Source organism: Podarcis tiliguerta (assembly GCF_965153285.1).
Source record: "Podarcis tiliguerta genome assembly, chromosome: 16".
Lineage (NCBI taxonomy): Eukaryota > Metazoa > Chordata > Lepidosauria > Squamata > Lacertidae > Podarcis > Podarcis tiliguerta.
In genome coordinates, this window is record NC_139549.1 from 10539896 (window position 1) to 11106463 (window position 566568).

The 566568-nt window shown below is 47.4% G+C and overlaps 19 protein-coding genes and 3 long non-coding RNA genes across 59 annotated transcripts in view; 9 read left to right on the top strand and 13 right to left on the bottom strand.

Moving 5' to 3' along the window:
• Window positions 1-7299, bottom strand: part of SCAMP3 (secretory carrier membrane protein 3) — a 25572-nt gene extending 18273 nt beyond the window's left edge. For all 5 annotated transcript variants that reach the window (XR_014506136.1, XR_014506137.1, XM_083418617.1 and 2 more), the window contains exons 1-2: window positions 7154-7299; window positions 878-955 (exon numbers count right to left, since the gene is read on the bottom strand). Coding sequence is in view for 3 of the 5 variants with exons in the window: in XM_083418617.1 (XP_083274743.1) it covers window positions 878-955; window positions 7154-7210 (135 nt within the window). In the remaining 2 variants the exon portion in view is untranslated. The remainder of the gene's footprint in view (window positions 1-877; window positions 956-7153) is intronic.
• A 1561-nt stretch (window positions 7300-8860) lies between these two features.
• LOC310667037 (complexin-3-like) lies at window positions 8861-18980 on the bottom strand. Of its 6 annotated transcripts, none has more exons than XM_083418685.1 (4): window positions 18793-18980; window positions 11821-11998; window positions 10597-10684; window positions 8861-9811 (listed from the first exon to the last, which is right to left on the bottom strand). In XM_083418685.1, exons 1-4 carry the CDS (start codon window positions 18800-18802, stop codon window positions 9605-9607), a joined length of 483 nt encoding a protein of 160 aa, XP_083274811.1. In that variant the 5' UTR covers window positions 18803-18980; the 3' UTR covers window positions 8861-9604. The 6 variants fall into 6 exon arrangements, with proteins under 6 accessions (XP_083274811.1, XP_083274813.1, XP_083274812.1 ...); XM_083418687.1 differs by lacking the exon at window positions 18793-18980 and adding an exon at window positions 15053-15364 and having other exon boundaries at window positions 11821-11995; XM_083418686.1 differs by lacking the exon at window positions 18793-18980 and adding an exon at window positions 15053-15364.
• A 2531-nt stretch (window positions 18981-21511) lies between these two features.
• CLK2 (CDC like kinase 2) lies at window positions 21512-43887 on the bottom strand. 5 transcript variants are annotated; one of them, XM_083418569.1, is made up of 13 exons: window positions 43681-43887; window positions 38233-38396; window positions 36274-36502; window positions 33151-33244; window positions 32683-32749; window positions 30309-30425; window positions 28760-28926; window positions 27159-27253; window positions 25929-26058; window positions 25318-25400; window positions 24209-24288; window positions 23969-24059; window positions 21512-22260 (listed from the first exon to the last, which is right to left on the bottom strand). In XM_083418569.1, exons 2-13 carry the CDS (start codon window positions 38394-38396, stop codon window positions 22078-22080), a joined length of 1500 nt encoding a protein of 499 aa, XP_083274695.1. In that variant the 5' UTR covers window positions 43681-43887; the 3' UTR covers window positions 21512-22077. The 5 variants fall into 5 exon arrangements, with proteins under 5 accessions (XP_083274695.1, XP_083274697.1, XP_083274696.1 ...); XM_083418571.1 differs by lacking the exon at window positions 43681-43887 and adding an exon at window positions 43334-43498; XM_083418570.1 differs by lacking the exon at window positions 43681-43887 and adding an exon at window positions 43334-43488 and having other exon boundaries at window positions 25929-26055.
• Window positions 43888-50618: 6731 nt separating this feature from the next.
• Window positions 50619-77571, top strand: HCN3 (hyperpolarization activated cyclic nucleotide gated potassium channel 3). The gene is made up of 8 exons (XM_083418476.1): window positions 50619-51202; window positions 62035-62464; window positions 63973-64134; window positions 65641-65859; window positions 68397-68543; window positions 70036-70276; window positions 71930-72094; window positions 73224-77571. The coding sequence occupies exons 1-8, from the start codon at window positions 50739-50741 to the stop codon at window positions 74321-74323; spliced, it is 2928 nt and encodes a 975-aa protein (XP_083274602.1). The 5' UTR covers window positions 50619-50738; the 3' UTR covers window positions 74324-77571.
• Window positions 77572-88925: 11354 nt separating this feature from the next.
• PKLR (pyruvate kinase L/R) lies at window positions 88926-107738 on the bottom strand. Of its 3 annotated transcripts, XM_083418546.1 has the most exons (12): window positions 107383-107586; window positions 106973-107073; window positions 104071-104250; window positions 101831-101922; window positions 100584-100715; window positions 98492-98678; window positions 96962-97232; window positions 95500-95650; window positions 93854-94006; window positions 91887-92053; window positions 90285-90466; window positions 88926-89053 (listed from the first exon to the last, which is right to left on the bottom strand). In XM_083418546.1, exons 3-12 carry the CDS (start codon window positions 104222-104224, stop codon window positions 88947-88949), a joined length of 1596 nt encoding a protein of 531 aa, XP_083274672.1. In that variant the 5' UTR covers window positions 104225-104250; window positions 106973-107073; window positions 107383-107586; the 3' UTR covers window positions 88926-88946. The 3 variants fall into 3 exon arrangements, with proteins under 3 accessions (XP_083274672.1, XP_083274671.1, XP_083274670.1); XM_083418545.1 differs by lacking the exon at window positions 106973-107073 and having other exon boundaries at window positions 107383-107738; XM_083418544.1 differs by lacking the exons at window positions 106973-107073; window positions 107383-107586 and adding an exon at window positions 104471-104577.
• A 6749-nt stretch (window positions 107739-114487) lies between these two features.
• Window positions 114488-131641, bottom strand: LOC310667015 (uncharacterized protein). 5 transcript variants are annotated; one of them, XM_083418635.1, is made up of 7 exons: window positions 131598-131641; window positions 128207-128466; window positions 124640-124975; window positions 121079-121387; window positions 119112-119237; window positions 116933-116979; window positions 114488-115675 (listed from the first exon to the last, which is right to left on the bottom strand). In XM_083418635.1, the coding sequence occupies exons 2-7, from the start codon at window positions 128241-128243 to the stop codon at window positions 115631-115633; spliced, it is 900 nt and encodes a 299-aa protein (XP_083274761.1). In that variant the 5' UTR covers window positions 128244-128466; window positions 131598-131641; the 3' UTR covers window positions 114488-115630. The 5 variants fall into 5 exon arrangements, with proteins under 5 accessions (XP_083274761.1, XP_083274763.1, XP_083274764.1 ...); XM_083418637.1 differs by lacking the exon at window positions 131598-131641 and having other exon boundaries at window positions 116942-116979; window positions 128207-128963; XM_083418638.1 differs by lacking the exon at window positions 131598-131641 and having other exon boundaries at window positions 124640-124918; window positions 128207-128962.
• Window positions 129664-164706, top strand: FDPS (farnesyl diphosphate synthase). 4 transcript variants are annotated; one of them, XM_083418605.1, is made up of 10 exons: window positions 129664-129751; window positions 138286-138437; window positions 143916-144056; window positions 146560-146640; window positions 149509-149631; window positions 151010-151098; window positions 151608-151680; window positions 153826-153903; window positions 160167-160301; window positions 163330-164706. In XM_083418605.1, the coding sequence occupies exons 1-10, from the start codon at window positions 129679-129681 to the stop codon at window positions 163528-163530; spliced, it is 1146 nt and encodes a 381-aa protein (XP_083274731.1). In that variant the 5' UTR covers window positions 129664-129678; the 3' UTR covers window positions 163531-164706. The 4 variants fall into 4 exon arrangements, with proteins under 4 accessions (XP_083274731.1, XP_083274730.1, XP_083274733.1 ...); XM_083418604.1 differs by lacking the exon at window positions 129664-129751 and adding an exon at window positions 131557-131695; XM_083418607.1 differs by lacking the exon at window positions 129664-129751 and adding an exon at window positions 133012-133152.
• Window positions 164707-166691: 1985 nt separating this feature from the next.
• Window positions 166692-199312, top strand: RUSC1 (RUN and SH3 domain containing 1). 5 transcript variants are annotated; one of them, XM_083418467.1, is made up of 11 exons: window positions 166692-166806; window positions 174312-176022; window positions 180781-181305; window positions 184384-184482; window positions 187330-187406; window positions 189243-189417; window positions 191334-191439; window positions 193396-193442; window positions 195187-196054; window positions 196972-197103; window positions 198309-199312. In XM_083418467.1, exons 2-11 carry the CDS (start codon window positions 174402-174404, stop codon window positions 198475-198477), a joined length of 3819 nt encoding a protein of 1272 aa, XP_083274593.1. In that variant the 5' UTR covers window positions 166692-166806; window positions 174312-174401; the 3' UTR covers window positions 198478-199312. The 5 variants fall into 5 exon arrangements, with proteins under 5 accessions (XP_083274593.1, XP_083274595.1, XP_083274596.1 ...); XM_083418469.1 differs by having other exon boundaries at window positions 196975-197103; XM_083418468.1 differs by having other exon boundaries at window positions 166700-166806; window positions 174290-176022.
• Window positions 199313-201953: 2641 nt separating this feature from the next.
• ASH1L (ASH1 like histone lysine methyltransferase) lies at window positions 201954-279445 on the bottom strand. 2 transcript variants are annotated; one of them, XM_083418460.1, is made up of 28 exons: window positions 278811-279445; window positions 268201-268728; window positions 252690-257517; window positions 244134-244235; window positions 240410-241112; window positions 239347-239526; window positions 233215-233309; window positions 228473-228546; window positions 225055-225100; window positions 224689-224797; window positions 223415-223621; window positions 223151-223297; window positions 222216-222324; window positions 220869-221030; window positions 219397-219491; window positions 217597-217754; window positions 216876-217028; window positions 215644-215698; window positions 215373-215505; window positions 214583-214831; window positions 213677-213763; window positions 213300-213390; window positions 211928-212066; window positions 210495-210667; window positions 208236-208402; window positions 207543-207583; window positions 205588-205892; window positions 201954-204760 (listed from the first exon to the last, which is right to left on the bottom strand). In XM_083418460.1, exons 2-28 carry the CDS (start codon window positions 268624-268626, stop codon window positions 204669-204671), a joined length of 9126 nt encoding a protein of 3041 aa, XP_083274586.1. In that variant the 5' UTR covers window positions 268627-268728; window positions 278811-279445; the 3' UTR covers window positions 201954-204668. The 2 variants fall into 2 exon arrangements, with proteins under 2 accessions (XP_083274586.1, XP_083274585.1); XM_083418459.1 differs by having other exon boundaries at window positions 208236-208398; window positions 210491-210667.
• A 250-nt stretch (window positions 279446-279695) lies between these two features.
• Window positions 279696-299609, top strand: DAP3 (death associated protein 3). 4 transcript variants are annotated; one of them, XM_083418610.1, is made up of 15 exons: window positions 279703-279830; window positions 282548-282576; window positions 282610-282652; window positions 283724-283773; window positions 284731-284853; window positions 290121-290222; window positions 290497-290605; window positions 291456-291548; window positions 293060-293190; window positions 294708-294788; window positions 296465-296623; window positions 296786-296845; window positions 298346-298435; window positions 298922-299039; window positions 299430-299609. In XM_083418610.1, the coding sequence occupies exons 4-15, from the start codon at window positions 283732-283734 to the stop codon at window positions 299513-299515; spliced, it is 1194 nt and encodes a 397-aa protein (XP_083274736.1). In that variant the 5' UTR covers window positions 279703-279830; window positions 282548-282576; window positions 282610-282652; window positions 283724-283731; the 3' UTR covers window positions 299516-299609. The 4 variants fall into 4 exon arrangements, with proteins under 4 accessions (XP_083274734.1, XP_083274736.1, XP_083274735.1 ...); XM_083418611.1 differs by having other exon boundaries at window positions 279717-279835; XM_083418608.1 differs by having other exon boundaries at window positions 279696-279830; window positions 282548-282652.
• An 8562-nt stretch (window positions 299610-308171) lies between these two features.
• On the top strand, window positions 308172-320655 carry MSTO1 (misato mitochondrial distribution and morphology regulator 1). 2 transcript variants are annotated; one of them, XM_083418537.1, is made up of 14 exons: window positions 308172-308623; window positions 309908-310043; window positions 310869-310938; window positions 312778-312853; window positions 313811-313859; window positions 314384-314525; window positions 314651-314768; window positions 315694-315825; window positions 317250-317402; window positions 317718-317849; window positions 318649-318833; window positions 319001-319105; window positions 319192-319307; window positions 320327-320655. In XM_083418537.1, exons 1-14 carry the CDS (start codon window positions 308543-308545, stop codon window positions 320560-320562), a joined length of 1731 nt encoding a protein of 576 aa, XP_083274663.1. In that variant the 5' UTR covers window positions 308172-308542; the 3' UTR covers window positions 320563-320655. The 2 variants fall into 2 exon arrangements, with proteins under 2 accessions (XP_083274663.1, XP_083274664.1); XM_083418538.1 differs by lacking the exon at window positions 308172-308623 and adding an exon at window positions 308687-309033.
• A 137-nt stretch (window positions 320656-320792) lies between these two features.
• On the bottom strand, window positions 320793-364472 carry GON4L (gon-4 like). Its single transcript, XM_083418461.1, has 32 exons — window positions 363937-364472; window positions 360523-361033; window positions 359234-359374; window positions 357392-357579; window positions 356261-356335; window positions 356057-356107; window positions 355054-355104; window positions 354264-354359; window positions 352949-353068; window positions 351094-351267; window positions 348618-348810; window positions 347761-347862; window positions 347124-347164; window positions 346413-346516; window positions 343746-343941; window positions 342837-342923; window positions 341241-341412; window positions 339755-339899; window positions 339332-339482; window positions 338418-338534; window positions 334518-336176; window positions 332419-332686; window positions 330810-330991; window positions 330089-330286; window positions 328219-328362; window positions 326868-327011; window positions 326310-326429; window positions 326075-326200; window positions 324496-324685; window positions 322562-323324; window positions 321847-321949; window positions 320793-321268 (listed from the first exon to the last, which is right to left on the bottom strand). The coding sequence occupies exons 1-32, from the start codon at window positions 364063-364065 to the stop codon at window positions 321110-321112; spliced, it is 6900 nt and encodes a 2299-aa protein (XP_083274587.1). The 5' UTR covers window positions 364066-364472; the 3' UTR covers window positions 320793-321109.
• A 3903-nt stretch (window positions 364473-368375) lies between these two features.
• SYT11 (synaptotagmin 11) lies at window positions 368376-395782 on the top strand. The gene is made up of 4 exons (XM_083418587.1): window positions 368376-368579; window positions 379045-379859; window positions 388849-388972; window positions 391872-395782. Exons 1-4 carry the CDS (start codon window positions 368546-368548, stop codon window positions 392180-392182), a joined length of 1284 nt encoding a protein of 427 aa, XP_083274713.1. The 5' UTR covers window positions 368376-368545; the 3' UTR covers window positions 392183-395782.
• Window positions 395783-397972: 2190 nt separating this feature from the next.
• Window positions 397973-400432, top strand: LOC310667060. The gene is made up of 3 exons (XR_014506159.1): window positions 397973-398114; window positions 398343-399713; window positions 400087-400432. It is a non-coding gene; the product is annotated as an uncharacterized lncRNA (long non-coding RNA).
• Window positions 400433-400557: 125 nt separating this feature from the next.
• On the bottom strand, window positions 400558-412248 carry RIT1 (Ras like without CAAX 1). Of its 2 annotated transcripts, none has more exons than XM_083418666.1 (5): window positions 412179-412248; window positions 406646-406702; window positions 405627-405700; window positions 404910-405101; window positions 400558-403751 (listed from the first exon to the last, which is right to left on the bottom strand). In XM_083418666.1, exons 2-5 carry the CDS (start codon window positions 406698-406700, stop codon window positions 403518-403520), a joined length of 555 nt encoding a protein of 184 aa, XP_083274792.1. In that variant the 5' UTR covers window positions 406701-406702; window positions 412179-412248; the 3' UTR covers window positions 400558-403517. The 2 variants fall into 2 exon arrangements, with proteins under 2 accessions (XP_083274792.1, XP_083274791.1); XM_083418665.1 differs by lacking the exon at window positions 412179-412248 and adding an exon at window positions 408995-409318.
• A 794-nt stretch (window positions 412249-413042) lies between these two features.
• KHDC4 (KH domain containing 4, pre-mRNA splicing factor) lies at window positions 413043-433285 on the bottom strand. 4 transcript variants are annotated; one of them, XR_014506134.1, is made up of 14 exons: window positions 433133-433285; window positions 432189-432429; window positions 429829-429957; window positions 428813-428892; window positions 428247-428299; window positions 427164-427330; window positions 425930-426141; window positions 425401-425461; window positions 424454-424511; window positions 422497-422747; window positions 420779-420937; window positions 418357-418441; window positions 416541-416626; window positions 413043-414623 (listed from the first exon to the last, which is right to left on the bottom strand). XR_014506134.1 is itself a non-coding variant. In XM_083418530.1 (14 exons), the coding sequence occupies exons 1-14, from the start codon at window positions 433177-433179 to the stop codon at window positions 414424-414426; spliced, it is 1857 nt and encodes a 618-aa protein (XP_083274656.1). In that variant the 5' UTR covers window positions 433180-433279; the 3' UTR covers window positions 413043-414423. The 4 variants fall into 4 exon arrangements, 2 of the variants coding, with proteins under 2 accessions (XP_083274656.1, XP_083274657.1); XM_083418530.1 differs by having other exon boundaries at window positions 418357-418469; window positions 433133-433279; XM_083418531.1 differs by having other exon boundaries at window positions 413043-414614; window positions 418357-418469; window positions 433133-433265.
• A 4332-nt stretch (window positions 433286-437617) lies between these two features.
• Window positions 437618-451393, bottom strand: FCER1G (Fc epsilon receptor Ig). The gene is made up of 5 exons (XM_083418700.1): window positions 451042-451393; window positions 442552-442643; window positions 441850-441897; window positions 441070-441090; window positions 437618-439162 (listed from the first exon to the last, which is right to left on the bottom strand). The coding sequence occupies exons 1-5, from the start codon at window positions 451094-451096 to the stop codon at window positions 439061-439063; spliced, it is 318 nt and encodes a 105-aa protein (XP_083274826.1). The 5' UTR covers window positions 451097-451393; the 3' UTR covers window positions 437618-439060.
• A 5408-nt stretch (window positions 451394-456801) lies between these two features.
• NDUFS2 (NADH:ubiquinone oxidoreductase core subunit S2) lies at window positions 456802-474310 on the bottom strand. The gene is made up of 14 exons (XM_083418583.1): window positions 474129-474310; window positions 471116-471219; window positions 469926-470116; window positions 469137-469257; window positions 468017-468129; window positions 466746-466820; window positions 466426-466503; window positions 465102-465187; window positions 464839-464958; window positions 462935-463064; window positions 462398-462493; window positions 461453-461536; window positions 458873-458930; window positions 456802-457037 (listed from the first exon to the last, which is right to left on the bottom strand). The coding sequence occupies exons 1-14, from the start codon at window positions 474212-474214 to the stop codon at window positions 457000-457002; spliced, it is 1380 nt and encodes a 459-aa protein (XP_083274709.1). The 5' UTR covers window positions 474215-474310; the 3' UTR covers window positions 456802-456999.
• Window positions 474311-474490: 180 nt separating this feature from the next.
• On the top strand, window positions 474491-480182 carry UQCRQ (ubiquinol-cytochrome c reductase complex III subunit VII). The gene is made up of 3 exons (XM_083418704.1): window positions 474491-474646; window positions 475651-475818; window positions 479972-480182. Exons 2-3 carry the CDS (start codon window positions 475665-475667, stop codon window positions 480064-480066), a joined length of 249 nt encoding a protein of 82 aa, XP_083274830.1. The 5' UTR covers window positions 474491-474646; window positions 475651-475664; the 3' UTR covers window positions 480067-480182.
• Window positions 475825-479965, bottom strand: LOC310667059. Its single transcript, XR_014506158.1, has 3 exons — window positions 477841-479965; window positions 476733-477810; window positions 475825-476372 (listed from the first exon to the last, which is right to left on the bottom strand). It is a non-coding gene; the product is annotated as an uncharacterized lncRNA (long non-coding RNA).
• Window positions 480183-483301: 3119 nt separating the features above from the next.
• Window positions 483302-563570, top strand: PACS1 (phosphofurin acidic cluster sorting protein 1). 3 transcript variants are annotated; one of them, XM_083418481.1, is made up of 24 exons: window positions 483302-483898; window positions 515104-515191; window positions 515741-515830; window positions 518454-518579; window positions 519388-519532; window positions 523719-523810; window positions 525124-525204; window positions 526281-526337; window positions 527128-527288; window positions 530290-530383; window positions 531327-531407; window positions 531519-531634; window positions 534806-534944; window positions 535906-536013; window positions 537321-537427; window positions 541059-541213; window positions 542217-542327; window positions 543018-543120; window positions 544112-544154; window positions 556021-556063; window positions 557066-557201; window positions 557673-557899; window positions 558115-558234; window positions 558648-563570. In XM_083418481.1, the coding sequence occupies exons 1-24, from the start codon at window positions 483522-483524 to the stop codon at window positions 558758-558760; spliced, it is 2913 nt and encodes a 970-aa protein (XP_083274607.1). In that variant the 5' UTR covers window positions 483302-483521; the 3' UTR covers window positions 558761-563570. The 3 variants fall into 3 exon arrangements, with proteins under 3 accessions (XP_083274607.1, XP_083274605.1, XP_083274606.1); XM_083418479.1 differs by having other exon boundaries at window positions 483303-483898; window positions 526278-526337; XM_083418480.1 differs by having other exon boundaries at window positions 483304-483898; window positions 526278-526337; window positions 535909-536013.
• Window positions 545160-555415, bottom strand: LOC310667056. Its single transcript, XR_014506155.1, has 2 exons — window positions 552392-555415; window positions 545160-545407 (listed from the first exon to the last, which is right to left on the bottom strand). It is a non-coding gene; the product is annotated as an uncharacterized lncRNA (long non-coding RNA).
• Window positions 563571-566568: the final 2998 nt, after the last annotated feature.

Sequence of the window (566568 nt, forward strand, 5' to 3'; positions counted from 1 at the left end):
ATGGACACACATTTACCCTTACTTTTTAGGAGGGAAAAAATGAGTCTTATAGAGCAAAAAATACGGTATTATTTTTTATTGGAAATTTTATTTACAACATAAATAACATAAACACCCCACCCACCCCAATACAGAAATCCACCCTTATTAAACATGAACATAACATACAGTGAGCATAACGTGCAAAAATACAAACAACCAAATAAAAGACTTCCTTTATCCTGTATCTGGCCTCCTTATTTACTTCTTATAAGCTGTTTCCTTTATGAATAATTATCAAAAATTTTCTAGTTACAACTTAAATATCCACAAAGTCTCCTGCGGACATTAATCAAAACAAGTTCAGGTATGTATTTTAGGACACTGTTTTGTCAAGGATTCTCTGCATTTCCCCCATGCTTTTTGAAACTCTTGTCTAGTGTGGTATCTAATTGCCTCTGTTAATCTAGCCAGTTCAATATCCTCTAACAGTTTGTCTTGCCATTCCATTTTTTGGGGGGGACAGTTGCTTTTCTCCAGTTTTTAGCAATTAGCTTTTTAGCAATTAGCTAAAAACTGCCTCATCCTCTTTCAAAGCCTTCCAAGACGGCGGCCATCGCAGTTTCCTGTGGCAGGGAGTTCCATAGTTTAACATGCTTCTGGGCTCCCTACATGCTGCCCTGACGGCCTCGAAAGAACCCCGGCCACCATGCACCCGTGTAAAGAGAGACACTGCAATTTCTCTCACAGGCACACCAGTTCTGGAGAGTTTCCCCTCAGCACCCCGTACGCCGAGTGCAATCTCAGCCCAGCTGCAAACTGGGCCTCGGAGACTTTCCCTCACCCTGTAAAAAGAAGCAACAGCGAAACTGGTGTAATAAAAGAATAGCCCTCCTACCGCTGTGTTGTCAAAAGGGTTGTAGACATCCAAGGTGGCGTAATCCGACGTCGGCCTGTGCTGTACAATGGCGGGGTCCTGAGAAGACAAAAGAAGTTGCGCTTAGATTCAAGAACTGGTGTAGGTGTTGCAGTCAGAGGCAGTGACTGATACGGTAGACTAGCCTTCCCTGACTTTGGATCCCCAGATATTGGTAGACTACAATTCCCATAAATCATGGTCACTGCACCATGATGGGAATTGTAGTCCAACAACACCCGAAGACCCGAAGTTGGGAAATGGCTCTCAGTGTCTCCTAGTCTTAATAATAATAATAATAATACAGTGGTACCTCAGGTTATGGTACCTTCGGAGTTACGAACAAGGCAAAGACTTCTGGGTTTCGCCACGCGCACATGCGCAGAAGTGCTCTATTGCGCGGCGTGCATGCGCAGAAGCAGTACCTCTGGATATGGATTTTTGGGGGTAAGTATGGATCCCCAGGATGAATTAAGTTTGTATCCATAGGGTCCACTGTAATAACTTATTTATACCCGGCCCATCTGGCTGGATTTCTCCAGCCACTCTGGGCAGCTTCCAACAAAATAATAAAATACAATAATTCATCAAATATTAAAAGCTTCTCTAAACAGGGCTGCCTTCAGATGTCTTCTAAAAGTCAGATAGTTGTTTATTTCCTTGACATCTGATGGGAGAGTATTCCACAGGGTGGGCGCCAAGAAGGCCCTCTGCCTGGTCCCCTGTAACTTCGCTTCTTGCAGGGAGGGAACTGCCAGAAGGCCCTCAGCGCTGGACCTCAGTGTCCAGGCAGAACGATGGGGGTCGAGACGCTCCTTCAGCTTTACTGGGCCGAGGCCGTTTAGGGCTTTAAAGGTCAGCACCAACACTTTGAATTGTGCTCGGAAACACACTGGGAGCCAATGTAGGTCTTTCAGGACCGGTGTAATATGGTCTCGGCGGCCGCTCCCAGCCAGCAGTCTGGCTGCCGCATCTAAGACAACAGGCCTCTGAACGGCAGTTACTGGGGGACCCAAACTGGGAATGTTATGCACCTCCAGATGGTGGAGACGTCAGGCGCCATCCTGACACCCAGGCATCTTCACTTGGTTGCAGGTGGCCGATAGCCAGGTGCAAAATGCAGGGCTCGCAATTTAATGCCCCCCCTCCCAGCTGAGCAGCACAAACAAGCTGTGTTGTCCCTGCTCGCGAGACAGTGGGGTGAAAGTGTCTCAGGCCCCACGGGGCCAATGCAGCTTCTTGTTTCAACATCATGGTGTACAGTGGTACCTCGTGTTACAGACGCTTCAGGTTACAGACTCTGCTAACCCAGAAATATTACCTCGGGTTAAGAACTTTGCTTCAGGATGAGAACAGAAATCACGCAGCGGCGGCGTAAGGCCCTATTAGCTAAAGTGGTACCTCAGGTTAAGAACAGTTTCAGGTTAAGAACGGACCTCCGGAACGAATTAAGTACTTAACCCGAGGTACCACTGTATCTCCAGATAGAGATGTTTGGCTAGTGATACATTGTGGTGGTGGTGTTTTTTTTCTTTATTATTATTATTATTATTCCGCCAGATTGCTAGTCAGCACCGTTTATGGTTAGAACTAGTGACTAGTAGCCACTGGAAAAGTTATCCTCTGCAAATTTGTCGAATCTTCTCATGCTTCGTGGCACAACTCCGCTGGATGCAAAGGTGGTCAAAGGGAGGCATATTGTGCCCTGCCAATTCCACATAAAGGAAGGGGGTGGGGGAATGCTTTGAATGTGTGGCATGGCTATCACCCCCTGATCGCCTGAGATCATCCCACGAAACCACCTGACCTCTGCGCAGTTAAGTCGTATTCATCTAGTACAGCCTACATGAATCAAAGCTTTTGGTGTCAGTTCTCTGGAAGGCTTTTTCCTGTTGAAAGCAGAGAGGCACCTGCAATTCTGCAGAAAACATTTCTGCTTCACCCAGCGAGAATTAATATGATTCATTCATTCTGAATTTCATAATCTTAAATGTTTGTGATGCTTTAAGGATTCCCTTGTACGCTGCCTTCCTATGTTTCTTTTGTGGTTTGCAAAAACTTTTAGGAACAAAATACGCTAGCACTTTCAGTCCGAATATCTTTTTGCTGTTCGCTGTGATTGCAGCTGAATGGAGCCCCCATCTGCTGGGGAAGTCTACCTCCGAATACTCTGTGTGCTGGGAGGGGAGGGAGGGTGTGCTCTCCCCCCCCCACTCTGCTTGTCGGCTTTCTGGAAGCTTCCGGCCAGCTGTTGTTGGAAACAGGATGTTGAAGCAGATGGGCTTTAGGGTCTGATTTCGCAAAGCAGGCCCTGTGTTTTAATCACTTATATGCTGGCCAGTTGCTCTTATTGTAACTCTGCAGGGGGGAAAAAACCTTGTGGGAAAGGAGCATCGAAATGAGGCGCTCTAAAGCTACATGTTTTGATTTGAAGCTTGCCTTCGGAGCCTGTATGAAGAGGGCGGCTCAGCTCTCGCATGGCTTCCTGCGATGGGCAGGATGTGGAGGAGAATGCTCGAAATCTCTGCCTCTGTCAACAGCGTCGCCAGATTGAGCCTAATGGTTCGTCTAAGTCCAACATCCTATTCTCACAGAGGCCAACCAGTGGAACAGACACCCCTTCATTGAGGTTTGCAAACAGAGCTCGGCCGGCCATCTTGCAGGGATCCTTTAGCTGTGGTTCCTTGCATTGCAGGACTAGAGTGTGATGGCCTGGGACTTGGGCTCGGACTCGGAACCAGAGGAGACTAAAGTCTGCACCGGATCCTTTGCCTCAGGCATCATCTGAACCAAGTCTGGGGCCTGATCCTGAAGAGTTTCAGTCTGGACTGGTTCTTTTGCAACAAACACCAGCTGGGCAGAGTCAGGGGCCTGCAGGGATTACCGTACCTCACGGCCTTCAGCTGGGCCATCATTTACAGCTGCTCCACTACCGGTTGGGTCAGGGGAGGCTGAGGCGGCCCCTGGGTCTAGTCACCCACCGACGTCTCCTGAGCTGCAGAAACTGAGGTCTGAGAGAAGGAGAGACCTGAGTACTCGCAGGAGGAGTGCTCGCCTTCGGGCGAGACAGGGAGGTGAGTCGCCGGGGGATCAGGACCGGCCAATACCCCAACAAAGATAAAAGGCTGTCGGACCCCGCCCCAAGTTGCAGGAGCAACATTGCTGTGTGCTAGATCCTGTAGCTATCCTTGCCTGGTTTCCTGCCTCATGTCCCACCTTGGCCCTATTGGACTGACTCCCAGCGGAGCCTTCGGATTCTGGACTGGTCCTGGACCGTGTTTCACGGGTTACCCTCAGGCCCAGCACACAGAGGTCCCTTGAGGCCTCTTCCCAATTCTATGATTCTACAACCAGTTGCCTTTTGGAACATATACTAGCAGGACCTTAGTGCGGTAGACCTCTGCTAGTGCACAGTGTTCAAAACGAGCTAGGTGCATTTTGCACCAAGCTACTGGCCACTTGTGACCAAGTGAGGCTGTCTGGGGGCCAGGAGGGGGCCTGGCATCTCTACCATCTGGGAATCATTGGACCTGGACTGTTTCCACACACTAATAACCCATCCTGTAAAATTCTGTCAGTTATATTTTTTTCCTGCACAACCAGAAAGCATTTCTAAAACCACAATGCCTTTTCTCTGTGCCAGCCTGGGCAGGAACAGCGAATGACATTCTAGTGAATTGTTGTCGCTTGTCTTCACTTACTTAGCCCACCCGGCTGCCCTGATCACGGTTGTGAGGAATATCCCAGCGTTATGAATGGCCTGTGTCACCATTAAGAAAAAGAGGTCGAAATAAGCCAATATACATGTGGGCTGTCCCTGGGCCAAAAGACTTTTCTTCTTTCAGTTCTCTAAGCTCTTAACCGATCTCAAGGTTGCCATCTGAACTAGTCAGATGCTTAGCTGAGAATCAATCACAGTCAGTCCATTATTTGAAAAATAAGGCTTGAGAGCAGTCTTGCCCCAAATTGGCAACTATACCTTCTGTTTTGGTGGTTTAAGGAGCTATTTGGCGCTTAGCTTACAGTGGTACCTAGGGTTAAGTACTTAATTTGTTCTGGAGGTCCGTTCTTAACCTGAAACTGTTCTTAACCTGAGGTACCACTTTAGCTAATGGGGCCTCCTGCTGCCGCCAGAGCACGATTTCTGTTCTCATCCTGAAGCAAAGTACTTAACCCGAGGTACTATCTCTGGGTTATTGGAGTCTGTAACCTGAAGCGTATGTAACCTGAAGCATATGTAACCCAAGGTACCACTGTATATATCTGAATTTCTAACACTGGACAAGAGTACCTCTGAGCACCCACAGATAGCACCCCACAGAGGCTTAATGATGATAATGATGATTAATAATAATAATAATTAATAACTGATACCCCGCCCATCTGGCTGGGTTTCCCCAGCCACTTTGGGCGGCTTCCAACAAAATAAAAAAAAATACAATAAAACTTCAGACATTAAAAACTTCCCTAAAGAAAAAGGCTTGTGGAAAGCAAGACCTCCAAGCACTGTTCACACCCCTCTCTTTTGACCAAAGGATAAATATTGACCCAGGCAGTTACTCATTGCCTATGGAGGTTAGGCAACCCATTTTGCTTAGAAAAGTTGGGTTGGGCCCAAAGAACAGTAGAAGGGACAGGAAGACAACGTGCAAGATGACCAACGTAACAAAAATATTTCTCAGTCTGGAGAAGACACTATTTGACAATAAAAAACGACCACACTTGAAAAGATAGTCAACAACAGGCCTACAACTCTGAAGGAACCACGTGCTTTGGGTCTCATACGATAAAACCCCAAGGTTAATAACCTTATCGAGTTGACAATAGTTTACCCCACCTCAGATCCTAGGTATCTCTAGCAGATATAAGTGACGCAGTGGACCAGGCCAAACCTTAAGAGTTTCACAGCCTTGGAGTTGAAAGGCGGAAGAGGCAATTAGAATGAAGCCAAGCGGCCAATTATCCAAAGAGATCTGGGCTGGGCGAGCAACTAGGTTTATTTAGGAGATAGGACAGAATGCAGCAATTCTCAGGAGGTGGAGATAAACGAAGGCACCATGGGAACTGTATGTGTAAAGACCCTCAGTTATTCTGGGGCTCGGTTAGCTCCGTAACAGGCAGCCTCCAGTTATTCCTGAGGATTTTTAATTTATTTTTAAGGCAGGGCAGACACAAACACTGCAGCGTTCTAGAATAGTATGGTTGACTAAACAGAGATGGAGACAGCAAATCCAGCCAGATGAAGTCTTTCTTACCCCAACTGATGAGACGGGAGAGGAGAGAGAGGCCTTCATTCCACCAATAAAGGGTAATTTAAAAAAATTAAGCCTGTCCTACAGGCTCGGCTACAAAGGATCCATTGACCACCAGATTCAAAGCAGCAGCAAACGACAACAACAATTGACTGACATCTCGCTCTCGCTCTGCCAACAGTCGCCAGAAGGAAGAGTCGCTTCTGAAGGGTCGGGATGGGGGAAGCAGCAGACAGTGGTTCCTAGGAGCCAACTCATAGGGGCCTGAGGTCCCTTAGGCCTCTCCCCAATAAAATATTTGAGGGGCACTGCCATTCAAATAGTATGCGTGTGCCGCGTCTTGGGATCGATTATGTGGGGAGGGGCTTACCTACCTCTCCAATATTATATTCAAGTTGGTTTATTATAAGGGGGGGGGGGTCAGTGGTTTGGGATGGGAGACAGACCAGCACCCCGCAATCGCAGTACAGTGCTACCTCTGTTTACGTACTTAATTCGTTCTGGTGGTCCGTTCTTAAGCTGAAACTGTTCTTAACCTGAAGCACCACTTTAGCTAATGGGGCCTCCTGCTGCCACAGCGCAATTTCTGTTCTCATCCTGAAGCAAAGTTCTTAACCCGAGGTACTATTTCTGTGTTAGCAGAGTCTGTAACCTGAAGCGTCTGTAACCCGAGGTACCACTGTACCAGGGGCAAAAGCAAACCCAAAACGGAAAGCCAAGAAGGCGCCGACTTACTCCCAACTTCGGACTTACCACGGGAGGGGAGTGGAAGGTTACAACCCCTCTGCTCACCCCCCAGAGGGACTGGGGGCAGGTAAGCTACGAGGACCCCCCCCCCACCTCAAGACAACGGGCAGGCGGTCAACGAGTTCAACGCCCCAGGGGAAATCCTGCTCCCCGAGTCCCCGGTCCGTATCCGGGTAAAGAGCCCCTTTTACCCCGGAATGGGCATCACCACCCCGGGGGAGGGGAGGAGAAGCCGCGCCCCCCCCCCCGCCAGACGCACCTGGAAGGGATTCCCCGTCTCCCCCTCGAAGGGGTTTCCCCCGCCGTTCAGGGCCATGCCTGCCCGTCCTGCCCTCCCTCCGCCGAGCGTTCGACTGCGTCGCCTCGCCTGCGATGCTCAACACCCATTGGCTGCCGAGGTTCTGCGCGTCACCCGCAGAGAGGGAGGGGATTCCTACGCACGTGACTGAGAGGAAACGGGGGAAGTGGAGCCGTGACGCCCAAAGGAAGATGCCCCGCGCCGGGGATGATGGGAGATGTAGTTCTCTACAGAGCTTTAGTTTAGAGCGACTGGGCGCAAGGCATGCTGGGGGCTGTAGTCCCATATATGCTGAAGTGCAACGAAAAGGGTATCAGTCATGCTCCGCACCAGGGGTTAGGCAACATGGAGCTGATGGACTCCAACTCCCATCAGAACCCAGCCAGAATGGCCGGCGGCTAGGCTTGATGGGAGTTGTAGTTGCTGGATTACAACTCCCATCGTCCGTAGCCATTGGCCGTGCTGGTTGGGGCTGGTGGGAGTTGGAGTCCAGCAACAGATTCCGTGCCCTACACACGTTGCTAAGCACATGGCACCTCCACAACATCCTGGGAATTGTAATTTGTTAAGGATGCTGGCAATTGCAGCTCTGTGAACTACAGTTCCCAGGTTTTTCCAGGAGAAGCTGTGTGCTTTAAATGTATGACATTGGCGCAGCCTAAGTTTCCAGAAATGGCTACTTAGATCAGTGATGGCCTCCAGGTGACCAATTTGTTGAGCGTTCGTTCTGTATTCTTGCACAGTTTTTTGTAGGGCAACCGAACAATGCCAGCTGCTTAAAAGGTAAAGGGACCACTGACCATTAGCCCAAAGGGCCCTTTATCCTCCTTAAAGTAAAGGTAAAGGGACCCCTGAAAGTTAGGTCCAGTCGTGACCGACTCTGGGGTTGCGGCGCTCATCTCACTTTACTGGCCGAGGGAGCCGGCGTACAGCTTCTGGGTCATGTGGCCAGCATGACTTAAGCCGCTGCTAGCGAACCAGAGCAGCGCACGGAAATGCCGTTTACCTTCCCGTCGGAGTGGTACCTATTTATCTACTTGCACTGGAGTGCTTTCAAACTGCTAGGTTGGCAGGAGCAGGGACCAAGCAATGGGAGCTCACACGTCGCAGGGATTCAAACCGCCAACCTTCTGATCGGCAAGCCCTAGGCTCTGTGGTTTAACCCACAGCGCCACCCGTGTCCAGATGCTTATTAAGTATTAATTTTATTGCACAAAGTCTGGTGCACGTATATATGTGTGTGTTGTGGGGAGTGTTGTCCTGTAAGAGCACCAGATCTACTTTAAGTGAGCAACCTGAATTTGCAGGCATTCAACAGAATCAATCCCTACCCAGCAAAATAGCAGGAGTTTGGAAGCATTCCTGGTCTTGCTTTTGAGCTGCAAGCTGGTGCTGTCAGATTACTGGGTAGGGCTCTGGGACTGTGCTGCCTTTTCAAACAATTCACCTCTGACACTCTCTTTCTCTCTCCTTCCTGCCCTGTTTCCTCCCAGCTGGCTCTCTCCTACAGCTCCACCCTCCATGTTTCTGATTATCCCCACAAGCTTTATGAAACTCTAAGAATGAACAACAGCCTGGGTCAAATCTCCTTGTAATGGAGGAATAGCAAGAGCCCCTCTTCAGATCATAATTCTTATTGTTACCAATAGCAAGAATGACGGCAAGAGCAAAAGATCAACTGTTTTATTGAGACAAGGGACTCTGAACCCACAACATCACCCCAAAGACAGCAGGAATGTGGACTGTCAGGAGATGGACCATCTTGCCCGGGATCACCCAACCTGGTTGGTGGCCGCTCCCCAAAGCCCCAAGCCCCAAAGCTCCCCAAAGGAGGATCCTTCTCCTCCCACACTGCCCAAAATATCCCAGCACCCAAAGACACGGGGACTGAACCATGGTTCCTTGTGCACAGCGTTGATGTCCTCTGCCACTGGCCAGCTGAGTCCTACTTGTGGCCGCTTTAGAGCAGCCGCGTTCATGGTGGTACCACAGATTTTCTTCTTCAACAGACTTTTGATGCAAAGATCTTGAAGAACCTTGCACTGGCAAGGGCAACCAGGCTGTGTGGAAGGAGCCATCTCATGGAACCTCCTAGAAAAACGTAAACAGTGGCCATGCAGCCAGTTCCAGGTGGCATCATCCTTGATGGCGCCCAACCACTTGTCCCATCAGAAAGCCAGAAATTCTCCTACTGCAGTGGCAGGAAAGCTCTGTCTTACGGGCTTCACGAGACCCACCAGGACACCCCCATCCAACCCACAAGTCCTGGGCTACAGCCTTAAGTTTGGTGGACGCTGGGCCCACGTCAAGACCGTGGAGGGGCTTTGAGGTCCAGCGATCCGCAGTCGCGCATCCCGGTGAATAACAACTCCTGTGTCCGCTGGAGTGAGGGTCCTTGGAAGAGGGGCTCACTCACATGACGGGGCACTGCACTGGGCGCTGCAGCGATTGCACGGCGCTCGCTGCCGTCACCCGCAAGGCGCTGAAATCCAGACCACCGAAGCTGGAGAAGATGGAGCTGGGATCTGTGGTAGCTTTGGGCTTCACAATAGCCAGGAGGTCCTGGGGGAGTTTCGTCTTGTTCCCAACCGCTTCCAGCTGCTTCTTATCTGTCCGGTTCTGGGAGAGGAAGAAAGGGATGCAGGGTGAAATTAATGCTGGACTATGGCTGTCACCCTTTGGGACTGGTAGGACGGAAGGCAAGGAGCCCAACAGCAGATGGCGCCAGTGGCAGGCAGAGCTGGCTAATGATGGCTTTCTCGCCATCCTCCTCTCTCTGTTGACTTCTACAAGGGCAACACTGACTAAGGAGGAGGGAGCCTTTCCACTTAAGATGCTTTGTGTAACGCTAAACCATAACTAATGCTAACCACAGTTAAAGCAGAAGCATCTGACAATCGCTTAAACCTTGGTTTCTTGTGTCACAGGCTAGTTAAATGTACCAGCGGGAGCAGCTGAGCCTTCAGAGTGGTTCTGATATTTTTGCAGATCTGTAGCTTCTGGGCAGCGGTGACTCCTTAACGGTTGTTAATGAGGGCATCCAGGTTTGTGCATAATACTGTGGTTAACATTAACTAAGGTGTAGGAAGGAACCAACTGCAAACCTTGGTCTACAAGAGACTGTTAGCCATAGTCAGTAAACAGTAGTTAGCTGGGGAGCTGGGCTCATATATAACACTAAACTGTGGTTTAGCATACCCTGGTTTAGCAAGCCATGGTTTAGCAAACCATGGTTTAGGTCACTAACTATGGGGAAATGGAGTTTGGAATGCCACAGTTGGGACACCACCACCAAGAAGCCCCTTCCCCTGCAGTCAGTTGTTTAATCTCCGGATATGGGGACAAAGGAAGGCCCCGTTGGAGACAGACAGGGCAAGATGTGTCAGGGAGAAGGCAAGCCTTACCTTGGGCAGCTGGTATTTCTGCCGGAGGTGGGCCCTCATGGTGGCTCGCTCAGCCTTCTGTTGAGCAAAGGCTGCGTCCCGTTTGCTCCTGGAGGAAAAAGAGAATCAAGATGAGCCACTCAAGCACGGGAATGAGATGCTTCTGGAAGAGGTGGGCTCACCTCCTTTGTGGAATTTGTTAAAAGTTTGGACGAGCAACTGCAGGTGCTTTTGTGTGGGTGCTAGACTTCAGCCGTGTGTTTTCCACCACTGCGGTCAAGCGCAGAATTAGCACATGCAGAATTGGGTAGCTGGGAAACCTTGAGAATTCCGTGGAAATCTTAGCATCATCTTCATTTTTTAAAAACGGGTTACTAGCCCTTATGGACGAAAGGGTAGGCAAACTCCTAGGGGCTGAGGTCCCTTGCCCCCCCCAATAAAATATTTGAGGGAGCCAGCCCCCCCGACCACGTTGATGGGCATTGCCATTCCAATGGTGGGTGAGTACCATGTATTGTGATAAATTATGCAGGGCGGGGCTTACCTGCCCCCAAATATTTTATTCAGATTAGCACCTCCGGGCCACACCCATCAGCAATCTTACTTTTCACCCTCCTAGGGTGCTGGAATATGTCCCTGACCTCTGACCATGTCTGGTTGGAGGACAGACAGGGCCATTTCTGAGCATGTGTGGAAACTAGCAAAAAGGGGTGGGGTGGGGTGGGGGGGAGGTTTTCTATGTATTTTCTATGTATTTTTTCTATTCTATGTATGTATTTTCTATGGTTTTTTTTAATTCTTGTTTCCCCCCCTCTTTTTTTCTTCTATTCCATTGTATTTTGTCTTTTTGAATTTTTTGTATTTGTGAAAAATGAAATAAATATTATTTTTTTAAAAAAAGGAAACTAGCAAAAAGTGAAATTTACATCTGTGGCCCCGCCTACTTTGGCCTCTGGCCTCGCCCACCACCTGCATGCGGCCCCCGAGAGGTTGCCCAGAAGGGAATGTGGCCCTCGAGTTGAACCTCCTGACATTCAGAAGACATCTGAAGGCAGCCCTGTTCAGGGAAGTTTTTAATATGTGACATTTTAGTGTATTTTTCATCTTTGTTGGAAGCCGCCCAGAGTGGCTGGGGAAACCCAGCCAGATGGGCGGGGTACAAATAACAAATTATTATTATTATTATTATTATTATTATTAGGGTTTTGAGATCTTCGGTCAGGAAAGGAGTAGAGGGACTCTTACTTGTGCTTTTCGTTGATTGGCGTCTTCCGAGCCGGAGGCTGCACTCGGTTCTTGCTGTTGTGGCACCTTTGGGAGTTGATGCCCTTCTCCCTGGGGAAGTCGGCCGAGACACAGCACAGCAGCTGTCTGGCCGGCACTCCAAACGCCGATTTCACTGCGGACTCCATAGGGAGGACTGCTGAATGCAGGGCAGAGAAAAGGAAGGGAGCAAGGATGAACATGGAGGCTCACAATGCGAAACCCACAATCTTTTTTTTTTTTAAATGAGCATTTTGTGGGGAACCTGTCAGAATTCCTTTGCCAGATGACTAAAACAATACAGTGGTACCTCGGGTTACAGACACTTCAGGTTACATACGCTTCAGGTTGCAGACTCCGCTAACCCAGAAATAGTACCTCGGGTTAAGAACTCTGCTTCAGGATGAGAACAGAAATCGTGCCACCGCCGCGGGAGGCCCCATTAGCTAAAGTGGTACCTCAGGTTAAGAACAGTTTCAGGTTAAGAACGGACCTCCAGAACGAATTAAGTTCTTAACCCGAGTACCACTGTCTTTAAAAGGATTAAATGTGTTTTCATGACGATTCCGGTTTATTTCAGATTAAGCACCCTGGATAAAGGGCCATTCAGTCCTTGATTCCATTCCGCTCTCTGTCACGAATGCAGATTAGGATCAAGGTTTCCTGGGTGCTAAGGCTGGGCGATTGTTTGAAGTCCATATCGTGATATGGTTTGAAGTCCATATCGTGATAATGGTTTCATAATTTCTGACATGGCAATATATTGTGAATCGTGGGGTCAGTGTGTGTGTATTTGTGTGCTATGCAAAAATTATGATGCAGGAAAACCCATGAAGTCGGCCAATGCCTCTACTTACACGTAACTCCATCCTTATTTCAGACATCATGATATATCGGTATATGGCAATGTTTAGCTGGTCATATATCACGATGTTGAAAACCAGATATCGCCCAGTCCTAGGGGGCACAATTTGTTGTCTGCAGGACAAAAGCAGCTATTTTATCTGTAGGACATCCATCGTAGTACAAGGAGAGAGAACCAGTGCCCCACTCACACAGAGTTTCAGAAATATTATTTGAAGCTATATAAGGAGGGGACGCGGGTGGCGCTGTGGTCTAAACCCCTGAGCCTAGGACTTGCCGATCAGAAGGTCAGCGGTTCGAATCCCCAAGATGGGGTGAGCTCCGGTTGCTCGGTCCCTGCTCCTGCCAACCTAGCAGTTCGAAAACACATCAAAGTTCAAGTAGATAAATAGATACCACTCCGGCGGGAAGGTAAATGGTGTTTCCGTGCGCTGCTCTGGTTTCACCAGAAGCGGCTTAGTCCTGCTGGCCACATGACCCAGAAAAACTGCCTGCGGACAAACGTCGGCTCCCTCAGCCAGTAAAGCGAGATGAGCGCCGCAACCCCAGAGTCATTCGTGACTGGACTTAACTTTCAGGGGTCCTTAAGGAGGATAAAGGGCCCTTTGGGCTGAGAATCTGCGGGGGGGGGTGTGAGAGAGAATCTATCCCAGTTAGTTTCCTCTCAACGATATTTGCAGCAAAAAGGAAACTCTTGCAAAACCGTCACAGGTGGAAGAAATTAAGAATGTTATTTGTAATACGAAGTGTGGGGGCCAGGCAGTTTCCCCATGGAATCATATCACTCAAATCATATCACTCAGCAAAGACTGCTCTCTTTGAAGAACCGTCTGGTCCAAATCTTGTTTGAAGATCAAGACCCCCCCCCCAGAAGGCAGAGCAGGAGGAACCATGAAGCTGCCAGTTGAGCAGGCATTTGCAGGTCCCTATAAGAACATAAGAAGCGCCTGGTTGCTGGATCAGGCCAGTTGCCCATCAAGCCCAGAATCCTGTTCTCACAGTGGCCAACCAGATGCCTGAGGCAAACCCTCAATCAGGATTCGAACCCAAGAGCAACTCTCCTCACCTTACTGTATCCAACTGTGAGATCCATACTTAAAGGAGACCCATTGAAATCAGTTGAAATCCACTGATTTCTAGGAGCCTGCTTGGCGTATGACTTCGCCAGATCTCACCCAGTAGACACTGGGCTTCGCAATCCACCAAGGAGCTTCTGACATGCTCTCAACCAAGCCCTAGGTGGGCTACTTTTTCCCCATCGAGGGCCGCGTTCCCTCAGGAATAATCTTTTAAGGGCCTCATGCTGGGAGCGAGTCAGATCCAATGATGGTTGGAGCCAGAGATGCAAAAATATTCCAGGACAACTAATCTGGGATAAAGATCACCCTGCTTCAAATTTAAGAATTCTCAGTCTTTCATATCCTCCAACATTTCTCCGATGAAAATAGGGACGTCCTATTCCCTAATAATAATTTTATTATTTATACCTCACGCATCTGACTGAGTTGTTCCAGCTACTTTGAGCGGCTCCCAATGTATATAACAACATAATAAAACATGAAACATTTAAAACAGGGGTCAGCAAACATTTTCAGCAGGGGGCCGGTCCACTGTCCCTCAGATCTTGTGGGGGGCTGGACTATATTTTGAAAAATAATAATGAGTGAATTCCTATGCCCCACAAATAACCCAGAGATGCATTTTAAATAAAAGCACACATTCTACTCATGTATAAACACGCTGATTCCCAGTCCGCCTGCGGGCTGGATTTAGAAGGTGATGGGGCCAGATCCGGCCCCCGGGCCTTAGTTTGCCTACCCATGAATTTAAAAATACAGGGCTACCTTCAGCTGTCTTGTAAATGTTGTATAGTTACTTACAGTGCTTTTTTCTGGGGGTACGCATACCCCTAAACATTTTTTGAATCTGTGTACTTTTGTCCCTTTACTGTATTTATTTCCCCTGATTTGAACTATAAAATGTTTATTTCCCTAGGGCAAAATGACTCAAGAACATTAAAAAAAAAAAGCACTGATTACTTATCTCCTTAGCACATTATTCCAGACCCTCCAACATTTCTCCAATGAAAACAGGGGTGTCCTGACCTAAGGTAAAGCGGAACATTACGGGATCAAATCAGAAACCGGGACGGCTTCTGTAAATTGGCAACCGTCGCTGGAAAATAGGGACACTTGGAGGGTCTGGTTTTTATGCAGGCTTGACTCTCAGAAAAGTACGGACAAAACCCAAGGAATCAGCCTCCTGCCTCTGGAAGCCAGAAATGTACAGGCACACCCCAGCTCCCGCTAGCATCTTCTCACCTGAATATTGCCCTGTTCCGTAAACTCACCTGGGAACCTGGGAGTCTTTTGTGCTTCTGTCAGGCATAGGTAGCTTGCTAGTCTTCTCTCTCCAAGTGCCCCAGAAAGAAGATTAGAACTCTTGGGCAGCTCAAGCTATTTAAACAGGGATCAGAAGCGACGCAAAGACTCCGGCTGACGCCAAGCTGTCTCTGATCCACCTGGGTGACAGTCAGGCCATCCAGATGGCACCTTGAGCAAAACATCCGCTGGCTTGCCGTGTGGGACACCCGGCACGTGCTGGCAGCCTGTGACACACTGCTCCATTTCCAAGGTATCTCAAACAGCTTGGTGGGGGAGAGCGGAATTAGCTTCGTTTCTGTTTTGTTTTTCCAAATTGCAAGTTCCTAGTTCTCATGCCTTGCTCCAAAATAGGAAAACAAAGCAATTGCCAAGAACTGCTATCAGTACAAACACGGCACATTTGTATTTCTAGTTCAGCGTTTCCCAAACTTGGGTCTCCAGCTGTTTTTGGACTACAACTCCCATCATCCATAGCTAGCAAGGTCAGGGATGATGAGAATTGTAATCCGAAAACAGCTGAAGACCCAAGTTTGGGAGAAACTGTTCTAGTTTATATATGATCAAAACACCTCTGGCCACATCACTCTTCCGAATTTTAACTTACCTTTTTTTAATTCGTTTGCTTGAATGTCACTTCAGTAATTGAATTGTATTATTCAAGAATTCACAGAACCACAGACTTGTAGATTTGGGAGAGGCCACGAAGGTAATCTATTCCAACCCCCTGCAATGCAGGGGTCTTTTGCCCAATGTGGGGCTGAAACCCACGACCCTCAGTTTGTCTCATGCTCTACCAAATGAGCTATCTCTCAACTCCCATATTAAGAAGACATCTTACTGTCTTTCACCTGTTGAGGACTGGTGGGTCGAGGAATACATGCAGGAAGTATCTTCACCTGATTAAAAAAGAAGTACCACCTTTTTAAACCCTTTTTAATATAAAAAATGTATATTTCAAAGTGTTAAATGAAGGAATGGTGCTAGTATTAAGACTTCATTGGGTGAAATGTATTTTTAAAAGCAGGGCTTTTAGAAACACAACTTTTAACTGGCTTTCAAGGTGCTCCCTGGTTCATAAAGTACCAGGTTTTTAAATTTCACCCACAAAAATTCGAAGATCGAGGATTGTGGACTGAAAACTGTCTTGTACAATGTCACAAAACGAATTATCTATGGCTTTTCATAGAATCATAGAGTTGGAAGAGACCACAAGGGCCATCGAGTCCAACCCCCTGCCAAGCAGGAAACACCATCAGAGCACTCCTGACATATGGTTGTCAAGCCTCTGCTTAAAGACCTCCAAAGAAGGAGACTCCACCACACTCCTTGGCAGCCAATTCCACTGTCAAACAGCTCTTACTGTCAGGAAGTTCTTCGTAATGTTTAGGTGGAATCTTCTTTCTTGTAGTTTGGATCCATTGCTCTGTGTCCGCTTCTCTGGAGCAGCAGAAAACAACCTTTCTCCCTCCTCTATGTGACATCCTTTTATATATTTGAACATGGCTATCATATCACCCCTTAACCTCCTCTTCTCCAGGCTAAACATGCCCAGCTCCCTTAGCCGTTCTCCCTTAGCTTTTAAACTATGCTGTTTAAACTGGAGAATATCAGTTATTGGGCAATATACAAAAATTGTCAACAAGCCAAGAATAAAATCAGTTTCCAAGGAAAACGTTCTTCTATCCATGATCAAACCTATCCATGCGGATTGCATTATTCATTCCTAATATATTAGCCTCGGATGTCTCGTGGACAAAAAACAAGGGACACGGCTTGCAAATGCCTTGACGCCAATGCACAGGATCATTGTCTCTGAGTCGCATCTCAACCTTACGCTCTTTGCCAACCCGGTGCCCTCCAGTGACTTGGGACTGCAAATCCCATGCGACCACAAGAAGACATCACAAGCTTTTCTTTTGCAAGAGACCAAGGAACTTTTTAATTTTAAGAGATGTGTAGAGCTCTCAATTCTGCACCAATGGAGAGTTTGGGCTCCCATCACCCACTTCCAGGCAGAAATACCTCCGTGTTTCTGTATTAGGCCAAGTGAATCGCATGACACCCCCCTCCCGCCCAGGTTACTCAGACATCTCCCCTTCCCTCCTTTTGCTCTAAGCCGCTTAAGTATAACCCAGGTCTGGGTCCTACCACCTGCCACGGCTTGTCCTTGGCCGGAGAGTCCCCCAGCTCATTGCGCTGCAATCTGTTTAGCGCGGCCTAAAACCCAACTGGTGCGTCAATCTGCTCTGAAGCTCCGCTCTTGATGGATTGCTTTAGACAGGAAAGCCTACAGCAAATGCGCCAACTTGGGAGCCAGGCTGCGGGCAGAGAATACACGGGGCACACGACCCACATCAGCAGAAGGAGGCCATTTTCTATGTCCCGGAGATGTACCCTCCAACTTTTCAACTTCCTTTTCCAGTGCATCAGTTCTGCTAAAGATTCCCTCTGCTGTTCGTTTAGAGGGGAAACATTGATCGTGCAAAATTTCCCACGCCAAGGAAGCTGCAGTCTCTTGTTGTGGCAGAGTCTATTATGCCAAGACTCTCATGCCTAGTCGAGGTTTTGTTATATGGAGGAAGATAAGGGAGCCTGGGAGCCTATGTACAGTATATGCCGGCTTCTAACAAGCCCGGATCAATAGACCTATACTTCCATCAGAGGAATATGTGGCAATACCTATTACTTGGCATAAAGTATCTCCGGCCGCAGTACTTGAACACGCGACATGTAAAGGGCAAAAGCTGCAAGACATATTAATTACATACTGCTTTGCAGTTAGCTTTCCCTTGGCTGAGTCACAATAGTCCAGCGTAGATTTCTGGGCTAAATTTAGCAATGGAGTTCTGGGCACTTTAACTGAAGCCACGTTAAAACGGCAGAGAATCCATCGGTCAAGATGGTCTTCTAAGCCTTTCGTATCAGTTAAGAATGCCAAGCCAAAACAGGTGCTCTCCCAGCTCCTGTCCTCCAATTAAAATACATGGCTTTTGAGCCAACACAGAAGTAAAACGGGTATGCCCCTTGCCTGTATGTAGCAGTTAGCATGAACTGCTGAACCAACTGACTGTAAAACTATTCAGGATAAAAGCTAATCCCACTAAACCCCGTTCTATAGATAAACATGTGAAGAGGCTTTGTCAAGAACTGAATTGACTCACCCCATCCATATAAATATAAATATAAATATAAATATAAATATAAATATAAATATAAATATAAATATAAATATAAATATAAATATAAATATACAGTGGTGCCCCGCAAGACGAAATTAATTCGTTCTGTGAGTTTTTTCGTTCTACGAGTTTTTTCGTCTTGCGAAGCACCAATGTGTATTGACGGTTTCCCATACGAATGCATTGGCGGTTTTAAAAAAAAAAAGGCGCAAGACGTTTTCGTCTGCGAAGCAAGCCCATAGGGAAATTCATCTTGCGAAGCAACTCAAAAAACGAAAAACCCTTTCGTCTAGCGAGTTTTTCGTCTTGCGAGGCATTCGTCTTGTGGGGTACCACTATAAATATAAATATAAGAGAGATCCTCAGTTGCTTTCAGGCTTTCATTGTATTTTCATTTCATCTTTGTATGCATTTGATCGGTCACACTTATTGCTTTTACCGTATTTTTTGTATGTGTTTATATCAATAAATAATCTATAAATACAAGACTAGAACAGACCACAGAGCTCAAGCACAAGCAGCCTTACTCGTCGCCATCTTCACCTGGAAGTCCTATTTATAAATATATATAACCCGAGCATGGATTGAAGAGGCTCAACGGCCATGAGGAAAGGCCTATCTATTTGTTTCTATGGCAACCACTTTGGACTAGCCCAGGGGTCAGCAACCTTTTTCAGCCGTGGGCCGGTCCACCGTCCCTCAGACCATGTGGGGGGCCGGACTACATTTTTTTGGGGGGGGTGAACAAATTCCTATGCCCCACAAATAACCCAGAGATGCATTGTAAATAAAAGCACACCTTCTACACATGTGAAAACACCAGGCAGGCCCCACAAATAACCCAGAGATGCATTTTAAATAAAAGGACAAATTCTACTCATGTAAAAACTGGGCATGTTTAGCCTGGAGAAGAGGAGGTTAAGGGGTGATATGATAGCCATGTTCAAATATATAAAAGAATGTCATATAGAGGAGGGAGAAAGGTTGTTTTCTGCTGCTCCAGAGAAGCGGACACGGAGCAATGGATCCAAACTACAAGAAAGAAGATTCCACCTAAACATTAGGAAGAACTTCCTGACAGTAAGAGCTGTTTGACAGTGGAATTTGCTGCCAAGGAGTGTGGTGGAGTCTCCTCCTTTGGAGGTCTTTAAGCAGAGGCTTGACAACCATATGTCAGGAGTGCTCTGATGGTGTCTCCTGCTTGGCAGGGGGTTGGACTCGATGGCCCTTGTGGTCTCTTCCAACTCTATGATTCTATGAAAAACACGCTGATTCCCAGACTGTCTGCAGGCTGGATTGAGAAGTTCATTGGGCCGCATCCGGACCCCGGGCCTTAGGCTGCCTACCCCTGGACTAGGCAAACAAAGGCATTATGGTAACATAGAAACTGGTTTGGCAAGATTCCCCTTATACATTCTAACCTCACAGATGCAAGATGACAGGTTCTGGAAGGGGACCTAGGCTGACCCCACAAACTCATCCGGACCTCCATCCAGCCTGAACACCTCTCAAAAAAACTCGTAACTACACACGCATTTTACACAAGTCAATGAGAAGTACTTGGACCCCATCCCATGAAAAACCTTATCCAGGGAAGCAGAACTAAACCCCCCTCTTCCGACACACACATGGCTTGCTGTGGGGCATTTTAACACCCACCCCCAGAAAGTCATTTGTATATTTTTGCAGATTACATCAAAGGAGTTTCAAGGGTTGTTTGTAGTTTAAGACTTTGCACTTGTTTTAACAAATTAACACACTAGCCCTCTAGAACAGATCCGCGAGAGGGATCAAGAGCAAGAACAGCCAACGGGGATCTGCCATGGGTCAGCCCTCGTGACTTGGTCATTTAAGCCTGAGGGGATGGCCCAGCCCAGCTGACTTGCAAAGCTGGAAGGATTCCAGCTCCCTGGACACATGCTTTAAAAAGAAGAACTCAAAACACACCGTGACGCCAACACCACGATCCGCCTCTGACCTAATTTGTGTCACCTGATAATCGCGCACAGATCAGAAGATTGGGTTTTTTTCCAGCATTAGTAGACCCACTGCAAGTAATAAACAAAACCATTTCAATGAGTCTACTTTGAGTAGGACTAACACTGGATAAACCCCGTAATTACCCATCGGTGCTTGCTTGTCTCCAGTTTACACAATGTATTTCTCAGCACAACATGACCAGGTGAGTAAAAAGACGCCCATTTTAGGGTAAAAAGTGCTGCTTTTGTTTCTCTGCAGCAGCCCCCCCCCAAATTGCGACACTCGCTTCCGTATCATGAAGATGCGACACTTCAGCCTGGCATTTGACAACTAAAGACATTTTGTTTTAATGAATTTATACTGCTCTGTTCCACTTCTGTTTACTCATTTTATAGTTGCTAAAACATTTTCCTCGCCATTTTTTGTAACGGTATATTATTGTAATTTTGAGGACCTTATAGGAAAAGTTGATGGTGGTAGGAAATCTTACGGAAACCTATTTAAAGACAAATCTCTGTATCATCATTAAATTTATTGCCCAATCCGCAGGTCCCAAGGCAGGGTCCAACAACTATTTAAAATTTTAAAAAGTTAAAACAGATTAGTCACAGGAACAAGGGTGCGAGCCCTGAAAACAGACATCTCAGGTGTCAAAGCCCAGGGCAAAGAGGTGCATCTTCAGTATTCACCAAAAATTTTCTACTGAAGGTATTAGGTGGACCTCTGTGGGAGGGAAGTCCACAACTGAGGGGCTGCCACCGAGAAGGCCCTGTCCTGGGCTGCCACCACCCAAGCTCGAGGGGTAGTGGAACTACTCAAATTAGACCCAGTGACCTGAATGGACATGCCTAGCGCTGGCCGGTTAATTTCCAATGGGTCTACTTTATGACTGACTTGGACGCAACCCTGCTCTCCACAAACTGGTGGTGTTGTGTGTCTTTTGAGGCAGTGCCTGGCCCGAGGATACGCAGCGAGAGCTTCATAGAATTGTAGAGTTGGAAGGGACCTCGAGAGTCATCTAGTCGAACCCCCTGGAATGCAGGAATCTCAACACAGATGAGTGAGGATTTGAAACCTGGTCTCCCAGGTGCTAGCCCACTGTTCCAACCACTATACCATCCGTTTTAACTTCACCAAACTTTAAATGATAGTTGGGGACCGTTAAGACATTCCACTTCCCATTGGACTCCTATTAACCATTGTCAGGATTGAAGTGGGCAAAAGAAATAGAGAGACAGGTACAACCAGCATTGCAAACAGCAGCCCTTATAGCATTAATTCATGTCATATTTTATTTCATTTTCCCACAAAGACTGTACAAAATCCATATAAAATCCTGGCATTGGAATGGGCTATGGTTTAGTATCCAAAAATAATTCCCCAAAGGGGATCCCACCAGCCTTATAACTTACACGGGGACGCTGAGAACACGCTGCGGAGGGGAGAGAGGGGGCTGGAATTATGTACAGCAGGAGCAGGGAAGGAGAAGAGGGCACCGATTCAGAGGGAGGGTCACATTATTTACAGGAATGGGGGCAGGTGGGAAATGCCACAAGATTTCCTGCATGTTTATATATATATATATATATATATTTATAGATATTTATATATATACACACACTATCTCACATATTAACAAGCTTTACATGATAACAAAAAAGGGAGCCTGCGGTGAATCAGGACGCGGTCTGTATTATCGTCGTCCCTGTTATTATTATTTTTAAAGCACCAAAATGCATGAGCGTAACCTGCACGAGCCTCCACAGGGGCCGAATGTGCGGGAAGGTATCGGGGGGCGGAGATGAGTCAGGGAGGAGGAGGAGCTACGCTGGTCACCGGCTGATGTCGCGGCTGGAGTCCCAGGCTTTGGGGCCAGGCTGCAGCTTCAGGGAGTCGAAGAAGGGGTGCTTCAGGGCCTCGGCCAGCGTCAGCCGCTTGGCCGGCTCGTATTCCAGCATGCCCTCGATGAGGTCGAAGAGCTGGTGGTGTTCTTCGGCCTCCGAGGCCAGGTACCTCTGTGGGGAGAAGGCGGCCGTCAGAACGCAAGGAAAGACCGGGAGGCAAACCTAGGGGGATGCTGTGTGCCGTTCTGGTAGCCTCACCACAAAAGGGATACAGTGGTACCTCGGGCTACATATGCTTCAGGTTACATACGCTTCAGGTTACAGACTCCACTAACCCAGAAATAGTGCTTCAGGTTAAGAACTTTGCTTCAGGATGAGAACAGAAATTGTGTCCGGCGGCGCAGCAGCAGCAAGAGGCCCCATTAGCTAAAGTGGTGCTTCAGGTTAAGAACAGTTTCAGGTTAAGTACGGACCTCCGGAATGTATTAAGCACTTAACCCGAGGTACCACTGTATTGTAGAGCTGGGACGCAGGTGGCGCTGTGGGTTAAACCACAGAGCCTAAGACTTGCTGATCAGAAGGTTGGCGATTCGAATCCCCGTGACGGGGTGAGCTCCCGTTGCTCGGTCCCTGCTCCTGCCAACCTAGCAGTTCGAAAGCACGTCAAAGTGCAAGTAGATAAATAGGTACTGCTCCAGCGGGAAGGTAAACGGTGTTTCCGTGCGCTGCTCTGGTTCGCCAGAAGCGGCTTAGTCATGCTGGCCACATGATCCGGAAGCTGTACGCCGGCTCCCTCGGCCAATAAAGCGAGATGAGCGCCGCAACACCAGAGTCAGCCACGACTGGACCTAATGGTCAGGGGTCCCTTTACCTTTACGTAGAGCTGGGAAAAGTTCCCCAAAGGGCAAGCGAAATGATCAAGGGGATGCAGCAACCCCCTCATGAGGAAAGGCGATTCTTAGGTTTAGAGCAGCGTTCGAAATTTGCCATGCGTATTTTGAACCTGGCTATCGACCACATGCGACCAAGTGAAGATGCCTGACGTCTCCACCATCTGGAGATGAATGCCGGGAGATCCTTGGATCGTTTTCACACACTAATACCCCACCCTGTAGAATTCTATCCATTATATTTTATCTGCACAATCAGAACAAATTTCAGGAACCAAGAAGTTGTACTGAAAAACGTGACCTTTGAGCCGCCTGGTCCCCAAATGGCAACTGAGGCATTCCGTTTTGGAGACTTGTATCCCTGGGTTTAAGAAGCCGTTTGGCACCTAGCTTATGTATCTTTTAACACTGGTTTATAGAGAAAAAGTGAGTAACAGGTGGCATGAGAGAGATGTATGGCCTGGAGAAAGTGGAGAGGGGAAAGACTCCCCCCGTCACTCAGAAACACTGTAACTTGGGGGCATCTAAGGAATACGAACATTGGAAGATTCAGGACAGATATAGCACGGGACTTCTTCACGCAGCGCGCAGCTGAATTATGCAACTTGCTCCCACAGGGGGCAGTGATGACCAACAGCTTGGATGGCTTTAAAAGCAGATTGGGCAAATTTGGGGAGGGTGAGGCTACCAACTGGCTATTCCGTGGCCAGAAGGGAGCTTGCTCTTGTGTTCAGGACCTGCTTGTGGGGTCCGCATTGGGGCATCTGGTCAGCCACTGTGAGGACAGGATGATGGACTAGATGGGCCATTGACCTGATACAGCAGGCTCTCCCTTATGACTCGGTATATGACCACTTCGTAGGTGAAAGCTGCTCTTTGCTCCTAGCCAGAGTTTCCGCTGGTGCCAGCCAACCCGCCTTGCCCAACCCTTCTCCCAGACCCTGTGACATCCCTCCAGATCTCCCTCTCCCATCACAAAGCAGCCTTACCCTCAGCGGCTTGCAGTTCTCTCGAACATAGCGCCCAGCAGAGGTGTTCTCGTCCCAGTCCAGGCGGCCGTGATAGAAGTATTTCTGCTTCCTGCAGTGAACGAGGAACGGCCAGGTGAGTACAAAAAGCCAGGTGAGTGGAGGGGTTAGGGAGCAGCCACCCACCCAACAACCCCAAAGGAAGGAAGCGTTTCAGATTTTCCCATCCCATCTCACACATGAGCACCAAAAAGGCCCCACCTGGTCTTCCTGGTCATCCTCGATGGAAGGGGACCCAGGATTCGCTCCATCATTGCCAGATGCTCTCTGTTATCATGGGTCTGAAAGAAAAAGAGCTTGGGATTGAAAATGGGGGTTTTTTTGGGGGGGGGGAAGGAGAATGAAACACCATGCTGGGAGCTTTAGCCCAGAGGCAGGTGGTGGGCAACGTGACTGGCTGTCTCCCTGCTGGAGACACATGCCAAAATAACATTTCGTTTTGAAGCTGGTGTCAAAGCTCTATCAAGGCTTCAGGGAATTACGATCCCTCCCTTGGTGGCAGTCAAAAGGCAGATAACCGAAAGAGTTCTTATCACGTAATTTATTCAGTACACTGGTACCTCTGGATGTGAACGGGATCCGTTCCGGAGCCCCGTTCGCATCCTGAAGAGAACGCACCCCGCTTCTGCACGTCGCGATTCGCCGCTTCTGCGCATGGCGTCATTTTGAGCGTCTGCGCATGTGCGAGGGGCGAAAACCAGAAGTAACGCGCTCCGTTACCTCCGGGTCGCCGTGTAGCGCAACCAGAAAACGCTCAACCTGAAGCAACTTTAACCCGAAGTATGACTGTATTCACAGAGAGAGACAAAGGAACGCTGTCTTTACAATAATGGTGTTGCTCCAAGTAAAGTCCCACCCCTTCAATCCCTCCTAATATACATCACCCCTGCGCCGGCTAGTCATTGCTTTCTGCCTCTGAGATTTCAGCTCTGCTGCTCACACAGCCTGTCTGGTTTTGGGAGAGGGAGGATCAGGAATGCTTTCAAGAGACACTGAGTCTGTTAAATGTCACTCCCCCAATGCTGCTCCTTCCTGCTGCTCCCCAATATATCCCAGCTTTCCCCCTCGTCAGCCTCTGAACCATACCTTTCGGCAAACCACTGTTCTAAATCTACACTGTCCCCCTCTTCCCAGGAAGCTGCAGAGAGAGGTGAGCGGCGGCAGCAGCGGCTCCCACCATTCCTCCTCAGTCCAGCCCCTGACAGTTGGTTGCCAGTGTTGTAGTGAGGTCTTTGCAGATGTACTGGGGACGGAGTTTTGAGAACCGATGCTACAGGCAATTTGTGCTGCAGACCTTGTGGGATGCTCACCTGGAACAAAGTGAAGCCCATGTAGTACTCGAAGATGATGCAGCCGATGCTCCAGACGTCACAGGGCTGGGTCCAACCGAGCTCTGTCGTACAGAGAAAGAATTTCAGCAGGTTGCCAAGCCCCACCGCTGCCCCACCTCTCCTCACCAGCCCAGTCTTGTGCAGATCTTCCTGCCCTGCCCACCTGCACAAACTCACTAAAAGGTAAAGGTACCCTTGCCCGTACGGGCCAGTCTTGACAGACTCTAGGGTTGTGCGCCCATCTCACTTAAGAGGCCGGGGGCCAGCGCTGTCCAGAGACACTTCCGGGTCACGTGGCCAGCGTGACATCGCTGCTCTGGCGAGCCAGAGCCGCACACGGAAACGCCGTTTACCTTCCCGCTAGTAAGCGGTCCCTATTTATCTACTTGCACCCGGGAGTGCTTTCGAACTGCTAGGTTGGCAGGCGCTGGGACCGAACAACGGGAGCGCACCCTGCCGCGGGGATTCGAACCACCGACCTTTCGATCGGCAAGCCCTAGGCGTTGAGGCTTTTACCCACAGCGCCACCCGCGTCCCGTGACACAAACTCACTAGCAACCCCCAAATCAAGTGAGCGCCAAGACACTGACCCAGGATGACTTCCGGGGCCCGGTAGTGCCGCGTGGAAACGATGGTGCTGTGGTGCTCGTGGTCGAAGGTGGCGCTGCCGAAATCGACCACCCGGACGGCCGTGTTCTTGACGCTCCGCTCGTCTCGCTTCTTGTGGGGAGGGGGAGACAAGGGAAGAAAAGAAGGGGAAGGGGCAGTTAATGCAGGGTGGAGGGGGGCGTCAAGCTCGGGGGCCATGTGCAGCCCCCCCCCAAGGCGTCTATATCTGGCTACACCCCACTTCCCCAGGCCACATCCCTCAGCAGCTCTGCTTCACCTCCCACCCTGGCTTCGGAGCATTTTTTGCTTGGCTGGAATATGCCCTGGGACTCCCATAATGCCTCTTGCTTGGATGAAAGATCAAGAAGGGGGGTTTGAATGTGGGTAGCACTGTTTCCCAAACTTGGGTCTCCAGCTGTTTTTGGACTACAACTCCCATCATCCCCAGCTAGCAGGACCAATGGTCAGGGATGATGGGAATTGTAGTCCTCTTTTAGGGAAGCTTTTAATGTTTTAATGTTTTAATGTTTTAATGTTTAGGGAAGCTTTTAATGTTTAACAGACTAAATTAAAATTAAAAATTAAAATACAGTAATTTTAATACTTTGTTGGAAGCCGCCCAGAGTGGCTGGGGAGACCCAGCCAGATGAGCGGGGTATAAAATAATGAGTTGTTGTTGTTGTTACTATTATTATTATTATTATTATCCAGAAACAGTTGGAGACTCAAGCTTGGGAAACACTGAAACTAGCCTACTGTACACTGGGGAAACTTGACGTTTCTTGCTCTGCCCACTTTTGCCTCTGGCCCCTGGAAGATTGCCCAAGAGGGAATGTGGCCCTCAGGCTGAAACAGGTTCACCGCGCCTTGATTGACGTCCCAGGCAAGGATGGGGAAAGGACGCAGCTTTACACGCAGACGATTCCTGGTTCATTCTCCGGCACCTCCAAGTAGGGTGGATAGAGACTCCCTGTCTGAAACCCTGCAGAGGTGCTGCCAGTCAGTGTAGACAATACTGAGCTAGACGGCCCAATGGTCTTGATTTGGTGCCTAGCAGCTTCCTATTTCCTGCCAAGCAGCCCTGCTCATCACTCTTTCTTCCCTGAAGCCAACGCTGCGCAGACTGCGAAATGCAAAGGGAGCTTCGTCCACCCCCGCTGCTAGCCTGTTTGTCGCAGTATGATACGGATTTATCCAACGCACAGACTCACCTTTTCCAGGTTGTAGGTCATCTCATAATCAGAGTTGACAAAGAGGATGTTTTCGGGCTTGAGGTCTGTATGCGTGAGCTTGTTTTCATGCAAAACTGGAGGGGGAGGGAGGAAATGAAAGCAGGTCAGATTTTGACACGAGAGGTGGATACAAGGCAGGATGTTAAAACTCGCAAACCTGCACTCGTTCATCCTGCACAGCTCTAAAAGTTCTCCACGTGAACCAGGCCACAGCTCAGCATCCCTCCCATCCTAGCCCTCTCCTCGGAAACCTTTTAAAGACAACATTTTCATCTTTCCAGGATCAACGCATCCACTTTTAGGGGACACTTCCCTCCTGGCTACAGCTAAACATAACCAAGCTGCTTTGAGAGACTGCTGGAGAGAAATGTCTCATCGAAGGGCTTTTCTGCCTGGGATTATTCTAACTGGAGATTTCAAAGTTTGAGCGTGGACATTTTTTGTGCAAAGCAAGCCCGGCCTTCCAGGGAGCTATGGCAGAGGTAAGTGAGGAACTGAAGACCAAATGTGGCCTCCGGTACCTCTCCACTGAGTCTCTCTGCGAGGCTCCTCGGACTACACCTCTCAGCAGCCCTGCTCTGTCTCCTCCTGAAGTGGACTTGTGTGGCTGGAACGTGTCCTGGAATTGCAACCATCCCTCTGGCTTGCCAGGATGGAGGACAGAGTGGGGCAGGGGTGTCTGCGAAGATGCAAAAACCTCTCGACTTTGTGCAGGTGGCTACCTTCCGGGTACGCAAAATGTAAGAACCTGTTTCAGGTTCCAGAGTCCAGGAAGGGAGAAGACGCCATTCTCCGGGTCTGTCCCTGCAGCTCCCCTATGAGGCAAGTTTGTACAGTGGTGCCCCGCAAGACGAATGCCTCGCAAGACGGAAAACCCGCTAGACGAAAGGGTTTTCTGTTTTGGAGGTGCTTCGCAGGACAAATTTCTCTATGGGCTTGCTTTGCAAGACGAAAATGTCTTGCGAGTTCCTGCGATTTTTTTTCGCTCCCCACCCACTTTTTCTAAGGCACTAAGCTGCTAATAGCCTTTTAGCAGCTAATCCGCTAATCCCTTAAGCCTTTAATAGCCGCTAATAGCCGCTAAACCGCTAATAGCGCTAATCTGCTAATGGGGTTGATTCGCAAGACAAAAAAACCGCTAGACAAAGAGACTCACGGAACGGATTCTTTTCATCTTGCGAGGCACCACTGTAGTTATACTACTGAATACCAGCTGCTGAAAAACGCAAGAGGGAACTGCATTTTTCTGCTTGGATCCTGCTTTCTAGGCATCTGGTGGCCACTGTGAGAACAGGATGCTGGACTAGACGGGCCACTGGACTGATCCTGCTGGGCTCTTGTGTACTTTTCTCCAGGCCATGCACTGTTTTACAAACTTCATGTCGCCTCTTGTTCAGCTTTTCTCTAAACTACAAGAAGCTGCAACTCGAGAGCTGCAGCCTTTTTTTTTTTCTTTTACGGAAACGGTCTAAACAAACAAATGCATTAAACCGTCCCGATCCAGCAGGCCTGCGTCTTCCTGCGGCCTCTTGTCCCCACTTGCCCTCCCAGCCCAGCCCGTGTCTGCTCTTGGCACTCACATTTGACAGCCAGGCACACTTGATAGGCCATGTGCCTTATCTGGTGGAGGGGGTAAGGCAGGTAATTGTTGTCCTTCAGGAAGTCAAAGGTGCTGAGTCCCAGAAGCTCGAAGGAAATGCACATGTGACCGTGATAGTCGAACCAATCGTACATCTGCACGCACAGGCTGGAGGACAGAGGAAGGCACAGGCAGTTGAAGACTCCTCCCTGCAGTTGTTTTATCAGGCTACAGGAGGAGGGGAGTGATGGGACTTGCAAATATTTATTGCCTAATCTTTTACTGGCCACTCGGCTAGCTATGGCTGAAACCTTGAGGGCCTCACACAAGGACTATACCACGACTCCGGGTACAAAAATGTCTGGTAATTGGCCACTCCTGAGAAAATAACTCATAAGTTATAAAACTGGGGAGGGGGGTTTGCAATATGGTGGCCATTTACTCCATATACGAATGAAACTGGTCTTGGAGATAAAACTCTCCACAAAGGCATATTTGCATGTATTGCTATCCTGAAGAGGACGGCTTGAACTATATTTCTTCCTTGGGAATTACTGGGACAGATAGCACAATTTTTGTGCTTTCTCCAGAACGTTACATGCCAGACGTTTAGATAACTTGTAGATATTTATAAGAATCGTTCATGTTAATGTGCAACCTGATACCTGTTACGGGGGGTGGGGGGGATGCCATGTGATATAATTGCTATTATATATAACAATCCAACAAAAGGTTATTCTTTTCAAAAACCCTCCCTCCTCAACTAGCTGCAGTCGTTTTATCAGGTTAAAGCAGGAGACGAAAGGGACGGCAAGGCCTCTCCATTGCCTCCACTGAGAAAATAATATTAATATTAATATTAATATTAATAATTATACCCCGCCCATCTCTGGGTGGCTTCCAACAGAATATTAAAATACAGTAGTCTGTTAAACGTTAAAAGCTTCCCCAAAGAGGACTGCCTTCAGATGTCTTCTAAAAGTCTGGTAGTTGTTTTTCTCTTTGACATCTGGTGGGAGGGCGTTCCACAGGGCGGGTGTCACTACCGAGAAGGCCCTCTGCCTGGTTCTCTGTAACTTGGCTGCGAGGGAACCTCCAGAAGGCCCTCGGCACTGGACCTCAGTGTCCGGGCAGAACGATGGGGGTGGAGACGCTCCTTCAGGTATACTGGACCAAGGCCGTTTAGGACTTTAAAGGTCAGCACCAACACTTTGAATTATGCTTGGAGAACAGTGATGCTCAGCTCCCCCCTTGGCTGTTGCAACAACTCTGCTTACTAGGTGGGCCATAGGTTGGCTGCTACTTCTCTCAGTCTAGCCTGCCTAACCCAATGGCCACCAGCTACCGCTGGTAAATACATTTCTACACTGCCCTTGAGTTCTTTTACAGATATATAAGTAATCTCCACTAGGTGGCACTGTAGGAGAAAGCCAGGAGTTCCTGGACCTGGTCTAGGAAGGCAAACCAGGGGGGGCCAGAGTTCCTCTCCTTGACCAGAGATTTTGCAGAGGGTGCACATACCTATTTCTAGATGTGTTAGAGCTACTCACTTCTTGTTCTCTGGATCCTTCTCGTTAATTTTCTCCAGCACGTTGATCTCCAGCCGAGCTGCCTCTTTGTACTTTTCCACATTCTTGATTATTTTTAGAGCCACCCGTGTATTGCCCCTTGGGAGGAATGCAAGAGAGGTATCTCAGAATGAAGGTATTTGGGTGGAAGAAGGCGGGGAGAGATGCTTGAAATGCTATTCATCATCTCAACTTCTGACTACAGGGAACCTGTGGATCCCTCCAGAAGGGATTAAGTCTCCAGTTCCCATCATGAGTGACAACGGTCATGGATGCTGGCTGCTGGTGATGATGGGAGTCCAAAAACACCAGGAGGGCTCCACAAATTCCCCCATCCCAGCTTTACACTTCTGTAAGTTCGCTTAAAATATGATCCCTGATTGGTTGGGACACACTTGGTCCAAGACTGGGGTCGGCAAGGTTTACCTTGCCTGGGCCGAATCAGTCCCGTGGAGCACCCTCCGTGGGCCGGATAGCAAGTGCGTGTGAACATGTGCGCCCGAGATTTCCAGCGCCTGCGTGAGTCTGCACATGCGCCCACGATTTCCGGCATCTGTGTGAGTCTGCACATGCGCAGACACGATTTCCTACATCTACAAGTGCGCAGATGCAATTTCTGATGCCGCGGAAGTGAGTCCCATTAACCAGCTCATGGGCCGGTTAAATGGCCTCCGCGGGCCGCTTCTGGGCCATGGGCCACAGGTTGTCAACGCCTGGTCTAAGACAGAGACAGGAGCCTGTGACCCTCTAGAGCAGCAGTTCTCAAGCTGTGGGTCCCCAGATGTTGTTGGACTACAACTCCCATCATCCCTGAGCTCTGGCCTTGCTAGCTAGGGCTGATGGGCGTTGTAGTTCAACATCTGAGGACCCACAGGTTGAGAAAGGCTGCTCTAGAGGTTGCTGGCCTACAACTCCCATCATCCCTGACCATTGGCCATGCTGGCTGTTGCAAGTTGTAGCCCAATAACATCTGGAAGGCTCCAGAGGTTCCACATCATTGCTCTAGGTGCAGGAGTACATCTTGGACTGGAGGGTTGCCTATGTCTACAGCAGGGGATGGGTACTTGTGGCCATGAAGATATTGCTGGACTCCAACTCGCATCATCCCTGATTGGCTATGCCGGCTGAGTTGGAGTCCACCAACATCTGGAGGGTTCCTCAGATTCTTGTCTACTTCCTTTACCCCCTCCTCTGCTGCATTTCTTGCATATATTTGGACTTACACATGCATTTGCTGGCAGAAATACTTTTTACCAATATGGGGAGAAGAGTATCTGCGCACCATTAGGTTATATATAAAAATCTCGGCACCAGCTGAGGTTAGCAGTCCATGCCATCTGATGAAGTGGGCTCTAGTCCACAAACAAGAGCAGCCCTGCTGAATCACAGCAAAGTCTATGTAGTCTCCAGCACCTGGCTTCACAAAAAAGCCAGGTCTGAGTTAAGACCATAGGAAGCTGTCTCACGCTAGTCCAGGGGTCAGCAACCTAAGGCCCATGAGCCAGAAGCGGCCCGCAGAGGTTGTTTGACCGGCCCCCAAGCAGCCCCTGAAGTGAGATGCCCACTCGCATGCTGTGCTAAACCGGCACAGTGAAGCGCGGGGGCTCATTTCCGCGGCGCCAAAAATTGTGTCTGTGCCTGCACAGACTCAGAAAAACACAGGCACATGGACCTACGCACAATCCGGCCCACGGAGTGATCTCCGCGGGACCAATCTGACGCAGGCAAGATAAACCTTCTGACCCCTGTACTAGTCAGACTATCAGAACATCTAGCTCATTACTATCTTCACTGACCGGCACGGGCTCTCTGGGGTTTCACGGAGGGGACATTTCCAGCCCTACCTAGAGATGCTTCAGATTGAACCTGGGTCTTCCTGTATGCAAATCGGATGCTCTACAACCGACCTATGGCCAACTGAGATACCGCTGTATCAAGCAAATATTACAGAGACACTCTAGGAGCCTGCCTTCTACTGAGTCAGACCATTGGGTCCCTCTAGTTCAGTACAGGGTACAGGCTATGCTGACTTTCCTGGATTTCAGAGCCTTTTCCCCAGCCCTACCTGGAGATGCTGGGGATTGAGCCTGGGACCTCCAGCATGTAAAGCAGCTGCTCTAGCAGTGAGCTAGGGCTCTTCTCCACAACCCTTGAGTCACCCCTGTTTCTAAGCTGGAGGATGCCCAGGTGCTTTTGCTGTTCCTCACAGAAAAGCAGTTCCAGCCCACCATGCAAGATTCAGCCCCCTAAGCCTTTAAGCAGAACACATTTGCTATGTTTGCTGCAAGTGGCCAGCACAGCTGCCGCTCAGACAAGAATCCCAAATGCTGCTTCCTTCTGCCACCGGCTCACTCACCTGCGGTGATCCACACACTGTACCACCCGGCCAAAAGTGCCCTCTCCGAGGGTGCTAATAATCTCGTCTGAGAAAGGAGAGAGAGACAGAGAAAGAGAGAAAGAGAATGTAAGAGAACAAGCAGTGTCTGGTCACAGGGCATAACACACCATCACAAAGGCTGCCTTTGCCAGCTCAAAGAGCCAAGACAGGGAGGCCCCTGCAAACTAATTCAATCCCTGACACTTTGGGTAACAATATGAAAAGATAACAGAGAAAGGAGTTGGGAAGGGAGACTCTTTAAAGAAAAGGAAACAGAAGAAGGGCTGGGCTTTTTTTTTTCCCTTAAAAAAAAAAACAACAACAACAATTAATACTGCGAAGAAAAATAAAAAAGGAACAGGGCGGGAAGGGGAAGCTAAGAGAGCAATTGCGCGACTGCAACGGGAGCTTAACTAGAGACTAGATTATGTTACGATTTGGCTGTACATCTTTCTTGAAGCCAGTCGCCGATGCGATAGACGAGGTGGCCTTCGTCGTCGTCTTCCACGCTCTTGGCTCTCCGGCCGCTTTGCTGACTCCGCTGCGGGGGGGTCCCCAAAAACGCAGGCACAGGCGGAGGAGGGGAGGGTTTTCGTGTTTTCATTCATTCATTCACCCGGCCAATTCGGGGCGTTTTCAAACCAGCGCAGGGGCAAGCCAGCCAGCCAAGCGTCACCCATGGAAATGGTAGGTAGGCCCGTTGGCAGATTTGAGGAAGGAAGGAGGGACGATTCCCAGGCCAATTCATACGGCGCAGAGGCGCATATATATATAAACGATAAGGGATATTGCAAGGGAAAAAAAAGTCAAGATAACACACACACTAGCTTAGGAAATCTCTCTTTTTAAAAAATAAAAAATAAAATGTATAATCAAAGAAGTAGTAGTAAAATATATAAATATATATATATACGGAGAAAGTCTTCCACAAAACAGACCCACCCTAGTCAGTACAAAAGGACAGGGCAGAGAGAAAAGTTGGGTCCTCGCATGATAGGGTATACATGCTGGAAGAGCACACAGAGCGTGGCTCACCAACCAGAAGCTCAGCAACCACAGGAAAGGGGTGGGGTTTGCTGGAAGCAGACCCCACCAGACGATCAGTGGCAAGGGGTGGAAATCCTCCATGGTCAACCTCATCCTTTCCCGCCTCCTAGACTTGCTTACCCCCACACCATGCCGAGAAGGGAAGGAACTGGACTTTGATGGCTGAGCACATGCTCTGTAGACTGAAGGCCCAGGGTTAAGTCCCTGGCAACCCCAGGCAGCTGGTGATGGGCAAGACCTTTCTCTGCCCGAGATCAAGGAGAAGCACTGACAGTCAGAATCTACTGGGCTAGATGGGCAAAAGGCCTGAACTGGTCTAAGAAAGATCCCCCATTTTCCCAGAAGCTATAACTTCAGGGCGCATTTTCCCCAGTTACCGAGAGGAGAGAAATTAGGTTGGAGCACACAGCTCCCCGTAAGGTGGAACTTTGGCTGAGTTGTATCCACTAAAAAGCTGGGTCAGTTAAGTACCTACACCATGTCCCAGAACATTTCCTGGTTCCAGGCTCCCAAAAGTCCAGAGGACTCATGAGTGGAAGAGCCTGACTGTTGTTTCTCTGCACCATTTGGCGCTCTGGCTATGCCTCCTTCTGAACAGCCTCTGCTTTGGGGGGGGAGCAGATAATTTTGCAGCATGCTTGCACAGTGTGTGATGGGGTGATTTCAATTCCTTCCGATACAGAGAGGCAAGACTCTTGTACGAGGCTGCCTGCTGCATCTCTGGACTAAGTCACTGCTCTGGCCTTCCAATCGAGAGGTATGACCAGGACAAGCAGACACACGACAGGAAACAAAGGAGTTGTTGGTTCATACTCTTACAGAACCTCAAAGTCAACCTTTTTTTAGGTGCAAGAAGGAATGGTGTCCTCAATTGTTGACATCCTCATTTGTTACTTCGGGGAAAGGTATGTGTGTCAGCTACCAGACGTTGGGGACACACCAATTCTGCAATAAAGCCCATGCCTGTCCTGGGAAGTGACGGAGAACCTATCAACCTCCAGAAGTTGCTGGGCAACAGCTCCCATAATCAATGGTCATGCTGTAGTCCAACAGTATCAGGAAAGCCACAGATTCCCCATGAGAACTGTTAAAAAGCTGGCAGGCACCCACTGTTCTGGGAGTATCCAAGAGGTCTACCTGTTTTCTTCCTATAACACAGAGCTTGCTCACTTTAAAAACCTCTTCAAACTCTATCAAGCGAGCTGGTCAGGGCAAAATGAACCAGCTGTTTCACTCAGTATTCAGTAGCTTCATATGGAGAGAATTCAACAGACTACATCCTTTGCAAGTGAAAAAGGTCCCCTGTTCAGTTGCTGGCATCTCCTTGTAAGGCTGGGAAAGGTCCTCTGCCCCAAATAAACTTTAGAGAGATACTGCCGGTCAGGCTATGTAAAGACTGGGCTAGATAGATGGAATACAAAGTTGGTTTTCTATTTCATACTCTCACAGGTTGCCAGTCTGGCATCCCTGTTGGGCTTACAACAGGGTGGGGAGAAAGACATATAGCTCAGGGGCACAGCATCTGTAGGTAGGACAGGGAGAGACCCCCTGTCTGAAATCCAGGAGAGCCTCTGCCAGTCAGTGTGGGGAATACTGAGCTAGATGGACCATGGTCCTGAAATTTATAGACTATGGAGCCAGCAGGGTGCCAGAGGCCTCTACTCCCTACATGCATGTGGAGGTGAAGACAGCCACCTGGGAGCAAACAAGCTGAGGAGGCCCACTGCAAGGGATAGCCTGAAATCATTTACACACACCCGTGGCGAGGCTGTCGTCACAAGAAGTCAAACTGTGAATCTTCTTTTTAGCACAAAATCACAGGCCTTGCCTGTGCGTCGAGAGAAGTCTGAAAACTCTCAGATCGGGACGCATTAGTCCACCCTCGACACTGGCTGGCCTGAGCCCTCTGAGAGCACCTCAGGTGACCTTAAAAGGGGATGCAGGCAAATTCATGAGGTGGGGAAAGGACATCAATGGCTGGTTGTCATGATGGCTATGAGCTACCTCTGAGATCGGGGCAGCCTGCCCCCTAGAGAACAGTAGCCAGGGAGAGGACTATACCATCATGCTCCGATTGATGGCATCACAGGAGGACCAACTTGGCCACTGGGGGGAAGGGACTCTTCTTACGTCCCTAATGCAGCGGCATTTGCAGTCCATCGTAAGAGCACAATCAGAGCCCTGCCAGATCAGGCTAATGGTCCATCCAGTCCAGCCCCCTGAGCCTGAGCAAAACAGCGCTCTCCCTCTTGTGAATGGTATTTGGAAGCAATACTGCCTTCAACTGTGGAGGCAGAGCATAGCCATTATAGCTAGGAACCATCCTTACCAAGAGACAAGGGCGGGAGCAATCTAGGACTCTCAACAGAGCAGGACAGGCCTCCAAGCAGTATGGACGTTTCTGGAAGGGAAGGGGGCTGGGGACTAACACCAGGGCCTCGAAAGCATCCACTGCGCAGTTGTGCTTCTCCCAGAAGAACTCTGGCTGCCTTTGGAGGCTCGGAGGCCGCAACAACTACTCACCGATGAGGAGCGGCTGAAGGAGCGGCTGCGGCGGCGTCTCCGCCGTCGCTTCCGGCGGCTGCTTTTGCAACTGCGGTAGCTGCCGTCCCGGGAACGCTGATACTCGTAGGAGTGGTGGTAGTCAGGCTCGTAGTAGGCGTCGCCCCGCTCGCGGCTGTACCCGTCTCGCCGATAGCCATCGCAGTAGCGCCGGTCGTAGGCGCGCCGGTCGGAGGAGTGGTCATCGTAGCTGGGAGAAGGGCAGAGGGGGGGAAACATGGCAAAGTTCAGCCGGCGTCCAGGAGCAGAGGCAAAGGGCATTGGGTAAGGCTGGTTCACAGTGCCGCCTGGGCCAGGCTTGCCCCCCCCCCCCGGCCTGCAGCTTCTGCCTGTTGCCTGCCCAGCCCCCCGGACCCAAGTGCTGTGACATGTAAGAGCTGTGGCATGCAAAGTTGTTGCATCTCAGTGACAAGCGACACCCCTCGCATTTAATCAACAGTTGTCCCCAGCCCCTGTTTGCAACTGTCCTTTGTGCTGTGCACGTATCTGTTCTCAGCCACTGTTCTCACTCGTCTCAGCCACTCATTGTGCACCAAACAGTGTCAGAGGAAGCAAGAACACAAGAAGAGCCCTGCTGGATCAGGCCAGTGGCCTCTCTAGTCCAGCTTCCTGTTCTCACTGGGGTCAATTAGATGCCCCATTGAGAAGCCTGCTAGCAGGACCTCAGGGCAGCAGCAACTCAATCCATGTGTGGTTCCCAGTTCCTGGTATCAAGGGGCCTGCTGCCTCTGACAGTAGAGGTAGCGCATAGCCATTGTGCCATTAGCCATTGATAGCCTCATCGTCTAGGAATTGTTCTAATCCTCTTTTAAAACCATCCAAGCTGGTGGCCAGCCTGGCCCTTGTGGAAGCGAGTTACATAGTTTAACAGTGCACTGTGTGAAGAAGTACTTTCCTTTATGTATGCTGCATCATACACAACTACCCCTCTGGAATTCCATATATATATATATATATATATATATATATATATATATATATACACACACACACCCACACCCACACACCATAGCTGTCAACGTTTCCCTTTTCTAAAGGGAATTTCCTTATTCCGAATAGGATTCCTCGCAAGAAAAGGGAAAAGTTGACAGCTGTGCATATACACAAACAGACAAAAAAGTCCTCATCAGGGAGCTTACCATGTTTCTTTCCCCCCAGGTGTACATCTCAAAAACGTGGAAGAATGGGCATTGCGAACACACACACGCACCATATAGACCGAAGCTTCAGGGACCTTCAGCCTTCCCTGAACTGATGCCTTCCAGACTCCAACTCCCTTCAGCCCCAGCAGGCACAGCCAATGGTCAGGGATGATGGGAGCTGGAGTCTAACGTCACCTAGAACAGCGGATCCCAATCTTTTTGGCATGGCGACCTGCAAGTCCAAAGCATCTTGGAATGGTGACCAACCAATTTATTGCCACAATTGACAACACAGCATCGTAAGTTGCCAACGAAATAAAAAAGGCCACTTAAAGGATTACAAGCAATAAAGATTTGGGATTTGCTTATAAAACTTGCAACAACATAATGGGAGGCTTGTTTCTAGGACCAAGGTGAAACTTTCAAGCTCCCTTGCTATTTTTACTATAGGGTGCTATAGTTAAAATTACAGTAATGAAATGTTGCTTTTTATACGTTGTTATATTTGCTATTGTTTTGATTTTGAAATGCGTATGTTCCCGTTTTCTTTGTTTTAAGCCACTTGAAGCATGATTATTTTGGTGCATAAAAGCAGCATATAAATACAATTACGAATGACTTTGCATAGGCTTCGCAACCCACTTTGTTTGAATCTAGAGGGCTGATCTAGAGGCTGGGGAAGGTTAGGCCGTTCAACCTACAGCCACTCTTTTCTAGGGTCCTGTTTCAGGTGCCACAGCCAGCACTGGCTCTTGGTACCTTCTGCTCACGTGCTCACCTGCGGGAACGGACATGATAGCTGTCTTCCCTGCGGTGGCGCCGCTCGCTGCTGCTCGACCGCGAGCGACTCCGCCTCCTCTTGTGCTTGCGGCTTCTGTAACGCTCGTGGAAGCTGCCCCGGCTGCTGCGTTCTGAAGAGCGGAACCTTCTGGAATGAGGCATCTGCAAGGAAAAGAGGGAAGGGTTAAATGGGGCTACCTAAACTGGCCACCCAGGTGAGCAGCAATTAAAACGTTAATGGGGGGGGGGAAGGAGCCTGTTTTGAGTTGCAAAAAAATGAAACAAAGGGTTTTCCCCAGCAGTCAACAGAATAGTGTTTTGACACGAACTAATCTATACAAAGTTTTCATTACTTTAAAAAGCCCTGCCATTATGCTGTTACATCCAATCAAGAGCCATTTACAAGAGCTATTTAAAAGACCATACAGAGTTTCCAAATTGCTCTTAAAATAGCTCTTCCTATCCCCCAGGGATGGAGGAGCCTGTATCTTTCCAGATCTTGGAGGGCTACAGTTCCCTCCATTCCTGACCAGTGCCTCAGAGCATGCACCTGCCCACGCCTTTGCTTTGAATTCACAGCAATTGTAATCTGGGGAGGAAATTCCAACTGCCACACTGGGACTTACACCTAAATAAAAGATGTCATGGAATGCACCATTGTAGGAGGGGAGCTTTCGTTACTGCTCTTGTTAAAACAGCTGAGAATCAGAAATCCTTGCCAATCTATCACAAATTACACCCCACGCCCCAGTCTTTCTGCCCACCTCTACGCCATGAGATCCTTGTGTTCATTGATACACAGGAAGCTGTGCAAGTTTCTCTTCCATGACCTTGCCTAATTCTCTTTTAAACTTGAAGCCATCCAAGGAGGCGGCCCTCAGTACCTGCTCAGGTGGGAGCACATTCCAGAGTTTAAGCATGCCAAGAAGAGCTTGAGATTCATAAGTCTATGCAACCCACCACCTTTCCACACACTCAAAGCAGCATGCGAAAGAGATAAAAACTACAATGAAAATCGTTTTAGAAACCCTGCAGGAAAAGAAAAGAAAAACGGCACCAACAACAAACAAACTCAAAGCTGAGCTGGAGACAAAACACAAGGACACACAAAAAAAATGCAGCTCCATTTTCAGTTCAGACTAATAATTTACAAAGCAAACTTTAAAAACAACAACAAGGAACTGTAAAAGGAGTAGAATAAGACAGCTAGGACACACATAGGCAGCAGGATTCCTTACAGACTTAAAAAAACACCCAGTAGGATAAAAATAATTCAATATACAAATAGTGTCCAGAATTATTTATCTACATCCATTTTTTACTCTGTATCTAAATCAGTTTCTTAGGCCACATCCACACCACACCTTTTATTTTTACAGCACCTAGAACACATTTATTAGGCGCCTTGCCAACAAATGATGACATATAAAAATATTATTTACATTCGTTAGTCACTTTCCTCACAAAAGTGATCTAAAGCGACCTTCATTAAAACAAATTGGGTAAAAGCCTTAAAACCACATCTTGAAAAGATGGGTCTCACAGACAGTGGCGGAGCCTCGCCCCCATGCTCCTCTTCCTCCGCCAGTGCTCACAGATCCTGCCCCACTCAAAGAGGCCAGAAATGCCTGAAACCCTTCAAATTAAGGGCCAAAAGCGCAGGTGAAGAGGAGAGTCTTTGCCAGCAACTAGAAATAAAGATTGTGCCAGGGGAGCCTTCCAGGGAAGAGCATTCCACAAGCAGGGGCCACCTCTGAAAAGGCAATGCTCTCTTGTCAGCCTCTGGACCACCCATGGGGGGGGGGGAGGGACACACTGTTAACAAAGCTGCTGTTAATTTATCATTAATATTAATGAAACTAATTTTTAAAAAAGAACCCGTCCCTTGAAAATCTGTCCTTCCTATCCACCATCAGTGACGCTGCTGCATATATTATGAATTACAGGATTGAATAATATAAGCATCATTATTAAACAACAACAACACTTGCACTGAAAAACTGCTCTCGTCACCCACCTCAGATACAATAATGGTGTTGAAAATACTGCAAATACACTATTAACAATGCTACAGTTGTTAAGTCATTACTACTATTACTACTACTGATATACTACTAATAAATAATGCTAGCAGGAGCCAGCCTCTTACCCTGCTGTCAGTGTAACACATTTCACACACAATTGTGCTGCATCTATTACAGACACATTACTCAACAATGTCATTACTCTTCATATTCAATGACAAAATCATGGTAATGAAAAGAAAGTCAGCCTCCTCCCCTGAAAAGCTACAGTAGTCACCCTACAATGCTGGTGTTGGGTATATAAAGGGCATGATGTTAATAATAACTTTAGTAATTTTATTATTTATAAAAAAGGTAAAGGTACCCCTGCCCGTACGGGGCAGTCTTGCCAGACCCTATCTAGGGTTGTGCGCTCATCTCACTCTAGAGGCGGGGAGCCAGCGCTGTCTGAAGACACTTCCGGGTCACGTGGCCAGCGTGACAAGCTGCATCTGGCGAGCCAGCGCAGCACATGGAACGCCGTTTACCTTCCCGCTGGTAAGCGGTCCCTATTTATCTACTTGCACCCGGGGGTGCTTTCGAACTGCTAGGTTGGCAGGCGCTGGGACCGAACAACGGGAGCTCACCCCGCCGCGGGGATTCAAACCTCCGACCATGCGATCAGCAAGTCCTAGGCGCTGAGGTTTTACCCACAGCGCCACCCGCGTCCCACTTTTATTATTTATACCCCCGCCCAAATCTGGCTGGGTTTCCCCAGCCACTCTGGGCAGCTTCCAGCAAAATATAAAAATATAATAAAACATCAAGCATTAAAAACTTCCTGATACAGGGCTGCTTTCAAATGCCTTTATCTCATTGACATCTGATGGGAGGGTGTTCCACAGGAATAATAAGAATTTTATTATGCTTTTGTCTGGGGTACTCAAGGGTACGCTGTACTGGCACCTTTCCCCCCAAAATGTTAAAAGCGTGGCACTTACGCATGGCGAGTACCAGAACCCTTCCCCCCTAAAAAATAAAAGCACTGCTGTTAGCCATGTTAGTGTGCCAGTGTGGCACATAATAGTTCAAGTGGTGAGCTAGAACTCTGGGAGACCTGGCTCCAATTCCCCGCTCAGCTGTGAGTGATCCTGGGCTAGCTGCTGTCTCTTAGTCTAACCTACCTCACAGGGTTCTTGTGAAGATAAAAATGGGGGGGGGGATGCATGCCACCTTCAGCTCCTAGGAGGTATGGTGGGATATACATGTAATAAAGAAATAACAGTGGCATTGCCATTATTATTGCAATGAAAAACCATCCCAAAGGAGCTGCTCTTGTCACCCATCTCCCCTAGAGTGATGGAATTTTATCAAACCAAGTCCTACTCAGAGTAAACCCACAGAGGTCAACAGATTTTAAGTTGACCTCTCTCTCTCTCTCTCTGAATGTATATGAAAACCACCCTCGGTAACAAGCAACTAATAAATAAAACATCTGATTTTATGATAAATTTGCTTGTTGTCCTGTTTTCGGTGGATTGTCATTTATAAGCACCACATAGAAATGCAAATAATTAAGTGGTATACAAAGTTTCAAATATTATTTTTATTATTGGTATTACCTGTCTTTCACCTGCATGTCCCAGGACAGAGTTACAACAATTTAAAATAATTTGCATGTTTCTCACAGGAACCTGAAAATCTGATTGCTCACTGTTAAGAACAGGATGCTGGACTAGACAGGCCCTTTCTTAGGCTCTTCTGTTTAAAATTCAGTATTTAAAATAGTCCAAAGTGGGTGGGTCCTAACAGACACAGCTCCCGATTCCAGCAGGTCTACACAACTTCACTGTACTTTTTTCAGCACCTGCTAAAAACATTTTCTTGCTTAGACAAGCATATCCAGATACGCAGAATGCTGACATGCATTTTAATCTGGTTCTGGTTTTTTGTTTTAAATAGCTGAGGTTTCTTTACTGATAATTTCACCGCTTTACTCTTTTTGTAAACCCTTTTGAGGTTTATTTGGTTTTTACAATCAAGCTGCAGATAATAAATTATATGAAACAAATAACACCCCGAAGTTGGGCTCTTAGCCCAACACAATCCACACATCCTGGTGTTGCCTGCATTAGGACTGTGCTGCAAACAATGCCTAAGTGTGGTTGTGGTTGCTGTTAATCACCACCCCTACAACAATGGGTGATGGTGTACTGCTAGGGAAGGTGATTAATGGTGGCGGAGAGAGAGAGAGCACAAGCCAGCAATAACACCTTCAGCTCCTCGAAGAAAAGCTGGAATACAAATGCGATAAACGACAAGAGCAAAGAGAGAGCCAAGTGAAGAGCTGCCCCTCCTCACCCACTACAACTACAACAGCAGGACAATTTCACGGAATAACAGACTTGCAGAGTTGGAAGGGACCACGAGGGTCATCTAGACCCCCTCCCCCACAACCTGCTGCCCATCCGACCCTGGCATTAAGAGCCTAATGCTCTACCAACTGAGCTATTCCCTGGTTTCCCCCAGCCACTCCGAGGGGTGCCTGTGTTTACAATCGAGCGGCCTATACAGGAAAATAAATAAGGCTGCCAGTAGGGCTCTCAGAGGCCCACATTGCTGGGGTCGCCTGGTTGTTCCCAAGGCCTAAGCGTGGTTGTGGGGGCGACTGTTCACGACCCCCCCATTATTGTGATGTAATTAACTGAAGGGTAATTAATGAGAGGTGACTAATAAGAATAATACTAATAGTAATACTAATGTAATAACTGTTCACGAAATAACTGTACATAATAATATAATAACTGTTCACGACCCCCATTACTGTGATGTAATTAACTGAAAGGTAATTAATGAGAGGTGATTAATAATAATAATACTAATAGTAATAATAATAATAAAAGGCAACCGAGGGAAGAGCTGCCCCAGGTCACCCCACCTCCCACAGCACCCCCTGGGCCTGGTCTGCCCCTCATGAGCCCCACCCCGTCCTGCCCCATAGATGCCCCCCACCCCCACAGCGGGGGGAGGGGCGGAGGGCGAACTCCCCTCGCCCCCCCCCGTCCAGAACAGCCCCCCCCCCGCTCCTTCCCGCACCCTCTTGGCCGCCAGCCCGGTGCGCTTGTCCCACAAGAAGTCCGTCTTGGCGGCGGCGGCGGCGGCGGCTCCTCGTCTCCCCACTTCCCCGAACTGAGGGACGAAGCCAGCTGCTCCGAGAGAACGGGCGAGTGGCGGCGCGCATGCGTCGCCGTCGCCGTTGCGCTCGCGATCGACGCGCGCCCAGCATACGCACATACGCACGCCACGTACGGCACGTATGGGGGAGGGAGGGAGGGAAGGCGGCGTAAGAACGCGCCGCGTGCTGGCGTCGCCGGACGTGCGGTGGGTTGGGCGAGGCGTAATGGAGCCGCAGAGATAGGAATGAGGTAGAGGCGCGCGCCCACCTGGAAAGGAGGGTAATGTTGTTTGCCTTGCGAGTTGCGGGACTACAACTCCCGTCATGCCCTCCTCGACCTTTTGGGCGTTGCTGGCTGCTGGGGTTGCTGGGAGTTGCAGTTCAGCAACGGCTGGAAGGCCAGGCAGGTTCCTCCAGCCCTGCTTTTTTAAAAAAAAAAATTATTGGTTTTCACATTATAAACAAACAAACACATCCTATGTCTGCATTTTTTATTATTATTATTATTATTATTATTATTATTATTATTATTATTTATTATTATTATTACAGTGGTACCTCAGGTTACATACGCTTCAGGTTACAGACTCTGCTAACCCAGAAATAGTGCTTCAGGTTAAGAACTTTGCTTCAGGATGAGAATAGAAATTCAGGTTAAGAACAGTTTCAGGTTAAGAACGGACCTCCGGAACGAATTAAGTACTTAACCCCAGGTACCACTGTATTATTAAATTCATAGCTGGCCCTTCAGCAGGTTCCCTGTACAAAAAAAAAATGCAATAAAATTAATTGTTGAAATACTACAGTAGAAAAGAGCAGCAAAGAAATTGTCAGACTCAACAAGATTGAAAACAAACACCAAGCACCATAATAGCGACATGTAGTGGATTAAAGTGGAAAGGTCTTTACTAAAAATGACATCAAGGTAGGGATCAGGAGGGCTTCTTCAGGGAGAGTATTCCATAGTCAAGGGGTCATCACCAAGAAGGCCCTTTCATGTAGAGCTCTTTACCGCACTTGAGATGGGGACACCAGAAGGAGGGCCTTTGCTGAAGATCTCAGCATGCAGGTGGGCAATTGTGGAGGCAACCAGCGCCTCCGGTCTCCCTCCCTCAAGCCTCGCATGAAAACCAACATCTTGAACCTGAAAATTAATCGGCAGCTGGTGCAATTGGCGGAGCAAAAGCATAATATGATCATAGCACCCAGTTGGGGTTGACAGCTCTGCAGCTATATTTTGGAGTAAGGTCACACCCACACATACATTTAAAGCAGCTGGCTTACACCACACAAAATCCTAGGAACCGGAGTTTGTTAAAGGTGCTGGGAATTGTAGCATTGTGAGGGGAAAATAAAAGTTCCCGGGATTCTTTGTGGTCAGGGGTGGAGTGGGGGAGGGAAGCATGTACTTTAAGTGTGCAGTGTGGATGTGACCTAAATTCAGTTTCCATACGGTCTTTAAAGGCAGCCCCACATATAAACAGATTATAGTACAGTGGTACCTTGGTTCTTGAACAGCTTGGTTGTCGAACAAATCGGAACCCAAATGCCGCAAACCCAGAAGTAAGTGTTCCGGTTTGCGAATGTTTTTCAGAAGCCAAACATCCAACATTTCTACCACTTGAGCACAGGAAGCTCCTGCAGCCAATTGGAAGCTGCGCCTTGGTTTTCGAATGTTTTCGAGAATCAAACGGACTCCTGGAATACATTAAGTTCTAGAACTAAGGTACCACTGTAATCTAACCTGGAGGTTCATCAGCTGGCAGGGCAGCAGCGCTGCTCTGCCCCAAGCCAGTTCTACTAGTAGGAATAGGGACGCGGGTGGCACTGTGGTCGCCAGTTCAAATCCCTGCGATGGAGTGAGCTCCTGTTGCTCTGTCCCAGCTCCTGCCTACCTAGCAGTTCGAAAGCACACCAGTGCAAGTAGATAAATAGGTACCACTGCGGCGGGAAGGCAAACGGTGTTTCTATGCGCTCTGGCTTCTGTCACGGTGTCCAGTTGCACCAGAAGTGGTTAAGTCATGCTGGCCACATGACCCGGAAAGCTGTCTGTGGACAAACGCTGGCTCCCTGCCTGAAAGTGAGATGAGCGACGCAACCCCATAGTCACCTTTGATGACTGGACTTAACTGTCCAGGGGTCCTTTACCTTCTAGTAGGATTACTGAGGTCACACCAGTCTAAGGTAGTAACAGATGCTCCATGCCAAGGAGAGGCAGTGCGGTGTAGTGGTTAGTGTGTCAGACTAAGACCTGGGAGATCAGGGTTCAAATTTCCTCTCAGGCACGACCTTGGGCTAGTCACTGCCTTGCAGCCTTAACCTACCTCACAGGGTTGTCGTAAGGATAAACAGGGAGAGGGAGAAAAATGTACGGCACCATGAGTTCCCTGGATAAAATGTGAGATGCAAATGCAGTAATAAATAAATGGAGGCAACCATTTGTGCCTCAAATGATAACGATGGTTCAGTGAGCGCTGCCAGACAGCTCAGGGATGGAATGCCACTAAACCATGCAGGCATATATGATGTCAGCCAGCTAAGGATAATTGGTTTCTGAAAGTCACATTGATTATGCTACTTCATGCATTTGATTGTGGCACCAGTCCACAAAACCTATAGCTGAAAGACCACCTCTTGGGCAAGAGATGTGGACCACAACATAATGTTTGAAGATTGGGAAAGACTGTGGAAGAAAGGGGTCATGTTCACTGCATGTACAGTGTTAAAGGAAAATATGATGAAAACGATGTATAGATGGTATTTGACTCCTGTAAAACCAGTAAAAATTTACCGTAACAGTGATAATCTATGTTGGAAATGTAAAGAAAAAGAGGGTACTTTCTATCATATGTGGTGGACTTGCCCCAGGGTGAAAGACTTCTGGGAGAAGATTTATAATTAATTGAAAAAAATGTTGAAATATACATTTATTAAGAAACCAGAGGCCTTTCTTCTTGGAATAATAGGTTTGGAATTGCCCAAGAAAGATGTTAAATTATTTTTGTATGCCACAACTGCTGCTCGAATTTTATTAGCTAAGACCTGAAAAACACAAGAAATACCAACGGTGGAAGACTGGCAGATGAAGATGATGGATTTTTTGGAGCTAGCCAACCTGACTGGAAGAGTCCGCGATCAGAAGGAGTACCAGGAAGAATGGATGAAATTTAAAGACTCTTTAGTTAAATATGTTAAGTTAAATTAAGTGGAAAAGCTTGCAAATACCAGATAGGCTTAGGATTTAAATTTGTAACGTGATGAATTAATATGTTTAATGTCGAACTGGAAAGAAAGAAAGATGTTAAGTGATTAAGTTAATTTTTTAAAAGAATTTAGGATTGGGAAAACCGTTAAAATGATTGAAATTCAAGCAGGGGGACACGAGGAAGTCGCTTAACAATGTAATTAAGTTTGAATTAATACGGTGAAGATTTATGTTTGTTTGTTTAAAAAACTTTTTGGAAAAGTAATATGAAAAATTGGGAAAAAAGAAAGACCGCCTGTTTCCCTACAGAGCTGTCTGGGTGTTAAGAACGGCAGAGGGGGAGAGGTCCTCTTGATTGGTTTGCGACCAGTGGCGTAGCGTGGGGGGTGCAGGGGGGGCCGGCCACACCGGGTGAAACATCTGAGGGTTAGGGTTAGGGGGCGCAAATTGACGGGTTAGGGGGCGCAAATCCACGGGTTAGGGGGTGCAAATTACTTGCCTTGCCCCGGGTGCTGACAATCCATGCTACGCCACTGTTTGCTACCCTCTGAGGTTTGCTGGAAGGGCTCAGGAGAGGACTTATCTGTGGCAGCCCCTAAGCTGGGAACTCCTTCCCCAAAGAGGTGCGTCTGGCCCCTTCACCGTGCAGCTTCCCCTAGTACTGAAGACAAAGCTGGCCTTTGACACCTGAGATGTGTGTTTTCAGGGCCCACCCTATTCCTGTGGCTGCAGTCCGTTTAATCTGGCTTTAATACTGGATTTTAGATCCCCTTTAATTAGCCCCACAAGTGAACTGGCAGCCGACGCAACTGTTTGAGACTAGGGCTATATGACTTACAAAGCCAGCCCCAGTCCGGCCACTGCGTTTTGGACCAGTTGATGGTTCCCAGTCGTCTTTGAGGGCACTGAAACAATCCAATATGAACTTTATACAAAAGTATGGAGGATGGGGGCCAAGTCCTTTCTGTCCCAAAGGAGGCTGAAGCTGCCAAACCAGGATGAGATGGAAATCATCTCTCCTACCCACAACATCCACCTAGGCCTCAGGTGATAATGATGGACCCAGGAGCCAAGTGTGCTTTCTCCATGTAAAGGTAAAGGGACCCCTGACCATTAGGTCCAGTCGTGACCGACTCTGGGGTTGCGGCGCCCATCTCGCTTTATTGGCCAAGGGAGCCGGCATACAGCTTCCGGGTCATGTGGTCAGCATGACTAAGCCGCTTCTGGCGAACCAGAGCAGCACACAGAAACGCCGTTTACCTTTCCGCCGGAGCAGTACCTATTTATCTACTTGCACTTTGACGTGCTTTCGAACTGCTATGTCGGCAGGAGCAGGGACCGAGCAACGGGAGCTCACCCCGTTGCGGGGATTCGAACCGCCAACCTTCTGATCAGCAAATTCTAGGCTCTGTGGTTTAACCCACAGCGCCACCCGTGTCCCTCCATGTATCCAATGCTAATTATTGGATTCTTTTGCCCCATCTTTTTGTGCCTGCCAAACAGCTGCGTCATGCTTAAAATATTTTATTTTCTTGTTAATTATGCTGTTTTAAATGTGCATGTTATATTTGACTTCACTTAGCAATGCTTTCTTTTGAAATGTTTAAGATTTTGTTTTTGTTTGTGTTAAATATGTTTCCATTATTTGACCTCCTTTGTAATGAGAAATCTTTGAGATGGTATTTTGGTTTCCTGTTAATTGTGTTGCTTTGACTGTGTACTTTATATTCGACTTTCTTCAGAAATGTTTGATTCTGCATTGTTTTGTTGATGTTTAATATGCCGTAAACTACTTTGAGATTTTTCTTTAAAATATAAAGCAGTATAGAAATGAAATCATCATCATCAGAGCGGCTCCATCCAAGTGACTGGGACCTGGGTTCAAATCCCTACCTGGCAGTGAAGCTCAATGGGTGACATTCAGCCAGCCACTGCCTAACCTACCTCCTAGGGTTGTTGTTGTGGGGATTAATTGGGGAGGGGTAGAAACATTTGGGGACGCGGGTGGCGTTGTGGGTTAAAGCCTCAGCGCCTAGGGCTTGCCGATCGAAAGGTCGGCGGTTCGAATCCCCGCGGCGGGGTGCGCTCCCGCTGCTCGGTCCCAGCGCCTGCCAACCTAGCAGTTTGAAAGCACTCCCAGGTGCAAGTAGATAAATAGGGACCGTTTACTAGCGGGAAGGTAAACGGCGTTTCCGTGTGCGGCTCTGGCTCGCCAGAGCAGCGATGTCACGCTGGCCACGTGACCCGGAAGTGTCTTCGGACAGCGCTGGCCCCCGGCCTCTTGAGTGAGATGGGCGCACAACCCTAGAGTCTGTCAAGACTGGCCCGTACGGGCAGGGGTACCTTTACCTTTACCTTTAGAAACATGTTGGACACCTTGTGCTCCTTTGAAAGAAAAAGTTGGGCTACAAATATGATTAATTAATTGACTGATTAATTAATAAAAATGGGTGAATTAATTTATATTCTCCCATTGATGTGAATAGCCAAAACTAACTGAGGGCGATTCGTTCCAACGGGTGTACTCTGAGCAGAATTCCATTACTATTGCTATTCATTTTAATATTTTTATTAAATGTGTACAGTCGTACCTCGGGTTAAGTACTTAATTCGTTCCGGAGGTCCAAACTTAACCTGAAACTGTTCTTAACCTGAAGCACCACTTTAGCTAATGGGGCCTCCTGCTGCTGCCATGCCGCCAGAGCATGATTTCTGTTCTCATCCTGAAGCAAAGTTCTTAACCTGAAGCAATATTTCTGGGTTAGCAGAGTCTGTAACCTGAAGTGTATGTAACCCGAGGTACCACTGTATATGGCCCTATACTCGTAGATCTCAGGGCGGTTCACAACGTAAGATTACAATATGAAATTTATTTGCAGTATTAAATGTATCAGTCGCTTTCTTGGGGGGCCAGAGGAATCCAGTGCAACTTACATTATTTAAGCAAGCAAGCAAACACAGGGTGCCAACTTCAATAAAATATTGGGGGGGGGGCAGGTAAGCGTTGCCCCACCTAATCAATCACAACACACACACCATTTTGAATGCCAGTGGTCATCAATTTGGGGGATGAGTGTCTCGGCCCTCTCAAATATTTTATTAAGGGGCTGAAAAGACCTCGGACCCTAGGACTTGGCTCATATCAAATACATACATTAAAACCAGCATTTAAAAAAGCAAGTCTCTTAAAAAAACAACAACTAGATTTCTTCCTCTTTTGCGTCTCATCTTACTCGGCGCACTTGCCATTTTTATTTTTTAATTTTTCAATGAAGAGGAAAAAAGAAGAAAAACTAGATTAAGACAACCCGCCCACGCAAAAAAAAAAAAAAAAAGAGGTCGTAGGTAATCAAGAGTCCAAGCCCCGGAAAGAATGACAGCGGTCGCCACCACCATCACCATCGCCATGGCAGCAATGCAATTTACCTCCCCAGGTAAACAGGCGTCATTAACCCACAGAGGAGATTCCCTTCCCCCGCCCATCTCTAAGGGGTGGGCACCTCCGAGGCTCGTGCCTTTCCGCCCCCCACCCTCGGCACCGCCCCAGCCGGTGGCGATCTGTCGGCCGGACGCTAGATGGCACCTTTCCCTCGCCGAGTTAGCACCCCTCCGGCTGCCCGTTCCTTAGAGCCGCCCCTGCGCGCGGCGGCGCCCACTGGGTTTGTTGCGCGCCCTGGTGCCACCGCCGCGGCCACTTCCCTGCCCGCTCCTACGAGGATGGCTCCTCCGGCTCGCCCTCTCCGACAGCCCGGCTGACGACCCTCCACATTCTCCTTCTTCTCCTTGGGCGCGCGCGCGCGGGCGCGCAACAGGCTTTCCGGCACCGGCGACCCCCTCGCCCGTCCGGGGGAGGCCATGCGAGGCACCCCCTCGGTCCCTGGACCCAGCTGAGGCTGCTCGACGCCAGCCTCGCCCTTGATGCGCGCCCCAGGCCCCCCTGGCCTGCCTGCCGCCTCTCCGCGCGCCCCACCCAGCCGCCCGTCCGTCCAGGCTGTGCGCGCCCTCCTCCCCGCTGGAGCCGGACCCGAGCGGGGCGGGCGAGGGGATGCGCCCTCGGAGAGAGGGCAGCGGGGCCGCCCGGGCAAGGGCATCTGAAGGAAAGGCGCCCGCCTAAAGGGACGATGACGACGACGAGCGCCATGGACGCCGCCGAGCCCCAGGAGGGGGCGCGCCGGCCGCTCCAGGGGCCCCCCGACCCTCGCCATAAAGCGCCGCCGCCGGCCGTGATGGACGGCGAGGCCGCGGGGAGGCCCCCGGGCGGATCCCGGTCGGGCTGCCAGCCCCCCGACGGCAGGTCGGAGCCCCCCACCCGCAAAGGCTCGGCGGCCCCCAGCAAAGCGGAGATGGCGCCGGCCACCGTGGCCGAGCAGATCGTGGCCGCCGACATCGCGTCCGCGGCTGCCGCCACCGCCAGCCCCGACGGCCCCGAGGGCACCTTCGTGCAGCGGCAGCTGGGCGCCATGCTCCAACCGGCCGTCAACAAGTTCTCGCTCCGCATGTTCGGCAGCCACAAGGCGGTGGAGATCGAGCAGCAGAGGGTCAAGTCCGTCGGGTACTGGATCATCCATCCCTACAGCGATTTCAGGTAAGCGCGCCGGAGGGGGTGGGCTTCGGGCACCCCCACCCCAGGGACCCACTTCTCAGCGGGGGTGCGCCCTGGAAGAAGGACCCACCAACCGGGTCGTGGGAAATCAGAGCGCGGGGCGCGCGGCGCTGTCCGAGGTGCTGAATCTCGCTCGCTTGCAAGCTGCACTCGCCCAGGCCGTCCGAAGGGCCAGACGGTGGTGGTTTGCTTTGGGCTGTCCTCGGGGCCGGGGCTTTTTGCGAGCTGCTCTTAAAATAAAGCGCTGGGCGCATTCATGGCGTCATCGGCCTCTTCCACAACATTACCTTCACCAACTTCTCTTTAGCACCCCCCCTCTCCTTGCAAGGCGAAAAGGGGGCGGAGGAAGGAGAGAGAGACGTATATTCTTGAAGCAACAGGGCCAGCCACCCTTCTTAGGGCTATTTGGGCCACGTCTTCCCGTTGTTTACTTATTCATTTATTCGTTCTATTTATATCTCCTGCCATTCAGTTTACAGTAAAACTCCCAGGACAGATTCCGAATTATCCCCACTATTAAAAAGGCGGGAGGAGCGGAGAGGGGGACGGGGGGGGGGCAGTGAGTCATCCCTGATCCACCAGACCAGGTGCTCTCATTTCACATCCTTCCTGCAGGAAAGCAAAGGTCTTAAATTCCTCCTTGACCGGTCTGTGTGTGCCACCTGGGCCTTGCCCATGCCATGCGTGCCGATTAACCAATCTGTGCTGGCCCTTGGTAACGCAAATAAGGACCCCAGCTCTTGCTGTGGATATAAATTGAAGGTTAAGGGGGCGGTGAGGGGAGCCTGCAAACAGAGACTGTAGTTCTGTGGTCAGAGCATCTGCCTTGTCTGCAAAAGGTCTCTGGCAGCATCTCCAGGTAGTCTTGTCTGAAATCTTGGAGAGGCACTGCCAGTCAGTGTAGACAGCACTGAGGTACATGGACCAATGGTCTGACTCAGTGTAAGGCACATTCCTATGTCCTCCTGCCTGTCTGTCATGGGTCCCTAGGCAGAGGAATCCTTCAGGCGGAAGGATCATAGCTCAGTGGTAAAACACATCCTTTAAGGATCATAATTTCATTATCTGTACCCTGCCCATCTGACTGGGTCACCCCAGCCACTCTGGGCAGCTTCCAGTACATACACAAACATAATAAAGCATTAAACGTTGAAAACTTCCCTATACAGGGCTGCCTATAGATGTCTTCTAAAGGTTGAATAGTTACTTGACATCTGACAGGATAGTCCTTGACATCTGACAGGAGGGCGTTCCACAGGGTGGGTGCCACTACGGAGAAGGCCCTCTGCCTGGTTAACTGTAACTTTACTTCTCGCAGTACGGAAACTGTCAAAAGATGCTCAGAGCTAGATCTCGGTGTTCAAGGTGAACAATGTGGGTGAAAACCCTTCTTCAGGTATACAGGGCCAAGGCTGTTTGGCATACCGTATTTTTCGCTCTATAGGACGCACTTTTTCCCGTTCAAAAATGAAGGGGAAATGTGTGTGCGTCCTATGGAGCGAAGACGCCATAGCCCTGCGACCCTCTCCCGGCTGGAGCCTCTATAGCTGCGCATCACCTCTCCAGCCGGGAGAGTGCGCGCGGGGCTAAAGAAGCCATAGCCCCGCGACCCTCTCCCGGCTGGAGAGGTGACGCGCGGCTATGGCAGCAGCAGCCTCTCCGCTGCGGTGGTGGGCTTCCCCCCGCCAGCCCCAAAGAGCAGGTCGAAAGGAACCTGAAGCCTGGAGAGCGAGAGGGGTCAGTGCACACCGACCCCTCTCGCTCTCCAGGCTTCCAAGGTAGCTGCCTAAACGCACCTTAAACGGCACCTTTAGAGTGCTCTGGAGCAGGAAAACAAGAGGGGGAAAGTTCTCCCCCTCTCTGCGCAGCGCCTCCTGCCGCTTCGCTGAAGGGGCACTGGGCAGAGAGGGGGAGATTTTTTTTTCTTGTTCTCCCCCCTCTAAAACAAAGTGCGTCCTATTGTCCAGTGCATCCTATGGTGCGAAAAATACGGTACTTTGCATGTCAAAGGTCCCAAGTTAAGACAACAACAACAATGACTTGTACCCCGCCCATCTGACTTGGTTTCCCAGCCACTCTGGGCGGCTTCCAACAGATTATAAAAGAACACATAATACACCAGACATTGAAAGTTTCCAATACAGTACAGGGCTATCTTCGGATGTCTGCAGGTCATATACTGTACCGTATTGGCCCACATATAAGCCACACCCGCAAATAAGCCACACCTTTAATATTCAAGGGGGGGAAATAAAAAAAAGACAAAACCCAGATATAAACCGCTCCCTTAAATTTCCGTTCCATTTTACCATATGTCTGTTTCAGCGGCGGTATCGTAGAAGCCAATTTTTGTAAGGTTGTGAATTTAAGCTGCACTTTAACTTTTCACGGTTGGATTTGGGGGGGAAAGTGAGGCTTATATTCAAGCCAATACGGTAGTTGTTTATCTCCTTGACACCTGATGGGAGGCTGCTCCACAGAAGGCCCTCTCCCTGCTTCCCTGCAACTTCACTTCCCGCAGGGAGGTTATCTCCAGAAGGCCCTCAGAGCAGGACTTCAGTGTCCAGGCTGGACGATGGGGATGAAGATGATCCTTCAGGTATCTTAGAGAATGCCTACTAGTTAGTACTGATAGCACTGAGCTAGATAGATCAACAATCTGACTTGTTATAAAGCATCTTCCTCTTTTTAAAGGGTTGCAGGACTGTCCTAGAAGAGCCTAGGCCAGTTGTGGAAAATTTCAGGCTGAGGAGCCAAATGCAGCCCTCCAGGCCTCCCTGTGTAGCCCCTGGACCCTGTCCCTAAGCCATGCCTCTCAGCTATCCTGTCAAACACTCTCCTCAAATATTTTGGACTGGCTGGATCGAACCTTGAAGTAGGCCAGTGTTTCTTGAATGCATGGGTGGATGTTGGAGGAGAGAAAGAAAAAAGTGTGTGTGTGTGTGTGTGTAAGCTTCTGACCTCTGAGTGGCTGAACATTTGGATTGGATGGAGCAGGAACATGTGCTTACAGAAGCACAAGCTGGTTTCAGGGCATATTGGTCAATCATAGATCAAGGCCTAGTACTCCAACACCTTGTGGGAAAATGTACCTCAAAAAAGGAGGATCCCTTTATGCAGCCTTTATAAATTTTAAATCTGCTTTTGATTTGATATCACGAGACAGATTTTGGGGGAAACTAAGTTCCTCAAACATAGATAGACGATTACTGCTTCTCATCCGCAGTTTATATGAAAACACCTGTGTCCAGGTTAGGTGTGATCAACAGGGCCATTTATCTAAGGAAATTCAAACTATGTTGTGTTGTTGTTGTTTAGTCATTTAGTTGTGTCCGACTCTTCATGACCCCCTGGACCAGGCACGCCTGTCTTCCCCTGCCTCCCGCAGTTTATTCAAACTCATGCTGGTAGCTTCGATAACACTGTCCAACCATCTTGTCCTGTGTCATCCCCTTCTCCCTGTGCCCTCAATCTTTCCCAACATCAGGGTCTTTTCCAGGGAGTCTTCTCGTCTCATGAGGTGGCCAAAGTATTGGAGCCTCAGCTTCAGGATCTGTCCTTCCAGTGAGCACTCAGGGCTGATTTCCTTATGAATGGATAAGTTTGATCTTCTTGCAAGAGTCTCCTCCAGCACCATAATTCAAAAGCATCAATTCTTCGGCGAAACCATATTGGCAAATTGACACCTCCATTGCCCCGCCCACTTTTGTCCCAGGCCACACCCACCTCCCACCTCCAGCCCCAATGCAGCTTCTCTGTCTGGCCCCTTGGGCTCTCTCTGTACCCCCAAGCCACACCCCTCTTCCTAGGCCACGCCTCTCAGCAGCCCTGCTTCATATACGAGTGCTTTTGTCTGCCTTTCAGTACCACCAGAAGCTTTACTGTGAGCCAATACGGACCTTGCCAAGGAAAATGTTCACCGATCCCAGGTTTGGCTGATGAGAAAAACAAGCCACTGGCTAGGAGCACAGTGTTTATGTGGGGATGGAGAGGTGACTATTGTGAAGTGACTAACATCTTTGTAATTCACTTACATTTTGTGGCTGAGTGACAGGCTCTTTCCTACTTGCCAGAACATGCAATCTCCTTTTAACTTCTCAGAAGGTTCGAGCCAGTGGCGGCTGAGGCCCCTTTCAGCTGGTGGAGTGGAAGGCAGGGAGCTGAACAGTAGGTGGTGCCAGAGCAGGTTGCAGGCAGAGGAGCCAGCTGATTCTAGATTTGTCCCACCCTCCTCCTCTTCCCCCCTACAAGGCGCAACACTGAGACTAAGAAAGTGGAGGAAGCTGACAGGCAGAAAAACAGTGACAATTTGTTGTTGACAAAGGACAGCTGGACATATAAAGGGTCCATTACCTTCAGTAGCTCATCAAACCTGCCAGCAACATATGGAGGGCCACAAATTCTGCACCTTGGAGGTACGGGGTAGCATGGAGAGTGCCCAGCAAACGAACACTCAAGGATGATGCTGTGGAGGGATAGCTCTATAGCAGAGCACTCTCTCTGCGTGTAGATAGCCTCAGATTCAATCCCTAGCATCTCCTGTAGGGCTGGGGATATTCTCTGTCTAAAACCCCAGAGAACTGCTGCCAGTCAGTTCTGGGAGACTGGGGAGGGAGGGAGGCTGCCCTTCACAGGAAGAGGAGACTCCCTGGCTTCTTCAGCAGCCTGTCTGATCTCTGCCTCTTAGCCTCCCTCCTCTCCAGCCTCCACTTCTGCCTCTGGTTCTGAACTGCTCTCTGACACAGACTCTTCCTGCTCACTAAACCCTGTTGCCTCTTCAGCTTCTGACACCTCCTACTCCCAGTCCTCTCCTTCTGACTATTCATCACCATCCTGCCACCAACCCCCCTGGCTCTGAGTCTTCTTCCCTTGGGGGTTCCCCAGCTGGTGCCTCTAGCTAGTCCATGATACCCAGAAAGGAATATGACCCTGCCCCTTTAAAAAGCCCCCCACCCCTGCTAACAGCACAGGAATGATTCTCTAATGCTGCATGGGTACCTCTAGTTATCACCAGTTATCTTTGGACTACAGCTTCCATTATCCCTGATTCTAGGCTGCACTGGCTGGGGCTGATGGGAATTGGAGTCCAACAATTTCTGGAGGGCCACAGACCACAACAGAAAAGAGGCTTGGTCTGCAGTGGAGTGGAAGGTGAAATCTCTTTCAAAGTTTGACTCCAAAAGCCTGAGGGCTAGAATGTTGGTGGTTTAAAAACAGGAAGGCGATGCAATTGTCGGGCTGCCAGGTTTCGCACCAGAATGATTGCCCATCTTGTGTTTGCATAACAAATCTGTGGCCATGTGGAAATACACGCGGCCTGCTTCCCTTGGTCTCGTCGCTGCTCTCTGTATTTAACAGCTTGAAGATTTCCGTATTTGGCACACCCTGAGCAACAGATGTGTTCACATGTCAATAGAGATCAGGAACCGATTCACACACAGAGCGATTTCTCACAAACCAGAGTCAATGTGAGTTGCCTTTGGGGGCAAAATAGTTGGGGATGAAAAAACAAGCAAGTTTTTTATATATAATAGCAAAGGTGGATATTAATACATAGCCAGTGGTCAGAGATGAAGGGAGCCACAGGTTCCCCACCCCCATGTCCCACCCTATTGTTGTTGTTGTTTAGTCGTGTCTGACTCTTCGTGACCCCCTGGACCAGAGCACACCAGGCACTCCTGTCTTCCACTGCCTCCCGCAGTTTGGTCAAACTCATGCTGGTAGCTTCGAGAACACTGTCCCACCATCTCGTCCTCTGTCCTCCCCTTCTCCTTGTGCCCTCCATCTTTCCCAACATCAGGGTCTTTTCCAGGGAGTCTTCTCTTCTCATGAGGTGGCCAAAGTCTTGGAGCCTCAGCTTCACGATCTGTCCTTCCAGTGAGCATTCAGGGCTGATTTCCTTCAGAATGGAGAGGTTTGATCTTCTTGCAGTCCATGGGACTCTCAAGAGTCTCCTCCAGCACCATAATTCAAAAGCATCCATTCTTCGGCGACCAGCCTTCTTTATGGTCCAGCTCTCACTTCCATACATTACTACTGGGAAAACCATGGCTTGAACTATACGGACCTTTGTTGGCAAGGTGATGTTACCACCAAGGAATTCCAGATCAGGAATCCTGGGGGTAAATGAGCGAATCAAAAGCAGTCCAAGGTATGCAAACCTATTACTTTTTGGGTGTGTGCGTAATATACTAAGCTTGCCAGAACTGCTTATTACAGTAGCAGGATTTGGGTGCATTTTCAGAAGGCATTCAAGCCTTGCTGGAGCAAGTCTTTCTGGATTTCTTCCCCCTGAAGTGCTAGGTTTCTATGGACAGGCATACCTGCAGGTTTTATTTTTGTTTTGCTTTTAATGTGGGGATTGGGGAAGCTGCCAATTCTATGATCACCCCTCTACCTGCAATCTGAAAGGAAACAATTCCTCGCTCTCATTTCTCTAGATTAGAGGTTGCCTCTATTCAGAACAGACCCATTGAAATAAATGAATTTAAGCTAGTCAATAGGTCTCCTCTGAGTAGGGCTTAGTTGGACACAATCCTGGCTACTGGCTTATTGAGCTTTCATAAGCAGCTTCCAATATGTCTCCATCTCCCTGCATATTCCGGCCCCCATGAGGACTGGGAACCTGCTTTTAAGTTGCAGGACACAGAGTCTTGGTTTCCTTTCTTAAACAACTAATATGCAGGATGCTTACAGACCTGCCAGTGGCTGGCTATATACCCAGGCACCGTCTTGGACCAGCCCCTAATTTTATATGAATTGCTAGCCTGTCCTCTGTGGATTTGTGTGGATTAACCTTGGACCAGCCCCTAATTTTATGTGAATTGCTAGCCTGTCCTCTGGATTTGTGTGGATTAACCTGCCCAGGTTCAGACATAACAAGTAACTGTGTCTCAGAACATAGGAATCTGCCTTCAACTGAGTCAGACCAGTGGTCCATCTAGATCAGCATTGTGTACACTGACTGGCAGCAGCTCTGTTCATGATTGCAGGCTGGGTTCTCTCCCAGGCCTACCTGGAGACGCTGCCGGGATTGGAACCTGGGACCTTCTGCATACAAAGCAGGTGCTTGACCGCTGAGCCACGGCCCTTCCTCATGAATTTGCACCAAAGAGTCAGTCTTCTATCTGAGCAACGTAGGTACCAGTAAGAGACACTTGCCTCCCTGGTATCTGGCGCAGCAGGAACCTGGGAATTGCCAAAAGGGAACTGGGGATTTAGTTGGCACAGAGAAGGGAACCCCACAGCAGCAGTCTCAGTCTGCCAGCTCAAGGCAACCCTGTAAAAGGGAACCTGCGAAAAAGTCATCTGAGCGGAAAATTCTAGGGCCTGCGAAAATGAGCTCATCTGTGCTGGTCCTGAGGGTTAACCGTGCAGCGAGGTCCAAGTCCAGTCCGAGGTCAGGAGTCCGGTATGGAGGCTGTCCGTCAAAGCTGAAGCAGGGTCCAAGGCAGGGAGTCAGGTGAGGTCAGGAACTCTGGCAGAAGAGCAGGACAGGGTGCAGGCAGGAACAGGCTACCAACAACGTTGCTCCCGCAACCTGGGACTGGGGCTGGCTGGCTTTTATCTGCCCCGAGGCATAGGGCGGCCCCGGTCCACAGGTGACTCGCCTCTCCTGGCCTGGAGGCAAGCACTCCTCCTGCAGGAACTTAGTTCCCTCTGCCTCTCTGCCCTGAGCCTCTGCAGCTCAGGAGAGGCTGGAGGGTTATCGGACCCAGAGGCAACCTCAGCCTCCCCTGATGGTGCTGAGAGTGGAGCACTTGCAGGCAATGGGTCCTCCATCACCTCAGGAGCCAGAGCAGACTCAGCTGGTGCCTGCACCTGAGGATCCGGCACAGGTGAGGACCCTTCAGGCTCAGGCCCCAGCCCTGGCTCAGCTGGTTCTGGAGCCAGGGACTCCTGTGCAGGCTGGGATTCCTCAGGTTCAGCCTCCGAGTCCGAATCGCAGGCTATCACATCATCCTTCACCAGAAGGCTGGGGATGGCTTCCAATCTGCAAGAACTATTCCCAGCATTTTCTTAGCTTTGTTCCTTGGTTCACTCACCTCAGCTCAACTACAGACTGCTCCGATTGGGTGGATACCTCCATCTCTCTAATTCCAATGTTTTAAGTGCTGAGTGCAGTTCCTTATATTTGCCAGAAGGTCGCGGCAGAAAGTTGGTGGGAGAGAACGGAACGAGGTGATTGGGGCCTTGAAGAGCTTCGCTCTAGACAGCACCATTCTGTTGCAGTGTGTAATATTTAAAAGGAAATCTAAATTACTTTCCCCGTTAATAACCAAACCATTTCCATTGTGACCAGGGCACTTTTATTTATTTCAGCCAGAGCTCACTGGAGCTCAGCACTGGCGGCACTCAAGTGGGCGCCATTGCCATTCTAAGAAAACAAGGGAAAAGTTCATGGTGAGCTGCATCCCTTCTTTTTCTAGAAAAATAGCACTGATTGTGACCAAAAAATAACTTTCTCAGTCGTTCGGGAGCTTCAAAAGCTTTCTCCAGCCCGAACATCACAGCGACTGATACCACAAGGCATTAGCACGCTTTAGGATCCTGCAGAGTTTATAGCAGTTTGCGTAACAGACTCAGTAGCACAGCATTTTGGCTAAACTACGTTTATTTACATAAAATGCAGTTGGAGCATTCCGACTTAGCTCCTTCCTCTTTCTCATCAGACAGCAAAGAGAAAGAACAAAGGACAATTGTCCTACTTCACGGAACACAGTAATACCAAAACATTCTGTCTCCGTCACTTCCCACACGGTGGAATAAAAACATACGCTGTCATGTGATAGACAACAATCTCATGACTGCAAGCATGGAGCAAGAATCCTAACACACACACACAAACACTTCTGCTCATTATTTTTATAAGGCAACTTTCTGGCTGCACAATCTTGGGGTTGTTTTTCAGTGTGGATTTCTACCCCCCAGAATACGTCAGGGGTGTCCCGAGATGGTGAAAAGGCTCTCTGCTTTTAACAAGAGATATTCAACAGGAGAAACTTATTCCAACAGTGCACCCTCCTTGCTGGGAAACGCTTCCCCCGAGGGTTTCTGGGAATCGGACAATATTAAGGGGAAATTCCTCTTTTATCAGTATCTAAGTTAGATCAGGTCTTGTCAACCGCTAGGAGAGGTAAAGCTAAAGGGACCCCTGACCATTAGGTCCAGTCGTGACCGACTCTGGGGTTGCGGCGCTCTTCTCGCTTTACCGGCCGAGGGAGCTGGTGTACAGCTTCCAGGTCATGTGGCCAGCATGACTAAGCCACTTCTGGCGAACCAGAGCAGCGCACGGAAACGCCGTTTACCTTCCCGCTGGAGCGGTACCTATTTATCTACTTGCACTTTTCTGTGCTTTCGAACTGCTAGGTTGGCAGGAGCAGGGACAGAGCAACGGGAGCTCACCCCGTCGTGGGGATTCGAACCGCCAACCTTCTGATCGGCAAGCCTAGGCTCAGTGGTTTAACCCACAGTGCACGGAAAATTCCTCTTTTATCAGTTTCTAAGTTAGATCAGGTCTTGTCACCCACTAGGAGAACTTTGACGTTATAAGAGCAATGGACAGAAATGCTTGGCTTGACTCCCATAATCCTTTGCTCACTCCGCTCAGCATACAGAGGAATTCTCATTGTCTCCAGGCCTTGTTCATCGATCTTTGACAGATGGTATGTTACAGGGCAAAGGCTTTTGACCTTCTCTTTAGGATGAGACATGAAATAGGATTAAGCGTTGTTGATCGCGTAATGATCTTTGGTCAATAAACACATGGCTTCTCTATGTATTAATTCTCTGAGCCCTTAACAAAAAACGAAAAGCCAACTGGCAGATGGAGATTGTAATTCACAAAGAAAGCTCCCTTGGATAAATGGCTGTCATTCTCTTAGAATGGCAATAGCACCATGGGTGTAGTAAAGAGGGGGCAGCTGCCCCCCAAGCAATAAAAATTGATAAAAATTCAAAGCTAACTGAGGTTCTGCCCCCCCCACAAAAGCCTGCCCCCCCCAACAAAAATCCTGGCTACGCCCATGAATAGCACCCCCCTGAGAGGCGCCAGAACTGAGTTCTGGCTGAAAAAAGTCCTATTCCATACCCTCCGCCATTTCTCCAATGAAAATAGGGACATCCTACCGTCCTCTCCACCATTCCTCCAATGAAAATAGGGACGTCCAAAGGAAAAGCGGGGCATTCCCGGATTTAATAATAATAATAATAATAATAATAATAATAATAATAATAATTTATTATTTGTACCCCGCCCATCTGGCTGGGTTTCCCCAGCCACTCTGGGCGGCTTCCAACAAAGATGAAAAATACACAAGAATGTCACATATTAAAAACTTCCCTGAACAGGGCTGCCTTCAGATGTCTTCAGAATGTCAGGTAGTTGTTTATCACTTTGACATCTGATGGGAGGGCATTCCACAGGGCAGGCGCCACTACCGAGAAGGCCCTCTGCCTGGTTCCCTGTAACTTGGCCTCTCGCAGTGAGGGAACTGCCAGAAGGCCCTCGGAGCTGGACCTCAGTGTCCGGGCAGAATGATGGGGGTGGAGATGCTCCTTCAGATATACTGGACCGAGGCTGTTTAGGGCTTTAAAGGTCAGCACCAACACTTTGAATTGTGCTCGGAAACGTACTGGGAGCCAACGTAGGTCTTTCCAGAACAGCTTCAGTAAATCTGGGACTGTCCCTGGAAAACACGGACCCTTGGAGTTTCTGTGTATGTAATTTACCCCAAACCCTCCAAGAAATTTCTGGCAGGCCCTCTTTCCTTTCTTGCTGTGACAAAGGGCGTTTGTTTCTACTCCCTTTGCAGGTTCTACTGGGACTTGATCATGTTGCTCCTCATGGTTGGCAACCTCATCATCTTGCCGGTGGGGATCACGTTTTTCAAGGACGAGAACACCCCTCCCTGGATCGTCTTCAACGTCCTCTCGGACACCTTCTTTCTAGCCGACCTGGTTCTCAACTTCCGCACGGGCATCGTGGTGGAAGACAACACCGAGATCATCCTGGACCCTCACACCATCAAGATGAAGTACCTGAAGACCTGGTTCCTGGTGGACTTTGTCTCCTCCATCCCCGTCGACTACATCTTCCTCATCGTGGACCTGGAGACCCAGGTGGACTCCGACGTCTACAAGACGGCCAGGGCGCTGCGCATCGTCCGCTTCACCAAGATCCTCAGCCTCCTGCGCCTCCTGCGCCTCTCCCGCCTCATCCGTTACATCCACCAGTGGGAGGAGGTGAGTCAACATCAGGACCACTGCACCATGTGACTCCGGCCAAGGTAGATGCAAAAGTACGGTGGCCCACCAGGTTGGGCTTGATAGGCCTCCCACTTTACCAGCAACCCATGGCCTTGTGTATGTAGCCTGATCGGGCTGCCTTCGGTTTCATGTACTGGCTTCCAATTAGTTTCCAGGCCCAATTCAAAGTGCTGGTTTTGACCTATAAAGCCCTAAACGGCGCAAGACCTCAAGGACCGCCTCTTTCCGTATGAACCTACCCGGGCCCTGAGATCATCTTCTGAGGCCCTCCTTTGTGTGCCTCCTCCTTGAGAGGTCTGGAGGGTGGCAACACGAGAACGGGGTCTTCTCTGCAGTGGCCCCCCGCCTGTGGAATGCTCTCCCCAGGGAAGTTCGCCTGGCGCCTTCATTACACACCTTTAGGCACCAGGCAAAAATGTTCCTTTTTAACCAGGTTTTTGGTTGATCTGTTTGACATCCTATACCATTTTAAAATGTGGCTCTTCTCGGGGAGGGGGGGGCTGTTATTGAGTTGTTTTTATTCTGATTATATATGTTGTGATCTTTTCTGTGAACCGCCCTGAGACCTCCAGGTATAAACTCAATCAATAATAATAATAATAGCGTGCTCTGTTTGTTCCTGGACTATTATTCGCACAATCCTCTGGCATCCTGAATTAATTAAATAATCAAGATTCCCCTACCGCCCATCACAATTAATCACGATTAAATAGTCATTAATAAAAACAAACAGCTAGAAACAACTAAACTTTCCAAAAAATAAAATAAAATAAAATAAAAAATCCAGATTAGACCAGGCATGAAGCATCTTTCCCATTTCCTAGGGGAAATATTGCAGTTTTATGAGTTCACCCAAGCCCAAACTCCCCTAGAGGTGTCTGCTCCATGAACCTCCACGGATGTGTATTATTATTGCTTTTGGTGGTTACAATTAATTTGTTAATTGCCTTCTAAACCACCGTCTCAAGGTTATTCACACATAAGATAATTAAAAACATCGAGCGTATTTAAAGTGAGACCAAAACCCGAACGAGTGGTCCACTCGTGGTCATAATAATAATAATAATAATAATAATAAATTATTTGTACCCTGCCAATCTGGCTGGGTTTCCCCAGCCACTCTGGGCGGCTTCCAAAAAAGATTAAAAATACATCAAAATGTCACACATTTAAAACTTCCCTGAACAGGGCTGCCTTCAGATGTTTTCTAAATGTCAGGTAGTTGTTGATCTCTTTGACATCTGGTGGGAGGTTGTCCAGAAGGCCCTCTGCCTGGTTCTCTGTAGCTTTGCTTCTCGCAGTGAGGGAATTGCCAGAAGGCCCTCGGAGCTGGACCTCAGTGTCTGGGCAGAATGAAGGGGGTGGAGACGCTCCTTCAGGTATACTGGGCCAAGGCCGTTTAGGGTCATGCAGCCGAAAGACACCCCAGGCAGCCTCTGTCTCTCCTCTCACAGTCTGTCCCGGCTTTCTCTCCTCTTGTCCAGATCTTCCACATGACCTATGACCTGGCGAGCGCGGTCGTGCGGATCTTCAACCTCATTGGGATGATGCTCCTCCTCTGCCATTGGGACGGCTGTCTCCAGTTCTTGGTCCCCATGCTACAGGACTTCCCTGAGGACTGCTGGGTCTCCATCAACCACATGGTGGTAAGGGCCCCTCCACATCATTCCTATAAACAGGCAGAGCCAGCTTAAGACAGGTACAGGCCCTACCTTGCTTCCAGGCAATGGCGTAGCGTGGGTTGTCAGCACCCGGGGCAAGGCAAGTAATTTGCGCCCCCGGGGCAAGGCAAGTAATTTGCGCCCCGCCCCCCGCTGCACTGTCCCTCCCCCAGATAGTCCCTCGCTCTCTCTCCGCACCGCACGCCTGGCACCCTCCCCTCCACAGTGGGCGGCGACCCGGCGGCTCGGATCGGATTCGCACACCCAGCACTGCAGTGAGAGAGAGTGAGTGAGCCAGGTAGGGGCAGAGAACTGGGAGTGCGAGCGCGCCCCCCCCCCCCAGATGTTGCGCCCGGTGCGGCCGGCCCCCCCTGCACCCCCCACGCTACGCCACTGCTTCCAGGTGCCATAAGGAAGCTGCAGAAATAGTGCAGGATAGTGCATACATCAGAAATGATCTGCTTCTGCCTTCTGGAAGAAGGTACAGGGTTATAAAGACTAGGACTAGCTGCCTGAGAAACAGTTTCTATTCAAATGCCATTTTGGTTTTAAACGCAGTGTAAGGTAGTCTCTCTATAGGGACGCGGGTGGCGCTGTAGGTTAAACCACAGAGCCTAGGGCTTGCCGATCAGAAGGTCGGCGGTTCGAATCCCCGCAACGGGGTGAGCTCCTGTTGCTCGGTCCCTGCTCCTGCCAACCTAGCAGTTCGAAAGCACGCCAGTGCAAGTAGCTAAATAGGTACCACTCCGGCGGGAAGGTAAACGGCGTTTCTGTGCACTGCTCTGGTTCGCCAGAAGCGGCTTAGTCATGCTGGCCACATGACCTGGAAACTGTACGCCGGCTCCCTTGGCCAGTAAAGTGAGATGAGCACCGCAACCCCAGAGTCGGTCATGACTGGACCTAATGGTCAGGGGTCCCTTTACCTTTAAGGTAGTCTCTATTGGAGTATATTGTATTTAATTATAGGGTATTTAGGGGGCTAACCAGGCTGGGATATCTGGGATGACAGGCTTGTTGGTTTATGAAAGTCTGATGTAGATTTTCAATTTCGTTGTTCTCTATGGGACAATGACAATAAACATTATTGTATCAGTGTAAGGTTGCTTCCTATTTAAACCAGCCCTTAAACCAGCCCATAACTCTAGAACAGGGTTTCCCAGACTTGGGCTTCCAGCTGACTACAATTCCCATCATCCATAGCTAGCAAGGCTAGTGATCAGGGATGATGGGAATTGCAGTCCCAAAACAGCTGGGGACTCAAGTTTGGGAGACACTGTTCTAGAACGATGAAAAGAAGTGGGTTTAAAAAATAAAATAAAAATGAAAGTGTGTGGTCACTTGGAGGTGATCTCTGTGGTCACCCTAGGTAACCATACTGACCAGAAACGGCTGTTTCAATGCACCTGTGCAGGTAAGACTGCTCCCACCTCCACAAATGTGCACACCGACAACCGGCCTGCTCTAAAGCCCGCTTCTTTCTCTGCCCCACAGAATGACTCGTGGGGCAAGCAGTACTCTCACGCCCTCTTCAAGGCCATGAGCCACATGTTGTGCATCGGGTACGGGCAGCAGGCTCCTGAGGGCATGACGGACGTTTGGCTCACGATGCTGAGCATGATCGTGGGAGCCACCTGCTACGCCATGTTCATCGGTCATGCCACCGCCCTCATCCAGTCGCTGGACTCCTCTCGCCGCCAGTACCAGGAGAAGGTGAGCTGCAGGGCCGCCCGGTTTTGCTTGTGGAGCAGCTGATGTCTTGCAAAGTGCCTTGTGGGCGAGCTGAGCTCTTGCAAAGCTCACCTCGCCGGTCGGTTTCAAAGCAGGCCGGAAGCTGAGAGTTGCCATGCAATGCAGGAATAGTCTGAGCTAGGTGGAGCAAGGGGTCTGACTCAGTCCATGCTCCTATTTAATCAGGTCTTTTATTCAGAACAATGAGGACTAGGACCTTAGAATCTTTAAGGGAAAGGGGCGTAGCTCAGCGGTGGAGTGCATGCTATGCATGGAAAGGTCCCAAGGTTTGGTCCCCAGCATCTCCAGGTAGGAATGGCAGAGAGAACGCCCCCCGGAACCCTGGAAAGCCTCTACCAGTCAGTGCAGACAGTACTAAGCTAGATGGATCCCAGAGTCAGTTGAGGGCAACTTCCCATGAATGGTGGAAGATTCAGGACTGACTAAAGGAAGTAGGTATTCATGTGGGGCGCAGTTCACCTGTGGAACTCATTGCCACAAGGTGTAGCGGTGGCCAGCGGCTTGTTGCAAGAGGATTGGACACATTCAGCTATCAATGGCTGCCAGCCACAATGACTCTTTTCTGTGTCCTCTGTCGGAGGCAGTATGCCTCTGAAGTTGCCGGGAATCCCAAGCGGGGAGAGTTGCGGTAGCTTGTGGGCTGCTCCTGCGGGCATCTGGTTGTCCACTGTGAGAGCAGGATCCTGGAACAGACCACCTGGCTATTAGCCACAAGGGCCACAATTTGCCTCCCCTGTTCAATTCCCCAGAAGTGGGGAGAGTTGCTGTTGCACTCAGGTCCTGCAACAATGAGGCATCTTGTTGGCCACCATGAGAGCTATGGGATGTGATACATAAGTAGCAGTCAAGTACAACATTCCTTGTTTTCCTAGAGTGGACATGCAAGGGGATGTTTGGTCCAGCCGGTCAGAACTTCCTGTTTTCTCCTGGACTGGGACATACTTCCTTTGCATGTGACTAGGGGTGAGCGTGACTGTCAGGGAACTGCCATCGGAGCCAGAAGGAGAGGGAGGGCTCCAGAGGGATTCCAGAGAGCGTCCCGGGAGGGAGAGAAGCAGCACATCTTCTGGGGAAGGAAATCAGCGTAGCACCAGTGGAGGAGGGGGGCAGATGGGGCAATCGGCGAGGTGGCTCCAAGACTCCTCGCCGGGGACCAGCGGGGAGAGCACGGGTCCTCCGATGCCCACACCCTCCCTGCGCAGAAGGCTTCTGCGCAGGGAGAGTAGGCAGAGACTAGGCGTCAAAGAACTTCTTTGCTGGAAGAAGTTCAAGAAACGCCCACTGACGGATTCTGCCAGCGATTGAGACAGCCACGGGTGAGTGGCTGTCCAGACAGAAAGGGTTCACTCAGGCAACCCACCCAGGTGTGGCGCCGATTTACGCACGAGCAACCCCTAGAACCATTACAATGACCTTACCTGTTCAGGTAACAAAAGGACAAGGCACGCTGCCACACTCTCTCTCTTTGACTTCCTCCATTGTTGGAACAGCTTTTGAGCTAGAGATGCTCTGTTGGCTCCCAGCCAACAGAAGACACCGGGATTATCCCCATATGGGATAGATCGACATGTATATACTTTGTAACTAAGTCTGCCTTCAGGGATCCAACTGTGAACTGAATGTGAGTAAACTACTTTTTATATACTTTAAACAAGATTGTGGCGTGTTTATTCTTTTAAGAGGGATAAAAAGGAATTTACCAGAAATATACAATTCAATACAGTCATACCTCGGATTACAGATGCTTCAGGTTGCGTTTTTTTGGGTTACGGATGCGCCGAAACCCGGAAGTACTGGAACAGGTTACTTCCAGGTTTCGGCGGTTGCACATTCGCAGAAGCGCTAAATTGCGCTTTGCGCAGAAGCGCCGAATCACAACCGGCGCATGCACAGATGCGGCGCTGCAGGTTGCGAACGCTGCAGATTGCGAATGTGCCTCCCACACAGATCACGTTTGCAACCCAATCGTCCACTGTACCGAATTTTATAATAGTGAAAGGTTTACACAAGCCTCCAACCTGATTTGCATTTAAAAGGGGAATGTAAAACTCTGCTAAGTAAAGGAACTTGCTAGCATAAGTTAGGAAGGATGTTAATAAACAATATATCCTCTCCTGCCTCCCTGAACATTCCCACAAGAGTAGAACGTTGGACTAAGCCAGTGTCCAATGTCGAGAGCCAGTGTGGTGTAGTGGTTGAGAGCGGTAGTCTTGTAATCTGGGGAACTGGGTTCGCTTCCCCGCTCCTCCACATGCAGCTGCTGGGTGACCTTGGGCCAGTCACACTTCGTTGAAGTCTCTCAGCCCCACTCACCTCACAGAGTGTTTGTTGTGGGGGAGGAAGGGAAAGGAGAATGTTAGCCGCTTTGAGACTCCTTAAAGGGAGTGAAAGGTGGGATATCAAATCCAAACTCTTCTTCTTCTTCTTCTTAAGTTGGGCCTCTGGCCTGATCCATCTGCGTTCTTCTGATTTTCTTCTCCCCTCGTTTCTCCTCCTAGTACAAGCAAGTGGAGCAATACATGTCCTTCCACAAGCTTCCGGGAGACACACGGCAACGGATCCACGAGTACTACGAACACCGTTACCAAGGCAAGATGTTTGACGAGGAGAACATCCTGGGGGAGCTGAGCGAGCCTCTCAAAGAGGTACGTACCTGGGCAGGACCCATCTCTGGAGAGGGAGAGGGAGTCAAGGTTGGGGAATAGGGATATGGGAAAGGGGATCCACAGCTCTTCACTGGAAAACAGCACCCATATAAGCTAAGGGGGGAAAGTCTTAGTTGAACAAACTCATGTTGTTGTATGTGCCTCTGACAGTGGGATACGGGTCACGCTGTGGTCTAAATCACTGAGCCTCTTGGGCTTGCCAATCAGAAGGTCGGTGGTTCGAATTCCTGTGACAAGGTGAGCTCCCGTTGCTCTGTCCCAGCTCCTGCCAACCTAGCAGTTTGAAAGCACGCCAGTGCAAGTAGATAAATAGGTACAGCTATGGCGGGAAGGTAAGCGGTGTTTCCGTGCACTCTGGTTTCCATCATGGTGTCCCGTTGCGCCAGAAGCAGTGTAGTCAGGCTGGCCATATGACCTGGAAAGCTGTCTGTGGACAAACACTGGCTCCCTTGGCCTGAAAGTGAGATGAGTGCCGCAACCCCATAGTCGCCTTTGACGGGACTTAACTGATCCAGGGGTCCTTTACCTTTAGGTAAAGGTAAAGGGACCCCTGACCATTACGTCCAGTTGCGGACGACTCTGGGGTTGCTGTGCTCATTTCGCTTACTGGCCGAGGGAGCTGGCATACAGCTTCCGGGTCATGTGGCCAGCATGACTAAGCCGCTTCTGGCAAACCAGAACAGCGCACGGAAACGCCGTTTACCTTCCCGCCGGAGCGATACCTATTTATCTACTTGCACTTTGACGTGCTTTCGAACTGCTAGGTTGGCAGGAGCAGGGACCGAGCAACGGGAGCTCACCCCGTCGCAGGGATTCGAACCACCATGTTATGTTGTGGGTGAACATATCAGACGACACAGTGATTCTTTAAACAGCTCTTGTTTATTCAGAGGCCAGAACTGACTGAAGGGCTCAGTCAGCCTGCTTATATAGAGCTCCAGTACAATGTTACTGCAGCAACTTTCTAAAACTATCCAATCACTGAACGTCACTTTCGATCCTTCATTTGCATAACTATCTACAGTATCCCCTGCTGGCCCAGGGTGAGAACTTCAGAACATAACACACCAACCTTCTGATCTGCAAGCCCTAGGCTCAGTGGTTTAGACCACAGCGCCACCTGCTTCCACTTACCTTTACCTTTTACCTAATCGTTGACAAGTGAGATACACAACACTTGCCTAGGGTTCTGTTTCCTTGGAATACAGTCAACAGAGACTGTGGGGTCTTTAGGATATTCCTTTTTTTCTGAGCATGGGTTGGAGGGGCTCACAGCACTGATGCTGTCATAGCGCTTGCTTCCACATTGGGTTTCCAGGGGGGCAGGGTGCCCCCAAAGCCCAGCACAGAGCAAGGCATGTCCCTATGCCTTCTTCTTCCAGCAGCGCTCCAAAAACTCACTCACACGATTCTCACATGCGCAGGTTTTCTTCCTTTCTGATTTACGACCTGCCCTGCCGCCCCCTTTTAGGAAATAATCAACTTCAACTGCCGCAACCTGGTGGCCAACATGCCGCTGTTTGCCAACGCTGACCCCAACTTCGTGACGGCCATGTTGACCAAGCTGCGCTTCGAGGTCTTCCAGCCGGGGGACTTCATCATCCGGGAAGGCACCGTGGGCAAAAAGATGTTCTTCATCCAACACGGCGTGGTCAGCATCCTGACTCGAGGCTCCAAAGAGATGAAGCTCTCAGATGGTTCCTACTTTGGGGGTAGGTTTTAGAGAGGAGGGGTGTTTTGGGGGGGGGATGGGGAGGTGAAATATACTCAGAGTCGAGAGTGGATTTCATGCTCTTTATTCAGCTCATAGTGGTGAGGAGGGATGAACGTCCCCTCCAAGTATCTTCTTTATATACATTATTTACACAATGGGTTGCATGTGATTGGCTAATTCCGGAATTCTCCTGTAGGCCAATCAGGTTGTGGATTCACTTCCATCTGGAGCTGGATTGGGTGGCTCCTGCAGACCAATCATACTGCTGCACTGTTCTAGGACCAATCAGTCTGCTGCATTCTGAATCCTATTGTTCTAGGACCAATCAGACTGCTGCATTTTGGATCCTATTGTTCTAGGACCAATCAGACTGCTGCATTCTGAATCCTATTGTTCTAGGACCAATCAGACTGCTGCATTTTGGATCCTATTGTTCTAGGACCAATCAGACTGCTGCATTTTGGATCCTATTCACTCAGTACATAACAGGAAGAATCAGCAAGCTCCAAAACATGGCTTTGTTTTTTTCCAAATATATTTACACTTCCAAAATTCAAGCTTAAAGATGGCTGGCGAACCGGGGTTGCTGAACTGTGGAGGCAATAACCAGCATTCCTGCAATATATGATGTTCAAGGTGTGAGCGCCAATAATTTTGTAGCCCAACCAAGAACACCCACACCGTTTTAATCCAGTTTGCTCCAGTTTCCTACCATTCTTGGCAGCTGCTGTGTGGCAAATTTGATGTTGTTGCTGTTGATAGGTTCTACGTGCTCTAACATCCAGCTAATCAGGGATCACGTAGCCAACGTAATGACATCACGGCACCAAATAACCAATCAGGTTTGGCTATGAGAGAACATCACATAGCCAAATCAGAGAGAGGCAAATGCTTTCTGACCTCGCTCTGAATGGTTAGGACTCTTTTTTGGGGTCCTGTTTTGCAACCTACCTGAATGAGTGCCAAAAAGGAAATAGGGAAAAAGTTTGGGTGAACAGGTTGGCTTGAAAGGGGCCAGGTCCCCCCCCCCTCCAAAAAAACCACACACACATGCTATTTGTGTCAGCTCCAGTAACTCCTTTTTGTAGAGGAGTATGAGAACAGTTCGGGACGTGGGTGGCGCTGTGGGTAAAAGCCTCAGCACCTAGGGCTTGCCGACTGAAAGGTCAGCGGTTCGAATCCCCGCGGCGGGGTGCGCTCCCGTCGTTCGGTCCCAGCGCCTGCCAACCTAGCAGTTCGAAAGCACCCCCGGGTGCAAGTAGATAAATAGGGACCGCTTACTAGCGGGAAGGTAAACGGTGTTTCCGTGTGCGGCTCTGGCTCGCCAGATGCAGCGATGTCATGCTGGCCACGTGACCCAGAAGTGTCTGCGGACAGCGCTGGCTCCCGGCCTTTAGAGTGAGATGAGCGCACAACCCTAGAGTCTGGCAAGACTGGCCCGTACGGGCAGGGGTACCTTTACCTTTACCTTATGAGAACAGTTCGGGCCTAAGATAGACGCACAAGCTTTCCTCCCTAAACTGCCTCTCCCAGAGTTATCCTGGAGGCAACCGTTGCTTGCTGTAGGTGATCAAGCGACAGGGTGCAAAACCTCTCCTGGCAAACACCTGAAACTGTTCCTGATCCCCATCCCCTCGATTGGTCCCTGCAGAGATCTGCCTCCTGACCCGCGGCCGGCGTACGGCCAGTGTGCGTGCTGACACCTACTGCCGCCTCTACTCGCTCTCGGTGGACAACTTCAATGAAGTCTTGGAGGAATATCCCATGATGCGCCGGGCCTTCGAAACCGTCGCCATGGACCGACTGGACCGCATAGGTGAGACGTGTGGCTGGAGGCTATTGGTCACTTGGACCAACCCACTGGCTAGGACAGGGGTGGGGCTTCATTCCCTTCTGGGCAGCCTTCTGGAGGACACATGCCGGTGGAGGCTGGGACCAGGGGAAGCAGCAGGCAGAGTAACAGAAGTAAATTCTGCCATTTGTACAGTAGGTTGGTTTCTACAGACACTCACAAAACGCCTCTAACCATTTGGGGCACTGTGATTTTGAACAATTTTGTGCCACAATTTCACTCCCCGATAAAAGCGCTTTTTTCAGGCACAGTGCAAGATTACAACTCCAAAAAAGTTTTTTTTTGGGGGGGGGGGAATTGCAGCACGAGATCACAGTGCCCCAATGCTCTTGCAAGAAAAAAACAGATGTCCCAGTTTTTCCCCGGGGGAGTTGAAGGATATGCCTCTTCCTGCCACACCTCTCTCTCAATTCCTCTCTTTTCGCCATCTCCTTCTCTCTCTCTGCCGCTTGCCTCACTCTCTTACTCTCTGGGTTGCAGTTGCCGTAGTCGAAACAAAATAAAAAATTTCCTTCCAGTAGCACCTTAGAGACCAAGTAAGTTTGTTATACCCTCTCTGGGTTGCATTCAGCTAAGCCCAACTCTGAGCAGACCCATCAAAACTAATGAACCTAACTTTGGTCCACTAACGGGCCTACTCTAAACAAGAGGCAGCCTTCGGTTTCTGCCATCCTTTCCTTCCCTCGTCCCCTTGCCCACCCGCACAGAATTCACCCCAAGGTAGCTTGACCAAGCCTCTGGCACCGTGAAAAGCGGCTGTGTTTGTTTAAGGCCTAGTGTGGAAGCCAGTGTGGTGTAGTGGTTAAGAGCGGTAGTCTCGTAATCTGGGGAACCGGGTTTGATTCCCCGCTCCTCCACATGCAGCTGACCTTGGGCCAGTCACACTTCTTTGAAGTCTCTCATCCCCACTCACCTCACGGAGTGTTTGTTGTGGGGGAGGAAGGGAAAGGAGAATGTGAGCCACTTTGAGACTCCTTAAAGGGAGTGAAAGGTGGCATATCAAATCCAAACTCTTCTTCTTCTCTTCTGTGCGTGGACATGATGATGATGATGATAAATAATTCCCTTTGCTCATCCTCCGGTGTCTCTCCAGGTAAGAAGAACTCCATCCTGTTGCGCAAGCGGGCCGAACACAGCTCCAGCTCCGTCAACCAAGAGATCATCCAGCAGATCGTCAAGCACGACCAGGACATGGCGCACAACATCCAGGAGCTCCAGCCGGTGGTGGCCGGGCGTGAGCTGAGCGGCAAAGCCGTGATCTGGGAGCCCCTGGTGCACGCTCCGCTGCAGACCGCCGCCGCCACCACCAACGTCGCCATTGCCTTGACGCACCAGCAGAGCCTCGCGGCTCACATCTTCCTGCCCCCTTCTTCCGTCACCAGCCCTCTGTCCCCCGACGCCACCCTATACCCTCGCCAGCCCCGGCGCTCCCAGCCCAGCTTGGGCGGCTCGCGTCCTTCCTCGGTCAGCTCTCCCGCCTCGGGGGCGCAGTCCCACTTACAGACGCCGGCGGTCGGGTCCCCGTCCTCCCCTATGGTCCAGTGCCCGTCGCCCTTGGAAAGCACCGGCCCCCGCGGCGTTCCTCTCGGACCCCCCATCCCGCAGCCCATACAGAAAGCGGAAGCTGCCCCAGGAGCAAGCCAGCCGCAGCTCTCCAAGTCCCGCGGCGCTTCTGTCTCCACCTCGCTCCTGCAGCAGCCGGCGAGCGTTGCGGCCATCCCGCCCGGACGGACTCTCCACTACAGCCTCTCGCGGGCCACCGGCTCCCACATCTCCTTGTTTCTGCAGCCGCAGCAGCTGGTCAAACACCGCAGCACACAGGGCCTCTCGGCAGGCCGCCTCACCCAGGATGTTCGGCCGCTTTCGGCCTCCCAGCCTTCCTTGCCGAACCGGCTCACCCAGCCGGCGGACATGGGCCCCCCTCAGCAAGCCCGGAAGTCAGCTGGGAACCTGACATACCGGTCGTCTCCGTCGGTCCCCGGGCTTCTAGCCAAGCCGGCCCCCAGCGCTACCAGGCGTCCTGTTTCGCCCCAGCAGGCCGCTTCGGGGTCCAGCCGGTCCGGGAGCGGGCCCAGCACCCCGCAGTCGCCTGCCACCACGCCCCGCCACACGGCCGCCCCGTCCCGCAAAGGTTCTGTGGCGTTCAGCCCCGACGTGGACACTGGGAAAGCGAAGCTGACGTCCAATATGTGAGGCCGCAAGAGTCCAGGGCTGCACTTTCTGGTGTCGGAAGGTCAGCTTGTAGGAAAGGCAGGCCTGGGCGGGTGCGGGGGCCAGGAGGCCCGTCCAGTGATAAGGAAACGGGTACTTGGGCAATTCGCCACCATCTCGGGGCAGGCTGTCTGCCTTGAACGTCGGCCTGATGGGTCTCTGAGCCATGACTGACTGGAGAGGGAGGGAGGGAGCTGTTCCCTCGAGGAAAGCCCAATGTCCCCACTGCCGCCATCTTAGCTCCTTGCCAAAAGGCACCCGCCGAGCCCCGTGCCGCACCCGCAGGGGCCAGGAAGCCAGGCCGCAAACCCCCTCAGCCACCCTTTGGTTGGGGACACGTCCCTGGGCCTCATTTCTGCCCTGCCCACTTTGGACCTATTAGTGCCTCCACACACGCCATTTCTAAGCCTGCCCTTGACGGTGGGTTGTGAGGGCTTTGCCCCATATCGAAACCCCCACAGGGCCAGTGGGACGAGAAGAGGCAGCAGAAGGGGTTTGCTTTCAATAAAGCTTGGGCGCCCCGTTCCCTCAGCACAGCCTTTTTGAACGTGAAGGAAGAGGTGCGAAGGAGGCCGAACGACAGTCCCAGAAGTCTCCGGCCACACAAAATCTGCCTCCGACGTCCAGCGCTGGGCGGTGACAACGTTGTGGACACTCCTGGATGAGTGCCGCGCCCCCTTGTACCCTGTCTCTCCCCCTCCCTTGAGGGATATTTTTAACAAGGAGATATTTTATCTGGTCTTCTCCTCTTCCCCAACCCGGTTCTCAATTTGTGCAATATGAGATCTCAAGGTGTCTTGTGAGAGTGTGTGTAGCTGTAGAAACCCCGGTTCCACGGGAGAGGGGAGGAAGGACACCCGTCCAAGTCCTTTGCCCCCCACATCTGTCCGTCTCTTCTGTCCCGGAGACAATGGGTTGGAAATCCAATTCTGATCTTGCTACTACTGCCATAAACTTAGCAGCTGGGCCAGGCGATAGGGAGCAGCCCCTTATATGAACCCCCTGTGTCTTCTTCCCAACCGAACTGGTTCAGGGACCACTCCACTCACTTGAAGGTGCATCGAGGCCTACCTGGTAAGGGTGCACTGCCGACTTCCTCAGAGGAGTCTGCTTGGCATTTTGATCCCAGTTCCATCTGGGGAGGGTGGCCTTAGAAAGCACGTCCCCCCTCTGCTTCCGGTTAACTACAAGTTCATCCATACTAATGTTAGAATCATAGAAACGTAGAATTGGAAGGGACCCCGAGGGTCATCTAGTCCAACCCCCTGCAATGCAGGAATCTCAACTAAAGCATCCACGGCAGACGGCCATGTTGTAACATATATAGGCAGTTTCTTGTGCCTCCGTTCATTGTCTGTCGTCTGTATGATGCTCTCCTTCAAATCACACTTTCCCTTCCTTCAAAATCCCGATTCAGGGAGGGGGAAGTGTGATTTGGAGAAGAATCGACGACAGAGCATGAATGAGGGTCCAGGAAGCTGATGATCCACATTCAACGGATGTACGGAGGACCCCAAATTCTTATTTACTTCTCCCTGGTTGCCCTGACTGTAGCTCTGTCACTTGATTGAAGGCACTTTTGCCTATCTGATTTAGATGATTCACCGGTAAATTAATCAACAAAATCTGCACACATTGCCTGCATATCAACAAGGAAAAAATCATTCATATATACATACATATGAGCACAGTATACAGTTGTATCCAAAGTTCTGTCAGCATAATGATTTCTTTTTCTGCAACAGAACATTCTCCCCCATGCCTCCCACCAAAAATCTGTTCTATGGGGTTAACGTTAACCCAGCCCTCTGTAGTAGATGTGGGGATAGCATGGGTCACACACAGTGGGGAAGAACCATGGGGAGTTCTGTGCTAATAGAATGAGCATGAATTAGAATTTGTCTCAAACTCCAATCTGTTAATCCGGGGCTGGGGAACCTGCCCTGTCCTCCTGGTGCTGCCGGACTCCAACTCCCACGATCCCTGAGCGTTGGCCATGCTGTCTGGAGCTGATGGGAGCTGGAGTCCTAGAATATCTGGAGGACCAGTGGCGGAGGAAGGGGGTGCGGGGGTGCGGTCCGCCCCGGGTGTCATCACTGGGGTGTGTGTGACAAAGCAAGTTTAAAAAATAATAATAAATTGGGCTCACTTAACTTTTTAGGAGTGACGTGGTGGCTTAGGTGCATGCAGGTTCCGTGCTGCCTGAAACGGGAGCATGGGACTTGAGTCTGCCTACCGCCTCTGCCTCAGCCGCCCTACAGCTGAAGGGGAGGCGTCGGAGAGGCGCCAAGCGTCAGAGAAGCTCACCCCGCCCCCTGGGTGGATTGCCCCGCCCCCATGGGCAGGACACGCCCCCGCACCAGGCACCCGAGTGACTACCTATGCTGCTGTGGAGGACCACCTACATTCCTGATCCCTGGATTAATCAGATGCAATGATTTAAACGTTTCGGACTAAGTCAAGATTCTAATTCCATTTCAATACAGGCATTCCCGTTCTACAGTCATACCCAAGAGGTGGGATGCTCCCACTAATATTATCTTAAAAGAGGCACTCCCCTTTTACTCTAAAACGCCAACTTCTGTGACCAGCACTGTATCCAACTTTACACCTACTCACAGTAAATCCATACAGTGCGACTCACTTTGGTCCATCGGTTTTCAGTTGGGTCTTCTCTAAGAAGAACCATCCTCTAGCAAGCAAAGTTAGCTTTTACTATTCAAAACTATTGTGTTAAAGAGGCAGATTTGTGCAGATTTAATTGATTTGATGGATTTGTGCTGATATTTCTTCAATCAAGTGACAGCCCTGCTTTGTTTTCCTTTTGGTTCTTTTTAAAAGTATTTTTTAATTGAATTTTACTCATATAACCCAAATAACAAAATAGAATTTCATGAAACAAACACACAACCCTGCTTTGTTTTTTTTGATGGCACATGCCTTTGTTGCAGTCGCTTTCCTAGAAGAAGATTGTGCTTTCCAGCTGCAAAATTTGCATCGAAATATCATTTACAGCGCAATTCTATTTTGGGTCCACTCAGAAGCAAGCTTTATTGAGCTCATTGGGACTTACTCCCAGGTATGCGTGTATAGGATTGCAACCTATTTTTTTAAATGCAGCGGATCAGTTAATTCAGTTGATCGAAATATTTTAATTGATTAATACCATGGTGTGTGAGAGTGTGTTTTCAAGTGGATGTATACCGATAACGAATTGTGAGTACAGAGGTGCAATGAAAGTGTGTTAAGGGGCATTTTATCTTCAGTTCGTGATCTCGTGCCTGCATCCTTTGGGGGCACGTAATCAAGACGACCTAAATGTACACGACTGGCCTCTTAACACACTTGAATCCTTGTTTTGTACACCTTGTCAGGAAGAGCAGCTATGGAGGCGGAATATGCTCCCCCTTAATGCATGTTTACGGGCATTGTGCAATTATCGAAAAGCAACTAACAATTGAGGATACGGAGGGAAGGAGTTAGTCCTGGATTACCTGAGCAAAAGACTAAGGCGGTATTGTCCTCCTGGTCAGTGGCGTAGCCTGGGGGGTGCAGGGGGGGCCGGCCGCACCGGGCGCAACATCTGGGGGTTAGGGTTAGGGGGCGCAAATCCACGGGTTAGGGGGCGCAAATTACTTGCCTTGCCCCGGGTGCTGACAACCCACGCTACGCCACTGCTCCTGGTTTCTTTTGTATGAGATAACAGTCCCCACTTTGGACTCTTGCAGGAAGTGATGATTACAGCTTTCCTTCAAGTCACATAACCAGAGTCACAAGAAAATGTTTGATTTGGGGTTTTAAAAAAATGCAGATTAACCAACAGGAAATTGGCTAGGATTATTATTAATTTGGGGAGGGGCAATTCCCTCCTTCCACTACTGACTGCCATGCCTCCCGCTATTTTCTTGGCAGCAGTTTGTAGTGGGAATGTCTAACAGGAGTTGGATTTGGTGCTGACCTTTAAAGCCCTAAACGGCCTCGGTCCAGTATACCTGAAGGAACGTCTCCACCCCCATCGTTCAGCCCAGACACTGAGGTCCAAGCACTGAGGGCCTTCTGGTGGCTCCTTCACTGCAAGAAGTGAGGTTGCAGGGAACCAGGCAGAGGGCCTTCTCGGTGGTGGCGCCCGCCCTGTGGAACGCCCTCCCGTCAGATGTCAAGGAAACAAACAACCACCTGACTTTTAGGAGACATCTGAAGGCAGCCCTGTTTAGGGAAGTTTTTAATGTTTGATTCTATTTTTTATATTCTGTTGGGAGCTGCCCAGAGTGGCTGAGGAGACCCAGCCAGATGGGAGGGGTATAAATAATAGATGATGATGATGATGATGATGATGATCATTCCTCCTTCCCCTGCCTTTGTGCATGGCAGGCCATTGAAGACGAGGGATAAATATTTACACCTCTGTGCCCTAACCCACGCCCCGCAGGTTCCCTATTTGAAATGCCCATCACCAGCGACGAAGGGTCATAACAGGGTAGCAGAGCGCCCTTTCTTTGTCTCACCCCCTCCTTGTGCCTAAACACTGCCAGGGGTGGAAAGGAGCTCTGCTTGGGTCCAGGGCAGCCTTCCATCCTTCCAGAACAGCCTGGGTGCCACCCACATTTATTCCTTCTTATGTGAGGGCCAGTGAGCCCGCAGCCTCTCTCCAGGAACCAGTAATCTGTGACGTGCAATCAGTGCTTGGAAAGGTGTTGCTTTCAGATCCAGCCATGTTATCAATTCAGGGTAGAGTAGCCCCTCAGGAGCCTTGTAGATTTCTCCTTCCTGACACACACACCCTCCATCCTCAACCAGTTCTGCCGCTGTGCTGTCAAATGCTTTTCTAGAGCGGGAACGGGGTAGGGGATCAGTGTCGCCCAATTATCTTTCCCAGGAGGGGAAAATTAGAGGGAGGGGGATCTCTGATGCAATCTTCAACAGGACCAAACCCCTCGCCACCCGCTTGCTGCTAGACTAGAAGCTCACACCATAAAGGTACTAGGCCCGGAGCAAGAAACCCTTGGTTGTTCCATTGTTCCTCCTACTGATTTGTGGAGGGGGCCCTACCATCAGGCAACGTGAGATGGCAGCCTCAGGCGGCAGGTACTAGGGAGCAGCAGCAAAGCATCGGACAAAATTGTGTGCGCTGCACACGGCTTGATCAGTACCATCTCAGCTACTCTGATGCCTGCAGATTGCTGGTTCTCGATTCAGGATTCTACATGTGGAATTCACTGTGGGTGGGGCCGCCATGTCCTTTGCTACATGCATCAAAACGTATTGGGCAGACCACACTGGGTTTAGATGTTGGGGGAGTAGGTAGGCTATCTTAAAGGATGGCAGAGGGTTCCAATGGAAATGGAAAGGGAAAGTGCCACTTATCGCTTTATTCATCCTATGCCCGGAACAGAAATCAAACCAGCGCATAGGATTCACATTTGCTGATGTTACTTTCCGTTGTGTTTCCTTTGCATTACAATGAATAGGGTAGAATAATGTAATGACAACATAATTTACATAGCAAATTACGTAAGTTACATAACTTCACCATAGCAAGGCAGAGAATGTTGTTTTGGAGGAAGGCATAGCTGTCAACCGTCCCTTATTCGGTGGGAAAATCCCTTATCCCAGCGCCGTGTCCCTTATTGATGATGTCCCTTAAATTTCCCGGGTTTCAAAGGAAGCAGCTCCTCTCCCTCCCTCCCTGCCGGCCAGGGAGGAGGGGGGCTCCAACTGTGTTGCTTGGCTGCATTGCTCACCCAATAAGGAGTCTAAGAATGACTGGGGGTGGAGCTTGCATGCCTTGTGCCGATCGAAGGGGACTCGCCTTTGCTCAGCGCTTCCCAGCGGAGAGGTGACGGTGGTTTTCCTTGCTGCATCCCCTTTGCCGGGTTGCTGCGCTGTGGGAACCACCGGTTGAGGCTTCGTTTGGCTGCTGGCTGGGCTTTCTGCCTTTGGCTCGGAGGGGCTCAGAAGTCGAACATACCTGTGCTCTGAAAATCCCTTATTTTAGCTGCTGATCCCTTATTTACGATGTTGCTGGTCCCTTATTTTCAAATCTGTAAATTGACAGCTATGGAGGAAGGTGAACTGCAGTGGAATGGAAAGAGTGCTGCCTGCAGCAAATACAGGCAATGATGCCTCCTTACACCGCTGACCAACTTAGCCCCTTACAGGGCATCCCCACAAGAAGCTTGTCAGACAGAACAACCAGTACTGCCTTCTTGATCCTGCTCTCCTTTCCTGCCTCCCATCCCACAACGGCCCCCTCCGGCAGGAGCCACCCAGTCTGATCACGTAGGTTCAAAAACATTCCAGAATTTCTTCTTGTTTACACTCAAATTGGGTTAGAGCCATCCGTAGAGCTGCTGTTCCCATAGCCATGAAGCTGGGGGGGGGGGTAGAAAGGGAGGGAGGTATTCTCCACCCCCCTTTCCTCCCAGTGGCCCCTGTGTGGCCGAGCCATGGCTGTGTCCTCACTGGGGCCTGTTTCTCCTATTGTTTCTAGCCCCACTGCCCAGCGCAATGACTATCTTTGGGGCAGGAGGTTTTAGGCAGTGTTATGATTGGTGGACGCGGGTGGCGCTGTGGGTTAAAGCCTCAGTGCCTAGGGCTTGCCGATCAAAAGGTCGGCGGTTCGAATCCCCGCGGCGGGGTGCGCTCCCGTTGTTCGGTCCCATCGCCTGCCAACCTAGCAGTTCGAAAGCACCCCTGGGTGCAAGTAGATAAATAGGGACCGCTTACTAGCGGGAAGGTAAACGGCGTTTCCGTGTGCGGCTCTGGCTCGCCAGAGCAGCGATGTCACGCTGGCCACGTGACCCGGAAGTGTCTGCGGACAGCGCTGGCCCTTGGCCTCCTTGAGTGAGATGGGCGCACAACCCTAGAGTCTGTCAAGACTGGCCCGTACGGGCAGGGGTACCTTTACCTTTACCTTTATGATTGGTGGAGAAGGCAGGCATGCTAATTGAAGCTGCAGCTTTGTTGCATCGAAAGATCCATGGGAGTTCACGCATACACACATGCACAGATTCTTCTCAGCAGGGTCTCTATACTCCCTCTGTGCTGGTGTGTGTGTGTGTACACACGAACACATATCAAAAGGAGATCTTCCTACCTTAGGAACATGCTAGCGTCTCTGGAGAGATCCAGAATATAGGGATCCCAGTGTCAAGACACAGCCAGTAGGACACCCCTACAAGCGTGGTTGTGTGTGCGCATGTGTGAAAGAGTCTCTGTAGTGCGTGCGTGTGTGTGTGTGTGTGCATACAAGCAGGTGTGAACATGTGTGCAATCTAGTCACCAAAGACCATGAACCATCACCTTTGCACTTGGCGTTGCTCAGTGTACGGCGCTTGTAGATTTCATATCACGGGGGGCGATTTTAAAAAGCTGTGCTCTCTTCTTCTTTTTGTAAAATAAAAATAAAAAATTAATTCTTGTTTCGTTTCGGACGTTGTACCTAACGGATTTCGGTAATAAAGAGAGACTTGGAGCTGGTTTTGTCATTTGGTAACAGCAACGGCTGGGGCCAATCGCCCAGCCATATGGACCTAGTGGAACGGTGGGCTGAGCCGTGGGTTTGTTGCGAACTTGGAGGGTTATTCGCATATTAATTTTATTTATTTGTTAATTGTTCCCATGAAAATATCCCAAAGCAAACAGTTGTTTTTTTTTAAAGTCAGCCATTTAAGTGATCTCAAATCCAGTACAGATACAGCTAGGGATCAAAGGGATGTCGAAAGAGGAAGCTGTTTAACAGGCAACAAAAAGACAATCGTTGGTGCCCATCCGACAAGAGGGCGTTCCAAAGGGAAGAGGCTACGTGATAGGGAATGGGCCTTTGGAGGAGGAGGGGTAATTAAATTCAGTTACATAACAGGGACGCGGGTGGCGCTGTGGGTAAAACCTCAGTGCCTAGGACTTGCCGATCGCATGGTCGGCGGTTCGAATCCCTGCGGCGGGGTGCGCTCCCGTCGCTCGGTCCCAGCGCCTGCCAACCTAGCAGTTCGAAAGCACCCCCGGGTGCAAGTAGATAAATAGGGACCGCTTACCAGCGGGAAGGTAAACGGCGTTCCGTGTGCTGCGCTGGCTTGCCAGATGCAGCTTGTCACGCTGGCCACGTGACCCGGAAGTGTCTGCGGACAGCGCTGGCTCCCGGTCTCTAGAGTGAGATGAGCGCACAACCCTAGAGTCTGGCAAGACTGGCCCGTACGGGCAGGGGTACCTTTACCTTTACCTAACAGCATAGGAAGTTGCCTTATACAAAATCTGACAATTCACCTGTATTATCTACTCTACACCAATTCTCTTCAACCTTTTCAGACCCAGGACCCACTTGTAATCCAAATGTGATTTGGGGACCCACTTCTTAATCTTTTATCACATATTTGCTGGGTGGCGGTGCTCCTGTTACGACCCACCTCGGACCGGGCCGTGACCCACTAGTGGGCCCGTCTCGCCAGCTGAAGATCAGTGGCAGCAGCTCTCCAGGAGTCTCTCAAGGCTATCAATCATTGCTGGCCACAATGGTTCTGCTCTGCCTCCATGCCCAGACGTGGGAATGCTTATAAATACCAGTTTCTAGGGACCACAGGAAGTTGAGAGGGCTCCTTGTGCTCAGGTCCTGCTGGCCCGTTTCTCACAGTGTGGAGCCAGTGAGAGCCAGTGTGGTGTAGTGGTTAAGAGCGGTGGACTCGTAATCTGGTGAACCGGGTTCGCTTCCCCGCTCCTCCACATGCAGCTGCTGGGTGACCTTGGGCCAGTCACACTTCTCTGAAGTCTCTCAGCCCCACTCACCTCACAGAGTGTTTGTTGTGGGGGAGGAAGGGAAAGGAGAATGTTAGCCGCTTTGAGACTCCTTCAGGTAGTGATAAAGCGGGATATCAAATCCAAACTCTTCTTCCTCTTCTTCACAGGCATCTGGTTGACCCCTGTGAAAGCAGGATCCTAGATCAGGCGGGCCTTTGGCCTGATCCAGCAGATCTCTAAGAATTATGGAGGAACAGAAGGGTGGGAAATCCTCTCAAAGTCCAAACTAAGAGAAGGCCGCAACAAAGAGACTCCGGTTTGCAAATGAGAATGCAAAACATCGTTCTCTGTGCCTTTCCCCCTTCTGTTGGTCACACAAGCAAATTGGGTCTCTCTGCTTTCTCCTAGCTGGATTATCATTTTAAATCCATATTGTATTCCTCTCTCTCTCTCTCTCAATCCAGGGCTAAATAGTGATGTGGTTGCGGACGTGGCAATCTTTCCTGATTAAGGTTTGGACTTCCAGCTTTAAGTAGATTATAAATCAAGGTCGGGGAAATGAAGACGGAGGACAGAGCAAGCATGAGGTCAGCTAACAGCCCCCCAGGCCCACACCCTCATTTTCAAGGGTCAGGGCTCAGCATCTTCAGGTATCTCCTGGGTCCTGCACCTGAGCAAGGGGCCCACTGCTGACCCCCAGCCTGCTGCCCCATAAGTTGCCCCTAACTGCCCTCGCTTTTACTTGCAACCAGTTCAGGAACAGCACCAGTTGTCAGCCTCCTCTGCTGCCGCCTTAGTTGCAACGTTTCCCCTTGGAAAACTCAGCAAAAGAGGCAGATGACGGAAAAACTGGTATTCGATGACTCCGTCTATCGTGGGCTCTGGCTCCCCCTACTGTTGGACTCCTCGCCTTCTGCCCTACCAGCCACCAGCGGTAAATACACCACCTCTCTGCTGTTCAATTCATTTATAGAAATATAAGTAATCTCCACTAGGTGGCACTGTACTGGAAAGCCAGAAGGCTGGCCTGTCATTGGCTCTGGATCTGCCTGTCATTGGCTCTGGATCCGCCCATCTCTAGACCTCCCTGCTTTCTGCCCTACCAGTCTCAATGAACACCAGCCATCACTTGGCTTTGCTTCTTCTCCCTGAGCAGCAACAAGTAGACTTGACTTGGTCTTTCTGGGCAGTGAACTGATTGGGCCCAGAGAGAGAGAGAGAGAGAGAGCTTAAGGAGAAGACATTGCTGTCAACCGTCCCTTATTTGGCGGGAAAGTCCCTTATCCCAGTGCCATGTCCTGCTGCTGTCCCTTATTGATGATGTCCCTTAAATTTCCCAGGTTTCAAAGGAAGCAGCTCCTCTCCCTCCCTCCCTGCCGGTCAGGGAGGAGGGAGGCTCCAGCTGTGTTGCTTGGCTGCGTTGCTCACCCAATAAGGAGTCTAAGGACGACTGGGGGGTGGAGCTTGCATGCCTTGTGCCGATCAAATCGGCCGCGTTGCCAGGGGACTCGCCTTTGCTCAGCGCTTCCCAGCGGAGAGGTGACGGTGGTTTTCCTTGCTGCATCCCCTTTGCCGGGTTGCTGCACTGTGGGAACCACCGCTTGAGGCTTCGTTTGGCTGCTGGCTGGGCTTTCTGCCTTTGGCTCGGAGGGGCTCAGAAGTCGAACACACCTGTGCTCTGAAAATCCCTTATTTTGGCTGCTGATCCCTTATTTCCGAGGCTGCTGGTCCCTTATTTTCAAATCTGTAAGTTGGCAGCTATGGGAGAAGACCAACCAATGGCATCTCTGCCCAAAGGCCCTCCAAAATCCAGAGCAGACGACGCAATCGGTAGCTTGCATGAGAGAGAGGGAAACCAGTGGTGGCTAGTCCATCAGGGTGAATGGGGAAACTGCCCCACCAACCTCAATCTGCCTCCACCCACCTGCCTTCTTATTCGCTGCTGACCACTGCCCCATATGGCAAGCTGTGACACTGCAGCTTCTCAGGAAATAACATTCTGGACTGACTCTGCTCCTCTGCACCAACCATGGGCTATTAGGAAGGAGCGTTAAGAATAGGGTTACCAGATGTCCCCGGTTCCCAGGGACAGTCCCCGGATTTGCAAATCTGCCCCCGGGAAACATGGCAGCCTCAGCAGCCTGGAGCCAGCCTGGTAGCACAGTTGGCTGCGGCTGGCTTCAAGAGCTGCTCGCTGCCCGTGGCACCCGCCATTTTTCCTTGCCGGAACTTCCAGCGAGGCAAAATGGTGGGTGCCACGGGCAGCAAGCAGTTCCTGAAGCCAGCCAGAGCCAACTGTGCTACCAGGCTGGCTCCGGGCTGCTGACTGCCACTGCCACTGCCGAAGGGGAACTGTGGATGTCCGGCGGTACAGATCTCCTGCCCCCTTTGCCCTTTGTTTTGACTGAGCAGGGGAGGCTCTGGAGTTGCAGGCAGCCGTTGCCCAATTGGGCAGCCGTTGCCCAATTTAAAAAAAACTCTGCACATTTATGTTTCACAGGGTGCGAAAGAAGGGCTTTGCAGCTTGCCTGGCAGAGAAACCGTGCGCCTTGTGCCCCTCCTGGGCAACAGCCGCCCGCCTGCGACTCCCAAGCCTCCCCCGATCTGTCAAAACAAAGGGGGAAGCGGGCAGGAGATCGAGGGAGGCTCGGGAGTCATTGGCGGGCGGTGTGCCGTTGCCCAGTTTTTTAAAAACTCTGCACATTTATGTTTCACAGGGTGCGAAAGAGGGGCTTTGCACCTTTATACGATATGCATGTGTGCTTGGGCCCAGGGTCTTTTGCCTCACCATCCCCACTACTGACTCCCTGTTGCTACTTAGCTTCAAAAAAAAAAGTGTCCCGGATTCATTGAAAAAAACCTGGTAATTTAAGAAGGCTTCTTGTCTCAGGGACAGTTTGTTCTGGTGTCTGGTCTTGCTCACCAGCCCTAACTTCCTGGTTCGTTCTAGACTCCTGCCAGTGGTTAGATGGTCCATTAGGGCAAACAGGGCACTCGGCCAGCTCCCACCCGCCTGTCTCCTAACTTGTATCCAGTCGAGGAAGGGCTCCTGCCTGCCAGCTTTCGCCTTCTTCTCCTAAGTCTGAGTGTTGCTTTGTGTAGAACTCAGCAGGGAGGAAAGTGGGAGGGGGGGAATCAGCATCATTTGGCTCTGGCGCCACCTGCTGTTGGGCTCCCTGCCTTCTGCCCTACCAGATGCAATAGGCCCGGATTGCTATGCCCACGAACCAGACTTCTTAATGTCACACCAGGAAGCGGGGCTTGAAGGGCAAGCTGGAAGGCAGGACAAACCAGGAAGGTGGAGTTAGCCAGCGCTCAAGAAGACCACGTTGCTCAGGCCAGACTTTCACACACCTTCCTGCCCAGAAGTAGCCCATAGCCAGCCTCAGTGGGTGGAGTCATTCCAGGGCCCAAAGGTATTGCGCCAAGAAGAGCATGGCCTACAGTTCAGTGGCTGGACGCCTGAGGGAGCTATTTACAAACCGAGCAGCTCCTGCCAGGTCCCATTTATTAAAAGGAATTAGACCCTCCAGGTACGTGAAGTCGTATGCGATACAAGCTGGCCCTGGGGTGCATGGAGAGAGTGGGGTATTTGCTAGCCATGGCTGCAGAATTCCCAAGGCTCTCTTGGCACCAGGCCTGCCTGGTGTGGCTCTGTTTACTTGTGCAGGGATCAGCAGCGATTAAAGGGCTTCTTTTTAATTTGATTAGGTCAGATTAACAGAGAATCTGAGCTGATGATGAGGGGCGGCGGGGGGGGGGCAGGCTAGGCTGACCAACCTTCCCCAAGTCACCCATGAGCTTGCAGCTCTCAAAAAAAGAAAAAAGAAGAAGAAAAAGATCAAAGGAAGCCCAGCTAATCAGGGAACACACTCCACTCAAAGCAACTCCTGAGGTTGCAGTTCTAAAAAATGACTGGGGTCTGCCTTTCCCTTGTCCCTTGTCTAGCTCAAAGCCCTTGTCTAGCTCAAACGGCCTTGGTCCAGTATATCTGAAGGAGCGTCTCCACCCCCATCGTTCTGCCCAGACTCTGAGGTCCAGTGCCAAGGGCCTTCTGGTGGTTCCCTCACTGTGAGAAGCCAAGTTACAGGGAACCAGGCAGAGAGCCTTCTCGGTAGTGGCACCCGCCCTGTGGAATGCCTTCCCACCAGATGTCAAAGAGAACAACTACCACCAGACTTTTAGAAGACATCTGAAGGCAGCCCTGTTTAGGGAAGCTTTTAATGTTTGATGTATTACGGTATTTTAATATTTTTTTGGAAGCCGCCCAGAGTGGCTGGGGAAGCCCACCCAGATGGGCGGGGTATAAATAATAAATTGTTGTTGTTGTTGTTGTCATTGGCTCTGGCACCACCCACTGTTGGGCTCCCTGCCTTTTGCCCTACCAGTTCAGATGGGCAATAGCTGTCACTGTTCTTCTGCTCTTGCATGCATTTGCGTGGAATCAGATCACAGAACTGTAGTTAGAAAGGACCACGAGGATCATCTTCCAGGACAACCCCGCATCTTCTAGTACAATGCCGCAATCTTTCGCCCAGCATGGGGCTCAAACCCACAACCCTGAGATTAAGAGTCTCATGGCTCTACCAACTGAGCTATCCCAGGGACTTGTAACGGAGCACAACGCCCCTCCTTTTCTGAGTGGGAGCCAACAATGCTTTTTCCATCTGCACAAGCACACACAGAGAAATAGTTGGTGGTAGTCCCAACCAAAGACTGGGAGGCCACCACTGGTTGGAGGGAAGGATTAATGGGTGCGCTTCTGGGATTGATTAAAGAAGGTTTAGATGGGATTACGGGATCATGGCAGATCAGGAACAGATTGGCAATCAGGGAAGGAAGGGCGGGGGGAGAGAGACTTTGTCTCCTGCTGCCCTGTGCAGAAAGATCAGAGGCAGCATCTCTTGAAAGAGGAGGAAATTATTGCCCATGAGGGGTAGGAAGAGGGTGGGTGTTTGTTTGTTTGTTTATGGGTTTATGTTTGCCAGGTTGGCCTCGAAGAGGATTTCAGTATGACTTTATCCTAACAGACCATTTTGCATAATACAAAGCGCATTTTCCTCCAACATTTATATATTTTTTCTTAACAGGAGTGCAAAAGGCAGAGTGCAAAATTCAGAGGGGTGCAAATTTGAGCACAAAACTCTGAGCGCAAAGTTCAGATGGGTGCAAATTTCGAAAGATGGCTGCTGTTTGTTCCGGTTTGTGTATTGTTTCAGAGAGTGTGCATTTAGTAGATTTGCCTTCAAATGTGAACTGAATCGGGCTTCTCCCCCACCCCAGCACTTGCCTCTCCCCAGCTTCCATGCAGAGAAGCAAAAGGCACGATCCGAGTTCCCATTTCAGGCAGGCAAAAGCACTCAGGGTGTAGTGTAAGGCCAGCGAGAAGTGTGACCTGTGGACACTTACAAGGGCCAGGTAGAGAGGGCTGGAGGGCCGCATGCCCTCTGCCACCCAAGCCTGAGGTTCTGCCACCACTAAGTGGCTTAAACACTAAGACACCTGCAGCGCTTGCAGCCAAGTATTTCTTAGAGGTGCCTCATCCGCCGAGGTCTCTACATCTTAGGAACAGTCGACAACAGACTGAAGGACAATAGCGTTTCCCCAAATAGATCTTTAACTGAAGATGAAGCACCCACTTGGCTTTTAAATCAGAGGAGGAGAGAGTTGCTGCACAGTCAGCCAAAACAGCAGGCAGAGAACAGACATCGCTCATATATAGGAAAGCAAGAGGCAGCTTGTATGACCTGTAAGTAACCCTTTATGAGGGTGCACAGGGACTTTATAAGGATGTCCCCATTTTTCAGCTGTGAAATGTAGGGCACGGGCTTCTCTCTCGACAGGGATTTGCGGGGGGGGGTGCCTCTCGCTGTGCTTACGGAACTTGCTGCACCCTCATAATGTTGGTATAACCTGCTCCAGGCCGCCAGCCCGTAACCACGATGACCAAGTCCTCGGACCGCAGGAAACCTCGCACCCGGCCTGGGAAGGGAGAGGGGAAGACGGGATCAGGAAAAGGAAGAAGGGGGTAAGGAGAGCCAGAAGTCCTGTTGTGAAACTGTGGGGAAGGCAGTCATCCCCTTCCAGATCACGTGAGTGCTGGATGTTCCTGTGAGACAGAGCTGGGGGTTGTTTTTCAACACAAGGGGTTCCACACTCTAGGGGAGAGGGTGATCTAACAGGGTTGCTGTCTTGGGCTGGCTGGATGCAGAGGAGCTGGGGAACCCCCCCCCCAAGGGAACCCCCAGGGGGAGAAGGCTCAGAGCCTGGGGAGTGTTGCTGGGATGGCGATGACTGGCCAGAGGGAGCAGGCTGGGAGGAGGAAGTGTCCGAAGATGAAGAGGGAACGGGGTTTAGTGAGCAGGAAGATGCAGTGGCAGAGAGCGGTTCAGACTCAGAGGCAGAAGCGGAGGCTGGAGAGGAGGAGGTGGCCAGGCTGCTGAAGAAGCCAGAGAGTCTCCCCCTCCTGCTGTGTGACCAGCTCCTCTTCCCTCCTGGTCTCCCAGAACCAGAAGAGGCATGAAGAGGGTGGAGGAAAGAGAGACAAGACAGTGGAGTCTTAGGCTGCTGGGGAAGGAACCGGGAGAGGGGAAGTCTTAGGGAGCAGTGGGCAAGCAGGGACCTTTGGTCCTCGCAACTGCCTCATTGGGGTAAGATCTATTGGGATGGGTTGCTGTGACCACTAGGCCTGCACTTTTTCTTTGAATAAAGAGTTAACTTCATTGACAACAGGTGTTTCGCTACTGAGCTACTCCTGACTCTGGCTCCTGACAGACTGGAGAAGAATGGAATGGAAAGTGAGTAGGTGGGTTTGCCCATTGCAGGATTCCACAGCACTGTGTGCTTGTGTGTGCATGCCACCCTCTCTCTCTGCCACTGTCATTAGACTGGGGGCTGTATTGAGGCCACAGATTTCCCACTGCTTCCTGAAGGAGCTGTCCTCTCAAACACACCCTTCTTGCATAAGCAAGGAGTGAGTTAGGGCCGCTGCCTTTCGCTGAGGCCCTCGAAGGGGCATGCTTGAGAAGCTACCATTAAACAGGCGCCACATTTCCTGTTGCAGCGTCAAGTTGCAGCGTCAAGTTGCAGCGTCAAGAGGGGCTTGCACCATTTGGATATCTGCCTGCAACAGAGCAGGTAAAAGGCTCCCAGGAGCCCCATCAGGGAGAAGAAAAGATGGCAGATCCTTGGGCAGGATGGACAACAGACTCACCGATCTCAATGCCAAACTGCACTCGGCGATCAACATCGTCCGCCCACACCTCCTGGGTGGCCCCACGCCACAGGACTGGGAAGATACCGCGGCTGAGGTGGGCCTGGCGGGCAACCTGCTCATCGCGGGTCACGGCGATGATGAGGGCTCGGGGACGGTAGCGGGACAGCAGCTGAGCAGACCTGAGTTGAGGAAGGGAGCGGGCGGAAGGGTGAGGAGCAAATCTGGGAGTATACACGGTGCAGACTCCTTATATCTGTCATTACCAACATTCAGGGTTCCTGAGTGGTCTTCACAGTTATGCTTCTACAACCAGCTACCTTTTTCAGCCTGAGGGCCACATTGCCTTCTGGATGACTTTTCAAGGGCCACCTATCATTCGTCGCTTCCTGAAGGTCTAGCGCCGAGGGCCTTCTGGCGGTTCCCTTATGGCGAGAAGTGAGGTTACAGGGAACCAGGCAGAGGGCCTTCTCGGTACAGTCATACCTCGGGTTGAAGTAGCTTTGGGATGAATATTTTTGGGTTTCGCTCCACGGCGACCCGGAAGTAACGGAGCGTGTTACTTCCGGGGTTTTCCGCTCGTGCATGCGCAGACGCTCAAAATGACATCATACACATGTGCAGAAGCAGCAAAACATGACACGCGCAGATGCACAGTCGCGTCTTACGCTTACTTCAGGATGCGAACAGGGCTCCCGTTCGTATCCAGAGGTACCACTGTAGTGGAACATCCTCCCGTCAGATGTCAAAGAGATAAACAACTATACAACTTTGAGAAGACATCTGAAGGCAGCCCTTCTTCAGGAAGCTTTTAATATCTGATGTTTTATTTTTATATTTTTCCGGAAGCCACCCATAGTGTCTGGGACAACCCAGTCAAGATGGGCGGCATATAAATAATAAAATTATTATTATTATTGGGCCAGGGCAGAGGCGAAAGTGGGTGGAACAACAGGTGTAAGCTTTAATCAGAGTGGTTTAACTATCAGTCCCTCTTCACTGCGAACTCTGGAAATTGCAGCTCTGTGAAGGGACTAGGGGACTCAGCCCTCTTCAAGTACCGTTCCCAGAATCCTCTGGGGGAAGCAATGACTATTTAAATTTATGGTGTGAATGTGCCATAAGTCCTAGACAGAGTAGACCCATTTAAATTAATGGATCTATGTTAGCCATGTCTATTAACTTCAATAGGTCTACTCAAAGAAGGAACACCAGGGCTGGATCTACACAGACCTGTTTAACATTATTAGAACGATATTAGATATATCGTTCTGAAACATCACTAGGCAGACTTGTAAAATAAAGCATTTTTTACCTCCATCAAAACACACTTTGCCTAGTGCTAGTTGCTGGTTGCTCTGCAGCGGCCTTGGGTGTCGCATTTTAATAACATAATTATGAATGTTAAAAGCAGAACGTCTTGTGGCCACATGGTTATCAAAGCCATTCCTTAACCCTTCCTTAACGTTAAACACCATGAGTGTAGATCTGCCCCGGGTCTCCATCTCTGCATTAAGGCGATGGGATCCGGGTTGTACAATTGGCTGCTTGACAGACAGGTTGGGGTCCCAGCCACTTCGAGCATCCCACCCTTGACCTCACCTGCCGGATGTCGTGAGGACGATAATGGCAGCTGCGCAGCACTTGAAGGAAGCCTCCACAGCGCCGATGGCTGTCACCTCCGTGGGGTCCTGGCTCAGCGGTGTCAGGCGGCGCAGCTCTTGGAAGAGCTGGTGGTGATACATGGCGGCCTCAGCCTCTCGAGCAATCTGTGCAGGAGGGACATTGGCATTAATGCTGGCCCAATACTGTCTGCTCTGGCAGGCAGCATCTCAAGAGGAAGATATTCCCCATCACTCGCTGCTGGGGATGGAAGGATTTGTCCATTTCAACACTCTTCACTTCGGTTCCCCCCCCCCAATCATACATTTTGCAGAAATTGGCAATTTGTTTATTTTTCACAACCGACATGAAAATTCATCAGCAGACACATTTTGTTGTGCAGTTTTGACTATTGCACTCCTTTTGGCAAGCCATTTCTCCAACCCTAATGCATTCTTGTATGTTATTTTCCTGAGTCTCTCCCCTCTGGTGCACACCTCCCACTAAATCATGCATTTTTGTAAACACTGCCTGGGGGGGGGGGGGGGAGAACAGCATCAAGAAATTCGGAGAAATGTGAATTTTCAAGGATGGCTGTGTATCTGGTTTGCATGTTGTTTCAAAAAGTACAGGTTTAGATGCACACTGTACCAAACTGCTCCCTCGTCCCTATTCACTACCTTTGAAAACTGGAGATGCCAGAAGTTGATCCTGGTACCTTTGGCAGACCAAACACAGAGCAGGTGATCTACCCTTTGAGCTATTGCCCCATAGTGAACGTCGGGTGTCACATAACTTCCTTGCAAGGTTTATGAAAACAAAGAAGGATGAACAGGTTGCTTTTAGCTGCCTTAGGCACATTATTATTGTATTATTATTATTATTATTATTATTATTATTATTACTATTATTTTGCAGATATAACAAAGAAAAAATGAGTTTATCTTAACATTCTGAATCATCCACCAATCCACACATGCACATAACTACATACAGGCAACGGCCGATCGATGTGCATCCGATTGATGTCCAAACATGCACACATACTTCGCGGAAATCTGGAAGTGGCCGGAAAAGGGTGTGGAACGGGATGGAATGGATTTATGCATGCTCCACCATCATGCGTGATGACCCAGAACACAACCCCCGTACATATGCAGTCCATCAGTCCGCACAGATATCCAAACAAGATTGACGATTATAAGACATAAGTTCAAACGTGGAAAGGGAAGCAGTTGATTCAGACCACAGAGAAATGGATGGGGGATGTTTATCCTTCCAAGCTCAAGTGTAAGGGTATCACAGAGCAGGGCCTGGCTGGCTGGCTGGAACCCTGAACTCCACACAATAATAATAATAATAATAATAATAATAATAATAATAATAATAATAATATATTATTTATACCCCGCCCATCTGGCTGGGTCTCTCCAGCCACTCTGGGCGGCTTCCAACAAAACACTAAAATACAATAACCTATTAAACATTAGAAGAAGAAGAAGAAGAGGAGTTTGGATTTGATATCCCGCTTTATCACTACCCGAAGGAGTCTCAAAGCGGCTCACATTCTCCTTTCCCTTCCTCCCCCACAACAAACACTCTGGGAGGTGAGTGGGGCTGAGAGACATCAGAGAAGTGTGACTGGCCCAAGGTCACCCAGCAGCTGCATGTGGAGGAGCGGAGACGCGAACCCGGTTCCCCAGATTACGAGACTACCGCTCTCAACCACTACACCACACTGGCTAAAAGCTTCCCTAAACAGGGCTGCCTTCAGATGGCTTCTAAAAGTTTGTCTTCTAAAAGATGTCTTCTAAAAGTTCTAAATATTTTGTTGCAGATCTTGCTTGCCACAGCCACTAATTCTTAGCAGATTCTGGTATTGTTTATTGTTCTGTCGTGTTCCCACCCAGCCAGCCAACCATATATATATGGGGAGAGGTAATTGAAAGGAAGAACTGAATACATACCGCATGCTGCATCCGCACAGCTTCCACAGGATACGCCCCCTTGGCGGTTTCTCCAGACAGCATGATGCAGTCAGCTCCATCCAAAACCGCATTGGCCACATCGCTGGTCTCTGCCCTCGTGGGGCGGGGCTTCTTGATCATGCTCTCCAACATCTGCCCGGGAGAGAGGAAGGAGACTGTAAGCGTGTCCCTTTTCACAGGTCCCTTCATTATATGTGTTTGTTCTAACATGACCCATTTTATTTCTGTTTTGATTTTTGAAAACGTTGTGCCAACTTTGCATTTATCAGTATTTTTTTAATGAATAAGAACATAAGAAGAGCCAGGCTCCTGGATTAGGCCAATATTTCGTTGTTCAGCATCCTCTCTGTTTTTTACAGTGGTTGGATGAGGCCAGACCCATTGTGAGATAACCAAGCCTCATATAACCAGCATGCTTAAGTCTAATTGATGCATGTAAGGGTTAAGACCATAGAGTAGGCTGTCCCGGCATGCTTAGCAAACTTTGGGAGGAACTAAATAACCAAGCTTTTGTTCCCCTCCAGTCTACCCGAGAAGCTCAGTGTGTAAAGAGGTCTGAGCTGGTTGCTCCAAGCTCAGACCACATGGCTCTCACAAGCCATTCTCAATTTCCTATACCAATAATTTAGGAACTTTAACCACTTTGTAACAGCTAACTTTTAGTGCCTGTGCAACCTATTCTGAAGCACATGAATCTGACCTCTGGAAAGTTTGTAAGTAAACCATTTTTAAAACTTTCCAAGTGTGGGGAATTTAGAAATCACAAGCGCATATTTTAGAGATCCAACAGCCTATATTTCCACACTTTACTTTGCTGCGTATTTTGCAGTTTTAAATCTCTGCTGGGGTTCCCTCACTGAAGAGGACTTGCCCCAAACTTGGATCTTGGCACCCAGGAATTCTCCTTTCTCCCTATTTTTCCCTTGCAATGAATACTAGTCCAGCATCCTGTTCTCACAAAAGCCAACAAGATGTCTTTGGGATTCTCAGAAACTTGAATTCAGAGGCATGCTGCCTCCAACAGTGGAGGTGAGGTAGAAGGACCAAAGATGGCACTGGATCAGGCCAATGGCCCATTGTGGGAAAATGGTTGCTTATGCATAAGCGCATGGGCGGAAGTTTGATACAGGGTTAAGCAAGACGCTGCTTGGAGCATGGACAACGCGTGAACAGTCCATGCTAGTTTAGTGATTGGTCCACGTAACATGGTCTGAGAGTGGCGTGATGATATTGTACTTTCTTTGTTTGCTTCTGATACATCGTTGTATACTTTTGCTGAACACAACAATAAAGGCGGGCAGCAGCTTTTGAGGCTGAGAGATCCCTTCAAAATCCATCTTGGTGTGTGAGATCCTTTCAAGCTAACCTGGTGAGAGACTGTCTCATTCCAAAAGACGAGCAGGCCTCGTCATCCCATCTAGTCCTCATCCCTTTTTTAAAGAATATTGAGAGCCAAAGTGAGAAGTGGTCCACTTTAAACCGCTTTTTTCTAATGGATAGAAAGGATGGTACTGTGTCTGACGGAACTCCCTGTGTGTATGGCTTTGTGAGGCAGCTGATTTGGACATAGAGACCCCATATTCAGAGGCAGTCTACCCCCAGTTCCCCTGCTCTCAGCAGCTCACCTGAGTGGCGCATATCACAGGCTTCCCTGCACGGTTACATCGCCCAATCATCATCTTTTGAGCCAGGAAAACCTTCTCGCTGGGGATCTCAATGCCCAGGTCTCCCCGCGCCACCATGATGCCATCGCTGGCTTCCAGGATCTCATCAAACCTGCCAGGAAGGAGGAGAGGTTGCAATGAGGCCAAATACAAGCAATAGCAGGGGTTAAACAAGGAGGGCTCTCCTGCATGCAGAAATCTAGCTTCTCTCATAGTTGCACCATCAAGTGATATATGTAGCTCCTGAATATTCAGATTCAGACCACTGGGGGGTGTTTTATGCCAGGGTGTTTTATTCCAGGCCCCCCAGATCACCCCCTCCCCATTTAAAAAATATGCTTGCAAGTGCTCAAGGTTTTCTACAAAGTCATGAGGACTAGGAACATGCTCCCTTTTTTGTAAAACGAAAGCTGCTAATTCACAGGATGACAGGTGCGATACCAGATAGCAACCTTTGTGTTGGTTTGATTGATTTGATTTATGGATCTGTAAAGGTAAAGGTAAAGGGACCCCTGACCATTAGGTCCAGTCGTGGCCAACTCTGGGGTTGCGGCACTCATCTCGCTTTAATGGCTGAGGGAACCGGCGTACAGCTTCCGGGTCATGTGGCCAGCATGACTAAGCCGCTTCTGGAGAACCAGAGCAGCGCCTGGAAACACCGTTTACCTTCCTGCCGGAGCAGTACCTATTTATCTACTTGCACTTTGACGTGCTTTTAAACTGCTAGGTTGGCAGGAGCAGGGGCCAAGCAACAGGAGCTCACCCCGTCGTGGGGATTCGAACCGCCAACCTTCTGATCAGCAAGTCCTAGGCTCTGTGGTTTAACCCACAGCGCCACCCACGTCCCATGGATATGTAGAGAGGAATATAAATCTACATCATTATGTTTAAACCCTGAGAATAAGGAATACTTCACCTCTTAACAAAAATGTCCCATGTGATATGTATTTTTAAAGTGAAGATTGATCCAAGAAAGCAGGTTAATCTCCTATTCACCCGACACACCACAGACGGCTTTATTCTGCTAGCCTAAAATACGCTGGAAATTGGCTCAGGGGCAGAAATCTAACCCATGAGACTGTCTATGGCAGGGGTGTGGAGCCCCTTTTGGCCCAAGGGCCACATTCCCTTCCAGGTGTTCTTCTGGGGGCCACATTCCAGTGGTGGGCGGGGCCAGAAGCAAAAGTGGGCGGAGCAACAAATGTTTATTCCCACATCCTTTTCTATTTTCTATCCAGGCAAGCAAGAAAGAGTATCAGAGTTCAAGGGCAATTTTCAGCCAGGCAAAATCACCCAAGGAGGGAACAGAGAAGGGCAAGTGAGGGGTTGTGGCCTGAGGAGAGTCTTAAGGCCCAGATACAGAGGCCTGGAGGGCTGCACCTCCAGTCTACGGGGCCAGGAAAACATAGAAGCTGGAAATTACTTTTTGACTCCCTCGTGGTTTTCGATCTTGCTGATGATCTTGATGTTGCGGCCTTGCTCTCCCAGAACTTTCCGGATGGCAGCCACATCGCTGGCCTTGCGGATGAAGGAGGCGAAAACGATGTCGACGCCCTGCTGCAAGCCGAACTGCAGGTCCTGGATGTCCCGCTGGGAGACCGCCGGCAGGTCCACCTCGGCCCCCGGCAGATTCACCCCCTTGTGGCTGCACAGCATCCCACCATTCTCCACCTCGGCGATGCAGCCGTTGGGGCCTGTGAGACGGGGTCAGACAAAGAAGGCTCATACCAGGACTGAATAAATCACTCAATCTCTGTATCATGATCAATAACCAGTAGTCCAAAAGAAACTCTGTACGAAGACCTACACTGGCTCCCAGTACGTTTCCGAGCACAATAAGTGTTGGTGCTGACCTTTAAAGCCCTAAACGGCCTCGGCCCAGTATACCTAAAGGAGCGTCTCCACCCCATCATCCAGCTTGGACACTGAGGGCCTTCTGGCGGTTCCCTCGCTGCAAGAAGCCAAGTTGCAGGGAACCAGGCAGAGGGCCTTCTCGGTAGTGGCGCCCACCCTGTGGAATACCCTCCCATCAGAAGGCAGCCCTGTTTAGGGAAGATTTTAATGTTTGATGTTTTATTGTGTTTTTAATATCTTGTTGGAAGTCTCCCAGAGCAGCTGCGGAGGCCTGGCAAGATGGATGGGGTATAAGTAATAAATAACAACAACAACAATTACAACAACAACAACTATTATTATTATTATTATTATTACTCGGGCTTGCTGTAAACAGAGGGAGGGGCCTGACACAGAGGGATAAGGAGTTGAGGGGGGAGTTATATGCCAGTCCACTCAACTGCTTCATTTACACAGGAGCAATGCTTAGGAGTCTCTGCGTGTTCTCTGTTCTGCTTGCCTCATAAAGAAACTAACGGTAAGTTAGCTGGTGTTTACTATCTTTCTCTGATCTGTGAATGCCCTGTTCTCCTTGGCGGCATCCTGACACCACTGGCCGCTCCTGGACAGGAGGTGCTAGGCTGAGGCATAAGAAAGATGGAGACCAAAGATATGTAACCACTTGAAAGAAACAATTAGGCCTAGGATTAAAATGGAATTACATTTATAAATAAGAAAATGTACAATAAGGAAAGCTATGTAATAGGATTAGGACTGTGATATGGTCTTTTGAAACACTGATATTGGAAACTGCTACATATAATTACTAAGAAATTTGGATGGAAGAGATTCAAGGAAGTCAAATACTATGTCTATGAAGATGGATGGCACATAATTTTAATTAATTAAGTGGTAATACGTTGTATGTATTTTTTTTTCTCTTTTTCTCCTATTTTTTGTTTGTCTTTATTATTGTTAATCTTTTCTTTTTTATTATGTTTATTTACTGAAAATAATAAATATTATTTGGAAAAGAAAGAAAGATGGAGACCACCCACCTCAGCAGCGAGAGGCGAAAGGGTGGGCTTCCAACCCACGGAAAGGGAAGAAGGGTACGTACGGATTTCCTTGACCAGCAAGGAGATGAGGCCGTCGTCAATGAAGATCCGTCCTCCGACTTGGATGACTTTGGGCAAGTTGACGTAATCCAGCCAGACGGTGTTCTGGTCGCAACACTCCCGGAAAGCTGGGTCTGTCGTAACCGTCACCCGCGATCCTTTCACCAGTTCCACTTCTTGATCCACACCCTGCAAAAGGAGGCCACACAGTGGCCACACCCAGGTGAGCAGTTATTTATTAAGAACAAAAGGAATACCTTTGACCTTTAAAGCCCTATGCGGCCTAGGACCCAAGTACCTACGGGACTGCCTCTCCTGGTATGCCCTGCGGAGGACCTTAAGGTCCACAAATGACAACACTTTGGAGGTCCCAAGTCGCAAGGTGGTTAGATTGGTCTCAACTAGGGCCAGGGCCTTTTCAGCACTGGCCCCAACTTGGTGGAATGCTCTGTCACAAGAGACGAGGGCCCTGCAGGACTTGACATCTTTCCGCAGGGCCTGCAAGAGAGAGCTGTTCCACCTGGCCTTTAGTTTGGACTCAGTCTGACCCTTATGTTTCCCTCCCCTTATGGTTTTGATCTATGGGCTACTATTAAAATGAGGCTGCATTTTAAATTATATTTTAACCTGTATTTTAATTTGGTTTTTTTATTATGTTATTGTAATTTTACTGGTGTTAGCTGCACTGAGCCTGGCTCCAGCCAGGGAGGGCGGGATATAAATAAAAATTTATTATTATTATTATTACTACTACTATTAAACTATTGATTAGGGCTGCAATTTTAAATTTTAGAACCAGCTGCTTTTGCTCTGCTGTTAGGATGCTCCAGGGATTCGGGCAGGGAATACTTCCAGCCCTGTCTGGAGTCATTGGGGATTGAACTTGGAGACTTCTGCATGCAGAGCAGATTGGCAGGGACTGGCTGGATGAGTAGTGGTGCTGCCTGCCCAAGAAGCCCCCCAGGGAGGACACAGAAGAAGAAGATTTAGACCCCCGGCTGTCATGAATGAGCCAGCTCCCAGGGAAAGTTTGCAGCCAGCAAATAGCCAGGAAGAGAGAGGGTTAACTGCAAGACAGGAATGTCAACTGATAGCAGAATGGTGGAAAGTCAGCCGGCAGCTTGCCAGCGCACCAGCGAAGGACAAAATGCAGGAGCTAGAAATGAAAGCTGCTCAGAGAGCAGGAAGGACCATGGAAGTACTGTTTCAGAGAATGAGGAAGGGGTGGGAGCTGACCCCCTTAGTCCAAGGTCTAGGCGTATGGGGGGGGGGTCTTCAAGACAGAATATGTCACAAGAGAAAGTTCGGCTGTTTCTGGTCTCGCTGGAGACACTCTCCTTAGAAGGGACATCTTTGATTTATAGGCGGATGGCTGTGATCGCCGCTCCAGTGAACTCTGTTTTTGCAATAAATCTTAATTAACTATGCCCGTTTGTTATCAAGACTCCCTGACACTGGGTCATGGTGGTGGGACACTGGGGAACAGTCTGGGGAAGGAACAAGCTGGGAGGTGCTAGAAGGAGCAGGTGTTTTGAGAGATTAATGGGGGTCAGGAGGAGGAGGAGGCACTTCCGGGACAGAGCTGGAGGCTGAGAGTCTCATTGTGAGCGCAGACTCAGAGAGAGAGGAGTCAGAGGCTGCCCCTTGTGCCCAGTGGCAGGCAGTCCCAGTCCTGCCGGCTCACCTCCCTCTCTGACACCCCACCTGAGGAGAGTCCTGCACGTTGCTGAGCAACAGGCCAGACAGGAATAACAACAACAACAACAACATATTATTTATACCCTGCCGATCTGGCTAGGCTTCCCCAGCCACTCTGGGCGGCTTCCAACAAAATATTAAAATACAGTAATGCATCAAACATTAAAAGCTTCCCTAAACAGGGCTGCCTTCAGATGTCTTCTAAAAGTCTGGTAGTTGTTGTTCTCTTTGACATCTGGTGGGAGGGCGTTCCACAGGGCGGGTGCCACCACCGAGAAGGCCCTCCGCCTGGTTCCCTGTAACAGCCTAGTCTGCTATAACTAAGACAACCAACTGGCAAACATGTATTTCATGGGGCAACTACCCAAATATTGAACCCCCCATTCCCAATCTTACCCCTTTGACCACACCGGTGCGGATCTCTGGGCCTTTGGTATCCAGGGCAATGGCCACCGGTCGGTAGAAGAGCGGGTTGGAGGCAAAACTCTCCGTTGCTTTCCGGATATTCACAATGGATCCTGCATGGTACTGAAAGAGAACACAGTGGTGGTGGGGAGTCAGTGGATCCTTTCTTCATTCACTGAAGAAGGGGGAATCTGACTTCAGAGTCGTGGCACCCAACCCCTGAGCACAGAGCCCAAGGTGTAGAGACGGATCTGAGTCAGGGCTCAGAGCTGGAGAGGAGGGGGGCCAAGACACACAGATGGGTCAGGCTGGTGAAGAATCGCAGGGGTCTCCCCCTCCTTCTGCCACAAACGTCCCTCTCCCCCAGTATTGCAGAACCAGAAGAGGCATGAAAAGGGTGGAGGACAGTTTGGCTTTGCACAGACACAGTCTTCGATTGTTTGGGGAAAACTCTGTAGAGGAGGGGGCTTAGGCAGCTGTGGGGAGATGATGACTCTCAGTCTCAGCAACTGCTGTGGGAATGTTCAGGGATGCAGGAGAGGATATCTTGTCTGATTATATCCTTATCCAACTTGTTCCACAACAAGTTCCACAATTTCAGCAGAGTAACATTCCCTTCTTTTAAACTTGCAACTGATGTGTTTTGCTCAGGCTCGCTAAAGCCTCTATAATAACTGTTCTGGTATTTCCCCCTTATTCCCTCATAAAAGATAAGACACAACAGAGTCTTCTATAAAGGTATTAAAAAAAAGAGTTTACTCACATTCAGTTCACAATCAGATCCCAGAAGGCAGACTTAGCTTAATGTAGTAACATACTCTTGGAATCTATCTCATAAGAAGACAGTCCCTTTGTCCTCTCTTGGTTGGAAGCCAAGAGGGCATCTTCACATCCTACAACTGCTTCATGGGGGCAAGACCTGTCAGGGATGAGTTGCTGTGCTCATTAGGCTTGACACTCCTGTGCAGATCCCGTTTTTGCTAATAAAGAGTTAACTCCAACTAGCTTGGTGTGATTTACTGCTGGCTCGCTCCTGTCAAGGAGGGAGTCTGGAGGCCGAGGCCTAAAACGCCTCAGTCCATATGCTAGATTTGTTGGTGCAAGTGGCTCAACTCGGAGCTGTCCATTGGTCCAGGAACCTTCAGCTTTCCCTGTGGGATCCAGCATCGGACCAGGACATGACACCCCACCCTCTTGGGGAAGGAAATGGCTTACTCTTCTCCCCACCCACTCGATACCTCGTGTGAGCCGTGCGAAAAGTTCAGCCGTGCAATGTTCATTCCAGCCTTGATCATCTCACGGAGCATTTCCACCGAGCGGGAAGCAGGGCCTGAAAGAGGAGACAGGGAGCATTGGGTCACTGGGACAGTATTGACACATCCTCCCTCAGCTCTTGCACCCAAGCTAAAGTAAAGATAAAGGGACCCCTGACCATTAGGTCCAGTCGTGACCGACTGGGGTTGCAGTGCTTATCTCGTTTTATTGGCCGGTGGAGCCGGCGTGCAGCTTCCAGGTCATGTGGCCAGCATGACTAAGCCGCTTCTGGCAAACCAGAGCAGCGCACAGAAACGCCGTTTACCTTCCCACCAGTGCAGTACCTATTTATCTACTTGCACTTTGACGTGCTTTCAAACTGCTAGGTGGGCAGGAGCTGGGACCGAACAACGGGAGCTCACCCCACCGTGGGGATTCGAACCGCCAACCTTCTGATCGGCAAGTCCTAGGCTCTGTGGTTTAACCCACAGCGCCACCCACCTCCCTAGCCAGTGGCTACGTTCTGTCAAATGACCCAACTCAGTCTTTAACAGGAATCGTTCATTTTCTCCAAATGCCCCAGGGGAAGTGAGGGTGCTAAGTGTGCACATAAGTACATAGGGACCACCTTTCTGGCTGAATATCCTGTTTCCAACAGAGGGCAGCCAGATACTGCCAGGAAGCTCACAAGCAAGCCATGAACCCTGTTTCCCTTTCTCCAATAATTGGCATTCTCTGATTCGCTGCCTCTAGCTCTGGACTTTCCATTTTGCTGTTCTGGTTAGCATTCCTCTTCTGCCTCCTCTTCTATCATCAATTGATCCGATTTTTCGCTTAGAGCACCGCCCCATTTTGTGGCAGTAACTTCCAGGAGTTAGGGGTGTGTTGAGTGCGGAGGTATTTATTTTTGATCGCAAGGAATCTTGCCCCCCTCCCCTTAAATGAAAAACGTAAGAGCATAACATAAGAAAATAAGAGCCTGTTGGAAGAGGCCAGAGAGACATCTCGCCCAGCATCCTGATCTCACAGTGGCCAACCAGATGCTTGTGGGAAACCTGCAAGCAGGATTCGAACACAAGGCCACTCCCCCCTCCTGCAGTGTCCAGCAAGTAGTATTTAGAAGCATTAGAAGGCAGAGCATAGGCATCATGGCTAGCAGCCATTGCTATCTATCTATCATCTATCTATCTATCTATCTATCTATCTATCTATGTATCTATCTATCTATCTATCTATCTATCATGTATCATCTATCTATCTGCCTATCATCTATCTACAGTACAGTGGTACCTTGGGTTACATGCACTTCAGGTTACATACGCTTCGGGTTACAGACTCCACTAACCCAGAAATAGTACCTCGGGTTAAGAACTTTGCTTCAGGATGAGAACAGAAATCGTGTTCCGGCGGTGCGGCAGCAGCAGAAGGCCCCATTAGCTAAAGTGGTGCTTCAGGTTAAGAACAGTTTTAGGTTAAGAACAGACCTCCGGAACTAATTAAGTACTTAACCCAAGGTACCACTGTATCTACCTATCATCTATATATCTGTCTGTCTGTCTATCATCTATCTATCTATCATCTATCTATCATTATCTATCTATATCTATCTATATCTATCATCTATCTATCTATCTATATCTATCATCTATCTATCTATCTATCTATCTATTCTGCATCAAAATAACACACATTTCGCAACAATAAACAATCAGCTTTAAACTCTGATAAATTCAACACACACACACCTATTTCTCATCCCTCCAGCATAATTTATCCTACCGTTTCCTATTTTGCAAAAGTGTTTTTAAATTTGTTAATCCCTGGGAGGGATGATTCCTTAAGCAGCAGACCAAACCTGACGCTAAATACAGTAGAGCTTCTGTTTTCGATCGTCTCAGAATTGAACATTTTAGCTCTTGAATGCTGAAAACCCAGAAATAACTGCTTCAGTATTCAAATGATTTTTTGAAGCCGAACATGCCACGTGGCTTCTGTTTGGCGTTTCCCTATTGTATTGAGGCTTCCGTGCTGAGTTTACGGATTGCGTTCGAAAACCAAGATTCCACTGTACTATAGAAATTTTATTGAGCTTGTAAGATTTCAATGGGCCTGGGCCATGTGCACCCAATCCTATATTCCCAATTCGCTAGAATTCACTAGATTCCCTGCAGCGCTTCTGCAGGGCGGGCGAGAAAAGCACGTCAGCTAAGGAGCGGTGCCATACCAATGGTGCAGACGATTCCTGTGCTGCGGGCGGCGATGGGCTCCGAGTCGATGTCCAGCAGGCAGAGGTGTTCCAGGAAGGTGTCCGCCATGGACGCCGGCAGCTGGTGCTTCTGGAAGAAAGCAGTGCCCAGCTCCTGGGTGAGGCTGGCCATGTCGTCCGGGAGAATCGAGATGCTACCTGCGTACAGGGGGTGGGGGAAGGAAGAAACACTCCTGAATGCAAGCTCTGAGCAGGAAGACAGACGGACGTGTCACGGCAGCGCTTGCAGATCACGGCGCAGCCTCATGGTCAGAGCATGATGCGCTCTCCACACCCACCTCCGTTCCATCTGCTGGAGAGGCCCGGCCAGCAGCCCCTTCTACCCGTCCCTTCCTCCCCAGGCCTAGCCCAGACGCACCCTCCATCTTCGCACGCCTCCCTCTCAAAGCTTCCCTGCTTCACTCCAGGCCCAGATAGACTCTACCCCGACCGCCAGGCCTCCCCTCACCCAGCCACCCCACCCCTCTCCCTGGTTAAAGAGTTACCAGCTCGGTTCTAAGTCCATAATATCCGCTCGGTGGTTGGTGTACAAAGCCAGCAATTGCTCCCCATTATTAATAGCTATCAGGGACGCTGGTGGCGCTGTGGGTTAAACCACAGAGCCTAGGGCTTGCCGATCAGAAGGTCGGCAGTTCGAATCCCCACGACAGGGTGAGCTCCCGTTGCTCGGTCCCTGCTCCTGCCCACCTAGCAGTTCAAAAGCACATCAAAGTGCAAGTAGATAAATAGGTACCGCAAACCATTTCAAATCTAATACAGTAGTACCTCAGGGTAAGTACTTAATTCGTTCCGGAGGTCCGTTCTTAACCTGAAACTGTTCTTAACCTGAAGCACCACTTTAGCTAATGGGGATTCCTGCTGCTGCTGCGCCGCCGGAGCACGATTTCTGTTCTCATCCTGAAGCAAAGTTACCCAAAGAATAGTACCCAAGGTACTATTCTGGGTTAGCGGAGCCTGTAAACTGAAGCGTATGTAACCTGAAGCGTATGTAACCTGAGGTACCGCTGTACTGGCTTAATGAAAGGGAAGGCCCATAGCTTGGTGGTAGAGCCTTTGCCTGGTGTTCAGAAAGTTCCAGGTTCAATCTCCAGCCTCTCCAGGTAGGGTTGGAGGAGATTCTCTGCCTGAAACCCTGGAGAGCTGCTGCCAGTCAGTGCAGGCAGCTCTGAGCTAGATGGACCTATCCTTTGACTCAGCTTCCTATGTTCCGTCATGCTTTCAACGCTGCTTAGTGCTCTTGCGCAGTAAACTCACCCTTCTCAGACTTTTTGCGAGTGGTGAAAAATAACAGCATACACAAATACCGTCGTACCTCGGAAGTCAAACGGAATATGTTCCGGAAGTCTGTTCGACTTCCGAAACGTTCAGAAACCAAAGCGCGGCTTCTGATTAGCCGCGGAAGCCCCGTCAGACGTTCAGAAACCAGAAGGCTCACTTCCAATTTTGGATTGTTTGGGAGCAGGAATGTTCAACTCCCAAGGCGTTCGGGAGCCAAAGTACGACTGTACTGACATTGCCCCACACGGCGCCGGGAAATAAATAAATAAATAAATATCGGATTCTTTCAGAAAGTGCAAAATATGCAGATTTGCCTTACGGTGCAAATCAAATTCCCCGCCCGCAGCTAGTCATGAAGGGGTGTGCTATTTCTCTTCACATCGCTGCCTTTTTTCACCACCAGGGAGGGAGAGAAATATTTGTGGGATTTTGCAGCTACCTTCGCCGGCCTTGGGTTCTAGGGGGTTGCATTTTAGACCCGTGTACGTTGTGTGAAAGGGGAGCCACTACAGTGGTACCTCGGGTTACAGACGCTTCAGGTTACAGACTCCGCTAGCCCAGAAATAGTACCTCGGGTTAAGAACTTTGCTTCAGGATAAGAACAAAAATTGTGCTCCAGCGGTGCGGCAGCAGCAAGAGGCCCCATTAGCTAAAGTGGTGCTTCAGGTTAAGAACAGTTTCAGGTTAAGAACGGACCTCCAGAGCGAATTAAGCTCTTAACCTGAGGTACCACTGCATTTGCTCCCCGATGACTCAAGCACAAAATATCCCAGGCCCAGCCCTGAGCTGCTGTTGCCTAAAGGCCTAAGCTGCCTTCTACAGATACAGATTGGACCTGGCATCTTCAAATATCTTTGGCTGTCGCAGGGAAGAGGGAGCAAGCTTGTTCTCCCCTGCTCCTCTGGAGGTCAGGACTCGAACCAACGGCTTCAAGTTACAAGAAAGGAGATTCTGACTACGCAATAAGGGGAAAACCTTTATGACAGTCAGAGCTGTTTGATCATGGAAAAGGCCTCCCTCGGGAGGTTGTGGAATCTCCTTCCTCGGAGGTTGCTAAAGCAGCGGTTAGACGGCCATCTGTCCTGGATCTGTCCTGGATTCCTGCATTGCAAGCAGTTGGACTCCATGATTCCTGAGGTCCCTTCCAAATTTTACGATTCTATACATGCTAAGCATGTGCTCCCCCGCACTGAGTTATGGTCCTTCCTGCCCTTGTGATTCTGGATTAAACAGGAACCCGGGAAGCCACGTTAGACAGAGTCAGTTGGTCTATCTAGCTCAGAACAAGCTACATTGATGGGCAGCAGCTGTCCAGAGTTTCAGGCAGGGAAGAAGAAGAGTTTGGATTTGATATCCCGCTTTATCACTACCCTAAGGAGTCTCAAAGCGGCTAACATTCTCCTTTCCCTTCCTCCCCCACAACAAACACTCTGTGAGGTGAGTGGGGCTGAGAGACTTCAGAGAAGTGTGACTAGCCCAAGGTCACCCAGCAGCTGCAGGTGGAGGAGCGGGGAAGCGAACCCAGTTCACCAGATTACGAGACTACCGTTCTTAACCACTACACCACACTGCCAAGCCATACCTGGCGACGATGGAGATCTTTATGCAAAGCAGATGCTTTACCCCAAAACTTTTTCAGCAGGGGGCTGTTCCACTGTCCCTCAGACCTTGTGGAGGGCCGGACTATATTTTGGAAAAAAATAATGAACAAATTCCTATGCCCCACAAATAACCCAGAGATGCATTTTAAACAAAAGCACACATTCTACTAATGTAAGAACATGTTGATTCCCGGACCGTCCGTGGGCCGGATTTAGAAGGCAATTGGGCCAGATCCTGCCCCTGGGCCTTAGTTTGCCTACCCATGCTCTCCCCCCATTGAGCTCCCCAAAAGTAGACTAGGCCTGGGGCAACCTCCTCTGGAGATAAGAGCATCTCCTGCACATTCTCTGCCTCTGGACAGGGTGGGCAAGAGCGAAGTTGTATACCCACCCTCCTTGCCGTTTCCTCCTTCAGCTTTTTTTCTGGCCTCTGCTCGCAGCTGCAGGGAGAACGAGGAAGAGAGGCTGTTTGGCTTGCGACGGCTTTAGGCCAGCCCCTTCAAAGTGGGGAGGCCTTCAGCCCGGCAGCAAAACCGGCAGCCACACCCTGCTGGAGAGTGTGCCAAACAACCAGGCCTCACATCCTTCCTGAAAGGCTGCTTTTTTCCCCCCTAGCCCCAGGGCTAGATCTCAAGATTCCCGGCTGCCCCACAACAGCAGCAGCAGTTGCAACAGTTTCTCCTGTGTTTGCAACCGGCACGCCTCTGAATTTTGCAGCGGCTTTCTCTTGCAGAGTAGTGTGTACAATAACACACGGGGGTAAGGAAATCTGGGCATATGTAAGTGAAAATAGAAGGGTATTACATTAGTATAGTATTACATTAGAGGAAACGGCTTTGCAAAAAAAAGCATGTTAGGGAAATTTGCGTTAAAGCTACAAAGATGAATTTTGCACTAAATTGTCGATTGACTTTCGCGAAGATTCTTTGTCTTAAAGAAGAATATTGCAGAATGACCTGGAAATGTGGAGACCCGAACCTGAGGCTGGAAAAGTGATAAAATGAGAGGAACTGGAACTACAGCTCCCAGAATCCTTTGGGGGAAAGTCATGACAGTTTGAAGTGGCATCGTAATGCTTAAAAGGCATAGTATGAATGCAGTCTAAATGGCTCGAGTAGATTCATCTTCACCACAGCTTATTATGGGAAAGCTGCAGAGAACCAGCAAGTACAGTAGGAAGGGAAAAGGCACACACACACAGCACTCTATATGACTGAGTTGGTATCTTCTTGGCTCATAAATTCCCCTCCTGTCCCTAATTTCCTCTATCACATGGGTAGGCAAACTAAGGCCCGGGGGCAGGATCCGGCCCAGTCGCCTTCTAAATCCAGCCCACGGATGGTCCAGGAACCAGCGTGTTTTTACATGAGTAGAATGTGTCCTTTTATTTAAAATGCATCTCTGGGTTATTTGTGGGGCATAGGAATTCATTCATTTCCCCCACCCCCTTCAAAATATAGTCTGGCCCCCCACAATGTCTGAGGGACAGTGGACCGGCCCCCTGCTAAAAAGCTTGCTGACCCCTGTTCTATCAGGTACAAAACACTGGCACCAGCTTGGGATTATGGGTGCCCAGTGGCGCATGTAACGTGATGTCACATGACATCGCACACCCTGTGAGGCCTCACACATGACCTTCGCGCTCCCAGAAGTTGTGTCTGAGGCTCTGCAGGGTGGGTGCTGGGCACCCACACCAAGAAAAAATTGTGGGTGCCCGGGACCCAGGAGTTGGTGCCAGGGGGTGCAAATATGTTAAATAACCACAGCTTCCCCCAAAGAATCCTGGGAGTTGTGGTTTGTTAAGGGTGCTGAGATCCCGTTCCCCTCGCTGAGCCCATAGTTCCCTGGGAAGAGGTTTTAATTGTTAAAGCACTTTGGGAACTGTAGTTCAGAGAGGGGACTAAGGGCATCCCAGCAATTCTCAGCATCCTTAACAAACTACAGTTCTCGTAATACTTTTTTGGGAGGAGCCATGACTACTTAAAATGGTATCATTATTTTTTTTATATAAAATATTTATTAAGCTTTTCAGAACATTACAAAAACAAAAAAGAAAAGATAGAAAAAAACAAAAATAAAAGACAATTAAAAACAATTCAATCTTTCATAACTTAACTTGCATTTACTTGTTTCCCGGACCTCCTCTCACCTCCCTTTTTTGTATTCCAGTTCAATTTATTTATTCAGCAAATCCTTTCCCTCTTTACATTTATCCTTATCTTTGATCTTAATATATTGTAACTTTGAATTTTCACCTATTAACAATCCGTTTTTACATATTCCTTCATAACATTATTACTAAAAACCACTTAACCTCAATCCAACATCATTCTAACATTCATTAGTTTTGCAATATTTCTGTAAGTAGTCTTTAAACTTCTTCCAATCTTCTTCCACCCTTAAAGTGGTATCATAGGGCTTTAAATGTATGGTGCGAATTAGGCCTCAGGAAGCCTTAAATTAATTCCATCAGCGAACTGCTGCTCCCTCTTGTGGCTGAAGCCTAAAGAGATTTATTTCTTCCTCTCACCCCACCAAAACCATTTCTAGTCTACAGCTGGAGACCCCTCCCATGCCTCCACCTTATTAGCTGAGCGCAAGGAGGTGTGGAAGAGAAATTTGGTTTGCTTTGCAATTTCCGACAAGCACCTCTAGGAACCGCAAACAAACTGAAGCACAACCGTCCTTCTCTAAGGTTCGCAGTGCAATTCTCCCGCCAAAGAATGCATACGAAAGGCGTAGATTAGGTTGAAGCCTGCACATAAATTCCATATGTTAGTGAAAATGACATACAAAATGCATTACACTAGGGGGAATTGCTTTTTTCAAATATGTGTGGGAGAGGAGACGCTCGCTCTAAAATGCTGGCAAATTTTTGTGAGGATCTTTGAAAAGAAAACAAAAGCAATCTGAAAATGTTGCGAACTCTGAATTTAAGGCCATGTACACATTTCTAAATTCAGTTTTGCCTAATATACACATTTCTGCAAAGCATTTTTTTCTAATACAATACATTTTTGTATATTACTTTCATTACCGTAATGCATTTTTATGCACATTTAGGCCTTAAGTATGCATTATTGAATACAATTGAATTTGCAAAATCTTGAAGGATAGCTCATGTTTTCAGTCCACTTATTGCAGGGGTGCCCAAACTTTTTTTTAAAGAGAGCCAGATTTGATGAAGTGAACATGCATGAGTTGAGTTGTTGAGCTTTTTTTAGGATTGAGGTTGTTGAGTTTTTGGGGATATTTGACCCCTATTAATTTGTTGTTGTTGTTTAGTCATTTAGTCATGTCCGACTCTTTGTGACCCCATGGACCAGAGCACGCCAGGCACTCCTGTCTTCCACTGCCTCCTGCCGTTTGGTCAAACTCATATTAGTAGCTTCGAGAACACTGTCCAACCATCTCGTCCTCTGTTGTCCCCTTCTCCTTGTGCCCTCCGTCTTTCCCAACATCAGGGTCTTTTCCAGGGAGTCTTCTCTTCTCATGAGGTGGCCAAAGTCTTGGAGCCTCAGCTTCACGATCTGTCCTTCCAGTGAGCACTCAGGGCTGATTTCCTTAAGAATGGAGAGGTTTGATCTTATTGCAGTCCATGGGACTCTCAAGAGTCTCCTCCAGCACCAGAATTCAAAAGCATCCATTCTTCGGCGATCATAAAACCAGACATTGGACATGCCTGACTTACATTTAAATGCAAACTGAACAACTTTCCTCCCCCATTACCAGCAGTGTCTGACTGAAAGTTGCCTTTGTTATAGGCAGTGGTTCAGGAATCCAAATTAGTTCAGTACCAGGACAAATTCAGGGAGCTCTGTACCAGAACAGAACTCAGCACTAAGCAGGATTGCTCCCACCCATCGCCAGCTGAGAGAAAGAGTAACCCTTCAGAGTTTGGGTGTGCAAATTCCCCCTGCAGGGAGTTCTCTCGCACATTCGAACTCGCCACTAAGCAATAATTTGACATGTGGGCGGGATGTGTCATGGCACCACGTGACTGACAGGTGGTTGCCCCACCCACCGACCCACCTGCCAGTCTTGGTCTGCAAGGCTGGTCCTGATAAGGATCTGTCCTTCTGTAGCCAAAAAAGATTTCCAAACTATACCATGTTGGGGATGAACTTGAGCGCTCTTGCTTTTGTAAGGCAAGGAGTGAGGACCATCGCTGGAAAATGTACAGGCCACTTAGAAAATGCTTGATGGCTAATTAGGGAGAGATGAAGCAGTGCCGGATTTACATATAAGCTAAACAAGCTATAGCTTAGGGGCCCACTCTCTTGGGGGCCCCCAAAAAATTTAAAGGAAAAAATACAACTGGATGTACATTTCCAAAATATAAGATAAAAAAGAAATAAAACCTACACACAGCAATAGTGTTTTGTGTTGTGTAGGCTCCTATGATGTAAGTCATGGGCCCCGCCCATTAGTGAACTACTAAGGTGATATTGATATTATATTAAAAAATGCATTGTGTTAACTACAATTGCATTGTATAGGTTATAATTATAATAAAGCTGTTTATAATTATTAGTACTGTAGTTTGCATCATATATTTACACCTGTTATTATTTCATGTTATAGCAAGTTTCTAGAGACTAGATTACAATTCTAAAGGAACTTTTGTTATTGCCAAATGCCAATGTGTTTGCATTATTAAGTTTGCTATGAATAAAAATAATTTTAAGTTAGAGCTTAATAATTATTTCACTATTAATATACTTCTTAACTGAATTTCAGTTCAACAATTACTTTGATAAAATCCCTATTTTGTTATGTGCAAATGGCCTTAGATACTTATTAGGGTCACAAATTATCATATAGCATATATTCAACACACACACACACAAACAAAACCAGCGACAATTTGTTGTTGACAAAGGACAGCTGGACATATAAAGGGCCTCATTACCTTCAGAAGCTTAGGGCCTCATCAAACCTGAATCCAGCCCTGGATGTAATGGAGCCATTTGGCAGAGGGTATGGCTGGCAGGCATCCCAAACAGGAGCACTTCACGCTGCAACAATTTGTTACAGGTTCCATTTATGGTGGGGAGTACGGGGGTGTCCAAGTCATGTCCCTGCTTTTCATCACTAAAGTAATGGGGGTATGTATAAGAAAAATCAAAGTCAGGGAAACATTTGAAAAGTTTCCCGTTTACTCCCATTTCAAACAAAACAAACACACAGCAAATACAGACATAGGAACGGAAACATTTGACTCAGAGAGCAGCCTGTTAGTTCAGAAGCAGGTATCTGTGAGGTATTTGGGCTTGTTGAACCCTAAGAGATGGGTTGTCACCGTCTAACTCTAGTCTTCAAAGAACGACTAGGATATCTGACTTCCTGCACCCTTTCTTAAATTGTAAAAAGGGCCTTTCTTTCTGCTTTGTATATATTCCTCTAATCATTTTCTTTACAAATATCACTTAATTTCTGCTAATATGAAATTATTAGGAAGGAAGGAAGGATATTATACAATACAAATCTGTGCTAAAAAAGAATGTTCATATTACAGTGTAATGAGAAGGATGGGATGGATTGTGTTGATGAACACTTTTATTGTGTAAATAATGTTGTCTTGTCTTTTCCTCTTTTGATTTTTTTATTTCGTATCTTTGCTATTTCCCCCCCCTTTCTTTTCCTCTTTTTTATTCCTTTATCAATTTTCTATTTTCTACCTAATTTTCTTTTTCTTCACATGTAAAGAGATAGCGTATAATGTTTGTATAGATATATACATTTTTAATTGATAAAGAATAATATTAGTAAAAAGGGCAGGTTGCGAATAAATGTCAACCTGTGTTTCTCTAGTTGAGCCCCTTTAAATGATGTGGTTACAGCTTTTCAAGCTCCAGCTCACCCCCCAAAAAATGCTCTCTGTGTCTTGAGGACAAAGATGGAAAACAATTTAAACAGAGCATCTAAAATATTCTCGGCCCTGAACTAAGACCCGGGGGCTGGATACGGCCCAATCGCCTTCTAAATCCGGCCCGCGGACAATCTGGGAATCAGTGTGTTTTTACATGAGTAGAATGTGTGCTTTTCTTTAAAATGCATCTCTGGGTTATTTGTGGGGCGTAGGAAATCGTTCATCCCCCATCCCGGCAAATATAGTCTGGCCCCACAAGGTCTGAGGGACAGTGGACCGGCCCCCTGCTGAAAAAGGTTTGCTGACACCTGATGTATACACACGCACACACAATTTCATATATAAAAACCATTTCAAATCTAATACAGTAGTACCTCTGGTTACATACTTAATTCGTTCCAGAGGTCCGTTCTTAACCTGAAACTGTTCTTAACCTGAAGCACCACTTTAGCTAATGGGGCCTCCTGCTGCTGCTGCGCCACCGGAGGACGATTTCTGTTCTCATCCTGAAGCAAAGTTCTTAACCTGAGGTACTATTTCTGGGCTAGCGGAGTCTGTAATCTGAAGCTTATGTAACCCGAGGTACCACTGTACATAGATACCGACTGGGATGGGGGGGGGCGGAATCTAGTGGCTCACAGTTAGTGAGTCAAATTTTCCAGTTACAGAATGACCAGGTAGACTTGGCCACTGAGGAAACGATACTTTATTTCTCCTCCATCTCACTCTGCTACTCAGAAAGGCATAAATATCACAACCAAACATCTTTGTTGATGTGGTTTTCCTCTGTTGTGCAAGGGAGCCACAAGTGCTGCAAAGCTGGATGCCACAAACGCCTCCCGTCAGACCTGCCTAAACACTTCTGAGCAGAAGGCAAGGCCCGGATGTTGCCCGAGAGCAAACTTGGTTACGTCGCTTTCCTGTCTGTGACAATAATATTTTCCATGGTTAACTGCTCCTGCCACCCTATGCTCATCAGAAGTCGCTACAAGAGAGGTGAGGAGTTAATGGTGTTACGGCCATTTGCATTTCTGCCTCCTCTCACAATGGCTGCCTCTGAACTGGTACAGATTCCCCTCAAATAATCCTGATAACTGTAATTTGCTAAGGGTGCTGAGAGTTGTTAGGAGACCCCTGTTCCTCCTCATAGAGCTACAATTCCCAACGTTCCTTGGGAAGGCAGGTGATGATGATGATGATGATAAATTATTTATACCCCGCCCATCTGGCTGGGTTTCCCCAACCACTCTGGGCGGCTTCCAGCAAAATATTGAAATACAATAATTAATCAAATATTAAAATCTTCCTTAAACAGGGCTGCCTTCAGATGTCTCTTCTAAAAGTCAGAGAGTTGAACCCAGAAATCACTGACCGAAAGTCCAGAGGTAGCATTGTTATCAATTTATGATGGGGTGGAAGGATCACGGGCTATGAAGAACTTCCTCACAAATTTATTGACAGCTGCACGAGTTATTATCGCTAGGAAGTAGGAAGGGCAAGGTGAATATAAAATGGAAGAATGGTATAAAGAGGTGTGGGATGTACCTATTAATGTTAAATGAACATGTGGTGTTAAGGTAAGATGGGGAATATGCAGGAGAAATTATTTTGAGGAGATATGGAAGGTATTTGTAGAATTAGTACTGTTAAAACAGAAAGGGGTCAAACTATCATGAGAGGTGTTGAAATTTTGGGAGGTTGGATAGTTACAATGGAATGGTTTCGGTGGTGGGGTGCACATTTTTATTTTTATTTATTTATTATTATTACTTTGTTAAAATAAGAAGAAGAAAAGAAAAGAAATCAACTGCCAGAGTTAGAACAAAGACGAGGGTTGGAAGGAGACGGGTTTTGAGCATTGCAGTTGGCTGCGGCGTGTTCTGGGGGTGAAAGCTTTCAGTCTGTAAAAAGCAGCAAGCTGGGCAGAGGGCTGATTTCTGTTGGCATCCAAAACTGTGTCCATGGGAGAAGCAAGGCCTTCTTGGGGTGCTACTGCTGTAAACTCCTCCATCGTGGGCTCAGGTTGTACGTATATATGTGTCAATAAACCATATAGCATAAAGACAACACAGTCTCCGCTGTGCCTCGTTTCCAAAGGAAACACGACCTCTGGGCAAGCGGAATCTCGCAGCCCTCGGAGATTGGGGTGCCGTGTAACAATTCATTTCCACAACAGCTGTGAGAAGGAGGTTACCGTTTCTTCCAACTTGAAGTATGGGGAACAGGGACCTTTTGCTGACATCGCTTGCTAGCTCTAGAAACTGAGCTGGTGTTTCTTGTTAGTTTCTGTTTGCCAATGAGCAGCTGCTTAGAGTCACAGGACTCTGTTTACATTCCAGAGACCTTCCAGGCTATTGGAAGTCTCACGGGAGATGAGATGTGACGTTAGTGGTTTCCTGTTCCTTTGTTCTTTTGTTGTTTCGGTTGCTCTCTGCTTTCACAGAGAGAGGATGTCTTTTCTGTCTGTGTAGCGAGAAAGAATACCCTTTGCAATGTAGCCATAAATCTCATCACTTCTGCATGCTGCTGGAAACTCTGCTATATGGGGGAACATGCCTTGGAGCCTCATCAAAGGCTCAGGTTGTTAATTATTCGTCGGGAGGGTGATTCCGGAAGATGAGCTTTATCAGCTTGGTCGAGCGGAGATCCCGACATTTCTATCCTCCCAGCCTCGCAGATCAGAATCCAAAAAGCTGCCGCAGCATGTTAGAGTCTTTTGATCCCAGACCCCTGCCAATTCTGATGCTCGCTGCCTCTTGTTCTTTCCTTAGGTCCTTGAAGCAAGATTTAGCTGGGCATAGCAAGCGCCTTCCTGTTTCGTAAAGAGTGGAGAAACTGTTATTTGGAGCACAGGTGGCCAACTTCAGGCCCTTCAAGTCTCTCTGTACGGCCCTCAGAAATCTCCTCAGGCCACGCCCCCTCCCCTCTGGTCACACCCCCTTTCCCAAGGCCAATCCACTCACTGACACTGTCTCACATCCAGTGGCGTAGCGTGGGTTGTCAGCACCCGGGGCAAGGCAAGTAATTTGCACCCCCCCCCCGCTGGACTGTCCCTCCCCCAGATAGGCCCTCGCTCTCTCTCCGCACCGCACCGCAAGCCTGGCACCCCCCCCTCCACAGTGGACGGCGACCCGGCGGCTCGGATCGGATTCGCACAGCCAGCACTGCAGTGAGAGAGAGTGAGTGAGCCAGGTAGGGGCAGAGAGCTGCGAGCGCCCCCCCAGATGTTGCGCCCCCCTGCACCCCCCACGCTACGCCACTGCTCACATCTGTTTGGGCCATTTCCCCAAATATACCAGCCTCTGCTGCTTTTGGGCAACATTTTGAGGGTCACATGCTTGTAGTGGGCGGGCCAGGGCCAAAGTGGGTGGAGCAACAAATGCAAATTTTATTTTTGTTTATTTTCTACACACACATGCCCCTCTCTATTCTTTATTCAGACATTGGACTCAGCTAGATTGGTAAAGAAAAATAGTTTTATATGGGGCGCATATGCATTATAACAGCGTGACACCAGATGGCGCTGTGGAGTTCCTTTTTTTGCCAACGTGATTTCTCATATGAAGTTTAAAACACGTTCTCAATGCTACCTTGGTGTGTCTATATCCAGCCATTGTCTGGGTTCAATGACACATTTCAGCCAGGCAAAAATGCTCAAGGAGGATTCAAAGCAGGACTAGGGAGGGGTAAGACTCTGAGAAGAGTCCTGGGGGCCAGGTGCAGAGGTCTGGGGGGCCGCATCTGGACCTCAGGTATGAGGCTCCTGATCTCTGGAACTTCATCACCTCTCTTCACAAGCAAGTTAAGCTAGGCTGAAATGTCAAAAATTTGCAAATTCTCCTTTGCTTTCCCTGTACTGCCTCCTCCTCAGCCCAGTTGCACTCGCTTCAGTTCATGTCCAGGTGCAATTCAAAGCACCGCCTATTGGGGGCGCTATAGCAGTGGGCTTCCTGCATTGACGGGCTGGCCTGGATGCCTTGTGAGGTCCCTACAATGTATATCACATATGAAAGCACCCTCAAAATCTGGAGACGTCCCCCCTTCGCCATCACCAAAGAAAGAGTCATACCTTTATTACCTCTGAAGATGGAGGTTCAGAGTCCTGGTATCGGGATCCTTGGGGAATAAAAGGAAAGGAGACTATTAGGAATAAATAAAAGAGCTAGAGGGGCCATTCTTCTTCAGCTGCTGCTGTGCGGACCAATATTTTGTGTCAACTGCAAAAGGGATAGGGAAGACACTCCGTTTGGTTCAAACCTACCTAAGTTGGATTTCCCAAAACAGTGGGCATGCCCCCACCATGTGACTGGACCTCCTAGGAGAAACTCAAGGAAAGTCCAGAATAACAGCTGAGAATGCATCATGGGAGACCTGTCTAGGGCAGCTTCCTGTTCTTACAGTGACCTAACAGGTCCCACGGAGAATCCCACCAACAGAAAATGTGCTCAGTCCATTTGTGGTTCCTTGCTGCTTTTCCCTGGAACATAATTCCTGCCTGAAAATCCCCTGCTAAAACACTCAAGTCCAGGGAACCTCGGGTACAGGGGCAAAATGGCCTCTCTGCCTGGCTTTTGGGCTCTCCTCCTAGCCACGCCCTCTCTCCCTAGGCCACACCCTTTACCAGCTTGCTTCACAACCTCATTGAGTGTTCTTGCCTAACTGGAATATGTAATTTGAACTCTGATCATGCCTGGATGGAGGGTGGTGGGGTGTGAGTTTGTGTAGAAACTCATCTACTATGCAAAGGGTGGGGGGAAATACCGTACTTTTCAGTGCATAAGACTATGGTTTTTTTAATCTAAAATAATGTTCAAAATCGGGGCTCACCCTATACACGGATAGTGCAGAGGGGATTTTTTCTCAAATTGGAGTCCCCAAAAATAGGGGCGTCTTATACACGGACAAATATAGTACAGTGGTACCTCAGGTTACATACGTTTCAGGTTACATACACTTCAGGTTACAGACTCCACTAACCCAGAAATAGTGCTTCAGGTTAAGAACTTTGCATCAGGATGAGAACAGAAATTGTGCTCCGGCAGCAGCAGGAGGCCCCATTAGCTAAAGTGGTGCTTCAGGTTAAAAACAGTTTCAGGTTAGGAACGGACCTCCGGAACGAATTAAGTACCGTATTTTTTGCTCTGTAAGACTCACTTTTTCCCTCCTAAAAAGTAAGGGGAAATGTGTGTGCGTCTTATGGAGCGAATGCAGGCTGTGCAGCTATCCCAGAAGCCAGAACAGCAAGAGGGATTGCTGCTTTCACTGCACAGTGATCCCTCTTGCTGTTCTGGCTTCTGAGATTCAGAATATTTTTTTTCTTGTTTTCCTCCACCAAAAACTAGGTGCGTCTTCTGGTCTAGTGCGTCTTATAGAGCGAAAAATACGGTACTTAACCCGAGGTACCACTGTACATTCATTGCTCAGCCACTTTTGCCACTGGCCCTCCCACTGCTTGCAAGTGGCCCCCGGAATATTGCCCTGCAAGAAAAATGTAGCACTCAGGCTGAAAAAGCCCCACTGATTAGAGTGTTGGTCTATGACCTGGGAGAGCAGGGTTCGAATTCCCATTCAGCCGTGAAGCTCACTGATTGTGACCTTGGGCCAGTCACCGTCTCTTAGCCTAACCTACTTCACAGGGTTGTTGTGAGGATGCAGGAAGAGGAAGAGAGTCATGAGCACTGCCTTCAGCTCATTGGAAGAGGTGGTCTATCAATGTAATACCGTATTTTTAGCCCTATAGGACACACTTTTCCCCCTCCAAAAATGAAGGGGAAATGTGTGTGCGTCCTATGGGGCGAATGCAGGCTTTCGCTGAAGCCTGGAGAGCGAGAGGGGTCAGTGTGCACCGACCCCTCTCGCTCTCCAGGCTTCAGGCAGATATCCGCAAGCCTGGGGAGACCGGCGCGACTTCCCACCGGTCTCCCACGGCTTGCTGATAGCAGCCTGTTCTGGGGCCTGGGGTCGGGGGAAGCTCGGGCTTCCCCCGCCCCAGCCCCGCACCTGGGGGGGGGGGAATAATTTTTTTCTTTATTTCCCCCCCCAAAAAAAAACACTAGGTGCGCCATATGAGCCGGTGCGCCCTTTGGGGCGAAAAATACGGTAAATTAAATAAACAACAAAATAAAAATAAACGTGGCCCTTGAACGTAAAAACAAAAAGGTTCCTAAGTAATGCCTGACTTTAAGAGAGCCTGAAATAAAATTTAAACACTTGTTGTTGATTTTTTAGGACATGGCTGCTGATATTACCTAGCCTGAAGCGGCTGCGTCGAATCCAAAGGAAGCTTAAGAGAAGCATCAGCACTGTCAGAACAGCCAGGACAGACAAGGACACTGAGAAGCTGAGACATTGGTTGTCTAGGACTGCAGAGGGAGCTGTAAAAAGGAAAGGGAGAGGGAGGGAGGGAACAGGCAGACATTACTTAGCAACTGCTGTCACTGACACAGACCAGAAGAACCCCATCACTTATATTTTGCTTCACTGTGTTACTGGAGGAGGGGTGGGGTTTGCATTCCCTGAACTGAAGAAGCAAAGCTCCATCTGGTACGCAGGCTGAGACCCTACCTGCCCGCGGACCGTCTCGCCAGAGTGGTGCATGCTCTGGTTATCTCCCACTTGGACTACTGCAATGCGCTCTACGTGGGGCTACCTTTGAAGGTGACCCAGAAACTACAACTAATCCGGAATGCGGCAGCTAGACTGGTGACTGGGAGCAGCCGCCAAGACCATATAAGACCAGTGTTGAAAGACCTACATTGGCTCCCAGTACGTTTCCAAGCACAATTCAAAGTGTTGGTGCTGACCTTTAAAGCCCCAAACGGCCTCGGTCCAGTATATCTGAAGGAGCGTCTCCACCCCCATCGTTTTGCCCGGACGCTGAGGTCCAGCTCCGAGGACCTTCTGGCGGTTCCCTCACTGCGAGAGGCCAAGTTACAGGGAACCAGGCAGAGGGCCTTCTCGGTAGTGGCGCCCTCCCTGTGGAACGCCCTCCCATCAGATGTCAAAGCGATAAATAACTACCTGACATTCAGAAGACATCTGAAGGCAGCCCTGTTCAGGGAAGTTTTTAATATGTGACATTTTAGTGTATTTTTCATCTTTGTTGGAAGCCGCCCAGAGTGGCTGGGGAAACCTAGCCAGATGGGCGGGGTACAAATAATAAATTATTATTATTATTATTATTATTATTATTATTATTATTATTATTATTATTATTATTCTGCAAAATCCATACTTTCCTGAATTTTGCAATGTGATTCCCCAGCCGAAAAAATAGGCACGTTGGGAGAAAAGAGTGCATTCAAAGCATATATTTGTGGAAACAATGTCTAAGAAGGAAATATATGTGGGGAAATGGCTTGCCCAAAATGTGCATACAGTGGTACCTCAGGTTACATACGCTTCAGGTTACATACGCTTCAGGTTACAGACTCCGTTAACCCAGAAATAGTGCTTCAGGTTAAGAACTTTGCTTCAGCATGAGAACAGAAATCGTGCTCCGGCGGCGGCGGAGGCAGCGGGAGGCCCCATTAGCTAAAGTGGTGCTTCAGGTTAAGAACAGTTTCAGGTGAAGAACAGACCTCCAGAACGATTTAAGTGCTTAACCCGAGGTACCACTGTAGTTGGTTAGGACCAATGCCTAAGCCAATACTGCTCATCACCTGTAACCAATAAAGTTGTGGCCTTAAAGTAAAGGTAAAGGGACCCCTGACCATTAGGTCCAGTCATGACCGACTCTGGGGTTGCGGCGCTCATCTCGCTTTATTGGCCGAGGCAGCCGGCGTATAGCTGGTCATGTGGCCAGCATGACAGCCACTTCAGGTGAACCAGAGCAGCGCACGGAAACACCATTTACCTTCCCGCCAGAGCGGTACCTATTTATCTACTTGCACTTTGACGTGCTTTTGAACTGCTAGGTTGGCAGGAGCAGGGACCGAACAACAGGAGCTCACCCTCTTGTGGGGATTCGAACCGCTGACCTTCTGATTGGCATGTCCTAGGCTCTGTGGTTTAACCCACAGCACTATCCTTAATAATTGTGTCATGTGACTTTATTTCCACTGGGGGGGCGGAAACTCACCACGCAATTCTATGATTCTTTGATTCTATGGCTTCGCATAATGCAGCTTCCTCTATTCCTAAGAACCAACACATGAAGATGACCAGCCAATTTTGTCGGCGAGGGCAGAGGGTTATGTGCCACACCACCACTCACCCGCAGGGAATTCGGCATTCATCCTGACAGCGGCGCCTGAGGAGTTGAACCTGACCTCACACGTGAAATTCGCAGCGCTCGTGTTCAAATCCAGGGGGATGTGAAGGACACTGACGAACGTCCAAGAACTGCGGTTGCTTCTCATCAGCAGTGTTTCTGGCCAGAGATGTTCAGGAACGTCCCAGGACACTTGGACGAAGCTGGAAGCGCCGTGGACCACGCAAGCCATTTTGTTGCTCTGCAAGATTCGAGATGCTTCACGTGGAGCAGACTGCAAAAGCGTCACCCAGGTGCTCTGGGTGTAGCTATCTGTGTGTGTTGTAGGGAACGAAGCCGAGAGTTCAGGAAACGGCAACAACAACAATAATAACAATAAATTTTATTTATACCCCGCCCTCCCCAGCCAAGACTGGGCTCAGGGCAGCTAACACCAAATATAAAAACAATTGATTGGAATACAGCTTAAAAAACAAGATTGAAATACAGCTTAAAATACAAGATTAAAATACAGCTTTAAAAACAAGGTTAAAATACAACACAAAAACATTAAATTGCAGCCTCATTTCAGTGGAAACTCAAATCAAAAACTTTTTGGGGGATGAAAACGTTAAGTCTTCACCAAGGCCAACTATCCAGACTGGTCCTACATGGGCCAGAAAAAAGCTAGGGAAGTCCCCAAATAGGAGTTTCAACACAGAAAGAGAAAGGAAAAAAGAAAGAGGGGGAGGGAATCAAACTGGTTTCAAGCCAAAGGCCAGGTGGAACAACTCTGTCTTACAGGCCCTGCGGAAAGAAATCAGATCCTGCAGGGCCCTGGTCTCATGAGGCAGAGCGTTCCTCCAGGCCGGAGCCAGTGCTGAAAAGGCCCTGGCTCTGGTTGAGGCTAATCTGACTTTCTTAGGGTCCGGGACCACTAGGGTGTTGCTGTTTATGGACCTTGAAGCTCTCTGTGGGGCATACCGGGAGAGGCGGTCCCGTAAGTACGAGGGCCGTAGGCCGTGAAGGGCTTTAAAGGTCAAAAGCAGCACCTTAAATCTGACCCTGTACTCCACCGGGAGCCAGTGCAGCTGGAAAAGCACTGGGTGAATATGCTCCCATGGCAGAGACCCCGTGAGGATCTACATTTTGTAGAGGATTTCTACAACCAAAAAAGTGTGGACTGTACAAAAAGAGGGCTGCTCCTCTTGCTTGCTGTGCTCTTCAACCTGGTGCCATGCGCCAGGAGGCAGCTTCGCCTGCTGAACAGCAGCCTGAAGGGGGAGAAGGCGGAGTGACTCCACCCTGCAGCTGATCAACCTTCAAGGACACAGAGAAGGCACCGATGAACACCAGCTGGCTTCAGCCTTCTTAAGCAGAGCTTCCAGCAGCAGTCAGATGCTGGAAACAATGCCTGCAGTTCCTGGCTGCTTCCTGTTCACCTTGATCCTTGACCCCATGGTAATCGGATTCCCTGACCCCTGGACTATCTGGGCATGCTGTTTGCCTGACCCTAAGGCTGGACCTGACCTGACTTCGGATACTGAGCCTGAGGCAAACACACCTCAGAGACTCTTCTGGTTGTCTGGCCTTCCTCTCCACTGAGCTCTGCACGTGGTTGCGCAGCAATGAGACTAAGACACCTGCTCATTATCCAACTGCCCTTCTCCCACACCTGACAACTCCCTCTTTCTTTACACCTTACCTACCCCTCACAGCTTGCCCTAAGCCCCTCGTGACACAGATTTCTCAACCCCTCTTAAAGGAAGTAGGAAGCGATTGACAGAGCAGCTTGCTAAGGCGCTGTGTGAACCACCTTTCCCCTCCATTAAACAGTTCGCCCGGGTTGCCTGCCACCCTGCACTGCTTCTTCACTCACTTGCTGTACATCTCACTGCTGTTGGTGTGGCCACCTATTGGTAGCCATGCCAACTGCAGCGTGATGCTAACCTTATATTTTTTATGTATACGGTGATATCTCTGGATGCGAACGGGATCCGTTCCAGGGCCCCATTCATACAATCATAGAATCATAGAGTTGGAAGATACCACAAGGGCCATCGAGTCCAACCCCCTGCCAAGCAGGAAACACCATCAGAGCACTCCTGACATATGGTTGTCAAGCCTCTGCTTAAAGACCTCCAAAGAAGGAGACTCCACCACACTCCTTGGCAGCAAATTCCACTGTCAAACAGCTCTTACTGTCAGGAAGTTCTTCCTAATGTTTAGGTGGAATCTTCTTTCTTGTAGTTTGGATCCATTGCTCCGTGTCCGCTTCTCTGGAGCAGCAGAAAACAACCTTTCTCCCTCCTCTATGTGACATCCTTTTATATATTTGAACATGGCTATCATATCACCCCTTAACCTCCTCTTCTCCAGGCTAAACATGCCCAGCTCCCTTAGCCGTTCCTCATAAGGCATCGTTTCCAGGCCTTTGACCATTTTGGTTGCCCTCCTCTGGACACGTTCCAGTTTGTCAGTGTCCTTCTTGAACTGTGGTGCCCAGAACTGGACACACATCCTGAAGTGAACGCAACCCGCGTCTGTGCGTCTGCCTGTGCGTGGGTTGCGATTCGCCATTTCCATGCATGCGCGTGACGTCATTTTGAGCATCTGCGCATGCCCGAGCGGCGAAACCCAGAGGTAACGCACTCTGTGCACAAAAATGTATAAATATGAGGCAATAATGTACAAAAACTAACTTCCTTAGGGGAAGTTAGATGCAAAAATATGTGTGTTAGGAGAAAAAGACACTAAAATGCTGATGAATCCTCATTGGGACTGGCAGTCGAACCTTGGAAGTTGAATGGAATCCCTTCCGGAAGTCTGTCCAACTTCCAAAACGTTTGGAAACCAAAGAGCAGCGGCTTCTGATTGGCTGAAGGAAGCTCCCGCAGCCAATCGGAAGCTCCATTGGTCGTTTGGCTTCCAAAAATAGTTCGCAAACCGGAACTGTCACTTCCGGGTTTGCGGTGTTCAGGAGCCAAAATGTTCAACTTGCAAGGCGTTCGGGATCCAAGGTACGACCGTATTTCCAATAAAAATAAATTACAGTGGTACCCCGCAAGACGAATGCCTCACAAGACGGAAAACCCGCTAGACGAAAGGGTTTTCTGTTTTTCGATGCGCTTCGCAGGACGAATTTCCCTATGGGCTTGCTTCGCAAGACGAAAATGTCTTGCAAGTCTTGAGATTTTTTTTCCGCTCCCCACTCCCTTTTTCTAAGGCACTAAACTGCTAATAGCCTTTTAGCAGCTAATCCGCTAATCCCTTAAGCCTTTAATAGCCGCTAATAGCCGCTAATAGCCACTAAACCGCTAATAGCGCTAATCCGCTAAGCCGCTAATAGGGTTGCTTCGCAAAACCAAAAACCACTAGACGAAGAGACTCGCGGAACGAATTAATTTCGTCTTGCAAGGCACCACTGTACAACAAACAATGCAGCTGAACTTAAAACAGATTGATAGGTTTCGCCCACTGTTAGTAAGGAGACAGTATAGGCTTTGAACTGAGAAGGAGGACTGTGGTGGTAGAAGAGACTCAATACCCCTCACACTCCAAAGCTCAGTCTTTTTGCTCTCTTACCTCCAACAACCAGCGAGGAGCCATTGCTGAAAGTCAAAGTGGGATTTCTCTTGGCACACATATACAGGCCAGAATCTTCCTTTTGGGCCTTGGTGATAGCCAAGACCAGATTTTTTCCTTTTGTCTTGCAAGCAAACCTGCCTCCATCTTCCTTCTGGGAGCATTTCTTAATGAAAAGGGGTGTGCCATCCTCTCTCCTTTTATACCAGCTGAAGGACAAGCCTTTGTCTTCCACGCTTTCTGTAGAAAAGCACTCAAGTTGGGCTGGGCTCCCGGTATCTACAAAATGGAACGGCTCCGTCTGATACAATAAGAGTAACTGGACTGGTAATACTGCTGAGAGAGGGGAGAAATGATGAAAGAAGGAACGTTGGAGTTGGGTCTTGTTTCCTTTCACACAAAGGGAGATTCCCTAACGAACAAAAGCAATCCTAAGTATAGAAAGCTGGTAGGCTTTTTGGGGAGTGGGGAGAGAGAGGTCATTGTCTTCTTGTGCTGTATAAGTGATAAAGGGGAGTCACACCAGTAGTTTAAGTTTATCGGTTATCTTTTCTAGTAGGGTGGTTTCTCATAAATAATAATAATAATAATAATAATAATAATAATAATGTATTATTTATAGCCCGCCCATCTGGCTGGGTTTCCCCAGCCACTCTGGGCGGCTTCCAACAGAATATTAAAATACAATAGTCTATTAAACATGTTATGTACTGAGTTGAATAGGATCCAAAATGCAGCAGTCTGATTGGTCCTTGAACAATAGGATCCAAAATGCAGCAGTCTGATTGGTCCTAGAACAATAGGATCCAAAATGCAGCAGTCTGATTGGTCCTAGAACAATAGGATTCAGAATGCAGCAGTCTGATTGGTCCTAGAACAATGCAGCAGTATGATTGGTCCGCAGGAGCCACCCAATCCAGCTTCAGGTGGAAGTGAATCCACAACCTGATTGGCCTACAGGAGAATCCCGGAATTAGCCAATCACATGTAGCCCATTGTGTAAATAATATAAAGCAGATATTGTGGGGGAACTTCCATTCCTCCTCACCACTTTGAGCTGAATAAAGAGCATGAAATCCACTCTCGACTCCGAGTATTTTTCAAAGCATTAAAAGCTTCCCTAAGCAGGGCTGCCTTTAGATGTCTTCTAAAAGTCTGGTAGTTGTTTTTCTCTTTGACATCTGGTGGGAGGGCGTTCCACAGGGCAGGTGCCACTACCGAGAAGGCCCTCTGCCTGGTTCCCTGTAACTTAGCTTCTCGTAGCGAGGGAACCACCAGAAGGCCCTCGGCGCTGGACCTCAGTATCCGGGCAGAACGATGGGGGTGGAGACGCTCCTTCAGGTATACTGGACCGAGGCCGTTTAGGGCTTTAAAGGTCAGCACCAACAGTTTGAATTGTGCTCGGAAACGTACCGGGAGCCAGTGTAGGTCTTTCGGTACCAGTGGTCTATGTCTATTCTATCGGTCTTCCCAGTGTCTAGTTACGATATTTAGCTGCACGCTCTTTCCCCCACAAAGTCTATGACAATAGTGTCTCATTCAATCTGTGAAAAAGGCTCTATGAATCGAAAGTGGACACGTTATATGTAATTTCCCATTTATTTGTTTTGTAACCCAAATAATTTTTTTTTAAATAAAAACTATTTTTAAAAGGTATAGAAAGCCGGTTACCCCTATTCCAAACTCCATTCAGGAGGAATTTGACTTATACTACCTTTTTTGCTGGTGAAGTTCTGCCAGATTGTGGGGTCCTGAACAGCCAGATCACTGGAAAACACCTTTTTGGGAGTCTTAAGCCAGAGTAAATTTAAGAATGCCGGCTGAACTGGGGTGAGGGACAATAGTATGTTTCTGATTTAGCCAGTGCTTTTTTCTTTTAAAAATGTTTAGGGGTACTCTCATTTTGACTCAAGAAAATCGCCCTTTTATAGTTCAAATCGGGAAACATAAATACACATGGACAAAAGTACAAAGATTCACAAAATGTTTAGGACTATGTGTACCCCTGTGTACCCCCAGAAAAAAACAACCACACTGGAATCTGCTGAGGTGAAAAACTTACACCAGCTCAGTCAGGAAAGCGCAAGCTCCACCAAACCGAAATTCTCTAATCCCAGTCGATCTTGGGTTTGGATTGTACTGTTAGGCAGAATCTGTCAACCTTGGCTCACCAGAGAACACTGAACTACAGATCTCATCATCCCCAGCCAGTTCAGCCAATGGTCAAGGATGATGGGAGTTATAGTCCAATGATACCTGGGGGTGCAACAATGGCGTAGCATGGGTTGTCAGCACCCGGGGCAAGGCAAGTAATTTGCGCCCCCTAACCCGGGGCAAGGCAAGTAATTTGCGCCCCCCCCCCCGCTGCACTGTCCCTCCCCCAGATAGTCCCTCGCTCTCTCTCCGCATCGCACCGCACCGCACGCCTGGCACCCTCCCCTCCACAGTGGGCGGCGACACGGCGGCTCGGATCGGATTCGCACAGCCAGCACTGCAGTGAGAGAGAGTGAGTGAGCCAGGTAGGGGCAGAGAGCTGCGAGTGCGAGCCCGCCCCCCCCCAGATGTTGCGCCCGGTGCGGCCGGCCCCCCCTGCACCCCCCACGCTACGCCACTGGGGTGCAAGGTTGAATAGGGCGGATCTAAATCCATTAGTTGTATTTATTTCGGAAATTTGTACTCCACCTGCTGTTGTTAATGTTTTCAGAATGCCCTTAAAAACAACCTAAAACCATTGAAAACCAGTCTTGTACGTGTGTGTGTGTGTGTGTTTAAAAAAAAACACTTGCTGGTTTTATCAATATTTTGATAATTTTATTATGCCGACTGTTTCAAAAGTCTATTTTCATTGCTTAGTTTCATTGCTTAATTTATAATTTTATGTAAACTATATTGCTTTTAATTAAGCAGTACACAATCTGATAAATACATATTTTTTCAAGTACCTTAAGGTCCAAAGTTTTAAAGAAGTTTTGTTTCGTTTTTAAGCAGTTCTTCTGCATAGGCTATGACTGTAAAGAAATGTATATGTCTTGTGGTTTCTCAAGACTAACAGGGTTTTTTTTGGCAAAAGGGTTTGTGGACTACAGTTCATCAAGTGTTATACTCGGAGAGGGGGAGATGAGAACAGAGAAATCTGAAGAGTGGGGTGAAAAGGTAATGAAATGGAAGAGTTAGTCTATTGCTTTTTGATGCAAAGCTCAAATAAATACAAGATAAACCGAATGACCTTTCACAACAGCAGCAATAGGAGATAACATTATTCTGCTAGCTGTGTTCCAATAATTCTTTGTAAACCACTTTGAGGGCTTTTAAAAAACCATCAAGTGGTTATAAATCTTATGAAATCAAATAAATAAATAAATGCTTTAACAGCTACAAGGGGAGAGAGAACCCTTGTCTCAACCGAGTCCTAAACTAATAAGATCAAATTTGCCGATTGGATGGAGAACACTAACTTTCAGGCTTGCAGCAGGGTATCCTGGGAGAACATTCAACACACACACCCTGATCCCACCCCCCCAGATTAATAACAATTAAATGATTCAGATGAAACGCATAAGTCATTACCTGTGCAGATCAAAACGAGGCACTGCGGGAACTGCATCCCCCAAAGTCGTCAGCTGCGCCCAGGAGCCCCGAGCCAGCGTTTGAAACGGCAACCTTGAGAAAAAGGGTCTGAGATCATCCTCACCCGATTTCCTTTGTGAATAAACCCAGCCTCTGCGTGGGTGGTACAGTTTGAGACCAGACGGCTCAACGGAACAACAGTGTGGCTTCACAAGTACAGTGGTACCTCGGCTTACATACGCTTCAGGTTACACACACCGCTAATAAAGAAATAGTGCTTCAGGTTAAGAACTTTGCTTCAGGATGAGAACAGAAATAGGGCTCTGGCGGTGCGGCAGCAGCGGGAGGCCCCATTAGCTAAAGTGGTGCTTCAGGTTAAGAACAGTTTCAGGTTAAAAACGGACCTCCGGAACGAATTAAGTAGTTAACCCGAGGTACCACTGTAGTCATTTGCTGAATGTGGATCGGTTCCAGGGCTTGGACGCAGTCAGTACCGGATTTACGTATAAGCTAAACAAGCTATAGCTTAGGACCCCATTCTCTTGGGGGCCCCCCAAAAAATTAAAGGGGGGGGGGGACTGGATGTACATTTCCAAAATATAAGATAAAAAACAAATAAAATAAAACCTACATACAACAACAGTGTTTTGTGTTGTGTAGGCTCCTGTGAGGTAAGTCATGGCCCCCGCCTGCTGGCCTGCTCCCTAAAATATCACTGGTTTACTCCTTTCTATATAGGGTGCCTACATTCTGCCTGGACTTGTTGCAGGAGAACATGTGCAAATGGCTTTAAATACCTATTCATAGAATCATAGAATCATAGAGTTGGAAGAGACCACAAGGGCCATCGAGTCCAACCCCCTGCCAAGCAGGAAACACCATCAGAGCACTCCTGACATATGGTTGTCAAGCCTCTGCTTAAAGACCTCCAGAGAAGGAGACTCCACCACACTCCTTGGCAGCAAATTCCACTGTCAAACAGCTCTTACTGTCAGGAAGTTCTTCCGAATGTTTAGGTAGAATCTTCTTTCTTGTAGTTTGCATCCATTGCTCCGTGTCCGCTTCTCTGGAGCAGCAGAAAACAACCTTTCTCCCTCCTCTATGTGACATCCTTTTATATATTTGAACATGGCTATCATATCACCCCTTAACCTCCTCTTCTCCAGGCTAAACATGCCCAGCTTCCTTAGCCATTCCTCATAAGGCATCGTTTCCAGGCCTTTGACCATTTGTTTCATAAATTACCATATAGCATATATTCAACACAAAAAAAACAGTGACAATTTGATGTTGACAAAGGACAGCTGGACATATAAAGGGCCCCATTACCTTCAGTAGCTCAGGGCCTTATCAAACCTATATCTGGCCCTGGACGCAGTGAAGGCTTTGGGTCTTGCAATTCGCTGGGCCGCAGCGCGGAACAGATGCCAACACTAGTTGGGGTGGGGTGGGATTCTGTCTCCTCAGAAGGGATGCAGGTGGGGGGAGTTCAATTCAATTCACATCTGAAGGCAAATCTATCAAATTCACAATATCTGGAACCAGGTGAAACCTAAAACACAGTCGTCTTTCAAGATTTGCCATTGTCGTGCATTTTGCAATGTAGTTGCACAATGTAGTTTTAAAAAGACAAACAGCAAATTAATGGAAATTATGGATTCTTTTTTATTATTGGGTGGAATTCAAGGCTGCACTCTTACAATAGTTCTGCTTGCCAGATGGAACAATTCTTCCCTCTCTTATCTATCCTGGGGTGGGGGGTTCCCTAACCCCCTTGAGGTAATTTGGGGGGGGGCACAGAGGGAGGGCTTCAACTTATGGGCCTCATTAGGTGAATCCCACCCATTATTATAAAATGGTGATGATGATGATTTGCACTTATTAGTCAATTTTTTGTGAGAATCAACATACCAAAAGCCAGCACCTACAGAATAAACGCTAAAACACATTCATATTGATATGAAAAAGGTAAAGGTAAAGGTACCCCTGCCCGTACGGGCCAGTCTTGACAGACTCTAGGGTTGTGCGCCCATCTCACTCAAAGAGGCCGAGGGCCAGCGCTGTCCGAAGACACTTCCGGGTCACGTGGCCAGCGTGACATTGCTGCTCTGGCGAGCCAGAGCCGCACACGGAAACGCCGTTTACCTTCCCGCTAGTAAGCGGTCCCTATTTATCTACTTGCACCCGAGAGTGCTTTCGAACTGCTAGGTTGGCATGCGCTGGGACCGAACGACGGGAGCGCACCCCGCCGCGGGGATTCAAACCGCCGACCTCTTGATCGGCAAGCCCTAGGTGCTGAGGCTTTAACCCACAGCGCCACCCGCGTCCCGGATATTGATATGAAAAGGGAGGCCTAAAACATCCTCCTCACTGAAGGAGGCCACAGATAATTTAACAGCGTGGTGGAAAAGGAGTGTAGTTTTTTTTGTGTTTGGTTTTGTTTTGCCTGGCATCTAAAATAGATAGTTGGAATTTATCTTCATGTAAACTGCTTTTGATAGGGTGTTTTGTTTGCAATCAAGCAGTGTATAAATTTTATTAGATATGAAGTAGCTTTGAGGCTTTTGTTGTTTATAGCGGCTAACAAATACCGTATTTTTCGCTCTATAAGACGCACCAGACCACAAGACGCACCTAGTTTTTGGAGGAGGAAAACAAGAAAAAAAATATTCTGCATCTCAGAAGCCAGAACAGCAAGAGGGATCGCTGTGCAGTGAAAGCAGCAATCCCTCTTGTTGTTCTGGCTTCTGTGATAGCTGCACAGCCTGCATTTGCTCCATAAGACGCGCACACATTTCCCCTTACTTTTTAGGAGGGAAAAAGTGAGTCTTATAGAGCAAAAAATACGGTAATTTACAGCAGAGCCACACCATACAGTTAAAGCACTTGATGTCTCCTTGCAGAGCTATAATTCCCAGCACCTAAAAAAAAATCTACAGTTCCCAGGATTCTTTGGAGGGAATCATGCATTTGAAATGTGCATTTGGCGTGCCTGGCGTTACAACCCATCCTTCTTTTCTCTCTCCGCTTTCCTTTCCTTTTGTAGGGAAGTATAGTCCTGGGTTAAACCACAGAGCCTAGGACTTGCCGATCAGAAGGTTGGCAGTTCGAATCCCCACGACGGGGTGAGCTCCCGTTACTCAGTCCCTGCTCCTGCCAACCTAGCAGTTCGAAAGCACAAAGTGCAAGTAGATAAATAGGTACAGCTCCGGTGGGAAGGTAAACGGCGTTTCCGTGCGCTGCTGTGGTTCGCCAGAAGTGGCTTAGTCATGCTGGCCACATGACCCGGAAGCTGTACGCCGGCTCCCTCGGCCAATAAAGCGAGATGAGCGCCGCAACCCCAGAGTCGGTCACGACTGGACCTAATGGTCAGGGGTCCCTTTACCTTTACCTATAGTCCTGGGCTACATTTTGGAGTCCCTTGTTTTGCCATCCTCCTCTTGACTATTCCAGCCTTGATCTCGCTGTCCAGAAAGCACTGTGCCAAGGGTGATGACATTTGTAATACCTTTCCTTTACAGCCAGCTATTACGCAAGGCAACATAGATGAACTTTTCCCTTTGTTTCACTTTCTTCCTTGCAGGGGATGCAAAGCAAAAAGCAAGGCATATACTTAGGAGGAAGATCCCTCAGGGAACTGACATCCTCGCCTTCTTTTTAAAGATATATTGCTTCTTTGGGTGGATGGCTTAAAATGAGCAGCCCAAAGCCTTTGGGCAGTCTGCGTTTGGAAAACATGAAATGATATTTGCACAGTATTATTACTATTAATAAGGTTGCAGTGTTTAATTTATTAAGGGTTATATTAAATTAATTTTAAAAGAATTTAGAGATAAATGAGGCGTACCTGATTAATTAGGCTAGACATTAGGCCCGGGTTGGGCAACTAGTGGCCGTAGGGGTGACAGAAAGAGAGGGAGGGGAAAAAGGCTGGGAGAGAAGTGGCTGAAGGAGAGAAAAAGAGAAAGGAATGGCAGAAAGAGTGCTTTTCATTTAAGAAACAGACACAGTAAAATTAAAAACCAGCTCAGTCTCCTTTGTGAGGCTGTCCTTGACCTTTCTCTTTTCATTCCATTTCAGTTACACAGAAGTACGTTTCAACAACCCAAATGTGATCGGACTGTGTCCTGGTAAAAGTTTGCCTTTTTTTGCAGAAGAAGGGAAGAGGCAAAGAAAGAAAAGACACCTCAGAATTTAGTATTTTTTACGTGCTAAGTTTTAGACGGTTTGTATTAAACAACCTTTTTCATTACAGCAATAATAAGAATAAGAATAATTTATTATTTATACCCCGCCCATCTGGCTGAGTTTCCCCAGCCACTCTGGGCGGCTCCCAATCAAGTATTAAAAACGATACCGCGTTAAATATTTAAAACAGGGCTGCCTTCAGATGTCTTTTAAAAATAGGATAGCTACTTATTTCCTTCACATCTGAAGGGAGGGTGTTCCACAGGGCAGGCACCACTACCGAGAAGGCCCTCTGTCTGGTTCCCTGTAGCCTCACTTCTCGCAATGAGGGAACCGCCAGAAGGCCCTCAGCGTCTGGGCAGAACGATGGGGGTGGAGACGCTCCTGCAGGTATACAGTATTCTGTAGGGCTTCTTGCAACTCTGTGCCTCTCAGGGGGTGAGAAACATTTTTGTGGGGGTTGAGGGTTGCATTCCCTTCAGTCTTTTTTTTGGGGGGGGTCATCTGTTGGGTGGGTGTGCACATTCTGCTGGAATGAAATGAAAGTGTGTCTCCATGAATCCATGGAGGGTGAATACCGTGTCCTATAGGTGTTAGTCTTCCCTCCCCCAGATTGATATTCCTTTTGTGAACCAAATCTACACTGCTATCTCCAACAGGCAACAAATCTAAACCAGACCAGCTTCTCTTCAGAAGCAGCAAGACAAAAAACCGAAGTCTTAACGGCACAATATTTCCCTGACGAGGAACCCTGTGAGGTCAGAAGGCTTGCGAAACTTTTAAAGGCAAATACTCCTTTGCAGCAGCGCTCCCTCCCATTACTCCCTCCCACCATGGGCTGGTTTGTTTCCCGCCTTCTCTTCCCACCCCTTTTGTTCCCCCGCCAGCCAATCCACAGCTCCCGTGGGGTTCAAGCGGCTCTGCTCACTCCTCCTGATTGGCTCTCCGCCCCATGGCCCGTCCTCATACGATGGAGAAAGCCAATCCAGGTAGTGGCGCTGCTATGATCCATTTTTACAAGGGAACCGCCGCCCTCTTTCGCGGTGCACTCTGGGGGTTGTAGTCCGTCAGCCGGCAAACCCGCGCTGTGTTCCTTGGAGCTCTGACAGCGCAAGGACTACAAAGCCCTGAATGCACCGCGGCGCAATAGGAATCTCTATAAGTAATGCTGCCTGCAACTCTGGGTCAGTGGCGCAGAGAAGCCCGGAGAAACAGGATCAGGTGAGAGAGCTGGTGGGGAGGGGTAGTAATCTTCCTTTCCTTCGTATTCCCTTATAATGCTATATTATAAAATCAACAGGGAGCCTAAAAAAATTAGTTCTTTAAGGTGCCGCAAGACTCCTTTGTTGATTTACCTGCAATAGACTTAGCACGGCTACCCCACTGGAAACTGCATTTATTACCCACCCGAGGTCTGCGTGTGTATTACCCAGCCTAGACGCGGGGGAAAACCCCATCAAAGAGCGGGGAAAGAAGGCAAAAGGGTTCCTTAAACAGGAATAGACGGGGTGGACTCTGCAAACGTGTGTGTGGTTAGGACATTGTTGACAATGCAAGTCACTAGTCCTCAAGGGGTTTTGCTATCTTACCTTCCAACACATACCTGAAATAGCGTGGTGGCAAATTCGCAAGTCTTTTCGTGATAGTTAAAACCATGGCCCCTTCTAAGACAATGCAATAATAATAATAATAATGGATGCATTTCAATGATCAATGCAAATCTCCAGGTTTTGCCTTTCATAGGAATTTACAGTTTTTCTGTGCACATACTTGGGAAATGATTTGGAGTGCTCCAGTATCTTCTTTCAGGGTGATTTAAGTTGTGCTTTTCATGAAGTTCCATTGTACGTAACAGAACGTGTATGCCCTTCTCTTGAAACAGAAGGATCTCATGTTCTCCATGTTCCTAAACAATTTACTTTCACCCCCGGGCACACTCTCCTGCTTGGTTTCCTGGTATGGTCTAGAACTTAGGGCGAGGAAACAAGCTGAAAGGTGACTCAAGCATAATGTGGAGGAAAACTCCTGTGGAATGCAATCAAACACTCATCGCTGAGCCTACCTAGTGGCAGTGAAGGTGGCAAAAAAGTCATACATTGCTGCCTCCGTTGCATCCTCATTGTGCCATCCAACAGAGCTTTTTCCAGGTGTGGGGGCTTTTACAACCTGGCCTGAAGGAAGTGGCAAAACTGATCATAGCTCGCTGTGGCTTCTTTGCAAAGAATTTTGAGGATAAGACTGTTTGCATCTACCGGGATTTTGACTCTGCTGTTACAGCAGATGAATCTTGAGGGGTGTCCAGAGCACTGTCTCGTCCTGTTGTGTTGGATGAGTTTCAGTTAGGTAAAACTCAAGGATGTCAACGATGTGCTTGGATCGGTCAGCTGAGGTGATTAATGCCTCCTTGTGAGATGGGTGGTCCCTGCCTGCTTAGGTACATGGTGGTGAAGTCACTCCTTTCAATAAACCCTCTCTGGATACAGAAAATCTAAGTAACTACAAGCAAGTTGCCAATCTCCCCTTATTGAGCAAGGTTTTGAGTGGATTGCCATGGACCAGATCCAGGGGCTCTTCAAGGAAACAAATTTTCTAGATCCATTTCAGTCGGGGTTGTTGTTGTTTAGTCGTTTAGTCGTGTCCGACTCTTCGTGACCCCATGGACCAGAGCACGCCAGGCACTTCTGTCTTCCACTGTCTCCCGCAGTTTGGTCAGACTCATGTTTGTAGCTTCGAGAACACTGTCCAACCATCTCATCCTCTGTCGTCCCCTTCTTCTTGTGCCCTCCATCTTTCCCAACATCAGGGTCTTTTCCAGGGAGTCTTCTCTTCTCATGAGGTGGCCAAAGTATTGGAGCCTCAGCTTCAGGATCCGTCCTTCCAGTGAGCACTCAGGGCTGATTTCCTTAAGAATGGATAGGTTTGATCTTCTTGCAGTCCATGGGACTCTCAAGAGTCTCCTCCAGCACCAGAATTCAAAAGCATCCATTCTTCGGCGATCAGCCTTCTTTATGGTCCAGCTCTCACTTCCATACATCACTACTGGGAAAACCATGGCTTTAACTATACGGACCTTTGTTGACCTCAGTCGGGGTTAAGGCCGGCTTTTGGCACAGAAACTGCTTTGGTCACTCTGCCTTCTATCAGGAGATAGACAAGGGAAATGTGTCCCTGTTAATTCTCCAGGACCTCTCAGTGGCTTCCAAACCATCAACCATGGTATCCTTCTGGGGTGGCTGTCTGAGTTGGGCTTTAGAGGTGTCATAGTCTGGTTCACGGGCAATCAAAGTCCCGGTAAGGGACGTCAGGACTGGGGGCAAGATGGCGGGGTGGGAGCAGGAACGGGGGTCCAGAAGCCAGGAAGCCAAGGGTCTGAAAGTAAGGAGTCACTAAGTCAAGGGTCCAAGAAGCAAGGAGTCCAGAAGTCAAGGGTCCGAGGATCAAGAAACAGGGAGTCAAGAAGCCGAGGTTCAAGGATCAGGAAGCAAGAAGCCAAACGCAGCAAGACAGGAAACATGTTGCTGTGGTAAAGAGCTGAAGAGAAATGATGACCTTATATCCCTTCCCAGCTCTTGCCACCAGGTACTGTGAGTTACCAATTGGCATCACCTGTGGGGCCGTGCCTTGCCTCTTCAGAACAAACTTAGGAAGGCCCCAGTCCTGCAAAGTCCTATTGGTCACAGGGCCCGGCTCCCGCACGCACACCTGACAAGAGGAGGGTGGCACCACTTTGCGGTGGTTCCCATCCTACTTGGATGGTCGTTTCCAGAGGGTGATTTTGGGGGGTGCTCTTCAGTCCTGTGGAGCCATCAATGTGGGGTTCCTCAGGGTTCAGTTTTATCCCCTTATGCTGTTTAACATCTACATGAAACCGCTGAGCGGTGTTATCCAGAGTTTTGGACTATGTTGTCGGCGATGTGCTAATGGCTCTGCTTCTCGTATGCATCTGCGGTTGTAGCAGTGGGTGTGCTAGACCGTTGTCATACCTCGGTAATGGGATGGATGAGATTCTATCTGAAGGAGCGAGCGCATAGCTTGGGTGTACTTCTGGATCCTTTGCTTTCACTTGAGGCTCAGGCTGGTCTCAGTGGCACACAGTGGCTATCCTCAGCTTTGGCTGGTGGCCCATCTGTGCCCCTATCTGGACAGGGGTAGCCTCACTTCTGCCATCTATGCTCTGGATAATCCTCTAGGTTAGATTACTGTGATGCGTTACAATGCAATGCTGGGCTGCATCAATAGGACTATAGCATCTAGATCAAGGGAAGTAATAGTGCCACTGTATTCTGCTCTGGTCAGACCTCACCTGGAGCACTGTGTCCAGTTCTGGGCACCACAGTTCAAGAAGGACACTGACAAACTGGAACGTGTCCAGAGGAGGGCAACCAAAATGGTCAAAGGCCTGGAAACGATGCCTTATGAGGAACGGCTAAGGGAGCTGGGCATGTTTAGCCTGGAGAAGAGGAGGTTAAGGGGTGATATGATAGCCATGTTCAAATATATAAAAGGATGTCACATAGAGGAGGGAGAAAGGTTGTTTTCTGCTGCTCCAGAGAAGCGGACACGGAGCAATGGATCCAAACTACAAGAAAGAAGATTCCACCTAAACATTAGGAAGAACTTCCTGACAGTAAGAGCTGTTTGACAGTGGAATTTGCTGCCAAGGAGTGTGGTGGAGTCTCCTTCTTTGGAGGTCTTTAAGCAGAGGCTTGACAACCATATGTCAGGAGTGCTCTGATGGTGGTTCCTGCTTGGCAGGGGGTTGGACTCGATGGCCCTTGTGGTCTCTTCCAACTCTCTGATTCTGTGATATAGGGCTGCCTCTGAAGAGAGTTCAGCTGGTGCAGAATTCGGCAGCCAGGTTGCTAATTGAAGCAAGACATTCTGGCCCAACTGCCTTGGCTGCTAATTATTTTCTGGACCAAATTCAAAGTGCTTGTTTTGATCAATAAAGCCTTAAGCTGTTCAGAATCACTATACCTCAAGGACTGCCTTTTCCCCATACAAACCAACCTGGACTCTGCGGTAATAATGAGAGACCCTTCATTGAGTGCCTCCTCCATGAGAGGTACGGAGGGTGGCAACATGAGAACAGGGCCTTTTCTGCAGTGGCTCCCCTTTTGCGGACTGCTCTCCCCAGGGAGTCTTGCCTGGCTCCTTCATTACATATCTTTAAGTGCCAGACGAAAACATTCCTCTGTAACTAGGCCTTTGGCTGATTAATATTCTATGCCCTTTTAAATATGTTTTTTGGGGGGTTATTGGTTTGTTTTGGTTTTATTACATGTATTTTGTGTTCTCATTTTGTATTTTTATGTTGTGAACCGACCTGTGCTCTTCAGATGAAGGGTAGTATACAAATTTAATAAATAATAGCAACAACAACTTAGGAGCATGCAGGGGCTAAAAAGTTCCCTGATCAAGCTGGTTGGATGGATGCTGGAAATTGAGATTCTGATGCAGAAATAGTGTCAGGTCTTTGACGCACCCCTGTGACCTGAACCACCACAGTGCTGTGTATCTGTAAAATTAAAATTCATTGTTCCGTCCATGTTTTGGCTCAACCCAGTACTTTGCAGCCTTCCCAGAAGGTTTCCCATCAGGGAGGGTAGCCTGAGACCAAAAGTGACTCCCTACCCCTGTATTAGAGCAAATGAATGGAATGGGGGAAGAAGACTCTCTTAGGAGGGAGCAGAATGGAGCCAGGACCTCCTGGGTTGGGTTCTTGCTTCGAACTCCCCAAAAAAGTTCACCCTACGTTGTGCAATTGCCTTGGGTGTAGGCTGCCTTCTGTTGCTCTAGAGATTTATGCCTTCCTTGTGTGTAGACATATCACAATGTGTGTGGGTGCCTTGCCTTGTGTAATTCCATGGCCGTGTGTTTCTCTTTTCCAGATAGAAGAATGAGCCAGAATGGAGTGGAGGCGGCGGCGGAGGCCACAGACAGGGACCAGTTTGTGGGGTTCTTCCCCCAAGTTGTGAAGGATCTGACGGAAGACGACCTCCACAACGCAGAGGTGTCTGATGCTGTCGCCAGGCTGAAGCAGGTGACGGCGTGAGCTTGATTGAAAAGGCTTTTGATGGGAACTTGAAGCTGGTGGTTGCCAACATGGTGCTCGTGGGCACAGCGGCCTTCTTCAGGTCTTCCTCTGCTTGTCCACAAAGCCCCCAACTCTCTGCCCCCTTGGTCATGAGATCCAGAGGGTCATCACCTTTCTTCCTTGAGAAAAACAGATGAAGAAGGAAGTTGGGAGAGTGATGTTCTTTCTCACTTGCTCTTTGGGCTCTATGGGCTTTTTGTTCAACTTCATCCAACTTCGTCATCCATTAGAAAAAGTAAAGTGTGTGTGTGTGTGTGTGTTGTATATGTTCTTTCTGGGAGAGGGACCAGAAGGGGGCTATCTAGGGCAGACACCCAAAAACCCAAATATATCTTTATGTGATCCCTGACTGGTTGGGACATGATGATCTAAGACAGGCATTCAGGCCTATAAAGGTTAGTGACCCTTGCCTTAAGCTGTGGTGCTGTATATTTGGGGCAGTTTCATCTCCCTAAGGCATGCGCCTTATCTAAAGGGCAAATCGTGCTGTTCTTCTGTCTCATTTATTACATTCATTTTCTTCCCTGTTCCATTTGTTTACATTTGCCTCCCAGGAACATCCAGGCTTCAGCAAGGTGGTGACTTCATGGCGCTTGGGGCCTATTCTGTCTTTCTGCCTCAGAGTGGTTTCACTTTTCCCAGGGAACTCTGGGAGTTGTAACTCTGTTAGGGGATTACGGGTCTGCTCTCGGCACCCTTAACAGACTACATCTCCCAGAGTTCTTTGGGGGAAGCCGTGGGTGTTTAAAGTGGTATCATTGTGCTTTAAATGTGTGGGGGAAAGCAAGTAAAGGAGGATGTGCCGGCTGCGGATAAAATGGTGGAAAAAGTGGACATAGAAAATATTTTCTTGTTTCTTATTCTTATTTTTTATTTTTTTTTCTCTTGTAACGTATTACTGCCTTCTCCCTGAACTCTCTGTCTTGATTTGGACTACAATACTATAACTCTTTAATAAAAAGACAGAACAAAAGAAACCTCTTGGACTATAAATACATATCTTTGGACTACTAAAAACTTTTTAAATAGACCGGTTCAATCTGGATACGAAAAAGAGAGGGATATAAACAGCTGGTGAGTGTCCTGAAAAGAAATGGTATACAGTACAGGTGGGAGTTCCCGGAAGGGATCTCCTTCTATTATAAAAACAAAAGATTTAGGCTGACAGATATACAAGAAGTGAGGAAATTCTCAAGGAGATATGAGAAGGACCTTGGAAGGATGGAGGATAAAATCGGGGAAAGGGAGTCAGAAATGGAGGAGAGAAAGAGGAGGAGGGACAGAGAGGAGGAGATAGAAGGAAGAGGAAAAGAAGAGGACGAGGACGAAATAGAAGAAGAAGTAGAGGGAGAAGAAGAGGAGGAGGAGGAGGACTTAGAAGACAAGACCACTTGAATTTAATTTTTTTAATTTTTTTTTCAACTAACTTATTTTGATAGTTAACTCTAATTAGATAATAATGACATTAAAATTAATATCATGGAATGTGAATGGCTTGAATGAAAAATCTAAGAGAAATAAAATTGAAAATGTATTGAAGGAAAAAAAATCTGGACGTAATCTGCTTACAAGAGACCCACATTGCTAAAAAACATAAGCATGTTCTGAAAAACAAAAGACTAGGGGAGGAGTTTATTAGTTCTGATGTGTGCAAAAAAAGAGGGGTTGTCCTTTGTGTGAAAGAAAAATGGGAACGCAAATTAATCTGTAAAGACGAGGAGGGGAGGATATTGGGAGTACAAATTAATGTTCAAGGGGGAAAATTGAATGTGATTTCTATCTATGCTCCTAATACTAATAAGGCAGAATTCTATAGAAAACTGGAAGAGAGACTGATCGAATTAGATGGTCAAAAAACAATTGTACTAGGTGATTTTAATGGAGTGGTTAAAACGGAACTGGATAGGTCATCAAAGAAAAAGAAAGGTAACCAAGGGAAATTGCCAAAAACTTGGTTTAATTTGATGGAAAACATGGATTTAATAGATGTTTGGAGGGGGGGAACTCCAAGGGTTGCTTTGAGTTTGCAACTCGGTTAGCTGGCAAGTTTTGAAACCAAGAGATCAGTGAGATCCTTAGGCTTAACCCTTTCATATTTCTGAATGCTAGCAAGATAGGCCGTTTCCCTTCCTCTTCTCCAGAGCATCTGTGTGTAGCGGTCTTTGTCGGCGTAGATTAGTCCTTGCTTCTCACCAGTGGTGTAGCGTGGGTTGTCAGCACCCGGGGCAAGGCAAGTAATTTGCGCCCCCTAACCCGTGGATTTGCACCCCCTAACCCTAACCCCCAGATGTTGCGCCCGGTGCGGCCGGCCCCCCCTGCACCCCCCACGCTACGCCACTGCTTCTCACTCCTGTGCCTTTGAGGCAGGGAGGAACCCACAGGAGTGGGTGCAAAACCCAGACCCTGGGATAAGCTCTGCAAGCAAATGCCAACCTGTAGCCCAGTTCATCCTCGCTGCTTCTGGGACTTCAGGCACACATGCCCCTCTTGTGCTCATGCTGCAGTAAATGCTTGTGGTTTTGTGGTGATAGCTTGACCATAGTGCCTTTATTTGGAGGGCTGGGGCTTGAAGGAGTCTTGCAGGCGCAGCATTGGGCCAAGGAAGGAGTTTCCCCCTCACTTGTATTCCATTGTTGCCCCCAAAATGTCGTCTCTTCCCTCTTATTCTCTGGGGCAGCTTCGTTCGGTTGCCCACGGAATACAGCTAAATCTCTTCGGAAAGACCTTAAATGTTTTTGCATTGTCCTTGTGAATCTGCAACAAACTTTTATGGGCAGGGTGGGAGATCTGCAAGGTGGTATCTGAATGAGAGCAGCGTTCCTTCTTTGAAAGAGCAGGCACACACGCAAGTTTCTCTTGAGGAGACTTTTTGCCCGATGAGCTGCTCCCATTTCTGGATGCTGTCCCGTTTACGGTTGTTTGTGTGAACGCACCGATCCTTGGAGTCCCATACTGTAGCCTGGTGTTTCGTCTCCCAACTTCACTCCTATAGGGATGGGTGGCAAGAATCCTTCATCCTTGGATGAATTTGGCATGGGGATTGCCAGCTTATTCCTGAGGAATGTGAAATATCACTGAAGGTCCACGTCACAGCTGTTTTGGAGGGGTTTGACTGACATCACTTTCATGCTTCGTGTGCACGACTTTACATTAAAACTGTTTACATCCATGTCAGTGGCGTAGCGTGGGGGGTGCAGGGGGGGCCGGCCGCACCGGGCGCAACATCTGGGGGGGGCACGCTCGCACTCGCAGCTCTCTGCCCCTACCTGGCTCACTCACTCTCTCTCACTGCAGTGCTGGCTGTGCGAATCCGATCCGAGCCGCCAGGTCGCCGCCCACTGTGGAGGGGAGGGTGCCAGGCGTGCAGTGCGGTGCGGAGAGAGAGCGAGGGACCATCTGGGGGAGGGACAGTGCAGCGGGGAGGGCGCAAATTACTTGCCTTGCCCCGGGTGCTGACAACCAACGCTATGCCACTGATCCATGTCGTTCGAAGCTGGCAGTGTGGGCTCAGACCTGCCAGACATTGTCTTGTATGGGTGCGGCAAGCGGCAGCAGAGGACCTGAGGGGTGAATTTCACACCTGGCTTCCAAAGTCCCTGACCACTACAACCACCACCTCCCTTTCCTTCGACTCTTCCTTGTGTGTTGCAGGCATAGCAGACCCAGCCACAAAATTAGCAGCATTGCTTGTTTTAGTCATCTCTTTTGCAAGCACACAGTGGGTGCCGTCACCTTCTGTACCAAAGAAAAGACCAAAACTTATTTCAGTATGCGACAACGGCAGCTAGGATATTAATAGCTCAAAAATGGAAATCGGTGGAAATTCCCACGATTACGGATTGGCAAACAAAATTATTCAAATATGCAGAATTGGCAAGAATGACAAACACCAAAAAGAAACAAAGTTTAATGAAGAGTGGAGTAAATTTGTGACCTATATTGAGAGTAATTGTGGTAAATTACAAACTACCGCAGGCTTAACATAATCCTTGTTATGCGTAAATTTTTGACATAGAAACTGCAGGAGAAGAAAAAATGTAAGAAAAACCGCAGCAGGAGGGGAGGGAGGTCACGACGCGTGTTAACGCAGTGTAAATAAGTGAATGACACTAAACACTGATAGATAAGAGTGTTCATTGTCTATTCTTATATGCCTTTTTTTTCTTCTGTTATATGTTTTCTGTTTTTTGTGAAAATCTCAATTAAAAAAAGAAAAAGAAAGAAAATATTTTCTTGTCATAGAAGTCAGGAGCCATTCAGTGAAGCCAAATGTTGGAAGATTCAGGACAGACAAAAAGGAGGACTTCTTCCCAAGGCTTTTGATTAAGCTATGGAATTCGCTTCTATGATACGTTAGCGATGGCTGTTAAATGGGATTAGGCAAATAAGCCTGTCAATGATTGTGAGCCATTACATCTATATGTTATTTCCAGCATTGGAAGTGGTATGCCTCTAAATGTCTGTTGAAATCGTAAGTAGGGAGTTGTTGCTGTTAGCAATTATGTGTGCAATGTATGTGTGCAATTGATATTATTTCATAACCTAATAGCAATACCTATTAGCAGTATTTCCCAAACTTGGGTCTCCAGCTGCTTTCGGACTACAATTCCCATCATCCCTGACCACTGGTCTTGCTACCTAGGGATGATGGGCAGTCCAAAAACAGCTGGAGAAACACTGCTTTACAGGATGGGAGGACTACAACTTCTGGTCATTGGCCATTCAGGCCAGGACTGATGGGAGCTCGAGTCAACATCTGGAGGGCCACAGGTATTCCCCATCCCCACTTTAAGTAAAGGTAAAGGGACCCCTGACCATTAGGTCCAGTCGTGACCGACTATGGGGTTGCGGCGCTCATCTCGCTTTATTGGCCGAGGGAGCCGGCGTACAGCTTCCGGGTCATGTGGCCAGCATGACTAAGCCGCTTCTGGCGAACCAGAGAAGCGCACGGAAATGCCGTTTACCTTCCCGCCAGAGCGGTACCTATTTATCTACTTGCACTTTGACATGCTTTCGAACTGCTAGGTTGGCAGGAGCAGGGACCGAGCAACAGGAGCTCACCCCGTTGCGGGGATTCGAACTGCCGACCTTTTGATCGGCAAGTCCTAGGCTCTGAGATTTAACCCACAGCGCCACCCGCTTTACACCTCACTTAATATGTGATCCCTGACTGGTTGGGACATGACTGGTCTAAGACGGAGGCAGGAACCAGTGTCCCTCCAGATGTTACTGAACTACCAGGTCTGCCATCTCTGACCATTGGCCATGCCTGCTAATAGGGCTGATGGGAGCTGCGGGGCCACAGGTTCCTCCATCTCTGTTCCGGAGCCTGCTTTCAGTAGCAAAAAGCTTCCTCTATCCTGGAGTCTGTAACTATGGGGATGAGTGTCGCCGCAACTGTCATCCCTCCCTGTTCCCTTGCAGGTCGTGGAATACAATGCCGTCGGGGGGAAATATAACCGGGGCCTGACGGTGGTGGCTGCTTTCCGGGAGCTGGCTGCACCAGAACAACAGGATCCGAAAAGTTTCCAACGTGCTCTAGCTGTCGGATGGTGCATTGAACTGGTGGGTGTAACATTATCCCTGTTATTTGGTGATGTGGAAATAAAAGGGTGTTTCCCCAGGCTTACCCTATCTGGCCGGGTTTATGTCTAATCTCATTTTGTGTGGATGTGACACCCATGCTTGAGAAATACAATTTGTGCTTGTTCTCCAGCGGGTGCAGAATGCTGCAGCGAGACTCCTTACGGGGTCTTCGCTGCGAGATCACATTCATCTGGTGCTATACCAGCTGCACTGGCTCCCGGTGGAGTACAGGATCAGGTTTAAGGTGCTGGTTTTAACCTTTAAAGCCCTATACAGCCTAGGACCCTCGTACCTTCGGGACCGCCTCTCCTGGTATGCCCCAAAGAGGAACTTACGGTCTTCAAATAAAAACATCTTGAAGGTCCCAGGCCACAGAGAGGTTAGGCTGGCTTCAACTAGAGCCAGGGCTTTTTCGGCTGCGGCTCCAACCTGGTGGAATGCTCTGTCACAAGAGACAAGGGCCCTGCAGGACTTGACATCTTTCCGCAGGGCCTGCAAGACAGAGCTGTTCCACCAGGCCTTTGGTCAGGGTGCAGCCTGACTCCCTCCTTTGGCAATCTTTACAAAACTTTAGTTTATGGTTGCCATCAATTTTGAATTTGATTTTAATTTAATTTTTTATAATGTTTTTATAATGTTGCACTATTTTAGTGTTGTTAGCCGCCCTGAGCCTGGCTTCGGCTGGGGAGGGCGGGATATAAATAATTTATTATTATTATTATTATTATTATTATTATTATTATTATTATTATTATTCTGAGATGAGCAGACCTACTAGTCACAGTGGCAGTACTCTGCTTCCTGATCTTGGAGGAAGCATGCTTTTGAAATGGCTGGGAATTGCAGGTTGGGATAATTCCCCTTGCACTCTGGCTCTGCCTTTGGGCTTCCCATAGGCATGTGATTGGACGCAGTGAGATCAGGCTGCTGGACTACATCGCCGGCTGTAGCAGGGCTCTTGTTACCTTCTTTTGTGTCAAATTTTCATTAGACTTTAAAATCTTTACATAGAAATTCCAGATTTCAAATTTGTTACACATTGTTACACAGATTTGAGGGTAAACCATACACAACACGGGTCTGTCCTTGTGGCTCGTTGGAAGTTGAAACTGCTTCACATGTACTATTACGTTGTCGTCTTTATGAGGATATACGTTTGACTTTTATTACACCTGTTTTGCAAATGTTTAGGAAAGAATCTGAATACCATAGTCTAAAACTACTGCTAGAGGACAAGAAGCCCAAGATTACATTAAATTTAGCTAAATTCTGTGCGTCTGCAATCAATCGCAGGAAGCAAGCGGTATCCCATAATGCCCAATCCCCTAAATGTTAATTACAGGGGGCACGTTAACAATTAATTTTAATTTTTATATTTAAATCCTTGTCATTGTCATATTGTCCCTTGTATTTCTGATATTTATGATTTGTGATCTTGTGTGTGTTGAAGCTGGTCTGTGACCGTATTAATAAATTCATTCATTCATTCACATTTCTCTCTAAACTTTGAGTTCCTGCCTTTCCCTCCATGCTATTCTTAGTCCTGTCCCATTTCCATATTGCATTCTAATAAACATTTTGCCTAAGGCATAGCCTGCTATATCATAGACTGTCATTTTTCTACCGCTGCTCATATTTCAAATCCTGCTCGCGATTCCATCTGATTATGGTATATTTTCAGATATTCCAAAAAGGGCTTCCATTCTGTCATGAATATTCTGTCATGTTGGCTTCTTATTTTTGCTGTTAGCGCCGCCAGTTCTGCATAGTCCATTAGCTTTAAAATCCATTCTTTCCTTGGTGTTTTCTCTTCTTTCCAGTTCTGTGCATACAAGATTCAAGCTGCTGTTGTTGCATACATAAATAAGTTAATCCTCTTTTGGGGGGTCTCTGACCCTATTATCCCTAAAAGAAAGGCCTCAGGTTTTGGGGAATTACCAGTTTAGACTTTTTTTAAAAATATATATTCATTTCATTGTGTATCATTTCCCCCAAACCTTTGGCTTTTTACACATCCACTACATTTGAAAAAAACATTCCCTCATTGTTATCTGGCCTTTATCTTCCCATATATAGGAAGGCCTGCCATTTCCCAAGCTGCAAGACCGTGGCAACAACCTTACCACGATCTTGCAGCTTGAGAAATGGCGGACTGACCAGCCCAAGTGAGCTGTTTAAAAAGCATGAGGGGAGGCTCTGAGGTGCCTCCCTCCTCTTTTAAACCTGCCTTTCACACAGCAATTTAGCATAGTCCGTGTGAAGCGTCTTCCTTTGTTGAACATGCCTTTAAAGGGGGTGGGGCTCCAGGTGAGCTATGGGGGAGGAATGGGGCGATAGGTGAGGAATAAAGGGAGGGGGTTGGACAGGTATGGAAGATGGGCAAAGTGGTATCTAGTACTGGCTAGGGGAGCAAGCCGGTGTGACAAACCCTAGTATTACAGTATGCAATAATAATATGGGGGGGTATCCGGTTTGATTTCAGCTGCAGGCCTTTCTCCTGGTGGCAGACGACATCATGGACTATTCGGAGACCCGCCGGGGCCATCCCTGTTGGTACAAAAAGGTAGGGACCGATGGTTTCTAGGGATTGCCTGACCTCTGTGGCACATGGGGCGGCCATTACAATGAAGGGAACGGCAGCCTGTGGCCCTCTGGATGCTGTCAAGACTCCAACTCCCATCAGCCCCAGCGAGCGTGGTCATCAAGGATGATGGGATTTGCTGTTCATCAACATCTGGAGAGCTGTAGGCTGCCTATCCTCAGGAGGATGTCCAGTTTCCAGGATCCAGCCTGAAATCTCTCACTGGCCAGGCAGCTTGTGAGTTGGGTGGTTTATCTGGATCCTGGTCTTCTGGTTCTGTTGAGTCTGTGTACAAGATGGTAGGTTCCTTGCCAACCTGGTCCACCAGATGTTATTGGATCTCAGCTCCTATTAGCTCCAGCCAGTGTGGCAGGGGATGATAGTTGTAATCCAACAACGTCTGGAGGGCACTAGGTTGTGCGAGAGCAGCTCTGGGTGACAATGATTGAATGTCCTGAGCGTTGGGGAATGGGGTCCACATTGCCTGCTTTCATTTATAAGGTGCAGGGGCTTAAGCCCCTGGACGCGACACCTTCTCATCTAGGAGTCTTCTGGTTGCAGCCAATGTTGGTCCTACTCTCAGAGTAAGGTAAAGGTAAAGGGACCCCTGACCAGTGGTGTAGCGTGGGGGGTGCAGGGGGGGCCGGCCGCACTGGGCGCAACATCTGGGGGTTAGGGTTAGGGGGCGCAAATCCACGGGTTAGGAGGCGCAAATTACTTGCCTTGCCCCAGGTTCTGACAACCCACGCTACGCCACTGCCCCTGACCATTAGGTCCAGTCATAACCGACTCTGGGGTTGCGGCGCTCATCTCGCTTTATTGGCCGAGGGAGCCGGCATACAGCTTCCGGGTCATGTGGCCAGCATGACTAAGCCACTTCTGGCGAACCAGAGCAGCGCACGGAAACAGCGTTTACCTTCCCGCCGGAGCGGTACCTATTTATCTACTTGCACTTTGACGTGCTTTCGAACTGCTGGGTTGGCAGGAGCAGGGACCGAGCAATGGGAGCTCAGCCCGTCATGGGGATTCGAACTGCCGACCTTCTGATCGGCAAGTCCTAGGCTCTGTGGTTTAACCCACAGCGCCACCTGCGTCCCTCTCAGAGCACACTCATTTAAATTAATAAGCATGACTCTTCACTCCTTCAGTGTGTCTGCTCCACGTAGAACTTAGTTGGATCCCAACCCTTTCCCTTCATCTCATATTTGCCAGGATTTTGAAGATAGAAAACGAGTAACACTTTGTTTATGGCATCAAGCCCCACATCTTCGCTGTTGCCTATTGTTGTCTGTCTGCTGTGCTCATTCACTCTGTGCTGTTGATTATTATCAGCATTTTAAATGGAAATATCAATGATGCAAGGAAATAACAGAGACACAACACAAAAGGGAAACGGAACTATGAGGGAAGGTGAGAAAAGCAAGCTTAATTACTTGGCTACAGAGGAATGTAGGACTCAGTGCTAGTCCTACTCTGAATAGACCCATTGAAATGAATGGTCATGGCCAGCTTAGGTCCATTCATTTCAGTGGGACTATACTGAATAAAACTTAGCTGGGTGCAGCCCAGAGATCTTGTAGTGAATGGGGAGGAGGAATCTAGAGGAGCTAAAAGTTGCTAGCCTTTCGGCAAAACTGATGGAGAGGCCTTACGGCTCCCTCTCTTATAACCTGTTGGAATATCCTCCACTGATTATTTTTTTAGATGCCATTTTGGTGGAGAGATAACTAGCTACCACCAGCCGTTCAAAAACATATATTATTAGATCCAGTGCAGTATGTGTGAATCGCCAGGCTGACCATCCCGTGCCACTTTAGTGCACATAAATGCGCAATCAGGTGGGTGTGTACTGGCGTGTTGTTAAACTGTGGAACTCCCTGCCACAGGAAGGCCACCAACTTGGACGGCTGTAAAAGAGGATTGGGCAAATTCACAGCGGATAATGGCTGCCAGCGGTGATGGCTGCGCTCTGCCTCAGAGGCAGTAATGCTTCTGAATATCAGCAGCCAGAAACCGCGGGAGGAAAGAGCGCTGTTGTGGCTGGATCCTGCATGAGAACATGATGCTAGGCTAGATGGCCATTGGCCTGATCCTGCAGGCTCTTCTTACATTTTGAAAGGTAAAGGGACCCCTGACCATTAGGTCCAGTCGTGACCGACTCTGGGGTTGCGGCACTCATCTCGCTTTACTGGCTGAGGGAGCTGGCGTACAGCTTCCGGGTTATGTGGCCAGCATGACTAAGCCGCTTCTGGCGAACCAGAGTAGCGCACGGAAACACCGTTTACCTTCCTGCCGGAGCAGTACCTATTTATCTACTTGCACTTCGTGCTTTCGAACTGCTAGGTTGGCAGGAGCAGGGACCGAGGAACGGGAGCTCACCCCGCCGCGGGGATTCGAACCGCCGACCTTCTGATCGCCAAGTCCTAGGCTCTGTGGTTTAACCCACAGCACCACCCGTGTCCCACGCTTACATTTTTAGATGGGTTATAATCCATTCCCCTCTCAGGGTCAAAACTTCTACAGACTCCTAAGTAATTAACGCCACAATCCTATGCAGTGGCGTAGCATGGGTTGTCAGCACCCGGGGCAAGGCAAGTAATTTGCACCCCCTAACCTGTGGATTTGCGCCCCCTAACCCCCAGATGTTGCACCCGGTGCGGCTGGCCCCCCCCTGCACCCCCCACGCTACGCCACTGATCCTATGCCAGTCCCCTCAGAAGTAAATTCCACTGAGTCCAATGGAGCTTACTCCCAGGTAAGCATCCTAGGATTGCAGCCTCGACAGTGAGCTGGAGAGTGTGCCTAGTCACTAATGTATTGAACTGTTTTTCCTTTCTTTCTGCCTCCCAGGAAGGAATCGGCCTGGATGCCGTGAACGACGCTTTCTTGCTGGAGTCCACCATCTACCGCCTGCTGAAGCGATACTGCCGGGGTCAGCCGTACTACCTGAACTTGCTGGAACTGTTTCTCCAGGTGGGTTTAGGCCCTGCCGTGACAGGCTATTGTCGTTTCAACACTGTCGGTTTCCAACACTGTCTATATGCTGGGGACTGGGCCGAAGCCTTTGCCCCTGATGGAAGGTCCTTCTGTTGCCATGGAAACTGATTCCGCTTCATGGAGGGGAGGAGGGAATTTGCGGGCTTGAGTGTGGCGGAGGCCATTTTGACCTGCAGAGAATATGCTCCCCGACCAAAAGGAAGACTGCACACACCCCCATTGCTTTTTCACAGCACTCCCTGTTCCCACATCCACAGAAAGGTCTGAGGGAACGCTTGTTGCAGATTTAATCAGCAGGAAAATATTTTCTCGCTCTTTTATTTTATACCCATCTTTGGGGATAGCATAAGCTTTTCTTTTCTTTTTTAATTCTACCCCACCACCCTTCCATTTTATCCCCACAACATAACCTTGTTATGTTGCTTAGGCTTGACAGGCCGAAGGTCACCCTATGAACTGCATGGCTGGTTGGGGATTTGAGACCTGGTCCTAACCTCACCCTTTGACCATTATAGCAGCCATAATAATAATAATAATAATTTATTATTTGTACCCCGCCCATCTGGCTGGGTTTCCCCAGCCACTCTGGGCGGCTTCCACAGAGACCAAAAATACACTAAAATGTCACACATTAAAAACTTCCCTGAACGGGGCTGCCTTAAGATGTCTTCTGAATGTCAGGTAGTTGTTTATCTCTTTGACATCTGGAGGGAGGGTGTTCCACAGGGTGGGCGCCACTACTGAGAAGGCCCTCTGTCTGGTTCCCTGTAACCTCACTTCTCACAACGAGGGAACCGCCAGAAGGTCCTCGGTGCTGGATCTCAGTGTCCGGGCTGAACGATGGGGGTGGAGACGCTCCTTCAGGTATACGGCTAATGGAGAAAGCACCCTTGTGAGAGAAGTACAAGCCCTCAGCCCCCTCTTCTGCTATTTACTTTTGCAAACCTTGCGCTGCTTTCAAAAAAGCAGTCCTCCCCCCCCCCCCCCAGACATGGCGGCACATTCTCTCTCACTCTGCTTTCAAAGGTTAATCTTGAGGACTATAATCTTCCCCCTTCACCAAGTTGATTGGGAAATCTCGATCACATCCTCTACTACTGTCATTAGTTGAGAAGCCGTGTCCTTTGGGTAGGAAAATAACATCAGTGCCTTCTCTTTATTCCTTTAATTAACATATATCTAAGTTGCGCTTTGGTGAGGGAGGTCTGTGAAGAAGTAGCAGGCGACCCTGATCGGGCCTGTTTTTAAAAATGAGACACTTTGCAACATTTCTTCATAGGAATAGCAGGGAGCGGGTGGTTTATCAATCTTAATATTCTGCTCTTATCCTGTTCCTGTTCTCCCCACCCCCCAGACATCATACCAGACTGAACTGGGGCAAGCCCTGGATCTTATCACTGCTCCCCCATCTAAGGTGGATCTCAACCGCTTCACAGAACAGAGGTGAGAAGCTATTGAGAAGACAAGGAAATCGTATTGGACTCGGCCCAGAAAAAAAGTGGCGCAATGATGGTTATTGATAATTAAATCTACAAAGCGCTGCATCCATTGTTGGTCCTATTCAGAGTTGGCTCATTGCTATTAATGGACATGACCTAGCTTGGATATATTAATTTCTGTGGCTCTGTTCTGAGTGTATAACACAACCTGACCCTTTTTTATAATAAAGGGAAGCTGTGAGGTTTTGTTGTTGCTGACGGTTGGCAAAGGGGGTGCTGGGTAGACAGAATTGGTGTGCATGCCTGTCAACTTTCCCCTTTTCTTGTGAGGAATCCTATTTGGAATAAGGGAATTTCCCTTTAAAAAAAAGGGGAACGTTGACAGCTATGCTGGTAAGTGATGCAAGCAGGAGTTGCAGCCCCTAGTGTGTGGCATATTTATGATTCAAAGCTGGAAACCTTTCAAGTCATGACCGGCTCTAACCTTGAACTGCGGGTGCCCTTCTCTGGCAGGTACAAAACGATTGTCAAATACAAGACGGCCTTCTACTCATTCTACCTCCCAGTGGCGGCTGCAATGTACATGGTGAGTGAATGGACTTTTGCAGTATCAATGTTGCTTGGCAGGGAGGGAGGGTGTGGCAAAAACAAGTTTTCCTGGGGCTGGAGAGCTGAAGGGCAAGCATGTTCAGGCTTCTGCCCTTAGCTAGGAGTCCTAGGGTCTCTGGCTCCCCGGAATAGCAAGGCCAGCAGGGAGCCGCCAACCTAGCCCCATCCATCAGCCAGAGAAAGACTTTCCTCCTCCCTGCTAGCAAGAATGCTCAGCTCATAGCTGTCAACTTACAGATTTGAAAATAAGGGCTCAGCAGCCAAAATAAGGGATTTTCAGAGCACAGGTATGTTCGACTTCTGAGCCCCTCCGAGCCAAAGGCAGAAAGCCCAGCCAGCAGCCAAACGAAGCCTCAAGCGGTGGTTCCCACAGCGCAGCAACCCGGCGAAGGGGATGCAGCAAGGAAAACCACCGTCACCTCTCCGCTGGGAAGTGCTGAGCAAAGGCGAGTCCCCAGGCAACGCGGCCGATTTGATCGGCACAAGGAATGCAAGCTCCACCCCCCAGTCGTTCTTAGACTCCTTATTGGGTGAGCAACGCAGCCAAGCAACACAGTTGGAGCCTCTCTCCTCCCTGACCGGCAGGGAGGGAGGGAGAGGAGCTGCTTCCTTTGAAACCCGGGAAATTTAAGGGACATCATCAATAAGGGACAGCAGCGGGACATGGCGCTGGGATAAGGGACTTTCCCGCCAAATAAGGGACGGTTGACAGCTGGCTCAGCTCCAACTGCTAGTTTCCCCGGAAGCAACAGAAGCGGACACTCGGATCCCAGCCCATGAGCCAGAGGGCAAAGGGCCCTTTGAGGATGCATCCCCTCCCTCCCAGGAAGAGCAGCAAGGGGGAAGAACAGCCTGGCCCTAGAGCTATCAATCACTACTCAAACAAAAACACCTGCAAGGAAAGGTCAGCCTGCCCTGAACTGGATATAACTGCCCTCATATAGCAATAATAATAATAATAATAATAATAATAATAATTTATTATTTATACACCGCCCAATTGACTGGGTCTCCCCAGCCACTCTGGGCGGCTTCCAACCAAATATCAAAAACAATACAGCGTCAGGACATTAAAAACTTTCCTAAACAGAGCCGCCTTCAGGTGTCTCTTAAAAGTAAAATAGCTGTTTATTGCCTTGACATCTGGTGGGAGGGCGTTCCACAGGGCAGGCGCCACTACCGAGAAGGCCCTCTGTCTGGTTCCATGAAACCTCACTTATCGCAGCGAGGGAACTACCAGAAGGCCCTCGGTGCTGGATCTCGGTATCCGGGCTGGATGATGGGAGTGGAGACGCTCCTTTGTTCTGTTCTTGGATTAACTCCTTCCTCTACCTTTCCCCTCGACTTCCCTTTTTCCCTTGTGCGCTGTGTGCTTCAGTTTGTAACACTGAGAGCTGGGCCCCACTCCCTCAGTCTCTCTCCCTTGTTTTCATTTTTAATTGGTGTGAGCCGCTCAGGCAATTGTCTGCAAAAATGCAGTGAGAATAAATAAAAACAAGAAGGGTTTGCGGGGACCCAAGTTGTCATTTGGTTCCCACTCCTAAAGGGGAGAATGTATGCATTTCGAATCTTTTATTTGAATCTTTGAGCAAGTCATTCTCTTGGGTAACTCTGTTTAACAATAGTGTGTATTCATTGAGCCACACAGCTGCACACAAAACATTATATATATATTTTTTAAAAAACAAATATGGTAATCAAATAACAAAGCAATTTTTTTAAAAAATCTAAGAAGCCTCCGGCCATCAAATAGGTTATTTATTCATAGGTTGTTGGATCCCAAATGCTTGCGGAAGCAAAACTGTCTTTGCCAAAGTACTAAAAAGGATGGAGAAAGGGCAGCCTTAATAGAAGAACAAATCTTGTAAACTCACTGCAGACAATGGGAAGGCCCCTGTCCTGCACTGACCCCTCCAACAGAAGAAATGAGGTGCAAAGCCTTCAAAAGTAGCCTTGATGTGCCTGGATGTTTTTTACAGAAGGAAATACTAATGACTCTTGCCTCCCTGCCCCCAGAGAATTCTGGTAAATATAGTTTTTGTGAGAGCTCAGGTAATGGCTTCCCAGGAGAAATGGCTCCCAAAGTAACTTTTAAATGTTTTGTCTGTCTTCTCTTCTCCAGGCTGGCATAGACAGTGAAGAGGAACATGCTCATGCGAGGACCATCCTATTACAGATGGGGGAGTTCTTCCAGATCCAGGTGTGTTTTTCTTCTCTTACTTATGGAGATCTCTGTCCACATCTACTCCGTCCTGTATACCTGAAGGAGTGTCTCCACCCCCATCGTTCAGCCCGGACACTGAGGTCCAGCGCCAAGGGCCTTCTGGCGGTTCCCTCACCACGAGAAGTGAAGTTACAGGGAACCAGGCAGAGAGGGAATTCTCGGTACTGGTACCTGCCCTGTGGAATGCCCTCCCATCAGATGTCAAGGAAATAAGCAATTATCTTACTTTTAAAGGCAGACCTGTTTAGGGACGTTTTTAATGTTTAATGCTGTATTGTGTTTTTAATACAGTGGTACCTCTGGATGTGAATGGGATCCATTCCGGAGCCCCGTTCGCATCCTGAAGCAAATGTAAGACGCGACTGCGGGTTGCGTTTCACTGCTTCCGCGCATGCGTGTTATGTCATTTTGAGCGTCTGCACATGCGCGAGCGGCAAAACCCGGCAGTAACGCACTCCGTTACTTCCGGGTCGCCGGGTATGACTGTATTCGGTTGGGAGCCGCCCAGAGCAGCCAGATGGGCGGGGTATAAATAATAAATATTATTATTAATAATAAATAATAAATATTAAATTATTATTATTATTATTATTACTACTAAATTAATTTAAAGCAGTGTTGCACCACGAACAGTCATTGGCTTCCCCCAAAGAACTCTGGAAACTGTAGTTTAAGAATACTGCAAGTTGTTAAGAGACCCCTCAATTCCCTGTACAGAGCTACAATTCTCAGAGTGGTTTAATAGTCAATGCTTCTTTCACAGAACTCTGGGAACTGTAGTTCTCTGATCAGTTCCCAGGAGTCACTGGATATGGCTCAGAGCATGTAATATTTTGTTTCAACAAGGAGATCAGGGTTCAGAGGCGAAGCTGTGGTGGACCCTTTTTCTGTGCATACTTTTGTTCTTCCTCTCTTTCTCTCCCTCTCCATTCTTTCGATGGGTCGCTCCATGAGGACCATCACCTATCCTGTTATTTTAAATCGGGCAGGGAGCCTGTTGTTGCTGGTTATCTGTCATGATTCAAGGCTGCATTTCTAACTAAACCCCAGGACATACTTTTGTGTAGACAAGGCTAGCAGTAGACAAGGTTACATCTCGCAACAGGACTTGACTTCTGAGTTGACAAGGTTTGTCAAGTTACTACCCTGAAGGAACATGGAACAGGTTTGAACCAGGAAACCCAAAATTGCACTACTTGTTAGATCAAGCTAGATGATATTTTGCCTAAAACCCCTTTTTTCTCCCTTCCTTCCTCTTATTAAAAGTTGCGTGAGTGGGGAAAGAATAGGAAGAAGGAAATTACTATGGGTTTTTTTCCAGAAGAATGCAGTTTTAAAACTTCAGTCCTTAGGGTAACTGAAATGCTGTATGCTGCTTTTGCAAGCCAGGGTCAGAGATACCGTATTTTTCCATGTATAAGACTAGGGTGTTTTTTTAACCAAAAAAGTAGGTTTAAAATTGGGGCTCGTCTTATACACGGGTAGTGCTGAGGGGTGTTTTCTTAATTTGGAGTCCCCCAAAATAGAGCGTGTCTTATACACAGAAAAATACGGTGATAGCTTATCAAAGTAACTCAGTCATATCTTATCCTTGCATTTGGTTCCAACTGATTGGACACCATTCATTCATTTACAGTAATATATGCTGCTTTTCGGGCAGACATCATAAAGCACTTTACATAAGATTATTATAACAGTAAGCATCACCTAAAAAAAATAATTCACAAGACAACTTGCTTATTTAGAAAAAGCTGTTAATGGTTCTTCTTCCCTCATTGCAAGATGGTCCTTTAGTTACAGATTAGAAACCAATCATTAACGTGTGTGGGATGATCCAGACAGGTATTAAGGCACCCAACATAGTTTCAAGCAGGCTTGGACCTGTCAGGGTACATAGGAACTGCACGTAAGCCTGCTCTGTATACGTTTTTTTAGAGAAAGAGTCGAGCTTGTAGACATGTCCAGACATTAGGAGACCCCCTGTTCCCCTTAAAGGTAAAGGTACCCCTGCCCATACGGGCCAGTCTTGCCAGACTCTAGGGTTGTGCGCTCATCTCACTCTATAGGCCGGGAGCCAGCGCTGTCTGCAGACACTTCCGGGTCACGTGGCCAGCGTGACAAGCTGCATCTGGCGAGCCAGCGCAGCACATGGAACGCTGTTTACCTTCCCGCTGGTAAGCGGTCCCTATTTATCTACTTGCACCCGAAGGTGCTTTCGAACTGCTAGGTTGGCAGGCGCTGGGACCGAACGACGGGAGCGCACCCCGCCGCGGGGATTCGAACCGCCGACCATGCGATCGTCAAGTCCTAGGCGCTGAGGTTTTACCCACAGCGCCACCCGCGTCCCACCTGTTCCCCTTACAAAGCTGTAATTCCCAGGGTTCCCTGGGGACAGGGATCAGTGGTTAAGCCACTCTGAGAAACTGCAGCTCTGCGAAGGGAATAGAGACCTCCTCCTAACAACTCACAGCAACTTGAACAAAAGACAGTTTCCCAGGATCCTTTGGGGGAAGCCATGAGTGTTTAAGGGACGCGGGTGGCGCTGTGAGTTAATCCACAGAGCCTAGGACTTGCCGATCAGAAGGTCAGCGGTTCGAATCCCCACGACGGGGTGAGCTCCCGTTGCTCAGTCCCTGCTCCTGCCAACCTAGCAGTTCGAAAGCACGTCAAAGTGCAAGTAGACAAGTAGAGGAGGGAGAAAGGTTGTTTTCTGCTGCTCCAGAGAAGCGGACACGGAGCAATGGATCCAAACTACAAGAAAGAAGATTCCACCTAAACATTAGGAAGAACTTCCTGACAGTAAGAGCTGTTCGACAGTGGAATATGCTGCCAAGGAGTGTGGTGGAGTCTCCTTCTTTGGAGGTCTTTAAGCAGAGGCTTGACAACCATATGTCAGGAGTGCTCTGATGGTGTTTCCTGCTTGGCAGGGGGTTGGACTCGATGGCCCTTGTGGTCTCTTCCAACTCTATGATTCTATGAAATAGGTACCGCTCCGGCGGGAAGGTAAACGGTGTTTCCATGCGCTGCCCTGGTTCGCTAGAAGTGACTTAGACATGCTGGCCACATGACCCGGAAGCTGTACGCCGGCTCCCTCGGCCAATAAAGCGAGATGAGTGCCACAACCTCAGAGTCGGCCACGACTGGACCTAATGGTCAGGGGTCCCTTTACCTTACAATGAGTGTTTAAAGTGGCATGATACTGCTTTAAATGTATCAAGTGGATGGGGCTTTCATTTCATGACCCTGTTTCCATATAAGTTATGGTCTCTGCTCAAATGTGGGGAACATCAGGCTTGAGGGGGACATATTTTAATCCTCCAGGCTTCCCTCTTTGGCCCTCAGGTCTCTTCCTCAGGCCGCACACCAGCTCAGCCTTCCACCTTCCTCAAATATTTTTGCCTGGCAGAACCTCATTCCTCTTGCTTGCCTGGTGTGTGTGTGTAGAAAGTAGCCTACCGCACAAAGCCAAAGCTTACATGCCCACTTTTGCCCCTGGCCCCAGCTACCACTGACATGTGGCCCTCAGTCTGCGCAAGGTTTCCCATCCTTGCTCCACGCGATCAATCTAGGAGCCTCTGCCTCTCCTCAGTCTCTCTGCTGCCAATTTTCTTTTCAAGGGTGGCTGGCTTTGGTTGTCATGGCAACCAGGAACTCATGTCATGGCAGCTTCCTGCTGGAACCTTGTTGAATGCCCATAATTGAGAGTGTCTGATATCTTTGCATTATTATTTTTTTGTCCTTCCACTGAGTAACCTGTTGCTGGAGATCAATGGCAGGAGAAGAGTATAAACATTCTATATCCAAGGCAGTATATATGTGTGTGTGTGTGTGTGTAAATATATGTATATATTTATAATTTTTTTGGTTTGTTTTTTTAAATAATATTTATTAGAAATTTTATAGTTACAGGAAAAAAGTATAAGAACAAAATAAAAAGCAATAAAAAATTTACAAGCAATACATCAAGAATAGAAAGAAAAAAACAATACATCAAGACAACAAAAGAAGAAGAAAAAAAACCATTTACAAACACATCCAATTTCCATATCTTTATCTTTCATTTACTTGTTTCCTCGACTTCCTCACACCTCCCTTTTTTGTATTCTAGTTCAAATTAGCTAATTCAGCAAATCCTTTCCCTCTTTCTCCATTTTTTGTTCTATAGTTTATCTTAACACAGTCTTAACTTTAAATTTTCCACTTTAGCCCATTAACAATCAGTTTTTGCTTAATTCTTTATAACATTTCTGCTAAAACCATATAATTTCCTTCCAGTATTCCTCTAACATTCCTTAATTTTGCAGTATTTCTGTAAATATACTTTAAATTTTTTCCAATCTTCTTCCATCGACTCTTCACCCTGGTCTCGGATTCTGCCAGTCATTTCTGCCATTTCCATGTAGTCCATCAGCTTCATCTGCCATTCTATTTATAATTTTTTTTGTTGATATGGGAAGTAACAGAGTAGATTACAGCAAGGAAGCTAAATCACTCTTGTAGGTAACTGATAACTTCTTTGTAAAGACTATACAGTGTCCAGAACCTTACTTTCATAAACATATAACTGTGAAGAATATATTTACAATTTCATGCACAGGTTTCCTCCTATTAATGTTTAGGGATCTTCCTCTGTCTGTTTGACTTCAGACAGATCACACTGACACAACACTGTCCCCAGCAGAGCAGCCGTTCTCCTCACAGACAGAGAAGCAGAAAGCAGTTAAAAACGACAGTTGCTGGAATAACAGTCACAACGGAACGGAATGCCTCTCTTATGTGAATCAGCCAATCACACGAGGGCTACTGCCAAAGCGGGGGGACGGACCCCATGTTAAAAATACACAGTAACCCAACCTAAGTAAACATTCCCATTTCAGGAAATTAAACCATTATCCTTAACAGAGTGCCCCTAAATATTAGAAGGAGAAGAGCCGTAGCTCAGTGGTAGAGCAGTTGCTTTGCATGTAGAAGGTCCCAGGTTCAATCCCAGGCACCTTCAGAGAGCTGCTACCAGCCAGTATGGGCAAAATGGAGCCAGGTGGGCCAATGGCAGTTTCCTGTGTTCCCAGACTGCAGACAGCGAGGAGCTGGCTCTGCCACATGCTACCCCTCTCGCCAGCTAGGCTGGATCCCGCCTCCCTGCTCACAGGGGCCCTCAGGTCTAAGGGCCCCATGCAAGAGAGCAGCAGGGGCGATGGAGCCAGCTCTGTTATGCGCAACAGAATACCGTGGGAAATCGTTTCAAAAGAAGGTACTGGAGCACTTTGAATCATTTGTCCATGTGCATGCAGAGAGATTAGCAGATCTTAGCTGAAAGACAGCATCTGAGCGTTGCAAAGCCTCCTTAATTATTGCTATATGTTTTTAGGAGTACAGTGGTACCTCGGGTAACAGACGCTTCAGGTTGCAGACTCCGCTAACCCAGAAATAGTACCTCGGGTTAAGAACTTTGCTTCAGGATGAGAACAGAAATCGTGTGGCGGCAGCGGGAGGCCCCATTAGCTAAAGTGGAACCTCAGGTTAAGAACAGTTTCAGGTTAAGAACAGACCTCCAGAACAAATTAAGTTCTTAACCTGAGGTACCACTGTATTACATAATCTTATAAAGGGTGGCGTGGTGGTGAGGGGGCATGGCGGTGAGGGCCATGAAGGGACCCTGCACTTCAGAATCTGCCATAATAATAATAATAATAATAATAATAATAATTTATTTGTACCCTGCCCATCTGGCTGGGTTTCCCCAGCCACTCTGGGCGGCTTCCACAGAGACCAAAAATACACTAAAATGTCACACATTAAAAACTTCCCTGAACAGGGCTGCCTTAAGATGTCTTCTGAATGTCAGGTAGTTGTTTATCGCTTTGACATCTGATGGGAGGGCGTTCCACAGGGTGGGCGCCACTACCGAGAAGGCCCTCTGTCTGGTTCCCTGTAATCTCACTTCTCACAGTGAGGGAACCGCCAGAAGGCCCTCGGCGCTGGACCTCAGTGTCTGGGCAAAATGATGGGGGTGGAGATGCTCCTTCAGGTATACTGGACCGAGGCCGTTTAGGGCTTTAAAGGTCAGCACCAACACTTTGAATTGTGCTCGGAAACGTACTGGGAGCCAGTGTAGGTCTTTCAAGACCGGTGTTATGTGCCACTATGCTATTGGCACCTTGGTCTTCTCTAGCAATTTCTCTGGGCCCAGCAGTGCAGGTAATGTCAAGCCACAGCATTAACCCTCTCTCTGCCTGCAGGATGATTTCCTTGACTGCTTTGGTGATCCTGAAATGACCGGGAAGATCGGAACGGACATCCAGGATAACAAATGCAGCTGGTTGGTGGTGCAGTGCTTGAAACGAGCCTCTGCAGAGCAGAGACAACTTCTAGAGGTAAAGAGGCTTCACAATTCCATGCCCTGCTAGCGTGGGAGGGAGGGGAGCCATAATCCCTCTTTGTCCCACTGGGACCCGAAGCCGGTTGGTACCTGTGGATTTCTCCATCTCTTTGAAATCCAAGCAGCGATTCGAAAAAGAGCTTAGCTGCTTTTCATCAGGTGCCAAAATGGGTTTTTAAAAAATCCAGTTTACACCCTGATGCAAGTTACGGCAAAACACCAGCAAGTGTGCAGGAATCAATTGAAATTGGTAAAGACAAATAACCTCTTTTTAGACCATTTCTTTTTTCATTCTTCTAAGCTACCTTTTGGGGAAAACACCCAAAGGCCCGAGAACACTAAAAGAGCGTTGAAAGAAGTATTTTAACATGATAAAACAATGAGAAGAGTTAATTTTGTGTTTGCTTGATGAAAGATGAATCATAATAAATTAAATTAGATGTATTTATTTGTATCTAGTCATCCAGCCATTGCAAAAGCCTGACAGTATCAAAGTAACTTGAACTGAAGTTTGTGTTAACTCGGACTCAAATAAACTGCAACATAAAGCAGACTTAAAATGCCAGATTTCCCTGGCAGGTGACAATAAAAAGTAAAGGTAAAGGTACCCCTGCCCGTACGGGCCAGTCTTGCCAGACTCTAGGGTTGTGCACCCATCTCACTCAAGAGGCCGGGGGCCAGCGCTGTCCGCAGACACTTCCGGGTCACGTGGCCAGCGTGACAAGCTGCATCTGGCGAGCCAGAGCCGCACACGGAAACGCCGTTTACCTTCCCGCTAGTAAACGGTCCCTATTTATCTACTTGCACCCGGGAGTGCTTTCGAACTGCTAGGTTGGCAGGCGCTGGGACCGAGCAACGGAAGCTCACCCCGCTGCGGGGATTCGAACCGCCGACCATGCGATCGGCAAGTCCTAGGTGCTGAGGTTTTACCTCACCACCACCCGTGTCCCTATATGACAATATAGGGGTGACAATATGCCCCTTTAAAAAGGAAAAAAAGAAAGACCTGTTCCTCTTTTAACAAATATTAAAATGAAATAAGTGAATAACAAAGGAACCTTATACAGTGTCTCAAAATGTACCTGGTGAATCAGATTCCTCGCCAAGTTACAAAACCTGAACCTCCACGCCATTAATTGAAGACCAAACAAAAGGATGGCACAATCTGTTCGTTAAGGTGCTTTTAAAACTCTGTACCTGATTAGCGAGGCTGCACCTCCTGACATTTCTAAAGTGTGTTTCTCCCGAGCATTTTAAAGGGCAAGGTGGAATAATTCTTAATAATCATATGGTATTGAACTAGCGAATGCAGAAACTGCTCTGTCAAAGCTTTCCTGATCCAGGAACTGCGCTAGCTATTGTACCGGCTGCAGCTGGTAGAAGGCATTTCTAGCCAACTAGCCTACCTGGTCCTCCAGTGACAAAGCTGGATTGCAGAACCTGCTCCTTCAAAGGGAACAGAACCCCATCCAAGTAGACAACTGGCCAATTTCTCAGGCACAGGAACCACTCGCCCACATTGATTTCGCCTTGCCAGGATTCAAGCTCAGCTTGTTTCTCCATCCATCTCACCAACTGCGCCCAAGGCAGTGCTCTAAGAACTGCACAGCCTGACCTGATAATAATAATTTATTATTTATACCCCGCCCATCTGGCTGAGCGTCCCCAGCCACTCTGGACAGCTTTCAACAAAATATTAAAACACAGTAATGCATCAAACATTAAAAGCTTCCCTAAACAGGACTGCCTTCAGATGCCTTCTAAAAGTCTGGTAGTTGTTGTTCTCTTTGACATCTGGTGGGAGGGTGTTCCACAGGGCAGGTGCCACCACCGAGAAGGCCCTCTGCCTGGTTCCCTGTAACTTGATTCAGATGCGATGGAGAAATAGAGCTGAGTTTCATCGGCATACTGAAGGCACCTTGCCCCAGAAGTCCTAATGGCCACTCCCAACAGTTTCATACAGATATTAGATAGCGCCGGCGATAACGTAAACTCCAGGGGGCCAAAAAGCACTCTCCTGATGCTACTTTCTGAATTTGGTCCAGGAGGTAGGACTGGAACCCAGTTCCCATTCCCCAGAGCTGGTCCAGGAAGATGCCATGGTCGATGGTATCAAAAGCCAAAGAGGAGGTCAAGAAGCAGGAGCAAGGCCACACTCCCCCTTGCCCCACTCTCTGCAAAGGTCATCCATCTGGACCGCCAAGGATGACTCAGTCCCATGGCCAGGCCTGAACCTGGATTAGAAGGGATCTAAATGATTGGTGTCACCCAGGAATGCTGGTAGCTGCCCCACCAGAATCCTCTCCACCCAAAACATTAGTCCACCCAAAACATTTGCCCCCAAAACATTAGTCATTATTGCTAAATGTGCATCTATGCATCTTAAAGGTAAAGGGACCCCTGACCATTAGGTCCAGTCGTAGCCGACTCTGGGCTTGCGGCACTCATCTCGCTTTATTGGCCAAGGGAGCCGGCGTACAGCTTCCAGGTCACGTGGCCAGCATGACTAAGCCGCTTCTGGCGAACCAGAGCAGCGCACAGAAATGCCGTTTAACTTCCCGCCAAAGCGGGAAGTATTTATCTACTTGAACTTTTTTGTGGCGTGCTTTCGAACTGCTAGGTTGGCAGGAGCTGGGACCGAGCAACAGGAGCTCACCCCATCGCGGGGATTCGAACCGCCGACCTTCTGATCTGCAAGCCCTAGGCTCTGTGGTTTAACCCACAGCGCCACCTGTGTCCCTATCATCTATGCATCTACACGTATGCAATTATGTGTCCTCCCTCCCACCTTTTTTGGTGATGCATTTTCTTCTAGTTTTCTCACTGGTGTAGAATGTGGGCCTCTTGTTTAAAGATCCCTGGGAACCACAGTTTGTGAAGGGTGCTGGGAACTGTAGCTCTGTGAGAGGAGTGAACTACACTTCCCAGCATCCTTTCAGGGGGAAGCCATGGTGTGTTTTCGCAGCTTCGATCTGCCCTCGCAGCACTCCCTTTTCAAAATCAATAAATCTCTGCCCCTCTAGGAGAACTATGGACAAAAGGATCTGGACAAAGTTGCACATGTGAAACAGCTCTATGAAGAGCTGGGCCTGAAGAAAATCTACCAGGACTATGAGGAGAGCAGCTACCAGTGCTTATCGGGCCTTATTTCCCAGCATGCTGTACGTCTGCCCAGCCAGATCTTCCTTGGCCTGGCCCAGAAGATCTACAAGAGGCAGAAATGACAGACTCGGCTATCAAGAAGGAAACTAGCGTATAAATACTTGTCACATGTGTGTTTGTGTGGAAGGGTGGGTTTCCCCCATCTTTCCTGGCATTTAGTGGAACTGCTTTTTGAAACCTAGTTCAGCCGTCTCTTTAACTCCCTGACACTGGGAGTGGTGGTTTGAAGGGGCCGGAAGGCCGAGGCACACTATCCAAGGTGTTCTCACCACTCTTTAAACTTCTGACTATTCCCAGGATTCCCTGGGCTAAAACCAAGTAGTGTCCAGCTTAACCCAAGAAACATGCCCATCTAGTTCCCATGTTGTGTTTCCCTTATTGGTTTTGCCAGCATCAGTAGTGTCCTGCAGTGCTCTGACCACTTCACCCAACTCTGTTGGTGAGGCTTTATCTTGCCTCACACCTCCGCTGCAACTCTCAGAAACAGCTGATGGCTGCCTATTTAAAATAAAATTTTAAAATCCTTCCATGCATGAAGCGCGTGGGGGTTTAATTTGGGGGTTGGGGTTTTGTTGCATCTTAAATGCAAACTGCTTTACCTCAGGGTGAGCTGTCCTGTGGTGATGAGGAGAGCATTTTTGGCTAAGGATTTTTCTTCCTTCAGTCTCTTTCTCCCATTCCCAGCCTCTAAGCAAGGGGATGAGGCTGCTACAATTTTGTTTGTTTGTGGAAGAAGACGAGATCCATAGCTGAATGTAATCATTTCTGCCAATACGCACCATGCATTTAAAACACCCCTCTGAAAAAAACAACCTGAGAATTGTGGTTTAAGGGCCCTGCTGTGAAAGGGTAAACTACAGTTATCAATATGGGGGGGGGGGGAGCGGAGTGATGTGCTTTTAATCTCTCTCTCTCTCTCTCTCTCTCTCTCACACACACACACACACACACACACACACAAACAGCGAGCGTATCTATAGTAAATGTTGCTGACTGTATGTCCTGACATAGCTTCTCAGGAGGGAGAACGATTCACCTGGATCAAAACAAACCTGTTCCCATTTTGGGGAGGGGGGGCATGAAGAAGACCCCCTCCTGCCACCCCCCACAGTGCTCTGAAGCAGCACCCGGGGTGAAAATGATGTTGGGGGGGGGGGGTAGTATCAAGCATCCTATCATAATGGAATGCACAGGCTGGAGAAAAATGAGTTTGTAGCAATAAATTATTTTGAAACCAGGCTCTTGTTTATATTCATTTTTGTATATTCCTTTGTTGTATGTTTACGCTTTTACTTGCATGCAGTTTTTTGGCCCAAAGCCCCCAACCCACCCTGTGAAATTGTGTTCTAAGCCGTCTACATGAAATACTCATTCAGTCTATCAATAAAATTCAGAGTTGGAAAGAAACTAACATAAAAGAAGTCCAACTTGCAAATTAAAATCCCTTTTCTGCAAGGAGCTTAAGATGGCATATACAATGGTACCTCGGGTTAAGTACTTAATTAGTTCCGGAGGTCCGTTCTTAACCTGAAACTGTTCTTAACCTGAAGCACCACTTTAGCTAATGGAGCCTCCTGCTGCCGCCGGAGCACGATTTCTGTTCTTATCCTGAAGCACTATTTCTGGATTAGCGGAGTCTGTAACCTGAAGCGTATGTAACTTGAAGCGTATGTAACCCGAGGTACCACTGTATGGTTTTCCTCCTCACTTAATCCTCCTATGAGGTACGTTAGGCTGAGAAACAGTAAATGGCCCCAAATCACCCACTAAACTTCACGGCCAAGTGAACCCTAGGCTCTCAGGTCTTAATTATTAAATTTATATACCACCCTTCATCTCTAAATCTCAGGGCAGTTCACAACATAAAAACACAAAATGAGAACGCAAAATGCATAACAACATAAAAACGAAACCAGTGACCCCAATCCCACAAACACATTTAAAAGGCTATAGTATAGAACATTAGAGAAAAGTGCCCACCTGGTGCCTAAAGATACGTAATGAAGGTGCCAGGTGAGCCTCCCTGGGTAGGGCAATTCCACAAAAGGGGGGCCACTGCAGAAAAGGCCCATTTTCGTGTGGCCACCCTCTCATGGAGGAGGCACACAGAAGGGCCTCAAATGATGATCACGGGGTCCGGGAAAAGGCGGTCCTTGAGGTATTGTGGTCCTGATCCATTTAAGACTTTATAGGTCAAAACAAGCACTTTGAATTGGGCCCGGAAACTAATTGGCAGCCAGTGCAGTCGGGCCAGGATCCGTGTAAGATGCTCACATCGCCTTGCCCGGATGAGCAACCTGGCTGCTGAATTCTGCGTTGGCTGAAGTTTCCGAACCGTCTTCAGAGGCAGCCCTAGGTATAACAAGTTGCAGTTGTTGAACCTAGAGGTTACCACGGCATAGACATCAGTCGTTGGGCTATCCCTGTCCAGATAAGGGCACAGCTGGGATACCTGAGCCTCAAGGGACGGCACAGGACCCAGAAGTACCCCCAAGCAGACCCAGACAGAGGGGGCGGGGCATATGGGCCACTTGGCCCGGGCCTCCGAATCCAAAGGAGGCCTCGGTCAGCATGCATTCCCTATGTATTTTTAAAAAGCACTACAGTGGTACCTCAGGTTACGTATGCTTCAGGTTACATACGCTTCAGGTTACAGACTCCGCTAACCCAGAAATAGTGCTTCAGGTTAAGAACTTTGCTTCAGGATGAGAACAGAAATCATGCTCCTGCGGCACGACAGAAGCAGGAGGCCCCATTAACTAAAGTGGTCCTTCAGGTTAAGAACAGTTTCAGGTTAAGTACGGACCTCCGGAACGAATTAAGTACTTAACCCGAGGTACCACTGTATTATATATCTATATTTTCCATTTTGTCATTATATGCAGATACGGTTCACGCCTTAAAATTATTTGTCAGCATAATTTTTGTGAAAACTATTTATATACTTACTTATTTATAAGACTTCAGTTATCCCCAGGGTAAAAATAAAAGGGTGGGGGCACATTATCTACCTGGCCCGGCCCTCTGCCTGGCTCTGTAAGGCCCTGCCCCCAAGATCCATACTTTGCCAGACGCCTGCACTGAGCATGGTGGGTTGGGCCAGATGACCTCTGGAGACTCCGCCCAAGGATTGCAACTCCGCCACCCTCCAGCCCAAGCCCATTGGCACGACAAGAGTTAAGGCGGAGAGGCGAGGCGAGGCATTGATGGACGCTGGCTCCTCCTACCCGGACTGGGGTGAGCTCAGCCAGGGAGGCTGCCCGAAGCCGCAGCGTTATAGCACTGGCGGCTGGACGAAGTCTTGCAGCAGAGTCTAAGGAGAGACAGAGAGGCGGCAGGTGAGTGCATTTAGCGCTGCAGATGCAGCTGTGATGGGCACCGCTTGGGGTGGGGGCGGTCAGCATAAATGTGTTGATGGATGTCTCTGGGAGGGAGGGAGGAGGTTTTGGGGCGAATCCCATGACCAGGGAGAGCTGTGTTTTATATCCTTCCAGCCCCCTCCCTCTCCAGAAACCTGCAATGCCCAAGAATAGGATGCGATCGCACTTGGGGGTGCAAACCTCTGCCCCACCCGTCCACCTTATCCGGAGACCTGTGCCCACCTGAACTGCAGGGGACCCACCCTTCTGAATTCCCATTAAATCCAGGAAATGTCTTGAATCCAGGCAACAGGGAGGGTGTCCCTTTTTTGAAGAAAAAAAAATCCCTGCCCAAAAGCTTTCCTCGCAATTATCACTAAATGCTTTCCTGCAAGACACTCTCTGATCGATGTGCAGAACAATGGAAACAAACCCGAAACAATTGCATATATTGAAATAGGTGGTGTACTGTTGCTCAAAAGGTACTCTTGATTTTAGCCCTTGTTCCTGGGAGGTGGCGGGGTGGGGGGACGGTCGGCGGAAATCCCACCCCCACCCCAACAAGGGGTGACCACTGAGCCCGGCGTCTGTGCTGTATCCCTCCATCATTCCCCCCCCTCCCATTTTCTTCCTGACTTGTTTACCACCACAGTAGGCATGGAGGTGACCCCCCCCCCATAAAATGCACACATAAATGCTCCCTCCCTTTGCATTGCTAACAGGATGGTTGGCATCGAGGGTGCACCTTTCGTTTGCCCACCCACCCAATGAGCCCCACGCAGCCTCTGCAGTGATTTGGCTTTCTTCCTGCAAGAAGGGTTGGGCCGGTGGCGGCTGTGATGGCTGGAGGATGGGATGGGCAGCGTCTAGGTTGGTACAGAGACGCACAGATCCTCACGTCCTCTAGCCACGGGATACTCCATCTCGCTCCGTCTGTGGGGTGCTCTTTGCTTCCCTAAAGAATCATGTCGCTGGAGAGCCTCTGCCAATCCGTGCAGACAATACTGGGTGGATGGTGCAAAGCTCTGACTGGGTACAGGGCTTCTGCATGCATTCCTAGGGCTGCCTGCCGTTCGCCAGAGGAAAGGCACTCTGCACTGTCTCAGAGACCACACGCTCTGTCTTGTCCTGGTCTAAACCTGGATTGAAAACAGATGCCAGGAGCCAATTGTTGGGTGCAAATTCCATCTTAGCACTGCCGTTCTGTATCCGTTTATCCCTCCCAGTTATGGCCCAGTCCTCTGGGGAGAGGCGTATGTGAGACCTCGCCTCATTTTTACTCTTACAACATTCCTGCATGGTAGGTTAGGGCTAAGGGGCCATGAATATGTTGCCCAAAGCCCCCCCCCCCCCAAGTGGTAAATCTGGGGTTGGGTAGGGAGTGTGGAAAGCTGCCGCCTTATGAGTATCTAACTCAATACTGCCTACACTGGCTGCCATCAGCTCTGCCCATGCCTCCCCCACAAATGTACGTCAAGTCTCTGGGTTGATTCAGGACAGGCTGGTGGCCATTTTTAACGTTTATGTTTTCTTTATTTTTAAAAAAAAAACTCACCTGCTTTTGCTGTTTTTATTTACTTACTTGTGTTGTGACCCATCTTGAGCCCCTCAAGAAAGAGTGAGCTATGGGCAGATCCATAACATATATTAAAATCACCATGATTCCCCCCCCCCAAAAAAATTCTAGAAATTATCATTGCCACCCAAAGAGCTACAATTTCCAATATCCTTACATACCCTGCAACATTTATCCAATGAAAACAGGAAAATTCTATTGCCTAATCATAATCATAATAATTTTATTATTTATACCTCGCCCATCTGACTGGGTTGCCCCAGCCACTCTGGGCAGCTTCCAACATATACAAAAACAGAATTAAACATTAAAAAGTGAGAAACTTCCCTTCACAGGGATGCCTTCAGGTGTCTTCTAAAGGTTGTATAGTTAGTTATTTCCTTGGCTTAGGGGTCACATAACTTCATACCCCACAACATTTCTCCGATGAAAATAGGGACGTCCTAAGAGAAAGTGGAGGGACACGGGTGGCGCTGTGGGTTAAACCACAGAGCCCAGGACTTGCCGATCAGAAGTTCGGCGGTTTGAATCCCCGTGACGGGGTGAGCTCCCATTGCTCGGTCCCTGCTCCTGCCAACCTAGCAGTTCAAAAGCATGCAGTGCAAGTAGATAAATAGGTACCGCTCAGGTGGGAAAGTAAACAGCGTTTCCGTGCGCTGCTCTGGTTCGCCAGCAGCGGCTTAGTCATGCTGGCCACATGACCTGGAAGCTGTATGCCGGCTCCCTCGGCCAATAAAGCGAGATGAGCACCGCAACCCCAGAGTCGGCCACGACTGGCCCTAATGGTCAGGAGTCCCTTTATCTTTAAGAGAAAGTGGGACTTTCTGGGATCAAATCAGAAACCGGGACTATCCCTGAAAAAAGGGTCATTTGGCGGATCTGTCCTTAACAAACTACAGTTCCCAGAGTTACTTATGGGGAGCCATGTGCTTTAAAGGTGTGTTGGAAATAAAACGTTTCCTCGGCATCCCCTCCCCAATCCCTGCCTATCTTAGATAAGAAAGGAGGATCCTGTGGTCCTCTAGTTGTTGCTGGTAGCTTACAGATCCCATCATTCATCACCATTAGCCATGTTGGCTGGGGACTGATGGGAGCGGGGTGGCAAACAGCATCTAAAGGATCATCCATATCCATGGCCTTCAAGATGCTACCTGTGAAATAACTAGGCAAGATATTCCCATCATGCCCTGCTTCAGAATTGCAAGGCATTTGCTGACCCCTGTTTAGATAGAAGTATGGACCCAGAATTTGCCAAGCTTGTGATAAAGGTTGCCTTGAAAATGGTATAAAAACTGTCTGGAGGTTTCTGTCCTTACCCAAATCTCAAATTATGTGTAATTTTCTCCATTATTGCTATATTCTAGAGTGAGTGATAGGGACGCGGGTGGCGCTGTGGGTTAAAGCCTCAGTGCCTAGGGCTTGCCAATCAAAAGGTCGGCGGTTCGAATCCCCGCGGCGGGGTGCGCTCCCGTTGTTCGGTCCCAGCGCCTGCCAACCTAGCAGTTCGAAAGCACTCTCGGGTGCAAGTAGATAAATAGGGACCGCTTACTAGCGGGAAGGTAAACGGCGTTTCTGTGTGCGGCTCTGGCTCGCCAGAGCAGCTTCGTCACGCTGGCCACGTGACCCGGAAGTGTCTCCGGACAGCGCTGGCCCTTGGCCTCTTTGAGTGAGATGGGCGCACAACCCTAGAGTCTGTCAAGACTGGCCTGTACGGGCAGGGGTACCTTTACCTTTACCTTAGAGTGAGTGATACTAAGCATCTAGTGTAAGATTTGGGGCTATTTTCCATTGAGTCACAATTACTATTCAAGCTGCCAAGATTACATATAAAGACCACTTGCATACACATGTTTCCCCCCCAAGTTGAGACTGGACAACCACCCATCAGGGATAGGGTTAAAGGAAATTGTCTTTTGGCTTCCTTGAAAATCTATGATTTAGCCACCCCAATGTGATTCACTGCAATATCATCCTCCGTTCTTTCTCCCTCGTCCTCTCTCACAGAAACACACACACGTTCCTCTGCTATGGTTCAGTTACACCCAGAATAAGCTTAGGCAAACTCTATGAGAAAACCACATTAGTATAGTTTATTGCATTCAGATCCCACCCTTTTCTCCAAGGACATACAGGGTTTTAATCCCCAAAGAACCCTATAGGGTAGAGTAGGGTGAGAGGCAGTGACTGGCCCAAGGTCGCATCCAGTTAGGTTCATGGTCGAGCTCTAACCACTAGGCCATACAGTCCAGATAAGTGAGATTTACTTAAGTCGGTTGCTCTCCTGGTGTCAGTGATGTCACCTAACCCTGAATCTTGTTATGAACCCAATGGGTCCGTCCAATGAAACTGAACGTTGAAAGACTCAGAGGAGACAAAAGGATGCAATTCTTCATGCTGTACATGAACTGTGGAACTCCCTGCCACCAGATGTTTTGATGGCCGCAGACATGGATGGCTTTAAAGGGGGATTAGACAAATTCGTGGAGGATAATGAGGATACCAGTGGCTACTGGACATGGCGGCTGTGTGTTATTTCCAGTCTCAGAAGCACCATGCTTATAAAAACCAATTACTTGGAATCACAAATGAGGAAAGTTGCTATTGGACTCAGGTCTTCCTTTCAGGGTTCCCACTGTGGGAACAGCAAGCTGGACCAGATGAGCCCTTTGATCTGATCCAACAGGGCTCTCCTCTTGTTGGGGAGAGAGTCAAAATCCTTATTTTGGGGGCAGCTGGTCCCTTGAGCTGAGTCTGGACTAATTTGCAGTGATTCCCCCGGGTTTCAGGCTTCCTGGAGACGCCAAAGATTGAACCCGGCACCTTCTGCATGTAAAGCAGATGCTCTGTCACTGAGGTACATCTCTTGCCTTGGCCCCGGGTTCAAACCCCAGCAGCTCCAGGCTGGGTAGCTGAAAAGACCCCCTTCTGAAACCCTGGAGGGCCTCTGCCAATCAGAGTAGACAATGCTGAGCTCCATGGACCAATGGTCTGGCTCGGTATAAGGCAGCTTCCTATATCCCAATAAGAAGGGGTTGTACTGGATAGTAGCCACTTAGGGGGAAAGATAAATGGACTTCTATTCAATATGTCCCTTTCGTAGCTCAATGAGGCTGGACTTAAGCGAGGTTGGATGCTGTAGTCCAGGGGTCAGCAAACTTTTTCAGCAGGGGGCTGGTCCACTGTCCCTCAGACCTTGTGAGGGGCCGGACTATATTTTGAAGGGGGGGAAATGAATGAATTCCTATGCCCCACAAATAACCCAGAGATGCATTTTAAATAAAAGGACACGTAAAAACACACTGATTCCTTGACTGTCCACGGGCCGGATTAAGAAGGCGATTGGGCCGGATCCGGCCCCCGGGCCTTAGTTTGCCTACCCATGCTCTAGTCTCCTCACCCAACACTCCGCCCTTGGCTGAGTGCCAATATTTTCCTAAAATTGGGGAACTGACTGCTGTCTCCCCCATTCCCAAAAATAGGTCAGATCCAGAATTGACTGGCATTTGACCCCAGCACCTGTTTTTGTTTTAACCTCCTGGGTAAAGAGTGCCTCTGAACTTACACAGAGTGCCATCGGGCCCCTGCAGACCTCATGCAGCACTGGAATGAGAGAGAAAGAGGTTTTGGACAAGCAGAAACAATTACACCTCTCTTTTTGAAACTGGCAATGACTTGGAGGTGAGAAATCTCCCTGCGCCAGCCTTGAGCTACCTTCCTTCTTTGTCCCCTCGCCTCTTGAGCAAGAGCACTGATGCCATTGGCAAGCTAAACCTCTCCAGGACTGCATCCAGTTTGGATGTGAAAATACTGTATACATGTTTTGCTCTTCTTCTTACCGCTTCTGCAGAGACAGTCCTGCATTGTCCTTGAGCGTCTGGTGTTTTGTTTTTGAAAAAAATATTCTCCCTTTTCCTTTCTTCAGGAGGGTGTTATGGTATAAAAGGCAGGGATGGTGGCAGGTGGGGAAGGGGAATAGAGAGGAGGGGGCAGACATGTGACAGCCCCCGTTGTCATGAGAACTTAATTTCTCTTTCTGAATTATTGATGGTTAACGTACGATGAGAAGGAGAGAGCGGATGCAAATCCTCCATCCTTTCTACAGTCTGCCTTGCAGCAAGGGACCTGGACTCAGTCTGTGATCGTTTGCCCCCCATCGCAATGCAGTTTCCTGGAGTGCTGGCTTTGAAAGCACATGGACTTTATTTTCTTTTTTTAAAAAATCGTATTGACATCTCTTAGCCACAACAGGGAAACAGAATATTCATATTTAGAGGGCAGAGTGGGCTGTTTCCATCACGCTCTGCCAGGCAGCCTTTTAGAGGCATCTGATTGGCCACGATTGGAGACATGGTGCTGGGGCAGACAGCCCATTGGTCCAACACCGCAGAGCATTAACAGGGCTTGGTCCATCAAGCATTTTGTTAAGTGTCAGTCAGGTCTCCAAGGGGGAAAAGGACATAGCTCTCCTTTGCATGCATAAAGTCTCAGGCTCAGTCCCCAGGTAGGGCTGCTGGGAGAGAGACCCCTCGAGAGCTGCTGCCAGTCAGTGTAGACAGTATTGAGCATAATGAGGCCGCTTCCTACGCTTCGCTCTGAATACCAGTTGCAAGGGAAGGCTGTTGTCTTCACGCCCAGTTTGTGGGCTTCTCAGGGGCAGTTTTTGGAAACTGAAAGATAGCCTTGATCAGATCCAGGAGAGCAGTCCAGCTTCATCCCAGTGCCTTCATGCTCATTGGCCAGAAATGTGGAAGTTGGGAGAAAGTTTTAATCCTTGTGGACCAAAAATCACAGAATTGTAGAGTTGTAAGGGACCCCAACGCAGGTGGCACTGTGGGTTAAACCACAGAGCCTAGGACTTGCCGATCAGAAGGTCGGTGGTTCAAATCCCCACGACGGGGTGAGCTCCCATTGCTCGATCCCTGCTCCTGCCAACCTAGCAGTTCGAAAGCACGTCAAAGTGCAAGTAGATAAATAGGTATCGCTCTGGCGGGAAGGTAAATGGCGTTTCCATGCGCTGCGCTGGTTTGCCAGAGGCAGCTTAGTCATGCTGGCCAATAAAGCGAGATGAGCGCTGCAACCCCAGAGTCGGTCATGACTGGACCTAATGGTCAGGGGTCCCTTTACCTTTACCTTTAAGGCACCCCAAGGGTCATCTAGTCCAACCCCCTGCAATGCGGGAATATGCAGCTGCCCCATATAGGGACAATTCTATATGGCCCCATCTGCACTGTACATTTAAAAACATATTGTACCACTTTAAACAATCATGGCTTCCCTCAAAGAATTCTGGGAAGTGTAGTTTGTTAAGGGTGCAGAAAGTTGTTAGGAGACTCCCCCCCCCCCCGTTCCCCTCACAGAGCTACAACTTACAGAGTAGTTCAACGGTCAACCTTTCTTCCCAGGGGACTTGGAACTATAGCTCTGTGAAGGGAATAAGGGTCTTTCAACATTGCTCTGCACCCTTAAGAAACTACAGTCCCCAGGATCCCCTGGGAGAAGCCATGACTGCTTAAAGTACAGTGGTACCTTGGTTTACGAACTTAATCCATTCCGGAAGTCCGTTCTTAAACCAAAGCATTCTGAAACCAAGGCGTGCTTTCCCATCGCAGCGGGGGGGCTCAATTTACAAATGGAACACACTCAACAGGAAGCAAAACATGTTCTTTTTCCAAGGCAAAGTTCACAAACCAAAACACCTACTTCCGGGTTTGCAGCGTTCTTAATCCAAGTTGTTCATAAACTAAGCTGTTCTTAAACCAAGGGACCACTGTAGTATAATACTCCTTTCAAATGCACCATGCAGGTGTGGCTTAAGATAAACCTAAACCCTGTTATGATTATGTGCTCTCCTTATTTTACTGTTTCCTGAATTTTGCCTCCACTCAGAAGCTGGCTTTGCCTTTCACAGGGAACTTCCCAGGGCACCCTGGCGGGTGACATCCAGGCAGAGCCGACGGACTTGAGCGCCACCCGTTTCCCCCCCTCGCGTTCCGGGACCATGCAGTCTCCGAAAAAGGGCCTGATCTGTAACCTGAACCACGTCCACCTGCAGCATGTCTCCTTGGGTCTCCACCTGTCACGCCATCCAGAGCTCCAGGAGGATGCCAACACGCTGGCGCCCCCGAGAGACCGGGTGGGTTGCCAGGATTGCCGCGGTCACGGCGGCAACACCCACGAGCTGGTAGACGCCAACTCCAATAACCCGTCCCTGCCCTGCCGCTGCTGCGACGGCCACACGCTGCATTCGGATCTCAAGCGAGGTCTCCAGGGTCAGCCGCTCTCGCCCAACTGCCTGGCTCTGAAACGTGGGGAAGAAGAGGAGGATGAAGAAGAAGAGGAAGAGGAGGAGGAGGAGGCAGGTTCCCCGTCGGAGCTGGGCTCCTCATCAGTTAGCAGCTCCTCAGATATCAGCCTGGACGAGAGCCCGGTTTCTGTGTATTGCAGAGCATTTCCTTCTGAGGAGCCAAGGAGTCCTGAGAACCAGCCCAACATTGTCCCCTTAGAAGATGTTCGCAGCATCCTTCCCCTGGCTGACCGCAAAGACGAAAGCTTGAACCTCAACACCCAGATCGGCGAGCCTCGCCTGTCCCGTGTCTGGGACAGCCCCGACAGCTTGTGCAGCGGTAGCTCGCTGGGGTCCACGCCTGACATGTCTTCTCCGTGTGCAGAAAGCCCGGTCAAGTCGCCCCTCACTGATTCCTGCAGGGCTCCCTTGCCTGTACCGCCCCCGACCCGTCCCTTCAGGGCTCCCCCAGCCGTGCCAGCCCCCAAAATTAGCCCGGAGCTGGATTCAAACTGCAATGCTCTCCCGAGCCGGGAAGCAGAGCCCGGAAAGCTCTTAGTGGACGTCAACTCGAACCAGGCTGCTCCGCCGAGGCCTCGTGTTTTGAGCGGCCCTCCACCGGTGCCCCCCAGAACGAAGAGGGGGCTTCAGGGGTTGAGGCGAGGCGAAGCAGGGAAGCCTGCAGTGGCCCCGGCAGACCTGCCGCCCTGCCACGGCGACCCGCAAGCTGCGGGCAGCCGGAAGAACATCACTTCCTTCCACGAGTTGGCGCAGAAAAGGAAGAAGGCCGCAGCGTTGGTGGGCCCCCCACCTCAGACGAAGAAGGACCAGAGCGACTGGCTGATTGTCTTCTCCCCTGACACCGAGCTGCCACCATCGAATGAGCTGACGTGTGGCGTGGCCCCTTGCCGGGAGACGCCCGGGCCCCCGACTCCACCCTCAGAGCCGCCAGCCAACCCTGCCGGCCAAAGAGGGGTGACCACGTTCAAGGAATTGCGCTGCCGGAAGCAGAAGGCCCAGGCGCCCGTGAAGATGGGCACCCAAACCCCATGGCAAGTGGATCCCGGGAAGGGGGTCCCCGACGGGAGCGCTCCGCCGGAGGTTGTTGTGGAGCCACCAGCAAGCGGGCCCTTCAGGCCCCCGAAGGAAATCCCGCCCCGGAGGAGGAAATCCCGCCCCGGGCTGCAGCCCATTGTGGAGGGAGGCTTTGAAGAAGGAGAAGATGGAAGGATGGAGGTGAAGGCGTCTGATCGAAGCTCCGAGGGCCCATCCAATGGGAGGAGGGACCCCTGGATGCCGGGGAAGGAGGAGAGAGGAGAGAGGAGTTTTCTGGAGGGTAAGGCTTGGATGATCTCCCCAGATGTGGAGGCTCAGATTTTGGAGAGCGGGTGGACCTGGTGCCTGAAAACAGAGCCACATCCGTACCTTACATTTAAAGCACTTTTGCACCGCTTTACACAATCGCTGCGTCCCCCAAAGCAATATTGGAGAATGTAGCTTGTTAGGGGTGATGAGAGTGGTTTGGAGCCCCCCCCCAACACCATTTCCCTCCCAGAGCTGCTTTTCTCAGAATTTCCCGCTTGATAAATCACCCTGGGAACTGTAGCTCTGTGAGCGGATCAAGGGCCTCCGAAAGACTCTCAGCACCTCAGACAAACTACAGTTCCCAGGGTATTCTTTGCGGGAAGCCATGACTGCTTAAGTGAATCTTAGGACTGCAGAGTTGTAAAGGACCCTGAGGATTGTATAGCCCAGCTCCCTGCAATGCAAGAATCTCAACATGCAGCCCCCCATCTAGTTTGAAATCACACCAGACCCTCCTTCGCTTTGGAAATATCCTAGCAGTTTTATTATTATTTTACTTATTAAATTTGTATACCACCCTATACCCTTAGCTGTCAGGGCTGTTCACACAGCGGTTATTGCAAGTATTGTGTAGATGTGGCCCAGGGAGGCAGCTAATGGGGGCCAGGAAGGCACTGGTTAAAGCACATTAGTGGTTCCACAAAAGTTTGAAAGAGAGCTCAGTCAGGAAATGGAAGTTGACGTGCTTTTTAACCGCTTCCCTCCCCAAAACACCAACCAACAAGCCTTAGCCTACCAAATGCCATATAACCCTATGACTCCCTGTGTGTGTGGTATGGGGATTGTAAAAGATGTGGTTGACTAAGAGGGGGAATATATCTTCGGGGTGGGGGTGGGGTGCTTGTTCTCCTCAAACTTCATATCTGCATGTGTTTTACTTTGGGAATTGTAGCTCTGGCAGGGGACTCCAGGTCTCCTAACAACTCTCAGCACCTTTAACAGACTACAATTCCCAGGATTCTTTGGGTGAAGCCATGACTGTTAAAGTGGTATAGTAGTACTTTAAATGTATGGTGTGCGTTCAAATCCTCCACTCTTCCTGTGAGGCGCGGCGGGTGACCTTGGGCAATCACTTTTCTCTGTGTGTGTGTGTGTGTCTTTCACTCTCTCTCTGCCTAAATTACCTCACAGGATTGTTGTGAGGGTAAAATGGTGTGTTTCCTCTCAACCACTATGTATATTCTCCTAAATGGAAAGCTAGGATTAAGAATGGAAGCAGTGTGTGGAGTCTCCATCAAAACACAGTTCTCACAGCATTAACGCTCCATTAGATCTTCCCACTCCATTAAATTCCCAGGGAGATCTCCAAGCCACAACTATGGGCCCAACAAAGAGCATGATAAGCACCTTCCAGTATCAGCCAACCCCACTCCCAGCCTACTTTGGCCTATTGTTCCCCATCTGGGGAATTGGGGAAAAGGCCATCCATTTGTCTCCATGGCAACAGGGCAACCTCTTTGGACATGTAAATAGCAGCACTTAACAGGCCATTAGAAAGTATTCTTAAGATAATGATCTTACAAAGAAACTTGTCTGACCAGATCGGCAGGTGTCTTCTTATAAATTATAATCTCACAGTACAGACCCATGGGTATTATCTAGACTGAACCCCACTCCCCCCCAAACCTATAACAATGTGTTATTTATTTTTCCTGGAGTGCTTAAGGTAGTTTCAAAGCAGGAATGTGGCCTGTGACTGGGGTGCTCACGCATTGCGTTCAAAAGAGTGCGCTACCTATGCGCTCAAGTAGCGGAGGTATACAAATGAACACGTGTATACCATATTTTTCGCTCTATAAGACGCACCAGACCACAAGACGCACCTAGTTTTTGGAGGAAGAAAACAAGAAGAAAAAAATTCTGAATCTCAGAAGCCAGAACAGCAAGAAGGATCGCTGCGCAGTGAAAGCAGCAATCCCTCTTGCTGTTCTGGCTTCTGGGATAGCTGTGCAGCCTGCATTTGCTCCATAAGACGCACACACATTTGCCCTTCCTTTTTAGGAGGGAAAAAGTGAGTCTTATAGAGCAAAAAGTACAGTACTCTGTGTGCATTCAATTCACCCAAAGCACAGTTAAAGCAGAGGACTTCGCCCCCAAAGAATTTTGCAGTTTCCTAGCACCCTTAACAAACGACAGCTCCCAGGTTTCCTACAAACTGCACGGCGCAGATGCAGTCCTTTTTTTGCAAAAACATTAGCACATTTCCAGGGACATCTTGTGCTTTTGTTCGGAGTGGCGTCTGACAGACACTCGCTCTACACTTCCATCTCTGCTCTGCTATTGTGAGTTTTTAGTTGGTTTCTTGTTTTGCTTTAATAGAATGAAGAAATCACTCCCCCCCCCCCCGCACCTTTCTCTCTGTCTCACCAGCCTTCTAAGGCACACCTTGAATCTGGTTACCTGGCCTAAAATTAATAAATAACCAAAAGGAGTTGCTCTGATTGGCTAACGTGGCTGTCAGTCGGAGCTAGGGGAACTTCTCCCGCCCCCTGCTGCCTGCCTCCCTCAACAACACACACTCATGCACTCCTGTTAGCAGGAGGAAGCAGGAAGCAGAGAACCACTTTGCATTTGTCTCCCTGGGCTGACAACCTTTGCAGTACTTTCCCTTTCTTTCTCTTTCCCCGGAAGCAAACTGGATCCTTGCCCCTTCCACTCCACCCACCCCTAAAACGGGGCAAGATTTGGGCGCAACTGTGGAGCTATAATCGGCAGCCTTTTCCTGGTTTGGAGAGAATCATTTGTTTGTTTTTTTAAGGTAATGTAACTTCAACGGCCCACGTCAGCGGTGCACTTAGGAAATTTTAGACTCTGGACTTCAGAGTTTTCTGTGGATTGAGGTCTGTGTGCTCTCTTCAGGTAGTACAGTGGTATTTCGGGTTAAGTACTTAATTCGTTCTGGAGGTCCGTTCTTAACCTGAAACTGTTCTTAACCTGAAGCACCACTTTAGCTAATGGGGCCTCCTGCTGCTGCCGCGCCGCCGGAGCACGATTTCTGTTCTCATCCTGAAGCAAAGTTCTTAACCCGAGGTACTAATTCTGGGTTAGCGGAGTCTGTAACCTGAAGCGTATGTAACCCGAGGTACCACTGTAATTTGGATTACTTTGTGAGACTTCAAGCCAAACTTGCTAAATTTCAGGGTGGGGAGGTTTGTGTTCCAGATTGGGCGCTTTGGAACATAGAAAGCTGCCTTCTGCTGAGTTAGACCACTGGTCCATCTGGCTCAGTGCTGTCTACACTGACTGGCAGCAGCAGCCGCTCTTCAGACTTTCCAACCCTACCTGAGATGCTGGAAATTGAGCCAGAGACCTTCGATTTGCAAAGCTCTGCCATTGAGCTATGGCCCTCCCCAGAGTTTGATATAGTGTCTACTGCCAGTCCTACCTGGAGAACATGGAGAGCTACCTTATAGATCAGACCACTGCTCCATCTACCTCAATAATGTCTACACTGACTGGCAGCAGCACACACCAGGTCTTCAGGCAGGGAGTATTTTCCCAATCCTACCTGAAGATGCTGGGAGTTGAGAACATGGGATCTTCTCGTAAACCGCTGAGAGACTTTACTACAAGCAAGTAGTCTATAAATTTTGTTAAATAAATTAAGATTAGAAAGCATTAGCAGTCTTATCCCTGGAATCGCCCGGGGATTGTAACAAACAAACAAATCAGCACAGTTTTGACATCCATGGTTAAAATCAGTGCAGTTTTGAAAGATTCAGTTCTGCCATCTCAATTCAAGATAGTGTGCGATTGTATCCAAACATAGCAGGGGCAGATTGTCTCTTTTGGATGCCTGAGGGCTTTTCCTACACCAGACAGGGCAAGCTTGTGACCCTCAAGATATTTTCGGTCTCTCGACCCTCCTCAGCCCAAGCCAACAAGGCCAGTGGTCAGTCAGGGAAAATGGGAGCTGGAAGTCAAAGCAACAAACAGAAGACTTCTCAGGCCATATTCACACCATGCATTTAAAGCACTATAAAGAGTCATGGCTTCCCCCAAATAGTTCTGGGAGCTGTCAATTTGTTAAGGGTGATGAGAGTTATTAGGGTGACCCCTCGTTCCCCTCCCAGAGCTACAATTCCCAGAGTCCCCCACGAAAAGGGCTTGGCTGTTAAAACCGCTTTGGGAATCGTAGCTCTGGGCAGGGAACAGGGAACTCCTGACAACTCCCAGTGCCCTTAATGAACTTTTATCTCCCAGAATCCTTTGGGGGGACGCCATGATTGCTTAAAATGGTATCTCGTGTATGGAGCGAGTGGGGCAGAGTCCCCCAACTCTGGATTAGGGTCCTGCGTTTCCCAGCTGAAGACACACAGCTTCTCCAAACGAGGTTGGGTGTTTTTTTGCGTTGGGATTGTTTTGTGTTGCGTGTCTCATGACCATTATGTTTGTTCGTTGTCTGCTGTGTGACTTCTGGAAATAACTTCTTTTGTTTTGTTTTGTTTCATATTCTCTCCTCTTCCTCTCCTTCCTTGCTCTTGACCTCCACCCAAAACCTCTTTCTGGCTTCCCCTCCCACACCCCCGTCCCGCTTCCCATGTCAATCAATCAATCAATCAATCAATCACGCTGGTCTGGCTCGTTGTCTGGCTTCCATGCATTTCTCACTGGTTTGTTGACTTCACATACTTTCCCCCATCCATCCTTCCCTCGCTCTGCACTGGCTTCTCTCCTTGGTCCTGCTGCCGCGACCTTCTGGCCCCCTTGCCCTCGCTCTGGCCTGCAGCTGACGCCCTCCTTGCCCGCTCCTCCAGGCCTCAGAACCTGCCCTACCCACCTCTCCTGGTCCATTTCTCTGTGGTGGACGGCCCGGCACCCCTGCACCCCTCACTCTGCACTGGCTTAGAGAGTGTGGAGCTGAGCTCCCCTGCCCCTCCTGCCCCGGCCTTCTGCCCCAGACTCAAGACCTTGTCCTGCGAGGAGGTCTGCCTCCTGGCCGGGCGGCAGGGGCAGGTCTTGGGCACCCTCTCGCCTGAGGAGCTGCTCCCCATCCGCCTCTCCCCCATCGGGGCCTACTCCCCCCCTGCCAGGAGCGTCCTGCCTTTCCTGGAGAGCCCTGACCTGGCTGTGCTGTTCTCACCCCTCTTCCCCCGCAGCCGCACCTTCCCCGCCTTAGCTTTCCCACCCCGCCAGGTGCTCGAGCGGCCATTCGGAGCCCGCCGCGCCCCCCTTGACAGCCAGGCTGGAGCAGGGCTCGGGAGAGTGCCCTGGGGCAGTATGGAAGGCAGAGAGCCGGGAGCTCCCAAACAACGTAAGCCGCCTCTCCCCTCATTCTCCCTCCTTCTCCTTCCCACCTTCCCTGCCTCCGTCACCTGTCCCCCAAACTGTGCGCCTCCTTGAGGGGTTTGGTTGAAGGCTGTGAGGCCAGAGCAGCTGTCCGCACAGAGACAGAGGCTGCCCGTTGCAACTCTGTGCGAGTTGCCGTTCTGGCTTCATCCAATCAGGTTCTTGTGGGTACGGCTATTCCTGCCCTTGGGCATCAGGTGTGTGCAACTGGACGGGGGACTTGAGGTCCTCTAGACCAGTGGTTCTCAAACTTTTTTGTGCCACCGTCCCCCTCGGTTCTATAAACTCAGCTCCAGTGGTTCCCCCCCCCCCATCTCTAAAAAGCATTACGCAGAAATGCGGTTTGCATGGCCCGCTAAGGGGGTAATAACACAGTGAAATTCAAAACAGTAACAATCAATTGCACATTCATTCAGAATGTCGTTTAGTGGTGTCCGACTCTTTGTGACCCCATGGACCAGAGCACGCCAGGCACTCCTGTCTTCCACTGCCTCCTGCAGCTTGGTCAGACTCATGTTTGTAGCTTCGAGAACACTATCCAACCATCTCGTCTATTCAGAATAGAATGAAAACTATTTGCAGCCAGCGACTGTTTTAAGGGATATGTGTGCCATTGCGCACATGCGCATTGCGCTGAACCCAGAAGTGCCCTGAAAACATCGTAAAAAGGGATGGAACAGGACGGGGGGGGGGGGCAGAACAGGGCAGGGTGGCCCCGGTGACCTGCATGGGGGGTCCAGAACATAGCAAATTGGTCTCTGTCTTTAGATTAATTAAAGCAACTAAATAGATGAACTTCATCCAGTGATACCAGCTTTTCGAAATCTGATCATCATTTACATCTCCCTCTTGCCTCTTAGCATTCACCCCACAAGTAATGCCACTGCCCCCCAAGAGGTGGTACCAGCCACATTGGGAACCAATGCTCTCTAGACTCTCTTATTATTGATCACTGCAACCCGCTCTGGGAGGTGTTTTGGGGCTGAAGAGCTGGGTAAAAAATGCTTTCGACAAATAACTTGGTTGGACTCCAGCTCCCATCAGCCCCAGCCAGTGTAAACAATGGCCAGGGATGATGGGAGTTGTAGTCCAGCAACATCTGGAGGTTTCCCCCACCTGTGCTAGAAAAAGAATTAACCACCCTGAGAGGAGGCTAATAGTCGCGTGTTTCTGATCATCTCCAGTCCAGACTGGTTGCCTAAGTCAGGATATATACCTTGCCAGGAAAATACAGGGGGAGAGCTCCTTCAAGGAGGGTGCAATTCAAAGAGCTATAGAGGGACCACTAAAGTTCATCCTCCTGCTGATGGGAAACCGTATCTGCATGCCTCCTGCCCACAGCTTCATTGGCGCATATACAGTGTGTCTGTGTACATATACATATACATATACATATACATACATATATACATACACTATATACCGTGTTTTTTGCTCTATAAGACTCACTTTTTCCTTCCAAAAAAGTAAGGGGAAATGTGTGTGCGTCTTATAGAGCGAATGCAGGCTGCGCAGCTATCCCAGAAGCCAGAACAGCAAGAGGGATTGCTGCTTTCACTGCACAGCAATCCCTTTTGCTGTTCTGGCTTCTGAGATTCAGAATATTTTTTTTGTTTTGTTTTCCTCCTCCAAAAACTAGGTGCGTCTTGTGGTCTGGTGCGTCTTATAGAGCGAAAAATATGGTGTGTGTGTGTGTGTGTGTATATATATGTATATATTGTTGGGGAAACTAAATGTATATATTGTGTGTGTGTGTGTGTGTGTGTGTGTGTGTATATATATATATATATATATATATATATATATTGTTGGGGAAACTAAATGAAACCATTCACATTCTGCTTTGTGTGTTGATGTTTTCTTCATCTTTGAAAGTACAGTGTGTTCTATATCGTAGCACCGCAGCTTGCCACATTCTGAATGTTGATTTTTCCCTCTCTCTTTTTGATGTGGATAACTTGAATGGACTCAAACTGAGAACTGAACTAGTTTGTTTTGTAAAAGGATGAACCTGAACAGGGATGCAGTTCCTTTTTGTGTGTGTGTGTGGGACATCTTCAACTAGAACAAGTTCATTTAATAATAATCATAAAACCTTTCTGAGCTCTGGCTTTAAGTGGCATTCCACAAGGGCCTGGTGGCGAAATGATTTAGGTATCTTGCTTTTGGGGGGAGCAGGGAGATGTGTTGGAAAGGAAGAGGGACGAGAGGGGAACACACATCTGGCTGAGTAAGGTGGATCCCTCCTTGTTGTCATGCCAAAGCACGATCTCTCAAATCATCTGTAGAAGCAACCCTCTTGCTCCCCAACATCTGAGAGCCAGGTCTGGTCTGCAAGCACCAAGCTGGGTTCGATGGGTGCGCTGAGGCTGTTCCATCACTGAAAGGTTCCCTTGGTCCACATATTCATAGAATTATAGAGTTGGAAGGGACCACAAGGGATGTGGACTCCCATCCCCTGCAATGCAGGAATCTTTTGCCCAGCGTGGGGCTTCAGCTCATGTCCTTGAGACTCATGCTGCACCAGTTGAACTGTCCCAGGTGTATATCATCTCTGACCCTCCTGGCTGGGGCTGATGGGAGCTGGATCCCAGCAATACCTGGAGGGGCACAGGATCTTCATCTCAGCTGAGATCCAGGACCTGCACATCTCCCTTTCCCAAAGGGAAGTTTTTAATGTTTGATGTCTTGTCATGTGTTTAATATTCTATTGGGAGCCGCCCAGAATGGCTGGGGAAACCTTGCCAGATGGGCAGGGTACAAATAAATTATTATTATTATAATTATAATTATTATTAGGGTTTAGGTGTTCTAATTCAGGCCATGACTGTCTGAATCTGCTCAACACTTCATTCCCTCTCTCTCTCTCTCTCTCTCTCTGTGTGTGTTTTAAAAAAAAGATTTCTTTTTCTTCATTTCACTTTGTGAGGGCTTGGCTAATAACTGGAATAAAAAAAAAAAATCCTGGCATCCACAGAGAAGCTAGATAGCTTCTTCTCCTCCATATGTTGACTTCCCTTCTTTCTGTCCCATCTTCTTCCAGTCAGACATTCCCAGTCCTTTGGTGGGGTCCCAAATAACAGCCATCTGTGGGGGGCCGATGCTGATCGAGTCTGTGCCCAACTTCGAGAAGAAAAGAAAGGTACAATCTTAAAACACATTATCTATCTATTTATCCATCTATCTATCACTATTGATCATCAATAATTGTTGATCACGATTGGTTATTAATTCTTATTTTTCATTGTTGACAATACTGAGCTTACTGCTTGCGACGTGCTAGGAAACGTCTAGCCTCATGGTGTTAACAAATTAGACAAAAGTGTTCAACTTTAGAGGTTGGGGTGGGGGACATGTTAGGAGAGGAAGGAGGAAAACACGGGCGAGGGGGGAGAGATGCAAAGAGCCACCCAAACACCTTCAATATCTGGGAACTCTTCTCAACTCCTATTCAGGCCTTGTTCGTTCCCATGGCAACCCATGCCTCTCCTGGCACCTTTAATTCTTGAAAACCTGAAGGGAGGCCAAAGAGATGAGGATTTCCATGGAAACGTGTTGTATTCACAGGAAACCCCAGGAAGATTTGAAAAGAAAGAGTATCAGGGAGGGTCTGCCACCTCCTTTTCCGTCTGCACCCCCATGGGCATCCAATGGAGAGGGGGGCAAACATATGATACTTAATTTCCAGATCCCCAGCTTTCATTTAAAAGAGAAAGAAAGTGAGGCCCCAGTCGCACTATACATTCAAATCTCAGCAATACCACTTTAAATAGTCATGGCTTCCCCCAAAGAATTCTGGGAGATACTGTTTGTTAAAGGCCCTGAGAGCGGTTAGGAGACCCCTTCCTCCCCTTCCTTCTTCTCACAGAGCTACAAGTTGTTTAACAACCAATTCCTTTCCCTAGGAAACTTTGGGAATTGTCGCTCTAGGAGGGGAAAGGGGGCCTCCTCACAACTTTCAGCCCCCATAACAAACTACAGTTCCCAGGATTCCTTGGGGGAAGCCGCAGCTGCTTAGAGTGGTATAATAGCGCTTTGGGTGTTTTTGTTGCTGGCATCTGTCTGTCTCGAGAGACAAAGGAGTGTGCCTCTGGGGGTGGCGTCAAACCGCTGTAGAATCGCAGCTCCTGCTGTGGCCGCAGAGTCTGGGAAATCGTAACTGCTGCCTCCCATGTTGTTTTTGCCCCGTTAGTGGCAACCAAAGTGACCTTTCTGGGGTGCAAGGCTGGGGCCCCTTTTCAGCCTCGCTGATATGATCCAAAGGAAAGCAGAGCAATACGTTTTGTCACCAGCTTGGCTGCAGCAGTTGCTGGAGGTGTACAAGGCACCATCCAACCTCCTTAAAGACTCCCACTCCTGATTTGTGTAGTGCTTTGAATGTATAGCTCAGATGATGATGATGATAATGATGAATTAAATGCAGTGCTTTTTTCCTGGGGGGACGCAGGAGTACACATACCCCTAAACATTTTGTGAATCTAGGTTTGGCCTCATTGAGGGCAAGTATTTCAATATGAGAAGGAAAATGAGAGTACCCCTAAACATTTGTTTTAGGGGGAAAAGCACTGATTAAATGTGTATATCACATCCAAAGACCACAGGGCAGTTCACAACATAAAAATACAAAACGAGAACACAAAATACATAATAAAAGCAAACTGACAATTTTATCAGCCAGAGGCCTGGCTATAGAGGAACATTTTTGCCTGGCACCTAAATATATAATATATAAGGATGGTGCTAGTATTTCAGCAGGAAGCTATGACATGTGTACTGTATACTGTAGTGGTATCTTGGTTTTTTAATGTAATCTGTTCCGGAAGACCGTTCAAGTTCCGAAAGGCTCAAAAACTGAAAACTCAGTACGGAAGCCTCAATACGGAAAACTCAATATGGAAGCTGTGTTTTTGGTTCGACTTCTGAGGTGCGTTTGAAAACAGAAGCATTTTCTTCCGGGTTTACGGCATTCGAAAACTGAAATGTTCGTCAACGGAGACATTTGAAAACCTAGGTACCACTGTAATTGGAAAAGAAGCGGGCAGTCTGCCCCGATATTGTTTGCAGGTGCAAGCAGCATGATTGCTCGCAACTGCCCCGATACCACCATAAGCCTAAATCATAGCCAGAAAGGACTTAATAATAATAATAACAATAATAAAATTTTATTTATATCCCGCCCTCCCCAGCCGAAGCCGGGCTCAGAGCGGCTAACAACAATAAAAGTAAAACAGTTTACATAAAATCACAATCCATTAATTGACATGCATTCTAAAATCCATTCATTCTAAAATCAATTCAAAATCAAAACTTCTGGATGGCAACCCCCGAAGCGCAAGTACATATTTTTTATGTACGCCACAACAGCAGCAAGAATACTTATTGCAAAGTATTGGAAGACACAAGAATTACCCACGCTGGAGGAATGGCAGATGAAAGTCATGGACTATATGGAATCCGCAGAAATGACTGGCAGAATCAGAGACCAGGGAGAAGAGACGGTGGAGGAAGATTGGAAGAAATTTAAAGACTATTTACAGAAACACTACAAGATTAAGGAATGTTAAAATAACATCAGATTGAATGTATAAGGTTATTGGAGTAAAATTTTAAGGATCAGAAGACCCAACATCTTAAGTTCTAAGCATTGAATAAGCTATATTAAGACATTCAAATCAGAAAGGAGGTTAATTATGACAGAGGGAAGGGATTTGTTGTTTAATTGTATGAATTGGAATACAGGGAAGGGAGACTCGGGGAAGTCAGAGAAACAAGTTAATGCAAGATCAATATGAAGATAAGATTGTTTTTATTTCTGTTGTTTGTAGTATGTTATGTTTGTGTAATTCTGTATGTTTTTGGTGTATTGTTCGTTGCTTTTGTTTTGCTTTGTCGTCTTTTATGCAAAATCGAATAAAATATTTATAATAAACAAAAAACAAAAAAAAAACAATGCCCGGTAATCCTCTCTCTTCTCTTCGCTTTCCTCCAGCTTTGCTCGTGGCAGTCAGTGCCTCCGTGGACAAGATCGTCGCTCATTTCAGCACAGCCCGGAACCTCGTTCAGAAGGTTTGTTTTGACGTTACATTTTATGAAGCCGGCAGCTGGTGCCCCATTGTGGGTGGTGGGGCGGAAGGCAGGGAGCCCAGGCAGCATCAGAGCCAATGATGGGCAGTCCCCGCTCCTTGTTGGTCCCCCCCCCATCTTTCTCCACACCCCCAGCTGATTTCTGTAAGGGCAACACTGAGACTGAAGAGGAGGAAGCTGAGAGCTGGGGCGACCCCTTGGTCTGGCTGTAAGAAAAGAGGGCAGGAAGGTGGGGGCTGGCTGAACGCAGACCGAGCGTTGGCCGGCCGCTGCCCCATTTGCCCTAACAAACTAGCTTCCACTAATTTTATATCCCCCCCCCTTTCCTCCAATAAGCTAAAGGCAGCATAGATAGGGCTCTTGCTCCTCTGCCACTACCCTTGCAGCTGGTTGCGGGTTCAGATTCTGCAGTGGAAGAGAGACACACCCTGCATTTATTACCCCCCCTTTCCTCCGAAGAGTTCAAAGGGGCCTAGTGGTTCTTTTCCCCCCCCACAACAACCCTGTGAGGTAGGCTAAGAGGCAGCGACTGCCCCAAGGTGATCTGGCAGCAGACTGGGGATTTGAACCCCGGTGTCAGGAGCGAGCCAGCAGTAAATCGCACTGAGCTAGTTGGAGTTAAATGTGTCTTAGCAAAAACACAATCTACATAGGGGTGTCAGGCCTAATGTGGACAGCAACATCTCCAGCAGGCCTTGCCCCCATGGAGCAGTTGAAGAGACTGAAGGTCTTGTCTTCCTGCTGCTGTCTAAGTACCTTCCTCTCCAAGGTTTCCCCCAAGCAATCTGAGACTGTACCTGCATGATGCTAATTTCTCCTTGCCCCTCTTCCTGGTGTCTTGCCTAGTTTTGGGAGACTGGGGGTGGAGGGGAGCTTCTCGCAGCAGGAGGGAGAGACACCCGTGACTCTTCGCCAGCCAGATCCTCTCTGCTCCTTGGTCTCCCTCCACCCTTCTTCAGCTTCTGCATCTGATTCTGGGCTGCTTTCTGCCACAGACTCTCCCCACTCACTAAGCCCTGTTGCCTTCAGTTTCCAACACCTCCTGTTCTCCTTCTGACCACTCATCGTTGTCCCACCACCACTCCCCGGGCTCTGAGCCTTCTTCCCCTGGGGGTTCCCCAGCTGCTTCCTCCCACCATTCCTCTGCGCCCCAACCAGTCCACGACACCTGGTTCCTCCTGGTCCCTGGCACTCTCACCGCTATGCCACACTGACACAGAGATACAAAAGTGGTTTTGACAATGCAGAATTAGATAAGGTGGCAGAAAGGATCTGAACCCTGCGGGACCAGAGATTCTTAGAGGACTGGAGTAAATATCTGAACAATTTGAAAAGCAATTGTAATAAACAGATTACGCTAGTAGGACTGCAAGAAGATTTGTAAGAAGGGCTGTGCGAAATATTGCAATGAAGACTATGAAGAGAGTTATAAGGATGATTAAAAGTAATAGAGAAATTAAGAAATGTAGACAAAGTGATAAAGATTGAAAAATCTTCAGATGTGGCCAATGGAAGTCCAAAATATTGTATAAGATAATATGTTAAATGATTGTTGGGAATGGTATGTTAAAAAGCTAATAAAAATATATATTAAAAAAGAGAGAGATAAAAAGTGGGTGTTTGGGGAGCGTATGAAAGGCTTCCTGGCAAGGAGCTGCAATAGGAGCAGCCCTCTGCGCTTACGAGTGTCGGGTGGGTGCAGGGAGGCTAATTAGAAAGTGCTAATTACCAATTTGCAAGGGGAGGGGGGGCGGCTTTGGTTGTTTTCTGTCCCCAGCCTGCCAGCAGCTGACACCCAGCCGTTTCCCTCCTGCGCAGACCCAGCTGGGAGACAGCCGCCTCAGCCCAGACATCGGCTACGTGGTCCTGACCACTCTGTGCCCTGCCCTGCGAGCCCTGGTGGGCGACGGCCTGAAGCCCTTTCAGAAAGATGTCATCACGGGCCAGAGACCGAGTTCCCCGTGGAGCGTTGTGGAAGCCTCAGCCAAGCCAGGTAGGAAGGAGGCCTCAGATAGGCAGGAGGTGGGTTTGTTTGGTGGTCGTTTTCCTTGCCAAAAATCTTGATTCTGCAGCCCTAAAGGCCACATGTTGCAGAGCTTCCTGGTTAAAGCCGGTAGGATAAATCTGCTTATTTTGCGTAATTGGTTGGTTGTTAGTTTTCTCATGTCGCTAATATTGTTTTGTGGCTTGTGAGTGCTATGGTAGTGATTTGTGAATCTTTTGCTGTGGTTGTGCCGTTTAGCTAATAATAATAATAATAATAATAATAATAATAATATATGTATCCCCCGCCCTCCCCAGCCGAAGCCAGGCTCAGAGCGGCTAACAACAATATAAGGAACACAACATTCTAAAATCAATTCATTTTAAAATCAATTCCAAATCAAATTCATGGCAACCATTGGGCTAGAGTTCTGTGAGGATTACCAAAGGACTGCGCCTTGGCCAAAGGCCTGGTGGAACAGCTCTGTCTTGCAGGCCCTGTGGAAAGATGTCAAGTCCTGCAGGACCCTAGTCTCTTGTGACAGAGCGTTCCACCAGATTGGAGCCACAGCCAAAAAAGCCCCGGCCCTGGTCCAGGCCAGCCTAACCTCCCTGTGGCCTGGGACCTCCAGGATGTTTTTGTATGAAGACCGTAAGGTCCTCTGTGGGACATACCAGGAGAGGTGGTCCCGTAGGTACGAGGGTCCTAGGCCGTATAGGGCTTTAAAGGTTAAAACCAGCACCTTAAACCTGATCCTGTACTCCACCGGGATCCAGTGCAGCTGGTATAGCACTGGGTGAATGTGATCCTGCAGCGAGGACCCTGTAAGGAGTCTCGCTGCGGCATTCTGCACCCGCTGGAGTTTCCGGGTCAGTCTCAAGGGCAGCCCCATGTAGAGCGAGTTACAAGAATCAAGTCTGGAGGTGACCGTCGCGTGGCTCTTTTCAGTTCTTTCATTTAGCGATTTATAGAAGGTGGTTGTTTTATTGCTGATATGTTGAGTTGGAAGGGACCCTGTGGATCATCTAGTCCACCTCCCTGCAATGCAGGAATATGCAGCTGCCCGTTATGGGGATTGAACCTGCCACCTTGCCATTACCAGCACCACGCTCTAACCAACTGAGCTATCGTTTTACAGATGATTCATTCATTGTTCTAGACGATTTGTGTTATAATTGTGATGTTCTGTTATGCTATTGTTATATCTTGTTTGTGATCCGGTTTGTGACTCGTGGGAGTGAAAAGCAGCATAGAAATGGATGAATGAATGAATGAATGTGTTATAAAAATTTTAAGGAATGAATGAATGAATGAATGAATGGGTTCTTCTGGCCCAGGGGACAGGATGAAAAGTGATGTTGCACACTTAAGTTCAACCACCCCACCTAAGCAGCCTTAAGGACCATATAGCTTACTCTTCGTACACATTTGAATCTTCTGAAATTTATGTTTTATTTCCTTATTCATTTATTTTTATGTGTTTTTATACAGCTGCTTTCCTGGTTTCTTCGGGTGGCATTCTTGTTTCCCCGCTGTGCCGTGTGTTTGTTTCAAGCTGCACACCGCTCAGATGTTTTTCGAGACGTCAAGCGGTGGAGAAATGCTTTTAAGTAAATAGAAGAAAGCACGCTGCAATTAAAACAGTGAAAGCAGGAGGTTCATGTCAGGAGATCGGAGTGTGTGTGCGTGCGCGCTTGTCTAAACAGGTGGTGTCTTCGAGAACCAGCAAAATAATAGAAATGGGAGATTGAGGGAGGCTCTTTCTGGCTAGGTGCACTCCTGGTCCATAAGGATTTTGTGAGCTCTCGTATTTGGGGCAGTCGTGGCTTGCTCATTCATTCCTGTGGGTCTTTTGGGGCGGGGAGCTGGGATGTGGCACTAAGTGAAGGCATCTGCTGGTGTTTCTCCATGTGCTTCTCGCCCAGGCCCCCACGCTCGGTCACTGAACGCCTTGTACTGGCGGGTATCGCGCTTGGCTCCCCTTCGCAGCAACCAGCAGCGCTTCCACGCTTTCATCCTGGGCCTCCTGAAGTGAGTAGAAGACATTGGGTGGAGGGGGGGGGGGTTGTTGTAACTCATTTGCCTTACATGCAGGAGGTTCCCGCATGTTCAGTCCCCAATGGCATCTCCAGGTCGGGCTGGGAATGTCCCCTGCCTGAAACCCTGGAGAGCTGCTGCCAGTCAGTGTGGACAATATTGACCAAGCATATCACACGGTGCAAGGCAACTTAAATCTTCTTCTTTCTTTTTTTTAAAGAATAATATTTATTATGTTTTCCATTTTAACAAGCCAATAAAAGCCACTTTGGAAACATTCCAAATTATAATGCAATCAAACAGTCCAAATTTTATGCCAAATTATAACGTGGGTGGCGCTGTGGGTTAAACCACAGAGCCTAGGACTTGCCGATCAGAAGGTCTGCAGTTCGAATCCCCGCGACGGGGTGAGCTCCCGTTGCTCGGTCCCTGCTCCTGCCAACCTAGCAGTTCGAAAGCACGTCAAAGTGCAAGTAGATAAATAGGTACCGCTCTGGCGGGAAGGTAAACGGCGTTTCCGTGTGCTGGTCTGGTTCACCACATGACCCGGAAGCTGTATGCCGGCTCCCTCGGCCAATAAAGCGAGATGAGCGCCACAACCCCAGAGTTGTCCGCGATTGGACCTAATGGTCAGGGGTCCCTTTATCTTTACTTTTTTATAAATCTTTGGTTGACTCCCCATGCTCTGAAGTTCGGGGAATGATGATCTCACATTGTGCTGCATTCCTTAATTCATCCAGGTAATTCCAACGAAACATTCCAGTGTCGATCCTTCATTTATATTTAACAGCCTCTGAATTTGTCCAGCAGGCGGATTCGTCCTGCAAGGCAACTTAAATCAGCCCTTTACTCAAATCCATGAGGACTAGGGTCTTGCTTTCTTTTTAGGGCCAAGGCCCATAGCGCAGTGATGGAGCATTTCCTTTGCATGCCCAAAGGTCTCAGCTGCAACCTTTGCAACCTCCCTGAGGGGGGAAGGATCCCTACCCGAAACCCTGGAGAGCTGTTGCCGGTCAGTATTGAGCCAGGTAGACCCAAAGGTCTGATTCTACAAGGCAGCTTTCAGGCATTGCTACGTTTGATGCTAAAACCCTTTGTCTTGGCTTGTTCGTCCGTAGCATGATGTCCCAAACACATCACTGAGACTGGAGGCAAGTCTCCCTTCAGTAGAAGTACGGACTTGGCAAAGAACTCTTAACTTCTGGCTCCGCCTAAACTCAAATCCCCCCCGGTTTACTATCCCTAGTACTTCAAGACTCCCATAAAAGTGCCTGGCTTAAAACTGTCTATCAAAAACTTCACTCTTGTGGCCTATCCCCCCAACACCTACTCACTATGGGCCCTACTAAAGCAAACAGTCTAATTGGTCAACGTCTAAAAGACATTGAGCATCAGAACAACCTGGCCACTATAAGGAAATTCTGCCCTTGGTATGTTCATTTTCCACCTCTCCATTTTGATTCTCTGGCTCCATATCTGCACAAACTTATTATCCCAAAATACAGACGTGCTTTTACACTTGCAAGACTGGATGTTTTGCCATCTGCGGTACTTGAGGGTCGATTCCAAAAGATCCCGCCTGAGGAACTCCTTTGCCCCTGTGGAGATGGTAGCACTGAAACAGCGGCACACGTCCTCCTGTCCTGTACTCTCTACAAAGACCTGAGGAACCAGATCATCACCCCACTCGTACTAACCATCCCAGGGCGCTCGACCACTGCCACAATGTCCTTTCTTCTATCAGATCAAAATGAGCAGATAACAGCAAAGGTTGCTAGGTTCATAGCAGGGGCAATCAGAATAAGGGCCACTAACTGACTGCTAGTTCAGGACTTTAAATTGTGCTCTTATATCACATTTCCTTTTCTGCGTATACTGTAATGTTTTACTGTTGCTATGGCCATTGGCTAATGCGAATAAAGTTTTATCTCATCTATCTTATCTCCGTAGCATGAAGCAGTTGGAGCAGTGGTTTGCCAACCTGCAGCGGAACTCAGGTAAATTTGGGGCACCCCACGTTTTTTTATTAGCACCTCCACGACGTACTGATATTAGGCAAGTGCCTGTGCATTACTCTTTTTGGTACCTGCTAAAACCCTTTTTTGTTTAAGCACGCCTACCATAGAATCATAGAGTTGGAAGGGACCCCGAGGTCATCTAGTCCAACCCCCCCTGGAATGCAGGAATCTTAACCCAGGCACGTATTTTAATATAAGCTTTTATATTTGGAACTGCAGGGGGCAGGGAGAGGGAATTCTGGTTTTTTTATATCTTTAAATTTTTTAGGTTCACTTGTGGGGGGGTTTAAATACACAAGAATTAGAAACTTGGTGGTGGTGGTTCTTTTAAAAAGTGAAAATGGAAGATTAATTCTGCTCCCTGGTGTCACACCCTCTACCTTCTCCCCCACCCAGTGCTCCTGGAAAATCACAGAATTGTACATTTGGAAGGGACCCCAAGAATCACCTAGTCCAACTCCCTGCATGGCCAGCCCTTCTCAAACTGGGGTCCCCAACTGCGGTTGGACTACAACTCCCATCATCCCTGACCACTGGTCCTGGTAGCCGGGGATGCTGGGAGTTGTGTGGCGAGTTCCCACCTCCCACCAGTAGGAAATATCGACACGTGACACAAGTATTTAGGTTAATGGGCTAAAATAGGCCACAGCTTTATTGGTTATAGGTAAAGAGCGGTATTGGCTTAGGCATTGGTCCTAACCAGCTCTCCGGCTTCAGCCTGTTTGCTTGAAGACCGGGAAGGGTTAACACCAGCAGGGGGAGCCCTGCTGATGCACATCAACTAGGGACTCCCCTGGGGTCACCCTCGGGGGGTGCGCTTTAGGCCCTGACCTCCATAGGCTTCGGACGAGGCCACGCCCCCCGGAATCCTTTACCAGACTACCCTTCAATATTTGGGGGAGGTGATGGCACTCCTCCCCCCCAACACATCTACATAACAATACCCCTACCAATGCCTAGCCGCCAAAACCAAGGAAGTTGTGACGATTTGCTACGAGGTAGGCGAAAAACCTACCTACCTACCTGGGACGCGGGTGGCGCTGTGGGTAAAAGCCTCAGCACCTAGGGCTTGCCGATCAAAAGGTCAGCGGTTCGAATCTCCGTGGCGGGGTGCGCTCCCGTTGTTTGGTCCCAGCGCTTGCCAACCTAGCAGTTCGAAAGCACTCCCGGGTGCAAGTAGATAAATAGATAAGTAGATAAATAGCGACCGCTTACTAGCGGGAAGGTAAACGGCGTTTCCGTGTGCGGCTCTGGATCGCCAGAGCAGCGATGTCACGCTGGCCACGTGACCCGGAAGTGTCTCTGGACAGCGCTGGCCCCCGGCCTCTTGAGTGAGATGGGCGCACAACCCTAGAGTCTGTCAAGACTGGCCCGTACGGGCAGGGGTACCTTTACCTTTACCTTTACCTTTAGGCGAAAAACCAAATGGCCAGTGCCAGTTTGCCAAGTGGAAAAAATTCCTACCAGGCCCCTTAACGGCAACCAACTGAGCTCCAGAGCAAGGTCAGAAAGGAAACCTTGAAGGGCAGGCGGGCGGGAAACCTAAAAAGCTGAGCGGCCAAAGAGGGAGATCCCGGGCTGCGCTGCGCGGGTGTTGGGGCCATGAGCCCGCAACACCACCTCCTCCTGAGGTCAGAAGTGGCTTTGTAATCCAACAGCAAAGTTGAGACAGACTTAGAAGGATGCGTTTCTGACCTGTTCATGCCGTCTCCCAACCCCACAGAGCTGATTTCGGCGCTGTACTTGCCCACCGCCTTCCTGGTACTCAGCCAAGGCTTCTGCCGCCGCTGGGCCGACGAGCTGCTCCTGCTTCTCCAACCGCTCTCCATGCTGACCTTCCAGCTGGACCTCCTCTTCGAGCACCAGCACCTACCGCTCGACGTCCGGCCGCCACCCCGGCGTCCCACCCCACCGACTGAGCTGCTGGCCGGTTCCCAGAAGGCTCGGGGAGGGAGCCGAGTCACTTTGCCCAAACACCCGCCTCCTCTCGCCGGCCTGGCGGAAGGGCCCGTGGCCCAATCCAGCCCGCTCCATGAGGCCCAGGCCGGGCCGCCTTTGCACCAGAGACTCCTGCGGTGGGGCGACCGGCTGAGCCACACCTTCCGAGCCGGCGAGGGAGCCCCCGAGGCAGGCGCTGAAGGGAGCTGCCAGGAGAGCGAGGAGAATAAGCAGAGTTGGTGGGAGCAGCTGAGCCGGGCCTCGGGGGTCTACTGCGAGCCCCCGAAGCAGGAGGGCTTCCCTCACACCCACTGGACCAAGCTGAGGGCAGCTCTGGGAGAAGCTGTGGAGGCGGCCCGCAGCGGGGCTGGAGAAGCCAGCGTGAGCCCCCACGTGCTGCCCCAAGCGCCCAGCCCCAGAGGAAGCAGCTCAGCAGAGAACCCAAGGCAGGCACCCGCTGTCTGCGAAGAAGGCAACTCACCCGTAGGGGAGGCTGCAGGGAAGCCAGAGGCCACCTGCTTGCCTGATGCCCAGGAGGCAGCCGAAAAGCTTGAGGGCACTGGAACTGCAAAGGGAAACTGGCTAGGGTGGCTCTTCGGAGCAGCTGCTCCAGGAGGCGCCAACGAGGCCGATTCTCACCTGTCGAAATCCAGGTAAGTGGATTGCCAGCGGGGGAACCTGAAGCCCATAGCTCTCAACCTTCCCTTTTTTTGCGGGAAATTCCCTTATTCCAGAGCCGCTTCCCGCTGCTATCCCGGATTGTTAGATATCCCGTAGACTGTCCCCGGGACAGGTGAGGCTGCTGATCCCTTATTTTCGAGGCTGCTGATCCCTTATTTTCAAATCTGAAAGTTGACAGCTATGCCTGAAGCCAGCAGGCCAAATGCGGCCCTATGAGCCTTTCTATGTGGCCCTTGGAACTATCCCTCAGCCCACACCCCTTCTTCCAGGGCACACCCCTCACCAGCCCTGCTTCCCACCCTCCTAGAGCATTTTCGCCTGTCTGAAATTGGGATCCCTTGAGAACTAACCTCCCATACAAAGGAAATATTTACATCAGTTTCTCCACCCACTTTGGCCTCTGGCCCCACCCACTACTTTCATGCGGCCCCTGGAAGGTTGCCCTCAGAAGGGAATGTGGCCCTCAAGCTGGAAAAAGCTTCTCTGCCCCTGAGTTTAAAGCGATCTGGTCAGAAGTAGCAGCTCCCTAGGAAATATATTAGGCAAGTTATTCCCGCCATCTCCCGCTTGCGAACTTGGTCCTTGCCAGCAGTCAGAATTAGCCAAGTAAGGACAGACTTGTGCCCTGAAAGGCAGCATGGTTCTCCCTAATTTTTCCCAGCGAACTCCTGGTTTGCAGGAAGGGACAAAGACACCGCTCTGCCTGAAAAACTGGGATTCGAACCCAAGCCTTCTAGACTCAAAGGTTAGGACTGTGCCCTGCCTAATACTCCAACCAAGTGCCCAACTTTCAGGCAGTATTTCCTAAATGTCTCTAATTAAAATTGTACCCCCAACAGCAAAAAAGTGGGTTTTTCTCATGTCAGGTATATTCTCTTTCCTATCCAAGCAGACGCCCGTCAAGCTGGTTGCCGCCCACCATGAATATCCTGGCTCTGGTGATGAAGGGGGCACCGGCCGAGAAGAGCTGGCCAGAGGAATCGTGGGAAGACGTCCCACCAAGCCCACAACAGCCATACAGGTGAGCCATCCTCTCTCCGTGCCCAGGGCTGCAACAAAGTGTTGCAGCGTGAAGTGCTTCTGCTGGGGGTTTCAGGCACGCCACTCTATTACCCCTCCCACTCTGGGTTTTCCACCAGTCCGCCCCTCAGTCTATAGTCTGTGCCCACTGAGCATGCTCGGTACTCCTTGGGCTAGGAAGAGGGAGAAGTGTCCTCCTTCGGATTTTCCTTTCCCTTCCTAAACATTTCTTGGTGCTTCTGCAAAGACTTTGGTGTGGTAGAGCATGAGACTCTTGATCTCGGGGTCGTGGGTTCGAGCCCCACGTTGGGCAAAAGTTTCCTGCATTGCAGGGGGTTGGACTGGATGACCCTCGGGGTCCCTTCCAACTCTAGATTCCCTGAATCTGCCAATTCTTCTGAGAGGCCATATTGGGTACTTAAAGCAACAGTACTCACAGGGAGCTTGATGCATATCTAGTCAGACCATGGCCTCATCCAGTATACCTGAAGGAACATCTCCACCTCCATCGTTCTGCCTGGACACTGAGGTCCAGCGCTGAGGGCCTTCTGGCGATTCCCTCATTGCGAGAAGCCAAGTTACAGGGAACCAGGCAGAGGGCCTTCTCGGTAGTGGCACCCGCCCTGTGGAATGCCCTCCCACCAGATGTCAAAGAGAACAACAACTATCTGACTTTTAGAAGACATCTGAAGGCAGCCCTGTTTAGGGAAGCTTTTAATGTTTAATAGGTTATTGTATTTTAGTATTTTGTTGGAAGCCACTCAGAGTGGCTGGGGAAACCCAGCCAGATGGGCAGGGTATAAATTATTATTATTATTATTATTATTATTATTATTATTATTATTATTATTATTTATTGGCTACACGGGCTGGCAGTGACATTTCAGGGTTTCAGGCAGGCCTATCCGGAGGTGCCATTGGGGACTGAACCTTTTGCATGCAATGGTGGTGTTTCCTGTTCCTTCCCCTAGCAGCCTTTCTCAACCTCTGGGTCCCCAGATGTTGTTGAACATCTGCAACTCCCATCACCCCTAGTTAGCAAGGCCAGAGCTCAGGGATGATGGGAGTTGTAGTCCAACAACATCTGGGGGCCCACAGGTTGAGAACCGCTGCCTAGGGGATGTGAACTTTGAAAGGAGACCCGTCTGTGTTTTCGTCGTTTGTCGCCCCCCGCTCAGTCTGTGTCGTCCCTCTGACTCCATCCAGGGCCGTTCGCGCTCTCTGCGACCACGCCGGCAGCCGGGACGACCACCTCAGCTTCCGCAAAGGCGACGTCTTGCGGGTCCTGGACACGGTGGACGAAGACTGGATCCAGTGTTGCCACGGAGACCGCCGAGGCCTAGTCCCCGTCGGCTACACCTCTCTCATCCTGTGAACTGCGCAGGGAGATGGCAAGGTTGCGGCTGTTGTGGGGGGAAGTGGGGCACACTGGAGGATCACCCCACTCCTGCCCACACACAAACACACTTTATAAATGCACCCCTGAAGGAATTTCAACAAAATGACATGGACGCTAAGAAGCTGAGGGTGCCTAACCCCCCCACCGGATTGCACCCCCGTTATCCTCATGAGCCCCAAACCGATGTCTCTGTTCTTCCCCACTCCCCTCCGGCTGTGGGTGCAAATTCTGCCGCAGGGGGTTGGCAGGGCTCCCACCGCCTCACAATTTCCTTCTTTCGAATTCTTCTCCTGCCTCTTGACTGACTTGGCCAACTGCCCTTCTGCTCTTCCCACCCCCCGAATCACACATTTAACCGCTTGTGCTTGCTGCTTTCCACGATCGTGTAACACATACACACTGTCTGCCAAACTATGGTTCTCATTTGTATATTGCATATATCTGTGTAGATATACATATATATATATATATAATATTATATATTTCACCTTTCCTGCTGCTTTCGTCTTGCCGGCGATCCTCACGTCTCTCTCCCCTCCCCACCCTGAAGCGATGTCGATTGTAGAACTGGAGACTTGGAAGGGACCCCTGAGGGGCATCTAGACCAACCCCCTGCGGTATAGGTCACCAGCCAAGTGGATCGGGACCCGTCTGGAATGGCTGTCCCTACAGGGCCCCCTCTTGAACATCCACCCAGCCCCAAAACCACGGCAGAAAACCGGCTCCTGTCTGAAGACTGGCACCATCCAGGCTCTCTTAAGAGATTGTGCAGAAGGGAGGGAAATAAAGGTTGTGAGAAAAGACAAGCAAAGAGGCGTCACCGTGTGAGATTGAATTGCTGCAGGCTGCACGTCTCCAAAGGGTGCGGCGTGAGGAAGATTGGTTAGCAAGCGGGGGCCCCCAATGAAATGTTGCAGCCCTCTCGCAGGATACTCCATTCTACCCCCCACCCCCTTGCCATTGCTCCCAAGCCTGCACCAAGACATCTGGCATTCAACGAGGCTAAAGGATGCATGGGCGGTTAGTGTGGGTGAGGGTTGCAATTTTAATTTGCTGGGTGGGAGGAAAGGAATAGTGCGTCTAGCTGTCATCAGGAGGTCGGGCAACACTGATCGGCTTTGCCTGACCCCTTCCTCAAAGTGCCGTGTGGCAAGTGGCTTTTGAAACGAGTTTCAAGCAGGTTGCAATATGGTGTGGGCAGAAATCCACACTGGCTTTGCCCAACCTTTCTGAACTGTAGTTCTGAGTTCCCCAGCTGCTACTCAAAGGATGCTGGTCCTTTAAGAGTTAATGGGTCACTGTCCCAGCAGCCTCGATCTGCCCTCAATCAGCTCCCATTTGCCTGCCTGCAAAATGATCCCTGCTGGATCCAACCAAAGGCCAGACTCTAGTCCCTTATAGAAATGGAAAACCAGAGTTTGAGAGCATCATTTCTCTGAACACCGGTTGCTGGGGAGCAAGAGCAGGAGAGAAACAATGCGCTCATGCTCTGGTTTTCCATTTCTATATGGGGCGAGAGTCTGGCCTTTGGTTGGATCCAGCTGGGATCATTTTGCGCCTAGACAGGATAGAAATAGACTCCGGATCTAGGAAGAAGCTGCCTTATACTGTGCAGACTTCAGACTCTTAGTCCAGTGTTCCCCAGTGGGTTTCCAGCTGCTTTGGGATTACAATTCCCATCATCCTTGCTAGCTAGAGATGATGGGAGTTGTAGACCAAAAACAACTGATACCCGTTTGGGAAACACTGCTTAGTCCAGGTAGCTCTGTATTGCCTATGCTGACTGGCAGAAGCTCTCCGGGGATCCAGAGTGGTGTGTGTGTGTCTTTCCTAGCCTTACTTGGATGTCGAGACCTTCTACAGTGGTGCCTCGCAAGACGAAAAGAATCCGTTCCGCGAGTCTTTTCGTCTTGCGAAGCAAGCCCATTAGCGGATTAGCGCTATTAGCAGTTTAAGGGCTATTAACGGCTATTAAAGGCTTAAGGGATTAGCGGTTTAGCTGCTAAAAGGCTATTAGCAGCTTAGCGCTTTAGAAAAAGGGGTTGGGGAGCGGGGAAAAAACCTCAAAAATTTTCGTCATTTTCGTCTTGCGAAGCAAGCCCATAGGGAAATTCGTCTTGCGAAGCGCCTCTGAAAACGGAAAACCCTTTCGTCTTGCGGGTTTTCCGTCTTGCGAGGCATTCGTCTTGCGGGGCACCACTGTATTTGCAAAACAAATGCTCTCCCATTGATCATCCCCAAAGTTTCAGACAGGGGACACTACCTAGAGATGGAGGAAGCTGAATCTAGGATCTTCTACATTCAGATCAGATGCTCTACTACTGAGCTACAGCCCATCCCACTTTCCCTCTCCCCTCCCAATAAGCCAATGGTGAATCAAGGCCTGCTAGGCTCCCAGCCACATCTGGCTATTCTTTCTACGCTACGAGATTTCCTTTCTGTGACCTGCGTCTTGCCAGGTATATAATTGGAGCTGCTGGGCACCCCTTTTAATAAAGATCAACCCAATTCCCCCCTGCTCTAGCAGACCTAAACGCAAACATCTTGTAGTCACAGCCACTTCCAAAGCTGAGCTAGGAAGACTAAGGGGAATGGTCACTAGTTAGGGGCAGGATTCAATTACACACTGGCCAATCCAAGTTGTGCAATTCTAGTATGCAGGGAGGGTCTTGCACAACAAAGCAGCTTCCCCAAAAGTTTGGAATTGTTGCAGGAAAGGAAGTTCAGGCAGGAACGCACTGGAGAGCATGGAACGACACGCTTGTTTGGATGTTGCAGCATCCACCCTTTGGGGCAAACCAGAATGAATGTGCATTGAATAGTCAACGTCGTCTTGCAAACAAATCCAGATGGAAAGCTCAATGAACATACTGGATGCACTTTTAAGTACAGTATTGACATGTGTGACTGTCAAAAGACCAGAACCTCCCCCTTGTGGTCATATGTTGAAACAAAACCTTCAAAAAATGTGGAGTTCTATTGTACATACTTTTATGATTCTCCTTTTGGGAAAATAAAATCCATAAAAGGTGCCACCTGTTTCCCTAATGAGAAAATATTAAAGAGGCTTGTTTGATTTCTTAATACATCAAGAAAGATAAAATAAAATCCAGGGAGTGAAGACATGACAAAGGCTTAGATGAATTCTGAGCTTCGGAGATGTGACTCTCTGTGCCAATTAGATATGTGTACTTAATGAAACCAATTAAGCAAATAAAAAAGGAAGCATTTCTCCACACAAGGCCAGGGATGTAACATGATGAGTCATGTGCCACCTACTGGCAGCCGTGTGAACTGCAACGTGACAACAACCTTACATTTTTATGTGTATAGGAAGATATGTTTGTGTAGAGTATCGCTTTGCTGTATTACTAGAATATGGCCTTCCTGTATTCCTTCCCACAGGAAAAAGTGCAGAACAAGTGAAAAAGAAAAACACCAAAGCCATTGAATAGGAAACATTTTTTTCCATTTAATACTAGAATCTCTCAGTATTTGAGATGCAGGCCTTTTATGCAATTACATCCAATGTTAAAATTGGTAATACATAATTTACAAAGATTAACATCAAAACAATGGTCTATTTAGATATGCTCTTGTAAAAAGGAAATATCTTAGCAGCATTTCTCCTCAGCAACCACACGGCCTATCCCCATGCAGACTAAAAAGAGTTCGTATCTATATTTGCAACAAACGTAGTGCTTTCCCCTCCCCTCCCCTATTTTCCTGGGCTTCCATCAGCGATCAGGTGAAACGCTGCCAGTCTCCTCAGTTAATACAAAATAAGCCACCCACCCACCCAGAATTTTTTTTAAAAAGTCAGTAATTTTCTACACCAGTAAGAAAACAAAACCAAAAACTTAAAAAAAACCCAAAACCAACAAATTCTTCGCACTTACCTAGAATTTGATTGTCTAAAAAACATTGTTTTTAGTCTTTCAACGAAAGAAAGATAAAATGGCAGAGCTAGTGTCTCGCATCAGGGCAAGCTTTTCATTATTCTTCTTTAAAAGGACTTCTCATGTTTTTTTCTTTCTTTTTTTAGTGTTTAACACCATTTTGAGATGACGATTTCCCCCCCGTTTTGAACTAAATGGAGCGACTCAAAAGATTTTTCAGACATGCGATTTTTTTAAAACTTTTTTTCCCCCTACGACACACATGAGTATTTAATACTCAGGGTTCTCCTGTACAATGCTTCTCTACAGTAAGAAAATATTCCAAACTATTTTCTTATTTGTCTTCTCTTTTTTTTAATAAAATATGCTTTCCCCCCCTCCTCCTCTTTCCCACCCCTCTCTTGACCCCCGCCCCCACCCCAAACTTTTTTTTTTTTTTAAATCGCCAGGTTAAAATTTGAATGGAATGGACCCTTTTGTTGTTGTTATTGTTCCAAACGAAGAGTAAAATAAGGATTATATAGTCAACGAGAATGTACAATCAGGACAAAGGTTGGTCCGTCGGGAAGGAACACAGAGAGAGATTGTGAGAGAGAGCTACCATATTGCTTTACAACCACACAGCAAAGGAAGGGGGAGGAAGAGAGAGGAAGATTTAAGATATATACAACTTGGCACATTTAAAAACGGGATTCTTTCGTAAGGACATCTAAAACAGGACCATAATATGCATATGAACGCCAAAGAGAGACTGAGAGCAAAGCCACGTTTAAAGGGCCAGTGTATGCCTGCCAGCTCCCTTTGCCCGTGCGTTGCTGGTGTCCGGAGGGAGGGGGACATGTGGTACGTCATCACGGAGTGATGCCCCTCCCTTGGGCCTGGCACCGGACGACAGCAACTAGGGCCGCTGAACACCCTACCGCGTCAAAAGCGAGGAAACGGTTCCTTCGCTGCAGCCGACGAGAGTTAACACTTGTGTCTTTTTAATCCACCCCCCTCCTTGGATTAAGGGCAGAGAGAGAGGCGGGAAGAGTAAAATACACTGTCTCTTTAAGAGACGGGACGCTTTTAAGCTGTACAGGTTTTATATATTTTTTTCTTCTTTTTCTTAAAAAAAAAAAGAAACACAAAGAGTAGTGTTAATCAGTGGATAATAGTCTACAGTTTCACAACAAATATGCGCTCAGAAAATACTGCTTGACGGTTCGTGTAGTGAAAGGTTGGTTTTTGTTTGTTTGCCTTTTGACAGTTTTCCTTTCTTTGTTTTGTTTTTTGTCTTTGAAAGTTTTCACAATGCACTGGACACACAAGAACCACAGCTTATTTAATTTTTTTCTTTTTTCTTATATATATATATATATTTATATATAAAACCCAACCGAAAACACTAAAACGAAAAAATAAGTAAAACAGGGTGAACTTGGCTTTATAAAAAATCTTCTGCAGCAAAATAAAAGGGGGGGGGAGGGATAGAGAGAGAAATTAAAACCACCGTTGTTCTCCTTGACCGCCCACCCCCACCCCCACCCCGAGGTGCAGAACGCAGAACCAAGTGCTTTCATTTCAAGTCCGTGGCCTCCGGGGCGATGGGGCGCTTTCCACGCAGAATGTCCGACAGCCCCCTCACGCTCGGAGCGCCACACTTCCTCTGTTGCATCTTGCGCAAAATCGAAGATCTCGCCCCCCCCCCCCGTATCTTCAGCCCCTCAGGGCCCGGACACTTCCTCACGCCCTCCCAAACAACTTCCGAAATCAGACTCTTGCGCCAGCTGAAGGAGAAATGATGTGGGTTCCTTCGGAAAGAGCGTGGTTCCGAACCGGTTCACCAACCCGCCCACCTTGTACACCCCACTTTTCCCTCCCCCTGGCGCAGGGACGCTGGGGTAGGGAGGGTGGAGGGGAATAGGTTAAACTAAAATTTGACCATCTTGGACAAAGAACCACAAGGTGTGTTTTTTTCCTTAGTACCTCAACATTGACAACAAGGCACGCCCAACACCACACACATCGTAAGACCACTGCCAGGCGGGCCGCGGGTGAAAGGGCAGGGTGGCGCGCCTGCCCAACCGTTTCTTCTAAGTGCTACAGAACCGTGGGGGGTGTTTTTTTTTGTGTGTGTGTGTCAGTTTCCTCTTGCCCACCTGACGCCCTCAACGCACACTGCAGAGGCACAGGAAGGCGGCAAAGCCTCGCCCGTCCAAGTCCGTCTCACGCACAATCCGACGGCGGAAAACTCCAGGCCGCAGCCTCTGTCCCCGGGGCACAGCGTCACTTCCGAAAGCTGCTCTCGGGAAGAACTAGAGTGCGCCGCCGCAGCTTCCTCCCCGAACCTTCCTCTAGCAGGTACGTGACGTCAATGGCTGGAAGAGACACATGCAGCAAAGAAAAATAAGAGTGTGGACTTAGAGAGCTAACGCTCTTGGAACCAAAGAAAGATGCTTTGCTACTTGGTAAAGAACCTCAGACCCAGAGGGCAGACGCCTCTCTCCCTCAGGCCATGCCCCCCACCAGCCTTGCTCTGTACCTCAAAGGACCTTAAGGTTCGTAAATAGCAACACCCTAGAGGTCCCGGGCCCTAAGGAAGTCAGATTAGCCTCAACCAGAGCCAGGGCCTTTTCAACACTGGCTCTGGCCTGGTGGAACGCTCTGTCTCATGAAACCAGGACCTTGTGGGATCCGATTTCTTTCTGCAGGGCCTATAAGACAGAGTTGTTCTGCCTGGCCTTTGGGCTTAGAATCAATTTGATTCCCTCCCCCTCTTTCTTTTTTCCTTTCTCCTCCTGTGAAGAGGCTGCATCTTAATGTTTTAATGTTGTATTTTAATCTTGTTTTTAAAGTTGTATTTTAATCAAATTATTTTTCTTATTGGTTGTTAGCCGCCCTGAGCCCGGTCTTGGCTGGGGAGGGCGGGGTATGTATGTATGTATGTATGTATGTATGTATGTATGTATAAATAAATAAATAAATAAATTATTATTATTATTATTATTATTATTATTATTATTATTATTACCAGCTGGGCTAGCTTTTGGTGTGATGATTATCTGGACTGCTTTGCTCAAGCTCCCCCGCTCCCAAAAAAGTTGGGAGCTAGACATTACTAACAATCCTCTAACTTTAAAAGAGGTTTCTGGAGAGGGGAATGGGGGGGGGGGAGGAGAAGGGGGGCTGCTCTCTCGCCTCTTACCATTTTTCCCTGGGATTTTCTCTAGGAGGGTGAGGAGGATGAGGTTGAGCCTCTCTCGCTGCATGTGCCTGCGTTCCTCCGGGGTGCAGGGCCGCCTGGGGACGGGGCTGCTCTCCTCCACCTTTTTCTCTAGCTCGCCACTCTCCTGGGGAGGCGCCTCTTTCTCTGGCTCTTCCAGGCTGGGCGCCGGCTCGCTGGGAGCCTGGTCCTGACTCACGATCACGTCTTCCATGAGCGGCAGGGGGTCCTCCTCTTGGCTCAGGTCTTTGTTCTGGGGCTTGGAACGGTCAGACTTCCAAGATGACCTGAGAAAGGAGATGTCAAGCCATCCATGTCAGGGGGAGAACTTTCCAACATGGTCCTCCCTCTCTCTCACACACACACACGGGAGGGATGCACACTGCTGCTGCAGCTTCCACTCCTTCTGTGCTGAGGGCTCCCTGTCCTTCCTCTCTAGAACTCTGAAAGGGTCATGTTTGGGAGGCAATCCCCCCGCCACATACCCCCAGTCTTCCTACATAAGAGGTCGCAGAATCCAATCAAGAATGTACCTTTTCAAGGCACTGCACAGAAATGAAGCGGCAAAATTCTGGGCTGCACTACTTCAGGCTGTGAGCAGTGTGTGTGTCTCAGTAGTGTTTTAAATTTGTTGTTAGCCGCCCTAAGCCCGGTTTTCTGAACCAGGAAGGTAAAGGTAAAGGGACCCCTGACCATTAGGTCCAGTCGTGACCGACTCTGGGGTTGCGGCGACTCTCATCTCGCTTTACTGGCCGAGGGAGCCGGCGTACAGCTTCTGGGTCATGTGGCCAGCATGACTAAGCCGCTTCTGGCGGACCACAGCAGCGCACGGAAACGCCGTTTACTTTCCCGCCGGAGCGGTACCTATTTATCTACTTGCACTTTGACATGCTTTCAAACTGCTAGGTTGGCAGGAGCAGGGACCGAGCAACGGGAGCTCACTCAATGGCGGGGATTCGAACCACCGACCTTCTGATCAGCAAGTCCTAGGCTCTGTGGTTTAACCCACAGTGCCACCCACGTCCCTGACCAGAAAGGGTGGGGTATAAATAAAAACCTATTATTATTATTTATTATTAGTACAGCACTCTGGGCTTTTGCATTGAAAACACTCCAAACCCCAATGGCATCTCCAGGTGGGGCTGGGAGAGACCCCTGCATGAAACCTGGCAGAGCCACTGCCAGTCCTTGTGGACAATGCCAGGCTACAGGAGTCAATGGTCTCACTCTGTATAAGGCGGCAGCTGATCCTCAGAGAGACACCACACTGAGGAGTGGGGCTTGGAGGGACGGACGAACGAACACACACACACACACACACATGTCACTTCTGCTCCATTTGGAGCAGTGATTTTTTTCCAGACCTCTGAGAGTGGCTGCCTCACTACTGCTCTCGGAGTTTTTTTTAAAATTTGCTCAAGAGCAGAGCAAACATCCTTTTAAACAAGTATGGTGAAAACACCTTCTTTTGCTTGCTGTCAATTTGCTGCCAAGTTCCACTGGTGACCCTGAGTTCTGGGAGTTGTGGGAATCCTAGGTTATGGCATGCCCCACTTTATTACCACCATCCTATCAGCTTTGCAGGGAGTGGGGATTGAGGGACAAAGCCCCTCTTTCTATGATCCTGTCCCTGAACTGCCCAGAGACATCTCTACTGAGGGAGCACCACACTCCATTTGCATGCTGTCTCAGCCTTCTGCTAGCGGCCTTGCAGGATGCCTTCTCTGTACTGCTTAAGTGTCGCAGGCAAGCTCAGCTGCTCTTGCTCCCATCCTGTCTAACTCAAAGGAAGGCAAGGGAAGTGCCGTTTGTGCTGCAGTTAAGCAACTGAGAGCAGGAGCTCCAAAAAGGTCTCTGCAGAAGCACCCACCACACTGAAGGCCCTAAAAAAGAGAATAAGAAAAAAAAAGGAGCCAAAAGAAGCTAAAGCGACTCACCTGCCTCCATTCCTCTTGTAGTTGTCTGGTACATAATGAGGCTGCAATGGAGGAGTAAAAGAGAACCAAGTGAAAGTTCAGAGGAGGCTTAATGCTGTAAGCGCAGAGAAATAGCACCTGCTTTCCTTGCAGAAGGTCCCAGGTTCAAATCCCCGCGTAGGGCTAGGAAAGGCTTCCTGGAGACCTGCTGTCAATCAGTGTCAACACAGCTGAACCAATCATCTGACATGGTAGAGGGCAGATTCCCATGCTCCTCTTTAATTCCACCCTATATATTCAGCAGCATGAGAGCTGGCATCTTAGGTTATTTTACTTGCAGCTCAGTGGGAAAGTACGCGGAATTGAGGGAGGAGGAATGTGATTGTGCTATAATGCAGGTGCTTATCAATGTACAGCTTGGAAGAGCCTCCCACTCTGCCACTGCTGCAAAGGAAATCAGATCTGAAGTCAAAGGAAATCAGGTCTGAATTCATCCAGGAGATGGCAGCTTCCTGCAAAGGGTGGCAACTTAAGAGAGATGCTCTGATTGGAGTTGCCTGTGGCTTAACCTTATTATTCCACCCTTGTGTCCGTAGGAACAACCAGTTTGTGGTTACTGATGTTCGCTTGTAACAGACTAAATGAAAGCAGAGTTTTAGCATGTGGGTTAGGATTCCCCTCATTGCCAGAGAGAGAAGCCGTGGAGCCGCTCACCGAGAAGTCTCTTTTCGGCGTCGTCCTTTTGGGGAAGTGGTCGAAGGCGTAGGACTTGGTGCAGACTGGGTAGCGGTTCCGGTGGATCTTGTAGAAAAGGTGGGCTGACTTGTCGAGGCGGTAGTCGCAGATGTAGACATCCTGCTCCTTCACCCCCTTTGGCCTTCCTGTAGGGAGTTTTGGCACAGCAAGAATATAAGGTGAGGCAGCGTGCCAAGAATCAAAATAAGCACGACTACGGAGCTTAGCTGTTCCAAATTCCTCCTGGCAGGGCTGGAGAGGGTTTTTAAAAACTAAATAAACTTGCCACCCTCGCAAAACTGCAGGATATTGTCCTTTTAATCCTTGTTACTGTAACTTTCCCTGGACGGAAGCAAATGTTTGTCCCCGCATTTAAAAAGAAAAACAACTCCTTCTTTATTCTTACCTCCCAATGAGGTAAGAAGGTTTAGCATGTGGAAGTGGTGAAGAATTTGGGGGCAACTTTCTGGTTTTCAGCACAATTCGCTTTCAGGTTAGCCACATCTGAGGGCAGGTAATTCTGCTCTGTGTGTCTGCCTGGTGAGTAGCTAAAACTGGCTCACTTAACCCTCAGCACACAGACGCAGCAAGGACTGCCTTCCTCCTGCAGGTGCTGGCGCCTAGGCTAAAGCAGTGAACCTGGCACAGATACACGTATGGAAAGGCCACAGCTCAGTTGCAGAGCATCTGCTTTGCATGCAGAAGGTCCCAGGTGCAATCCCTGGCATCTCTAGGTAGGGCTGAGAGAGACTTTTGCCTGAATCCCTGGAGAGCTGCTGATGCTGCCAGTCAACGGGTTGACAACGGTGAGTAAGATGCAGAAAGGAATGACTCGGCATGAGGCATGAGGCTTTCTGTGGTCTGTGTTCTACAGGGAACGGGAGTTAAGCGTGTGCTGTTGGAGGAGACCAAAAGGGTCCGCGTGGCCCAGCAGCCAGTTTTCTACAGAGGCCCAAGTTGACGCTCCTGGGAAGACCAGAGGCAGAGCTTGAAGGCAAAAGGCTGTGTCAGGGGTTGGCAAGGCTTACTGGGCATGGGCCAGACCCCTCCCGCAGAGATCCTTTGTGAGCCGGACTGGCACAGTGCAACGCTGGAAATCGCGTCTGCGCATGTCTGCGGCGCCGGAAGTTGCTTCTGTGCATGCCCAGATACTGGAAATCGCATCTGCACATGCCCACGGTGCTAGAAATTGCTTCTGCACATGCCCAGACACCAGAAATCGCGCCTGTGCAGAAGCGATTTCCAGCGTCTGGGCATGCGCAGAAGCAATTTCTGGAGCTGTGGAAGGAAGTCCCCATGCCACGCTGTGCCGGTTTAGCACAGCGCGCGGGGACTCACCAAGCAGTTTGGGGGTGGCTCATGGACCAGTTAAGCGACCCTCATGGGCTGCTTCTGGCCCATGGGCCTTAGGTTGCCAACCTCTGGGCTGTGTCCTCCACCCCCTCTTCTCAGCAACTGGCATTCAGCGATTCCATTCAATCATCACAGCTATAAGCAGCTGTTGACAGAAGCTTCACAGAGGTCTACCAACCATCTTATTTTAATGTCACCTGAGAGCCACCATCCATCACCAGATATGGTGGCAGAACCACTGAAATTAATGGGCATGAACAGCTTTTGCTCCACTAATTTCAACGATCCTCCTGTGAATTTTAGGCGGATACCGCCTGTCTGGTCCAGAATCCTCCTTCGTTGGCCTTTACCGGCAAGATTGATTTAAATGTGTGACCCTCTGCAGCTCGAAGCAGCAGGGCAAGAAAAACACTTCTCTATATTCATTTTCACCACACTGCATAATTTTATAAACCTCTGATGGCGCCTCCTCTCTGACCGTTAAAAAAACAACGCTTTGGATTTCCTTGTGAGGAAGATGATCATCCTCATCTCTGCCCCCCAATCATTTCTTTGTTATTCCCTAATCTCAGCGTTGTGGGTTCAAGACCCATACTGGGCAAAAATATTCCTGCGCTGCAGCGGGTTGGACTAGATGACTCTTAATGGTTCTATTATTCTATGGTTTGCACTTTTCCCAGCTCTAGCATCTCCTTTTTAGACAGGACACAACCAGAACTGTGAAGAGTGTGTACAGGCTGTCGAAGGGGTATTTCAGGGCTCAAACAGGAGCTTTTACCTATTTACACCTGGCACTGTGTGCTGGGGAGCACAACAGCCTGGGATCATAGGTCCCCCTGGAGAGAAAAACCAAGTGGCTCCAGGCCGCCGGGAGTGTTGACTTGCCTTTGCAATAGGTGTAGAGATCCAGGACGCAGCAGGTGCCCACCACGGCCTCCAAGGGGATGATCTCGTACAGCGGTACCCGGAACAGCTCGTTGTGGTAGAACTTCCGGGAGGGGGAGTGGTGCGTTTCATGCGGACGGAAATAGTGGTGGCCGAAGGCAAACCGTTCCTCCCTGATATAAGGAGGAAAAAAGGAAAGAGGTGTTTCCATTGGAGCTGAGATGACGGACCCAACGCACCCACACGCTTCTTCTTCTTCCTCCTCCCCCTCCTCCTCCTCTACAGAATTTGCTCCCTTTTGCTAGGCTGACAGCCACAAGCCCTGGGATTCGGACACAATAGGTGAGCTGAGAGGAGAGGTGGTTTGGATGCTGACGATGGAGCACTGACTCATGAGAGCCCCAGCCAGACCCAAGGTGACCTCAATGAGGGAGCTTGGCTTTTATTCCTCTCCCTCCTGGTTGCCTGCAAATGATTCTGTGTTTACGGAGGAGGTTAATACGATCGCTGTTAAATATAATTAAGTTTTAAGTGTGTACTCATTGCCAGGCCTCAACCAGAAGCTGGGAATTGATCATTGCCATGCAGAAAAACGCAATTTTACAGCAGAGATTTGGCAGGCACCCTCCTTTTCAGCTTTTAGGCATCTCTCAAAGATGTTTTTATGCTGACTGATTTAGACAGCTGTCGAAACTTTCTTGATTAGCCATTCATTTTAATTATTTGGCTTTTATGGCATATTATGCTTTTCCGAACTTGTATAGATTGTTGTACACGCACCATAATATTTCGTGTAACTTGGTGGCACACACACATATGTGTGTGTGTGTATGGTGGCATAAGTATATAAATATATATTATAAATATCAAATATATTTATGGGTGATGAGTGCTGAGGTTCAGACCAGCCAGCCTAAGATTGAAGATAAAGATCTGAACTGCAGCCATTTCTCAGTGCAGTAAGAGCACACTAGTGGAGGAGCATGACCACATCCTGTGAAGCTCTCACTGGTCTCTGGAGACAGGGCTTAGCTGAACCTCCTGTCTGCATTGGACACATCCGCCAAAGGAGGAGAACGATGTCACCCAATGAATGATGTCCTCCAACCCTCCAGGTCTTGCTGGCTTACAACTGCAGCTGGCTATTCTTGCTGGGGATCGTGGGAGTCCAGCAACATTTGATGTGTGTGTGTGTGTATGTGTTAGTTATAGGTTACCCACCTCTTTAGTTTGCTCACCACAGGAAAAGAGGTGGGAAAATCTTACGGCTTCATGAACTGCCACCACCTGCTACTTTCATGCAAGGGAGGGACGGGGGTGGGAAAATTCTCCGATGACACGTTTTTGATGGGAGTCCAATGTGGCTGGTCTCCCACCAAACCTCAGTGAGATCGAGCTCCGCTTTTTTAAAGCAAGGTGGGGCTGGGACTTACTTCTCGTTCTTCCAGAGCTTTTCGATACGGAAGATGTCGAGTCTCTCTCTGTTGATGTGGGAGAGCAGGCGGTACGACTGCCGGACAGGGTGGCCGTCTGGGGTCCTTCGGCTGTCTCTCATCAGGTACACACAGTCACCTGTTGATGGGGAGGGGAAGGGCGTATCAGAGCGGCTTTCTCATACCCCAGCAGCGTGGATTTACAGAAGCCTAACAAACTGAGTGGTGGTAGCAGAAGTGGCTCAGCAGTTGAAAGCACTGGCTGCGTGCAAAACGAACTGCCAGGTTCAATGAAATGGCATCTCCAGCTAGGAAGCCGGCTGGATCAGACCAAGCCTCTGTCCAGTCTAGCATCCCGTTTTCTTTAGTGGCTAACCAGGAGCCCACAAAGCAGGGGCTTAAGGGCAATGGGTCTCCCCTGTTTGGTTTGAACAATTAAGCATTCAGAGACCTCCTGACAATGAACACGGATGGCCCATTTAGTCTTAGTGGCTAAGAGCTGTTGAGTGGAGCGGTCTCCCTCAGGAGGTTGAGGACTCTCCTTCCTTGGAGGTTTTTAAGCAGAGGTCGGATGGCCATCTGTCATGGATGCTTTAGTTGAGATTCCTGCAATGCATGGGGCCGGACAAGATGGGGTCCCTTCTGACGCTACAATTCTGAGATTCTAATACCATGACTTTTCCATAAAAGCTGCCTAATTCCCTTCCTCCTACCCAACTACCACCACAGAGCCCCGATTTCTGAGGCTGAGGAAACAACCTGGAGAGATGCTGGCAGTCGGACCAGGTGGCCCCAGTCCTTAGGTGGCCCAAGATTTCTAACTCGCTTAATGTCTCACCTTTAATTTTGGTACCCTCAATCAGTGAGCGAGGCAGGCTCAAGCACCTTGACAAACAGCAGTCGCGAGAGAGAGGATGGATGTCCCAAGGACCCTCTCAGCTGCCTCTTAATTAATCCAAATCCCCAGAATCAGTGCTTTTGTGTCTGAGGTAGTTCCTGGAGGGGAGAGGGCACCAGGCACTCTATGCTATACTGTGAACTGTATGAAACACCTAGAAATCTTCAGCCGCGACGCCAATCCTCAGTAATATGGATAGTATCTGTTGTCTGGTTCGGACTAGTCTGTAATGTTCAACACAGCTAAATTTGCAGAGAAAGCTGCTAAACTTAGAACAAGCTACGTGACTGCCCTTGAGATTTAAGGTTCCCGTTTTATGTAAGCATTATTTATTGTATAGGTCAAGTTTTTATCTTTATGTATAGTTTATGTTCCTATGCTTCTGCTTGGCTACAACCTGTGTTTTGGCTGCCTTCTTAAAAACTTTGAATATTATGATTTCCCTCCCGCCCACAAGGAAGTCAACACACCCACCTTGACGTAGCAACAGATCATCCCGTAACAAACAGATGAAGTAAACGCAGCCAGGCTGGGCGTAATGAGGTCGGGGAATCATAGGAACCTCCTGCGAGAAAGAAAAAGGCAAAAGGCGTTGACAAGTCTTGTCATCCTGACGACGTTTAGAAACAAAGATGAACGCAGACGTAGCACTAATAAAGCCTGCACCCTCCATGTAACCCTGGGGACTGTGGTTTTGTGAAGAACATTTGAACGCTGAAGGGCTACAATTCCCAGGCTTCCTTGAGGAGAAAGCCACTGAAACAGCCCGGCTGTGTGAAAAATAAAGAGGCCAATGGCGCGAGGGTTTCAAAGTCACCCTGCCCAGTTCTGGGCAAGCGAAGGCGGCTTACCCTATCCACTGTGCGAGGTTCACACTGCTCACACAAGTAGTGTTCAACGTCAGAGTTCACCCCCATACAGTCACAGTGCTGCCAGACCTACAGGAGAAAACAGACAGGTCGGAAAGTGCGGAAAAGGAGATCCACCCCAAAGCATCAGAAGATGAGTTTTATTTATTTTAAAGCATTTCTGAACTGTTTTAAGATTTTTTTTAACTCAAACAATTCAGCCTAAAAACAATGTAACAGCATCTTAAAAACAGAGATTATCAGGGATGGATAAGGCTGCCTGAGACGCCAGAGAGTCAATGTCAAGCAGAGTAGAAAATACTGACTCATATGTGCCAGTGGTCTATTATTCTATTATTCATTCTATTATTATTATTATTATTATTATTATTATTATTATTATGTGCCACCCTTCACCCGTAGATCTCAGGGTGGTTCACAACATAAAATTACAATATAAAAACCACAAAATTCATAGTAAAGGTAAGACCATCAACAAACCAATAATGCTCCCTCGCACAACATATTTAAAAGGGCATCGGATGTTAATTAGCCAAAGGCCTGGTTGAAGAGGAAATTTCTACCTAGCGCTTAAAGGTGTATGAAAGTGCCAGTCAAACCTCCCTGGGGAGAGCGTTCCACGAATAGGGAGCCACCTTCTGGCCTTCTTGTGGAGGAGGCGCATGAAGAAGGGCCTCAGGGGGCGCACCTCTGTTCTAATAGGTTCAGATTCCTCTGGCCCACCAATACCAGGCTGCTATAGAGGAGGGAATCCAGCCATTGGTTTGGGCCTTGCTTTTTGACAGAACAGGGCCAGATATAGGGGCTACGTGTGAGCAGACGTTTCTCATCTGCAGCAAGAATGCAGCCCCGTCTCGTGCGGGAGAGGAGCGCACAACCCGCCCTCACCATGCACTTGTCGCACTGGATCATGAGCCCTTCGTCCTTGTACAAGCCGCAGATGCAGCGGATCACGTCCTCGTTCTTCTCGTGCCCACTCTCCTTCTCGCACATGGAGGTCTCGCTGCTGTCTGCCTCGCTCGCCGTCTCTCCGACAATCTCATCGATCTGGGCAGCTGCCTCGTGGCGGGCGTTGTAGTAGGCCTTCCGCAGCCGGCAGACGTCCCGCCCAATCGGGGATTTCCTGCCGTAGTACTTCTGAGCAGGAGACAAAAGTCCAGAAACTCAGAGCCTTTCCCACCCCCACTGAAATGCCCTTTCTGCTTCAATCTTTGCCGCCATAAAACTCTGACGTAGGCGTCCCCTGCCCCAGTCCCATCAATTTCTCCTTCCTACCCACCAGTCCCTCCCAGCTTGGTTCATTTTCTTCCACTGCAAGTAACAAGTGGGCACTGCAACGGAACATTGCAGCATATCCGCAAGACGCAAGGGCAGTGGCTTCTGATTCAAGACTCCGCCCGGCCTCGGATGGAAGTTGTATGAGTTCACTGGGGTTAGGTGGGGTTCTCAGGAGTGGGGTGGTGGAAAGGAAAAAGGACATCTCTCCTCCTCTGCCACTCTCCCGAGGCCCTTCCTCTACTGTGTTATTTGGTGTCGCAAGGCCTCCAGCCCAGAACTTGAGCATTTCAGAGAATTGTATGCAAGGCAATTAATAAATACATCTCGACTCTCAAAGGACCAGCTGGGACCCTCGGCTAGAACCAAGTGCCTTCCTCTCCCAACACAACAGCAAACTCACTTCAGTGTTGCGGAAGACCTTCAGCATATCGCCGTCAAAAGCTTCCACAGTTTTGTAGTAGCCTGTCAAGATCTGCTTCTCGATGGTGGTGAGATCAAGGGGGTCGGAGATCTTCTCATAGTAATCTGCGTTTCTAAACCAGGCGGGGGGGGGGAGGGGGGAATGTGCAAGGTTACTGATAAGCCCGTATTTGAGGAATGACATGAAACCTCTTTTGTAAAATCACAGATTCTCCACCACTCCCCCCCTTTTGAGAATGCTAAAAACCTACTTTTTCTTCGGGGGAAGATTCAGCAAAGGAGTTGCAAGCAGCTGTCTGGAGGAATCTGTAACGGAAGCAGAAGGATGCGGAGCAGTTGCCACAGGGGTTTTACAGTGTGGTTGGTCTTGGGCAGTTTTTGGGGTGGGTGGGCGTTATTTGGCAGGAGAAATTATGAGGAACTATATGTGGAAGAGAAACACATGCCCCTTAGACCCTGACGTGCCTAAGTCACAGCTACATCACAAGCCGAAATTAAGAGGCAATGCAATTTACAGTTTCTTAGAAGGGGCCCTTTGTGGCAAGTGCTATTCAAGTTCATGCCCTTCTTGGGGGCTCAGGTGGGGCCACGGCGAGATAGATGGGCCTTTTGGTCTGATCTAGCAGCCAGGCTCTTCTGGTGTTCCGATGAATCTTATCCACCTGCTGTGTACTCCCTTTCCCCCTTCCTCAAATTCTGTCCACTACTTCTAGACCTCGAGCCCCTTCTGCTACAGCTCTTTACAATTCAAGACTAAGGAGGTGGGAGCAGCATGCAGTGGCGTAGCGTGGGTTGTCAGCACCCGGGGCAAGGCAAGTAATTTGCGCCCCCCCCCCGCTGCACTGTCGCTCCCCCAGATAGTCCCTCGCTCTCTCTCCGCACCGCACCGCACGCCTGGCACCCTCCCCTCCACAGTGGGCGGCGGCTCGGATCGGATTTGCACAGCCAGCACTGCAGTGAGAGAGAGTGAGTGAGCCAGGTAGGGGCAGAGAGCTGCGAGTGCGAGCGCCCCCCCCCCAGATGTTGCGCCCGGTGCGGCCGGCCCCCCCTGCACCCCCTACGCTACACCACTGGCAGCATGTGTATCGAACACTTGACAGTCCTCATGGGTGACGGACGCGAGACAGAGGTTGGCCACCCCACAGTTTAACGGAGCAAATACTGCAAAAGCCAAGGAAGTGTATGGGAAGCTGCCTAATACAGGATCAGACCACTGGGTCCACCGCACTCAGTGTCACTGTTGACACTGGCTGGGCAGCAGTTCTGCAGCTTTTCAGACCGGGGTCCTTCCCAGCCCCATCTGAAGATGCCAGGGATGCAAAGCCTTCCCCCAAAGTAGCTCCTGCTCTCACCCATGAGCCACTCATCACTGAACCCCTGAAATCCTACACTCAAGCTCTCCTCCCTCTGGAAACCCAGCAACACAGGATTGTGGAGCCTGTCAAACGATCAGCTCCTGCTTCTGGCCCTCGGCTGCCATCACCTTTGTACGAGATGATCCCGTCGCAGATCTCCTTGAAGATCTGCGCGAGGCGTGCGGCCCGCGCCACTTCAATGTTCTCCTCGGCCGCAGCCAGCCGCCGTGTCCGCACTGAGCGGGAAGTCTGCAGGGCAGAGAACTGTGTCATGAAGACATCTGAAAAAGAGAGGGGAGGAAGAGACGCCTCTTTAGTCGAAGCCCGCAGGAACACAGGAAGCAACCAGCCCAATTAGTTTGGTTTTGTCCGCGCTGACAGGCAGCGGCTCTCCAGGGTTTCCGTCTCTCTCAACCCTCCCGGGAGGCAGCTAACAAGAGAACCTGGGACTTCCTGATCTGCTACTGAGCTACCTTCCCATTTCCTCTCCCCTGAACAACATGTATGTCTGAGGGACTTAAAAACCGGCCACTCTCATTGTACAGAGCGGGGGCTTTACATATATCATGCCACTGCTGCTGCATATCTAATTTTAGATGAATGCAGCGCAAAGGGTAAAGTGCGGTCAGGGCACTGCTTGTCCAATTGCTTGTGGCAAGGCGGAATCGCTTTTAGGCGACTAGGAAAAGGAGGTTCAAGTTTGGTTCATTAGGTCACAAATATCTGAGACAGACAGGATGGCGACTTTTTGCAAGACTGATTTGAGAAAGGTTAAGGTTCATGGAATGCTTATCCAGGAGACACCAAGAAAGGCTGGGAGATTCACACCAGTTGAAACAGGGCACTGACCAGATTTTATATTGCCATCATCCCGGCACATCCCATTCCAGCGGGTGTATAGCGAGGCGGACTGAAGGTTGTCGCTGGCGTGCTTGACCTCCTCTTGCTTCTGCCGGATCTTCTCCCAATTGCGCACCAAGAAAACGTGATGCTTGAGCACAAAATTCCTTGGGGAAGCACAAATAAAGATGAGGGATGGGGAAGAGAAGAGGTGGGTGCTGAAACAAAAGGCTTTCTTCACCTTCCAAGGTTGGCTGCTGCGGGATATTTGCAGCACATCGCCACAGCACAGTAGTGAGAGATCCCTGCCCTAAGGGGTGAGATCAGAATGGGAAGAGGAGGAGGAGGAGGAGGAGGAAGGGTCAGGAATAGAGACCAAGCAGGGGAAGCATCAGACAGATGCCAGGGAGGCACAGGTTAAAAGCAAGGGTTGGGCCATTTCTGTAGAAAGGCTCGACTCAGACCTACCAATCCCTGATTCGTTCTGATCGTGATTCGGAACACATAATCACAGCCTGAGCATCTTAATAAAGCCATGATTTAGACCTGCTTGTCTGCTTCCATTTCCCCACCCATTCAGCTTTTATATAATGCAGTTGTCTCTGGGGAGGCAGCAACAAATCTGTGGTTTGTCAATTCTAACATCTCACCAAACCACTTTTTAAAAAAATCCTTATTGGCCGGCTGTTTGCAAACCATGGTTTAGAACATTGTGCAAAGTCACAGCTAAAGCTTTCTCAATTGTGGGATGGCATGAGGTGTGAATAATTTCACACAGCTGCTTGTTAAGTATTGCCCATCATGTATTACGTACTACTGTGCATTACCGGATATCATGTATTACTGATTATTATCAGCAATAATTATGAAATTATATATACAGGTTTTTATGTAGAGATAGGGAGAGAGAACACTGCATGCATATTTTTGTACTGTATTTGCAAACAGTCTGCATCTGCACTGGGACTATCTTAACTGTTCTTATATATGGAATTGTTTTTAAATGTTTGCACTGCTTTCAATACATGGAACTGTTTCAGTTTGTTTTTACAATTTTCTTGTTTTACTGTGGTAACAATTTCATTTGTTTTACAAGTGTGCACTTTATTGCTGTAACCTGCCCTGGAACCTTATGAGACCTGCTGAAACCATTTTTGTTTGGGCAAGTCTAAATGTGGATGATGGTGTGTTTCAATCTCTTTTTAGTTTACTGTTGATGCTAACAGTTTTCTAAATGTTTTTATTGATAATTTATTGTTTTTACTCATAATTTCAATATTTCCTGTAAACCGCTTACAAGGTATCATTACAATCAAGTGGTATATATATTTTGTATATATATATATATATATATATATATACACACGATAAAGTGTGGGTAAAAAAATATCTAACAAATAAAGTTGCTTATGTTATTATGTTGCAAACCATCCTGTGGTAGTTTCACAGAATCATAGAATTTCAGAGTTGGAAAAGACTCTAATGATAGGCTCTTCTTACTTTCTGATCTCAAAAGGGAGGGCAGAACTTTCTTAAATCAAAATGAAATAAACTGAGCCAAAATGAAGCTTTGGGGGAGATCTAGCTCAGGCTTCCTCAACCTCGGCCCTCCAGATGTTTTGAGACTACAATTCCCATCATCCCTGACCACTGGTCCTGCTAGCTAGGGATCATGGGAGTTGTAGGCTAAAAAAAACATCTGGAGGGCCGAGATTGAGGAAGCCTGACCTAGCTCATGCCCCCTGCGCCCAAAGTAGGAGGGAGACTTGCTGGGAAGAGACAAGGGAATGGAGCTGCCCTCTTCCTCACCTTTCCCTGTTGGACATGGGCTTCATTTGGAGCTGCGGTGTCAGCCGAGTCGGGGTACTTGAGCTTTCACTGGGCTCCTCAGGAACGTGACCCTTCTGTAAAACAAAACAAACCCTTCTTGAGAAGAGAATCCAAGAACAAAGAAAGCCAACTGCGAAAAGACAGTGGTTAGAATCCTGAACTTGGGTCGGGCAGGTTCAAATTCCTACTCAGTGTATAGCTGAGCTGCCCAACACAGGGAAGATTATTTCCCTTTCAGGGCTTCAATGTTTATAATAAAGAAGGGAGGGGAGGGTGGAAGTTAAGGTAAGTACATGAAGCAAGATGGGGCCCCCACTTTGTTCCTCTCATTCAAAACCATTATTGGAACAGGCATGTCCATGCTGTTCCCTCATTACCAACAGGAGGTTGATTTGGGTCTGGGTGGAGAAGCACGCAGAACAGGAAGCACGTGTTATATGCGCATCCCATCCCACTCCCATTTTGTAAAATCTGAAAGAGTTGCTGAAATGGGGATCACATTCATGGTGGACAGAAGCATCCCAGCTGGTGAGGAAGAGAGACCCCCTACTGTGGTCAACATTAGCATGAGTGAAGAGATGTCGTGGATGGGAAGAAGAAGAAGAGGAGTTTGGATTTGACATCCCGCCTTTCACTCCCTTTAAGGAGTCTCAAAGCGGCTAACATTCTCCTTTCCCTTCCTCCCCCACAACAAACACTCTGTGAGGTGAGTGGGGCTGAGAGACTTCAGAGAAGTGTGACTGGCCCAAGGTCACCCAGCAGCTGCATGTGGAGGAGCGGGGAATCAAACCCAGTTCACCAGATTATGAGTCTACCGCTCTTAACCACTACACCACGCTGGTCCCCCCCCCCCCCGAGAGAGTATCAAGTTCCCTGTTCCTGCATGATTATATCAGGGTGGTCCAATGCCCTCAAGCCTCTTTTGGAGGTCATCGGCAATGTTTGATGCTCCCCAAGTCCTCACACTACCTTCCCAAAGCCAGGTAACTGAGGCCCTGGGCTTCAGGAAGGAGGTGTGAGGGCTCAGACAGGGTCCTAGAGACCTCCCCAAAGCCAAGTGCAGTGTTTACCCAGCTTTGGGAAGGCAGCATGAGGGCTGGGGAGGGGGCACTGAATTCTGGGATTGCTCTCTCCCGCCCTCCATACACGACAAGGCAGAGTGCGGCCCATGGGTTCCATGTCACAAGTACTCTTGAGGCACACTTGGTATGGAAAGTTGGGCCGCCCTGCGTTAGATCATTGCCACAAGTAGCAAGCAGATTTATTGAAAGAAAAGTCAAACAAACTGAGCACATGAAGTGGTCCCGCGCTAGATGAAACCACTGCTACCCACTATGCACGCCAAATACGAGCTCTCAACCACGCTCACCCCCTCTGACCCAAGCGGCAACTGTAGGCATGGAGTGTGGCAAACGCCCCCCACACCTGCCTCCTGCTCTGTGCACACTCACCCTCTTCTTCAACTTGTGCTTGGATTTCCTCTTCTCTTTGGACCGGCTCGGCCTCCTCTGGGCAGTGACGGGCTGGTTGGTTTTGCTCAGGAGGCCGTTCACGCGCTGGCTCTTGCCCCCGATGATCCCTCTGCACTTCTCAAAGCCGCATTTGCAGAGTTGCTTGGAAGAGAAAGGAGACAACACCCACCTTGAAAATGCCCCCTCGGCAAAGCTTGCAACCCAGGCCAATAGGACCCATCAACAACAACTGCCTGCTCATACAGTCCCATCCATTCGATGGGACACCGCAGGGGCCAATGTATGAATGGGCTTGTTGGCACCTCTGTGTTTCTGCCTCCTTTTTTGTGATGACTACTCTCTTTACTGTGCTGGAGCTGCTGTCTCAATTTGGCAACCTGAGTGGATCTATCCTTCACGCATGGAGGATAGTGTATGCGGGGATCTCATGGCCACTGTCCTGTGAGCTAAGACCCCGTTACTGTGTTCAAATAAGAGGCATGTATTATGGTGCTAAAAGGTAAAGGTACCCCTGCCCTTACGGGCCAGTCTTGACAGACTCTAGGGTTGTGCGCCCATCTCACTCTATAGGCCGGGGGCCAGCGCTGTCCGAAGACACTTCCGGGTCACGTGGCCAGCGTGACATCGCTGCTCTGGCGAGCCAGCGCAGCACATGGAACGCCGTTTACCTTCCCGCTAGTAAGCGGTCCCTATTTATCTACTTGCACCCGAGAGTGCTTTCGAACTGCTAGGTTGGCAGGCGCTGGGACCGAACAACGGGAGCGCACCCCGCCGCGGGGATTCGAACCGCCGACCTTTCGATCGGCAAGCCCTAGGCGCTGAGGCTTTAACCCATAGCGCCACCCGCGTCCCTATTATGGTGCTAGGTGTGCTTAATTTCCTGGGCTTTTGGCCTGCCCATTCTGCATATGGGCAAACTGGGGCTCCTCTCAGGTGAGAAGCTTTCTGCCGTTGCTGCTGCTGCTGGGCGAGCACCTCTGCCTCACCTTTGCCCTTCCCCAACTCCACCATACTGCTTGCTCCTGGCAGGGCGACAGTAGCAGATGTCAAGCTGAGCATCTAGGGTGTCTACATCTGCTTAAATGAGGTGTCTTGGTATACTGGCTGCTATAATTTGAGGGGCCCTTTTTTGGCAAGCGTCTCATGAAAGTCTGCAGGGTGCTGCGCTATTATTAACAGAATTTCCCAGGTGATCAAAGTGATCTCACGGGGCATCTCATACATTTGCGCCTCCAACTTGTACCAATAAGGAGGGACGAGGGAATTAAAAATGCGGCTGTGCTCTTCTCCCCCAGGCCTTCCTGGGAGGGATGATGCAACCCTCACCTGCTTTTCCACATTGAAGGAGTGGAAGTTGTAATCGTAAGTCAGCTCGGTGCCGGCAGGCATATCCTTCAATGCATAGAGCCCAATCCTGTAGACACCGTTGACGGACCTGCAGGCAGAAAGGGAAGAGGATGTGCTTGCAACTCTGGACAGGGCAGGAAGGCACGACAGCTGTCTCAGCACCGCCAAGGTCCTGGAAGCGTATTATACCTCAGCTGGAAACCAATGTCTCCCCCACCCGCAAAACGGTGCTCCAGGAAAGGGGCTGGAATTGTGGCTCAGTTCTCTTGTAACCATGGCTTCCCTGGGTCTGACAGAGCAGCAGGCATCAGATCTTAAAAAGTTACACAGCTGTTCTTAAGATGACCAGCTGGAATGAGAGACGGTGTCCGTCTACACCAGGGGTTGGCAAGGTTTACCTCGCCTGGGCTGGTTAACTCCACGGAGATCCCTCTGTGGGCCGGATTGTGAGCACATGCCCCCACGATTTCTGGTGTCTGCGCAGACATGATTTCCGGCACCACAGAAGCGAGTCGCTGCGCTGTGTCAGTTTTAGCACAGCTCGCAGGGACTCGCCGAGAGGGCAGCTCAGTTCGGGGGTGGCATGTGGGCCAGTTAAACGACTCCCATGGGCCTTAGGTTGCCTACCCCTGGTCTACACCCTCTAAACTGGTTGACAGCTCTACTCAGAACTGGGGCAGAGAGTGAGGCAGGGGAGAAAGAAGAGGGACCCCAACCTTCAGGCAGACACTGTTCTTTTAGGGTTCTGTGTGCAGCACTTTAAAATAAACCAAGTACTGTACACACGGATGCACACACCTAGGGACTGGACACAAGCGTAGGCCATCAGTTTTATAAAGGTACTAAAAGGCTCCGTTGTTGCCATAGCAAAAGCAATGAAAACTAGCAAGGCGACCCCCTCTGGAAGCTCTTACCATTTCTGCATCTCACAGTTTGGGTTGCAGCTGTGGTTGATGAAGCGCGCCTCGTTGCCCATGCGATAGCTGTCAATCACCATCCCGCTGTCGAGGTTGAGGCAATAGTGATCGCTGTGGTTGTGGTACTGCTCAATCATCCGGTTCCTAAAGAACAACGTGGGACAGCGCAGCTGGTGAAATACTCCCCGTCCTCTTGCTCTTCTGAACAAGGGCTGTGCCACCAACGCTTCTCCTCCACCCGCCGCGTTGCCCACGGCTTACCTGAACTCCTGCTCGCTGACCACTTCTCCCAGGTACTCGATGATGAACTGCCCAGCTTTCAGGGGCTCTTTTGTGCGGATGCCCCAGCCCTTCTCCTCGGCCCGGAAGCGCTCCAAGCACTGCACCCACTCATGCCTCTGGATCCGCTGGTTGCAGCACTGCTCCCCGCAGGGGCAGGTGTTGGGGGAGCACTCGGCGAAGATCATCCTGAAAGCAGAGGGAGGGAGGGCAGGCTGGCATGTCAGCGCGGGCGCAGGGAAACATCAGGAACATCGGGGCCGCCTTTCCGACAAACCTTGAGGCTCGTTTTCAGGGTTTATTTAAAAAACCGTTTTTATCCACGCTCCCTTCCAACTAGCTCAGCGCCGTACATATGGTTCTCTGCTACCCATATTTCCCTAACAACAACTCTGCAAGGTAGGTTAGGCAGCCCTGTGTAGGGAAGTTTTTGCTGTGTGATGTTTTGCGGTGGTTTTATGATTTTTTGGAAATTATAAAACCCAATCAGATGGGTGGCATAAAAATAATAAATAAGGAGGAGGAGGAGGAGGAGGAGGAGGAGGAGGAGGACGAGGACTGCATTCAAACAAAACCCTGCCAGGTACAGTGGTGCCTTGCAAGACGAAAAGAATCCGTTCCGTGAGTCTCTTCGTCTAGCGGTTTTTTCGTCTTGCGAAGCAAGCCCATTAGCGGATTAGCGGATTAGCGCTATTAGCGGTTTAGCGGCTATTAAAGGCTTAAGGGATTAGCGGATTAGCTGCTAAAAGGCTATTAGCAGCTTAGTGCCTTAGAAAAAGGGGGTGGGGAGCGAAAAAAAAACCCCAGGAATCGCAAGACATTTTCGTCTTGCGAAGCAAGCCCATAGACAAATTCGTCCTGCGAAGCACCTCCAAAACGGAAAACCCTTTCGTCTAGCGGGTTTTCCGTCTTGCGAGGCATTCGTCTTGCGGGGCACCACTGTATGCAGTTTTGTATCCAACTGAAAAATGTTCCCAGCTTAAATTAATGGACCTAAATTAAACCTGCCCATTAATCTCAATGATTCTACTGTGAGTAGGGCTTAGCAGTGTGTAAGTTAAGGCTGAAGTGAGGGTTTGGACACCCAGGGCTTTTTATGTAGGGCCCTGAAGTCTGAAAATAGTGCACCCAGTGCATGATGCTGCCTCACCTTGCTACTTGTGAGAAGAAGGTCTCTTAATTTCCAGTGATTCTGTGTGTGCACACGGACATGTCTTCGGTTGCAGCATTAATTATGTTGCGGCCCTGCAACTCACCTGTTCAAGCAGTCATCCAAACAGCCGTTTCTGTTGCCATCCTCTGCCTTCTTGCAGTTGCAGGTCGTGGCCTCGTAACCAGAAAGAGGCTTCACATCCACATAGACGTCTGCAGAGGGAAAGGAGGAGTGAAAAGGATCTATCAACTTCTGAAACAGAGCTCCTCCCAGTCTACAAACCTCTCTCCCGGCTCGCCCACCCCGTTGACCTCAGTCCGTAGAGAAAAGAGTAAAAGGCGGCAGCCTAGGAGCGGGGCTACTGCCAGGAGGTCAAAGAGGGTGCGGTCAAGTGGAGATAAAAGGCTGGCAAGGCTCCACAATTGAGGAAACCATAAAACCAGGGCTATATAAACACAAAGCTACTTACTAGAACGGATTTTTTTATAAAGCGGGACGTCTGGCTTTTTATACAACTGGAAAGAAAAGAAATAAGTGTTCTTTATCGCTTTGCAAGACAACAGCAGAATAAAAATTTGCATTTTCCCCCAGAAAGGAAGGTTTGATTTATGCCTGACAGAGCCTAATGAAGAAAAGCCTTTGTTATAAGAGCACCAGAGAAAGGTTTTGATCTTATTTTTTTGTTTTTTAAAAACGAAAACATTTATTGGCCTGGATCCAAAGAGCCATGAGGGGAAGGAGAACGTTTCTTAGTGCTGTTCTAAAACCTCATGCAGTTCAGTGCCACAGTTCAGTGTGTTACACTTGTGATGGAAAACAGAAGATACAAAGGTGTGGCCCATAGAATCCAGGGGGCCATTAAGATGATGTTGAAAAGGGCATGTGAGAACATCTTGGCTGTGAGTCCTGGAAGACATGCTCCCTGCCTGGCAGGCCTTTTCCACCAGGCCTGGGAGGGGAGAGCCCTGGCTGACTCCAGCTACAAAAAGCTGAGACTGCTGAGCAGACTCTTGAGCTGGGGTGTTGCTGTTGCAGAGAGAGATGTTGCTGTTGTTCTTTTGTTTCTTTATTTTAGATCTTGTTGTGATTCACGTGGAAACCATAAAGTTTGGTTGTGCATTTTTTTAACGTTTTATTTATTGCTTATGACCACTTTTGTTATGTTGTAGTCATGCATTTTTTGCATGTTGTAAGCCGCCTTGAACATGGTTTGAACTGCGGAAAGGTGGTCTACAAATAAAATTATGTTTGCACAGGTGGAAGAGCTTCTTTGGGTTGCCATCGGTTTTGGGGCAATGCTCAGAGGCAGCCCTTCTAGGAACATAGGAAACTGCCTTATACAGTGGTACCTTGGTTCTCAAACTTAATCCACTCTGGGAGTCCGTTTGACTCCCGAAACTATTAAAAAACCAAGGTGTGGCTTCCGATTGGCTGCGGGAGCTTCCTGCACTCAAGCGGAAGCCGTGTTGGACATTCAGCTTCCAAAAAACGTTTGCAAACAGCAACACTTACTTCTGGGTTTGCGGTGTTTGGGAGCCGATCAGTAGCCAAGCCATTCGAGTACCAAGGTACCACTGTACTGAGTCAGACCACAGGGTCCATCTAGACACTGACTGACAGCAGCTCCCCAAGCAGCCCTCCCTGGAGATGCCAGGATTCTGAATGCTCCCCCATGAGCTACGGGAGTGGAACAGACTTTAATGCCAACTGAAGAGGATCTTTGGACCCAAGCCACAATGTTCATTTCCCCCTTTTAACAGTAGGGCTCCCCAATCCAAGAGAGCAACCAGCTCTATCCTAACTTCAGTTTCAGAAATGTTGCAGGACCAGGTGGTCCCAGAGTGTCCACTTGCAGCTTTGTCTATATGGGGAAGGCTTTCTCTAGTATAAAGCACCCCTGGAGCAGTTCAGCAAAAAAATAGACAGAGGCTTATACTCATTTCGAGCGCCATATCAAAGAATCCAACAAATATGCAGCTTCTTGACTAAAATCAGCATGGCCTATTTTGGGGCAAAGACATAATTCCCTCTCAAAAAGAAGAAGCAGAATCCAAAACCAGTTTTGTCAGAGACAGACGTGCTTGGAACCAGGTACTATCTGCACCCTTTTGACAATACTTAAAGACGCCTGTAGATCTCATTATGGAGTTTCCCCGTGACGTGTTAGGAATGTGAAATGAGGAAATGTAAACAGTAAACCATGCAAGCTTTGCAATTAGTAAATATATATATATTTTTAGAGAGGGGGCTGAATCACTGAACAGAATAGGGTGGGTGGGAACAATTCCTTGTTTCTATAGCATATTGCTAAATAAAGTGGGCAAGAGGAAAAAGCAGATGCTTAATTATAACACACATTGTCCCTTCTGGACTGCATACATACAGCCCAGTACATGGAATCCTGGGAACTGCAGTTTACTCCAAGCTAAAATTCCCAGCACCCTCAACAAACTACAGTTCTTGGTATTCTTTGTGGGAGAGAGCCATGTGCTTTCAAGTGCACGGGGTGTGTACGCAGCCCTGGATTTCAAAGTGCTGCACATCCACTAATCCGCAGTAATCCTAAAAATAGTCCTCAAAGGGAAGCTGGTGTTATTAATCCCACCATGCAGGTGTGGAGCCCAGTGGGAGAGGGCAGGGCTGGCTGGAACCCTGAGCTGGAGCGCTGCTTTTCATTTAGTAGTAATGCTGAGGTATGCTTCTCAGTGCATCGCCATTTTAGGATTAATAATGTGCATAAGCATTATTATATATAAATCAAAAGTGGAAATGTGAAAGTGGGTCCCATGCTGCAGGTTGTGAGTCAAAGGTGGGTCTTGGGTTTAGGCCAGGCTTCCTCAACCTCGGCCCTCCAGATGTTTTTGGCCTACAACTCCCATGATCCCTAGCTAAGCTGAAAGGGTTGGGGTGCGGGTATGAGTGCTCGGCCCCAACCTTACTTGGGCTATCAAGGAGTAGGCATAGCTGGAGCCAGGGGGGCAGGGAAGGAAGGCTAGCCCAGGGTTTTCCCAAACTTGGGTCTCTACAGCAGTTTTTGGACTACAACTCCCATGATCCCTAGCTAGCAGGACCAGTGGTCAGGGATGCTGGGAATTGTAGTCTCAAAACATCTGGAGGGCCGAGGTTGAGGAAGCCTGGTTTAGGCCCACTGAAGTCCACCGATCTGGAGTAAGAGCAGAGGCTAGACAAAATCCCACTGCAAAACCTCTGGTGGAAACCTTTTGTCAGAAGGAACACCAACCTATTTTTAGCCTAGCCCATGGGCAGATGAGGGAGCTCTTTGGAAAGAACGCAAGGCGGGCTATTCAGTGCGTTCCTTCTGACCCCCAAACATCAGCTTCTAATTGGAATAATAATAATAATAATAATAATAACAACAACAATAACAAAAATAAACCAAACCTCTACTCTCTTTGCTCGGGACTGGGTCCAAGAAAAATAAGGCCTGAAATTTTTCAGCGCTGCTGGCAGAACATCTGAATTCTCCAGAGGCGTGTCAAAAAAACAACACAAGATCCCAGAAGCAGAAGCAGGCAAGCGCTATCAGAATAAGAGTCCCCGGTAGGATTAAGGGTGGACGCTTTCTGAGAAGCAAAAATGCTGCTAGTTTGAAAGCAGCGCTCTGTGTGTGTGTGTGTATGTGTGTGTGCAGGCGAAGAAGGATGGAGGGAGGCAATGGAAATTGTCTGCATTAAATATATATTCAAGGATTCCCACCCACCCAGCCTCCTCCCTCAGCTGCAACATCAGCAAAAGACTCCTGAATGCACAGCTAGTCTCAGTGTAGCAGCAGCAGCAGCAGCAGCAGAAGCCATTTGATTCTCCTCAAGCATCTTGGAATGCAGCCTTGGAAGGATGTGACTTTTAAAAAAAAGATAGTCCCCTACCTGATTATGTTTCCACTGCCAAAGAATGTCATAAGGCAACTGGAAGTCTATTCGCTTTTGGCGTAGGTATTTCCCTGCAGTGGGGGGAGGGGGAGGGAAGAAGAAATACAAAAGTCATGCATTTATTCTTTCCTAAACACACGCACCATGAACAGAGGTTGACTGGCAGAAGCAGACCAAAGACGTCTTGACGACTGAGGCAGAAAATACGAAGGTCCCTGCCACACATACTAATTAACCAGGTGTAAAATGCACCAGTGAAGTTCGTCCCGTTGCAGCTCTTAGTTGAAATGAAGAGGAAAAGTGGAAGAACGGAACGGCCCTGGCTGGATCAGACCACGGGACTACCTGCTTCGGCATCCTCCCTCACACAGTGACCTACCAGATGCCTCTGGGAAAGCGCAGGGCATCAAGGCAACAGTCCTCTCCTGTCCCTTAAAGGTAAAGGGACCCCTGACCATTAGGTCCAGTCGTGGCCGACTCTGGGGTTGCGGCGCTCATCTCGCTTTATTGGCCGAGGGAGCCGGCGTACAGTTTCCGGGTCATGTGGTCAGCATGACTAAGCCGCTTCTGGCGAACCAGAGCAGTGCACGGAAATGCCGTTTACCTTCCCGCCGGAGCGGTACCTATTTATCTACTTGCACTCTGACGTGCTTTCAAACTGCTAGGTGGGCAGAAGCAGGGACCAAGCAACGGGAGCTCACCCCGTCGTGGGGATTCGAACCGCCCACCTTCTGATCGGCAAGTCCTAGGCTCTGTGGTTTAACCCACAGCGCCACCCGCGTCCCTCCTGTCCCTTAGCCAATGGCTATTCAGATATGGTGGGGCTGTCTCTGAATGTGGATGCTTTTTTAGCCCTGGTGACAAATGGCCACCGATAAGCCTATCCCTGTGGATTTTTATAATCCTTTGCAAGGACCCATGTACTCAGAAAAACAGCCCAGCTAGCAGTTCGGGGGGGGGGGGTGCATTCTCCATCTCTGCAGTTTTCCCTATTCCACCTTTTCAATTTAAGTGGGGAGCCATCGCTATCTCTGGCAGCAGCCAAGTCTATACATCAATGTCAATAAGCACTTTTCCCCTGTGGGGTTTGCTGGGGAACCCTAAAGAACAGGTACTATATGTGAGAGAAGGGAAGACAAAGTTCTCCCTTTGCCTTGTGCAGTTTTGTAAAGCTCTAATTGTAGGGCTGGGGAACCTGCAGCCCTCCAAGATGCTGAGGGGCCAACAACTCCCATCGTCCCTGGGCCACTGGACCCGCTAGCTGGCACGGATGGGAACTGGAGTCCATAAATGTCTAGAGGACCACAAGTTCCTCAGCCCTACTCTATCATGCCCTTTCTGCAGCCATCTTCCCCCTAAAGTATATGTGGGGACCTTTGGCTGTCCTGATGTTGCTGAACTACAACTCCCAACATTCTTGCCCATGCATACGAAGGCTGATGGGAGTTGTAGCTTAGCAACATCTGGAGGGCAAGAGGATATCCACGCCTGCTTCTAAACTAGACAGAACAACATCACAACAGCACAGAGAGTTAGTTTTCCACAGAGCTGATCTTCTTCTATGGCCCATGCTGGCTTCTTACAGACCAAGGTGCCGTTTTGTGAGCAGCTGAGCCCTGGACTGAGAACCAGCGTCCACATTCCTGCAGGCTGAGCAAATGCACTTTGTTCAGCAATGACAGGGCTATGAGCAGCCATCTCGCAATCTAAGACCTGGAGAGGGTGCTCCACTGCTCCAGCCCACGTTTCCAGAGGCTGCTTGCCAGAAAGTGGCACTTGAACTGAATGCACGCAAAGCCAGGGAAAATAATATGATGCACTGTATTGATCAGACAAGACCGGAGGCCCGACCCCTAGTTATTTATAACAAGCCTGGCAGATACAGAGACTTCATGCCGCCCGCTGTCCCTGAAGAGAGTCCTGAAAGTTGCAGAGACACTATCCTGAACTGGGAAAGCTTAGGCTATGGGTAGGCAAACTAAGGCCCGGGGGCCGGATCCAGCCCAATCCTTCTAAATCCAGCCCGCGGACAGTCCGGAAAGCAGCATGTTTTTACATGAGTAGAATGTGTGCTTTTATTTAAAATGCATCTCTGGGTTATTTGTGGGGCATAAGAATTCATTCATTTATTTTGTCAAAATACAGTCCCCCCACAAGGTCTGAGGGACAGTGGACCAGCCCCCTGCTGAAAAAGTTTGCTGACCCCTGGTAGGCTGTGCTCAACACTGCTGTGTCTGGTTCCAGGCACCACAGCTCAAGGATATTGACAAGCTGGAAGGTGTGCAGAGGAGGGCGACCAAGATGATAAGAGATATGGAAAACAAGCTTTCTAAGGAATGGTTGAGGGAGTTGGGCACGTTTAGGCTAGAGAAGAGAAGGCTGAGAGGTGACATGATAGTCATTTTCAAATATCTGAAAGGCTGTCACACAGAAGATGGAGCAAGCTTGTTTTCTGCTGCTCCAGAAGGTAAGACACAAACCAATGGATTCAAATGTCCTGAAAGGAGATTCTGAGGGTAAGAGCTGCTCAACAGTGGAACTGACTACCTCTGAAGGTGGTGGAGTCTCCTCCACTGGAGGTTTTTAAACAAAGCTTGGATGATCATCTGTCAAGGATTATTGAGCTGTGATGACTGCATTGCAGGTGGTTGTGACGAGAGAACACTTGGGGTCTCTTCCAGCTCAACAATTCTGTGATTTAAAGCACATTCTCCCTCCCTCCCAGCAAAATAATCCTGGGAACCGTAGTTTACAATCCACAGCACCCTTAACAAACTAAGTTCCCAGGATTCTTTGAGGTGGAGGGGAATGTGCTTTAAATGTATGCTGTGCACACAGCCTTAGTTCCCAACCAGGACATTCTCAGCTCAGACCTCAAAGTCCCAGACAACCCACCTTCAAAGATAACAGAGATTACAGCTCCTAACTTAGAATCATAGAGTTGGAAGGGACCCTGAGGATCATCTGGCCCAGCCCCCTGCACTGCAGGAATATGCAGCTGTTCCTTACGGGGACCAAACCTGCAACCTTGGCATTCATCAGTTCCACGCTCCAACCAACTGAGCTACCCAGCTTCCTCCTCTGAAGGTTCACCAGAGCTGTAACCTGAATGTTTTCGAGACAACAGACACATGTAAGCTTGTCTGAGCAGGCATTAGGTGGCAAGGAGTTTCACGGTGTTTGAACCATGCCAAGATAAGCAGGGCAAATGAGCTCAAACAAAAACAAACTGCTAAGCCTTAAAAGAAGAGAGAGCCACCTTTCACCCTCTGTTAGGATGCAACAGCAAAGGGGAGCAAAGGGAGGCAAGCAAAGCCCAGAGGGGTCAGCAGGGTGCCCCTGGCCTTGGTTTTCCTGTGATGCTGCAGGCATCTCTTCTCACTTCTGAAAAACTATTTTTTTTGTGTGGGAGCTGGGGTGGGCTGGTGGGGAGAGAAGAGCAGCTGTCATGTTGTCTTTACAACTTGCTCTTAAAATTTGTTCTTATTTTTCAAAGCCTCAAGTTGTGCTTGGCGAGTTCCAGGAAGCAGCAAAGTCCACTGGGAATCTGTTTTCACTTCTATGACCTCACTGGCTAAAACAAAAGGCTCTTTCAAGGGCCTGGCAGCCAGCCCAGAGAGTAGGGAGTGCGCTCTCTCTCTCTCTCTCTTCCCCCCCCCCCCACCTCAATAAAAGGAGGCACCCAGACAAGGAGTTAGCCCAGCAGAGAAATAATCCTCCTAACATGATTGGGGAGGCGAGACTGCTCTGCCTTTACGCCAGGCAGAGTCATTAAAGCTGCCTTATCTTAATAGGACATGTTTGTTTGTGTCTCCTGGCGCAAATAAACTGGAGGGCCGTGACCTGGCGAGGGATTGGGGGGGCGGGGCGGGGAAGGAGCGCAAGCCCAAGGCACAAACAAGTCTCAACCCTTAAATAAGGAAAAAAATGGTCCCTGGGGTTGGAATACGCTCAAGCTGGATCACTAACAAGGCTGCTCAAGTTAAAGGGACTAAATAAACCTTTCTCCTCCAGTCTCTGCACAAACAAGCGAGATGCTTGAACTTTCTGCCTTTTCACTTTTACAGACTAGCACAGCTACCCTGCTATAGAAGTGGTTCTCAAACTTTTTTCTCTGGGCCACACTTTAAGAATAAAAATTTGTTCGCACCACAGTGAATTTTTTTATTGATAAGACATGCATTGGAAAACAAAAAGATCACCACTACAGTGCAAAATGTCCCCAAGTTTCAGCTGTCATGCCTGCAAAGCAAGCTTTGAAAAGTGCAAGGCAACTTCAGCCACCGTCTTGCGGCAGACCAGGAGTGGGGTGGGAAAGCTGAACTCCACAGCGCATGGTACAACTGTCAATCCTATTTCCAGCACAAATCTAAGCACACAAATATTGGACTAGTATGGGCTTGCACTGTTCCCAAGAAAGCAAAGTGGTGCACCCCTAGGACTTTAAAGTGACAAGCCAGGAAAGTAAATGCAGCCTCTAAAATCCCTCTCAACTGCACATGACATACAGCATTTTAGAGGAGGGTTTCACGACCTCCCTCCCCAAATGAGTGGCTCTCTGTTGGCCCAGAAACAAGGATCTTGAACCCATACTAGGAATTTCCTCCTTTGGGGGTCGATTCAGGCACCCACCCCCTGCCCCGCAAGTACCCAAATGATAACCTGGGGGCCATTCACTTCCTCTGGCTGAGAGGACGCATGCAGGGCCCATTCAAAGCATGCACACAGAACCCACTCACCCACGTGGATAGGTGCCGGGAACAATCCGTACTCGTGCTCCCCAGGAGTGTACTCCAATTTTTCCTTCTTTAACTGGATCAGTCGGCTTTTGGGGCTGGGGATGAAAGAGAGAAGAACCAAGTGAGTGATCGTAAAAGACCGTGCTGTGTCACCGGGGTCTGCACCCTTCACCACATTCCAGAGGCAACATAGCACAACAGGGGAGAGCGTGACCTGTGAGCCGCAAATCTCCGCTTGGAATCTTCCCTCTGTTTTGAATTCCGTTTGCGGCTTTAGGCAGCAGAGGCTGGTCCATTAAGGTGAATGGGGGCACTGTCACACCAACTGCGGTCTGACCTCAGCTATCCCCCCCACCTGGCCTTGCCTTCTTCCTTACAATCAGTGGGTGGCAATGCCTGTCAGCTTCCTCCTCCTTAGACTCAGTGTTGCCCCACAGAACTAAGCAGGGAGGCGGATGGGGACAAGGCTACACAGTTAGCTGGTTCTGCCTGTCATTGGCACTGGTTCCACCACCTGCTGGGCACTTGCCTTCCTCCCCACCAGTCCCAATGGGCACCAGCCACAACTGGCTATAGGTAAGCTATTCTCTCAGGCAGGGGTAAGAGGGTACTACTGCTGAGCAATCTCAAGACTCCCTCCAAAGACAGCTCAATTTTGGTGAAGGGGTTTAAATGCTTGTGGAACAGTGCCGTTCTGCTACAACCCAAAGCAATAGCTCAAAACGCGACCATCGTCATAAATGAGTTGACATGGCTAAAGGGAGCTTAGTAGCTGGACTGGAACTTAGAGCAGCGATACCTCTCTGCAGCTGATGAGAATTTCTCTCTTTTTTAAAATAACAACAACAAAACCCTCAAAGTATCACAAGCTTCCAGTGCTAATGATTACAGAGAAATGTGCAAAGGTCATTTTCGTAGAGGAAAGAGGAGCAAACTGACATTAAAATAATCCAAGCCTAACCTCGACATTCCATTGTCAGGTTCATAATCTATTAAAGAAACACTCTCTGAATGGTAATACTGTACAGCCACAGGGCACTACATCCACTAACTTCAACCTGGCACGTTCACAATAAAAAGCCTGCAGATTTAGCCAGCCGCATGTAACTAAAACCTGCAAATTAGGAGTGGTCCTAAAGCTCTTAATTTATTTTCAGTGTGTGCAGCACATACTGGCTGATAGAACTGCCCTCTGCTGACCTACTTTCAACAAGCCTCTATACCGCCAGCGCAGCAGCAAACTGTACTGCCACAAGAGGGTACTGTACCATTGTTATAATTAGGTGTGCAGGCCCAAAACGTCTCCAGCACAACCCCAAACAAGCAGCAAACACCGGTAGGGCCAAGGGGGTTACATCGCTCTGGACGTCCTGAGAGGGGTCAGGGCCCCATTTTGCACCATCACAACCTCTGTCCGACTGGGATGGAGGTCACCCCCACCCACGGCAGCTTTTTCAGCCCTCTTGCACAGCAAGCAAAACCGTTTATGAAGTTCCAACAGTCTGAAAAAAACCCAGCTTTTAAGGAGGGACTCAAGGTTTAATAGACGACAACGCTTTTCAGAGGACACAAAAACGCAGTTTTTAACAGAAGTACAGTTGTAGCTTGGATCCTGAACGCCTTGGTACTTGGACATTTTGGCTCCCGAGCACCGCAGACCCAGAAGTAAGTGTTCCAGTTTGCAAACATTGGAATCCGAATGTCCCGACAGGGCTTCCAATTGGCTGCAGGACCTTCCTGCAGCCAATCAGAAGCCGAGCTTTGGTTTCCGAACGTTTTGGAAGTCGAATGGACTTCCAGAACGGATTCCATTCAACTTCCAAGGTGCGACTGTACTTGCAAAACTCTCCAGTGGCAAGACACCACCCTCTCTTAGGACTTCTCCTGAGACCAGTGGCTGGTGTGGCACATGTGCACATTTCCCCCCTTCAGAAAAATCATTTAATTATTAGCTCTCCACAAATTTGCTGATTGGTAGATTAAAACTCGCAGCCCCACTCTGGACGGGGTTGCACTCTCTTGGAAGGAGCGGGTGCAGAGAACTGGGGTACTTCTGGAACCCAACTTTGACATTCAAGGGCTGGGTGGTCTTGGTGGCTGCAAGTGAGTCCAGCTAGCTTACCAGCTGCAGCCTGCTTTGGACAGGTTGACTTGGGCCAATGTACTCCAGCCTCTGGATTATTGTAATGTGCTCTACGAGGGGCTGTCCCGTGGTCCAGAATGCAGCAGCCAAGTTACAGGCTGGGGTGCCATCTAGAACTCCTGTTTTAAAGCAGCAGTTGCTGGTTGCCTGTTCATTTCAAAGCCCAATTCAAGGTGTTCACAGACAAGACTGACTTAAGGTCTCAAATATATGAGAGACCACCTCCTTTCCTGCAGATCTTCCCAGCCATTAACATCAGCAGAAGGGAGCCCTCACAGTTGCCCTGCCATCTTCCCAGAGTCAGAGGCTGGCAGCCAGCAAGAGAGCATTCTCTGTGGCAGCGCCAAAACCACAGAATTCCCTCCTTGTAGAGCTACATCTAGTGTCATCGTTATTCTGCTTTATTGCATGCTGAAGACATCTCTCTTTATCCTGGCCTTTGACAGCTGAAAAGTATTTCTGTTATCTACCTACAAATTGTTAATTTATCAGGTTTTTATTTGGTTTTGAATTGCATTATTTGTGCCATTGAAAGCCCGCCCTGTGATCTTAATGTGAATGGCAGGTAATAAATCTGATAACCAAATAAAATCAATGAAGCAATATTTCTTTATCTACACAACAGCCTTACTTTCGAGCAAAGAGGCCTGTTTCCACCCCCCACCCCGCAATTATCCCCACTGAACAGCATTTCTGGTCTGCGTTTGTGATGCTATTTGTGGCTGAGGTCTATCTCATGGGAAGCTGCCTTATCCAGATAATACAGACCCACTGGTCCAAATAGCTCAGCACTGTCTCTTATACTGATCGGTAGAGGCTGTCCAGGGTGTCAGGCAGGGGTCTCTCCCAGCCCTACCTATAAATGCTGGGGATACCTCCAACATATCAGTGTTAAGTGAACACATGGAAAGCGCCTGCCTTAGGTTTGCTCATTTTACCGAAGAAAAGAGAGCTTCCCCAGCACTCAGTCTTCATCAGGAGCCATAAATATCATGTTGATGAGACTTATCCTCATCAATAACTTAAAAATACAGTGCTTTGCATTTCAAATATCAGAATTCTGCTCAAGTGTTTGTGAAATGCTGACATAGTTGCCTTTGGAAACAGAAGGCTGACTGATAAACATTTGGCATTTTTATTTCTGTGAATGTCTGTGTCTATAATGTGTCATTTCAATGTTAGGATCTTTTTTAAAGAGATGTGATTTCAAAGTGTGTGGTTTTTGGTTTGTTTTTCCTTTTAATGCAACCCTGAGGAATTTCCAATTTGCATATCTTTCACAAAGGGAGAATATGTTTTCGGGTTAATGCACTGCTAAAACCTCCCTGTGTTTTTACTTTTGCAGAAACAATTCATCCCAGACTCAGTTCACTTCCCACGGAACACCTTTCTCCCTGAAAACTCTGCCATCGCCAAAGAACAATCAGAGGCCAAGTGGCAAAATTCTTCCTCACTTGGGGAAAAGCAATTTATGAGAGCAAACAGAGCTGCCAAAAGGGTTCTCAGGAGAGTAAGCCGCTCCCTGGTCTTAAGAGGAGATGCTTCCAATCCGTCCTTTAAACAAAAAAGGAAAGGAAAGGAAATGCTGATGAGTCACACATCTTGTGAGCAAAGTATTCTTTAACTTGGCTACCATTCAGGAATTTTGCGTGTGGGCTCCAGAGAGGAGACGAAAAGTTGCATCAGATTGCATCCCAGAGCGACGGCATGCCTGCACTGGCTGTCTCCCTTGGGCTAATGCAGGCTCAAAAAAACCAAGGTTTGTGCCAATTGGTGTATGAAAACTACAGCAACTCATGTTGCGGGGATGGTGGGGTCCAAACGTGCCAACCTGATGTGAATCATATTCTAATGGTTTCCCTATGTTATCAAAGTATGTTACAAGCACACACCCGGCGGCAACAGGATCTGCCACTGGGCCTCAGCCCACTTCCTCCTGAAAATGGGACCTTGGGCAAATCAGTCACTCAACGGGGCTGCACTGCTATGCGCTGTTCGGGAAACCGGTTAAATAGGACTGAGAGGAAGGTACTCCACTTTCTGAGTGCCCCTTTATGTCATTGTTTTGTTGTTGTTGTTTAGTCGTTCAGTCGTGTCCGACTCTTCGTGGCCCCATGGACCAGAGCACGCCAGGCACTTCTGTCTTCCACTGCCACCCGCAGTTTGGTCAGATTCATGTTTGTAGCTTCGAGAACACTGTCTAACCACCTCGTCCTCTGTCGTCCCCTTCTCCTTGTGCCCTCCATCTTTCCCAACATCAGGGTCTTTTCCAGCTCTCTTCTCATGAGGTGGCCAAAGTATTGGAGCCTCAGCTTCAGGATCTGTCCTTCCAGTGAGCACTCAGGGCTGATTTCCTTAAGAATGGATGCGTTTGATCTTCTTGCAATCCATGGGACTCTCAAGAGTCTCCTCCAGCACCAGTGGTCATTGCAACAATGTCATTGTTTAGAAGCAGATAATTCCCAAAACCTGCCTCAAGAGAACAATAAAGAGGGGCTTCCCCTTTAGTCTCTCTCTGGACTAACCAGCTCAACATCAGTTTGCCATCTGGCCAGGATGAGCACATGAAGCTACACGGTCAGAAGATCAGGACTGTCCCTGTGGCCTTGTGAAATTCTTCTTCCGCATGCTACAACCACACCCCACTCTCATTTTCTCAATGGATCAGAATGCAGCATTATGTTTGCTAAAGTGGGACACTCAGGGGCAGTATCTGAAATTAGCCAGGCACTGGGCGAATTTTGCACCTGGTTTTGACCACTTGTGATCAAGTGAAGATGCCTAGGCACCAGGATAATACTTGAGATCTCCACCATCTGGAGGTGCATGCCTGGGGATCATTGGATGTGAACTGTTTTCACACACTACCCTGTAGAAATTCATCCCACCCTGTAGAATTCTATCGGTTATATATTATCTGCACAATCAAAACGAATTTCTGGAACCAGACCGAGCAGGAACAGTCACCATTAAGAAAAAGAGGTCATATAATAGGCCAATAAATATGTGGACTGTCCCTGGATCAAGTGACTTTTCTTCTTTAAGTTCTCAAAGCTCTTAACCTACCTCAAGGTTGTCCACTGAACTAGCCAGATATTTAGCTGAGATTCAATCCCAGCCAGTCCATAGTTTGAAAAATAAGACTTTAGCAGGGTCTTGACCCAAAATTGCAACTAGACATTCTGTTTTGGCAACTGTAAACTTGGTTTAAGGAGCCATTTGCCACCTAGTTTATATAACTGAGCTTCTGAATGCAATGAGTCTTCTAGGGCAGTGAAAGCAGGTCCTGCCCAACCATAAGGCAAATTGAGACAACTGTCTCAGTGGAAGTCACAGCAAACTGGCACTCAAACATGCCTCCCCCACCACTACCAGATATCCACAGAAGCCTTGCCTTGCCAATGCCTCTGCATGGCTTTCCTCCTCCTGTGACACTTTGAGAAAGGGCCACAGGGGTCTTTGCTCAGAGTGAGGCACCCTGGGCAAAATGGCCCCAAAAGTGCCAGTGATTTCCATTAATAACATGGTAGAAAAATATGGATCCAAGGCACTCTCAGCATTCCAGATGTGCTCACAAAAGTTTCCAATCCCGGAGCTAAATGCTCCCCAACCCCTGCACCAATTTGCTTTTATCTCCACAACTATCTTCCCTTTCTTTCCATCTAATCTTTGACCTGAAAGGGCAGAGAAGGGTAGCTGGGGAGATTGTTATTGCTAAAAAAGAAAAGAAAAGAAAGTTTTAAAATGTAGATGTAATTTAAAAAATAAATAAATTCATGCGCTTTATAACTTTGAGCTCCTTCAAGGATGGCAACTGAGCAACACGGCCAAGACTTCTAGAGGTCTCTCTCAGACCAGGGTTACCTGGGAAGGTCTGCAGTGTCATTGCAGGCCTGCATTTTCAATTTTTATGGTTCCAAGCGTCCTAATTCAGGGGGAGGTAATGGACTGACCTAGCAGGCTATGACATTTCAGCAGGTCCGACTTACTCGGTGGTTTTGTACACATCAGAGTAGAGCCCTGCCTTCTGATATTTCTTCTTTGGGGGGCGCGGAGCTTTCTTCTCACGCTGCACAAGGGAAGTCAGAGGCTGCTCAACATTCTCCAGCTCTCGCGGCTTCACTATCGCCTCATCAGGAGGAGGGGACTCTGTTGTTGTCTCAGAAAAGCTGGAAAGGTGGGGGGAGGGGGGAAGAAACCAGGAAAGGTCAGCAGACCAGCAGCAAGTATGGCAGGAGAAAAATTATGCAGTGAGTATGCATCATTCAGGGGCAGAGTATGCATTCTGCATGCAGAAGGTCTCAGGTTCAGTCTTTGGCATCTCCGGTTCAAATAACCTTGGTTGCCTACCAGAGACCTTGGAGAGGTGGCTGCCAGTCAGAACAGATGATACTGTGCTAGATGGGCCAGTCATCATCATCTGTATGCTGCTTCTGCACAAAACTGTGCCCAGAGGAGCTCCAACAGCTCAGGCTTCCCCAACCTGGTGCCTTCCAGATGTTTTGGACTACAACTCTCATCAGTCCCAGCCAGCAAGGGAAATATAGTCCAGAAACATCTGGAGGACACCTGGTCAGGTACGGCAGTCATAGCCAAGGCCTTACTTGCCAATGATACCAGGTTCAGTATCTGGCAGCAGTTGAGGGAATGACCTTTACCTGACATCTTGGGAGAGCTGCTGCCAGCCTGAGTAGGCAAGACTGGGCCCAAGAACCAATGGTCTGATGCAGCTTTGTGTGTTCAAAGGTCAGCTGGTGCATAATTCCCTTCTTCAGTGATCATGATGCTGTCTTTGTTTTTATTTTATACTGTATGGATCATGAGGACTAGAAACTTTTATGCACACCTACAACAATTCTGTGCAACTCAGATCCTCCATGCAGCTCAGATACAGGAAGCCTTGGGCCTCGTCAGTTGTTGCTGAACTGCAACTCCTATCACCCGTGGCCATCAGGCAATACTTGCTAGGGCTGATGAGAGTTGTAGTTCTGCAAACTCTGGGGGGGCCAAAGCTGAAGCCCAACCAGTAGTGTTCACATGTAGAGAGATTACCTTTTATTGCTCTCCTGCTCATCATCTGGTAGAGGCTTCTGCCTTTTCCTGGCCTGCTCCTCCTCCAGCCACCGCTTCCTCTTCCAGCCTTTCACATTAACCCCCTGAACCACTGATTCTATGGCGTCAGTAACCGTGTCAGGACCGCAGTGGAGCAGGCAGCCTTGGCCCCCGCCGTCCAGTTCTTGGCTGACAAAGCGGCTCACCTGGAGGGCGTGGACTGAAACCACTGAGGGCAAGGGGTACTTCCTGGGCCGGCCGGGCCGGCGCTTCACAAAGTTATTGCCAGTCCGTGCCTGCCTCTGCAGCTTCTTGGCTTTGAGGATTTTGTTGACGTGGTCCAGGTTTTTCTTAGTGGCCAAAAGCTTGTCGTAATTGCACATTTTCCTCGCCTGGCACTGCATGGCTTCCACCATGCTCCTCTTGAGGTGATGGGGGGAGTAGCCGCTCAACAACCGGTCTGAAAGGAGCGAGATGCCGTCACCACCCGCATTGCCCGGAATCAAGAGCCCGCTGTTCTTCTCCCTGCTGGGGCTTCGGCTGGGGCTACCTGAGGGCAGAACAGGTGTGTGCGTCATGGCGGCCTCAAGGGTCTTGTCCAGGGCACCCTGGCTTTCATGTTGAGCCATGCGCTGCAGTAGATTATCCACAGGATCTTCCACTGCAGTCCCAAGCCTTGTACTTCGTGAAGGAAGCGGGGCCACTGGAGAAGGAGAAGAAACATCAGGAAGCATTAGTAGGTTCGATTTTCATTTATCCACTTATTTTAAATACATATATGCCACATAGGTTTGAGCAGATGAAATAAGATAACTTGTAGTACAAACACACCCTCCAACTTTAGCAGCAGCAGCAGGAGCAGAATCAATAATTAAAAGCTTTCTGAAAAAGACAGGCCTTTAACCACATGACTATAAGTGATGGGGCCAGGTGGGCTTCTCTGGGCAGGACTTTCCACAACAATGGAGCCATGACCGATAACACCCTGACTGCTTAAACACAGGTAGCAAAAGGATCTAGGGCTTTAGAAATAACAACCAGTACCTTGAACTGGGCCCAGAAGCAAGTAACTAACTAGCCAATGACGATGGAACAACGTTGTGCTCCAGCCAACCAGCTGCACTCCAAATTCCAGCAGTATCAGAGTTGGACCAGTTGAAGTTTCCCGACTCTTTTCCAGTAGTCTAATCAGAAATTGCAAATGCTTGAATGATAGCAGTGAGGTCTATCTTCTTCAAGAAAGGGTGCAGCTGGTAAGCCAGCCTAAGCTGGTTAAAAGCTTTCTGATTTTTTAGGGTTGTGTATGGCCATCCTCACACTGTGCTCCTTTGAGGAGGGTGAAATTATCTGGGATTCCTCGCAAGCACACCATCTGTTGAGGAAATAGAGGGGCCTAAGCAGCTGCACTAACCGATGCTAATCCAGCTACACAACGTGGCTTTGGGGGGGGGGGGAGATGCTGAGTCTCGATAGTCTGCCCTTGAACTGGTGCTCCCGTTTTTGGAAACGATCCAAGAGGATCCAGGCAAGCCCAACCGCATGAGCCTGGTAACAGCTGCAGCGCTAGGCAGGGAGGACCAGAGAGCATTTGATTAACAAAGGAAGTTTTTCGTAAGGGCTACGGTGCCTAGGGAGGATTTCACGGTGAGGATGGGCAACATCAGCAGCTTTCATTATCGCATTCTGACCCCTCCCAATCTACATCGCTTCCTCCCCGACCGCAATCCAATTCTAACACTGTCTCAACCTAACCTCACTCTCCTCATCTGTCTCGCATGGTGTCAACTGCTTAAAATGCCACCTGCTGCTATCTTTCCAGCTGCGGCTCAGCCTCTCTGTACCAGCCGACAGCTGTAGCCCAGCCACACTGGCAGCACAACGGTATTTTGGCCACAACATAAGCTTTCCCCAACCCCCTTTGGTTATTTCAGTTCAATTAGAGTAAGGATGGGGTGGGGATGAAGTCGAGAATCAGGAATAAATAAAAATGAATAAAAAGTAGGAATCACATTAATCACTTGAGGGAACCGAAAGATGACCACAGATGTGGACTGAAATTCATGGAGGATCCCACCTGGGACTTCCTCTTATTTGTAAGACGGGACACTCTTAGGCCTGTTTTTACTTGTTGCTGTTCCTACAATTTTTTATTGCTTTTTGTGCTGCTGTTGCATACTGCTTAAGAGATTTTTAAAATAAGCAATTGAGACAGGTTTATAAATACGTACATTTGTAATTTGTTTTTAGTGTTGCATTTTAAATAGCTGTGACTCGCCCTGAGCCATTAGGGGTGAAGGGAAGGGGAGAATCACAGACTTGTAGAGCTGGAAGGGTCCGTGAGGGTCATCTATTCCAACCCCCCGTAATGTAGGAAACTTTTGCCCAACATGCGACTTGAACCCACAACCCTGAGCTTAGGAGTCTCATGCTAGACCAACTGAGGGAAGGGTAATAAATGAAATTATTTATTATTATTATTATTAATAATAATAATAATAATAACAACAACAACAATAATAATAACAATAACAATAGATAATACTTCTTCCAAGCTTCTTCCTGTGAAGAATGACACAAGCAGAAGGACCTTTTGATGTCTCCATAATGCTATGACCCTAAAAGTGCACTCTTTAAGGTGATTGGCTAGGCAACTTGATTGGGTGGTTGACCCGGGAGCAATATATGGCACATCCATGGCTGCCCAGCAACCACAAAAGTGACCGTACCCACTTCTTCTTCTCTTCCTATGCAACATTAAGCTTTACTCAGCCCACCTGGCATAAAGACTGCTAAAAAGCGGCACAATGAAAATCCCTTAAAGCGAAGGTGGTAGCTGGAAGACAAGTAACAACAACCCAACTGGTGCAGGAGTCAGATTAATTGATGAGCTCTGTATTACTCTCTGATGCACTCTGAATAGAAGTTTCACCATGGAGAGGTATCTATTGTCATCTTACTGTTAACCAGAAAGCTGGTGGTTCGAGCCCACCCAGGGATGGCTGTGGGCAGGATTCCTGAACTGCAGGGAATCGGACCAGCTGGCCCTTGGGATCCCTTCCAACTCTACGATTCTGTGATTCTTCAGCACCCAGTTCCAAAAGGAGTCACAAGCCTACTGACTCCCCATTTATTTTATAATTTCTACCTCACTTCTTACTCATTTGAAGACAACACCCAAGGCAGCCGCACTGCTGACATATTGAAGTTAATACAGCAGCTACTGAGAAATCCGACTCCTGTGTATCTGCTGGGCTTCCTACGCGGTGGGTTTTTAATTGATGGAAAGCTGATTGCCTCCCATGAGGCAGATTGTGCCCAAAGGATCCACGACCAGCTCTTCTAGATTATCTAGCAGAATATCAAGCACGGCATAGAATTTTAGAGTGGGGATGGGGAACCTATAGCCCTCCAGATGAGGCTGGATGCCAACTCCCATCATCTATGACCAGTGGCTATGTTGGATGGGGCTGATGGGAGTCCAGCAACCTCTGGAAGACCACCAGGTTCTCCACACCTACTTTACACTTCTCTAAGTGCGTTTAATATGAGATCCCAGATTGGCTGGGACATAGGCGTAGGTCAGAGATGGAGAATCTGTGGCCTTCCAGATGATGCCTGACCACTGGGCCATGCTGCTGAGGCTGATGGGAGCTGAAGTCCAACAGCATCTGGAAGCCCATGGGATCGCTATCCTCATTTGAGAAGCAGCAGCAGGTTTATTTGCCTGTAGAAGATGTGCTCTCGGATGAAGACCTCTTCCTGGAGGGGCTGCAGCTCGTGCCTTCTGACGGCCTCTGCAAGGGTTTGTCTTGTGCTGGAAGATTTCCTGGCAAAGGAGAAAAGCGTGTCAAAAAGAAACGGAAGGTTTTTAAGCTGTGCTTACCAGTGTCAGAAAAGGATCAAAAGGAACCACAAGATCAGCGTTTCCCAAACTTGGGTCTCCAGCTGTTTTTGGACTACAACTCCCATCATCCCCAGTGGTCAGGGATGATGGTAATTGTAGTTCAAAAACAGCTGGAGACCCAAGTTTGGGAAATGCTACACTAGATGAACCCCTGTGGTTTTGTGTTCAGCTGAAATGAAGCCTAGGTATGCATTCAGCCCTTGCTTTCCTCCTTCCTCTTCCTCCCCCACCTTTCAACTGTAAGTGCCTTGGGGCAAAGACCTGGCTCCCCTCCATTTGCATCTTGTGCTATTTCTCTAAAGTCCAAGCACATCAATAATAACAAAGTGGCCTTTGACACTTGAGATATATTCAAGACCCATCCAAGTGACTTTAATTTATTTTTAACGGTTTTCAATGCTGTATTTTGTTTTGCTGTAACCCACACTGGATCCTTCTGGGGAACAGCAGTTTAAAAAAATCTGTCTAATAACGGCAACAACAATAGGCAAAACAAAACAAAACACAAAATGGAATATAGAGCAGACATGTTCAATTTGGACTCTGGTGCTGCAGTTGAGAAAGAGGAAATGTTTCGATCTAAAAGACCACCAGGTGAGAGGCAGCATTTACAAAAATACGTCAGAAGGCTCCAACCACCATTTAAGAGGAGCTCTCCACGGCTGCTTTCTCTCTCCATCACTCCCTTCTGTCCCATCCATCCTTCCACTGAAAGGAACACCTGGCACATCTGGTTTAATGAAATTCGATTTCTCAGTTTTCCTTTTCCCACTGCTCTACTGACATCCAGAGAAATTGGTTCAACACCCCTCCCCAGTCCACACACAGCATTTTTTATCCCCCACCTCTAAGTGCCTCTTGTACTCTTCCACCTGGAACTTTGGGGGAATGGGGAGGGAAACACACCAGAGAGTATTTAAGTGTCACAACAGCATGTCAGAACTTGGGTACACACACACACATGTTGTTCATCCTTTCCCCAGCTTATCACAAACAGCAGCCTGAGATTCTTCCTCGAAAAATATGAACTTCTATCCATTTCTGCATAATAATCCTGATGTCTACATACTCCCCCCCCCCCTTAAGCCCAGATAATACTATTGCCATGCTGATGGCTTCTATTTTCAGCTTTTGTTTCTTCTCCCTCCATCTAAGTAGCAAAAAGCTAAGTAATGCCTAGGGACAGTATCTCCAATACTGCGCGTTATTTGAAAGTATTGTTTTACTAAAATAAAAGGCCTTTATCAAACCTTTGCAAATATACCAAGCAGAACAATCTGATCATTGGGCTGTGTTGGCTGAGGCTGATGGGAGTTGTAGTCCAACAACTTCTAGGGGGAGTCAGGATCCCCAGCCCTGTTATAAATAGGGTGGCCATGCAGCTGGAGAGAGAGGTTGGACAAATAAACTTCTGAATGCTCCCAATAAGGATAATTTGTCTTCGGGCTGCACAGTAACTCTCCTTCAGCACTGTTGCACATCAAGAGTACTGCTGAAGATAAATGGGACAGAAACTCGCTATCTCACACACTCCCTGCTTTCATAAGTATCGTTTCTGATGTCTAGACAGGCAAAATAGATGTTGTGAGGGCAGTCATCCCCCCCATGTATAAAGCAGGGGGTGGGAAGGTCTAAAGGAGTGGGTGCCTGAGAAGAGCTGAACTTTCCCCTCTCACCTTCCTATTTAAAGTTATCACAAACATTCTTCATCTAGCCAGGCTGAGGGAGAACACTCCCTGGAGAAAGCTGGGGAGGTTTCTGCTTCTCCTACAAAAATGAAGAGTCTAGGCCCTGCTTTTCAACAGCCAGCCAGTGTGGTGTAGTAGTTAGACATGGGTAGGCAAACTAAGGCCCGGGGGCTGGATCCGACCCAATCGCCTTCTCAATCCGGCCGGCTTATGGTCCGGGAATCAGTGTGTTTTTACATGAGTAGAATGTGTGCTTTTATTTAAAATGCATCTCTGGGTTATTTGTGAGGCATAGGAATTTGTTCCCAATTACGGCAAATGAAGTACTGCCCCACCAGCTTCAATCTGCTCTCAATCAGCTGCCGAACCGGCTCCCTCCTCCTAAATCTCAGTGTTGCCCATTGTACAACTGAGCAAGGAGGGGATTGGAGACAAAACCAAAGTTAATTGGCTCTGCCTGTCATTGGCTCTGGCTCCCCCTACTGCAGGATCACTGCCTTCTGCTCTACCAGTCCCAATCGGCAGCAGGCACACCAACGTTCAAGCCCCACATTGAGCAAAAGATTCCTGCACTGCTGGGGGGTTGGGCCACATGACCCCGTGGTCCCTTCTAACTCTACAATTCTATGAAAGTAAAATTAGTTACCCCCTCCTGCTGCACTGTTCAGTGCTGCTCCTTTGTTAATTCTGTTTCTAGTTCAGTTCTGTCATTTTATCTTATGGCTTTAATATAATTTGTACCTGTTTTATCATTTTAATTGGGACATTTCTGCAACCTGCCCTTGGACCATTCGTGAAAAGTAGGCTATTTAGTATAACTGAACAAACAAAATAAATAAATTAAACAGAACCTCATTACAGAGGAGACTGTATATCGATGCTTTAAGTAGGGGCACGTTTGCAAACTTGAAGACGATTTTCTCTCTCTCTTTGCATTAATTCTGGCTAAGTGAATGATGGTGATGGTGATGCAAAGAGCACCACGTGAAATTATGGGTCTCGTCATATGTTATATAGGCACGCTTGTCAGGAAACCAAGCACAGCCTTGGCGATCAAGCTTGCAACGGCCTCCACAGTGTTTGTGTGCCGCAGGCCAAACGAGGAAAGTTCCAGAGGTGTTTATCTCGGCGCTACTTAAATGCACAGCCCTCCAGGGCCTTTGCTGCACAACATGCCTGAGATGTGGCAAGGAAAGGTGAACGAGCCAAGCGCAGAGCTGAAAGCTGCTCTCAGATGAAAACAGCTGGTTTCAATTGTGGGAAGCGCACTTACTGAAAGCGATACATTTTCATCTGACTCACCAATTAAATGCACTAGCAGAGACGCAATGATTCAGAGATGGCACTCGGCAGGCTTCGGCCTAAAATGTCTGTTTTCCTTCTAATTAAGGCTGTTTCTCATCAAATCCAAGTCAGCTCACTCACGGTAATGGAATTCCTCGGGAAATTCCCAGAACTGCACTAACCAACACAACCTGTTTTCTCCTCCTGCTTTTCAGACTTAACCCGTTGAGGGAGGATGCCGCACTCAGCCTCTAAGAGGGAAGCTAAACTGGGGGCTTTGGGGGGAACCAGGTGCCTAACCTGTGGGAAAAGAGGAGGGGTAACAAGCCAAATCTGGGGGTATTTGTAGGTGCAAGAAGGGCAGCAAGAGTGCCACTAGATATTGGTGTGGAGGCTTCTCAGCAAGGTCTAAAAGCCTGATTTTGGATCCAGAGTAAAAATATGCTTGCAGAACAAACCTTTTTTTTAAAAAGCACTGTTAAGCACTCTTAAGTCCACTGACGTCCATGGGTGTTACTAAAAGGATGACTAAAATGGAATATTTACCTGCTTGTTAAAAAACAAAAACTTCATAGTGACTGTAGCAAACCTGGCAAATTCTAGAGGAGTAATGTTGTTAGTAGTATATTACAGCAAGAACAAAAACGGAGCCTAGTGGCAGTTAAAAGACTAAAAGATTTATTACAGCATAAACATTTGTGGAGCAGAACCAGGAAAGCGTAAGCCTCAATAAATCTGGTAGTCTTTAAGATGCCACAAGACTCTGTTTTGTATAGAAATGTTATCAACACAGTTTTTTGTTGTTGTTTTTAAACCACCCAAGAAACTGATTTGTGCCTTTGGTGTTTCAACCCAGTAACCAAGCCCACAGAACTGTTTATAACAGGGTTTCCCAAACTTGGGTCTCCAGCTGTTTTTGGACCACAACTTCCATCATTCCTAGGTAGCAGGACCAGTGGTCGGGGATGTTGGGAACTGTAGTCACTCAGTTTGCTTAACCAGTGTGGTTACCAGACATAGAGAAGAAACCATGAAGAGTTTCGTGGAACCTTCATGACTAAAAAAATTATTACAGCACAAGCTTTTGCAGTCTACAGTCATCAGGTGAATGAAGTGTCATCCTGAGTTACAGTTACACATGGTGTGTGGGTGGGTTGTTGGGATTTTTTGAGAGGGGGAGAATTGTAAACAGTGAGGTCAGAGGGAAAACGAATGCAGAAAAGTAGAAATGGTGATGGTTACATAAGAAACAGTGGTAATTCACAACACAGTTGTTGATGACAGGCACATTTCGGCAATGGTAAGCCAATTAACATATATAATGTGCTAATAATCCATTATCTTTATTCATTCCACCTGTGAAACCATTAAACCTCTTGATATATTGTAATTCAGCAGTTTCAAGTTGCAATCTGCCTTTGAAATTCCTTTGCTCCATAAAGTCCACTTTAAGGTCACTTGCAAAATGTCCTGGAAGACTCCGGTATGGCTCCCCTTTAACACATACACAGCCCAACAATACAACAACACAAACCCACTGACAGCATACAACTGAATATAGCTAACTTAACCCAACAACCCCCCCTGTTCTGTGGAAAACGCAATCTGAAGAAAGAAACAATGCATGTGATTTTGTGAATGAGGAAAATCTTTAATAAAAAACATTTTTTTTAAAAAAATGTCCTGCAAGGTTGAAAGGTTCCTCCACTGACTTCTGAATATTGCCATCTCCGATGTCAGATTTGTGCCCATTTACACACAGAGTTACCGGCTGAAAACACTCAAGTGTAGCATTAATACTCTACAGCCCATGCTGGACACTGGACACTTCACTCACAGGCCTTGTGTGGTGGATCTGTATATAATGCCCTATATGCCTGAAGGAGTATCTCCAGCCCCATCATTCAGCCTGGATGCTCGTTGCGAGAAGTGAGTTACAGGAAACCAGACAGAGGGCCTTCTCAGCAGTCCTGCCTGCCCTGTGGAACGCCCTCCCATCAGATGTCAAGGAAATAAACAACTGACGTTTAGAAGACACCTGTATTTTGATGTTTTTAATGTTTGATGTTTTACTGTGGTTTTATAGTTGTTGGAAGCTCCCAGAGTAGCTGGGGCAACCCAGTCAGATGGGCAGCATATAAATAGTATAGTAGTAGTAGTAGTTTATAGACAACTCTCTGACTTAAAACAGCTGCTCACCATCAACAACAGACCATGTAACAGAGACAGAGGCAAAGAGACGAGCCCCTGTAGGAGACTCGTATGACAACTTTGTCCCTATGTCTGCTAAGGCAACATGATTACAGGGCCTAATAATGCCATCCACAACACTGGGGGTTCAGTCACCTGCTCATCTTCCAATGTGCCATCATCTGCCAGCAATGCCCTTCTGCATTCTACCAAGAACAAAGAGAACCAGTCTCTCTGCAAAAGAATGGACAAAACTCTGACATCAGAAATGGCATTATTCAAGAGCTGATGAGGGAACATTGCAACATCCCAGGACATTTTTTAAAATTAAAATATGTTTAAGTATCCAATTTAATAAAGAAGACAAAAACAGAAAGATACGTGTTAAAAAGGGGGTGGGAAGAAAAATACAATACACAGCTCACATTGAGAATCCTATAGTCATCAATACTTTCCAGTAAACTTAAACATGTAAATTGATATAAGCCCTCCAGGTGTCAAAAAACAAATTTAGTGTTTAGAAAAATATATGTTTAAATATATGTATATGTGTAAGAGGCAGTGGCTCTTTATACTTCCAAGCTTGACTTACAAGACTCATAACAAGCACAAGGGTTTGTAACATCCACTTTTGTTGTCCTGCTGTTTATCCCAATACTACAGAAATATATAGTTTTAAAGTACTTGAACATTTGGGAATATAAAAGATTTCGTAAGTACAAAATGTATACACAGCTTCAGAGCAAAAATAACACAGCACTGGACATGCCTGAATCATGTGCCTTTTCAGCATTACACTTCCAGAATCTATCATTATTAAGCAGTACCTTCATGTGGAAATATAGTGGAGTCCAATGTATCTGAAACAACTTTTGCTGGATCAGTCTCAATTTCAAATCCAGAAAAACATTCTGTATCAATTTTAATGCAATTTCCCATTGTTTAGGTTGTCCAGCACATCCTAATTCCCTATTCCACAACACTCTATGCTCTGAACACCTCCTTTACAAAGGTCTAATAGGCATTTATATACAGGAATTGTGAATTTAGTTTTCTGAGAAACTCCAGTAATTTCCTCCAACAAAGCAAACCACCCATAAATAGACACCAACAGATGCTGTAACCGAAGAGACTGCCATTCAGCACTCACTGGCAAATAATATTTATACCACAAAAAAATGACAAAAATTCTCCATCTGAATATAACAGCTTATCTAATGTATAAATCCCACATTCAACCCATTTCTTACACACACACTTGACATTCCCAGGACATGATGTAAAGGACCTTAGAGTAGCCACCCTGAAAGAAAGGGACTTTCAAAGGGAGGCTGCAGTATGAAACTGCCGAATTACACCATATAAAAGGGTTCAATGCTATCACATGTGGAATGAATCAAAATAGCACACTGCCTGTGTCGATTGGTTTACCAATGCCAGGATGTCTGTGTCATCAGCGACTGTTTTGCTAATTACCACTGTTTATTGCACATTCTCATTGTCCTTGTACTTTCCACACTTAATCCCCTTCTGATGTCACTGTTTACAATTCCCTTGTCCCATTATGTATGTATATATACTTGCAACTCAGGATAACACGTCCTCCATCTAGCAGAGCGGGCTGTAGACCACAAAAGTTTAATGATTTGTTTAGCCTTTAAGGTGCCACAAGTAACTAACACAGCTACCCCTCTAAAAACAGAGCATGATCTTGAGAAATAGCAACTGGCCATTCAACATAATTATTTCCAATTACCGTATTTTTCGCCCTATAGGTCACACTTTTTCCCCTCCAAAAATGAAGGGGAAATGTGTGTGCGTCCTATGGGGCGAATGCAGGCTTCAGGAAGCTATACGCAAGCCTTGGGAGCCCACAGGAGTTCCCGCTGGCTCCCACGGCTTGCGGAGAGCTGCCTGCATCCCTGTGGATAGCAGCCTGTTCTGGGGGCTGGGGTCGGGGGAAGCTCGGGCTTCCCCCGCCCCAGCCCCGCGCCTGTGGGGGGGAAATAATTTTTTTTTCTTTATTCCCCCACCCCCCAAAAAACTAGGTGTGCCCTATGGGGCGAAAAATACAGTACTAGGAGATGGAATCACATTTTTATGGTGTCAGGATTATAAAAGACCTGGGATTCTCTCCAGTTGCCACTGGCTCCCGTACAGAATCAGGCCTTTTCCTCCTTTGCTAAGAACATATCCCGCTGCCAGCACACTAGGAAAGAGGGACATGTAGCATTGGTCCTTATACACAAATGACCTGATTTGGGGCGGGGGGGCACTGCAGCTCAGAGGCAGAGCTTCTACTTTGCCTTGGTTCCATCTCCGACTCAGGTAGTAGGTAAAGGAGAAATACCTCCCCCAATATTTTATTCTTATTTATCTATACGAAAACAGTTTTGAATTGCTTAATATAGTTTTAAAACATCTAAGCAATCTAAAACAATATCGTTAAAGCATAAATGCAGCAAAAGCCTTGGAGAGCCACTGCCAATCAGTGCAGCTGCTTTGCATGCAGAAAGACCAGGCTTCAATCTCTGGCATCTCCAGGTAGGGCTGGGGAAGATTTCCTGTCTGAAGCCCTGGAAAGTCATTGCCTATTGGTGTGGACAATAGTGGACCAATAAGTGTGGCTCACTGTAAGTCAAGAGTAATGGGCTAGATGAACCAACAATGACCAAACACAAAACTGGGGTAGCATCATAGGCAGGCAAAAAAGAAAAAAAGAAGATGAAACGATGACCAGGGACAGGAGTTACTGCAATATTTTGTTGCTAAAAATGTGCTCGAGTAAAGATCTCTTTCCCTTCCCCCTCAAAAAAACCCCACTGTGTTAAACTCACAACAAACATGGTGAGTTTCCTCCCCTCTTTTTAGATGGACCAGTGGTCTGATCTGGTATACAGCAGTTTCTTATGTTCATTTGGCAGAGGGCATGAAACCTCTGGATCGACTAGGCTGCTCTGAACCTGGACACACCTGGTCAGCAGGTCAGCCCCCTGTGCTTGATGGTACTTCAAGCTCCAGATCTCTGGGAACACGGGCTGGAAAACATCCCTACCCGCAGGCAGGTCCAGATTTGCATACAACTGCTCATAATCCCAGAACCTTCTTTTTCCGCCTGCCTGACATGATGAAGTGGTGGCAGGCTCAGCCTTGCTAACTCCAGGTGCTATTAAAAGATTGCGCTGACACACATACAAGAGAAGAGGTCTCTTACCTGACAAGGTTGGCCCTGCCTTCTCCATAGGGGGCAATGTCTCCTTCCGGAGAGGCCGGCTGAGCGAGGCTTCCTGGGGGCCAAAGAGTCCGGAGCCATCAGGCAGTTTTTTGCGCCCGCCGGTGGCAGCAGAGCTGGAGACCCGGCAGCTGCCTATTGCACTGGTAAAAAGGTTTGTGTGCTCGTCGCTGCTGACCGGCTCGGAGCTGGGAGTGAACCTCCCCAGAGGCAGGTTGGGCGGAGTGTCTGAGCAGTCTATCTGCAGCGGCGTCTGTAGCCCCAGAGCCAGGGAGGAGTTGGGCTCTGCCGGCTCCCTCCGGACCCACTGCTCTTCCCTGCCAAGCAGGCCTTTCGAAGGGGACAGGTGTGGGCAGGCCATGTGGCAACGGTGCTTCTCCTTATGCTTGTACCTCTCGCCAACGGCCTCCTTCCCAAACCGGTAGCGCTTCAGGGACTCCAGGACGGTTCGGGAAGGGCCGCTGGGCGCCAAGGTGTCAAGGGAGACCTGCGGCTGCTCTGAGGAGGAGCGGTGTTCGCGGTGCTTGTGGCGGTGGCGGTGCTTGTGCTCCAGCATCCAGCCGTAGGCCATCTCCGGTGGGACGCTGGGGTGGTAGGTGCTCATGGAGAGGAGGGGCGCCCGGCTGGCGGTGAGGAAGGCCTCCTGGCGAAGCAGCTTATGCTTCTTCTTGTGGTACTTGGCGGGGTTGAGGAGCAAGTGGCCGGTGTGCATGTATGACGGAGGCGGCAGCGGGGTGGTGAACGAAGGGGAAGGCGGAGGCGGGTAGAGGGTCGGCGGGTACCGCCCGTAATAGCCCAGGCCGATGGGAGCGGCCGCAAGGGGAGAAGGAGAGTAAGGCATGCCGTAAGAGGGGTAGAACCCAGTGCCAGAGAGGGGGAAGCTGAGGCTGTGCATAAAGGGCATTTCCGCCATGGCCTCGCGCATTTTGGGAGGCCGGCCTCTCTTCTTCTTCAGGTCGGGCTTTCGGATGTAGTGCAAAGGATCCAGAGGGAAGGTGGGGTGGGAGTAGAAGCTGTTGAAGTTGATGCGGAAAATCGTGGGCAGCAAGTCCCGGGGGATGAAATGGTGGCTCCGGTGGGTGATCCGGATTTCGCTCAAGCGGCTGATCAGCTCCTCTAGCTCCGCCAGGAAATCGGGGTCCTGCCTGCCCCGCAGCTGCGGGTACTTCTTCTTCCTCTTCCGCTTCTGCCTCTTCATCTTGTCGTAGGCCAGGTAGTCGTGGCTGCGGCGCTTGCACTTGTGCTTGTGTTTCTCTTTGAGGCTGCTCAGGACCGTCGAGGTCTCGGGGGGGACGAGGGAGATGTGGTCGAAGGAGTGCCGCCGCTTCTTCGGGCCGCAGAACTTCTCCGCCCTGTCGGAGGTGCTGTTGTTGTCGGTCCCGATCCCGCTGTCGCTGGGAATCGTCTCGTCGCTGTGGGACTCGCTGATGGGCGACGGAGTGGCTTCCTTCAGCGAGCCGAGTTCGCTCATGTGGGATGGGGAATTGGGGAGAAGAGTCGGCGGGGAGAGCCTCCTCCGGGCCCTCGAGGCCTTCCGCATTGCCAGGGTCTGAACCACGCTTCCCTGCCTGGAGTGCAGGTGCAGATAGGGCACCGAGTTGGGCTCCACAAAGCCCATGTCGCTGCTGACGGGGCTCTGCCCTCCGCTCACCCCCGATGACTGAGAACAAACGGGTGAAGGGAGAATCTCAGGGTTATTTGTGGCTGAAGGGAGCAAAGGAGCCACTGCTTGTCCGAGCGCCGTCCCCGTCGCCTGCTGGGCAGACTTTTCAAGAAGAGTCAAGCTGTCAGCATTAGCGGCCAAGATGCCATTCAGGACAGCTTTCGGCTTCCTGCCTCGCCTCTTTCCTATGTAGATTGTTCCTTTCTTGCTGACGTTGATCTGCTGGCCTAGTTTCGAGCCAAACGTGGCGGCGAGGGTCGACACTGTCGTGTGGAGCTTGGATTGCACGTTCCCTTTATTTGGTTCTGTCGCAGAAGACGAGAGGATTTGATTCAAGAGCTTCTTCCGCTTCAGCGTCTTCATCTTGTTGATTTTCCTGATGATGGTTTTCATCAGCTGCCCGTTGCTGCGCTTGCTCTCCTTGCGGTCCGGCTCTACCTCAAGGTCAGTCATGTTGCAGGCGCTCGTCTTCCCAGGCTCCTCGGGGCCTCCTAATGGGCTTGCCACTTCAAAGAAATCCTCGCTCTGCCGCTGGTCGCTTTCACAATCCAGCTTGCTGGAACTGTCCGCAGTGACAAAGGGCGCCACGGAGAGGACAGGGGGTTTCATCTTGACCCCTGATCTGATCTGCCTCTTCGGACGGCCCCTCTTCTTCGGGAAAGCCTGCTCTGTGAGGCTCTGCTGAAAAGACGGGATCTCCACCTCCGGGTGCAGCACTGGAGGTTCTTGCTCTTCCTTCGACTGCACTGAAAACACTTTAGAGGCAGGGATCTTCAGGGTCCGCTTCGGGGGCCCCTCCAGGTGGGGCATCTCTTTGGATTTCGACCTGCCCCTTTTGGACTTGTACATTTCAGGCAGCAGGTCGTCCGAGATGCACCCAACGGAAGCCTGCATGTGGGGACTGTAAAATTTGCTCGGCTCCTTCTCGACGCTGCTGAGCAGAGAGAGGGACTGTATGCTACTGGACTTGCTGAGCTTTGGCAACTGGCGCTTGACAAACTCGTGCTGGGCAAAGGAAGGCGGGCCTGCGCTTTTGAAGAGCTTGGCCTGATCTAGGCTACTGTTTGACAGCACGCTGCAAGAAATGTTCTTGAAAAGCTCAGGCCTCCCCAATTCTAGGCCTTTGGGAGGCCGGCAAGTGCTCCTGGAGACTACCTTAGTCCAGCGCGGCTTCCTTCCTTTCCTTTTCTTCAGAGGTGTTGCTTGCGGGCCTCCACCACTACTGCTCAGAGTTTCCACCCCCTGGCAGGGTTTACCTGATGCAGTCATGGCACCAATCTTGAGAAAGGGCTTATTGTTGAACAAACTGGAGAAGCTAACCACCGAAGGGGCAACAGTGGCACGGGTGTTAGAGTCAGTTGCCAGGCTGGGCTTCCTGCCTAAGGTGGGGCTCGGTTTGGGGTCATCGGCATGCACAGCTTTGGAACCGTTTAATTCCCTGCCGACCCCTTTGCCAGCAGCGTGTGAGCCAGGATTCGGCACCCGGTTCATACTTGAACGCGTGCTGTCAGAGGCAAACGGGGTCTTGCTAATCTGCTCGGAAATTCCTTCTAAGAGCTCAGGCGTGCTATTTAAATGCAGAGGGTTGGAAGCTAACTGAGCCAAGGTTGCTGTGGGGCTACGTGTTAAAGCAGTGACAGAGGCGGCTGGGGAGGGGGAGGGGAGGCCCCCCTCCCCAACAGCACTGAATGGAGATTTGGCTGTAGATACATCAGAAGCGCCTCCTGAAGTCCTGAATTCGGGGGAAGTGCAATACACGGGCAGTTGTTTATCATGCTTGGGTGCTTCAAACGTGCCCCTTTCACTGGACGAGGAGCTGTCCTGCTGACTGCAGGCCCCTTCCTTGCCTCCGCCTGACGCATCTTTTTGAACCGTTACCTTTTCCGGGATGCTTTCTTTACTCTGCCTTGCAACATGCTTCTCAAAAGGCTTACTGCCCATACTGTCTTTCAAGAGGCCTGGCGGCAAAGGACTTTCGTGGCTTATGACATTCGCAGAACACCGTTTGAAGGGTTCCACGGAAGGGTGAGCAGCATCTGCCTTCAAAGCCCCCGAGTCCTTATTGGCCAGCCCACACAGACTGCTGCTGGCCCCTGCCATTTTCTTCCCAGAGTCCTTAGCAGCCAAGGCCGCTGGAATGCCAACCCCCGGTGGCTTCTTTCCAGACTCTTTAGTAATCAATCCAATTGGGCTGCTAGCCCCCAGAGGCTTCTTTCCAGCGTCTTTATTCACCAATCCGCTTGAAGCACCAAGCCCTGGCAGCTTCTTTCCAGAGTCCCTGCTGACCAATCCGATCGGCCCATCTGACCCTGGATGTTTCCTCCCAGCATCCTTATTAAAAAATACAATTGGACCGCCTGGTCCTGGTAGCTTCTTCCCAGGGTCTTTGTTAACCAATCCAGGTGGACTAACAGTCCCCAGCATCTTTTTCCCAGAATCCTTGGGAAGTAATCCAACCGGACTGTTAGTCCCCAGAAGCCTTTTCCCAGAATCCTTGCTGACTAGCCCAACTGGCATGCCAGACAACAGTGGTTTCCTTCCGATTTCCTTGCTGACCAATCCCATTGGGGAGCCAAGGATCGGTAGCTTCTTCCCACAGTCCTTGCTAACTAGCCCAGGCATGCTGGGGCAAGTCCCTGGCTGCTTTTTGCTCCCAGAGTCCTTGCTGACTAGTCCAGCACCACTACTAACCCCCGGTGGCTTCCTTGCAAAGTCCTTGTTACTCAAAGCAACGCCCATAGTGCCGCTTCCAAGCTGTTTCTTTACAAAGTCCTTGCTCGCCGGCACAGTCACAGCCCCAACCACTGGCAGCTTCTTTCCGGAGTCTTTAGCAAATCCAGAAGCAATTCCCATGAAGGGCTTCTTTTGCTTCGTTTTGGAAGACTTTGACGGAGGGCAAGTTGCAATAAGCTGAGCCAGTTTTTCTGTCACCGTTGGTGCTCCATTAATCTGAGCTCTGTCCTTTGAGTCTGGGTCGCGACTACTGGCCGGAGTGGAAAGTGCTGACTTCCCATAATCGGTCACTTCGGAGCGCAGCGGCGAAAGTTTCTTTGAAAGAGGGCTGCTCTCCCTCGGCCTGCCCTCGGCTGCAGAGCTGTCAGTCGGCGCTGTGGCTTCTCCACTCTTCTTGTACAGCTTTGACGGGTCCTATGCATTTAAAGAAAAAGAATGAGAAAAGCTTTAAGCACCCAGGCATCAGCAACGAAGGATGCATTCCTTGTATCATATTGGTTTGCACTGGCAGGCCTAGGGGAAATATTTCTGAGGTACCAATGCTGTGTGAGCCAGGAGAAAGATCAGGTGTTGTTATTTTCCCAACTGGCAACGCAGACACAGGCCTTTGCTATTTGGTTAGTGGGTCATTTCTGTTTGTGAAGTACTGCAGGGCTGGACACCAGGGGGCCAAGAGGCATTGATGGGGCAAATATGGGGGGAATGGGGGGGGGGGGAACAGATCGTACCAACAACGAAAAGTGGAATTTGGTTTCTACATGCACAAGTCAAACATCTAGTATCTTAAAAAACAAACAAAAACCTGAGGGATCTAAGTGGTTTCTCACAGGCACAGCTGGGAGAGAGGATTTAAATTCTTAGAAAGAGGGACAGAAATTTGAAGTACCATGGCCCGTACAGAGCTGAGACAATACTGCAGTTACTATGTGTTACAGATATTTTAGAACAGGAATCATCAACTAGAGGCCCCTCCAACCGAGCTGCCAATCTTAGGGAGGGAAAGGGGGCTAGAGAGGGAGAAGTTATCTTCAGCAGGAGTGGGGAAGGCATGGCCCTCCAAAATTTGTTGGACTTCCCTCTGCTCCACCCAGCATGGCTGGCAGCCAGTGATGATGAGAGAAGCAGTCTATCAACCTTCATAAGGCCATGGCTTCCCCATTCTTGCTCAACAGACTTCTTGGCTGGGGACTTTGGGGTAGGAGACAGGGGTTAGAGCCTTTGCCCACACTCACACTAACTGCCAACCAGAGCTTTGAGAAGTTTGGAAAACCAAGTACTTGGGACCTTTCCAATGCTGGTTTAATATTGCATTACTCACCCCACCCACTTTTCACATTTCTCTCACTATTTGAGAACATGCCCATCCCTTATTACTAGGACCATACAATTTATTGACTCAAAGGAATTCTTTCATTCATACATTTCAGTAATTAATATTTCATTCACAGCACCTCAAGCACACTGGGGGATTTCCAGAACACACAGAGAAACAGCCCCTGCTCTGCCAAGGAGCTCGTCGGCTGACTGGAGACATGATTTAGTATATGAAAGCAAGTGTAAGAGACCACAGGGTGCATGGTTCTGTAGTTAGGCTGGATGTGCTGGTAGAGCAGCAGCAGGTTAATAGCCGCATATGTTTATAGGCAACTAAGAGGTTAAGCAGACAGGCCAGCAAGCGCTGGCTAATGAAACAGTGGCCATTAAAAGGGACACAAGTTCCTTGCCAGGTCAAAGTGAAAAATGGGAGGCCCAGGAAAGCAAGACTACTTGCTTGTTATTTATTGTATACACCACCATTCTTTTATGGTTAGGTCTTCTAAGATGGCTTACAACAAATAATAAAACTGGCTAAAAAAACCTAAAGAAAAGCAGATCCAGGAACCAAAGTCAATGGAGATGAATCAAATATGAAAATGGTTGTCAGGTTCAGCAAAAAGCTCGGACAAACAGAAATATTATTGTGTGTGAAATAGGGTTGAATCTATGGGTCCCGGCACTCTGCCACACCCCTGATTCTGTTGCATGAATGATCTAAATGGCCCGCAGCTTAATAGGTGCTTGCAGTAAGTGGAGCACCGCAAGGTGTTACTTTGGCCCAAGGTGTGAAGACCTGGGCTCAAATCCCACACTGGGCCATAAGAAGCTCTTTGCCAAATCACGCTCCCTGTTAGCTCTGCCTACCTTCTGCACAGAGCGGGGTCAAGGACAAAATGGGAAAGCAAAATGTAGGCTGATCTGACACCTTGGGAATGGTGCTAATGTAATAAATAAAGGGCAAGTAATTATGTTGATGAAACATACAGTGGAAGCATCCATTGTGGGGTAATTTTAAGCACCTGGCAGGGAGGCTTAGTGTTAACAGGGTGGGGCAAGAACATGAAAGGAGTAAAGTTCCTTCCCGTAAAATAATGTCCAAGAAAGTTGACAAAACTCCCAATGATGTGGGTTTTCCAGCAAATTCTGAATTGGAAAGACTTCCAGAAAATTCAGCATGCTTATTTTACATGCATTTAATAAAGCTAAAAGCTTTGAAATTGCCAAGCCTGCCTTATATTTATTTGCAATCAGCTTCAAGTCATTGTTACGAAATGGAAGATTTTCCACAGAAAAAAACAAAAGCACTTGAAAAACCTCCATGTCGCTAATTAAGCCAATAAAACAAACCAGCACAGCTAGGCAGAAGCAGGAATTGGCAGAGCATTCCCTCATGCTCAGGAATTCCATAAAGACTCCCTTGAAAAGCAGCCTTTGCTTGCTACCTAAACACCAACAGAGAGGGGACCAAACAAACTACCCCAGGGAGCTCCACTGCTGAAAAGTCCTGTCCCAGATAACAAGAGACACTCAGCACAGGGCCTCTGGGAGATCAAGGTATTGCATGGGAGTGGGTGGTCCTTAACGTACCCTGAACTCGGACCACTTAGGGGTTTCAAGCATCTGTTTTCAACTGGCCTGAAGCGGGTTGCACCAGCAGCATCAGAACCACCTGCTTTGCTTATTCAAGACTTCTAAGAAAAGGCAAGAGAAACATTGGCACTTACAGAAAGAAATTTAAATGCAGGCCCTATGTTTCGGTTATTAGCACTGTTTATAGTTACATTACAAGCAAACCTGAACAAATAATCAGAGCATGAAGACCAGAAAGCATTTAAACCATTTTTTTTAACCCACAAGCAGGTAGGAATTAAAATAAACCAAAGGCCTGGAGGAACAGGTGAGCTCTTACCTGCCCATATAAAAACTTTAACAATCTGCCCTTCAGTTTCTTGAAGGAAAGGTGAGATATAAACACAATAATTAAATAATTTAAACCTCTTAGGCTTACTGCAGATTGGAGCTAACAGCAGGTCCCTGACCAAAAGTATGAAAAGGCTAGTGGCCAAAGTTATGGCCTGAATAAATATGGTGCTAAAACCTTGCTGAAGCTAAGCAGGTCTGCATCTGTTCAGCACCTGGATAGGAGTTTGCCAAGGAGAACCAGGTACTCTGCCCTCATGGAAGAAACGTAAGATATAAAACACAAAAAATAATAAATGCTGCCATTCAGAGTGTTCCACAGAACAGAATCTCAATCTTTATATTACTACAGCCCAGGACAAGGCAGGTTCCCTCAACCTGGTGCACCACAAGTTTTTTTTTAAGAAGTTCAACTCCTCTCAGCTATTGGGCCATGCTGGCTAAAGCTGATGGGGGTTTGGGAGTCTAACAACATCGGGGGGGGGGCAGCAAGTTGAAGAAAGGCTGCTGTAAAGGTAAGCCAGCATTATGATCCTGTTTTGCAGGTGAGGAGGCAGAGAGCACAGCAGCTTGCCTAAAGCCACCAGTGAGTCTTGGGGCTGAGGTGGGATGCTGCCCAGGAAAGGGGGGGGGGCTCACAGCTGCTGCTCTTAAGCCACCTCAATTAACGTACAACCTTTAGAACATGGCAGGCTTTGATCTCCTCCCAGGCTTGGGCTTCCCTTCTCATCCTGCCAACTGCTTGCCTTGAACCCTAACCAAGCTCAGTTGCTACTAGAGGCCCTGCTGCGACAGACAGACAGACAGACAGACAGAGGGTGGATGCCTCTCGATCCTGCTCTGTTGTTTACTTTGAAAGCTGCTGGCGCTGGAGGGATTTTGTAGCAGAGAGGAGAGGAGAGGAGTCTGGCACCAAGCCCAGCTTTGCCACGGCAGCTGCAATAGTATGTACATTCTTGGTTGAGCCTTACATTTGCAGAGAGAGAAGGATTTCTGCTTCCTTTGCGTGCACATATGGAACAGGCAGCTGAGGAGGCAGCCACAATCTGCCCTACGGCACTGGAGTCAAAAGCAAGGGCCCATTCTCATTCCCAAAATAGCCACCAAGGGTGCTTGGGGCTCCCTTACATGGCAAAAGGAACAAGCCTTCAAGCTCCTGCCTCTGCACAGTGTAAATGCGCTCAGCGGAGTGCAGCACACTCCCAAGGGAAAAACACTATCCTGACCGGGGCTCCAGAGCTTGTTTGGACAGGTTTTTCCCCCTTTATGCAGTGCTACCCGCTGTGTTCTCTCAGCCCCCAGCTTCGTTTTTCTTCCAGACTTAAGCTGGGCCACCTATTGAATATTTTACTTCCTCTTGTTGTGGTCAGGGAGGGAGGAGAAAGCTCTCCAAGACAACCTGGGCAATGCATAGGCCTTGGAAACTATGCCCCACCTGTTCCTAATGCCATTAGGCACTCAGCCAAGGACCACCTTTAAGGCAGCAAACAGAATCCACTCTGGAACTGGGGCTTTTAGTGGCCTGGCTCCAGTGTCTTGCCTCCTGTGCTATCAGCATTCTGCTTCCACGGAAAGCATAGCTAGCGCTTCAATACTTTGAGGGCAATGTCAAGGCTGCCGTTACCAGCCTGCCTGGGTGCTCAAGTCACGCTGATCCCTAGGGACAATCCCAGTCCACTAAGCCCTATAAACACCATCCTCAGAACATGCTCCCCAGTACAAGCAACCCATCACTGGTGTTAGGGCAATGCCTGCCTAGGCTCCTGCCTCCCATCAGGGATTGCTACTCTGGAACTCAGCACTTCCTGATCTGCTGCCAGAATATGGCCCTTGGAGTGGACCACATACCTGCTTCAGGCTCACTTGGACTGGCTGGCAGCTACTCTGCCCTACAAAGTCCTGGAACATAACTCTTGCCAAGACCAGAGAAAACAATCCCACATCACACCTTCACAGTGATCATTTATGTCACACGTGGGGGACCCTTTGCCTCCCTCACTATGTGTTGGTAACTGCAACTCCCATCAGCCCCAACAAGCATGGCCAATGGCCAGGAATGATGGGAGCTGCGGTTCAGCAACATGTGGGACAAAGGCTCCTCACTTCTGCTCCATACAAACCCTCTGTGCTTCATCTGTCTGGCCCCTACTTCATATCCCTCTGTCCCACCTGAAATGCCTTCAGTTACAGTAACTAACTGCAGGTGTGGGGGGAGTGTTTCCCAAAGAGAAGCTAATGAAAGACAAGTCTATCAGTTCTTAACCACAGTAACTCACTGGAATTCTGCTGAATGCCAGATGCTACAGGCAAAGAAGAGGGGTAGGTGTCAACAACTACCCTCACCATGGTGAGAGTGGTATTGCCCCCTGGTGGATGGCTAGCCCTTCCCACCCTCTGTGTTGCTGCAGTGGTGAACCAGGATCATTCCAGTGGTTGTATGGTGGTCCGCATGCAAAGCTTGGCAGCTGGGTGGGCCAAGGAGTCCAAATCCCCTTGGAAGTGGAAGGCAAACTGAAAACCTTTCCTGCTCCACAGTAGAAAAGGTAGGCAGGAGGAGATTTGGATACTGCTGCCAAAAGGCAGTTGGGGCACCTTCAAACAGTGGTGCCCCAAACTGGAAAACTCCCTTCATCACCAGGGCTTGACAGGTGGCGGAGTGGCAAAGAATGGCTTGTGACATAGCCAGCAAAGCTGTGAAATCCCTAAATAGGGGTTATCACCACCATGCTCTGGTTGTTGCTGCCCGGAGGCACCTGGCTGGTCACACACTGGTAAAAAACCCACTGCCAGATTAGATGGTGTTTAGGTCTAATCCAGCAAGGCAATTCCCATATTTCTACTAGTTAGAAACCTTCTAACTTCCAACTTGATCTCACTGGGTGGCCCAAAACACAGTGTATTGCACGGACTATTGGACTGCTATTGGGGAGAGACAGATTCAGATCCCTTCTTGGCCAAGCAGCTCACTGAGTGCCCTTAGCGCCTTGGAGAAAGGGCAGGATGAAAACACATTAATACATACACATATTCTCATTCTCAGTCCCAAACTATAGGGATTAACAAAACTGACCTGCCTTATAGGGTTGCTGTAAAGATTAAGGGAGCATTTGCAATTTACATTTAACACTCTAAAGTGTGAAATATTATGATCCAATATTCAGCTGCATTAGCTGAGAAAGGAGGCAATCCCTTCCCTTATATGTAAGGAAAAGCTCTACGGAGCCCTATGGAAATAGCATGCAAATGAGCTGTGGCCCCCTCTGAGCTTCTAACATACTGGAGTCTATGATTCCATTTAATCAGTGCTGTTTCCCTGTCCTGATGTAATTTAACTGATGAATACTGCTACTACTACTAATTTTTTTTTTATTACTATTATTATTATTATTAAACTGTCAATAGCAGGATTGGAATGAAATTTGCACAGGGCTGTTAGCCAAAGGCTTTCTGGTACTGGTGGCAGAAAATGTGAATTGGGGCCCAGACTCATGCCATCATAAGACACCAACCACAGGGAAATTCTGTCGCACAAGCCATATTAAAATGAAGAGGGATTGCTTAGGAGAGTTACCCAGCAGAACGTGCCCCTTGGGCTCAGGCCTGTGTATCTCACTCTCAGCTGCTCTTAATGGCACCTAGCATCTGCTGCCCAAGATGGTTGCCTCACCCTGCCTACCTTTAAATCTACAGCATCCTACAGAACACACTTTTAGGATTAGCTCTGTGCACAAGTCCAAGTTTATTACGGCCTGGCATCTTCCCGCCCCCCCCCCCCATAGTTTGGGACTCTTTGAATGCATGTATGCAAGCAAACACACACACACACACACACACACACACACACACAACTCTCAAACCATCTTTGTTTAGGTGTCATGGCAGAGCTTTAGCTGTGAATAAAACACCATTCCCACTCACGCCTTCCTCCCCCTCTTCTTCCCTCAGCAGCTACAAAAGCTAAAGGACAGAAGTCCCTTTTTCATGTTTGGGCACCACCATTTGCCTTGTGATTTTCTAGAAGCAGCAGCAGCAGCAGCAGCAGCAGCAGCAGCGGAGAGCCTTCTGCAGCATTCACCTGCATAGCCAAGGACACTGCAAGGATCGGAAGGATACCTGTGCTCAGCAGTTTCTCGGGAAAACGGAGAGCTTTGAGAGAACAGAAGCAAAGGTTCCATCTTGTTCCATTGTCTTAACTGCATCAACACTACAGCTGTCAATGTGGAGCTTGTTGCTGTCACCTTCGTGACTCCACATCATCTCCAAGACCGGAATAGTATCAACGCTGCTTGGCTATAAATAGGTAGAATATTCCAGTGGCTGTGTTTGCCCATCTGCGCCTCGAGCAACAAACGGCTCTGCTGCAGCAGCTTCTGGATTCTGATTTCCCAGGAAAGCGCAAAAAAAAAAAAAAAAATCCAACCCAAACCAATACCTACCAAGTGGCTGAGCATGTTACAAACAAAGACAAAGGAAGGATTTTTTATTTTTTATTTGCAAGGCCTTGGGCAGATGCATTGGTACACAGATTTAAAAAGCAGCCTGCATGGACTGTAATAACAGCACAAACAGGGCTGGGCACATGAGCTATTCCCACTGTGCAAACATCAAATATGGGCGACATTCTGAGAGTAATGTTTTCAATTTTATTATTAAAAAAGGCAAGCTTCTAGTCCTCATAGTTGAAAGAACCACACTGCCAGTGCTCTGGAGATTATTGCCCTTGCCTTACAGCTTCTGTCCTAGTTTTTTGAAGCTGGGCCCAGCCTGTAACATGTGGCTCACTAAGAGGGCACTTCTAAGCATATACAGAGTATATTTCTGTCCCCACTGAGGGGCATGGTTTCTAGATCAGAGGGTGTGGCTGAGAGCCAAGCTTGAACCATAATAATGACCAGTTTAGAAATTAACTACTGGATTAACCCAGGCAGGCTAGTGAAGAAGAGAGTCCCAAATAATGATGGATTCCTGACAACTTAGGATAAATGGTATCTCCACTGCACAGAAGGGAGATATAAAATGCCTGCCAACAAGATGCTCTGTGCACATAAGTGGTTAACAAGAGCGGATGATGACTGACAACACCAATTCAGGAGATACCAAACCTCTGAAACAGCCTTGGCTTCCTGCATGATGTAAAAGAGCCCTCACAAAGTCTGAATCAACTCTGATCAACTCTTACTTTTAAAAAAAATAAGAAGAATTATGGCTTGTTGTCGCCATTTTCTGCCAGCTCCAATATTAAACACACAGCCAGGAAAAAAACCCCAAAGCAATGTATTGAAATGCTGCAGTTTGGCACTTTTATCTTTCAATCATTGTTCACGCACAAACACACCTGGACAAAGTTATCCATTAAAAAAACAATTCCAGGAGCAAAACTTCATGCAGTATTTGAGTAACTATTACAAAAGCAATTAAGGACAACAACAATGAAACAGCAGGTCACATACTTCCTTCCATCAGCTTTTCTGGCCCCTCCAGTGATCAGACATAATCATACCTCTTGCTTCACCAGAACTGGAACGTGTATCTCAAACAAACTGAAAGGGGCCCATGTCATTCCCTTTAAATTACTCTTTTGTACCACACAAACCCTGGGTTCAACTTCCAGTCTCATTAGGAAATTCCACCTCAGGGCCTGAGGCAAAAAACCAGACAGCTATGCCCCCAGGGATAAATAACACTAACAACTTGATAGTTGCTGTCTTTTCATGACACCCAAAATGCACAGCCTTGGGGCACCTGCTTCACCCATCTTCATGGCAGGGCAGGTCTGACCTCACACTTCCCAATTTATGCTGGGAATAGTTATCTACCTGGTAGAGTTAAAATGCCGCCTTCCTCAACTGAGAGCACTCCAGATGTCACTGAACTAAGACCCCTATTATCCCTGACCATTGGGCCAAGCTGGCTAGGGACTGATGGAAAATATAGTCTTACAACATCTAGATCAGCCTTCCCCAATCCAGGGCTGAAGGAGTCCAACAACCTCTGGAGCGCCAGAGGTTTCCCCAACTTTGATTTAAAGGATCAGTATAAAAGTGTGTGCAGGGATTATAAATCTGGAAGAGAATTCCAACCTAGCTGAAGCAAAAGGAGTTCCACCGATCTTTGCAGCTGTGTGTAATTAACAATTTAGGTTCCAGGTTCCTAAATGATCACTTATATTCACAGCAACCTGCCTGCAAGTTGCAATCACAAACCAATCCATTAGAAATCAGTATAAAAACTTTTCCTTTCTCAGGCCTTTTAGATCTCAGTCTTCTCTTTCAATTTGCATTTTGTTTGTTCTTATATTGATTGTCTTTTATTATTATGCTAAATCCCCCATATGGTAATTATAATCATTATTCTTAGAACAGTTGCCCAATTAAAGATCTCATTTGATCAATCCTATGAATTTTGATTGATCAGCTATGTTTCCATAGCCATGCGCAATAGATGTAAAGAAAAATATCCATTTTATTTTCAGGTGATGGACACATGTTTCATCATAAAAGAGGTATTCCCTCCTATGCACAAGAAACAGGGGACTAACACTTCTTAAGATGACCCTTAACATCTGTACCCTTTTTAAAAGAATTCCTCCTTGATTAATTAGGGACACCTTCTGAGTCAATCAAAACTTTAAGTCAGCCTTTCTCAATGCAGTGCCTTCCAGATGTTTTCAGTTCCCACTGGCTCTAATCAGCATGTCAGGAATGATGAGGACTACATAAATTGGGGGAGGCTGGATTAAATGGGCTGAACTCTGCAGCCCCAATCATTAGCACTCATGATGCCTCACAGAGTACAAGAATAGAAATTTTACTACATAAATCTCAACAAATGAGAGGGAAAGAACAGACAAAGCCAGCAAGGGACAAGTGCAAGAGTTGTGCTTTCCCCACAATTCCTAATCTTGCACTACCCTTATAAGGCCAACACTCAAATCAACCCCTGGGGAAATAAAAGAATTACTCCACAACGTAAGAACTGAGAAACCAAGAATTTTGCCCTCTTATAAAAATGTAAAATCAATCCAAAGGCTCACAATAGCCAAACAGATGCCAGAATGACTTTCTACAATGACTAGGTTGCGGCTTTACTCTGCTACGTCCAGTAGAAGAATCTGAAGAAGGAGCTGCTGGCAACAAATGGCCCACATGGAAAAACATCAGCTAGGACGACGACTGACAGAAAGCAATTTAACCAAAATTACTTCTAAAGTGCCAAAAAGCTGGGGAAGACATGGCAGATTTCGCCAGGCTGCCCTAGTTTCCCCAAACTTTTGCACTCATTTTGAAAAATGGAATGCTGGCTTCAGCTACTACTCCTGTCACTACCAAACTAACATAGCCACAGCAAATACAAGGAGTTAGCAAAAGCTATGATCTAAACTCATTAGGGCAAGGGCCTCCACTGTGGTGCCTACAGGCACACCAGGATCCCTAGAGGCATTCCCTGGAATCCACAGGGTCTTTTCCCCAGCCCCTGCAAACTAGGCTTCAAATAAGCATTCTACCGTAGCAGGTAGAATAGGCTACATTGTGTGCTTGGTTGCAAGGTGTGTGGCGTTGCACTAATCATCATCATCCCAAAAAAGAAAATGGGTCCCACGCAACAGGCTGAGATTTAAAGGTGACCCAAGATTGAAGGCTCCATTAGAGCTCTCTTTCTTCTTCCGCATCTCTTAAAAAAGAAAGATAAGGGGGGAAATTGGAAGGTTTTTCCAGATGTTAAATTCTGCCCTTGATTTCAAATTCTGTTTGCATAATTGGTGCCTGCGGAGCTACCGGCATCCAGCACCTGTAACCATTTTTGTTCTGTTTTCCCCCACCCACTCCTTTCCCAGATCTGAGAATTGCAAACATGACTCACTTGCTTCGCAGGGCCAGGGTCGCTCTTCTCCTCCATCATCTTCCCAACCTTTTGCACCCTCCTGGGCTGCTTAATAGTGGTCTTTATTGCAGGCCGGCAGACATAGTTTTCCAGGTTCTTAGGGGGTTTCTTAGTTCTCTTGGCTTGCAGGCCAATTTTCAGTTTCAAATTCCCCTCTGAAAAGTTTGTTTCCTTCACAGAAAACTGTTGCTGGGCATCCGACAGACTCTCATCCTTGCCAACTTCATCACCGCTGCTCCCCTCCGAGCTCCTCTTCTTCTTCTCTTCCTCCTCCTTAGCACTACCATCGAGCTCCGCCTCCCTCCTGCCTCCTGCCGCGCCTGTGGCAACTGCAGAGGGGCTTTTCCCAGAAAACCCTTCAGAACCAGAGCCCAGCCCTAACATAGCAGTATTCTGAGGGTCCATTACAGTACGTGCAGTTGCAAATAATTACTATTACTTTAAAGCAGATCGGTTGTGTGGTCCATGGACAGATCCTTCCAGAAACCTGCAGCCATCATCTTCTCACTGTGGGAGAAAGGGAAGGGATGACAGTCAGAATATAGACTATTCAAGAGCCACAGGAATACAGATTCTGTGCTGTTTGCTTTCAAACAGAAATGGAAGAAGGGAACACACAGAGCCTTGCAAGGAAGCGCACAAAGTTAACAGCCCATCTATACATATTTATTGTAGCCATTTACAATACACACCCCCCCCCAATTCACTAGTGTAAAGCTTCCCAGGATGGTCGCCTGGAGGTAGTTCTTATTCATTACAGGTGACCAGGTAAGTGCCTATTTACAAACAACCCATGAGCTCAATCTGGAGCCACACACATGCCATGATGTTATCATGGGGTCCAACAAATGCAGGTTGTTCTGTTAATATGGGAAGAGGGGTGAGATCTGTACAGCAATAAGTATTATAAACTGAATTTATATGGCATCTTTCTTCCATACATTTCCAAGAGGCATGCTGTCAGGGGTTCAGGAGCAGAGGCACAGGAAAGGGAGGAAATAGAGAGCGAGGGGGAGGAGTCCGAAGGAAATGTTAGCGATGACAGCGGTCCGAGGTCTCTGAGTCTTTCCAGCGAATCGGAAGATTCACAGAAAGGGGCTCCCATGGTCAGGGCAAGGGGGGTGCCTAGGGGGACACCCCAGGAAGAAGGGGCCATAGGGGACTCAGAGAGCAGCAGTTGGAAATCAGGACCAGCGTCCACACCAGAGTGCAGTAGGGGGGAGGAGTCCCAGGCATCGGGATCAGGCGGCGCACTGACAGAGGGAGGACATGAGGCAGGATTGGCCACGCCTCCATCGGGGAGCGAGGAAACGGTCGAGAGGAAGGTTGAAGGCTGGGCGCGCGCGCCAAGTTCAAATGTACAGGAGGGCGGCGCAGTTGGCAGCCCGGATAGGGAGCCAGGTCCCAAAGCCCGCCGAAAAGAGCGGGAGGAGTCAGGGGGGTCAACATCAGCGTCAGAAGAATCCAGGAAGGAAGGGACCCCGGGGGGTAGCAGGACCCAGAGGAGAAAGGAGAGACGGAAGAGGTGGAGTAAGGCTAGAATCTTAAACTGGTGTACAGGGGGCGGAGATTCAGATGGAGCTTCGCCGATCTAACCCTAGACGTAGAGCTGGGGCGCTGCGGATTGAAAATGGAAACTGTACTTCAATAAAGACTTTTGTACATTACTACCGGTGAGCGTTGGTCCTCTGTGAGCTGGGACCTGGAGCCAGCTCTGACACATGCATAGTTTGTTTCGTAAGTTCTTGTTGTTACGTTTGAAACATTCATTCTTTTGAAAATCACCTTGGGAGGTCCCATTATGGGGCAGAAAAGCAGGAAATAAATATTTTAATATGTACATACAGAGCAGCCACTTCCACATAAAAGGGAAAATACTTTTTCAGAAGAGCTCACTGAACTGGTGAACGGACAGCAGGCTCCGATCCATTGCATAGGAGGACAAGTATATAATGTTAAATGGTGCTTAGAAAAGAAGAACAAGTTTCTTGTCCTTGTGGCTGCAGAGATATGTTTGAAGTGGGAAAGATACAGGCAGAAATGTGATAAAGACATCCAATGTTAAGAGCTTCCACATGGCCTATAAATGCCTCATTTCCCAGTTAACTATTTGTATCTCATGTATTTTTACATCTGACGAAAATTCTCACTAATTATGACTTTCCTCTCTTCCACCTAAAGCTTCCACCTAAATAGGCAGCTGTCAATCTAGTTTGCCAAACTTACAAAGAGCGCTGCATAATACCTGTTACAGCTGTAATTGCAATACTGTTATCTAAGTGTTTCTATAGTGGTATTTAAGTGTTTGTTGTTAAATGCCTAGGGCACTCCTCCTCCTTCATTCATCCAGACTGAGTTCTGATGCACAAGTCCCTGAGATGCCCTCTAGTGGTCTCCTCCTATAGTATCACTTTTCACCAGGTGAGCTGAGGCAGAAACCCTGTGATTTCCAACGCAACAGGGATGGCCACAGTACCTCAAGTCTTAGAGCAGGCACAGGCAGACTCGGCCCTCCAGATGTTTTGAGACTACAGTTCCCATCATCCCTGACCACTGGTCCTGCTAGCTAGGGATGATGGGAGTTGTAGTCCCAAAACATCTGGAGGGCCGAGTTTGCCTATGCCTGCCTTAGAGCTACACATCAAAAACCAAGTCACAAGACACAGTCACTGCTTCTTCTCCAATAATCCCCTCTCCAGCTCCAAACTCCTGCCCACTGCTTCCTTCTGAACACATTTCTTAATATTTATGATTAGCATGTGAGGTGGAGTGGGGTGCATTACTTGGAACACCTGGAATGTATTCTTATTTGACACATACAAGGCACATTTGGTAATAGATAATAATAATAATAATTTTTTATTTATACCCCGCCCTTCCAGGATCAAAAACTGGGCTCAGGGCGACTAACAACAAAATTCAAAGTTCAGAAATCAATTTAGGGGAAGTCCATCTAATAAGCATTAGATAATCACCAGGGCTAGCTGGCTGAATTAGTCGTACTTGGGCCAGCAAGGAGGCCAGGGGAGAATTAGCTGTGGGGTCTCAGAGTGGGTAATCTTCATAAAAGGGGAGGGGGAGGGAAGAGAAGGGAAGGGAAATAAAAGATCAGGCTGAATTCAAATTAAAGGCCAGGCAGAACAGCTCTGTCTTACAGGCTCGACGGAAGGAGGTTAAATCCTGAAGGGCCCTAGTCTCATGGGACTGAGCATTCCATCAGGTCGGAGCCATCACTGAAAAGGCCCTAGCCCTGGTGGAGGATAGTCTGACTTCCTTAGGGCCTGGGACCTCTAAACTATGGTTATTCATGGACCTTAAGGTCCTTTGCAGGGCATACCAGAAGAGGCAGTTCCGTAAATAGATGAATTTAGGGTTGTTCCCTCAGAAGTTTTGTGTGCTTTGTGGAACAAATAGCATTTAATATTGGTACTCCTGCTCTGGAGGCTAGGACCTGAACGAATGGATTCAAGTTACAAGAAAGGAGATTCCAGGTAAACACCAGGAAGTTCTTTCTGACAAGTAAGAGCTGTTCGACAGTGAAACAAACTCACTTGGGAGGTAGTGGATTCTCCTTCCTTAGAGGTTTGTAAGCGGAGGTTGGATGGCCATCTGTCTGGACTAGATGGCCCTCAGGGTTCCTCCCAACTCTACAATGCTATGATTCTGAGTGTTCAAAGAGCTTCACATGTGTTACCTTACAGAGCTGCAAGGATACAGCAAGTTAAGTCAATATTATTACTTTCATAGTGTCAAACTGGGAGTACTGTAAGAGGTTGAGAGACAGTGGCTTGCCTAATGACACTTAGTGAGCTCATGTCAGAGGTGAGAGGTGAGGACATGCCAATTTATATTTCAGTTTCTTGGTCATTGTACTATGCCAGCTCTATACCACAACAATGTGCTTCTATGCCTTTATTTCGGCAGCTATCAGTCTGGCTTGCCAAACTTTTTTTCCCCCTTAGTTACAAACTTGGCTGCATAATACTGTTAACAGCTATTATTGCAAGACCAAGTTTTGAATCCCTAACCAGCCGTGAAGCTCGCAGGGTGACCTTGGACCAGTCACTCACTCTCAGCATAACCTACCTCACAGGGTTGCTGTGAGGAGAAAATAGAGCAGAGAACTATGCATGCCATCTTGAGCTCCTCGGAGGAAAGTTGGTATATACCGTATTTTTTGCTCTATAAGACTCACTTTTCCCCTCCTAAAAATTAAGGGGAAATGTGTGTGCGTCTTATGGAGCGAATGCAGGCTGCGCAGCTATCCCAGAAGCCAGAACAGCAAGAGGGATTGCTGCTTTCATTGCGCAGCGATCCCTCATGCTGTTCTGGCTTCTGAGATTCAGAATATATTTTTTCTTGTTTTCCTCCTCCAAAAACTAGCTGCGTCTTGTGGTCTGGTGCATCTTATAGAGCGAAAAATACGGTACACATATGCCCCGATCAAGCCACTCTTTCCTCCATTCTCTATCTGGCCAGTGCTGTGTCCTCAGCTCTCAGGATCAATTGCTGAAACTGGAAATATAGTTATTTGAACTAATAGCACATGAAAACTGCAGGTAGACATGTAGTTCTAATGTTGGGAGGGGGGGAGAGGTAGAGAGAAAGAAAACAGATCCAAAAATAGCAACAGGGCAGTGCATTTCTCAGGGCCAACTAAAAGTATTATGAAGCAGCAAGTAAGCTTTTGAGTTCCCCACCACAACTGGATTAAGAGCTGTGGGGAATTCAAGAGCTTGTTCATCATTCTGTGGTTTTCTAGTTGGCCTTAATAATGCTATTATGCTACTGCTACTTTTGAGATATGCTTTCAAGGTGCCAGCCCCATATAGAGCAGGATGAACACTTCAAACCTCTAGCAACAAATGTTAAATCCTTAGTGACCAGGCATCTGGGTTTCTTCCTGTGATTCTCAGTCCCCATTACACGTGCTCACTGGAGGCACCTCTGTCTATAATTATTTTCACAAAGACATGGGGAAGACCTTGTGAGCATTACCAATTTCAACCCTTTACCCAAAAATGCATACCACTAATTCAGGCTTTTACAAACAGAAATTTATCTGGGCAACTACGGCAAATAAGGATTCCCTCTAAGTGAGCAGATAGTTCTACTTTAATAGGCTGAAAGAGTTAAGGATCCCCCTAGCACCTGTATCAACAAAAAACAAAAACAAAAAAAGGTGGGGGGGGCAGTTATATTTTTCAAAATGGACCAGTATCTTTTGCAGAGATGTTTTTAAGGTTAATAGTTATTTTAGCAGGGCTATGGCTGCATTCCTATGCACACTTACTTAACAGAAGCCCCAATCATCTCAAAGGGACTTTTAAATAAATATGCCTAGGATTGCATTAAAAGGTTATCAGCATACAGGCAGCCCCTCGTTTACACGGGGGTTATGTTCCAAGGCACCGTGCACATCAGTGAAATCACGTATAAATGAAAGCCATTGAAAAAGCCTGCAAGCACATCGCTCCATCCCCATTCCACCCTTTTAGTGACGTTTCAGTGAGGTCTTTATGAAGTTTCCGAGTCACTTCTGGGTTCAGCATGATGCTGTGTCCATCACATGTGTAAATGGGGGGCAGGGGAGCTGCCGGTACTCAAAATTGCAGCCTTGGTCAAGCATAGGATCTCACACATCTGGCATTCCCTCTCAGTTCAAGCACAGAACCATTAGACTTGTTAGTTGCTTATTAACTGAAGGCCTCCTAGTGACTTACAATGCACTTAAAACATGAATATAAATACACTATACCATAAAACAACCACAAGAACTGTTGGCAGCACACTAATAACAAAACAGTATCATCTTAGTCTATCAAGAGTCAAGAAGCCAACAATAGCATCAGGTGGACTTCATTGGGGAGAATATTGCACAAACAGGGAGTCACAACTGAAAAGGTCCTCTCCCTTGTCACCACTCTCCGATCCTCCCTCACACAAAGGACCTGGGCAAAATATGTAAGGGTCTGGTTATGTTCATACCAGGAGAGATGTTCCCAAAAAATTTAGGGTCCTGAGCTGTAAATAGCTTTATAGATCAAACCAGCACTCTGAATTGGGCCCAGAAGATTACAGGCAGCCAGTGTAGTTATAACAGAATTGGTGATATATGATCTGTTTGCCTCAAACCTGTCAACAATCAGGCAGCCACATTCTGTACTAACTGAAGCTTCCAAATCATTTTCGAAGGCAGCCCTACATAAAGTTCATTGCAACAGCCCAGTCTTAAGGTTCCCAGAACATAAGATTACTGCAGCCAAGTTATCCCTATCCTGATAGAATCGTAGTTAAGCCACTATTTAAGCTGATGGCATTCACTCCATATCACTAAGACCACCTGTGCCTCAGGTGACAGCAGTTGATCCAGGAGAACCCCCAGCTACAAACCTGCTCCTTCAAAGGGAGTATAATACCCATCTAGAGCAGGCAATAAAATGAATGCCATGGGAACCCCTCTGCCATTCAAAACTATTTCCCCATCTCAGACTTTCTCCTATGCCCTCAGCTCCACATCTGGCCCACACCTAAGACTTTTTTTTTTTAACAATCCTGCTCCAAATGCATTTACTGAAATATAGCACAAAGATAGAAATGATTTCTTTAACTTTTCAAACAGTTCACTCTAAATTAGTAATGAGGAACTTTCTGTCTGTGGCAAGGCCTCCCCCCCACAAGAAACTCTATGGATAGAATATCCCCGTCAAGACTGCAAAAATCACTAACAGCAATTCTCCTTGACAATTCCACCTGGTCCTTTAGGATTCCTTGGGCCAGCATGAGCCAGAAGTGACTGATGCTGCCTTGCAGGTACCAAGTGGAACAGAGGCAGTATCTTTCCGGCCACCAAACATTGATGTAGGAATATGAAATCTTTTTAGTGCCCACCAGCAGGCATCTACAGGCATCTACCTACGAACTCACAAGAGGCAAGTGCACCCAGCCTTCTTGCAAGCAGGAGACCCAGCACCACACAGATATCTCATTTCTATTGATGTTTTTGAGTAAGACTGCAGGAATCTCTTCCAAGCAGCAGGAAAGACTTCCACTGTTTTGCACCTTCTTCATATCACAAATGATGACTGGTTAGTAAGCCATGCTAATGTTAGTGGGCCCCTATCCATCATAGAAAATGGGAAAGGAGCCAGTTCTGAGCTGTATAGATCAATCTTGCTAATAAGGGTTGAGAGCAGTGATGTGGGGTGGGGAAAGTTTGCACACACAGAACGTTCCAAGTGCTTTCTTTTTCCATGGAAGTTTTCCCATGTCATATGTTCATTAGATACAATGAATAGGTGCCAACTGCAAATACAATATTAGGCAAGCTTGGCAGTTTCAACGTGTTTAGCTTTGTTGACTAAATACAAGTAAAATAAACATGCCAAATTAGATTACTCTCTAGGGCATGATAAATTTTTCCCCAATGCAATTTATCCTATGAAGATTACCCTGGTTTGCATATGAAAATTTCCCAATTCAGAATTTTCCAGAAAACCAACACCAGCGGTTGGTAAGTGTAGCCATCTACCCAGTGCATCCCTCTATAATTACAGGTGAGATATAGAAGTAAGGGGTAAGAAAGTCCAATTGGAAGACAAGAGTGCTGGAACTAGGTTCAAACCTCAGTCTACCCTACCCTGCCAGTCAATTGAAGAATAATATGGGATAAACACACCCGTCCCTAAGCTCCTTAGAGGAAGGTGCTGTAATTAAACAACACTGTTTCAGTTCCACATGCACATGAAGTATGAATGACACTCAACTCTCAGAAACAGATGCATGGACTTACTTTTTCAAAATTATACATTCATACATCAAGCCATAACTTCTGAAAGCAACACAAAAAAGCAGTCCTAAGAGGGTCAGAAGTTATAGTTTTGCTGAAAGGCACATAACTAACAAGGGGTCCAGAAACTGGGCTGGAAGCACCTAATCCTACAACAATTATGACTCTAAGGAAATGTGGCCTGGACAGAAGACCATTGGTAGTGCCATTTAAGCTTTCTAGTGGAAGGATGAGCTATAGCAGCTGCTCTTACATAGCAGGTACTGAATAGTTACAATACATCAGGCACTGTAGAAAGTGCAGCAGGGGCATGTTCTCTGCCTGGAGGAGTTACAAACAGAAAAGTTGTAACAAAGTCTGAAAGATCAAGTTGAAAATGACATAAAACCTGACTGTTAAGCAATTATAGTCCTAAGCACAACTTGTAAGTAAATGGATAAAAGGATAAATGTATTAGACATCAAAGAAAGGGGGGCTCATATGCAAAATGCTAAGAGAGGTACCGCAGCAGTTGCCGAACAAACGAGGAATAATTTAAGAGGTACCTCTTAAGGCAGGCCTTCTCTACAGAGATAATACTTTTTTATACAGCACTAAAACAAAAAGTGGTGGTGCAGGGGAGAGAACAGGCCTCTGTACAGAGAAACTGACAGTGTAAATTCTGGCAGAATAATATATATTTGAGGTGGGGGAGGTAAGGAAGATAGAAAGAATATGCACAAGTACTTAAGGCTTGGTTTTTGTCATTTGAAGTGAGGAGCGAAGGGTTAGGGTTAAATAAAGAGCTATCCAAGCATTAACCCTTGAGAAAAGTTTGCAGTTTCTCAAGGCAAGTGACAACGACCCTCTTAGATACTGAAAGCTGTCCGCAATGACATTGGGTTTCTACAAAACTACATGTCCAGTATCCTCAACCTCTCACCTGCCATTCTAAGGAGGTGACCTAACTGTCAAGAACCTCTTTCCGCCTCATAGAAGCCAGAGGCCAATTCAGAAAAGACAAATTAGATGGCGAGCCTCATGTAGTTTGTCATGTGTGATGATCTATTGCCATGTGTAGTCATGCTGAGAAGCAGCGATTGGCTGCGAGTTTAACAACACTGGTACATGAAGCAAAACACATGTGTTTGTGTATGAGAAAAATCATCACACACTGTGATGATTTCCTACAAAGGGAATACATTCTGTGCAAGAAATTTGGCATCTCTGAGGGGGTCCTCGGTACCAAGGAATCAATCACTTTCTCACTCACACACACAAATGGATCTGTCTCAATGCACACCAAACTAACATTCCTGGAGACTAGCCTTATCCATCAACCCTCCCGTCAATGATTCCAGCTATGGGAGCAGGGGCCAAGCTGTCAGGAAGCCCACCCACATACTACCAGGGTGCAGCCTCCAGGATTCCCATCTTGCTCATCCAGCAGGATTCCCCTTCAGCTGCCAACCCACTCAGGTTCTTGCCAGAAATCTACACACACAGGAAACAATCGAAGCACCTCCCTTAAAAAAAGAGAGGAATTAATTCCCCATCCCAATATAGAGGCCAAGGGGTGTATCAGCACACCAAACATTCACTTTAAACAGGAGTCAATCTGCCTCATTCCCAGCCACAGAGGAGGGAAATGAAGCTGAATAACGCCATCCATGAGTTCCCACCAAGAAGCAAGTCTGTAACAATTCTGCAAGTGAAGCTTCAATATTTCCCCCTAAGTATTATTCCTGCCCCCCAAAATGAAGCTACAAAACTCCATACATAACGTCCCTCTCAAAAAGGTGAAGTTACTCGAATACATTGGGGGGGGGCGGGGGAGAGAGGAAAGGATGTTTGAAGAAAAATATATGTGAAATATTTTCCCTTCAAACACCTGGAGCCCCTTCCGCTTCCCCACCCTGCTCAGCATTGTGGTTCCCAGTTTTTGTGGTCGTTTTTCTACAAGAATACATAACCACCACCACAAAACGGAGGCTGCAAAAACTCCACAAATGAAGCCACAAGGATTGAACGGCAAACCTCACAAAACGAGGGTGCAACGTTTACAAATACACACCCACCCAATAACGAAGCTGCAAAAAAATAAAATAAAAATGCAAGACACACACACACACACACCTCCTTCACACACATACCCCCGAAGTCATGCTCCAAGAGCATGCCAGCCACCTACACCACCCACCCGCTCGCATAACAAGATCAAGGACCTCTCTTCAAAAGGGGAAACGTTGCACGTCTGTGTGTGTGTACATATCGAGTCTTGCACCTTGAGCCACCCACCGCCTCACAGCAGTAACCCAACTCACAGCAATCTGCCTTTTACTCTCTCCAACATGCTCCCCCAAATATAGCTGCAAGGATCCCCCTCTCCCCGCCCACCGAAAGCAACAACCAGCCTCTCAAGGATTTTGTGCGCTGCGTGCGTCTACATACACACCCAGCCTTGCACCTGAAACCCAAGTCCCCCGAAAGCAGTGAGCAGCCATGCAAAAGATATTCCCTTTACTGTCTCGCTAACACGCCCCCCCTCAAAAAAATAATAATTAAAAAGCAGCTGCGAGGATCTCCCCTTCCCTCCCTCCAAGGCCTGGCTGTCAGGATCTCCCCCTGAGGGAGAGCAAACAGCCGGCGAAGCTTCCAGGATCCCCGCCAACGGAAAGGGCCTGTCAAGAGGAGCCCCTTCCGTAGCTCAGCCCCCTCCGCGCCCAGGCGAAGGGGCCCGACTGTCAGGGACCGAGAGCCCCCCAAGCGCCGCCGCCGCCGCCCCTTTTCCCTCCCCGCATCTCCTCCTCCCCTCGCTCACCGCGTCACAGCGAGGCCCGGCTCCGGCTCCTCCGCGCCCGCCTCATCCTCCCAGGCCGGGGCCAACCCGCCTTCGCGGGCGGGCAAGGCCAGGGCGAGACCCGCCACTGCTGCTGCTGCTGCTGCTGCTTCGGTTGCTGCTGAGGGAAAACCAACGTCCCTCCCCCTCCCACCCCAGGAGACTCGCCCCTCTCGGTTGCTTCAGCGGGCGCAGGCCTCCGCCTCTGCCTCCTCCGCCGCCTCCTCGTCGTCGTCTTATTCCAGCCTGATCCTCCTCGCGCTGCGCTGAGGGCGGCCGCGGATCCAAAATGGCGGCAGCGGCGGTAGCAGCGGCTGTGGTGCTGGTGCTGCTGGTGGCGGCGGCGGCGCGGCGGCGGCGGCAGCCTTAGCAGCAGCAGCAGCAGCGCTCCTGCCTCGGCGCGTGCGCGAGGCGTCAAGCTCGCGCGCCGCGGCCACCTCGCGCTCTCTCGCGCGCGCTCTCTCTCTCTCACAGGCAGGCGCGAGCGAGGGAGCCTTAACCACGCCCACTCCCCTCTCTCCCTCTCTTTCTCTCTACCTGTGTGTGTGTGGTTTGCCCCGCCCCTTTCTCTCTCCCCCCCCCCCTTCTGCTCTGCGTTCGACCTTCGCCTGTTTCCTATCTCGGAGGGAGCGCGAGAGCCTTGCCCTCCTTTCCCTCCCTCCCTCCCAGCCCCGCCTCCTCCTCCTCTCTCAAGCTTAGCCAATCAGTGGAAGCAAACCGGCCCATGCCGCGCGTTTGGCCGATCAATCAACCCAGCCGGCCTATGCGACGCGCGACTCCCTCACTCTTTCCCCGCCCCGGGCTTGCCAATCACAACGGCACGCCGGACTGCCAATACGCGCGCGGGTTTAGTCGGCCTGCTTTCTGGAGGAAGTGTGTCCCTTCAGGGCACTCGTACGTTAGGGAGCTGAGTCTCGAGCCTTCGCGCAGGCGTATATGTGCGGTGAGAGATATATAAACATGGCGGCGCCCGTGGAGGGAAAAAGTCTATAACGTGTTGAGGTGAGGTGGGTTCATTTCTGAGGTTCTCTCGTCTGTGGTGATAAAGTTGCCAGCTGCGTACTCTTCTGGGGAGATCGGCTTATCTCCCCACCCCCGGTTTCCTTAATTTTTTTCCAATTTCTCTAATCCGGAGTCGCTTCTCTTCACGTTTATTTACAAGGCTGTTATCCCGCTTCATAGCCCAGGGAGGGTTCCAAAACGGAGTGTTATTTTGCTGTTATTTAATTATTGCATTTATATCCCACCTTTTCCTCAAAAGAGCTCAAGGTAGTGTTTATAGTTCCTCTTCACACTTCATCCCCATAACAAACCTGTGAGGTAGGTAAGGCTGGGAGGCAATGACTGGCCCAAGGTCACTCAGGGAGCTTTAAGACTGAGCTGAGGAGGAGGGGATTTTAACTGGTCGTCTAGGTCCTAGTCCAGCACTTTAACTACTCCATCACACTGAGTCTCATTCATTTCACAACATACAATAATATAACAACCAAAACTGGTTTAGGTAGGTAGCCATGTTGGTCTGATGCAGTGGGAAAAAATTAAAAAATGTCCAGTAGCACCTTAGAAACCAACTAAGTTTGTTCTGGGTATAAGCTTTTGTGCGCATGCACGTTTGTGGTATATCTGAAGAAGTGTGCATGCACATGAAAGCTTATATCCAGAACAAACTTAGTTGATCTCTAAGGTGCTACTGGACATTTTTAAATGTTTTTAATTTATTTTAACGAAATTGGGTTAGTATATTGTATCTGAGTAAACCTGCTGAAATTAATGGACATGGCTATCATAGGTCCATTAATTTTTGATGGGCCTTTTCCGAGTATAACTTAGTTTTATTCAACCCAATGTCTAATATTGGGAATAGATATGGATTGGTGGTCTTACGTTGCCACCATCATTCAGGTAGCATTTACCCCTCCGCTTCCTTTTTGGTGCTGCTCTCTGGCTTCTGCCTACTAGGAAGCAGAGCCCATTAGGGGTTCTCTGAAGAAGGGAGTTGGGCTGGAACTAGTGGAGTCCCTAAGGTGGTTGGATGGTGTTTGTGGTTGGATGGTAATGGTGTTTTGCATGCCGCATTCCTGAAACTCCTGCAGCCAAGCTGGTGCCAAAAGACCACATCAGCGAAGCCGAGTGAGGGGTCTTGTTGTCTGAGCAATCCAGGATCTCCATACACACTACTCAGGCTTGCACCCTGGAGAACTCACTTACAATTTATAAGCTCAGCCTGATCGGTGTAAAATACAAACACTACAGGTTGCCTTTGACAGTGCAAGAGATCATTGTGACCCACTAGTCAGCAACTGCCTGCCTTAAGCTGGGCAACCACCAGTCAATAAGGTGCTGACCTGCCACTGCCTGCCTGCCCCAATGGGTGCTTGGAGCTCAGAGTATCATTCAACAAGCAGACTGAACTTCTGCACCCGGCAAAAAAGAAAATAAATAAATCCTCTTGCACCTAGCAAGGTGGGACATCAGGACCATATGTCCTGGCTTATCCACCAACCTGTTGCAGGTCAATGACTCACAGAAGATGGCCACCATTGACTGTGAGCTGAAAACACTCAACAATGGCGTTGCCACTCTATAGAAGACCAGACTAGCTTCAAATGGCTGCCTCCAAGAGAAGAACTACACCTTTTTTCTGGAAAGGAGGGCATTCAGAAGAACCATGTATTCATGCGTAGGCTTTACAATGAGGAACACCCTTCTGCCTGTGATAGAACTGCCAACCAAGGGCTCAGGACACTTGTTTTACCTCTGACTCTCATCCACAGTTAACACAGACCTTTCCAAACTGTGTTGTGACACGTTAGTGTGTTGGCTGCAGTGTGTAGGTGTGTCGTGCAAATGCTCCCCCCGCCCTCCACCGGGGGCTGCAAATGTGTTAGTTTAACCTACGGTTTGCTAGTAAAACTTAATTACCGTGTCACGAAATGATGCATGTCCAAAAAGTGTGTCACCACCATGAAAAATATGGAAAGCTCTGTAACATCTTGAGCGTCTATGTTCCCACTATGTCCTCTATAGGCCTGTGATGGGGGCAAGTCTTCCCTTGCTGACAGTTAACAGTTGCCAGACAACAGTTCCCACTGAAGTCCTCTGAGGCAAGGGAGCAGGACTGAGAAGCTTTTTCCTTCTTCTCCTGCTTAGCACATAATTTCCTTTCTTTCTTCATGCACATCCAAACAAAGAAGCCCTTGAGACTCCCTGTGGGTGACCTTAGGCTAGTTGCTCTCTCGTGGACCAACCTACCTCCGTGGGGTTGTTGTGATGGGGAGAGTGGGTGGGTTCCCTAGACCAGATGGATGGGAGGTTACCTGTTTCTAGATTGTAAACCACCCTGTCATCCTTTGATGAAATTTAATAAACAAACAAACATGGAGACCTACAGATTCTCCATCACTTGGCTAACCTCTTGAGTTTCATCAGGAAGCATTACGTGCCGCTGCCCTACTAAATGCTGGGATTATTAAAGTCGAGACCTGTAGCTTCTCAAAAACCAATTGATTTGTAGGATAAAATGTCCATAAGCATGAACCCACTTTACAAAGTCAAACTGCGAGGAATTAAGCTTCATACCATTCCTGTTCAAAGTGACAAACCTGTATTGTTTTCCTGTATTGGTTGGGGAGTATGTGTGCTGCATATGGTCAGATATACTTTTGGGAAATCTGACCTTGTGTCCAACTAATTATTTTTGTTGTTGTTTTCCAACACAGGAAGAGTCCTGAAGAGAAAGCTATACCAAAGCAATCATAACCCATATCCTCCATTTACAGATAGAGTCAATGAAAGCTTTTTCAGACTCTGCTGCTCATTGGAAGGTTGGTATTGAAGCTATCCATTACAATTTGGCTTATCTGAGAAGCAAATTCTGATATCCTGTGTTAGTTGCACATAGAGTAGACCCATTTAAACCAATGGACTTGCCTGTTGATTAATTTCATTGGGTCTGCTTGCAAGTATGACTTGGGTATCTCCAAAAATGCTTTGGTTTACTTCTTGCTCACTTTGTGGGCTACTAACTAACAAACTAAAAACTCCATCTACACCAAGAAGCTTGTGGGACATATAATTAACTAATGGAACACATTGCATGAGATGTGGTGATGGCTGCTAGCTTTAAAAAAAAAAAATGAAATAACATCTCAAGCAATTCAGTCCTACACAAGTTCAATTAAGTTCAATGGGAATTATCCCCTAAGAAGATTTAAGGTTTTCTTTTTTTACAATCAAACGGTATATAAATTTTATGAAATAAATTACTGCATACGAAGAAGATTTCCATTTCCATATTTTTACTGAGAATGCCTTATTTATTCAGTTTTATGTTTCTGCAATGACCTCAAGAATTCTTGGTTAGGATGCATTCACCTTGCTATTTGTTTTTTCTTGTCTGGAAGACAAAAATTTGTATTCTCTAAAACAGGAATGTGGAACCTGTGGCCCTCCAGTTGTTGTTGGACTTCCATTCCCATCATCTCTAACTCTTGGCCCTGCTGGCTAGCACTGATGGCAGCTGGAGTCCAACATGATCCGAAGGACCACAGACTCCTCATCCCTGCCCTAAAAGGATGTGGAATAGTTACTAAACTAACACCAGGTAGAACAACAAAGAATATTGCAGGCTGACATTCAGACTTTTAAAAAACTACAACTCCCATCAGCCCCAGCCAGCATGGACAGTGGTCAGGGCACCACATTGGTTTGCCATTGCCTGCCTTCTATTGGAAAGAAAAATAGACCTTTGGTCCACTTCAGCAAGGCAATTATGTGCTCTTAATGGATGTTCTTAGAGAGCTACCTTGAATTTTCAGAAAGTTAAGATGCAAGTGCTTTAATAAATGCATAACAGCTTTCTGTTCCGAATAAGCTCTGCTGTTTTTCACTGCCAGGGGCAATAATGCTGAGGAATCTGAGGAGACTCGTTTGCCGGGGATACAAGGTGAGCCCACCCACACATCCCCTTCTGTCAGGGCAGCACAAATGTAGCTCCTGGGATATATATCTAGCTGGAACTGAACCAAATTTCTGCAGTTCTTTTAGCCTTTCTTTCCTCCCATCTGGAAAAACAGGAAATCTCACTTTCCTGACCTAATGCGTTTCTGCATAATTCAAATAGCTAATAGAAGACTGGAGATTCTGTGGAAACAGCTCCACCTTATGGGCTTTGGCAGCCTCAGTTTCACCCTATGGCTGCTTAGGTGGGGGGGGTTGCCTTTGGAAGGCTCTCAGCCTTTGCTGGCGGCGGATCTTGGGCAAGGGCTGCTTCTCCTCCCATGTGTGGCATGACTTCCCAGCTCATATTTGGTGAGTCTTAGCTGAGGTTGCTGTTCATTATGCCTTAGCTACATTGTTCACCTGCAGGGTTTCCTGGTCTCCATGGAAAAGGTCCCATCTTCAGTTCCTGACATCTCTCAGTTTAATAAGAGTCCTTCACCAAAGGTTTCTGACTAAGTCAGGGACTATGAGGAGAAAGCCCTCCTTAATCTTATTTATATACTACCTGTATATAATGTTGAGATGCCCCACCCCCAGGCCATTTTGGCCAGTGGGCAGACATGCCTGGTTGTTAATCCCCTCAAATCAGGTGACCCAACTTCAAAGGAAAGAATCAGGAGTGCATTCTAAAGTTCCAATCAGGAACTCCTGAGCGCACCCAATCTCTGCACCGCTTGCTGTCACCACCAATCGGCTGATAGATGCTTAAACAAGGAATAAATCAGAACCTAAAAACCCCACACACATCTACAAATAAAAGACAGGTCCAGCAGATCCCGCCACAACAAAAGTGGCCTCAAATACGCTTCAGATTAAGAAGCCACTCTCTTGGAGGCTGTCATCCTCTGCCGGAGGAGACGACAATGTTTTGCCATATATACGGTGCTCTTTCTTTCCCTAGCTGGAACATGACTGCTTTTTACAAGCCGGTGCCAGGAACTGGCAAAGCACTGCTGCTATCCAGGACCCCCACTTTGCACCAGAAAAGCCCAGAGCAATCTTCCGCACCAGCGAGAATGACCCGGTAAGTTGTTGTTGGGAAGGTGGTAGAAATATGAGAGTTCTAAGCAGCTGTCTTAAGTTGGCTGCAGACAGAATGAGAGTAGTGGTGTCTTGGTGATGCATGTGAACTTGGTGAGAGAGGCAGGACCATACTGCTTGAAGGATCAAGTACAACCTGGGGAAGGGTTGTAGCTCAGTGGTAGAGCATCTGCTTTGCATGCAGAAGGTGCCAGGTTCAATTCCCAGCATCTCCAGGCAGGCCTGGGAATTATCCCCTGTCTGAAACCTTGGAAAGCTACTGCCAATCAGTGTAGACATTGCTGAGCTACATAGACCAATGGTCTGACTCAGTATGTTGCTTTGTGCTTCTAGCCCAGCCTTGTGTTTAACAACTTGCCTGGTGGCTGCAGGTGACAAGGAACTCTATGCTGGTGGGTGAGTGGGATGGCAGAGAAGCAACAGAACTTTGCATCTTTCTTCCCACCCGCTTCATAGAATGCTTTTATTTTTTAGCTTACTGAAGACCCTCCTCTGCAGTGAGCATAGAAATGCAGGCTACTTGTCTTTTAGCAGACTAGTAAAATGCTTTTGTAAGGGACGCGGGTGGCGCTGTGGGTTAAACCACAGAGCCTAGGACTTGCCGATCAGAAGGTTGGCGGTTCGAATCCCCGTGATGGGGTAAGCTCCCGTTGCTCGGTCCCTGCTCCTGCCAACTTAGCAGTTCGAAAGCACCTCAAAGTGCAAGTAGATAAATAGGTACCGCTCCAGCGGGAAGGTAAACGGCGTTTCCGTGCGCTGCTCTGGTTTGCCAGAAGCAGCTTAGTCATGCTGGCCACGTGACCCGGAAGCTGTACGCCGGCTCCCACAGTCAATAAAGCGAGATGAACCCCGCAACCCCAGAGTCGGTCACGACTGGACCAGGGGTCAGGGGTCCCTTTAACTTTACCTTTAAAATGCTTTTGTACTCTAGTAAATTCAGAGCAAAGGAAGCTGTCTTATAGTAAATCAGACCATTTGGCTCTCTAGCTCAGTGTTGTTTACACTGACTGGCAACAGAGCATCTTCTTTGGATTGGAGAAAGTCCCAGGTTCAGTCCCTGGCATCTCTGGTCAATCTATTATTCTTTGATTTATTTAACAGATTTATAAATCATGGGCAGAGGCCATTTAAGTGGAGTACAAGATGAAAGTGGGATAAAACTCACAGCCTCAAATCATTCATCTAAAACCCCAGGAAATCCATATCTACAAATTTGTGATCAATGTTCCATAAGTGACTAGGCCATGCATCAAGGGAAGCCACCTTGAATAAAAATATATCTTCAGTAGACGCCTAAGCATCATGACATTAGACACCTGTCTGATTTTGCTTTGGTCAGTTATTCCAGAGGGCTGGGCCTGCAGCACTAAAAGGCCAGATTCCAGTGCAAGTTAAGCACATTCCTGGGGCCCATGGCAGTGCTAAATCCAAGAGGAGCACAGTTGCTGGCAGGGATGGTTAAATGGCTAATGAGAAAGACCCTTCTCTGCTTGACTTCATGGAGAGCCACTGGTGATCTAAGCAGATGTTCATATATGTTCATTAGATATTCATAGAGAAAGACAGTGACGTTGGGGGCGCTGCTCAGCACTTCCCCAGCCTTGAAATTCTTGGGATTTCGGAACCTCGGCCCTCCAGATGTTTTTGGCCTACAACTCCCATGATCCCTAGCTGGTAGGACCAGTGGTCAGGGATGCTGGGAACTGTATTCTGATAAAAACATCTGGAGGGCCGAGTTTGGGGAAGTCTGTTCTAGAGCAGGGAAGGGGAGCCTGTCAGGACTTCCAGATGTTGTTGGACTACAGCTCCCATCATTCCCAGCCGTTCTCCATGCTGGATGGGACTGATGGGAGTTGGAGTCAAAGGGCATCCTGAGGGCTGCAGACTCTCCATTCCTGTGCTAGAGCTCACCCTGCATGTTGTTATTGCAATAATAATGAACTCCAGTTTTAATTACTATGTAATGATGGGACGCGGGTGGTGCTGTGGGTAAAAGCCTCAGTGCCTAGGGCTTGCCGATCAAAAGGTCGGCGGTTCGAATCCCCGCGGCGGGGTGCGCTCCCGTTGTTCGGTCCCAGCGCCTGCCAACCTAGCAGTTCGAAAGCACTCCCGGGTGCAAGTAGATAAATAGGGACCGCTTACTAGCGGGAAGGTAAACGGCGTTTCCCTGTGCGGCTCTGGCTCGCCAGAGCAGCGATGTCACGCTGGCCACGTGACCCGGAAGTGTCTCCGGACAGCGCTGGCCCCCGGCCTCTTGAGTGAGATGGGCGCACAACCCTAGAGTCTGTCAAGACTGGCCCGTACGGGCAGGGGTACCTTTACCTTTTACTAATGTATCATTTGCTGTGAAATAATGTTTGCCTAGGATTTAAAGGATTCCCATTTGTTAACCGTCATTGTCAACCGATCGATTGACTGCATATAATTCTGCTTTGCAAGTCTTCTTATAAGGCAACTTTGAATGTCAGCTAAGAATCCCCACCTGATTGATCAGTGTTGGGCACAAATATGATACCTCTCTATACAAAACACCACTTCATATGCTGAAGTGGCACCTCTTCACCCTAGCCTTTGACAACTTATATGTACATATTTAACACCTGCCCTAATTTTCTGATGTAAATCGTTTTAACTGATTTTTAAGATAGTATTTTTGCATTGCTGTAACCCACCCTGGGAAGGGCGCATAAGCAAGCTGTTGTTACTCTTCTTCCCTGTGACTTTTAGGTGAAGAGTGGGTAAAAAAGCTATTATTATTATTATCATTATTATTATTATTATTATTATTTATTCCCTGGGGCCATGTGTCGAAGGGTGCATAAGGAAGCTAATCAACATCAGCGTTCGATAGCAGACATAGCTGTGCTAGCATTGCAGCTGCTAAGCTGTACTGTTGGGTTTTGTTTTTTAATGCAGATGAAAAGGAACGGTGGGTTGTGTGTTCTAATAACAGACAAATGCCCAACATAAGAGGCTATCGCTTGTGTCATTGCAGCAGCAACAGCAAAAAAAAAGAGACCAATCAACATTTAAACAAAAATTTCAAGTAAAATAACTCAGGAGGATGCTGGTGGGGGCTCCTTCCTTTTTCACAAGCTCAAACCTGCCTCGGTTTCTCCTTTCCCGCCCCCTGCCAACGGCACAAAAAATTGTTTGGGTAAATCGGCCTCCGGAGGTGCTTTACTGTGCCCGCTGGGAGCCTTTTGACTGCCGATTCTTCTGGGGTCTCCATGGAAACGGCAACAGGCAGGCGGACCCCGTCACGTGACAGTCCCCCCCCCCCCCACCGCCAAGCATCAGTGCCGAAAATGCCCAGATGGCAAAGGGATTGCCTTTGCCCTCTCAAGTCTGGGTGGCTGTTGCCAGGCAACTGGCCTCTGGGCTTATTTGTTCAACGGCAACATATACAATCTGGGCTCAGGCACCAGAAGCTGAAAGCAGACTCAAGAATGTCACCTTCCTCCAACACCTCCTGCCGCCCTTCCCGCCCCACCACCCACCTGCATTCCCAGTTCAGCACCTGATTGCTTAAACTGCAAGGTTCGGAAGAACTTGGGGAATTCTGCTTTGGCGTGGTGTTTTGCATGTGGGTATTCCCTGTGGAATTTCGCCTTTGGAGACTCTTCAGGCTTTCATTTAAAACAGGGATGGGGGAGCCCTTTTTGTTCCAGCCCAGGGGCCATATTCCCTTCTGGGCAACTTTCTGGGGGCCACATTCCAATGGTAGGTGGGGCCAGAGGCAAAAGTGGGTGGAGCAATGGGTGTGATGTATTTATTTTATTACTGTTGTACAGTGGGCTGGTTTCTACACACACAGAGAGACACACACTCCTCTAGCCAAGCATGGAAGAGGCATGTCCAGGGTATAAGGACACATTCCAGCCAGGCAAGAACACCAAAGGAGGGTACAAACAGGGCCGGTGTGAGGTGTGCCCGGAGCGTCTTGAGAGTCTTAGAGGGCCCCTGGACTTCGGGTTCCCCATCCTTGATGGCTTCTGGGAATCCCAGTATCAGAACTCGAAAGGCAACAGCCCTTTTCTCTTATTCAATCCCATCCCCTGGACCTGGAGGCTCCATTTAGCTATTTATACTGTACCGTGCTGCATACAGTAACTGTGGCACCACCCCCACTATGAGCAGAAGCAAAAAGAAATTTCACAATGTTTGCAAAGTGAGATATAAGTGGTTGTAGCTTTTCTGACTTGGGGCTCAGCTTTTTTTGGAATCTTTGAGGCCCGGGACCAAGCTTTTTCCTCTGCCTCTGCAAATGGGCCAGGTGAAACACAAAGAAATGTGGCCCTGGTGCCGAAAAAGCTTCCCCACCCACCGATTTGGAGCACCAAAATCCAGCACAGAAGCCGTTCCCATGTGTTGGCATCTTGACATGCCAACCCCCAGTCACTTCCACAGGAAGCTGCCATCAGACCGTGTTGGAGCCTTAGATCCTTTAGCTCAAGATTGTCTATACCAGGGGTAGGCAACCTAAGGCCCGGGGCCCGGATCCGGCCCAATCGCCTTCTCAATCCAGCCTGCGGATGATCCAGGAATCAGAATGTTTTTACATGAGTAGAATGTGTCCTTCTATTTAAAATGCATCTCTGGGTTATTTGGGGGGCATAGGAATTGGTTCATTTTTATATATTTTTTCAAAATACAGTCCGGCCCCCCACAAAGTCTGAGGGACAGTGAACCTGCCCATGACTGGAAAAGGTTGCTGACCCCTGGTCTACACAGTGACTGGCAAGGGCTTTCTGGGGTTTCAGTCAGGGGAGAAGCTGGTGATTGCACCTGGGAGCTTCTGTCACCCTCCAAATTGGGCCAGAGAAAGAGCAGGGTCACGGGAACATAGGGAGCTGCCTTCTACTGAGGGATAATCAGAATCGTCTACCTTGCCTGGCAGCAGCTGTCCCAAAAATTCACGCAGGAGGGAATCTTTCCCATCCCTCCCAGAAGATGCCTTGGATTGAACCTGGCACCTTCGGCATGCAAAGCAGGTGCTGTACCCAGTGGCGTAGCGTGGGGGGTGCAGGGGGGGCCGGCCGCACCGGGTGCAACATCTGGGGGGGGCACGCTCGCACTCGCAGCTCTCTGCAACCTGCTAAAATCCACGGGTTAGGGGGCGCAAATTACTTGCCTTGCCCCGGGTGCTGACAACCCACGCTACGCCACTGGCTGTACCCACAGAGCTACAGTCGCACTTGGTTGTTTGATGCATTGTGTGTGCTTCCCCCCACCCTCCCAATACTGCAGGCCAATCACGCGGAAGAGCACGTGGGACAGTATTACACGCTCCCCCTCCAGGAGGTGAAGAAGGTGTTTCCTCACGGACTCCCAGCACGCTTCAGGTTACAGGTGATGTGTCTTCCTTGCAGGCCTAAAGGTGGAGGGGAGAGCTGCAAGGTGGGATGGGACAAAAATATTGGGTCCCCGTCTGAATTAAAGTCCTCTTTCTCTGCCTTGAATGAAGCTGTACGCAGCTCTTCTCTGTCTCAGCAATAATAATAAATAATTTTCTTACTTGTACCCCACCCGTTGCCCCAGCCACTCTGGGCAGCTTCCAACAAAATACAAAAACACAGTGAAACATCTCACTGCTTCATTGTTGTGGTTGTTTTGTTCGCGACAGATTAAAACCTTTGGCGAGGCCTGTTTCATGGTGAGGGAACCCGCTCTCGAACTCCTCAGCTGCTTAAAACGAACCAACTTTGCTCATCCAGCCATTCGATATGTCATCTGTATCCTATGAATCAGGGCAGCACTCGTTCTCCTGAGACCACCCTGCAGTTAGGCATTCTGGTAACAGGCAAGTTCTTGTCCTCATGAAACAGAGTGTGAGCAGAGTGCCTGATCAATTCATTTAAGCAAGAGAAAACAGGGATGAGAAGACCGTCAGGGAAAAGAGGCTCAAGCGGCCTTGGTTGGCAAGGGGGAGACCTAGGCATTTGGGGAAAGGCGCAGCCAAGGATTTGGACTCTAATCTCCCTCGCTTTGTGTCTCCTTTGCACATTTACCCAGTCTCCACCTTCACTCATGAGGACTAGAAACTTCCCTAAGAATTAGGAGCGTGAAGCTTTTCATCCCAGGGGCCGCATTCCTGCCTGGACAACCTTCCAGGAGCCGCATGCTTGTAGTGGGCGGAGCAACAAATGTAAATTTTACCTACGTACTGTAGCCTGCTTTCTACGTACCCTCTCAAACCCCTTTGTCTTCCGTCCTGGCAAAGCAAAGAAGTGTGATCAGAATTCGCAGACATTTTGCCAGGCAAAAACACTCAAGGACACTGGGAAGCGGGGCTTGTGAGGAGTGTGGCCTAGGTGGAGGGGGTGTGGTCTGAGGAGAATCCCACAGGCCAGACAGAGACACCTGGAGGGCTGCATTTGACCATTGGGCCTGTGATACCCCACCCTGTTGTTGTTTTTAAAGGTAAAATTCCTTCTCGACTTGTGTTTGTGTTGCTGTTTGTACCTTCGCTCATTCATTGCCCAACAGGGCAACCCTTAATTCTTACTTGAGTCACAAAGCAGTGGCGGGTATTAGGGTGGGTGCATGGATACACATGTTCTCCTTAGCAGCTTTTATTTGAAGACGGTGAAAAGACCACGGGGAAGACCATGGCCCTTTGCCACGCCATCCATTACTGTGCGAGGCAAGACTGGCTCATCCTGCACATTCCAGATGGTAAGGACCAAGGGGTCTTCTTCTTTGTGCCTGCCGGTCTGTATCCTGGCCTTCAGCCAGACTCTCTAACAAGCATCATTGAAGCTGCATCACACTTAGCATTTGTGTGTTCCCCAGTGCCTCTCTCCATCCCCGCTGCCTCGATTCCAACCCTACGCTTTTCTAATGAGTGTTCTTAACGTTGTCCTTTTGTCACAGGTTGCCAGGGAGGGCCTGCTGTGAGGCACAAATGGCAGCGTATAAATATTTTGAAAGGGGGCTTTTTGGTTCAGATTGTAAGGGGAAGAGCTGCTGCTCAATGGGGAAACAACTGCTTTGCATGCTGAATGTCCCAGGTTAAGTCCCCAGTGGCATCTCCAGGTGGGGTTGGGAGTATCCCCTGCCTGGAACCCTGGAGAGCTGCTGCCAGTCAGTGTAGGTAATGCTGAGCTAGATGGACCCAGTGGCAGAACGCAGCTTCCTTGTTAAATCAGCCCTTCGCTCAGAACCATGAGGACTAGACTGTTACTTTATCTTGACAGGGAGGGCCATAGCTCAGGGGCAGAGCATCTGCTTTGCACGCCAGAGGTTGCAGGTTCAATCCCCGGCATCTCCAGTAAGGGCTGGGAGAGACTTCCTGCCTTTCCACCCCTGTCTGGCACACATATCCCAACCCATTAATAAGCATTTAATAGATGCAGTTAAAGTGGTATAAAAAATAGGGATGCGTCATAACTCATCTGTTAGCCGCTGCAAGAACAACCATTCCCAGGACATGGAAACCATTGCAATTATTTACCATGGATCAATGGTATATGGTGCAATTTGGCAAACTGCATTGTTGGCAGAAAAATTAAAAGAAACACAATTTGGTGTAACTTTATTAATTATATGAATAATGAGGCATATGGCAGGACAGTACCCAGGGTTTATAGCACAATTTGGTGCGAATGAAGCATATATTTTAATTTTCCCTTTTCTCCCTATAAATTCCTATAAAGCCCCATAAAATAAATAGTCATTGAAGGAAAATAACGATCAACAATCTAAGTATATACGTTATTATTATTATTATTATTATTATTATTATTATTATTATTATAGTTCATTTCACATCTGTAATTAATTATGATGTATATTCTTTGACTCAACTTTGTCAGTATATTCAGAGGCATTTATTTGAACATGTACTGCTGTTTTATTCTGACTCTCATTTTATGTAACTGTTGTATTTCTTATGTCTAAATGAAATGAAATAAAATTTAAAAATAAAAATAAAACAGGAATGGGGAGCCTCTGATCCTCACGCTGTTGTTGGTCTCCATCTCCCATCAGCCCCAACCAACATGGCCAATGATCAAGGGTGATGGGAGTTGTAGTCCAGTGTTACCCCTGAAGGGGCCACAGGTTCCCCCATCCCTGCCTTAAGGTTCCTGGCTGAACTGTGAAACCAGTGCTGTTGTTCAGACTGTAAAATGAGCATAGCACACACTTGCTGCCCATGGCCCTGCCTCTTCCTCTTCACTCTACAGCTCACCTCTGGGTAAAGAATTGCAAAGAACTGCTGCCCTCTTCCTACAACAAGGACCGCCTTGACCAGCCTCTGGAAGCCACGACTTGGCTGAAGAACTTCAAAATCACCAACGAGCGCCTATTGAAAGAGGTCAGTGGCAATGATGGCTGGTGCGGTCGGCAGGGACGTACTTAGGGGTTGGCTAGGTTGTTGCTTCTGTCCAGTTCTGAACGTCTTGATAAACTCCTGAGCTGCTGTATTGTGGCTCCTGCACTCTGTGTCTGCAGCCAAGCCTGTACCATTACTTGGCTGAATAAAAGATCTCTTTCTTACCCACACGCAAAAGCCTCCGTCTGCGTGTGCTGGGCAGGAGTCAGGATCCTGCCCACTTGCATGCCTGCCCTAGAAAAAAAGTTGTTATCTTTTGTCACAATATAGTGGGTGTTCAAACAGGATATAGTCCTTTCCTTGTTATCTGGCGGATATGAGTACAGTGGGACCTCAGGTTATGAACTTAATTTGTTCCGGAGGTCCGTTCTTAACCCAAAACTGTTCTTAACCTGAGGCATGCTTTCGCTAATGGGGCCTCCTGCTGCCGCCATGCCATTGGTGCACGATTTCTGTTCTCATCCTGGGGCAAAGTTCGCAACCCGAGGTACTGCTTGGGTTAGCGGAGTTTGTAACCCGAAGTGTTTGTAACCCAAAGCATTTGTAACCCCGGGTACCACTGTACGTAGCCTATCGAGTTTCACTATTTGTCATGGCAGTGAAGACAATCTGAGCGAGAATCTTGAACCAGACAACGGCGGCTTGCAAAGGCAGCTCTTTAATCTGAGCAAGCGGAATCTCAGGGTAACCCCAGGAAGTGTGAAGGTTTATTGGCTTGTAGCCACAATAGCCTTACCCTCCATGAATCTGTCTAATCCTATAAGAAAATAAGAAGAGCCTGCTGGATCTGGCGAAAGGCCCATCCAGTCCGGCATCCTGTTCTCACAGCAGATAACCAGATGCCCCAGTGGGAAGTCTGCAGGTAGGAACCCGTTGAATCAGCAACTCTCTCCACCTGGGATTCCCAGCAGCTGGTATTCAAAGGCACAGCACTACAAGCGGAACATAGCCATGAGGACTAGTAGCCATTGAGAGCCTTATTATACAATGGCACCTTCATTGTATAGCTTCCCATGAACGCTAAAAACACCTCTTTACCCTGGCTTTTGACACTTTAGGTGTATTATTATTAGCGGACGCTGAGGTCCAGCACCAAGGGCCTTCTGGCGGTTCCCTCACTGCAAGAAGCAAAGTTGCAGGGAACCTGGCACAGGGCCTTCTCAGTAGTGGCATCTGCCCTGTGGAACGCCCTCCCATCAGATGTCAAGGAAATAAGCAGCTATCCTATCTTTAAAAAACATCTGAAGGCAACCCTGTTTAGGGAAGTTTTTAATACTTAATGCTGTATTGTTTTTAACACACGATTGGAAGCCGCCCAGAGTGGCTGGGGTATAAATAATAAAAAATTATTGTTATTATTATTATTATTATTATTATTGACTATCCTCTGTGAATTTGTCTAATCGTTTTTAAAAGCCATCCAATTTAGTGGCTACCGTTGCTGCCTCTCGTGGGAGCGACATTCCCTTCTTAACCTATGTCACCTTTGCACACTGCAGATCAAAACGCAGCAGAAGTATATGTGGGGCAAACGAGACAGCACCGAGGAAGGCCGGCCCCTAATAGAAGTGGTGGAGCAGGTGAGGAAACGGACACTCTGCCCTAGATCGCTGGGATCACAGTGGGGCTAGGGTGTGGGGAGGAAGCATGGTTTAATAACAAGGGTGGGGAAACCTTCGGCCCCCAGGAGCCAAATGAGGGCCTTCCAGGCATCTGCTTCTGGCCACACCTGCTCTCTCCAGGCCACACCCCTCCAGGCTTTGCCCCCGCCTCAAGCGCTTTTGCCTGCCTGGAATACATCCTTGAGGTTCCCCAGTGCCCCAATGGAGGATAGGGAGGTATGTGTGGAAATGAACCTACTGTGCAAAATTAACATTCCTGGCTCCACCCACTTTTGCCTCTGACCCAGTGGCGTAGCGTGGGTTGTCAGCACCCGGGGCAAGGCAAGTAATTTGCGCCCCCTAACCCGGGGCAAGGGAAGTAATTTGCGCCCCCCCCCTGCACTGTCCCTCCCCCAGATAGTCCCTCGCTCTCTCTCCGCACCGCACGCCTGGCACCTTCCCCTCCACAGTGGGCGGCGACCCGGTGGCTCGGATCGGATTCGCACAGCCAGCACTGCAGTGAGAGAGAGTGAGTGAGCCAGGTAAGGGCAGAGAGCTGCGAGTGCGAGCGCGCCCCCCCAGATGTTGTGCCTTGTGCAGCCACCCCCCCCTGCACCCCCCACGCTACACCACTGCTCTGACCCCACCCACCTGTCCCCAGAAGGGAATGCAGCCCTCAGGCTGAGAGACGTTCCCGTCTCACACCCAATCTAGTCCGTTGTCTGTGAGCAAGGAAGCTGCAGAGGGGGGAGAACTGGGGGCGGATGGGTATGGCAGTCACAGCTGCTAGGCAGTGTGGCATAGAGTGTCCGACTAGGGCCTGGGAGATCAAGGTTCAAATCCTCACTCAAGTCAGAAGTCACTGCGAGAAGCGAAATTACAGGGAACCAGGCAGAGGGCCTTCTCGGTAGTGGCACCCGCCCTGTGGAACGCACTCCCATCAAGGAAATTAACAAATATCTGACGTTTAGAAGACACCCAAAGGCAGCCCTGTTTAGGGAAGTTTTTAATGACTGATGTTTTCATGTACAGTGGTGCCTCACAAGACGAAAAGAATCCGTTCCGCGAGTCTCTTCGTCTAGCGGTTTTTTCGTCTTGCGAAGCAACCCCATTAGCGGATTAGCGCTATTAGCGGTTTAGCGGCTATTAAAGGCTTAAGGGATTAGCGGATTAGCTGCTAAAAGGCTATTAGCAGCTTAGTGCCTTAGAAAAAGGGGGTGGGGAGCGAAAAAAAATCGCAGGAACTCGCAAGACATTTTCGTCTTGCGAAGCAAGCCCATAGGAAATTCGTTTTGCGAAGCACCTCCAAAACGGAAAACCCTTTCGGCTAGCGGGTTTTTCGTCTTGCGGGGCACCACTGTATTTTTAATCTTTTGTTGGAAGCCGCCCAGAGTGGCTGGGGAAACCCAGCCAGATGGGTGGGGTATAAATATTATTGTTGTTGTTGTTGTTGTTGTTGTTGTTATCATGATGGGCTGCCTCTCAGCTTTACTTACCGTATTTCACAGGGTTGTTGTGGAGATTAAATGAGGAGGGGGAGAACCATGTATGCCACACTGAGCTCCCTGGAGGAGGACAAAAGTGAAATAAATGAACAGGATGGGGCTGCAACCCCCAGGATCTCACATCTCTTTCTCTCCCTCCCCACTTTTTAGGGTTTAACTCGGGTGAAAAACTCCAGCGACGTAGTAGGAGTGGTCTTCAAAGAGCTGAAGCAGCAATGCCCAGGAGGGTCCTTCAGGCTGCTAGTGGCGGTGGATGGGGTCAACGCCCTTTGGGGAAGCACAACGCTGAAGAAACAAGACAAGAGCAGTGTATGGCATCTAAGCTGTGGAGGAGCGGCAGGGGTGGGGGAGGCTGCCTCATAGCCAGTCTCCTAAAACATGGGGGAAAGGAGAAAGCTGGAAAATACTACTGGGTTTTCTGCCCAATGTATCTTGGATTTTCTGTCCACGGTTTCTCTGTTTTGCCCTCAGGTCTCCCCAGAGGAGCTGACGCTGTTCCACAACCTGAAGAAGATGGTGACTAATGACTGGGTGAGGAGGAGGAAGAGGCTGGAGCTCCTTTTTTCCCCAGTAGAAATCCAATGACTTGATAAAGCTGTTTGGGAGATGGTCCCGGACCAGCCAAGCTATATAGGCAGGGCTGTGGTTTGCATGTAATGCTAAACCATGGTTTGCTTAAGCCAGGCATGGGGAACCTCCAGCTCACTAACCAGATTTGTGCCGTTGTCTGTCCCCGGGTTAGGAGCTGGTTATGGAAGTGGGGTAGTGGTCACTAGGGCCAGGCAGATGTCTGGAGATACAGAGCACTGCCTCTTGCCCATTGCTTGCCTACCACATATCCACTTACAAGTCATTTGGTTGTCACAGAGACAATTCCAGTTGACAAGCAGCTCTGTGTGAACGCTTGGGGCTGGTTTTATGGCGTTGAACATAGTGTCACTGGTGCCTAGAGGAAATCCATCCAATGTAAGTTGGATATGTATGGCCAATAACCACGTATATGGGAGTTGCATCTCAACAAGATTCTTGAACTACAGTTCCCATCATCCCCAGGCAGCACAGCCATCAGTCAGGGATGATGGGAGCTGTAGTCCAGCAACATCTGGAGGGCCACAGGTTCCCCGTCCCTGATCTAGAGGGTCACACACGTTCCACATCTCCAACCCTGCTTCTGTCATCAAGCTGAGTAACCCACAGTGGGATCCTTGCCTCCATGCAGCCATTGATGGATAAAGGAAACTTTCCCAGAAGGAATACTTTGCATGGGTAGGTGGTTGGTTTGATTGATCTCTTATCACATTTCTATGCCACTTTTTGTTCACATGAATCGCAAAGAAGCTTACAAACGATGAATAGCAAGAACAATCACAAACACAACATAAATGATACAGAATAATTAACAGATCATCGGTAGAACAATTATAACCTATAAAAAAACACTATTAACAACTGAAAAAATAAGCTAAACAGCAAAATGGCAACAAAAGGCATATAGGGTTCACCAAGTACTGCAGCATTTATACATATCTGTCAACTTTCCCCTTTTTTAAAGGGACATTCCCTTATTCCGAATAGGATTCCTCGCAAGAAAAGGGAAAAGTTGACAGCTGTGCATTTATAATGTGTAAAACGACATTAACAACATTAATAAACTAGCAGCCAAAAAATAAACTAAGCACTGTTGTATTCATACACTCTCCCCATGACTCGAAATCTTCCACTTTACTTAGTTCATTAAAAGACACATGCAAACAATGCCTGTAACTCTGTTCTGAAGGCTCCTAGGGCTGGAGGTGGAGCAGCACAGGTGAAACCAACCAGCTCATGATGGCAAACAGAGTCTCCCCTCAGTTCTTCCTCTGGAAACAGCTCCCTCATGAAGGCTCCTTGGGCTGGAGGGTGGGGCAAGGGAGGTGGAGAAGGCCATTGCCTGGTGGCTAACAGAAAGTCTCTCCCCTCCCCAGAGGAGAACAGGATTGCCTCTTCTGATGTGCTGTTTTTTCCTCTTTGTGTGGTTTCTTTTTTATAAAGACTGGTGGAGCCATCGTGACAACCCTCAGCCAGACAGGCGCTCTGTTCCAACCCCGCAAAGCTTACAGGCCCCAAGAATTGCTAGGAAAGGTGAGTCTGGCCCTGGGATGCTGCCAGTTCTGAGTTGGCCATGCTGGTGGGGGCTGATGGGAGATGGAGTCCAGCCACACCTGGAGCGGCACAGGTTCCTTATCCCTGATCTACAGCTTCAAAGCAGAAGCTGTAGTGCTTTTTACGTTCCGTACAGCGTCTAGAACAGGGATGAAGACCCTGCGAAGCCCTCCAGGTGCTGTTGGACTCCATCTCCCATGAGCCTCTGCCAGTATGGCCAACGGTCAGGGATGATGGGAGCTGAAGTCCAGCAGCATCCGAAGGCCCACATGTCCCCCCCCCCATCCCATGCTTAGGACCTTTTATTGCTATTCAATTCTGTATTCTGCCTCATTTTGATTTGAAGGGATTCTCCCCAAACTCACCACCCCGCCATGCCCCCAAGACTCTTGGATAAGCGGAGGGAAACAGAACTGTCAGATCTCATTTGCTCTTCCTCTTCTGCCCCTTTTGCCCCCACCCTAGGAGGGTTTTGATGTCCTGGACCCCTTCATCCCCATCCATGTTCTCAACTACAATGACCGGGAGTTTGAGAGCTGCTACCAGTACTACCTGGAGCGCAAGTGGCTTCAGCATGAAAAAGGTGAGTCACGGAAGGGAGAGTTGAGCAAAGGATGGGAGGATAGAGAGCAGGTTGTATGGAAACTATCCTGGATTTTTTTGGCAGAGGTGCGATTTACATTCCTTGTTCTGCCCACCTTTGCCTCTGGTCCAACCTGCCGCCAGCATGCGGATCCCAAAAGATTGCAGAGAAGGGAATGTTCCCCTCAGGCTGGGGGGGGGGGAGAGATTGTTCTAACTAGATAATTGGGGGGGGGAGGAGATGAGGCAACAGAACTGGAAATGTAGCTTCTGCATGTCCTGCTTTCTTGGTTGTGTGTACATAACAAGCTGCAACCATTCTGACATAAACACTCTCCATCCCCCTCCCCTTCTTCTTTTGCCTTTGAAATCAAACTCACTGCCGCACCAGCCAGCACAGATGAAGGCCGCAAGGAGCTTCGCTTTCTCAGTGGGCAGAACCCTGGACTGCTTGACCAAATCAGCTCCTTCTTGTGACATTGTGTCCCTCCTCCCCACCCCATCCCCAAAACATTGGCATCACAGCCCAAGGAACTCCTTCCTGTTCAATAAAAAAACAAACAGAAAGCCACTTTTGTTTTAGCATGCTCTCTCTGTGTACACGTGTATAGGGTTAGGAAAGGGGCAGGGGGTATTTCCTGCTGCAGCAATATGACAGGGGTTGGGGAACCTGTGGTCCTCCCATGGTTCTTGGACTCCAGCTCCCATCAGCCTCAGCTAGCATGGCAAATGGTCAAGGATGATGGTAGTTAGAGTGAAAGTTTGGTTAAGTGGAGATGGGTTTCTCTCTCAGCTGGAATGAAGCTGCTCATAAGACAGAAAAGTGGATCAGTTCAGGATTGTAGCATTAAGTTTGATGGGGCAACACAGAAACCCAGAGCACCAAATATGGGAGACCATGCTCTTCTTAACTCAGACCTTGTTTTGTGTAAAATCCATTTACAGTGGTACCTCGGGTTAAGTACTTAATTCGTTCCGGAGGTCCGTACTTAACCTGAAACTGTTCTTAACCTGAAGCACCACTTTAGCTAATGGGGCCACCTGCTGCTGCCGTGCTGCCGAAGCACGATTTCTGTTCTCATCATGAAGCAAAGTTCTTAACCTGAAGCACTATTTCTGGGTTAGCGAAGCCTGTAACCTGAAGTGTATGTAACCTGAAGCGTATGTGTCAGGGGTTCAGGAGCAGAGTCACAGGAGAGGGAGGAAACGGAGAGCGAGGGGGAGGAGTCTGAAGGAAATGTCAGCGACGACAGTAGTCCGAGGTCTCTGAGTCTCTCCAGTGACTCGGAGGATTCACAGAAAGGGGCCCCCATGGTCAGGGCAAGGGGAGTGCCCAGGGGGACACCTCGGGAAGAAGGGGCCGGAGGGGACTCAGAGAGTAGCAGCTGGAGATCCGGACCAGCGTCCCCCCCAGAGTGCAGTAGGGGGGAGGAGTCCAAGGCATCGGGATCAGGGAGCGCGCAGGCAGAGGGAGAACGTGAGGCAGGAGTGACCACGCCCTCGTCAGGGAGCGAGGAAACGGTCATCCGGAAAGTTAAACGCGCACGCGCGCCAAGTTCAAATGTGCAGGAGGGCGGCAAGGTGGGCAGCCCGGGTAAGGAGCCAGGTCCTAAAGCCCGCCGAAGAGAGGGGGAGGAGTCAGAGGGGTCAAGCTCTGCGTCAGAAGAGTCCAGGAGGAATGAGACCCCGGGGGGTAGTAAGACCCAGAGGAAGAGAGAGAGAAGGAAGAGGTGGAGTAAGATTAGAGTCTTGAGCTGGTGCACAGGGGGCGGAGACCCAGACAGAGCTTCGCCGGTCTAAAGTCCAGACGTAGAGCTGGGACGCTGAGACTTGTAAATGGAGACTATTCTTCAATAAAGACTTTGATACTGTACTATTGGCTAGCGTTGGTCCTTGGTGAGCTGGGACCCGGAGCCAGCTCTGACAGTAAGCTCTGTCTCCTTTTTAAAGTTTTGGCACCAAGAACCTCGCCACGTGAGTCGACGCAGCGAGGGCAGAGGAGGGGTGCTTACAGAGCTCACAAAACTCAGGCAAGATGACGACGGAAGAGCAGATAAAAGCCCTGCAAGAAGCGGTGACACAACTCAGCACGGAGGTAATTGCATCCAGGAAGAGAGAGGAGGAAATGGTTACCTCCTGCCGGGATCTCCAGGTCAGGTTGGACGTGCTTTCTAAACAGGGGCAAACGGGATCCAAGGCAGAAGGCATTGGCTTGGGGAGAAGGGGAGGCAGCCTTGTATTGCATTTCGACGGGAGTTTGCAGCAGTACCCCAACTTCAGAGCAGACCTGCTGTTTGCGCTGGATCTACTTGACAAAGACTTTAGAGATGAGAGAGAGAAAGTGGGGTTTATCTTGTCCCATTTGCATGGGGAAGCCAAAACGTGGCTGAGGAATCTATGGAGGGACAATGATCCAGCGCTCCAAGATGCGAAGGCTTTTATTAAAGCAATGGACTCATGTTTTTTATCAAAGGTAGACGTCGATATTGCCAGGAGGGACATACATGGACTTAAACAAGGCAAAGCCAGCGTGAGGCAGTACCATACACGCTTTTTCGGATTGGTTCATGCCCTGGGGTGGGAAAAAGATTCTGCGCCAGTCAGAGACCTCTTTTGGGAGGGGTTGAATGCAGATGTAAAAGCAGAGATCGGAAGGGGGGAGAGACCAAGGAGCACCCAGCAAGTAGTCCAGAGGGCTCTGGAAATCGGGGTGCATCTGGAAGAACGGCCTTGGAACAGGGAAGAAGGGTGTTGGGGAAGGGCACCAGCCAGAGCACCTCCCTTCTTTCCCAGAGAAGCAGCGCGTGCGCACTCCACACCCTCGCAGGGAGGGGGAGAAGAGCCGATGGAGATCGGAGGTGCCAGGGCTCAGTCAGCTAACAGAGCCCTAACACCGGGAGCAGCCAAAACGAAGCCTCCTAGAGGGAACAGGAAGTGCTACATCTGCGACAGTGCTCAACACATGGCGAAAGAGTGTCCCCAGAGGCTCCACAAGCACACTGCAGCCTCGGCAACAGTCGCAGAAGCAGCTCCATTGAAAACGCAGCAACAGTTAAACGACGGAGTCTGGCTGGAGGAAGAGGCACTGGGGTCCAGCCAGACAAGTCAATGAAACAATCCCCAGCACTTTTGCAACCCACAGACCCCCTCCCACCCAAACCAGTGGTGCAGCTTACAGCGTCTCTCCAATTGCCCAATGGACGCACTGTGGAGGTGCCGATCACCATTGACTCCGGCAGTAACGCTGACTTTATAGGACTGCAATTCATTCAGCAGCACAATATACCACTGCTACCAGCCACACTGCCCCTGAACGTTGTCACGTGGATGGCAGAGACTTGTTAGGGGGGCAGGTGGTACAACAAACGCAACCAATGGTGATGCGGATTGGAAATCACCGAGAAGTCATCAGCTTTAATGTCACCCACCTGTCGGACACGCCTGTAGTCCTGGGCATGAGTTGGCTGCACAGGCACAGCCCAGCATTGGCGTGGTACCAGCGCCAACTGACCTTCGGCTCCTCCTATTGCGCGGAACATTGCATCCTTCCTAGCCCGGAAGAAGGAGGGGACGACCCGCAGCTACAATTAGGCACGCTGCAAGCAGTGCCGCGCAAGTACGCAGCGTTTTTGGAGGTTTTCTGCGAGAAGGAAGCGGACAAGCTGCCTCCCCACAGGCCCTATGACTGCAAGATTGACCTCCTGCCAGGAGCGACGCTGCCAGCCGGGAAACTGTATTCCATGTCTGAGGACGAGCTGCAGGAGCTCAAGGAGTTCATAGACCTCAACTTGAAGCGCGGTTTCATCCGGGAGTCGAAGGCAGCGGGGGGCAGTCCTGTATTCTTTGTGAAGAAAAGGGACACGCCCCAAAAGAGGCTTGTAGTTGATTTCAGGCTCTTAAATGCCAAGACCAAGCCCACGGCCTTTCCCATGCCCAAGATAGATGACCTGCTGGCAACGGTGAGGAAAGGACGCGTTTTTACAAAATTGGATCTGCGAGGGGCGTACAACCTGATTCGCATACGGGAAGGAGACGAGTGGAAGACTGCCATGTTCACGCCCCTGGGCACATATGAATACAGAGTTATGCCCTTCGGTTTACAAAATGGCGCCCACTGTTTTCAAGCCTTCATGCATCACGTACTGGCGGGTCTCCTCTACAAGACATGCGTCTGCTTCCTGGACGACATCCTGATATTCTCAGAATCAGAGGAGACCCACGAAGGTGACGTCAAGGAAGTTCTGCAGAGACTGCAGGAGCATCGGCTGTATGCCAAGCTGGAGAAGTGCCAGTTCGACAGGAAGGAAGTGGATTTCCTGGGCTACAAGCTGTCGGACAAGGGGCTTGCCATGGACAGCGCCAAGGTTCGCGCAGTGTTGGACTGGAAGAGCCCGCGCAATCGGAAGGAGGTCCAGCGGTTTGTGGGGTTCGCCAACTTTTACCGCAAGTTCATCAAGGGGTTCGCGATGCAGACGGCGGCCATTACCGACACGCCCAGCTCTAAGAAGAAGAAGTTCATCTGGACGGAGCAAGCGGAGCAGTCCTTTCAGAACCTTAAGCGTCTCTTCTCGTCCGAAGGGCAGCTACTGCATGTGAATCCCAGCAAACCGATGAGGGTTGAAACAGACGCCTCAGACAGAGCCGTGGGCGCCGTACTGTTGCAGGAGGACCCGCATGGGGACTGGAGACCGTGTGCCTTCTACTCCAGGAAGCTCAGCAAGTCGGAGCAGAACTACACCATCTGGGACAGGGAGTTGCTGGCCATTCATGCAGCATTCAAGGCGTGGCGGCACTTCCTCGTCGGGGCCAAGCACACAGTGCAGGTTCGCACGGATCATAAGAACCTGGAGTACTGGCGCACGGCAAGGTTCCTGAACCAGCGGCACATCAGATGGGCGGAATTTTTTGCGGATTTCGACTTCAGGATAGAATACATCCCAGGCGACAACAACATCATGGCGGATGCACTGTCCAGAAAGCCGCAATACCTCGAAGAGGCGGCACCAGCAGCGGCCAAGCACATTTTCGCTCCGAAAGCGTGGGCGTGCGCTTCAGCAACCGTGGACTTGGAGGCGGTCCGTCGAGCACTGCAGGAGGACCCCTTCGCACAAGCCAAGATGGAGGAGGTGCACAAGGGCACGGTGAAGGACGACGAGTTCCAAGTACGAGACGGATTGCTCATCCGGAGAGGAGCACTCTATGTACCGGGAGACGAACTCCGGGCGAAAGTACTGCAGCAGTTACACGACGCACCCACCGCCGGGCACTTTGACAAGGAGAAGACGGCAGAACTAGTTGCCAGAGATTTTTGGTGGCCCAAGATGCGGGGGGAAGTAGCGGAGTACGTCTCGAGGTGCGACACCTGCCAAAGGGCCAAGTCAGTGCACAAACCTCCGGCGGGACTGCTCGAACCGCTGCAGACCCCGAGCGAACCGTGGGAGAGGGTGGCCCTGGACTTTGTCACGGATTTACCCAGCTCAAGGGGTAAAACGGCAGTGCTAGTGGTGGTGGACATGTTCACTAAAATGGCCCACTTCATTCCGTGCGCGAAGGTGGCCACGGCAGAACAGACCGCCAAACTGTTCATAGACCACGTCTTCAGGGTGCACGGACTGCCACGGTCTATCTTGTCCGACAGGGGGCGCCAGTTCATTTCGAGCTTCTGGCAGAAGCTGATGGGTTTCCTGAACGTCAAGATCAACCTAGCGTCGGCGAGACACCCGCAGACCAACGGACAAGCGGAGCGCGTCAACGCCATCATGCAGCAGTACCTGAGATGCTATGCAAATCAACAGCCGACGACATGGGTGGACTACCTGCCGCTCGCTGAGTTCGCTTACAACAACACGAAGCACGTGTCCACAGGGGTGACGCCGTTCTTCGCCAACAACGGGAGGCATCCCAGAACCTTCCCGGGATTAGAGAGACTGGGGGAGGGGGAGCCACAGGCAGCGGAAGTCTTGGCGGCGGAATTGCAGGAAGTCCACGAGCAGCTTAGGAGGCAGTTAGAGCTTGCAAAGCACGCATACAAACTGCAGGCTGACAAGCACAGGAGGGTTGGTGAAGACATACAGGTGGGAGACTGGGTGTGGTTAGCGGCCCACGCAGTGCCGACCAGATCCTTAGCTAAGAAGAAACTCGGACATAAGCAGCTAGGACCTTACCTAGTTGAGGCACAGATCAATCCGGTGGCCTTCCGGTTGACACTTCCGGAAGGATCCAGAATGCACCCAGTATTCCATAGGTCGGTGCTCACGCCCTACAAAGCACCTCACCGATTTCAGGCGCAGGGCACAGCACCAGACCAGTATAGGGAGATCCCCCCAAGGAGGGAGTCGCCAAGAAGGGAACCCATCAACCAGGTCACAGAGATTTTGGACTCGAGATGGGGGGCAGAGGGAGTAGAATATTTTCTCGCAAGGGAAGGTACCCCGGCCAGCGCCAACAGTTGGGTGCCGGACTATGCCCTGGACGAGCCTCTCCTCAAAGAGGAGTTTCATGCCTTGTTCCCACACAGGCCCATGCCAGCCGAGTATTTCGACGACTGGCTTTTCACACCCACGCTTTCTACCAGCACGTTCCAGGGATTCACCTCGGACGAAGAACCAGCATTAGAAACACGTTCACCGGAGGGCTCGCCCTCGGGGTTTGCCTCAGACCGCTCGTTTTGGTGGGACAATCGAGGAGAGGAGAGGTGGCTGAGGGGCCCTTGGCAGGCAACGGACCCAGAGGGGAACGAGGGTGAGAGGGACATGGACGTGATGGGGGAGGACGTTGGGTTCGAGCATGGCGGCACGGAGATGGAAGCAGATGAGAACGAGGTCGGCGAAGACACGGAGGACGAGCCGGATTTCTCTAACTGGATGCACGCCACGGGGGACGAACTGTATCCACCATTCACCCCCACAACGACGGAGCACCCAGCACCCCTGCCGGAGGAAGGGGAGGGGGGAAGGGGGGGCTTCGAGGGGGGGATGGATGTCAGGGGTTCAGGAGCAGAGTCACAGGAGAGGGAGGAAACGGAGAGCGAGGGGGAGGAGTCTGAAGGAAATGTCAGCGACGACAGTAGTCCGAGGTCTCTGAGTCTCTCCAGTGACTCGGAGGATTCACAGAAAGGGGCCCCCATGGTCAGGGCAAGGGGAGTGCCCAGGGGGACACCTCGGGAAGAAGGGGCCGGAGGGGACTCAGAGAGTAGCAGCTGGAGATCCGGACCAGCGTCCCCCCCAGAGTGCAGTAGGGGGGAGGAGTCCAAGGCATCGGGATCAGGGAGCGCGCAGGCAGAGGGAGAACGTGAGGCAGGAGTGACCACGCCCTCGTCAGGGAGCGAGGAAACGGTCATCCGGAAAGTTAAACGCGCGCGCGCGCCAAGTTCAAATGTGCAGGAGGGCGGCAAGGTGGGCAGCCCGGGTAAGGAGCCAGGTCCTAAAGCCCGCCGAAGAGAGGGGGAGGAGTCAGAGGGGTCAAGCTCTGCGTCAGAAGAGTCCAGGAGGAATGAGACCCCGGGGGGTAGTAAGACCCAGAGGAAGAGAGAGAGAAGGAAGAGGTGGAGTAAGATTAGAGTCTTGAGCTGGTGCACAGGGGGCGGAGACCCAGACAGAGCTTCGCCGGTCTAAAGTCCAGACGTAGAGCTGGGACGCTGAGACTTGTAAATGGAGACTATTCTTCAATAAAGACTTTGATACTGTACTATCGGCTAGCGTTGGTCCTTGGTGAGCTGGGACCCGGAGCCAGCTCTGACAGTATGTAACCCGAGGTACCACTGTATTAAAAAAACTTTTAGAAGCGTGGCCGCCTTGCGTGTTAAGTCAGCATATAAATGAGTCCTGAAATTGAGGTGCGAGGATGTCTAGGACATTTAACCAAGCTGTGTAAGCACTCCCCCCCCCCCCCAAAAAAAAGGAAAACCAGGGTGCTGGGAATTCCATTTCTATGAGGGGTAAACAACAGTTGCCAGGGCCCCTGCAACGGGGGATGTGCTTTAAATATATGGTGTGTATACAGCCCTGGACTCAACTTTGCTGCAACCTGTGGGGTGTTTTAGAAGCATTTTTGGTCAGGAAATCCAAGCCAACATTGCCATCTTTTACCTGCACTATCCACTGTGTATTCTACATTGAGGGTTCTCATAAGAACCTCACTCAGCCACAGGCCCACAAGACAAAGGATGGCGGTAAGAGATTCAGACTATTTTTAAAAAACATAACTTAGCATTGTTTTTCAACCTGAGTTAGGAAGAGCATGGACTCTGATAGCCTTGCTGTCCAATCACAGCTTCCAAAAATCCTGGATTTCTGTTGCATTCTAATAGGAGGTCTTCTGGTCTGAGACTCAAAAGAGAAAAAACAAACAAACAAGCAATTTCCAGGTGTTTAAATTAGCACATTTTGCCCTAACTTTGTAAAATTGTAGAGACAGAAAAAATAAGAGGGGCATCACTGGGTTTTTTGGGGTGTACTGTAAAAATGTAGACTGGCTGTTGGCCAGTGTTCTCATTATTACAGTGTCTTTCCAACCAGCTACTACAGAGGGTAGGATGGTAAGCGGGACCATGCCACCTGCTTTGCTGAGAGACAAGCTCCCTCCCTTGTTGCAACAGTCATATTTTACCTGCCATTCCATGAGGCTGCAGCAGCTAGATGAGGAGCTGCTCCATTGCCTCTGCTGAAAGTAGAGTGAATTGTGTCCATTCAGTCTGGCTGTGTGGCTTATGCAAATAGTGGTATGTAAATCATCTAAATAAAAATAATTTGTCCCTGCATTTTGTATGTTTTCCTCTTCCCTCCTCTCCTTGTTTTCCTTTTGTGCCATATCTTTTCATTTGCAAGCTGCAAATTAGCTAAAGAGATGGAGGAATAGCTCAGTCATTGAGATCAGCGGGTGGCAGGCTCCGTTAGGATCAGAGTTTTCAAAATATTTTCTTATTCCTTCCATCCTGCTGTCACCATTTGCGCCTCTGGGCACCTCCAGCGTGAAAATGCATCTATGTGGCGCTGTCCCCAAACTGGTTCCCCGTCAACTATTACAGGAGCATAGAGATGCCAGCTAAGCGGTAGAGCGGCGTCACCCAGCCTCCATAGAAAACCGTGGCCAATATGGCGGCTTTCAAATTTCCGCCGGAAGTCGTGTCTGTCCCAATTCTTCATTCCTACCGCCTCCCGTGCTGCGCAGGCGAAGGCATGCCTAGAGCGGCTCTCCCGATGCAGCTCCGCCCCCTTTCCTAGTTCTCCAAGCCAATGGGGAGAGAGACAAAGGCGGCGCAACGAACCCTTCTCGCTCGCGCGCCGACCGCAAGCCGCCAGGCAATTGGGTGGCCCGCTTTAGCCAATAGGAGAGCGGAGGGGGTGGCGTTCCCCGCGGAGACGCGGTGCCGTCGCCGACTTGTAAACCGCCTCGCGGCTCGCTCCGGCGCGTGCGCACTTTCCCATCCGCCCGCCGCTGCTCCCTAACGGCCGCTCTGCGTGTCCTCCGCCCCCTCCCCCCTCCGCTCCCATTGGCAGTTGGGGGATGTCGGGGGCCCGCGAGGTGGTGACGCTCCAGTTGGGCCACTACGCGGGGAGCGTCGGAGCCCACTGGTGGGGGCTTCAGGTAATGTCAGAGGAGGAAGCTTGTGATTGGGCAGGCTGTGCGCGCGCAGGCGGGGAAGGGGCGGGGCGAGCGTGTTTACGCAGCTTCTCCGAGGGGCAGTTGCTGTGAGGGAAAAAAATATTTGTTTATATCGCACAATTTATACACCGCTTGACCGTAAAAAAAGAAAAAGATAAGCCACCTCCAAGCGATAAAACGATAAAAGTCAAGAAAAAACCACAACCGTACTGATAAAACATAACAAAATTAAAATACTAAAACAGGTTAAAATCACCTCAGCTTTCTAAGCATCTGCGTAAGCCTGTCTCAACAGGATTTTTTTTTTTTTTTGGTCCTGTTCGAATGCACCTGCTTGATCTCAATAGGCAGGGAGTTCCAAAGGGGAGCCACCACCATCTTACAAATGTGGGGTGGGTATTGTGTGCCTCTGACAGTGCTGGTTCTGCCGGCAGAAAGGTAGAGTGGACCAGTGTGGGGCAAAGTGACCTCATAGGTACAACATGTCCCAAATAGGAGGTTTGTGGTTAGGCTACATCACAAGATAGTTGCATGAGCGAAATAAAAGGAGGTTTGGGGGAAGCCTACCTCACGTGGATGGGTTAAACCACAGAGCCTAGGGCTTGCCGATCAGAAGGTCGGTGGTTCAAATCCCCATGACGTGGAGCCGAAAGCACATCAAAGTGCAAGTAGATGAATAGGTACCGCTCCGGTGGGAAGGTAAACGGCATTTCCGTGCGCTGCTTGTTCGCCACATGACCCGGAAGCTGTACGCTGGCTCCCTCAGCCAATAAAGCGAGATGAGCGCCACAACCCTAGAGTCGGTCACGACTGGACCTAATTAATGGTCAGGGGTCCGTACCTCACGTGGAGGTTGTGAGTAAAGTAGAAGATTGGGGCTGGTTTCTCTCTCTGTTGAGCTTATTGTGAGAATAAAATAGGAGGGGTTTGGAGGCTAGCATACCTCATTTTTTGCCTGTCCTGAGTCTCCCAACATTGGATGTCCCCAAGCATTCTGGAGAGAGGGAGGAAAGCTTTTCTCTAACCACTTTCTCCGTGTCATGCAGAATTGTATACATGTCTCCTCTTACCTTTGCTCTAAATTAAAAGCCCCAAATATTGATTTCCAACAATATCTGGAGGGCCACAGCCTCTACTTTCACCAGTTTGAAGCATCTCTTACAAAATAAGTGGAATAAATATACCAAAGGGGTCTCCATAGAGTACTTGCTGGTTTAGAACTCTTTTCTATTGTATTTTTGAAATTATTTTGTTCCCCCTTCCCAGGAAGCTTCGTTCTGCTTGGATCCTGCAACTGCACAATCAGATGAAGGGATTTGCCATGACGTCCTCTTCCGAGCAGGAAGAACTCTCCAGGGGCGAGAGACATACACACCCCGCCTCATCCTCATGGACCTCAAAGGTGGGTGATAGAGAGAAGTGTGTAGTATGGTTTATGGGAGAGTTTAGCCCAAACCCTCCTCTTCTTCATGTCATTTTCTGCATCATGGAAGCAGGAAAACACAGAAAGGCCACTTTCCTTCGATGTGCGTGCATTTGTTTTTATTCAAAGCATTTAGACCCTGCTCTTCTGGTGGTGCTGTGGGTTAAACCACAGAGCCTAGGACTTGCCGATCAAAAGGTCGGCAGTTCGAATCTCTGCAACGGGGAGAGCTCCCATCATTCGGTCCCAGCTCCTTCCAACCTAGCAGTTTGAAAGCACGTCAAAGTGCAAGTAGACAAATAGGTACCGCTCCGGCGGGAAGGTAAACGGTGTTTCCGTCCACTCTGGTTCTCCAGAAGCGGCCTAGTCATGCTAGTCACATAACCCGGAAGCTGTATGCCGGCTCCCTTGGCCAGTAAAGCAAGATGAGCGCCACAACCCCAAAGTCGGTCACAACTGGACCTAATGGTCAGGGGTCCCTTTACCTTTACCTTCTGGTGAAGTGGCTTACAAATCAATAAAAAGAAGTCCTGCCCTCGGGGTTACAATAGATAAATGATATGACACACAAGGGGAAAAATGGATGGGGCGGGAAGAAGAAAAAGGAAATGAGATCAAGCACAAATTCTTAAGACATTATGTTATGTAGGCTGAGTGTTGTCCCTTTTAGAGCTCCCCTGGCATAAAGTAAAAGGAAATGCCTCAATTCCTGTGGCCTCTCTTCTGATCTGGGATACTTGGCGTTCATGGTTATTATCTTGACAAGCAGCTTTCATAGTGACAGCGCTTTCTGTTTCTCTTCAGGGAGCCTGAGTTCTTTGAAGCAGGAGGGATGCCTGTATGCAGATGCAAAAACAAATACCCCTTTGACATGGTGAGTTCCTCCCCACCCCTCGAAAAAACCACATATAAACAACTACCCTGTGCACAGCATAATCAAATCTATAGGATGGCTTAGTAATGTTTGTAGGGAAAACCTAATAACACAGCTGTCAATGCATTATTGATGCACAGAGGTGAGCATAGTCTAGTACAGTGGCACCTCGGGTTAAGTACTTAATTCGTTCTGGAGGTCCATTCTTAACCTGAAACTGTTCTTAACCACTTTAGCTAATGGGGCCTCCTGCTGCCGCCGTGCCACCAGAGCACAATTTCTGTTCTCATCCTGAAGCAAAGTTCACTTCAAAACGACCTTGACAGATTAGAGAACTGGGCCAAAACAAACAAGATGAATTTTAACAGGGAGAAATGTAAAGTATTGCACTTGGGCAAAAAAAATGAGAGGCACAAATACAAGATGGGTGACACCTGGCTTGAGAGCAGTACATGTGAAAAGGATCTAGGAGTCTTGGTTGACCACAAACTTAACATGAGCCAACAGTGTGACGCGGCAGCTAAAAAAGCCAATGCAATTCTGGGCTGCATCAATAGGAGTATAGCATCTAGATCAAGGGAAGTTATAGTGCCACTGTATTCTGCTCTGGTCAGACCTCACCTGGAGTACTGTGTCCAGTTCTGGGCACCACAGTTCAAGAAGGACACTGACAAACTGGAACGTGTCCAGAGGAGGGCAACCAAAATGGTCAAAGGCCTGGAAACAATGCCTTATGAGGATCGGCTAAGGGAGCTGGGCATGTTTAGCCTGGAGAAGAGGAGGTTAAGGGGTGATATGATAGCCATGTTCAAATATATAAAAGGATGTCACATAGAGGAGGGAGAAAGGTTGTTTTCTGCTGCTCCAGAGAAGCGGACACGGAGCAATGGATACAAACTACAAGAAAGAAGATTCCACCTAAACATTAGGAAGAACTTCCTGACAGTAAGAGCTGTTCGACAGTGGAATTTGCTGCCAAGGAGTGTGGTGGAGTCTCCTTCTTTGGAGGTCTTTAAGCAGAGGCTTGACAACCATATGTCAGGAGTGCTCTGATGGTGTTTCCTGCTTGGCAGGGGGTTGGACTCGATGACCCTTGTGGTCTCTTCCAACTCTATGATTCTATGATTCTATGATTCTATGATTCTTAACCTGAGGTACTATTTCTGGGTTAGCGGAGTCTGTAACCTGAAGCGTATGTAACCTGAAGCGTATGTAACCTGAGGTACCACTGTATACAAAATGGACTCCTGGTGTTTCTGATTTCAACTTTTAAAAAATGTTTCAAGTCCCTATGGTTGTAGACAGGTTACTGCTACAATTTTGGAGGCTAGGAGATGTCAGGCTGGGCATGGTATTCTTTTCACAACAGTTTGCTATGTTCCCCAACACTTCATGAACACTGAGACATTTTCTACAATATTGATGGGAAAGAAAAACTAACAAACCCGATGTTGTTGTGAGGGAAACATTATTCAACAAGTTAAAATTAACAGAAAATCTTGTTATTCATCATGTATAAAGAACCGAAACTTTACTAAGCACCATAGACAGATGGTCTCATTCTCCCTGCCCACATGCGTAATGACTAGATGCTGTGACAGAAAAGAAAAAAGTGGTGGGAATGGAAGAAGAAAGCTAGCAAACTCAGACACCAAGTCTTGGAAGTTTTAATCTGCTTAATTACAGTTGCTAGATTTGGGGCAGCAGTGGTGTCACACTCTAGATCCTGTGTGCTTTAAAGGCAGCAAGGGAGGGCAGTATTCTGAACCACACATATTCCCCTTCAATCTCTGCTGCAATTTGTGCAGAACCATGTGGTTAAAAGGCTCAATTTTTCAGGAAGGGAAATCTGACGACGCACCAAGAAGACCCGTCCCCTGCGAACCCTTTCCTGCCAGACCTCAACAGGCTGGAGGTAAGATATCCTCTACCCCTGGAGCTTCCCTGTTCCTTTTCTGCCCTTGAGCCAGCGTTGTTAAGCCTGGAGCTTTTGCTTTGGTGGAAATTCCTGTGTTGCTGGCAATCCTTCTTGGAATTAGTTGCTAACACCCGTCTTTCCACTGTCTGTTAAATGCCAAGGGCAGCTGGAGAAATAGCCCCTAGCTTATATGGTTTTAGATTTTTTTTATTAAGGATTTTCTTGTTTTACAGAAGTAAGTGTAATGCCTCGTTGTTGTTGTTTTTCCATGTGACATTTTTACAAATCCATTTCATTTGTTGAGGCATTAGGGGGAGAAGAAAAGAAAAAAGAAAGAAAAAAGAAAGGGGGGGGTGGAGAGAGGGAAGATGGATGGGGGTGGGGTCGGGTGGCGGTGTTTCTATTATGTTTAATGTATGTAGAGTTTGGGGTCAGCGTTGTTTGTGTTGTTCACTTGTGTTCCTTTCGTGGTGAGAGAGGTTGGGACCAATGGTACCAAATAGTATGAGAAACAGCCCTACTAGAAAAATTAACTAATAAACTGAAACTGACACGGGGACAAACAGAAGAAGACGCCTTCACCCCGGTATGGCTCCCCTTTATCACATACACAGCCCAACAGGACAATGACAATAATCCACCAACAGCATACAAATCAATATGGCTAACCTGATCCAAAACACCCACCCACCTCACTCACACACGTAAACAAAGATCACCACAGCCAATCACAAGCTTATATGGTTTTAAAAGAGTTAGACCAATTCACAGGGAAGTCTAATGACAGCTGTTGGTTTGAGGGGTGTATAGTAAGCTCCAGGTTTGTAAGCTGTCCACCAGCACCTGGAGGGCTACAGGTTCGCTTCTCCTGAGTTACCAGCAGCTATATGGATCTCTTGATTCCTTTATGGCTAAATCACAGCCTCAGGTCAGAATGTCTCTCTCTCTTTTCAGGATAACAGACCACCCAATGGCAGTTTTGCTCCAAGGACCCTTCCTGGTGGTAAAGATGTGTGTGTGCTCTGCATGCATGGCTTCCTGCAGGGGTAGAATGGGCAGATATGTTTTCAAAGGGTATTTTAAGGAAGGCTTCTGATCCGTTCACAAGGTATTCCAAGTTTTGGCTTCATTTGCTAACCAAATCCATTATTTGTGGTTGCCCTGAGTGCCTCTGGCAATTGCAGAAAACATAGGTTATGAAGGGGTGTTAATCCCTTTTGCTGGGCTGCTGCAGTAAGTCGTGCCTAGACGGCTATCACCGCCTACAAAAGCCTGAATAGTAAGTGAAATAAATTGTGGTTCCTTTTCTCTATGTTGGGGGTTGGAGAAAAGAGAGGTTTCTCCCCCATGGGCAGAACTTCTTCTGGAAGTGCTGGTGTGCTCACCCGATAACAGAGAAGCACTTGCCACTGGTGAGCAGGCTGATAAATTGATAAAGCCATTTTCACCCAGCCAATGCCTATGTACACTTGGTACATAAGCAGTATATAAATTAATAGATGGTGGTGATAACCATTCTGCTTCCAGGCAGACCTCCGCTCCGTGAGAGGCAGGATGAGACTTCAAAGATGCCTTGCTCAGAGAGCAGGACATGCTTCTGGTCGGATTTCCTCCACACACACCTGCACCCTCGTAGCATAGTAACCATCTACCAGTACAATCACGATGGGTAAGGAATCTTTCTCAGCATTCTGGGCTACCTTCTCCCTGGGCGGGCCAGAAGATGCTGGCTAGAATATTGTCTGCCCTGCTCCGGAAGGCGCCTTTGGAATGATGCTGCCACTTTTCTTCCAGGGATTCCAGCCGGCTGGAGACCTTTGGACAAGGGGAGAAGCTGCTACAAGAGGGCACATACCTTGAGGAGCTCGAAGACAGGCTCCACTTCTATGTGGAAGAGTGTGACTACCTGCAGGTGAGCATTTGCTATAGTCTCTTGTTCTGCCCAGAAGGGTGGGTGGTGCCATGGGGTGAGGTCCAGCTCGCTTGAGAAACAGCAGTAAAGCAGGCCCTGATGTCTAGTCCCAGAGCAGGGGTGGATAATCTGTGGCCTTCTGTTGCTGGACTACAACTCCCATCATCCCTTGCTGGCTGGGGGCTGATGGGAGTTGGAGTCCAGCATTTGGAATGCCATGGTTTCCACAGCTGTGCCATAGAGGCTGCACACTGGCGGTTTTGCAGACGGTTATTGCGTTTTAGATATTGGGCAACTTTTTGGCAAATAACAGTTTCCTCCTTCCACCTGAAACTTGAGCCAGGGGGTGGGAAGCAGATCCTCCTGAAGAAACTGCTCAGGCCCTCAGCCATGACATCACTTCTCATCCCCTTCTCTCTTTTTCCGGCCCCCCCACACCAGCCAGGGAGAGGCCTGCAGGCTGAAACATCTGGTGCTTAGATGAGAGGCTGTGCCAGAAACCTCTGGTGCATCCTGCTATTCAGCACTGAGTAGTGCTGGTCAATTAGGAGCAGAGTTCCCTTTGTCTACTCTCTGTCTCGTGCTCCAGCTCACCAGCCTGCCTTCCCCCCCTGGGATGAGGCAAGCTCACTGGACAAGCAATAAAGCAGCCCATTTCAATAGCACTGCGTAATTCTTAGGCAAGCTGTGTCTGTGTCTTGGCCAGGATGTGGCACCACCCAGGTTTAACATGCCGAATGCCAGCAGCACCCAGGCTCATGGGGCATTTGTCCCTTCAGCATGGGGAAGGCTGTGAAGCAGCTGAGATGATACGTGGCACAGCCTGGGCTTGCAGCAGTGTGCAGGCGCCAACTCTTGAGTTGTCAGGCCACCCCAATTCCGGCTGCTGATCACAACATATCTGCACACTTCCCTCCTTGCACAGGGATTCCAGGTTCTCTGTGACCTGCACAACGGATTTTCGGGGGTTGGGGCAAAGGTCACGGAGCTGCTTCAGGATGAGTATGCAGGGAAGGGAGTCCTGACATGGGGGCTGACGCCAGTGCTTAACGCAGCCGTAAGTATGCCCCCCTCTATGCAAACTCTTTGCTCTTCCCTCCCCGCCTGAAAAATGTTATTGGTTGGGAATGAAAGCAGTTCAGAGATCTTCTCACTGAGAACCAGTGTTGTGTAGAGGATGGAGGGCTGGGCTTAAGCTGGGAAGATAAATGTAGCTGGACATATACTTACACCTGACTGAATATAATCAGACCTGATTGAATATAATTCTTTATAACAGAATATAATAAATATGATTAAATACATTCCAGGTATCATCCTAAGCATTTATTAGCTAGTTAATATTATATTTCTCTCACAGTAAAACTCTATAAAATCATATAAATTATCCCACTTCCTGGTATCCCTCATTCCCGCTTAACATATTGGGATACTGTACTAAATTCCATTTATTTGGTCTCCATGTTTCTCTCCTTAACTTTCAGTAATGCTCTTAGCTTTATTATACTGAATTGCTCCCAAAGTTTTCTGATCAAATCACTTTTAGCTTGGCTTATGGGCATTTTTCCATGGTCTAGCATAGAAGATTCTAGCCATTGTTATAAAGTACAATACCCCAAGACCAATATATAGATTTGATTTTCCTTTTCATGTGATTCAGTAAACACATCAATGCATCTAGTGGGAAAACAGTTCAAAAATATTTATTGAAGAACTTAGTTAAAACATCAGAAACAGGATGAAAGGAAATGATAATTAAGTAACTTAGTTTTGACAACAAGCAGAATTCTTAATTAGTTGATATCTAGAAAGATCTTAGATTAATCTATTAGCTCTTCTTCAAGATTGTGTAGTCAGTTCATTAATAAGATATTTAGGTAAAAGTTAATTAGTTACTCAAAGACCTACTTATTAGATATTTAAAGGCAGGAGAGAGAGATGCATAAGTGGTAGCCTTAGGACTCCTATTTCCTAATTCACTGGGTTATAGCCTACTAATTTGTTCTCAGAGTAGACCTATTGAAACTAATGGCCCTAACTTAGTAATGCCCATTAATTTCAATGGGTGTATTCTGAATGACATTGGATGCAACCCCATTTGATGAATTCTGAAACAAATCCTTTAGAAGCGCTAAGCGTATGGAGTTAGCACATAGTCTGGAAATACCTGCACTTGGATCCAGAGCAAACTTTCATTAGAATGGGCTCTCTTTGTCTCACTTCCCAGTCCCCAATTGCAAACTGTTTCTCCCTTCCATATCCTGTACCTCCCGAACTGTTTTGTTGGACTGCCTGTCCCACATTCTCTAATTTGTCCTGTTGAAAATAAATAATCTCAATGTCAGTTCCCCGCCCCCCCCCCCACACAAAAAGAAATTGCATAAAGACAAGACTCACTGTTCCCACTTGCACCAAGTACGCACGGAGAGTTTTTGTGCAACACTACCCTTCTGGTGTGACTGCTTTTCTACCACCTTGCAGATCCCACAAAGGAATTTTTACAGGCTCATGAACACAGTCTTGGCGATGGTCCGTCTTTCCAGCCACAGTTCGCTCTTCTGCCCCTTGTCACTATACGGAAGCCTGGGGCTCAGACCAGCGCCCCCCATCACACTCCCATACGTGCACTATGAGGTCAGTATTCCTGCAGGTGGACACCTGGGTCTGCCTGCGCACACACACGGAGGATGGAGGAATAAGAACTCCTTTGAGCTGTGTGTGAAGTTTATGCATCCTGTATCACCTTCCCTCATTTCCCTGGTCCTGCTTCTAAGGATCCTCATAAGTTCTTTTCCTTAGTATCAAACTGGGATTTCAGCCACCAGAATTGTCTTCCTGCAATGCAGAGTTCACTAGACTCAAATAGCATCTGTTGGGAGCAGAAATCTGAACTTTGGGGAGGAGATATTCCTTGATATGACTGTACCTTGATTTTATAACCCTCTGCAGGCAGCACTGGACTATCACACGAGTGCCATCCTCGCCACAGCCCTGGACACGGTCACTGTTCCCTACCGGCTCCAGACGTCAGCCATCTCCATGTCACATCTTGCTGAGGCCCTGAATTTCTCTGGGCGGAAGGTACTATGTGATTCTCTTTGAACTCCTGCCATTTCCCTAGCCAACCCTTCAATCACTCAAAAGCATGGTTGGAAGTTGCAGGATTTCTAATGTAAAATGAGAACAGCTTCCATCAGGACCAGGAATGCGCACTCAGTTACTAAGTGCCTTAAACGTTCCAGCGCTAGTTTGTCTGGGTTAGCTTTTATAGCTTATACCAATTTGGACTATTGGACTTTCTGGCTCACTCGGTGCTGTCAACCCTGACTGGCAGCAGCTCTCCGGGGTTTCAGGCAGGGAGTCTTTCTCCAGCCCTACCTGGAGATGCCAGGGATGAAACCTGGCACCTTCTGCATGCAAAGTCTTTTAAAATAGGAGTTTAAATGCATCAACAGTGGCATATTTGGAGAGAGAATCCTCCCTGTGGGCCATCAGATACCGGCAGGGATTAAATTTCACCCCCATCAGAACATCCTTTTGGGGAAATCTACCAGATCACCGTTTTGCTTCATAATTAGGCCCCAATTTTGACCAATCAGTGCACTGAAGGCAATGAAACCAGTTTATTTCTTGTTTTGCTCTGTGTGCAAAAAAGCTTAATGGCTTTTAAAACTCACAATTTTCTCCAAGTTGGGTTTTTCTTTCCCTTCCAAGCATCATCTGGCCCACTTGCTGGAGTCCCACTCTTGTGGCGCACCTTGGTTGCTTCTGGCATTTTTACTTGTTCTGGTACACAGCACTTTGGGGTAACCTGTCAGGGCTTTGGAGAAGTCAGTCCCTTCTAGTCCTACTGGTGATCAATGTATGCTTCCTCCTCCAGGTAGCAGCTGCAGTAGCAGCTGTACCATTTCCTGTGGCACAGGAGCAGTCCCTTCCCGATGCTCTGTGCAACCAGCAGCCTGCCATGCCCTGGAGCCCACTGTCTTCCTGTGGCGAGCAAAGAGAGAGTCACTGCTTCGCTCAGTCTGTTGTGCTGAGAGGAATCAGCAAGGAGCACCAAGTCAGGTAAGAGGTTTGGGTGGGGAAGGGTTCTTCCTTCAGTGGTGGCAGGGGAGTGGCCTAGAGTGGGTTACTCCTCTCACTTTTTGCAGAGCTATGCAGATGACTTTAATACAAACACACATACACATCCCTGCGGCCTTGACCCATTCCCCATTTTGTGTCTCTTGTAGCAATTCCCCTCCAGGCACTGAGCCGAAGTCTGTCCTCCACATGTGTGAGACTGGACAGGAGGTGCTGGCCCGCTACTTGTACACCGTCTCCCCCAGAACCTTGAGGTTAGTGAAACAGGAAAGGTGGAGGGTATAGGAAAGGTGGTGACCGGGCTTCTGTCCCTAATGCTTGTTTTGTGCTTGCGGAACAGCACATCACACTTACTTCGAGGCCCTTGCAAGCTGCTGGCTCCCTACCCCCAGTTCTTCTCTCCTCTCCTCAACAAGCATGGATTCCTCTTGGAGAAACCTTCAAGCGCTTCAGCAGGTAAGAAGCCTGGGCTCTGGATAATGCAGTAGAAGGTGGTCACTCAGCTGAGAATGTGAAGTCTCAGGTTTGTGTTTGGCCCATTCTAACTTTTGTGGTGAGGGATAAGGAAAAGTGGGAATGTGGAGTTCTGCGAGGTAACGTGTTAGAAACCCACTAGAAACTATCTTGGCACTTTTACTGTGGCTGCACTCCTCACCCCCCCCTTACTGCAGAAGTCAGCTCCACTGTACTCAGAAAGACTTGCTTCTACATAAACTGGGTCAGGGCTGCACTGTGGAAGCTCCTGGATGATGGGTAGGAGCCTAAGTATTTGTCCTCTCCTCCCAGTTCAGTAGAAGAGTTTTACAGACAGCAGCTCCCACTTTCAATTCCCAGCAGTTCCAGTTTAAAAAGGGACCATGGCCCATCACTGCCAGGTGGCATAGCTCAGGAGCCTGTGGCCTTCCTGTTGCTGAACTGCAGCTCCCCTCATCCTTGACCACTTGCCCTACTGCCTGGGGCTGATGGGGGTTAGAGCCCAACAAGTTATTCAACCCTTCTTTATACCCTTGTGCATTTAATGTGTGATTGATCCCTGATTGGTTGGGGCATGTGCATAGGGCATGAGTGTGGCCCTCCATGTGTTGGACGACAGTTCCCCCTCACCCCTTGGGGTTAGTCTGGAGGGCATGAGGCTGGGAAGGGCTTGCATTGATCATGTGTGCAGAAAGTTTGGCAAGAAACTAGCCAAGTACTTCCCGTTTAATGTTTTCCGTCACTTTCCCACCACTGTGTTGCAGAAGCATTGATTCTCAATAGGCCAGCATTGTCCCAGTGAAGCAAGGCTTGCTGGTATTATCTCTCCCTCCCTTTTGCACTAGCACAAGGCAAGAGTTGGGGGGAGGCACCAGCCTCATTTGGAAGATGGGTTATGCTGCACCATTAACAAGGCTACGGGGGCAGTAGACACAACGGTGCTCTGGCACTGCTGCAGTCAGAATGGGTTTTCTCAAATCCTTTCATTCTCTCCTACACAGCTGTTGAAAGTATCCCTGTCTTCGGAGCCCTCCAGTCCTTGGCTATCCTGCGTAAAACCCTTGGCAGTTTCTACGAAGAGCTGCGCCAAGTTGACGTCCGGCGATGGGCAAGCTTTTTCTCGGTAGGAGTAGAAATGGATGACTTTGAGGAAGCTCTGGAGCAGCTGAGGACACTGTCTCACTGTTACAAAGAGAGCGGGGGCTCAGCAGCAGATTCGGAGGATGAGATGGACTGAGTGTGTGCGTATTTTCTGCAGTGCCTTTGAACAGGAAAACATCTACTAGCCCTTGCACACATTTATAAAAACAATAAATCCCCTAATACAGTCTCCTCCATTATGCATCATGTCTTGTGCTACTAAGGCTGTTAAGCTAAAGGTATTTTCTAAAAAGTCATCTGCCTGACCTTCAGGCCTGCAGCAACCTGACAGATTCTGTGCACAGAGGTAAGAAGGTGCTCTTCATCTTCTACAACAGGAATACTTTTTATTCCTTAAAATACAACTGCCACAATAAATAGTCACTCAGAAGCAGCACAAAGAGAGAATGTACATATTTTTCCTACTATTTAAAATATTTACACCAGCCATTATCCAAGAACGAGTGCAGCCTACATGACTTCCATCACACAGCAGACCCCACTTTTTTATGGAAGGGGGAATCTTTCGAGGTGACTTCAAGTTTGATGCGGGAGGTGGGGGTTAGATGGTGTTCTCTGGAACCAAATGCAAACAAGATTGCCCAGCCATCTCCGTTCCTCTTCAGTAGTACTGGCTCACGCTTTCAAAAGCCTTGCTCCTCCTGTTCTTCCTCAGAGAGGACTGGGTCTTTGTCAGAAAGCTGGTCAGTGTTGCTGGTGCTCATTCCATCTTCTTCGTCCTCTGAGCTGACATCACAAGCCGTGTGAAATAAAGTCATCAGTTCCCTGAACCGATGGGCGACCTGAGAGCAGAACAGGGTTGTAATGGAGGGAGAGAAGGAGAGACAAGCAAATTGCCTCTGAAGCTAATCTACTCTGACAACTGATACTATTTCAATTTTTTTAGATGAAGGTAGGAGAGATAAGCAATGGCACACCTACCTTCTACTCTGAATCCACCACCGAACAAGAAATCTGTATTTCCTGGCTCGTAGAATAAACACTTTACAGTATTCAAATACAGGATAATGTGCTCCCAATGACTGGCCATGGGCATAGAGGGATCTCTGAATATTGCCAACTGTCTGGCTAAGATTGAAACACAGGGCTTTCCCTGCTCAGTTAAACTTTCTTCTTTGAAAGTGTCCGTATCTGTAAACTGCAGTTCATCCTGTCACTCAGTGCAGATTTTTAAAGGGACCACAGCACACAATTTGCAGAGCAGCTCGCCGTGGATCCTATTTCTTTTGTGAAATTAGAAATACATGCAATCCTAACTGCACGGGTAAAGTGTCAGCAGTCGTATCTATGGACTCAGGGTTTCTTAAGCTTTACAGAAGAACTCAACGCTTCCGAGAGATTTGTCTCCCCCAGGACTCACCTCCTCTGCCGTTTTGTTGCACAGCTGCTGCGAGATGGCACTGAATGTGTCTGGGTGAGCTCCTCGCTCCTGGCAGGTGGTCAGAATGACCCGGTCAGCCTCTCTGTAAAAGAAACACCTGACACTGGAAAAAGGGAACTGGAGTGGGCTGCTCCTTGGACCAGACTTCATGAATCCCACAAGGCTTGTTGTCAGATGGAGGCTTGTGTTTAAGAAAGTCCTCTTTGTTAGCCTTTAACAGAAGCACACCATCCACAGGGGAACGGCTTTAAACTCAGTGAAACGGCCTGCAGGTAGAGACAGTAAATACTCCTTGCCTGTAACCCAGGAGGGAGCCGTTGCCAGTCAGTGTGGACAATGCTCAGCTGCATGGACCTAATGGTCTGAATCAGTATAAGGCAGCTTCCGATCAGAAATGGAGCAACAGGGACATGTTGGCAAAGGCACAATCAGGCTTCCTTGTTTTACAACACCCCACCAATTAACTGCTATTTCCTCACAGCCTCCCTGTTTTACACCCCACACGGCTTTTTCAATCTTATCTCTACGTCCTGATGTAAGACTGGGCTTTTCCTCAGTGCATAAAAGTGTTGGGGTCAGGGAACGCCTTATACCTCTGGGGACAAAGGGATTCTAAAGCAAAACCACTTATACGCGCACCCACCCTGGTTCTCCCCTAGTACTGGCTTTTGAACAAGGAAGCAAAAAAACGTACCTGGTCCACAATACAACCTTCTCCCCGGTGGAGCTGACCTTGATGTTCTTAGCGCACACAGTCGCTTCGACCGCCCTTTGGTGCAGCTCATCTCCCCGCAGTGAGGCAGCCCGCTCCCCACCGCCTGCAGCCGGCAGCTCTGAGCGGTCACTAGCACACAGTCTCTCCGTGGCATTTCCTTTCTTCTCCGTAGCCAGAGGGCTGCAAACTCCAGAGGCCACTGCTGGAGTCTGAGAGCCACAGTTTGCCGCTCCTGCTTTCGGCGGCGTGAGGTCCTTGGAGTGTGACCCGCAAAGATCCCTTCCTTTGGGCTTTGTATCCAGAGACGATGGCAACCTGTCCAATTCCTTGTCCTTGAGACACACTCGAGGAGCAGCCGAAGCTGTCCCCCGCGAGAGACTGGACTGAACGGCAGGCTTTTGTGGCCAACTCTTGGCTAGAGGAGGAGGGTTGACACCTGGGCTAGCTGCACCACCCGCTGCTCCTGCAAGAGTCTCACCCCCTGAAACGCCTGAAGAAGCTTCCCCGCTCCTCGTGCAGAGTCCTGCGTCACTCTCGCCTCCTATATGGCAAGAGCCACTTTTGGGTCGGTGGGGTTTCGGTGGGGCGCCCCTCTGCACCTGCAGCGTGGAAGAGGCAGCAGTACTAGGAGGGAGCAGCTTGGCAGGATCGCTGGCTTTGGAGAGACAGAGAGGTCCTGGCAGCACACCCCCTTCCGTAGGGGTCTCCTTGGGCAAAGGCAGTTTTCCTTCCACGCGAGAAGCTGGGAAAGAAGAAAAACAATAGGGAAAGGATTGTTCACACTCGCTTGCTCGTTGCACAGCATTACAGTGGTGCCCCGCAAGACGAATGCCTCGCAAGACAGAAAACCCGCTAGACGAAAGGGTTTTCCGTTTTGGAGGTGCTTCGCAGGACGAATTTCTCTATGGGCTTGCTTCGCAAGACGAAAATGTCTTGCGATTCCTGGGGTTTTTTTCCCGCTCCCCACCCCCTTTTTCTAAGCCGCTAAACCGCTAATAGCCTTTTAGCAGCTAATCTGCTAATCCCTTAAGCCTTTAATAGCCGCTAATAGCCACTAAACCGCTAATAGCGCTAATCTGCTAATGGTCTTGCTTCGCAAGACGAAAAAACCGCTAGACGAAGAGACTCACGGAACGGATTCTTTTCGTCTTGCGAGGCACCACTGTATTAGAAACTGTGGAAATGAAATACAGCACAAGGTTATGCAGATGGCACTGCTGAGATACGCTAAGCTTAAAAACTACCATTAGGTGCCAATGCGCCTTCCAGCCTGCGTGAAAATAGCCACAGCTAGCAAACTGGGGGTGCTTCCTTCAAGCACTGCACACAGGCCCCTCAGCTTCACCTACAAGAGAGGAAGACCAAATTCATTTCGTAAATTTCTCTCGCGCTCCCCCTCTAAAGGGGCCCAAGCGTGGCAAAAAACAATGCAATCTTAACAAAATAAAAACTTTTTTTTTAATGGCCACGGAATCTCCATCTTTAACTGGATTCAGCCTCGGTTGATAGCCACCCCAAGCCCTCCTTCCAGGCACTCCTGAAGGAGTCTTATGATATCGTAAAAGACTAACGAGGCTTATTGTGGGAGAAAACCCTGCAGACTAAAACCCTCTTCATCAAAAAGGCTCTACTTCAAAAAGCATTATATACAGCCACAAATCTGTTTCATATTTAAAAGGTGTCATTTCTAGCGTGACATATCAGGTTTAACAGTCAGCCTTGGTGGCTTCTGAAAAAGTTTCCAAAGCACAGAGCAGAATTAGGACCAGAGAGGATGCCCTTGTATGAAATCTTACACAGCCCCTGCCAGGATCCCCTCCCTCCTGCCCACGGAGCCAGTTAGGAGGTTGCTTGGCCCAAGATCCCAGGGCTGCATGGGTCCCTGCTTCCCACCCCTTTCACTCCCAACATACCTCCTGCTGTGGAGTCTGCTCTCCTGGCGCCTGCCCTCATCCTGCTCTGGGGAGGCTCCCCGTCCTCTCTCTGCTCCAGGCTCTCTTCTGCAGGCTCCTTCCCTTCGGGGCGAGGGCTCAGTTCGCGCTGGACAAGGCTGTCGGTGAGCTCCTGGGGATCTTTGTTCCTGTAGGCCTTGCCATCTCCTGCCTGTGGACCAAGGGAAGTCCAAGAGCATCTCAGAACACCTCCTGCTCCAAACTCATGAAACTTGCATGCTTCCCTTTGCCACCCACCCCTAAAAAGCCATGAGACTCTATAGTTTGGCCAGGACCCCAGAGACCCAGGGTTCAAATTGCCACTCAGTCATGAAACTCACTGGGTGTCCATGGGCCCAGTCAGTCTCTCAGCTTAACCTACTTCACAGGGTTGTTGTGAAGATAAAATGGGGAGGAAGAGAGCCACCTTGAATACCACCTTGAATTCCTTGGAGGAAAGGTGGGATAAAATGAATAAATGTAGATGAACTCCCTGTCTAAGGCAGAAACCTTAACCCTTCATCATCCAGAACTACATGCAGGCAGCTGAAATGGCAGCAACAATGGGTTTGAGATGTTACCATTAGTATACAGAGCTTTTAACAGTTTGGGAGCAGCTTATCTGGAGGGTTGGCTTAACTCACAGATGCTCCCTCAACCACTTCCATCCAGAAAACTTCATTACGCATCTGTAAGGATCCAGTCTTCACTCTGGAACTCTGCCTGTTGGCATTAGGATGGTACCTTCCCTGTATTCTTTTCAGCACCTCCTAAAATCCTTTCTGCTTAGGCAACCCGGACGCCTAAAGTTGACGTGCAATTTAATCTGGAATGTAACAGCTGATTTTGTTCACTTTGCTTTTTTACAAACTAGTGTTTGACCTTTATTTTCACCGGCAATTTCAGTGCACTTTTTATCTTCGTAATCCTCTTGGAGGTTTTATTTACAGTTAACGGGCATGCAAATTCAGTTAAATAAAGTAATAATAATAATTTTATTATTATTTGTACGCTGGTTTCCCCAGCCACTCTGGGTAGCTTACAGCAGTGTTTCCCAACTTTGGGCCTCCAGCTGTTTTCGAACTACAATTCCCATCATCCCTGACCACTGGTCTTGCTAGCTGAGGATTATGGGAGTTGTAGTCCAAAAACAGCTGGAGGCCCAAGGTTGGGAAATGCTGGCTTACAGCACATTTTTAAAAAAGTAAAACATTAGTGGTCAAAAAATTCCCGATACAGGGTTGTTGTTGTTGTGTAAGCTGAACAGAATCAGCACTTGAAGCCTTTTCAAGCCTTCAAGGGAGAGACACACAGATGAACTCACACACATAGGAACCAAGAGAGCTGCCTTATACTGAATCAGGCCATTGGTCCATCAAGCTCAGTATTGTCCACACTGACTGGCAGGGGCTCTGCAGGGTTTCCAATGTGAATCTACCTGGAGACGATGGACTGAACATGTCACCTTCTGCATGTAAAGCTCTACCTCTGATCTATGGCCCAGTGCGCTGAGCTGAAGCCCCGGAGTCTCCCGCTCCCTCTGCCATTGCTGTGGACTGACCTTGTTGCTGCTGCTGCTGCTGCAGTGGCTGCATGTCCTTCGCTTGCTCCTCTTCAGCCTGAGGTCGCCGCTCCCCTCATGGCAGGAGCAGCAGCACTCCTTGGCCCCCTCGGCCCACTCAGACTCCTGAAATCACACACAAGAGGAGAAGAGGAGCAACTCTCAGCAGGACAGGCAGCAGGGAGAAGGAGCTCTCAAAAGGAGTGCTTCGCGCCAAGGCCTCCCCCAGCCTCACCTTGTCAATATTCTGCCCCCCAAGTTCCTTCCTCTTCTTATTTTTCGCAGTCGCGTGGATTTTGGGGGGGTCCTCCTCCTCCTCCACATCTGGCAAGGACACCTCTTCAAATCCATCAAACTAGGAAAAGAAGCACAGGAGCCGTTGTCAGGTAGCGTGGTTGGGATGCAGGGAAGCTTAAAATTCCACACACCCCACCGTTGCTATCGGAGCTCAGAGCTGCTTCTCCCCGCAACTCCGGAAAGAAGAAGAAGAGGAGTCTGGATTTGATATTCCGCTTTATCACTCCCCTTCAGGAGTCTCAAAGCGGCTAACATTCTCCTTTCCCTTCCTCCCCCACAACAAACACTCTGTGAGGTGAGTGGGGCTGAGAGACTTCAGAGAAGTGTGACTGGCCCAAGGTCACCCAGCAGCTGCATGTGGAGGAGCGGGGAAGCGAACCCGGTTCCCCAGATTACGAGTCCACCGCTCTTAACCACTACACCACGCTGGAAAGCCGTGCAAAAAGGAGGTGCCCCCTCTCCCAACCTGCCCAGGAAGCTCAAGGGATAACTCCACCTCATACTCTTTCTCTTCCGTCCAGTTGATTTCCTCAAAATCTCCCAGACGGTTGGCCGACGGGCGCAAGTGGTCGAAGAAGACCGAGAACTCATCCTGAAGGTGGTCGTGCCCCTTCAGCAACTGCCACATCTGGGTCTTCAACTGCACAGACATTCAAAGTAAACAAAATAAGGAGAGGGGCGATTGGTACCTGAATGATAGGTGCCTCCCACCCCCCATAACAAAATGGCCAACCAGGGTGGAGGGAAGCTTAGGATCCAGCCTACTGGCCAAACCCTGTTTGCCCACCCCTCTGTGGAACATTTGCAGCATTTGTCCAATGTCTTTTTTCTTCAATCCCTTCTTATGTATTGGTTTAGAGCATTTGTACCCCACTCTTCAGCCTAAAGGGCTCCCAGAACACACAATCGAAACAAGGCAGCCCATACCTGCAGGCTTACAATACAAAAACAACAACAACAACACACACACACACACAAGGGAAAAGGACAAAGGAGGGCAGAGGAAAATCAACATCCAACAAAGGCACTAATTTCAATGTACCGTATTTTTCGCTCTATAAGACGTACTTTTTCCCTCCTAAAAAGTAAGGGGAAATGTATGTGTGCGTCTTATGGAGCGAATGCAGGCTGCGCAGCTATCCCAGAAGCCAGAACAGCGAAAGGGATAGCTGCGTAGCGCTGTTCTAGCTTCTGGCTGAAGAGGCTGCGCAGCTTTCCCAGAAGCCTCTTCTATCCCTCTTCTGGCTTCAGGGATAGCCACGCAAAGCCTCTTGAGCGCAGTAGGAGTGCTCCTGCCTCTTTTGCTCAAGAGGCTTTGCATTGCTTTCTTGTTTCTTGTTTCACTCCTCTAAAAACTAGGTGCATCTTATGGTCACGTGCAACTTACAGAGCGAAAAATACGGTAGGTTTTTCCTTCATGATTAACCAGCTAGCACGGTTCAGGGGCAGGAGGAGCTTGGTGGAAATGGGCCTCCAGCGAATGTGATGAAATGAGCCCTGCTACCTATTACACCTTCCCAAAGCTAGATAATTCTGTGATCGCAGCTTTGCATGGGTGGAGGGGAATAAATGAGTGGAGAATGGGTTTCCTCAGCTCTCCATTTATTCATTTTCTCCCCACAGTCCCACAAAGCTGCAATCACATAAGTAAATTAAGCTTAAGAGGAGCGTTACCTGTATATCCATGTTACATACAAGCCAGGAAACCAAAATTTGCAGCAATGTTGTATTTCAGCCACAAGAAAAAGCCTGCAATTCCCAGATTTCACCAAAGCAAGAATTTGCTGAGGGGACAGGACACAGAGAGGACAAGCATATTTCCCATGAGCCCCCGTAGGTCTGCTTACCTCGATTATCTCCTGGGGCAGGCACTCTGCACAGCCCTGCAGCACTTTGATGATCTTCTGGTGGTGGGAAGGGTTTTCCGCAAAGCAGATCTCCAGTTGCCTAAGGAACTTCCTGCTCTTCTCAAAAGCTTGTTGCTCCTCAAACTGCCCCAAGGAAGAGAAACAATCTTCACTGTTCATGTGCCATCCTGACCTCACTGGCACTGTCCAATCACCACCTGGGTTCTTTTCTTCCGGGGGGGGGGAGCTCCAAAAGTGAAATTCCCTACCTGGCCAGCAGGTGGCAAGCAACAAACCCAGGTGCAGATCAGTGAAGCTATACCACACAGAGAGGAGAGCTGATGCCAGCAGAATCAGGTACCTGCTGATGCCCCTCAGCCCAGTAAAGAGCCCAATGGTCCTGCCCCTCCTCTTCAGAATTGCCACCTGCTTGCTTACCAGCCCTCTCGCTCGAACCCAGACAACAGTGCAAGCAACAGATGCCCCAGTCTGCTTGCTCAGAAGAAGTCAGAGCCTTCAGAATCTCAGCTTTTGTTAACAAGCAAAGTTTCTAGTCCACATGGCTGAAAAGATACACTGTACTTCTAGTTTTGTGGGCAAATACTGGGGGTGGAGGGGAATGTCAGAAGCCAGAGGGGTGGGCAAGTAAGATTTCCAAGAGATCAGCAGGTGCCCAGTGTTGCCCCTGACCCCCAATAAGCTAGACATCATAACCTCACATACAAAAACTAATTTATAACAGGGCACAGAACTCAGGTGGGAAATCTGCCCCCTTCAGTGCAGCCCTTGGTCATGTGAGAAGGCATCAGGGAGAAGCAGCTCCCAAGTGAGGCTGGGGTAGCATGCGAAGGGCAATCACACACCTTTTTAAAGATCACTTGTGGCCCCAGTAACTTTGCAGTAGTAATAATTTTATAAAATTTTATAAAATAATTTTATTTTTATTATTTGTACCCCACCCACGTGACTGGGTTGTCCCAGCCACTCCAAGCAGCTTCCAACAAAAGCATAATAAAACATCAAACATTAAAACTTTCCATATACAGGAAGTTTGAAAAAAATATATTATTTGCTGCCTTCCCTTTGATATAGTTGGAAGAACGTATTGTTGATTCACATACAATACTGCCTTTGATGGGAACTCCCTGAGTGTGGAGGCCCACTTCACATATCTACTACCTGAAGTCCCACCATTGTTTAGATGTCTTCTAAAAGCTGTATAGTTATTTATCTCCATACTACTACTACTACTACTACTACTACTACTACTACTAATATTTATACCCCGCCCTCCTCAAATATAAATATTTATTAAAATACGACTTAAAAACAGCATAAAACAGCATCAATAAAATTCAAAAATTCAGGGGTCATGGGGTCATGGGGTCCATACAAACCCCAGTCAGTAGACATCAAATGGTCACCAGGGCTAACTCGCCAAGTTGGCCCTACTAGGTCCTACTAAGGCCAGCAAGGAGACCAGGGAAGAATTTAAATGTGGAGTCCCAGAAAGTGTTTCTTCATAGAAGAGGAAAGGGAGAAAGGGAATAGAGAATCAAGGAATAAGAGGATCCTTGACATCTGATGGGAGGGTGTTCCACAGGGAGGGTGCCACCACCAAGAAGGCCCTCTGCCTGGTTTCCTGTAACTTCACTTCTCGCAGTGAGGGAACCGCCAGAAGGCCCTCGGAGCTGGACCTCAGCGTCCGGGCTGAACGATGGGAGGGAGACGCTCCTTCAGATATACAGGGCTGAGGCCGTTTAGGGCTTTAAAGGTCAAGTCGTAAGGTGGGGTGCCGATTCATGGCAGCAGCACCGAGTGAGCCATCCTTGAACTCCCAATTCCCAGCTGCCCCAGCATATCTACATACCAGCCCGCACTCCAGGGCTTGCTCGGGCAAGAGGAAAGCAGCAAAGTCAGTGAGCAACTGCGGCCAGTCCCTTAGCAGGTTCCGCAGCCCCGCGTAGAGGTCGACGGCCGTCTGCTTCTGGGCGTTGCTCTCGAATTCGTAGATGATGTGCAGGAACTCCTCGTACTTGCCAGGGACGTTCCTCAAGGCCTCGCGCACCTGTGAAGGAAGACGCCGTCCTTAGCTCAGAGAAACGTCGCTCGTGCGCAGAGCAAACCCCAAATCCCAAAGCAACTACACAAGCCTACAGGCTTCATTGCAGAGCTAGGCACCCGCCGCTCCCAAAGGAGGCAGCGAAGGCCACCGAATGGATGGCTTTAGAAGAGGAATGGCTTTAGAAGAGGAATACCAATGGCTGCCAGCCCTGATGGCTATGGTTTTCCTCCACTGCCGGGGCAGTATGCGTCTCTCGCTGGGAATCCCACATTCAGAGAAGCAAGAGGCACCATCAAGGATGTGGTCCAGCCAGGAGAAAGCACCTGAAGGAAGGGGCAGTGGGCTTTGAAGAGGTTTGGCCTGGGAAGAGTCCCGAGGGCCAGATAAGAGAGCTATCGGGGGCCACATCTGGTCTACAGGACCTAGGCGTTCTCTGGTTTGATGAACATCTGGAACTGTCTCCTGATTTAAGGTTGCTTGCAACTCTACATCCAACTTTGCACTTGGTGAGGAGGCCCCTCCTTACCCTGCTCAGGTAAGCCTGGGCAAAGGCCAAGTCCTTCTGCTCCCGCAAGGGGTCCCTCTCCAGAATGTCTTCGTCGTAGAGGAGGAGCAGCTTGGAGGTGTCTTTGCTGGCACGAGCCCGGCCTCTCTTCGCTCGCGCTCGGTGGGAGCCGCGGCTTTTGCCCGGTGCTTTGGTGCTCTCTCCTGGAAAAAACACAGAAAGCAACCCGACCGCAGTAAGTGGAAGAGGCTGCGTGTCCCACTTTTCCAGGGTTGCCACCTTCTGCGTGGCAGATCTCGATTCAAGCACATGGGGGCGGGGAGAGACCAGGTGACCCTCCAGGCTACAGCCCCCTCCCATGGCAGGAAGAAGCAGAACAAAAAGGAGCAAATACATCTGGATGTGCGAAGTGAATGAACGGGAGCAAAACCTGGGTCATACTGTCTTGTGAGATTTTGATTTTAATATTGTGCTTTAATGCTGTAACCTGCTCTGAGACCTTAGGATGCAAGGCAAAATAATGATACTGATAATAACAACAACTATTACAGTGGTACCTCGGGTTACATATGCTTCAGGTTACATACGCTTCAGGTTACAGACTCGGCTAACCCAGAAATAGTACCTCAGGTTAAGAACTTTGCTTCAGGATGAGAACAGAAATTGTGCTCTGGTGGCACGGCGGCAGCAGGAGGCCCCATTAGCTAAAGTGGTGCTTCAGGTTAAGAACAGTTTCAGGTTAAGAACGGACCTCCAGAACGTATTAAGTACTTAACCCGAGGTACCACTGTATTATTATTATTATTACAGTGGTGCCTCGCAAGACGAAAAGAATCCGTTCCGTGAGTCTCTTCGTCTAGCGGTTTTTTCGTCTTGCGAAGCAAGCTCATTAGCGGATTAGCGGCTATTAGCGGCTATTAAAGGCTTAAGGGATTAGCGGATTAGCTGCTAAAAGGCTATTAGCAGCTTAGTGCCTTAGAAAAAGTAGGTGGGGAGCGAAAAAAACCCCCCAGGAATCGCAAGACATATTCGTCTTGCAAAGCAAGCCCATAGAGAAATTCGTCCTGCGAAGCACCTTCAAAACGGAAAACCCTTTCGTCTAGCGGGTTTTCCGTCTTGCGAGGCATTCGTCTTGCGGGGCACCACTGTATTATTATTATTATTATTATTATTATTATTATTATCCCTCAGTCCTGATTCCCTCTAAGAGATCCAGGCCAAGGGGGATTTCTTTCTTTCTTTCTTTCTTTCTTTCTTTCTTTCTTTCTTTCTTTCTTTCTCTCTTTCTCTCTTTCTTTCTTTCTCTCTCTCTCTCTCTCTCTCTCTCACACACACACACACACACACACACACACTTTTCAACTTGTCTTGGGACAGGGCCATAGCTCAATTGTAGAGTATCTGCCTTGCATGCAGAACATTCCCAGGATCGGTCCCCAATGGCATCTCCAGGTAGGACTGGGAGAGACTCTCTGCCTGAAACCGTGGAGAGCCACTGCCAGTCAGTGTAGACAACACTGAGCTAGATGGACCAATGGTTAGCCTTGGCAGAAGCCAACCTGCTCTGTTCCTAGGTGTCCCAAGGAGACGGGGCCAGGTCCTCTCCCCAATTCTGCCGCCTGCGACTCACCTGGGGCGTCCCTGCTGGGCTCCACCTCCGGGGCAGCGCAAGTGAGGGCGAGAGACTCTGCCGGCCCGTCTCTGGGGTCTGCGACCTCGTCGGCCATTTCGTCCTCCTTCTGCAAGTTTTCCAAGTTCTCCCCTTCGCCTTCCTCTTCCTCTTCTTCCTCCTCCTCCTCCGGCTCAGAGTTCTCCTCCTGCGAATTCTCCTCCTCGGATTCGCCCTCCTGGCTCAGGCGCCTCTCAGAGGCCAGCCACGTCAACTTCTCCATCGTCTCCTGTAGCGCACAAGGACCAAAGCATCTTGTCAGCTCTCATAATTCCCGCCTCATCTGCCCCACCCTCTGGAAGAAGCAGCAATGTCCTGTTGTAAACAAAAAATTGCCCTTTTCCCTTATAGGGTATCCAGGAGCCCATATAGAGTCCTTACATAGGTTCCCTATTGGTAGGAGAGAATAACAGAGGCCAACCAGAGAATATTGAGAAGCAAAGCAGCTAGTAAGCTTGATCATTATTGATCTGTTGCAACAGGGTGCTCCCCTCACCCGCAGGAGAGAGGAGGAACCTAGAAAAATGGCATGCAAGGCCTTATAAAGACTTTTGAAATTCCCATCCTGTAGATCAAGACCCCCCCAAAAAACATCATACATAAATCACAGAAGGGGTGTAACCTAAGACCACCCCTCAGATACATCATACCTACATCACAGAAAAGGCAGTCTAAACAGAAATTTGAATGTTGTTTTTCTCCTGTCCTTGTTTATCTCCTGTCTGGCAGGCTACTTGATTCGGTTTCCTGGGTAGCCTGGCCAGTCTTTTGTAATGATAAATACTTAGTTCCTGGGCCAGGTCACAGGCTCACACCCTATTCAAACACAGACATACGCTTAAGACAGGATTTGTGAAGGAAAAGACAATGGGGAGGCTTGGTTCCAGGTCGGTCTTTCTGTGCTGATCTATGTATGTGCTTGGTTGGTACACTTATGAACATTACCATATGTCTAAGACCATAAAATTCCTATCACAGTCCATTCTAGCTATGAAGCTGGAACTCAGCTGGGGCAGGCAGTGACTCCTAGCGAAGAAGCAGCTTGCCAGGCGGCTAGAGGCGGCTCCTTACTGCCCACCAGGTTAAGCCTGCTCTTAGCCAGCCCCTACCTCCTTACTTACAGCCAATCTAGGGGGAGGCACTGGCTGTCAGCCTCCTCCCCTTAGCACTGCCCTTGTAGAATTCAGCTAGGAGGAACAAAACTAGTATCAGTCACCTCTACCTGTCGCTGGCGCCACCTACTGTTGGGCTCCCTGCCTTCCACCCCACTAGCCACAGCTGGCACCAGCCACCACTAGAGGATACCTCCAGCCATCCATTGGCCCTGCTCTGTCTCCGATTGCCTCTGGCGCCACCTACTGTTGGGCTCCCTTCCTTCTGCCCTGCCAGCCCAATGTGTGAGACTCACCACTCAGACTACTCTGCGAAACCCATGCAAGAATAGGATGGCAAATGTATCTTCATTTTATTTTCTATCATTTCCTAATTGCTTCCCACAGAACACCCCAAATCCATTTGACAATAAAACAACACATATAGAGAGAAATAATTTCAAAATCTACATTCACTGCCCTTTCTGCTTTTGCATGTGCCCCACCCACCAATGACCTGCGGCCCTCAAAAGGCTGCCCAGAAGAGAATGCAGCCCGTGAGCTGAAAAGGGTTCCCTACCCCTGTTCTAATGGTTTGGGGAAAGAGAAAGGAAGGGAAAGGAACAGCGAAATGTATATCCCACAACCATAAGAACTAGAAGGCTGGTACATTCATGTGTACCTCTGCTTATTTCACACAAATACTAGAAAAATGAAAATCTAGAATCCAGATACACTGAAATCCACATTACACAGCAGATTCTATGCTTCTCCATAGGTGGAATAGGGCATCCAAGCAGAGGCCATACTCCATCCACTCTCTCTTCGCAGGGAGCCCCATGGAAAGGAAAGCAGGCCCGGGGCCATTTCCTCTTCTCTTGGGCCCTGGTGCCTCCACAGAAAACATGTCTCTCCCCACCACATTTTTTTGTTTTGTCCCCCCGCCCCCCTTGGACAAAACAGCTCTACCTGCAGCTCTGGTACGGAGAGGACCGACTCCTCCGAGGCGGACGACATTTCCTCATCTTCCTCATCCTGAGTGAAATCATCGAAGTCCTCTTCCTCCTCCTCCTCCGGCCCCTCTTTCTCGCCTGCAGGTGCCTCCTGCCTGGCGGGAATCCCCCCAACGGTACGGCTGCCTGCGGTGGACAGATCCTTCTCCAAGGCTGCGCCAGGATCAGACCCTCCGGCAGCAGAGCTGTAGGCTTTTTCGGGAGAACCACTGCTGCTGCTGTTTTCCGCCACGCCAGCTGCGCTCTGCAGGCCGTCGCCTTGGCCTCTCTCCTCGTTCTGGCCGGAGCCCGGCTTGCTGTGAGCTTCCTTCTGCTCAGTGGCGCCCTCCGGTGTTGGCTCCACATCCAGCTCCTGCCCCAGTTCCAACACCAGCTCCTCTCTGACCGGGCTGCCGGCGGAGCTCAGCTCCTCCAGAACGGGGGAAGCCACTGGAGGGAGGTCTCTGGGTTTCTCGGTTTCAACCTTCACGGTCTCCCCCATCTCGGGCAAAGAAAAGGGCCCTGGGGTCCCCAGATCAGCAGACGTCCCTTCACTCGGTTCCCCGAACCCTTCGACGGGAGTCTCTCCTTGGACCCCAAGGTCAGGATCGGACGACCACCGGCCGCCGTCTTCACTGGCGGAGACCAACGGCGACGTCTCTTGCGGCTCCGGGGATGCGATTCCGCCGGCAGGCGGGCTCACGAACACGGAATCCTTGGCGGACGTGGGGACAGGGGAGCCGGTGGCATTTGTCGTCACCACCAGCGACGGTGCGGGAGGGGTAGCTAGCGGCTGGCTTAGCGGGCACGGGAAAGGGTTGGGGTTGACCAGCAAGGTGGTGATGGGGATGGGCTGAGCAGCGCTGCCTGCGGCGCTCGAGGCCAACGGGTGCAGGACATTGCAGCCATTGGCGATGCCGACCACTTTCACGGCACCGGCCGGGACGGTGAAGATGACCGGGGCCGGGTGCAGGAGGGGAGAGGGCTTGAACAGGGGAGTGGCTTTGGGGCTCTTCTTCTTCTGGTAGCCCCTGGGGGTGCTAGGCTTTCGGACCTTCGTCGCAGGCAGCGCCGGCGGGATCATCTTGGTCTGGAAGGCGAGCGGCAGGGAGGAGACCAAGTTCTGGGGCAGAGCGGCAGCCAAGCAGGCCGTGGAGCCGGACTGGGGCGGAGCGGAAAGCACCCCCTGGAGGTCAAAGCTGGCACTGCTCCCTGTGGCCGGCAGAAGGCTCAAGTGCTGAATTCCCCCTGGCAAGGGCTGCACCAGCGGAGCAGGCTGAATCAGGCGGGGGACGCGCCCGGGAGGCTTGCTGGGAGGGGCTTCTGGCTGAGGCTGCCGGGCGCCCACCTTCAGGTAGTGGTTGGTGCCGGCGGGGAGCAGGCAAAGGCCCGGCCGGACAGGGAGGGGCTTGGCGGCGGCCTGTCTCTGCCGCCTCCAGGCCTTCCGGCAGATGCGGCTGGTGAGGGGCCTCAGGATCAGCTGCAAACCCTCGGGCATGCGCAGGGGGTATTTCTCATCCCTCGCAGTCTCCGCAGGATCCCTCCCCGCTTTACCCAGGTCATGATCGGAGCCAGGGAAGCTGGACACAGCTCCAGCGCTTTGCTCCAGTGCCTCCTGGATGAATGGCAAGCTGGCCTGGAGGAAGAAACAACATGAAAGGGGCAGGGAAGGGGAAAGAGCCAAAACAAAATTACCGTATTTGTCGCTCTATAGGACGCACCGGACCACAGGAGGGGGAGAACAGGAAATTAAAGTTCTCCCCTTCTCTGCTCAGCACCCCTTCAGCGAAGCGGCAGGAGATACGGAGCCCCTTCCATTTCTCCTCCCACTTCGCTGAAGGGGCGCTGCGCAGAGAGGGAAAACTGTGCAGCGCCTCTCCAGTGAAGCGAAGCCTAGAGAGCAAGAGGGATCGGTGCGCACCGACCCCTCTCGCTCTCCAGGCGGCTATCCGCAAGCCTTCGGAGCGCAGCGGGAACTTCTGCGGGAAGCGCAGTGGGAACTTGTGCTCCGAAGGCTTGCGGATAGCTGCCTGAAGCCCCCGGAGCACAGTGGGAGTTCGCGCCGCGCTCCGGGGGCTTCAGCGAAAGCAACGCAAAGCCTCCAGAGCGCGGGGGGAGCTCTCCCTCTGCGCTTCAGAGGCTTCGCGTTGCTATCGCTGAAGCCAAGGAGCCTGCATTCGCTCCATAGGACGCACATATATTTCCCCATCATTTTTGGAGGGGGAAAAGTGTGTCCTATAGAGCGAAAAATACAGTATGCCTAAAGCAGAGAGATTAGCGAGGTGATGGAGGAGGACTTTTCTGAACCTCAAGAGCAGGTGAGGGATTGCAAGAAGCTGCTTTACACCAAGTCAGACCACTGGGCCCATGTAGCTCAGCTCTATTACTGTGGTCTTCACCACTTCTTGTGGCAGTGTGTTCCAAGGGGTAAATTATGCATCGTGGGGCCCCAGGTCTCATCCTGAGCCCAGCCTATTAGTATATACAGGGAAGTATATGTCTACACTGATTAGCAGTGGCTCTCCAGGACTTTTGGCACGGACACGTTTCCCAGCCTTACGTGGAGACGCTGGGGATTGAATCTCAGACTGTCTGCAAGATGATCAAGGGTCTGGAAACCAGGCCTTAGGAGGAACGGTTGAGGGAGCTGGGTGTGTTTAGCTTGGGAAAGAGGAGACTGAGAGGAGGTAGGATAGCCTTCTTCAAATATCTTAAAGGGCTGCCCCATGGAAGAGTGAGCAAGCTTGTTTACTCCTGCTCTGGAGGGTAGGACTCGAACCAATGGCTTCAAGTTACAAGAAAGGAGATTCCAACGAAACAGCAGAAATAACTTTCTGATGTCAAGAGCTGTGAAACAGACTGCCTTGGAAGGTGGTGGAATCTCCTTGCTTGGAGGTTTTTAAGAAGAGGTTGGGTGGCCATCTGTCTTGTATTATCTAGATGAGATTCCTGCATTAGACTAGATGACACTCGGGTCCCTTTCAACTCCACAGTTCTGTGATTCTATATATGCAATGCATGTGCTTGGCCACTGAGCTATGGTCCTTCCCCTGGAAATAAAGTAAGCTTCCAGTCCTCATGGTGCTGCATAAAAGGAACAGCAACATAAGGAAAATTGCCTTACACAAAATGAAACCATTGCTCCATTTAGCGTGGAACTGTCCTTATGTGGACCAGCAATGAATATGGAGGGTCTGGGCTAAGAAAGGGGTCAGGACCAAAAGTTTCGTTGTTCAATCCCTTCAGAAGCCGCCTTATACTGTGTCTTGTTCAGTACTGTCTTCACCATTGCTCAGGGATGGGGAAGCTTTTTCCTTCCAAACGCTAGGGGACTTCAACTCCCATCAGTCCCAGCCAGTGTGGCCAATACAGTGGTACCTCGGGTTAAGTACTTAATTCGTTCCAGAGGTCCGTACCTAACCTGAAACTGTTCTTAACCTGAAGCACCACTTTAGCTAATGGGGCCTCCTGCTGCTGCTGGACCATGATTTCTGTTCTCATCCTGAAGCAAAGTTCTTAACCTGCAGCACTATTTCTGGGTTAGCGGAGTCTGTAACCTGAAGCACATGTAACCTGAAGCGTATGTAACCCGAGGTACCACTGTTGTCAGGGATGATGGGAGGTAGAGCCCAGCAACCTCTAGAGGGCCACAGCTTCCCCATCTTTGATTGACACTGATTGTCTTTCCCAGCCCATACTCAGAGAGGGGCTGAACCTAGGACTTAGAATAATAGAATCTTAAGAGTTGGAAGGAACCCAGGGTCATCTAGTCCAACCCCCTGCAATGCAGGAATCTCAGCAAAAACATCCCAAACACCTAACGACTTCCTGATGCTCTGCCACTGAGCTTCGTCCCCGACCTCAAAGGAGGAAATACCTTCAACCAGAAGGGCAAACGATGCTCCTCTTGCTCCACGGGGGGTTTCCATTCCCCAGGCTGGATCTCGTCACAAAGCTTCGGCAGGCTAGGCAATTGCTTCGTCGTCTTATAGTGCTGAGAATCGAAGAGAGAGAGAAAAAAGGGAAGTTCTGGACTCCCTGCACCAGTCTGGCTCTCTCTGATCCTGGGGTGAAGAACCTGTTAGGCCCTCCAGATGGTGCTGGACTCCAGCTCCCATCAGCCCCAGCCAGCATGGCCAAAGGGTCAGGGACCATGGAAGTCCAGCAACACCTGGAGGGCTGCAGGCTCCCCACCCCCGTCTTACGCCAATCATATTCCAACCTATCAGGGATCACATATTCAATGCACCTACAGAGCTGTGAAGCAAGTCCGTGGCCATTCGGATGTTGCTGAGCTCCATCAGTCCTAGTCAACGGTCAGAGATGATGGGAGTTGTAGTCCAGCAACATCTGGAGGGCCGCAGCCTTTACTTCCACTGGGGCAGGGTGCAAAGGAAAGGAAGGAGTTCAGCTCTAACAATAATTATTCATTCATTCATTCCCTGCCCATCTGGCTGGGTTTCCCCGGCCACTCTGGGCGGCTTCCAACAAAATATTGATATACAATAATGTATTTTCCCAAACTACACCTGTTTTAGGACTACAATTCCCATCATCCCTGACCACTGGTCCTGCTAGCTAGGGGTGATGGGAGTTGTAGTCCAAAAACAGCTGTAGAGACCCAAGTTTGGGAAAACCCTGGGCTAGCCTTCCTTCCCTGCCCCCCCCCCCCCGGCTCCAGCTACGCCTACTACTTGATAGCCCAAGTAAGGTTGGGGCCGAGCACTCATACCCGCACCCCAACCCTTTCAGCTTCAGCTGAGAGAGTAAGCCACCTGGCGCCCCACTCACTTTGAGGATGTTGTCGGGGACCCGGTTCATATTGAGGTTCTTGATCCGCACTGTCAGCTGGCGGGCTGTCTTGGTCATTAGGAGGTACCTGCTGATCAGAGGTTTGGGGAACTCCGTCCCTTCGAAATGCTTCAGTCCCAAGGCTAACAAACTGGCGGAGATGGCGGAGAGAAGACAGAGGGGAAAGCCAGTCAGGCCGTGTGTTGAACCACCCGACTCTAGATGGGGGTTGCAGCTCCCATCACCCCTGATCATTGGCCATGCTGGCTGGGAGTTTCGGGAGTCCCAAGAACATACGAAGACCACGGTGGTGGCAGAGCCTGGAATAAAGGTGGATCTTCCGATTCCTAGGAGGTCTTCCCTCCCTCCAAGCTGCCACAACCACTCGCCCCAAGGGTTGCATACACGGATCTAAGCACCTACTTGTCTTCCCCTTTCGTGAAGATAATCTTGTCCCGGGGCAGCTTGGCCTTTAAGGAGCAGGTGGGCAGCAACTCTGGGTACATGAAGACCCTCCGTGTGGCCAAAATCCACGCAACCTGCTTTGGCAGGCAAACAAAGTCGCTCACTGTAGGAAGAACCGTCAGGAAGGAAGGAGCAAGAGGGGAGAGGAGAGGAGAGGCAGCAATCAGAAGGATGAGCTGAAGATACACAGTGCCACTTGCTGAAGTCAAGCCCCACCCAAGGGACCATCTGCAGTGTTAGAAACTCAAATATAAAAGCAAGGTGCCGAATGTCTCCTTAAACCAAGGTCACAGACGCCAAAAGAGAATGTCTAGTTGCAACCTTCAGACAAGACGGCTCTATTAAGGAATGGGTTTCTGTGCAGTCAGTTTACAACTGACTCAAACCGCCCCCCTTTTCTTCTTTCTCCAAGAGAGCACTCTAAAATGCATCAACTTGAGCTGTTAAGCAAATGCATAACAAAAACACAGCTGTATAAACAAACTCTCTCCTTTATCAGTCACAGCAAGGGATGACCTTGGCTGTTCCAGTAGGAGTAGGGATGACATGTCTAGGGCTTATCTCACATCCTGACGCACAGACCTAGTCCGGGAACAGCGCCAGAGTGTGTTCTTGGAGTTGGTGACCTCTTGCCCCAAGGTAAGAGTAGGAACAGGAATACCCTTTTATGGTCAGAAGTACAGGAAGGAATACCCTTTTATGGTTAAGAATACTGGAGCAGGAACATATGTGATGTCAACCTGCGTGTATAGGCTGACGTGGTTGGATTCCTGGGGAAGGAGGGAGAGGGTGCCTGGAGGATATATATACTGCATGAAATTTCTCATTTCTTTGGACTTGCTGTGGACACACCACGCAGGTGCCTTTCTGCTGTTCCGGAGAGCAGAAATAAAGAACTCTTTCTCTGAACCGACCCTCAGTGTCATTTGACTTCCTTCCTCCTGTCCGGGAGCAACGCAGACCCAATCAGTGAACTCCAATAAGGCTACATCTAAAGTCTTATTTTTCAAATGATGCACTGAATGTGCTTGAAAACCAGTTAAACATCTGTTAGAAACAGGTATTCTTTTAAAAAAATCAAAATGCAATTAAAATAAAGTTAATCTAAAAACGGATTAAAATACCTATCAGCTTCTGTATGTCTGGATTGCCTAAACAAACGTGTTTCTTAGCGGGCATCAGAAATAGTGAAGGCAAATGCCTTTATGTCAATTGGCAGGGAGTTCCAAAGTATGAACCTGTCAGACCAGGGTTCAAATCCCCACTCAGTCATGAAGCTCGCTGGGGGACCTTGGGCCGAGCGCCATCTCTTGGCCTAACCCCCCTCACAGGGTTGTTGTGAGGGTAAAACACCATGAGCTCCTTAGAGGAAAGGCGAGACCTAAATGCCTCAAATAGACAATTAAATGTTGACTCCAGAAGCACAAGGGACCCTGTTACACACCGTTCTTCTTAACTGCTTTGCGGGGGCTCCATTCGATCTTAACATGCGAGTCGAAGTCCTTGATGAGCTGCAAGGCATCCTTCAAATTGCACGGCTGAAACGTGGTCTGGAATTTGGGCCCCAAGGGCTGGCGGAGGATGGCGGAGCTCTGAGCGAAAGTATCCAGCTCGGTCTATGGAACGAGAAGAGAAGAGGGAAGAAACGGCAGGCAACCGGGGGTGAAGGGGCACAATGGCTTCTCAGCCCAGGGCCAGACCAAGACATTTTGCCGCCTGAGGCAAACCAGAAAATGACACCCCCTGCCTGCCATGCCTTACTCCTACAGAGGGTTTTATGCCCCACAGAGGACCTTAAGGTCCACAAATGACAACACTTTGGAGGTCCCAAGTCGCAAGGTGGTTAGATTGGTCTCAACTAGGGCCAGGGCCTTTTCAGTACTGGCCCCGACTTGGTGGAACGCTCTGTCACAAGCGACTAGGGTACCCGCGGGACTTGACATCTTTCCACAGGGCCTGCAAGACAGAGCTGTTCCGCCTGGCCTTTGGTCTGGACTCAGTCTGACCCTTATGTTTCTATCCCCTTATGGTTTTGATCTATGGGCTACTTTTAAAATGAGGCTGCATTTTAAACTGTATTTTAAATTGGTTTTTTTTCCTTTTTTTCCCCCTATTATGTTTTTATTGTAATTTTACTGGTGTTAGCCGCCCTGAGCCCGACTCTGGCCGGAGAGGGCGGGGTATAAATAAAAAATTATTATTATTATTATTATTATTATTATTATTATTATTATTATTATTTGCCTTCACTGAGGCTGCTTCCAAGCTGCAGGGATGGACAGGGCGCAGGGCCAGCTCTAGACATTTTGCTGCCTGAGACGAAGGACAAAGCGGCCCCCTCCTCCCATGAGGCCTAGACAGAAGCCAGCTAGACTGGTAGCTGAATGTTACTTCAATACAGGTGAAAGGACTGCTTCTTTCACTGCACTCAAGGGGCTAGTGCAGGGCACCCATAGTGTTCACTTCTCCCCCCCCCCCCCCCCACATACCTCAGCATCTGCTGCCTGGCTGTTTCATTATAAGGCCAGCCTTCTCTCATCCTAAACCTTATTAGCGCTTGCATGGTGGAGATGCCAGGGAATCAAAGCTGAGACGAACAAAATGGGGTAGGGAAAACCTTTGCGGCTGCAGTTGCCCCACAAACCCAAAACACTTCAAAATACCATCTCACTCAGATTGCCTTTTATTATATCTGAGCTGCATGCTGCAAAGTACTTTAGATTCATCCAAAGTCCAGTGGGATACTAGACCACTAGTTAGCTTTCAGGTTTAAAAGAAACAAAACAAAACCCTAAGTTGCTAGTCCTTATGGCCAACTCTGGTGGTGGATGGGGGAGAGCAGCAGTCTGGGAGAGGGCATTCACTGTGGAAGCCCCTAAGCTGTGCGAAAGGCACCTCTGATTTAATAACACTCTGGCTATTCTTCAACACAAGCCCCAAACCCAACCAGAACAAAGCACAGATGAGGGAAGGCATGGCCTCAGTCCTACGTGCGACAGCAGAAAGGACTGCCGGGGTGAAGCTGAGCCAAACTCCTTACCAGAAAGAGCCGTGTGGTGCTGGCCTCCGAGCTCAGGCTGGGGTTGCAGCTGCTGAGAAGGTAGGCCTGGGTCAAGAGCTGCACGTGCTGCGAGCAGAGGGAAAAGAATCAGAGTTGAAGAGTTGGAAGGGGCCCCGAGAATCCAACCCACTGAAATGCAGGAATCTGAGTTGCTGCCTACCAGAAATGGGTGCTATAGCCACAGGTCAGGAGGCCAGCGACCTCTGCAGACACACACACCCCATCTGGATTTTGGGGCAAGCACTGCAGACACCCCACCCTGTTCCCCAGGTTCAGCCACCCACAATATAAGTGGCACATGCAGACACAAGCTCCGCTTTCCCAAAGGATCTGGGTAAAGGTCAGACCCAGTGGAAGTAATCTGAGCCTTGGAAAGCACATTGAGCTGAAAGAGGAAGTGGGAAAGGGTGCCGCTCCTTCGCACTTCCGCCTTCAGCTCTATGACCCTTTTGGAAAGGAGGGAACCACCTCACCATCTCATGACCGAGGGGACAGTGGGGGATGGAAGGTGGACTTTCCCTCCCCAACCCTTTTTCTTCATGGGCCATGACTTTTTAGACCAGTGCTTCCCAAAACATGGGTCTCCGGCTGCTTTTGGACTACAATTCCCATCATCCCTGATTCTCTGCTAGCTAGGGATGATGGGAGTTGAAGTCCAAAAACAGCTGGAGGCCCAAGTTTGGGAAAAGCTGGGGGTTTTTTCAGACTGCAAGGTCAAGGGCTGCGGCAGAACAGGAACTGATTTTAGCAAGCCACTCCAAGGACGGGATATGAATGTAAAATAAATAAGAGAGAGAAATCAGAACAAAATCAGACAGCAAACGGGAGACAGAAGAAAGCCCTTCCTCGTCTGGCACCACTGGTGCTGTTTTTCCTTCCAAACAATACCTGTTGCATCTGCTGCTGCAGCCTCTTCTTCTGCCCGGCATCCAGCACCAGGGTTTGGACCGGCTTCTCGCGGAGCTTCAGCCTCTCCGCTTCTTGGGGCAGCTTGGCGGCCGACTTCTTCATGCGCAGCTGCTCCAGCTGCTCCTTGACCGTCCGGTGCTGCTCGTTGAGCAAGTTGGCCAGGGGCTCCTCAAACCTGCACAGGGTCAAAGGACGGCTTGCGTTGAGAAAGCTGCAGGTGCTCTGAAGACCCAGGTAAGTATCCTACCAATCTCAGCTTCAGTGGCTCAGCATCCACTGTCAGAGGCAATCATGCTTCTGAACATGGGTTGCTGGAAACCGCAGGAGAGGAGAATCCTGTCTGTGGACTTGGCTGGACTAGGCTGTTCTTGTCCAAATCAGGGTCACGTTTGCTCACAAAAATCAGAAGAGCCTGGCTGCTGGCTCAGGCCAATGACCCACCTAGTCCAGCATCCTGCTTCTCACGCTGGCCAATCAGATTCCTCCAGGGAGCCCAGCAGCATGGCATGAATGCAAGAACCCTCCCTCACTCTTACTCATCAGAACATCAGAGGGACCCTGTTGGATCAGCCTGAAAAGCAGTGGCATGCAGTGAATTATTTTCTGTAGGGGAACATTTAGGGCCAGAGGCGCCAGCTGGTGATAGCAATTGGGGGGGGACGTTGCGCACATGAGCATCGCACCTCCAAGCTGGGCAGAAGCTTCCTGGGTTTGGGAAAGTGACGCCAGGGGAACATTTAGGGGCCTAGCCTAGTCCCCCTAGTCCGCACACCACCTGGGCAAAAGGCCCATCTAGTCCAGCACTCTAAGAAAGAAAGAAATGCCCACAAGCACAAACCAAGCCCATCACTCTCTCTACTTTTGAGTCCCAACAACTGGCGTTCAGAGGTGTACAGCCTCCGAGGCAGAACACAGCCACTGTGGCTAGTAGTCACTGCTAGCTTTATCCTCTTTTCACGCCATCCAATTTGGTGGCTGCTGCTGCCTCCTGAGGAGGGGACTCCATAGCTATTCACAGTGTTAAGAGGTCCTTCATTTTGTCTGTCCTAAATCATCCAGCACTCAGGTTCCCCAGACAGTCCCAAGTCCCCGGAAGAACCAAGCAAGAACCATCAAAGCTTGCTTTTAAGGGACGCAGCACAGGCCATGGGGAAGAAGACATAGTGGGACCTGGCACAGTGCCCTTGTGCAGTAGGTCACTCTCATCTTCTCCACGTTGCAGATGAAAGGTGGAGGGGGGTGAGAGAGAGCAGCTTGCCAAAGGCAACATGAAACAGGGACCTGCAAGCCACCACGTGCCTCTCATGTGCTCTATGAGCCACACAGGAGCAAGAGGCAGCTTAGGAAGTTTGGGAAAAGGACAGGCCCATAAGGACATGCCTAGCATTGTGTCAGGGAACTGCCATCGGAGCTGGAGGCGGAGAGAAGGCTCCAGAGGGATGCCGGAGAGGGTCCCAGCAGGGAGAGAGACAGCCCATCCGCTGGGGAAGGAAATCAGCGTAACACCAGTGGAGAAGGGGGGCAGATGGGGGAATCGGAGAGGTGGCTCCAGGACTCCTCGCCGGAGACCAGCGGAGAGAGTACGGGGACTCCGCTGCCCACACCCTCCATGCGCAGAAGACTTCCGCGCAGGGAGACTAGGAGGAGACTGGGCGTCAAACAGCTTTTATGCTGGAAGAGGTTCAAGAAACACCCACTGACGGATTCTGCCAGCGACTGAGGCAGCCACGAAACTTGAGGCTGTCCAGACAGAAAGGGTTCAACCAGGTAACGTAGCCAGGAGTGGCGGCAACTTACACACGAGCAACCCCTAGAACCATTACACACTGGGAGATGCCCTTTCCCCAAATTAGGATGTCTGATGCAGGAGAAGCAAGAAGCCTCTTTCTTTCTTTCTTTCTTTCTTTCTTTCTTTCTTCCACACACACATTCCCACTCTGGTTATCAGACTGTAGCTGGGCAGAGCTGGTCTTGCCGCCCCCTTCCAGTACTGCTCAACCTAGAAAGGATGGCGGAGGCCCAGCGGTTCCTTTGCCTCCCTTCCCAAACAGAGTCAGCTTTCCTCTGAGCCAACCTGCCCCATAGACAAAGAGGCTTGCCCACGGCCACCTTGGTGGAGATGAACGCCAGGCCCCATTTGCAAGATGCAAGGGGGAGAAGTGGGCAGCTTTCCACTCCTCTCCCTGGGCTGAGAAGCAACCAAGAAGGTGAACTGCGTGGCAGAATCCTTACCAGCCCTCCACCGCCTTCCCGCAAACCACTACACATAGCCAGCCACTTCTCCTGTTTCTGAAAAGTTCATGCAAGTCAATTATCGGCCAACTGGTTTTTATTCCACACTTCCTCCCTGTTTTTCAGGATGTGTCCAGCTAAGTCAGGGATGGAGAACCTCAGGCCTGGGGTGCTGAAAGTGGCTCTGTCTGGTTCTCAGAAATCTGGTCCATCTTCCTACTGTCAACACTGACTGGCAGCAGCTCTCCAGCGGTTCAGGAAGGAGGCCTCTCCTCTCCTACCTGGAGATGTCTAGGAGTAAACCTGGGACCTTCCGCATGCAAAGTGAAGGCTCTCTCTCCCTGAGCTATGGCCTTTCCCCCAACAGAGGAGGAACAAAATGGCTTGGGGCAGGGCGAGAGCGGCCCATCCTACCTGAGCACCTGCGGAGTGTTAAAATTTGGCCGGGCCTCCGCAGCACTGTCCTCGTCCTCTGGCCCTTCATCCTCTACGTTGGAGAAGCCCATCTCATCCTGAAACTGAAGCAGAAACACACAGCCCAAGTCAGTGGCACAGCCAGGGGCAGAAAGGGCTTGGAGAAATCAACCAAGACTCAGGATTAACAGCCTCAGCTGGCACAGAAGGGCACCCACTACCAGAGCGCCACTGAAAATTCAGCCCATCTTCCTTAGATTTAAGAGGTAATGACTTGCATCTCGCGCAGCAGTTATGTTTTCTGGAGTTGCGCATCAATTGCATATAATCAGAACAACCCCAGAATTGTCCACGCACAACCATCCCTACCTTCCCAAAGCCAGCACACCTGGCAGGCCTTGCCCTCAATGCAAGGTGGAGAGCTTTTAAGCTCTTTGCTTTGCTTACTGGGCTCTGGGAGCTTCTCACACACCTTCCCAGAGCTCAGTAAGCAGAGGAGGAGAGCTTAAAATCTCTCTCCACAGCACAGAAGCAGCTTTTGAACGCTCTGCCTTGCGTGTGTTTTAATTTGTGCAGCCGCTGGGCGCAAAAAAACTGCCATCGAGCGAATTAAGTTGTGAGTCGACTGTACTTCCTCTTTTTTAAATTTTTGCGTTAGCAAGTTTCTCGAAGGGCTAGGAATTTTTATACAAGGGCAGCTGAGAGCCTTACCGTCTCAAACAGCTCCTCCATCAGCTCATTAACTTCTTTCTCTGCAAGATACAAAACAAGAGGGATTCAGCCTGCGAGTCAGCACCATACCCTACTATTTCTTAAACGCCTTAACACAATGAGCAAAGTGCAGGAAGCCACCACCTCGTTACGAAGAAATTGCTTGGCTTTTCAAATACGGCATGCCTCAAGCCTCTGGAGAAAAGGTGCACCAACAACCACCATCACCTGAGTCTCCAGTATGATGGACTCAACACAGGAATGCTGCCTTATACTGAGTGAGACCATCTACCTCTGTACTGACTCCACAGAGATGGACAGCTGCTCTCCAGGATTTCAGACGGGCTTCTCTTCCCAGCCCTATCTGGACATTCTGGGGACTGAACCTGGGACCTTCTGCGTGCAAAGCAGATGCTCTATGGCAGTGGTCCTCAACCTTGGCCCTCCATATGTTTTTTTGGCCTACAATTCCAATGATCCCTAGCTAGCAGGACCAGTGGCCAGGAATGATGCGAACTGTAGTCTCAAAACATCTGGAGGCCCAAGGCTGAGGAAGCCTGATCTATGGCCCCTTCCCCAACGAATTCGAACACAGGCAGCGATGAAACAGCCAGACCAAAATAGGCAGAGAACGTACTCGTTATCCTCACAGCACGGTCGTTCCTGAAGTCCTCCGTGTCTGGCTCGTCAAGATCCTCCAGGAAGTTGTACTCGGGGTCATCATCGTCGTCGGCCTCATCTGGAAGAGAAAATGCTTCTTAGCCAAGAGGAGGAGGAGCCTTTGCTTCCAGGAAACAGAACGACCATGACTGCATTGCAGGGGGATGGAGGAGATGACCCTTGGGGTCCCTTCCAACCCTACAATTCTGTGAAATACCAAATTTTTGCATCTATAAGACGCCCCCATGTATAAAAGGTAAAGGGGCCCCTGACCATTAGGTCCAGTCGTGGCCGACACAGGTTGTGGCGCTCATCTCGCTTTACTGGCTGAGGGAACCGGCATACAGCTTCCGGGTCATGTGGCCAGCATGACTAAGCCGCTTCTGGTGAACCACAGTAGCGCACAGAAACACCGTTTACCTTCCCGCTGGAGTGGTACCTATTTATCTACTTGCACTCTGACATGCTTTCGAACTGCTAGGTTGGCAGGAGCTGGGACTGAGCAATGGGAGCTCACTCCGTCGCGGGGATTCAAACCGCCGACCTTCTGATCAGCAAGTCCTAGGCTCTGTGGTTTAACCCACAGCGCCACCCGCGTCCCTTGCCCCCATGTATAAGACACCCACTATTTCTGAGGACTCAGATTTAAGAAAATGGGAGGGGGAGATGTATCTGTGTATAAGACGCCCCCTAATCTTTGACATTATTTTTAAGGGGGGAAACCTAGTCTTATACATGGAAAAATATGGTATTTTCAAGATACTGCTCCTCCCACAAAAACACAGGTCAAATCTAGTGACCCACCCACTCACACCCCAAGTAAGTGGAACATGCCTTCATTTCCCACATCGTCGTTCATGAGGCCACCCAGCCACCTCTTCCACTCCTCGTCGTCTGCCGTGTTGGGGTCGTACATGTCCGGGGTGATGTCTGGGGCACGGAGCTCAGCTTCCAACTGGCCGAGGGGCACGTCCTTCAGGGGCCTCTTCGACCGGGTGCGCAAGGCGATCAAGCTGTCCTCCAGAGGCTGGAGAGGAAATGGAGGAAAGGAGGAAGGGCTCTGAGCGGCTCTGGCAGATTCTCCAGCATCATGGGGCAGAGAAGAGCCTTTGCGGTGAAGAGGCCGGAATCTCAGGTGACCGGAGGGGGAAAGACTCAGGTTCAAATCCTCCCCACAGCCATGCAAGCCCACTAAGGCCCGTCATGGTCTCGGCATAAACCTAACTTGCGGGGTTGTTATGAGAACTAAAGGAGCATCTTGAACTCCTTAGAGGGGACACAGAAGGTAAATTCAATAGAATAAATAGGAAGACTGACTGGGTAGGAAAGAGGAACTACTAGGACAGCACATCATCAATCCACATTCAATTATCAATATACAGTGGTGCCCCTCAAGACGAATGCCTCGCAAGACGGAAAACCCGCAAGACGAAAGGGTTTTCCGTTTTCAGAGGCGCTTCGCAAGACAAATTTCCCTATGGGCTTGCTTCGCAAGACGAAAATTGGCGAAATTTTTTGAGGGTTTTTTTCGCTCCAAAACCCCTTTTTCTGAAGCGCTAAGCTGCTAAAAGCCTTTTAGCAGCTAAACCACTAATCCCTTAAGCCTTTAATAGGCGTTAATAGCCCTTAAACTGCCAATAGCGCTAATAGCGCTAATCCGCTAATGGGCTTGCATCGCAAGATGAAAAAACTGCAAGACGAAAAGACTTGCGGAACGGATTCTTTTCGTCTTGCGAGGCACCACTGTATTGCACAAACACTCTGCACCTTCCTCCAAGGAATAAGGGAAGGCATATATGGAGGCTCCGCCCTATTCCTTTTAAAATATATATATATTAAAGCTTGAAAGAATAAAGGAAAGACAGCATACAGACTTAAACATCAAATATCAAGCTTTTTTTAACATAAAAATTAAAAGAAAATACCATATTGGCCCGAATATAAGCCACACCTTTTTTTTCCAAATTCCGACTGAAAAGTGAAAAGTGAGGCTTAAATTTGCAATCTTACAAAAATTGGCTTTTATGATATCGCTGTAGGATTTTCTTCTACATTTGCCATTTACGGGTGTGAGCGTCTGCGAAATTTTAAGGGAGTGTCTTATATTCAGGTACAGTGGTACCTCGGGTTACATACGCTTCAGGTTACATATGCTTCAGGTTACAGACTCCACTAACCCAGAAATAGTGCTTCAGGTTAAGAACTTTGCTTCAGGTTGAGAACAGATATCGTGCTCCGGCGGCACGGCCATTAGCTAAAGTGGTGCTTCAGGTTAAGAACAGTTTCAGGTTAAGAATGGACCTCTGGAATGAATTAAGTTCTTAACCTGAGGTACTTCTGTATTGCCTTTTTTTCTTTTCCTCCCTTGAATTTTAAAGGTGCTGCTTATTTGCGGGTGTGGCTTATATTCGGGTCAATATGGTAGATTAAAAAAGATAATGAAAAAATAAATTGGGGAAAACTTCTGATTCTCAGAATCGGAGGCTCTACCCTATTCCATCTTCACAATGCCCCTGCGAGGTAGGCTAAGCCAAGAGACATCACCACCCAGTTGAGCTTCACAGCTGACCAGGGCATCTGAACTCTGGTGCATTCCTAGCCTGAAACTTACCCTGGTGTTCCAATCCAGTCCACAGAGACCCCAAACGCGTGAATACAGTGGTACCCCGCAAGACGAATGCCTCGGAAGACGAAAAACTCGCTAGACGAAAGGGTTTTTCGTTTTCTGAGGTGCTTCGCAAGATGGATTTTCCTAAGGGCTTGCTTCGCTAGACGAAACGGCCCTGCCTCTCGTGTCATGGCAACGGCCACTGTACACACGCACGCTCGCTTCCCCACTCCTCCGGCTCCCTCCCACCTTCCGGCTGACAGTTAGTGCCTCGTGCCGCTGCCCACCCCCCTTGCGCGCTCCCCTCAGAGAGCCATTGCCACCAGCAGCCGGAGTCGCGCTCCTGAGCCCCGCCGCCCTCCAGCAGCCGTGTCGCACGGTGGCCACAAGGCGCGGGTGAGCCTGAGGTACCGGCTGCGGCAGCTGTCCTGCTTCTCCCCGCCCCTCCCCACCGTTGTCAGTATTTAAATGCAGTGGTGCTTCCCAAGACGAAAAAACTCGCACAACGAAAAAACTCGCGGAATGAATTAATTTCGTCTTGCGAGGCACCACTGTATAAGAAACGCAAATGGATGGGGTGGGATGGACTTTGACTAGATCAACTCGCTCTTACTCTTACTCTCCCCACAAGAACCAAAGCAAGCAAGGTGTTGCAGAAAGGAAGTGAACTCTTTGAAGGAACCAGAGAGCCCCTGAGATTACCTGGAAGGCGTCCATACAGACTGGGCTGGAGGCCAGCTCCTCATCCACCGCGTGGAGCTTCTCCATGAAGGTGCTGTCCTTGCTCTGCTTGGGTTTGGGGGGCGGCGGGGGGCCCATCGGGACGACTTCAGCACTGATGTGCCGCTGAAGTGGGGCAGCGGAGGCTTTCTCCACCTGGTTAGAGAGAGCAAAGGAAGAGGGCCATGTTTAATCCCATTCGATTTCTACAGCTTTCATGCCATCCCTCCCCTCTGGTGGGGCATTAAGGACAGACAAAACAAAGCCCTAAGAACGTAGGAGGAAACAGCCTGGCTGCAACACTGGGCTGGTGGCACTTGTCATTGTCAAATGAGCCTCACCATCGCTCAGATGACTTCAGCAGTCGAGATGGGATATACAAGGGTACCAGGGGTCCCTCAGGCACCCTAGACCCAAGGCTTTTTTCAGCTGGAAAGTGAGGGCGCCATTGTCATCATAAGGGAACAAGGGAGGTGTTCAGGAAGAGCTCCGGCACCTCTTTTTCTAGAAAAATAGCACTGCTAAGATGTAAATGAGTAAGTTTCCGAGCACAATTCAAAGTGTTGGTGCTGACCTTTAAAGCCCTAAACGGCCTCGGTCCAGTATACCTGAAGGAGCGTCTCCACCCCCATCGCTCTACCCGGACACTGAGGTCCAGCGCCAAGGGCCTTCTGGCGGTTCCCTCACCGCGAGAGGCCAAGTTACAGGGAACCAGGCAGAGGGCCTTCTCGGTAGTGGCGCCCGCCCTGTGGAACGCCCTCCCACCAGATGTCAAGAGGAAAAACAACTACCAGACTTTTAGAAGACATCTGAAGGCAGCCCTGTTTAGGGAAGCTTTTAATGTTTAATAGACTATTGTATTTTAATATTCTATTGGAAGCTGCCCAGAGTGGCTGGGGAAACCCAGCCAAATGGGCGGGGTATAACTAATAAATTATTATTAGTGTTATTAGCGTTATTAGTATTATTATACAAGGACCTTGCACCTGGCTCAGTAGTAGATGGGCAGCCAGTGCAGATGCTTTAACAATGGTGCCACGTGTAGCTGGCAATCTGGCCACTGCATTTTGCACCTGCTGGAGCTTCTGAACCAAGCCCAAGGGCAGTCCCACGAGCAGCACATTGCAGTGATCCAGCCTCAGAGTTTATCAGCACATGGACTACAGTTATGACATATGACTGCTGTAAACCAATGAACAGCAAGACCTAAATATTTTTATAACATAAATAAGGTAGCTAAAGTCCTGGCTTCCAACAGATGCGATGCTTGCAGATAATTGACTACCTCAGGGGTCTGCAACCTTTAAGACAAAAAGAGCCACTTGGACCCGTTTCCGAAGAAAAAAAAACTGGGAGCCGCAAAACTCATCATTATAAAACTAACTTTTTTGTCACCTTTTTTTTATTATTTCTTTGTTTGACCCCTCAGAATTACTCCTCCTCATAGAAATAAACGTTAAATTAACAAGTTATCTTTGTGTGTGTGTGTGTTCTTCACTCCCCTTCATAACAGTGACCAACGTACATGCCCCCTTTCAATGCAGTGACCACCATACATGCCCCTTACAATGTAGCGGGCGGGTGGGTGGGAAGGTGACGTCGGGACGGTGCGTGACTAACGCACGCACCGCCCCCATGCGACGTCACAGCCAGTACAGCGCCCGCCACAGTGGGGGGTGTCGGGGCGCACAATGCGCCTCCTCCCCTCACTAGTATCCGCCCCGGAGCCGCAGCAAAGGTGTAAAAGAGCCACATGTGGCTCCAGAGCCGTGGGTTGCTGACCCCTGGACTAGCCCCAATGGCAGCCTAGGAGAAAGAGAGATAGCGCCCTTCTTACTTCCGTTGGCATAGCTGCCTCCTCGTCAGTCTCTATCATATCGGAGGACCGCCTTGAACGAGACCGTTTGGCTCCCCGTGGCGATGACGATGTGCTTTCCACATCACTCTCCATCAAGCTCTGCGCAAAAGTGAGGAGCATAAAGTAAACGAGAAAGGAGTGATCAAATCTCTTCTCTGCAGTTCACCTTTAGCACTGGGAAATCACACCAAAGACTGAACAGACACCAAAGGTGACAAATGAGGTCCGTATTATTCCCCTCCAAGGCGGCTTGCGTCATCAGACAAAGCTCCACTCCTCAGTCTCTGCAAGTATCGCTAACAAGGACTGGCAGCAGTGCTTTCTTGGGGGTGGCTCCCACTCTGCACATTTTTTAAAAAACAAAAAAACTAGGGCAGGGGTAGAGAATTATTTCCAATGGGGGAGAGAGATCTAGAAGCAGCCAATCCTGTGGGTCACTGACAATTGAGCAAATATTCACACGCCGATCCTCTGATGTCATATGACCAGGAGAAGGGTCTAGTTTTCTCTCTGACATAGCAGCATTCTGATTACAGGAATGTTCTATTGCGTGGGGTTGGGCTGGAGCATTCCATCATGCAAGTGTCCCCTTGCAATTCGGGTTTGTACAGTCATACCTAGGGCCCAAAGTTCCCTGGGAAGAGGGATTGATTGTTAAACCACTCTGGGAACTGTAGGTCTGTAGGGAGTCTCCTAACGACTCTCAGCACCCTTCACAGGCTGAAGCTCCCAAAATTCTTTGTGGGAAGCCAAGCCGTTTAAAGTGTTATCATAGTGCTTTTGCTTTAGGAGGGCCACAAAAGTGTATGAGTGACATGAAGGGCTCTTTAACACTGAGCAACACTGGCCCAGCCAACCAGCTGAAAGCCTAGCAGTGTAAACAGACTGTAACAGCCAACAGCACTGCAGTCCAATTTGCCAATACACAGATACAGCAAGTTCACAACTAACGTGGAGGTTACGTTCTAGGAATCGCACCAAAAGCCAAAACTGAGTGTGGTCAAAATGCATGGGGTCAATGGTGGGTGGGTCTGCCAGTTATTTTTCCTGGAAACCTGCTCCCTTTTAATTTATTTTTATTTCACCACACGCATAAAACTGAATGCACATAAGTTAAATGTGCATACACTGTGGACTATACACATACACACATATATAAATATATCTATACATGGTTGTGTTTTTATAGTGTATTGGAAGGCACGCAGAGTGGCTGTGGCAACCCAGTCAGATGGGAGGGGGATATTATTATTATTATTATTATTATTATTATTATTATTATTATTATTCATACCTCCTCTGCTGTCTCATCCTCCTCTTCCTCCTCCGGCTGGTACTCTTCATCAGAGGAATCATCTTCCTCGAGGGGAATGTCCACAAACTGAGGGGGCTGCAAAAGGGAGACTGAAGTTATACAAAGGGGAGGGGAACAAGACCCACACAGGGAAGTTTTAGGGAACAAATTAGGGGTGCTGGCAGATTTTCAAAAATGAAAAGCTAGGGAGGATGAGCACAGAGCAGGCTCATGGTTAGTGATAAGGAAGGATGAAAGCGGACCCTTATACCTTTGGGTGTGTTCACACAATAGTCTTACAACAACACATCAATAGCGCTGTGACTCTGTTTCTCCCTCACAGTTAGCTATGCTCAAAACCATGCTGCCATCAGAGCACACATGGCCTCAAACCTGGAAATCAGGAAGCTCCAGCAAAATCCCAAGAACTTTTTTAAATCAGATTTTTAAAACAAACTTGTCTCCTCCATGACTTGTAGGAGAGAGGAGTTAAGAAATAAAAGAAACGGTCCTAGAGGCCATTCCACCTGTTCATCAAGGGCTGCGTCCTGCTATGCCCTACTTAAGAGTAAATCCATTGCAATCAACAGTATGATTAAGTCCACTGATTTCAATGTGTGCACTCTAAGCAGGACTTAGCTGGCTAGAGCCCCAAGTCCCAACCCTCCCCCCCCCCCCCCGCTTCCAACAGTGAGTAACAAAGTAAGGTCTTTAAAAAAATAAAACACGAAACTGAAGCATGAAAACAAAATGCCACCAAGTTATTTAATTAGCAGCGCCCACAGAGTACCTTGATTTCATTCGCCTTTTTGATTGGAGAAATATTCCACGTTGGAATAACCTGAGGAAACAAAACCACATAATAGCACCTCTGTCATAAAACACCAATGGAAGAAAGTGTATGAGTTTATTTATTCATTGCCCCACTTCCCATTTCATCTATTCATCTAACTTGCACTCCTCTCCACTTTTATCAAATGCATTAGAATAAAGGTTTGAGGAACAAGGGGAAAGAATATTAAGATACGTAGCTACAATATCCTCCCTATAATCAAAAGCCTCTCTTAGGGCCAGTCGAGATTAAGGGGGTCAACAACTAGAAACCCCCCGCAACTCAAGTGCAGAAGTGGGACTTCGTGGCAAAGTAATATGGGGGTGGGGAGGAGAAGACTCCCGACGGCCTGGAAAGTTGCTGGCGAAGGGACAAGAATCCCCCAGCTCTCTTCCAACTATCATGTGTGGAAGACAGGGATGGGATAAACTGCAAGTTTCTCACCCTCTCTCATAACACTTGAACTCTGACGAAGCTGAATGTTGGAAGATTTAGGAGAGATAAAATAAAGGGCTTCTTCACACTGCATATACCGTATTTTCCGCTCTATAAGACTCACTTTTTTCCTCCTAAAAAGTAAGGGGAAATGTTTGTGCGTCTTATGGAGCAAATGCAGGCTGCGCAGCTATCCCAGAAGCCAGAACAGCAAGAGGGATCACTGCTTTCGCTGTGCAGCAATCCCTCTTGCTGTTCTGGCTTCTGGGATTCAGAATATCTTTTTTCTTGTTTTCCTCCTCCAAAAACTAAGTGTGTCTTATGGCCTGGTGCATCTTGTAGAGTAAAAAATACGGTACTTAAACTACAAAACTCACTCCCAGCGGAGGCAGAGATGGCCACCAACAAGGAAGGCTTTAAAAGAGAACTTGGCAAAGTTATGGAGGATAAGGGCAGCTATTAATGGCTACGGGCCACAATGTACAAGCTCTGCTTCCACAGCCAGTGCTTCCGAATACGAACTCACCACTCCTTTCTCCACCACCTCCTTCAGCTTGGAGCGAGTCATCTTTGGCTCCTAAAGGGAGGAAGAAGAGAGAGAAAGAACTTTTCCATTGTTCCATTAGAAATTGTACAAAATTTGACCAGGCTTTTTCCTTCTAGTGCACACTTCCCTTCTTGGCCAGGGGAGAAGCAGACCCCCGGCTTCCCTACTGAGGGAGGAACTTACAAACATGGGGATGTCCTCCGTCTCACTGATGGCTGCTTTCATCATGGCGACGACATGCTCATTTGTTATCACTTCCTGGAGTGGGAAAGACAAAAAAAAGCTTTTCCGGTTTGCTCCACCCATGACGTAGTTTACCCTTATCGACGGAATAACCTGGGCTGAGTCAAACATGGCAATAAAACAATGGGTCCCCAATGCAGTGGGCACAGAGGTAATGTCCACAAAGCCCCTCCAAGCAGCTCATGGTCCGGCACTAATGCTGGAGGCGACTGTGGCGATCACACAGGGTCCCCGGACGTCTGACGGTCTATTGATCCCTGTGCCACCACTGTGATTGCTTCCCCGCTGCCACCAACCCGTTTCTCTCGGGTACACACAGAGTCCAGACAGTTGTTAACATTGAACCAAATAAACAAGTTTATTTTATAAACATTAACAAGTTTATGGTTTCAGATAATTTTTCTTGTCAATTTCTTAATCTTAGTTTCTTTACCGGCCTATACCTTCCTAATACAGTGGTACCTCGGGTTACATACGCTTCAGGTTACAGACTCCGCTAACCCAGAAATAGTGTTTCAGGTTAAGAACTTCGCTTCAGGATAAGAACAGAAATCGGGTTCCGGCGGCGCAGCGGCAGCAGGAGGCCCCATTAGCTAAAGTGGTGCTTCAGGTTAAGAACAGTTTCAGGTTAAGAACAGACCTCCGGAACGAATTAAGTACTTAACCCAAGGTACCACTGTAACTTCTAACTGATTATCCCAGCTGTCTATCTGACTCCTCTTAACAGATTCTCTCACTCTCTCAAACTATCTCAACCCACAAACTTATCCTCCCCCTCTCTTCTCTAACACCCGACTGACCCTTAAGAATTCTAACTCTAACTCCTCCCCTTGGGTTCCCACTTGCCAATCACTTCACACTCACTTAACCCTTTCCTTATGACCCAGCATGATGTCACCTAGGAGGGCAAACGCCACAGCGACCATAGGCAATTTCCGAGGGAGAAAGGGAAACCACCTCGTGCAAGGCCCTGCCTCATCTTCAAGGCTGTGATCAGCAAGATCAGGGGTGCCATCGCAAGGTGTTTGTTTGCATCCCCATCCACACAGCCGCCGCCACCTTCACACTCACATGGAGGATGTTTCGCACGTTGACAGCTGTCAGGTTGTGCTGCTTCGCCCCGTCTTCCAAAGTCCGGTCGAGAGTGTCATCCAGCTTGAGGTCGCAAGCCAAGGGCCCTTCCTCCTCCTCCTGGCATTTCCCTTCCCGCTTCCGTTTAGTCGCTTTCCTCCGCTTTCTCTTCCCTCCTTCTCGCTCTTCTGGACAGGAAAAACAGGGGAAAGAGCAGGCAGAGTATCAAACCACAGCAGTCAATAAGCAGCTGTCTCTGAATCCAGGCTCAGCCAGGAAGTTCACCGGGCGATCTTAAAAGTGTTTTGCAGATTGAAATTGTTTTGCTGGTGATTTGTTAATTATTCTACATGACTTATGCTGTATTTGTGATGTTTTATTATGTTCCATTATGTTATTGTTATTTACTGTATTTTTTGCTCTATAAGGGTCGCTTTTTCCCTCCCAAAAAGTAAGGGGAAATGTGTGTGCATCTTATGAAGTGAATACAGGTTGCGCAGCTATCCCAGAAGCCAGAACAGCAAGAGGGATTGCTGCTTTCACTGCGCAGCGATCCCTCTTGCTGTTCTGGCTTCTGAGATTCAGAATATATTTTTTTTCTTGTTTTCCTCCTCCAAAAACTAGGTGCGTCTTATAGAGCGAAAAATACGGTGTTTATTTTTTGCAAGCCACTTCACAGGATTCACATGAAAGTAAGCGGGATAAAAATATAATAAATCAAATGAAGTCTACCTTGTCTTGCAAGGAGGTTGCAAGGATGAACTGGAGGAGGTCAGAACCTCAGCTCCTTTGGAATTAACAGATGTAAGTTAGTCATGCCCATTAATTTCAATGGGTCTGAGTATGACTAGCATTGGATGCAAGCTATCGCGTCTATCAGATCACCCCTGTCCATGTGTTTATTGAGACACACACAAAAATTATAAAAGGCTATAATGTAGTGAGGCAGGACCTCTCAATGCAGAAACCATGCTGATTCTTCCTCAACATGGCTTGTTCTTCCATGTGCTTAAAAATACTAGCTTTTATAATGGTTCCTGCAGATTTACCCAAGACAAAAAATAGAGGAGGGAATGTACAGTGGTGCCTCAGGTTAAGTACTTAATTCGTTCCGGAGGTCCGTTCTTAACCTGAAACTGTTCTTAACCTGAAGCACCACTTTAGCTAATGGGGCCTCCCGCTGCCGCCACGCCGCCTTAGCACGATTTCTGTTCTCATCCTGAAGCGAAGTTCTTAACCCGAGGTACTATTTCTGGGTTAGCAGAGTCTGTAACCTGAAGCGTATGTAAACCAAGGTACCACTGTAGTTTGATAATCCGAGAGGAGCAAAGCTCCATGCTAACTATTCCACACAAGTGGGATTTGCTGCACAAGAGGGGTTGCTGCACGCTCCCTGTTGGGGCAATTTGTTGGCCACTGTGACAACAGGATGCTGGACTAGGTGGGCTTTTGGTGTGATCAAGCAGCCCAGTTCTGAGTCACTTCTGCAAATGATCACTATGAAAGAATGACTTAATAGCAGCACTTGCCTAGAAATGTACAAATCATCTGTTGAGCAACAGATGCCTAAAGCTGCCTGCCAGGGCTGGGGAACCTCTGGCCTTCCATTTGATGCTCAGCTATGACTCCCATCATCCCTGACCACTGGCCATGCTGACTGGGGTTGATGGGTCCAGCAGTATTTTGTGGGGGGTGGGGGAAGAGGTTCACCCATCCCTGCTATTCATCAGGGGTTGCAGATCCCCCAGCCTTCAGTATCTGCTTGCTGTGCCTGAAACAGGGCAGAACTTCAAAGAAGATGCCTTTGTTCTGTTATCCACTTTATGGACATGCAATACTCACCTACTGGGATGAACAGCCCCGTCTCCTCAGCTTCCTCCTTGACTTCCTGGAGCAGTTCAGCTCCCTGTGCTGCCTTTGGGGCTTTCAGGGGAGGGTACCCGACGTCCCATTCAGGCTCTGGCTTCAGAGAAATGGTAGCAGCTGGAAACAAGAGATCTACAATGCCATGAAAACCTACTGCTTGTGCATATGTGCATTCACATAAAAAACTTTAATTACAAAGCATCTTCAAACCATGTAAGGTCTGATCACATACTATATTAACTATCCTGTTTTAAATGAATACCATCTGTTTATATCGTGCCAGGAACATTCATTGTCGCTGTCTCATCAACTGTGTTTTTGTTCCGTTACAAAACGAAGTCACCAACTTTGCCAGAAACCAATGAATGACTCGGGCTCTTCCTTTCCACTTCTACTTTTATAACATTTAATTTTGCTCAGATGCTTTTCTTAGCCACCGATCATCCATAACAGGGAAACCCCTGCTTCTCTAAGATTTTGCAGTCCTTATCCTAGCTATCAACAACAGGTGAAATCGCATTGTATTTCTAACAGGGCAAGCTTAATTCAGCCTCAACAAACCTTTGGGGGCATAAACTAATCACAGGCTTCTTCAAACTCGGCCCTCCAGATGTTTTGAGACTACAATTCCCATTATCCCTGACCACTGATCCTGCTAAGCTAGGGATCATGGGAGTTGTAGGCCGAAAACATCTGGAGGGCCATGTTTGAGGAAGCCTGAACTAATGCCTAACTGAGCCACTGATGGTGTAGCAATTAAAGAGTTTCAAACAGGGCCTGGGAGACAAGGGTTCAAATCCCCACTTGGCCATGAAGCTTGCTGGGTGACCTCAGCCTAACCTAAAGGTAAAGGGACCCCTGACCATTAGGTCCAGCGGTGGCCGACTCTGGGGTTGCAGTGCTCATCTCGCTTTATTGGCCGAGGGAGCCGGCGTACAGCTTCCAGGTCATGTGGCCAGCATGACTAAGCTGCTTCTGGCCAACCAGAGCAGCACACGGAAACGCCGTTTACCTTCCCGCCGCAGTGATACCTATTTATCTACTTGCACTTCAATGTGCTTTCGAACTGCTAGGTTGGCAGGAGCAGGGACCGAGCAATGGGAGCTCACCCCGTCGTGGGGAATCGAACCGCCGACCTTCTGATCGGCAAGTCCTAGGCTCTGTGGTTTAACCCACAGCGCCACCCACGTCCCAGCAGCCTAACCTACCTCGCAGCATTATTCCCATCATGTTTTTCTCCCCTTCAGCACACACCACTAGCTTACCTTCTGACTTGGGCTTCTGCTCCTTATCCACAAGTAGCTCAAGTGATGGAGAGGTCTTTGCGTCTTGGAGCTCTCTGGCTCGCTCTGGGCAGAGATCCAGCTCTGCCTTAGCCAGGACATTCCCACCCCTCAAAGAGGCCTCAGACAATTCCGGCCAGCCTTTCTGCATGGCGTCCCTAGATGGAAGCACAATGCTCTTCGCTGCTTCACCGCCAGTGTCTCCCAAAAAAGCCAGAGGCATGGGCAAAGCAGGGGGAGATGAACAGGCAGGGGTGTTGGCAGGCAGGCTGTAGGGACCTCTCCCTTCAGTCAAAGCAGCATTGTCCTGCCCCTGCGGCACCAGGCCACAGAGCTGGTTGATCCCACCTGAGGCAGGGGTCTCCATTGGAACAGGCTGCACATCCTCCTCCTCCACCACCTCCTCAGAATCTGCCGTGACGGCTCTTCTCTTCTTGCACGGCAGCATCTTCGGCGAGAGAGACATCCAAGCTACAGCTCTCCTGTTGTCACTCTGCAAAGACAGAGGTGTGAACTCATTGGTTAGATTACTGAAATGCACTGCATGCAAGGCTGCCCTTGAAGACTGCTTGGAAATCTCTCTGGTTCAAAACATTCCCCATCTGGAAAGCCAAGTAATCCCCAAAATTAATGAAGCCACTAATAACGCAATTTAAAACCAGCTAGACCACAAGGTACATAGGTTATCAACTAAAAGCACTTTGAAACAAATGGGTCTTCAAGGCTCATTTTAAATCCAGAACTGACAACTTACTTCCAGGTCGGGGTGGGCTGCTTCCTGAGCAACAGTCCCCCTGGCTTCCCGTGACTTTGGCCAGATAGGCTAGCTGTTAACCATAGCAACATCAGAGGCACCCACCAACTCTGAGAATCCTGTTCTCACAGTGGCCAACCAGATAGAACGATGGAGCTCTCTCACAGAGGAGGCAGTGATAGCGACCAAGCTGGATGGCTTTAAAAAAGGAGTAGATAAATTCAAGGCTATCAGCAGCTAGTAGCCACAGCAGCTGAGTTCTACCTCCACTGTCAGAGGCAGTATGCCTTTGAATACCAGTTTATGGGAATTGCAGGTGGGCAGACTACTATTGTGCTTATGTCCAGCCTGCAGGTTTCCCACAGTCATCTAGTCAGCCTCTTTGAGAACAGGATGCTGAACGAGATAGGCAAGTGGCCTGATGCAATAGGCTCTTCTTATGTATTCAGAGTTTTTCACATGTTATCTCAGCAGGCTGTATCCAATGTTAGCCCAACTCCAAATGGACCTACTGAAATTAATGGACCTTAAGTTAGATATGCATATCAATTTGCTCTGATGGTGTTTCCTGCTTGGCAGGGGGTTGGACTCGATGGCCCTTGTGGTCTCTTCCAACTCTATGATTCTATGATTTCATTCAGGCGATTCTGAGGACTAAGGTTGAATACCACCCAATAAAGTCAAACCTCGGGTTACAGACACTTCAGGTTGCGCATTTTGGGGTTGTGCACCACACCAAACCCAGAAGTACCAGAAAGGGTTACTTCCGGGTTTTGGCGTTCATGCATGCGCAGAAACACTAAATTGCACTTTGCGCAGAAGCGCCAAATCGCGGCACTGTAGATTGCGAATGTGCCTCTTGCACGGATCATGTTCACAACCCGAGCGTCCACTGTAACTTGTACAACAATCTACAGTAGCTCAATAATTTACCCTAGATGGGTAGGGAGTGTCTGAGCCTGAAATGGTTGCCAACCTAAACCTCTGCCACCTACCAGCGAGTTCATGGCAGGGTCAGCATGGGAAGTAAACCCCCCCCTCCCCCGTCCTGGAGACCTAGCAGCTTCCAGGGGAAGAAAGCCACCCCCACCCCTTTCTAGCCACAGGAGTAGAGCTGCTGGAGTCAGGTTTTTACCCCTCCTGCCCCTGCAGCCAGAGGGGTCTGGCTTAATAGACTATACTAACGTGTAAATATAACTTTTATATACACTGGGAAACAAAAAAATGTGTATGACTTATTGCAGTCAGGGTTAGAAACTGAGATACGAAAGCTAGGAGCTAAATGGCACCTTAAACCCAGGTTATGGGTGCAATGACGAACTGTGTAGGTGTGCTTTTTTATAACAAGAATACAAAGCTGAAAATGAACTGCAGCTAAAATATTATGTTCATTTTTCACATGGTCCTGTCCTTCCCCTGCCCACTCCCCTAACATTCTTAAGAGGGTCTCTTCTGCAGTCTTCAGAGAGTAGCTACAAGTGGGGAGGCAGAAAAAGGTCCTCCTTTCCTTCCACTCTGCAGTTTTAATCTGAAACCTTAGGCACAGCTCAAAAATTCCTTGTACTAATGAGATTCCCTGTCGCAAAATGTGCCAGAACCCCACAGGTGTTTCCAACACTGACTGCAGTGGCCCGCAACCGAACCCGCCATAACTCCAAGGTGTGCCTCTATATCATTCTGTATCTCCTACTGAAACACATCCTATGAAAGTGCATTTTAAAAATCCACCGTATGCTCTCCAGCTGAGCTAACTCTGCATCAAGCAGATATTTCAAAGACTCTATTAGGAAGCTGCCTTATGCCTTGGTCCAGGAGCTCAGCAGCACTGTCTACCCTGACTGGCAGTAGCAGCTCTCCCGTGAGTTTCCTGCAAGATGCCACTGGGGATGGAACCAGGGACCTTCCCCACCCTTCCCTTTCCGGACGCATTCCTTAGAGACCCAGACACATTCCTTGGAGACCCAAAGCGCCTGAAAACTTTGTTTCTGAGGCACCCGAGCGAAACTGCTGCTTGCTTCATGCTAGTTCCCAGCCAGGGCTGGATTTAGGTTTGATGAGGCCCGAAACTACTGAAGATAATGGGGCCCTTCATATGTCCAGCTGTCCTTTGTCAACTTTGTCCTTTGTCGCTGTTTTTTGTGTCGAATATATGCTATATAGTCATTTATGGACCTAATAGGTATCTAAAGCCATTTGCTACTGTTGCTGTATGTAGGTTTTATTTTATGTATTTTATCTTATATTTTGGAAATGTACATCCTTGTTTTTTCCCTTCAATTTTTTTGGGGGGCCCCCAATAGAGTGGAGCCCTAAGATACAGCTTGTTTAGCTTATACGGGAGTCCCACCCTCAGGACCAGCCCCCTTCCCCCGCCGGCCCCCACCGCCCTTTCTCCAGCCCCCTTCCCTCCTGCAGGAGAAGCGGCCGCGCCTCAGCCTCCCTGTGTGGGGACGGGCAGAGCTCCTCAGGGGAGGCGGAGAGGCGCCCCAGGGAAGCCCAGCCGGGGCTCCGGAGGGGAAGGTGGGCGGGGAGGGGCAGCGGCTTCTGCCTCCGCCGCCCACTAGGCCTCTCCTGCCCCCTCAGCACCGGCCCCCCACCTGCCCCTTCCCTCCCCGCCCCTCCAGCCCAGCGCGCAGACTGACCGCGCTCTCCCTCCGCCGCGTCCTCCGCCCCGCAGGGCAGCCGCCGCTTTGCCATTTTCCAATCCAGATCCCCGCTTCCTCAAAACGGAAGCGGAAGTGGCGCAACCGGAAAGGACCATCCGAGCGCATGCCCAGACTCAGCGGAGTCCTGCGCCGCCATGTTTCTTCCTGGCCCTCCCCTGGAGGAAACTGGTTTGAGGTTCGGAAGTAGAGCCGCGGTTGTTTGAAATGGCGAAAGGGGGTGCGAGGGGAGGAGCGGCGCTGATATGTGGGAGTAGGGGGAGAAATGTGAATGAAATAAACAGACGGGAGGGTGGGGAGGCTAACGCCGCCATCTTTGTTGAGGCCACGGCGCCCGAGGAACCGCCATGTTTGCGCGTCTCGAGCGCGAAGTTGCCGGCACGTGACTTTCAGGGGGCGGGAGAACGCGTAATTAGCGTAAAGGAGAACCTGGCGGTCCGCTGGCCCCGTGATGTCACACTCGACTGATTTAATGTTGCGTGACGTCACAATGGTGTCATTGTTTTTACTGTTAATATTTTAACCATTATTTATTTTCTAGAATCCAGTAAACAGAAGGTGACATTTAGCCTTGGGGAAATCTGTTGATTTTCTGTTTAAGACATTTCTATACTGCTCTTCAGTAAAGATAAAAATAAAAAAAATCCAGGCTTGTTTTCAGCAACAAAAATAATTCATAGCTGAAGGTAGAGTAAGACAGCATTAAAAAAAGCAACAACAGAACAGAAATTTAAAAAGAGAATTTTTAAAAGGTTTTGTGATTTTATTTAAGATACTATTTTAAAAGAAGCTCAACCCAGTTCACTTTAATGACACACATTAAAACTATAATTAAAGAGCAGCAGCTGTTGCAACATTACCTCGTTCCCCAGGCCAAGTGCACCTATCTGTTCTCCTCACCTGTCCTGTTTCATACTCTCCTTGAGCGTTTTTGCCTGGTTGGAATGTGTCCTCAAACTCTGATCAGGTCTCTTCCCTATACAGAAGAGAGGGTTGTGGGTAGAAACTAGTGTACTGTACAAAAGGGGAAATTTACATTAACAGCTCCAGCCACTTTTGTCTCTGGAACCACCCACCACTGGCATGTGGCAGCAGGAAGCTTGTATATTTTCCCTTTGTATAATAGGTTAGCTTGTGCAATCATTCATGTTTCTCTGTCCTCCATAGAGACATGCATGAGGCATTTTTAGAGATCAGACTAGGGTTGCCATATTTCAAAAAGTGAAAATCCAGACATAAAAGTTGTTGAGCTTTTTTATGGGCCAAAGTTGCTAAAAAGAAATGAAGCTACTTTTTGAGCTATTTCGAAGGTCAATCGCCCAAAACGACACTGCCGACATGGGTTGCCATGCATCTGGATTTTCCCAGACATTTTGCAATTTCCACCTGGACACTGCTGCCATCTGCAGTATTCTAGCTGTGTCCAGACATGGCAACCCTAAAGGGCACATTCCACCCAGGCAAAAACATTTGGGCATGCAAAGCAGAGCTGCTGAAGCAGGTGGCTGGGGTGGCCTGTCGAAAGTCCTGAGGGCCATATTTACCACCTCCTGAAATTTGACCCCCCCCCTTGATTTACTACAACTAGAAAATGTGTATTTTGCATGCTCTCCCCTCACAAGCGGTCAGAAATTCAGAGGAGCTTCCAAACTGCAGCTGAACACTATGATCTGCAATGACAATAAGGCCTAATAAACGGGCCTAAGGCAAAAGGATGACTCAGGATACACTTTAATTATTATGCATCTCCCAAAAGAACATAGACAACTGTAGCATATTGAATTTTGGAGCAGGTGGGGAGAACACAGAGAATTTTGCCGTGTTTCAAGCACCGCTGTAATGCAAGGCAAACTGCACTTAATACAGTATTACAGTTATGATTAATTGCATCTATATCCCACACTTATACTGAGTCAGACCATTTTAGACTATATAACTCAGTATTTGTAAAATGATAATCGCCTCTCAAGAGTCTCCAATGGCAATCTTTCCCAACACTGCCTGCAGATGCCAGGGATTCTATAGTTCCCAGGATTCTTTGAAGGAACTATTGTGCTTTAGGTGGATGATGTATATATCAAACCACAGCCTGAACTAGATTCAGCACAATGAAGGGATGACATTGTTTGTAAAAGCTAATCTAGTTTCCATATGCAGGTTAAAGAGTTGCTTAAAACCAACACTGCTGTCAGTGAAATAATTTTTCATAAAATTACTTGTGCAGTGGTTATGTTTAGGGGCCGTTGACAGAAGCAATGTGGTCGGGGCATAAAACACAATATTTTATACATTATTACAGTAATTATTATAGGAAAGGAGGCTATATGTTTTGGCCTGATGGCTTCATTTGCTGTCAGCCAGTCCTCTGAGGGTCATATTCCAGTGGTGGGTGCATCCAAAGTGGAACTGGAGAACCACACACAACATTCTTTATCATTATAATTTGTATATAGTATCAATGTGAAATAATGTCTTTCAAGGAAAACTTGTTCCGAGGCTCAGTGAGGGCAGCTGGCCAGGCAGAGTGGCAGCAGTGCAGCTTCTAGGAACATAGGAAGCTGCCTTCATATTGTTGTTGTTTAGTCGTTTAGTCGTGTCCGGCTCTTCGTGACCCCCTGGACCAGAGCACGCCAGGCACTCCTGTCTTCCACTGCCTCCCGCAGTTTGGTCAGACTCATGCTGGTAGCTTCGAGAACACTGTCCAACCATCTCACCCTCTGTCGTCCCCTTCTCCTTGTGCCCTCCATCTTTCCCAACATCAGGGTCTTTTCCAGGGAGTCTTCTCTTCTCATGAGGTGGCCAAAGTCTTGGAGCCTCAGCTTCACGATCTGTCCTTCCAGTGAGCACTCAGGGCTGATTTCCTTAAGAATGGATGCGTTTGATCTTCTTGCAGTCCATGGGACTCTCAAGAGTCTCCTCCAGCACCAGAATTCAAAAGCATCAATTCTTCGGCAATCAGCCTTCTTGATGCTCCAGCTCTCACTTCCATACATCACTACTGGGAAAACCATAGCTTTAACTATACGGACCTTGGTCGGCAAGGTGATGTCTCTGCCTTCATATTACGGTACACAAGATAATTGTTCCATCAAGCTTTAGTCTACAGGGTTTTAGGCGGGAGTGTTTACCAGCCAAAAGTGGAGTTGCCGATATTGAACGTGGGGCCTTCTGCATTTAAAGCAGGTGCTCTACCCACTGAGCTACAGTCCTTCTCCATGCCCATAGCCACATAAATACATCCAGCTACTGAATACTGTTGGTGGATGAGGAGGAAATCAAGGGCAGGGCAGATGACAAGTCCCCCCCCCCCCCAGCTTAAAATCTAAAATACAGACACTGAGAAACAGAAGAGCTAGTGAGAAAGAGAAGACTGAGCAAGTGCTATTATACATATAGTTTGGTTATATCTGGAAATTAAGGCTGGAGTCCTATGCACTCATACTTCTGAGTAAACATGCCTGCTAGTTTCAATTCTGTGCACACAAATGCTGGGTTTCTAACCCCATTTACCTAGGAATAAGCCTCATTGAACTAAGCGGGAGTTATTTCTGAGTAGACACAGTTTGGGGTAAAATTTGTTTGTTTAGGTTATATACCACCCTTCACATAGCTGTCCACTTTTCCCTTTTCTTGCGAGGAATCCTATTTGGAATACGGGAATTTCCCTTTAAAAAAGGGAAATGTTGACAGCTATGACCCTTCATCATTAGATCTCAGGGCAGTTCACAGATTAGCTCAACACAGTGGGATTTACTGCTGAATAAGCATGCATAGGATTCTGCAGCAAGCGAGGCTGCCAATCCTATGCACACTTACCTAAGAGCAAAACCCATTCAACTCAATGGGGCTTACTCTGAATAAATATGCCTAGGATTGCCTTATAAGTAGATCAGAAAAGGGCCTTGTGGAACAGGTGGATTTGAGGAGCAATGAGAAGGAATTTATGGATACAACTCGGGCAGTAAATGGGAATTTAAAATCATTTAATATATTCTGTTAACAACTACTAAAAGGAATCCCAGGACGAGGACCCGCCTGTACAACGTCATCAATCCACAACATGAATGCACAATACAGAAACGTATGTCTAAATCCTGAAAATACATCATAACCGTTACTATTTTAGACCAACGTTTTGCAAAGGGCTCTCTCTCCGCATTTATGCTGTAAATAACCATCGGTTGCATCTCCCCCGCTACACACCGCTCAGAAACCTCGGGCGGAGGGCGAAGCGGGGCTGCCGGCGGGATACAAACAAGCCCCGCAAGCGACCCGCCCTCCCCGCTAGACAGCAGCCGAGCCGCTCTGCCGAGTCACCGCCGGGCGGGTTCGGCCAGGCGGCGGGGGGCGTGGCTTCCTCGGGCTCGCTCGCTTCGGCCGCCGCTCGGAGAAGGAGGAGGCGTGGCCTCGCCCGGGGATCGTTCGAAGCGGGCGGAGCTAGCGCTGCATCAGGACCAGTCGCCAGCTTCTGCATCCCTCGGAGTCGGGAGCATCCTCAGGGCCGCGGAAGAAGCGCCGCCGCTGCATCCGCTGAAGGGGCCTCCCTGCGCGCACCGGGCCGTCGCCGCCGCTCCATTCGCGCGCCGCCATGGCAGAGATCGCCAGCGTCCGCCCCAGCTTCGGTGAGTGGGGCCCGTGGGAGGCTGCTGCGCAATTCCCTCTCCCGCCCCCGCCCCGTTTCTCTTTGCCTTGGCCGTCCCCTCCTCCACCCGCTCTCCAGCGCAAAACACCGGGCCTCCCTGGGCATCCTGATCTCTCCGCCACCGCCACCCTCGCCGGACCCCGCTCAGGCCGTGCCCGCCACCATAATTCTGCCTTGGCAAGCGTCCCATCTCTACCCCGGCCTCCCCTTCTATCCTTGCTTGTGGCGACTGGCACATCTACAAACACCAGCGCGCTCAGCAGCCGGAGAGGGCCTTGTTTGCGCCGTCGAAGAGGCAGCATCACCACACCAGCGTCACACGACCACCTGGCCTCCATCTCTGGGGTGGTGGTGGGTTTTTTTTTGGGGGGGGTGGTTGACAGCTTCTCCACATCCTTACCAGCACGCACACCATTCAGTCGTGCAAATAACGCGCGGCGTTAGCAGGGCGCACGCTCACGAACCGACCGCCAACGCTGATCCACAGGGGGAAATCTCTCTCTCCTCCTCCCCCACTAGCCCGCTGCAACATTAAGATATTCGGACTGAGTGTGGCTGAGAAAAAAAATGCGTTCAAAGAAGCCCACACGCAGTTTGGGAAAGATCCTTCCCCCCCCCCCCCCCCAATGTTGGGACGGAAACCCTCTTGGACTGCGCGATCCGATCCATGGAAGTCCCGCTGAGTTCATTGCTCCTAAGCGAGGAGGGCTATAGGATTGCAGCCTCGAAGGCCAGATTGCCGGCTTGCTTCCCACGCCTCTTTGGTTCCCATTAATTCCATTTAAATAATAATAATCCTCCAGTCTACACTTCTCTGTCTGGGTTTTGACAGCATTGGCCAACACGCGCACGCGGCCAGCAATGCCCAGCACCACTCAGTATTCCACTTCCCTTCCAAACACACACACACACACACACACACACACACACACACAATATCCCCATCAGCATTTGGGCAGTGTGGAAATCTTCGCATCAGCCACCCTGCGAGGAGGTGGGAGCACATGACAGCTCCCAAATCCGGGGCCAGGTCTCTTCCGGGCTTTCCAATCCCCAGTGCCATCACCATTCGTCTTCGCGTGCTCTTCCCCGTCTCTCCCTTCCCGTCTCTCCCACCTCCCCGCCCCCACTCTCTCCTTGCACGGGCGTGCCTGGCCTTGGGAGCGGACTGGGTCAGTGCCAGGGGCAGATCCGAGCCCTCTGAAGAGATGCTTAGAGGGACACATGTGGGGTGGGTGGGGAGGCGGCAAGGCGTTGCCCTCTGGCCTGATCTCCTCCTGGGGGGGGGGGCTGGAGGTGGGTGGAAGGGAAGGAGAGAGCAGGTGCACATTGTGGTGGCTAGGAGGAGGAGGGCAGGATGACGTGATGTCTATTCCGGGCCAGGCAGCGCCCCAGCCCCCAGATAGCTTGGAGGGGAGGGTGGGCAAGAAAACAGCCTTTGTTCAATGCACCCCCTTTTTGCAGAGGTTGTGGAGCAAGCAAAATATGGAGTTTCCTCACCCCCCAAATTCACTCAAGTCGTTGCTTGCAAACCACACAGACCCTAGCCTGATGGCCTGTAACCTGGCCCAGCCATCCCATGTAATTGCACCCCATCCATTGAGGGTTTGCTGAGAGACACCAAATCACTTCCTAACCCTAGCAGCTGCCCCCACCTCCATTGTTGAGACTCCCTGGGGTGTTCCCTCTGGGAGAAGTTTGAGGCCTCTCATCTATGCCAGGGATCATGATGTCTTCTCATTCATCCAACAGTGGCTTTTTAAACTGCCTCTCGGCATCTGTCTGCTCCAATCCATGCAATAAGGAGCCACAGGGACTATCAGCGTGGCCTCTAGGCAGCTCCTCTTTGCCAGGTTGCAGCAAAGTTTCTGGCAGGAGCATGAATATAAAAGCAAGAAGGGGGAGGGAAATAAAGCTATTCATCCCCCCCCAAAAAAATATACTGAAATGCAAATAGAATAGGATCCTCGGGCGTATTTGCGGACCTTTGGTTTGTATTAAAAATCTACCTGTGTGCCATTCAGTGAAAAGTCTCAGCTTATTTCATGTTCTAATTCTAGTGTGCACAATGTAATGCTGAACACATCTGCTGTCACACAATGGCAATTCTGAGAGAGAGGATCAAGGTTGCCTGGGTTTGTTAGGCCAGTGTGGAATGTTTTATGTTAATTAAAGCCCTCTGGTTTATTTATGTTTTTATCACCAAAAGTGCAGCCTTTTATTGTCCTCTGGGGTGGAAGGCTGTGTTGTGCTACGGCCCCCAAAGCTAACTAAGGATGCAGAAGTGATAGCATCCTCTCTGCCCGGTTAAGTCACGTGAACGACAACGACAACAACAAAAATCACAGGGTCTTAAATTCTGGATTTAGTTCTTCCAGAATAAATATAAGCACCTGGCTCTGGTTACTTGCAGTTACTAATGTAGAACGTGGTCTCCACCTCTTGTAAAAGTGTGCATTGTGATAGCAGAGAGGCAACCCCAGTTGTTAATGACGGAATGGCTGAAGTGGATTGAAAGAGAAGCAAGCTGGATTAGACAGATGTTATTATGTGTCCCCAATTAGAGTGTGCATACGTCACTGAGGATATTGTTGAGGAGTTTAAAAACGCATATGGGGGATTATTATTGTTATTATGGGAGTTGTGAAATGCGGATGGCTTTGGAGGTTGGCACTTTAGTATCCAGCCTCCTTTTTTTTGCAGATGTTTACAGTGCAGGTATATTCAATATTTCTGTTGCACACCCCATCATTTTAATTCATTGCTGCAGGAGTGACAGGTGCCCTGCAATATTGTTTCACAGGAACATAGGAAGCTAACTTGTACAGAGTCACACCATTTGTCCATCGATCTCAGTACTGTCAACACTGACTGGCAGCGGCTCTCCAGGGTTTCAGGCATGGGGACAATTCTCAGGCCGACCTGGAGATGCTGAGGATTATACCTAGGACCTTCTGCTTCCATGCAGGTGCTCTACCCCTGACCTATGGTCCTTTCCCTGTTCATACAGCTAGCAAACACATATACTATCAGGCACATGCACATACATGCACACACACAAGGAAATATAGGCTTCACTCATATTTCTTATTAGCTGGGAGTAAGTCCCACTGAACTCAGCAGGAAGTTCTTCTGAGTAGGCATGTGCAAGATTGCACATAGCCACTGAATCTCAGAAAACCGGTATTGCTTCTGACAGCCTTCTCCTCCCTGGGGCCCTTCAAATATTGTTGGACTTCAGTTCCCATTAGCTCCAGCCAGCATGGCCCAGTGGTCAGGGATGATGGAAGCTGGAGTCCAGCAACATCTGGAGGGTCCCAGGGGAAGACTGGTGTCTGTTATGGTGGAATTACAACACTAGACAACTGCATACTTCCAACATTTCTCTGATAAAAATAGGGATGGTTTCCCCAGCCACTCTGGGCAGCTTCCAACATATATTAAAACATAATAAACCATTAGACATTTTAAAATTTCCCTATACTGTACAAGGCTGCTTTCAGATGTCTTCTAAAGGTTGTATAGTTACTTATCTCCTTGGCTCAGGGGGTAACATTAAGTCCACACTCTCCAACATTTTTCCAATGAAAACAGGGACATCCTGAGGAAAAGCAAAACATTCCAGGATCATATCAGAAACCAGGACAGCTTCTGTAAATCCAGGACTGTTCCTGGAAAATAGAGACACCTAGAGGGTCTGCAGTTTTAGCTGCTCCTTGTTCCACAGGCTAATATGTTTGCCTTACAGCCAGGAGGCCTTAAAAAAAATTTAAAAAGGGTCATGTGCATGGTTTGATTACGTATACAGAAGGTGCAAACAAATGCTGCTGCCCAATCCTACTCAGCCACCAAAATCTATCCCCAATAGCAGTTCTGAAAAGATGCTCAGGCTTTGGCCAGTTTTCAAAAGAAGGGAACTGCATAGGTCAGTGGTGGAGCACCTGTTTTGAAGGTTCCAGACTCATTCCTCAACATTTCCAGTTAGGGCTGGGAATTGTCCGCTAATGAAAATTCTGAAGAGCTGTTGCCAGTTAGTGCTAGACAGCTCAGAGCCAAGATGGACCAATAGTCTGACAATATTGGCAGAATGCATTCCAACAGGCCTTATATATCAGGGACAGCCCATAATTTCTGGTAACTGTCTAATAATAATGATGATGATGATGATGATGATGCTGTCCTTATTTTGCATTTTGGGGGAAATACTGGGTTTCTAGAAGTTTTATCTCTGATTGTCCAGGATGGTGAGGCACAGATGTGTTTTAATTCTAATGTTCATGCACGGAGACAAAATGTCAGCAACTGTAGCTGCCCACCCAGATAGTGAAGGCTGCTGAATGTGTTGCAATTGCAGCTGTTCTGTGCAAAGTACAACCAGATCCATTGTGAAGCTAAGTATTGCGTTTAAGCTTTCTTAAGTGTGCCGGGTTGGGTTGGGGTTTTTGTGTGTGTGTGTGTGTGTGTGGAAACAAAATGCAAATTGTTATGATAAAAGCAGCGAAGAGACTTCAAGAAGATGCAGTTTGGGAGTGTGTATGCGGGGGGAGAAGCGGTGTCAGGGAGCGAGAGATACGCTGAGAATAGGGGGGTGATAACAAAATCACATAGAATTATAGAATGCACACAAGATCGTTCATGTTTCCATCTGCGACGTGTTGCCGTAAGGGCTGCATGGGTTTGTTCAAGTGAATGTGATATTAGGGAGCTTCTGGGTTTTTGTGAGCACCGTTCTTGAATGCAGATTTGTGTGAGTGAGTGTGCTTGCTTGTTTGTTTGCTTGTTTGTTTGCTTGCTCGCTTAATGTAATTATATCCCGCCTTTCTCCCAAGCTGGGATTCAAGAAGGCTTACAAAATCTTGAAAATGTCATTATAAAATACAAAGCAATGAAAATTAGTTAGAAACAATAAATTAAAATGCAATATAAAACGCGTTTAGAGCCAATGTTAAAACGCCGATTGCCCAATGCTCATCATCATCTGCACTTGGGTTGTCAGAACCGGGAGGTCTTAGCTTGCCAGCAGAAAGATAACAAGGAGTGAGCCAGCCTATCCTTTCTTGGGAGGGAATTCTACAATATGGGTGCAGACACAGAAAAGTCTCTGTCTCGTGTCACCACCATGTTGATGGGAACTGTGAGGTGCTCACCAGAGAACCTTAGCACCCAGGCAGGTTCATACAGGGCGATACTGTCCTTCGGGTAACCTGGGCCCAAGCCATATATATATATATATATATATATATATATATATATATATATATACACATATGCACTTGCATACACATTATTTATCATCATTCCCTCTATTGCCAATATCCAGGCTGTGAGTGCCTATTCTTCATGTAGCCAAAATGGCACTACCCATGCAAAAGAGAGCAGTATCTACATCTCAAAGTCTGCAAAAGTTCATTCTTGAGGGTTATGAACTATTGAGGAACCTGAAAAATTTCCTGTCATGCATGCTTTGATCTGACGTTATAAATACGGTTGCCTGCATCCATCTGTCTTGAGATATAATGGAGTGTGCCTCCGGGGGTGAAGTCGAACTTCTGCATTAGCAGACCTCCCCGGGGTGCAAACCTGGGCAGTGTGTATGGAGCTCCTGGGCTGCCCAAACAACAAAACCCCCCTCTCTGCCTTGCTGATGTGGTCCAAAGGAAAGCAGAGCAAGACGTTTGGCACCAGCTTGGGTGCAGGAGTTGCCAGAAGAGGAGTTTGGATTTGATATCCCGCTTTATCACTACCCAAAGGAGTCTCAAAGCAGCTAACATTCCCTTTTCCCTTCCTCCCCCACAACAAACACTCTGTGAGGTGAGTGGGGCTGAGAGACTTCAGAGAAGTGTGACTGGCCCAAGGTCACCCAGCAGCTGCATGTGGAGGAGCGGGGAATCGAACCCAGTTCACCAGATTACGAGTCCACCGCTCTAACCACTACACCACACTGGCTGGTGAGAGCTGAGTGCAGGGTAGGAGGCGAACAAGGCGCCATCCAACCGTCTTAGGGACTTCAGTCCCAATTTGTGTATGATTTACTCCCTAGCCTTTTCTCTGCCCGGAGATATCCCAAAAGAAAGCGGAGGTAGAGGTTTCCTTCTCCTAGATCATGGGTAGGCAAACTAAGGCCCAGGGCCCGAATCCAGCCCAATCGCCTTCTAAATCTGGCCCGTGGACGGTCCAGGAATCAGTGTGTTTTTACATGAGTAGAATGTGTGCTTTTATTTAAAATGCGTCTCTGGGTTATTTGTGCGGCATAGGAATATGTTATAATTTTTTTCCTTCCAAAATATAGTCCGGCCCCCCACAAGGTCTGAGGGACAGTGGATTGGCCCCCTGCTGAAAAAGTTTGCTGACCCCAGTCCTAGATGGGCTACCTTCCCAGGTGGACGAGCCTCATCTGCCCCTCTCAATCCACAAGAGACTGTCTTCACATGCAGGAAAAGCCCCTAACTCACCGAGGGCTTGTGACCCATCGGCTACCTTCATCTGGTTTAGCTGGCCGGTTGAAGCCCATCCCAAGGTGTGGCTGCTGTCACATGCTGATAGCTTCTGGGAGCCACAGGTGAGAGCTGAGTGCAGGGTAGGGACCAAAGGTGGACAAGCTAGTCCAGAAAGAGCACAGCATGTCCCCCAACAGAGGCACTACCCCTCCCCTAACTCCCCGTAAATAGTTATAAATCGCAATTTGCAATTAGTAACAATGGCGAAACTACGCATAGCTCAACGATGGAAAAATAAAAAAACCCCAATACCCATAAACTGGCTGAGGAAAGCACGTGGATTATAAGACTAGCATACGAAAGGAACGTGGCATATAATCATTACAAAAATAAGTTCATTGAGAAATGGGCCTTATTCATTCAATTCTGGAATGACAAAGTAAGAGATGAATTACCTCCTTATAATTTATTCACATTAGTTTAATACTCTGTGTCTTTATGCAATAAGGAAAATGGAAGTAGAAATATTAAACTCCCACATCTGCATTATATGCCAGGACATAGGCAATGCTGCAACTAAATCTAACAGTCTTAAGGAAAGCATGTAGCAATAAGTCTATTTGCATATGAAATGCCTTCTAAATGAAACATGACTTTTTAGCATATATGAAAAACTATAGAGTGATTTCTGCACAGATTTACAAACACAGTGTGACTAATAACTGTGCAGCAGCCATTAAGTATATTCTTGCCACTTTGGAACGACAGTGTTTGCTTCGGACTCTGTTTTCCATGTTTCCTTTATTTTTTTAAAAAAACTGATTATGCAAAGCCTGAAATTTAGCAATTCAAGGTTTCAGGTGAGGGCATCTCCCAACCCAACCTAGAGGTGCCAGGATCAATCCCGGGGACCCTTCCGCATACACAGCTTATGTTCTGCCACTGAGCTACAGCCCTTCCAGTGGCGACCCCTGTTCTAGGGGGATAAAGTGTCCCCTAATTATTTTTCAGCTGCCTGCTGCCTACTCTTAATGATTTTGGCTTTGTTTTAGAAGGGGGTGTCCTCTTGCACCAGGGTGTATTTTCTGGAATTTCTACCCCCCCCCGGCCCTTGCAAATTAGGGTAATTCGCACAGGGATTTTTTTGCACGCCTTAGAGAGTGAACTAATTTAGCATATTCAACATACTTTAGTAAATAGTTGGGGGGGGGGGAGGCTTGGAAACTGCTAAGCTTGCCTAATATATTCACAGCTGGCTCCTGTTCGTTGTTACTGATGAATTTATTAAAAGCCTGGGGCGAGGGGGTGGGCAGGAATCGGAGGGAAATGAAAGCACTGGGGAAAAGAATTCCAAATCATTTCCACAGGAAAAATAAATAAATCACACCCCGCATCAGTTCCAGGCTTGCTTTGCCGTGCCTTGCAATAACCGGGCCTTTCTGTTCTCTCCAACAAACAAGAGGCACTGAGTTAATCTGGGTGATGTCATCAGCACAGCTGAGGTCACCCTTTTGTGTGTTATGACTTGAACATTAAATTCCATGGTTACCTTCTCATAGCTAGAGGCATGGAGAGCAGTATGACACCCCCTACTCACACATACTAAATCCCACCAGTGCATATATTTGTGTGTGTGTGTGTGTGTATTCTGCACTCATAATAAGGCTCTGTACACACTGTTCTTTAAAGCACATTAGAATCATAGAATCGCAGAGTTGGAAGAGACCCCAAGAGTTATCTGGCCCATCAGTCAGTGCATGTTTATTGATGGCAAAGAGGGAGCATAATTTCTGCATAATTCTCTACATAAACAATAAAAATGGTTGATATGGGGTTTAACAATCAATAATGGCGCTGTGGGTTAAACCACACAGCTTAGGACTTGCTGATCAGAAGGTCGGCGGTTTGAATCCCCGCGAAGGGGTGAGCTCCCGTTGCTCGGTCCCTGCTCCTGCCAACCTAGTGGTTCAAAAGCACATCAAAGCGCAAGTAGATAAATAGGTACCGCTCCGGCGGGAAGGTAAACGGTGTTTCCGTGCACTGCTCTGGTTCGCCAGAAGCGGCTTAGTCATGCTGCCCACATGACCTGGAAGCTGTACGCCGGCTCCCTCGGCCAATAAAGCGAGATGAGCGCCACAACCCCAGAGTTGGCCACGACTGGACCTAATGGTCAGGGGTCCCTTTACCTTTACCTATGCTAATGAAGTGTTCTTAAAATATGTGCATCTAGTCCGACCCCTGCAAGGCAGGAATCTTTTGTGGAGCTCGAACCCACAACCCTGAGATTAAAAATCTCATGCTCTCCGATTGAGCTATCCCCGGAACATTATTTCCCTCAAAGAATTCTGGGCTCTGCAGTTTACTACAATTCCCAGAAACCCTTATCAAACTACACATAGTGTGCAGAATGCTTGGCGGAAGTAAAGCATGCTTTGAATAGGCTTTGAAGGCATAAGTGTGTACTCAGCTTTAAAAGATATATTAAGAGTCCTGTGGTACTTGAAAGGCTTACAGAGGTCCATGCAGAGCTTGTCTGAGGCCTAGGGCATGTGGACCTGGCTGCATACCCTCCAACATTTATCCAATGAAAATAGGGACATCCTATTCCATCATCATCAAAATAATCATTTTACTATTTATACTCCCCCCCCCCCTCATTTGACTGGGTTGCCCCAGCTACTCTGGGTAGCTTTGAACATATACAAAAAAATACTAAAACATTAAACATTTAAGAACTTCCCTATACAGAGCTGCCTTCAGATAACTCCATACCCTCCGACATTTCTCCATTGAAAACACAGACGTCCTAAGGAAAAGTGGGACATTCCGGGATAAAATCACAAACCAGGACGGCTTCAGCAAATCTGGGTCTGTCCCTGGAAAACAGGGACACTTGATGGGGCTGTGTTTTGCCCCCTGCAGGGGCTTGCAGTCTCACCCACATCAAACCTTTTAAAGACCATTTTGTCCCTCAAAGAATTTTGGGCGCTGTAGTTTAGCCCTCACAGAGTTCCCAGCAACCCTTAACTAACTGCAGCGCCCAGAATTCTTTGAGGGAAAGAATGTGCCATGTCTTTAAAGGCTGAATACATGCCATACATTTAGAGCACACGGCTCTCCCAAAAGAATCCTGGGAACTGTAGTTCGTTATGGATGCTGGGAACTGTCATTCTGTGAAGGCTAAACTACAATTCCCAGGATTCTTGGGGGGAAGGCATGTGATTTAAATGTAAGGGGTGTACGTAGCCTTTAAAACCTGGGGGCAAGGACTGTCTTATGACTAGTAATTGTGAGGTGCCCCAGGGAGACTTTCCTCATCTGGAGCTCAGGATAAATAAAGAGCAGCTGGCTGAATAGATTATCCATCCCAGTGGTCCCCAAAGGGGGCGCTGGGATTACCTAGGGCAGCCCTAAGAGGCGAATGGGCAGCAAGGGGGTGCTGGAGGTGTAAATGACTACCAGACTTTGAAAAGCCGGTATCTGTGGATCAAGTTCATCAGTTTTGTTGAATTAATTAACCTAAATAGTTTTAATTGGATTTTGAATAAATGTGCAATTAATTGTTACTGTTCTCAATGTTATGGCGATATTATCTTCCTTAGCAAGTCATGCAAAGTGGTGTTCTGAATGATGCTTTTTTGACATATTGTCCAAATCCAGTTTCAAATCTATGTCATGATGCTGGTTTTGTAATTTTAGGCTTGACAATATATCGCAAATCAGGGTGGGGAAGGGTGCTGTGTAAAAAACCACGATGTGGGGAAAACTGTGAAGCCAGCCAATGCCTTTACATAGCTCAGTCCTTATTTCAGGCATTGTGATATATCCGTATATCGCGGTGGTTAGCTGGTGAGATATCGCAGTGTTGAAAACCAGAAGTCACCCAGCCCTAGTGGGGGATGAGTTTATGGAAACCAAGGAGCCAATGGCTCAAAAAAGTTTGGGAACCACTGATTTATCCACTCTCCCTTCCCCATTCCTCTCCACCTCACTCTTCCCCACCCACAGATGTCTCCCCGATTGTGGCGGGCCTGATTGGCGCCACCGTCTTAGTGGTGTCCGTCTCCATGACGGTCTTCGTGTGGACCTGCTGCCACCAGCACGCGGAAAAGAAGCACAAGACCCCGCCTTACAAGTTCATCCACATGCTGAAAGGCATCAGCATCTACCCAGAGACCCTGACCAACAAGAAGAAAATCATACGGATCCGGCGAGACAAGACGGGAGCTGCCATGAAAGACGGAAGAGGCAACCTTCTGGTGGACGCAGCAGAAGCTGGCCTGGTGGGCTCTGACAGGCTCTCCAGCGCAGCTCCTTGTGTCAACCAGCTCCCGATCAAAGTCGATTATGGGGACGAGTTGAGCCCGGACCAGAGCTTGACTCCGGCGGGCAGCAAGCCTTCCTCTCCCTCTTCCCCAGAAGAAGAGGTCACTCTGGGGACGCTGACCTTCTCCGTGGACTACAACTTCCCCAAGAAAGCTCTGGTCGTGACCATCCAAGAAGCCCGCGGGTTGCCGGTCATGGACGAGCAAAACCAAGGCTCTGACCCCTACATCAAGATGACCATCCTGCCCGACAAGAGGCACCGGGTCAAGACGCGCGTCCTCCGCAAGACGCTGGACCCCGTCTTCGACGAGACCTTCACCTTCTACGGGATCCCCTACAGCCAGCTCCAGGACCTGGTCCTCCACTTCCTGGTGCTGAGCTTCGACCGCTTCTCTCGAGACGACGTCATCGGGGAGGTGATGGTGCCGCTCGCCGGGGTGGACCCAAGCACAGGGAAGGTCCAGCTCACCAGGGAGATCATCAAAAGGAATATACAGGTAGGGGACTTGGGACCCGGGGGTTTCACTAGGGGGACTGTCCAAGTTCCTTTTCCTTCTACAAGACCTTTAGAGACCCTAGGCTTTTGATTTTGGCACCCCCATATATATCAAATTCAAAATATAAACAATAACAAACTAGAAAATGGTTTTTCAAAAAGAAACCTACAGTAAGATGGAAAATAACATTTTTTTTGCATGCTTTCACCTTATTTATTTATTTATATTTCTCCTCATTTTTCTAATTGCAAAGTCTTTGATCAGATCCTTATGTAACGCATCTGCTTCTACACTTAGTAGAGATAAGGCATCTTGCCTGCCTTGTTGCATAGTTGTTCTGTTGGGGTTTCTTAAATATACATCAACTGAGAAAATGGACGCCCAGCCGAATCGTCTGTAATATTTGTATGTAATTTCTTCATTTATTGCGGGAGCCTTTTTCGCGGAACCTGGTTCAGCTGCACTGTAGTAAATCTGGCCGTGGAAAATTTATGTGGTGCCCTCCTTCCCTTGATGCCCTAAGCACGCGCTTATGTTGCTCCATGCCCTGTCCTCGCCATTGGTGTCCAGGCGATTGGGATGGGGGTGAGGGGGCTGTGAACCATCAGTAGGGGTTGTACCTGCTGGTAGGACCCACAAGACAGGTGTGCTGATGCAAGAGCCAAGGGAACCTGGTCTGTGACATGGACCAGGACTGCCCCTCTCAAGTCCAGCACCCTGTTCTAGCAGCAAAAAACCAGATACCTTAATGCAATGTTGTTGGACTACAGCTCCCATCATCTCTAGCCAGCAGGACCAGTGGTCAGGGATGGTGGGAATTACATAGTCCAACAGCAGCAGGAAGCCCAGGTTCAAGAAACACTACCCTAAAGGGAAGGAAACCCAAAAGCAGGGTCTGAGCGCAGCAGCAACTCTCCCCACCTGGGACTATTAAGTAGTAGACTGCCACCAACAGTGCAGGGAGCAGCCAGCCATCATGGCTAGGAACCAGTGATAGCCTGATCCGTAGTGAATCTTTCATTTATTTTATTTCACAAATTTTATATACTGCTTGATTGTAAAAAAACAAACACCCAGCAACCTCAAAGTGGTTCACAAAACGAATAAAACAATGAAATCACTAGTAAAATACAGTCATATTTACACAGCGTAGTTATACAGTAAAATACAATTTAAAGTATTCAATAATAATTAAAACCAACAATAAGCTAAAAAGCAGATTAAAACACATGTTGACATTTTATGTGCCGATAGACTTTGCCTAAACAAATGAATGTTTTTAGCAGGTGCTGAAATGAGTGCAGCAAAGGCGCCTCTCAACAGGCAAGGACTTCCAAAGTATGGATGTAGCCCCATTAAAAAAGATGGATTTTCTTACAAATGCAGACCAAGTAATATGTGGCAGCTTCAACAGCGCTGGTTATTATACCCACCAGCCGCTTTATACAAAAGCATCAGAGTGTCACTTGATAGGATAAAATGCAACACGTAAAAACGATCTGAAACCAGAAAAAAAATAAAAGAATAGAACCAGGAACGATACAAAATGCATTAAGATGCTCACCCAGTAACATATTAATAAGGAGAAGTCCTAGCCACCCCCAACTGAAAGATGAGCACCAGTGCATGAGGCAACATTAAATAACCAAAGGTCGGAGTAAACAAAAGGTATCAGCCTGGCTCCCAGGGGTCGACAGGGATGGCGCCAGGCATGTCTCCCCGGGGAAAGCATCCCACAGACTTGTCTCATCCTCTCTGAAAGCCCTCCAAGCTGGTGGCCATCGCTGCCTCGTGTGGACGTGAATTCCATTGTGTCATTTTGTGCTGTTGGGGAACAAGTATCACCGCATTTTTCGCTCCATAAGACGCACCAGACCATAAGACGCACCTAGTTTTTGGAGGAGGAAAACAAGAAAAAAAATATTCTGAATCTCAGAAGCCAGAACAACAAGAGGGATTGCTGTGCAGTGAAAGCAGCGATCCCTCTTGCTGTTCTGGCTTCTGGGATAGCTGCGCAGCCTGCATTTGCTCCATAAGACGCACACACATTTCCCCTTACTTTTTAGGAGGGAAAAAGTGAGTCTTATAGAGCAAAAAATACGGTAACTGTGCACCTCTGGGAATTGGAGACAAGGCAAAGGTTCACCACAGCAGCAACTGGGGCTGTTCTCAGGAGATCCAAAGAGAGCTCTTGTCCGAGCACAGGCCTTTTCTGCCTGGTCCAGAAGGACTGTTTCATATTTTCCTAACTGCAGATTCCTTGCATTCCGCTGAAACTCCTGGGTTCTGCATGAGAGGATGCATCTCAAGCTCAGAACGGTGCGATTCCAGTTTTCTGGGCATGTCTCTTCCTCCTCCTCTTTAGAAGTGGAGGAACATCTGTTCTGTAACCTGGGATTTTGCAAGGCATTGTTCCAGCCAGCGGAAGCGGCAGACTCCCCGGGAGCGCGAGCAATAATGCAAACAAGCGCAGAGCTGGCAAGGACAGTAATCAGACCAAGGATTGGGGTCAGCCGCCTTCAAAGTGGTAGCTGGAAAGCAGCCAGATCAGCACTATGGAGGAGGGCGCTTTGGGAAACTGGGCTACATTACGACAGATAAACAGGATGTGGATTTTTGCTCAGGCAATACACAATCTAATGTGTTTTTTCTCTGTGTGTGTGCTTAGATCCCAAACAAACGTAACAGGCAGATTTTTTTGGGGGTGGGGGGGATAGCACAGTGGCAGGGAAACTGTCCCGGGTTCAATGCCAGCATCTGCAGATAGAGCTGGGAGAGATTCTGCATTTGAAATCCTGGACAGTTCTTGCAGGTCAGTGCAGGTGATACTGAACTAGATGGGCTAATGTTCTGACTCCGCAAAAGATAGTTTCCTCTGGTTCAGTGGTCTGCTGCAGTGATGGGAAGCCTGTGGCCCTTTAGATGCTGTGTGTGACACTGTGGCCCGCTTTATCACTACCTGAAGGAGTCTCAAAGCGGCTAACAATCTCCTTTCCCTTCCTCCCCCACAACAAACACTCTGTGAGGTGAGTGGGGCTGAGAGACTTCAGAGAAGTGTGACTGGCCCAAGGTCACCCAGCAGCTGCTTGTGGAGGAGCGGAGACGCGAACCTGGTTCCCCAGATTACGAGACTACCGCTCTTAACCACTACACCACACTGGCTCCACACTGCTGTTGGACTCCAACTCTTAGCAGCCCTTGCAAGAGGGGCCAATGTGGAGAAACCCAAGGGCCAGTTGGAGAGGTCTAGAGGGCCACACCAGAGATTCTTCATATCTGGCACGAATGAAAGCTCCTCTGGCAGCTCTTAGGCTTCCGCTTTAAGTTGTCTAGACGTTTCTTTAATTAGGCAGGATGGGTGGCTTTCAAATAAATACATAAATCCTGCTTCAATGGGATGACACACCTCTCTGCACAATTAGAGGGGGGGAAATAAAATCTTTGGGCTCATAAACCAGCTGCTGGGTCTTGCTGTCAGGTTTTCTGGACAGTTAAACTTCCCTTGCTTCTGTCTGGCTTCCAAGTTGCAACTATTGCCCCGTTTTAGCTGGTCTAAGGATCTGTGATGGGGAGGGGGTCCCCCTCCCCTCGAGCGAAGTCAGAAAGCAATTGACACTGGAACAGAAAGCGACTGGCATGCAGTTATTCCTGCGGCTGAGAACTGGAAATGTTGCCACGTCTTGCTTGTGGGCTTCCCATAATGGGTATCTGATTCGCCACTGGGAAAACATGATGCTGGACTAGAGACGGGCCAGCGGGCTGTTCTTAAGATGCAGAGAGGGATGAGAAAGTGAGTTACAGGCAAGCAGTTAGGAGTTGCCTCTTTCAGGACCAGGGACAGCTCCTTGAGACAACAGGAAGCCAATCCAATGAAGGCTCCCTTTTTCTGCCTTCCCCCTTCCGATGTTTTTGGACAATAGTTCCCATCAGCCCCAGCCAGCATGACCAGTGATTAGGACTCCCACCCTACAAATGAAGTTGCAAGGAATTTAAACTGATGCCTTTGCAAACTACAGTCATACCTCAGGTTACAGACGCTTCAGGTTGTCTTTTTTTGGGTTACGGACCACCGTAACCCGGAAGTACCGGAATGGGTTACTTCCGGGTTTCGGCGGTCGCACATGCACAGAAGCACTAAATCGCGCTTCGCGCATGCGCAGAAGCACTGGATCGCAACCTGAGCATGCACATACGCACCGCTGCAGGTTGTGAATGCTGTGGGTTGCGAACGTGCATCCGCACAGATCACGTTCGCAACCCGAGTGTCCGCTTTACAGTGGTACCTCGCAAGACGAATGCCTCGCAAGACAAAAAAGTTTTTCGTTTTTTTAGTTGCTTCGCAAGGCGAATTTCCCTATGGGCTTGCTTCGCAAGACGAAAACGTCTTGCGCCTTTTTTTAAAAACCGTCAATGCATTCCTATGGGAAACTGTCAATGCATTCCCTATGGGAAACTGCCAATGCATTCCTATGGGAAACCGTCAATGCACTCCTATGGGAAACCGTCAATGCATTCCTATGGGAAACCGTCAATGCATTCCTATGGGAAACCATCAATGCACAGTGGTGCTTCGCAAGACGAAAAAATTCACAAGACGAAAAAACTCGCAGAACAGATTAATTTCGTCTTGCGAGGCACCACTGTACTTTGCTGGTAGGGGCGGCGGGGAAGGTTTTCACTATCAGAGTCAAAAGAGGTGGGGGTGGGAAATCTGTGTGGCTCTCCATGTCCCATCAGCCTCAGCCACCACAGCCAACAGTTCAGAGATCCTGGGGACTGGAGTCCAGCAACACCTGGAGAGCCACAGCTTCCACACTCCTCTCCTAGACACATGTCCCAGCCAGTCAGGGATCACACATTAAATGCACTTACAAAGCAGGGATGAGGAGCTCATGGCCTATATTGTTGGACTATGTCTCTCACCAGCCCCTAGCCAGCATGGGTCTGTAGCTCAGTGGTAGAGCAACTGTCACAAGGTCCCAGGTTCTGTCCCCAGCATCTCCAGGTAGGGCTGGGAATGCCCCCCTCCCCGCCTGAAACTCTGGAGAGCTGCTGCCAATCAGTGTGGACAGTACTGAGCTGGGTGGACCCCATGGTCTGACTCAGTGAAAAGCAGCTTCCTATGTTTCCAAGAGTCCCAAAAGGTGGGCAGAGAGGCTTGGAAGGCCCTTGACCTTAGGGCATGTGTGTGTGTGTAGGAAGAGACTTCAATGGGAGAAGAGGAGGGAGAGGAAAATATGGCGAGGAAAACTGGTAATGGGAGGAGGAGGGGAGTACAGCCTGTGGCAGTGGTCATTTCAGACACTTGTGAAGACAGAAGGAGAAAGTGTGACAAAGAGAGAGAGAGAGAAAAGGGGGTGACAGAAGGAGAGGGAGAAGCGATGGCCCCATTCATTTTCAGCTCTGGCGCCACTAAACACCAGCCATGCTTACGCTAGAGCAACTTCCAAGGCCCCCTTCCTAGGGTTGCCATACGTCTAGACCAGGGGTCTGCAACCTTTAAGACAAAAAGAGCCACTTGGACCTGTTTCCGAAGGGAAAAAAACTGGGAGCCAGCCGCAAAACCATTGCGACATTTAAAACAAATATATCTCCGGAGCCGCGATCTGACAGTGGGCGGGAAGGTAACGTCGGGACGGTGCGTGACTAACCCACGCACCGCCCCCATGCGACGTCACAGCCAGTACAACGCCCGCCACAGTGGGGAGTGTCGGGACGCACAATGCGCCTCCTCCCCTCGCTAGTATCCGCCCCGGAGCCACGGCAAAGGTGTAAAAGAGCCACATGTGGCTCCGGAGCCGCAGGTTGCAGACCCGTGGTCTAGACATACCCAGAATACTGTAGTCAGAAGCAGTGTCTGGGCAGAAATCTGCAAAATGCCTGGGGAAATCTGGACGTATTACAACCCATGTCAGCAGTGTCGCTTTTGCCAATTTCCCTAAAAAAATAGCTCAAATTCAACTTTGGTCGCCCCCCCCTCGCAAAAAATAATAATAATGTAGCTCTGCAAGGGGAATAATAATAATAATAATAATTTTTATTTATACCCCGCCCTCCCCAGCCAAGGCCGGGCTCAGAGCAGCTTACAAGCAATAATAAAAACAAGTTGAATGATTACAACTTAAAAACAAAATTAAAATACAACATTAAAATATTGAAACATTAAAATATTAAAATGTAGCCTCATCGCAGGAGGAGAAGGAAAAGAAAAAAGAAAGAGAGGGAGGGAATCAAATAGGGAGCTTCATATGAAATCTCAGTGCCCATAATAAACTACAGTTCCCATGATTCCTTTTTTTTTTTTTTTTTTGCAGGGAGGGAGTCATAACTGTTAAGATGGTGTAAGAGCTCTTTAAACATACAGTGGTACCTCAGGTTACATACACTTCAGGTTACAGATGCTTCAGGTTACAGACTCCGCTAACCCAGAAATAGTACCTTGGGTTAAGAACTTTGCTTCAGGATGAGAACAGAAATCGTGCTCCGGCGGCGCGGCAGCAGCAGGAGGCCCCATTAGCTAAAGTGGTGCTTCAGGTTAAGAACAGTTTCAGGTTAAGAACAGACCTCCAGAATGAATTAAGTACTTAACCCGGGGTACCACTGTATAGTGCAGATGGGGCCCTAGTTTCCAATCCCAATGTGCAAACCAGACTTTGCTGGTTCAGATGCCTCAAAGCAGGAAAGCCTGGGCAGGGGGAATCACTGTGGATGAGGGGAGGAGAGAGGGTCTGTCTCACGTCTGGTGCAACATCCGAACCAGCCTCATGCATGTTTCCTGACAGTGCCCCTACAGTGAAATGGAGCAGGGCCAGCCAGCGTGAGGCCTTACAGACATTGCTGGACTCCAACGCCCACTAGCCTTGATCACAGTCATGGCTCCCCACCCCAATGAATCCTGGGAGCTGTAGTTTGTTAAGGGCACTGAGAGTCATTATGAGACTCCCCCATTCACCTCGCAGAGCTACAATTCCCCAGGAAGAGGGATTGGTTGCTAAACCATACTGGGAACAGCAGCTCTGTGAGGGGAGTAGGGGCATTTCCTAACAAATCTCAATGCCCACAACAAACTACAATTCCCAGGGTTCTTTGGGGGAAGAAGCCACGACTACGTAAATAAGCAGAAGAGTGCTTTAAATATACAGTGGTACCTCAGGTTACAGACGCTTCAGGTTACAGACGCTTCAGGTTACAGACTCCGCTAACCCAGAAATAGTACCTCAGGTTAAGAACTTTGCTTCAGGATGAGAACAGGATGCGGTGGCAGCGGGAGGCCCCATTAGTTAAAGTGGTACCTCAGGTTAAGAACAGTTTCCGGTTAAGAACGGACCTCCAGAACGAATTAAGTTCTTAAACCGAGGTACTACTGTATGGTGCAGATGGCGAAGAGTCGGTTGGCCCGAACTGTGCACTTTCCACTTGTGATTCTGGGAGGAAAGGAAAGGAGGAGGAATGGCTTTAGACAAACCTTAACTCAATAGTCCCGGGCAGTTCCCAAAATGCCGAATCTAGGACACGACGGCCATGGCAACCCGGCCTGCTATTCACAGCCTTAACAACGGCTTTTTTAAAACACTTGGCAAGGCTCTGCTTTATTTCCACTGTATTAACTCCCTTTCAACACAGCCATGTCTTTCCTTTAAAAAAGAAGGAGAAATGACCTACTCACTACGGACAAGTCATCTAACACTGGAAAGCATTTAAGGCCACAGCGGAAGCACGGAGGATGTAAACAAGAAAACGCCACACCCTCCCAGATTGCAGAGTTCGCTGGCGATTTCGAACCTGCTTTTTAAGGTGGTGGTGGTGGGGAAGTTGCTCTTTCCTAGGAGGTCAGGATTCTGGTCCCCTTCAAAGGTGGGCCATAGGAAGCTGCCTTAGACAGAGTCCATCTAGACCCCGCGGGGGGTTACCCGCACTGACTGGCAGCAGCGGGTCTCCACGGCTGCAGGTGACAGGTCTCTCCCAGCCCTACCTGAAGGAGTGAACCTAGGAAGTTCTTCGCGTCAAGCAGGTGCTCTCCCACTGACCTACAGCCCTTCCTCTAAGAAATACAAGATTCTAGTCCTCATTGTTCTGCACAAAGAGCTGATTTTAAATAGGAACATGGGAAGCAGTCTTATACAGTAGTACTTTGAGTTAAGAACTTAATTCGTTCCGGAGGTCCGTTCTCAACCTGAAACTGTTCTTAACCTGAGGCACCACTTTAGCTAATGGGGCCTCCCGCCGCCACTGCACGATTTCTGTTCTCATCCTGAAGCAAAGTTCTTAACCTGATGTACTATTTCTGGGTTAGCGGAGTCTGTAACCTGAAGCATCTGTAACCTGAGGTACCACTGTACAATGCGTAAAACAAATGAGCACATGCGTTCAAACGAAAAAGACAAAGACAACCCTGGTCTCACAGGTTCATACTTTTGAACTCCCTGCTGATTGACATAAAGGCATGCGCCTTCACTACAGCGGTACCTCGGGTTACATACGTTTCAGGTTACAGACTCCGCTAACCCAGAAATAGTACCTCGGATTAAGAACTTTGCTTCAGGAGGAGAACAGAAATTGTGCAGCAGTGGTGCGGCGGCAGCGGGAGGCCCCATTAGCTAAAGTGGTGCTTCAGGTTAAGTACAGTTTCAGGTTAAGAATGGACCTCCAGAACGAATTAAGTTCTTAATCCAAGGTACCACTGTATATCAAGTTAGGTCAAGGGTCCCCCTAGCTCGGCGTTACCTATATTGACCGGAAGCTATCTTGTACTGTGTCATGCCATTGTTCTGTATAATAATAATAATAATAATAATAATTAATAACAACAACTGCTGTAGAAACAGGTTGTTGGACTAGATGGGCCTTCTTATGTTCTCCTTCCCCACTGGCTTCCTTCAGCTGACCCTTTCTAGATGATTATTTGCAGAAGCGGATGGGTGGACCTGAGGGTGGCCAGGGCTCTTTGGGGTCTGTTGTTCTGAGGGTGTGCGACCTTATCTCTTTCCAGAAATGCGTCAGCAGAGGGGAGCTGCAGGTTTCCTTGTCTTACCATCCTGTCGCCCAGAGGATGACTGTGGTGGTTTTGAAGGCGAGACATCTGCCCAAGATGGACATCACCGGCCTCTCAGGTAGAAGCTATTTACTCCACCTCAACTCCATGTTTTCCTTGTGTGCCCCTTTGAACGCTCTTTGGTTCGTGTTACTTTTTAGTGAGGGATGGATCTGTTCATTTTGGTTCCTCTCGGTCTCTCATTTTTTCACCTAACCTTAAATCCAGGTTCCCTGCATTTCTGCAGTGATTTGCTTTTTATAAGTGAAAACCTGTCAGCATTCTACTGCAATTCCCCCCCCCCCAATAAACCCAGTTTTGTTTGCAGTTTTGCCTAATAGATGCATTTTGCAAAGCAATTTCCCCACTTTTGTGTGCAATTTTATGCACACCTGGTACGTGCATTTTCGTACACATTGTTGGAGAACACACAGTGCTGCAAAATTTTGAGAAGTACAAAGGATGGCTGTGCTTCAATTCACGTAGTTTCAGAGAACGCAGATTTTTTAGGTCCGCCTTTAAATGCAAACTGAGTTTCTCCCTCCCTCCCATTTGCAATCTGAGCCAGTTTATGAATCCTGTGCATCCTTGGAGAGATCGGAAGGCAGCCATCCCTTTCTCCCAATGTTTGCCCCAAATCTGCTTTCCTGCAACTGAAGCCCACTAGATCTAGTCCTGGCCAGGACAGCAGCAAAGAACATCTCTTTACCCTCTTCTATGTGGCAGCCCAAAAAGATGGCACTGTGAAGTGCCCTAAGCATTAAAAAAAACCACACCCCAACATCTCCAGGGTGTTTGAAATGTAAAGCCCCGAAGAAACAACTTGCTCCTTCGTTTGATGTTCATACCTTTCGAGGACAAATTCCAGCTAGGCAAAGAGCACTCGAGGAAGGTGCGGAGCAGGGCTGGTGAGGGGCGTGGCCTGGGAAGAGGGGGCGTGGTCTGAAGAGACTCCAGAGGGCTGGATAGCATGGCATAGTTGGCATTTCTCCATCCCTGACTTGCGCAGACCAGGATCGCAACGTTCAGTGTCTTTGCTTTATTTTTCAGTTACCTCCCTCAACGCGAACTCTGGTTCACGAACCCCTAACAGAATGTCAGGGAGGAAAACGTTCTCCTCTTGAGATAGCGACCTTATGTTTAGGAGATTGGGGTTATGGTTTGGCTTGCCTCATCTTGAGCTGCTTGCTTTTCAGGGTCCCCACCCACGCCCTAGAAACTCTGCCATCATACAAATTCCTAGAAGAGGAGAGGTCTTAGCCATGGGCTAAACAGAACATCCATGTGGATTGGCAGTATATCTCTGAATACTAGTTGTTAGGGGCACATCATGGGAGAGATTCTGTTGCCCTTCAGGCCCAGGTTCTGAGCTTCCTGGAGACATCTGGCCAGGCTAAATGGACCTTTGGTCTGTTTCTTATGTTTTTACCTTCAGCCCCATTCCAGGACTTGGGAACATACGAGAGAAGCCAGGGATTGGGGAAGACTGTGGCCTTCCTGATTGATGGTGGACTACAACTCCCATCAGCCCCTAGCCAGCATGACCAAAGGCCAAGGATGATGGGAGTTGGAGTCCCGTCTGGAGGGACACACGTTCCTCCAGGAATCCGCCTTATACTGAATCAGATCCTTGGTCTGGCTGAAATCTGAGCATTGTCTACAATCATAGAAACATTGATTCACAGAAGCATAGAGTTGGAAGGGAGCATCCATGGCAGATGGCCATCCAACTTCTGCTTAAAAACATCTCTGCAGAGTCTCAGGCTGCTCTCTCCAGGTCTTTCTCATCCCTACCTGGGTTTGCAAGGGTTTGGGCTTGAATAATAATAATTTTAATAATAATCATTTATTATTTGTACCCCGCCCATCTGGGTGGGTTTACCTAACCACTCTGGGCGGCTTCCAACAAAGATTAAAAATACATTAAAATGTCACACATTGAAAACTTCCCTGAACAGGGCTGCCTTCAGATGTCTTCTAAATGTCAGGTAGTTGTTTATCTCTTTGATGTCTGGTGGGAGGGCGTTCCACAGGGCGGGCGCCACTACCGAGAAGGCCCTCTGCTTGGTTCCCTGTAACTTGGCTTCTCGCAGTGAGGGAACCACCAGAAGGCCCTTGGTGCTGGACCTCAGTGTCCGGGCTGAACGATGGGGTGGAGACGCTCCTTCAGGTATACAGGTATATTGAATGACCCTTGGGGTCCCTTTCAACTCTACAATTCTATTATTCTGATGTGTTCAGGGCAGCTGTTTACCAGCTCCATCTGGTATGCCGGCTGAGACCCTACAACTTTTAGAAGACACCTAAAGGCAGTCCTGTATTGGGATTTTTTTTAATGGTTAGAGTTTTATTATGTTTTATATATGTTGGAGGGACGTGGGTGGCACTGTGGGTTAAACCACAGAGCCTAGGACTTGTCAATCAGAAGGTCGGTGGTTCAAATCCCCGCGACGGGGTGAGCTCCCGTTGCTCGGTCCCTGCTCCTGCCAACCTAGCAGTTCGAAAGCACGTCAAAGTGCAAGTAGATAAATAGGTACCACTCTGGTGGGAAGGTAAACGGTGTTTCCGTGCGCTGCTCTGGTTCGCCAGAAGCAGCTTAGTCATGCTGGCCACTTGACCCGGAAGCTGTACGCCGGCTCCCGCGGCCAATAAAGCGAGATGAATGCCGCAACCCCAGAGTCGGTCAAGACTGGACCTAATGGTCAGGGGTTCCTTTACCTTATATATGTTGGAAGCCAGGGGCAACCCAACCACTCTGGGCAGGATATAAATAATAAAAAAATTATTATCATCATCATTATTCCTTTACTTTCTTCATAAACATGGTGAGCCAATCCCACTCCAATTAGGGTGAGGGGGGTCCCTGCTCATTCTGCTGAGGGGGCAGTTCCCAGAGTTCTGTCCCCCAAAATCCCGCTCGGGTGGTACCGCCAGTTATTGGCCTGTGTTATTGTCTGGCTCCTGTCCCTTCTTTCCGGCAGACCCCTACGTCAAGGTGAACGTGTACTACGGCAGAAAGCGCATAGCCAAAAAGAAAACTCATGTCAAGAAGTGCACTTTGAACCCCGTCTTCAACGAATCCTTCATCTACGACATCCCCGTGGATCTCCTCCCGGACGTCAGCATCGAATTCCTGGTCATCGACTTCGACCGCACCACGAAAAACGAAGTGGTGGGCCGGCTGATCCTGGGAGCGCACAGCGTCACGGCGGGCGGCGTGGAACACTGGCGGGAAGTGTGCGAGAGCCCCAGGAAGCAGATCGCCAAATGGCACAGCTTGAGCGAATACTAGCAGGGTGAGCGGGGGGGCACCGGGCGCTTGCACCAGACGCCCCTGCGCAAACAGACACTTGGCCTTTCATTTCCTCCTCCTCCTCCTCCTCTTCCTCCCGCCTTCCGTCTTAGTCGTAGAAACTTAAAGGTTTCCGTACGAAGCAGCTGATCGGTTCTCTCTAGTGATGTTTAACTTTTGCAGGGCACACTAAAAGTTCTTAAAAAAAGAAAAAGGGGAAAAAAGGAACTTACAAAAAGTTAAAAAAAATAAAACCTAACAAAAAAAAGAGCATTAATTTTAATAAATACCACAAAACATATATATATATATAAATATATATAATAAAATAAAAAGGTGTAACCGCACTGTTGCATGCCGAATACAAAAGTTAAAAAAAAAACCACAAAAAAATAATAATATAACTTTACCAATATCAAAAGTACAGTTTTTAATACGATTTATCTGTCACTATGAAAGTCGTGTTTTGTGCTGAACTGTATTTGTTGGTAACTCACCTCAATTGGCCTATTCAGCTTCTCTCCCAACTTATTCTTTTTTAAAATAATAATAATAATAATATTGGATTCTGGTGTTGAATCGCTGGTTCTTTGTTGACATCGTCTGCCCACCCCCTTCCTGTTGATTCTTTGCAATTCTTTGTGACTTGGGTGATCTAATGCTGTTGGTGTACCTGCAATGGTTTGGGGGAATCTGTCTTGGATCAGAGAGATCTCAGAGTGGATGGAAATGGTTCCTGTGAATTATAACTGCTGCTGAAAGCAATTCCCTCCCTGTAAAACAGGATCCTGGAATAATTCATTTGTCCTCGTTGTCCAGAACACTGCAAGGTGCTCTCTACTCCATCCACTTCCAAAGCAGCCTCTTTAAAAAAAAAAGACTTCATTTGGAGTTGGACCAGGAGGCATCCTCTTAATCTTTCAAGCCAAGCCTCTACCATGACTGGAGAGCAGGCCTCTTAGGTGTTGCTCATCTCAAGCAGGAAAGTGCCCCATGAGCTGTGCCACCTGAAGCAGTGGTGCAGGCTACTGATGTAGCAGACCCGGCCCTGCCAATAGGCGACTAGACAGGGTTGCATGTGCATTGATCCTAATGCCTACAAGGGTGGCAAGCAGGTAACTCTCACAAAGATCCCACCACCCATGTTTATTTACTATTACTGTTGTCATTAATTAGAGCCTGGTCGGCTTCCCATGCATGCTTCACAGCTAGATCAGCCGACAGAAATAAATAGCCACTGGAGATCTATATCTAAGCAAGGATTTTCCAGCTCCACAACCTCCCCTTGCAACATTCTGGGCACCTGAAATGCCTCACCAACATTTATTGGTGACGGAGTGCGCAAGCTTTCAAGCTGACATGGAAGCCAACCCCAGACAGGGCAAGATCGTGTGCTGAAGAGCTCTGCGTCACCCAGAAGTCTGCAACTTCCACATCAACAGATAGCGCTGAAAGAAAAGTCAATCTCCCCTACCCAGCCTCCTTTCCCAGGACCAACCCGTAAGCCATTTGGGAAGCAAGGCAGATCCAAGTTAAGGGGGAAGGCACGTGGGAAATGGGTGTTTCAGTATTCACCAAGTCACATCCATGCACTTAACTCATCCTGTGCCCTGTATGCTGTAAATACTGTATCATACTTTAAAACAAAAACTAGGAGAAATCGTTTCAGTGGTGGGGAGGCACCTTGGCCGCAGAGAGGTGAACTGTCTCAGCACAGTCCCGTGGGAGGTAGCTCTATTTCACTCGGAGGAGACCCATTGAAATTTAGGGGCCTAAGGGAGTTCTGTCCATCAGTTTCAATGGGTCTGCTCCGTGGAGCTCTAACATGGGATGCAACTTTGGGGGAGAAGGAAGACTACTGGAAACCCAGCCCTTGCCTCCCTAAAAGCCCTTGGGGGTTAAGTTTCCTTCCATGCTTGCTCTAGTTCAGGCACCCCCAAACTCCGGCCCTCCAGCTGTTTTAGACTACAACTCCCATCATCCCTGGCTAACAGGACCGGTGGTCAGGGATGATGGGAGTTGTAGTCCCAAAGCAGCTGGAGGGCCGAGTTTGCCTATGCCTGCTCTAGTTTCTCAGTCCAGAAACGGAGTCACATACAAACCTCCACCCCCATCCAGGAGAGCTAGAGGGATCAATTCCCAGGACGCACCAGCTCACCCCCATTTCCACCTCCTGTCAAACCAGGTAGATCTCTCGTCGATTTGCAGTCGGTTGCCAAGAGCTTCTCACTTAGCTAATAGCATAAACTTCACCCCTCAGAAATAGAGCCCTGGAGGGGGTGCTGTTGTCTCCAACTATGTGCTACTCAGAGTAGACCCACTGAAATTAATGAACCTGCTTTAATGAGTCTAGCATTTTTTGTCAGTGGGCCCTGGGTCCAGTACTGACCACAAATTCAAAGACTGAGCACCTTATTGTTTAATTTTGGGGTGGAGGGGGTACGCCTGCCAGCCTAGGCAACTATTTTTTTGGGGGGGGGGTTTATCAGGGTTCCAGTAGATCAGCCTTCCTCATGCTGGCTGGGGTTGATGGGAGCTGCAGTCCGAAACATCCAGAAGGCACCAGGTTGAGGAAGGCTGCAGGAGAGTGTTGCTGGACTACAACTCCCATCATGCCCAGCCAGCTTAGCCATTGGTTAGGGATGCGGCACACAGTAGTGACGAATGCTGATCCTACAAGCCCGAAGCCTACCAACGCCTGCCCTAAAGGACGTGTTGCAAGGTAAGCTATGAAGCACTGCTGTAAAATGGGTGGGTGGCCTCAATACCCGCAAGTCCCGTCTGTCCCAAGTGCCATGGCTCAATGACCGGGGGTGATGGGAATTGTAGTACAGCAACACTTAAGAGGGTTTCCCCCAGCCCAGGAGTAAGATTTATTGAGAGACAGACACTCAAAGGCCAGGTTGGTGCCGAATTTGGAATTCAAACTGATCATTCTGACGCTTAATCCTTACATCACCCCCCTTCCTCCTCAACCCAATTTTGACCCCAATTACCGATAGATTAGGGCTCATCTTAAATTATCAATCTTAATTATCCCCGCTTTTTTTTAAAAAAAACACTTTTCAATGCAAATAAAACCCATCTTTCTTAAGCCTAAATCATCTCTCCTTCCTCCAGCTGTAAAGAGGGGAAAAAATGAAGTTGTTGTCAAGGAAATGTGCTCAGGGTTAAAATAGATTTAGGCTTATTGGGCAGATGTGAAGAGATCCATTACTCCTCAGGAATAATGGGGAAATAAAGAGGGTCAGATAACAGTCGGGTTTGGGGTTTGTTTGTTTTTATTAAAAAATGTATTGACAGCTGCCTCACTGTAATATCTCCCAAATGTGGGTCATTTTCGGTTGGGATTTTTTTTTTTTCCTTTTCACCTCGTGTCTATTGTAAAATTAAAAAGAAAAAAAAAATAACTTGGACAAGTTACAACTTGGTGTCAAAACAAAACAAAAAAAAGTAAGAAAAAAAATAATAACTTGAACCGTTGTACAACTGCATAATGCTGTAATGCTAACCTAACAAATATGTAATGCTACCTGTAATGTCAAAATTGTTTTAACGCACATTGAGCGTTCAAATAAAGATGGAGTCACTTTAACTTTACTTACTGATCGCAAAAATAATTATTTTGAGGTTGCTGGAGCCACACACTTTCATCAGCAGAGGGTCCCACTGCTCAGTGGTAGAGCGATCTCCTTTTGAAAGGATCCCACATGGCAGAGAGGAAGTGAGGGCACGGAGGGGGAAGAATGTGGCTTCTTGTTCTTGTTTAGTCGTTTAGTCGTGTCCGACTCTTCGTGACCCCATGGACCAGAGCATGCCAAGCACTCCTGTCTTCCACTGCCTCCCGCAGTTTGGTCAAACTCATGCTGGTAGCTTCGAGAACACTGTCCAACCATCTCGTCCTCCGTTGTCCCCTTCTCCTTATGCCCTCCATCTTTCCCAACATCAGGGTCTTTTCCAGGGAGTCTTCTCCTCTCATGAGGTGGCCAAAGTATTGGAGCCTCAGCTTCAGGATCTGTCCTTCTAGTGAGCACTCAGGGCTGATTTCCTTCAGAATGGAGAGGTTTGATCTTCATGGGACTCTCAAGACTGACTCCATGGACAAAGACAACAGGAGAGCTACTACTGCTCATTAAAGCAGATGTGAATGGGATAGACTGAGTAGAAGTTCCCTTCCTGTTTGTGGAAGACTCGGTTGGGTCTACAACAAAGTGTTGCTGTGCCGCACGCTCCTGTTCAGGACAGCTCTCCTGTCTCCTGCACAACACATGCAAACAGAGGCTCTTGTGATCCCTCTTCGCAGGGAGCTCTGGAAATTGGCGGTGTGAGGGGAGCAATTCTCAGCACCCTTAAGAACATAGAATCATAGAATAATAGAATTGGAAGAGACCACAAGGGCCATCGAGTCCAACCCCCTGCCAAGCAGGAAACACCATCAGAGCACTCCTGACATATGGTTGTCAAGCCTCTGCTTAATGACCTCCAAAGAAGGAGACTCCACCACACTCCTTGGCAGCAAATCCCACTGTCGAACAGCTCTTACTGTCAGGAAGTTCTTCCTAATGTTTAGGTGGAATCTTCTTTCTTGTAGTTTCCTAACATAAAGCATGTTAGGAAAAGCCTGCTGGATCAGGCTGGATCCACCTAATCCAGCATCCTGTTCTCACAGTGGCCAACCAGATGCCTGCAATAAACCAGCAAGCAGGATCAGAGCACAAGAGTACTCTCTTCTACATCCTGTGGTTTCCAGCAACCGGCATTCAGACGCACTATCGCCTCCCATCTGTGGAGGCAGAGCAGAGCCATTACGGTTGGTTGGTATCCATCGATAGCCCTCTTCTCCACGAATTTGCCTAATCCCCTTTTAAAGCCACCAAAGTTGGCGGCCATCACTTGCCTCCTGTGGCAGGGAGTTCCATAGCTGAACTACATGCTGCACGAAGGAGGACTTCCTTTTATCAGCCCTTAACAAACTACAGCTTTCCAGGAGACATCCTTACAGTGGTACCTCGGGGTAAGAACTTAATTAGATCTGGAGGTCCATTCTTAACCTGAAACTGTTCTTAACCTGAGGTACCACTTTAGCTAATGGGGCCTCCCGCTGCCGCCGCGCCACGATTTCTGTTCTCATCCTGAAACAAAGTTCTTAACCCGAGGTACTATTTCTGGGTTAGCGGAGTCTGTAACCTGAAGCATCTGTAACCTGAAGCATCTGTAACCTGAGGAACCACTGTACTTGTTTAAAATAACATCACAGTGCTTTAGATGCATGGTTCAAAGGTGGCCCTAATGGTCTCGAGGTAAAGGAGGGTAGATTTCAGCAGACTATTAGGCAAATCCTGTTAACAGGAAGAACAGCTCAATAATGGAAACTACCTATTACCTGGAAGCATGATGGTTTCCCCCAGTCCCCCCCCCCCCACGATTTTCAAGCAGCTCTGGGGTTCCTGCATCCAGCAGGGGTGTGGACTAGGTAAGTCTGCAAGCCCCCCCCCCAAAAAAAAGCGCACACACTTTCATTCTAAGAGATCAGGCTGGGGCAGACCCTCCCATGCAACACACATTTTATCTTTGGAGGCACTTTTAAAAAGGGGGAACATTCAAAAATGGAGGAAAAAATCCACCTGCACTTTGAGGTGGTACAAGAAGTGCTTTTTCCTACAAAAATGTTTAGGGGTGCTCTCATTTTCCTACTTATATTGAAGTACTGCCCCTCAATGAGGCCAAACTTAAGATTTATAAAATGTTTAGGGGGTATATATACCCCTGCGTCCCCACAGAAAAAAAAAGCACTGAGCACAAGCCATTCTGTCACTGCATTCCGTTGCACAAGCTAGCTCATCATTTAGGGGCAAGAATGGGGTCACACATTCTGGCTAGAAACCAGGCACAAAAATGGTATGCATGTCTAATTGGAAGTCAAAACAATACAGTGGTACCTCGGGTTACATATGCTTCAGGTTACAGACTCCGCTAACCCAGAAATAGTGCTTCAGGTTAAGAACTTTGCTTCAGGATGAGAACAGAAATCTTGCTCTGGCGGCGCGGCAGCAGCAGGAGGCCCCATTAGCTAAAGTGGTGCTTCAGGTTAAGAACAGTTTCAGGTTAAATACGGACCTCCGGAACAAAATTAAGTACTTAACCTGAGGTACCACTGTAGAGTGCTTGCTCACTGCCTGCTCAAAATTTCTGCTCATCCTTTTTTTCTGTTTCTCTCTCTCCTAGCAGAATTTGCATGTTTTTTTAAAGTCAATGAACCCTTTTGCCATTCACCTCCAGGGGAAGCCATCTAGCGGTTCAGCTCATTGTCACATGCAGCTGTGTATCCCGGGTGCACACTCACGCACACAAAACACACACAAACGTCGGCTGCGCAGCCTCACTGGGAAAGCATTACCTCATCCATTTCCAGTTCTATTTGTCTGCTGTGACAAGGGGCATCGAACTCCCCCAAGGGAAGCAACACAGATTCCCTTCTCCCTCCTGCCTCCCCTTGTTGGTGAAATGAATAGGAAACTCTTTTCAAACCCAGCAGGAGGAAAAGACTAGCAAGATGCCTAACATGGAAAAAGCCATTTCTTTGACATTTGCTGTGTTCAATTCAATTCGATTCTTCCATGCAGTTTTAATGGATGCGTTTGCTTTTTAAAATTATTCTTATGGGTTTGCCCGTCACCGCGGAATCAAATTGATACAGGTCAAAACGTAAAGCCCTTGTCACATTCAGAGCCACCCTCCCCAAGATCTCGTAGCCAAGATCCAGTTCACTGCCACTACAGAACGTTGCAGCAGGGGAAATGTTAACAAGCTCCTAAAACGTGTAATCCGTAACAGAAAACAGAGCAATTGGGTTGTATCTGACACTGGTCCAATTCAGTCTCATTGAGATCAATATACATGGATAATTTAGTCCATTAATATCAATGGGTTTACTCTGAGTAGAAATTACAGCCCATTCTTTCAAAATCATCTGTCTCTTGGATCGAGGCACACAGGGAGAAATAAAACTGGGAGCTGAAGTTCCAAAGGTGATTCAAACAAATCTTTTAGATGAGGAGATATCGGGCACCACGCAGCCTAAAAAATAGTGTGTTCTTTCAGATCTGGTCTGAGTCACAAAAGGATTCCATCAGTGGATTTGGTAAGCAAGAGGGTCTGGATGCGCTTTGTTTTAGTATAAAAATCAATCTTTTGCTTCCTTTCAGGGATTTCAAGACACAGCAGTTTGGGTGTCCTGAATACATGATCAACCAGCAGAGAAATGTATTTTGAGACATAAAAATATGCTTAACGTCAACACCAAAGGCCCTGCTTATCTAATCACCAGCGCCTCACAAATTTGGAATGTCCGTATTGTGCACACAAGGGTGGCAAACAAGTGAGGATTCTCAAGCATTAGACCATTTAAACCCTAAAATGCAATCATATACATCAGAAGTGAGGAACTTTTTTCAGCCTGGGGACCGCATTCCTTTCAGTTATAGGCAGGGCCAGAGCAACGAATGTGAATTGTAACCTCTTATACAGCAAGGTAGGACGCGGGTGGCGCTGTGGGTTAAAGCCTCAGCGCCTCGGGCTTGCCGATCAAAGGGTCGGCGATTCGAATCCCCGCGGCGGGGTGCGCTCCCATTGTTCGGACCCAGCGTCTGCCAACCTAGCAGTTCGAAAGCACTCTCGGGTGCAAGTAGATAAATAGGGACCGCTTACTAGCAGGAAGGTAAACGGCGTTTCCATGTGCGGCTCTGGCTCGCCAGAGCAGCGTTGTCACGCTGGCCACGTGACCCGGAAGTGTCTTCGGACAGCGCTGGCCCCCGGCCTCTTTGAGTGAGATGGGCGCACAACCCTAGAGTCTGTCAAGACTGGCCCGTACGGGCAGGGGTACCTTTACCTTTTCATACAGCAAGGTAGATTGTACAGAAGGCTTACACACCCCTTCTCTATCTTCCATCCAGACGAGAAAGAGCTGTATGGTCAGAGTTCAAGGACACATTGCAGCCAGGCAGAAAAACTCAGGGTGTGATGCAGGCTGCTGAGCGGCATGGCCTGATCATTCCAAGGGCAAAACAGAGATCCCTGGAAGGTCAGATTTGGCCTCTGGGTCTGAGGTTTCCCAACCCTGCTGTACAAATCTACTCAAAAGTAAGTCCCTTTGTGTTTAACTGAGATTGCTCCCACATAGTTGGTATAGGATTGCAGCCTTGGTGGAGCTTAAATCTCAAATTTGTTGCTGCTGATTTTGAATCAATTTCCTTAATAACAAGCCCAACTTACGCTTTATAGCATACATTTCCCATCCTGTCTGCACCATTTATTTCCAGGCACCAACAAAAGACTTCTTCGTTATTCATTTTTTAAAAAAGCAAGGCAGAGACTAAAAACAAAAACAAATTCTTTATAGTGTCAAATGCAATTCTCAGCTTGTAGGTACAAAAGTGTATGTGGAACATAAAAATCATGAATTGTGCCCCCCCCAAAGTGCTTATTATTCAGATGTAATTATGATAAGGAAAATGGGGAGCAGGCGCGTTCACAAGTTAGCACAAAATGTAACAATGAATTCTGAAAAAACCACAAATTTAAGGCACAAAGTTTTTCACTCTCCCCAAAAGGCAAGTCTCTTAGCTCCATTTGTTCTTAATTTTGCTTCCTACAGTAAACTGCAGGTTTTGAATTATAACCACCTCATTTTAAGTCACTTTGACATGAATATTAAAGAGAACATGAAAATTTCCTTTAAGAAAATCTGTGATTTATCCACCATATGTCAAAAGAATCTGATTCAACACTAAACAAAATTTATTAAATTATAGGTGTGATCTGTTTCTAAATTAGTAGCTATGGAAAGTATCCAGAATTGATCATTAAGTTAATTTACTAATATAAATACACCATATATTGTTATACTCAATAAAATACATTTGAAATCTTCCTTGCTAAATGGAATGTGTGACTACATCCGCCCCAAAAAAACACACACCCAGTTGCTCAGTAGAATTCATAATGCAAATAAGATTTATATATTAAAAATACTACAACTGGTACAACTTGGTAATTCAAGAGCAATACAAAATATACTTCAAGAACCCAAGAAGTGCCTCTATTTTATTATTGCTTGATTAATTTCCTAAAAAGTAACAGAAAGATTTTAATTCTTTCTCCCGTCATTCTCTGACCAGGGAGATCAAGCAAAGAAACTTGGCAGGAGGTTTGAGAAAAGGCTGATGTATCCAGCTGGCTAACTTTATCATCTGACCCACCCCCCCTTTTAAAATCTTTTGCAAAATGATCACATTTGTAGTATAGTAACTGAAACCCAGGGATAGAAATTCAGGTTTGATACCAGCTAAGAGGACCTACTCTATGACTTCCTGAAGGCACTTGGGAATTTAATTCAAGATGGATTTGCTTATTCTTGACACTCGAATGATATGAACATTAGATATTGGCTTGGTGGTTTTTAAAAACCATGTATTTGTCAAAAACCAGGTAATGTTTAAACTCTCCAAGGCACGCGGCTCTTCTGGTGTATGGAAAAAAAAAGTGTGAGGAAGTGGCAAGAAATTGTGTGGCTCTCCCCATGGGAATTGCTACATTTTCAAGTACAGGCTCGAGTCCTGAATAAACCCTCTCTGTGCTCCTTCCAAAGTGTTCCCCCTGCACCAAAATCACAGTACAAAATCTTTCACTTTACGCTCAGCACCAATACAACTCTGTGCGCGTACAACGCTTTCCTACTAGGATGTCAACACTATGATCCATTGACCCAGATGCTTTAGATTAGAACGAAGGTCTGAGATACAAGCATGTGTTAGCTGCCTTATACCGAATCAGACCACCCCTTTACCTAGCCCAAAATTGTCCACTCTTGAGTAGCAATGGCTCCAAGTATAAGGCTATAAAAAAGCCTGCTGGATCAGGTCAGTGGCCCAGCTAGTCCAGCATCACGTTCTCACAGTGGCCAAGAAGGACCTGGGAGCGACGGCACTCTCCTCTCCTGTGTTTTCCAGGAACTGTATTCTGAAGCACAGTGGAGGTAGCAGAGGGGGTCTTTCCCAGCCTTGCTACCAAAGATCCTTTCTGAACTGGACTGACCTTGGATTTTTCACAGCGAAGACAGTTGCTGTGTCCACCCACCCGGTTGTGCCATGGGTCAGCTTCCAACCAACAGTCTGTCGACAATCACCCTTTCACAAGAGCCACTTGACACCACCACTCTCCGACTTCCCAGTAACAACCACTATTCCCATTTCAACCCCTTCCTGCAGCGCCTTTCTATTTTTCACTGGTCACAGATCACCACCACTCCTCAGACAGGGAAACTTCCTAACAAGAAAGCTCTTGCTGGCAGTTTCCTATGAATTTCAGAGACTGGGACAAGAATCCCAGAAAAGTGGTGCAAGTTTATCTGCAGTTAATACTGCACAATCCAGTACTCCCCACGGAAGGGAAAAAACGGTAAAATTTCCTGCAAAATCTAAAAGAGCGAGCACTGGGGAAAGTTTTTAAAAGAGAGACTACCAATGCATCTGGAGTGTTAATTATTACAGAAACAGTCAAAATTGCACGTGCGAAGAAACTTGCACGTGCGAAGAAACTTGTGCAACAGTTGTGTATACTTGAAGGGCTCTTGGCGTCTCCTGTGCTTTGAAGTTTTCAACAACTTTGCTGACAGACACTGATCTGCTCATCCCCACCCCGAATCAAGTTAGTGGAAAAATACACAAGGATAAAGATTTGGCACAAATCTTGTAGCATTCCTCCCCCACACTTGAAGCAACCAATTGTAGCACACCTGCTACACGAGTGGCCCGCGAATCCCAACAGATCAGCTTCATCAAATTCATGTACATTTTGCTACCTTCCTAGGGGTAAAAAAAATAGCTTATGCAACAAGGCTTCTGAACTATAACCCTCTGAAATGCTGTTGAGACACCAACACCCAAATCCGGAAGGTATCATAACGTTGGCAACTGTTTAAAATATCAGACCAACTGGCACAAGCCAACCTTGCGAGGCACAAAATACATGCGGGCAGACTAGTTGGCTATGCATTTTGCACCTATTTGCAAAACTGATTTATGGACACCTGGATCAATTGTTACTATTCTTTGCCAAGTCTTCTCCAGGAAGAAACAGATTAAACAAACTTTCGAAGCACGCAATGTAGCGCGACCCTCTTGATGGCAGGGCCGAATCACTCCATCCAGTTTTGAACACACAAAAGTATCTCGATTGGCACGGTCAGCAGAAACAAGCACAAGGCTCCAAAGGGCTGCTGGACTGCTTTGGTTCTCCTGCAAGCCACACAGTTATTTGGCTGACAGACATATTTGATTCATGTCACAGAATTCTTCTTCTTCTTCCGGAAGGGAGATTTCAACCTCTTCCACATACTCGTCCGAGGCCTGGATTTCTTCCCCAGCGCCATGACTGCTTCCTTCTCCTTCCTCCGGATTTCTCGAACCAGAGTGTGAAACACATCATCGATATAGTAGCGAAAGGCAGCTGAAGTTTCAAAGAAAGGGCAGCCAAACTCACGTGCCAAGGCTGAACCTTCTTCCTTGGAGACCTTGCAACAAGAAAAGCACATGCTGGTCAGCAACAGGAGAGGCAGCCATTTCTTTTAACGAAGCCTACTTTTGCTTTTTACAGACTTCTTCACACAGCCTGAAAATTCCTGTAACACTGTCCTTTCATGCCTCACTCTCTGTACTCATCGTCAGCACCCATCTTTTGCTATATATTTCTGACATTCCTGCTTTATGTTGAGGCTCTTCCTGATCTTTCAAACATTTGAAAGGAAATGCCATGCTTTCATATTAGATTTTAAGGGGTTTTTTTTACAGTAGGAATCATGCAGCTTTCAGAAAGCACTGGATTTTGGCGCAATGAAACGTTATTGGGAATATATAGCTATAAAAGGTCTCTTTTCTCCCCTCTACGAATCTCAGCATGGTCACTGTCTGTTCTTGGTGGCATTCCCAGCACCTGAACTTCTGCCAAGTCCTTCAAAGTATGTGAATGTCCATTTCCCAATAACTAAGATTATAAAGGAAGGAAGGCTTTATGTGCAATTTTCTTGGGCACTCCACTTTATAGTAAGCCTCAACAAAGTAGGAAGCTACATATCACATTCTACTACATACACTTTTTAATTTTATTTTAGCACACTTCTTCCATACCTGTTGTGTGGCATGGCTTTATTGTTTTCCGCATCTTTCAATGCTCACCTGGCATGTGCATTTTCTGCTCTGCTTTCTTACACATTTGGTATGTGCTGCATTCCTTCCCCCTCCCCACCAAAGCTGCGGCCGCCTCTTCTCACCTGCCATGCATTTCCCAATCCTATTTCAATCTTGAGAGAAGTCTCAATTGCTCCCAATGTTTGTTTTTCAACATGCTCCCTGCCTCTTGCAGCATCCTACTTACTCAGCAGCCAGAACAAGGGGGAAGGGACCAAGACAGCATATCTGACAGTATCCCTGGGGCTTGTGGGAATGCAACTACCATGTCTATTTGAAAACAAAATTGTGAGAGCTAAGTGTCCTGAAAAACTGGCTAGAAATTCTTTAACCGAGAACCTCACCTTCTAGGGAAGGCTATTTGCCTCCCTTTCGATATGAGCAAATCCAAAGATTCGGTTCAATTCCTATCATCCCCCGTTTGCAAATCGCCAACATACAAGAAAAGGAACTGAGCAAAGAATTAATTCTGAAGCATTCTTTACCTGCCTGAGACGAGCTAGATCAGACTTGTTCCCCACAAGAACCACGGGAGTCTCATCTGTACGCCGAACACGGTAGATAAGCTGCTTGAACTCACGCACTTCATGGAAGCTTCGGCGGTCTGTGATTGAGTAACAGATAATGAACCCTTCGCCTGCCCTCATGTATTGGTCCCTCATGGCGGTAAATTCTGCCTAGGAAGTAAAACAACAAGAATATATTTCAGCTCCAGGATTTTTATGGAATACTGTAAGCCTGCCCATTCAGCAAAAGGTCTGTAAGCATGCTTCACTATCAACATGCAGGAAAATAGCTAATTTTCTATCACCACAGAAGACCTTATGTAAACAGGCCTATGCAACTGTTTACCATTTTGTACTGGGTTATGGTGTTTTATTGTATGCACTGTTTTAAATAATTTTATAAATAAATGCCCAGGGTTACAGTGGATTGGGAAAACTAGCTTCTTTCCTGTGCCTACAACACAGGTACTATAAAATGAATGTTCACTGCTGGCAATGCAAGGGTAAAGTAGTGTGTCTTCAGTATATGAAAATACTTATGCAACAAGATGCCAGATGGCACTCTCAGCCACCCATGTGAGGATAATACTGACCCACCATAGAGGAATGTTTTAAGGATCACAGTCAGGTAAATGTATGTAAACTGCTTTGAATAAGTAAAAGCAAAATATAAAATGTACAGTGGTTATTATATACCTGGCCTGCTGTGTCTAAAATGTCCAGATTAGCAGGTTCATCATCAATCCTTATTCGCATTTTGTAAGCATCCTCTAGAGAAAGAAATACAAACAAACATTCAGTACAGTCTAGCTATCAATGTCTTCATGAGCAAAGGACAACTTCAGACGTGTTCACAACAGAGACCCATAGTTACTGCTTAAGTGATTGTTGCGCTCATGGTTTGCCTCAAATGTTATTGTGCTTTTTTTATTTAAAAAAACAACTCTCACAAACATGAATTTTTTTTTGCCAGTTGATACAGGGACTGATGGGAATGATGGACAATACCTGGGAACTTCCACCTGTGGCTCACAAGTACTTCTTGAAAAAATATTTAATATATTAATAGTTACGATGAAATTCTGCTTTCAATCACACACCCACGACTTTGCAGTGTACCATTCGGGCCCATAGCCTATTTACCAGCTAGTGGGCTGCCCTTGCTGCCTTCAGAATAGGAATGCCCAGAGCTCCTCCACGTTGGGAGAGTAAACCGCTGACGCAGAGAGCCTCCTGTACTCATGGAAGCTCCTCACATGTTTCAGAGCCCTGGCCTTTGTAAAGCAGAAAGACCCAAGTTCAACTCTCAACTTCTCCACTTAAAAGATTAATCTCAGGTACCAGAGTGCTGTTGCCAATGACCAATGGAAGTTTCATGCACCCAGCACCATTATTTTTTGAAGGGAGGGGAGAATGCAAACCACCCTGAGACCTGCAGGTATAGGGTGGCATATAAATCAATCAATCAAACAAATAAAAGGAAAAGGAAAAAAACGAGTTAACATTTCTACCAATCAAAGCTAGTATCACTGACAGGTGACTATCATTAATATTGTCTGGGGGGAAAGGTTCAGAAATTAAAAGACACTTTTAATCTCAACACTAGCAAGGCTTCCCCATTGTGCAGGTTGGGGGTTCCTACCGGCCCCAGATTTTTTTTCCTTTTTCAGTCAGCACACCACTGGTTGGAAGAGGAAGCAGAAGAGCACACTCACCGATGGTGGGGTCATGGTCTTCTGGGAAACGATGACTAATGAACTGCATGGTCATGGCTGAAAGGAAGGCACAAACATATTAAAATGAACAAAAGGCAGAAATGGCTATCATCACAAGATGCAGCACGTGCTACTGGGATAACTCTGTGCACAAAGCCTTGAGTTTCTTTGAGAACGGACAGGCCACAAATGTGACCAGACCTGCCATTTTAAATATAACTCGCCATGGTTTTTTAAGGGGAGAAACACTACAACAGCTCCCAATCCATTTCCAGACACAATTCAAAAGGCTGGCCTTGACCTTTAAAGCTCTATAAGACTTAGAAGTATGCAAATGCTGTAAGAAAAAGACATTATAAAAATCGTCCCATCAGGGGCCTTGGAGAGGCGCTCCCAGTTAGGAGCAAGCAGCATTGTGCAAGATGCACCAATATTCTGACTGCGTAATGCACCTTCATGTTGGTTTGGGGAAAATATTTTCCTGCTTACAGAAAACACTTCAAGGTTGCTTTCAAAAACTAACAAATACCAGCAAAATAAAGCAAGCTCTAGGATGAAAGTCTGTGAGCCAAACTTGATTCCTTTTAAATTTGTCTAACAGAGCGTAGCGTCCTTAAACAGATTTATAGAAAATAGCAGTAATAACATAAAACAGAAGTAGTAGATAAAAAACCAATTGAATCATTACAGCTACATTCATATTACACACTAAAGAGCATGAGAATATTTGTCCCCTCATCTTGTGGCAGGGAGTCCCACATGAGAATCACTCCAGTCATAATAGACAAGAGGGAAGTTGCCCCTTACAGAATTGAAGTGAGGAAAACTCCACATCCGTGTGGAGACCTCAGGGTAAGCTGCAACATCAAAAATTGCTTTGAAGGGGGATAAGACAAATTCATAAAGGTCAAAGCTGTCAATAGCTTCTAGCCAGGGTGGTTATGTTCTTTCTGTTGCCACTTGAGAGGCAAAAAGCCTCTGAATCCCAGTTGCTGGGAACCACCAACAGAGAGTGTGGCTTCTGTACTTCCTGATTATGGGCTTCCTAGTGCCATCTGACTGGGCACTGTGAGAACAAGGTGCTGGACTAAATGGGCCACTGATGCCTGATCCAGATTCAGGAGGGGGACTTCCCAATTCATAGGTGAGTCTCTTAGGCTGCACACCTATATTCAGTTTCCTGAATATAGTTTCCTGAATATGAGTTTGCAACCTAAGAGAATTGAGTAAGTGAATTCAATGGAAAGTTCCACTGAACTCAATGAACTTACTTCTGAATAGACATACATACAGAAGAACTGCACTGATGAAACTATGCCGGTTCAGTTCCCTGCTTCACACTCCTTTGTTGCTTTGACTGTAAGGAACCTAACACAGCTGCCCCTACATTCATTTTGGTAATCAGGTTATAAATAACATTTTAAAAGCTAATAAAAACATTTTAGCAACCTTCCTACCAGATAATGCTTTTATTGTGAATTATTTGACACATCTCAAAGCAATTTAACAAGGTAACATACCAGTTAAGAACAAAACCAGAAAAAAATACAACACTCTATAGATCCAGTAACATAATAAACCTGTTAGGGGTTTAGTCTTGTTTTAAATGTACTTGTTTTAACTGTTTTATGTGTAAATCACCTTGAGAAGTGGTTTAGAAGGGTTCTTTCTTTAATTTACTTTCATTTCCCACCCTTGATGTTGTAATCCCAGGGCGCGTTACAACATTAAAACACATTTATGTGTTTTAATGTTGTATTTAAGAACAGCTTAACAAGCTGATTACAACAACAATAAGGGTGAGCCCTACCCGCACCACCAACAAAGGAGCAACCATCACCATCAGCGGCCGATTTCTGTGCCAACTTCTAAACTTTTCTGTGCCGCCAGGCCTATGAAGAGCACATCCTTCCACAATTGTATGCTGGTGTCCGTTTTCAGTTTATATTCTTGCTTCTAACTTTTAATGATTTTACGATTTGGTCTTATACTTTTGATATCGCTGTTATAAACCGCTGCGATAGGATTGCAGCGGTATATAAAAAGACTTCATGAATAAATCAATACATGCCTGAGAAAGTAAATAAATAAATAAGAAAGGAAGAAGCTAGCCAGTTACCAAAGACCTTAGTGAGCGAGAGAGTATTGGGCCCGGGGCCTAAGCAAGCAGCGAAGGTATGTTTCATCCCCATATCATGAGGCAGGGAGTTCCGAAGGTGCCCCTTCCTCCTATTTCCACCCCCACCCCCATAAAAAAAACAACCCACGCCCTTCGTATCATTGCCGCGCCCCACCCCGTCCCTCAATGGCGTGCATACGTGAGTCTTTTCAAGCCTCCCCTCAACGTACCGCTTTTGCCGACGCCCCCGGCGCCCAACATCACCAGCTTGTACTCCCGGGGCTGCAACGGAGGAGGCGGCGGCGCCCCCCCGACCCCGCCAGGCGGTCCCCGCGGCCCAGTCGGGTCCATGGTACGGATAGCCGCCCGAGGACGGCTCCCCTCAGACGCCCTCTCCGGTGGACAAGAGCGGCGGCAGCAGAGGCATCCCCCGCCCTCGCCGCCGCCGCCGCCGCCGCCGCCGCTTCCTCACCTTCCCGCCCACCTCGGAACAAAATGGCGCCGGCTCGGCTGAATTCCAACCGCCGCCTCAGAGGGAATGGGAGGGGCCGTTCGTGGCCACGCCCCCTACGCGTCGCAAGGGGAGGGGCAGCGCCCCTGTCGTCGCCTCCCTTCCTCCGGGAGTTTGGGGGGGGGTGCCCAAAGAGGATGGAACGTCATCGAAGCCTCGATTATTTCCGGCTCGCAAATGCATTCTTTTTTGCTAATAAATCCATAAGCAAAACCCGTGCCCATAGCTAGGGAAACTGTAGGTTTTTGCTGTTGTTGTTTTTTGTAAACAGCCTCCTTTTCTTTATTTCAGACTTCCTGAATCTGTGGGTCCAGCCTTACCCCAACCTGGGGCCCTCCAGATGTTGTTAGACTCCAGTTCCCCTCATTCGTGACCGTTGGCTAATGGAGTACAACAACATCTATTTTATCCCCCCCCCCTATTTTTGGAAATATCGTTGGGACTCCAGCTCCCATCAGCCCCAGCAGGTACGGCCAACAGTCCAGGATTGTGGGAGCTGTAGTTCAACATTACATTAAGGCACAGGGACCCCTGACCATTAGGTCCAGTCGTGACCGACTCTGGAGTTGCGGTGCTCATCTCGCTTTATTGGCCGAGGGAGCCGGCGTACAGCTTCTGGGTCATGTGGCCAGCATGACTAAGCCGCTTCTGGTGAACCAGAGCAGCACATGAAAATGCCATTTACCTTCCCACCGGAGGGGTACCTATTTATCTACTTGCACTTTGACATGCTTTCGAACTGCTAGGTTAGCAGGAGCAGGGACCGAGCAACGGGAGCTCACCCCGTCGCGGGGATTTGAACCGTCGACCTTCTGATCGGCAAGTCCTAGGCTCTGTGGTTTAACCCACAGCACCACCCACGCCCCCAACATTACATTAGGCGAGCACAAAGCTTGAGGGAGATCACATTTGTTTGATCATTTCTCCAGTTCAATTTATATACCCCAAAGAAACCCAGGGGATGTGTTTTGTATGATTGTTATTTTTAAAAAGTGAATCGGCTAGAACAGTTTCTCAACCTTGGCACCCCAGATGTTGTTAAACTACAACTCCCAACATTCCTGGCCACTGGCTCTTCTGGCTCATGGTGATGGGAGTTGTAGTTCAACATCTGTGGGGGGGGGGGAGACCCAGTATTCAAGGGCACCTTTTCCCCATTCCTGCTTGAAGAGGGACAGATTTGCAGCACGACCCTAGAAAGGATGACGTACCGTATTTTCTGCTCTATAGGACGCACCAGAGACCAGGGTTCAAATCCCCACTCAGGTACAAAGTTCTCTGTTCAGCCTCACCTACCTCACAGGGTTGTTGTGAGGACAACAGGTAGGTGGTTGGGGGAACCAGTTGCAGAACTTTGAGCTCCTTGGAGGAAAAATGTGATATAAACGCAATACTAAATGGAGAGGATATGTTTATGTACACAGTGAAATCCTGAATGTGTCAATTCAGAGGGAAGGCCGTCTATTGAGCTCAACTGAACTTGAGGCAACCATGCACAGGATTGCTTACAACAAAAAAACATTCCCAAAGCGGTGAGCACAGCAGAAGACAATGGAAAACATCCTAATTAGACAAGAGGTCATTCCACATCCATAGATAATGAATCACGATCAGTGAGCGATGTCGATTGGATCCCGGAAGTTTCGGCTGTGCGTGACTCTATGCGCTGGATAGAGCTCTGGCCGGGAGAGCTGTGCGAACTTAGTACTCGGCGTTCCTTCTGCGCAGGCGCAGCAGCTGCTGAAAGTCAGCTGGCCGCTCAAGACACAGCATTGCAAAGGGGAGGATTTTTGTCTCTGCAGACTTGCATTCTTCGGTTGTCCGCATGCCTGTATTACCAACGCGTCCTTCCTGATGCATACGCAAGATATGCAAAACCTCCCTGAGGAACAAAAGCTAAGCTAGCCTTTAGGGCTTGCTTCCGGGTAGACATTTATAAGGTTGCTCTGCGTGTCCTGTGTCTGCAAACCTCTCATATTTACTTGGATTTACGGACATTATGCTGTTGTCGCAGCGGCAAAAAAAAACAAAAAAAAAAACCCACGACAAAGTTCTAGACAGAGACGCTAGATTGAAGCCATTTGACAGTACTTCCATTTGGTGTCATGTTCCCCCTGGCCTAGGAAAAAGCAGTGAGACTATAACTGTGTTTTATGCCCCCAGTGGAATCAACTACTATTTGAATGAGCCAAGGAAGTGTTCATAAAGGCAAGGTATAAAGCAATACACAATTATCACTGATGGGAAATTGTACAGGGTGGTGGAACAAACCCTTCCCCCGCCCCCCAAGATGATGTGTTTCATGGAGTCCTTCACTCAAGGAGAAAGGTTATCCTTTTTGCACTATAAGGTAAAGGTAAAGGGACCCCTGACCATTAGGTCCAGTCATGGCTGACTCTGGGGTTGCGGTGCTCATCTCGCTTTATTGGCCGAGGGAGCCGGCGTACAGCTTCCGGGTCATGTGGCCAGCATGACTAAGCCGCAGCGCACGGAACCGCCGTTTACCTTCCCGCTGGAGTGGTACCTATTTATCTACTTGCATTTTGACGTGCTTTTGAACTGCTAGGTTGGCAGGAGCAGGGACCGAGTAACGGGAGCTCACCCCATCATGGGGATTCGAACCGCCGACCTTCTAATCAGCAAGTCCTAGGCTCTGCGGTTTAACCCACAGCGCCACCCGCGTCTTTTTGCACTATAGTGGTGCCTTTTCAAGATCATTTTAACAGGTTTTGCTGAATTTAAATGTTTTTCACCTCCACGCTCCCAACTTCACCCTTTCAATGCCTGCTTAATAGGTGACACAAGGACCCTAACCCATATTTAGGGTTTGTAATTTGAAAACCACGCAGGGGCAGGTAAAGGCTTAAGAGATATTCCAGAAAAGGGGTTGGGGGTGGAGAAACCTGCAGTCCTCTAGATGTCCCTGGACTCCAACTCCCATCAGCCTCAGCCAACCCAGGCAGTGGGTCAAGGCTGATGGGCAGTTGGGACAGCTGGATCCCCATCTGTGATTGAAGGTCTTCATAGCAAGGACTTCTGCATTTTGACACTAACTGCCAAATTACCTCTCTTCAATCATTTGAAAGGTTTGCATAAAGAGCCTTAGCCCAATTGCCAGCAGGTCAGTAACAGTCTCTTATGAGGTCCAAAGCTGAAAAGCGTTACAAAACAATGCACATAAGAGCCCAGGTGGGTAAGGCCAATGGTGCATCTAGACCAGGGATAGGCAACCTAAGGTCTGTGGGCCGGATGCGGCCCATTGCCTTCTAAATCCATCCCGCGGACAGTCCGGGAATCAGCGTGTTTTTACATGAGTAGAATGTGTCCTTTTATTTAAAATGCACCTCTGGGTTATTTGTGGCGTATAGGAATTCGTTCATTCCGCCCCCCCCCAAAAAAAATATAGTCCAGCCCACCACATGGTCTGAGGGACAGTGGACCAGCCCACGGCTGAAAAAGGTTGCTGACCCCTGATCTAGACCAACATCCTATGCTCTCAAGTGGCCAACAAGATGCCTAAATGCAAAGCCCCCAAGCAGGGCTGTCCCTACCTGCGATTCCCATCACCTGGTATTAGGAGACATACTGCCTCCAACAGCTGAGGAGTCTGTTCAGTAGCCACTGAAGGCTTTATTTGCCATGAAAAAGAAATGGTCCTTTCTTAAGCCACAAATAACTTTTCAGGGCTGATAGTGTGGGCTGGGCTTTTTGCTCACATACACCCAAGGCTGACTTTCCAAACAAAAACAAGAGTATGGAGAAGCAAGTAGAATTATTTGTACATTTATAATGAAATTATGGTTTGAATTTATTTACAACATATAGAAAAACAAAATCAGAGAATAGTGTGGTTGTTGGTTTGTTTTTTTAAAGTGAAAGGAAGCTCCACCAGATCATTTTCTGTGGGGCGGGGAAACACCTCCAACACTTATTCCAATACTTCAAACTTTTACTTGCCCTTTGAACACAAGACAGCAAAATTTCAGGTCCAGTGGTGCCCCCTCCGTCTCTGCCCTTGACTGCAAGTGTTTTGGTTGATAGCAGCCTAACAGGCCCAGGAAAGAGCCCACCACAGTTTTGAGTCGCTATAAAACAATCCCACAAGTTTTGTGTTTTCCTCTTCAGCCGTGGCTGCATGTCACCAGCACCCGAAGATGTCCCAAGCTCAATGCGTCTCTTATCAGCAAGACAGCCACAAAGCAAAGAAGTCTGGTTGGAGGTGGTTTTTCGGAAGGGAACGAGATTGCAACGATGCCATTGCTGCAGAAGTAACGACACGCCGGCCGAAGATCCAAGCACAACGGGGTGAAGAGAAATTACCTCAGGAGGACCGGTTCGAGATTTTAACACCTACTGCTAAATCCACCCCCACCCCACAGCAAGGGGAGAAAAAGTAATACATTGTCTTCCCTGACAAATGTGACTTGGCCAAATGAAATTAGAGAGACAAAGAAGAAAACAAACCAGCTGCTTGACAAAACAATTCTGAAGTTGTTTTGGAAAACTGCATTACAGATTTGATTTTTTTTTAAAAGAGACCAACAGAAAGATTTTTTAAAGAAGGTGATTTTCAGGAAACAGGTTTTTCAGGCAAAGGTTTCCCCCACCCACCCCAATCCTATTTAGAAGACCAAGCATTACACACACACACGCACACACACAAAAGTAAAATCCAGTTATAAAACAGAAATACAAGCAGAACAGCAGCAGGCTTAAGTTATTGAACTTCGCTGGTTGGCTGGCTTCTTTTCCAAAGCCAAGAACAGGTGCATGATAAGCTGGAGGGGGGGTATTAAAAGAGAGAAAGGGAGATATAATGGAGACATTCCCTGCGAGTGTAATGCTGACACTGTTTATCTGCAGTTGTATTCCATTAAGCCTGCGGCTTTCAAATTGCCTTTGATGGAGGAGTCCAATGCAGATATAATAGCAAGTTCTTTTTGTCTGTTGTTTTTTTTTTTAAGAAATAAAACGAAAACACAAAAACGGAGCCCCTGGCACAGAAAGGGCCATACTGCATCTCAGAAGCTTGTGCAAAGAGGTCAGGGCCGATGTACATTTTGCAGAGATTCTTTGAGAATATACACGTGTTATTGCTTGAGAGAGACAACAGGTGGAAGGTGGCGGAGGCAACTGCAGCTGCAGCAGCTAAGGTGCCATCCAGAATGGCATCTGTTGCTTTGCCCGCTGCTGCGACGAGGGGTACTGGTATCCTAAGCTCCAGGTCTGCGAGTAGCTACTTGCGGTTTTGTGAACCCCGTGGTCTTCTTCTTCATCCGAGGAGTCGCCAGCATAAGCCACCAGGCCAAATCCCTTTTCTCCGGTTTTCATCTTCTTAGCTGGGTGATCTAATGATGATGAACAGAGAGAGAGAGAAAAAAAGAGAGAGACATCCCGCCCCAGGAAAAAATAAAAGAGAAAGGTAAAAAATATCCCCCAAAAACATGTTAATTCAAATGAGAGGCATTAATGTATATTTTTTTTCCAAAAAAAAAGTTAGTCGGACACCATTTTGAGGTCACAGAGCCAACAACGGTCACCCCGGGTGGGAGGTCAGGCGATACAGGACCGGCAAACAGCACAAGTGTGATCCGTCAGAGCCATGTAAGAGAACACAGAAGAGAGAGAGAGAGAAAAAAGAAAAACACAAAAAGACAAAGAAAAGTCAAGTTAGCAAAAATGAGGCAACAGGGTTTGCAAGTTCACCGTTAAAGAACAACATGTTTAAAAAAAAAACAGGAGCCGGTTGAAAGTGTCCAACTACCGTTTTTTAAAAAGGGAAACTTTTAAGAAGGGGAGGGGGGGGGGAGAGAAGTGTTATGTTCTGTCTCCCAGTTAGAAGCGTCCAATTCAAGATGGATATCCTACCAGCAGAAAAGCCACGTTGAGCACCTAAGCACAGGAGCGGAAATCGACTGACTATATGTCAATTTCACTTGGCATCATAGGAAAAGCTAAGGTTCCCTGCTTGAAATGCAGAATTCTGCTTTTCTGGGTATTGAGGAGGAAGGAGCGTATTGCTCGGTGGAGGAGGATGTAAGGAAGAGAGAGAAAAAGAGGGGAAACAGCAGTAACTGGGAAGGAGGGCTAGGATGCTGGGTACACAAATCAGACCAAAGCAACAACCCTGAGCCCTGAGAAGGAGACACTGTTCTTTTCCCTGCGGTGTCTGAGCAAAGAAAAATGTAAGCTCCAAGAACAGCAGATCCAAGTGCGGAAGGGAAAAAGTTCTACTGTTCTGCCCACTCTCCTGATCAGAATGGGAAACGGATGGCTTGCATCATCTGTCACCAGTCTGGTGCCTCCAGATGTAAAACTCACATCTGGCTGGCTTGGGGCTGATGGGAGCTTTCATCCAAAACATTTGGAGGGAACCAGGTTGGTGAGGGATGACTGACAGCTTCCTCGTCCTTCTTAGGAACATAGAAAATAGGCAAGGGACATCACCCAGCCCTACCTGGAGATGCCTTTTTTGGACTGAACCTGGGACCTTCTGCATGCAAAGCTCTACCACTGAACCGAAGCCCCTCCCCTTAAAATAAAGTAAGATTCCAGTCCTCCTGGTTCAAAACAAAGGGCTGATTTAAAGAAGAACAGAAGAAGCTCCCTTGAGTCAGAGCAATGGTCCATTTGGCTCAGTATTATCAACCTGGGCAGAGCCTCTCCCAGATTTCAGACAGGGAGTCTTTTTCCCAGTCTAACCTGGAGATGCTGGATATTGAATTAGGGGTCTTTGTGCGTGCAAAGCAGGGGCCTCCTCTTCCCCCCTCTCACCCCTTTTCTGCCCTCCTGCCCAGGCTCCTTTACGGATCACAAAAGCCCGGGTGCCATGTTTTAAAGGCTTGCTCTTTCGTATGTGGTGGTGTTCATACCAATGCCCCCCACATGGCACCCATGGGAGGGAGACTGGTGGTATTCGGAAGCTTCTCCCTGCAGAGCTGTGAATTGTGGGAACAGGAAGGACATTCCCACTCAGAGCTCCTGGGAACTCCAGGTCTTTAAGTGTGTGTGCATTTTCAGAGACCCTTAGCTTTACTACTCTGTAATTTTACTCTTTGGAGTTCGTGTAAGAATAAAGGTTTGATTTACCCTGAGCTTTAGTGTCCCTAGCTACTAGCAGAACTCAGAAGACAGGGAACTGAAAGTAAGTGGTGCACACAAGAGTTTAGCACCTGGAGGTGACACTGGGAAGAACAGCCTAAGGTTAGCTAGGCCGGCTGATGGAATGCAAGTACAAGTCACGGCTCCCGGCCGCCCACGCTCACCATTGCCGCCCACTAAGGACCCGTTCCGGTCGTCAGGCTCCACCTTCATCCCGGTCACTGGTAAAGCCGGTGGAGGCATCAGCTGCCTGTTTGGAAACAAGGAGCATTTCAAGCTTATTCAACCCATTAAAAATCCTGGTTTTAAAGCCCTAAATATTTATATTAGGCAGGTGCCTTCCTTACATTATTTTTGGCCCCTGCTGAAAACTGTTTTGCATGGGCAAACTTGGCCACATTTTAATATGGAATTTCTATTTTATACCCAGCAGCATCGCACCTGGCCCTGCAAGGGGATTCTAAGTGCAGATGCTCAGTCCAGTTCTTAAATCAGTGGTTAGAATCAGTGTAGTTTTGAAAGGTTCAGACCGCCATCTTCCTTCCAAATGGTGTCCAGCTGTATACAAACGTTGACAGAAACCTGCTCCTCCATCATCATAAAAATTTGTTCACGGTATCTTAGATGTCCAAATGCATATTTCCCAAACTAAAGTGTATTAAGACTGCAGATTAAATTTATATTTTGGAATTCTGTGGGTCAATTTGTTTTTAATACTATTTTATCAGTACAGTCGTACCTTGGTTCTCAAATTTAATCTGTCCTGGGAGTCCCGAAACAGTTCAAAAACCAAGGCGCAGCTTCCGATTGGCTGCAGGAGCTTCCTGCACGCAGTCAGAAGCCGCGTAAGCCGCGTTGGACATTCGGCTTCCAAAAAATGTTCGCAAACTGGAACACTCATTTCCGGGTTTGTGACATTCAGGAGCTAATTTGTTCGACAACTAAGGCGTCTGACTACCAAGGTACCACTGTATTCTTAATGTGTATTTGTTTGCAAACCGCTAAGAGGTTTTGAGGATTAAGCAATATATAAATCCTGTGGAATAAATAAATGGTTTAAGAACATAAGAAGAGCCTGGCTGCTGGATCAGGCCAGAGGCCCATCTAGTCCAGCATCCTCACAGCAGCCAACCTGAAGGCTCTGGGAAGCCTGTATGCAGGTCCGGAGCGCAAGAAGAACTCTTCCCAATTGGGACTCACTGGCTTGGGACCAGGTTGCTTAAAAGACCATCTTCTCCCATGGTTAGGCTCAGAGGAGCCTGCTGAAATGAAGGACCGTGACTAACGCGGGTCCATTCATTTCAATGGGCCTACTCTTAGCTGGATAAAACCTGTAGGAACCTGCCTTATAACAAGTTGGCCCATTGATCCCATCTAGCTTAGTACTGTCATGTGCAATATGTCCAGTTTTTAAATTTTGTAGTAAGCTGCTGTTGAAGGGTGGGTAATAAATTTAACAACATGGTCTACAACTATATATATATATACAGTGGTGCCTCGCAAGACGAAAAGAATCCGTTCCGTGAGTCTCTTCGTCTAGCGGTTTTTTCGTCTTGCGAAGCAAGCCCATTAGCGGATTAGCGCTATTAGTGGCTATTAAAGGCTTAAGGGATTAGCGGATTAGCTGCTAAAAGGCTATTAGCAGCTTAGTGCCTTAGAAAAAGGGGGTGGGGAGCGAAAAAAACCCCCCATGAATCGCAAGACATTTTCGTCTTGCGAAGCAAGCCCATAGAGAAATTTGTCCTGCGAAGCACCTCCAAAACGGAAAACCCTTTCGTCTAGCGGGTTTTCCGTCTTGCGAGGCATTCGTCTTGCGGGGCACCACTGTATATTTGTCTTTTCACAATACCCCAAAACTCATCAACCTCACTTCCCCTAATGATAGGGCCTGAGGAGCACTTCCACACTGAAACACATTTCACTGCAGTTCCCACTCAAAACTGTACCAGAGCAAAGCCGGGCGCCACGGCCACAACCTACCTGTCCCTCTCTCTCTCCTTTCCTGAGGAACTTGCTGGCTTCGAACCCGTTCCATCCATCTCGGTCTGACTGGAGAAGCCTGTACCTAAATTAGTCATATGAATGGGTCCATGCTATGAGCAGAAAAACACAGCGGCATTAGCAAATCTAAAACTATGACACAAGCTATCAGCTCCTTAATGAAAACTTGCAGCAGGCCCAGTCTCTTTGCTCTCTACACACCATTACAGGCCATGCTTCCGTTCTTTTTCTGGGCCTCTTAAAACGCTGTGCATTTTGCACATGGTAAACTGGAAAGCTTGCTGCACAACAATGCCCAAACCACCTGGGAGCATGAGCATAGCGTATCATGGCTTAAGATACTCTGTGCAATCCTTTCAAGAGCCCTTGAAAGGTAGGGCCAGGCTTTGTTGTTTCCATACTGCAGATGGGAAGGCTGAGGCTGAGCAAATCGCTAAGGAGGCCGGTGTCATTCATAGCCAAGGTGAGGTTTGAACAGGGGGATTTCTCAACACACAGCTCAGGTTCTGTGCCACTCCAGGATTTGAACTCAGGTGTGTGGAATATTTACTTCTCTTCCAAAGGAAAAGGTAACAGGGATCCGTTTTTGTTTTAAAGGGCTGTTAAGACTCAACAGCTTTTTCAGACCAGCCTCATAACTGAGACTGCAGCAGCCTGTGCCACCTGTGGCAAGTAAGAACAGCTGCCAGGGAAGTTAAGAAAACAGAGCTGGTTCCCTTTTCTTCTTCTCCTTTTGAGCTGTCCAAATGTCACAAATGACTCACCTAAGTATGGAACGAGGAAGTTGCCTTACACCAGGTCAGAACAGAGGAAGGTGCCTGCTAAAACCAACAGGCCCTTCCGTTCCAACTCTTGAAATGAAATATAATGTCATCATCTGTGTCTGTTTCTGTTAACTAACCATTCACTTTAGTTTAAATCAATATCTTCTATGAACATTCTTCTTTGCTCAGTATTTTTGCTCACTGTAAACTCAGCATTCATTTTCAGTGGCTCTTTATATCCAAGCCACTGCCTTTTATTATGAGAACAAAGGAAGGTTCCTTAGACCAGGCCTAGCCAGCACAGCCCGCTCTGACTGGCAGATTCCCATGATCTCAGACAGAGAAAGCTCTTCTCCCATGAACTCCTAATGTGACTTTTTTTTAAACTGGAGATGCCACAGTGTGGCTGGGGCAACCCAATCAGATGGGTGGCGTTTAAATAATAAAAATTATATTTTTATTATTATTAACCTGGGACCTTCTCAATTCAAACGAATGTGCCTTTTTATTTCAATTATGCCCCCCCCAAATGTGGGCAGACAGGCTAGTCACTTGTGTTGACTTACTAACAAGCCTAGTTTAGAGATGGTACACAAACAAAGAGGAAATAGTGGCATCTATTATAAAGTTTGAAATTGGAAGGAAAAAACACTCTGTTCTCGATCACCACCACAAAGCCTCAAAACCCAGCGGAGAGTAAGATGCAAACTGGGACAGCTAGTGGGGTCCCTCAATGGTGCAGTTAGCAAGGCAAAATATATTTTGAAGGTCAATGGGATGGGGTCAAGGTGTTGCAAAAATAATAATAATTGTAAACAACAGGGGTCCAAACTGCTAAGGAATTCATGTGGTATGGATTCCAAGCTTCCTGGTCAGAGCTCAGACAGATACGAGATCAGGAAAGAGCTGTGGTGAATACTCTCTCTGCATTCTATTTAGTGCTGGACTTCAACTCTCATGTGCCCTGACTACTAGCCGTGGCTTCTGGGAGTTAAGAGCCCAACGATATCAGGAATCTATATGTTCCGTCACCACCGCTTTAAAGTGTCACAAGGTTCCTTTTTGTAACAACCATGAGAAATCAGGGCCCTGCCTCTTGGCTGGCAAACCACCTCGCCCGGCAATTGCTTGGGACTCCTAGAAAAGGGTCCACGTGATGTTGGGACTACAGCTCCCATCAGCCTCAGCCAGCATGGCCAATGGCCAGTGACGATGGGAGCTGTAGTCCAGCAACATCTGCAGGGCACCTCGCTTGGGAACACAAAGCCTGCCTAGGGATTACTGCCTATCCCAAAGAACGCAGCACCTTCTTTGGACAAGGTGATGGGGAACTTAAGACGAGAGCCTGATGAATCAGGTCAGTGGCTCATCTAGTTCAGCACCCCGTTCTCAGGTGCTGCAGTCGGGAATGCGCAAGCAGGAGCTGAGCAAAAGAGCATCTCTCCCAGCCTGCGGCTTCTAGCAACTGGCAGCATGTTGGCCCTGACCCTCCAGGGCAATTGAGGAACACTAGCTTCTACCATATCTGACCCGTAGAGGCTTGTGGGGAAAACCCAAAAATCCAGGTGTGGAACCAGCTCTGTGACCAAAGGAAAGAGGGGCAGGGGAGGCAGTAAAATGGCAGGGAGTCACTCCACCTGGTATCCCAGCAGCCCAGATTCCCGCTCATCCGGCAGCTCTTCAGTGAAACGCCTTTTCTGGCCCTGCTGGGGTTGGGGCTGACCTGGCGGCTGCGTGGTGGCCGGCAAGGTCGTCTTCACGGGGGCAGCTGGGAGGAAAGGGGCACTCAGCGGCGTCTGCAAACCACCCAGGCAAAAGAAGAGAGGGGTTATTTCTCTTGTTTTGATACTGATCACATTTGTAGCCCACCTTTGCTCCCCTTTGTGGGCAAACACCAGAGCGGTTAAAAAAATACAAGCAACAACAAAATAAAAATGCATCTTAGAAACATGCACACAATCTCATTGCATTTAGAAATCGCTTCCTGTGAAACCGCGGGAGCAATTTGAGACAATAAAATCGCCCGTTAGAAAAGCAATTTCTTAAGCACCAACAACTGAAACAGTAACATGTGTTTATTTTACTTGTATTGTCTGTGTTTTGTTGTTCTTTCTATATCCGGTAAACTCCAAACCAACAAACAAAAAGGTAAAACAACGCAATATATGAAAACAATGTCAAATCCAATTGTGATGGGCACCTTTAGCTACTGTTTACAGGGGGTCACAATTCAGCCCATATTCAAAGCCCCCTTCCCACAACCAACCGCTAACTAAGTCCGCTTCCATGGGGCTACATTTGTGGCTGTGAAAGGCAAGTCGGGCCTCAGCTCTGCACTGCTCTATTTGGTCAGATCTGCCCTTGCTAAGGCTTCCAAACCAGGCTCTCCTTTTAGCTACACACCTCCTTCTCTCTCTCTCCACCAATCAGTGCTCAAATTAGAAGGGCAGGGATTTTTGTGCTGGGCCCCTGGCTCATGTTTTTAGAGACCAATGAGAACGTTTGGATTCCTTACGAGCCTCCGCACTACCTTTCGCCTGTAATTGGGGCAATGGAAGGCTCACACCCTGCAAAACCGAATGCTCTCCCTGATGCTGCGTGCACATAAACAAGAACCCAGAGATTTACTGGCTCACCACGGCATGAATGGGCAGCTTGCCCTACCCCCACCCACAGCAGGTGAGTCCCCCACCCCACCCCAGAATGGAGTAATGCGTCACGCCTGCAACACATCACAGAATCACAGATTTGGAAGGGACTACAAGGGCCATCTAGTCCAACCCTCTGCAATGCAGTGACTTTCTGCCCAATGTGGAGCTCAAACCTATGACCCTGAGATTAAGAATCTCAGCATGACCTTGATTTTTAAAAAGAAAAAAGAGAGAGAAAGATGTGAAATCTGATAACGTCTCATTCAGACCCCAAGAGATATGCTCCACATGTTAATGTTATCAAATCTCCCCTCCCCTGCTAAAATACAATAGCCCCACCACCACCACTAAGCTGTGTTAGGATTCTGCCAGCTCCTGAAGGCACACCGGCATTCCTTTGATCTCCGGGTTTGAATGTCCTGCTTTACCGTATTTTTAAAAAAGTTTAAAAAACTTCTGAAAAACAATTTAAAGCGTCTATGAAACAGTCTAAAAAATAACAACAGTCACCCCTACAGCAGTGTTCTTCAACCTTGCGTCTCCAGATGCTGCTGGACTACATATCCCATCATCCCCAGCCAGCTTCACCAACCGTCAGAGATGATGGGATTAGCAGTCCAACAATATTTGAGGATTCAAGGACACTGCCCTAGACACTACTGGGTGCCCCCTCACCAGTCATCAAGCAACATTCCCTGCCTTACCTGGCCAGTGCTAGCGGGAGACTGCACTTGCGTAATCGGGTACTGGGTGGGCACAGGTGGGACTCCGGTGGGTAGTGCTAACACTCCTGGTGCCAACGGAACCGCAGGAGGCACAATGCCTGGCACCCCATAAGGAGGCTGCACCGGCTGCTGAGGGGGCGGAACCACAGGGTAGCCTGCCTGAAAGCCGCTGGGGGGGTAATACGGTGGCTGAGGAGGGACAGTCGTTAAAGCTGCAGGCTGCGCAAACCCTACGGGGGTGGGGAGAGGAAGAAAGTAATAATTATTATTTATTTTATACATGAATTACTTCCTATTGAAGCATGTCAAGGCAATTTCACAAAACAGTAAAAATAAAGAAAATCACCGCATATATAAAGAGAGTTGAAATTCTTACATAAACGCACACACATAAAAGTTTCAAACCCAATACAGAGTGTGACCTGGAGCACAAATAAAAATATCTCTTAGAAGGCCTGCTGAAAAAGGAAAGCCTTCAACGGATGCTGAAAGGTGATGGTGACTGTCTGATATGAAATAGGAAGGTGTTCCGAATTAACATCTGCCCAGACACTGAGGTCCAGCGCCGAGGCCCTTCTGGCGGTTCCCTCACTGTGAGAAGCCAAGTTACAGGGAACCAGGCAGAGGGCCTTCTTGGTAGTGGCACCCGCCCTGTGGAACACCCTCCCACCAGATGTCAAAGAGAAAAACAAGTACCAAACTTTTAGAAGACATCTGAAGGCAGCCCTGTTTAGGGAAGCTTTTAATGTTTAATAGGTTATTGTATTTTAGTGTTCTGTTGGAAGCCGCCCACAGTGGCTGGGGAAACCCAGCCAGATGGGCGGGGTATAAATAATAAATTTAATTTAATTTAAAGTTAACATGCTGGTGGGCATGTGGGCGGGGACAGAAAGAAAAGCAGGTGGAGTAATGAATCCAAATTTTACACAGTAAACTGTTCAAACTGTCTTTAATATTGTATTTTAATTGTTGTAACCTGCTCCGAGACCTTAAGAGTGAAGGGAGGTGTCAGGGAACTGCCATCAGTACTGGAGGGGGAGAGCAAAAGCCAGAGGGATTCCAGAGAGCGTCCAGAGATCGGGAGGAGCAGCCCATTTTCTGGGGAAGAGAATCAGCGTAGCACCAGGGGAGAAGGGGGGCAGCTGGGGGAAGTGGCGAGGCGGTCCCACGACTCCTTGCCTGGGACCAGCGGGGAGAGTAGGGGTCCTCCGTTGCCCACGCCCTCCCTGCGCAGAAGGCTTCCGCGCAGAGAGGGTAGGCGGAGACTAGGCGTCAAAGAACTTCTTTGCTGGAAGAAGTTTAAGAAACGCCCACTCACGGATTCTGCCAGCGATTGAGTCAGCCACGGGTGAGTGGCTGTCCGGACAGAAAAAGGTTCACTTTGGCAACCCAAAAAGGTTCACGCACGAGCAACCCCTAGAACCATTACAGAAGGGTTGTTAAACAACAACAACAGGCTGGTTTCTACACACAGACACACAGAACCCTCGCGCTCCTCCATTTGGGCAAACAAGAGGCATTATCAGACTTCAAGGACATATTCCAGCCAGGCAAAAGCACTCAAGGGGTATATGAAGCAAGGCCTGAGCAGAGGTGTGGCCTGGGCAGAGAGTGTGCAGCTTGGGTAACCCAAGAGGAACAGATGTGGCCCTCCAGGCCTAGCCATCTCCAGGTCTATGATCCCCCGCCCCAGCCGGAGGTTCCCCACCCTGTCCTTGCAAGCACAACAGGGAGCAACCAGGTGGCAACAGAGAACTGCGTCACCCAGCATTGTGATGCGGCCCCCCCACCCCACCCCAGAGAGAATGGAAAGGCTGAGAGCTGTTTCTCCACCTGTGGGCTTTCATAATGGCAAATTTAACCCCAATGTCTCTGGTTTCCATCTTTCATCCTCACTCCACCACCGAACTAAGTGTTGCACGCTGCCGATACACACCTGTTATGGGGACTGCCGTGGTTATCTGATTCACAAATCGCGAGTATTCAGCATGAACCTTGGAAGAGATAAAGAGGGATCAGATTGCTTCGGTTTCAATAAAGGACACTCATGCAAACCGCCTGCTCTAGTGGGAGACCATATAGCCCTGGTTAGGTGAGCCTAGCTATATGCAAACTGTTAAGCTCCTCCTGTCTGGATTGGTTCTACTGCCCAACGCTACAAGTGGGAGTCAGTCTGGGGTCAGGGAAGGGGCTTCTTCAGTATTGGGGATGGGGAACGTATGGTTCCCCAGATGCTGCTGTAGTACTACAACTCCCACCAACCCCTAGCAAGCAGGGCCAATGGGCAGGGGATGATGGGAGCAGCAGTCCAAAATGTTTGGAGGGCACCAGGTTGGGGGAGACTGCATTAAAACAACAGCATCCAAAAAAGGGGGAAATCAGGGCCATTACAAAATATAAAGAATTACTCAGGACTAGCACAATCACAAATAGTCAGTTTCAACCGTCAGCTCCGATTCCCAAGTATGAGGCGTTTTACTAGGTTAAGCAACTGCACCGTAACGACAGCTGGGACAGCTCAGTTGGTAGATCATGAGACACTTAATCTCAGGGTTGTGGGTTCGAGCCCCAAGTTGCAGAGAATTGGACCAGGTTGGCTTCAGTGGTTCCTTCCAACTCTAAATTCTATGATTCTATGACAGCTGGCCAGTACGATTTGGGAGGGTTTCAAATTAGCAAAAAATGGAAGACATCCTTTTCACTAGGAGGGTCAACACGCTGCTGGGACATCAGGGGCTGCCACAACCAAAGGATGCTGGACTCAGATTCCCATCAGGCCCCAGCCACCACTGCCAGGAAAGCTGAATATAAAGTGCAGAAAGAGATGGGCACTTCACGTGACTTTGGCAAGAGAGCAACAATAAAAAAGAAGGGTCTACTTACTGTTTGTAACAGGTTCTCACAAAGCTTTTTGGCAGCTGCAAGGCCTTCTGGTTTTGGATGGCTGGAGGAGAGGAAATACAACACACAGACACACATGTTCCTGTCAGACTCCAGACATCCACAAAGATGGTCAAAAGGTTCCTACATAGCAGGGGGTGGGACTAGATCAGCTTGGGTCTCCAGCTGTTTTTGGACTACATCTCCCATCATCCCTAGCTACCAGGATCAGTGGTCAGGGATGATGGGAATTGGGAAACACTGGACTAGATGTCCCCCCGGGGCTCACTTCCGACCCTGCTATTCCAATGTTAGGAGTCAGAAGTCCTTGCTCACATGCTTCAAATCACCCAGGGATCCGCTAGTAAATCCCAACCTGCTTGCTACCTATCCCACATTCAGCTGATCAAAAAGGCTGCGTAATTAAACTAAGCCAGCTTACCAAACTTGACCAAACCTTTACACTTGGGATGGCACACAAAAAGCCCATTCCTTCCCGGAGACAAAGCCCAGCAGGCTCCCAACTCCCTACCTGATGTAAATGTACATCGGCTCAAAGGCTTCTCGGCCAGAGGCAGGTTCGATGCACCCAGAGCCCTTCCCCCGGAGGAACACCTTGGCGCCGGTCTCAATCTGGATATGTTGCAAGTAGGAGCAGCCTGGGCCTTCGACTTTCTCCTTTACGTTGAAGGTAGGTACAGCGTGTTCCAAGCCAACAAACAATTTGTCCTGGACATAGTGCATCTGTACACACACAGAGAGAGACACCCTTAGGTGTTGCATTTGACACCAGAATCAGGAAGGAGTGGGAAAGGATTAGAGGTCCCCTGCTAGGGTCATAGCTCAGTAGCAGAGCGTTTGCTTTGCATGCAGAAGGTCCCGGGTTCAGTCCCTGGCATCTCAGCATCAGGCTGGGAGACAACCTGGTCTGACACCCTAGAGAGCCATTCCCAATCAGGGTAAGCAACAAGAAGTACCAGTGATCTGACTCGGTATAAGGTGTGTATAGACAGGGGTAGCCAGTGTGGTGCTGTCAAAATGTTGCTGGACTACAACTCCCATCATCCTTGACCACCCTGTGGCCAATGGGAACTGTAGTCCAACATCACCTGGCAGGCACCACACTGGCTACATGTTTGTCCGATGGCACAGTGAGGTCTCCACTCTTTCTGCAAGCTGAACCCCTCTCTCCATCGTGTTTCTCTAAGAGGATGGTATCGACAGAGCCCAGCTGTACAGGCTCTGCCTTCTTAATCCTCTAGGTAAGGGAATAAGCAGACATGGACAGTTCAACAGGCAAAATGCAAGGCAGTGTTCAAAACTCCCATAGTTCTAGGTGTGTTTTGCGACAGAGAATTTCATTAGCGTGAACAGTTTCTGAGCTCTGGCTGCAGTACTGCACTTAAGATTTCAGATTAAAACTGCACAGTGGAAGGAAAGGAGGACCTTTTTCTGCCTCCCCACTTCCAGCTACTCTCTGAAGACTGGAGAAGAGGCCCTCTTAGGGGGGTAGGCAGGGGAAGCATGTCTTGGGTTTTTTTGCAGTCTTCGTATGAGGAATAGACAGTGTGCAAAATGAACATAAGATTTTAGTTGCAATTCATTCATTTTCAGCTTTGTATTCTTGCTATTAAAAAAGCATGCCTAGGCATTCCATGGTTGCACCCATAGCCTAGGTTCAAGGTGCCATTTAGCTCCTAGCTTTCATATCTCAGTTTCTAACACGGATGCAAGGGTAAAGACACAAGGACTTGGCCAGGACGTACTCCTCCTGACTGGAAGGAGGGCTTCTGGCCCACAGCCGGAGGCAGCTGAGTGATGGGGGCAGGTTGGTGGTAGACGGTAACTGTAGCTCCGTTGAAAGTTGGACTGGATCCAGTGGCAGCTTTCACGACGCCGTTTGTAATGATTTCCTTGATTCGGTTTACTGCTCCTGTCAGGCAAAAATAAATAAAACAACTTTAGTCCTATGAAAAGAAGGGAAATTGTGGTTACTACAGAAGAAGAAGAAGAAACATTTAGGGTAATTTCACAATCATTATTCATTTAGGATATAGAACTGTTATCTGTGTTGGATTTGAATTGTTTTCATGGAGGTGCTGTTGTTGCTTTAGAAGATCATGTGAAGGACACTCTGCATGAAGCCCTGGAGAGCTGCTGCCAGACAGCGTAGGCGGTACTGAACTACATTGGCCCAGTGGGCCTGACCCAGCATAAGACAACTCCTTATTTTCCCAAGGACAGGCTCTTTGAGGGGAAGGTCTGCGGCCTGGTGGTAGAGCATCTATTTTGTAAGCAGAAGCTCCAAGGTTCAATCCACCAGCATCTCCAGGCAGGGCTGGGAGAGACTCCCTGTCTGAAAGCATGGAGAGCTGCTGCCAGTCAGGGTAGACAATATTGAGCTGCATGGGCTAGTGGTCTGACCCAAGCATAAGGCAGCTGCCTATACTCCTATCATGCAGTTATAGAGCTGGGAAAGGCCTTGATGGTCATACAGTCCAACCCCTTGCTTAATGCAAGGTTTATAATGTTGGAAGCAACCACAGCAACCCTTAACAGATGGGTGCCCAGTGAAAAAATTAAGCAACAACACAACTTCATATTTAATAACAACTCTGGGCCTGTTAGGCTAACGGTCCCTTAGTCAAGTGAACTAACCTCGGCTGTGTACACACTACACCTTAAACACATCCTTCCCCTTAAAGAGTTGCGCTGTGCTTTATCCCTCAGTTGCAATTCACAGCAACTCTTAACAAGCTACAGTGCCCAGAATTCTTTTGAGGGAAATAATGTGTACAGCACATAAACAGCCATTCTCTACCCAGGGTGTTGAATCAGAGCTTACTTACTATCCACCAGTTCTCGCGTTTGCCCCTGGACGTGCAAGTACAATGGACGATCTCTGCAAAACACAAGTTGTAATATTTTTTATATATTTTAAACTGAAACAAAGGTCTCCCCTGGAGGCAGTCAATGTCACTGGGACTCTGGGAATAAACTGTAGTCAGCCTCATAGGGGATAAAATGCTGCACTTGGGGGCACTCTGATGGTGAGGGCTCTCTGTCCTTGACATTGGGCACTGTGTGTGTTTGCTCTCATTAAAAGGGATTTGCAGGAAGGTAGCTGTTTGGTGGGGGGAAGGAGTCCTTTTGCAAACTGAAGAATGGTAATGGTGGAAGAGCAGAGGATTGCTTGTTGCTTCCTCCACCCAATAACATTTGACTTGTGCAGTTTTAACTTTGCACATCTCGATCAAGTGAGCAGCCAAGTCACATAGCTTACAAAATTTCAAAAATGCACAAACATAGCTGGTCTGCTCGTTCAGGTCCAATATCTAATCCATAAGCACTCACTCTTCTACAGATTTTTTAATCCTGGAGAGAACCAGAGGAGGAAATTGAAGAAGATACAAACCCAGGTCCAACTTTTGCTTTCTCTTCTGCAGTCATGTACCTTCCCCGAGTTGAGACTGCGGCTCCGCTCAGCCTACTTATCTGCAGATACGAAGGGACAGTGAATTGCTCAGATTAGGAAATGCAGTAAAATCCCCGCTGAATCAGGAGAAAGGCTCCCATAGTCCAGCAGCCCCAATTTCCTACAGCAGCCCTTGGAAAGCCTCAAGGGGGAGCTCACAAGCAGGGCCTAGAAGCAATAGCCTTCCTTCACCCATTCATACACCACCTATTTGTCCTCAGCAACTGTTAAGCAGGCCCCATCTGCACAACATAAAGATACTGTGTTATGTGTAATGACATAAGGATACGGAGAGCTGTTAGAAGACCTCCTATTTCCAGTATGGAGAAACAAATTCTAGAGTTCCCTGGAAAGAGGGACCAAATGCTAAACTACTTTGGGAACAGTAGTTTTGTGAGCTGAATAGTTATCTCCCAATAGATCTCACCATCTTTAACAAACTACAGTTCTACTACTACTACTACTACTATTATTATTATTATTATTATTATTATTATTATTATTATTATTATTTAGGGGGGGAAGACTCATGATTGTTCAAACTGGTATAATGCTGCTTTAAATGTATGGTGCAACGAGGACCTAAGACATACACTGATTCTGGAGCTTCCATTTAGCTAGGATTGCCAATATTTAATGAACCAAAGCAAAGTGGCAAGGCGTCTGTTTGCATGCAGAAGGTCCCAAGTTCAGCCACTGGCATCAAATAAGGCTGGAAGAGAACTCCCATCTGAAACCCTGAAGAGCCGCTGCAAGTCAACCTTGACAATGCTGAGCTAGATGGACCAATAGCTGGACTAATGCTGCGTTCCCCAAGACTTGCTTAACAGCTATCGAAACCTGGTTGTTCCAGAGGTCGGACAGGGTTTCAACAGGAGAACCAGGCATATCAGCTGGAAAGTACCCCAGAGCCAGCTGGAAACCCGTAGGACCAATTAGCCACAAGCAGCACAGACCTCATCCTGCGTCTGCCCTCTCGTCAGGAGGTTTCGGCACGTGAGAGGCACGTCGTTTATCTCCACTTCTGCGACGACGAGATCGTCTTTGCTTTTGCTGGCAGCCGGTCCTTTTCCAGGAGCCTGAAGCTGTTAACAGATCAGACAATGGGCATCAAGACACATAAGCCCCCACCCTTTGCACACTCACCTGCCCCTCTCCATCCGGGCAAGGAGGAGGCATGATCAGAGTTCAAGGGTACATTCAAGACAGGCAGAAACACTCAATGAGGGTGTGAAGCAGGGCTGGCAAGAGGTGTGGCCTGGGGAGAGTCCCAAGGGCCTACAGAGAAGCCTGAAGGGTTGCATTTGTTTGTTTTCTTTTTTTCTTTTTGCATTTTCAGTTACAGTGGTACCTCGGGTTACATATGCTTCAGGTTACATACGCTTCAGGTTACAGACTCCGCTAACCCAGAAATAGTGCTTCAGGTTAAGAACTTTGCTTCAGGATGAGAACAGAAATTATGCTCCGGCGGCACAGCAGCAGCAGGAGGCCCCATTAGCTAAAGTGATGCTTCAGGTTAAGAACGGACCTCCGGAACGAATAAAATACTTAACCCGAGGTACTACTGTACAGACATTCATTTCTTTCACTAATACAACATCTTATACAATGATAATCATCTATTCCCAGATAGGCTGGGAAGTCTTCTTAGGATAAGAAATAACTTGAGATGTTTCATGGCTGTAACCGAAGGGTTGCATTTGACCCCTGAGCTTGAGGTTCCCCAACCTTGTCACAGGCTAAGAAAGTAGAGTCTCGCTTATTAAGCCAGACTTTCCGGCATCCAAAGAGAAAAGGGGAAGTCACTGGTACGTTAAAATCCCTCCCCCACCCTCGCCAACTTGTTCTGAAAGCAGATGCGACTGAACCAAGGGATAGATTTCATGCAACCAGTCCAAATTGCTCCAAAATGTTCACTACTGACAGAAGAGGAAACCAAATTATTTTCTTTGGAAGGATGACGGAGTTAAAATAATGGCTGGCTCATTCACCCTTTATAGTCTTAATTTTGCAGTGCAGTTCATACATTGTGTACAGTCATACCTCGGGTGGCGAATGTGACCCGTGCAGGAGGCACATTCGCAAGCCGCAGCGCCGCGTCTGTGCACATGTGTGACATGATTCGGCGCTTCTGCGCATGACGCCATTTTGTGCTTCGGCTCATGTGCCGAAACCCAGAAGTAACCCATTCCGGTACTTCCGGGTTAGGCAGGGTCCACAACCCAAAAACGCACAACCCGCAGCGTTTGTAACGCAAGGCATGACTGTATATTCATTGTCTATTTGCAGAGCTAAATCTAGGCTCAAGGAGACTCACAGCAAAGTGCCATCTTGTCCCAGACACCCCCTTTTAATTTAATCCATATCACTTTCCCCAGAGCTTAGCTATCTTGGGCTGACCGCCCATAGCCTCAGGTGTTGTCTCATGGGGGTGTGTGATAAAATATAGCCCCTGGTATATGCCTGTGGCAGCAGCCAACTCCCGCTGCAACATATACAGAGTCCAGAATGACTGAAATTCTGGAGTTTTGGGGGGCAAATTCAAGACCATAGCAGCAGCACCAGTAAAATAAAGTTTTTAGAAGTATTTATCTTAATGGGGCCTAAGGGAGGTGTTGGGGACTTCTTAGGGAATGTGTACCCTGGTAGGTGCCTGGACAAATCTGAAGGCAATGCTGGGCTTGGTGAATTAATTTTTGATCAGTTTCATGTCAACACTGCTGGATGTTATGTGCTCATTTTGAACTGTTTTCATATCATTGTTTGTGGCTTGTGATATGTTGCTACAGATCTGCCTATCTCACAACTGCTATTTTGTTTTGTTCTTAAGGCAAACCACTTTGACCACAATACATATTAAAGGGTAAGCGGACAAATGAAAAAAGGGCACGCTGATTGCAGAACAAACCTTCATTACAACCCACTGATAGCCAACACAAGGGGTTATATCCAACCATGTTGACCCACTGCAATTAATTTCAATGGGTTTGATATGCACCAATACACATTTGGCCAGATGTCAGGAAACAATGGGCAAATAGTTAATAGCATGAGTGAACAAGTCCAAATCCTAAATTTGAGACTTCAGCTGTGTACACATCAGAGAACATGGCTCCCTGCAAAGAATGCTGGGAACTTAAATTTAACCTTCACAGAGCTACAAAGCGCAGCACCCGTAACAACCTACAATTCCCAGGATTATGGAGGTGTGCTTTAAATATATGGTGTGTATACAGCTTTCTTTTCTCAACCGCCATGAAAGTTAAATGGCTTCTTGCTTTCGAAATCTGATGCCTTCACCCTGCCAGCCACTGACCTTGTCCGTTGAATTCGCCGTTGGTTTCAGCTTCCCTTTGGCCATTAACATGGCATTGATTTTGGCTGCCACGGCAGCGGCTGCATCCAGAGCTCCCAGCGGGGCCGCTGAGCCCTCAGACCCTGACATCCCAGATACACTATCTCCGCTGCCCTGGACAGGCCGGCCAGCCACAGGCGTGGTTGCAGGAAGGAGGAAGAGAGCCGGAGACGGGCCAGGCTGGTCCCATTTGCTGCGTCGCCTGGGGGAAAAAAATCAAATTAAACATTCAGATTCCCTCTGGGGCTGGTGCCTGTTCCTTGATCTCCTCACTCCATAAGGCTTAGCACTTGTAACACATCTCGATGGCTCAAAAACACAGCCGCAAGTGCCCTCTCAATAATCCCAGCAACAGCAGCCTTAGAAGATAAAACACTACAGTGGTACCTTGGATTAAGTACTTAATTTGTTCCGGAGGTCCGTTCTTAACCTGAAACTGTTCTTAAACTGAAGCACCACTTTAGCTAATGGGGCCTCCCACTGCTGCTGTGCTGCCACCACACGGTTTTTGTTCTCATCCTGAGGTAAAGTTCTTAACCCGAGGTACTATTTCTGGGTTGGCGGAGTCTGTAAGCTGAAGCGTATGTAACCCGAGGTACCACTGTATTTGTTTCAGGTAGATTTACAGCCTCTCTGATCTCATAAGCCTGGGGTGGGGGACCTGCGGCCCACGAGGTGTTGCTGGACCACAACTCCCATCCCCGCGACCATGCTGGCTGGGGGCTGGCAGGGGTTGGTAGTCCAGCGACGTCTGGAGGGCCTCAAGGGAACCCCGGCACGGGCGAAACCCATAAATGGGCTCCTCCTCCTCCTCCTCCTCCGCCAGGCCTCTCCCTCCCCCTCTCCCTCAACTTTCCCTTCCCGGCCTCCCCTCTCGCCCGGCCTCGCAGCCGCGGCCTCCTCACCCGCCAGAGGCCCCATGCTCTCGCTGCCCCGAGCTCCCCGTTGACATGGCTCAGACGACCCTCTCCAGGCCGCCGCCGCCTTCTCCGCTCTGCTGAGAAACTTCCCCTCCCTCGCGTCACTTCCGCTCCGCCGCCGCCGAAAACGTCACTTCCGCTCGTTGTCGTAGCGACGGTGAAAGGTTGCTCGGGAGAGAGAATGCCTGGCACCATAGCGATAGTAAAAAAAGGTAGAGGGGCGCACGTGTGCTCAGGTTCCGGCCGTATACATGTAGAGCTTATTGATTTAATATTTTGATTATATTCTTGCTATTTTATTATTTCATTTATTTGCTTACTCTGTTGTTGTTTTTTGCTTATTTAATATTTATTGTTTCATTTATTTGCTTACTGTTTTACGATGTTGTTTTTGTATTTATCGTTTTATTTATTTGCAGGCATTTCTAAACGATAATATATATTGAAAAGAAAAGAAAACTCTTAAACAATAGATACATAAACCCAAAATCCATTGAAACGAAAACGCAGTTAATAAATTATGGAAGTGGGAACTTGTCTATAGAAGTTAATTTGTAAGAAGGGAATTCCGGTGGAAATGTTTCCTTTTGACCTTTCCTACCGTGAGCTCCAAGAGATATGAGGCAGCTAATTATTGCCAGTCATTAGTCAGGGTTTATGTTCTTTCTAATTAGAGTGTTTTATTGCTCACTATGATTTGGGGTGAGTGGGTGGGTGTTTGCAAACAGAGCATAAGGCTTTCGCATGTAACTGAGCGCTGGTTTGGGACCACAAAGACTTCAGTGTTTTTTACTTTGGTCGAAAAGGATGAGAAAGTGGCATACGTACAATCAATTAAAACAAGACAATCCCTGCCTACAAGTAAAGAAGAAGAAGAAGAAGACACACAAGCCGAAAGGGACAGGGAGGGAAGAAGGGAAAATCAAAGATAGGCACCAATTCTTAAACAGCTGTTCTTAAATGATCAAATGTCACATTTGCAGGATTGGAAGTGCCTGATGGAGATGCTTTTTCAGCAGAGCTGATAGGGTGAGCCCTGCTTCCCATCTCCTCCACAAAGGCAGTTTGACTGCCCCAGGTGACAACTGAGGGAAAGGAGGCCTGATTTAACCTGATAATAACAACATTAGGGACACGGGTAGCACTGTGGGTTAAACCACAGAGCCTAGGGCTTGCCGATCAGAAGGTCGGTGGTTCGAATCCCCGTGACGGGGTGAGCTCCCGTTGTTCGGTCCCTGCTCCTGCCGACCTAGCAGTTCGAGAGCACATCAAAGTGCAGGTAGATAAATAGGTACCACTCAGGCGGGAAGGTAAACGGTGTTTCCGTGCGCTCGCCAGAAGCGGCTTAGTCATGCTGGCCACATGACCCGGAAGCTGTCTGCGGACAAACACCGGCTCCCTCGGCCAATAGAGCGAGATGAGCGCCACAACCCCAGAGCCGGCCACGACTGGACCTAATGGTCAGGGGACCCTTTACCTTTAACAACAACATTGGCACTAACCTACTTTGCCGGGCTGTCGTAAACCACTTCCAGAAACAGTATACAGTGGGCAATATTGCTGGCTAAAACAAAGCAGGGCAATTCCAGCTGATCTTCCTTCACGGTCACCTAGCAGAAGCCATTCCACCAGATTTCGAGAACAGTTTCCAACTGCTTGGCATCTGGGGAATTCTCCTTATACATACCCATTTTTTTCTTGAAACAACCATCTGCATTTACCCTCATGAAGCTCACTGTTTGACCTTGACCCGGTCATCTTCTTTCAGCCTAAACCTACCTCACAGCCAGCATTCAAAACTCCCATTGTTCTAGGCGCATTTTGCGATGGGGGAATTTCATTAGCGCAAGCAGTTTCTGAGCACTGGGCACAGTACTGCGCCTAAGATTTCAGATTAAAACTGCAGAGTGGAAGGAAAGGAGGAGCTTTTTCTGCCTCCCCACTTCCAGCTACTCTCTGAAGACTGGAGAAGAGGCCCTCTTAAGAATATTAGGGGGGGTGGGCAGGGGAAGGACAAGACCATGTGAAAAACGAACAGAATATTTTAGTTGCAGTTCATTCATTTTCAGCTTTGTATTCTTGTTAACAAAAAAGCACACAGTTGCTGTGCCCATAACCTAGATTTAAGGTGCCATTTAGCTCCTAGCTTTCATATCTCAGTTTCTAACGCTGCTCACAGGGTTGTCATATGGATAAAAAGGGGGAGAGGCAGAACCGTGTGTGCCACCTCCTTTGAAGATATCTGAGATATAATAATATTTACTCCTGCATGCGGGCCCACAAAAGTTGTTCGAAAGAAGGGTGGGCAAAAAATTATAATAAATGAATAAATAAATAAATATGTCCATCGGGGGAAGGGATGCTTCTGTATTCATTTCCAAATCTCTTTTAAAATGCTCGCCTGTCTGTAGCTGCTGCCTGCAATCCTGAAGTCATAGGACCAGACTGGAGGTTGTCGCTTGTTTCGTTGTCGGTTAGGAAGCAACACTAAAATAAACTTGAGCTACATGAAGCCAAGGAAATGACTCACATTCAGTCACATCTCCTCACACACACAAACCCTCGCTTCTGCTCTTCCTGTCCATGTTCTTTATTGTGACCAGGCCAGGGAGGGTGTGTATAAGCCACAGATTGTGCAGAACTTTTATGTCTGAAAAATTCAAGATGAAATGAACCTCACCTTTTTTAATCTCCTTTCATGCCTTTGCCTGACAGGGCCCCCTCTGCACCATACATTATGGGTTGCCCCAGCCAGTCTGGGCGGCTTCCGACATACAGTGGTACCTCGGGTTACAGACGCTTCAGGTTACATACGCTTCAGGTTACAGACTCCGCTAACCCAGAAATAGTACCTCACGCTAAGAACTTTGCTTCAGGATGAGAACAGGATGAGAACAGAAATCGCACGGCAGTGGGAGGCCCCATTAGCTAAAGTGGTGCTTCAGGTTAAGAACAGTTTCAGGTTAAGAACAGTCCTCTGGAATGAATTAAGTTCTTAAACCGAGGTACCACTATATAAAAACATTAAACATTTTAAAAACTTCCCTACACGGGGCTGCCTTCTAAAGGTTGCAGAGCTACTTATTTCCTTGGCTCTGGAATTGCATAAATCCATACCCTCCAACATTTCTCTGATGAAAATAGGGGCGTTCAGAAACTTGGAAGGCTTTTCCCCTCTTCCTCTCTGGCATCTGAGATGACTGCTTGTACTAGTTCTTGTCAGGAGATAAGGACATGTTTTACCATTTATTAGTGCATTTATACCCCACCTTTCGTACCCTCTCCATCTTATCCTCACAATAATCCTGTTGAGCAGGTTAAGGCCGGGAATGTGTGCGACTGGCCCAAGGCCACCCAATGAGCTTTGTGGGGATTTGAAATTTTGCCTCCCAGAACCTAGTCCAACAGTCTTAACACCTACACCACACTGGCTCTCAATGCGTTGGGGTCTCCTCCAGATGGAAAATTCAACGAAAAGGAGATGGCAGCATTCAGTAAGCTACCAATTCCGACCTTTTAGAGAGCCAGCATTACCTCAATACTCTTTACTGTTGTTTCGGGGCTTTTGAAAGCAAACCACTACCTGCAGACTACCAATGCCTGTGGTCAAATTCCGTGAAACTTGACAAATGCAACCTGCCGTAAATGAACCACAGGCTTAGCAGCCGTTGGGTCATAGAAATTATTGCTCAGCGGAGGCCCTTTGACACACGGCTGCAAGCAAATTATCATTTAGTTAAGTGCTCTTCAGCCTTCAGCTACAACTGCAATCATCCATAACATTGGCTAAGCGAGTCTGGAGATGATGAGAGTTGTAATTCAATGCTGTCTAGGGACCCAGAGTTGAAGAACACTAGTTCCGGCAACTTGTATTCAGGAACATTACATAGTCATTGCAGCTAATAGCCATTGGTAGCCTTTTCCTAATCTTCTTTAAAGCCATCCTGGTTGGTGACCATCACTACTTATAAAACAATAGTTGGCCTTAATGGCTAGAAAGTAACATATGATCAAGTTCTAGGAAACCTAATTAACACGAGGGTTATTGTGGACTGATCAGGAAGGCACTGCCAGAATTCAATTAGTTTCTGCATAAATAATACTACATGGCAAACTTTGCTTGCACCAGGCATTCTACCTAGGAGACCAGGGTTCGAATTCCCGCTCAGCCATGAAGCTCACTGGGTGACCTTGGGCCAGTCACTGTCTCACAGACTAACCTACCTCGCAGGGTTGTTGTGAAGGTAAAAGGGAGACAAACATGCATGCCACTTTGAGCTCCTTGGAGGAAAAGGAAAAGGTGGGATATAAATGCAATAATAAAAAAAAATGAACAAACTCCAACTGAAACCCAAAAATATGCATGTTGCACAATTTATGATTACTATTTCTTCCATATTTTGTGTTGGGGCAGAAGTTGTTGGACAGCTGTGGAATAAAGAAACAGAGAGAGGCAGTGAACACATTTATTTTTCATTACTTTATTTATTTATTTAGCATTTTCAGGGCTGCTTGCAGCAAATAATAAAATCATATATATACCCAGAGCAATCTAGTGAAAAAGACGAGGGCAGAGATAGCAGTCTCCAACATAATCAAATCAGCAACTTTTAAAACAGGCTTAGGAGGAGGATTTTATTGGTTGTACTGACCCTTAGATCGTCTGCAGACTGTCAATATTTTGTGAGAAGGATTCAGGCACAAACTGGACAGGTAGGTAGGTTTAATTGAAGTGCAAATAAACTACTTTAAAAAAAAAACACACCCACCCACAGAGACAGACTTTTTGTGACATGGAAAGTGATCAGAAAGTACATTTAAAAGTGTGTGATGAACTAATGGCTAATGGGAAGATAAGTAAACACAAGCAAACCAGGAGCAGTGCACCTTGTCATATAGCCTTCCTGCAAACCAGAGGTGGTGTGGTCTGGGGTCACGGGGTTGAAGACCCTGCTACTATATCTGCAGCAAGGTCCCAGAAGAGTCTAGGAGTTGCCCAATCCGGGTGAAATGAGAGCATTTTATGCACTGAAAAGTCTTTTCACCCTTTCTGCCAAAAAGGCATACAATAGGGCAAAGTATTTGTTAAAACATTATATATTTAGTGAAAATAACATACAAAAATGCATCATGTTAGGGAAAATGTGTTGCAAAAATATCTATATTAGTCAAAGCTGCATACAAAAATATGTTAGGAGAATTCTGTACTCAGATGCTGACGATTTAAAAAATAATAATCTGCAAATTAGGAACAAAGGAAATATACCAAGTCAGACCATTGGTCCATCTAGCCACGGCTGTTCAGGATTTAATACAGGAGGTATTCCCAGCTCCTGTAGAAGACTGGGAAGATGAGGAACTTGGAGAACCAAAACGGACAAATTTGTTCATCTCTAACTCCCAGCCAGGAATCCTGATTGCACCCACATTGCTAAGCTATTGACATGATTTTCCAAACAAGCTAAGGACATGTTATTCAAAAACAGCTGTAGAACAGAGCCATAAGTGGTATTATTTTTAAATACAGATTAATAAAAGCTGGCACTTATTTCTTGCCCACCCTCAAACTGTCCCGCTGTGGAAGATGTCAAATCGGCAAACATAAGGGTTGCTAATAGGCAAAATCTGTGGTAGGTTGGGGAATCTGTGGTCTGTCATGCGATGTAGGACTCCACCTCCCATCAGCCCCAGCCAGCATGTCCAATGGTCAGGGATGATGGGAGTTGTAGTCCAGCAACATCTGCCAGCCCCTTCCTGGTCTACTGCGCCATCAAAATCACTTTAGGCGATGTGCCGGCAAGGAGGCATATTCCATGCAGGTACAGCAAAGGGTGCAGAGACAGTCCTTCTTCTGGCATCAAAATATAGTTGCATAATTTCGGGTGTTGAGGAGGGGTCTCCACAAGACTGTTCCTATCCCACCAAGGTTTCTGCTTCTGCAGGAGGCTGCTCCTTCGGGTCAGTTTTGGAGCGTGTAAGAGTTTGATAAGTTGCGGGCTCATGAGGGCCAAGACCCTGTAAATGAAGAGATAGAGAGACAAGTCAGGGAAAGCAAACATGCCTAAGTTAGGCGAAACTCACACTAAAATGCATATGAAATTTCACGAGGATGGGCTATTGCGGTGCTTTAAATGTACAGTGTGGATACCGCCTGAGTGGAGCTGGCCTTCCCACCACCAGCACCCCTACTTTTAAAGGTAAAGGTAAAGGTAAAGGGATCCCTGACCATTAGGTCCAGTCATGGCCCACTCTGGGGTTGTGGCGCCCATCTCGCTTTATTGGCCGAGGGAGCCGGCGTACAGCATCTGGGTCCTGTGGCCAGCATGACTAAGCCGCTTCTGGCGAACCAGAGCAGCGAACCGAAACACCGTTAACCATCCTGCCGGAGTGGTACCTATTTATCTACTTGCACTTTGACGTGCTTTTGAACTGCTAGGTTGGCAGGAGCAGGGACCGAGCAACGGGAGCTCACCCCGTCACGGGGATTCGAACCACCAACCTTCTGATCGGCAAGTCCTAGGCTCTGTGGTTTAACCCACAGCGCCACAAGAGGCACAATTATTCCATCCCCTAACTTTTGTAATTCAAAGCCCCCAACGCCCTGTCCAGGCGGATCTGAACTGAAAACCTTCTCCACAGTACAAAAAGCATATTGCTTCTTTCCTGTGGTCATTCTGTTGTTCAGTAAAACAGACTTATTAACTGATTTAAAACACACACACACACCCCTGGTTGGCAACAAGATTGGCAGCATGATAAATAGATCACAAGTCTTCCAACTATAGTGAAAAAACACGGCTATATTTATAACCAGCTGCCATTTATACTTGATTTCATCTGCTTTTGAAGCTTGTTCACTACTTTAAGCATTAAAAACAACAACACAGGGATAGCCAACTGGGCCTGTGAGAACAGGATGCTGGACTAGAGGGGCTTTGGCCTGATCCAGCAGGTTCTGCTTATGTCTTTACAGGAGTAGGCAAATTTATGGATGATTAGACTTATCAATGGCTATGGACTTCATCCAATACTGGAGGGTAGGAATGCCTCTGAATACCAGTTTCTGGCAATCACAAGGGGTGAGAGTTGCTGTTGAGCTTGTGACCCCAAACCCTCCAACATGTTGAGTGCCAAAACCGGGATGTGCATCTTCCTGGCTGTCTTCCGGCATGAGTCACGTGACCTCAGTGGCGTAGCGTGGGTTGTCAGCACCCGGGGCAAGGCAAGTAATTTGCGCCTCCTCCCCGCTGCACTGTCCCTCCCCCAGATAGTCCCTCGCTCTCTCTCCACGCCGCACCACACGCCTGGCACCCTCCCCTCCACATTGGGCGGCGACCCGGCGGCTCGGATCGGATTCGCACAGCCAGCACTGCAGTGAGAGAGAGTGAGTGAGCCAGGTAGGGGCAGAGAGCTGCGAGTGCGAGCGCCCCCCCCAGATGTTGCGCCCGGTGCGGCCAGCCCCCCCTGCACCCCCCCGCTACGCCACTGCGTGACCTGCACAAGATTATGGAGCCGAAAATATGTGCTTTTGGAGGAACTGTGCTTTCACACAACAGCACCATGCAAGATCGTGGCCCACCCCAAAAGCTCTTTTTTCCAGGGTGAGATCTCAAAATAGCCACCATGCTCTCGCTGGGGGAAAATGGGATGTTCCGGTTTTTTTCGGGACACTTGCTGGGTATGGGGGATCCCTCAGGCATCTGGTCAGCCACTGTGAGAACAGGACATTGCATAGGTGGGCCATTGGTCTGATCCTGCAGCCAGGCTTTTGCTTTGTTCTTATGCCTGAAACCCAGGACAGCTTTTGCCAGTCAGTGTTGGCAATAATGAGCTAGATGCAGCAGAGGTCTGGCTAAGATTGAAGGCAGCTTCCTGTGTTCCTATCCCAGCCCAGCCCCAGAAAATCGTTGGTAGACACTTACGGTATAGATTCCTTCCACTTTCTGCAAAAGAGGAAGACAGAGAATGGCATGAGATTTCCGAGGAACAGAAAGCAAAACAATATAATGCACCCCCTTCCCTTTCCCTTTCCCTTCTCTGCATCTTCACCAGGGTAAACACCAAACCTTTAAAGCTCATTCTTTCCCTCAAAGAATTCTGGGTGCTGTAGTTTACCCCTCACAGAGTTACAATTCCCAGAAACTCTTAGCACACTACAGTGCCCAGAATTCTTTGAGGGGGGAAATATGCCTCAAATATGCTTTAAAGGAAGAATGCCCACCCACCCACCAACCCTGTTCTTTATTTCAGAAGGTATGAGATAAAAGCAGAAGAAAAGACAAAAGCAAGGTCCAGGCCATGAATGCGTTAAATCTCTGTTTGAAGCAGAGAGGGTGCAAAAGCCACAAGAACTTCTTTAAACAAATCACAGTCTTCTTTGTCTACCCCCCTCATTTTTCTATGGTGCACGGGAACGACTCTTATGTCTTTAGCAGACAGCGACACAACAGGTGCTGTTGTTGCCATTGCTCCATTCCTGTGCTAAGAAAAACACCTCCAGTTGAATTTCTGCCTACAGTTTCATTAACAGGTCTTAGGCCCTCTTTAATAAACACCGGGAACTGGAGTTTGGTACGGGTGCTGAGAATGGTTGGGAGACCAAGTCTGTCTGCTTCCAGCCTATCAGCCCATCCTTAGCCTGACACGCTGCAAATGCCATATAAATGCTAAATATTATTTACGTCAAAGGAGCAAGGAGGCACCTCGTACTCAGAAGCAGGGGGAAGCTTCGATTTCCTTCGGTATTGGATCTAAGGAGATAAAAAATATAAACAGAGACAAATAAATCATCTATAAACTTAAAGTAACAACAGACATTAACTCCACACAGCAAATGTCTCTCATTTCTTTTTAATCCCGAGGCTGCATCCGCACAGCACAGTTAAAGTAGTATCATACCATTTTAAACCACTCTGATTAAAGTGGTATGGTACTGTTTTAAATGTATAGTACAGATAGGGGCCAGAGAACCCTAAGAGGGGAGAGCAGGATGAGGCCTTGAAGAGGCCCAGCAACAAGTCAGCAGTTGGATAGCAGACTAAGCAGGCACAAAGCACAACTCCCAATGGTATGGTGTCTCCCCCCCCCCCATTTAAATTACAGTATTATTATGTTTAATTGCATTATTCCTATAAGTTAGCATATACAAATTGAATGGAAATCGCTGCCTTCTTTTTCAGTGATGCACAGGAGAGGATCTTTTGTGGCAGATTCATACATTTGTTTGTGAAGAAATACATAAATGAACTTCTCCATGGGGGGAAAAACCCACTTCTGTGACAAATTTCCTTCAGTCGACTGATGCGGACGTCATTTAACTTTTAGATCACCTGTCCCTTGCATTAAGATCAAGACATATGCATCTCAGAGAGCCATTTAAACAAAAAAAACTAAAAAAGACTCACCTTCAGCCGGCAGTACAGGAATGTGAGGATTATACCGTAGACAAACAGGATCCCATCCAAGACATAGCACAACTGAGGTTCCCTCAGCGCCTCTGCAGGGAAAAAGGTGCATTTTGTTACTTCTTCAATAATAATAATAATAATAATAATAATAATAATAATTTATTATTTATACCCCGCCCATCTGGCTGGGATTCCCCAGCCACTCTGGGCGGCTTCCAAAAAAATACGAAAACACTGCAATACATCAAACATTAAAAGCTTCCCTAAACAGGGCTGCCTTCAGATGTCTTCTAAAAGAATGGTAGTTGTTGTTCTCTTTCACATCTGGTGGGAGGGCATTCCACAGGGCAGGTGCCACTACCGAGAAGGCCCTCTGCCTGGTTCCCTGTAACCTGGCTTCTCGCAGTGAGGGATTCGCCAGAAGGCCCTCAGCGCTGGATCTCAGTGTCCAGGCTGAACGATGGGGGTGGAGACGCTCCTTCAGGTACACTGGACCAAGGCCATTTAGGGCTTTAAGGTCAGCACCAACACTTTGAATTGTGCTCGGAAACGTACTGGGAGCCAATGCATCATTGCATATTGCTTTATTTGGTATAAGTTGTTTATTTTAAAGTTATTGTAACTTTTTATATAGGATCTGACTGTTACTATTAATGTTTGATGTTTTATTATGATTAATTTTGTGTGTGTTGGAAGCCGCCCAGAGTGACTGGGGCAACTCAGCCAGTTGAGTGAGGTATAAATAAAATTATTATTATTATTAGTGCTTTTTTTCTTTAAAAAATGTTGAGGGGTACTCTCACTTTCCTACTCATATTGAAATACTGCCCCTCAATGAGGCCAAACTTAGAGTCACAAAATGTTTAGGAGTATGCGTCCCCCTGCGTCCCCCCAGAAAAAGAAGCACTGATAACAATAATAAGAAGAAGCCCCTTTTCCCCTCACAGCTCTCATAGATTTCTCCTTTGAAAAAAGGGACGTCCTATTCCATACACTCCAAAGTTTCTCTGATGAAAATAGGGATGTCCTATTGAGAGTCCCATGGACTGCAAGAAGATCAAACCGATCCATTCTGACGGAAATCAGCCCTGAGTGCTCACTGGAAGGACAGATCCTGAAGCTGAGGCTCCAATACTTCGGCCACCTCATGAGAAGAGAAGACTCCCTGGAAAAGACCCTGATGTTGGGAAAGATGGAGGGCACAAGGAGAAGGGGACGATAGAGGACGAGATGGTGGGACAGTGTCCTCAAAGCTACAAACATGAGTCTGACCAAACTGCGGGAGGCAGTGGAAGACAGGAGTGCCTGGTGTGCTCTGGTCCAGGGGGTGACGAAGAGTCGGACACGACTAAACGACTAAACAACAACATTTCTCTGGTAGCATGAATAGTAGAATTATAGATTCCTAGATCTATAGAAAGGATCTCGAGGGTCACCCTTGCGATAGATGAATACGCAGGTGGCACATCAGGGGATCAAACCCGTGAGCTTTGCGTTACCAGCACCATGCTCCAAACCAACTGAGCTAACTGCTGCCCTTGGTGAAACTCACGGGAAAACAGCCCCAAATCTTACACTGGACACTTGGTGCCCCTCATTCTGGGATATAAACAATAATGGAGAAAATCAAATTTGAGATTTCAACAAGGGCTAGGACCTCCAGATGCTTTTTATATGATTTGGTATTCCTTTATTACATTATACTACAGAGCCTGCATTTTCAGGACAACAGTACTATTTTTATAGAAAAGGAGATGCCAAAACTCACCATTAGCACCTCCCTTGTTCTCTTATAATGGCAATGGCTTATATTGAGAGGTGCCGGAACTGAGTTCCTGTGAGTTCAAGCTGGAAACCAAAGCCCTGACAAAACCATATTGTCACAAGCCTGGTAAATTTGGAACTATACTTGTTGGCAGCATTTCCCCCCCTAACTTTTTTCTTTCATGACATGGTCTGTGTGACTTCAGCTGGATCTACACACAGGGGGGGAAACGCTATAAATAAGTAAGAAATTAAATCGTTACAACAAAAGAAAAGAAAAATGGTACGGAAAATTGCACAGAATTCTTTTTGCTCTCCAGGGTCATCTGGTGTTGCATGTTTATAAGGCATTCAAAACGCAGTTTTTTGACTAGGTGAGTAGAGTGGTACCTTGGTTCTCAAACGCCTTGGCACTCAAACAACTTAGAACCCAAACACTGCAAACCTGGAAGTAAGTGTTCTGGTTTGCAAACTTCTTTCGGAAGCCGAATGTGCTCCGTTTTGAGTGTTACGCTTCTGATTTGAGTGCCACTTGAGTGTTACACTGAGGTCTGTCTGTTTTGCTATTTATTTTGCATTTTTGCTTTTGAGTCTTTTTTGTTTTGTTTCTGTGACTGTGTGGAACCCAGTTCAGCCACTGATCGATTGATTGTGTGACTGCAGTACATTGTTTATTGCTTTCATTTTTTGGATCAGTGGTCTCGTTAGATACTAAAATTCATGTTAAATTTCTGTTTTAGGGGTTGTTTTTAAAAGTCTGGAACGGATTAACCCATTTTGCATTACTTTCTATGGGAAAGCGCGCCTTGGATTTGGAACGCTTTGGTTTTGGAATGGACTTCCGCAACGGATTAAGTTTGAGAACCAAGGTACCCCTGTACTTGTACACAGGACCAAGTTTTTAAAGTCTATTAGTATAATGTGTGTGTGCAATAACAAGCCTGTTTCTGTAAGTATTCGTTCCAGGGACCCAAAGAAGGGATAAAGAGCTGAGCACATAAATTAGCTGCTATCGCCTTTTTGTGGTGATGAAAAAGCATCAGATTAGCAAACACTTCGCTAAACCACAGGTAGCAGTAGCAGCAGATCTCATACTACTGATAGGACACAAATGTAAAGTGTGGAGGGTGGGGTGGGGGGGTGGAGAGCAGAGAGGCTACACAGCTGCTGTGATCTAAGACCACCAACACTTTACAGGGCAATGTGTACGCACGGGATATCTATTTTGGATGCCTCCGCTAGAGATGTGGGCGATCCGCCCTGTCTTTTCCGGAACAGGTTTTGGACAGCACACAAGATGGTGATTTTTAGAAACTTCAGAAATAACTGGATTAAGAGAAGGCTGGATTAAGACCGTTAGAGACCCAAAGCACTGAAAATATTATGATGGGACGCCCATACATAATTCAAAATAAAAACAATACGGAATTTTATTTTTTGAAATGATACTTTACTTACATGCATGCTGAAAATAAACTAAATTGTTTCTAGATTTTCCGATTGCAAAATTCAGCGCTTTCCCCCCTTAATTAAATGTTGAATTCTTTATTTTAATCTCTTTGTTTGCATGCCCCTGCCTGCTGGTGCCCTAAGCACTTGCTTAGTCTGCTTTTGCAGCACTGTATTAAGCCTATAAATGGTGAAAGCTGAACGGTATCTCATTGAATTATGGGTACAGCAGAATTTGGACAATTTCATTGTCAGAAAAATGAACTGATGGGACTAAAGAGGTTCAGGGAAGGTCAGACAAGGATCCTTTCCATACTGATTAAAAGGCAAAGGGACCCCTGACCATTAGGTCCAGTCGTGACCGACTCTGGGGTTGCGGTGCTCATCTCGCTTTATTGGCCGAGGGAGCCGGCATACAGCTTCCGGGTCATGTGGCCAGCAGGACTATGCCGCTTCTGGCGAACCAGAACAACGCACGGAAATGCCGTTTGCCTTCCCGCCGGAGCGGTACCTATTTATCTACTTGCACTTTGACGTGCTTTTGAACGGCTAGGTTGGCAGGAGCAGGGACCGAGCAACGGGAGCTCACCCCGTCGCGGGGATTCAAACTGCCGACCTTCTGATCAGCAAGTCGTAGGCTCTGTTGTTTAACCCACAGCGCCACCAGCATCCCTATATTCCTTACTGATTGCTTACCTTTTATTCAATATATTAATAGTTCTAATAAAGCAAGGAAACCACTTCACGCACATGGCCAGCTCTGGAGAGATGATAATTTCAGTATTTGGCCCTCACAGTTTTTGCCTTGTGTTATTTACATTCTTTGGAAATCTTTGGGATATTTTGGATTCCATACTTGTATTTTCTGTTCTGTTTATGTGCATTCTGTTCTCAGTTCTTATTGGTTACATAAAATTAAATAAAAATACATTTTGGATCCAAAAGCTGACAGAATATGCTGAATTAGATGGTTTATCAGATAAAATAAAGAATAAATCAAAACAGGAATTTGTTTCTAAATGGGAGGTTTTCAAAGAATATCTGAAAAATAAATATAGTAGTTTAAATTCTGTTGCAGCAATCGAGGAACTTCAGTAATAGTTGTAAGGTAGATATAAGAAATTAGATTTGATGAGAATAAGTTTAATTATAAAAAAAATGTGTATTGGCAATAAGTAATATGAATTTGAAGTATGGAATAGACGGGAGGTTGGGTCTTTAGTGTTAAGACCAATAGATGTTTTATTGTTTGCTAAGAATATTATGTGCCTATGGTTATTTTTGTAATTTGTGTATAATTTGGTATTTGTGTTTTTTGTTTGTTTGTTTTTCTTGTTGTATAAATAAAAAACTTTAAATAAATAAATAAATAATAAATAATTGCATTTCTTTGGGCGAGAGGTGGGGATGGGAATTGACTCCAGCTTGCATTTCAGACTTACCAGTTTTGCTCCTTCTGAAACAATACACAAGCCGAAACACAACCACCATGTGAAATTTGCATTCATCAAATTTTTGAAATGCAGTTCTCCAGCCAAGTGATGTGTACAAAAAAATACACAGATGGGGGTCCGTGTGTTGAGATTCCTGCATGACAGGGAGTAGGACTAGATGGCCCTCGAGGTCCCTTCCAGCTCCACAATTCTACGTTCCTATTACTAGGGTAAATTTGTGTCTAAAATGCATGTGTTACTAAAAGCAACTTACAAGAATGCATTGCATATGGGGAAGTGGCTTTGCCAAAACGTGTATGTAGGCAAAACGGCACACAAAAATACGTACATGAGGGCAATACACTTAAATAGAGACATCACCTTGCCAGCCAACAAAGTTCCATATAGTAAAAGCTATGGTTTTCCCAGTAGTGATGTATGGAAGTGAAAGCTGGACCATAAAGAAGGCTGATCGCCGAAGAATTGATGCTTTTGAATTATGGTGCTGGGGGAGACTCAAGAGAGTCCCATGGACTGCAAGAAGATCAAACCTCTCCATCCTGAAGGAAATCAGCCCTGAGTGCTCACTGGAAGGACAGATCGTGAAGCTGAGGCTCCAAGACTTTGGCCACCTCATGAGAAGAGAAGACTCCCTGGAAAAGACTCTGATGTTGGGAAAGATGGAGGGCACAAGGAGAAGGGGACGACAGAGGACGAGATGGTGGACAGTGTTCTCGAAGCTACCAGCATGAGTTTGACCAGACTGCGGGAGGCAGTGGAAGAGAGGAGTGCCTGGTGTGCTCTGGTCCATGGGGCCATGAAGAGTCGGACACAACTAAACAACAACAACAACAACAAATATATATATATATATTCACAAGCTGATGGAGAACTGAAGACTGGGAAAAGGAATAACTGAGCGAAACCTAAATTGACACAGTTGCCCATCCCTGTTGTGGAAGCTGCTCTATGCCATTGCTGAGCTCTTGCTGAGCATTGTCTACCTGTCCTGTCTGGCAGCTGTTCTCCGGGGTCCTGTCTTTCCTATTCCTACCTGGAGACGATGCCAGGGATTGATCCTGGGCCCTTTTGTACACAAAGCACATGATCTATGGCTGAGCTACAATATTATAGACTGTGCCTTAGCCTGGTGCTGCACAGGGAGCTATCTTCTACCGAGCCGGACCATTGACCCACCAAGCTCAGTACTGTCTACACTGACTGGCAGCAGCTCTTGGGGGTTTCCAGACAGGGCTTTCCCCCTATGCTAGCTGGAGATGTTGGGGATTAAATCTGGGACCTTCCACCTGCAACACCTGCAATATTCTACCACTTGGCCACATCCCCGTGATCCTGCCGTGAGCACAGTGGAACAAAATCCGAAAGCCGCAGAGAGGCAGGAACAGACAAGGTGTGGGATGCCCCTTTTAAGAATCGAAACTCCTGCCTGTCATCTGGTTTAAGCAGACGATGGTTGTGCCCGATGGTGACCCTTGTTAAGGGAATCAGTTTTGCTTTCCTAGAAGAGACTCATGTTCTCCTTTCAAATTTAGAGGCTATACGTCAGGGGTAGGCAGCCTAAGGCCTGGGGAGCGGATGCGGCCTAGTCGCCGTCTCAATCCGGCCCGCAACTGGCCTCTAATACAAGAAAGTTTACCATGCTGTAAAACTTAGCCTTTCAGAGGCACCCCTCCCCAAATAAACCTCCCTCTTTTTGTGGATGGCAGAAACAGATCCTTTATCTTAGCACAACAATGCAATCTAGCAATTGACTAGATATACAGTGGTACCTTGGGTTAAGTACTTCATTCATTCCGGAGGTCTGTACTTAACCTGAAACTGTTCTTAACCTAAAGCACCACTTTAGCTAAGGGGGCCTCCTGCTGCCGCTGTGCTGCCAGAGCACAATTTCTGTTCTTATCCTGAAACACAGTTCTTAACCTGAAGCACTATTTCTGGGTTAGCAGAGTGTGTAACCTGAAGCGTATGTAACCTGAAGCGTATATAACCTGAGGTACCACTGTACCTCAAAAGGATTAAACTGGTTGGCACAACATTAGTTTTCATTAAACAGGGCCAAACTTGTAGGGTTAGTGGTGAACATGTGCCGTCATCTCTGCAATCCTATACATGGGGTTCTGGCCAATGCTAGCTACTCAGAGTAGACCCATGGAGATTAATTGACATGGCTAACTTAGGTTCATTAATTTCCGTATGCCCACCCTGAGAAGAAATGAGTTGGGTGTATCTAATTTTACTCAGAAGTGTGTGCCACTGAGTTCAGTCACGATTACCATGCCCTCAGACATTTATCCGATGAAAACAGGGACGTCCCATTCCATAATGATAATTTTACTATTTATGCTCCCTGCATCTTATTGGGTTGCCCCAGCCACTCTGTGCAGCTTCCAACATATATAAAAAACTTAATAAGGCATTAAACATTTAAAAAAATTCTCTATGCAGGATTGCCTTCAGACGGCTTGGGGGTCAGATAACTCCATACCCTCCAACATTTCTTCAGTAAAAATAGAGACATCCTAAGGAAAAGTGGGACATTCTGGGATCAAATCAGAAACCGGGACAACTTCTCCAAATCAGGGACGTCCCTGGAAAATACAGACACTTGGAGGGTCTGGTTTACACTCATGTAAGTGGATATGCAGGATTGCAGCCTCACAGATTAAAGATTTCTTAAGTGGATCAGTATCCCCCCTTTTAATTGGTCAAAATATAAACAGTTGCATGTTACTAAAAATTCAATACAAATTCACATACCATTTAAGGTACAAATTTAGCACTTCCACTTAGAAAGGCCATATTTAAGGGATTTCTGCCCCCCCCCCATTCCCTGACCCAGGGATGGGGGGGCGGGTTGAGGGGTAACAACAACCAAGCGTGGTCTTACAGTCCCACCACATGAAAATGACCTTATTGCATGATCAAATGAAACTTTGATTAATCTACCAAGTTGATTAATCTACCAAGTCAAGCTTGCAACACAGCTGTAAAGCAAAATCAGCATTTTTGGCGGGGGGGTGGTGGTGGTGGGTTATAGTGGTTATAGTGGTGGCCTAGCTGTTTTTTTTTTGGGGGGGGAAGATATTCAAACATCCTACCCCACCCCACCCCCATCCCCATCAACCACTTTCTCTCTCAGCCTAAACTACCTCACTGGGTTGTTGTGAAAATAGAACAGAGGAGGGCCATTTTTTCTGCCACCCTGAACATCTGAGGTGGAGAATGTAATCAAATACAAGTTGTTGTAAACACACAGTGGGTTTAAAGTGAGGCAAACTTAGTGGCTGCTATTGTTGTTGCAATTTACTACTACTACTACTACTACTATTAAATTTCAAATTAATGTACTTATATCCCTCCTTTCTCCTAGAGAAACGTATAAACATTTAAAGACGTATACGCAGAATGCAAAGCAATAAAAACAAGCGAGTTAAAAGCAATCATTAAAATACATCAGAACACAATTCTGATGTATTTTAGAGGTCTGGCAATTAAAGTCCAGTTTGCCCTGACAAAGAGAGCCAGCGATCAGCACTCTCTGCCCCGTCATTTTCAAAAACAGGGCGCTCTGAACCTGCCGGCAGATGGATAACAAGGAGGGATCCGGTCTGACCTCTCTTGGGAGGGAATTCTGCAATATGGGAGCAGCCACAGAAAAGGCTCTCCCTCCTGCCACCGTCTCCCAGGCCTCTGATGTCGATAGGACTGAGGGAAGGCGCTGATTTCTCAAACCTACAATCTCCGTTCACTTCTCTTTTTGTGCATACGTGCGGAAAGGCAGAGGAGCAAAAGGCCCTTTCTCCCAGCCCACCCGCTTTACCTGTTTCCTCCGCTGCCAGGAGAACCAGGAGGGCTGTCCAAATATACACCTTCATCCTGGAGAGGGGAGAGGGACCAGGTACAGTCGAGTGGCAGAGCTTCCCTCCCCAACGGGCAAGGTCAAGGGAGACGCCAGGCGAGAGTGACTGGCTAAATCCGGCTTGCCTACGCCTTCCTCCCAAGACAGGAGTGTCCAGTGTCTGAGCTGAGCTTCTGCTCTGCAGTGCTCAAGTCTTCAGCAGGACTGCCCACCAACCACAGAACACATGCTTTCCTGCTTTTGAGGCCGTAAACTTCTTACTTCATGATAGCCGATCATCGGGCTCAGCCTGAAGTTCCCCTTTCTCCAGTTCAGGAACTGAGAAGCATGCAGTCCAGGGAGGAGGAAGAGAAGGGATTATTATTATTATTATTATTATTACACTGCCCATCATCTGTAGATCTCAGGACGGTTCACCAACATAATTGCCACTCTCCGAGTATCTAAGGAAAATCGGCTAAGCCCGAATGCACCCATATTGAGATCGGAATTGCAAATGGTCAACCATCCCATTTTAAGCAGGACATCCCAGAATTACAGAAACCATTCCTGCTTCTGATTGGATCCCGGAATGTCCCATTTTTTGCCTGTCACTCTGGTGCAAGATTCAGGTTACAGACTCCGCTAACCCAGAAATATTACCTCGATTTAAGAACTTTGCTTCAGTATGAGAACAGAAATCACGTGCCAGTGGCAGCAGGAGGCCCCATTAGCTAAAGTGGTATCTCAGGTTAAGAACAGTTTCAGGTTAAGAACGGACCTCCAGAACAAATTAAGTACTTAACCCGAGGTCCCACTGTATACCCTGTCCCTTTGACCGGGTTGCCCCAGCCACTCTGGGCTGCTTCCAACCTATATAAAAACATCTTTTAAAAAAAGGTAAAGGACCCCTGACAGTTAAGTCCAGTCGCGAATGACTCTGGGGTTGTGGCGCTCATCTCGCTTTACTGGCCAAGGGAGCCGATGTTTGTCTGCAGTTTTTCTGGTCATGTAGCCAGCATGACTAAGCCGCTTCTGGCAAAACCAGAGCAGCGCACTGAAACGCCGTTTACCTTCCCGCCGGAGCGGTACCTATTTATCTACTTGCATTCTGACGTGCTTTCGAAGTGCTAGGTTGGCAGGATTCAAACCGCCGACCTTCCGATCGGCAAGCCCAAGGCTCAGTGGTTTACACCACAGCGCCACCCGCATCCCATATAAAAACATAATAAAGCATTAAACATCAAATAACTTCCCTATACAAGGCTGCTTTCAGATGTCTTCTAAAGGTTGCATAGTTACTTATCCCCTTGGCTTGGAGGTTGCATAACTCCAACCCTGCAACATTTATCTGGTGGAAATAGGGATGTCCTAACTAGAAGTGGGACCTTCTGGGATCAAATCAGAAACCGGGACGGCTTCTGTAAAGCCCTGGAAAATAGGAACACTTGCAGGGTCTACATTGAAAACACTATAACACCACTTTAAACAGTCGTGGATCTCCCACAAAGAATAATGGGGGCTGACATTGGTAAATGTGCTGTAAGTTGCTAGGGGAACCTCTATTTCTCTCACAGAGCTAATTCCCCAGTGTTTCATGGGGAAAGGGATTGAACGTTAAGCCAATCTGTGAATTCTACAGACCCAGCGTTTTCTGGCCTACTTCTGAGTAAGCCGTCCCTGACACTCTTTCAGTGTAGAAGGCTCCGCCTCTTGAGCTTTCCCATTGCTGAAAATACAGGTCTCAGTGCTTTAGCTTGGTTTGCTGAGGCTACACTGCACCTTGAACTCTGATTTCGGGAAAGTGTTTTGGTAAAAGTCTTTACCCTCCTTGAACTGAGGCCTTCGCACCTGAGAACATTCCCCCTCCTCCAGGGTATGCGACCATATTTTGAGTACTGTACCAAAACATTTCATAGACAGTTAAACTGCATTTTAGACTGTAGGCTCCTCAGGGCAGAGATCCGTTACTCTGAAGGCTCTATATACCAGCTTCTCCCGAACCTGGTGCCCTCAAGATGTTTTGATCTACAGCTCCCATGAGTCTCCATCAGCACTACTGGCTGTGGTCCAACATATCTGGAGGGTATAAAACAAATAAATTACACTCTTGAGGACAGGCTCCGTTGTGTCTATTCACTGTCTTTGTTTCCATAAAAAAAATTAATAGCTTTAATGCATTTTCCAGGCTGTTCAAAGAAGATGGCAACAGCTCACATCTCAACTGAGCAATTCATTTACTTGAGAGTTCCCTACATTTTTAAAAAAGGATAACAGGCGGCGCCAGTAAATGGATGCTTTAAACCCAGAAAGATACAGAGTGAAAAAAGCAGTTGCAAAAGTGCTTCTCTCTTGCTTGCTGGTCTTTCGCTTCCTCTATAAAAACAGCCTCAATGTGTGTGGGGGGGGGGGAGTGAAATCAGATATTGGTATCTGATTTATCACATTCAGCATCTGGAAATGTTGAAATTCTTGAGAGTTTCCATCCAAGGTAGGCAGCAGAGGGGCTCTGTCCCCCCCAAAGAAAAAAAAAATACTCTTGCTTTCCTTTGGACGATTGCCTGCCTGCCTTCAAATTAGGCCCACAGTGTGAACGCTCAGAGACTCATTTCACAGTACCCACAGAAGCCACAAATCCTCCAATATAGGCACACGCTTCAGCTGGCTTCAGCCAACCAAAGCAAGACACTTTTCTTCTTCTTTTTGGAAGATGTGCCGCAGACTAAGGGTGGCAAAGGTCTCTTGATGCCTAATGCTGGTCCTGTATCGGGTGCCAAATAATGCTCCTTTCACACTTCTTTAAAAAAAAACCACAGTAACCTTTTAGTGTGGCTCTGGCTATACTTTGGAACTCCCTGCCACTTGATGTTAAGCAGGGGCCTCTGCTGTACTCTTTCCGGCACATGCTTAAAACACCATTGTTTGGGCAAGATTATCCAGAGATGTTAGACTGCTGCCATGTGTTTTGTTCTCTTTTATCTTACTGTTGATTTGAATTGTATTTTCAGCGTTCTTAAGTACTTGCTTTTAACTGTCTTTTATTGATATTCTTTTTGTTTGTTTCTGGAGGTTTCGTTGCAATCAAGCATTATGTAAGTTTTGCTGCATAAATGAAATTCGGAACGTGGCAAAAACTGGGCAGTGGGGTGGGGCAGAGAGTAAAGGCTGTAGAATGAACATAAGCACTCTTTTTACGTTTTGCATTCAGACATAATTATGGTCATAGGATTATGTCTGAATCTATGCTATCTTTGGCAGGGGGATGATTTCTGAGAGGCTGTGAAACGAGGCTCTCCCACCTGAGTTGCAAACCACAAGTCCATTACTGCTTCATGTGTCAGGATTGTACCTTATACAGTGGTACCTCAGGTAACATACACTTCAGGTTACATACGCTTCAGGTTACAGACTCCGCTAACCCAGAAATAGTGCTTCAGGTTAAGAACTTTGCTTCAGGATGAGAACAGAAATCGTGCTGTGGCGGTGCGGCAGCAGCAGGAGGCCCCATTAGCTAAAGTGGTGCTTCAGGTTAAGAGCAGTTTCAGGTTAAGTACGGACCTCCGGAACAAATTAAGTACTTAACCTGAGGTACCACTGTATGTTGCAGGGACGTGGGTGGCGCTGTGGGTAAAACCTCAGCGCCTAGGACTTGCCGATCACATGGTCGGCGGTTCAAATCCCCGCAGCGGGGTGCGCTCCCGTCGTTCGGTCCCAGCGCCTGCCAACCTAGCAGTTCAAAAGCACCCCCGGGTACAAGTAGATAAATAGGGACCGCTTACCAGCGGGAAGGTAAACGGCGTTCCGTGTGCTGCGCTGGCTCGCCAGATGCAGCTTGTCACGCTGGCCACGTGACCTGGAAGTGTCTGCAGACAGCGCTGGCTCTCGGCCTATAGAGTGAGATGAGCGCACAACCCTAGAGTCTGTCAAGACTGGCCCGTACGGGCAGGGGTACCTTTTTACCTTTTACCACTGTATGTGTATGTGCAAGAGTGACCCTTTGCATGTGGGTTGCAAGACTGTTGAGTGTGAGCAGTTTATATATGAATGGTTGACTCACAACTTCAAGCAATGAATGGTCATAGAGGTTGCAGGCAATGGATGGCGAGATTGGATAAATTATTGAAATTTTATACTCTACTGCCTTGTCGTCCTCTCCGGTTTTATGTTTATGGATATTTATGTATTTTGCTATGTGAACCATTTGACACGATTTTACTGAACTTAACATATTGATTTTGCGTATTTGCCCACTGTAAACTGCTTCAAGATGTTTCAAGGCAGTATGACACAGTGGTTATAATGTTGGACTAGGAGCTGGGTGACCAGGCTTTGAGTCTGTACTCTGCCATGAAACTCACAGGGTGACCTTGAGCCAAGAAACTCAGCCCAGCCTACCATGCAAGGTTGTTGTGGGGGATTAAACAGGGAAGGGGAGAACCACGCCTGCAACCTTGAGAAAAAGGAGGGGTAGAAATACAGTGGTACCTTGACCTACAAACAGTCTAGTTCACAAACTGTTTGGAACACGAACACTTCAAAACCAGAAGAAGGTGTTCCGGTTAGCGAACTTTTTTTGGAATCCGAATGTACTCAGTTTGGGGGTGCACGTCTGTTTTGAGTGCCACACTTCTGTTGTCTGGCAGTGAAGAAGGGGGGTGTTTCCTACAGCTGTGTGGGAGGGAGGCTGAGTGCCCGCCATCCAGATGGTTTGCAGGAGTGCAACTCCCCCCCCCCATGCTGCTCAGGAGGCACACGCTCCAGGGAGCATTTCCTGCAGCGGTGTGGGGGATCTGTGTGGATCCCAGTTCAGCTACTTATTGATTGATTGTGTGACTGCGGAAATGGATAAAAGCCCCCCCCCCATCCAAACAATGACTATCATCAGGTAAGGGGGGGAAATTCATTTTCATTTTTATCACCTACAATACTGTTTTATTTATTTTATAGTACAGTACATTGATTATTGCTTTCCTTTTATGCATCAGTGGTCTCGTTAGCTAGTAAAATTCATGTTAAATTGCTGATTTAGGGGTGGTTTTTAAAAGTCTGGAACGGATTAACCCATTTTGCATTACTTCCTATTGGAAAGTGTGCCTTTGGTTTAAGAATCGACTTCTGGAACGGATTAAGTTTGTAAACCAAGGTAACACTGTACAGTGGTACCTCGGGTTACATATGCTTCAGGTTAAAGACTCCGCTAACCCAGAAATAGTACCTTGGGTTAAGAACTTTGCTTCAGGATGAGAACAGAAATTGTGCGGTGGTGGCGTGGCAGCAGCGGGAGGCCCCATTAGCTAAAGTGGTGCTTCAGGTTAAGAACAGTTTCAGGTTAAGAACAGACCTCCAGAACGAATTAAGTATGTAACCAGAGGTACCACTGTATATGAATTTTTCAGACAGTAAGCGGCATAGAAATGGAAATAATGAAGAAATAAAGATGGCCAATTGAGGACTCATGCTGGGCCAAATTAGGCCCAGCTGCTGCAGGCCACTGTTTGTTCTCTTTGGAGCTGCTGGGGGTTGAAAGCAGCCTGTTCCATCTGCAAAGCAAAATGATGTCTGTGTGTATGCATTTGCTTTGTGTGGTTTTTTTTAAAAGGCCCAGCACTGACAGAGAGAGAGAATGGGAAAAAGAGAACTCAGATCTTCAACCTTAAGCAAAGGAAGAGGAAGCGGAGGGAGGCGGAGGTGAGGCCCCGCTGGCAGATTCCTCATCACAAACACACAGAGACACACCCTGAGTTTGCTGAGAGCATTTTGTTTAATTATAGCTAAGCCCTGCCTGCAGTGCAAGGAGGGCCACACAAGACTGTACACAGAGAGACACCGAAAAAAGAGAGGAAGGACGGTGCATCAACGGTCCTTGCTGGGAGGTGCCAATTCAGGAGGGAATCCCCCTCTACGAGGTGATGCTGTGGTTCGCCCCAGGCGGCTCAATGCTTATCTATCCACTTCGCCAAAGACGATGTCCTGGGTGCCTGGGGAAGAGGAGGAGGAGGAGAGGTGTGAAAGCTGCCAGGGATGGTGCCTACAGCCTTCATGTTAGACATTTGGCAGTGGAGGGCATTGAAGGGTTGCAGTCCTAGCCACACTTCACAATGTGGTGGGACTTGCCCCTGGACGAAGCATGCCTAGGAAGCAGGCTGCTCTGCTGCAACCCAGTGCTTCGCTTTTTAGGAAAACGGGATGCCCATCATCAAATGTTAGGAGACAACTTGGCCCACCCCACAAACTCCATTATGGAAACTCTCCTAAGTGTGGGCTTTCCAGATGTTCCTGAATGACAGCTCCCATCGCCCATGGCCATTGGCAACATCTGGAGGTCCAGAGGTTCCCCACACCTGTTCTGACACTTGGTACGAGTTGACTCCCTTTACTCATTCCACGAAAGAGAAACACTTTCTGAATGTACTCAGGGGGAAACATTGTCTTGTCCGTGGGTAGGCAAACTAAGGCCCGGGGGCTGGATCTTGCCCAATCGCCTTCTAAATCTGGCCCGTGGATGGTCCGGGAATCAACGTGTTTTTACATGAGTAGAATGTGTCTTTTTATTTAAAATGCATCTCTGGTTATTTGTGGGGCATAGGAATTCGTTTTCTTTTTTTCCAAAATATAGTCTGCCCCCCCCCAAGGTATGAGGGACAGTGGACAGGCCCCCTGCTGAAAAAGTTTACTGATTGTCTGACAATCAGATCCTCCATCTGGTAGACCCAGATCTGATGGCTCAACTGTGGCTTCCTGTATTTTTCGCTCTATAGGACGCACCGGACCATAGGACGCACCTTGTTTTAGAGGGGGAGAACAAGAAAAAAAAATTCTCCCCCTCTCTGCTCAGCGCCCCTTCAGTGAAGCGGCAGGAGAAACGGAGCCCCTTCCATTTCTCCTCCCGCTTTGCTGAAGGGGCGCTGCGCAGCTCTCCCTCTCTGCTGAAGCCGGGAGAGTCTTGCTCTCCCAGCTTCAGCAAAAGGAACCTGAAGCCCGTGGAGCGCAGCGGGAACTCGCACTGCGCTCCGGAGGCTTCAGGCAGCTATCCCTGAAGCCTGGAGAGCGAGAGGGGTCGGTGCGCATCGACCCCTCTCACTCTCCAGGCTTCAGCGAAAGCAACGCGAAGCCTCCGGAGCACGTAGAGAGCGCTCCCTCTGCACTTCGGAGGCTTCGCGTTGCTATCGCTGAAGCCAAGGAGCCTGTATTCGCTCCATAGGATGCACACACATTTCCCCTTAATTTTTGGAGGGGAAAAAGTGCATCCCACAGAGCAAAAAATACAGTAAATTAGCCCCAGAGAGGAAGCATTTAAGGATGGGGAAAACTATGTCCCTCCAGTTGCTATTGGACTCCAGCTCCCAGCAACCCCAGCCAGCGCAGCCAATGGTCAGGGATAATGGGAGCTGAAGTCCAGAAACGTTTGGAGAGTGCTGCAGGTTTCCTGACCCTCGTACAGCAGCTGAGAAACTGAGGCTGCAGTCCTAACCCCACCTCCCTGAGTGTATGTCCCATTGAATTTAATGGGACTTGCTTCTGAGTGGGCACAGTGAGCACTGCAGACCGAGTCCCTGGGAATTCCGCCACCGGAACCCTCCATCTTGCTACTGGCAAGCTGCTATCTCTTCTGCCAAAGGGGCGTCATTCTGCCTGCATGGATTATAAGCACCTGCTTGGCATGCAGACGATCCCAGGTTCAGTCCTGGAAATCTCCAGGCAGGTGCACCTCACAGAGCTACAGCTACCTGCTTCCCACTTGCCTGCCCTCCCCCTCCCCTTTCCCCCTCCGCCAGCCAAAAAGTCAAATGAAAAGAATGGAAATCAGACCTACCGATGATGGCCACCACGTCCGCAAGCATGTGACCTTGCGACATCTTATCCAGCCCAGCCTGCAGAAATGGGTAGGGGAGGCAAACATTTAAGAATGTCTATGGATTTGGTGTTTGTTTGCTTGTTTCCAATAGAATTAAATGTTAGATGGATAGGGCAAAGAGATAAAAAGATCAGGAGAAGCAAAGAGCTGGTCCCTGCAGTACAGGGGTGAGGAATGTGCGGCCCCCAAAGTCTCTATCTGGCCCTCAGGACTCTCACTGCACCTCCAGCCCACCAAGGGCCCTGCTTTGTACTTTCCTTCAGTGCTTTTGCCTAAACTCTGATCATTCCTTTTCCTTGCCTGGATGGAGAGGGGTGTGTGCAAGGAGGATCATGCATTCCCCATCCCTAATTTAAGGTTTAGAAGTGTCAGGAAGTGGAATGATCTCAAGCCAGGGCTATAAAAACAGCACACAGGTGGCTTACACCAGATGTGGTGAACTGCTGCTCCTCCAGATGTTGCTGAATGACCATTCCCACCAGCCCCAGCAAGCACTGCCAGTGGTCAGGGATGATGGGGATTGTAGTCCAGCAACATCTGTGAGAGCCAAAGGTTCACCACACCTGGCTCAACATGTTCTCCTAAGCAACCTCCCACCACAAATGTGACAGGAGGGGAAAAGCAGAACTGGAAACCAAATTTAACTTGCTGAGGAATCTCAGCCTTGATTTTAAAAAGCATTTCACAAGGTCTAGAAACTTGAGGGTTTTTTTTTTTTAAAAAAAAAACAATGCACCAAGCAAACAATTCCTGCTGAAGTCATATGAAGCCAGCCTGAATAGCTCAGTTGGTTAGAGCATGGTGCTGAAATGCCAAGGTTGCAGGTTTGATTCCAATATGGGACAGCTGCATATTCCTGCACTGTAGGGGGTTGGACTAGATGATCCTCAGGGTCCCTTTTCCAACTCTACAATTCTATTAATCCAGGACCGTTCTAAGACTCCAAACTTGCACCCAGTTTTCAGGGCTTAGCCCCGCTGAACTCAACAGGACCCACTTCTGAAGAAACATGTAACGTGTAAGTTTGTGCTGTGAATTAGGTTTTCCGTGGTTGAGAGGCCCAGTGATCTGGAGAGATCAATTTGCCTCTCTTGCAAGTTCAACTGAAAAGGAATCATGTAAAAAGAAACACGGGAATTTGCTTAACTCGGAGACAAGATTCAGAGGGGTCAGCATTTTTCTGGAAACACGACAAGTTTTGAATGAGTTTTTTTTGTACCATGCAGAACTCACATAACCCTCCCTGCATGTGCACCCGAAACCACAACCGAAACACAGAGTTTTCCCAACTCTAGGTGACGAGAAGAGGAACGCAATAGAGGAAGGAAACATCCTCTACACACACACAAGCACACACACAAACAAAAACAAACACATGCCAGTCAAACAAATGAGCAGAAGCATAGAGTCCCTCTTTTTGCAATGCTGAACTCTCCTAGCCTGTAAGGAAGAATGACTACCAGAAATAGTTCAAGGAGGAGCCGGGAAATTCCCCCTGCCAGCCCCCTGAGCAAATATTTCCAGTGCCGTTTTATTAAAACATGCAGCAAGGACACCTAACCAAATCTGAGGGCCATGACGTATTGCCATCTGCTTTTCCCAAGGCAAAGAAGGAGGGGCAGGGCTTGCCATGACCCTCCCCACCCTAGCTTACTGATATTGAGAAGCTTATATAATAACAATATAATAATAATTTATTATTTATACCCCGCCCATCTGGCTGGGCTTCCCCAGCCACTCTGGGCGGCTTCCAACAGAACACTAAAATACAATAACCTATTAAACATTAAAAGCTTCCCTAAACAGGGCTGCCTTCAGATGTCTTCTAAAAGTCTGGTAATTGTTGTTCTCTTTGACATCTGGTGGGAGGGCGTTCTACAGCGCAGGTGCCACTACCAAGAAGGCCCTCTGCCTGGTTCCCTGTAACTTGGCTTCTCGCAGCGAGGGAACCGCCAGAAGGCCCTCGGCACTGGACCTCAGTGTCCGGGCAGAACGATGGGGGTGGAGACGCTCCTTCAGGTATACTGCACCGAGGCCGTTTAGGGCTTTAAGGTCAGCACCAATACTTTGAATTGTGTTCGGAAACGTACTGGGAGGCAGTGTTGGTCTTTCAAGACCGGTGTTATATGGTCTCGGCGGCTGCTCCCAGTCAAAAGTCTAGCTGCCGCATTCTGGATAGGTTGTAGTTTCCGGGTCACCTTCAAAGGTAGCCCCACATAGAGCGCATTGCAGCTTCCTTTGTTGGGTTTTCTACAGGTGCCTCATTTGGGACAGACAAAGGGTACACTGCCCCAGCCTCACTCGACTCTCAGCCAGCCCCCCCGCAGCCCCTCTGCCTGCCTTCTTTCTTACATTCAGCCCAGAGGGTGGCCCAGCCTATCAGCTTCCTCCTCCTTCTCAATCTCAGAGTTGCCCTTGTAGAACATAGGGATAGATGGGTCTGCCCTTGGTTGGCTCTGGCGCCACCTACCTGCCTCCCACCCCGCCAGTCCCAGTGGGCACCAGCCATTTCCCCCTTTCCTCCCTTGTCCCTCTTACCAGGTGGGCGAATCCTGGAGCCTTTATCTTGCAGCGGTAGGGCCGGCTGCTTCCATCAGAGACCAGGTACACACCAAACTCCCCCTGCAGGATGAGAATGCAGAGGAGCAGAGGGGAGGAGAATTAGATGACCTAAATTGAGAAGCTGGGTTACCACGGTACATGGGGTGTGAGAGGGCAGAGAGAGAACTTGAAGCAGAGTATGGCTTTAGAACTTCCTCAAGAGTTGCAAAGGATTCTGGGACTCCAATGAGAAGAGGCAGGCAACATAAAAGGACACACTCACACTATGCATTTAAAGCTGTATCGTACTGCTTTAAAGAGTCACGGTTTTCTTGCAAAGAATCCTGGGAACTACAGTTTGTTGAGGCTGCTGAGGGTTGTTAGAACACCCCTAAAAGAGCTACAGTTATCAGAGTAGTTTAACAATCATTCTCTCTTCCCAGGGAACCCTGGGAACTGTGAGTCTAGGCTGAGAATTAAGCTCCACAGATGCTCTCATGGTAAGAAGGAGGTATACCAGAGGGCTAGATTTGGCTGCCGACCCTGCTGACAGCAAACTCAGGCACTGACCAGATTGAAGTAAAAATGGGGCCTACGATGAAGAAAGTGGAATCAGCATACTTGCAAGCATCCTGGGGCTTCCAGAAGTAAGGGGACAAATCTTTTTTTGGTGGTGGTGGTGGGGGAATATCTTAAAAATGCACCAATATCTTTAAAATGCACCAAGGAAACCCAACCACAGCCCAGCGTGGACTGAGCATGCTCAGTAGCTACAGAATGCTGAATATCGGTTTGGTGCAGGAAGAAGCAATGGGAAAGAGGGAGATCAGAGTGGCGGAATATCCAGGGAAAGGGCATGTCTGGCTGGAGCCCAGAATGGGAGCTCTCCATTTTGTTGCCGGTCCGCTGTTCCCTCCAACTGCTCAGAGCACAGGACGGTACCTTGGGTGCCTCTATAGCTGTGTACGTAGCTCCAGGGGGCACTTGGTAGCCCTCTGTGTACAGCTTGAAGTGGTGGATCAGGGCCTCCATGGACGTCTGGCGAGGGGGAATAAAAGATACACGCACACTGTAAAACCCAGTAAAAAAATTCCTTCCAGTAGCACCTTAGAGAGCAACTAAGTTTGTTATTGGTATGAGCTTTCATGTGCATGCACACTTCTTCAGATACAGTGGTACCTCGAGTTAAGTACTTAATTCGTTCCGGAGGTCAGTTCTTAACCTGAAACTGTTTTTAACCTGAAGCACCACTTTAGCTAATGGGGCCTCCTGCTGCCGCCGCACAGCCAGAGCACGATTTCTGTTCTCACCCAGAAGCAAAGTTTTTAACCCGAGGTATTATTTCTGGGTTAGCGGAGTCTGTAACCTGAAGCGTATGTAACCCGAGGTACCACTGTACTGTAAAACCCAGACAAAGGAGAGAGCTTTCCCGTTTCACCACTAGGAGGTGCCACCTCAACTCAGGGGTGGTTTTGTTACCTTCATCTCTGCCCGCTTTGGAGGGGAGATTTTGGCATCGTCCACTTTGATCTCCCCCTCAGGCATCTTGTTGAGGGCCTGCAAGATGATACGGAGTGATTGGCGCATCTCCTCCACTCGGCACAGGTACCTGTGAGGGAGTGTGGGGTAATGGTTAAAGGTGACAATTCAAATCCCTCACTCAGTCATGAAGCTTGCCGGGGGGGGGGGGCAGTGGCCCTGGTCTCTCAGCCCATCCTACCTCACAGGGTTGTTGTGAAGATGAAACAGAATTGGAGGAGAAGGGCAAATACCGCATTCAGTTCCTTGGCAGCAAGGTGAGATACAAATGCAATAAAACGTTGGGCCTTCTAGTAAAAAAACACAATGGTGTAGACCCAACTAGTCTTGAGCAACTAGTGTGGCATAGTGGTTAGAGTGTTGGACTAGCAGCTGGGAGACCAGGGTTCAAATCCCCACCTGGCCATCAAATTCACCAGGCCGGTGCCTGTCTCTCCGTCTAAGCTACCTCGCAGGGCTGTTTTGTGAGAATGAAGTGGGGGAGCAGGGGAAAAACCTTGAAATGGAAAAGGGGAGAACCACACATGCCACTTTGAGCTCCTTGAAGGAAAGATGGGATATAAATTTATCGGTTTGTACCCAATGTTAGTCCTACTTAGAACAGACCTGCTTAAATAAATCAACATGAATAACTTAGGGCTAATCGGTTTTGGCCAACTAAATTCTACTCAGAGCAGACCCACTGGGTCTAAGTTATACATGCTGTTTAATTTCAATGGGTCCATTTTGACTAGACTAACATTGGCTATAATCAAATACTATACAGAACTTGGCTGGGTACCACCCAATGCTAATATTAAAATTAACAAAATTAACAGGGAGCTAGATAGTGAAGAAACAGACAGAGAAAAACCCCAGGAAGGTCCCATTAACAGAGCACACCAGGAAGGGAGCTAAGGAACAGGCTTAAGCTTCAGGCCAGAGGGTGGGCCCTTTAAGAATCTAGAGCTCATTACAAAGAGGTGGAGCCTGAGAGCAGGAGCTTAAAAAGGCTTATTCTTCTCCCAACCTTCCAAGGAGCCAAGTTGCTCATTTGGAGTTCTCCATGGTCCTGAAATGTTTGACCGGCAGGGCCTCCTTCTCCCAGGGATCCTGCATCGAACCAAGCCGCCAACACAAGCATGGCTCTTTTCAATCCAAGCTCTCTGCAATTGCCACAAGAATTGGGGGAAGGAGGGGTCGGCAGTGACAGCTCATAATGGACTTGGCTAGAAAGTCAAGTCAAAATCTGTAGGCAGGTGAGATAATATTTCAAAAGTGGGAGGCTTTGGAAGGAATCCACGACCCATCGCAGCAGAGGAAGGCATTGGATGAACCATTTTGACTGCTCTTATGACGAGAGAGACATTGTGCTTTTTGAGGCATTGCATACTATTACTGAGAAGTTGCTGGACAAGCTCTTGGGGGCGTGCAGACCACCAAGTGCAGGTAAACCCCCCTCCAGAAAGTGAATCATAGAATCATAGAGTTGGAAGAGACCACAAGGGCCATCGAGTCCAACCCCCTGCCAAGCAGGAAACACCATCAGAGCACTCCTGACATATGGTTGTCAAGCCTCTGCTTAAAGACCTCCAAAGAAGGAGACTCCACCACACTTCTTGGCAGCAAATTCCACTGTCGAACAGCTCTTACTGTCAGGAAGTTCTTCCTAATGTTTAGGTGGAATCTTCTTTCTTGTAGTTTGGATCCATTGCTCCATGTCCGCTTCTCTGGAGCAGCAGAAAACAACCTTTCTCCCTCCTCTATGTGACATCCTTTTATATATTTGAACATGGCTATCATATCACCCCTTAACCTCCTCTTCTCCAGGCTAAACATGCCCAGCTCCCTTAGTCGAACCACACCTGTCGTAGCAGTCGCCTCGTGACCCAATCGGGACATCGAACTCCACCTGGTCGTAGACGTCGTACGGCTGGGTTTTGCGAAGGTCCCACTGGATCCCTGAGCCACGAAGCATCACTCCGCTGACGGGGAAAGAGGAAGAGGAGAGATGCAGGAGGGAAAACGCAGCTTTTGTGCCCAAGGTTAAAGTGAGCACCCACGCAATGCAGGACGCCCTAATCCTGGTGGACACCAGCTTCACCACGTGATTTCACTGCTCCGTTACCTAAAACCATAATTGAGAGCTTCCTCTGACGTCACCACTCCAATATCAACTGTCCGGTTTTTCCAGATTCGGTTGTTTGTCAGCATCTGGAGGGATGGAGGGAAAGAAAAGATACAACTAACTGAGCCATGGAATCTATATTGGAGGAGTGGGGAACCCCAACCAGCTCTTCCCCCTTCAGATCACTGATTTCCAACTAGGCAGTTGTGCTCAAGGCACAATTATCAGGTTCTGTTTTATATTTCTCTTAGGATAGGGTTGGTGCTATTGAACTATACCTCCCATCATCCCCAACCATTGGGCTATCCTGATTACAGGCAGCTGGACCCCAACAAGATCTAGAGGGTCACAGGCTCCCCAACCTTGTTTTAAAAGGAAGAAACCATGGAGAAGAACAGAGAGTGTGGATGTCACAACAAACCATAGTTTAAGCATGATAAGCCATAGCTTAAACGCAATAAACTATGGTTTCCTGTGACCAGCACAAGCCTAAGACTCTTCTTCCCCTGCTCCTTCTTTAGCACGGGTGCTAGAGCCTGAAACTGTGGTTAATTTTAACTCTGGTTTGCAGAAGTATTTATTTAATTTCAAGCAGTTAAGAAGAAGAAGAGTTTGGATTTGATATCCCGCCTTTCACTCCCTTTAAGGAGTCTCAAAGTGGCTAACATTCTCCTTTCCCTTCCTCCCCCACAACAAACACTCTGTGAGGTGAGTGGGGCTGAGAGACTTCAAAGAAGTGTGACTGGCCCAAGGTCACCCAGCAGCTGCATGTGGAGGAGCGGGGAAGTGAACCCCATTCACCAGATTACGAGACTACCGCTCTTAACCACTACACCACACTGGCTCTCTCTAATTGGCTCTCTAAAGCCAATTCTTTAAAAAGGAAACCTCTAGGTGGTGTACAACATACAAACAGCACTGTTGAAACAAAAATACAACATTAATACCCTTGAAACAAAAGCAGGAATTCATACAGATGAAAACAGGGTCTGATCTTTTGGCTCAGGGAGAATCTGAGTGAAAAGATACATCTTTTACAAGTACAAAAGATCTTTGGGGGGAAAACAAACAATCTCAAGGAGTGCCCCCCCAACTCCCATGAAAACTGAATGTGCTCAGTAGGCATGAAATACTGCCTGCCTGTTGGAGGGGAAACTAGGGGAGGAGCATAGGATGGCTGAAAGAAAGCACATTTGTTTGACTGGCACCCTCAAGGGGGGTTTTAAAAAACCCAAACAGCAGGAGCCTGCCACAGTAGCTTGGGTGGTCACAGAGAAACCACATGGTAAGGGCTGGCACCCCTTGTTTGTCAACAACGCCTCACCTCTTCCACCTCGTCTATCCGGATGGAGAAATTCTTCACAAACTCATAGATGTCATCCATCAGCCCGAGAGGCATGTCCTGAGTGACGGGGATGGAGAAGAAGAGAGGAGCAGATGCTGAGAAGACATCCTGGGATTGTGTTCAACTAAGACTAGAACTGACAGTGGCTACAACCCAGGGAGGGGGAGGGAGGAGAGAGAGGGAGAGAGGGGGGGTCCTGGAGAACTAGTGGTCTTTCTGTCTCTGTGAAAAACAAGTCTTCAGACCTGCCCAATCCAACCTGGCTGTCCACCTGTCTGGTCACAAAGCAGCCTTCTCACCTGGTGGACCCCTCCTGGTCGGACGTAAGCAGCGTGCATCCGGGCTCCAGACACCCGCTCGTAGAATTCAAACATCTGGAAGGCAGACAAAGAGGGAGGGAAGGGGGACATTTTACAGGTGCAATCCTGTGGACAGCTCCCAACTGGCCTCTCCCATTCTGCCATGGGCCATCGGCTTCCCCACCTGATGCCTTCTTTTGGGCTAAGGCTGGCTGGGGCTGATGAGAGCAGGGCTGGACTAGATGACCCTTGGCGTGTCTTCCAAGGACTCTACAATTCTATGATGCTATGCAACGCTCAGTGTTTTTGACTAGGCCTGGCTGGGGCTGATAGGAGGTGCAGTCCCAAATACCTAGAAGGCACCAGACTGTCGAAGGCTGTAGGTTTCTTGGTTTTATCCCCAACATCTCAAGTTCGCGCAGCTACGAACTTCGTGCTTGAGGTGTCAGGATGTTGCTGCACATCACGGCAGGCAGCACTGGGATAAGAGAGAATAACATTCCTACACCGCTGAGCAAAAGCCCTGTGGATGGCTCAGTAAGTAGAGCAGGAGACTCACAACTTCAAGGTTGTGGGTTTGAGCCCCACATTGGGCGAAAGATTCTTGCATTGCAGGGGGTTGGACTAGATGATCCTCATGGTCCCTTCCAACTCTACGATTCTAGGATTCTAACTCTCCGTGTACGCTGTGCCACAGGGACCAGAAAGAGTTGTGGGTTTTATGCAATCTGCACAGGCTTGTTTCTTTTGCATAATTTAGAAACTGGCAGGAGATGCAAGGTGCAGTAGGGCATTTATGCCTTGTGCCGCCACCCCAAGAACTCTTTTTGGGTTCTGACTTTGTGCACTGAATTCTAAGGCAGGCTTCCACAATAATCAGGACTAGAAACCTCGTCAATTACTTTTTAAAAACAAAGGTTAATATGCTCAGGACTATGAACCTGGCACCTTTTGGGGGTATGTGTGTGGAATCAGAGAATACACACAACCCTGAGCAGAGACAGGCAGTCCCCTCTTATATGTCACCCTAACAATGATCTGGGAAGGTACGCCAGTAGTCTTATCCGTCTACTGAAGATGGCAGGATTGGAGGGCTTGCCTAATGATCACCTAGGCAGTTTTGATACATGAGTATTTAAAAGTTCAAAACCCGAATTCTGAAACTTGTCTGGGAACAAATGGGCAGCCGGTGATGAAGCTGGCAGATGGCACTCCATGCCACCAAGGCCACTTGCGTCTCCGATGACAGCGCTGGATCCAAGAGTACTTGCCTTTTCCCTCTCCTCAAACATCCAGAAGAAAGGAGTCATGGCCCCAATGTCCAGGGCGTGGGTTGTGATGGCCATGATGTGGTTCAGGAGACGCGTGATTTCGCCAAAGAGAACTGGAAAGGAGGCAGAGACTCAGGTTAGCTACTGTGAACGCAGAACCGGGGGCATGTAAGGAAACGGATGGGGAGGGGGGACAGGGCACATATTAAATGTTACAATCCTAAGCATGTTTACTCAGCCCCATGGAACTCAAAGGGGTTCACTCCTTAGTTAGTGTCTTTAGGACTGACGCCTAGGACACAGTGAAGGGGTGAGGTACCCGTGACCCACTCACATCCTCCCCAATGTGATGGGCTGGCTGGATGCAGAGGAGAGGTGGGAGGCACTAGCTGGGGAACCCCCACCCCCCAGGGAAGAAGACCCAGAGCCAGGAGATCCCTGGTGGTGGGATGATGATATTGATCAGAGAGAGAAGAAGGGAGGACTGGGAGCAGGAGGTGTTGGAAGCTGAAGAGGTGACAGGGTTTAGGGAGCAGGAAGAGTCTATGTCAGAGAGCAGTCCAGAATCAGAGGCAGAAGCGGAGGGGGGGGGGCAAGAGGCAGAGATCAGGCAGGCTGCTGAAGAAGCCAGGGCAAAGGGCAGCTCCCCATCCCAATCTCACAGAACTTTGCCAAGACATGAAGAGGGTGGAGGAAAGAGACAGAAGATGAAGGAGCCTCAGAACTTGGGGGGGGGGACACTTAAGGAGAGGTGGGAAGGTGGGGAGCATCTGCCCTCGCAACTGCCTCATTGGGACTAGTTCTGCTGCGAAGAGTTGTTGTGCTCACTGGCCTGAGCTGTGTTTGTTTCTTTGAATAAAGAGTTAACTTCACTGACACATGAGTTATTGCTGACCTGACCCCAACACCTGCCCTGACACCCAGCCAACACAACCAACAGGCAGGGATGATGGGAGCCGGAGTGCAACAACATCTGGAGGGACACAGGTTCCCCTTCCCTGATGTTGGCTTGTTTAAAGGTACACAAACCAAGAAGGAAACATGGGCTGCAGTTCAGTGGCATTGCTTCATCTGCTAGCTGCGACCACACCCTCGTAAGCTGCCTGCTTTGCTTACCCACCTCGGATCCACTGAGCCCTCAAGGGCGGACGGATGTTGAGCAGCTTCTCCACCGCCAAGGAGTAGGCTTGCTCGTTGCACATCATAGAGACGTAGTCAAGCCGGTCAAAGTAGGGCAGAGCCTGGGCCAGAAAAGGATAGTTTGAAAGCAGCTAGAGACTTGCTCAAGGATCTTCAGAACTTTTTAATGATAATAATAATAAATTTTATTTATATCCCGCCCTCCCCAGCCGAAGTCGGGCTCAGGGCGGCTAACAACAATAAAATAGTACAACATTCTAAAAACATTTCATTATAAAAATTAATCAAAATCAAATTAATGGCAACCATTAAACTAAAGTTCTGTGAAGATTGCCAAAGGAGGGAGTCAGGCTGTGCCCTGGCCAAAGGCCTGGTGGAACAGCTCTGTCTTGCAGGCCCTGCGGAAAGATGTCAAGTCCCGCAGGGCCCTGGTCTCTTGTGACAGAGCATTCCACCAGATTGGGGCCACAGCTGAAAAAGCCCTGGCTCTAGTTGAGGCCAGCCTAACCTCTCTGTGGCCTGGGACCTTCAGGATGTTTTTATTTGAAGACCGTAAGTTCCTCTGTGGGACATACCAGGAGAGGCGGTTCCGTAGGTACGAGGGGACCTATTAAGTAAAACTCCCATTAACTCCTATTAAGAGTTTTACTGGATCAGGCCAGTGGTCGCTCTCGCCCAATGTCCTGTTCTCACAGTGGCCAACTGGAGTCCTGTGATGGGAAGCCTGAAAGCGGGACCAGAGTGCAAGAGCAGCTCCTGCCACGATTACCTGGAGATAGGTCTTGTACTCTATCAGCTTCTCGGTGCCCCGGTGAAGCAAGCCGATGTGGGGGTCACATTTCTTCACGGACTCCCCGCTCAGCTCCATGACCAAACGCAAGACCCCGTGAGCCGCAGGGTGCTGAGGCCCAAAGTTGACGGTCAGATTGGAGACATTTTTCTCAAAGGGCGGGTCCTTGTCTGTTGGGGTCAGAAGAGCACATGTGAGACCTCTTGCTGGTAAGGCAGGAGAAGGGAGCCCTTCCTCAAGCTAACGGCTGCACTTACTCATAGGCTAGCAACTGGGGAAACACATCTGTGGGTGGGGCAAGAAGCAAAAGTGGGAGGAGCAAAGGATATTACTTTTACCCAGGGATGGGGAAACTCAGGCTAGAGGGCCTCGGGGCTCTCTGCAGGCCACACACCCTCCCAAGCCACACTGCTCACCAGCCCTGCTGTGTCTCTTTTGCAAGCGTTTTTTTCTGGCTAGAATGTGTCATTGAACTGTGATGATGCCCCTTGCTGACCAGGAGACAGAGAAGGGTGGGTATGTGGGTGTAGAAACCTATGGGTTTTGTGTGGCTGAAGGTAGCCTACTGTACAAAGGTACGGTCAAAGAATGGGGAACCTTCCAGGCACCACCTAATAATAATGATAATAATAATAATAATAAATTTATGCTACCCATTTGATTGGGTTGCCCAGTAGTGAGTAAGACCAGAGGCAAAAGTGGGCATAGCAACAAATGAGGATTTTACCTTTCCAAAGCTAGTTTCTTCACACACTGTGTTTGTTTTTTAATGAGATTGTATTATTTTGATTATGTGTGGATGTTCTGTAATTGATCCGGCATGGAAGCCAACCTACTCAAGAGCAGACCCCATGAAATCAATTGACGTAAGTTAGTCACTGCCATCTATTTACAATGGGTCTGTTCCGAGTAGAAGTTAGTTATGTGCAGCCTATCAGTATTTCTCAAACTTAGGTCCCCAGCTGTTTTTGGACTACAATTCCCATCATCCCTAGCAAGCAGGACCAGTGGTCAAAGATAATGGGAGCTGTAGTCCAAAAACAGCTGGGGACCCAAACATGAGAAACACTTCTACAACAATAAATACAGCAGAACAATACTATATTTCATCCCGTTGAGAAACTCCACCTGAGATGGAGACTCCATTCAGTTCTATGGAGGAAACTCACCGTTCCAGGGAGGAGGGACCCATTTTTCCATCTCTTTCGTGGGATACATGACGGCGCCTCCATATTGCTGGACATACTCCACATCAGGCTGCCACTGCTTTCCTCTAAGGAAGGGAAGAAGAAATGTTAAGATCTGCTCAGGCAGCAACACTCAGTATAAACCTGAAAATAGGATGCTGACTAGCTTGTGTTGTAGGGCAAGCCTTGGCACTAGGATAGATGCTGACCTTGGGAGACATCCACCAGATCTGGCTCCTAGTTGTTTTCCTGTCTTTGAGTCAGCCCAACACTGTATTTTTATTTATTTATTTTACTGGCAGCTCAACACAAGTTTATTTTTGTATTTAAGGAATTTATTATACCACATTTTTCATCACATCCCAAAGTGGCTTACAGGGACGAAAATAAAAGCACATTATACACAAAATTTAAAACATAGATTCCAACCTCTCGCACTGCCAACAAAGACAAACAAATAAAGAACCTACCCACAAGGCGAACATATGCTATGCCAGGCTTCCTCAACTTCGGCCCTCCAGATGTTTTTGGCCTACAACTCCCATGATCCCTAACTAGCAGGTCCAGTGGTCAGGGATGATGGGAACTGTAGTATCAAAACATCTGGAGGGCCGAGGTTGAGGGAGCCTGCACCATGCAAAAGAATGAAAAACCATCACTTCCGGGTTCCCATGACATGGCGGACGAACCGCAGATCTGACAGCTCTGTGAGATTTGGCCTCACACAGCTTCCGGGGAAGAGCGCAAAGGCGATGCGCTTCCCCCAAAAAACCCAAGAGGAGCATTGGGGTGTCTCTGGGTCCTGCTGTTCACAGACGGCGCCTCGGCACTGCAGGTCTCTGCTCTCCATCCCAAGAGGTGCAAAGAGTGGGGGTGAAGCCAAGTGAAAGCGCTGGTGAACTAGGAACCATTGCAGCTCCGTGAAGCAAAGCCTCTGATCCAGCCACAAGTGGTTACCATTCCAGTATATTGAAGCTGATTGCAAAGGTGAGGACTGTTTAATTTGATTGATTTGGAGGGGGTGGAGGAGGAACGGGAGTGTTAAAAGGACGTCCGCTCCCGTTCCTGGTGCTATGAGCACAAAATACATACAAGTGAAGTGTTGATGAAGTTTACCTTGGGAGATAAGGTAACTAATGAACAATAAGGATTAAAAGATTACACATAGCTTTTGTTTATACTAATCTCAATATTTTTTAAAACATCGAACTTGACTTGAACTCAATTTGAACTTGAATCTCTCCTATGCTGTGATTGAACTTGACTTAAAATGGAGGACTAAGCAGAGAAGGATTGCAATGATATTTAATGGAAGAATACTACAAATTTCCTCTCTGGAAGAAAGATTGGACTGACTGAATCTACGCTACTTTTGGGAAAGAAATTTTTGATCTTTCAGAGTGTTGAAGACATCTAACCTAATGGAATTATAATTGTGGGATTATTTTATTAAAAGGTATTAGCTGGTTAAAAATCAAGATAAAAAAGAGGACTATAATATTCATTGTTAATATTGGACTAAATCAGACTTTAAAATAACATTAATATTATAGTTTTACTTACATTGGTAATCAAAAATCATTTTGATGTGAATGGGTGTAAAGATGGGAATATATAACTGTTAAAATCTGCTTTGTGAGTAAAGTGGAAGGGGGGGGGGAGGGAAGAGGCTGAAAGTACTGGTTTTCTTTACTGAGCATAGTGAATTGGCCTTGACAAAGTACTGATACAGCCAAAATATTACCTTTATTTGGTGGGAAAGGATTTTTTGTTTTGGAATTTAATCTTAGAGAGGAAGTTGGGAAATGGGGAGAGAATTGGCCACCCTTTATCCCTGCAAGAAGCTGAGTGGGTTGGTAGAAGTGGGAAGGTAAACGGCATTTGGTACCACCGTGGCGGGAAGGTAAACAGCGTTTCCGTGCGCTCTGGTTTCCATCACAGTGTTCCGTTGCGCCAGAAGCGGTTTAGTCAGGCTGGCCACAAACACCAGAAGTGATTTAGTCAGGCTGGCACAAACATTGGCTCCCTCGGCCTGAAAGTGAGATGAGTGCCGCAACCCCATAGTCACCTTTGGCTAGACTTAATCACCCAGGGGTCCTTTACCTTTATACATTTGCCTTACCATACAAGAGCATATAGAAAGTGAATCCAGGCCTGGGGACTGATGCTGCGGGACTCCAACTCTCATCAGCCTCGGTCAGGACGGCATAGCTGTCAACTTTTCCCTTTTCTTGCGAGGAATCCTATTCGGAATAAGGGAATTTCCCTTTAAAAAAGGGAAACGTTGACAGCTATGCAGGACGGGTGTGTGTGTATTTATGTTAAGAACTATGATCCAACATTCCTGCCAACCTAGCAGTTCGAAAGCATGTCAAACTGCAAGTAGATAAATAGGTACCACTCCAGCAGGAAGGTAAATGGCGTTTCCGTGCGCTGCTCTGGTTTGCCAGAAGCGGCTTAGTCATGCTGGCCACATGATCCAAAAGCTGTACGCCGGCTCCTTCGGCTAATAAAGTGAGATGAGCGCCGCAACCCCAGAGTCGGTCACGACTGGACCTAATGGTCAGGGGTCCCTTTACCTTTACTTTATGGTCCAACATATGGTTCCCCACTCCCACCCCCAGCGACAAAAGGGGTTGCCCTACATGCAACGCAGAACGTCATTTGAATTGAGGTTCATCTCTTCTCTCCCCCAAACCTGTTTCAGTCTTTGGCCTCTGAACAGAAACGCACGGTGCGACGTACAGAGACGCTGCTTCTGGGCATATGCAGAGGGCGCCTTTCCTCACAAGCGTCCTCCTGCACAGGCGATCGGAGGGCAGAGCTCTCACGTCGCAGCACGGCTTCCATGAGGACTAGGACCTTGACATTTCTCTAGAAATTCACCGGGGTGGGAAGGGAGCCGCGTAGCCGTAACGGTACGGCTCAGTCATTAAAACAAAAAAAAAGGGAAAAGCTATTTCCAGGGTGGTGTGAAAAGGGTGGGGGGTATTACCTGCTGGGCGCCGCCCCCAGCGCAATCCCCTGTCTCCATGACCCTGAAGGTGCCCGCAATCTCCACAAAGCCCTGAGCGCCGCCATCTTCCTTGCGGGGCTGCGGCAACCCACAGACGTCAAACCCGCGCATGCTCCCCTTTACTGCAGAGCTTCGGAGCCGCCATTGTAGGTAAGGGCAAAGGGGGAAATCCTTCCCCTCTCCTCCCAAGGAGAGAGAAGGGCAGCCGACTTCACAGCGGCCGCGGAGCGAGCTGCGCGTGCGTAGTAAGCGCACTAGGAAGCTCCCGTAAACCGACGTTCCGCGCGTACGCCGTGTGAGGGCAGGAAGTCGACTTCAGCGGTTGCCAGTGAGCATGCTCAGCAATACGTCACGGGCTGGCTGACCTGATATCGATTCTATAGAGTCGTTTAAACCGGAAGTGACCTTTCTGAGACCGGAAAAGGGAAAGGAGGTCCTGTTGCCTTTTCTGATGCTGGAGTGAGAAGCGGTGACCTTTCTTGCAAGGAGCTGAGCGGGTGCGTAGAAGCGGGAATGTGGTTGGAAGGGGTTCTATCACGCCGGCCTTTATACTCTCAGGATTCAGGAGTCCCCTGTTAAGGGTCCTCGGTCTCTCGTTACTCCGGTGTAAACAGCACCCACTAGAACAGACATAGACAAACTCTGGCCCTCCAGATATTTGGGACTACAATTCCCATCATCCCTGACCACTGGTCCTGTCAGCTAGGGATGATGGGAATTGTAGTCCCAAACATTTGGAGGGCCGGGTGCCTGCACTAGAAGCTTCCTGGAACCATGAGTCTGTCTAGCTCAGTCTTGTTTCCCCAACCTTACCCAATTTTTGGTCCCCACACGTTGTTGGACTACAGTTCCCATCATCCCCGACCATTGGGGCTACTGGGAGTTGTAGGCCAACATCACCTTGGGGCCCAAGATTGGGAAAGGCTGTTCTACTGGACCACAATCAGGGCAACTTCCCCCACCAAGGTGCATCCTGGGCCTTCATTATATAGCTTCTGGTGAAGGCTGGAAAAAATGCACCTCTTTACCCTGGCTTTTGACACCTGATGTGCATATTTTTTAGGGCCCACCCTATTTCTGGAATTTTAAAGTTGTTTTTAATGTTATGTAATGTGTTTTTAATGTTACTAGTGTGTTTTAAGAGTTGTAACCTTAGAGTGAAGAATAGGTAATCAATTGCAGGAATAATAATAAAAACTGCAACTCCCATTGTCCTTGACCCTTAGCCTTGCTGGTGGGAGTTGTAGCACAACCACATTTGGAGGGCAAGAGATTCCCCATTCCTGGTCCATGTGGTTCTGAGATGCTAACCTCTTTTTGTCATGCAGATGTAGTCAAAGGTTGATACTTGGTCTTGCTTCAGCCTGTATTGTAAGTGAGTCACTGGAAAACTCCCTTAAACAACCCCCTATGCAAAGTTAAAATGTTGGGAGAATGCACTCCACTTCAGCAATGTTTTGCTAATCCTATACTTTTCTGTCATTCCTGTTTCCTTTTGCAGAACAGCCTGCCAAGATGGGTATTCACTTTGGAAACTTGGAGAGAGTAAGGCATGTGATCACCTACAGCTTGTCTCCATTTGAACAAAGAGCTTTCCCACACTTCTTCTCCAAAGGAACTCTTAATGTCTGGAGGCGGTTCAGTACACAGGTCTTCCGGGTGGTGCCTCGTAAGTTAAAAATTATTTAGGCTGCTCCTTCTGCTTCTTGCTTGTGTGCGCTGTGTTACCCTTGAGGGCTGGTTCTTTCTCCAGGATTAGTGCATTGATGTTCAAAGTGAAGATCAAAGGAAGTACTCAGGATGTTGGTTTCAGAAGAAGGCAATCTCTGGAGCAACATATGGCATGGGGGGGGGGGGAGCAGTTTCTTCATTGCCATCATATTGCCAAGAGGGCATGGAGCAGATTAGATGAACTTCATTATTGTTATTATTTATTTCATTTATGAATAGCTTCCTATGAATTAACTTGAAGTTACTTTGGAAACTTAAGTTGTTCCAGAATGCTTCAGCCAGATTATCAGATGGAGTACTGTTTAGATCTCACATAGCCCCGTTTTAAAACAGTGGTATTTTCTTCTCCCCAGCCTCCCATCATGAGAGATCTTCCCTTCCCTGCCTCCCAAACAGGGTTTTTTATCCACTATCCATCACTTTTCATTTGCATGCTAACCCCAAAAAGAAAAGAAAGGATAACAAAGAGATAAGAATATTAAAGGAATAATACTGTATACAGTGGTGCCTCGCAAGACGAAATTAATTTGTTCTGCGAGTCTCTTCGTCTAGTGGTTTTTTCGTCTTGCGAAGCAACCCTATTAGCATCTTAGCGCTATTAGCGGTTTAGTGGCTATTAGCGGCTATTAAAGGCTTAAGGGATTAGCCGATTAGCTGCTAAAAGGCTATTAGCGGTTTAGCGGCTTAGAAAAAGGGGGTGGGGAGCGAAAAAAAATCTCAAGACTCGCAAGACATTTTCGTCTTGCGAAGCAAGCCCATAGGGAAATTCGTCCTGCGAAGCGCATTGAAAAACAGAAAACCCTTTCGTCTAGCGGGTTTTCCGTCTTGCGAGGCATTCGTCTTGCGGGGCACCACTGTACTAATAAAGGAAGTAAAGAAATAGGTTAAAAGGACTTCCAACTATCCATCTGTCAGTTATATATATTAGAGTTCTTCAAATTAGTCAAATGTTCAATCCAGGATAGTATCCAGGTGGATTATAAATTGTTTAAATTGTTGAAACACATCCTGGGATCTTGGGTTGAAGAGCAGGTAATTAATAAAATTAAAAACCCAGAATTTAAAGAACCCAGAATTTCAGATCCAATGCAGATAGCATCTGGGGTAAAAAATTCCACTTATAAGGCTTCTTGAAATAGAGAAGTTTTCAGCAGGCACTGAAAAAACAATAGAGATGATGCTTGTCTTACATGTAGGTGGGGGAAGTTCCCAGTTCTGGCATTGCGCAGGACAGACCTGCTGATGAGATGGTTATCTTCAGAAGGCCCTCTCCTGTAGAACACAGTGACTGGCTGGGTATATAGGGGATGAACCACTCTTTTATGTATCCTGGTTCCGAGCTATACAGGGTTTTGTGCCAACACCTTGAACTTAGCCTGGTAGCTATTGGGCAACCTGTGCCAATTTATAAAAGACAGTTCTCTTTGCTCTACATTGGAAGCACTAGATGGAGCAAGAGAGCAGAGCAAGGTGACAATCTCCTTTAGTCAGTACACAGTGGCAATAACAGTCTACTCTCCCACGTGTTCCGGAATTATAATCTCCTTAGTGTAATTACAAAATCTCGTTAGCAATTAGTCATCTTTAGCCTCAGTGACAATGATAGTTAGCATTTAAGTAGTGTATTTCCATAGTTCAACGAATTCATATGCTGTTGCAGCCATTGACAGCAGTTTATGAAGTCCTGAGGTCTTCGGGTTTTATATTAGTGCTAGCAGCCTTTCGCATAGTGTTACCTTCTCCCGCTGTACTCTCTTCAATCCTGAGATGACCTGTTCAGGCTCTGAAGTGGGTCCCTGAAGTGGCTCCATCTGTGTATCTTTTAAATTGTCTAGTGGCTCGGACTGTCATCTCAGCATGATGACCAACCACTAAAAATGCTACAGAGAGAAAAACTACTCTCTCTTTCTCTGTATATCTATATCTATATCTATATCTATATCTATATCTATCTATTCACAAAGTGGAATGCAACAGCAGAGACAACCAGTCTGAATACCATTTAAAAGAATTAAATATGATACAACCACACTTCATTATATTTTTAAAACACTGGGTTGCATCCAACTAACACATACTTGGAGTAGTAGACCCACGGAAATCAATGAACTTGGCTGCTATAAGTGAGTTGGATAAAATCACATTTTGTGGTGATCTTAAAGAATCAGCACACAAAAAATGAACTAGTACGGCACAAGCTCAGCATTCTGTCGGCAGCTTAGAACATCATCACTGCAGCCCAATTTACACAAGCCACTGAAAGCTACAAAGAAATAATAATAAAGTCTTCATCGTTCCCCTAAAAATATTGATACCAAAATGTTACTCGTCAGCAGCCAATTTTATGGGAAGGCCAGTTTGACAGGGACCAGTGGAAGGAGGCGATGATGGTGGACTTATTTAAAAGTACAGTATTTTGGATTACAGGTTATAGCAAACAATTCACTGAAAAGATGGATCCAGCCTTGGTAGTTTATGCAGGGGTGGGAAAGCTTGGAGCTGAGAGGCAAATGCAGCCTTTCAGGCACTCTCTGGCCTTTGGGACTCTCCAGACCGCTCTCCTCCTGCTTTGCACCCTCCTTGACTGGTTCTCCCTGGCTTGGATTATATCCTTGAATTCTGACAACACTTCTTGCATGTCAAGATGGAGGACAGAGAGGGTGTGCGTGCGCGCATTTAGAAACTAATCTAGTATACAGAGGCAAACGTTTACATTCATTTCTCCACCCACTTTTGCCTCTGATTCCACCCACCACTGGTGTGTGGCCCCCAGAAGGGAATTCAGCTGAAAAAGATTTCACACCCCTGTGTTTATGTATCAGCCTGGTAGCTATAGGCAACAAGTAATTCTGTGCAGGCGAGTGAGTGGGCTTGCAGAGTGGGGCCAGATTCTATTCCTTCTCTGTGCCCAGAATTGAAACCAAGTGGGCTGCCATAAAAGAGAAGCCTCCTCTTTGCAGCATAAAACATTACTAGGCTCCTCCAACTTGTTATTGTTATTCTTTTTTCTTTTCTACTTTTTTGTATCTAACTCATTTGTAACTGAAAATCAATAAAACACTGTTTAAAAAGAAATGTACCATGCTCTTGCAAGAGTGAAAAAACTCTCTACGAACCTCCAGCACAGACGCACACACCTATATCTATCATCTATCTATCTATCTATATTTTGCAGGTTAGTAACTTTTAAGGGTTTAGTGGTAAGGGGTGAAGAGCTGTAATCCAACTACATTTGGAGGACACCACATTGGCTACTCATGTGTTAATACATAAGTTTATTTGCTTCCATTGCAGTACTTTTCTTGGAAAACTCATCAATGCAGAAGAAAATGGCAACAAACTAACTGGCATCTTAAAAAACAACACTATTCTTCTTTCTTAAAAACAGTTATTGGAAATGGCTTTCTCTTTAGTCAAAGAGGGGGATAGAAATAAAAAGACAGATGGGGCTAGGCCACACAAATATATAGAGAGAGCTAACAGTGCATCTTTAAGGAAATGAGGAATGTCAGAGCACTTGCCATATCCTGGGCTGTCATGATTATAAAACTCCTACTTGTACATGTTATTAAGCAGGAGTGGGGGAGCCTCTTGTACTCCAGATCTTGCTGGACTACAATTCCCATAATTCCTGACCACTGGCCATGCTGTCCAGGGTGTATGGGAGTTGGTGTCCAACATCTGGAGAGCCACAGGTTCTCCATCCCTTTTATAAAAGATGGCACTGCATTCCCAACTATTTGCTGGAATGGTACTTCATAGCAGAAGAATATGTTATTATTTTAGTAACATGTATTTAGCCTTTGTTACAGTAGACTATGGGAACTTAAGGGCTGTGCCAATAGGGTGATAAATAAGTGATTTTGATAAGAGTTCTGAAGGATGTAAGAGAGAAAGATACCACTCAGGTGATTTGGGATGCAATTCCAGGTACTGTATAAGGGACAGCAAGGGAGACAGGGCAGAGTCATGTGCAAGGGAGCAAGAAGACCTTTGGGACCACTGAGAACAGTGGAACTGGAAGAACAGAAGACTTAGTTGCTTTTATTGTAGTTGTAAAGCTAACTGTGTTTCTTTTTTAACCTCCTAAGCCTTTGTCGCAGCCTATGTCATCTATTCCTGGGGAACCGAAGAATTTGAACGTCTTAAAAGGAAGAACCCAGCTGACTATGAGAATGATGAATAATCTGACAGATAACAAAGAAAACAGTTGCCAGCATTTATTCTTGGCCTCAGCTTGTTGACATGAATACGCAAATATTTAAAATAACACTGGTTCAATAAACCTCTCTTCCTGTTCTACTTGTGAGTGTGATTCTTCAAGCTTTGCCAAAAGCTGAATTTGCAGGCATGGGGCTGTTTTTGCTGCTGTCTAGTATTCAGCTATTCCAGGGATAGGAGACCTGTGGGGCCTTCCAGATGTTGCATTCTATCTCCCATCAACCCCAGCCAGCATGGCCAGTGGTCAGGGCTGATGGAAATTACAGTCCCTCAACATCTGGAGGGCTACAGCAGGGATGAGGAACCTCAGCCCTGGAGGCTGAATGTGGCCCTCCAGGCAACTCTAGCTAGTCCTTGGGACTCTCCCCAGGCCACACCCACTTCCCGGGTCCTGTAACTCACTAGGCACCTGCCTTTGCTGTAATGCATGCCTGGATGGAGTATAGAGGAGGGTGTATAAATGTGTGTAGAATCTAACCTAATGTGCCAAGGTAAGATTCACATTTGAAGCTTTGAGCTTTGTTGTTGGAAAAGCGGAATAGAAATATATCACATAAAATAAAATCTGTTGCTCCACCCATTTTTATGTCTGGCCCCTGCTGCCACTGGTATCTGACTCCCATAAGGGAATATGTGGGCTGAAAAAGGCTCCTTGCCCTTGGGCTATGGGTTCCTCATCTCTGTTCTGCTTTTTGATAAATGAAAAGGGCAATTTTTATTACTTTATTAATGGGTGCATATTTATCTCCCTCCTTTCTGTCCTGAACAAAACTTAATAACAAACTGAAAAGGTATCAAAGCTGGACTGTTCTGCACTGAATGCTGATGAATGGGTCTCTCCAAGGAAGGCCAAAAAACACTTGTGCTCAAATAACCACACTTCTTTTAGCTGTGAGGCTTATGTTGGTGGCCTAATTGGGTAGGCAAGATCATGTGGTTCTTTACAGATCTTGGCTGCGAACCATATATAGGACTTCAAAGGTAAATCACTGGTGCTTTGAATTGAGACTGATTTCCAGAGGCTTCCAGGACTGCGTAGGTTAAAACCAACACTTTGAATTGGGTTTGGGAATGTATAGGCAGCCACTGCAGCTGTGCCAGAACTAGCATTATATGCTCAATACTGCCTCATTTTTGTCAGCAATCTTGTTGCTGCATTCTTCACCAAAGGCAGCCCTATGTATAATGCATCTCAGTAATCTAATCGGGAGGTTACTAGAGCACAGATTACTGTCCCGATAGAGGAGCAATTGGGCCACCAGTTGAACCTGGTAGGGCTGTACACCACTCATCCGACCAGAGGAACCATCTATTAACAGCATCTTTGGATTGAGCCTCAGTTGACTGGTCCTCATTTAGTCCATCATTGTGACTAGGCACATGATCAGTGAGTACATCTATCACCTCACCTACAGGGGAGGAAATAGTGTTATGTGTATCAGTAGTAGACTGATGACAATACACTGCAAAACTCCTTATGACTATACCTGGCAGCATGTAGATAACTAGCTTGGGTGAGGTGACCCCTGGCAGCCACATTGTGCTACACATAGCTATACATCATACATATATAGTTCTACCATGCAAGAGGGATCCTGGGCCAATCAGGATCCTCTCCTTGGTGGACAGGCTCTTGACACATATGAGGACCATATGCCAGGGGTGGGTTGGGCCAAGCGGCAAAAGTAGATGCAGCAACATGTGTGACTTTTGCCCTTTTTACAGTAGGGTACATTCCCAGACACACACAAGCCATAAATTTCTACACCTGCCACACATATTTCTCTCTCCTCCTGCTGCCCTTGATGCAAATGTGTGTAGAGCAGGGCTGTGGCAGGGTTACCTTGGGAGAGTATTGAGGGCCAAGCAGAGAAGCTCAGAGGGCCACATTTGGCACTGAGGTCCGCCACCCTGGCTTATATCATAAGAAATCTGTGAGGTTTTAAGATGCTGGAAACCTCTTTGGTCCTATAGGCACTGCATAATAGCAATGTGTGTTGATGTTTTTAACTGTTTCCCGCTCTTGAGGACAAGTACAGTACTAACTGGACTGAGGGGGGGGGGAATCACCATTAGTACTGTATTGTTCCCCCTTCCGGTGTCAAATATATGCTGTGTTTCTGTCTAATTATGCATTGACATTTCAGTTGCCCCTTTTCCTTTCACTTGGGTGGTACCATAGGAGAGGAGAGAGGGCAAGCAAATCAAACTAGGAAGTGGTGGGCTTAAGTACTGTGGTGCTCCTACCTCAACAGAGACTGTTATTTTTCTCTCAGAGATCTTAACATGTGGGACACAACTTGTCCACCTAGAAATATACTTGGTTCTTCTGTGTCCCCCCATTTTCTTCTTGTGCCGCCACAGTCTATGTACTTTATAAATGTCATAATTGGCTTTGAAGGCTTTTGCAGAAAGTGGGAAATATACAGTATGCCATTCCCTACTATTTTTTGTTGGGAGCCCCCCAGAGTGGCTGGGGCAACCCAGTCAGATGGGCAGCATATAAATACATAAATAATAATAATAATCATTCCCTCTCTGCCATGGGTGAAGCAGCAATGATCAAGTTGCTTCAGATATATTGTGAAGACCTCTCTCTCTCTGCAAGGCTGGACCCTGTTTTACCTCCCTGAATCTTCCGAATTTGTTTTATTCTTTTGTTATTGTATTTTACTGGTTTTTGACTGTGTTTTGGTTCAGTGTTGTTGTTATACTGCACACTGATTTAAGATTTTTTTTGTAATGCTAAGCAGTATATAAATGCCTTTTAAATAATAATACAATACAGCATATACCCTATCCCCCTTCACAATACGGATTCCCTCCACCCCCACCCGTTTCTAATTTAACGTGTATACGGGGACGTGTGCCGTGAGCTTTCCCCCTAAGCCAGGAGGGCGTCGAGTTCTCCCTGTTAAGAGGGAAGGGAAGGAAGTGAGGGTCGATTGGAGGAGAAAAGAATTTGAGAGAGAGAGAGAAAAGAGGGCGGGGAAAAAGCGTGCGCGAGAGAGAAATACACACTGTAAAAGCGCGAGCGCGAGCCATAGATCGCTCCACCCAATCAGCGCGCGCAGAGCCGTCAAGGCGCCCAATCGCCGTCCTCCCGCGCGCGCGAGCGCCCCCTTTAATTTGGGTTTGAGCCCCGCAACTGCCACTGCCGCCGCCGCCGCCCTCCCCCCAAACCTCCCCGCCCTTTTCCCAAGCAACCGTTCCTCAAACTCGCTGCCTCTCGCGCACGCGCTCCTCCTCCTCCGCCAGCGGCCTCGCGCTCGCTCCTCCTCCTATTCGGGAGCGCGCCTGCAGGGGCAACAGGAGTCAAACCCAGCCGCGCGGCTGAAGGGGAAAGAAGGCGGCGGCTGAGGCGCTAGCGGGGATTGAGGGAGACTCTCGTCGTCGTCGTCGTCGTCCTCCTCCTCAGCCATGGCGGAGAGAGGGGCGCTCGGCGGCCAGCGGGGCTCGCTCACGCCTTCGCTGCACCAGCCGGTATCCAGCGCCTCAGCTTCTTCGGCGTCCCCGGCTGCACAGAGCCTTTCAGGGCAGCCTCCGCCGCCGACGGCGGTGCTACAGCAGCAGCAGCTGGCGCCTCCTCCTGCTCCTCCGGCGGCGGCGGCGCCTTCGTTGTCTCAGCCGGCCGCTCTCGGCCCCGGAGGAGGCTCTCTGGCCCCGGGGGGAGGCGGCTCGGGGGCTCCCGGGTCAGGCGCGACGGCGACGGCGGCGACGGCAGGGGGGCGCCCGGTCCAGATGAACCTTTACGCCACCTGGGAGGTGGACCGGAGCTCGCCCAGCTGCGTGCCCAGGTGAGGAAATGGGGGTGGGGGGGAGGGGAGGAGAGAGAGACTCTTTCCTTCCTTTTACATTCTTTGGTACCGCCACCGTTCAGATTTTATGAATTCAGTGGCATAGAAATGTGCATTTAATCAACCGATTCCCTGAGGGGTAAGTAGTAGCCGTGTCGCAGCAGCAGCAACACACCAGAGGAGGAAGAGGAGTCGTCTTTGTGGGCAAGCTGGAGGCTTAGCACGTTTATCTGCTTTTGTTGGGCTGCAAGGTTTCTTTCCCTCCAACCTCATATCTTCTTCTCCACGTCCGTCCTCCCCCCCCGCGTCTCACCCCGTTATCTCCCTCCGTTTACCTTCGCAGGTGTGGTAGTCTAGCTCGACCCCACCCACTCCCTAAGACCTACTTGCTCTAGCGCCTGCCAAAAAGGGAAAAGGGGAAAAAAAACAGAGAGAAAAGGCACCTCCCTATTTTAAGTATTTACGTCCCTCCTCCTTGGGGAATAAAGGATGAAATATAACCCTTAGACGTCATTTATCTGTTCCCCTTATTTACAAAGTGTGTGTGGGGGGGTGATAGCAAATTGCTTCTTTTAATCACACACGCTTGAATGTTAAAGAGTGGTTTGCCTTTATGTGGGGCTGTGGGTTGATGTTTAAGCAGGAGTGGGAAATCGAGGGAGGCTGTACATAGTGAGAGGTCGCTTGTTCCTCTCAATGGGGGGCAGTTGCACCTAAAAGTTTTCTTACATGAGTATATGTTAGGGTCCTCGACCTTTGCGGAGAACTAATACCCCCTTCCATCTATGCCTGCATGCCTTCAAAGAGAATGAGTTACTATATTTTAGCTACCATCTTCCTCCTTGTGCATAAAGAAGGGGGTGTCATCCTGTGTGTGGGTGTAGATATTACTTTTAACATTTGTATCCTGCTTTGAGTGCATATTTTGAAAGAAAAGCTGGGAAAGGCTAAAACAGAATAAATTAACCCCCATGTGTACACATAAAACAGAACCAGCTCCTTCATCTTGAAACACCTACTTCTGTCCCCACCCATGTAAAGGTGAATGAGGTTCTGTTAACCAGAACCCTCCCCCAGCAAATGTAAAGGATGTGGGATGTTCTCCTCCTTTATAAGTCAGTAGGCTTATGTGGGAGGGGCTTGCCCCTCTGTGTGCTGGGGATGTAGGTTTTTCAAAGTGGAGCGGTTATTTAAATGATATTTAAGAGAAATATATGAGAGTGAGGGTGGGCGTTGGAATTTCAAAGTTGAGGAGTTGTTTCTCCTTCAACAGTCATCCATACACATAAGAAGCAGCTCATTTTAAAACAGATGTGTCCCTGACCACATATAATAGAGGACAAGTCAACCTTCCTCACATAATGGAGAACTTGCCTTTTACCCTTCAAGGTTTAGCTTTTCCCCCATCAAAAAGAGAATTAACACCCCACTCCTCTTTGTTAGGAAAGAAGGGGATCTCCCCCTTTTCCAGAATATAATTTGACTAAGTAGGAAGATGTTCTGCCTAATAAAAGGAAATTATCCACAGCCCACTCACTTGGTAAAGTTGACATGATTTCCCTGGTGAGAGTAAGGTCTTCACTCACGTAGATACTATATTCTGATTTGCATACGCACACCCTGCTTCAAGGCATGAACAAAATCATTTCCTTATTATGAAAGCAAGCTGCACCACCCCATCTTTGCCTTCATTTTATTCCAAATAAGTGACCTTGGCCTTTTGAAGTGAAACAGAGCTCTGTTCTTCCTGTGGGGGTTTTCCATTAGGTGTTAGTGAGAATGCTTACCACTTAAACTTTCCCTTAGGGGAGATTGGGACTTCTGCCCTTTCGCTGTGATGATTCTTTCAGAAACCTTCAGATGAAATCTGCCAAATCTTATAAAGGCAGCTACTTTCCAGTGAGGTTCCTAAAACAACCACTGATAAAAATGCTTTATTGATACAATGGTAACTCTCCATATACTCTTCTTTGCTCGATAAATGCTTCTCAGGTGAATATGAAAAGAACCACCTAAGATATTAAAACAAACTTTTCTGGCTCCATTGAGCTTCTCTCAGCTGAAATATATGCAACAGTAGCTCCTCTAGAAACCATTCTGCATGCCACTTTACTGCCTCATTGACAGGGGGATTAGTAAAAGTGGCTTTCCTGGATCTTTCCATCTATGGAGTGTAGAAGAGGTAAAATGACCCAATGCTGTCTTAGTTTTAAGACCTTTCAGTCCCCCTCCCCAAGGCAGTCTTGTGCAGTCTTGTATTTTCATCCAGAAATCAAACTACTTTAAAAAGCAAAAAATATCACTGTCCTACAACAGAACTTTTACTGTGCAACAAGGTAAGAGCTTACCGTATGTGGAGTTGTCTTATAATTATTTTATAATGTTCTATAATTTAAGGGAACCTTAAGAACTTCACTGTCCAACAGAGCTGTCGTTATGGTCATTCCCTTATTCTTGTCATTTGTATCTAACAAGCCCTGTACACAGGACTTGGTTGGTTATGGACCAATCGCCTTGCTATTCCAATCGCCCGTGAGAGTGAGTTTGCTGTCTGCAGGTTATAGGCTCAACATAACCCCAAATTGAACATTTTGCATGAGTATGGCTGCTTTTTATTACAGCATTTGTAGCTTGATTTTCTTCATCTGGATATACTGTGGGTAGTGCGCAGAACTTAAAACCTGATGAACTAAAAAACAATGAAATGCCTTCTGCAATTACTGACAGTCTCCCTCACCTGTGTTGATGATCACTAAATGAGTTTCTTCTATCCCAAATGACCTGTATAGTTTAATGTCCTTGTAATGACTTTGTCTATATATCCCCTTTTAGTTGCATGAAGTGAAACCGGCTAAGCTATAAGATCAACTTTCCTCCTTTTCCTCCTTGTGCTTAAAGCAAAGACTCTCCTGTCTCTCTTCTCTTCTCCTGTCTCTTAAATGATACTTATTATTTGTGTTGAACTGCTGCTGTTCTGAGGACAGCCAAGATAGACAGACTGGCCACTCTGTTCTCTTTGGGTGGCAAAAAATTGGCATAAGTAGGAAACAGCAGTTTTTGTCTACCGGGAGATGAGCCACTAGCTCAAACTGATTGATTACTGTTTATTTTTAGTCTGCCTATACCTGTTTGATTTTGAAGAGCCCAGGTGGCTGATTATTCTTCTCTCAAACAGACACCATGCTTGTTACAGGAATTATTATGCTAATCCCTTGTTCAGAACCTACATGAGACTTGGCCAATATTTTTTCTGCTAACAAGCATAATATCAGCATGTTTCTAACATCTATGATGCTGTGTTGTGGCATTTTGTGACAGCTGAGACTTTTCTCAAGGGCAGTATTTTTCCTACCCACCTCTTAAACAAGAATCAAACAATAATGGGTCTATTGCTAATCTTTAGACAAAGCTTAATTGAAGGATTTGTCTCAATAGCTGAATAATTTGCTTCAAAAGCTGAATGTTAATTTGCTGTAGTTTTTGTTGTTGTTGTTTTTTACATCCCCTTGGTTTGAATTCATGGTTTTGTTTCTCTGCTCAGTCACCATTTGGGGGAGGACCTTTTAAATACAGTACATAGTTCAAATAGCTTTTTGAAAGCTGTAGGGAATAATCCTAGCCAGATTTGAACTGAAATACAGCAAAGAGCAAACCCCTTTCATCCAGCATGCAAAAACAAAAGGTCCAATATATTAACAATTATTTCTCACCATATTAAAACAAACACACCAGTTGTAGTCATATAACTGAATCATTTGTTTTGCTGAAATGTGGGTTATTTTAAAACTTCCAGTATGCTGATTTTTAATGTTGTATTCAGAATGATTGATTAGTGTCCAGAGTACTGAATGTACCCCAGATGGGCTTTGCGATCCATGTCTATTGTCTGTTTATAATGAAGGGGTGGACTAACTAATGATTTGGGCTTATTTTGCAGATGCAGCTTAGTTCCCTCACCCTGTTTCTGAGATAGCTGTGTTTGTTATGACTCAAGAATCTGCCTGTGATTACAGTAATCAAAAGTACACTTACTGTAAGATGGTATTCTTGTAAAAAAAAAAAAAAGGCATCTGCTCTAAATAAGAAATTGATTTAAGGCCACAAGGGGTCATAACAGTCATTCCAGTGCAATATCTTGCCATGTTTACTTTTTGAATAAAACACAATTCTCTGTCTGAAAGCAATAGCTCTGAGACTGAGGGTTACTGGAGAGGTGTGAGCTATTTTCTTTTTCTTGGGTGACCTCTGTCTGTGTCTCAGTTGTACTAGCAATTGGTCCTCCTGTGTTCTGTATTGCTTCTGGTTGATCTATGAAACAGCCAAAAGTAGTTGATAAGCTCCTCCTATTTCACATGGCTCTTGAGCTCTATTACATGACACCGGAAAGCATGTTGCATGCTTTACTAATACAGGAATTTAGTTCCTGCCACAGAGGAAGTTACTGTCTTTCCCATTCCAGAGGTGTCAGTAGTGATTGACTCTTACACTTTGCCATTTTTATAGGGATATTTTAACATCATGTTAAAAGAATTTGGACATGCAGTATCTGACACAGTTGAGATGGCCTGAAATAAATCCTTTGCCTAGGGCAAATACATATATTTGTGTTGTTATTAATCCAACCACTTGTCTGACACCTCATGTCATTATTATACTGTATGCTCACCTGGGAGTAAGTCTTACTGAGCATAATAGGCCTAGTAAAATCTTGTGCATGCCTACTCAAAAATAACTCTCATTGAGTTACATCAGATTTACACCCAGGTAAGGGTAGATAATTGCAGTCTAGGTCATTTGGAACGTGAGCTCAATATATCAATCCCCTCTTTGTGTAGTTCCAGGATAATAGAATTTGACAACACTTCCTTTTTTGTTTTTGTTTCTTCTCCCTATTGCACTTTTTGGTATAAAATATGTATTTGCTGTGCTCGTCGTTTCCTCCCAGCTGAAGGGCTCCACTGATTTCCTTAGTGCAAAAGTAACTGTAGCAAGGTGGAAAGACAAGTTCTGTCAATGCTACATTTTTCCTTTTCAGTAAAAAGTAACTTCTTAATGTTTCCATTGAGTTTATTCACTTGTAAATAGAACTCCAACATATTTTTATAGTAGATAATACAACCAGAGTATGAACAGCTTAATTTATCCAAGTTACATGTTTTTGTGACTCTTCTTTTACATGCGAGAGCATTAGAGTAATATTAGAAACTTTCTGTGGAGATAACATTTCTTCAGAGTGTGCATGCATTTGAATCACACTATTATCTAAATCTCCTTTTAAAATTTAAAACCTTTTATGATTCTTGAAAGGTTTCACTGTCTAGTATTAGTATAGTCGACATTATTATGAAGTCTTTGACGAACAACATACTAGCAATTCCCCACTACTCCAGAAAGTTGTAACAAAGTGCTTGATGGTTTCTAAAGCAGGGAATATAGATTTGATCTGGCCCTTTTAATTTAGATACTTAGCTTAGTTGCTTTAACCAAACATCGTTGCAGTCTTTAGTTATGGTTATGCTTGGTACTGATGTAACATCAGGCCATTTCAGGTTGCGATTTGGTTTTTCTCCATGGAAAAAGTGTCTGGTTTGTTGCATATAATATGGGGAGCTTCTCTCCTTCTTGACATGTTGCAATTACGGTAGCAAAATGTGGCAGACCACCATTCTGTGGGGATCACTGTTTTCTCATTGTACTAATTAAATGTTGTCTAGAATGGGTGTCAGATATGATGTGCAATTTTGATGGTTAATTGGTCCATTATGTATGTGGCTGGGTGGCTTCCCTCAGTGATCATGATTTGTAATTTACTTACCAACTTTACTATTGGGGGTGGAATGTGGGGCATGACTTGGGACCACCTGAAATTTAATTATTTTTCTTCAAGACCTTTTGGCATATACAGGGCACATTTTGTGTACTTTGTGGAACAAATAGCATTTAATACTGATACTAAATGTTGCTTTTACTTCCAGCAGAGTGAGTTTTTCCTAACACCCCGAAGGTATTGCTATAATACTTTACTTCCATAACAATTTTTCTTGTTAAGGAGGTGACACAGTTTTGTCACACTGAATGAAGAAAATTCTTAGTAAGGCCAGTGCACTTCACAGCATGCTAAGCATTACATGTATTTGCCATATAACATATGGCCATCTACCCCAGGATGGGGAACCTATGGCCCTCCAGATGTTGTTGGACTCCAATTCTCAGCATTCCTGACCATTGGCCATCCGGATGGAGCTGATGGGAGCTGGAGTCCAATAACACCTGGAGGAGCATATGTTAGCTGTCTATGATCTAACCAATCATCTATAAAAATAGTTGTAAGTTATCAGTGGGTTGGATAAGAAATATGGGCAGGTCAGATCTTTTGCCAGGTGCTATTTCAGTTGCTGATTTTGTGAATATTAGAAAGCTTTTATAGTAAGATGGATGCCTAGTTAATTTTTAGTTAATTAATCACCTACATTTTAACCAATTTTAAATATGTGTATTAAGGAAAAGCTTTTTTTCTTTGATAGTGAAGTACAGTACATGAGTATTTAGTAAATGGAAGCTACTCCATTTAATATTTTGATTCTCCCAACAAAAGCACACAAGGCTTAAAATAGCTTCAAAAAAAATTTGGTCCCATTAGTTTAATTTTCTCACATGTTCAGTTCCTAACAGTAACTCTTTTCTACAGTGTGTTTCAATATTATTGTAGTAACTTATTGCTCTCCTGAATGACCTTGTCTGTTGTTAGCTTAGTGATAGGAACTTTATTGTTGAGCCAATTAATCTGTTCTGGAAGTGTTTTGAATCAAGGAAAAACAAGGCCTATTCTTGGCACCTCAATCCTGCACATGTTTACTCAGATTAAGGCCTATTGCCACCAAAGAAATATAGGAAGCGAATAAAAAGAGAACCCACAGAAGTGATCCTGACACAAAACCCCCCACACACACTAAGTAAAAGAATAGAAGCATTGCCACCCCCCCACCCTATGCACCATCCCCACCCTTCTCCTCTTTGCCCCCCTTCCTTCCCAACCTTATACTGCATGAACACTAATAGGGTTGCCATAGTACAAACAGGATGTTGCTGAGGTTTGTTTTTGTTTTTTTAAGAAACCCACCAAAATTGTTGAGCTTTTTTGGGGAAACCTCCGCTTAAAGCTTAAAATAGTAATTTCCAGCTTTTGGAGATTTTTCTGCTGCTGTTTCCATCGCGTTGGCATGCATCCAGGTTTCCTCCCCCCCCCCCATGCTATTTTTATTTTTATACCCCAAAGCCAGGACATGTCAGGAATTTTCCTGATGTATGGCAAGCCTAAACACTAATGTCTCCCCAAAAATGAAACAGATCTGTAGAAAAAAACAAGTTGAAAAAAGAGACAATGCACATATTTTTGTAAGTTCAGAAGTCTTTAATAAAAATTATTTTAAAAATAAGGTCTATTGGGTTCAGTTAATCTTATTCTGAAACAGGTTATGTACGCCTTCAGGCTTAAGGTAAAGATAAAGGGACCCCTGACCATTAGGTCCAGTCGTGACCGATTCTGGGGTTGCGGTGCCCATCTCGCTTTATCGGCCGAGGGAGCCGGTGTACAGCTTCCGGGTCATGTGGCCAGCATGACTAAGCCGCTTCTGGCGAACCAGAACAGTATACGGAAATGCCGTTTACCTTTTCGCTAGAGCAGTATCTATTTATCTACTTGCACTTTGACGTGCTTTTGAACTGCTAGGATGGCAGGAGCAGGGGCCGAGCAACAGGAGCTTACACCGTCGCAGGGATTCGAACCGCCAACCTTCTGATCAGCAAGTCCTAGGCTCTGTGGTTTCCCAGCGCCACCTGCGTCCCTTTCAGGCTTAGGTTAATGACCGGCAATTTACATTTGTGTGGTTCCTCTGAGGTAAATGGAAATATATGAATGTTAAGTGTTTTGAGTTGGACCCTTCAGAGTTCACATGATTTGTGAATTAAGATCTTACTCTAGTGGCAACTAAAAGTGGGTTTAATGCAGGTTAGCCACTCCAGATCCAGCAATAAATATACCATAAAATATATACACAACTGTTGTCAAAATTCTGTGTTTATGTGACTTTAGAAGCTATTGTTACTAAAAAAAAATTATATCCCTTGAATCCTGTTTTCATCCTATCGTTTTGTGTCTCATTTGCCTTGGATCTCTTCTGAATTCTTTGCTGTGGATAGACTTTCTGGATAACAATTAATTCAACTGAGGCCAGTGGCTTTTCTGATATTGTATCTAATCTTCAAAATGAACAATTAATCCTCAACAGTGCTTTCTGGTAACTCAGTTTTTATTTGACCTCTGTTCAGGGAACATTAATGTTTTAAGTTAAACATAGGCATGGATAGGCCTGATATTGTAAATGGGATCTATTAATTGTTTTCATTTTAGATGAAAAGAAAAGAGCTCTCGTGCCATTCTCAATCTTTGAGCAGTTTTTAGCCTACGCGTAATTAACCTAACTACAGACATCTTGGGAAAGCAATGGCTTTTTGCTGGAAAATTCATTAATGGATGCTCTCTCCACCAACTAATACTAGGCTATGTTTACAGGAACGTTTGCATTGCAGTAGCATTAGTAGACACAAAGCAAAACCTTCATGTTAAATATCAAAATGCTCTAGAACAGGCATGTCCAACTCCCAAGAGATAGCGATCTACTCACAGTATATAAAAAAGGCAGTGATCTACCCATTGTCATTGGAGAATGGACCAGAGTTGTTGCTGAGCTTTTTTTAGGAAGTCAAGGCTGTTGAGCTTTTTTGGGGGTGAATATCACTAAGGGCCCAAGGATCGACCAGGAGCACCCTGCGATCAACCTGTTGGACATGCCTGCTTAGGCCCAGCAGTGTTTATTGCCGTGCATGTTTTAATCCCACATGGGAGATAAAGTTTTGAGGTGGAGCCATCTAGCAGTAAGAATTGCTTAGTTACGTGGATATAACAGGCAGTGGCGGCGCATGTCCTGGGGGCGCCACCTGCGGGGGCGGGGCTCCCAGCACGGGCGGGCGGGCAGCCAGCCACGATGGCAGCCTGCCAGGATCGCACTGCCGGGGGCGGTGCGCTCCCCCCCGCACTCCTCTTCCTCCACCAGTGATAACAGGGTTTCTCAGAAGTTCTACCCCCCTCACCACTGAAATGGTGGAACAGAGGCAGAACCACTCACAAAATGGTAGCACAGGGCAGCAGTCATATCACAGAACTATAAAGTAAAATGCAACGACACTATTACCAGAGGCAAACCTTGAGGTCTCAAATTTCAGCAGTGCCCTGTGTGACACCAGAATTCAGCACCCTTGCCGCTCATTTTCCATTTTTTACCATAGTTGTGGCAATCCCTGTGCTGTCTCTGAGGCACATGCACTGTGTGGCTGAACCAGTCACACTACCCTAAATCCGCCTCTGCTGTTATGATGCGGCATTGTGGGATGTAAAATGGCATCCCATGTCACCACTTCTGCTTCTTTTAGCCCTGCAGGCTTGGTGACCTTGGGTCAGTGCTTGTGAGGATAAAATAGAGGACCTCCCCAAAAACTTTACCTCCCTTGAAGTAAATGACTCCCCATCTCTATTTCATGCCCATTGACCGTCCCTACAAAAACTGAAGAAACAAGTACTTTACTGATCTTTCTCTTTCTCTTACAACTTTTGGAAACCTATGTTATAATTTAGTACCATTGCCAATAAAAAAATTGTCTTTGGGAGAGTGACCACTAGACAGTTATTCATCTCCATTCTAAAATTAATGCACATGTAATAAGAGCCATTGTGCATCCTTTTTTCTGATATGTTGGAAAGCCTTCTAGAGAGGTTTCTTCACTTTGTAGCTTTACATTCATAACTGTAGTATTGAATGCAAATATAATATATGAACTGAAATAGTCTCCTGTTGTATCACAAAAAGTAATAATAATAATAATAATAATAATAATAATAATAATAATAATAATAATAATTTATTATTTATACCCTTCCCATCTGGCTGGGTTTCCCCAGCCACTCTGGGCGGCTTCCAACAAAACACTAAAATACAATAACTATGTGATCTGTGTTAGGCAAAACAAATATTTGGGCAAGGAAGGGTATAATTTTTCCCCAGCAGGGTTAAGTATTTGTTATAAAAGAATTTGGATATTGATAAAGATACCTTGTCTGTCAAACACGGATAGACATTTTGTGAGTTAACATTTCTAAACCTTGAGATTTAAATTTCTGGGGAGGAATCAAGTAGGACTTCATATTCCCCCTTGCAATCCCTGCAAATTGGCTCCAGTGCATTCATCAACCCTCTGGAGCTTTTTTTGAGGGCACATGGAGAACCTGAAGGGAGGAGAGGAAGGTGAACTTCTGTTGCATGGGTGGAAATTTGTTCCTCTCACACATGGACTAGCATTGCATGCAACCACTGAAAAAATCAATGCCTTCTATATTAGCAGGTCTTATTTTGGGGTTTGCTAAATTCTAAATTTATCAAAGCAAGTTGAACTTACAGTTTAGCCTAGGTATTTAAAAATGCCATGCAGGATTAATGAAAATATGAAGATGAATGGTAGCTGGTAATGAATTTGAATAGATTTGATCCAGTTTAATCTGAATATCTATTTAAACTAGAACTACAGCCTAAACATTTTTTTAAAAGGCTGCTCTTTCTGAATCTAAGGTCATTTGTCAGTGAGGATTAAGGTGCACAGTCTTAAATGTCATGTTATAATTTATTTTTTAAGTATGCTTAGATTGCAATACAAAAATGGTTTGTGTATTTAAAAACATAATGGAAGCTTTTCAGAGCTAGAAAAATAGTTCACATTTCTATAGTTCACTCAAGTGCTTCTTGTTGTTTCCGTGAAAGCCTATATTAGGAAGTAGCAACGTAGGAATAAAGTAAAGGTGGCTCAAGGTCAAAGAATACTTATTTTCACCCAGAAGTTAAAAACAAATATTAATATTCCACAGTCAAATAAGACAACAAGCTCAAGTAACTATAGTGGTGTTTAAGGCTTTTCAGAAATGTGAAAGGAAAGAATTTAAAGATATTGGAGAATAAGGCAGCATGAGTTCACCAGACCCGTCATGTCTGAATACTCTGTATATTAAGATAAGTCATCTTCTCAAAAGAACTGGCTTTCTGGGCATCACCAGTTTACACTTTTTGACATGGTCATCTATACTTCAATTACCATGTGTAGTTTCTGAAATATTAGCAAATGTTGTGATTAGGATCACATTGTGCTTATTATGACATTTTCTGTTAATGTGAACAAAAGAAGACTCAAATAACATCATGTTGACATAGCACCGATAGGGCCAAAACCGACAGGGATTTGTTTTGGCTGGCAAAATACTCCCAAATGACTTTAAGCTGCTCTGGCAGAAGTACCTGGTCGGAACTACTTAGCCCAGTGACACCACAAAAACATAATAATGAAATGGATGTTGTGGAAGGAAAATGATAATTAACAGCAGTTGATTTGAAGGTTTGCATTTCCAAAATTCCTCTTTGGTTGTGATGTAGAGTGAAACTAGATTGCTGTAATAGGGTTATTTAAATTGTAACCCTAGCTTGCCAGACTTTCCCCATTCCATTTTTGAAGAGGCAGATACTGAAAATGAAACTGTTCTGCTTTATGTTGATTGCTGCTCTTGCATCTATTTGAGATTCTTTAGGAGTACACCCACTATGCACATTTCTAGGGGAAATTGTTGCTAGATTTCAGCTGATTCTATTCATTACCATAGCACGAAGAGCTTTGCAGTTATTTTATTATTTGTATTTATAGTCCACCCTTCATCAAATGTTCCAATTCCAAGACATTACAAAAAAACCTAATTAAAATAAGTATAGTGTTTAGTTAATATATTGAGAGTAGCAGATATTGCTGTGCATTGCCGTGCACTACTGTTCTGTGTTGTTGTTTTGTTCTGATGTTGGTGGCTTAGTTTATTGTGTTTTATAATTATATATCTGAATCTGGACTTTTTGCCTTCATACAAAGCAAGAGTTCACTATTAATCCTTCCTGTGGGTAGTTTCAACATGAAGGCTATGACAGTGCTGCAACTTAGTTTGCCTCTGGTGTGGTATTGGCTTTCATCATTGAAAGTGCATTTGTATCCACTTGTTACTTCCAGAAACAAACATATCCCATGGAGTTAATATGAGTAAGTGGGATGCACTTGATTTTGGCCATTTTTAGCTATGTTTTAATCATATATGGCAGGGTTTACTACCCCTTTTGGTCCATGGGCACATTTGCAAACTAGAGAAACTTTGATGTACACCACACATGTACAGTGGTACTTGGGGTTAAGAACTTAATTCGTTCTGGGGGTCTGTTCTTAACCTGAAACTGTTCTTAACCTGAGGTTCCACTTTAGCTAATAGGGCCTCCCGCTGCCACCACGCTGCCGGAGCAGAAGAGGTAATCCTGTGGGTACTATTGAAGACCTCTGTAAGCACAAATGCACCTTCAGGTGCTATGTTGCCGACCCCTGATGTAGAGACAAGAAGTGTGCACTTGTTCAAAGTGCAATGGAGATGGTAATTTCCTACTGTTTTGATTAAACTTGCCTTTCAAACCAGGAGGACTGAATTGTAGATTTTTTGTAAAGCAATCCAGTGGAGTTTGGGATTTTGCTCTTAGTTAACCAGTGTTACAGAACTAGATTGTATGATGACATTAAGCACAATTTAATCTGTTACAGCGTTCTCATATTGCTTGAAGAGACACTAAAGCAGAAGTGACTTTGTTATAATTTTAAAACACTGTACCTTTTTCCTTGTTGGGGAAGCCCAGAATTCCTGCAGGGCTTATATAATTTTGCATGGAGAGTCCTTTCCTTATTTTTAAAGATAAGAAAGCTGCTTGAAACATACATTTCTGCCATGAGACCAATATAAAACTGGAAAATACCACACTTAAATATAGCTCTGCAGTTATTAAAATTAAAAATGAGTGTGCTGGTAGACAAACAACCTCTGCTCAAGTAAGTGTATGATAATTTAGACATTGGGTTGCATTGTCTATTGGATTTTTTGCAACATTTGCTGCTGTTTAGTTACAAGCTGGTATATTGACTCTGCTGCATCTTCAGTCCACTGTGCTTGTTATAACAGCTTATTTTCATCCAATAGAACCCTTTGGGTTGGGAGGGATCATCTGTGACTCATCTAGCTTGTGCATTGGGGCAGAATTGATTTAATTATGCTTAAATATCACTGATAGATGGGTGTCGAGAGAGAGCGCTCTGCTTTGGATCTCTGCAGAGCTGTTATCTGGAAGTGCCCTTGGCAATTTGTCCCACTGCCTGGCATCAAATATTTTTGTCACGTTCGAGATGTTTTTATTATTGTGGTATTTCAGATGAAGGACTCCAGTCATGCAAGCTTGTTTATAACCTATCAGATAATGTTCTTTATTTGATTTAGGGCAGTGGATCACAGGCCTCTTCCAAATTGCAGAGCCCAACTGACTTCATTTGGGTCTAGTCCATGCATAAGGTGTCTACAGGATAAGTTTTTAATGAAGTACAATAAAAATGAGTAATTCAGAAACTTGATTTTCTGTACTAAACTGGCTAAATTAGATGAGTTCTCTTTAAAAGTGAAAAGGATCTAGGAGTATACAAAGGGATTGTAGGACCATGCCTTTTGCCCTGACTCCATTTTAACATGCAGCTTCTTCTGACTTCCCAGGGCAAGTATATGTAGTGGGAAGTCAGCTGTACTTGTGTACAGCTCCCCACATGGTTTGAAACTTTTATCATGCGGAGCTTGAAGCAGGCTTCCCACTTCAGATATTTGACTTAAACACACTAGAAACCAAAAGAGCAATGCAGCAATAATGGTGAGGCTAGAAGTGTGGTGAGAAACAACCAAATTAGAACAAGGAACAGTTTCCAACTTGCTGTCCTGGCAAGCATGAAAACAGTACTGAGCTCATCCACTTCTTGGCCAAGCAGAACCTCCTGAGTGCTGTTCTACCTAACATTTCCTGTTACAATTTCTTGGCTGTCATATTTCATGATTCCACCTTGCAAATTTTCTTGTTTGTATAATGGTGCGGCCATGCACTATTGAAGAACTATCTGGCAATGAATAAATGATGCAGCAGCTCTCCAGCCAACCTTAATGTACTACTTATGAAACTGCAATTACTAAAACATTTTATGAAGTTTATTACTAGATGGCAAGAATGACTCTGCAGAAATGGGCTCCTGAGATTTTAGGCATGTGGAAAAACCCTAGCTTTCAGAATTGCTTTATTTTGTCTTTTAAAAAATGATCTGTGGTTTGGTGAGCACTGCTCTAAATTAATTTTTTCCTGGTGGTTATTTTTTATCCTTGCTGTTTGCCAATGATCCTAAAAACATGCCTCAACTCACCCTGGATGATGAAATGGTAAGGAACCATTAGCTATTTTTGAGGTAGTCTACTTTACAAGAAACAGCATGAACAATACTACCTGAGTTTACTTACAGAGCTTTGCTGTCTTTCTGTGCATCATAAGCTGAGTCAACACAACATATGTTGTGTTGATTCTGTAAATCCACAAACACAATAGGCTGATGGGTGAAATGGTATTGTGTGATGGATCATTTACGGTACTGCTTAAGCTGCACGTATATGGTCAAAGAAGTTTCTCCAACAATGCAATGATTACTATTTTGTGTGTGTTTTCCCAGTAGGGTCATGAGATAAGAATTTGAAAAAGTGATCATGCAGCATCTGTTCTTGGGAGTGCTGTGGAATCTGGCCTCAAAGCTGTGAGGGTATTGAAATAAAGCATATATTTTACTTTCTGTGAGAATGTGGTAGGTTTGTAAAAAAAATTCCTTAGTCCCCAAAGGACAAGTAAGAATCTTCTGCAGTTAACCACACAAGCAAACATTTTTCAAAGGTTAGCTCTTTCCTTTATGCCACAAATAAAAAGCATAAGCATGTGTGGGCAAGTATTTTTTGTTATACAGTAATGGTATGGTTGAAGATCCTGCCTAGAGTAGGAGATCCCCTAGGCAAGGGATGGTGGCATGGAGTAGAGCAAGGATTGAAATGCATTGCTTTCCTTCAGATTAAAATATTAAACTGGTCTGGGAAATCATAGGGACCAGTGGAGATTGTTAGGCTAAACCTAGGCAGTAATGTGTTGGTTCAAGATTCAGTGGTGAAGCATTGACTGTGCTCAAGAGATTCCTTCAGATATGTTGTGTAACTGAAAGTAGCTGCTTGACTACAGGAAACAAAATTAGTACAAAAATAATTATGCATAAACTTTCTCTGCCGCACTAAGTCTTACCTGGAAGTAGACCCCAAACTATCACTAACATGAGATTAATTCTCACTGTGGTGACCACAGTATAAAGTTTTGACACAGGTGACATGTATTAGATAGCTCATTTTTCCTGAAGTGGAAGGATTTGCTTATTAAATGTCCCTCTGGGCCTTCCCAGTGAACATAGTACAGATCTTTAAGTGCAGAGTGCTTCACAGTTCTTGGTTAGCTTATATATCTTGTGCAGCTATAGTGAAGGAGTGAACTCTTGAGGTTGCTGAAGTCATAGGCCATTCAGTTGCTTCCTGGTAGTCAGCATATGAGGTGTGTAGTAATCATGCAGAAACTGCTAATGCTTAATCATGCATTTTATCATTGGCCTTTTGCTATTGGTGTGTGAAATGGTGTACAAAAGAGTCAAAGCAGCATTTTCCTCAAGAGCTTCACAAGAGGATAGTTGATCGGCAGGTCTGAAACTTAATCAAGCAAATGGGGACCTTGGGAATATGGCTTGAACAGCTGAAAATGGGAGCTTCCATGTCCCAGATGAAGTATCTGCAGTTCTACAATGGGTAAACTCTCTCTGTGTGGTTTGGACTTGGTTGAATGTCACTTTCTAAAACTCTAGTAAAAGATGAAGAGAGGCTTTTGTTCTGGTGTGTCCTTGCCTCTCCCTGGGTAAAAAGTAATTTTTATATAGCTATCTACAGAAATAGATAACGGGATAGAAAGGAGCATGAATTTCTACCTGGAATGGAGGTGAGAACAGGGCAGGTGTGCATATGAAGTGTATTGTTCTCTATACTGGGTACAAAAAGGACTGACCAGGCTCTCTGCCTTTTAGATGTCAAAGCTGGTGGGGGGTATACATGCCAAACTACTAAATCACTGTCATTCAAGCTGTTATAACATGGTTATTTTAACTTCTGTATGCAGCTGCTGAGACCAAGACTCTTGAATTTCCTTCTAAAATGATGCAGTTCTCTTCCCACCTTTGATACATACCCACACTTAATATTTCTTCAAATAAGAACTAGTATGAAAAGGGTTCTGTGTTCATTGTTAAGACATTGGTTTCAATTGTCATAATTTTTGTGCTGGTGTGTATTTGATTCTGGCTTTCTTCCATTTACCCTCAACACTTAAAAAGAGCTACTGTTGGCTGAGTGAAATGTGATTTGTTTTCTAAAATGGCCACATGCTATTTCGATGCTAATGGAATCCTGCTGTCTTGTATCAGTTCTAATTATTAAGAGCAGGTTACTTGACTCTGTACAGATCCTGTGCAGAGGGAGAATAATGAAGAGTTTATGTAAACAAGAAACAGGTGGTAGCTTAAATTCAGTTGCTTAAACTCCCCTGCATCGATGTAATGCCACATTTGAGAGACTGCCTTGGCTCCAGTTGTGTGTATATTTTTGTGATGATCCTATTTTATCTTTGCAGGTCAGGCTGTGTGTGTGTGTGTGTGTGTGTGTGTGTGACTGGCCCAAGGTCACCCTGTGAGCTTAGTAGTGGTTGAGCACAAATTTGAACCCAGTTTCTAGTGCACTGACCACTATGCATGCAGTTAGGAGAGCCAAAGCAGGACTTGATCAAGCAGCATATACATATTTTTTCGTGTATAAGACGCTCCCTATTTTTGGGGACTAAATTTAAAGAAAATGAGGGGAGATGCCCCAAAGTTGTTGAGCTTTTTTAGGCGGAATTGCATTTATGCCATCCACCCCAGCAGGGGCTGTTGCTGGAGGTTGGCAATGTGGGCAGCCGCTCCCCCCATGCCACTGCAGGCACCAGCTGGCTGGCTGCATGCAACTTCCGCTCCAAGCCGCTGCAGGAAACGCTCCCGAGAGCACACACCTCCTTCAGCGGCATGGGGGGAGTGGCGTGCCTGCCAACTAGCTGGCTGCCAACCAGCTCCCCCCTCCCCTCACGCCACTATCAGTGTATTGGACGACCCCAGTTTTTTGACATGATTTTTGAGTCAAAAAACCTCGTGTAATACATGGAAAAATACGGTAGCTCTGCAAACTGGGCTCTCATCTACAGAGCCACAGTCTGTATGTGCCTTCCCCTCAGCATGTGATGAAGAAACCAGCTGCCCATCTAGTATAATTCTTGAGGTTTAGAGACATATCTGGGACTCCTGTGTGTTCTCCTTTTGGTACATTGCAGTTTAGATAGTAAGAGTTTGTTCTTGGGAGCAGAGTGGCTAATGTGTGGTTTTGAAAGTTCCCTACTTTGGGGCAAAGGTGAGCTAGATCTTGAGGACTGTTATAGATCCTTCATGTGGATCTGGAACAATATTTTATTAAGAGACAGATTGAAGTCTAACAGCGTGTGACTTAAGCCAGTACACAATGTTAAAATTGTTTTTTGGATACTACTAGGGGGAAGGCCTGTGAGGCACTGAGATAATTTAAATATGAGAATTGTGAACTAACTTAAATAATAGTTACTATTAACCCTTAATTTGTGGCAGCTTAACTCCTGTTGTTGTTTTCTACACCCACATTAATAGATCTAAGGATCAATGGAGATGACTTCAGGATCTTTCATATGTGTAGTACCAAGAGTGAGAGTCTCTTTAAAAGCTGTACTTCTTTGCCTTCTTATATACAGCATGACTTTTGAAAATATTAAGCTTGTTAGGTTAGGTTATCAAACCAGTCACCACTATGACTATTTGCATATGGGGTGGTGGTGGGAAATCTGCACTTTCAGAAAAGCAGAGTATTCTGAACTTCTTCTCTGCCTTCTCTATTTTCCATGGTTGTCAGCAGTCAAAAGATATTGAGGCGCAGGGTTTTCTTCTGATGCAGAAACATGCAAGTCTGAACAGACCTTCTGTTCAGTATCCTGATCTGTGAATTACCCTGTTGCAGACTCAGGACATGTTTTGGCTTGGCTTAGTGTGGCTAATTGGCTTTGTCATAGCTTGGAATGCAAGGGAAGAGAAGTCCTTGAAATGACCTTGTTGGCAGCTGTTTAATGTGGAAGTTCTGTTTGACTTTGGAAATGTTGGTTTAAAACATGAGAAAGTAAGTTCTCTGTTGTGTCCCATTGTGAACTGGGAATTAAAATGTCATGCCTAGTGTGAAAGAGTAGTACTAATGAAGTGGGGAGGAACCAGGAGAAGAAAACAGAGCAACATAACTTAATTTTGTATGATAATTGAATATTTAAAATACCAAAGTAACTCTTTTTGAAGGAGGTAGCAAAAATCACATGGAATATACCATACATAAATTTCCTAGTTTTTGATGTCCTGATTAATATTGGAGCAGAGGGGAGCCGGGTGAGAAGTTGAATGCATCATGGTGAATGCACTGTATAGGCCAGGGGTAGGCAACCTAAGACCCGGGGGCCGGAGGCAGCCCAATCGCCTTCTCAATCCGGCCCTTGGACGGTCCAGGAATCAGCGTGTTTTTACATGAATAGAATGTGTCCTTTTATTTAAAATGCATCTCTGGGTTATTTGTGGGGGCATAGGAATTCATTCCCCCCATCCCCCCCCAATATAGTCTGGTCCCCCACAAGGTCTGAGGGACGGTGGACCGGCCCACGGCTGAAAAAGGTTGCTGACTCCTGGTATAGGCCATACAAAGCAAAGCTTTGGAAGAAAGGCTGTACAGTGGCCTCTGACTTGTTTCTTTGAGCCTGTTGTGTTAGGCATCACCTTCTTGTAAGAATTAAATCCAACTATTTCAAAAGGACAAACAAATGCCCAGTTGTGTGTTACAATTCTTCATGTTGTTAGGGACAAGGGGAAGCCTTTCATTTCAGAGTTTGTTTTGTGATGGTGGTTTTTCAGATTTGTCTTATCCCTGAGCAGAGATGAAAAGTGGAACTTGTGTTTGATGCTTAGTATCTCATTGCTTTCCAGTATTGTGTCCTAATTTACTGATGCTTGTGTTCTGCTCTGTAGAGTAATCCTAGGTCAGGGTGAGCAATATTTGGAACACATAGTGGAAAGATGGTGCAATTTTTTTGCTAAAGGATAGGAATAAAAAATTAAGTAAAGATCCTGAATTTAATATTGCACTGCTTGATGTACGTTCTGCAAACAAACTTCTTTGAATTTAGGATAACATTCTCAAGAGCTTCATTATAGAAGAGATCTTGAGTACACTGCTACTCAAAAGTGGCAAGATGCTTTTTTGTCCCATATGATCAATTTAAAGTACAATATTCAGTTTGCTCTCCTTATGGTTTGAGAAAGAGCAATGTAGTTAACTGGGATGTATATTCACAGCACAATATGGTGTGTTGATGATGTGTCTTTTGTCTACATTTACGGGCAACAGGGCATGACTTGAATAATTTTATATTAGTTAACATAAAATCTGTCACTTTTATCCCTCAAGCCATTTCCTGTTGCACTTCCTCTCAAGTAATTATTCAAGGAAGAACCCTCCCCATTGAACTTGATACTGTACTTGTTTTTATGAAGTTTTATGAAGAAAGTGACTTTGTTGCATTCTTTCAGCACTGGCATTGCTAATAGCACTCAGGATATTTCTCTGTATGGGAATGCAAATTATGGAATTGATTTTAGTAGTGGAGTTAAGCACATGCACAACTCTCTCTGCTTTTGATTTACATAAAAAGGACATTGAAAGGGCTTCAATTTAGCTACACAGGCCTGTTGCAGGCATCATGTTTACAATCTAGGAGTTTGCAACCTTTTTTTCTTTCCCCTTCTGTTATAATTAATGTAAATTGTAAACTCCTTGGGATGGGGAATTGTATTTTGCTTATATTTTCTTAAAGAGCTTTTTACAGTGTTGTCACTAGATAAATTTATAATTTTGTACTATTAGAAAAAAATCTCAACTCAGCATTAGATTGTTGGCAGCCTTGTGTATGTTTTAGCTTTGTTTGAAATGCTCTGTGAAAGATAGGAGTATTCTTGTTATCATAAAGTGGCTTAGAAACATAGCTGCAAGCAAGATGTCTGGAGAAAGTGGTTACAATTATTGCATAATTGGTTGCATTACTCTACAAATATTAGTTGTAGAAATCAATAATGCTTAGATGTGTAAATAGCATGTATAGCTAGATGACAAACTTGAGTATAATGACTTTTAAATGCTTGTAATGTGTGTATTTTTAAAATTGCCCCCCAAAATACCCTATGGTTTTAAATTATGGGAGAGACCTTTCATGTTTGAAAGCTCAGAAGAAGTACCGGTAATATGGCCCAAACACATGCAAATGGACATACTTTTGACCTTGATTTTGCCATGGAACAGGCTGGTGTGAATCCATTGATGGATTGGGGGATGGGGGCTTCTAGTAAGCCAATTGTCATGGATGGATCATTCTCTGATAAGACTTAGGCTGACAGTGGCACACTGTAACAGCTGGGGGACCCATTGACTTGGTCTGCCTAGACTTAATGGAATACAAAGGCTTTCTGAATGCTCTGGGAGATTTTCCAGTTGACATGACTGACACTTGGTTGAGGCTCTGGTTTCTCTTTAGAATGATGACAAGAGAAGAGTAAAATACACAAACAGGAAGGTGGACAACTGGAGTACAAGTGGCATAAATCCTGATGTGAATCTGCCTGGACACAGATGACAGCACATTATTGCTGGCAGTGGCAGCAGTGAAGAAGGTATAATTTTCTGCTACCATTGCAACTTCTAGTATCTGTTCAACAGTGTCTTTTTGAGTGATCAGTGGGTTTGTAACGTCTGGATAGAAAAAGGCAATGATGTGGCAACCATTGGAGCCTACTGTGACAAATTTGCAAGACGCTGGAAGCATACAATTGCTCAGATTCACATGGCATTGTATATCACAGAGCGAGTCCTGAGGAAATGTCCAGAGCTTCTAGTCAGGTTCTTTTGGATCAGTTCCATCTATTGATGAGCATGTGGACAAGCTACTTGAAGGATTTTGGACAACAACATGCCCTTCAACCTCCTCCTTTGCTTATCATAACTAATAAAAACTAGCTGAAGGAATGTGACTAGGCAAGTCCTGGGAGTGGTGAATGCCTTGCTGTGGGTAGTGGGAGGTACCATTGGCCCTTAAGGAAGCAGTGGTGCATCCCCTTCTCAAGAGGATCTTCCTGGACTCACAGGTGATCGCCTAATAACCAGTATCCCCCTTTTTTGCAAGGTGTTCAAGAGGATAGTGATGGTTCAACAGCAGACAATCTTGCTTTAGGCCTGGATAGGGCACCAAAATTGCCTTGGTTGTCCTGATTCATTATGTTTGTCAGGAGAGGGATGGGGAAGTGCAACCTTGTTTGTTTTGCTTGATCCCTCAGGAACTTTTGATACCATTGACCATGATACCCTCCTCTAGAGCCTTTGAAGGTTGGAAGTTAGGGGCACTGTGTTTTAGAGATTTCATTCCTACCTCCAAGACCTATTTCAGAGAGTAACAGTGGGAGACTCTTGCTTAGTTCCTTGAGTTCTCATGTCAACCTTGTCCCTCTTGCTCTAACATCTATATGAAGCCATTGGGATATATCCTCAAGGGCTTTGGAGTGAGGTGCCATCAGTATGCCAATGACATCTAGCTCTAGCTTTCTATTCCACCTGAATCAGGAGGGGCAGTTCAGATGCTGGACCATTATGTGCAGGCAGTAATGGGCTGTATGTGGACCAGGAAATTGAAACAATCCAGGTAACATGGAGGCACTGTGTATTGCAGATTCTTGAATCTGGGAAGAAGGGAGATGGGTGGTTCTGGATGGGATTGCATTCCCGTGGAAGAAACAGGCACACATTTGACCCATCTATGTCATTTGAGGCCCAGGAAGCCTTGGTGGCTAGGAGTGCCTTTTCTAGCCGATTCACCAGCTACAGCTGTTCCCGCACAAGAATAGCCTGGCTACTGTGATCCATGCTCTTGTAACTTCCAGACTGTACTGTTGCTATGTATTCCATCCTGGGAAGGGGAGGCTATAATCAATCGATCAATAAAAAATTTGATTGCAAGAGAAATTTTGCTTTTATACCTCCTTCCCTCCAGCTCTGAAAGTTAATGCAGCTATTAAAATAGCTTCCATTTCAGGAACCCATTTCTGTTGCTACACTCAAATGAAAAGCATTTTGAAGTTTACAGGATAATTAGACTGTAAGTGTCTGAAAAAATTGTAGGCATTCCAATCAACAGTTTTCCCAATTGTTGTGCTCTCCTTATAATCTAAGGCATGCTTAGCACAAGACAAAAACTCTGCATGTCTATCGCAGCTGGAATGTTGCAAAGGAAGGAAGGTATTTATTTTCTTCAGTCTATTTTGGTTTTGTTTTAAAATTGTCCTCCTCCTTTACTTTTAAATGGCACTTTTCCATTCTCCTTGAATTTTCTTTGACCCTGGAAGGTCTACCTTCCTATTACACCACGTACCCCTTCTTCTGCTTTCACTGCTTTCACTATTTTTTGGAGGAACTAGCAAATTTGACTTGCCTAAGCTTAATGCTAGCTTCTAAACTGATTTTATGAGCTCTGTTTCTAGATCACATCTCACACTAATGGAATCTACAGTGTGGGTAGAACCAGCTTCTAAAAGCTAGTTGAACAGTTGTTGATGTGTGGTAAATGACAGGACCATGTATAGGCAGAATTAAGTTGATGTATTTGGTAAAATCTGGTTGTTGCTTCCTCAAGGTAGTAGAATTACTGTTTTTGTTTTTCCTGTTATTCCTGATAAGTATTCAGATAGATACATTGTTTATTTTTTAGTGTGTCACTCAAAAATGTATGATCTTAAAGTGGGGTGGGGAACTGGATCTGGCCAGTGGTGGGTCAAATCCTTATCTCCTTCACTCTACCCCCAGCAACAGGCGAGCTTTGACAAGTGGGAAAGTTTTCCTTTCCTGCATGGTTTGAAATAAAAATTGATGTGGATAAAAGCACATGGTGTTAGTTGCAGGTGGTAGTGATCAGCTGATTGTCAGCCCTTGGAAAACCCTATGCCATGATGGTCAGCAGTTGCAAAGTGCTGTGCTTCCTCAGTTGCACTAGGGAGTTTTCCTTTGGGGCTTGTTAGCGGAAAGTACCACTTGCAGATCAAAACTTGGGCACTCAGTTTACGAACCCAGTTGCTCAAGCCATGTCTTTACCTGCCCTGCCCCTGACATCACATATGAGTGTGTTTTGGGGGAAATGGTGTCATGAGCCCAGGGGGGCATGTCCTGACCTAATTAAACCTGCCGGCAAGCTGTTCCCAATCCATGGGCTAGATGATTTCATGTTCTGATTGTACAATGCAGCTTCGTATTTCTATGCAAAATGTGGAGTAGGGTGATAAAAAAAAATGGCAACGAATGCATTGTTGTCACATCTTATTGACAAAACTACTGATTTTTGAGTGGAGTAAAACATGCACTTGTATATTTAAATGAGGATCCTCAGCTGGGGGACGTTGTTATGCTATTCCTATCCTGGAGCCAGATCAGAAGATATATAGTTAGGGTTGCCATACATTCGGAATTTCCCAGACATATTCAGAATACTGCAGCCGCAAGTATACAAAACTGAAAAAGGCTCAACAACTTTTTGAAATATGGCAACCCTAATATAGTGTTCTGTAAGCAATGCCAAGTCTGTCCACTTTTGATCTGAAGTAGATGACCAACGGATATACCAACATACAAACACAAATTGCTACATTTGGGAGTCGTAACATGCAACTTGGACAATGACAAATGTACTTAAACATTTGCTGGCAAATAGAAGACAAGCACTTGACTTTAATCTTTCTCTGCTGCTTAAGCCACTACATGTGAAGTATGTATACAGATAATGAATTTTCTCCACCTACTACAAGAGATATGTGTTACCATCTGTGGCTTCAAGTTGTCAGATTGAAGTGAATAATGAATCTGGTTGGGAGTAAGATGAAGTAAATGGATAAACAAGAATAATCCATAACAGGCAACCCTATAACATTGTTTAAAGAGGCTCAGTGAAGACCACCCAGGACAGGCAACAATTTGCACATAGTTTGTCTTATCTGATTTTTTTAAAAAGCAGGTCACAAGACAGAATGGTCTAGAGAGCTCTGGTTAGGCTGAGGATGGTCCTCCCTTCAGATTATAATATAATGTTAACTACCTGCCTCTGTAAATGTTTGTGCACCTTTGAACAAATTCATTGCAGTTCAGATTCATTGCTAGCATATGAGTGTTGCAGTGGACATCTTTTTTAAAAAGTGTACTAGCCTACCTGCCTGCACATGTGCTAGCCATTTTGTGGCCTAAAACATCCTAAGTCACTTTAAAGATTCTCTGCCTGAATGCATGAAGGCAGTTCTTACTTACCACAGGGAACCAGGTGAACAACATTTGCAAGCCTGTACTATGATTTAACAACTTTAGCTATATTTTCCTAAGGCTGTGTGGCCTATGCAGGGAAAACACAAGAGACAAAACAGGAGGTTTGAGCTAGAAGTGGGGGAGCCATCATAAGTGATTAATTTTGAACTGACTGGGAGGGGGAAAGCGTTTTTAAATCTCCCCAAAGCCTTTATGTATACAAGATAGTAGACTTGGGCAGTCAGCCACCACTTCACACATAGCCTACTAGTACAAAGTCCCTCTCAGCCAGTGCTTAATGCAAATTTGCCTGTGTGCTGCATGTGATGAGGATGCACTTTGTCGGGATCTTTGTCCCAGACACTGCCCGTGGGTTACTCTTTTTAGTATTTAGCATGGTGGTTTTTTTTAAGTGCTGCTGTTTCCCAAGTCCTTCTTTCTTTTATATTTAACTTTCACTTGCCCTTAAACATAGGTGGCTGAATGCCAGCTCTTCAAAATCCACTTAGCCAGTTTCCCCTTTTAAAATGAAAAATTGCCAGAATGGCTATTCTCTCAAGCCTGAGGTTTAATGAAGTGTGAAGAGAGCATTGGTTAATTCCCGCCCCCGAAAGCTCTACGTTCCATTTTTAATAGAAGAAAGGATAAACGTAGCCTTGTGAGCGAAGAGTTTGATAAGGTCTGGATTTTGCTGTTTCTGATCAACCAGCAACTGGCACAGACAAGGTCCTCTTGAGAGAGGCAGATATATTGGCCTACTAGATTTTGATATGAATGAAGCCTGGGTCCAATGCTCCGCTTGCTCTAGAACAGGGGTTCTAAGTTTTTGTAGAAAACCCCTCTTTCAATTCAATAAAAAGAAATATAGTAACTGCAGTAAGAACAAGGTTTTGTGGGGGTTTTTGGCTGATGAGACTCATGCTGGCTCAGTTCTGGATACCACAACAAACCATGGTTAAGGAGGGTTACGTATGGTTTGGCATGATGTTTGAATAGAGAAACTATGGTTAGTATCTTTTTGCTCCTCCCATGGATGCAATTGCACCACAGAATCAGGAGAGCAGACCTGGTAAAAAATGAAAGCAGATAAGCTGCTCTTAACTATGGCTTTATGTTTATGTTTGGAAGGTTGTCATGGTTTGGTGTGTTGTGTCGTCCTAGACCCAGGACCTGAAAAAACATGATTTTGGGAATCTGTAGCATGTACTAAGTCAATTAGGGCACCACCTGCAATGTTTTTCAATCTTGGGTCCCCAGATGTGGTTAGACTACAACTTCTATCATCCATGACCATTGGCTAAACTGCATGGGGCTGATGGGAGTTGCAGTCCAACAATATCAGAAGCCCCAAGTTTGAAGAACACCGGAGGAAGCTGTGCTCCAAGTAGAGAGGCATTCATTTTCTATATTAAATCAAGTTATATTTAAGATCAGCCCTTAGGGAATTATGACTGCTGGGACAGCTGTAAGCCCAGTGTCTCAGAATGGTCCTGTTTTCCCATCTGTTAAGTAAGTCCGTGGTGTTCTCTTATTGAAAATGCCCTCGAAGTGATAGAAAAGCATTGTTCCAATATTATTAGATTGGATAACAAAGGTGGATTTTAAGACATCTTTCCCTTAAACAATTCAATCAGATCAGGTGTTTCTAATGCTCTTTTCTTGATTTTGAATAACTGGGGGTTGCATTCCCCAACCTTCCAATATTAGGTTTCTTACCCTGTTTTTTTATTTAATAAACATTACAGTGGTACCTCAGGTTAAGTACTTAATTCGTTCCGGAGGTCCGTTCTTAACCTGAAACTGTTCTTAACCTGAAGCACCACTTTAGCTAATGAGGCCTCCTGCTGCTGCCACGCCACCGGAGCCCGATTTCTGTTCTTACCCTGAAGCACTATTTCTGGGTTAGCGGAGTGTGTAACCTGAAGCATATGTAACCTGAAGCATATGTAACCCGAGGTACCACTTTATACCGCTCTTCAGCAGAAACACTCAGGCTGGGTTACAATAAACGATTCATATATAGAGTTGCTTCAAGATGTCAGGCTGAGTATTTTTGTGAACTACAGGTTGAGTATTTATGTGATTCTGAATAAAAGCCTTTAACTTTCACAGAACTACCTTGTGGTTTCTTTGAGTGATTTGGCAAGGATCCAAAAAGCTACTTGGGACACGCCCAGTCCAATTGTCACAGATTAAAGCTCTGTGTGTGTGTGTGTGTGCGCACACACACACACACACACTTCCAGCTCCAGGGCCATGTAGCAAACTATTTTGAGATGCCTCTCAGTTTCTAAAGTGCTGGGCGGGGTGCGGTGGGTGGATCCCAATCTTCGTCTATTATACCAACCTGTGGTGGTGTTGGTACTTTCACTTATGACATTTCATGAGTTCCTTTTGTGTCAAACATAACAACTTTGAAAATAAAACCCAGATATCATAGCAAAAACAGCAATCAACATTTTTTTAATACAAACAATAGCATTCCAAATAACATAGTAAAAACAAGAAAATGGCATTAACTTTGTTGTCTTGAGTGGAAAGCAAATTAAACAAACATTTCTGACAGCAAAATATAACCCAGGAAGTAGCTTGGTGGCTCTTACTCTACAAAGGACAGATAATTCTGTAGGCTATAGGCCACTCCAGAGAAGGCCTGCTTCCTAAAATTTATACACCTCTTGATTTTGAGAAAACCTCTAAGTGGTTTTCAAAAAAGATAAAACAATAAAATTAGAAATAAAACAATAATCATACATGAGGCACAAATACCTTAGAAAATGTATATGTAGGAAATGCATATGTAGATAATTGTGGTTGATCTGAAAACATAATCCTGAGTCTTGTGGTACACAATCCACAGCTTGACAAGCTACAGTGGGCAGTGAGGGCAGTGTTCTGCTCCTGCAGTCAGCTTCTGACTTATGTTTGATGTAGGTTAGCAGAGCATCTGTTCTGCAGTTCAGTCTCGCTATGCAGCTCCATGCCTCCCTGCTTCTTGGTGTTCATCAGTCTCTTTCCCTGTCTGCCCTTTAGAATTTGCTGCTGTTATAGGTTCATCAATTTGAGCAGATGAAAGATGGGCCATGGAAGGCTTAGGTATGATTTTGGTACATAAATGGTGCAGTCAGAAAACTTTTCCTTTTCAGCCTACCCACCCCTTTTCCTCTTCACTGACAGAGATGGATAACAGAACCCTTAACAACAACAAAAAATTCCCTTCCTCCTCACGGCCTTCCTGTGGTCCACACATTAGACCTAGGCTTAAGCTAGCTATTGTCAACTTGCCATCTATCCAAAAACCTCTTTCCTAAAGGAAGAATATGTGAGTCAGTGTATAAAGTGTTAAGCTTTCCAGGTCCTAATGGACCATCAAAAGTCACCTCCATCCATATGAATCTACCTAACCCTTGAGATCTAGTGAGATTTTGCTATGCGTTTTCCTTGTCAGTGGAAGAACGGTGGGTAAATATGAGAGAATGGCCTATTCTTTGGTGGCACAGAGACAGTGGAATGTCCTGTCTGGCCTCATTGCCTCTAACCTTTAAAAAATGATTAATATGTTTTCTGGCAGGCATTATCTGCTATACTGTTTTAATGCAGAGGTTTTACTGCTACTGTCTGTTGTAGACTGATTTGTTTTCTGTGATGGTTTTAAAATTGATTTTTGATACATTGTGTTATTCTTATACAGTGGTACCTTGGTTCTCAAACGTAATCCGTTCCGGAAGTCCATTCGACTTCTGAAATGTTCGGAAACCAAGGTGCAGGCACCCTAGAAACAATTGGTGCAGGCGCCCTAGAAACAATAGCCGACAGTCGCATCAGATGTTCGGCTTCCGAAAAGTGTTTGAAAACTGGAACACTTACTTCTGGGTTTTTGGCGTTCGGGAGCTGAAATGTTTGAGTACCAAGGCGTTCAAGAACCAAGGTTCCATTGTATACTACTTTGAATATATTGTTTATAAAATGGTGGAATTAAAAATGCTAAAAGTAAAACAGGATAGTTTGAAACTCAGTCACTTGCAGCACTTCCCACTCTGTTCTGTTTTTGTTAGCTTTTGCTGTTCAGTAACACACTATTCTGTAGCCCTTTGGCTTTTAAACTAATTTTATTAATTTTAAACGCATCAAAAAACCTTAATGAAGAATACCTGTTGGGGATTCTGAAAGAAACTGTGTTTCCTCTTTAAGTGTGAGAACTTATTTATAGATTAACAACAGAATATATTGCATGTCCTGCTAAAAGAAAATAACACTGTTAATATTGACTCAACAAATAAGCAAATTGAAGGCCCTTCAATGTGATGGGAGAATTGAGGTTTTAAGATGAATATGGATTTTAGCTATCTGGTCTTATTTTTAGAAGAGAAGCCATAGAAACATCACTTGAAAGTTGAACTCACTTTGGATACAGACTGGAAAGAAGTCATACTTTAGTTCCCTTTTGCATAAAATTGGGTGTAGGGAGGAGAAAAACGGCACATCTGTGTGGCCTGCATGAATCTTGTAGCCCTGAATTTCTGCTTTGCTCTCATTACCACTGATAAATGGTGGATTTTTTAATTGGATATCAATGCTTCAGTTGATTAATCAGTAGATTAAGGTGTACATTCCTAAAAGATGCCTTACAGTAATTAACTGCATCTTCTCAAGGGAAAGGCTAGTTGTCGGCTAACCTACACTTGACCTTGCTCTCAATTTAGATGAAAGCTTTGGGGACCAAAGTACAGTAGTAATTTCTGGGTGGAGTTGGAGCCACCCTGTACTGAGTTTCCGCCCTGTGTTCAAATCCAGCTGGCACTTGTCTGGATCGTACCAATTTGAGCTAAACATATTTGAATTTTCTGTCATAGCTGCATTCTTTCTTTGCACTTCCTACAAAAATGTCTGGGCTTTTATGTTGGACTATGAGTTTTTAACCTTGGTCACAATGAGCCCACCCCAGAAGTTGTGGAAGAATTGACTTGAGCTATGTAACATTGAAGGAAGACCATTCAATACCAGTGGGAACTGTGAACTTTGTCTCAGGCAGTGAATGGGCAGAGTAATAGAAAGGGCTGCAAAAACCTGTGCTGTGGTGTTGAGGTTCCAAGGGGTAGTTTTGCAAAGGTGGTGGTGTTGATCTGTTGGCTCCAGTGGTGGTCCATCGATGAGGAAAATATGCTTCCACTCAGACTATATTTCAAGGATCCAGGTTTTTCAAAGCCAAGATTTGTCAAGACAATTCAATCCCAAGACAGTATCAAGAGTTCAGGACCCAGGAAGAATTAGGTTGGCAGCTGGAGGAATTAAGATGTATTTCCAACCAAAATTTGTACAGCTATTCCTGATAATAGCATCTTTTCCACAGACTTGTTTTTATGTTCTGAAAACTCTGCTGCACCATTGTCAGTACTGTTGACAAGGACTGCTTGTTGACAAGGAAGAATGGGGCAAATTCAAAATACCAGGAGAGAGTATATGCCTGCAGATTTAGTAATGACTGCATTATAATAATGAAAACAAGAGCAACCATAACTTTAGCATCCAGGCATGGGAAACTTCCCTTCTAGTCTTGAGGTCAGAGATTCTGGGTTCCCTTAGGAGGAAGGTCAGAATAGAAATTGAATAAATAAAGTTCCTTTGCACAATATCCAAATGACTTAAACATGAATTTATCCAGGAAATAAACCTGTGAAAACAAGCTTCCTGCTGGTGAGCAATTAAATCTCATGAAGTTTTGAAATGTTGTGATGACATTTGTGTTCAAGTTCAGAACCCAGTTTCCTTCCTGTTCACGTGAGTTCTCTCCTTCTGTGTTGTGTGAGGTTGCATTTTAGACTCTCAAATTTGACCTCCACTTTCCCTGTAGTCATCTGGGTCCTGAAGTAGCCACATGCAAATAACTTGATTAATTATCAATACTTTATGCGCAATACATCCAAACTAAATGTTGTACCATATTTTAAACCTAGTATTACCATTTCAGAACCTCTAGGGTTAAGCAAGCGAGAAAGTTCTAAACAGACAAAAGGCTTATTATTGTAGAAATGTCAATAGTGCAACAAGAGCTTATCCTTTATATAACATTTCCAGCATGAATTCTTAGCTTCTGCTTACATTATCATATTAACTTTATAATCTTGACAAAATGGAAAGCTTTCTAGTACACATAGAAAGAGATGTGCATGTATGTGTTGAAAAAATGAAATGAAAAGGACTCATCCTCCTGGCAGGTGCCACTTGGAAATCTGTTTTCTGTGCCTCTTGGCATACTTGAAGCTAACAGTCTGTCTCACTCAAGTTTCAATCTGAGCCAAATGGATTCAGATTGCCTACATATGGAGAATTCATGGTAGGTAAAGGACAAAGTTTGTATCATTGCCCTGCCTCTTAAGCTGCCTTGTGTTCTGGAAGGCTGGAAGAGTATGCTGTTCTTGATCATTTTCTTGGTAGAAATATACAGTAAAATACTGATTTCAACAGCCTTGTTTGGGGAGCTGGAAGTGGAGAGGAGAGACTGTTCCAGCTGCTTTATAGTTCAAGAAAGGGTAAACCTTGTGTCCTTTCACAATGGGCAAATGTATTTATGTAAAAGTTTTTGTTTCAGGAATCCCTGATCTATAATCTATGTTTTTTATTTCATTTTACTTGACAGATTGTTCAGCTTGACCTTGAAAAAGCTAATCATGCTGAAAGAGATGGACAAAGATCTAAATTCTGTGGTGATTGCAGTGAAACTGCAGGTACGTGTAATAAGGGAGCAAGGAATTTTTCAAGCTGTATATTGGCCATAGCAATTGCAAGGCTTGCCAACTGTGTATAGCTCTGGAGAGACCCAGTTCCCTTTCTCCTGCTCTTGGGGTTTCCATTTTCCTGTGGAATGGGCAAAATGTCTGGCTTGGAGCATTGGACTCTCTAATTCATTATGTGGAACTTCATGTTCAGATTTAACCTACTGTGCCTATCCTAGCATCCTAGCCCTGTATACCTAAAGGAGCATCTCCACCCCCATCATTCAGCTCAGACACTGAGATCTAGCTCTGAGGGCCTTCTGGCGGGCCTCTCACTGCAAGAAGTGGAGTCACAGGGAACCAAGCAGAGGGCCTCTTTCCCCACCCTGAGGAATGCCTGAAAATGGCTCTGAAAATGGACCAATTCCCTGGATTGATTAAAAATTAGTACATATTAGTGTTCTTTTACCAGTTTCTTCAGTATGTTGTTTGGGGCTCAAGTACCCCCATGTTGAAGACTAAAAACAATGATGCATGCCTCTTGTTCTGTGCGGGTTGCAGGGTTCAAAGAGGATTCTGAGGTCCAACGAGATTGTCTTACCTGTCAGTGGACTTGTGGAAACGGAGCTTCAGTTGACTTTCTCCTTGCAGGTAAATACAGTTTAACTAAATCAATGGGTGTGCATAGAGGGGAGGGGTCTGGGGGTAGGAGGGGATAGAAGACCCTTTCTCCATAAACTTCATCAACATACCTTAGGATCTTTCTCTAAAACAAACTAAAGAAAATCCCCACTGATGAGGTCAACACAGTCCATGCATGGAAGGGAAAAGTAAGCAAACTATCCCCATCCCCAATGACCCCCCTGGCCTATCGCCCACTATTCCAACCCAGAGCACAAAACCTCCAGAAAGAAACCTGGCAAGCCAAAGGCTTACACTGTCTTAAAAGACTTCTACAAAAACAAAAAACCAATACCAACACAAGAAGTACAAGACAAACTAGGGGACACCCAAATACCTTGGCTAACATACCACCAACTACATGCCACCTTAAACAACCCAGCAGTAAAATCAGCAGCCACTAGGCCCCTGACCACCTTCAAAAACCTTCTCCTGACAGCGGAGGGACATGACAAAGGGATGGTGTCCACAATATACAAAATACTGCTCCAAAATCCCACAACCCCCCTTGACACAATCAAACAACAATGGGAGCATGACATAGGCTATGAAATCAACCCCACCCAAAGGACTAGAATGTGGTCTAAACCTCCATTTAAATCCATCTCAGCCAGAAGAAGGGAACTCATTGTGAAATTCATCTACAAGTGGTACTTAACACCACAGAAACTGGCGCTGATACCCCCAGGAACCTCACTAAGATGTTGGAGAGGCTGCACCTCCACAGGCACATACCTCCACATGTGATGGAAATGCCCCCAAATCCAAGCCTTCTGGACAGCAGTCCTACAAGATATATGCAAAATAACTAAACAGGTATTAGAACCCACCCCAGAACTGGCCTTACTGAACATTTTCCAAGATCATAATGACCACTCACATTATACAGTGGTACCTCGGGTTACATACATACAACCACACTCTGCCCCCCAATACCTCTCACTACCAAGGAAATGTGATAAACAAATAGAAAGAGAACCTACCCAGTTGATGCTGACACAAAACGCCACATGTATACTATATAAAAGAATATAAGCCTCACCACCCCACCTCTCCTCACTCTTCTTCCCCAACCTTATACTGTACTCAACACTAATGTCTCACAACAAATGTAACTGATTTGTTAGAAAGACTGTACAACCTGAAAAAAGCGAGAAGACATGTATGTTTGGGAACCAATAAAATATTTTTTAAAAAAACTTTTTAAAACATACCTTAGCATCTAATCCTTAGTCTTTAAGGTGCCACAAAACTTCTGTTGTTTTTAATGTAATAGGTTTAACATGGCTACTCCTTTGGAAATAGCATAGTGTTAGCGTGCTTCAGATTTTCTAAACAAGAAGTTTAATAACTGTACAGTGGTTTGGGGATATTTGAAGAGAGATTGCTGTGAAATTTCAAATCTTGTTACACCCACACTTTCATATTCCTAGGAAGCAATGTCACACTCTTCCTGCTGTGTGCCTAGCATGATAGCTTTTCAGATTGAGAATGTGAGGCTTATGCAATGTGTCAAAGATAGCTTTCCAGTGGATTTCTCTTCTGTGCTCCTTTTCTTCAGGGAAAATGCTCAACTTCCTTTTCTCGCTTTCATGCTACATAAATAGCCGTTTCTCAGCACATGGAGTTAAAAAGCATTGGACCTGTAGAGAACTGTAAAATGTATGCAATCTGTATTAAACTGTTCAGCTTCACTGCTGTTTACGGAGTGAATTACATTCTTAAAGCATCTGAAGTGTTTATCTAAGATGGGACAGAAAGGATTTATATGTTATCCTCTTCTTCTTGCTAGTAAAATCCAGTGCAATCACAAAGCCAGGAGGTGATGAATCTGGGTGTTTGGGGGATGGTGATGTGCAATTTGTTTTAACGAGTTTTCTTCCAGAATAGTTCAGACATTACCTCTTCCTGAACCAGCTGTCTTGCATGGGGAAGTAAGCTTTTGACTTGCACAGTTGTTGGATCCATTTTTAGACCATGTCCTTTATACTGAAGTGGCAACCATTTTTGGAACGTCATTCCTGACTCTAAGAAATGGCAAGCAACTATACAATGGGACATTTCCTCACTTTAAAATCCTTTTGAAGGCGTGAATTGAATGGAATATATTGATTGGGCCATTTGAAACGGTTTCCTAATCATCTGGAGAGTATTTTAGCTAATAAAGATTATGAGTTTGGGGAAAGATACGTGGGGCCAGCTGGCTGATAGTACTGCTTTGAAGCTTACTGTGTTGACCATCTTGATATTCTGTCAATATAATAGCATTTATAGAGAAACCAGAGATTGGAACTGAGGGAAGTCGGGGGTGGGTGGGGAGGGTGGGTTGTTTTATGGGAGGGGAAATGGGGGAGAAATTAAGGATGATATGATTTAAGATAGTATGTTTTGTTTAAATTCCTAATAATTTTTTTTAAGATATGCTGTTAATAGCTACAGATTAGTATTGAGTGATCTATAACCTGAAGACTTGTAATTCTTGTACTAAGTTGGTTCAAGAAAACATAACACTCAGCCTGATCTCCTTCTTACTGCTGTACATGTTTGGTCTGCAACTTATTTACATGCCATTTCCTTTGGGTTCCTCTTGCAGTACCCCCACTTCCTGAAGCGAGATGCCAACAAGCTGCAGATCATGTTGCAGCGAAGGAAACGGTACAAAAACAGGACCATTTTGGGCTACAAAACTCTAGCTGTTGGCCTTATTAACATGGCTGAGGTAAGGGAAGTTGTGAGAACTGGTTTTCTTGAGAAAAATAATAGATGTTGATTATACCTCCTAGTTGGATAATGTTTCTAGGGAAAGCGCACTACATTGTGAAGTGTTAAAAAGTGAGCACCACCACCACCACTACAGTGTGAGAATTGATTTGGGGAAGTGCAAGCTTGGACCGTGAGGTTTTGCATGCAGGAAGGTCCCAGGTTCAATCCTCAGCATCTCTGGGTAGAGCTGGGAGGCACTTCTGTCTGAAATCACTATTAATTAGTGTAGACAGTACTGAGCTAAACTGACCAAGTAGCCTGACTTGGTGTAAGGCAGCTTCCTATATTCTTATATATTTCCCTCCACAAAAGTTGTGGCACTATAAACAGATATTTGGAGAAGCAAAGAGAGGTAACTTTGTTTCATGGTGTTTGGGTAGGAATACAAAAGGTTTCAGCAAATTAAGTTCAGTCGCTAGCAATGCTGTGCCAAGTGTAGGTTGGAGACATTTGCATCCATAGCACTGCCTATCTTCTACTTTCCATCGTCACTATTTTGTATGTTTAGCCCCCTTTACAAGAATGAGCTTTCCCAGTTGGTTGAGTTTTTTGTCTTAGGCTCACATTGGTGTGTGCTTCACGTTCCTTGCTATAACAATCTCTTTTCCTTAGTAGATGGACTTACATAATTGCCTGCTGTGCGTTTTAGTTTTGCAATTTTCAGGAAACATAATAAGATCATCTAGCCATTTTGCTATTGCTGTTTTCTCTGTATTTAAGCTTTCTGGCTGCATTCCTGAAATTGTACTGTTTTTCTTCTCCAGGTTATGCAGCATCCAAGCGAAGGAGCCCTGGTGCTGGGACTCCACAGTAACGTGAAAGATGTTTCTGTCCCTGTTGCTGAAATTAAAATCTATTCCTTGTCCAGCCAACCAATAGACCATGAAGGACTAAAATCAAAATTATCTGGTAAGAATGTTTGTAATGGTTGTACTTTCTGAATTTTGAGCAGTCCCAGTAGTTGACATGTATTAATGCAGGACACAGTCCTCAAACAGTTGTCAAAATTTCATTTCATTTCTTTCACTTTTAATTTGTATACTACCATTCTATATAATTTAATTTCTATACCACCCTTCACCCGAGGATCATGGAGCAGTTTACAATATAAAAACACCATGGGAAACTCCAGGTCTTAGATGCAGGAAGGTTCTCTGTCCAGATTTCTACCCCTGTATCTTGCTTTCTGCTTCTGATTTCCTGGTGCTGTTGCTCTGCTTCCCTTGGATATTTGTATTGAACCAAGAGTGAGCAACCATTTTTCCATGACCATCTTACCAACCTTTTCTCAATAGAAGCAAACCAAAACATATCTGAAGTATTGGGACTGAAATCTGATTCATCATTTTTTCACAAGTAATTTGTTGTATCCTGCATCTGAGTGTGCACCTTTGGTTTCTACAGCACCCAAATGTTTAGGGTGCCTTTTGTGGTGGAGCAGGAGAAGGGGATGGGACACATAAAGTATCTGTTATTACAGAGGACTCACAATATTCTCTACCAGCTGCAATTCCCACAGTTCCTTGTGGTGGGGAGGGAGACCATGCCTATTAAACTACTTTAGGTTGGGAGTGATAAATGTGGCCCAAATGAAATTCTAAATCTGTGACTTTCCAAAATACAGTTGGCCCATGTGCAGTGTTATATAGCTGCTATGCCAGTCAAAGCTGCATTCTGCTCTGTTGGTTTTCCTGTCTTGTCTTGTGCTGATTGGCTAAGCCATAGCTCAGTGGCTAAGGGCTGCCTTTGCATGCAGAAAATCTTAGATTGAATCTATGGCATCGCCAGTTGAAAAGACATCTGGTAGCAGGACTAGGGAAAGCCTGTGGCTGAGATCTTAGTGATTTGCTGCCAGTTAGTGGGCTGCCAATCAGAGTGAGCAGCACTGGGCTGACTTGGTTATAAGTCAACTTCGTATGTTCTCCATTGCATACATGTATCCATGCAAAGTCCATACAAAGCAGAGGAGATCTTGTGCTGGATTCCCTGCTGTGGTTGAAATTGTCCTAGTGCCAATAATATGGATGCTTGAGGCACAGTGAAAGCAAAGGAGTGCTTGTAGCAGCAGGCTTACAGCTGGTGCTTGGCAGCCTGTGGTGTGCTCAGTTGTTAGTCTTAAAGTGTGCAATTTTTCAGGAGAGCAATCCCAATGCTTTTTGGATCTAGTACAGTAATGTCCACTCTTGCTGTGTCTTGTTTTGACAATCCAACCTAATTCCTTCAAACACTGCTATATTTAGCCTTCTGTCTTGGATTTTTCTGCTTTATGCTACTCCCTCCTGGATGGCTGCCTAGGCAATAAATCTGGTTGCTAAGGAAACTGATGGAGATGTAGACTCTGTGCTGGATTTATTCTGATATTTGGGTTTATTACCAGCAATGTTGTGAGTGACCGGATGCGAGGGAAAGCTGGGAACTGAGATGAAGTCATTACACTAGGCTCCAGTGTTATTAGTGCCTTTATCTGAGAATAATGGAAATGGGTTCACTTAGTTGCATAGTGTCAGAATTTTAATCTAAAAATGATCTTATACTCTTTATAGTGGAGAAAGACGCAAGATACAGTAAACTAATATCCACTGTTAAATGGATATAATAAATGGGGACAGCTTTTTAAAAATTACATTTGTGTATTGTTCTTGAGGGTGGCATGCCTGTGTGTCTTTGGTGGTGGTGAGGTACCAGATTGGCCTGAATATAAGCCGCACTTTCCCCCAAAATTCTGAACATGAAAAGTTAAAGTGCGGCTTTTATTTGCGACCTTACGGTATGCAGCCAGGAGCACAGGGCAAACAGTGGCAGGAGCGTGGTGAAGTGGTGCCTGCCCCGCGCGTAGTCCCCCATCCTCTCCCCCAAGGCTGGGAAGGGAGACAGTGAGGAAGGGGAAAGGCAATGCTTCCCCCCCCCCCCCAGCACGCAGCCAGGAGCAGCAAGAAATGGAGCGGCTTATACTCAGGCATTTTTTTCTTTTTTCCTCCCCCCCCCCCTCCAATTTTAAAGGTGCGACTTATATTTGGGTGTGGCTTATATTCGGGCCAATATGGTATTATGATATTTACCCTTGCAACCAATTTGTGAGTTAGGCTAATTAGAGAATGAGTAAGTGATTGGCCCAAGGTTTCCCCAGTGGGCTACTTGGCTGAGTAAGGATTTGAACCCAGATCTCTGCAAACCCAGCCCAGTATTCTTTCTATTCCATATAGGCCATCTTCAGTGAGAATGATGCTGATGGGGTTGGATTTGGGCACAATTGTCCTTTTAGTCTGCATTTGTGAGACTTAAAGCCTGTCATTCAAATACTGTTCACTAATCAGGATTCAAGCTTGGTTAAATGCAACCCCTACTGCCAGACTTGGGGATAGACTTTGGTGACTTAGGTCTGAGTTGAAGGGGCAGCAGTCAAGCAGATTCAAAGTCCTGCTTTAAGTCCATGTGTTAGATGGTATCCCACTAAGGCCAGCATAATATACTTACATTTCCTAATCCCTACTGAATGTAGCAGATGAGCAAGTTCAAATTGTAAAGCTCATTCAGATAGCTGAAGTCACTTCAGTGGCACATGGATGCACTGAAAAGAGAGGGGGATCTGCTTTTGTCAGGCTTACCATAAATGCAGATTTCATTTGTGAAATGTCTGCCTAAATAGTGACTCTAGGCTACATTTATAGTCTCTTTAATTACTTCCCCTAAATAGCTGGGCAATGTTTGCTGTTGGTGACTATGTATTAGGCTTGATGGAGCATTTGGCTGATTGGAGAGGGCAGTTGTGAATCTTGAATTGTGCTGTTTTGCTGGTAAGCCCCATCCTCAAGAATGAATGAGTAGCTGTCAGTGTGAATGAGAAATATCAAGTTTGAGGTCACCCAGGGGGGCTATGCAGATGCAATGATTTTCATAGCTACTTATGCTGTCTGGTTTGACTTGAATTGACCCTTTGGATGAATATTTAAATGCAGATCCCTCTGGTTGCTTTATTTCCCTGATATGATACAGAAATATCATGTTCTTCAGTTATGATTCAAAAGGCTCATATTGGCTTGATTTGAAGGACACAGTAAGCCATAGTAGGAAACAAGCTAAGGCTTCCTGTCAACAAGCAGCATGCTAGTGCAAACTCCTCAGTTATCCCCATTTTGCGCTGCCCCGCCTGGAGCTGAAAAACAAATGATAGAGCAACTGGCTTAGTGTTACATGTGGCCAGTCCTCATCGTTCATATTTTCTCTAAACAAACCATGAGTTGAAGCTGCTTGTTTGTGGTGTTCCTAACTATGGCTTACTGTCAAGTACTAATGGGGCAATTTTATTTATTACTGGCTCACCTAATGTGTTTGTTGTATTTCTGGGACTCTGTGAATGCTAAAATTGTTGGCATTCCTGCCAGTTCAAAAATTAAGATCCAATCTAGTCTGCACAAGCAGTCAAGTGAGGTGATAGGATCCTGAAGTAACAAGGGTAGATTGTTTGCTTAATTTGGAGAGCATAAAGGGGGGGGCATTCTCTCACCTGCTATCTGAGTTGATAACAAACAGTGCCCTCCTCCCTGCAAGTGGAAAAACAAAACTAGTAGAGAGAGATTCATCCAGCTCACTCCCTGTTTAGTTAGTTTTCTATTTGTTTTATGCTCTCTGCCTTGGGAGGACTTTGCACAGAAAGGCAGCATGCACATATTGAAATAAACTTGTTAAGTACTTGGATTTTTTTTATATGAGAAGAATTTTTAAAAAGGGATATATCTCACCTGCACCCTGAAGTGGTCCACCTCGGGACTCTACCACTTTATTGTGCTATATTCAGGAAACACTTTACTAATCCACCAAGAGACTCCTAGAACTGATTTTCATGACATGTATAATCAGTAAGACAAGACGACCAATGAAAAGTGGGAGGAAGTTACATATTCTGATGGCGCACAACATGCTGGCCACTCAACAACCAGCTGCCTTCTTGCTTTACATTCTGCTGAATTTGCATGACCTTTGTCCCTTGAACCTTCACACTGGGGCAGCCTTGACTCCAGTTTGCGTATGAAAATATATTCAGTTTATTTGCAAGTTTGGCAAGTTGGCATTTCTTAACTCTCAAACTATCCTCCAGATCGCTCTCCTGACATTGACAACTATTCAGAGGAGGAAGAGGAGAGCTTCTCTTCTGAACAGGAGGGGAGTGATGACCCCCTACATGGACAGGTAAGCTTCTCTTTTCACCTAGTCAGTCCCTTCTGTGAGGGCATGTTGAGAATGGATTGCTCAGCAGACTCCTAAAGGAACTTGGGAACTCTGACACCTGTTCACAGATGATTGCATCATAGTTCCTGTGTACTACTTCCCTCTCCAGTATCCCTTATTGCATTAGATTCATTTTAACCTTTTCTAGTTGTTTATTAAAGCTGAGTTGGAAACTCGAGGAGGAGCCAGGTGAAACCTCTAAAAATAGTTGCTCACCAAATCCTGATGTAAGCTGATTAGAAAGAACAAAGTGTAGCAGAAAAGAGTTCATGGGAGTTGGCTGTATGGCACTTAAAAAAAGAAAGTGAGTCTTCCAACCAAAATTATACAAATACCACATGGACACAAAAACCAGATTAGCATAATAACACAAATAATTAAAACAGCAACAACAAGCAGTTAACCACTGCTGTATCATTCACTACAAATCTCTAACAAAGTAGTTTCACTTATGCAGTATACAAAGAATACAAAATTATATGTTATTTTGATTCCTTTGGCGTCGTTTGCAATATAAAAAAATTCAATGTGGCTTTACTGCACTCCCAACAATGAGTATCAAATTATATATTCCTGAACCTTATTCACTTAATAGATAACAAAAGTGATTAATTTTTCAGCCAATTTATCATAATGCTGTCTGCCTTCTCTCTTGATGGTTTGGTTGACCATACAAACTATGCCCCATGCTTTATTTAACCAACCAATATTGGAAGCCAGGAATTCTTCAAATTATAAGCAAATGTCATATGAGCAGCATTCAGCAAAGGAAGAACCGTCTCTTGTTGTTTGTTAAAGTTGAATCTTTAACATAACCCAGCAGGAGGGATTAATGGATCCACCGATAAAGAACAGCTTGTTACATTCCCCCCCCCCCTGTTACTACATCAAGCCAAAAGTGGGACAAGACCATGGCGTTTCTAATACTGAAGGCCGACTCAAAGTGTCATAGATCTGAGGAGGTTAACTAAAAGACAAAAGAAGCAAACCTGTTGCCAGTTCATATCCAGAATAGGAATGGCTGAGAATAAGATACGTAGGCTTCCTAAGTAGCTTTGGCCAGTCTTGGCCATCTTGGAATTTTCATGTCTGGCTGTGTACATGAGGTAGAACTACACAGGTCATTCGAAGCCAGATCAAAATACCAAGTCTGGTATCCCTAACATTTCATGGGCAAAGAATGAGATTTTGTCCTGCTTTGGAGGACCTTGTTCATAACTATGTGGCTGGGTGTTCTTTGTGTTCTGAAGTGGTTTCTCCCCCACACCTCCTAGGATTTGTTTTATGAAGAGGAGGACCTTAGGAAGGTGAAAAAGACTAGGAGGAAACTGACCTCAGCTTCTGCAATTACTCGGGTGAGTAGCACTGCAAGCGGACTTGTCAGGTGAGGAGTTTGGGGCCTGCCTCTTCTTCCCCCCCCCCCCATCTTCCAGTCCATCCTGCATCTGTCTGCTTGGTAATCCCAAGAGACCAGGCATAGGTGAGACCCACTATGTGGGTGTAACACACTGAGGTGAAGATGCTTCATAGCCTCAAGAAGAGCAAATGTTTACCTCCTGTATTGTGTGGCCACAATGTGCCAAGTATTAAACTTCTGTTGGTTTGTGTGTGATTAGAAGCTGTATTAAAAAGGAGTCTCCCATGCTGGTACTCAGCCATACCTGCCAAATTGACTGTTAACCAGATTTGTTTTAGTACCAAGATACAGAATGAGTAGCTGACCTTTGATGTTGAGTTTCGATACTCTACCAAAAAGAATCTGTGAGCTTTTTTCAAGCAGAGCGTAATGAGAACAACCATTAGTTGACCACCACATTCCCACACTTCAGGGGGTAGCAACAGAGTTTCCAGGCAGTCTTGACCTGCTTTTTAATAAATTAAGCACTTATAAGACCTTCCCTCCCCCGCCCCTTTGTATGCATTGCTCCTTAATGCTTAGCTTTGAAGATGAGTCTTTGAGAACTAACTTTCTGAGCTACCTTCATGAAATATGTACGCTTTAAAGCTGAACTGTTGAGAGCTGCATTCTTATCAGGTTTGCAAGCTAAGCAGTGTTGCTCTGGACCAGTTACTGGAAGAAGAGTTTGAGTAATGCAGAGGTTCTGCAGAGGTGTTTTTTTTCTGGCATTGTGCTGCAGAGCTACTATTTCCCCCTCCCATTTGGTGTAGGTTTATGGACTTGTTGAACACACTGTGGTACTTGGGTTCAGCTATATATGGCGTGGTGTTCTGACAAATCTGCTACCATCATGTGCTGTGGTTGGGATGCTAAATTGTGGGGAGAATTGCCTTAGGATTTTCAGTGTGTGTTTCACTCTCCCAGCCTCAGTACTCATCATGCACTGTGTCTCAAGAACTCTGCTTGTGCCTGTCCTAGTCAATTGATAGGTGGCCTTTCTAATAAGTAAATGGTACCTCTTTTTCACAGCAGCCAAATATTAAGCAGAAGTTTGTGGCTTTACTGAAGCGGTTCAAGGTATCGGATGAGGTAGGTATGACAACATTTATGGTCTAGATTCCTGTATGTGTGGTTCCTGGTTATTTTACAAAAAAACGTGGTAATAAGTGTGTATTCCATGATGACAATTTCCACATGAAATGTAGCTGGTAATGTTTGGTTTAAAGAGAAGGGCTGAAGTTCACTGGTAGAGCATCCTTTGCATGGAAATGATCCCAGTTTCAATCCTTGGCATCTGGTAAGGCTGAGAAAAGACCCCTGAAGCTAGTCAGTGTAGACAATACTGGCTAGATGGATTACTTTGGAAATATAAGGCAGCTTCCAAAGTTCCTAAGCAGTTTTATGAGGGTAGTTTTGGGATTATTGGTATGGCCTGGAGAAAACAGGAGGAACCCTGCTTACATCACAGTAGCAGGAGCTCCTTTTACCTCTGGAAAGTATGGCTCAGGTGTCTGCATGCGTGGGTACAATCAGAAGATGATTTGCCTTGCTGTTTTTGTCTTGTATTTTCATTATAAGATGTGTCTGTCGCTTATCTATTTAAGAATACAAATCAATATAGTTTTGTTTGTGTGATCTGAAGGAAGACACAAGATTTGCTAATAGTTTTCAGGTGAAACTGTTTGGCTGATCCTTGCTTGGCAATGCCCCAGTTTCAAATACCACACATTTGTATCACTATGCAGAAAGAAGATACAGCATAGAACTTAACAGAAAGTTGCCCCTCTGAGAAGCAAATAATTCTGGGCCTGACTTAAAGAATAGGAAGCAGTGTATTTGGAACATAGGAGCATCCTGGTAACTATGTCATTTTTAACAGGTCGGCTTTGGACTGGAACATGTCTCCAGGGAGCAGATTCGGGAGGTAGAAGAGGATCTGGATGAGCTCTACGATAGCTTGGAGATGTACAACCCCAGTGACAGTGGCCCTGAGATGGAAGATACAGAGAGCATCCTCAGCACACCAAAGCCAAAACTCAAGTAAGTGTGACTGGATAAGTTGGACACCTGTGTGTGTGTGTGTGAGAGAGAGAGAGAGAGAGAGAGAGAAAGAGAGTTGGGAACCAAGATTCCTGTGCGAGATATAAAATTGCTGATACGCTGTTCTTCCACAAAACTCTGAAGCCTGAGTGACTATGCTTAAGTTTTGTTTTCTTTCAACATCAAAAAGATTTCTATTTTTGACTGAATGAGGCGACAGAATGCATCACTATGCATAAAGATGATACAGGGTTGCTGTCAGCTGTTAAACTTTTAGGGCTCTTTAACCAGATATCATCCCTTGGGAAAGTGTTGTCTGACTTGTATGGTTTGATTCTGGAACCTTTTGTCAATAATGCCCACTGTTGTTAAAGCTTTCCTCTGCCACCTTGAGACCCAGCAACTTCAAAATACAAAGCCCCAAGATTTTCATAAAGCTGAATTATGTGGAAAATATATGTGCATGCTGTGTGATATGCTTGTTGACATGCATGACATATATTCAGACTTGTCCACTTTTAGGGGTGGATTATTTTCAAGCACTCTTGAGTCTTTTAAAAATTCCATTCCCTGTCGTATTTGGATGGCTGCATGAAATGTGCAGAACCTTGTTCTGTAGTTCTAAGCGTGCAATAGGAAAAAGAAAAGTGAAGTTTGTGCATAATTGAGGCAGGGAGGGGGGGAGTTCTTCCTCCATTCTAAGGAAACACATTCTCTTCCAACAGGATTCTTCCACTGTAGCTGCCAACCCACTCAGCTCCCTGTGCAGTCATTCTGTTCCATAACTCCCTCTCTCTCTCTCTCTCTCTCTCTCTCTCTCTCTCTCTCTCTCTCTGTGTGTGTGTGTGTGTGTTGAAGGGTGGACCTTGCACCCCTCCCTGATTTTGGGATTTGTATTTCCTCCCATTTCCTTTCCTTTTACAGAATCATATTAGTGATTATCTTTTAAACTGAAGCTTAATCTTTGTGGTTGGATTATGTTACAGTTCTGTCAAAAAACAATTGATCCCAACTTCAGCATGTGTGGCTTGCCTGTGCGCCATTCTGATTTCCTGTTTTTCCTACCCAGATAATTGAAGCCAGTCTCCCTATGTCTCTACCCCCTATCCACTTGAACTGAATGCTTAAGAAGTCAGCTAAATAAAATAAAAAGCTGATTTTTAAAAATATATTTAATTTCCTTTTGTTATTATACACACACATGTGTATAACATGTGTGTGTGTGTGTGTATAATAAAGTCAGCTAAATGTTAGTTAGGCTTACAGAACATTTTTATTTGGGATGTGGATGATGAAAGAGAAGGAACAGCTGCTTTTTACTAGGTTGGGAAGGCATACCATTTGGGTCTAGAGGCCACATTGCCACTATTTAATTGTAGCTAGTGGACCAGGCAGAAAACAAAAAGTGAAAAGAAACACAACCATATCTCCTGCACACTTGTATTAGCTATTTGTATCTTGCCCCTTTTCAACTAAGGATGGTTTGTTACATTAGAAAGCAGTTTTTGTTTACTAGGCAGCAAGTGCAATAAAAGCAAAATACATAATGATGTGACACAAATGTAATACAGATAAGTTGATTGCTTTTAGTTTACTGTTGTTTAATTAAATAATAATAAACAAACACCTAGCAGAAAGATAAAACTTGATCAGGAAAGTTGATTCCTACAAACTAATAAAGTCCCAAATGTCTTGTGGAATAGGATAGCGAAAAATGAATCTGAAAGGGAGTGGCATTTCTAAATCACCCATACCACTCTTTAGAAGGTCCTTGGTAACCCCTACCATGAACACCCCGCCAAATTTCAATATAGCAGAACAGGAGCTCCCAATGGAGAGGTTAAAACGCATGCAAGTTACTATGGAGGAAGTCTGGACCAGCACCAGCAGAAGTACAGTTACAGCTACTTGTTTAGCTGGCAGAGTTCCTTTCTGTTGGAGACAGGAAAATGAGGCTTGATACTCAAAAGTAGATTAGGGCAGGTTTGGGTTGTTGTTGTTTTTGCCTTGCACCTGGTCACAGTAGAAAGCAGCAGTAGCCAAAGCAACTTTCTCATGGGTTGTCTGGTGAAAATGATCTCACAGCTGAAAAGGATTCAGTTTCTCCCTAGTAACAAGACAGCTTCTGTCCTTTTCCTGAAGCCATGATCCCTCCCATCTCCAGGTTCTTTCCTTAGGAAACCCCCTCCTGTTCTTCAGAAGTCATAGTTTCTGGTAGATGAGTCTTCCTGAGTATATTATAACAAACAAACAACCCAACAGGGAAGGATCAAGGTGAAAGTTGTCATGCACAGTGTGGACCTGATTTACCTGAAGGTTCCTATGCCTGTATTAAGGCATCAGAGCTGTAGTTTGTCCCAAATAGCTTATTTTCTCTGCCTTGGATCCCCATTTTATGTTTATTTGCCACCCTGAGAGAATCGGAACTCTGAAACAAGAGTTTGGAGTTGTCATCAGCTATAAAGAAATGAAACAGTAGGGTGATGAGTTAAAATTTGGCAGAGGCTTCCTGCAGTAGTATTTCCCCCACTGCACTATTTGAGAAGTCAAATTTCAGCTCTTCGGAGGGAGTAAACAATATTGTAGAACAGGAGTGAGAACCTCAAGCCTGAGGGTTGAATGCAACCCTCCAGGCCTCTCTGTCACTTGGGGCTCTCTCTGTGCCACATCTATCACTGTCCCTGCTCCACAGCCTCTTCAAACATGTTGGCCTGGTTGGAATTTGCTCTTGAACTATGATAATGCTTCTTCCTTTCATGAATGGAGACCAGAGAGAGGTGTGTATAAAAAGGGTTTCCCATCCCTGTTGTAGATCATCTATAAAAGAAAGCCATGGTTTGTTCCGCCATTAATGCAGGTGGAAGTTCTGAACGGAGAAGAATAGCTGCTGTGATCTAACTACATTGTTTTTTAAGAATGTCAGTCAACCTTTTTACCCTGCCCCCCGTAAAATTGTCTCTCCCTACTCCCCTCTTGATTTCACTGCTTTGTTCTATACTAGGCCTTTCTTTGAGGGAATGTCACAGTCAAGCTCCCAGACTGAAATTGGAAGCCTTAACAGCAAAGGGAGCCTCGGCAAGGATGCCACCAGCCCAGTAAGTCACAAGGATGGGGGAGCCATAGATTGTTCTTGTTCACTCTACCAACCTTATGATTATGGTGAATTGTAATTAATTTAGAAGGAAACCAATCTCAGACTTTTACAAGAAGTATTACCATATTCTACTGGTTGTGTCCATGTGGAAACAATGTTTTTCAGAACCACTGTTGTGAACTGATTGCTGTGTCCTGTCTCAAATGAATGAGATTGGTCTGTCTTCTGTCTACATGCTGCTTGCAAAGCTAAGATGAACCCCAATCTGCCTCTAGCTGTGTGTGCATTTGCATGCACACACCTGTATTCCAATGAAGGGTGGAGTGTGTAGAAGGGATCAAATTGGCCAGGTGTCACAGTTCCTGTGATTTATATTCATATTTATTATTTTTAATATTTAAAAGGAGATGGGACAGCAGGGGAATTTGGAAGCAGTTCTTTTAAACTCTTCTCCCCTTCCTTTAGGTGCTCTTAATCCTGCAATTAAAGCTTAGTAACAAAGAAAATGGGAAAACTTGCCCCAGCACTGAAGGCTCTTCTCATAGAAAACTCCCCTCTAGAGCATGGCTTGTGATCAGTGGTGATGGGTGTTGTAGTTCAACAACTACTGCAGGGCCACATGACACCTCAAAACTCTTTGCCTTTCCTCTCCTTCTGACTCCAACACAAGTTCCCTTCCTGAAGAACTAGAAACCTGTGTTTGGAAACTGGGTTTCTCAGGGATTTGAAGGGTGATTTACCTTTGATGCTAAGGATCAATTGTTGTCATTTCCAATGAAGTAAAAAGGAAGTAAAATGAAGTAAAACTAGGAAGTAAAAAGGTCCTAGTTTTATAATCTGCATAAACAATGAATCACCTAGTGATTGTAAATATGATCCTTCTGAATCACAGCTTGCTTTTTTCATTTTTTCCCTATTTCTCTCCAATGCTGTTCTTTATCCAGATGGAAGCATCCATGGGGGACAAACTGAAACCTACCCGGAATAAAAATGCAGATGACAGTATCAACGAAGGAGACACACTGGTAGGTACATTTGTCCTTTATGCTATTGGTGAGGACACTTGCTAACAGCAGTAATCACCTACTTTTATGACTAATATTAATTCTGAATGCTTTTCCTCTTCCCTTCTCTAGGAAGGAAACGGTCAGGATACATTTGGAGACTCAACCACTACCTTGGTCATCCCAGAAAAAGTCAAGACACCTATGAAGACCAGCAAGGGAGATCTTCAGAGCATGGCATCACCTAGGTATATGCATTTTGCTTTCTTACATATTGCTATTCTGAAAATTGGTCAGAGCACTCTGTCAGCTACAGCAAGGTTGGGGAACTTGTGGCTCTGCAGAAGTTGCTGGACTCCCATAAACTCCAGTCAGCATGGCCTGTGGTCAGGGATGATGGGAGTTTGTAGCCCAACAACATCTGTAGGGCCACAGATTCCTTCCTTCTTTTAGCAACAGTATATCTGAAATTCCTGTGGCAGGGCAACTAGTAGCTTGTATTTTTGCCAAAGGGATAAAGATGAGGGTAAAAAAGGCCATTTCCTCCTCCCTACAATTGAAGAGCATCTGCCATCTTTTCTTGGGAGGTTAGCATCAAATTCTTTAGCTATCTTGAAAAGAGGAGATTTTACTAAATTGTTCACGAGTAATTTACCTAGATTTCATGCATACATGATTTGAGTAACACAAGGAGGGGGGGTGCCCTTACCTCAATGAACTTTCAAGTCACAACAGCCAGGGACAATGGAAGATGCACTGAAATAAATATGAGCAAACTGCAAACACACATATTTAGGCTTCATTTCAATAGGAGCTGAGGACTTTGGGGGGGGGGTGTAAACCAAAGGCTGCGCAGAAAAGGAGGGTTTTGAGGAAGGGTTGGAAAGAGGCATGGCTTACGTAGCCTTGTCAAGGCATAAAAGGAAGAAAGGGGTGAGTTGTATAAATGAGGAAGAAACACTCAGCCCAGGGCAGGTCACAGGTGAGGGGAGGTATAACAAGGCATAAGGGCAGAGTTTATTTTCAGAATGCTTTCCATCGACACTGAGTAACCATACCTGCCTCTCCCAAGATTGATTAATTCTGTGTTCTCCAGTGAATGCTTGCTACCGAGCAGTGGTGGTGGGTGAGCATGGAAAGATTCACTGGGCTGGTGGCTGCTCAAGAATTTGCCCCCTGTTGTGCATTCTGAATGTTCATGGAAATGTATATATTTGGGGGGGTGAGAGTGAGGAGGGTGACTCTAGCTGCCTATATGTCATGCATGGAGAATCTTTTCCCTCTCCCAAGAGCTGCTTTCCCTTAGTGGGTAAGGCAAACCCATGCAGCTTTCCCCACACTTATACCCATCCCTCCACGCACCCCATTCATCAGCCTTCCATTCATTTCACACTGTCCCTTGCACACTGTCCCTATTCCATTCCTCTTCTCCCACCTCCTTCCTCCCAGCATGGCAGTTATGCTTTAGAAGGAAGGCCTCACTTGTGCTGAGCCTAAATGTTGCACTGTGGGAGTGCGGCCAAGGAATGGAAACCATGGGCTAGTTGCAATAGAACTGGGCCTTCACCACCCGTTGCTCCTCATGTCTTTCTCAGTTGTTCAGTTTTCTTGTGGCTAGTAGTGACTCTTCAATCACAAGAGTTCAGCACCCAGCTTCTGATAGCAAACGCTGCAGCTTCAGCTAAATTCCTGTGACTCAGGCACCTGGGTAAGAATTTGACCCCAAAGTGCTCTGCTCTGTTAGAAGTCTTTGCTGTTTGGTTGTTACCTGAACTGTGCCACATTTGCCTTTCTCTGTGGTGCTTGGGGAGGCAGCAGATGACTACTGCTTAAATGCAAAAGTGATACATTCCCAGGGCCCCTCCTGCTTCTCCCTTTGCAAACCAGACGCTTAGCAGCAGACCTGCTTGGCAGCACGAGATGTTTGTTTGCTCAGCTCCTCCTCTCTTTGTTTCCTTTTTTCCTTGTTCAGCGGTGGCGACAGCTCTATGATCCACTTATATCCAGAGGGCAGCAAATTCTCAGAATGAAGCACATGGTTTTGTCCTTCAGTTTGCACCTTTTGCTGAATGCCTCAGATGGCAGCAGAAGGTTGGATGTGCCTTCGGGCTCCCTCAGGCTCATTACCATTCTGGGAAATGTCACTGGATGGAGGGGGTTTCCTTGTAGCATCCAATCCAAGACTGAATCTACAGCTGTTTTTCTACCTGCTTGCATTGTGATTCCTCTGAGAGTTGCTCTCTTTCTCCATATCATGAACTTGCAGTAATTGATACCCAAGGTTGTGTGCATTATTCTTTCTCCCCCATTGCCTCCAGGTTCCTTATGTTTCTTAACATTCACTTTACATAGCTGATATAGCCTTAAGGGTGTTCGTTTTTCTCTGCAGTAATGAGGGCTAGAAACTTGGCAGTGTGTGTTATTTTTGGGGGTTGTAAGATGTTCATAGAATCATAGAATCATAGAGTTGGAAGAGACCACAAGGGCCATCGAGTCCAACCCCCTGCCAAGCAGGAAACACCATCAGAGCACTCCTGACATATGGTTGTCAAGCCTCTGCTTAAAGACCTCCAAAGAAGGAGACTCCACCACACTCTTGGCAGCAAATTCCACTGTCGAACAGCTCTTACTGTCAGGAAGTTCTTCCTAATGTTTAGGTGGAATCTTCTTTCTTGTAGTTTGGATCCATTGCTCCGTGTCCGCTTCTCTGGAGCAGCAGAAAACAACCTTTCTCCCTCCTCTATGTGACATCCTTTTATATATTTGAACATGGCTATCATATCACCCCTTAACCTCCTCTTCTCCAGGCTAAACATGCCCAGCTCCCTTAGCCGTTCCTCATAAGGCATCGTTTCCAGGCCTTTGACCATTTTGGTTGCCCTCCTCTGGACACGTTCCAGTTTGTCAGTGTCCTTCTTGAACTGTGGTGCCCAGAACTGGACACAGTACTCCAGGTGAGGTCTGACCAGAGCAGAATACAGTGGCACTATTACTTCCCTTGATCTAGATGCTATACTCCTATTGATGCAGCCCAGAATTGCATTGGCTTTTTTAGCTGCCGCGTCACACTGTTGGCTCATGTCAAGTTTGTGGTCAACCAATGTTAGATATTAGATGTCACACTATGGTAGTAAGCCTGCAGGCACAAAAACAACCTTGCAAATAATTTATTGTCTCAACTTAGCAGAGCTAGAAAAAAAATCCAAGGCTCTGTTGGCTGACTGGCTTGCTTCCTCACAAGTATTAAATGTAAGATGGGATCAGTGAGTTCTGAGACTCTGCTAGTTTCTTTGCAATGACCTTGGATCAAAGTTTCTGTGTTCCCCTGCAGGTATAACATGGTTTGCATTCTTCTTTCCATGTTCAGTAAGTTTGGAGAAGATGAGGCATTAATATCATTGTTTCTCTACCGCTCACAGCAAAATGGACAGTGCTGCACACACGCCCCGGCAGAAACGCAGCACCCCACTCAAAGAGCGTCAGCTGTCAAAACCCCTCAGTGAAAGAACCAACAGTTCGGACAGTGAAAGGTCGCCAGATCTGGGTCATAGTACACAGGTAACCAGCGTTCCGAGATTGCAGCTCTGGGGCTTAAACACTCTTTCCCTAATTTTGGAGGAGGAGTGGAGGTGGCGTTCCTTAAATACAGACTTGATAAAAGCCAACTGTTGTTGGGGTAGCTTGTTGCTGTAAGCTTATTTGATGTACTGCAGTATCTTTCCAGTTGTATGTAGTCAGCCCTAAAGAGACCCTGAATCAAGTAGGCAAAGTTGTTTGTTTGTTTGTTGCATTTACATCCCATTTTTCCTCCAAGGAGCTCCAAGGTGGCATACATGGTTCTCACCCATGCATGCGATCCTCACAAAAACCCTATGAGGTAGGTTAAGTTGAGAGACAGTGACTAGTCCTAGGTCACGTTAGGGTGCTTCATGACTGATTTACGATTTGAATCCTGGTCTCCCACCTCCTAGTCTAGCATTCTAATTACCACACTGGAATTTTTGCTTCTAAACTTAAATCCAAGAAGGAAAGGAGATTGGAGCTATATGGTTAGTAAAGGATAAGGAGCATTTGCTACGAGATACACAAAGCCTATCCCCCCACTATCCCTCAGACTTGGAAGCTTGTCCAAAGTCCTCTTTTTATTTTCTGAGTTTTCTCCATATACTAACCACTTATGTTGAACTTTTTTTTTTAACAGCCACAAGGGCTACAAGTATTTTCCCCTTCACCTGCCCAATAAATATAGGCAAGAGGAATGTGCATTTCTCAAATTATAGTGACCTGCTGAGGAGTAAATAAGTTGTGGGGGAGAAGGTAATTTCCCATAGTATTAAAAGGTGATCTTAGAAGTATTGTCATACAGCAAGAATAAGAGGAATGCTGCTTTTTCTCTCCCTATCCCCTCTCATGACATATGCCTTCCTGCTCCATGTTGGAGATAAGATTATTTCGCTTTATATTTGAGTTAGGAGTTATGTCAATGAACTATGCTTAAAAACCATGCAACTTCCCCCAGCAGATTCCTCGCAAGATTGTTTATGATCAGCTGAATCAAATCTTGGTGTCAGACTCAGCCCTGCCAGAAAACATCATCCTAGTGAATACTATTGACTGGCAAGGCCAGGTAAGGAGGTTGTTGCTGTCCGTGTGTCTGTCCTGTTCTTTGCACCATCCCAATCTCTGGTCAACAGAATTAAGTAAATTGGAAAAAAGAATGTGTGCTGTTGTCCCTAACTGGTTCCATTTTCTGAGTGCAGAATGTAGCTTTGCCTGTAGAAACCTAGACTTGCTTCCCAAATATTAAGGAATACAAAGTATTGTCATTATTATTATTATTTAATAATAATAAAACAATAGTAATACTCTTATGCACCATTGGTAAATGTAACAATTTACACAATAACATAAAAAATAGGTAGGTCCCTACCCCATGAAGCTTCCAATACAAATGTTTAACAGTACTAAGATAATGGGTGGGGATGTCCTATTATTACTAGTTAATAAAGGTAATTTCCCCAACCATCAGAACCAGATCCTGCAATTCAGTCCCAGCAGAATAAATTATTCACTTTAAGCACATTTTTTCATTGTTGTTTGATTTATTAGGTAAACTCAATTTAGCATTATTGGCAATCAGAAGTGGTTGTGCTTAATCTGTGTCACTGAAGCTAAGCTACATGGAAAATTAAGCACCAAGGGGACTGTGCAGTATTGGCAAGAGGGTATGCAGTAGGAGTGAAGAGCCATGAAGAAATTTTGCCCCTTAAACTGGCCATTAAAATTCATCCCAAGCCCTGTCTCATGTCAATATGTAGAGAAAATGTATTTATCTTAACTATAGCATTGAGGCTGTTTGGTTAGAAGCCAGGTGTCGTATATAAAGTGAAAGTTAGCTTATTCAGAATTTGACAGCTAACCCAGATTCTTCACTGAATGTCATGCAGTAACTGAATGTTTCTGCCAATGGGAAAAGGTGAAGGGTATATTGGTGCTAGTGAGAGGCCATGTCTGGGTTGATTATCTTGGGATTCTGCTCTGTCCTGTTGAACCCTCCTTCGTATAAGCCAGGACCTTAAGTGACTGGAACAAGATCCTCGAAAAGGAGGGAACCATCTTAAAACAAATGGGTCTGTCACACAATATTTCATACCCATTGTTGTCCCATTGCACCTTGATTGCTTTCCCCCACTCTTACCTACTAGGGCAGCAATAAGATGAGTTTCAGATTTCCATCACCTGAGTCGTAACTGTGTCTTGTTAAGCTTGTATCCAGGGTGCTGAATGGTGCTCTGTTACCAAACCTTTTGTCTGAGGTCATGTGGCCAGTGATTGCTAATCAGGGAAGAAGGGGTGTTGTGTGGCAGTTGTGTAAACAGAGCACTAAATCCCTCCACTGCTTGCTTGCTTGCTTACTACTTGTTTTACTTCCAGTATGTGGCTGATCTCCTTCAGGACCAGAAGAAGCCAGTTGTTTGCACATGCTCCACAATTGAAGTGCAAGCTGTCCTCTCTGCAATCCTCACGAGGATCCAGCGATAGTGAGTGCACAAAGCTATATCTGTGGTGTCCCCATTTTGATACTATGGAATTTGCCCTGAGAAAATGGGAAAGAAAACCAGATTCCAAATTGCTTGAAAAGGATGCCCCAATCCACTTTGATTAGGGCTGTCCATCCTTGTCTGCACTTGAAAGCTGAAACATCACTTAATCCTTAGAACTAAAGACTCTTCTCTGGGAGGAAGGATGGGGGAAGGATGGTCTTTATATCTGCAAGGTTTCAGTACTCAAATGTACACAAAGGTGCCTGTTTCCTTCCTAAGGCAGGCACACAGAGAGAAGATAATGGTTGTGTACAAGGCATGCTTTGACTTCAGCTATAGGAAGGGAGCACAATCCTATAGTGAAAGCTGCCTGTATGCAGAATAAGAAAGGGGGAGGGAGGAAGAATTCAATGTAAGCGCGCAAATCTCCCATCTGGGTTTGATGCCTTGTAGTCAATAACCTATGCATAGATGAGCTGCAGATGAGGAGCATCTGTGCCCCTTCTCCACATTTTGAAAATCTCAAATTCTTCCCAGTGCCTCTTGCAGGACACTCAATATTGGGAATATGTGTTCTGAAGTTACGGTTCTTATGACCACAACTCAAAGAGGACACATTGCAGGTCAGTCAAAGAAGACACCTTGCCAAACAACAGTTCATTGATGACAACCCAGTTCCTACCATACAGGATTGGCATCGTCACAGATCTCTGGCGGCTCCACTGCACATTGCTCTAGTATCATGAAAAGCAAAGCAGCTTGAGGGCATTGCTGCAGCTGGAGTAGACACATCGGCCTCCCCCTAGTGTTCTCCCGCATTCCTAAAAATATTTTATTTGTTTAATCATTAGTACTTGCACCTTCAGTAAAAGCAGCTTCCAGGACAGCCACTGTGGAACTTATTGGAAAATATTTTAACAAGAAACAACCATCTATTAAAAACTACAGAAGCAAACAGCATCATTGGTGGAGCTAACTTGAATAATTAAATTGCTTTTGAAATAAAAAAATAAAGAAATTGTCCAGTAGCACCTTAGAGACCAACTGAGTTTGTTCTGGGTATAAGCTTTTGTGTGCACACACACTTCTTCAGATACACAGTTGCTTTTGAAAGGCTTGGGAAAACAAAAGGCTTTAACCCAGCATGACAGTGAGGATGAGAGTCAGGTCAGCCTCCGGGGTGGGTTCGACATCCAAAAATACACCCTTCACAGCAGTGGCGGAGCTAGGGGCTTTGCCACCCGGAGCGGGGGGTGGGGTGGCATGCCACCCACGCACAAGCGTCCCAATGGGGGTGCAGCCCGCGGTGGTGTCACCCCCATCAGGGATGGAACCCGGGGCGGACCCCCCGCCCCCTTCCTACACCACTGCTTCACAGTTGCCATCTGCCTGACTTTATAAGATGAGAGTGCTCAGGAAAGGGCCTTGGAGTTCTTAAGCTTAAATGCAGATGTAACCTTTCTCTAGCACATTCTATTGTTACGTGGGCTTGAGTCACCAGAGGAACAGCAACGACGTTGTTTCAGTAACATAAGGACAAGCTCTCAATCTTTCTTTCCATCCAGCAACATAATCCAAGAAATAAGATTTAGTTGTGTGCTCCTGGCTCCCCTGGGCTTCTTTGCTATTTTCATGCCAGAGTCATCCTGGAAGCTGCTGAAATGCAGGTCTGCTTTACCAGCATGACTGGCTGCCTACAAAAGAGGCTCGGCACTCAAATTCCAGCATCTTCCTCTCTCACAGCCATGATGGGAAGTCAATGCCCATATAATTAGAAGGACCTTCTTCACTGTATTCTTTGTCACTGCAATATGACAGTGGTTGGAGAGGGCAAAGTGCAAGTCTCCCAGGACGTGATTCACACTATACTGTTTTGTCAGGTTAAGTGGAGTCATCACTTAGCTCTGGAGACTGTCTGATGCCAGGGCACAGGCCTCAATACGTACAAAATAGTAATGAGCGCCTTCTGAGCTTGAGTACCCACTGTCGGCTACCAAACATGAAACGGATCTTTAAAAGCAGATGCCATGCAAGATTGAGCCCCCAAGCACCTCTTAGAAATTAAGCTGTTGTTAATTTCAAATTCTGCATTATGAAGTAAAGATGCCTATGTATTTGTCCTCTGCTTGAGACTACACCTTATTGAAATTCAAGGTAGGAGAGATTTCTGTGCTTGTGGGATTGGAGGTCAAGGTTTAGGTTTGACTCTTGCCTCATATCTCCCTGAAGTTCATGCTCCTCATAGACTCCACACTGAGGGTAAAAGTCATGGGTAGGCAAACTAAGGCTCGGGAGCAGGATCCGGCCCAATCGCCTTCTAAATCTGGCCCACGGACAAGTCCTGGAATCAGCGTGTTTTTACATGAGTAGAATGTGTCCTTTTATTTAAAATGCATCTCTGGGTATTTGTGGGGCATAAGAATTCGTTCATTTTATTTATTTTTTCAAAATATAGTCCGGCCCCCCACAAGGTCTGAGGAACAGTGAACCGGCCCCCTGCTGAAAGTTTGCTGACCCCTGGTAAAAGTAAACGTTCAGGTTCTTAAAGAGTTTGCAAGCTTTCCTGGTCCTGCTTAAAACAAAAATACTGTGTTAAGTGTTCTCAGTGTTGTGTCTAGAAGCAGTAAAGCTGTAGGCATCATTGAGGTGTTTAAATGCATTTTTCTCCAGCTCTTCAGTGCCCTCTAGTGGCCTTTGGTCATGCTGCTGATTTACATGCTAAGACGGATGCTTGAAGCTTTGAAGAAGTGCTCACTTGTTCAGTGTGAAGGAGCTTAGAGTTCACAAAAAGTGAATCCATCCCAACCTCATAAAATACATTTAAATTGCTCCTTCAGATGTATGGAGCATGCAAGGTTGCTAAGAGCTGGGAAATGGTCTGCAGAAGGTTGCCGGCACATTGTAAAAAAAAAAGGTGCAGCTTCCATTTCAACACTGTGTGGCTTGTAATGTGTGACAGGGAGATATTTATATCTCCTAACATGTGCTTGGGCAGTGCAGATCATAGCTTCTGAGTGCATGTTTACCATATGTGATACCACACATACCTGGCCTATGCACATTAGTGGACACCATGGGAACCTGTGGTAGCTAAATGAGAGCTCATATTTTCCCGTAAAGTATGAAGCAGCCTTCTAACTGAGTGTGAGTGTTGACAAGCTAGTAAATTACAGTGCATTTAAATTAATGGCCTAGGAGCCATAGGATTGTTGGGAAGTAAGTGACTGTGGTCCTGAGCAGTGCCTGAATGAGAGAACCTTGCAAGTCCTTTAGGGCTATCTACAAGGAAAAGTTGGAGATCAATGAAATAAAGGTCCCTTTGGGAGAGCTTACTGTGCTTTCATTAAGCCTTGGCGTGTATTAAGGTCTGTGGTTATATAGTCCTTAGTCTGAAGAAGCCAGAGTTGTATTGCTGTGGCACCTCCTATTTTAAGGAAACAGTTCCTTGCAACTCCCTACTTGGGTGGGGTGTAGGGTAGATCATATGCATGGTTTTCTTTTCAACACTAAGATAGAATCCCAGTTCCACCATTTCTGTTTTTTGCCTTCTACAAGTAGATACTACTATAAATGCAGAGCCTGACGTACAACTATCTTAACTGCCCTCTTCTTTCTTTCCACCCATCAGCTGCAACTGTAATTCCTCCATGCCACGTCCTGTGAAGGTGGTGTCTATTGGGGGGCAGAGTTATCTCAGCTCCATCTTGAGGTTTTTTGTGAAGCAATTGGCAAACAAGACATCAGACTGGCTGAGCTATATGAAGTTTCTCATCATCCCACTAGGTAATACCACCTGTGCCTGTGGCTCGCTCGCTTGGTAGGTGGCTATTGAGTTACACATCTGAAACCCAATAGTTCTACATTTCAGTGACCCAAAAGCCACCAGGTGTAGTAGCTCTCTTCTTACAAACAGAATGAATGAGCTGAACTGACCTACCTTCCTCCACTCAGTCCAAGAAACGAAGCCACCAATACTTGCCAAAAGCTCACTCAACGCAACATTCTTTGTCTGGTTTATATTAAAGCCCATGATACCCTTCCTCAGAACCAGTGGACTCAGTTTCAGTTTTTGAGGGCAAAATTTAATTGGTGGGTCTGAGCTTTTAAAAACATGCTTCCTCAGTTTTTGAGGCTGTGTTTTTATTATGATGTGGTACTGAAGCAGGGAATGAAAGGCAAAATGTTGAGGAGGAGGTTTCCTTTTAATAATGAGTGACATCTTTTGTTATCTCATACCTAAGTATTTTCTAAAGTCAGTTTTGTTGAGTATTTGGGAATAAGAAAATGCTTAGGTTTAAGCTAAAGCTGGTAATCAATTACAAAAATAATAATTGCTGAACAGCCTCAATTTTTTTGTAGTGAAATATGTGATGGTTTACTTAAAGGAGAGTGAGTTTCCCAATCATTGGGGGTAGTTTTCTTTCGCTAGAAAGAGAGAGATTACCCATTTTTGTCTCTGAATAATAAGGATCACTCTACAAAAGGAGTGTTGTGGTAAAGACAGTTGCAGTTTCTATTTTTTGGAGAGTCAATGGCTTTCTCATGCCAAAGGGTCTGTTGCCTCAGCAGCCATCTGTCGGTGCTAGATATGTGTAGCTTGCCAAGGAAAATCATAGCAACACAAAGGGAGAGGCGGGATTATTGGGCTGTTTTTGTTTTTATTAGGTATTTTGTGTTTTTATCTTGTGATTTTATGTTATGAACTGCCCTGATGCCTCTGGGTGTAGGGCAGTATACAGATTTAAATAATAATAATAAATAGGCCTTCCTCTCATTTCTCCACTAGGTTCTCACCCGGTAGCCAAGTACATGGGCTCTGTGGATAGCAGATACAGTGGTATGTTTCTTGATGCCACCTGGCGAGAACTCTTCAGCAAATCTGAGCCACCTATGACGGGTAAGAGCAAGTTTTCAGTTCACAGTGAGTGATAGAAGTAACATCTTTCAGAAAGGTCTTTATTCTGTCTTGCCAGACTGAGGTCTCTTCTGTATATGTGCTGCTTTTATGTAAGTAAGAATCAAACTAAGGTGAGAAGCCAAAGAATTAGTACAGGCCTTTTGGTATTACACCAAACCAGTGCTTGATAGATGTGGACCCCTCCCTGTGTCCAGCTAGTGTTTAATAAGACAATGTTGTCATTGGCAGTCAAAGGTAGGCCATAATGTCATTTGACAGAATTAGCAATTCCAGCCAAGATGCAAAGTCGCCTTTCCCAGGACCCTTGCAAGTTTGAGGACAACAGTGAACTACACATTGATCAGCAGGATTATGGACTAGGTGGCAAATTTGGGCAGCTGGAGTTGGGTGGGGCGGAATAATGGCATTTAGCACGGATGTTTACCACACCAGGATGGGGTCCATACTTAATGCTTGTGCGTCTTTTTGTTAATCCAAGTTCTCCTGCCTGCCTCTCCCCATCAGCCACTTCTCTGGCTTGTCACTCTTTGTGCCTCAGGGCAGATACCATCTCATGTGTATCTTAAAGCCAGCATCTTGAAGGTTCTCCCACTTGCTGGCTTGGGTAATGATGAATACTCGGTGTGCCTTTCCTGCTTGACGCTCTCTTTGGGTTATCTTCTTTCTCAGAGCCTTTTGATGTGGTTGGCCGGATCATGCAGTATGTCAGTGGTGCAAACGTGACCCACCAGCTGCCTGTGGCCGAGGCCATGCTGACCTGCAAACACAAATTGTAAGTCCTTCCCCATCCACCCCTCTGCCATGGGCTTTGTATTTCAGTATGGTGGGTGAGTGGGCTCAAATTGCCTCACCCACATAGCTATAAGAAACCTAAATGTGAACTATAATGTTTGCTGTGTCTGTATTTATTGAAAGTTCATTCAGAATTCCCTTTGGCATGCCCTTTCTCAGGCTTCATTTTGTTTGTATGCAAAGCAAGACTGAGACAAACCACTGTAAAAAAGTGGGAGGTGGCTTGCTTGTGGTTCTCAAGGAAGGCTAGTCTGTGCATTGCGATGCACTGGTGAAAGTGTTGTGGGCACATTGCAATCACACACATGCATACTCACTTCCTCCCCGACAGCAATTAGGTTTGAAAAAAGTGTGTTGGCTTTCTCTCCCCACCCCAAGCCTAATGCAGCTAGAGATTATCTTCTTGGAGAGTATTGCTAGGGAGGCACAAGACACTCTTCCCTCCTCAGCTGCAGTTTCCAGGAAGGTCACTTCCTTACACACAGCAATTAAGCTTGAAAAAAGAACTTCTATTGGAGCCAGTAGAAGGTTTCTTTCAAGCCTAATTGTGTGTGGCTGGAGGGGGGTTAGCTAGGGAGAAAGTTAACTGTGTGCCCCTCCCCAGGTGAAGCTGCTGTAAAACAATCAGAGCTATAAATTCTTTTGGACTCTCTTACACATGGAATTATTGGACCCATGTAGTACCCTTTTTTCAAGAGTCAAGAGTCCCAATGTGAAACCCGTTGCCAAATGGAAGCATCCTCCATACTGAGGCTGTAATGTGATAGGACTGACCTTCCAGTCTTCATGTTCTTTTTTGTCTGGTCGTGTGCCTGCAGAATGCTGTGTCTTGAAGCCCTAAGTTTATGTTCATCTCATTTGTCAGATACGTAAAATAGAAAAGAAGGTGGAGAAAGCCTTTGCCTTTCAGCATTACTTGTTCTCTCTTTTCCTGTCATTTGGATTTTTAATGGCTGTTTCTGTACCCACAGCCAAGATGAAGATTCTTACCAGAAGTTCATCCCTTTCATTGGGGTAAGAGTTTTACATTTCTTGGATTTTTCATCTCTGAATATGAACTTATTTTATTCAGGGCCAGTCTACCTGAACTCTTTTATAGCTCTGGTTACTTAGATAAAGCCTACTTTTCGAAAACAAATGTTTTGCATTTCTGTAGCTGTAGTTTAACTTTGGCAGCCACCTCACTTGCAGAACTATCATTTTCACCTACTGTGTTCCTTACCCTGCTGATGCTGAACGGAAGTTGCGGTTAAAATTCAGATGTGGTGGTATTTAATCAAATGACATTGTGTAATTTAGCTTGGGCTAAATTTATCTTTCTGAGTCGAGGACTTGGCAGTAAGCCTGACTGGATCCCATCTGATGAGTGGTGAAGTCATAAACAAGTGAAAGCAGGCTTCCCATGTTGAAGATCTCATAAAATTAGACTTGTTTGTTTGGTTTTTAAATACCAGTTTCACTGTCTCTTCAGGCAGCTAGCAGAATGTTGGGGGTGGTTGACCAGTTTGTCACCTTGCAAACAGAGAGGCTGCATACCTGAAACATGGTTTCCTTAGTGCAAATCTAATGCTTAACCATGGTTAATGAATGCCATAGTTAATTTGCATACATTCCAGCCATGGTTTCACCTCCTGGTTTGTGGGTAATCCTTATCCACAGCTATGTTTGCACCAGGGGGCAAAGCATTAAGTTTGCAGATCGCTGTAAAGTGAATGTAGCTTTTTTTTTAAACACCCGACTTCACTTCATCCCTGACGGTCAGAAGCAGAATAAGGAAATGATGACAGCAGCACTGTTGCAATCTGCTAGATATTGGTTAACATCACCATCCCTTCAACACTTCACTGGTTACTGCTGCCAAGAAAATGCCAGAGGTCAAAAACTGTGCAGCTGCCTATGAGGAGATGCTCTAGCCCCAAGCAAGGATAAAATCATGTTGGGAAAAGATGGCTTTATTCCCTTGTGGTCACTATGCAACCTTTGATGAGCAGTGCTTGTAGCAGTGCTTGTAGCTTGTAGCACCACTGCCTTTTTTTTTAAAAGCTCTTAAACATTTACTGTGTTTGCATTTCTGTTTTTATTATAAAGTGCCTGTTGTCAGTCAGAAAGTCAGTCAGAATGTAAACATTTCAAATAAAATAAATAAGCTTGCACGTTTAAGATCAATGCCCCACCTTTTGTTTCCTTAGGCCACTTTGTGCCCTTGCAATATACAATTGCAATATACAAGGCAGCTCACTTTAAATTGAAATGTTACATGAAAAGGGCTTCCGGTTTGAGTCGCGGACGGCGGAGGAAGCGCGGAAAAACCTCTCGAGGTTTTTCCAGCAACGTGGAGGCTTGGGGAAGCCGCAAGGGCACTGCGTACCCCAAAAATCCCAGGGGGGGTTTCCCCTGGGGGATAGGCTCCTGGCAGCGCGGGAGCGGTCGAGGACTTTCTCTCTCTTCCCTGTGGGAGGAGGCTGGGATCGACGAGACCGTGTGCGCAGACGGGAGAGCAGCGACTCCACGTTGTGATGCCTCTAGCTTCAGCCGAAAAGCGACGGACCTCTGAATAACAATACAACGGGCATCCTAGTGTGTGAAGAGCTGGAACAATTTGAAAAAATAGGAAATTAAACTAGGAGAGCCCCGGCAAAGTAAGATTTGAACAGAGGGGTTCATTCAGTCGAAGGCAGAAAATGGCGCGGGCGTTTGAATCGCGGAAGTGAATGATAATGGAGAAGTTAATCACGTCGGACTGAGTGAGTAAGAATGCCTGCTTGAACCTCGTCTCCCTTTGGAGAGTAAATGTAAGAACTTAAGAAAAGAGGTTAAACGTTTAAACTTAAGAGTTTAACTAACAAAGAAGGACGGAAACTCTCTTTCAAGACTTTCCTAAGGCATTAAGTGATTACAAGAGCTGCCACTTTAAACAGACATCTTATTTCTATATTGCTACATTTTACTTTAAGTGGCTATTTTATCTCCATATTATTGTACTTTCCACTCTGGCGTCTTCCCCAAGAAGGTTTTTGAGACTGTAAATAATCGAACTTGGCTTTCCCGGTGAAAATAAAAGTATATAGGAAGCTGAGTGTTCGAGAGGGAGAAACGCCGAGAGTGCAAACCGCCAAGGAACCAAAAGAGATAAAGGAAATTAAAGGAAATTTAAAGAGACATAATGGGGAAAATGGGAAAAAGGAAATAAAGGGAAGAAAGGGACTTGGACTTATTTGTGTAATAATACTATAAAAGTGCCTTTACAGAAGCAACTGATATAATAGACATTCGAAAATTGGAACTCTGGATTCTGCTTCTTCCGTTTATAATGAGGTCTTATAAAATATGATTTTTTGTCTTTTTTTTTTTCTTTCTCTTCTGCTTCTTCACCTGTGTAGTGAGAGAATAGTATCTGTAGTAATTTTTGACAACTTAGAAAATCTTGTTAAATTTTGATAAATGCCTCAGGTCTAATTGTTTATTGCCAACTCCTCTGGATAATATTGGAAGATATCGCAACATCTTTAAAGACAATACTGAGAGACATTGCAACATCTTTAATAGACAATAGTGAAAGACATTGCAACACCTTTTAAAGAATTTTGTTTTTTTGATTAGTTAAATAACAAAAGGGTTGTAATTGGAAAATTGATAAAGGGGACTGTATTCTGTTAGCCAACTTCCCCCCTCTGGATAATTGTCGCTGGATTGAGCCGCCAAGTGGCTGAAGAGCGCAAGACTTTACGGATTGGACTGGTTTATCTTTAGTGAAACTTACTGGTGGACTATTGAGAAAATATTTTGGTTTTATTATTCTTGTTTAGTATTCGGCCAGGAAATTTACAACAGAAAGGTTATATCTGATACTGGGACATTATTGAGACAGTATCAGTCTGGAGCTGGCAGTATCAGTTTAATTGAATAGTAGAATAGTAGACACTAAAACTTAAACGTAAACTTAAAGCGTAACGGGTGAAAGGAAAAAATCCCCTCGGAATAGAAATATACTTTTAAGACAACTTATATACTTATTGTCTCTACAAATAGGAAGAGTGTGAGCCCTATTACGGGAGAGGATAAGGTATTTGGAAGGAAATTACAGTAGTGGTAAAGGCTGAAATGCTGGGGAAAAATGGTAAAAAGGGAGGGGGGGGATTAATGGAAAGAAGGACATCAAGACAGGAAGAGATTAAAGATTTAGATCTGTTATGGCTTAAAATCAAGGAAGAATTTAGACAAACAGAAACACACATGGAAAACAAACTAGCAGAAATGCAGGGGATGATCGATAAAAAAATAGAAGGAGCAGTAGGGGAATTATCCAATAAAATCCAGGAATTATCAATAAAATCCAAAGCAATAGAAGAGAATAATAGAAAGATCCAAAAAGAGATGAGAGAACAGAAAAAGGAAACAGGGAAAATAAAAGAAGAATTGAAAGAGGTCAGTAAAGTACAGGAACAAATCTGGGATAGTCTTGCGATGGCAGAAATGCGACAAAAACATCTTAATTTGAAATTTAGAGGAGTGGGAGAGGAGGCGAAGGAGGATATAAAGGGAAAGATGACCAGAGAGCTAGCCAGATGGCTAGAACTAGAAGAAGAGGAGTTGGCAAATATGATTGAAAATGCCTTTAGGATAAGAAGAAGCTCTCAACAAAATAAGCCTAAAAAATTGCTTGGGGACTGCCTGGTAATTTTTAATTCAGTAGAGATAAAAAATTTGATATTAAAATTAAGCTACCAAAAAAGATTAATAATTGACGGAAGGCCAATTATTATTCTAAAAGAAATACCAGTTAGACTGTTACGCAAAAGAGAAGGCTATAAACAAATAGTAGGCATCTTGAAAAAAAACAACATACAATATAGATGGGAGTTCCCGGAGGGGATCACCTTCTTCTTCAAAGATAAGAGATTCAAGTTGAAGGACACTCAGGAAGGGGAAAAATTCCTAAGAAGATACGAGAAAGAGCTTGACAAGGGGGAAGACAGGCTAGGAGACAGAGAAAGAGAAAGGGGTGAGAGAAGGGAAAGGAAGGAGAAGAAAGGAGTAAGGGAAGAGAAAGAGGAAGAAGAGGAGGAGAAGGTGGAAGAAGCGGAAGGAGGGGAAGAAGAAGAATTAGAAGAGGAGGAAGAGATAGGAAATAGGACAACTTAAAATAAAAACTTGTTAAAGTTTTTGAAATTTTTTTTTTCCACTTTTTTAATAAATAAAAATCTAATTGTAATAATGTCCTTAAAAATCCTGTCTTGGAATGTAAATGGCCTGAATGAAAAATCTAAAAGGAATAAAATAGAAAGAGTGGTAAAGAACAAAAATTATGATGTAATTTGCTATCAAGAGACACATGTGGCTAAAAAGCACAAATATATATTGATGAATAAAAAGTTAGGTGTGGAATTCATTAACTCAGATGTAACTAAAAAAAAAGGAGTTGTGATATATGTGAAGGAAAAATGGGACCCGATATTGATATGCAAGGATGATGAGGGAAGAATCCTGGGAGTGCAAATTAATTATCAAGGTGAAAAATTTAATGTGGTGACTGTCTATGCCCCAAATACAAACAAAGCAGAATTTTTTAAAAAATTGGAACAAATATTACTAGAGTTAGAAAGTCATAAATTAATTCTGCTTGGAGATTTAAATGGGGTACCAACACCAGAGCTAGATAGAAGTGGAGGAAAAAAGAAATTAAATCAAGGGAAGCTCCCAAAAACATTTAACAATCTGGAGGAAAATCTAGATTTGATTGATATCTGGAGATATAAAAATCCAGTAGAAAAACAATTTACTTATTTTTCTGAACCCCATCATAGCTGGGGTAGGATCGACCAGATATGGATAACAAGAGAATTATCTTTAAGAACAACGAACTGTGAAATATTACCTAAAACCTTCTCTGATCATAATCCAATGATATTAGAGCTAAGATGTGAATTTGTGGGGACGTATAGATGGAGAATGAATGAATACCTTTTCGAAAATGAGGAGGTGATAGTGAAGGCAAAAAGTACCTTGAAAGAATACTTTGATATAAACCTGAATAAAGAGACTAAGTTAGAAACAGTTTGGGATGCCAGTAAGGCAGTCCTAAGAGGATTCTTGATTCAACAAAACAGCTATAGAAGGAAATTAAGAGAGACTAAAAAAGAAGAAATTATTAAACAATTGAGAGAATGTGAGAAAAAATTGGTAATAAATCCCAGGGATGAAAGGATTAGACAAACTTTGAAAACATTGCAATTACAATACTCAACTTTAATTAATCAGGAAGTAGAATGGAGAATTAAATGGATGAAGCAAAAATATTTTGAATCTGCGAACAAAACCGGGAAATTATTGGCGTGGCAACTCAGAAGGAGGAAAAAACAAAATTTAATTAACAAAATAAAAATAGGAGAACAGATCTTGGAAGATAGTAATAGGATAAGGGAAGAATTCCTTAAATTTTATGAAAAACTATATAAAAAGGAAGAGGAAAATAGAGAAGAAATAGGGAATTATTTGATAAAGAATGGAGGAGAATATTTGACAGATGAAGATAAAAAACATTTAAATAAACCCATAACAGAAGATGAGGTTAAAGATGCAATAAGAAAGATGAAACTGGGGAAAGCACCTGGTCCTGATGGCCTCTCAGCAAAATATTACAAAACATTAGAAGAATACTTAACTCCGGTGCTATGTAATGTGATGAACAGTATCATGAGAGAAGGAAAGCTACCAGATTCCTGGAAGGAAGCTCATATTGCATTAATAGCTAAGCCAGATTCGGACAAATTAGATATAAGGAATTATAGACCGATATCATTGCTTAACAATGATTATAAGATCTTTGCAGAGATAATGGCGACTAGACTAAAAAAACACCTAGCAAAAGTTATACATAAAGATCAAGCAGGGTTCCTCCCTAATAGACAATTGAAAGATAACGTCAGACATATAATTAATATTATCGAATACTTAGACCTTAGAATTGATATATTTGCAGCGTTGATTTTTATTGACGCTGAAAAGGCATTCGATAATGTATCCTGGGAATTCATGCTAAAGTGCATGGAGAGAGCAGGGATAGATGGACCCTTTCTGAAAGGAATAAAAAACATTTACTCAACACAAAGAGCTAAACTAATCATTAACAATAATCTATCCAAATCATTCACGATATCGAAGGGTACGAGACAGGGATGTCCTCTATCCCCTCTCTTATTTATAATGGTTCTAGAAGTACTGGCAAACAAGATAAGGAAAACACCTGAAGTAGGAGGAATTAAAGTTGGAGAAAAAGAATACAAATTAAAGGCCTATGCAGATGATTTAGTTATCTCTCTTGAAGATCCAGTAGAAGGTATCGGCAAAGTTATAGAGATATTAGAAGAATTTGGGAAAGTTTCTGGCTTCAAACTAAACAAAATTAAAACCAAGATCCTAACAAAGAATCTGGAAGAAGATCAAAGAAAACAGCTAGAGGTCCAAACAGGAATTAAGGTTGTGAAAAGGGTAAAATATCTGGGTATCTGGATTTCAACGAAAAACATAAAATTGATAGAAAATAATTATAATAAGACCTGGAGTGAGATAAAAAGAGATTTAGACACATGGAGCAGGATAAGGTTATCATGGTCAGGAAGGATGGCTGCAATTAAGATGTCTGTGCTGCCGAGATTGTTGTTTTTATTTCAAAACATCCCCGTGATTAGAGGCATTAATAGGTTTAAGGATTGGCAGAGAACCCTGTCCAGATTTATCTGGCAGGGGAAAAGAGCAAGAATTAAGTTCAAAATTCTTACCGACCGTAGAGAGAGAGGAGGGTTTGCTGTTCCAAACCTGCAATTGTATTACGATGCGTCGTGCCTGTGCTGGATCAAAGAATGGATTACCTTAAATAATACCGATTTGTTGGACCTAGAAGGATTCAACACTAGGTTCGGCTGGCACGCTTATCTATGGCAGGATAAAGGGAAGATACATAAGGGTTTTGTAAACCATATTATTAGAGGAGCATTATTAGAGGTTTGGGACAGAAACAAGAGACTCTTAGAAAAAAGCACTCCATGGTGGTTATCACCCACTGATATTTTAAAGATTAAAAAACCAAATATGGATGAGCAAAGATGGACTTACGAAGACCTATTGGTTAGATCGGATAAGGGATGGAAGCTTAGAACATATGAGGAATTAAAAGATAGGCAAGTAAGTTGGTTACAAATCCACCAAATAAACGCCTTATGGAACGAACATAAAAAAATAGGAATAAATGAGAAAAAATCGAAATTCCAGGTGGAAATAGTAGAAGGTAACACCAAACTTCTATCCAAGATGTATGGTCAATTACTGGATTGGGATACTAAAGATGAGGAGGTGAAGGAGGCTATGATAAAATGGGCTATAGATTTGGGACATAACTTAGAATATGATAGATGGACACAATTATGGAAAATAGATATGAAATTTACAGCCTGTGTGGGAATCCGGGAAAATATGGAAAAAATGGTGTATCGTTGGTACATCACTCCAGTAAAGCTGCAGAAAATGTATAAAACTGGGGATAAGAAGTGTTGGAAGTGCAAAATAAAAGAGGGTGATTTCTACCATATGTGGTGGACATGTGCAGAGGTGAAAAGGTTTTGGGGTCTTATATATGAGGAATTAAAAAAGATTTTGAAATACAATTTCCCCAAGAAACCGGAGGCCTTCCTGTTAGGGATGGTGGGTGAGGAGATTAAAAAAGATGACAAGATATTGTTTCAGTACGCGATGGCAGCAGCCAGAATATTGCTGGCACAGAATTGGAAAACCTCCAAGATCCCAACAATTAAAGATTGGCAGCTCAAATTATTTGAATACATAGAATTAGATAAATTGACACAAAGAATCAGGCATCAAAAAAGTAAAAAATTTATTAACAATTGGAATAAATTTATAACATATACAGAACTAAATTTAGGCAATATCAAAATTACAGTAGACGAAATATAAAATCTGTGAAGTGGAGATATGGAAAGAGATCGGAAACCGCTGAAAGGAAGGTTGACTATACAACCCAGACTGAGATGAAGGGAAGTAATCCTTTGTTTAATTTAAGGTGTTTTTTTTTTTTTTTGGTTTTCGTTTTCCTCTGCTTGGTTTTTCGGTGACCTGTGTTTTGTTTCTTGGATGTTGTTTGTATGATATGACTTTTTCTGGATTGTTTATTATGGAAGAATAGTTTGGAAAATTCAATAAAAAGAAGAATTAAAAAAAGAAATGTTACATGAAAATACATCCTGTACAATTAATGAAGCATAAAGTGGGGGCTTTTTGCAGCAACTGTCTGTCTGTGATTTTTGATAGTGACTGAGGAAGGCCAAGAGGGGTTGTGGCGATCACACAGGGTCCCCGGACGTTTGATGGTCTATTGATCCCTGTGCCACCACTGTGATTGCCGCTTCACTGCCACCAACCCGTTTCCCTCGGGTACACACGGAGTCCAGACAGTTGTTAACATTAACAAATAATCAAGTTTATTGTTACAAACATGAACAAGTTTAAGGTTTCAGTTAATTTTTCTTGTCAGTTTCTTAATCTTAGTTTCTTTACTGACCTATTCGTTCCTAACAATTTCAAACTGATTATCCCAACTAACTATCTGACTCCACCTAACAGTTCCTCTCACTTTCTCACAACACAACTCAACCAACCCACAGACTTATCCTCCCTCTTCCTTCTCCAACCCCCAACTCTCAACTGACTTCCACACACACTGACTCTAACTCTAACTCCTCCTATCAGTTTCTCTCTGGCCAATCACATCACACTCATTTAACCCTTTCCTTATGACCCACCACGGGGGTGTACTTGACTATATTTTAATGGTTAGAGGGGAAACTGTTGCCTCACCTACATCACCACTGGTCTAGGATTATCTTGACAATCTTATTGCTCATGATTTTGGGGCATAGATGGTCACAAATAATTATTTGGAAGAAACCTTTTCTCTTGCCAAGGCACTCTATCTCAGCTTTTGCAATTGTGGTGTTATAAATCTTTTGGAGATTTGTTACTTGCAGGCTTCTGCTGCATCCTCGATAATTAAATCTGTTTCAAAGCACAGATCTCCCAAGGAAGGGCACCTGCAAAGCAAAAAGTTATCTTTCCTCTCTTGTGCATAAGCTCCTGCCTGGCACTCAAAGTCTCTGCTAACAAAATTGCTCTCCCTTTTCTCGTCCCACCCTCACTCAAACATATTGGGCTATGTTTGACAAACTAACCTCTGCTTTGACACAGAGGAGGATCTTAAAGGTTAAAGAAAGCTCATTGTGTTTGCTAGTGTGACCATTAGGTAGACATGGGGGATGCTGGCCGCTGGGGACAACTCTTTCCCTGCAAAGGAACTAGTGTGCCTGGCAAGAAAGGCAATACCCCCCCCCCCCAAAAAAAAAACACCCTGCAAAAAGCTTATTTGCTCTCCTTTTTAAAGCACAGAGGAAATATGAGTCAATCTGAACCAGGCAGGGGTGGAGGGAGTGACTCAGCAGACTGTGACCCACAAGTGTGCACTGGAACTGCTGATGTGATGACAACCAATTAAGGCGAAACCTCAGATGCATTAGTTTTTAGAATGCTCTCAAGCCCCCGTGCTATTTACAGAAGGAAAGTAAAAATGTGTGCATTATTTGATGGAACAGTGTGGGGAGCCTGAGAGTTTCACATTTCAGGCTGTTAGCTTTTTTAGAAATGTTGGCAAGTATATCAGGCAGACCTCCTGGTTGCGGGGCACATCTGAAACACAGATCACCGGGTGGCAAGCAAAATCCTTCTCCAGCTAAAGAGGACTCATGGCACAAAGCAGAAAGTGTGGCCTTGAAACAACACTGCCAGAACAACCAAACCTGAACTTTGTGAGCACTTCTCTCATTCCATCAAACAAGCTCTAAGGTACTGCACCTGCGGCAGTGTCGAAACAAGGTGGAACCAACACCAAAGATGCAACCTACAACACAGCTATGATCTCTTTTGGCAAAAGAGAGCAGCAGATCTCCAAGTGGTTTGAGGCTGGCATTAAGGACATGGAGCCTGTGATTGCTGCAGAGAGCAAGGCTCTTGTGAACTGCAAGCGTGCAGCCTGTGACAAGGCACTTGCTGCACTGAGAAAGACAAGGGGTGGTGCCAAGCAGATTGCCAGATGATGTGCCAGTGACCACGGGCTAAAAGCTGTGTCAGAGCACTGCTGACAGTGGCAACACTTAAAAAATGTACAAATGCATGAAGACAGCCTTTGGAGTTTGGAGCAACAATCAGGAAGACTTCACCACTGAATACCTTGTCTGGAGAGATCATCACAAACCGTGGCAAGCAGATGAAGCAATGAGCAAGAGCACTATCAAGAACTGTCCTCATGGGAAAACATGGTCTCCGACAGAGCAATTGACAGCATCCAGACTCTTCCTGTCTTGGAAGCGCTAGATGTCTCTCCCTCCCTTGACAAGCTGAAGGATGCCATCAACTCTCAGGCATGTAGTAAAGCCCCAGGACAGGGCAGAATCGCAAGAAAGGGCTGAAAACAGGTCTCAGTTCCTCCCTCATTATGCACCTCCATGGTCTTCTCTTGCAGTGTTGGGGAAAAGGATCTGTGCCACAAGAGATGTGTGACCCCAGATTGTGACCCTCTATAAGAGCAAAAGTGGCCACCATGATTGTAACAACTACCGTGGAATCTTCCTGCTGAGTACTGTGTTACTCACTAACAGGGTCTATTCTGAGTCACAATGCTTCAGAGCTCATGTTGAACAATCAACATGATTTTCTCACTGCACCAGCTGCAGGAGAAATGCTGAGAGCAGAAACGACCTTTGTATATATATCGCCTTCATAGACCTGACAAAGGCCTTTGACCTTGGCAGCCCAAAAGGACTGTCCACACTGCTCAACAAGATAGGATGCCCACCTAAACTGCACAAGATGAGCATGTCCTTCCATGAGAACATGCACAGCACCATACAGTATGGCAGTTCATCCTCAGACGCCTTTAGAAGAGTGGTGCGAAACAGGGCTGTGTTCTCACTCCAACTCTCCTTGGCTTGTTCTTCTCCTTGTTGCCCTCCTATGCCTTCAGCTTGACCTAAACCCACATTCCTAGCATGTTCTCACTTCCGTTTCAGCATCATCTATGCTGGTTTGATCATGTACACAAATGGAAGATGACAGGATCCCCAAGGCCATGCTCTATGGGGAGCTGGCTTCAGGCAGTAGGCCTCTTGGCAGACCAACTATGCATTGCAAAGATGTTTGCAAACATGACATGAAGGGTGACATGAAGGCAGTGACCAGAGGAGGAATGACCACTAGGAGGAGCACAGAGAGAAGATACGCCATAGAGCACGTGTAGCAGCATAACTGGACATCTTCATCTGCCCCACCATCGATAAAACATGTCTCTCCCGTACCAGTCTCTACAGCCCACAGCAGGCACTGTAGCTCTCCAATGGTTTGACTTTATCTTTGAAGCCGCACTCTTCCATTTCTCTCCTAAGAAAGATGGATGCCAGCAACAACAGATCAGGCCAAGAGCAGAGGGCCACACTTCTACTATTTAGAATAAGAGGGGGAGAGAGATTTTCATGCTTAGTCTCCAGCAGCTTCCTGAACTAGGTCCCAGTTTCAGGCTTCAAACAGCTGATAGTAAATAGCCGGTGGGAAGAAAAATCCTAGGCGTATACTATGAATGCCATGTTTTCATTATAGCTCTGGAAGAGTTAACTGTCTTCTATAACTTTGAGATAAAGTGACTTTCCTTAGGAAGGTTAAACGTGTTTATTTTCCACCTGTAGCTAAATTATTTGTCAGGCTTTGTTTTTGAAGTGATTTGCCTTCATTGTTTGCTCTCTCCTTCTCACTTCCCTGCCCCCTGCAGGTGGTTAAAGTGGGCCTCATTGAAGACTCGCCTGCGGCTACAGGTATGACACACCCACTAAGAGCCCTGTGCTGCTTAGAGCAAAGACTGGTTATCCTAGTTACTCCACTTCCTCCGTTAAGTGAATACAAGCATGAAATTGTGTGATCTGCTTCAGTAATATTGACTAGGAAATAGCTGACCCAGCTTCACAAAGCATGAAAAACCTATGCTTTTTATAGTATGCTATAGCTGTACAGGAGGGATGCGGGTGGCGCTGTGGGTTAAAGCCTCAGTGCCTAGGGCTTGCCAATCGAAAGGTCGGCGGTTCGAATCCCCACGGCGGGGTGCGCTCCTGCTGTTCGGTCCCAGCGCCTGCCAACCTAGCAATTTCGAAAGCACCCCTGGGTGCAAGTAGATAAATAGGGACCGCTTACTAGCGGGAAGGTAAATGTCACGCTGGCCACGTGACCCGGAAGTGTCTTCGGACAGCGCTGGCCCTTGGCCTCTTTGAGTGAGATGGGCGCACAACCCTAGAGTCTGTCAAGACTGGCCCGTACGGGCAGGGGTACCTTTACCTTTACCTTTATAGCTGTACAGTATCTGCCAGTGGTGATTTCACCAGCTGGAGTGCTAGGAAGGGTCTGAAAAGTGCCTGTAAAAACTTAAGCTACCAGGATGGATCCATCCAATACTCTATGCCTAGAGTGGGGAGGTCCTCATGCAGCATTGATCCCACCTCTCTCTGCCAGCCACCGAGCAAGGGTATCTTAAGAGGCAGGTGGGGATAAAGATGTCCTGGGGTGCAGCCTGCTATTCAGCTGACAAGTGTGAAATAAATCCCATGTGCATATCTATTGCTCAGAAACCCCCAATCCCATTCCTGAGACCATTTGGGAAATGCTGGCATAAGTATTAGTGCCAGAGAAACTTTAACTTATGATAAATGCCTTGTAACTAAAACTGAAAGGCTCAGCAAGAGAACCTGAGAATTAACATTGCTTCTATTTAGCAGGTAAGCAAGATGTGTTCTCCTTCTCCATCTCATGATTTCCTTCCTTTGCAGGAGAGGGAGATGATTCTCCCATCATCAGCCTCACAGTTCCCTCCACTTCTCCCCCTTCTTCCTCTGGGCTTTCCAGAGATGTCACTGCCACCCCTCCATCATCTCCCTCTATGACTAGTGGACTGGCTGTCATGGGGTAAGTCTCTGGGTATGAATACACTTTGTGTGGATGGTGGTTGTGCTATTTCTCCTTATCATGTTGGGAACCCTGGACACATTTGCTGGGGGGGGGGGGAATTATGAAAGATCCTAAGAGCAAAGTAAATGCCACAGACGGTGTACACACCACTGTCTCTTTACTGTGATCATATATTAAAATACTATTCTGGTCAGTCCTCTGAAGTATCAGGGCATCAGAGCTTAATCCCCTGTTCACTCTTATCTCCAGAGTGAATTCAATAGCCAAGATTTATGCCTGGCTATCATCAATTACCACATAATTATCTCCACCGGCAGCCTGCCAACAAAAGACATTCAGTCCGCCATGTTTTCCCCCCAAAAGTCCCTTTTTCAAATATCTGTGTTGTCAATGCAAATATGTCAGTTAGCTTTTTCAACAATGCAAAACTTGCTCATGTTTCCACTTTTTCCTGTCACTTGATCACAGGTCCCCCAATAGCCCTTATGGCGATGTCATTGGGCTGCAGGTGGATTATTGGCTAGTTCAGGCCACGGAAAAAAAGAAGGAAGGGGAGAAAAAAGACGCCAGCTCCAAAAATACACTCAAGAGTGTCTTCCGCTCGGTGCAGGTGTCACGGCTTCCAAACAGTGGGGAAACCCAGTTGTCTGGGACCATGGCCATGACTGTTGTCACCAAAGAGAAGAACAAGAAAGGTGAGTTATGGAGAGTGGCACTTCCTCTTTACTGGGGGTGCTCCTTCCTGGAGGGCAAATTGCCAGCAGGCCTTTGCATGACAGCCTGCCTCTTGAACCATTTAGCACTGCTGAAGACTTACCCTGCAAATCTTGCATAAGCGTGCCAACTCTTCTACTTTGTGTTTTAAGAGAGAGACTTGTTTTCACTAATTGGGGGTCCTTGTGCTTTCTAGTTCCCACAATTTTTCTGAGCAAGAAACCCAAAGAGAGAGAAGTAGATTCCAAGAGCCAAATGATTGATGGAATCAGCCGGCTGATCTGCTCTGCAAAACAGCAGCAAACTATGCTGAAAGGTAATGCTTGCCCCTGGGATCAGGGATGCCTGATGGTATTGAAGGTGACTGGGAAGGATTTCAAAATGGTGAGGGACCTGATAAACTAGAAGGGATTTCATTATATTATTTCTTTATAATAATTTATAGTGGGGTAGGGAATTGGATCCAACCAGAGAGCCAGATCCAGAAGTGACCAACTCTTCATTTCTCAGCCCAGCTGTTTTGTTGGGGAACAGAACAGAGTTCAATGGATTTAAGAGGTTCCAGATTCAATAACTGGAACCAAGCAGTAGGGGATGGGAAAGGTCCCTGCCCCTGACATCCTGGAAAGCCACTGCTAGACAGTTTATCCTGAGTTCAATGTACCAATGAAGAATACTTGGTATAAGACAGCTTCCTATGTTCATAGGAATCGTCTCTCTTCTCTCTAGTTTCCATTGATGGAGTGGAGTGGAGTGACATCAAGTTTTTCCAGCTAGCTGCCCAGTGGCCAACCCATGTGAAACACTTCCCTGTCGGACTCTTTGGCTCGAAACCGGCCTGATGATGACAACACGGTGGTCCCTCCTGTGTCCTCATCACTCTGCTGCAATGCGGCATCACCTCTGTCCAAACCATCAGCCAAATCAGAGCTGTCCTGTGGTAACTTCACCCATGTTGCATTACTGTGTGTTGATCTGGTCTCGCCAGGGAGGGACCAGCCTCTGGTGCCAAGAGAGATGCTACATTTTTGTCTCCAGCCAAGGAGCCGCCCGCCAATTGCTTTCTCATATTTTTCTGCCACATCGTGTCATGGGTGTCCAGCCTCCATCTGTGCTGAGTGCATCCCATCACTCCTGGCGCACACTCCTTCTCTGAGCTGGCATGCCTGTGTCTTCCTGAAGAATGTGTTTGAGAACTTGTGGTCCACAAAACTTCGCCTTTAACAATATTGTTCTTTTTTTACATTTTAGCTTTTGCTGAGCCAACCGAGAGCTTTACTGAGCACCCACTCTCAAAGTTCTCCTTTTCAACCTCAGCCTTTCCAAAAGCACAAAGCTTGCAAAGCCCACATTGGCTATTGTGTTAGCAACCAAACTCAACCCCATCTGGTTCTTGCCATTAGTAGGCAAGGCCCTTTCTCCTGCCGCCAACCCATCCTGTGTCACGTTGCTAGGTCAAACATGCCAGGTTGGTGGAAGGAGCCTCAGCAATCTTGCGCGGTTGCCGCTCCTTGCAAAGATGAGGAGCAGAAAAGTCAGTTGTAGGGAGCTAGAAGCAGACACTTTTCTTGAACAGGCACACCCACTGCTCTCCCATGGCTGTGTCCCTTCACTCTTTCATGTTTGTACTGCTCTTTTCTTACACTTCCCCTCATCTCACCTTCAAAGTGTTTTTTAAAAGAACTTAGGTCACATGAGATACATTTCCATTTCTTTGTAAGACTCCACTTGCTAGAGTGGCATCACAGTGCAGTGAGAGGTGGGGGAGGTTGTCCACTATACTGAAGAGTTGAATAACTTCATTAGACAGCCTGTCCTGAAACTCACCCTGTTCATTTGTGTTTGGCAACAGTTCTGAGAGGTGTGTACTCCCAGCCACATGCCACAGTCAAGAGGAGAGGCTACACCTTGTTCCTCTGCCCTCTTTCTGGCTGCTGAGCCTGCCTTGTGGTATGATGCATCTCCGCACAAGGAGATACTTTGGGGGGAACTGCTCAGCCATCTGTGCAGTCAACTTGTCACAGCCATTTATAAGGCATCCCAGCAGCATTCCTTCCCTTTTGGCATTTCAGTTTTGGGGTTTTTATTTGAAGTAGCCCCATGTTGCAGAGCCTCTGGGAACTCTATGTGCCATTCCAGAAGTAGCAGACTTTGCCAAGCATTCCTCTTCTGAGCGCTCGCCTTGGCAGGCAAGAGATCAGCCTTTGCCCTGAGACTTGAAGGGAGCAAGTTGAATAGCTGCAGGGGTTGGATGCATGGCTGAGACCAGAGGTTCATTGAGAGTGATGCAAAATAGCTTTACAAACTGCAACATATTGATGCTTAAGGAAGACTACTTTTGTGTAGTAAGCCTGCACTTCAGAGGGCAGTTTTTGTGTGCTTGATATGCACTTCGGTCCCTCAAAGACCTTCCCTCCTTCCTTCTCCAAGCATTGGCACTCCTGTTTTGTTTTTTGTTTTTTTGCTAAGGTAGTAAAACATGAAAACAAACAGGGGCCCCTGAAGTTGGTATTGCAGGGGACAAATAGGAGCCACCTTGCCTCCTCTCCTAGAGCACTTTGTCAGCAGCTCTATGATGCTTCCAGGGAGCTGTGCTGCTTTTTATCTGTTCCTGACCAGCAATAAATCAAACCACCCCTACTGTGGGGTTTGGCAGCACATCATCAGCCCACTTTATTGGCTGTTTGAAATGGCTTTGGGGCCATCATAATGCTTAAGCACTTAACTGCTTGTAGCATACAGTGTGGCTCTGTCAAACAGTGGAGCGTACAATCCACATTCAGTCTTTTAGATAGCTTTTAGATTTTTGAATCCACATATATTTTCAGAGGCCCCAAAATTCAGCTTGAAGTAACTGTGTGTGTAAGCAGAGTGAAATTTTGTCTCGCTGGAAGTGGTGATTCTGGTTTCTAGGCTATTACAGTGGAAGGGGAAATGTGGAGGTGGCAGGGAGAGAGCTGGCTTTATAAATAACTCTTGAGCAATCTGCTCTGCTTCCCAGATTGAAAGAGGGAGGACCCAGGCAAGCTCTTTGCCTTCAAAAAGTTTCTCCCCAAGGCCAGTTCTTTTAGGCTTGTCCTTGAGGCACTGCAGCTGTTTCTTGAGAGAGAGATCCCAAGAAGAATGACTATAAGTACCAGCAGCTTCGTTCACCTCATGCCCCTGGGTGGGGTGTCCCCCCCGAGGCTTAACTGGCAGTGGGCCCCTGGATCGGATTGCATCCCCCTCATTGTGGAGTCTCGGTGGCAGATAAAAAAACCTGTACACTTTTTTTCCGTTTCCTTCTCTTGGCTCCTGCTGCTGTGGCTATGTTACAAATGTGGCTTTTGTACTACTCTGTCCCAAGCAATGCTCTGAGCCACAAAGTGAACTTGATCTTGTGTGTCTGTCCTAAACACTGCAGCCCCCTGCCTCAAGGAGGAGATGTCACAGATATCTTGGCATGCTACATATTTTGTTTTGAGTTAGATCTCTCTTTGTGTCCTCCCCACTCATTGAATACTGAATAAACTCCTTGGCTCAAATGTGGGAAAGGAGGTTCATACCAATATGTCACTTACCCCATAGGCTTTGGGGGCAGGTACTGCTTCCTCTGCATGAAAGGGAGCGGGGTGCCACCCAGAACACGGGGTATTTAAATAAGCACAACTCTGAACATTTTCTTCCTACTTGCTCTGTAGAAATGCTTCCTGTCTCATCTTTCATATTCATTTGCCTTCCTCCATAAGCAAATGTCACTTCCAGTCCAATTGCTTCAGGTCAAGGGTCTGACAGAGCCTGCAAAAGGCAACCCATTTCCAAGTTGGGAGAAGCAAGGGAGCAGTTTGGCTCCAAGTAGCCAACATCCAGGATTCTTTGACACTTTGCCATGGAAACTTCCACCCTACTGGGCTTCCATTTTAAGATCCCCTTTTTTTAGGTTGGGCCTGTGAAACTTATGACCTTCCCTAAACTGAGTGGGGTCCACCAGCAGCACATGGCAGCCCACCAGGAGCTCAGTAAGCTTGCTATTGTTGTTCAAAACTTTAAAAATGGAGAGATTGTGGAGCACCTGGCAGGCTACAGTCCGTGGTGGCGGCGGTGGGCGGCGGCAGGGTAACAAGCTGTGCATGTCAAGAACAGGGTGGAACTTACAAGTGGATGGGATTCATTCAGCAGCCAATCAACTCTGCCTTCACCATGGTTTAATTTTCATGACCTCCTCTTGGTTGCCTTTGGCCAATCGGAAATGGATGTGGGAGAAGGGCAAGTAGTGACAGAAGTCTGTGTCTGTAGCTGCATCCTGGGCTTCTGTAGAAGTGCACACTAGTGCCCCCACCCACTCCACAAGTCAGATTGGTGCAGTGTTGACACCGTACGTGCCCATCTGTCAGTCAAACCAGCGCAGGACCGCCTCACACGTGTTGCATTATTCTTTGTGGCCTGGCTGTTCAGATTCATGCTTTGCAAAGGCGCACACACACTCTTGCTCTCACAGCTGTGGTCTGGGACAGAGAGGGTTTGTTAAGCTTGGGCTTGTTAGAATTTGTGAAACCGCTTGCAGGACTAGGGGCAGACAGCTGGCTTGGTTTCCCCCCCTCCTTTTTCCCTTTAGGGTCTCCAGTGTTTAACCTTCCTGCACCCATAATGCACAAGGGAGTGGAAGGGAAGTTCATTCCAAGAAGCAGCTGTCCAGATAGCTCTGGAAACCAAGTCCTGCAGCTGCTTGCTTTGGAATGGGTGTGCATGCAGCATCCTCCCAGTGCAAACTGTTGGCACTGTAGGAAGGATCCTGACACCCTATCCAGTCCCTTGGCTTGCCATCTCCCCTTCTTAAGTGGGTGGCCCTTTCTCTTCCCTGAGGAATGCAGGTTCAGGAGGCTAAGCTGAATGGATGTGCCTCCGAGGGTGGATGGGCAGGAGTCGCTCCCACATTAAGCACTTTGTCCTTTGTGCCTAGCGAAAGGCGAAAGTCACAGACTCCTAGCATGGAAGGAAAATCACCCTGCCTCAGGGACATGCAGATGGGCTAGCAACTCCAAGAACCACACACATCATATTCATTCCCTGAGCATCATTTCACTCGGTTCCTCCTTACCCCAGTACCCACCTACCACTCCTGAGCCAGCCCCACGAAAGAGCCTACCAAAGAGTACACTCTTCCCCAGGGAATGACACTCCCAGGAAAGAGCCACGGTGGGGAGGCACTCTGCTCCAGGGAGCTCTCCAAGGTCTCTGTTCATTGCTTCCGTACAGCCTTTGCCTCAGGCCTAATTTCTCATGTCTCGACTGTTACAGTAAGTGTGTCCATCTGAGGACCATTGTGTTTCCTGTTTTTGCTGTGTGGATTTTGCACATTCTGGAACTTTTGTCTATAAATTCAGATTATCTGGATTTTTGTGTCTGTTATGTATCCCAGCCACTGTACATAATTATGAGTTTTGTATATAATCTCATTTTATTCTCCTTTCTTTTTGTAAGTGTGTTTGATTCTCTTGGTTTGTACTGCAGGCTCCAAACGATCCACGTTAAGAATCTCTGCTTGTTTAAATTTTGGAGCCTTGTTGGTATTTGATGCATTCTATCCTTGGCGGGTGGGGTCTGTTGTCTCCCCACTCCCACTCACTATTTTTGGAGTTTTTCATTAAATAAATTGTGTTTTTTAAAATAATACTTTAAAATCTCAAGCTTGATCACTTTATGCTTTAGTTCCTCCTTAAAGCTCCCTGGACATGAGAAAAGCAAAGGGGCAATACAAGAGAACCAGCCACTGACTTCACTTTTCCAAAATCTAAAAGCAGAGAACTGGGGCGGGAGGCCTCGTAGTTGGAATAGAGAAACTGCATTTCAACTTGCTATGTTTTGCTTTTCTTTGCTTTAAGGAAATGCACAAAGAATGCGAATACTTTGCAACTGGCACAACTGTCCTCTGGGGGAAAACAAAAGCTTATAAATCACAGAAGCAAAAATATTCCGAACTTTGGCCATGGGTAACAGCAGTGTGGAATTCAAAGCTCTCCTATACCTTATACCAGAGGTTCCCAACCTTTTTGAGTCCACTGCTCCCTTGACAAACTACATTTTTCTGCTGCACCCCTGTGGGGCTTAGGAGCCCAATTATGTCACCCCAGCCTGCAGAGCTGGCAGCCTCTCACCCTTTTTCAAATACTCTCCCTTGTGGAGTGTTCCCTCAGCCTCCTCTCCTTTCCCCTCTCCTTGGGGTCTTCTGGGTAGTTACATCTCCTGCCCCTGGTCTCTGAGCTTTCCCCCCACCCCAAAGAGAGGTGCCTCCTCCCACTGTCCCACAAGGGTCTGGGAAACACCCCCTGGCCAGTCCCAGAGGCACCATTTGCCTGTGGAGCTTGTAGCCAGGGCTGCTGCACCAAACAGCTGTGCAAGCCTTTGGGAGGCAGAGATGCAAGAGGGCATCAGAGGAGGGAAGGAAGGAGAAAGGGACAGAGGCCAGTGTTGCCCATGGCACCCCTGACATCATTCAAGGCACCCTAGGGCGCCACAGCACTCTGGTTGAAAACCACAGCTTTATACAACAGGTGTTTGCCTGCACTGGTGCCAGTCCAGAAAGAATTGGGAACCCGCACGGGAGGGAAGGTCCCCCTTTGCTGTAGAACCTCAGCCCAGACGAGCAGAGCTCATGGTTGTATGCTTCCGCAAGACACAAACCTTCCTTCAGCTGCTTCTCAACTACTTTTCATGAAACGTCAGTCAAAAACTATCCTTATCTTTAATATGGTCAGAAAGCCATAAACGTGGCCATAAAGCAATCTAGATAAATACATAAAAGATACGCAATACTCAACCACGTTGCTAGGTCCATTATCTAAATGAATTTTATATTGTTTTTATTGCTGGTTTGTTTGCCATTCTGGGCTCCTTTGGAAGAAGTGTTAGGATATGAACTTGGCAGCAGCAGTAATGCATGTTATAAAACTCACGTTGGGTTAGCTAACAAGGCACACAAATAAAACTACTGTAGGAAAGAGTGTACAGTACTAGATAATTCCTTTAGCAACATACACACATGATATCCTGACGCTCCTCCTCACATGTGCTAAAGAACGGGGTTGCCTTTTTTAAAATTACAGGTGCCCTGTGGGGTTTGTGGAATAATTATTTCAGTACAAAGACTTAAAACACCTGTCTACTAAAATATCTTTTCAGATTATAAGAACGTTTTCTAATCAAGTAACAAACTGGTCCTGCTGTGTAGGTATTAGGAGATTCTTTTGAAGAGAAAATTTATTTAAACTTACCACATAATAAGCATAGGAGGAACTTGCAGTATAATCCCACAGACGTTTATGCAAGCAGCAAACCTCCCAGAGTTCAATTAAACTGATTCTCTTGTTAGTGTGTTTGGCATTATCGTCTTTGGTATTTCTAAAAAGAGAAATCCCATCCTGGGGGGCTGACGCTGAGCAAATAAAAAGAAATGGTGGGGGCAACAGCAGTAGGCAGCTAAAAGAAATGGAGGAAAAGCACTAAATTCTTACCTACTTTAAGTGTAGCACAAACCTATGTAGACTCACCCACAAACATACTAAATATTGCCACCACAATCCCTTCTCCCCATTCTCTCTCCCCTCCTTCTTCCTCCACCTTATAATGTCTCACATCAAATGTAAAAAAGACTTTACTGTTTGGGAAAAGAAAAAAAAGACTGCACATTTTTTTTTGTGAACCAAGAAGATATTTATTTTTAAAGTAAACCTGGCTCTGCTCAGTGGAACTTGCTCCCAGTTTAAGTATGTGTTGGATGGTTGCTATACTCATTCAGCTATACATTGAGGGAGTGAAGACAGGGGGAAACTGATACATGGAAGCTAGTGTGGTGTCGTGGTTAAAGCACTGGGCTAGGACCAGGGGGTGCCCAGGTTTAAAACCCCACTAAGCCTTCAGGAAATTCATTGCGTGACCTTGGGCCAGCCACTTCTCTCAGCATACGTGGCCGCATTCACACTATACACGTAAAGCACTATGATGCCACTTTAAGCAGCCATGGGTTCCCTCAAGCATTTCTGGGAGCTGTAGTTTAAGGGTGCTGAAAGTTGTTAGAAGACCCTATTCCCCTCCCAGAATGACACTTTTCAGAGTGGCTTAACAATCACTTGATCTTCATAGGGAAAACTTAACCAAAATCAATTGTAACTAAATCAGCCGACCTACGGAATCGGTCTCTCTGCGCTAGGATCATGCAACCCCCCCCCCCTTACAAGAAACAAATTCCTAAGCAGTGGAGTCAACCGGACGCCAGAGTAAGAGGCCTTCCCTCAACGCAGCCAAAGGGAAGAAAAGGCTCCTTTCCCCCTAAAAAAGAGATTTGGGAGGAGACCTTTTTGCACGCGATCTATGGAGGAGGAGGAGGCGATCTATGCACCGCACTATAAACCGCATCGCGCACGAAGATTTGTTTCGGAGCAAACTTGCCTAGGATAGGATCGCCCTGCGGCCGGGCGACTCACCGTTTTAAGAATTAATTTGAGAATTGTGTTCTGTTTGCGTTTTGTTGTTGTTGCTCCAGAGAACTCCTGATATCAGGCGATAACCATAAAATGTAGCGAATAAATAAAATAAAACGAGAGCCCCCCCCCCGCCCCTTTAAACACAGCGGGACTTTTCTTCGTAAACACGCCCCGTTTCCCGCTCATTTAAC

What these genes read in the sequence shown, in the direction of transcription:
- PACS1 (XM_083418479.1), top strand. Translation starts at nt 483,522, where the DNA reads ATGGCGGAGAGAGGGGCGCTCGGCGGCCAGCGGGGCTCGCTCACGCCT. An exon ending in GCAAGGATGCCACCAGCCCA is followed by an intron (nt 530,384 to 531,326) that starts GTAAGTCACAAG and finishes TTCTTTATCCAG; the next exon opens with ATGGAAGCATCCATGGGGGA. An exon ending in TCAACGAAGGAGACACACTG is followed by an intron (nt 531,408 to 531,518) that starts GTAGGTACATTT and finishes TCCCTTCTCTAG; the next exon opens with GAAGGAAACGGTCAGGATAC.
- DAP3 (XM_083418608.1), top strand. Translation starts at nt 283,732, where the DNA reads ATGCTGAGGAATCTGAGGAGACTCGTTTGCCGGGGATACAAG. An exon ending in GCACCAGCGAGAATGACCCG is followed by an intron (nt 284,854 to 290,120) that starts GTAAGTTGTTGT and finishes CCAATACTGCAG; the next exon opens with GCCAATCACGCGGAAGAGCA. An exon ending in CAGCACGCTTCAGGTTACAG is followed by an intron (nt 290,223 to 290,496) that starts GTGATGTGTCTT and finishes TGTTCGCGACAG; the next exon opens with ATTAAAACCTTTGGCGAGGC.
- PKLR (XM_083418544.1), bottom strand. An exon ending in GCACCGGTGTGGTCAAAGGG is followed by an intron (nt 98,679 to 100,583) that starts GTAAGATTGGGA and finishes CTCCTTTTGCAG; the next exon opens with GGTGTGGATCAAGAAGTGGA. An exon ending in GCAGTTTGGCATTGAGATCG is followed by an intron (nt 89,054 to 90,284) that starts GTGAGTCTGTTG and finishes CTCCCTTCCCAG; the next exon opens with GCCGGGTGCGAGGTTTCCTG.
- GON4L (XM_083418461.1), bottom strand. Translation starts at nt 364,065, where the DNA reads ATGCGCTCGGATGGTCCTTTCCGGTTGCGCCACTTCCGCTTCCGTTTT. An exon ending in CCGTGCTGTGAGGATAACGA is followed by an intron (nt 347,165 to 347,760) that starts GTACGTTCTCTG and finishes TGTATCTTGCAG; the next exon opens with AGAAAGAAGTTAATGAGCTG. An exon ending in CCCAGGCTTACCTGAGCAGG is followed by an intron (nt 330,287 to 330,809) that starts GTAAGGAGGGGC and finishes CTTCCTTCACAG; the next exon opens with GTGCGCGAGGCCTTGAGGAA.
- FDPS (XM_083418604.1), top strand. Translation starts at nt 131,572, where the DNA reads ATGGTCAGGGGTCCCTTTACCTTTACCTATAGTCCTGGGCTACATTTT. An exon ending in ATCCCTGTTGGTACAAAAAG is followed by an intron (nt 146,641 to 149,508) that starts GTAGGGACCGAT and finishes TCTGCCTCCCAG; the next exon opens with GAAGGAATCGGCCTGGATGC. An exon ending in AGCAGAGACAACTTCTAGAG is followed by an intron (nt 160,302 to 163,329) that starts GTAAAGAGGCTT and finishes CTGCCCCTCTAG; the next exon opens with GAGAACTATGGACAAAAGGA.
- HCN3 (XM_083418476.1), top strand. Translation starts at nt 50,739, where the DNA reads ATGACGACGACGAGCGCCATGGACGCCGCCGAGCCCCAGGAGGGGGCG. An exon ending in CATCCCTACAGCGATTTCAG is followed by an intron (nt 51,203 to 62,034) that starts GTAAGCGCGCCG and finishes CTCCCTTTGCAG; the next exon opens with GTTCTACTGGGACTTGATCA. An exon ending in TGAGCGAGCCTCTCAAAGAG is followed by an intron (nt 68,544 to 70,035) that starts GTACGTACCTGG and finishes GCCCCCTTTTAG; the next exon opens with GAAATAATCAACTTCAACTG.
- NDUFS2 (XM_083418583.1), bottom strand. Translation starts at nt 474,214, where the DNA reads ATGGCGGCGCTCAGGGCTTTGTGGAGATTGCGGGCACCTTCAGGGTCA. An exon ending in GACCAGGAGGGGTCCACCAG is followed by an intron (nt 466,504 to 466,745) that starts GTGAGAAGGCTG and finishes CCCGTCACTCAG; the next exon opens with GACATGCCTCTCGGGCTGAT. An exon ending in GGACGTGGTGGCCATCATCG is followed by an intron (nt 457,038 to 458,872) that starts GTAGGTCTGATT and finishes CCTCTTCCCCAG; the next exon opens with GCACCCAGGACATCGTCTTT.
- CLK2 (XM_083418569.1), bottom strand. Translation starts at nt 38,396, where the DNA reads ATGCCTCATTCCAGAAGGTTCCGCTCTTCAGAACGCAGCAGCCGGGGC. An exon ending in AGGATGACCAGGAAGACCAG is followed by an intron (nt 24,060 to 24,208) that starts GTGGGGCCTTTT and finishes CGTTCACTGCAG; the next exon opens with GAAGCAGAAATACTTCTATC. An exon ending in AGAACTGCAAGCCGCTGAGG is followed by an intron (nt 22,261 to 23,968) that starts GTAAGGCTGCTT and finishes TTCTCCCCACAG; the next exon opens with AGGTACCTGGCCTCGGAGGC.
- KHDC4 (XM_083418530.1), bottom strand. Translation starts at nt 433,179, where the DNA reads ATGTCAACGGGGAGCTCGGGGCAGCGAGAGCATGGGGCCTCTGGCGG. An exon ending in GAGCATGGGGCCTCTGGCGG is followed by an intron (nt 432,430 to 433,132) that starts GTGAGGAGGCCG and finishes TTTTTCCCCCAG; the next exon opens with GCGACGCAGCAAATGGGACC. An exon ending in GTCCTTAGTGGGCGGCAATG is followed by an intron (nt 414,624 to 416,540) that starts GTGAGCGTGGGC and finishes CATCATCATTAG; the next exon opens with ATCACCCAGCTAAGAAGATG.
- RIT1 (XM_083418665.1), bottom strand. Translation starts at nt 409,115, where the DNA reads ATGGACCCGACTGGGCCGCGGGGACCGCCTGGCGGGGTCGGGGGGGCG. An exon ending in CGGGGGCGTCGGCAAAAGCG is followed by an intron (nt 406,703 to 408,994) that starts GTACGTTGAGGG and finishes CCTTCCTTTCAG; the next exon opens with CCATGACCATGCAGTTCATT. An exon ending in AGACCATGACCCCACCATCG is followed by an intron (nt 405,701 to 406,645) that starts GTGAGTGTGCTC and finishes TTCTTTCTCTAG; the next exon opens with AGGATGCTTACAAAATGCGA.
- MSTO1 (XM_083418537.1), top strand. Translation starts at nt 308,543, where the DNA reads ATGTCGGGGGCCCGCGAGGTGGTGACGCTCCAGTTGGGCCACTACGCG. An exon ending in AGCAAGGAGCACCAAGTCAG is followed by an intron (nt 318,834 to 319,000) that starts GTAAGAGGTTTG and finishes TGTCTCTTGTAG; the next exon opens with CAATTCCCCTCCAGGCACTG. An exon ending in GTCTCCCCCAGAACCTTGAG is followed by an intron (nt 319,106 to 319,191) that starts GTTAGTGAAACA and finishes CTTGCGGAACAG; the next exon opens with CACATCACACTTACTTCGAG.
- SYT11 (XM_083418587.1), top strand. Translation starts at nt 368,546, where the DNA reads ATGGCAGAGATCGCCAGCGTCCGCCCCAGCTTCG. An exon ending in CAGCGTCCGCCCCAGCTTCG is followed by an intron (nt 368,580 to 379,044) that starts GTGAGTGGGGCC and finishes CCCCACCCACAG; the next exon opens with ATGTCTCCCCGATTGTGGCG. An exon ending in CATCACCGGCCTCTCAGGTA is followed by an intron (nt 388,973 to 391,871) that starts GAAGCTATTTAC and finishes TCTTTCCGGCAG; the next exon opens with ACCCCTACGTCAAGGTGAAC.
- FCER1G (XM_083418700.1), bottom strand. Translation starts at nt 451,096, where the DNA reads ATGAAGGTGTATATTTGGACAGCCCTCCTGGTTCTCCTGGCAGCGGAG. An exon ending in CCCCTGCTTCTGAGTACGAG is followed by an intron (nt 441,091 to 441,849) that starts GTGCCTCCTTGC and finishes CCTCTTTTGCAG; the next exon opens with AAAGTGGAAGGAATCTATAC. An exon ending in AAGTGGAAGGAATCTATACC is followed by an intron (nt 439,163 to 441,069) that starts GTAAGTGTCTAC and finishes CTTCATTTACAG; the next exon opens with GGTCTTGGCCCTCATGAGCC.
- LOC310667037 (XM_083418685.1), bottom strand. An exon ending in CCAATCAACGAAAAGCACAA is followed by an intron (nt 10,685 to 11,820) that starts GTAAGAGTCCCT and finishes TTTTTCCTCCAG; the next exon opens with GAGCAAACGGGACGCAGCCT. An exon ending in AGAAATACCAGCTGCCCAAG is followed by an intron (nt 9,812 to 10,596) that starts GTAAGGCTTGCC and finishes TTCCTCTCCCAG; the next exon opens with AACCGGACAGATAAGAAGCA.
- LOC310667015 (XM_083418635.1), bottom strand. Translation starts at nt 128,243, where the DNA reads ATGCAGTTCCCGCAGTGCCTCGTTTTGATCTGCACAG. An exon ending in ACGCAGCCGCTTCAGGCTAG is followed by an intron (nt 116,980 to 119,111) that starts GTAATATCAGCA and finishes TTATTCCCCAAG; the next exon opens with GATCCCGATACCAGGACTCT. An exon ending in CATCTTCAGAGGTAATAAAG is followed by an intron (nt 115,676 to 116,932) that starts GTATGACTCTTT and finishes TTTACGAAACAG; the next exon opens with GAAGGCGCTTGCTATGCCCA.
- UQCRQ (XM_083418704.1), top strand. Translation starts at nt 475,665, where the DNA reads ATGGGTATTCACTTTGGAAACTTGGAGAGAGTAAGGCATGTGATCACC. An exon ending in GGTCTTCCGGGTGGTGCCTC is followed by an intron (nt 475,819 to 479,971) that starts GTAAGTTAAAAA and finishes TAACCTCCTAAG; the next exon opens with CCTTTGTCGCAGCCTATGTC.
- RUSC1 (XM_083418467.1), top strand. Translation starts at nt 174,402, where the DNA reads ATGCAGTCTCCGAAAAAGGGCCTGATCTGTAACCTGAACCACGTCCAC. An exon ending in CCCGGAACCTCGTTCAGAAG is followed by an intron (nt 187,407 to 189,242) that starts GTTTGTTTTGAC and finishes CCTCCTGCGCAG; the next exon opens with ACCCAGCTGGGAGACAGCCG. An exon ending in TCTCACCTGTCGAAATCCAG is followed by an intron (nt 196,055 to 196,971) that starts GTAAGTGGATTG and finishes TTCCTATCCAAG; the next exon opens with CAGACGCCCGTCAAGCTGGT.
- ASH1L (XM_083418460.1), bottom strand. Translation starts at nt 268,626, where the DNA reads ATGGACCCTCAGAATACTGCTATGTTAGGGCTGGGCTCTGGTTCTGAA. An exon ending in CGAGAGCACATCTTCTACAG is followed by an intron (nt 241,113 to 244,133) that starts GCAAATAAACCT and finishes CTCCTTCTCCAG; the next exon opens with TGGCCCCGCTTCCTTCACGA. An exon ending in TCTCTACACCTATTGCAAAG is followed by an intron (nt 208,403 to 210,494) that starts GCAAGTCAACAC and finishes AACTCCCTACAG; the next exon opens with GAAGGCCAAAGGGGGTGAAG.